The 576,716-nt window shown below is 44.6% G+C and overlaps 1 non-coding gene and 2 pseudogenes across 1 annotated transcript; all 3 read right to left on the bottom strand.

The window, feature by feature from the left end:
- Positions 1 to 27,994: 27,994 nt before the first annotated feature.
- Positions 27,995 to 28,112, bottom strand: LOC124607943 (annotated as a pseudogene).
- A 99,489-nt stretch (positions 28,113 to 127,601) lies between these two features.
- Trnaa-cgc lies at positions 127,602 to 127,676 on the bottom strand. Its single transcript has one exon. It is a non-coding gene; the product is annotated as a tRNA-Ala (tRNA).
- Positions 127,677 to 135,330: 7,654 nt separating this feature from the next.
- LOC124608033 lies at positions 135,331 to 135,448 on the bottom strand (annotated as a pseudogene).
- Between the last annotated feature and the right edge of the window lie 441,268 nt (positions 135,449 to 576,716).

The raw sequence follows: 576,716 nt of genomic DNA, 5'->3' as shown, positions 1-576,716 counted from the left end.
CGTAAGTTAATGTGGATGAGCAGCAAGATGAAACGTATTATGTTCCGTTACGATATTACTAGTGTCCTGCTTGACACTGTTAAGTCGATAAAATATCTGGGCGTGACGTTGCAAAGCGGTATAAGTGGGAAAAGTTTAGGAAAATGTGGTCCATCTCTAAAGGAGACCGCATATAGGACGCTGGTGCGATTTGTTTTTGAGTACTGCTCGAGTGTTTGGGATCCGTACCTGGTCGGATTGAAGGGAAATATCGCAGCAATTCAGAGGCGGGCTGCTGGATTTTTTACTGTTAGGTTCGAACAACACGTAAGAGTTACTGAGACGTCTCGTGCATTAAGATGTGAACCCCTGGAGGGAAAGCGACGTTCTTTTAGACCAACACTATTGAGAAAATATAGAGATTCGGCTTTTGGAGCTGATACTGTCGCGACATACATTGCGCGTAAGGGCCACGAAGATAAGATACGAGAAATTAGGGCTCATACGGAGGCATGCGGACAGTTGTTTTTCCCTCCCTCTGTTTGTGAGCGAAACAAGAAAGGAAATGACAAGTGGTGGTACAAGGTACTCTCCGCTACGCACCGTACGCTCTGTGTAGATGTAAGTGCAGACGCAGGCGCTCTTCTTTCTTTACGAGGTTCCTCCGTAAGAAGCACTATACTTCAATAAGAAAAGTTTTACACAACTAGCCAGGCCACATCACAACAGTATTGTATCAATTCCAACAACAAAAGGTAACCTTATATAACACGTGTTCTATACGCTTGTTCTTTTACAGATGTGCTACACCAGAATTCTCCCAATAAACCGAAGTCGACACTCTGCGTTCCTTAATATCAGTCTTAGGTCCTCGCTCCATTTCGTAGAGCTTTGCAACGTTATGCCTAGATATTTAGCCTAAATGGCTGTGTCATACCGCTCTCCACAAATACTGCGTTGGAACATCACAGATTGATTTTCCCACTATTTATACTAACTTACATCTTTCTAAAAGGGACATTCAACAAGTACTGCAACACATTTATTTCTCTGCCAGTTTCGGTTGAAAAAAAGGAGATTGGGTTGTTTTTGGGGAGGAGACCAGACAGCGAGGTCATCGGCCTCATCGGATTAGGGAATGACGGGGAAGGAAGTCGGTTGTGCCCTTTCAAACAACCATCCCGGAATTTGCCTGGAGCGATTTAGGGAAATCACGGAAAACCTAAATCAGGATGGCCGGACGCGGGATTGAACCGTCGTCCTCTCGAATGCGAAAGAAAAAAAACTACAGAATTTCTTGTGGACATCGTGGAATATTCCGACTTCAGCCCCTATAGTTTCGTGAAGTTGCGATGCAGCCTTCACAGTGGCGTCTCTAACAAAGTGCATTCCAGGCACATTCTTTTGGCCGAAAATTAGAGCATCGCAGATACTCTTAGGCACTTTCTGAATGTCTATAGTGACCTCGTTGTGAAAAAAAAGCACAGCGAATCGTTGGGCGACGTCTGTCATCATCGCAACAAAGTCGTACAAACCTGTCAGATCTCCCGCTTGCCGGTTGGCCGCACACACCTGTGCCTCCTGCGGTGTTGGGACGTGCGGACACTCTCATTCCAGGTGATCGACGGATCACAATCAAACACCTCACTGCCCAACTGAACATCTATCTTGGTAGTGTTGACACACGCGTCAACCAGTTGTGCTACAACAGGTGAGAGCCTGCAGGGATCTCCTAGCTTCTAACTCCCATCTATTTGGCCCAGTGAAGGGTGCACCCCATAGCGGGGCTGTATGTGGTTGACGGAGAGGTTATTGAGACAGAGAGACCTCGACCTGTAGATTTGTACCACGCAGACAAACCGGTCTTCTGGTTAATGTGGCGTAAGTCCTTCCAAATGTTCACATTCCTGAGGGAACAGACTGCTTAAGTCATCGGTCCCTAGATATACACACTACTTAAACCAACTTAAAGTAATCTATACTAAGAACAACACACACACCCACGACTGAGGGAGGACTCGAACCTCCAGTGGGAGGGACCGCGCAGTGAGTCTGTCCCATTGAACGGGTTTTAATATTGAGAAATAGTATTTCGTGGCCAAAACTGGAGAATAATACGGTGTATTGCAATCTTGCATAAAACCAACCTGCTTTCAGAAAAAATGTGTTGCAATACTTATTGAACGCCCCTCATACATTTACAGAAGCTACCATACATTGTTCCAATTAGTAATTTTGTCTAGGGCATCCTACTGAATATCCTCCTACACTCACTCAATGACGACATTTTCCCCGTACAATACAGCGACATCAGCAAACAGTTGTTTACTGCCGATCATCGTCTCCATGAGATCATTTATATACAAGGAGCGTTCCATATTGATCTGTACTTTATAAGCATGTTGAGGTTGAAGCTCTTTTGTCCGTGTTTGCTGTAACAATAAATATGTTTTTGGATGATGTCCGCCTTTAGCAAAACAAAGTTATGTTTTTTATCCCAAACAGTTTCACTGCAGTTGCAGCATCATCAGTGAGCTTTTATTTTATGGCTGTTAAACATAAAGAAAGTTCTTACTGTTTACATACACGTAAATATTAATTTTTAAATCGTAATTACACATGTTTGAAGAACACATAAATTTATACATTTTTACAACATGGTGTGGTTTTCCTGCTGTATTATATTTCATTAGTGTCTGTTTTCCTTAACAGTTTGTCATCTGCAACAATATACAACTTACTGTAGACAAAATATTTAAGCAAAAATGCCTATGCCTGAAATTAATTTATTTTATGTGGAACGTTTTTTGTGTGTGTGTGTGTGTGTGTGTGTGTGTGTGTCAGAGAGAGAGAGAGAGAGAGAGAGAGAGAGAGTGTGTGTGTGTGTGTGTGTGTGTGTGTGTGTGTGTATTCGCATTATGTTTCACTTACGTTTTCTTTTTTCCTCATCTTCACTGTGAAGTTCTGTGTATTGAGCTACCACTGCCACTGCTTCACTGCTTACCACTTGTAAAAACAAGATGGCAGACGTGGGAACGGTTGAATACATAGCTCTCTGCAACAGAACTCTGTTCTCTGCCCTCAAAGAATTATTAGATAACATCAACCTATTGCATAGGAACGCTCAATGAGCGATCTGCCGACGTTAATGCAAAACTGCAATAACAGTCACTCGGCTGATTTTTGTTGTTTCGAATTAGAGCATGCAGTACTCCTACACTCGACTTCTGAGCCTTACCTGTTGAATGAAAATGTCGTAATGATGGTTAAATGGTAATCAATCACTTATATCAGTAGTCGAGACTTCCTTAATGTGGAAAATCATTCACGCCAGAACGTTCTTTGTTGAAACAAGAATATCTTTTTCTGGCTTTTTTCCCAGAAGCACTCACTCCACACACAGTTTAAATCTTTCGAGCTGCCTCCTTGGCATTCAACTCTCTATTATACCAAAAGTAAATACCGTGTTGCCGATGTTACACCTTTCTCCACTTGCGACCCAATTTTATAACGCTTCACCGTAGTTCATGATTTTCAAGTAGGCAAAATCCGATACTTAACTTCAAGATGATAACTAGAACTTCAAGTTCGAAAGTGACAGCTGATACATACACTGACAGCGTCGCGCCGCGTTCACCTGGGCGGCGCCGGATTTCAGGCGGCGGGTGGCGTCTGGCCGGTGGCCGGTAGCCGCTGCAGCGCGAGGAAACGCTCGAGCGTAAGCTGTTCCGATCGCGACGCAGCCACGAGCTGTCCTGCAGATTTGTTTCTGGAAGTATTTGTTATTACTGGTGGGTAGAATGTGAAGCGAATTATCTTCGATGTTCAATCAGACTCATAACTTTAGACGAGGGCCGCAATATGGTTAAAAAAAAAAAAAAAAGAAGGGGAGTTACGGTCGGACACGCGACAATAAGGTTAGAATGCACGACGATTACCACTTTTTGTACTTTTTGTTTTTTTGCCTCCTTGCTCCCCTTCAACCCGTCCTTTACACTAGCCAATTTTTGCCTTCTCGGCCCGACTTCTCCGCCTTTAAAGAGAAAATTTAACTTGATGATGTGGAAACGCGCTTCTTCTGAACGGCAAACTAAGTATGACCCTTTTGTTGCCTTTTGTTTTATTCAATAAAATAAATATAAATAAAATAATAAATAAATAATAAATAAAAAATAAGTAAATAAATAAATAAATAAATAATAAATAAAATAAAATGAATATAAATTCCATTGAGAAGGCATTTACATAATTGTTATGGAAACGTAACTGGATCTACAGAGTGTTACAAAAAGGTACGGCCAAACTTTAAGGAAACATTCCTCACACACAACTAAAGAAAAGATGTTATGTGGACATGTGTCCGGAAACGCTTAATTTCCATGTTAGAGCTCATTTTAGTTTCGTCAGTATGTACTGTACATCCTCGATTCACCGCCAGTTGGCCCAATTGAAGGAAGGTAATGTTGACTTCGGTGCTTGTGTTGACATGCGACTCATTGCTCTACAGTACTAGCATCAAGCACATCAGTACGTAGCATGTTGGTGATGTCTTGATTTGGCCCCATGTTCTTCACCTACGCTCAAAGGAGGACGTTACCATGATTTCATACGGGATACTCTACCTGTGCTGCTACAACATGTGCCTTTACAAGTACGACACAACATGTGGTTCATGCAGATGGAGCTCCTGCACATTTCAGTCGAAGTGTTCGTACGCTTCTCAACAACAGATTCGGTGACCGATGGCTTGGTAGAGGCGGACCAATTCCATGGTCTCCACGCTCTCCTGACCTCAACCCTCTTGACTTTCATGTATGGGGGCATTTGAAAGCTCTTGTCTACGCAACCCCGGTACCAAATGTAGAGACTCTTCGTGCTCGTATTGTGGACGGCTGTGATACAATACGCCATTCTCCAGGGCTGCATCAGCGCATCAGGGATTCCATGCGACAGAGGATGGATGCATGTATCTTCGCTAACGGAGGACATTTTGAACATTTCCTGTCGCAAAGTGTTTGAAGTCACGCTGGTACGTTCTGTTGCTGTGTGTTTCCATTCCACGATTAATGTGATTTGAAGGGAAGTAATGAATTGAGCTCTAACATGGAAAGTAAGCGTTTCCGGACACATGTCCACATAACATATTTTCTCTCTTTGTGTGTGAGGAATGTTTCCTGAAAGTTTGGCCGTACCCTTTTGTAACACCCTGTATAAATTTCTTTCTCAGTGCGTGGAAAAACGGAAAGAATCAAACTCATTATTGATTATATGTAAAATTTTCTTCTTCAGAAAGGTGACAAAGTAAAGTAGGCCTCTGCTGCTTGATTTGACTCACAATTAACATAAAAGGAAAGAAAGAACTAAATAAAAGGTGAAACTTCCTGGCAGATTAAAACGGTGTGCCGGACCAAGACTCGAACTCGGGACCTTTTCCTTTCGAGGGCAAGTGCTCTACCAACTTTTTTTATTTTTTTCTTTATTTTTTTCTTTTTTTGTCGTTTTTATTGTTGTTATTATTAAGAGTCCATCCTTCTACCAAACTTTCTTTACTTTTTTATTTTATGTAATTGCTTTATGTGTTTGAAGCCAAATTCAAATTTTTCTTGCTTTTTTGCGTAGTGCTCGGCTTTTTTTTCTGCCTATTTTTTTCTGTAGGCCGGATGCCTAAATTACCCGCGTGTCGCCACTATCAGTGATTGCAGACCGAGCACCGCCACACGGCCGGTCTAGTCTAGGGAGACTCACTAGCACTCGCCCCAGTTGTACAGCCGACTTTGCTAGCGATGGTTCACTGTCAACTTGCAGAGACGACAGTTTAGCATAGCCTGCAGTTACGTCATTTGCAACGACCTAGCAAGGCGCCATATTCAGTTACTATTCTGAACAGATAATATTGTGAATCATGTACCGTCAAGAGCGACGTTCATCATTGATGGATTAAAGTTAAGTATGAAACTACTTACGTCCGCTTTCTGAATTCTAATTCCTTGTCATGTTCCAGACCTCACGTCAGTATAGTTCTTCCCTCCTCACGCCAGCCTGCGTGAGCTAAAACGCGTGCATTTCGGCCTCCTCTAGTAACACGGTGTTGGCTCTTCAGCCAACACAACAGCCTCTTTGCATCCGAGCTTGGAATCATCACTACCTAGATTTTCGACGATTGAGTTATGAATTCACAACGAGATCCGCTTGGGAAACACGAAAAGATGAGTGGCTAGTTTATCCATTATTTCAAGAAATGACTTTATTAACTGTGCTCTAATGACACCTGCCACATAATATAACTTTGTTGTTGTCCAAAAATGCAATATTTAGCAGCGCGAGCAACACTACAATCATAATTATTTTTGACCTTTGTTGTGGTAGGGTTGTTAGAAGGGCTATTGCGAAGAGTGCCATTGACATTGGGCACCTTTGTCTTATGAAGCTGGTGAGTTCAATCGGGCCGCTAATGTGTCCATTTATGACAAATATGGCTGAGTATTTCGTTAATGTATTGCGTACTACTGCAATGAATCTAGGTGGGAAGGCCATTGCATCCATGGTCTGAAGGAAGAAACGATGATTAACCCTCTCCAAGGCTTCATAAAAGTCTAGTGAGATGAGTGCACATTTTATTTTCCATACGTCGCCCGTTGAGATTAGGTCCGTGTAATCACAGAGGACCTGTAGGATTTTCCTGTCTTTGCCCACACTTGTTTGATAAGAGCCGGTGACGCTGGTCATTGTGGTTTTCAGCCTGCGAGCGAGGATGCGACCAAAGATTTTGTAATCGCTGTTTAAAAGCGTAATTGGCCTCAGAGCACTTACAGTTTTCGTGTTGGCATTTTTTGGCACTAACGCTAAGAATCCCTAACGGGATTCTTTTGGAATGTCATTTTCGGGGTTTAGTAGTTTGTTGCAGATGAGAGTAAACTTGGCTTTTACGAGGCCACTGAATTTGCGATAAAATTCTGCTGGAATTCCGTCTGCTCCTGGAGCCTTATTTTCATGCTTCCATATATAGCTTCTTCGACATCTTCTTCAGTCACTTCCGAGATGAGAGTTTGTGCTTCCGCATGGCATACTTTGCCTTGGAGGTTGATCATTCACTCGTCTTGAAGCTGTTCGTCAACTGGTTGACTAGTATTAAGGATTCAAAATGCTGTACGATTTCCTCTTTAATCTCTCTTTGCTTCGTCAGCTTCCTTCCATCATCAGTTGTTATTTCAGATAATATCTTGCGAGAAGCCCTTTTTCTTTCACGAAAGACATGATAAATGGAAGGGACCTCGTGCTGTGCTGTATTCTGGGCAAGCGACCTTATTTGGTAGCCTTGCAGTTGTTTACGCCTAAGTGCCAAAATGTTTGCTTTATTTTGTAAATTCTTTCGTAGTTGTCCACAGCTGTTGCATCTGACTTGTACAAGTCCCTTAGAAACTGAAAGTAGAATTATATAGTGGATTACTAGCTAAATTTGCTTTCACACTCTCTCCATACTATGTAAAATGCCTCCTGACACGAATGGTCTTCCAGATGTGACACGTTGAGCTTCCGTGTGCTTCTACCTTGGTAGTTCCCTTGCTTTACCAGATAGGTTGTGCATATGTACACAGCATGATCCGAAAAAACGGCAGGCCATACTTCGGACGGCAAAATGAGGTGTTTCAAATTCTGCGTTACGTATATTCTATCTAGACGACTCGCCGAGTGACTTGGGGTGTGGGTGAAGCCAGGCGCTGCACCATGCATGTCCTCCCATGAGTCTATTAGTCTTAAGTCATTCACTATACGTTGAGTTCAGTACACTTCTTGAAATTCGGAGTTTGGTCTTTGGTATGCAAAACACAGTTAAAATCTCCTCCGAAGATAAGGTGTTCATATCGAGTTCCGAACGGACGGACAACTTCTGTTTTAAAGAACTCTGCTCTGCGTTGCCTGTTGCTGGACCACAAGGGGCATATACGTTAATGAGTCGTATTTTGTTTATTGTGGCCGCTATGCCTTTACTGTTTGGTAGTTTTACCACATCTTGGACTACTATGCCCTCCTTTGTGAGCAGAGCTGTGCCCATTTCCGTTCCACGACCTGGATTTGTTATGGCGTCGAAGCCAGGTACGTTATCAAGCTCGATATCTGTCAACTCTTGCAAAATTATTATGTCACTGACAGAAGCATATACACTACTGGCCATTAAAATTGCTACACCACGAAGATGACGTGCTACAGAAGCGAAATTTAACCGACAGGAAGACGATGCTGCGATATGCAAATGATTAGCTTTTCAGAGCATTCACAAAAGGTTGGCGCCGGTGGCGACACCTACAACGTGCTGACATGAGCAAAGTTTCCAACCGTTTTCTCATAAACAAACAGCAGTTGACCGACGTTGATTGGTGAAACGTTGTTGTGATGCCTCGTGTAAGGAGGAGTAATGCGTATCATCCCGTTTCCATCTCTGATAAAGGTCGGATTGTAGCCTATCGCGATTGCGGTTTATCGTATCGCGACATTGCTGCTCGCTTTGGTCGAGATCCAATGACTGTTAGCAGAATAGGGAATCGGTGGGTTCAGGAGGGTAATATGGAACGCCGTGCTGGATCCCAACGGCCTCGTATCACTAGCAGTCGAGATGACAGGCATCATATCAGCATGGTTGTAACGGATCGTGCAGCCACGTCTCGATCCCTGACACAACAGATGGGGACGTTTGCAAGACAACAACCATCTGCACGACCAGTTCGACGACGTTTGCAGCAGCATGGACTATCAACTCGGAGACCATGGCTGTGGTTACCCTTGATGCTGCATCACAGACACAAGCGCCTGCGATGGTGTACTCAACGACGAACCTGGGTGCACGAATGGCAAAACATCATTTTTTCGGACGAATCCAGGTTCTGTTTACAGCATCATGATGGTCATATCCGTGTTTGATGTCATCGCGGTGAACGCACATTGGATGCGTGTATTCGTCATCGCCATACTGGCGTATCACCCGGCGTGATGGTATGGGGTGCCATTGGTTACACGTTTCGGTCATCTCTTGTTCGCAGTGACTGCACTTTGAACAGTGGACATTACATTTCAGATGTGTTACGACCCATGGCTCTACCCTTCATTCGATCCCTGCGAAACCCTCCATTCAGCAGGATAATGCACGACCTTATGTTGCAAGTGCTGTACTGGCCTTTCTGTACGTGAAAATGTAATCACATGTCAGTTCTAATATAATGTATTTGCCCAATGAATACCCGTTAATCATCTGCATTTCTTCTTGGTGTAGCAATTTTAATGGCCAGTGGTGTATAAAATCTTTTAATTTCTGTGATTTAAAGGTACTATGAATCTTATTAAGGTTTACTGTATGGATCTTGTATACTTGTATGTCAGACATTGTTCGTTCTACTTGATCAGTCTTTAAAAAACATTCTTCTGTTTTGTCTCTCAGGGGCCATCTTTAAAACGCATTTTAATAATATTCACCGGTAGCAAACGTTTCAGTGGTGTGTCCTTGTTCTTTAGAAAGCTCGTTCACGGAAACGTGTTCGTTGAAGAACTCAGCGTCCTTTGGGGCTGGCGTACAGCCTGTTTTAGTTCCGGAAACTCCTTTCATTGCTTCATCCGCATTGTTATGGTCGCTTTCGTCTGGCCAGCTGGTTGACGTTGTCGTCGTGGGTTGGACATGTGAATCTTCAGGAGAGTGGCTCGTTTCTTGGGGGTGTGTGGATGATTTTTTTGTTAGTTTTCTTTGTGACGTCTCGTTTTTCCAGTGCAGAAGGGGACCGCTCCTCAGAAACTCGTCGCTTTCGTGTTGCTGTAGATCTGTTGGCTTATGCTACTTCCTATTTCCTTCGCTTTAAGTCCCAGTATGCGAGCTGTCTCCTTAGCACCTTTGCGTGCCAGCCGGCGTTTCTTGTTTTTCTTTGGAGAATTGCCTCGCGACGGACTTTCTTCAGTATCCAAGTTAGTTTCGCTTCCCTGCAAGGTGTTTCGGTCTTCAACTTCCGGAGGATCTGCTTCGTTTACAGTTGCAGGTGCCTCTTTCGGTGGGACTTCGATTGTTTTTGTAGATTGGCGGGACTCTTGTAGGTCGTCAGCCATGATGGAACTGACGTCCATCGGAATTTGAGTGTTTGGAATACTTGTATTTGCACACTATTCGGAGGCTGAGGAAGTAGTCTGTCGTGCGCGTGACACGGCGGCGTAAGTTGCAGGCAGCCGGCCGGCAGCTGTGCAACGCGCCGCTGTATGCATTCAGTGCTAACGTGCCCAGGCTTGTTACAGGCGGCACAGGTTCGCGGTTCGTCGTCATAAATTACAATCCCTCTGCACCCGCAGACATTGATGAACGACGGGATGCGCTTTTGTAACTCTACTCGAAGCTGCCGTACTCCATTTGGTACAGAACATTTGTGCGCGCTTGGCCATTTCTCGGCAAAGTCGCTGAGCACTTTCCCAAAGGGTGAAATGACGGCATTAATTTGTTCTGCTGTACTCTCAAACGGCAACTCGAAGATTCGAACTGTGCGAATGCCGAAACCAGCATGTGCAACGGTGACTTCGCCGACGTTTCCATCAGAATGCTCAAATTTCATGACACCTCCGGAAGACTTAACTATTTTCTCACCCAACTCGGCACTACTCAATTTTACAAACACAACACAAGCTACAATCGACAGGTGGATCTCTGTTATATCTTTAAAGGAGAGCTTCTTCTAACCAATTCTCTACTTCAAACGACTTGGGTCGAGCATATAGAGTGTCGAAAGTAAGTTTCATTCTGTCTTTTCGACTTCGTTGGGCCATCACTGCATACTACTCATTACTTCTCGAGGTGTTCTGTAAACAGAACTGTAAGCTGCGGCAAACGCAAGACTTACCACGCGGAAGCACAGACGGCGCAGCGCACACCACACTACCTCTTACCTCCACGCCGTCCGCCGGCCGGTGTGACCGTGCGGTTCTAGGCGCTTCAGTCTGGAACCGCGTGACCGCTACGGTCGCAGATTCGGATCCTGCCTCGGGCATGGATGTGTGTGATGTCCTTAGGTTAGTTAGGTTTAAGTAGTTCTAAGTTCTACGGGACTGATGACCACAGATGTTAAGTCCCATAGTGTCAGAGCCTCCACGCCGTCCGCCGGCGAACTACCACTAGAGCACAGTCTCACACGACACGACAACATCTCGGAAGTAGACAACACTTCCCCCTGATACTATCGCATCTTACAGTGTTGCCAGATTGTACAGGTGGCCGGACTTAGCGTTGTCAGGGGTGGTCGGTTTTATTGGCCACCTTAAGTAAACGACTTGGACATAGTCTCTGTGGCGGCCAGCCGGCGGTCAGTGTTTATGTCCAAGACTGTACGTGACGTTCTGTACGCTTGTTTGTCGGTTATTAGTCAGCGATGTGGTACACTGTAGCGCACCTTTCAAAAATCTAGGAAGACAGTATCCACTTCTTCACATACATGTCTCGTTTGCAAGATATCGTGTGTGAATAATGGAAGCTGTGTTTCATAGTGTGGTTTTTTGTGGACTGGTGTTAGACCATCGAGGTAACGTTCGTATTTTCTTCGAATATCATCATGTCGGAACTTAGAATATGCTCCAGGATTCTGTGCAAGACTTACGTTAGTGGCAATGGCCTTCAGTTCTATGAATACATTCTGTGATCATTCTTGCACAGAAGAGTCGTCTCCGCTCTTTTCTTTTCAGGCAGTAGTTTTCGCTGCGAGAAGATTCTCGATATATATGAACTAGGAAAACGTATATTTTGCGGAACCGGGATCACTAGTGCATTGTGCACAAACCCTCAAACATATTTTCCACCCGAAATGAAGTCCAAATGACGCACATTGCTGTCTACAAGTGTTCTATTGCAACATGAGAACCCACGCACTCATACAGCCCCTGCAATAGCTGTAACCGCCACAGATCACAAATACGGGTCGCACCAGACCAACCTGACCTTTCTCCGAGCAGTTTGTGTGTTCGTAGACCAGTGAAAGAAGCTTAGGGTGCTAAGAAATTCCGTTTTATTGAAGATTTCCACCATGCAGTGAGCGAAGAGTCCCAAAGCAATCTATTCATGTGTAAATTCAGAGCATTTTGAGCATTGTAGAACTGGCACTGAGCGCGTCTGACGTAAAACCGTGTCCATAGCAGACGATTTTTTAAAAAATAGCAGTTTGATATTGACTCCCTCAAATAATAACACTCTAACTGACAAACAGGACAGATGCATATTACTATACACTGAGGTGACTAAAGTCATATGACTCTTCTGAGTATTGTGTCGGAGTTCCTTTCGCCCGGCATAGTGTAGGAACTCTACGTGGTGTGGACTCAAATCGCTGGAAATCCGCTGCAGAAATACTGAGCCTTGCTATCTCTACAGTTGCCCATAATTGCAAAAGTGTTCAAATGGCTCTGAGCACTATGGGACTTAACGTCTGAGGTCATCAGTCCCCTAGAACTACTTAAACCTAACTAACCTAAGGACATCACACACATCCATGTCCGAGGCAGGATTTGAACCTGCGACCGTAGCAGTCGCGCCACTCTAGACTGAAGGGCCTAGAATCGCTCTTCCACAGCGGCCGGCGAATTATCAGTTCAGTTGGACCAGAGGACCAAGTCAGATCGATGCAAACATGGACGACACCATTATGGAACCACCACCAGCTTGCACACTGGGCAACTGGGGTCCATAGTTTCGCTCGGTCTGCGCCATACTCGAGCCCTACCATCAGTCCTTACCAACCGAAATCGAGACTCATCTGACTAGGCCAAGGTTTTGCAGTCGTCTAGGGTCCAATTGATATGGTCACGCGAAGCGCTGCAGGCGATGCCGTGCTGCTAGCAAAGCCATTCTCATCGATCGTCTGCTGCCATAGCCCATTGACGCCAATTTTCGCCACACTGTCCTAACTGATACGCTCGGCATAGTCTCACATTGGTTTTTGTGGTTCACGCGGTTCTGCTTGCGTGTTAGCACTGGCAACTCTACGCAAACGCCGCTGCTCTCGACCGTTAAGTGAAGGCTGTCGCCCACAGCGTTGTCCGTGGTGAGAGGTAATGCCTGAAATTTGGTATTCTTGGTGCGCTCTTGACACTGTGGATCATATAAAATGGAATTCGTTACCGATTTCCGAAATGGAATGTCCCATGCGTCTAGCTCCAACTACCATTCCGCGTTCAAAGACTATTAATTCCTCTCATCCGGCCATAAAATATAAGATATCTTTTCATATGAATCATCTGGGTGCAAATGACGGCTCAGCCAATGCACTGCCATTTCATTCCTTGTGCAAGCCATACTACCGCCGTCGGTATACACGCATACCGCCATCTCAGTAAATTTCGTGTCAAAATTTCAAAGCAGTCGGTCGAGTATTTTCGGAGATACAAGATTTTGATCAAACCAATATTTACATTTTCATTTATATAGATTAGGAAGTGAATTTCTCATCTAGAAATCACAACTGAATGCCGGTCAATTGTGGGGAGGTCATGTTACGCCTCATGTCAGTAGGGGAAACACCTGCCAGCACGTGTTGGGATTTGACAACGACAGAATCACGGGCCGCCAAGAACGCAGTTTATCGTACCGCCATACTATTAATCAGGTAGGTCGGGATCACACGACTGTCATGTTAATATGCTATTGATGGATTCAGGAAGGTCATACTCGAATGTCATACCGGATCTCAATGGCCCCACACGGCTAGCGCAAGAGAGGGCAGACTTACTGTTCGCCGGCAGTCCAGAGACTTGTTTGATGCAGTTCGCCATACTACTCTATCCTGTGCAAGCTTCTTCAACTCCTAGTACGTACTGATACCTACATCCTTCTGAATCTGTTTAGTGTATTCATCTCTTGGTCTCCCTCTACGATTTTTGCCGTCCACGCTGCCCACCAATATTAAATTGGTGATCCCTTGATGCCTCAGAACATGCCCTGCCAACCGATCCCTTCTTCTAGTCAAGTCGTGCCACAAATTTCTCTTCTCCCCAATTCTATTCGATACCTCCTCATTAGTTATGTGATCTACCCATGTAATCTTCAGCATTCTTCTGTAGCATCACATTTAGAATGCTTCTATTCTCTTCTTGTCCGAACTACTTATCGTCCATGTTTCGCTTCCATACATGGCTACACTCCATACAAATACTTTCAAAGACTTCCTGGGACTTAAATCTATACTCGATGTTAACAAATTTCACTTCTTCAGAAACGCTATCCTTGGCATTGCCAGTCTACATTTTATATCCTCTCTACTTCGACCATTATCAGTTATTTTACTCCCCAAATATCGAAACTCTTTTACTACTGTAAGTGTCTCATTACCTAATCTAATTCCCCCAGCATCGCCGGACTTAATTCGACGACATTCCACTATCCTCGTTTTGCTTTTGTTGATGTTCATCTTATATCCTCCTCTCAAGACACAGTCCATTCCGTTCAACTGCTCTTCCAGGTCCTTTGTTGCCTCTGACAGAATTACAATGTCATCGCGAACCTCAAAGTTTTTATTACTTCTACATGGATTTTAATACCCACTCCGAATTTTTCTTTTGCTTCCTTTACTGCTTCTTCAACATGCAGACTGAATAACATCATCTATAGAACAATTATTCATAAATACACTTTAATACCAAAAACAGAAGACGCGCCGTTAAGGAATTATCCGGATGTCACGGAAATCGGTATACGTGATGTACAGTCGTGTTCAAAAGTATCCGAACTACCTGAATTGTATTTCGCCTGATTCGAATGCAACCCACATAGCGCAGCTGTCTAGCAGGTCCTCTAATCGCCCCTCAGTACAGTCGTTTGACTATTGAAAATGGTTCCAACAAGTCAGCACTAGAAAACACTGCTCTGTATCGCAATAACTCAAGATGTAAAGTAATACCAAGGTACTGCAAATATCAGGGAACATCTTATCACAGATAAGACGGTTCTTCAGGCTTGTAAGTTCACATTTATTACAATAAATGACATACATGAAATGTTACCACTCTCATTATTACGTCAGATAGGTAATTCACGTAGTAAGTTCGTCGTATTCATGATTTCCTCTTCAAAATAACATACCGTTCTTATTATTTAACACAAAATGACATTAAAAATTCAAGTTATTCACGAGCAACTAGTTGAGACTATGTATGAACTTCAAACGACACGACGAAACGTCTCGTTCTGCATATGGATTCAAACCTAGGTCATGCAGACTAAGCAAAGACTTCGTGACTGACGGAAACTAACAGTCATTCCCGACTAGGCATACAGAGAGTGATATACCTCGATTTTAGACAGTATCAGTTATCAAATATCAACTTTAAATTACATAACGTAAACATTGTTAACGGACGCGAATTCCTACCCAGCATCTATTGTGCTTGTTAACGAACTACGAGAGATGTTAAATATTGCTTCTTCACAAGTAACTTACTTGAAATGCCCTGAGGTAAAGCTTTGTGTTGGACAGAGATTCGAACCCAGATTCTAGTTGGATTGTCATCGAAGCACAATCAACTGTGACATATCGGATTTTCCCGGCAGTAGCTAGATGTTTTAACTGAAATGACGGGACGAAACATTAATTTTTTCTTTCCCAGGACTCCAACCTGGCACCTATCGCTGTTATATTCTAGAGAAAACGAACGTTAAAAATGGGTTTGTTACACCAGCAGCGACATGTGAGCATGTTTGAACTAGAAATAATATGACGAAGAGTTCAGTGCTGACTAGGAATCGAGCCCCACACATATCGTTGTTGACTGCACACAAAGAGACGTCAGCTACTGAATTTTTCTCCACCAGCAGCATGGATGTGTGTGATGTCCTTACGTTAGTTAGGTTTAAGTAATTCTTCGTTCTAGGGGACTGATGACCTCAGAAGTTAAGTCCCATAGTGCTCAGAGCCATTTGATGAAACGATAGCCATTTAAAGAAACAGGTTCTTATTTTTCTTCTACTTGATTGAGCTAGAGACGTTGAAAAATTTGGTGCTGGACTGTGATTCGAATTCGTGTCTCATCTTTCGAGGATCTGAATATCTCGGAACAGTATAGTTCAATCATTTCACGCCTTTTCCCAAGACTGCAATCTTCTCTAGGTCTCCTCCAAAGGTAAGTATGTGGGTCCGAATCCTCATCCAGTACAAATATATTCATAGTTTCATTTCATGCCCTGTCACGTGCATACCAGTCTGCTAGTGAAAATTAACGTGCATTTTTAATGACTGTTCATGTGTTGCCAACAATCGCAATAGGTGTCGTTATTTCTGGTCAGACACGCACACATCCTACGTTTGGCGAGTAAGCAAGTGTTACTTAAGCTATGTTCGTGGATGAACCTTATTTTAGATTCAAACATCTAGCAGGTGGTAAGAAAAACCGATAGGTAACATTTGGTTTTACTTAGTTAATAATCCGATTGCGTGCTGGGTTCGTATCTCTGTCACAAAACTTCACATTATGCGCTTCATCTTTAAATGCATGAACACTTTGTTCCTTCTGAATGGAGGTATATCACACATCTTTCGTGGTTAGTTAACAGGGACGAAAGGGTCTTTAAAGGAGTCCCGGTTTATTACAAAAACTGTCGTCTTTTTTATTTTCAAGTTTAGATTTGGTTACTGATATTGGCGAAAATTTCTGTAATTCGTGCATCTTCTTGACTAGTCAGGAATATGATATGATTAGATTAGATTAGATTAATACTTGTTCCATAGATCATGAATACGACATTTCGTAATGATGTAGAACGTGTCATTTGAATGACACATTTCTTTACATACCATGATTCAGTTTCTTTGCAACAATTTTTTACTCTCTCTCTGTATCTCTCTCTCTCTCTCTCTCTCAAAATTTTTTACTCTCTCTCTGTATCTCTCTCTCTCTCTCTCTCTCTCTCTCTCTCTCTCACACACACACACACACACACACACACACACACACGCACACCTTTTTTTTTAATTTGTTTGTTGTGCTCGACTATCAGCGATGCACGAAAACGTTCGTCAATGATTTTCTTAGTTTTGAGTACACCTACGAAAGATATATAAAAACAACTATGAGAGTTACTGATAATACGAAGCTTAGTTTGCAGTCAGTTCTGAGTATTATTAATAACTACGCTCCAGTCCCTAAACCCAGTTACAAAAATGTGAATCAGACGGATTACGTATTCCAGGCCGCAGCAGCCGCGTCTTTGAGACGTCAGCTATGGTCACTTCCCAGCCCACTGTAGGATCACATTGGTTCGTCTTCTTCCTGCTGGTAATGTAACTGAGATTTGGCAACAACGCAAGGTATATTTGGCAACTCTGTGATCGACGAGTTACTTCCTGGTGTGCACGGAATTAAGCCTCAAAGTTCACTTGATTTTTCCTGTCATTTCCACTGAATAATCTGAGTTATTATTAACACTTGAGCTGTAACAAAAGATTGTAAATTTACAGTTTTCAGCCCAGGAAAGTCGTTACACGTGAAAATCGCATCTAACCTCGTCCTTCAAATAGCGGTTTACGGCTTCTAGCCACTACTGCCCTCGTAAGAGGATACCTAGACGCATGCCTCTTCCCTAGCTGTGGTAAAACGTGCTAACCTGAGAAAAAGCCTCTGTTATGGTTTGCGCTTCCAGTCTTGCTGAGTGTAACGTTTTTATCCCGCCTGTGAAAGAGCTACAAGCAGGCAGATCACACATCGATAAGGAAATCGCAAGAAAATACTTTCGGCTCATAGTGCAATGGTGAAAAACTTACAATGCTGCACAACAGGTAACGCATCTTTCCGCTGCTGACAAACAAATTTTGGGTTTCTAGGAATACATAACTTTATTTATGAACTGCCACATTTGCATACCACTTGAGTATGACACAGCATACCAATCAAACACAGACCCAATCGAAATCTAAGTGATTAGTATTTTACTAATTCGTGCCGATAGAGGCAAGCTAGTGTACAAATGGTTCAAATGGCTCTGAGCACTATGGGACTCAACTACTGAGGTCATTAGTCCCCTAGAACTTAGAACTAGTTAAACCTAACTAACCTAAGGACATCACAAACATCCATGCCCGAGGCAGGATTCGAACCTGCGACCGTAGCGGTCTTGCGGTTCCAGACTGAAGCGCCTTTAACCGCACGGCCACTTCGGCCGGCTAAGCTAGTGTACAGATACTCAGTTTTATTGAAACAGACTTTCGTCGTAAGGTTATCGTGGGTAGTTTTATTTTATTTCTTGTAATACAGTGCACAATTTTCGTACGGTTTCTTTTAGTGTTGCTAAAACATTAGTTAACATGAGAGAGAAATTAATCATCTATTAAACCTGAAAAGAACAAAGTGTCACAGAAGTTAGCCCTTTTTCCACATGCGACTATTTTGGGTTGAGAAGTGAAGGGAATTATGTTCAAAGTTCCATCAGATCTATAACTCCAGCAGACAGCAGTATGGCGTTTTAAAAAAGGTAGCAGTGAATGTACCAAAACTCGCGACGGCTTATCAACAGCGCGCGACGTTTACCGCTACGCTAGTAGCTGACACATAGCTACAACACTTCCAGAACTCAACAACAGTTCCTCCAGAACTTGCGCATTGCACAGGGCTGTGAGATAATGCATATGGCCGGATCTAGACTTCTGAGAGGCAGACAGTTACAGCTTTTCTTTTGCACTGCACGACGTTTGTAAAAAACAGATAGCGCAATAGAGTAGCTCAAGTCGAAAGGAACACTTCCTGTTTAAATTTCTGCATCCTACACTGTTGGCAGTTCTGTGTAGGTATGAGTCACGTGATTTTATTTCGGTGATTACAAAATAGAGTCGAATGTATGCACTGGGTAGTCGAGGCTGCTAGTTCATGGCGATTCGATTAACCAAGTAAATGAATGGACTGAACATGCTGCAAATCACTACAGATAGTCTGTGTGTCAGAATTCTCAACCAGTGTGGCGCAACATAGTTATGATAGAGAAATCAACATTAGAGAAGAGTATTTGGTGGTCTCTTGGATGGATGCTAGGTTCATGTACTTATGGTCTGGGTTCGATTCCAACTTCTGCTGATGATTTTTGATAAGGAGAGACATATTCTGTTCTCTTCTGGTTACGCCAAGTGAAGAAGGTATAATGGCATTGTGGTCTGACATTCATGTTAAACATGATATTCCTGCTCTACCAAGTAGACGTTAGGTTGAACCACAATAAAGTCAGGAGTCGCGACACGTAGAAACTCTATCACCAGTAACCTTTCTTATACTAGTTTTTTATTTCTAGTGACGAAACAAACGCAATGTAGGGTCAGAGGACACTTATTCCATCTTTTATTTGAGTTTCTGTATGTAGATATTATTGGTTCTGAACTAGGAATGCAACTCAGACCGCCCTTAATGCGGGATTTGATCCCTTCGTGACAGTACAGCTAGACCGCAATTTGTTGTTTGTTCAAAACTGCAGATTCCTCAACATCTCCACATATTGCGCGTGAAAGGGTTCGAATCCTGGCCGGGCACTAGAGCTGTCACTATGTATTATCAAGCTCTAGCATAAGAACACCTATCTGCTGGTGGGTAATAATTTAGATTTTTAATGTATTTTCATTCGTTGTCAGCACTAACTTTATCTAACGTTTTTGAGTCCGAGTGAGACACAGAACTGTTTGCGAAATCACTGTAAATTCAAGGATGTTGTTCCGAGCTGCTGGTGGAGAAAAATTCAGTAGCTAACGTCTCTTTGTGTGCAGTAACAACGATATGTATGGGGCTCGATTCCCTGTCAGCACTGAACTCTTCGTCATATTATTTCTAGTTCAAACATGCTCACATGTCGCTGCTGGTGTAACAAACCCATTTTTAACGTTCGTTTTCTCTAGAATATAACAGCGATAGGTGCCAGGTTGGAGTCCTGGGAAAGAAAAAATTAATGTTTCGTCTCGTCATTTCAGTTAAAACATCTAGCTACTGCCGAGAAAATCCGATATGTCACAGTTGATTGTGCTTCGATGACAATCCAATTAGGATCTGGGTTCGAATCCCTGTCCAACACAAAGCTTTACCTCAGGGCATTTCAAGTAAGTTACTTGTGAAGAAGCAATATTTAACATCTCTCGTATTTCGTTAACAAGGACAATAGATGCTGGGTAGGAATTCGCGTCCGTTAACAATGTTTACATTATGTAATTTAAAGTTGATATTTGATAACTGATACTGTCTAAAATCGAGGTATATCACTCTCTGTATGCCTAGTCGGGAATGACTGTTAGTTTCCGTCAGTCACGAAGTCTTTGCTTAGTCTGCATGACCTAGGTTTGAATCCATATGCAGAACGAGACGTTTCGTCGTGTCGTTTGAAGTTCATACATAGTCTCAACTAGTTGCTCGTGAATAACTTGAATTTTTAATGTCATTTTGTGTTAAATAATAAGAACGGTATGTTATTTTGAAGAGGAAATCATGAATACGACGAACTTACTACGTGAATTACCTATCTGACGTAATAATGAGAGTGGTAACATTTCATGTATGTCATTTATTGCAATAAATGTGAACTTACAAGCCTGAAGAACCGTCTTATCTGTGATAAGATGTTCCCTGATATTTGTAGTACCTTGGTATTACTTTACATCTTGAGTTATTGCGATACAGAGCAGTGTTTTCTAGTGGTGGCTTGTTGGAACCATTTTCAATAGTCAAACGACTGTACCGAGGGGCGATGAGAGGACCTGCTAGACAACTACGCTATGCGGGTTGCATTCGAATCAGGCGAAATGCAATTCAGGTAGTTCGGATACTTTTGAGCACGACTGTACATCACGTATACCGATTTCCGTGACATTCGGATAATTCCTTAACGGTGCGTCTTCTTTTTTTGGTATTAAAGTGTATTTATGAATAATTGTTCTATAGATGATGTTGTTCAGTCTGAGTGTTGAAGAAGCAGTAAGGGAAACAAAAGAAAAATTCAGAGTGGGTATTAAAATCCATGTAGAAGTAATAAAAACTTTGAGGCTCGCGATGACATTGTAATTCTGTCAGAGACAACAAAGGACCTGGAAGAGCAGTTGAACGGAATGGACTGTGTCTTGAGAGGAGGATATAAGATGAACATCAACAAAAGCAAAACGAGGATAATGGAATGTCGTCGAATTAAGTCCGGCGATGCTGGGGGAATTAGATTAGGTAATGAGACACTTAAAGTAGTAAATGAGTTTAGATATTTGTGGAGTAAAATAACTTATGATGGTCGAAGTAGAGAGGATATAAAATGTAGACTGGCAATGGCAAGGAAAGCGTTTCTGAAGAAGAGAAATTTGTTAACTGGCCACCGTAAATGCAACACCAAGAAACACAAGAGGTAGCACAACAAAATTTATTTTTTAGATAACATGTTGACCAAGTATGAAATGATTACGTTTACAGACGTCTGTGACATGTGGTTCCTGCCAGAATCAGTAGCCAGAGTAGCCGCCATTGTTGGAGATCACCGGTGCCACACGTCTCGGCATTGAGTCAAAGAGACGTTGGATATGTTTCTGGGGTACAGCAGCCCAAGCAGCTACCACACGTTGCCAAAGATCATCTGGTGTGGCAGCTGGGGGTGTAATCTGGGTCACTCGTTGAGCAACCATGGACCACATGTTTTCTATCGGCGAAAGATCCGGAGAGCGAACCGGCCAGGGAAGCAATTCAATCTGGTTATTGACGAAGAACCTTTGGACAATGCGTGCCACGTGTGGTCGCGCATTATCCTGTTGAAATATGGTTGTGGCCGAGCCCTGAAGGTAAGGAAGGACAACTGGCTCCAGCACCTCGGATATGTAGCGCCGGCTATTTAAAGTACCGGGAGTGCGTACTAGAGGCGTGCGAGAGTAATATCCAATACCGCCCCATACCATAATACCCGGTGCAAGACCAGTGTGGCGGTGCATAATGCAGCTGTCCAGCATCCTCTCTCCACGGTGTCTCCACACTCGAATCCTACCATCATGGTGCTGCAGACAGAAGCGTGCCTCGTCAGTAAAGACAACTTCATTCCATTCTGCCGTCCAAATCCGTCTGTCATCACACCATTGGCGACGGAGACGTCTGTGGTTCTGCGTCAATGGTAGACGAAGCAATGGACGTCTTGCGGACAGACCACTCTGCTGTAAACGGCGTCGAATGGTACGCGCAGACACTGGATGATGCGTTACAGACGCAGTGTGCTGTGCTATGGTTCGGGATGTCACTGAGCGATCCGTCACTGCCATGCGCACAATTTGCCTATCAGCACGTGCAGTGGTGCACCGAGGTGAATGCGATCGACCACGTCGGTCCGTCGTACCCACCTGCATCCAACGGTTGTTTGGTTTCGTCCAACACGACTAGCGATTTCTCTGTATGATAATCCACAATCTTGGTAAGCCACTATCCTTCCCCTGTCGAACTCGGATACTTGATCAAACGATGTTCGGTGTTGTCTACGAGGCATAACTGATCGTCTTGTGAAACAACCACAAGGTAAACACACGTTCCGAACTTACACTCGTCGAAATCGCCAAGCCTTAAATGGCGCTATGAGGTGGCGCCACAGGCGCGCGTGATGTGCGTCTGCGCTGAAATTCTAATCAGTTGCATATCTCATCGCTGCAAACCCGTGGTGTAAATTTCACTTTATTCGGATGCTTCCTTCAGGGTGTTGCATTTACGGTGGCCAGCAGTGTAGATTTAAGTGCCAGGAAGTCTTTGAAAGTATTTGTATGGAGTGTAGCCATGTATGGAAGTGAAACATGGACGATACGTATTTCGGACAAGAAGAGAATAGAAGCATTCTAAATGTGATGCTACAGAAGAATGCTGAAGATTACATGGGTAGATCACATAACTAATGAGGAGGTATTGAATAGAATTGGGAAGAAGAGAAATTTGGGGCACAACTTGACTAGAAGAAGGGATCGGTTGGCAGGGCGTGTTCTGAGGCATCAAGGCATCACCAATTTAATATTGGAGGGCAGCGTGGACGGCAAAAGTCGTAGAGGGAGACCAAGAGAATACACTAAACAGATTCAGAAGGATGTAGGTAGCAGTACGTACTGGGAGATGAAGAAGCTTGCACAGGATAGAGTAGCATGGAGAGATGCATCAAACCAGTCTCTGGACTGCCGGCGAACAGTAAGTCTGCTCTCTCTTGCGCTAGCCGTGTGGGGCCATTGAGATCCGGTATGACATTCGCGTATGACCTTCCTGAATCCATTAATAGCATATTAACGTGACAGTCGTGTGATCCCGACCTACCTGATTAATAGTATGGCGGTACGATAAACTGCGTTCTTGGTGGCCCGTGATTCTGTCGTTGTCAAATCCCAACACGTGCTGGCAGGTGTTTCCCCTACTGACATGAGGCGTAACATGACCTCCCCACAATTGACCGGCATTCAGTTGTGATTTCTAGATGAGAAATCCACTTCCTAATCTATATAAATGAAAATGTAAATATCGGTTTGTTCAAAATCTTGTAACTTTGGCTATGTTTAGTAAAATGGAACAGTGTGTTTATACACTCCTGGAAACTGAAATAAGAACACCGTGAATTCATTGTCCCAGGAAGGGGAAACTTTATTGACACATTCCTGGGGTCAGATACATCACATGATCACACTGACAGAACCACACGCACATGGACACAGGCAACAGAGCATGCACAATGTCGGCACTAGTACAGTGTATATCCACCTTTCGCAGCAATGCAGGCTGCTATTCTCCCATGGAGACGATCGTAGAGATGCTGGATGTAGTCCTGTGGAACGGCTTCCCATGCCATTTCCACCTGGCGCCTCAGTTGGACCAGCGTTCGTGCTGGACGTGCAGACCGCGTGAGACGACGCTTCATCCAGTCCCAAACATGCTCAATGGGGGACAGATCCGGAGATCTTGCTGGCCAGGGTAGTTGACTTACACCTTCTAGAGCACGTTGGGTGGCACGGGATACATGCGGACGTGCATTGACCTGTTGGAACAGCAAGTTCCCTTGCCGGTCTAGGAATGGTAGAACGATGGGTTCGATGACGGTTTGGATGTACCGTGCACTATTCAGTGTCCCCTTGACGATCACCAGTGGTGTACGGCCAGTGTAGGAGATCGCTCCCCACACCATGATGCCGGGTGTTGGCCCTGTGTGCCTCAGTCGTATGCAGTCCTGATTGTGGCGCTCACCTGCACGGCGCCAAACACGTATACGACCATCATTGGCACCAAGGCAGAAGCGACTCTCATCGCTGAAGACGACACGCCTCCATTCGTCCCTCCATTCACGCCTGTCGCGACACCACTGGAGGCGGGCTGCACGATGTTGGGGCGTGAGCGGAAGACGGCCTAACGGTGTGCGGGACCGTAGCCCAGCTTCATGGAGACGGTTGCGAATGGTCCTCGCCGATACCCCAGGAGCAACAGTGTCCCTAATTTGCTGGGAAGTGGCGGTGCGGTCCCCTACGGCACTGCGTAGGATCCTACGGTCTTGGCGTGCATCCGTGCGTCGCTGCGGTCCGGTCCCAGGTCGACGGGCACGTGCACCTTCCGCCGACCACTGGCGACAACATCGATGTACTGTGGAGACCTCACGCCCCACGTGTTGAGCAATTCGGCGGTACGTCCACCCGGCCTCCCGCATGCCCACTATACGCCCTCGCTCAAAGTCCGTCAACTGCACATACGGTTCACGTCCACGCTGTCGCGGCATGCTACCAGTGTTAAAGACTGCGATGGAGCTCCGTATGCCACGGCAAACTGGCTGACACTGACGGCGGCGGTGCACAAATGCTGCGCAGCTAGCGCCATTCGACGGCCAACACCGCGGTTCCTGGTGTGTCCGCTGTGCCGTGCGTGTGATCATTGCTTGTACAGCCCTCTCGCAGTGTCCGGAGCAAGTATGGTGGGTCTGACACACCGGTGTCAATGTGTTCTTTTTTCCATTTCCAGGAGTGTATTTTCGTTACGAAATGACACACTAGCGAAGGAGGCAGAAGTAGGAGTGCGCTGGAATTTCAGTTTGCCAGGCTGCGAGCTGTTTACATTGTTGTTACGTTTAATGGCTATCTGCCTCATAGTAATTTAAAAGGTTCAACAGTCTTCTTCCTAGCACCTTCTCGCCTGAACGGAGTCCCCGTTTTGGCTCGATATACTTAAGTGCTTACTGTCTACCGCTTCCTGTGGATATAGGGTTCTTGATCTTTGATTTGCGTTTATCGTGACCAGCCACCGTAATTTAGATCTTCCAGTGCGTCCCTGGCCTTCGACAGCGAGATGACGGGTTGAGTTGATGATTCAACTGGGCGGTGCCAGTATGGTTTGTGCATACCAACAATGTCTGTGCTGTTGCATCTTCTCATTGAATGGAGTCACTGCAGCTAATTGTCATATCGTCGTGTTGTTGGTGTGCTCGAGCAGATGAATGTCAAATGACAACATTCTCTTGTCTCTAAGGTGTAGAGAGTGTTAAGCAGTTCTAGGAGTGGGGCAGCCTCTGTACCATGCAATGTAAAAGGCGTCATCATTGTGCGGTGTATGATTTTGGATGGATAGGTATCTTCTTAGCAGAAAGAACACTAGTCTCGCTTCTGAATCGCATCCATGCCGCTCTGATATTTGCTCCCACATTCTCATTCATATAGCCGTCCCTCTGACAAACTTTGTGGGGCTAGCACCATTAATTTGTACAGTTAAAGGAGACGCAATCGTTTCAAGGTACTCAGGCTTGTCGGTGTTTAAACGGGGGCCAACTCTTTGCAGACTTGTGTTTCAAGATCCTTCCTACAATCCACCGCATGCATCACATCATCCGCATATAGCATTGTCCATGCTGCACGCTTCTCTAATTCGAGTGTTACGGTATACACTACAGTAACAGAGAGCAGCATCAGAGACAGAGATGACCCTGGATTAACCTAGTTGTGACAGGGAAAGTATCAGTGTGTCATGAAGATTATCACACCCTGCTACTGGTGTTGTTGCACAGCAGTTTTACCCACTTTATGTTAGTTTCAGGAACTTGGTGACGGCGGAAACCATATCGAATCAAATGCCTTCACAAGGTCAATAAAAGCAAGAAGAAATGTCTTTCTTTTCTCGCGAAGTTTCCCCACCAGCTGAAGTGCAGCAAAAATTGCGTCCGTCGTTCCATATCCCTTCACAAATCCACATTGAGTTATCGGAAGCTGGACCATGTTCGTAGCTGTTGTTCACGATTCGTTCGGATGTCTTCATAGATGAATATACTGATAAATGTACATGATTCATATATGGCTAAGGGTTTTGGCTAAGGGTTTTTGAATGTCTTACAGTACACTGATGCACTGTTAGGGGTACAAGCGCAGTTTCAATGATGCAAGATAGAGGCATCATCAGCAGAGGCACGCAAGTGGCGAAGCGCTTGAGACATTCGGAACAGCTCGGCTCATTGATCGGAGAACTGTACAACCTGATATAAAGCTTTTTTGACCTACAATGCAGCTTACCTCTCGTGCGGACAGTTAAGGCTTCACGTCCGTGTGGGTAGGTTTCGTTTATACGGAAGATGATACTACAGCAGTCATAATCTGTGGCAGCGTGGTAGGTGTCTCTAATCCAATTGTTCATTAGTATTGAAACAACTCAATTCCGCCACATTTGCACTTCAAATCACTGCAAATCTCGGGGAGAGACCAATGATTAAGTTAACATGTTCTGCTTATGTTCACTCAATAAAGCCGTGCAGAACAATTTTAAATGGAAAGTGCTCTTTAAGAAAAAAAAAGTCAATGCTCAAAAATGCGCTGTGGTTCTCGCCTATGATCATCTTGCAGACATCTGTTTACGGAATTGGCGATTTTGACTACTGCTTCACGGTATATTTATTCTCTCACGAAATTTGTTGTAAATGACCCACTACATTTCAAAACGAACAGTGATGTACGTAATTATAAGGGTCGTTCAAAAAGAAACCAACCGGAGTCTGGAATGCGCAAACCGGTGACAGGAGCGTAATGTCGTGGCGTGTGTAACGAGGTGTGGTTCCGACCAGAGCGTGGAAGTTCACAGCCCGTCGCTAGAGAGCACACGTGCACGCCACGTGACGATAAACGAGCTGGCAGAAGCATGCATCAGTCGTCCACACGAGTGCAGGAAAGGTTATGCTGACGTTCTTCTTTAAGCAAGATGCCCCCTTCTGACACATTTCCTGCAGCGCAGTGAAGGCCCAGCGTTACTCGCAAACCTTGACCACCCTTCGCCAAGCGATCAAATGAAAACGACCAGGCAATCTGACCCGTGGGATCATTCTGCTACACGACAGTGCAATGCCTCATACGGCCAATACAGTCGCGGCACTCCTGCAGAAATTCAAATGGGAGGTTCTCGGCCACCCTCCATACAGTCCGGACCTCTCCCTATGATTACGCCATTTTTGGTCCCTTAAAAAGGCTCTGACCGACAAACGATTCACCTCAGACGACGACGTCCAGTTGTGCGTGAGGAACTGGTTACCATCGCAGCCACGGGAATTTTATGAGACACCACTTCACCGCCTTGTGTCACACTGGGAGAAGTGTCTCATCAGCCAGGATGTAACATACAGGTATTGGTTTCCAAAATTATGCCTCCGGCTCGTTTCTTTTTGAACGCCTCTTGTACAACACCAGAAGAAAAAATGACATCCAATGATATAAGGTGTCTGGCATACAGCAAAGGCACAACTGAAGACACAGAGAAAAAGTTTTTCATCGACAAGTTCTTTTGTTCTGGAGAAGAAATTCTCTTCATGTAATATGGAAAACGTTGTGGGTAGGACTTAAAAAGTCATGTCTGTATAAAAGCACTCCGTCGTCAGGCCAAGAGTGGCCTACCCGGACCACCCGACCGCCGTGTCATCCTGAGTGGAGGATGCGGATAGGAGGGGCGTGGGGTCAGCACACCGCTCTCCCGGTCGTTATGATGGTATTCTTGACCCAAGCCGCTACAATTCGGTCGAGTAGCTCCTCAATTGGCATCACGAGGCTGAGTGCACCCCGAAAAATGGCAACAGCGCATGGCTTCCTGGATGGTCACCCATCCAAGTGCCGACCATGCCCGACAGTGCTTAACCTCGGTGATCTCACGGGAACCGGTGTAGCCACTGCGGCAAGGCCCTTGCCATGTCTGTATAAGAAATTTGAAAAATGAAAAAACCTTCAGCTTGTAGCCACATTTACATGTGAGTGTATAATATGAACGTAAAAGACGCTTTCCACATACTTACGGTTAATCGTACAAGTGAGCGATTGAATATAAATCTATCTAACTAACCTTTCACTGAGGTCTTTACCCAGCAATGATTTTAATGTTAATGAACTCAGCTGTGCCGGCCTTTGTGGCCGAGCGGTTCTAGGCGCTTCAGTCCGGAACCAAGCTGCTGCTACGGTCACAGGTTCGAGTCCTGCCTCAGGCATGGATGTGTGTGATGTCCTTAGGTTAGTTAGTTTTAAGTAGTTCTGAGTGTAGGGGACTGATGATCTCAGATGTTAAGTCCCATAGTGCTTAGAGCCATTTGAACATTTTTGAACTCAGCTGTGAGGTAGAAATTTGCGACAGAAAAAAACTTGATTGAGGAAGAATCGTGTTGTTTTACAAACCAATGACGTTCCAGTCGATAAAATAAACTACAAATCTATTACGAGATGCCCAAATGCGAGCCCGTGCAGTATAACACAACTGCAAAGTATCCGTTCGCTCAGAGTTGATTATGTTTGAAGGAATCTTAGAACTGTTGTTTATTAGGCGACATTCCGTTTATATTCCTCCACGGAGTAGTCCATGCAGAAACCTGTGTCATTAAGGTTCATATTAATTCAGATGTTTCTTCCACATTAATGCTTTTCTTTTTCTCCCAAGTGGCTTATTTTCCTTCTAAACTTTATTCGTCCTATCCATCCGCTTCACCAGTTGTTGCCACCACCGTCTCTATTTCATTGCCTTTACAATTGTTTGCTAAGACTCTGCATTTTCATTTCCAATCTTCATTTCTACTCAGTCCAAGCAACTGGCTTCGAGTCTCGAGTATTTGCATTCCAATGCCACAACTAAACCGAAGCACTCAGATGCACTTCAGTCTGTACGGTGTAGCATGGCAGGTACCTTAACCGCCACACTCCGCTTCGGTACCAGGAAAGAGAGAAGTTGGTGTGCGCGGTTTTCCTCTCCCGCCTTACGTCATCACACTTAAGATGCCGGTGTTTACGCCTCCGCTGAGAGAGACACTTAACTGCTTGGACAAGCACTTGCCTGGTGAGTCAGTCAGCTATTCGTGACGCAGACCACGTGTGTTTCATGTGTATGTAGTATTTCTGCACCAACTTGAGAGTTATCTCGTACACTCAACTCCTGTTCGAGCTTGCACTTTAATCTGCCGCCAGCAGTTAGAGAGTAAGACGCATCTGTAGTGTCAGTATCACATAGGTTTGAATTTAGTGGTTGTGACTCCTGGATTTCGCTAATGATCAATTTCTTCTTATTCATACATCATCGTTCCTTTCCTTGTAGCTTAGTCTGTATCTGCTCTTCATCGTTGACAGATATCTACCATTGTTGTTTCTTGTCATCTTCAGCTCAAACACTGGTTTTATTCACGTTTCCAAGCTAGCTTATCCTGTGGAAGCCTCTTCATCTATTTGAAGTTGCTTACTGCAGTCAACCTATAGTTCCTCTTTACAATTTTACGGTTCAATCCCGCGTCCGGCCATCCTGATTTAGGTTTTCCGTGATTTCCCTAAATCAGTCCAGGCAAATGCCGGGATGGTTCCTCTGAAAGGGCACGGCCGACTTCCTTCCCCATCCTTCCCTAATCCGATGAGACCGATGACCACGCTGTCTGGTCTCCTTCCCCAAACCAACCAACCAACCAAACCCCCACACTTCCCTACAGTGCCAAGCTAATTATCTACCACTGCCTCAGGATATGTGCTATTAGGCAAAGCCTTCTTTTATTTAAATTGTTCCATAAATTTCTTGCCTTTCAAATTCTCAGTTCTTGACTAGTTATCCTCCCTAACCTTCAGTATTCTCTTTTATCACCAGATTCCGAAAGATTCTAGTCCTTGCTTATATGCACTGATTAATAACCAAGTTTGCTTCTATGTAAGGTTACTCTGCAGACAATTAATTCCAAAATCGACTCCCTAACACTTAAAATTACGTTACTTGTTAAAATATTTTTGTATTTTAAAAAACTTTTCTTCCTATTGCCAATCTGCACTTTACATCCTCTCTAAGTCATCTACATCCACATGACTACCCTCCAATTCACAATTAAGTGCCTGGCAGTGGGTTCATCGAACCACACACACATCTACTTCTCTACCGTTACTTTCTAGAACAGCACGCTGGAAAAACAGAGATTTAAATCTTTCCGTGGTATCTTTAATTTCTCTTATTTTACTGTGGTGATCATTTGTCCCTGTGTGGGTGGGCACCAAGAAGTATTTTTCCACTCCGAGGGAAAGTTTGGTGATTGAAATTTCCTGAGAAGGTCCCGCTTCAGCGAAAAACACATTTGTTTTAAGGATTGCCACCCCAATTCGTGTATCACATCCCTGGCACTCTCTCCTTTATTTCACGATAATACAAAACGAGCTGCCTTGTCTGAACTTTTTCGATGTTCTTCGTCAATCCAGTCTCATGCGGGTCCCACAACGCACAGCATAACTCCAGAAGATGACGGACAAGTGTGGTGTAAGCAGTCTCTCTATTAATGCTGTTACATTTTCCTAACGTTCCACCAATAAATCGCAGTCTTTGGTTTGCTTTCCCCACAACATTATCTACGTGATAGATTCTATCTAAGTTATTTGTAAAGTAGTTTGTTTAGTTTACAGCATTTAGATTTGTGTAAGCTATGGTGTAACTGAAACTTAGCGGGTTCTTTTTAGTGTTCATGTAGATGACTTCATATGTTTCATGATTTAGAGCCAATTTTTACTTTTTGCACCATACAGACAGCTTGTCTAAATCATTTTTCGATTCTGGACACGCAAAAAGACTTGTTTTGCAATTCGGTTTCATCATCTGATGACGTTATGTGATGGTAAATGACAGCGTCACCCACAAAACAATCAAAGTGGGCTGCTCAGGTTGTCTCCTAAATCGTTTATGTAGATCAGGAACAGCAAAGGGCCTATAACACTTCCTTGCGGAACGCCATATATTACTTCTGCTTTACTCGATGACTATTCGGTGAACTGCAAGAACTGTGACCTTCGTGACAGGTAATCACGAATCCAGTCACACACAGGAACGATACTACAGTATATTGGCACTGCGGTGGGGCGGGATGGTCTCTCACTGTTCTTTGAACAGTCCACCTACCTGGATAGGTTTCCGGTTGTCTGCCCGTTCATTCTGTGACGGTAGATATTGGTTCAGCCGGCAAAAGTAGCGATGACGAAAATTCGACTAAGTACCTACCACGCAAAGGCCATATAATTCCTGTCCATGGGGAGTGGCTGAAAGTTAGTTTAACTATCGAACATTCGCGATTCTTGCATGACTCGTTTGAAAAAATATCCAAAATTTCTTTTCAAGTTGGTTTATTGTCTTTGAAACACGGAAAATTGCTATCAAGTCCGCATTTAATATACCGACATCAATTATGCGGGATAGCCGCGCGGTCTCAGCGCCTTGCCACGATTCGCGATTCGCGCGGCTCCCCCGTTGGAGGTTCCAGTCCTCCCTCGCGCATGGGTTTGTATGTGTTGCTCTTTACGTAAGTTAAGTAGTGTGTAATCCTAGGGACCGATGACCTCAGCAGTTTGCCTCAGCAGTTTGGTCCCACAAAAAAAAAAAAAAAAAAAAAAAAAAAAAAAAAAAAAAAAAAAAAAAAAAAAAAAAAAAAGTGGTACTGACTGGCCGGCCGTTGTGGCCGAGCGGTTCTAGGCTGCGCTGCTGCTACGGTCGCAGGTTCGAATCCTGCCTCGGGCATGGATGTGTGTATTGTCCTTAGGTTAGTTAGGTTTCAGTAGTTCTAAGACTAGGGCACCGATGACCTCAGATGTTAAGTCCCATAGTGCTCATAGTCATTTGCACCATTTGACCATTTGTTACTGCCTGTCTCTATTGTAAGTTCACACCCGAAAGCAGCCAGAAGATATTTAGTCCGACCCGATATTCTGAACGTTGTAAACGGGCACTGACCCAAGTCTACTTGCGAGTTGAAACTTCCTGGCAGACTAAAACTGTGTGCCGAACCGACACTCGAACTCGGGACCTTTGCCTTCCGCGGGCAAGTGCTCTACCACTTGAGCTACCCAAGAACGACTAACGACCCGTCCTCACATCTTCAATTCTGCCAGTACCTCGTCTCCTACCTTCCAAACGAGGTACTGGCAGAATTGAAGCTGCGAGGACGGGTCGTGAGTCGTGCTGGGGTAGTTCAGATGGTAGAACACTTGCCCGCGAAAAGAAAAGGTCCCGAGTTCGAGTCTCGGTCCGGCACACAGTTTTAGTCTGCCAGGAAGTTTCATATCAGCGCACACTCCGCTACAGAATGAAAATCTCATTGTGGATACTTGCTAGTTGTTCAGTATGCTTGTGAGGTGCAGGGGTGGAGAAGAGTTTGTACCTCTTTAATTCTGACGAATTTTGCATGAGAACGGGACATGCACTCGACCCCCTCCTTACCTACCACCTAATTAATTATGAGCACAACGGTAAAGAAGGGAAATGATGGTGTACCCTGCTAGTTGGTAAAATAAGGAGTGCACACTCACAATAATTTAAAAAAACTCGTAATCTACTCAGAGAAAAAAAGAGAACTTTATGATAATAAACAACAGGACATGGGATCTGCTTATATCTACGAAATAATATGCGGCTTAAATATTACAAAGAGTTTATTATACATCAGAGTATAAAGTCACTTGATTATCGACACAAACAGTAGGTTAAAGGATAGGATATTCTGAACTATTATGCGAATAAGAGTTGGCTCGAGAACAAGGGCTCCTACTCTCTCTGATGCAATAGCTTGACTATAATGACTGGAGGTCCTAATCAATCAAATATTACTCTCCCGACTATATTGTAGTATTGCGGTTAGCAGTGAGAGCCCAAATGGGATCACATGGAGAAACATACAAGGTGGACTTGTGGAAAAGCGAGCGCGCATGCTGCTGAGGACTTCAGCATATAATTGATAGGTTCTACAATGCCGGAGCAGCAAAATACTTTACCAATGCTGAAATTAGTAACAGGTCGTCGGTAGGCAGCTTTCTGATGATGCACGCGGCGACTTCTGGTGTGCAGCAGCTCTGTTTCAACCCCTGGCCTTGAAGGTGGTCCGAGAATTCTAGGTTCTTCCGAAAAAAGGTGCGACTAAGTCGCAAGACTATGCGACTGCGACGAAGATCAGATCCCGAATCCCTGCGCCCGCACAATACAAGAGCGAAGCCAATATTGCTCAACTCCCTACCATCCTCGAAAACCGCGAGTCAGCATTCAGTTCTGATTCCAAAATTCCCTCACACTGTCTCAGAACATCATTCACGCCAATAGCGACCATTCCCTCCAATTTCGAGCAGGGCTTTATGACATCAACTAGCCTCAGTTTAAGTTGACCAATCGTGCCTCTGCTATTCAGCTGAAGGCACTGAACTTGCCGTTTGACCGGCTACGAAAACAACCTGCCTAGACCACTGGCCAGACAGTCGCACCCAGCAGGGCACAGTCCACAAGTATTCTGAGAATCAAGAGTACAAAGCAGTCAGTCAGTGCCAGGAGTCTTTGTTCCGGACGCGCCGGAACGGTAAACACATAAACTGCGGCGACACTCAGACGTCTCGCAGGTCGTTTCGCGCTGCATAAAATGGCAAAATTCGGCGGACGTCAGTCATTCAGGCAGGCCCATTGTACGACCCTCTCAGTATTCGTAGATGTGCAGCCCCCAACCAGAAACGCAGTGTGCCGCGTCCTCCGATGCTCGCCTCCCGCAGGCCACCCAGGGTAGTAACCCAACATGCACAGAAATCAAGTGAAAATCATCTTGAGCTCTCAGTACAAATACTCTCATTACAATAACCTTATTCGGTCTGTTACCACCGTGCAATGACATAGAACATTAATAAAATTGGCGATAATGAGAGGTGACATGCAAAAGAGGGCATGGAACCTCTCATGTTTCTTGTAAAGAAGTGCTTCCCATAATATCTCGTAATCTGAATGAAACACCCCACGTAATGTTTATGTACGACATGAAATGTTCACAGAGCAATATCTCCTAAAATAAACCAAAGCTCAAACTTTCACAAAATACTCAATACTGTAGTCGCGTTTTGTCAGCGACACTAGAACTGATTAAATGCGCGAATTTCTTCATTTTTTTTAACAAATTTGATCAGCGCGGTTTAAGGTAGGTGTCCACCAGAAGACGACTCCCGAGCGACTATATCGCCTCTTAGAGCTGAGGCACAAAAACCTACTCAAACGCGCGGGAAATGCTGAATTCATATTGGCAGCTAATCAGATCATCTCGAGCACACCTATACTTTCGGTATTTCTAATGTCAGCCAACCAGATTATCACAAGTAATTTACACAAAAAATTTCGTAATTCCGAAACTAAATAAAATTTAATGAAAAAAAATACGACTCCTGTACAGCCGGCCGACGTGGCCGAGCGGTTCTAGGCGCTACAGTCTGGAACCGCGAGACCGCTACGGTAGCAGGTTCGAATCCTGCCTGGGGCAGGATGTGTGTGATGTCCTTATGTTAGTTAGGTTTAAGTAGTTCTAAGTTCTCGGGGACTGATGACCTCAGAAGTTAAGTCCCATAGTGCTCAGAGCCATTTGAACCATTTTGTTTTTGAAAACTGTGTTTAGTAACTTTGCTTTAATGGCACTGTCATCAGTGCCATCACCATTGTTACCGCGCGGTGAAGATATTGATTGCATATTGCCGCTACTTTACATACGACTAGAATCTCTTTGGGTTTTCTGTCAGATGTAGAAACTATTAAAAGCACCTCACAATGAAGTTCTGCTAAATTTCGATCTTCCGTAAAACGTCGTCAACCTTGGAGTCCTTGCGTTCTTCTGAATTTGGCATGCCATTTCCTAGGTCTTGCAACAGTGTTCTGACCTGTTTTGTGTACCATGGAGCATCAGTACCATCTTATTAATTTATTCAATATCTATTTCTTAGTTGCCGCCGGTATTATTTCTTCGGATGTGAACCACTTCTGGTCTACGCTTGCATAGTAAGATTGGCCAACGTGAGCTATCTTTCTACCCAAATAGCGAAAGTAATTACCACTTTTAGTGTCTCATTTCCTAATCAAGTTCTCTGAGTATTGCCTGATTTGATTCGACTACGTATCATTTCCACTGTTTTACTTTGTTGATATTCATCGTATCTCTTTTCAAGAAATCCATTCCATTCAAGTGTTCTCCCAAGTTCTTTGCCATCTCTGACGTAATTGCAAAATCTCATTTAGTAAAGTCGAAAATGTCCTTTACTAGTCCACCAATAACTTCAAAGTTGGTGAACAGTATGTACATTGTTATACCTGAATTCTCAATAACGACAAAGACTGAAGTCTATCTCTCAGAGACATTGCATTTTTCTTCCTCGAGCTTCCATGGAGAATGCACCCTTCTTGTAAAAATCGCACATAATCTCGTAAAATCTCCACACTTACCATAAGGACTGTAAATCTATATTATTGAGGTCTGCGCATCCAGATTTATATTGCCCAGTATTTCCGTAAATCGCTGCACACAAATGACGCAATGGTTCCTTTGAAAGGGTACGTCCGCTTTCCTTCCACATCCTTGAAACATTCTGCACTTGTGCTCCATCTCTAATGACCTCGATGTCGACGGGACATTAAAACTTTAATCAGTCTTCACCCTTCCTTTTGTAAATGTGCTTAAGTTAGTTTACAGTTGCGCCTTCCCCCCAAACCACCCATTCTCTCGAAGAAGGTGCCTAACAGTGGTACGATAAGCTGAACTTGTGAAACGTGTCTTCTTGTCTGTCGTGTCGGAGCTCCCGTAGCGTCTGGCGAAGGCCTATTCGCAAACGCGGCCAGGGTTCAGGGGTGGTGCGCGACACATCACACGACTTATTGTTCAGTACATTATCTCTAAAACGTTTGTTCCTGGACTCAGCATCAAATCTCTGCACTGCTAGAAATACACTGTCGGATCAAAAGTATTCAACACGCATACGTTGTACAGAACTGACCGCAAGATGTCATCAGTAGCTGGCGCGGCAGTATAAGAGGACTTATGGGAGTTTTGTGTTGTCAGCAGGGGAGCAGTAACAGCAGGCTGGCTTGATCGGAAGAGCTCAGTCACTTGGAATGCAGACTACTCACTGGAGGTCACCTGAGCAACAGATCCGTCAGGCACATTTCAACGCCTGTCAAAGTCCCCAAGTCGACTACTGGTGATATGGTGATGAAGTGGAAACGCGAAGGAAGAACCGTAATTGAACCAAGACCAGGCACGCCTCATGTACTGGAGGACAGGGATCGACGAGCATTGCAGAGGTTGGCTGTAAAAAAATCGCATGAAATCAGCGTAACGAATCATCTGGGAGTTTCAGAAAGCTACCAGCATCCAGCTAGCACAATGGCTGTGCTCGGTGAGTTGAAAAGCGTGGGGTAGAGCGGTCAAGAAGCTTCTGATGGGCCACACATTTGTTCAGTGAGTGTTAATCGATGTTTGAAGTGATGTAAAGTGTGACGCCACTGGACAGTGGATGACCTGAAACAAGTGATCTGGATCGATGAATCGCTCTATACCACGTGGCAGTCCGCTGGAAGGGTTTGGATTTGGCGAATTTGTAGAGCACGTTACGTGCCAACATGTATAGCACCCACATTGAAATACTACAGTGGAGGTGATATTATGGTATGGGATCTTTGGGGTAGTTAACATGTTCTCCCCTTATTGTGCTTAAGAAAACGCTAACTTGGGAAGGATATGAACACATTTCAGAGCTCTATGTACTGTGTACAACAGTCGAACATTTCGGAAAAGCTGTTTACTTTTCTCAGCATGTCAAAGCAACCTGTCATAAAGGAGCTTATATAAGGCAATGGTTTGTGGACAGCAACATCCCTTAAATGGATTGGCCTGCCGAGAGTCCGATCCCGAACCCAATGGAACACCGATGGGACGAGTTAGAACTTCGACATCCCTCCCGACGCCAGCGTCCTTCATCAGTACATCCTCTGATGTCGGCTCTTCAGGAAGAATGGGCTGTGACACCTCCACAGACCACCAGTCAGCCCGCTGAAAATGTCCCCATGTTAAGTTCAAGCCGTCCTAAAGGGGTACGGTGGACACATCCCATATTTATGTCCACTAATATGTGTTCACATACTTTTGATCAGATACTGTACCCTACCGCGAAATAACGGTTGCTCGCCTCAATTTGATTCGCGAGACAGGGTTAAAACTCTCACTACTCTTATGCTGCTAGCGAGTGCTCTGTAGGAAACAAATTACTTTCAGGTGACTGCCACATCCGACTCCTGGATTGGAAAATGGGCACCACATACAGTCAGGCAGCGTCTGATACCGCTTTCTAGCGTTTTATTCATTAACAAAAGAAGACATCATTGTAAATTTAAAACGAAGTGGGGCAAACGCAAAAGCATGAAGAGGAATTTATTGTCTTCTTTAAGACCTCGCCCAGTCTGCCTCTTTCTCATTAAGCGCCACCTCCACCTAGTCGATGTTTCCACCTAGACTGTGCTCGCTCATTAAGTCACCCCCTTTCACACAAAAACCGGAAAATAACTTTATCGATCACTGAGAATCGTTCATTCCCGACTTTATATAAAACACACCTTTGACACCTCAGCTCTGCGCAGCAGCGCCCACGACTCTCGTCATAACCTCACGAAACCCGCCTCCTGACTTCCGGTTTTGTGAGCTCCAAAACCGCCCCAGGTAATTATTTTGAGACTTAGACCTTTCGACCAATAAACCTCCACAGCAGAATGTAGGAATTTCGACTGGCCTTTTCCTGATAACGCTCATAGCTTTGACAATTTTCTTTCCCAAAGAAACAGCGGTCATCCTGTGGAAATTATTCAACTTTGAGAACATTTAACCCCATTAAGGAGGAGGAAGAAGTACACTGAGAAACGCCTGGGACTTAACATGATGTTTCTTATCTGTAATGCACTTTCAATTACCTTTTCATAACGTGTTGGGTCAGGTAAAGGATGAGACAGGCACATTTGCAACTCATACATAATAACTAAACAATTAGGGTCGATATATTTAATTTTCCACATAGATCAGTAACTTCCTTTTTAATTCTTATTACAGTCGTAGCTTGGCATCACGGAGCACCTAGATTAGCTTATAACCGTTGTAGGTGCGTTATCAGAGCTGAGCAATAAAGAACGATGCACGAATTCTCCTCAATGGTCAGAGCGAGCTTGAGACGCCGGTCTGTCGCCCCCAGATCTATGAGTTTACGACAGGACGCCGCCAGCCGACAAGAGGAATTCCGGGGTGTGACCTGCCGTCTCTCCAGGGCACCAGGCACGGACAGGACATTTTTTTCTCCTTAGCGAACAATCGACTTCAGAGCGCGTGGAAAAGAAAACACGAGTTTAGATTTCGCTCTACTGTCTCACATGTGTTAGCGACTGGCCTCCCCCTCCCCTCGCAGAGAATAAGCTCCATCGGCAGAAGTGATTCTTAAAAATGGGGATACGAGACGCACAAAAAATACAACCCGCCATCCACTTCTAAACTGTTTTCCTTCGTGGCTCCAAGCCATAGTCTGGCAATCCTGAGAGTGCAAGCCCTTCTGGCGTAGACGTTGTGACGTCAGAGGGGCGGCTATCGTGTGGCCCATCTGTACTAGAAATCTGAAACTAGGCGTTCGATTGAACAAGACTCTTTTTTGGTAGCAAGGAGACTCTAGTGGTGTTCAGGCCTGTGGATGGAAAAGACAAGTGGAAAAGGAAGAAAACTGGTGGCGGTACTTAGTTTCGTAATTCCCACTGGGAGACGTTACGTGGAACGCCCGATTCTACACTTGTCACTCTCGATTATCTGACACCAGACGGGTCGAATCGCGCTGTTTTCAGACTCATCGGACTAAAACTGTCGTCCAATTGACCCATTGCGATTGCAGGAAATCTTCTGCTTCGACATGGGGTCGTGAACAACGTCTACTTGGTCTTACACAACTCCTGAATGACCTTCTGCCTTACCAATCGGCCAAGTAGACAAATTTATGTTTAACCTCCTGCTTTGTCAGATCAAATTTTGTCTATAGATATGAGATTTGACGAACGTCTGATTCAGACTTATTAAGGTGAAGTGTTCGACTATGTAGCATCTTCCAATCCAGGTTGGAGAATTTCACTCCAAGTGCGGTTTCGACATGAGCATCACTCACGATCACATGCTTCAGTGAATTTAGTCCTGACTATTCATACCGATAGAATATTTATTAACCTGTGATTTGGTTGTTGAAAGTTTAAACATATGTTAGCACTAGAAAGAACGCGTACCATCGTCCTCATTAACGTAGATCTGAACAGAGATCTTCTGGTGCTTATTTCAGCGTAGGGAAGGATTAGTTGTATTTTCACCACCATGCAGCACATGAGCCGAACATCACACCAACAGATCCAGCGACGACGTCACAGCACAAATGCCTGTTACGGTAAAGTGTAGCTATCTCCGACAGTGTAGGGAATCACGATATCAACTAACTGCTTAGCTGCGGTCATGATTCACTTGCTCGTTAGACTTGCATGCCAATTTTAACGTTATAATGCACTATAATGTTGATTAGGAAGACCACATTCTTTCGTGAATGAGAGTGGGAGAACCGTCAGACCACTCCAGGCATTTTTTCTTGCTTAAAAAAATACGTTTTTCAACCAGTTAACTAAGTTCATTTCGTTTTTGTTGAATAACTCTTGTTAATGTGAAATTTGGATGGTGCTGAAGAAGCTGTACGACGCCTTCCTATGGATGCAGCCGAAGAAATAAGAAGGAAAACTTACCATGCTCTGTTGAAAGCTCCTCTTCAGCGCAGTAATATAATCTCTAAAGAAAAGGATGCACTACGAAATCTCCGAGAGGATCGGATGGTGCTGAAAGCTGGTGAAGGTAACTCAACTGTTTTGCTACCTCGTAGTTTGTATCTGGAGAAGATGTGTGACCTACTCAGTGATACAATGCGCAGGAAGACTGAACGCGATGCTGTAGCACGTGTGTAACAGAAGATGTGTACACTCCTTAGTTCTTCCTCGTTATCTCCTGAGACCATCAAGCGGTTAACACCACATGGCAGCGTACCACCAAGACTTTGCAGTCTTCCCGAAGTGCACAAAGATGGTCTTCCATTACGGCCTATGGTGAGTAATATTGACGCCCCACATATGATATAGCCAAACATCTTGCTTTCTTTCTGAGACCATTGGTTCGCAAATGTCCACATCATATACGGAACTCTGCCGATTTAATCAATAGACTGGGGGCTCTCCACCTAAGTAGTTCGGATCTCTTTCAGAGTTTTGACGTACTATTTTTTTATTTTTTTTACAAAGGTACCTCTTGCTCATTCCCTCGGCAGTAGTTTGGAAACTGTTTCAGGCGGGCATCACAGCATTATTTCGGCACACTCTTTCTTCAACCTATTTTATGTTCAACCAAGAATATTTTAAACAGACTGAAGACGTCGTCATGGGCAGCCACTTGTCTGTCCTGGAGGCTAGTCTTTTTTATGGAGGATTTTGAGGAAAGAGCACTTGAATCAGCATGTCTTAAACCAACTGTTTTTTAAGGATATGGGATTGATACCTTCATCCTGTGGCCCCACAGGAAAGATAAGTTAACGGAGATTTTACATCATCTTAATTCCATTCATGAGAATATTCGATCGTCTATGGAATTAGAGAAAGACGGTTGTCTCCCCTTCCTGTATATTTTGGGTGGACAGAATGGTCACAGCACCCTAGGACATTCTGTTTATCTTATCACTGATCTATACGTGCCCTCTTCAAGTGGCCATCACTCATCCCAAACCATGAGTGCGCTTAAAGACCTTGTGCATAGCGTCAGTGCAGTATTGGATGCAGATATTTTACCTAAAGAGCATTCACACTTACAGACAGTACTCAGAGACAATGAATTCTCTACCCGGCAAACTCACCGGGCATTCTCAGCTAAAACCAACATCCCAAAAGCGGGTAAAGGGGAGATTCCTCTAGCAAAATCGCTGGGTTTTCTTCCCTTCGTTGGCTATATTTCATTCTAAACAGCAAATAATCCTTAGTAATTTTCGGGTGAAAGTGATTTTCCGCTCACTATCTATCATTCAGATCTGATGGGATCAGTGAAGGATAATTTTCTACTGCAGAAATTTACAAATAAACTTCCCATTGTGGTATGCCCTGTAAAGGGAAAACAACACTCACAGTGCAAGAACGCTTCATGGAACATAAACATTGCACACGCCTTTTCCAACCAAAAAAGGCTGCAATTGCAGACCCTCGTATCTATAACGGAAATTCAACGGAGTATGGAAAAACATTAATTTTGGCTACAGCCACATCTTTCGTGACTCCAGTATAAAGAAATCCGTTGAAATACGGACCGCGGAAAATGTATCCGATGAATCACTGCACGTTTACTGTAACACTGCTACACTCACATTCACGATTAAATATAGAAATTGCTTCGCCATTGAAAACTACAGGCTCCATGCATTCTTCTCTCCAAGAGACTAACTGGGCTACGGGCGCCACATGGGACCTCCCCTAGCAGTCAATTAGTATGCATCCGATGCACCACAGCCCGTTTACTGTAACCTTCACACCCTCACATTCACGATTAAATGTAGAAATTGCTTCGACATTGAAAACTGCAGGCTCCATGCGGACATCTCTCTCAGAGGCTGAGACGACTGCAGTCGCCCCATGCGAACTCAACTGGGAGTCAAGTAGTATGTATCCGACGCAAGACAGCCTGTTTACTGTAACCCTCCTAACCTATCGTTCACGATGCAATACAGAATTTGCGTCGCGATTGAAAACTACAGGCTTCATGTGGACATCTCTCTGAGAGACTGACACGGCTGCAGTCTTCCCATGGGACCTCTCCTTGGAGTCAAGTTTACCGTAACCCTCCTACCCCAGCATTCACGATGCAATATAGAAATTGCATCGCGATTCATAACTACAGGCTCCATGCGGACTCTTTCCGTGAGACTGGCACTGTCGCAGTCGCCCCATGGGACCTCTCCTGGGAGTCAAGTAGTATGTGTCCGATGCAGCACCGCCCGTTTACTGTAACCCTCCTATCCTCACATTCACGATGGAATATAGAAATTGCGTCGTCATTGAAACCTACTGGCTCCATGTCGACATCTCTCCAGGAGAATAACACGCCTACGGTCGCCCCGTGGGACCTCTCCTGTGAGTCAAGTAGTACGTATCAGTAGTATGTCTATATTCGTTCTGTAACACTTTGAAGCCGTATACACTGCAACGAGGACGCTTACTGCACCACACCGTGCCCATGTCACTCAATGCGCTCTAGCCGTTGTCCAAGGTAGGGCAGCCGTCCAGGTGAGTCGATTACGTATACTCATACACACACACACACACACACACACACACACACACACACAATGTTTACAATTACAATTTGCTTTGTGATCAAAGATAATTAGATTTGTTTCTTTAATGGACACACACACACACACACACAAACACACAAACACACTCACACATGCACACACACACACACACACACACACACACACACACACACACACACACACACAATGTTGACAATTACATTTTTTTTCGCGATCAGTACACACACACACTCACACACAATGCACACACACACACACATACACACACACACACACACACACACACACACACACACACACACACACACTCAATGTTAACAATTACAGTTTCCTCTGTGTGTTTGTACAAGAGGTTAAAATTTGCTTATTTTAATATGGGAATGTTATGAACTTCCCTTTCTTATGAATAATCAGTTCAAGTATTAAAACGGTCGGTTTCTTCCGGTTGAGGTGGTAAAAAGCACCTTGCGTGTGTCGTTTTTCCAGTGTCTTGTGCAAGTGTAGGTTAGATCGATTTGTGTACCACGGAAATAGGTCGATATGTCAACCACTAACAAAGTTCGGTTTAAGTACCACGGAGATAGTTCATTGCGTGTACCACGTCCTGTATACCACGACTAATCAAGTCTGTCGCTGTTCTTCGACTTTAACAGAAGAGTGGCGGCGGCAAGGAGAACTTTAGCGAAATGTAGCAGCCAAGATTCATCACCCCTTGCAGTAATGGGAAGTAAAGCAAAAAGGTAGCAGGTAAGAGCTCGTCTGCGAGGTCGCAGATTTTGGAAATGGAAGACGTACCACCAGTATCTGCATCTAAGAAACTGCACTTTACGTATTCTGAAAATTTCCGTTGACCAGTTTGCAGTTTATCCTTTGTCAAAGACTGTCTTCTGTTTGCTAATACTGACATATTCGCCAATTTTAAGTTTCGAAGGGCGTGGGTGGATCTTTTTGATTTTATTATAAACCTCCTCTAGCTGCGTTTTAATTGTCCTGTGTTTCATATGATTGTACTGCTTTACGAATCCTTGTATAGTATTAACCAATTTGTAGGAGCCCTGGGCAATAAATTTTCTGAACATAAGGCTCTTGAGAGTTCTGCTGAAACGTTTAACTACGGATACTTTCATATTTGATAAAGTGGACTAATGATTAATTCTGAGATGTTGCATTAACTTATTGAAACTAGTATTGTAGAATTATTTCAAAAAATCAGTTTGTAAGTGTACTCGAACCGGCCTTCTTTCTATGTAAATTGTTTTAAGCGCGTTTACAACTGCAACACCGCCTTTTGTCTTCAGAGCAGCAACCCATGCGTATTTGGAATAAACATCAGCCACTGTTAATAAATATTTATGTTCAGAATTCCATTTCGAATATGCAATCATGTCCATTAGGTATGCTTGATGGAGGTTGCCAAATCCTTTTGTGATAACTGTTCACCTTGGATACGTTCAACGAGCAGGGCGATGAAACTCGTAAGCAATCGCAGCTTGCATCTCTCTCTAACTTGATGATTATTGAAAACACTGCCTAGGCCTAGTTCAACGCCGTTGGCTGCTACTGGACCACTACTGTTAGTAATAACGTCTCTACTCATGTATTAGGGGAAATGGAATTAATGATGGACGACAAAATGAAAGAATCGGTTCGCGAGGAAAACAAAGAAATGTGCGAGTAAAACAAATAAATTCAGGAGAAAATCAAAACTAAATTGAACACGTTAACAGATGCTGTCAATAATTTGCGATCCGAGCTTACTGAGATGTTCGATGAAAAACATAATCAGATCAGAGAGGGATGTAAAGTCAAACGCGAAGAAATCGAAACGGAAACCCAAGAATTTCGGACACACGTTGACAAAAAAATGCAAGCAAATAATTGAACTAGTTAGTAAAGCTCTTGAGAAAACACAGGCGCGAAATGACGAGATCATCAAAATCAATAATACATGCAAGAAGGACAAAAATAGATGAGTATAATCGTTAACGGTGTACGGATCTAGTGCAACTAATTGAACAATTAAGTAGACAAAATCCGTAACATAACTGCTGGCAGTGACGAAAAGTCAGTCGCATTTAGTAAAGAGAATTTGCGTAACGAAATTAATGCTGTGAGTTCAGAACTCATAGAAGTTACGACTTTAAATCACAAATTTAATTGAAATATCTACAACTAGTGATAGAATACTACTAGTGCTCCACAGCAATAAGGACAAACAACATGAAAATTGTCAAGAAAAAATTCGGAATATGAAAACGTGCTTGTTTTTCGTAAGTCAAGTTTAAGTGCCACCTCCAGCATGTGACCAGATGAGAAGAAACGTTGATTCCATAACTATCCCACGGAAGATGCATTAAAGTAAATTGCAAGCCACGTCTAAAGGAAATAAAATACACTGCAGCAAGAAAAGACATTTTTTGTATATAAAACGAGTATCTCTTCGCAACGTTCGCTCGAAAACTCGTTGAAACGGATCTGAGTATACTGACAACAGAAATTCCTGTCAATTTTAGAGCTTTGTAGGCAAAGGGAATTAAACTTCAAAGAGAAGAAATGAAAACTTTGGAGTTAGCAAGGTTAGCATTTCTCAACACAAAATTTGGGTACATCGAATATGAATTAAAGTGCTACGAATTCAATTCACAGTTCAGACAAGGAGAGAATATTTGTACAATAGGGTTGCAGAAAGAAGGTTATTTACGTGAAAAAGACCTGGAGACGCTGGAAGGTTTCAGATTGATTATATAATGGTAAGACAGAGATTTCGGAACCAGGTTTTAAATTGTAACGCATTTCCAGGGACAGATGTGGACTCTGACCATATTTTATTGGTTATGAACTGCAGATTAAAAGCACCACTGCCCGTTTACTGTAACCATTTTACCCTTGGATTCACGTTGGAATATAGTAATTGCGTCACCATTGAAAACTACATGGTCCATACCGACACCCTCCAAAAGACTAACACGGCTGCAGTAGCCACAAGGGATCTCTACTGGGATTCAGGTAGTATGTATCTGGTGCGCCACTGCCCGTTTGCTAACCTCACATTCACGATGCAATGTAGAAATTGCTTCGCCATTGGAAACTGCAAGCTCAAAGCTTACGTCATCTCTAGAAACAAATACAGCAGCAGTCGCCACATGGTAGCTCTGGTGGCAGTAAAGAAGTATGTATCCGATGCTTCACTGTCCGTTTAGTGTAAAGTTCCTACCGTAACATTCACGATGGAATTAAGAAAGTGCATTGCGATGGAAAACTACTGCCTGCATGCCGACATCTCTCCAAGAGAATAGTCACTGCTGTGGTCGCCCCATGGGAAACCTCTTGGGCATCAAGTAGTAAGAAAGCGATGCATCACTGTCTATTCACTGTAACTTTCCTACCCTCACAATCACGATGCAATATAAAAATTGCTTCGCCATTGGAAACGGCAGCCTCGAAGCCTACATCTCTTCAAGAGACTAACACGACAGCGGTCACCACATGGGGCGTCTGGTGGGAGTAAAGTAGTATGTAACCGATGCTTCACTGCCCGTTTACTGTAACCCTCCCACCCTAGCATTCACGGCACAATACAGAAATTGCGTCGCGATTCATAACTATAGTCTCGCTGTGACCATGTATCTGAAAGACTGACACGGCTGTAATCGCCCCATAGGAACTATCCTGGGTGTCAAGTAGTATGTATACGATGCACCACTGGCCATTAACGGTAACCCTCCTAGCCTAGCATTCACGATGCAATAGAGAAATTGAGTCGACATTGAAAACTACAGGCTCCATGCTTAGAACTCCATGCAATATAGAAATTTCATCGCGATTGATTACTACAGGCTCCATGCGGACATCTTTCTGAGAGACTGACACGGCTGCAATCGACTTATGGGACATCTCCTGGGAGTCCAGTATTATGTATCCGATGCACCACAGCCTGTTTACTGTAACCCTCCTAACCTATCGTTCAGGATGAAACACAGAAATTGCATCGCGATTGATAACTACAGGCTCCACGTGGACATCTCTCTGAAAGAATGACATGGCTGCAGTCGACCCATTGGGTCTCTCCTGGGAGGCATGTAGTATGTATTCGACGCACGACAGCACGTTTACTGTAACTCCCCGACCCTAGCATCTGTGATTGAAACATAGAAATTGCGTCGCGAATGATAACTACAGACTCGATGCAGACTTCTCTCCAAGGGACTGACACGGCTGCACTCGCGCCATGGGACCTCTCTTGGGAGTCAACTAATATGTATCCGACGCACGGCAGACCGTTTCCTGCAACCATCCTACCATAGCGCGTATGTTGCAATACAGAAATATCGGCGCGATTGATAACTACATGCCCCACGTGGGCAACTTTCCGAGAGGCTAACATGGCTGCAGTCGCCCCATGGGACCTCACCTGGGTGTCAATTAGTATGTATACGGCGCACCACATGCCATTTACTGTAACCATCAGACCCTAGCATTTATGATGCAATATGGAAGCTGCGTCGCATTTGATAATGACAGCCTACATGCGGGCATCTATCCGAGAAACTGACAAGGCTGCAGACACCCAATGGGACATATCCTGCGAGTGAAGTGGTATGTATCCGACCCACCACAGCTCAATTGCTGTAACCGTCCTAACCTAGCATTCACGATGGACTATAGAAATAGCGTAGGGATTGATAACCACAGGCTCCATTCGGTCATCTTTCCGAGACACGGAAATGGCTGCAGTCGCCCCATTGGACCTCTCCTGGGAGTCTAGTAGTATGTATCTCGAATACCACATTCCATTTACTGTAACTCCCCGACCCGAGCATTCATGATTCAATATAGAAATTCCTTCTTGATTGATAAATGCAGGCTCCATGCGGATATCTCTCTGAGAGACTGACACGGCAGCAATCGCCCCAGGGGACCTCTCGTGGGAGTCAAGTAGTATGTATCCGACGCACCACAGTCCGTTTACTGTAACTCCACGACCCTAGCATTCGTGATGCAAAATATAAATTGTGTCGCGATTGATAACTTCAGGCTCCATGCGGACATCCATCTGAGAGACTGACAAGGCTGCTGTCGACGCATTGGATGTCTCCAAGGAGTCAAGTAGTATGTATCCGATGCGCCACAGCCCGGTTACTGTAACTCCCTGACCCTAGAATTTGTTATGCAATATAGAAATTGCGTCGCTATTGATAACTACAGGCTCTATACGGACATCTCTCCAACAGACTGACACGGTTGAAGTCGACCCATTGGGCCTCTGCCGGAACTCAAGTAGTATTATCCGACGCACCATAGCCCGTTTACTGTAACCCTCAAGCATTTACGATGCAATATAGAAATTGCGTCGCGATTTATAAATACAGGCTCCATGCGGACATTTTTCGGAGAGATTCACATTGCTGGAGTCACCCCATGGGACCTCTCCTGGGAGTCAAGTAGTATGTATGCGATGCACCAGAGCCCGTTTACAGTCTCCCTCCTACCCTAGCATTCCACGATGAAATATAGAAACTGCGTCTCGGTTGTAACTATAGGCTCCATGTGGACATCTCGCCTAGAGACTCACCTGGCTGCAGTCACCCCCTCCGACATCTCCTGCGAATCAAGTAGTATGTATCCAATGTACCACTGCCCCTTTATTGGAACCCTACTACCCTAGCATTCACTATGCAATATACAAATTGTGTCGCAATTGATGACTAGAGGCTCGATGCGGTCATCTCTGAGACAGTTACGCGGCTGCAGTCGTCCAATGGGACATCCCCTGGGAGTCTGGTAGTATCTATCCGATACACCACAGCCCGTTTACTGTAACCCGCCTTCCCTAGCATTCACTATTGAAACTTACAAATTGTGTCGCGATTGATAACTACAGCCTCGATGCGGATATCTCTCCGAGAGACTGACACGGCTGCTGGGGCATCTTGTGGGTGTCAATTAGTATGTATCCGACGCACCACAGGCTGTTTACTGTAATCATCCTATCCTAGCACTCACGATTGAATACAGAAATTGCATTGTGATTCATAACTGCGGGCTCCATGTGGACATCTCTTGGTAAGACTTGCACGGCTGCAGTCGCTCCATGCGAAGTCTCCTGGTAGTCAAGTAGTGCGTATCCGACGCACCACTGCCCGCATCCTGTAACCTTCATGCCCTAGCATTCCGTTGCTATACAGAAATTGCGTCATGATTTATACCTACAGGCTCCATGCGGACATCTTTCTGAGAGACGGACACGGCTGCAGTCGCCCCATGGGACATTTCCTGCGAATCAAGTAGTATGTATCCGGTGTACCATAGCCCATTTACTGTAACCCTCCTACCGTAGCAATCCACGATGCAACATACAAACTGCGACTCGGTTGTAACTACGGGCTCCATGCGGACATCTGTCGGAGAGACTCACATGCAGACATACGCCCATGGGATCTCTCCTGGGAGTCAAGTTGTATGTATGCGACGAACCACAGCCGAATCACTGTAACCACCCTACCCTAGCATTGACGTGCAGTAGCGACATTGCGTCTCGATTGATAGCTATAGGCTCTATGCAGATATCCGGTGAGAGACTGACATGGCTGCAGTCGACCCAGGGATGTCTCCTGGGAGTCAAGTAGTATGTATTAGACGCGCCACAGCCAGTTTACTGAAACTTCCCGACACTAGCATTTGTGATCCCATATAGAAACTGCGTCGCGATTGATAACTACAGACTGCATTCGAATTTCACTCTGAGAGACTAACAAGGCTGTACTCGACCCATGAGACCTCTCCTGGGAGTCAAGTAGATCGTATACGACGCACCACAGGCCGTTTACTATTACCCTCCTACTCTAGCATTCACGATGTAATATACAAATTGCGTAGTGATAGATAACTACGAGCTCCGTACGGACATCTCTCTGAGAGACAGACGCGGAAGCACTCGCCCATGAGACCTCTCCTGGGAGTCACGTGGTATGTATGCGACACATCACAGTTCGTTTACTGTAATCATACAACACCACCATTCACGACCCAATATAGTAATTGCATAGCGATTGATAACTAAAGCCTCCATCCAGACATCTTTCGGACAGACTGACATGGCGGCAGTCGCTCCATGGAACATCTCCTGTTCGTCATGTAGTATGAATCCGATGCAACACAGCTCATTTACTGCAATCATCCTACCATACCATTCACGATGCAATATAGAAATTGCGTCACGCTTGGTAAATACAGGTTCCATGAAGACATCTCTCCGAGAAAGTGACGTGGCTGAGGCCCCCGCATGGGTCCTCTACTGGTAGTCACGTAGTATGTATGCGACGCGTTACAGCTCGTTTACTGTAAGTATACTACCCTAGCATTCACGATGCTATATGGAAATTGCGTCGCGATTTAGAACTACAGGCTCAATGAAGACATCTTTCCGAGAGACTGGCACGGATGTAGTCACCCAATGAACCTCACCTGGGAGGCATGTAGTATGTATACGACGGATCACTAAACATTTACTGTAAGCATGCTACCCTAGCATTCACGATGCAATATAGAAATTGCGCCTCGCTTCATAAATACAGGCTCTATCAGGACTTCTTTCTGAGAGCCTGACATGGCTGCAGTCGACCAACGGGACCTCTCTTGGCACTCACGTACTATGTATGCGACGAACTACAACTCGTTTACTGTGAGCATAGTACCCTAGCATTCACGATGCAATAAACAAATTGAGTCGGGATTTATAAGTACAGGCTGAATGCGGATATCTTTCCGAGAGACTGACACGGCTGCAGTCATGCCATGGTACATCCCCTGGGAAACAAGTAGCATGTCGCCAACGCACCACAGCTCGTTTACTGTAACCCTCCTACCGAAGCATTTACGATGCAATATAGAAATTGTGTAAAGATTGATAACTACAAGCTCCGTCCTGACGTTTTTCCGAGAGATTGACACTGTTGCAGTCACTCCATGGGACATCTCTTGGGAGTAACATAAGATGAATCCGACACACCACAGCCCATTTACTGTAACCATCCTCCCCTAGCATTCACGATGCAATAAACAAATGGAGTCGCGATTGATTACTACAGGCTCCATGCGGACATCTCTCCGAGAGAATGACACACGTGCAGTCGCCAATGGCACCTGCTCTGGGAGTCAGGTAGTGTGTATCCGACGCACCACAGCTCATTTACTGTAACCCTCCCACCCTAGCATTCACGATGCAATATATAAATAGTGTAGCGGGTGATAACTACAGGCTCCATCCCGACTTATTTCCGAGTGACTGATATGGCAGCAGTCGCTCCTTGCGACATCTAATGGGTGTCAAGTAGTATGATTCCGGTCCACCACAGCCCATTTACAGTAGCCCTCCTACCCTACCAATCACGCTGCAATATACAAATAAGGTTGCGATTGGAAATTACAGGCTTCATGTGGATATCTTTCCGAAAAACTGACACGGCTACATTCGCCCCAAGGGGCTTCTCCTGCGAGTCAAGTAGTATGTATCCGACGCACCACAGCTGGTTTACTGTAAAGCTCCTCCCCTAGCATTCACGATGCAATATAGAAATTGAGTCACGATTAATTACTACAGGCTCCATGCAGACATCTCTGCGAGAGACTGACATGAATGCAGTCGCCCATGGGTCCTCTCCTGGGAGTCAGGTTGTATGTATCTCACGCACCACAGCTCGTTATCTGCAACCCTCGCGCCCTAGCATTCACGATGCAATATATAAATTGTGTAGCGAGTGATAAGTACAGCCTCCCTCGCGACATATTTCCGAGTGACTGACATGGCAGCAGTCGCTCCTTGCGACATCTAATGGGAGGCAAGTAGTGTGATTCTGGTCCACCACAGCCCATTTACAGTAGCCCTCCTACCGTTCCAATCACGCTGCAATATACAAATAGGGTTGCGATTGAAAATTACAGGCTCTATGTAGATATCCTTCCGAAAAACTGACACAGCTGCATTCGCCCTAAGGGGCTTCTCCTGCGAGTCTAGTAGTATGTATCCGACGCACCACAGCTCCCTTACTGTAACCCTCCCAACGTAGCATTCACGATGCAATATATAAATTGTGTAGCGAGTGATAACTACAGGCTCCATCTCGACTTATTTCCTAGTGACAGAGATGGCACCAGTCGCTCCTTGCGACATCTAATGGGAATCAAGTAGTATGATTCCGGTCCACCACAGCCCATTTACAGTAGCCCTCCTACCGTTCCAATCACGCTGCAATATACAAATAGGGTTGCGATTGAAAATTACAGGCTCTATGTAGATATCCTTCCGAAAAACTGACACGGCTGCATCAGCCCCAAGGGGCTTATCCTGCGAGTCAAGTAATATGTATCCGACGAAGCACAGCTGCTTTACTGTTGGCTCCTCCCCTAGCATTCACGATGCAATATAAAAATGCCGTCACAATTGATTATTACAGGCTCCATGCGGACATCTGTCCGAGAGACTGACACGGGTGCAGTCGCCCATTGGATCTCTCCTGGGAGTCAGGTAGTATGTATCCGACGCACCACAGCTCCCTTACTGTAACCCTCCCACCCTACTATTCACGATGCAATATATAAATTGTGTAGCGAGTGATAACTACAGGCTCCATCCCGACTTATTTCCGAGTGACTGACATGGCAGCAGTCGCTCTTGCGACGTCTATTGGGAGGCAACTAGCATGATTCCGGTCCACCACAGCCCATTTACAGTAGCCCTCCTACCTTACCAATCACGCTGCAATATACAAATAAGGTTGCGATTGAAAATTACAGGCTCCATGTGGATATCTTACCGATAAACTGACACGGCTGCATTCGCCCCAATGGGCTTCTCCAGCGAGTCAAGTAGTATGTATCCGATGCACCACAGTTGGTTTACTGTAAGGCTCCTCCCCTAGCATTCACGATGCAATATAGAAATTGAGTCACGATTAATTACTACAGGCTCCATGCAGACTGTGGTGTCACCGCCAGACACCACACTTGCTAGGTGGTAGCCTTTAAATCGGCCGTGGTCCGTTAGTATACGTCGGACCCGCGTGTCGCCACTGTCAGTGATAGCAGACCGAGCGCCACCACACGGCAGGTCTAGAGAGACATCCTGGCACTCGCCCCAGTTGTACAGCAGACGCAGCTAGCAACAGTTCACTGACCAATACGCTCTCATTTGCCGAGACAATAGTTAGCATAGCCTTCAGCTAAGTCATTGGCTACGACCTAGCAAGGCGCCATAGCATTTGATATTATTTTATGAAGCATGGACAATCAAAAGCGATGTTCTACAATTATGGATTAAAGTTAAGTATTACAATATTTTCGTACTTCATTGCAATTCTCAAAACATTGTCCTGTTCCAGACCTCACGCCAATCTGCGTGAGCTTAACGCGTGCCTTTCGGCTGCCTCCGAGTGGCTTGGCTGTCTTGCCACGCCACTACAGTTGGCGACGAGCTAAATCGCGTTTGTACTGATTGATAGACTGATTTCATTGTCATGAATCCTCCACAATCTCCAGATGTACTGCCCGAATTTTATCGCTTGCAGATTCAGCAGACGCAGGCCTTATTGGATGCCCTTCGACAGCTCGTCCAGGATCAACATGCAATGCAAAACGATTCGGCAGCCGTCTCTTCACCGCTCACGCCGCCACAACACGCAGTTGCACCACCTTTTCGTCCGTTTGATGCGGCACTGGAAAGCTGGACGGAGTGGTCACGCCAATTTGGATTCCATCTCGCCTACAGAATTCAAGGTAACGAGTGGCAGCCTTTTTTGTTGGCATGTGCAGGTGTGTCCACCTACCGTGTGATAGTGAAATTGTTTCCCCGACGCGACGTAGCAACTCTGTCCTACAAAGAAATTTTGTCGGCATCAGATGCATATTTCAAGGAATCAGTCAATGTAGTTGCCAAACGGTATACGTTCTTTTGTACAAAACGTACGGCAGGTCAGACTAATCGGGAGTGGGTTGCCACTTTGCAAGGCCTTACTAGGGATTGTGCTTTTGAGTGTGAATGTGGACTCCCTTATTCAGATACTATGGTGCGTGATGCAATTGCACAGAATGTTTCTGATGTTCGTATCAGGGAACAGATTTTTAAACTAAACAATCCCTCCCTTCAACAAGTGATGGACATATTGGATAGGCAGGACACACTTGACTTTGCTCAGGCATCATTTGAAACTTTGCCAGCCGTGTGTCATATTAACTGGCCCGCCGGGCGCGCTGCACGGAACAGTAAACAGCCCTTGCACTCGTCCACGCAGCTGCCGCTGAGCTCTCCAAATCGTGTGCCGCGCAAGCACGCAAATGCAGTGCTAAAATCATGCCCGTGGTGTACTACTAGACATTCACGTGAGAATTGCCCGTCACGCCAAGCTATTTGCTTTTTCTGTAATAAAAAAGGACATGTTCAGAGTGTTTGCCAGAAAATGCTCAGATCGGACACTCGCAACCATTCCAGGCCTTTTGCTTTGCGCCGGAATCGGAATCGAACCAAGAATACTCAGGCTCTTGAACCTTCGCCCATGGAAATTCATGTAGTTAATTTCACTCCACCCAGTGCCACTCTCTCTAACAGTGACTGTGTTTGTCCCACGAACAGTGTGCGTCGACATCGACGGAAATCACGTCAAGTCGCGAGTGCTTCTGTACCAGTGTCAGTTCACGTTGCACGAGACAGTCGCTCTTGTCGTCAGCAGGACAATAAACTTTTTGTAGACTTGGATATTCAAGGCAATGTGATACCATTCCAGCTCGATACCGGGGCTGCAGTTTCATTGATCAGTAAAGACACGTACAAACAACTGGGCACACCTCCCTTGCGTGCCACAAATGTTAAGCTAACGACATATTCAGGTCAGAATATCCCTGTGTTAGGACAGTGCAGCCTTCTTGCAACATACAAGGGAAAAACAAAACTTGTGTCATTTTACGTCCTTCGTTCTTCTGCTGCAGTGAACTTGTTTGGTTTAGATTTATTTCAGTTGTTTAACGTGTCTATAGTCAATTAGGTCCTACCAGTGAACCAGACTGTGCCTTCAGCCAGTGTTTCTCGTCTATGTGAAGAATTTGCAGACATTTTTGCACCGGGCCTAGGTTGCGCTAAGAACTATAAAGAACATTTGGACCTGAAAGTAAACGCGCAACCGAAATTTTTCAGAGCGCACAATATTCCCCACGCATTGCGTGATGAGGTCGCGCGAACGTTACACGATTTGGAATCGCAAGGTGTGATTGAACGTGTGCAGGCTTCTCTCTGGGCATCACCCTTAGTCATTTTGCCAAAACCTTCCGGAAAATTGAGACTTTGTGTGGACTTCAAAGCTATGGTGAATTCACAACTAGTGATTGCAACTTTTCCTTTACCCCACCCGGAACATCTTTTTGACAAACTGTGCCCGGGTAAATATTTTTCGAAGTTGGACCTCGCAGATGCGTACTTGCAAATACCAGTGGACGACGAATCCCAGCGTGTCTTGGTGGTTAACACGCATCTTGGTTTGTACCGATTCAAAAGACTGACATTCGTGTGTGCATCCGCCCCTGCATTGTTTCAGCTATATCTACAAACTGTTTGTGCGTCGTTCCCTACTGCAGCAAACTATCTGGACGATATTGTGATCTCCGGAAAGACGGAAGAAGAACATTTAGCCAATCTCAGAACATTATTTCAGGTCTTGCGACAAAATGGTATCCCCTGGGGAAGGACAAATGTGTGTTTTTTGCTCGTGACTTACCATATTTGGGACATGTACTCAATGCCCAAGGCATACATCCCAGTCCAGAGCACCTCCGTGCCATACAGGACTTGCCTTCGCCGCAGAATTTGAAGCAGCTACAGAGTGTGCTGGGAAAAATAAATTACTATAAACAATATGTGCGCAACGCCTCTTCCATTTCAGCTCCGCTTCATCGCTTACGCCGTAAAGGTGTTCCGTTCGTCTGGACGACGGAATGCAAACGCGCCTTTCGCCAGTTGAAATCGTCGTTGCTTTCAAATACTTGCCTTACGCCATTCGATCCCCAGATACCCCTTTTGTTGATGGTAGATGCATCGGATTTCGGGATCGGTGCTGTGCTTGCGCACAAAGATGGATCGCATGATCGCCCTATTGCCTTTGCGTCCAAATTGCTCTCGTCTGCGCAAAGAAATTATTCACAGATCGAGAAAGCAGCTTTGGCTCTCGTCTTTGGTGTTACAAAGTTTCATGATTTCTTGTATGGTCGTCACTTTACCATCATCACAGACCACAAACCTTTGACATCGCTTTTTCATCCGAACAAGCCTGTACCTCCCCGTACAGCGCAGAAATTCATTCGCTGGTCTATTTTCCTCTCGCAGTACCGCTACGATATCTTGTATCGGTCCACTGCGAAGCACGGAAACGCTGATGCGTTGTCCCGTCTGCCTGTTGCTGAGGATAGAGCATTCGATTCCTCCGAACTTGCTTGCATGTTCATTGATGCGGAAGCCGATGACGTGGTCGAATCGTTTCCGATTGATTTTCGTCGTGTAGCTACAGCCACAGCTGCTGACCCTGTCCTTGCTACCGTTTTGCATTTTGTTGCTACGCAATGGCCCTTGTCAAAGTCACGAATCGAGGATCCGTTGGTTCGCCGATTTTTTGCTCACAAGGAGAGACTTTTTGTACGACGTGGTGTTTTCCTGTTGCGTTCTGATAATGATCAGTCCAGAGTCGTGGTCCCACGTTCGTTACAGTCCTCTGTCTTACGGCTTCTCCACCAAGGACATTGGGGTATAGTGCGAACGAAACAACTTGCTCGTCAGCACTGTACTTGGTTCGGAATCGATGCTGCAATTACGAATATGTGCTCTCTTTGCATGGCGTGTGCCGAACAACAATCCGCACCACCGCGGACATTCTTTGCATGGCCGAAAGCCACTTCCCCTTGGCAACGCTTACACATCGATTTTGCTGGTCCATTCTGGAATGCTCGATGGTTGGTTGTGGTCGATTCCTACAGTAATTTTCCTTTTGTTGTCCGGATGTCTTCCACGACGTCATCTGCCACCATCCAAGCGTTATCTGCTATCTTTTGCATAGAAGTTCTTCCACAGACTATTGTTTCCAACAATGGCCCACAATTCATGTCCGCAGAATTTCAGTCATTCTGCAGGGCCAATGGTATTCAACATCTGACATCCGCGCCGTTTTCGCCTCAGTCAAACGGTGAGGCTGAACGATTGGTCCGGACTTTCAAGTCACAGATGTTGAAGTTGAAAGAGTCGCATTCTTGGGAGGACGCGTTATTGCTCTTCTTGTCCTCGTATCGCTCTCAGCCCCGAGAAGGTCGTTCGCCGGCTGAGTTGCTCCACGGTCGTCCTCATCGAACCTTGATGTCTTTGCTGCATCCGCCGCATCAGGTTCCTGTGCAGCGGCAGCCACCTGCTTTTGCTCTAGGCGACGTTGTATACTATCGCAACAATCGAGGTTCACGGCGTTGGCTCGCAGGGCGCATTCTTCGCTGCCTCGGCCGCGGTATGTATCTGGTTTTGGGGGCCTCTGGTGAGGTGCGTCGGCATCTCAATCAGCTGCGCCTCTGTCGTCGCACGGGTTCGGCCGCTCCCCGTCTGCTTTCAGCGACGGTGCCGTCCGGTCAGCGCCCTGGGGACCCATCTACTGACTCGCCTCATCCCCAGGTGTTACCGACGATGCCTTCCATTTTGCCCCATGGCGTCGCGCCGCCGCCGCCGCCGCCGCCGCCTGTTCTCCCGCCGGTAACGCCCGCAGTCGACACTTCGCTGCAGCCGAAAAGCGCCTCCCTGGGTCACGCACCACCGATCGCTTCCCGTGACCAGCTGTCCTCCGACATGGAACTCTTGCCCGCTCCGGACCATAAGTCGTCTTCGCCCGTCAGGTGCCCCGACGCGATGGAGGTCGACCCTACGGCCCCACCTGTCTCTTTCCGGCCGCATACACCGCATGTTGGCGTGCACCCTGGACTAGGTTTTCAGGCGTTTTCTAGCTCCCCTCGGACCGAATGGCAGGGTGCGGGTGGCACAGCCTCGCCTGTTGTTAGGCTCCCCACCTCGTCGCGTACGTCAACATGGGGTCCTCCCCACGGCGGGCGGAAACCTTATAACACATCCGTTCGCCAATTTGCGGGGGAGGAATGTGGTGTCACCGCCAGACACCACACTTGCTAGGTGGTAGCCTTTAAATCGGCCGTGGTCCGTTAGTATACGTCGGACCCGCGTGTCGCCACTGTCAATGATAGCAGACCGAGCGCCACCACACGGCAGGTCCTGGCACTCGCCCCAGTTGTACAGCCGACGTAGCTAGCAACAGTTCACTGACCAATACGCTCTCATTTGCCGAGACGATAGTTAGCATAGCCTTCAGCTAAGTCATTGGCTACGACCTAGCAAGGCGCCATAGCATTTGATATTGTTTTATGAAGCGATGTGCTACAATTATGGATAAAAGTTAAGTATTACAAGATTTTCGTACTTCATTGCAATTCTCAAGACATTGTCCTGTTCCAGACCCCACGCCAATCTGCGTGAGCTTAACGCGTGCCTTTCGGCTACCTCCGACTGGCTTGGCTGTCTTGCCACGGCACTACACAGACATATCTGTGAGAGACTGACACGGGTGCGGTCGCTTATGGGACCTCTCCTGGGAGTCAGGTTGTATGTATCTCACGCACCACAGCTCGTTATCTGCAACCCTCGCTCCCTAGCATTAACGATGCAATATTTAAATTGTGTAGCGAGTGATAACTACAGGCTCCATCCCGACTAATTTCCTACTGACTGAGATAGCAGCAGTCGCTCCTTGCCGCATCTAATGGGAGTCAAATAGTATGATTCCGTTGCACCACAGCCCATTTACAGTAGCCCTCCTACCCTACCAATCACGCTGCAATATACAAATAGGGTTGCGAGTGAAAATTACAGGCTCCATGTGGATATCTTACCGATAAACTGACACGGCTGCATTCGCCCCAAAGGGGCTTCTCCTGCGAGTCAAGTAGTATGTATCCAACGCACCACAGTTGGTTTACTGTAAGGCACCTCCCCTAGCATTCACGATGCAATATAGAAATTGAGTCACGATTAATTACTACAGGCTCCATGCAGACATCTCTGCGAGAGACTGACATGAATGCAGTCGCCCATGGGTCCTCTCCTGGGAGTCAGGTTGTATGTATCTCACGCACCACAGCTCGTTATCTGCAACCCTCGCGCCCTAGCATTCACGATGCAATATATAAATTGTGTAGCGAGTGATAAGTACAGCCTCCCTCGCGACATATTTCCGAGTGACTGACATGGCAGCAGTCGCTCCTTGCGACATCTAATGGGAGGCAAGTAGTGTGATTCTGGTCCACCACAGCCCATTTACAGTAGCCCTCCTACCGTTCCAATCACGCTGCAATATACAAATAGGGTTGCGATTGAAAATTACAGGCTCTATGTAGATATCCTTCCGAAAAACTGACACAGCTGCATTCGCCCTAAGGGGCTTCTCCTGCGAGTCTAGTAGTATGTATCCGACGCACCACAGCTCCCTTACTGTAACCCTCCCAACCTAGCATTCACGATGCAATATATAAATTGTGTAGCGAGTGATAACTACAGGCTCCATCTCGACTTATTTCCTAGTGACAGAGATGGCACCAGTCGCTCCTTGCGACATCTAATGGGAATCAAGTAGTATGATTCCGGTCCACCACAGCCCATTTACAGTAGCCCTCCTACCGTTCCAATCACGCTGCAATATACAAATAGGGTTGCGATTGAAAATTACAGGCTCTATGTAGATATCCTTCCGAAAAACTGACACGGCTGCATCAGCCCCAAGGGGCTTATCCTGCGAGTCAAGTAATATGTATCCGACGAAGCACAGCTGCTTTACTGTTGGCTCCTCCCCTAGCATTCACGATGCAATATAAAAATGCCGTCACAATTGATTATTACAGGCTCCATGCGGACATCTGTCCGAGAGACTGACACGGGTGCAGTCGCCCATTGGATCTCTCCTGGGAGTCAGGTAGTATGTATCCGACGCACCACAGCTCGTTTACTGTAACCCTCCTACCGAAGCATTTACGATGCAATACAGAAACTGTGTAAAGATTGATAACTAAAACCTCCGTCCTGACATGTTTTCCGAGAGACTCACACAGTTGCAGTCACTCCATGGGACATCTCTTGGGAGTAACATAAGATGAATCCGATGCAGCATAGCCCATTTACTGAAAACATCCTACCCTAGCATTCACGATGCAATAAACAAATTGAGTCGTGATTGATTACTACAGGCTCCATGCGGACATCTCTCCGAGAGACTGACATGGGTGCAGTCGCCAATGGGACCTTTTCTGGGAGTCAGGTAGTATGTATCCAATGCACCACAGTTCGTTTACTGTAACCCTCCCACCCTACTATTCACGATGCAATATATAAATTGTGTAGCGAGTGATAACTACAGGCTCCATCCCGACATATTTCCGAGTGACTGACATGGCAGCAGTCGCTCATTGCGACATCTAATGGGAGTCAAGTAGCATGATTCCGTTGCACCACATCCCATTTACAGTAGCCCTACTACCCTACCAATCACGCTGCAATATACAAATAGGGTTGCGATTGAAAATTACAGGCTCCATGTGGATATCTGACCGAAAAACTGACACAGCTGCATTCGCCCAAAGGGCTTCTCCTGTGAGTCAAGTAGTATGTATCCGAAGCATTACAGCTCCTTTACTGTAACCCTCCCAACCTAGCATTCATGATGCAATATTTAAAATGTGCAGCGAGTGATAACTACGGGCTCCATCCTGACTTATTTCCGAGTGACTGACATGGCAGTAGTCGCTTCTTTGCGACATCTAAATGGAGTCAGGTAGTATGATTCTGGTCCACCACAGCCCATTTACAGTAGCCCTCCTACCCTACCAATCACGCTGCAATATACAAATAGGGCTGCAATTGATAATTACAGGCTCAATGTGGATATCTTTCCGAAAAACTGACACGGCTGCATTCGCCCCAAGGGGCTTCTCCTGCGAGTCAAGTAGTATGTATCCGACGCACCACAGCTCCTTTACTGTAACCCTCCCAACCTAGCATTCACGATGATATATATAAGTAGTGTAGCGAGTGAGAACTACAGGCTCCATCGCGACGTATTTCCGAGTGACTGATATGGTAGCAGTCGCTCCTTGCGACATCTAATTGGAGTCAAGTAGTATGATTCCGCTGCACCACAGCCCATTTACAGTAGCCCTCCTACCCTACCAATCACGCTCCAATATACGAATAGAGTTGCGATTGAAAATTACAGGCTCCATGCGGATATCTCTCCGAGAGACTGACAGGATTGCAGTCGCCAATGAGACGTCCTCTTGGAGTCAGGTAGTATGTATCCGATTCACCAGAGCTCGATCACTGTAACCCTACTACCCTAGCATTCATGATGCAATATAGATTTTGTGTTGCGATTGGTAACTACACGCTCCATCCCGACATCTTTCCAAGAGACAGACATGGTTGCAGTCGCTCCATGGGACATCCCATGGGAGTCAAGTAGTATGAATCCGATGCTCCACAGCCCATTTAGCGTAACCCTCCTGCCCTAGCATTCCCGATGCAATATACAAATTGCGTATCGATTCACAAGGACATCTCTCTGAGAGATTGAAATGGCTGCATTCGCTCCATGGCACCTCTCCTGGGAAACAAGTAGAATGTACCCATCGCACCTCAGCTCGTTTACTGCAGCTCTCCTACAGTATCATTCACAATGCAATATACAAATTGGGTCATCATTGATAACTACAGCCTCCATGCGGACATACTTCTGAGAGACTGACACGGCTACAGTCGCCCAATGAGACCTTCCTGGGAGTCAGGTAGTATTTATCCGTTGCTCCACAGCACGTATACTGAACCCTCCTACCGTAGCATTCACGATGCAATATAGAAATTGCGTAGCGATTGATAACTGCTGGCTCCTTTCCGACATATTTGCAAGAGAGTACATGGCTGCAGTCGCTCTATGGGATATTACGTCGGAGTCAAGTAGTATGAATCCGATGCACCACAGCTCATTTACTGTAACCATCCTACCCTAGCATAAACGATGCAATATAGAAATGGCATAACACGCTTGATAACTACAGTCTCCATGCGGACATCTTTCCGAGAGAGAGACATGAATGCATTCGCCCCATGCTACCTCTCGTGGGGGAGAGGTAGTATGTTACTGAAGCACCACAGGGCCATTACTGTATGCATCCTACCCTAGCTTTCACGATGCAATATAGATATTGTGTCACGCTTCGTAAGTACAGACTCCATGCGGACATCACTCCGAGAGACTGAAAAGGCTGCCTGCGCCCCATGGCACCGCTCCTGGGAGTCAAGTAGTATATATCCGACGCACCACAGTTCATTTTCTGTAGCCCTCCTACATTACCAATCACGCTGTAATATACAAATAGGGTAGCGATTGATAACTACAGGCTCCATGCGGACATCTTTCCGAAAGACTGCCACGGTTGCATTCGCCACATGAGACCTCTATTGGGAGTCAAGTCGTATGTATCGACGCACCACAGCTCGTTTACTGTAACTATCCTACCCTAGCATTCACAATGCAATATAGAAATTGCGTAGTCATTGATATCTACAGGCACCATCCTGACATCATTGCGAGAGTCTGACGAGGTTGCATTCGCTCCATGGAACACCTCCTGTTAGTCATGTAGTATGAATGCGATGCACCACATCTCATTTAGTGTAATGATCGTACCCTACCATTCACGATGCAATATAGAAATTGCGTCACGTTTTAATAACTACAGGCTCCATGCAGACACATTTCCGAGAGACTGACATGGTTGCACTCGCTCCATGGATCATCTCCTGTTAGTCAAGTAGTATGAATCCGATGCACCATAGCACATTACCTTAACCAATAGCACATTACCTTAACCATCGTACCTTAGCAATCACAATGCATTATACAAATTGTGTAGCGATTGATAACTACAGGCTCCATGCCGACAACTTTCCAATAGACTGACACGGTTGTAGTCACCGTAGTATGTATGTGAAGCTCGTTTGCTGTAAGCATACTACATTAGAATTCACTTTGCAATATAGAAATTGCATCGCAATTCATAACTACATACTTCATGCGCACATCATTGCAAGAGACTAACACGACTGAAGTCGCCCCATTGGTACATCTCCTGGGACTGAAAGAGCATGAGTCCGATGCAACATAGCTCGGTTACTGTAACCATTCTACCCTAGCAATCACGATGCAATAAAGAAATTGCGTAGCTATTGATCACTACAGACTACATCCCTATATCTTTCCGAGAGACTGCGACGGCTGCTGTCGCCCCATGGGACATCTCCCGGCAGTCATCTAGTATGAATCCGATGCACCACAGTCCATATACTGTAACCCTCCTACCTTAGCATTCACGATGCAATTTACAAATTGCTTCGCGATTCATAACTACAGAATCCTCGTGGACATCTCTCCGAGATATTGAAACGGTTGTATTCGCCCCGTGGGACCGCTCCGGTGAGTCATGTGGTATGTATGCGACACACCACATATCGTTTACTGTAAGCATATTACCATAGCATTCACGATGCAGTATAGAAATTGCATAGCCATTGATAACCACAGGCTCCATGCTGACTTCTTTTTGAGAGACTGACTCGGCTGCAGTGTCATATGGAAACGCTCCTGGGAATCAAGTAGTATGAATCCGATGCACCACAACCCATTTACAGAAACCATCCTGCCCTTGCATTGACGATGCAATATACAAATTGCGTATCGATTCATATGTACACACTCCACGCGGAAATCTATCCGAGAGACTGACACAGGTGCAGTCGCCCATGTGACCTCTCCTGGGAGTCAGTCGGTATGCATCCGACGCACCACAGCTCGTTCACTGTAACCCTCCAACTCTAGAATTCACGATGCAATATAGAATTTGCGTCTCGCTTGATATCTACGGGGTCCAGTCCGACATCTTTCTGGGAGACTGAAATGGCTGCAGTCCTCACACGATACCTCTCCTGGGAGTCACGTAGTACGCATCCGACGCACCACAGTTCGTTTAATGTAAACCTCACACCCTAGTATTCACGATGCAATATACATATTGCATAGCGATTTATAACTACAGGCTGCATGGTGACATCTGTCCAAGAGACTGACATGGCTTCAGTCGCTCCATGGGACATCTCATGGGAGTGAAGTACTATGAGTCCGATGCACCACAGCCCATTTACTGTAACCCTCCTGCCCTAGCATTCACAATGCTATATACAAATTACGTCACGATTCATAGCTACACACTCCAAGCTAAGAACTCCCCGAGAGATTGAAAATGCTGCATTCGTCCCATGGCACCTCTCCTTGGAGTCACCTAGTATGAATCGAGCGATCCACAGGCCGATTACTGTATACAACCCACGCTAGCATTTACGATGAAATACAGATATTGCGTAGCTATGGATAACAAAAGGCTCCTTACCGTCATCGTTCCAAGAGACTGACATGGCTGCAGTCGCTCCATGCTACATCTGCTGGGAGTCAATTAGTCCGAATACAATGCACCCAGTCTATTTACTGTGACTCTAGCATTCACGATGCAATATACAAATTGAGTCGCGATTGAACACTGCAGTCTCCATGCAGACATCTCTCCCAGAGACTGACACGGGTGCAGTCACCCATGAGACATCTACTGGGAGTCAGGTGGTATGTATCCGATGCAAGACAACCCGTTTACCTAAACACACCGACACTAACATTCACGATGTAATATACATATTGCGTCACGCTTCATAACTACAGGCTCATTCCCGACTTCTTTCCGAGAGACTGACAAAACTGCAGTCGGACCCATGTGACCTCTCATGGGAGTCTCGTAGTATGTATGTGACCCACCACAGCTCGTTTACTGTAAGCATACTACACTAGAATTCACTATGCAACATAGAAATTGCATCGCGATTCATAACTACTGATGCCCTGAGGACGTATTTCCCAGACACTGACATGGCTGCAGACGACCCATTCGACCTCTATTGGGAGTCACTTAGTATCAATCCGACGCAACACAGCAAGTTTACTGTTATCCTCCTACCGTAGCATTCAGAGTGCAATATACAAATTGCGTCGCGTTGCGTAGCTGCAGGCTCCACGCGGATATCCCTCCAAGAGATTGAAACGGTTGTATTCGCCCCATGGGACCTCTCTTGGGTGTCACGTAGTATGTATACGATGCACCACATCTCGTTTACTGTGAGCATTCTACCCTATCATTCACGATGCAAAATAGAAATTGCGTAGCGATTGATAACTACAGGCTCCATGTGGACATGATTCCGATACTCTGACAAGGCTGCATTCACCCCATTGCACATCTCCTGTTAATCGTGTAGTATGTATGTGATGCAACACAGCTCTTTTACTGTAACCCTCCCACCCTAGCATACACGATGCAATATATAAATTGTGTAGCAATTGTTAACTACAGGCTCCGTCCCGACATCTTTCAGAGAGACTGCCATATTTGCAGTCGCACCATGGGACATCTCATGGGAGTCAAGTAGTATCAGTCCAATGCAGCACAGCCCATTTACTGTAACCCCCCTACCCTAGCATTCACGATGCAATATACAAACTGGGTCGCGATTCATAACTACAGGCGACGCTAGGAAATCTTTCCGAGAGACTGACTCAGCTGCAGTCGCCCATGGAATATCTCCTGGGAGCTGGGTGGGTCGTATTCAACACACCTCAGCTCGTTTACTGTAAATCTCCTACCGTATCATTCACGGTCCAATATACAAATTGGGTTTTGAATGATAACTACATCCTCCGTGCAGACATCTTTCCAAAAGACTGACATGGCTGCACTCGCCCCATGGAACATCTGCTTATAGTGAAGTAGTACGTATCCGATCCATCACAGGCCATTTACTGTAAGCCTCCTACGCTAGCATTCACGATGCAATATACAAATTGAATTGTGATCGATAACTACAAGTCCAATGTGGACATCTCTCAGAGTCATCGAAACGGTTGCAGTCGCCCATGTGACCTCTCATGGGAGTCAGGTGGTATGCATCCGACGCACCACAACTCGTTTACTGTAACCCTCCCACCCTAATATTCACGATGCAATATAGAAATTGCGTCGCGATTCATAACTACAGACTCCACGCGGACAAGTCTCCGCGAGATTGAAACTGCAGCATTCGCCCCATGGCACCTCTCCTTGGAAACAAGTAGAATGTATCCCACACACCACAGCTCGTTTACTGTTGCCCTTCTATACTAGCATTCACGATGCAATATACAAATTAGGTCGTGATTGATAACTACAGCGTACATGTGGACATCATTCCGAGGGAAAGACACGGCTGTATTCGCCTCATCAGAACTCTCCTGGGAGTCAAGTAGTATGTATCCGTTTTCTGTAAACAGCCTACCAAGAATTCACTATGCAATAAAGTATGTTGGCGATGCACCACACCTGGTTCACTGTAACCCCCCTACAATAGCATTCACGATGCAATATAGAAATTGCGTAGCTATTGATAACTACAGGCTTCATCCCGACATCGTTCCCAGAGACTGACATGGCTGCAGTCGCCCCATGCGACATCTGCTGGGAGTCAATAAGTACAAATCCGATGCACCACAGCCCATTTACTGTAACCCTCGTTCTCTAGCATTCACGAAGCATTATACAAATTAAGTCGCGATTGATTACTACAGGCTCCATGCTGACATCTCTCCGAGAGACTGACACGGGTACAGTCACCCATGGGTCCTCTCCTGGGAGTCAGGTGATGTGTAACCGAAGTACCACAGCTCGTTTACTGTAACCGTCCCACTCTAGCATTCACAATGCAATATACAAATTGTGTAACAAATGATAAGTACATACTCCATGTCGACATCTTTCCGACAGACTGACACGGCTACAGTCGGCCCAAGGGAGCTCACGTAGTATGTATGCGACGTACCACAGCGCGTTTACTGTAAACGTACTACCTTAGCATACACGATGCGATATAGAAATTGCGTCACGATACATAACTACAGGCTCCATAAGGACATCATTCCAAGAGACTGACACAGCTGCAGTCGCCCATGGAAACGCTCCTGGGAATCAAGTAGCATGTATGTGACGCACCATGGCTCGTATACTGTAACGCTGCTACGCAAGCTTTCATGATGAAATATAGAAATTGGGTCGTGATTGATAACTACCGGCTCCATGAGGACATCTATCTGAGAGGCTGACACGGCTGCAGTCGCAACATGGGACCTCTCCTGGGAGTCAAGTAGTATGTATCCGACGCACCACAGGCCATTTTCTGTAACCCTCCTGCAGTAGCATGCACGATGCGTCGCGATTGATAACTACAAGCTACATTCGGATATATATCCGAGAGACTGCCCCATTGACCTCTTCTGGGAGTCAAGTAGTATGTACCCCTTCCACCAGAGTTCATTTACTGTAATCACCCTAACCTAGGAATCACAATGCAATATAGAAATTGCGTCGCGATTGATAATTACAGGCTCCATGTGGACATCTTTCCGAGAGACTATGACGCGTGAAATCGCAACATCGGGCATCTCCAAAGAGTCAAGTAGTATGTATCCGATGCTCCATTTCCCGTCCACTGTACCATCCTTCCCTAGCATTCAGGATGTAAGGCAGAAATTGTGTCGCCATTGATAACTACAGGCTCACGGCGGACATCTCTCGGAGACACTGACACGGCTGCAGTGGCCCTATGGTATCTCTCCTGGGAGTCATGTAGTATGTATCCGTTGCACCACAGCCCGTTTACTGAAACCCACCTGCCCTAAGATGCACGATACGATACAGAAAATGCGTCGTGATTTATAACTACAGTCTATATGTGGACATCTCTCCGAGAGACTGAAACAGCTGAAGTCCCCCATGGGACCTCTCCTGGGAGTCCAGTAGTATGTATCTGACGCACCACAGCCGTTTACTGTAACCCTCCATCCCTAGCATTCTGGATGAAATACATAAATTGTGTTGCGATTGATGACTACAGGCTCCATGTGGACATCTTTCCGAGAGACTGACATGGCTGATGACCCCCAATGGGACGTCTCCTGGGAGTCAATTAGTATGTATCCCATGTACCACTGCCCGTTTACTGTATTATTGCTACCCTAGCATTCACAATTCAATATAGAAATTGTGTCCTGATTAATATCTACAGGCTTTCCGTGAGACAGACACGGTTGCAGTTGCAACATGGGAGGTGTCCTGGGAATCAGGTAGTATGTATTCGATGCACCAAAGCCCGATTACCGTAATCATAATACCCTAGCATCCACAATGCAATATGAACATTGCGTCACTCTTGATAACTTCAGGCTTCATGGGGACATATTTCCTGGAGACTGACACGGCTGCAATCGGCCCACGGGACCGCTCCTGGGAGTTAAGTAGCATGTATCCGACGCACCACAGGCCGTTTACTATAAGCATCCTACCCTAGCGTTCACGATGCAATACAGACCTTGCGTCGTGACTGATAAATACGGGCTCCATTCGGATGTCTTTCCTAGAGACTAAGACTGCTGCAGTCGCCGCATGGAACCTCTCCTTCGAGTCAAGTAATATGTATCAGAAGTACAACTGCCAGATTACTGTAATTCTTATATCCTAGCATTCACAATGCAATAGAAGTTGCGTTGAGATTGATAACTACAGGCTCCATGCTCGCATATCTCTAAGGATTCGACACTGCTGTAGTCGCCCATTAGACCTCTCCTGGGAGCCAACTAGTATGTATCCGACCCACCACAGACCGATAACTTTAACTCTCCTGCACTAGCATTCACGAAGCAATATAAAAATAGCGCCTCGATTCTAAACTACTTACTCCATGCGAACAACGTTGAGAGAGACTGACACGGCTGCATTCGCCCCATGGGAATTCCCCTTGGTGTCATGTGGAATGTATCCGATGCACCACAGGCCGTGTACTGTAACCAACCTACACTAGCAATCACGATGCAATATAAAAATTGCGTCGTCTTTGATAGTTACAGGCTCCTGGAGGACTTCCTTCTGAGAGACTCACTCGTCCGTAATCGCATAATGGGAGCTCTCATAGGAGTCAAGTAATATGCGTCCGACGCCCCACTGCCCAATTACTGTAACTCTGCTACACTAGCATTCACGATGCAATAAAAAAATTGCCTCTCAATTCAAAATTACACGCTCCTCGCAGACATCTTTCCGAGAGTATGACACTGCTCCACTCGCCCCATGGGACCTCTCCTGGGAGTCAAGTAGTATGTATCCGACGCACCACAGGCCATTTACTGTAGTCATCCTACTCTAGCATTCACGCTGCAATATAGAAATTTCTTTGCGACTAATAACTACAGACTCAATGCTTACTTCTTTACGAGAGACTGACACTGCTGCAGTCTCCCCATGGGACCTATCCTCGGATAGAAGTAGTGTATATCCGACGCACCACAGATCATTTTATGCAACTATCCTACCCTACCATTTACGATGCAATACTAAAATTGCACCGCAATTAATAACTACAGGGTCCATGTGATCTTCCTTCCCAGAGACTGGAATTCCAGCAGTCTCCACAATGGAACTCTCCTGGGAGTCAAGTAGTATGTATCCGACGCACCCCAGGCCATTTACTGTAATCATCCTACCGTAGCATTCACGATACAATATAGAAATTTAATCACGATTAATAACTACAGGCTCCATGCGGACTTGTTTACAAGAGACTGACACTGCTGCAGTCGCCCCATGGGACCTCTCCTGTGAGTCAAGTAGTATGTATGTGACGCACCACAGACCATTTACTGTAACCATCCTACCCTAGCATTCACGCTGCAATATAGAAATTGCAACGCAATTAATAACTACAGGGTCCATGCGGACTTCTTTACAAGAGACTGACACGCCTGCAGTCGCCCCATGGGACCCCTCCTGTGAGTCAAGCAGTATGTATCCGACGCACCACAGGCCATTTACTGTAGTCATCCTACCTAGCGTTCACGCTGCAATATAGAAATTTCATTGTGATTAATGACTAGAGGCTTCATGCGGACTTCTTTACGAGAGACTGACACTCCTGCAGATGCCCAATGGGACCTCTCCTGGGAGTCACGTAGTACATATCCGACGCACCACAGGCCATTTACTGTAACCATCCTACCCTAGCATTCACGCTGCAATATAGAAATTTCATCACGATTAATAACTACAGGCTCCATGCGAAATTCTTCCCGAGAGACGGGCACTGATACAGTCGCCCCTTTGGATCTCTCCTGGAGTCAAGTAGTATGTACCCGACGCACCACAGGCCATTTACTGTAATCATCCATCTGTAGCATTCACGCTGCAATATAGCAATTAATCACGATTAATAACTACAGGCTCCATGTGGGCTTCTTTACAAGAGACTCACACTGCTGCAGTCGCCCCATGGGACCTCTCCTGTGAGTTAAGTAGTATGTATCAGACGCACCACAGGCCTTTTACTGTAGTCATCCTACTCTAGCATTCTCGCTGCAATATAGAAATTTCATCGCAATTAATAACTACAGGCTCAATGTGGACTTCTTTAGGAGAGACTGACACTGCTGCAGTCGCCCCATGGGACCTCCCCTCGGATTGAAGTAGTATATATCCGATGCACCACAGATCATTTTATGTAACCATCCTACCCTAACATTTAGGATGCAATATAATAATTGCATCGCAATTAATAACTACAGCGTCCATGTTAACTTCTTTCCAAGAGACTGGAATTGCTGCAGTCGACACAATGGAACTCTCCTGGGACTCAAGTAGTATGTATCCGACGCACCCCAGGCCATTTACTGTAATCATTCTACCGTAGCTTTCACGCTGCAATATAGAAATTTAATCACGATGACTAACTACAGGCACCATGCGGACTTCTTTACTAGAGACTGACACTGCTGCAGTCGCCCCATGGGACCTCTCCTGTGAGTCAAGTAGTATGTATCCGACGCACCACAGGCTATTTACTGTTATCATCCTACCCTGGCATTCACGCTGCAATATAGAAATTGCATCGCAACTAATAACAACAGCGTCCATGCGAAATTCTTCCCAAGAGGCGGGCACTGCTGCAGTCGCCCCATCGGACCTCTCGTGTGAGTCAAGTAGTATGTATCCGACGCACCACAGGCCATTTACTGTAGTCATTCACGCTGCAATATAGATATTTCATCGCGATTAATAACTACAGGCTCAATGCGGACTTCTTTACGAGAGACTGACACAGCTGCTGTCGCCCCATGGGACCTCTTCTCGGATAGTAGTATATATCCGATGCACCACAGATCATTTTATGCAACCATCCTACCCTAACAATTATAGTGCATTACAAAAATTGCATCGCAATTAATAACTTCAGGGTCCATGTGAATTTCTTTCCTTGAGACTGGAAGTGCTGCAGTCGCCACAATGGAACTCTCCTGGGAGTCAAGTAGTATGTATCCGACGCACCATAGGCCATTTACTGTAATCATCCTACCGTCGCATTCACGCTGCAATATAGAAATTTAATCACAATTAATAACTACAGGCTCAATGCGGACATCTTTACAAGAGACTGATACTGCTGCAGTCACCCATGGGACCTATCCTGTGCGTAAAGTAGTACGTATCCGACGCACCACAGGCCATTTACTGTAATCACCCTACCCTAGCATTCACGCTGCAATATAGAAATTGCATCGCAATTAATAACTACAAGATCAATTCGGACTTCATTACGAGAGAATGTCACTGCTGCAGTCGCCCCTTTGGAAGTCTCCTGTGAGTCAAGTAGTATGTATCCGACGCACCAAAGGCCATTTACTGTAGTCATCCTACCCTAGCATTCACGCTGCAATATAAAAATTTGATTGCGATTAAGGACTACAGGCTCCATGCGGACTTCTTTACAAGAGACTGACGCTGCTGCAGTCGCCCCATGGGAACTCTCCTGTGAGTCAAGTATTATGTATCCGACGCATCACAGGCCATTTACTTTAGTCATCGTACCCTAGCATTCACGCTGCAATATAGATATTTCATTGCGATTGATGACTACAGACTCCATGCGGACTTCTTTACGAGAGACTGACACAGCTGCAGTCGCCCCATGGGACCTCTTCTCGGATAGTAGTATATATCCGATGAACCAAAGATAATTTTATGCAACCATCCTGCCCTAACATTTACGATGCAATATAAAAATTGCATCGCAATTAATAACTACAGGGTCCATGTGAAGTTCTTTCCAAGAGACTGGTATTGCTGCAGTCGCCACAATGGAATTCTCGTGGGAGTCAAGTAGTTATTATCCGACACACCCCAGGCCATTTACTGTAATCATCCTACTGTAGCATTCACGCTGCAATATAGAATTTTCATCGCGATTAATAACTACAGGCTCAATGCGGACTTCTTTACGAGGGACTGACACTGCTGCAGTCGCCCCATGGGACCTCTCCTCCCATAGAAGTAATATGTATCCGATGGACCACAGATAGTTTTATGCAACCATCCTACCCTACCATTTACGATGCAATATTTAAATTGCATCGCAATTAATAACTACAGGGACCATGTGATCCTCCTTCCCAGAGACTGGAATTCCAGCAATCTCCACAATGGAACTCTCCTGGGAAACAAGTAGTATGTATCCGACGCACCACAGGCCATTTACTGTAACCATCCTACCCTAACATTCACGCTGCAATATAGAAATTTCATCGTGATTAATAACTAAAGGTTCCATGCGAAATTCTTCCCGAGAAACGGGCACTGCTGCAGTCGCCCCTTTGGAAAATTCCTGGCGTCAAGTAGTATGTAACCGACGCACCCCAGGCCATTTACTGTAATCATCCTACTGTAGCATTCACGCTGCAATATAGAAATTTAATCCCGATTAATAACTACAGGCTACATGCGGGCTTCTTTACAAGAGAAAGACACTGCTACAGTCGCCCCATGGGACCTCTCCTGTGAGTCAAGTAATATGTATCCGACGCACCACAGGCCTTTCACGGTAATCATCCTACCGTAGTAATCACGCTGCAATATAGAAATTTCATCACGATTTATAACTACAGACTCCATGCGGACTTTTTTACGAGGCACTGACTCTGCTGCTGCCGCCCCATGGGACCTCTCCTGTGAGTCAAGTAGTATGTATCCGACGCACCACAGGCCATTTACTGTAATCATCCTACTGTAGTATTCACGCTGCAATTTAGAAATTTCATCACGACTTATAACTACAGGCTCCATGCGGACTTCTTTACGAGACACTGACATTGCTGCTAGGCGCCATGGGACCTCTCCTGTGAGTCAAGTAGTTCGTATCCGACGCACCACAGGCCATTTACTGTAATCATCCTACCGTAGTATTAACGCTGAAATATAGAAATTTCATCACAATTTATAACTACCGGCACCATGCAAACCTTTTTACGAGGCACTGACACTGTTGCTGCCGCCCCATGGGACCTCTCCTGTGAGTCAAGTAGTATGTATCCGACGCACAACAGGCCATTTACTGTAATCATCCTACCGTAGTATTCCCGCTGCAATATAGAGATTTCAACACGATTTATAACTACAGGCTCCATGCGGACTTTTTTACGAGGCACTGACACTGCTGCTGTCGCCCCAAGGGACCACTCCTGTAAGGCAAGTAGTATGTATCCGCCGCACCACAGGCCATTTACTGTAATCATCCTGCCGTAGTACTCACGCTGCAATATAGAAATTTCATCACGATTTATAACTACAGGCTCCATGCAGACTTTTTTACGAGGCACTGACACTGCTGCAGTCGCCCCATGGGACCTCTCATGTGAGTCAAGTAGTATGTTTCAGACGCTCCACAGGCGATTTACTGTAATCATCCTACCGTAGTATTCACGCTGCAATATAGATATTTCATCGCAATTAATAACTACAGGCTCCATGCGGACTTCATTACGATAGACTGACACTGCTGCTGTCACCCCATGGGACCTCTCCTGTGAGTCATGTAGTATGTATCCGACGCACCGCAGGCCATTTACAGTAATCATCCTACCGTAGTATTCACGCTGTAATATAGATATTTCATCATGATTTATAACTACAGGCTCCATGCGGAATTTTTTACGAGGCACTGAAGCTGCTGCTTTCGCCCCAGGGGACCTCTCCTGTGAGTCAAGTTGTATGTTTCCGACGCATCACACGACATTTACTGTTATCATCCTACCGTAGTATTCACGCTGCAATATAAAAATTTCATCACGATTTATAACTACAGACTCCATGCGGTCTCTTTTCCCAGGCACTGACACTGCTGCTGTCGCCCCATGGGACCACTCCTGTGAGGCGAGTAGTATGTATCCGACGCACCACAGACCATTTTCTGCAATCATCCTATCGTAGTATTCACGCTGCAATATAGAAATTTCATCACGAATTATAACTACAGGCTCCATGCGGACTTTTTTACGAGGCATTGTCACTGCTGCTGTCGCCCCATGGGACCTCTCCTGTGAGACAAGTAGTATGTATTCGACGCACCACAGGCCATTTACTGTAATCATCCTACCGTAGTATTTACGCTGCAATATAAAAATTTCATCACGATTAATAACTACATGCTCCATGCGGACTTTTTTACGAGGCACTGACATTGCTGCTGTCGCCCTATGGGACCTCTCCTGTGAGTCAAGTAGTATGTATCCGACGCACCACAGGCCATTTACTGTAATCATCCAGCCGTAGTATTCACGCTGCAAAATAGATATTTCATCACGATTAATACCTACAGGCTCCATGCGGACTTCTTTATGATAGACTGACACTGCTGCTGTCATTCCATTGGACATCTCCTACAAGTCAAGTAGTATGTATCCGACGCACCACAGGCCAGTTACTGTAATCATCCTACCGTAGTATTCACGCTGCAATATAAAAATTTCATCACGATTTATAAGTACAGGCTCCATGCGGACTTTTTTACGAGGCACTGACACTGCTGCTGTCGCCCCATGGGACCTTTCCTGTGAGTCAAGAAGTATGTACCCGATGCACCATAGGCCATTTACTGTAATCATCCTACCGTAGTATTCACGCTGCAATATAGATATTTCATCGCAATTAATAACTACAGGCTCCATGCGGATTTCATTACGATAGACTGACACTGCTGCTGTCACCCCATGGGACCTCTCCTGTGAGTCATGTAGTATGTATCCGACGCACCGCAGGCCATTTACAGTAATCATCCTACCGTAGTATTCACGCTGTAATATCGATATTTCATCATGATTTATAACTACAGGCTCCATGCGGAATTTTTTACGAGGCACTGAAGCTGCTGCTTTCGCCCCAGGGGATCTCTCCTGTGAGTCAAGTTGTATGTTTCCGACACACCACAGGCCATTTACTGTTATCATCCTACCGTAGTATTCACGCTGCAATATAGATATTTCATCGCTATTAATAACTACAGGCTCCATGCGGACTTCTTTACGATAGACTGACACTGCTGCTGTCACCCCATGGGACCTCTCCTGTGAGTCAAGTAGTATGTATCCGACGCACCAAAGGCCATTTACAGTAATCATTTTACGGTAGTATTCACGCTGCAATATAGAAATTTCATCATGGTTTATAACTACAGGCTGCATGCGGAATTTTTTACGAGGCACTGACGCTGCTGCTGTCGCCCCAGGGGACCTCTCCTGTGAGTCATGTTGTATGTTTAAGACGCACCACAGGCTATTTACTGTAATCATCCTACCGTAGTATTCACGCTGCAACATAGAAATTTCATCACGATTTATAACTACAGGCTCCATGCGGACTTTTTTACGAGGCATTGACACTGCTGCTGTCGCCCCATGGGACCTCTCCTATGAGTCAAGTAGTATGTACCCGACGCACCACAGGCCATTTACTGTAATCATCCTACCGTAGTATTCACGCTGCAATATAGACATTTCATCACGATTAATAACTACAGGCTCCATGCGGCCTTTTTTACAAGGCACTCACACTGCTGCTGTCGCCCCATGTGACCTCTCCTGTGAGTCAAGTAGTATGTACCCGACGCATCGCAGGCCACTCACTGAAATAATTGTACCGTAGTATTTACGCTGCAGAATATAGACATTTCATCACGATTAATAACTACATGCTCCATGCGGACTTTTTTACGTGGCACTGACATTGCTGCTGTCGTCCTATGGGATCTCTCCTGTGAGTCAAGTAGTATGTATCAGACGCTCCACAGGCCATTTACTGTAATTATCCTACCGTAGTATTCACGCTGCAAAATAGATATTTCATCGCGATTAATAACTACAGGCTCCATGCGGTGTTCTTTATGATAGTCTGACACTGCTGCTGTCACCCCATTGGACATCTCCTGTGAGTCAAGTAGTATGTATCCGACGCACCACAGGCCAGTTACAGTAATCACCCTACCGTAGTATTCACGCTGCAATTTAGAAATCTCATCATGATTTGTAACTACAGGATCCATGCGGAATTTTTTACGAGGCACTGATGCTGCTGCTGTCACCCCAGGGGACCTCTCCTGTGAGTCAAGATGTATGCTTAAGAAGCACCACAGGCCATTTACTGTAATCATCCTACCGTAGTGTTCACGCTGCAATATAGAAATTTCATCACGATTTATAACTACATTCTCCATGCGGACGTTTTTACGAGGCACTGACATTGCTGCTGTCGCCCCATGGGAAATCTCCTGTGAGTCAAGTAGTATGTATCCAACGCAAGACAGGCCAATCACTGTAATAATTCTAACGGTGCATTCACGCTGCTATATAGCAATTCCATCACGATTTATAACTACAGGCACCATGCGGACTATTTTCGAGGCACTGACACTGCTGCTGTCGCCCCATGGGACTTCTCCTGTGAGTCAAATAGTATGTATCCGACGCACCACAAGCTATTTACTGTAATCATCCTACCGTAGTGGTCACTCTGCTATATAGAAATTTCATCACGATTTATAACTACAGGCTCCATGCGGACTTTTTTACGAGGCACTGACACTGCTGGTGTCGCCCCATGGGTTCTCTCGTGTGAGTCAAGTAGTATGTTTCCGTCGCACCACAGGCCATTTACGGTCATCATCCTACCGTAGTATTTAAACTGCAATACATAGATTTCATCACGATTATTAATTACAGGCTTTTTGCGGACTTTTTTACGAGGCACTGACACTGCTGCTGTCACTTCATGGAACCTCTCCTGTGAGTCAAGTAGTATTTATCCGACGCACCACAGGCAATTTACTGTAATCATCGTACCGTAGTATTCACGCTGCAATATAGAAATTTCATAACGATTTATAACTACAGGCTCCATACGGACTTTTTTACGAGGCACTGACACTGCTGCTGTTACCCCATGGGACCTCTTCTGTGAGTCAAGTAGTATGTATCCGACGCACCACAGGCCATTTACTGTAATCATCCTACCGTAGTATTTACGCTGCAATATAATAATTTCATCAAGATTAATAACTACATGCTCCATGCGGAATTTTTTACGAGGCACTGAAGCTGCTGCTTTCGCCCCAGGGGACCTCTCCTGTGAGTCAAGTTGTATGTTTCCGACACACCACAGGCCATTTACTGTTATCATCCTACCGTAGTATTCACGCTGCAATATAAAAATTTCATCACGATTTATAAGTACAGGCTCCATGCCTACTTTTTTACGAGGCACTGACACTGCTGCTGTCGCCCCATGGGACCTTTCCTGTGAGTCAAGAAGTATGTACCCGATGCACCATAGGCCATTTACTGTAATCATCCTACCGTAGTATTCACGCTGCAATATAGATATTTCATCGCAATTAATAACTACAGGCTCCATGCGGACTTCATTACGATAGACTGACACTGCTGCTGTCACCCCATGGGACCACTCCTGTGAGTCATGTAGTATGTATCCGACGCACCGCAGGCCATTTACAGTAATCATCCTACCGTAGTATTCACGCTGTAATATAGATATTTCATCATGATTTATAACTACAGGCACCATGCGGAATTTTTTACGAGGCACTGAAGCTGCTGCTTTCGCCCCAGGGGACCTCTCCTGTGAGTCAAGTTGTATGTTTCCGACGTACCACAGGTCACTTACTGTAATCATTATACCGTAGTATTCACGCTGCAATATAAAAATTTCATCACGATTTATAACTTCAGGCTCCATGCGGTCTCTTTTCCCAGGCACTGACACTGCTGCTGTCGCCCCATGCGACCACTCCTGTGAGGCGAGTAGTATGTATCCGACGCACCACAGACCATTCTCTGCAATCATTATATCTTGGTATTCACGCTGCAATATAGAAATTTCATCACGATTTAAAACTACAGGCTCCATGCGGACTTTTTTACGAGGCATTGTCACTGCTGCTGTCGCCCATGGGACCTCTCCTGTGAGACAAGTAGTATGTATCAGACGCTCCACAGGCCATTTACTGTAATTATCCTACCGTAGTATTCACGCTGCAAAATAGATATTTCATCGCGATTAATAACTACAGGCTCCATGCGGTGTTCTTTATGATAGTCTGACACTGCTGCTGTCACCCCATTGGACATCTCCTGTGAGTCAAGTAGTATGTATCCGACGCACCACAGGCCAGTTACAGTAATCACCCTACCGTAGTATTCACGCTGCAATTTAGAAATCTCATCATGATTTGTAACTACAGGATCCATGCGGAATTTTTTACGAGGCACTGATGCTGCTGCTGTCACCCCAGGGGACCTCTCCTGTGAGTCAAGATGTATGCTTAAGAAGCACCACAGGCCATTTACTGTAATCATCCTACCGTAGTGTTCACGCTGCAATATAGAAATTTCATCACGATTTATAACTACATTCTCCATGCGGACGTTTTTACGAGGCACTGACATTGCTGCTGTCGCCCCATTGGAAATCTCCTGTGAGTCAAGTAGTATGTATCCAACGCAAGACAGGCCAATCACTGTAATAATTCTAACGGTGCATTCACGCTGCTATATAGCAATTCCATCACGATTTATAACTACAGGCACCATGCGGACTATTTTCGAGGCACTGACACTGCTGCTGTCGCCCCATGGGACTTCTCCTGTGAGTCAAGTAGTATGTATCCGACGCACCACAAGCTATTTACTGTAATCATCCTACCGTAGTGGTCACACTGCTATATAGAAATTTCATCACGATTTATAACTACAGGCTCCATGCGGACTTTTTTACGAGGCACTGACACTGCTGGTGTCGCCCCATGGGTTCTCTCGTGTGAGTCAAGTAGTATGTTTCCGTCGCACCACAGGCCATTTACGGTCATCATCCTACCGTAGTATTTAAACTGCAATACATAGATTTCATCACGATTATTAATTACAGGCTTTTTGCGGACTTTTTTACGAGGCACTGACACTGCTGCTGTCACTTCATGGAACCTCTCCTGTGAGTCAAGTAGTATTTATCCGACGCACCACAGGCAATTTACTGTAATCATCGTACCGTAGTATTCACGCTGCAATATAGAAATTTCATAACGATTTATAACTACAGGCTCCATACGGACTTTTTTACGAGGCACTGACACTGCTGCTGTTACCCCATGGGACCTCTTCTGTGAGTCAAGTAGTATGTATCCGACGCACCACAGGCCATTTACTGTAATCATCCTACCGTAGTATTTACGCTGCAATATAATAATTTCATCAAGATTAATAACTACATGCTCCATGCGGAATTTTTTACGAGGCACTGAAGCTGCTGCTTTCGCCCCAGGGGACCTCTCCTGTGAGTCAAGTTGTATGTTTCCGACACACCACAGGCCATTTACTGTTATCATCCTACCGTAGTATTCACGCTGCAATATAAAAATTTCATCACGATTTATAAGTACAGGCTCCATGCCTACTTTTTTACGAGGCACTGACACTGCTGCTGTCGCCCCATGGGACCTTTCCTGTGAGTCAAGAAGTATGTACCCGATGCACCATAGGCCATTTACTGTAATCATCCTACCGTAGTATTCACGCTGCAATATAGATATTTCATCGCAATTAATAACTACAGGCTCCATGCGGACTTCATTACGATAGACTGACACTGCTGCTGTCACCCCATGGGACCACTCCTGTGAGTCATGTAGTATGTATCCGACGCACCGCAGGCCATTTACAGTAATCATCCTACCGTAGTATTCACGCTGTAATATAGATATTTCATCATGATTTATAACTACAGGCACCATGCGGAATTTTTTACGAGGCACTGAAGCTGCTGCTTTCGCCCCAGGGGACCTCTCCTGTGAGTCAAGTTGTATGTTTCCGACGTACCACAGGTCACTTACTGTAATCATTATACCGTAGTATTCACGCTGCAATATAAAAATTTCATCACGATTTATAACTTCAGGCTCCATGCGGTCTCTTTTCCCAGGCACTGACACTGCTGCTGTCGCCCCATGCGACCACTCCTGTGAGGCGAGTAGTATGTATCCGACGCACCACAGACCATTCTCTGCAATCATTATATCTTGGTATTCACGCTGCAATATAGAAATTTCATCACGATTTAAAACTACAGGCTCCATGCGGACTTTTTTACGAGGCATTGTCACTGCTGCTGTCGCCCATGGGACCTCTCCTGTGAGACATGTAGTATGTATCAGACGCTCCACAGGCCATTTAGTGTAATTATCCTACCGTAGTATTCACGCTGCAAAATAGATATTTCATCGCGATTAATAACTACAGGCTCCATGCGGTGTTCTTTATGATAGTCTGACACTGCTGCTGTCACCCCATTGGACATCTCCTGTGAGTCAAGTAGTATGTATCCGACGCACCACAGGCCAGTTACAGTAATCACCCTACCGTAGTATTCACGCTGCAATTTAGAAATCTCATCATGATTTGTAACTACAGGATCCAAGCGGAATTTTTTACGAGGCACTGATGCTGCTGCTGTCACCCCAGGGGACCTCTCCTGTGAGTCAAGTAGTATGTATCCGACGCACCACAGGCCATTTACTGTAATCATCCAGCCGTAGTATTTACGCTGCAAAATAGATATTTCATCACGATTAATAACTACAGGCTCCATGCGGACTTCTTTGTGATAGACTGACACTGCTGCTGTCATTCCATTGGACATCTCCTACGAGTCAAGTAGTATGTATCCGACGCACCACAGGCCAGTTACAGTAATCATCCTACCGTAGTATTCACGCTGCAATATAAAAATTTCATCACGATTTATAAGTACAGGCTCCATGCGGACTTTTTTACGAGGCACTGACACTGCTGCTGTCGCCCCATGGGACCTTTCCTGTGAGTCAAGAAGTATGTACCCGATGCACCATAGACCATTTACTGTAATCATCCTACCGTAGTATTCACGCTGCAATATAGACATTTCATCACCATTAATAACTACAGGCTCCATGAGGAATTTTTTACGAGGCAAGCACTCTGCTGCTGTCGCCCTATGGGACCTCTCCTGTGAGGCAAGTACTATGTATCTGACGCGCCACAGGCCATTTACTGTAATCATCCTACCGTAGTATTCACGCTGCAATATAGAAATTTCATCACGATTTATAACTACAGGCTCCATGCGGACTTTTTTACGAGGCATTGACACTGCTGCTGTCGCCCCATGGGACCTCTCCTATGAGTCAAGTAGTATGTACCCGACGCACCACAGGCCATTTACTGTAATCATCCTACCGTAGTATTCACGCTGCAATACAGACATTTCATCACGATTAATAACTACAGGCTCCATGCGGACTTTTTTACGAGGCACTCACACTACTGCTGTCGCCCCATGTGACCTCTCCTGTGAGTCAAGTAGTATGTACCCGACGCATCGCAGGCCACTCACTGAAATAATTGTACTGTAGTATTTACGCTGCAGTTTAAAACTTTCATCACGATTAATAACTACATGCTCCATGCGGACTTTTTTACGAGGCACCGACATTGCTGCTGTCGCCCTATGGGATCTCTCCTGTGAGTCAAGTAGTATGTATCCGAGGCACCACACGCCATTTACTGTAATCATCCTACTGTAGTATTTACGCTGCAATTTAAAACTTTCATCACGATTAATAACTACATGCACCATGCGGACTTTTTTACGAGGCACTGGCATTGCTGCTGTCGCCCTATGGGATCTCTCCTGTGAGTCAAGTAGTATGTATCAGACGCTCCACAGGCCATTTACTGTAATTATCCTACCGTAGTATTCACGCTGCAAAATAGATGTTTCATCGCGATTAATAACTACAGGCTCCATGCGGTCTTCTTTATGATAGTCTGACACTGCTGCTGTCACCCCATTGGACATCTCCTGTGAGTCAAGTAGTATGTATCCGACGCACCACAGGCCAGTTACAGTAATCACCCTACCGTAGTATTCACGCTGCAATTTAGAAATCTCATCATGATTTGTAACTACAGGATCCATGCGGAATTTTTTACGAGGCACTGATGCTGCTGCTGTCACCTCAGGGGACCTCTCCTGTGAGTCAAGATGTATGCTTAAGAAGCACCACAGGCCATTTACTGTAATCATCCTACCGTAGTGTTCACTCTGCTATATAGAAATTTCATCACGATTTATAACTACAGGCTCCATGCGGAGTTTTTTACGAGGCACTGACACTGCTGGTGTCGCCCCATGGGTTCTCTCCTGTGAGTCAAGTAGTATGTTCCCGTCGCACCACAGGCCATTTACGGTCATCATCCTACCGTAGTATTTAAACTGCAATACATAGATTTCATCACGATTATTAATTACAGGCTTTTTGCGGACTTTTTTACGAGGCACTGACACTGCTGCTGTCACTTCATGGAACCTCTCCTGTGAGTCAAGTAGTATTTATCCGACGCACCACAGGCAATTTACTGTAATCATCGTACCGTAGTATTCACGCTGCAATATAGAAATTTCATAACGATTTATAACTACAGGCTCCATACGGACTTTTTTACGAGGCACTGACACTGCTGCTGTTACCCCATGGGACCTCTTCTGTGAGTCAAGTAGTATGTATCCGACGCACCACAGGCCATTTACTGTAATCATCCTACCGCAGTATTCACGCTGCAATATAGAAATTTCTTCACGATTTATAACTACAGGCTCCTAGTGGAATTTTTTACGAGGCACTGACACTGCTGCTGTCGCCCCATGGGACCTCTCCTGTGAGTCAAGTACTATGTATCCGACGCACCACAGATCATCTACTGTCCTCACCCTACCGTAGTATTCACGCTGCAATATAAAAGTTTCTTCACGATTTATAACTTCAGGCTCCATGCGGTCTTTTTCACGAGGCACGGACACTGCTGCTGTCGCCCCATGGAACCCCTCCTGTGAGTCAAGTAGTATGTATCCGACGCACCACAGGTCATTTACTGTAATCATCCTACTATAGTATTCACGCTGCAATATGGAAATTTCATCGCGATTAATTACTACACACACCATGCGGACTTTTTTACGAGGCACTGACACTGCTATTGTCACCCCATGGGACCTCTCCCTTGAGTCAAGTACTATGTATCCGACGCACCACAGCCCATTTACTGTAATCATCCTACCGTAGTATTCACGCTGCAATATGGAAATTTCATCGCGATTAATAACTACACACGCCATGCGGACTTTTTTACGAAACACTGACACTGCTGCTGTCGCCCCACGGGACCTCTCCTGTGAGTCGAATAGTATGTATCCGACGCACCACAGATCATTTCCTGTCCTCACCGTACCATAGTATTCAAGCTGCAATATAGAAATCTCATCACGATTTATAACTACAGGCTCCATGCGGATTTTTTACGAGGCACTGAAACTGCTGCCGTCGCCCCATGGGACCTCTCCTGTGAGTCAAGTAGTATGTATCCGACGCACCACAGGCCATTTGGGATAATCATCCTACCGTAGTATTCACGCTGCAATATAGAAATATCATCACGATTTATATCAACAGGCTCCATTCGGACTTTTTTACGAGGCACTGACACTGCTGCTGTTACCCCATGGGACCTCTCCTGTGAGTCATGTAGTATGTATCCGACGCACCACTGGCCATTTACTGTATTCATCCTACCGCAGTATTCACGCTGCAATATAGAAATTTCTTCACGATTTTTAACTACAGGCTCCATGTGGAATTTTTTTCGACGCACTGACACTGCTGCTGTCGCCCCATGGGACCTGTCCTGTGAGTCACGTAGTATGTATCCGACGCACCACAGGCCATTTACTACAATCATCCTACCGTAGTATTCACGCTGCATTATAGAAATTTCATCAAGATGTATAACTACAGGACCCATGCGGACCTTTTCACGAGGCACCGACACTGCTGCTGTCGCCCCATGGGACCTCCCCTGTGCGTCAAGTATTATGTATCCGACGCACCACAGGCCTTTTTGTGTAATCATCCAACCGTAGTATTCACGCTGCAATATATAAATTTCATCACCATTTATTACTGCATTCTCCATGCGGTCTTTATTACGAGGCACTGACACTGCTGCTGTCGCCCCATGTGACCTCTCCTGCGAGTCAGGTAGTATGTGTCCGACCCACCTCAGGCCATTTCCTGTAATCATCCTACCGTAGTTTTCACGCTGCAATATAGAAATTTCATCACGATTTATAACTACAGGCTCCATGCGGACTATTTTACGAGGCACTGACACTGCTGCTGTCACCCCATGGGTCCTCTCCTGTGAGTCAAGTACTATGTATCCGACGCTCCACAGGCCATTTACTGTAATCATCCTACCGTAGTATTCACGCTGCAATATAGAAATTTTATCATGATTTATAATTACAGGCTCCATGCGGACTTCGTTACGAGAGAGTGACACTGCTGCAGTCGCCCCATGGGACCTCTCCTGTGAGTCAAGTAGTATGTATCCGACGCACCACAGGCCATTTACTATAATCATCCTACCGTAGTATTCACGCTGCAATATAGAGATTTCATCTCGATGTATAACTACAGGCTCCATGCGGACTTGTTTACGATGCACTGACACTGCTGCTGTTACTCCATGGGACCTCTCCTGTGAGTCAAGTAGTATGTATCCGACGCACAACAGCCCATTTACTGTAATCACCCTACCGTAGTATTCACGCTGCAATATAGAAATTTCATCACGATGTATAACTACAGGCTCCATGCGGACCTTTTTACGAGGCACCGACACTGCTGCTGTCGCCCCATGGGACCTCCCCTGTGCGTCAAGTAGTATGTATCCGACGCACCACAGGCCATTTAGTGTAATCATCCAACCGTAGTATTCACGTTGCAATACAGAAATTTCATCACGATTTATTACTGCATTCTCCATGCGGTCTTTATTACGAGGCACTGACACTGCTGCTGTCGCCCCATGGAACCTCTTCTGTGAGTCAAGTAGTATGTATCCGACGCACCACAGGACATTTACTATAATCATCCTACCGTAGTATTCACGCTGCAATATAGAAATTTCATCTCGATGTATAACTACGGGCTCCATGCGGACTTGTTTACGAGGCACTGACACTGCTGCTGTCACCCCATGGGACCTCTCCTGTGAGTCAAGTAGTATGTATCCGACGCACAAGAGCTCATTTACTGTAATCATCCTACCGTAGTATTCACGCTGCAATATAGAAATTTCATCACGATTTATAACTACAGGCCCCATGCGGACTTTTTTACGAGGCACTGACACTACTGCTGTCGCCCCATTGGACCTCTCCTGTGAGTCAAGTAGTATGTATCCGACGCGCCACAGGATATTTACTATAATCATCCTACCGTAGTATTCACGCTGCAATATAGAAATTTCATCACGATGTATAACTACAGGCTCCATGCGGACCCATTTACGAGGCACCGACACTCTTGCTGTCGCCCCATGGGACCTCCCCTGTGCGTCAAGTACTATGTATCCGACGCACCACAGGCCATTTAGTGTAATCATCCACCGTAGTATTCACGCTGCAATATAGAAATTTCATCACGATTTATTACTGCAGGCTCCATGCGGTCTTTATTACGAGGCACTGACACTGCTGCTGTCGCCCCATGGGACCTCTCCTGCGAGTCATGTAGTATGTATCCGACGCACCACAGGCCATTTACTGTAACCATCCTACCGTAGTATTCACGCTGCAATATTGATATTTCATCACGATTTTTAACTTCAGGCTCCATGCGGACTTCTTTACGAGGCACTGACGCTGCTGCTGTTATCCCATGGGACCTCTCCTGTGAGTCAAGTAGTATGTATCCGACGCTCCACAGGCCACTTACTGTAATCATCCTACCGTAGTATTCACGCTGGAATATAGAAATTTCATCATGATTTATAACGACCGGCTCCAAGCGGACTTTTTTACGAGGCACTGACACTGCTGCTGTCGCCCCATGGGACCTATCCTGTGAGTCAAGTAGTATGTATCCGACGCATCACAGGCCATTTACTATAATCATCCTACCGTAGTATTCACGCTGCAATATGGAAATTTCATCACGATGTATAACTACAGGCTCCATGCAGACCTTTTTACGAGGCACCGACACTGCTGCTGTCACCCCATGGGACCTCCCCTGTGTGTCAAGTAGTATGTATCCGACGCACCAGAGGCAATTTAGTGAAATCATCCAACCGTAGTATTCATGCTGCAATATAGAAATTTCATCACGATGTATAACTACAGGCTCCATGCGGACCTTTTTACGAGGCACCGACACTGCTTTTGTCACCCTATGGGACCTCTCCTGTGAGTCACGTAGTATGTATCCGACGCACCACAGGCCTTTTACTATAATCATCCTACCGTAGTATTCACGCTGCAATATAGAGATTTCATCACAATGTATAACTACAGGCTCCATGCGGACCTTTTTACGAGGCACCGACACTGCTGCTGTCGCCCCATGAGACCTCCCCTGTGCGTCAAGTAGTATGTATCCGACGCACCACAGGCCATTTAGTCTAATCATCCAACCATAGTATTCACGCTGCAATATAGAAATTTCATCAGGATTTATTACTGCAGGCTCCATGCGGTCTTTATTACGAGGCACTGACACTGCTGCTGTCGCCCCATGGGACCTCTCCTGTGAGTCAAGTAGTATGTATCCGACGCACCACTTTCCATTTACTATAATCATCCTACCGTAGTATTCAGGCTGCAATATAGATATTTCTTCACGATTTATAACTACAGGTTCCATGCCGACCTTATTACGAGGCACTAATGCTGCTGCTGCCGCCCCATGGGACCTCTCCTGCGAGTCAAGTAGTATGTATCCGACGCACCACTGGCCATTTACTATAATCATCCTACCGTAGTATTCAGGCTGCAATATAGATTTTTCATCACAATTTATAACTACAGGCTCCATGCCGACCTTTTTACGAGGCACTAACGCTGCTGCTGCCGCCCCATGGGACCTCTCCTGTGAGTCAAGTAGTATGTATCCGACGCACCACAGATCATTTACTGTCCTCACCCTACCGTAGTATTCACGCTGCAATATAGAAATTTCATCACGATTTATAACTACAGGCTCCATGCGGACTTTTTTACGAGGCACTGACGCTGCTGCTGCCGCCCCATGGGACCCCTCCTGTGAGTCAAGTCCTATGTATCCGTCGCACCACTGGCCATTTACTATAATCATCCTACCGTAGTATTCACGCTGCAATATAGAAATTTCGTCACGATGTATAACTACAGACTCCATGCGGACCTTTTTACGAGGCACTGAAACTGCTGCTGTCGCCCCATTGGACCTCTCCTGTGAGTCAAGTAGTATGTATCCGACTCACAACAGCCCATTTACTGTAATCATCCTACCGTAGTATTCACGCTGCAATATAGATATTTCATCACGATTTATAACTACAGGCTCCATACGGACCATTTGACGAGGCACTGACACTGCTGCTGTCACCCCATGGGACCTCTCCTGTGAGTCAAGTAGTATGTATCCGACGCACAACTGCCCATTTACTGTAATCATCCTACCGCGGTATTCACGCTGCAATTAAGAAATTTCATCACGATTAATAACTACATGCTCCATGCGGACTTCTTTACGAGTCACTAACACTGCTGCTGTCGCCCCATGTGACCTCTCCTGTGAGTCAAGTAGTATGTATCCGACGCACCACAGATTATTTACTGTCTTCACCCTACCGTAGTATTCACGCTGCAATATAGAAATTTCATCACGATTTATAACTACAGGCTCCATGCGGACCTTTTTACGAGGCACTGACACTGCTGCTGCCGCCCCATGGCTTCTCTCCTGTGAGTCAAGTAGTATGTATCCGACGCACCACTGGCCATTTACTATAATCATCCTACCATAGTATTCGAGCTGCAATATAGAAATTTCATCACGATTTATAACTACAGGCTCCATGCGAACTTTTTTACGAGGCACTAACACTGCTGCCGCCGCCCCATGGGACCTCTCCTGTGAGTCAAGTAGTATGTATCCGACGCACCACTGGTCATTTACTATAATTATCCTACCATAGTATTCATGCTGCAATATAGAAATTTCATCACAACGTATAACTACAGGCCACAAGCGGACTTTTTTACGAGGCACTGACACTGCTGCTGTCGCCCCATGGGACCTCCCGTGTGAATCAAGTAGTATGTATCCGACGCACCACAGGCCATTTACTGTAATCATCCTACCGTAGTATTCACACTGCAATATAGAAATTTCATCACGATTTATAACTACAGGCTCCATGCGGACTTTTTTACGAGGCACTGACACGGCTGATGTCGCCCCATGGGACCTCCCCGGTGACTCAAGTAGTATGTATCCGACGCACCACAGGCCATTCACTGTAATCATCCTACCGTAGTATTCACGCTGCAATATAGAAATTTCATCATGATTAATAACTACAGGCTCCATGCGGGCTTTTTTACGAGTCACTAACACTGCTGCTGTCGCCCCATGGGACCTCTCCTGTGAGTCAAGTAGTATGTATCCGACGCACCACAGGCCATTTAGTGTGATCATCCTACCGTTGTATTGACGCTGCAATATAGAAATTTCATCACGATTTATTATTGCATTCCCTATGAGGTTTTTTTTACGAGTCACTGACACTGCTGTTGTCGCCCCATCGGACCTCTCCTGTGAGACAAGTAATATGTATCCGACGCACCAGAGGCCATTTACTGTAATCATCCTACCGTAGTTTTCACTCTGCAATATAGAAATTTCATCACGATTTATAACTACAGGCTCCATACGGACCTTTTGACGAGGCACTGACACTGCTGCTGTCGCCCCATGGGACCTCTCCTGTGAGTCAAGTAGTATGTATCCGACGCACAACAGCCCATTTACTGTAATCATCCAACCGCGGTATTCACGCTGCTATTTAGAAATTTCATCACGATTAATAACTAGATGCTCCATGCGGACTTCTTTACGAGTCACTAACACTGCTGCTGTCGCCCCATGTGACCTCTCCTGTGAGTCAAGTAGTATGTATCCGACGCACCACAGATTATTTACTGTCTTCACCCTACCGTAGTATTCACGCTGCAATATAGAAATTTCATCACGATTTATAACTACAGGCTCCATGCGGACCTTTTTACGAGGCACTGACGCTGCTGCTGGCGCCCCATGGCTTCTCTCCTGTGAGACAAGTAGTATGTATCCGACGCACCACTGGCCATTTACTATAATCATCCTACCATAGTATTCACGCTGCAATATAGAAATTTCATCACGATTTATAACTACAGGCTCCATGCGGACATTTTTACGAGGCACTAACACTGCTGCTGGCGCCCCATGGGACCTCTCCTGTGAGTCAAGTAGTATGTATCCGACGCACCACTGGTCATTTAATATAATTATCCTACCATAGTATTCATGCTGCAATATAGAAATTTCATCACAATGTATAACTACAGGCCACAAGCGGACTTTTTTACGAGGCACTGACACTGCTGCTGTCGCCCCATGGGACCTCCCCTGTGAGTCAAGTAGTATGTATCCGACGCACCACAGGCCATTCACTGTGATCATCCTACCGTAGTATTCACGCTGCAATATAGAAATTTCATCATGATTAATAACTACAGGCTCCATGCGGACTTTTTTACGAGTCACTAACACTGCTGCTGTCGCCCCATGGGACCTCTCCTGTGAGTCAAGTAGTATGTATCCGACGCACCACAGGCCATTTAGTGTGATCATCCTACCGTTGTATTGACGCTGCAATATAGATATTTCATCACGATTTATAACTACAGGCTCCATGCGGTCTCTTTTACGAGGCACTGACACTGCTGCTGTCGCCCCATGGGACCTCCCCTGTGAGTCAAAGTAGTGTGTATCCGACGCACCACAGGCCATTTACTGTAATCATCCCACCGTAGTATTCAAGCTGCAATATAGAAATTACATCACGATTTATAACTACAGGCTCCATGCGGACTTTTTTACGAGGTACTGACACTGCTGCTGTCGCCCCATGGGACCTCCCCTGTGAGTCAAGTAGTATGTATTCGACGCACCACAGGCCATTTACTGTAATCATCCAACCGTAGTATTGAAGCTGCAATATAGAAATTTCATCACGATTTATTATTGCAGGCCCTATGAGGTTTTTTTTACGAGTCACTGACACTGCTGCTGTCGCCCCATCGGACTTCTCCTGTGAGACAAGTAGTATGTATCCGAAACACCAAAGGCCATTTACTGTAATCATCCTACCGTAGTTTTCACTCTGCAATATAGAAATTTCATCACGATTTATAACTACAGGCTCCATCCGGACCATTTGACGAGGCACTGACACTGCTGCTGTCGCCCCATGGGACCTCTCCTGTGAGTCAAGTAGTATGTATCCGACGCACAACAGCCCATTTACTGTAATCATCCAACCGCGGTATTCACGCTGCAATTTAGAAATTTCATTACGATTAATAACTACATGCTTCATGCGGACTTCTTTACGAGTCACTAACACTGCTGCTGTCGCCCCATCGGACCTCTCCTGTGAGACAAGTAGTATGTATCCGACGCACCAAAGGCCATTTACTGTAATCATCCTACCGTAGTTTTCACTCTGCAATATAGAAATTTCATCACGATTTATAACTACAGGCTCCATACGGACCTTTTGACGAGGCACTGACACTGTTGCTGCCGCCCCATGGCACCTCTCCTGTGAGTCAAGTAGTATGTATCCGACGCACCACTGGCCATTTACTATAATCATCCTACCGTAGTATTCACGCTGCAATATAGAAATTTCATCACGATTTATAACTACAGGCTCCATGCGGACTTTTTTTTGAGGCACTAACACTGCTGCTGCCGCCCCATGGGACCTCTCCTGTGAGTCAAGTAGTATGTATCCGACGCACCACTGGTCATTTACTATAATCATCCTACCATAGTATTCATGCTGCAATATAGAAATTTCATCACAATGTATAACTACAGGCCACAAGCGGACTTTTTTACGAGGCACTGACACTGCTGCTGTCGCCCCATGGGACCTCCCCTGTGAGTCAAGTAGTATGTATCCGACGCACCACAGGCCATTTACTGTAATCATCCTACCGTAGTATTCAAGCTGCAATATAGAAAGTTCATCATGATTAATAACTACAGGCTCCATGCGGACTTTTTTACGAGTCACTAACACTTCTGCTGTCGCCCCATGGGACCTCTCCTGTGAGTCAAGTAGTATGTATCCGACGCACCACAGGCCATTTAGTGTGATCATCCTACCGTTGTATTGACGCTGCAATATAGATATTTCATCACGATTTATGACTACAGGCTCCATGCGGACTTTTTTACTAGGCACTGACGCTGCTGCTGTCGCCTCATGGGACCTCCCCTGTGAGTCAAAGTAGTACGTATCCGACGCACCACTGGCCATTTACTGTAATCATCCTACCGTAGAATTCACGCTGCAATATAGAAAGTACAACACGATTTATAACTACAGGCTCCATGCGGACTTTTTTACGAGTTACTGACACTGCTGCTGTCGCCCCATGGGACCTCCCCTGTGAGTCAAGTAGTATGTATCCGACGCACCACAGGCCATTTACTGTAATCATCCAACCGTAGTATTCACGCTGCTATATAGAAATTTCATCATGATTTATAACTACAGGCTTCATGCAGACTTTTTTACGAGGCATAGACACTGCTGCTGTCGCCCAATGGGACCTCTCCTGTGAGTCAAGTAGTATGTATCCGACGCACAACAGCCCATTTACTGTAATCATCCTACCGTAGTATTCACGCTGCAATATAGAAATTTCATCACGATTTATAACTACAGGCTCCATGCGGACCTTTTTACGAGGCACTGACACTGCTGCTGCTGCTCCATGGGACCTCTCCTGTGAGTCAAGTACTATGTATCCGACGCACCACTGGCCATTGACTATAATCATCCTACCGTAGTACTCACGCTGCAATATAGAAATTTCATCACGATGTATAACTACAGGCTCCATGCGGACCTTTTTACGAGGCACTGACACTGCTGCTGTCGCCCCATGGGACCTCTCCTGTTAGTCAAGTACTATGTATCCGACGCACAACAGCCCATTTACTGTAATCATCCTACCGTAGTGTTCACGCTGCAATATAGAAATTTCATCACGATTTATAACTACAGGCTCCATGCGGACCTTTTTACGAGGAACTGACACTGCTGCTGTCGCCCCATGGGACCACTCTTGTGAGTCATGTAGTATGTATCCGACGCACAAGAGCCCATTTACTGTAATCATCCTACCGTAGTATTCACGCTGCAGTATAGAAATTTCATCACGATTTATAATTACAGGCTCCACGCGGACCTTTTTACGAGGCACTTACACTTCTGCTGCCGCCCCATGGGTCCTCTCCTGTGAGTCAAGTACTATGTATCCGACGCACCACTACCCATTTACTATAATCATCCTACCGTAGTATTCACGCTGCAATATAGAAATTTCATCACGTTGTATAACTACAGGCTCCATGCGGACCTTTTTACGAGGCACTGACACTGCTGCTGTCGCCCCATTGGACCTCTCCGGTGAGTCAAGTAGTATGTATCCGACTCACAACAGCCCATTTACTGTAATCATCCTACCGTAGTATTCATGCTGCAATATAGAAATTTCATCACGATTTATAACTACAATCTCCATGCGGACCTTTTTACGAGCCACTGACACTGCTGCTGCCGCCCCATGGCACCTCTCCTGTGAGTCAAGTAGTATGTATCCGACGCACCACTGGTCATTTACTATACTCATCCTACCATAGTATTCATGCTGCAATATAGAAATTTCATCACAATCTATAACTACAGGCTACAAGCGGACTTTTTTACGAGGCACTGACACTGCTGCTGTCGCCCCATGGGACCTCTCCTGTGAGTTAAGTAGTATGTATCCGACGCACCACAGGCCATTTAGTGTGATCATCCTACCGTAGTATTGACGCTGCAATATAGAAATTTCATCACGATTTATAACTACAGGCTCCATGCGGACTTTTTTACCAGGCACTGACACTGCTGCTGTCGCCCCATGGGACCTCCCCTGTGAGTCAAGTACTATGTATCCGACGCAACACAGGCCATTTAATGTAATCATCCTACAGTAGTATTCACGCTGCAATATAGAAATTTCATCATGATTAATAACTACAGGCTCCATGCGGACTTTTTTACGAGTCACTAACACTGCTGCTGTCGGCCCATGGGACCTCTCCTGTGAGTCAAATAGTATGTATCCGACGCACCACAGGCCATTTACTGTAATCATCCTACCGTAGTATTCACGCTGCAATATAGAAATTACATCACGAATTATAACTACAGGCTCCATGCGGACTTTTTTACGAGGCACTGACACTGCTGCTGTCGCCCCATGGGAAATCCCCTGTGAGTTAAGTAGAACGTATTCGACGCACCACAGGCCATTCACTGTAATCATCCAACCGTAGTATTCACGCTGCACTATAGAAATTTCGTCACGACTTATTATTGCAGGCTCCATGCAAACTTTTTTACGAGGCACTGACACTGCTGCTGCCGCTCCATGGGACCTCTCCTGTGAGTCAAGTAGTATGTATCCGACGCACCACAGGCCATTTAGTGTGATCATCCTACCGTAGTATTGACGCTGCAATATTGAAATTTCATCACGATTTATAACTACAGGCTCCATTCGGACTTTTTTACGAGGCACTGACACTGCTGCTGTCGCCCCATGGGACCTCTCCTGTGAGTCAAGTAGTATGTATCCGACGCACCACTGGCCATTTACTATGATCATCCTACCGTAATATTCACGCTGCAATATAGAAATTTCATCACGATGTATAACTACAGGCTCCATGCGGACTTTTTCACGAGGCACTGACCCTGCTGCTGTCGCCCATGGGACCTCTCCTGTGAGTCAAGTAGTTTGTATCCGTAGCACCACAGGCCATTTAGTGTGATCATCCTACCGTAGTATTGACGCTGCAATATAGAAATTTCATCACGATTTATAACTACAGGCTCCATGCGGACTTTTTTACCAGGCACTGACACTGCTGCTGTCGCCCCATGGGACCTCCCCTGTGAGTCAAGTAGTATGTATCCGACGCACCTCAGGCCATTCAGTGTGATCATCCTACCGTAGTATTCACGCTGCAATATAGAAATTTCATCACGATTTATAACTACAGGATCCATGCGGAACTTTGTACGAGGCACTGACACTGCTGCTGCCGCTCCATGGGACCTCTCCTGTGAGTCAAGTACTATGTATCCGACGCACCACTGGCCATTTACTATAATCATCCTACCGTAATATTCACGCTGCAATATAGAAATTTCATCACGATGTATAACTACGGGCTCCATGCGGACTTTTTCACGAGGCACTGACACTGCTGCTGTCGCCCATGGGACCTCTCCTGTGAGTCAAGTAGTATGTATCCGACGCACCACTGGCCATTTACTATAATCATCCTACCGTAATATTCACGCTGCAATATAGAAATTTCATCACGAATTATAACCACAGGCTCCAAGCGGACTTTCTTACGAGGCACTGACACTGCTGCTATCGCCCCATGGGACCTCCCCTGTGAGTCAAGTAGTATGTTTCCGACGCACCACAGCCATTTTCTGTAATCATCCAACTGTAGAATTGAAGCTGCAATATAGAAATTTCATCACGACTTATTATTGCAGGCTCCATGCAAACTTTTTTACGAGGCACTGACACTGCTGCTGCCGCTCCATTGGACCTCTCCTGTGAGTCAAGTAGTATGTATCCGACGCACCACTGGCCATTTACTATAATCATCCTACCGTAATATTCGCGCTGCAATATAGAAATTTCATCACGATGTATAACTACAGGCTGCATGCGGACTTTTTCACGAGGCACTGAAACTGCTGCTATCGCTCCAAGGGACCTCTCCTGTGAGTCAAGTAGTATGTATCCGACGCACCACATTCCATTTACTGTGATCATCCTACCGTAGTATTCACGCTGCAATATAGAAATTTCATCACGATTTATAACTACAGGCTCCATGCGGACCTTTTTACGAGGCACTGACACTGCTGCTGCCGCTCCATGGGACCTCTCCTGTGAGTCAAGTAGTATGTATTTGACGCACCACTGGCCATTTACTATAATCATCCTACCGTGATATTCACGCTGCAATATAGAAGTTTCATCACGATGTATAACTACAGGCTACATGCGGACTTTTTCACAAGGCACTGACACTGCTGCTGTCACCCCTTGGGACCTATCCTGTGAGTCAAGTAGTATGTATCCGATGCACCACAGATCATTTACTGTCCTCACCCTACCGTAGTATTCACGCTGCTATATAGAAATTTCATCACGATTTATAACTACAGGCTTCATGCAGACTTTTTTACGAGGCATAGACACTGGTGCTGTCGCCCCATGGGAACTCTCCTGTTAGTCAAGTAGTATGTATCCGACGCACAACAGCCCATTTACTGTAATCATCCTACCGTAGTATTCACGCTGCAATATAGGAATTTCATCACGATGTACAACTACAGGCTCCATGCGGACTTTTTCACGAGGCACTGACACTGCTGCTGTCGCCCATGGGACCTCCCCTGTGAGTCAAGTAGTACGTATTCGACGCACCACAGGCCATTCACTGTAATCATCCAACCGTAGTATTCACGCTGCAATATAGAAATTTCATCACGATTTATAACTACAGGCTTCATGCAGACTTTTTTACGAGGCATACACACTGGTGCTGTCGCCCCATGGGACCTCTCCTGTGAGTCAAGTACTATGTATCCGACGCACAACAGCCCATTTACTGTAATCATCCTACCGTAGTATTCACGCTGCAATATAGAAATTTCGTCACGATGTATAACTGCAGGCTCCATGCGGACTTTTTCAAGAGGCACTGACACTGCTGCTGTCGCCCATGGGACCTCCCCTGTGAGTCAAGTAGTACGTATTCGACGCATCACAGGCCATTCACTGTAATCATCCAACCGTAGTATTCACACTGCAATATAGAAATTTCATCACGACTTATTATTGCAGGCTCCATGCAAACTTTTTTACGAGGCACTGAGACTGCTGCTGCCGCTCCATGGGACCTCTCCTGTGAGTCAAGAAGTATGTATCCGACGCACCACAGGCCACTTACTGTAGTCATCCAACCGTAGTTATGAAGCTGCAATATAGAAATTTCATCACGATTTATAACTACAGGCTCCATGCGGACTTTTTTACGAGGCACTGACACTGCTGCTGTCGCCCCATGGGACCTCTCCTGTGAGTCAAGTAGTATGTATCCGACGCACCACAGGCCATTTAGTGTGATCATCCTACCGTAGTTATGAAGCTGCAATATAGAAATTTCATCACGATTTATAACTACAGGCTTCATGCGGACTTTTTTACGAGGCATAGAGACTGCTGCTGTCGCCCCGTGGGACCTCTCCTGTGAGTCAAATAGTATGTATCCGACGCACAACAGCCCATTTACTGTAATCATCCTACCGTAGTATTCACGCTGCAGTATAGAAATTTCATCTCGATTTATAACTACAGGCTCCATGCGGACTTTTTTACAAGTCATTAACACTGCTGCTGTCGCCCCATGGGACCTCTCCTGTGAGTCAAATAGTATGTATCCGACGCACCACAGTTCATTTACTGTCCTCACCCTAGCGTAGTATTCACGCTGCATTATAGAAATTTCATCACTATTTATAACTACAGGCTCCATGCGGACTTTTTTACGAGGCACTGACACTGCTGCTGTCGCCCCATGGGACCTCTCCTGTGTGTCAAGTAGTATGTATCCGACGCACAACAGCCCATTAACTATAATCATCCTACCGTAGGATTCATGCTGCAATATAGAAATTTCATCACGATGTATAACTACAGGCTCCATGCGGACTTTTTTACGAGGCACTGACACGTCTGCTGTCGCCCATGCGACCTCCCCTGTGAGTCAAGTAGTACGTATTCGACGCACCACAGGCCATTCACTGTAATCATCCAACCGTAGTATTCACGCTGCAATACAGAAATATCATCACGACTTATTATTGCAGGCTCCAAGCAAACTTTTTTACGAGGCACTGACACTGCTGCTGCCGCTCCATGGGACCTCTCCTGTGAGTCAAGTAGTATGTAACCCACGCACCACAGGCCATTTACTGTAATCATCGAACCGTAGTTATGATGCTGCAATATAGAAATTTCATCACGATTTATTACTACAGGCTCCATGCGGACTTTTTTACGACGCACTGACACTGCTGCTGTCGCCCCATGGGACCTCTCCTGTTAGTATGTATCCGACGCACCACAGGCCATTTAGTGCGATCATCCTACCGTAGTATTGACGCTGCAATATAGAAATTTCATCACGATTTATAACTACAGGCTCCATGCAGACTTTTTTACGAGGCACTAACACTGCTGCAGTCGCCCCATCGGACCTCTCCTGTGAGTCAAGTAGTATGTATCCGACGCACCACAGGCCATTTACTATAATCATCCTACCGTAGTATTCACGCTGCAATATAGATATTTCATCACGATTTATAACTACGGGCTGCATGCGGACTTTTTTACGAGGCACTGACACTGCTGCTGTCGCCCCATGGGACCTCTCCTGTTAGTCAAGTAGTATGTATCCGACGCACCACAGGCCATTTAGTGTGATCATCCTACTGTAGTATTGACGCTGCAATATAGAAATTTCATCACGATTTATAACAACAGGCTACATGTGGACCTTTTTACGAGGCACTGACACTGCTGCTGTCGCCCCATGGGACCTCTCCTGTGAGTCAAGTAGTATGTATCCGACGCACCACAGCCCATTTACTATAATCATCCTACCGTAGTATTCATGCTGCAATATAGAAATTTCATCACGATTTATAACTACAATCTCCATGCGGACCTTTTTACGAGCCACTGACACTGCTGCTGCCGCCCCATGGCACCTCTCCTGTGAGTCAAGTAGTATGTATCCGACGCACCACTGGTCATTTACTATACTCATCCTACCATAGTATTCATGCTGCAATATAGAAATTTCATCACAATCTATAACTACAGGCTACAAGCGGACTTTTTTACGAGGCACTGACACTGCTGCTGTCGCCCCATGGGACCTCTCCTGTGAGTTAAGTAGTATGTATCCGACGCACCACAGGCCATTTAGTGTGATCATCCTACCGTAGTATTGACGCTGCAATATAGAAATTTCATCACGATTTATAACTACAGGCTCCATGCGGACTTTTTTACCAGGCACTGACACTGCTGCTGTCGCCCCATGGGACCTCCCCTGTGAGTCAAGTACTATGTATCCGACGCAACACAGGCCATTTAATGTAATCATCCTACAGTAGTATTCACGCTGCAATATAGAAATTTCATCATGATTAATAACTACAGGCTCCATGCGGACTTTTTTACGAGTCACTAACACTGCTGCTGTCGGCCCATGGGACCTCTCCTGTGAGTCAAATAGTATGTATCCGATGCACCACAGGCCATTTACTGTAATCATCCTACCGTAGTATTCACGCTGCAATATAGAAATTACATCACGAATTATAACTACAGGCTCCATGCGGACTTTTTTACGAGGCACTGACACTGCTGCTGTCGCCCCATGGGAAATCCCCTGTGAGTTAAGTAGAACGTATTCGACGCACCACAGGCCATTCACTGTAATCATCCAACCGTAGTATTCACGCTGCACTATAGAAATTTCGTCACGACTTATTATTGCAGGCTCCATGCAAACTTTTTTACGAGGCACTGACACTGCTGCTGCCGCTCCATGGGACCTCTCCTGTGAGTCAAGTAGTATGTATCCGACGCACCACAGGCCATTTACTGTAATCATCCAACCGTAGTTATGAAGCTGCAATATAGAAATTTCATCACGATTTATAACTACAGGCTCCATGCGGACTTTTTTACGAAACACTGACACTGCTGCTGTCGCCCCATGGGACCTCTCCTGTGAGTCAAGTAGTATGTATCCGACGCACCACAGGCCATTTAGTGTGATCATCCTACCGTAGTATTGACGCTGCAATATTGAAATTTCATCACGATTTATAACTACAGGCTCCATTCGGACTTTTTTACGAGGCACTGACACTGCTGCTGTCGCCCCATGGGACCTCTCCTGTGAGTCAAGTAGTATGTATCCGACGCACCACTGGCCATTTACTATGATCATCCTACCGTAATATTCACGCTGCAATATAGAAATTTCATCACGATGTATAACTACAGGCTCCATGCGGACTTTTTCACGAGGCACTGACCCTGCTGCTGTCGCCCATGGGACCTCTCCTGTGAGTCAAGTAGTTTGTATCCGTAGCACCACAGGCCATTTAGTGTGATCATCCTACCGTAGTATTGACGCTGCAATATAGAAATTTCATCACGATTTATAACTACAGGCTCCATGCGGACTTTTTTACCAGGCACTGACACTGCTGCTGTCGCCCCATGGGACCTCCCCTGTGAGTCAAGTAGTATGTATCCGACGCACCACAGGCCATTCAGTGTGATCATCCTACCGTAGTATTCACGCTGCAATATAGAAATTTCATCACGATTTATAACTACAGGATCCATGCGGAACTTTGTACGAAGCACTGACACTGCTGCTGCCGCTCCATGGGACCTCTCCTGTGAGTCAAGTACTATGTATCCGACGCACCACTGGCCATTTACTATAATCATCCTACCGTAATATTCACGCTGCAATATAGAAATTTCATCACGATGTATAACTACGGGCTCCATGCGGACTTTTTCACGAGGCACTGACACTGCTGCTGTCGCCCATGGGACCTCTCCTGTGAGTCAAGTAGTATGTATCCGACGCACCACTGGCCATTTACTATAATCATCCTACCGTAATATTCACGCTGCAATATAGAAATTTCATCACGAATTATAACCACAGGCTCCAAGCGGACTTTCTTACGAGGCACTGACACTGCTGCTATCGCCCCATGGGACCTCCCCTGTGAGTCAAGTAGTATGTTTCCGACGCACCACAGCCATTTTCTGTAATCATCCAACTGTAGAATTGAAGCTGCAATATAGAAATTTCATCACGACTTATTATTGCAGGCTCCATGCAAACTTTTTTACGAGGCACTGACACTGCTGCTGCCGCTCCATTGGACCTCTCCTGTGAGTCAAGTAGTATGTATCCGACGCACCACTGGCCATTTACTATAATCATCCTACCGTAATATTCGCGCTGCAATATAGAAATTTCATCACGATGTATAACTACAGGCTGCATGCCGACTTTTTCACGAGGCACTGAAACTGCTGCTATCGCTCCAAGGGACCTCTCCTGTGAGTCAAGTAGTATGTATCCGACGCACCACATTCCATTTACTGTGATCATCCTACCGTAGTATTCACGCTGCAATATAGAAATTTCATCACGATTTATAACTACAGGCTCCATGCGGACCTTTTTACGAGGCACTGACACTGCTGCTGCCGCTCCATGGGACCTCTCCTGTGAGTCAAGTAGTATGTATTTGACGCACCACTGGCCATTTACTATAATCATCCTACCGTGATATTCACGCTGCAATATAGAAGTTTCATCACGATGTATAACTACAGGCTACATGCGGACTTTTTCACAAGGCACTGACACTGCTGCTGTCACCCCTTGGGACCTATCCTGTGAGTCAAGTAGTATGTATCCGATGCACCACAGATCATTTACTGTCCTCACCCTACCGTAGTATTCACGCTGCTATATAGAAATTTCATCACGATTTATAACTACAGGCTTCATGCAGACTTTTTTACGAGGCATAGACACTGGTGCTGTCGCCCCATGGGAACTCTCCTGTTAGTCAAGTAGTATGTATCCGACGCACAACAGCCCATTTACTGTAATCATCCTACCGTAGTATTCACGCTGCAATATAGGAATTTCATCACGATGTACAACTACAGGCTCCATGCGGACTTTTTCACGAGGCACTGACACTGCTGCTGTCGCCCATGGGACCTCCCCTGTGAGTCAAGTAGTACGTATTCGACGCACCACAGGCCATTCACTGTAATCATCCAACCGTAGTATTCACGCTGCAATATAGAAATTTCATCACGATTTATAACTACAGGCTTCATGCAGACTTTTTTACGAGGCATACACACTGGTGCTGTCGCCCCATGGGACCTCTCCTGTGAGTCAAGTACTATGTATCCGACGCACAACAGCCCATTTACTGTAATCATCCTACCGTAGTATTCACGCTGCAATATAGAAATTTCGTCACGATGTATAACTGCAGGCTCCATGCGGACTTTTTCAAGAGGCACTGACACTGCTGCTGTCGCCCATGGGACCTCCCCTGTGAGTCAAGTAGTACGTATTCGACGCATCACAGGCCATTCACTGTAATCATCCAACCGTAGTATTCACACTGCAATATAGAAATTTCATCACGACTTATTATTGCAGGCTCCATGCAAACTTTTTTACGAGGCACTGAGACTGCTGCTGCCGCTCCATGGGACCTCTCCTGTGAGTCAAGAAGTATGTATCCGACGCACCACAGGCCACTTACTGTAGTCATCCAACCGTAGTTATGAAGCTGCAATATAGAAATTTCATCACGATTTATAACTACAGGCTCCATGCGGACTTTTTTACGAGGCACTGACACTGCTGCTGTCGCCCCATGGGACCTCTCCTGTGAGTCAAGTAGTATGTATCCGACGCACCACAGGCCATTTAGTGTGATCATCCTACCGTAGTTATGAAGCTGCAATATAGAAATTTCATCACGATTTATAACTACAGGCTTCATGCGGACTTTTTTACGAGGCATAGAGACTGCTGCTGTCGCCCCGTGGGACCTCTCCTGTGAGTCAAATAGTATGTATCCGACGCACAACAGCCCATTTACTGTAATCATCCTACCGTAGTATTCACGCTGCAGTATAGAAATTTCATCTCGATTTATAACTACAGGCTCCATGCGGACTTTTTTACAAGTCATTAACACTGCTGCTGTCGCCCCATGGGACCTCTCCTGTGAGTCAAATAGTATGTATCCGACGCACCACAGTTCATTTACTGTCCTCACCCTAGCGTAGTATTCACGCTGCATTATAGAAATTTCATCACTATTTATAACTACAGGCTCCATGCGGACTTTTTTACGAGGCACTGACACTGCTGCTGTCGCCCCATGGGACCTCTCCTGTGTGTCAAGTAGTATGTATCCGACGCACAACAGCCCATTAACTATAATCATCCTACCGTAGGATTCATGCTGCAATATAGAAATTTCATCACGATGTATAACTACAGGCTCCATGCGGACTTTTTTACGAGGCACTGACACGTCTGCTGTCGCCCATGCGACCTCCCCTGTGAGTCAAGTAGTACGTATTCGACGCACCACAGGCCATTCACTGTAATCATCCAACCGTAGTATTCACGCTGCAATACAGAAATATCATCACGACTTATTATTGCAGGCTCCAAGCAAACTTTTTTACGAGGCACTGACACTGCTGCTGCCGCTCCATGGGACCTCTCCTGTGAGTCAAGTAGTATGTAACCCACGCACCACAGGCCATTTACTGTAATCATCGAACCGTAGTTATGATGCTGCAATATAGAAATTTCATCACGATTTATTACTACAGGCTCCATGCGGACTTTTTTACGACGCACTGACACTGCTGCTGTCGCCCCATGGGACCTCTCCTGTTAGTATGTATCCGACGCACCACAGGCCATTTAGTGCGATCATCCTACCGTAGTATTGACGCTGCAATATAGAAATTTCATCACGATTTATAACTACAGGCTCCATGCAGACTTTTTTACGAGGCACTAACACTGCTGCAGTCGCCCCATCGGACCTCTCCTGTGAGTCAAGTAGTATGTATCCGACGCACCACAGGCCATTTACTATAATCATCCTACCGTAGTATTCACGCTGCAATATAGATATTTCATCACGATTTATAACTACGGGCTGCATGCGGACTTTTTTACGAGGCACTGACACTGCTGCTGTCGCCCCATGGGACCTCTCCTGTTAGTCAAGTAGTATGTATCCGACGCACCACAGGCCATTTAGTGTGATCATCCTACTGTAGTATTGACGCTGCAATATAGAAATTTCATCACGATTTATAACAACAGGCTACATGTGGACCTTTTTACGAGGCACTGACACTGCTGCTGTCGCCCCATGGGACCTCTCCTGTGAGTCAAGTAATATGTTTCCGACGCACCTCAGGCCATTTCCTGTGAACATCCTACCGTAGTTTTCACGCTGCAATACAGAAATTTCATCACGATTTATAACTACCGGCTCCAAGCAGACTTTTTTACGAGGCACTAACACTGCTGCTGTCACCCCATGGGACCTCTCCTGTGAGTCAAGTACTATGTATCCGACGCACCACAGGCTATTTACTGTAATCATCCTACTGTAGTACTCACGCTGCAATATAGAAATTTCATCACAATTAATAACTACAAGCTCCATGCGGACTTTTTTACGAGGCACTGACACTGCTACTGTCGCCCCATCGGACCTCTCCTGTGAGTCAAGTAGTATGTTTCCGACGCACCTCAGGCCATTTCCTGTGATCATCCTACCGTAGTTTTCACGCTGCAATACAGAAATTTCATCACGATTTATAACTACCGGCTCCAAGCAGACTTTTTTACGAGGCACTGACACTGTTGCTGTCGCCCCATGGGACCTCTCCTGTGAGACAAGTAGTATGTATCCGACGCACCACAGATCATTTACTGTCCTCACCCTACCGTAGTATTCACGCTGCAATACAGAAATTTCATCACGATTTATAACTACAGGCTCCATGCGGCCTTTTTTACGAGGGACTGACACTGCTGTTGTCGACCCATGGGACCTCTCCTGTGAGTCAAGTAGTATGTATCCGACGCACCACAGGCCATTTACTGTAATCTTCCTACCGTAGTATTCACGCTGCAATGTAGAAATTTCATCACGATTTGTAACTACAGGCTCCATGCGGACTTTTTTATGAGGCATTGACACTGCTGCTGTTGCCCCTTGGGACCTGCCCTGTGAGTCGAGTAGTATGTATCCGACGCACCACAGGCCATATACTGTAATCATCCAACCGTAGTATTCACGCTGCAATATAGAAATTTCATCACAATTAATAACTATATGCTCCATGCATACATTTTTACGTGGCACTGACACTGCTGCTGTCGCCCCATGGGACCTTTCCTGTGAGTCAAGTAGTTAGTATCCGACGCACCACAGGCCACTCACTGTAATAACTCTACCGTAGCATTCACGCTGCAATATAGAGATTTCATCACGGTTTTTAACTACAGGCTCCATGCGGACTTTCTTACGAGGCACTGACACTGCTGCTGTCGCCCATGGGACCTCTCCTGTGACTCAAGTAGTATGTATTCGACGCACCACAGATCATTTACTGTCCTCACCCTACCGTAGTATTCACGCTGCAATACAGAAATTACATCACGATTTATAAGTACAGCCTCCATGCGGCCTTTTTTACGAGGGACTGAGACTGCTGCTGTCGCCCCATGGGACCTCCCCTGTGAGTCGAGTAGTATGCATCCGACGCACCACAGGCCATATACTGCAATCATCCAACCGTAGTATTCACGCTGCAATATAGAAATTTCATCACAATTTATTATTGCAGGCTCCACGCGGAATTTTTACGAGGCACTGACACTGCTGCTGTCGCCCCATGGGACCTCCCCTGTGAGTCAAGTAGTATTTATCCGACGCACCACTAGCCAGTTAGTGTAATCATCCTACCGTAGTATTCACGCTGCAATATAGAAACTTCATCACGATTTATTACTGTAGGCCACATGCGGACTTTATTACGAGGCACTGACACTGCTGCTGTCGACCCATGGGACCTCTCCTGTGAGTCATGTAGTATGTATCCGACGCACCACATGCCATTTACTGTAATCTTCGTACCGTAGTATTCACGCTGCAATGTAGAAATTTCATCACGATTTGTAACTACAGGCTCCATGCGGACATTTTTATGAGGCACTGACACTGCTGCTGTCGCCCCAAGGGACCTCTCCTGTGAGTCAAGTAGTGTGTATCCGACGCACCACAGGCCATTTACTATAATCATCCTACCGTAGTATTCACGCTGCAATATAGAAATTTCATCACGATTTATAACTACAGGCTCCATGTGGACTTTTTTTACGAGGCACTGACACTGCTGATGTCGCCCCATAGGACCTCTCCTGTGAGTCAAGTAGTATGTATCCGACGCACCACATGCCATTTAGTGTAATCATACTACCGTAATATTCACGCTGCAATATAGAAATTTCATCACGATTTATTACTGCATTCTCCATGCGGACTTTTTTACGAGGCACTGACACTGCTGCTGTCGCCCAATGGGATATCTCCTGTGAGTCAAGTAGTATGTATCCGACGCACCGCAGGCCATTTACTGTAATCATCCTACCGTAGTATTCACGCTGCAATACGGAAATTTCTTCACAATTTATAACTACAGGCTCCATGCGGCCTTCTTTACGAGAGACTGACACTGCTGCAGTCAATCCATGGGACCTCCTCTGTGGGTCAAGTAGTATGTTTTCGACGCACCACAGGCCATTTACTGTAATCATCCTACCGTAGTATTCACGCTGCAATATAGAAATTTCATCACGATTTATAACTACAGGCTCCATGCGACTTTTTTACGAGGCACTGACACTGCTGCTGTCGCCCCATGGGATATCTCCTGTGAGTCAAGTAGTATGTATTCGACGCACCACAGGCCATTTACTGTAATCATCCTACCGTAGTATTCACGCTGCAGTATAGAAATTTCATCACGATTTATAACTACAGCCTTTATGCGGACGATTTTACGAGCCACTGACACTGCTGCTGTCGCCCCATGGGAACTCTCCTGTGAGTCAAGTACTATGTATCCGACGCACCACAGGCCATTTACTGTAACCATTATACCGTAGTATTCACGCTGCAATATAGAAATGTCATCACAGTTAATAACCACAGGCTCCATGCGGACATTTTTACGAGGCACTGACACTGCTGCAGTCGCCCCATGGGACCTCTCCTGCGAGTCAAGTAGTGTGTATCCGACGCACCACAGGCCATTTACTATAATCATCCTACCGTAGTATTCACGCTGCAATATAGAAATTTCATCACGATTTATTATTACAGGCCCCACGCGGAATTTTTACGAGGCACTGACACTGCTTATGTCGCCCCATGGGACCTATCCTGTGAGTCAAGTAGTATGTATCCGACGCACCACTAGCCATTTACTGTAACCATTATACCGTAGTATTCACGCTGCAATATAGAAATGTCATCACAGTTAATAACCACAGGCTCCATGCGGACATTTTTACGAGGCACTGACACTGCTGCAGTCGCCCCATGGGACCTCTCCTGCGAGTCAAGTAGTATGAATCCGACGCACCACAGGTCATTTACTGTAGTCATCCTACCGTAGTATTCACGCTGCAATATAGATATTTCATCGCGATTAATAACTACAGGCTCAATGCGGTTTTCTTTACGAGAAACTGACACTGCTGCAGTGACCCCATAGGACCCCTCCTGTGACTCAAGTAGTATGTTCCGACGCACCACAGGCAATTTACTGTAATCATCCTACCTTAGTATTCACGCTGCAATATAGAAATTTGATCACGATTTATAACTACAGGCTCCATGCGGACCTTTTTATGTGGCACTGACACTGCTGCTGTCATCCCATGGGACCTCTGCTGTGAGTCAAGTAGTATGTATCCGACGCACCACAGGTCATTTACTGTAATCATCCTACCGTAGTATTCACGCTGCAATATAGAAATTTCAACACGATTAATAACTACAGGCTCCATGCGGGCTTATCTACGAGGCACTGGCACTGCTGCTGTCGCCCCATGGGACCCCTCCTGTGAGTCAAGTAGTATGAATCCGACGCACCACAGCCATTTACTGTAATCATCCTACCGTAGTATTAACGCTGCAATATAGAAATTTTAACACGATTAATAACTACAGGCTCCATGCGGACATTTTTACGAGGCACTGACACTGCTGCTGTCGCCCCATGGGACCTCTCCTGTGAGTCAAGTAGTATGTATCCGACGCACCACAGGTCATTTACTGTAATCATCCTACTGTAGTATTCACGCTGCAATATAGAAATTTCATCACGATTTTTAACTACAGGCTCCATGCGGACTTTTTTACGAGGCACTGGCACTGCTGCTGTCGCCCGAGGGGACCTCTCCTGTGAGTCAAGTAATATGTATCCGACGCACCACAGGTCAATTACTGTAGTCTTCCTACTTTAGTATTCATGCTGCAATATAGATATTTCATCGCAATTAATAACTACAGGCTCAATGCGGTTTTCTTTACGAGAAACTGACACTGCTGCAGTCACCCCATGGGACCTCTCCTGTGAGTCAAGTAGTATGTATCCAACACACCACAGGTCATTTACTGTAATCATCCTACCGTAGTATTCACGCTGCAATATAGAAATTTCAACACGATTAATAACTACAGGCTCCATGCGGACGTATTTACGAGGTACTGGCACTGCTGCTGTCGCCCCATGGGACCCCTCCTGTGAGTCAAGTAGTAGGAATCCGACGCACCACAGGCCACTTACTGTAATCATCCTACCGTAGTATTCAAGCTGCAATAATGAAATTTCATCACGATTTATAACTACAGACTCCATGCGGACTTTTTTACGAGGCACTGACACTGCTGCTGTCGCCCCATGGGACCTCTCCTGTGAGTCAAGTAGTATGTATCCGACGCACCACAGGCCATTTACTGTATTCATCGTACCGTAGTATTCACCCTGCAATATTGAAATTTCATCATGATTTTTAACTACAGGCTCCATGCGGACTTTTTTACGAGGCACTGGCACTGCTGCTGTCGCCCTAGGGGACCTCTCCTGTGAGTCAAGTAGTATGTATCCGACGCACCACAGGTCATTTACTGTAGTCATCCTACTTTAGAATTCACGCTGCAATATAGATATTTCTTCACGATTAATAACTACAGGCTCAATGCGGTTTTCTTTACGAGAAACTGACACTGCTGCAGTCACCCCATGGGACCCGTCCTGTGAGTCAAGTAGTATGTTCTGACACACCACAGGCAATTTAATGTAATCATCCTACCTTAGTATTCACGCTGCAATATAGATTTTTGATCACGATTTATAACTACAGGCTCCATGCGGACTTTTTTATGAGGCACTGACACTGCTGCTGTCGCCCCATGGGACCTCTCCTGTGAGTCAAGTAGTATGTATCCGACACACCACAGGTCATTTACTGTAATCATCCTACCATAGTATTCACGCTGCAATATAGAAGTTTCAACACGATTAATACCTACAGGCTCCATGCGGACTTATTTACGAGGCACTGGCACTGCTGCTGTCGCCCCATGGGACCCCTCCTGTGTGTCAAGTAGTATGAATCCGACGCACCACAGGCCATTTACTGTAGTCATCCTACCGTAGTATTCACGCTGCAATATAGATATTTCATCGCGATTTATAACTACAGGCTCAATGCGGTTTCCTTTACGAGAAACTGACACTGCTGCAGTCACCCCATGGGACCCGTCCTGTGAGGCAAGTAGTATGTTCCGACGCACCACAGGTCATTTAGTGTAATCATCCTACCGTAGTATTCACGCTGCAATACAGATATTTCAACACGATTAATAACTACAGGCTCCATGCGGACCTCTTTACGAATCACTGACACAGCTGCAGTTGCCCCATGGGACCTCTCCTGGGAGTCAAGTAGTATGAATCCGACGCACCACCGGCCATTCACTGTAATCATCGAACCATAGCATTCACGCTCCAATATAGAAAATTCATTGCGATTAATAACCACAGGTTCAATGCCGACTTTTTTAGGATTTGACTGACACTGCGGCAGTCGCCCCATGGGACACCTTCTGGGAGTCAATTAGTATGTATCCGACGCTCCACAGGCCACTTAATGAAATCATCCTACCGTAGCATTCACGCTGCAATATAGATATTTCATTGCGATTAATGACCCCAGGCTCCCTGCGGACTTTTTTACGAGAGACTGACACTGCTGCAGTCGTCCCATGGGACCTCCCCTGTGAGTCAAGTAGTATGAATCGGACGCACCACAGGCCACTTACTGTAATCATCCTACCATAGGATTCACGTAGCAATATAGAAATTTCATCGCGATAAATAATTACAGGCTCCATGCGGAGTTCTTTCCGAGAGACTGACACTGCTGCAGTCGCCCCATGGGACCCCTCCTGGGATTCAAGTGGAATGTATCCAACGCACCAAAGGCCATTTACAGTAATCATCCTAGCGTAGCATTTGTGCTGCAACATAGAAATTTCAAGGCGATTATTAACTAGATGTTCCATGCAGATTTCTTTAAGAGGCACTAACACTGCTGCAGTCGTCCCATGGGACCTCTCGTGTGAGTCAAGTAGTATGTATTCGTCGCACCACAGGTCACTTACTGTAATCATCCTACCGTAGCATTCACACTGCAACATAGAAATTTCATTGCGATTAATAACTACAGGCTCCATGCGCACCTCCTTACGAGAGACAGACACTGCTGCAGTCGCCCCATGGGGCCTCTCCTCGGAGAGAAGTAGTTTGTATCGGACGCACCACAGGCCACTTACTGTAATCATCCTACCATAGGATTCACGTAGCAATATAGAAATTGCATCGCAATTAATAACGACAGGGTCGATGTGAACTTCGTTCCGAGAGACTGTCGCCCCATTGGTACTCTCCTGGGAGTCAAGCAGTATGTATCCGACGCACCACAAGTCATTTGCTGTAACCATCCTACCGTAGTATTCACGATGCAATATAGAAATTGCGTCGCGTTCGATAATACAGGCGCTATGCAGCTTTCATTCCGAGAGACTGGCACTGCAGCAGTCGCCCCATGGGATCTCTAATGTGAGTCAAGTAGTATGTATCAGACGCACCGCAGTCCATTTACTGTAATCATCCCACCGTAGCATTCACGCTGCGATATAGAAATTTCGCCGCGATTAATACCTACAGGCTCCATGCGGTATTCTTCCCAAGGGACTGCCATTGCTGCAGTCGCCCCATGGGACCTCTCCTGTGAGTCAAGTGGTGTGTATCCGACGCACCACTGGCCATTTACTGTAATCATCCTAACGTAGCATTCATGCTGCAATTTAGGTATTTCATCGCGCTTAATAAATACAGGGTCCATGTGATCTTCTTAGCCAGAATCTGGCAATACTGCAGTCGCCCCATTGGAACTCTCCTGGGAGTCAAGTAGTACGTATCCGACGCACCACAAGTCATTTACTGTAACGAACCTACCGTAGTATTCACGATGCGATGTAGATATTTCGTCGCGTTTGATAACTACAGGCGCTATGCAGATTTCTTTCCGAGAGATTGGCACTGATGCAGTCGCCGCATGGGTCCTCTCCTGGGAGTCAAGTAGTGTGTATCCGACGCACCACAGGCCTTTTTCTGTAATCATCCTACCAAATCATTCACGTAGCAATATAAAAATTTCATCGCGATTAATAACTACAGGCTCCATGCGGACCTCTTACTCGAGACTGAGACACCTGCAATAGCCCCATGGGACCTCTCCTGGGAGTGAAGTCGTATGTATCCGACGCACTACAGTCCATTTACTGTAATCATCCTACCGTAGCATTCACGCTGCAATATAGAAATTTCATCGCGATTAATAACTACAGGCTCCATGCGGACCTCTTTATGAGAGACTGACTCAACTGCAGTGGCCCCATGGGACCTCTACTGGGAGTCAACTAGTATGTATCCGACGCACCACAGGCCATTTACTGTAATCATCCTACTGTAGCATTCACGCTGCAATATAGAAATTCCATCGCGATTAATAACTACAGACTCCATGCAGACTTCATTACGAGAGACTGACACAGCTGCAGTCGCCCCAAGCGACCCCTCCTGTGAGTCAAGTAGTGTTTATCCGACGGACCACAAGTCATTTGCAGTTACCATCCTATCGTAGTATTCACGATGCAGTTTATAAATTGCGTCATGTTCGATAACTACAGGCGCTATGCAGATTTCATTCCGAGAGTGTCGCTGCAGCAGTCGTCCCATGGGACCTCTCCTGTGAGCCAAGTAGTGTGAATCCGACGCACCACAGGTCATTTACTGTAATAATTCTACCGTAGCATTCACGGTACAATATAGAAATTCCATAGCGATTACCAACTTCAGGCTCCATGCGGACTTCTTTACGAGAGACTGACACTGCTGCAGTCGCCCCATGGGACCTCTCCTCATGGAGAAGTAGTATGTATCCGACGCACCACAGGCCATTTACTGTAATCATCCTACCGCAGCATTCACGCTGCATTATAGAAATTTCGTCGCGATTAATAACTACAGGCTCCATGCGGACTTGTTTACGAGAGACTGACACTCCCGCAGTCACCCCATGGGACCTCGCCTGGGAGTCAAGTAGTATCTATCCGACGCACCATAGATCATTTTATATAACCATCCTAGCCTACCATTCACAATGCAATATAGAAATTGCATCGCAATTAATAACTGCAGTGTCCATGAGATCTTCTTTCCGAGAGATTGGCAATGCTTCAGTCGCCCCATTGAAACTCTCCTGGGGGTCAAGTAGTATGTATCCGACGCACCACTACTACTTACTGTAGTCATCCTACCGTAGCATTCTCGATGCAATATAGAAATTTCATCGCGATTAATAACTACAGGCTCCATGCGGAATTCTTTACGAGAGACCTCTCCTCGGAGAGAAGTAGTATGTATTCGACGCACCACAGATCATATTATATAACCATCCTACCCTACCGTTCACGATGCAATATAGAAATTCCATCGCAATTAATAACTACAGGCTCCATGCGGACTTCTTTACGAGAGACTGACACTGCGGCAGTCGCCCCATGGGACCTCTCCTCGGAGAGAAGTAGTATGTATCCGACGCACCACAGATCATTTTATATAACCATCCTACCCTACCATTCACGATGCAATATAGAAATTGCGTCTCAATTAATAACTTCAGGGTCCATGAGAGCTTCCTTTCGAGAGACTGGCAATGCTGCAGTCGGACCATTGACGCTCTCCTGGGAGTCAAGTAGTATGTATCCGACGCACCACAGGCCACTTACTGTAGTTATCCTACCGTAGCATTCTCGATGCAATATAGAAATTTCATCGCGATTAATATCTACAGGCTCATTTCGGACTTCTTTACGAGAGACTGACACTGCTGCAGTCGCCCCATGGGACATCTCCTGGGAGCCAAGTAGTATACATCCGACGCACCACAAGTCATTTACTGTAACCATCCTACCGTAGTATTCACGATGCAATATAGAAATTGCGCCGCGATTGATAACTACCGGCTCTATGGTTGCATCACTTTAAGAGACTGACACAGGTGCAGTCGCCCGAAGGGAGCTGTCCTGGAAGTCAAGTAGTACATATCCGACTCACAACTGACCTTTTACTGTAACTCTTCTCCCTAGCATTCACGATTCAATATAAAAATTGCGTTGCGGTTCATAACTACAGACTCCATGTGGACATCTTTCAAAAGGCGTGACACTGCTGCATTCGAAACATTGAAAAACAAGTGGGTGCCAAGTAGTATGTATCCGACGCACTGCAAGCCGTATATTGTAACCATCCTACCCTAGCATTCATGATGCAATACAGAAATTGCGTCGGAATTGATGACTACAGGCTTCATGCAGACATCTCTCCGAGAGACTGACACAGACGCAGTCAGCCCATGTGTTCTCTCCTGGGATTCAACTAGTATGTATCCTGCACACCACAGCCTATATACGGTAGTCCTGCTAACCTAGCATTCATGATGGAATAAAAAAATTCCGTCGCGATTCATAACTACAGGCACCATGCCACTTCATTCCGAAGGACTGACACTGCTGCAGTAGCCCCATGGGACCTCTCATGGGAGTCAAGTAGTATGTATCCGACGCACCACAGCCCGATTACTGTAACCCTTATACTTCAGCATTCACGATGGAATATAGAAATTGCGTCGCGAAGGATAACTACAGGCTCAATGCAGACATCTCTCCGAGTGACTGACAAAGCCACATTCGTAGTAAGTATCCGACTAACAACAGCATGATTTCTGTAACCCTCCTACACTAGCATTCGCGTTGCAACATAGAAATTGCGTCATGATTTATAACTACAGGCTCCATGCGGACGTCTCTCCGATAGACTGACACAGCTGCAGTCGGCTCATGGGTTCTCTCCTGGGAGTCAAGTAGTATGTATTCGGTGCACCGCAGCCTGTTTACTGTAACACACATACCCTAGCATTTACGATGCAATATAGAACTTGCGTCGCAGTTAATAACTACAGGCTCCATGCAGGCATCTTTCCGAGAGACTGACACAGCCACAGTCGGCCCATGGGATCTCTCCTGGGAGTCATGTAATATGTATCCGGCGCACCACAGCCTTTTTACCGTAACCCTCCTACCCTAGCATTCGCAATTCGGTATAGAAACTGCGTCGTGATTGATAACTACAGGCTCCATGCGGGTACTCTCCGAGAGACTGACTTTGCTGCAGTCGACCCATGTGACCTATCCTGGGAGTCAACTAGTAAGTATCCGTCGCACCACAGCCAGTTTATTCTAACCTCCCGTCCTTAGCATTTACGATGCAGTATAGAAATTACGTCGCCATTCATAACTACAGGCTACATGAGGACATCTCTCCGAGAGGCTATTACGGCTGCGGTCGCCCCATGGGACCTCTCCTGGGAGTCAAGTAGTATGTTTCCGACGCACCACAGCCTTTTTACTGTAGCGCTCCTACCCTAGCATTCACGATGCAATATAGAAATTTCGTCGTATTTGATAACTAGAGCTTCCATGCGGACATCTCTCCGAGAGACAGACACGGCTGCAGTCGCCCCATGGGATCTCTTCTGGATGTCCAGTAGCTTGTACCCGATATACCAATGAAAGTTTACTGTAGCCTCGCACCGTCATATTGACGATTTGGCTTAGAAATTGCTACGACAATTTCTCTCCAAAAGACTAACACGTCTACGGTCACCACATGGATCCGCTCCTGGGAGCCCAGTAGTTTGTATCCGATGCACCACTGCCTGTTTACTGATACCCTCTCAACCTCACATTCACGAAGAGACAGACATGCCTGCGGTCGCCGCATGGAACCTTTCGTGGGAGTCCAATATCTCGTACCCGATGCACCACTCCTGATTTACTGTAATCCCCGCAATCTCAAATTGGCGATGCTATTTTGAAATTGAATTGCGATTGAAAACTGCAGATTCAATGCCGAATTCTCTCCAAGAGGGTAACACGTCTGCTTTCGTCACATGCAACCTCTCCTCAGAATCCAGTAGCTTGCATTCGTCGCACCACTACACGTTTAGTGTAACACTTACATCCCGACATTCACGATACGACAAAGTGTCGCGGTTAAAAACTACGGGTTCCATGCCGACTTCTCTCCAAGAGAGTAACACGGCGTCGGTCGTCACATGGAACCTCTCCTGGGAGTCTTGTAGCTTTGATCCGATGCACCACTACCCGTTTAGTGTAACCCTCTCATCCTCACATTGACGATGTGTCACTGAATGTGCGTTCCACGATTGAAAACTGCAGGCACCATTCCGACTTCTCTCCAAGTTCCTAACACCGCAGCGGTTTCCGCGTTGAACCTCTCTTCGAAGTCTAGTAGCTTATATACGATGCACCATGGCATCTATACTGTAACTCTCTCATCCTCAAATTCTCAATGCGACACGCAAATGTCTTCACAATTGTAAACCACACTCTCCGCGACCACCTCTCTCCAAGAGACAAACACGAATGTGGTCGCCGCATGCCGCATGTAAACTCTCATGGGAGTCCAGTAGTTTGTATTCGGCGCACCACTGCCTATTTACTGTAACCCTCCCACCCTCACCTTTACGTTGCGACTTAGAAAATATGTAGCAATTGATAACTATAGCCTCCATGACGACTTATCGGCAAGAGACTAACACTGTAGCGGTCACCACATGGTATTATTTCCTGAAGTTCAGTACTTTGTATCCGATGCACAACTGCCCGTTTACTGCATCCCTCGAATCCTCACATTGAAGATGCGACTCTGAAGTTGCGTTGCGATTTGTAACTACAGGCTCGATGCTGACTTCTCTCCAATAGAGTAACACTTCGTCGGTCGCTGCTTGGAACCTCTCCTCGGAGTCCAGTAGCTTTGATCCGATGCACCACTGCCCCTTTACTGTAACCCCCTCATTCTCACATTGACGATGCGACACGCAAATTGCTTCGCGATTGAAAACTACACTCTCCGTGCCGCCTTCTCTCCAAGTGGCTAACTCGGCTGCGGTCGCCGCATGGAACTCCTCCTGGGAGCCTAGTAGCTTGTATTCGATGCACAGCTGTTCTTTTACTGCACCTCTCAAACTATCACATTGATGAAGTGACAGTGAAATTGCTCCATGGTTGCACATCTACTAGCTCCTTGCCGACTTTACTCCAAGAGTCTAATGCCGCTCTCTGGAGTTGTCTCTCCATTAGGCAACGTTTGGCAGTTTCACTTTAAAGACAGGGCTCTAGCCGCATTTCGCTCCAACTCACCATTGGCGTGAAATTACCAATCTTCTGAACTTTTATAGAGACCTCGTACTTCGATTCACCTGTTATAATGAATATACATGAGCAAAGGCTCTGGAAGGAGTACGCTTCCTCAATGCCTATTTCCAACCATCGGACATACGCACCTTTGCATTCTTTGAAATGTCGCTTATGACATGATCGTTGACAATACGGCGTGTGACGGGATAAATATCTGCTCAAGATGGCCTCAGTTCCTGTCTTGCTGACGGCAACGTCGGTGTGGTCACAGTGTCACATGCAGGCTTTGGTGTTCGTACCATACGAGTATTTGACTTGCTCTTCGGGCTGCCAGCGGTTGACATTATAGCATGACGGGCACACTGCAAACTGCTGGGTGCCGTTCAGTACGTACCCTGTTTTATACGAGTTGTGTCAGGTCACAAATGATCTTCGTTGTCATAACCACGAGTGGGTCATTATACAGGGTGAGTCACCTAACGTTACCGCTGGATATATTTCGTAAACCACATCGAATACTGACGAATCGATTCCACAGACCGAACGTGAGGAGAGGGGCTGGTGTAATTGGTTAATACAAACCATAAAAAAATGCACGGAAGTATGTTTTTTAACACAAACCTACGTATTTTTAAATGGAACCCCGTTAGTTTTGTTAGCACATCTGAACATATAAACAAATACGTACTGAGTGCCGTTTGTTGCATTGTAAAATGTTAATTACATCCGGAGATATTGTAACCTAAAGTTGACGCTTGAGTACCACTCCTCCGCTGTTCGATCGTGTGTATCGGAGAGCACCGAATTACGTAGGGATCCAAAGGGAACGGTGATGGAACTTAGGTACAGAAGAGACTGGAACAGCACATTACGTCCACATGCTAACACCTTTTTATTGGTCTTTTTCACTGACGCACATGTCCATTACCATGAGGGGTGAGGTACACGTACATACGAGGTTTCCGTTTTCAATTACGGAGTGGAATAGACTGTGTCCCGACATGTCAGGCCAATAGATATTCAATGTGGTGGCCATCATTTGCTGCACACAATTGCAATCTCTGGCGTAATGAATGTCGTACACGCCGCAGTAACTCTGGTGTAATGTCGCCGCAGGCTGCCACAATACGTTGTTTCATATCCTCTGGAGTTGTAGGCACATCACGGTACACATTCTCCTCTAACGTACCCCACAGAAAGAAGTCCAGAGGTGTAAGATCAGGAAAACGGGCTGGCCAATTTATTCGTCCTCCACGTCCTATGAAACGCCCGTCGAACGTGTACCTCACCCATCATGGTAATGTACATGTGCGTCAGTGAATAAGACCAATAAAAAGGTGTTAGCATGTGGACATAATGTGCTGTTCCAGTCTCTCCTGTACCTAAGGTCCATCACCGTTCCCTTTGGATCCCTACGTAATTCGGTGCTCTCCGATACACACGATCGAACAGCGGAGGAGTGGTACTCAAGCGTCAACTTTCGGTTACAATATCTCCGGATGTAATTAACATTTTACAATGCAACAAACGGCACTGAGTACGTATTTGTTTATATGTTCAGATGTGCTAACAAAACTAACGGGGTTCCATTTCAAAAAACGTAGGTTTGTGTTAAAAAACATACTTCCGTACATTTTTTTATGGTTTGTATTAACCAATTACACCAGCCCCTCTCCTCACGTTCGGTTTGTGGAATCGATTCGTCAGTAGTTGATGCGGTTTACGAAATATATCCAGCGGTAATGTTAGGTGACTCACCCTGTATACGGCGTCCAACCCCTAGACCCTCTGTGTGTGGCAAGCAGGGTCTTCTCCTTTCGGAATACCTGCAACGTCGCATCACTCAGCTGCCGCCTGCTGAGACGCCAAGAGTGGCACCACCAACGGCACTGCTTGTCACCTATGCGATAGCCCACACTTCGTCGCCCACCAGTCTGCGACCAACAGAGCCACTGTCTCAAGTGACACGCCTGCATCCCTTCCTCCTGCTACCACGACGATGTCTGGTGATCCTGTGCCGGACGCATCGATGGAGCTTTCATCGCTCATCGTTCTTATGACTTGTTTTGTGCCAGAACGTCGGGAATGCCTCTTATCATCCGACACTGAAGGTCAGGTGCGCAAGCAGCGATCATCCAAGAAACGCAGCCCTACCTCCGATTGAATGCCTCGCCTCCCATCCGGAATTCCGTCACTGAATGTCCTGTCGACATCTCGCTGACTTCGCATGATGAAGACGACTATGGTATTGCTTTGGTCTATGGACCAGGAGTGTGACAAGTGCGATGCCTGCCCAAACCGACGATCTAGTACAACTCCTTCTCACTGGCGGCTCGGCGATTCTGCCGACAGTATCGGCGATGTTTGCGGTGGACTGCATGGACACTTCTGAGGCGCACATGACGTCAGCATGGAGCGATGACGTCGAGGACACACCGGACCCCTCGCAGGTTCCTGCCCGCTACGGAACAATAAACGCGTGGCGGCAGCATTGGATTCCAGCGACACCCGCGGGGAGTGGTGGGAGGGGGGGGGGGCCTGCTGTCTGCCCCCATTCTGTTGCCCACCCTTGGGATATCCCCGCGTGGTGGGGCACAGCTCACAGCTTCAGCCCTATCTAGTGGCTACGGTTAACATCAACAACATTAGTACACAGGTGAAACTCCAACTTCTACGGGAAATGATTTTGGCTTTCAACATGGACTTCACATGCTACAGATTGGCTGGTTACGCCTCTTTCGCCTCTCCTGGAAGTGGTGCAGCAACGTTTGTTCGTGAAGGCATATCAGCTGAGGACCTGATGCACCTGCCATCGGCAAGGGCTATGGTGCTCACGGTGGTGGGCACCTCCATTGTAAATGTGTACGGCCCATTTGGTTCTGGCGATAGAATGGACAGAGCTCGATTTTACTCTGAGGAAATTGCTCGCCTCCTTCTCCAACAATAAGACGTAGTCTGCTTGGCGGCGACTTCAGTTGTCTTCTACATCGGAAGGAGTAACAACCACATTTAAACCCCGGCCAGGAACTGCGCTTCGTCGTCCGCGACCTTTTCCTCTGTGACACTTGGCGGACCTGGCATGGCGTTGCGCAGGACCATACGTATCAGACGAGCCACTCTGCGGGTCACCTGGATGGGATTTATGTCTCCCAGGGGCTCGCCGGAGCTCTCCAAGATTCAAGATTCTCGGGCAATTGTGCGCGTGGTTGATTTTAGTTCATATATTACAGGGGAAGAAACGTATCCACATCAGAAACATAATATGAGCTACCAAAGTCTTCACTCGTCACCTCAGAACTATGATGATTACAATAAAGAGTCACGTTATTAGAATCAAAACTATCCAACCCAGCACTAGTAGAATAAGTACTACAGGTTCTTACAACACCAACATCAATCGTCTGTTACCATTTCATTATTACTAATACTAAAATTAAAAACACGCTCTACAAATACACAAGGACCGTCAAAGATAGACATAGAGGTAACTCGTTTCAATTTATTTTTAGCGACGCTGACTCCAATGTCAGCCGGCCGCGGTGGGCGAGCGGCTCTAGGCGCTTCAGTCTGGAACCGCGCGACTGCTATGGTCGCAGGTTCGAATCCTGCCTCGGGCATGGATGTGTGTGATGTCCTTAGGTTAGGTAGGTTTAAGTAGTTCTAAGTTCTAGGGGACTGATGATGACCTCAGATGTTTAGTCCCGTAGTGCTCAGACCAATTTGAACAGTTTTTGACTCCAATGCCACTCTTAAAGTCAGTGCTCCCGATACTCCTGAAAACTGGCAATGCCACTCGGCGTCTCTAACGCCTTCTCCTGTAGCACAGCGTATTGAAATTTCATTTAAAATTGAGAGGATAACGATATCTCATTTCATTCTACATTTATTGGATATTATATATGGCACAAAGTCGTGAACGATGCACGCAGTTCTGTCCAAGCAGACTTGCCGGCTGCTGTGACATACTCATCATCCCCATTTTACGAAAACTATTAGGTGAAAAATATTGATTTATTTCACATCTTATGATCTGATATCTCCGCTCGATCACGGACTGAATCTATTTTAGTTATGTGTCTTAGTTATTGTAATGCTTCAAATTAAGTAAATCATTGCGAAAAATTTTAAAGATTTTGCAGAGGTAAAAACCACATCCATGAACTCTGTATATGATTGATTTTAGCTTATACATTGCAGTAAACGAAATGTAGATAAGATATTGAAATTTTGTTTAAAATTGAGAGCATACAGGTATCTCATTTCGTTCTCGAGTTGTTGGCTTTTATATCCGGTGCACGGTCGCGTACGATACGCCCATTCTCGTCCTTCCACATCGCGAATCATGTGGTCATAACAATAGCAATATCTCATTAACGATTCATGACATCGAAACTAGGTTTCCTGCGGCTCGGAACGCAAACAGATGTACATAGCACCGTATCAAAACCAAAGCAGGACTCATACACACGACGACAGCACCTGGTGAGCGGCGTAGCAGAACGTGCAAACACGCCACAGCAGTGAAAGGGCTGACCGTGCCAGATCTGCAAATAAACATGCCCACCCCGCGCTGATGTGGACAAAAAAAAGGGGGGGGGGCGGGGGGAAATATGGAGATTACCCTTGTTTACCATATCCTCGGCCATGCCCTCAGGCCTCAATCCTTTGTCCATCATGGACATTTGTTCTGGCAGCTTTAAACTCACGACACCATTGTACACATTAGGGCGATTCGTCGCATCATCCCCACACAAAGTTATAATCGCGTCATATATCTGGCATGGAAGTTACCCTTTGCAAAATGAATATGGATTATGCATGTCGTGTCGTAGCTAGAGAGATTCGGAATAAAAACAATCATTTCAACAGTGGGGCCGATTGAGGTAAACTGCCGCGCGGGGCAGCCGCGCGGTCTCAGTTGTCTTCCACGGTTCGCGTCGTCGTAAAACAATCCTTTTGAGCGTAGAACGCTCATTTCTCCTACTTTTTGAACATGTACTTGGGTGGTTGAGTTATGTGGAGTTGAGACGAGTGAGAGAGACAGAGAACTGCGACCAATGAGGAGCAAAAGTGCAGCAGTACATCGACTCGGCTAGCCTCTATGGAGGCAGGCTGCGCCATCCCCTTTTTGTAGCTGCAGACACCCTACCGGCGGTTTATCTCCCGCTCATTCTCTTTGACGGGAATTTATGCCTCACGAACGGTCAACGTCACGCCTTAGTTTATATTATACACCATCTGATCAAAAGTATCCGGACATCCCCAGAAGCATACGTTTTTCATATTAGGTGCGTCCTGCTGGCACCTTCTGCCAGGTACTCCATATCAGCGACCTCAGTAGTCACTGGACACCGTGAAAGAGCAGAATAGGGCGCTCCGCCGAACTCACGGACTTCGGATGTGCTCAGGAGATGGGGTGTCACTTTTCTCATACATCTGTACGCGAGATTTCCACACTCCTAAACATCCCAGGGCCCACTGTTTGCGATGTGTTAGTGAAGTGCAAACGTGAAGGGACACAAAAGAGTACAGGCCGACCTCGTCTGTTGACTGACAGAGACCGCCGACAGTTGCAGAGGGTCGTAATGTGTAATAGGCAGACATGTATCCAGACCATCACACGGCAATTCCAAACTGCATCAGGATCCACTACAAGTACTATGACAGTTAGGAGGAAGGTGAGAAAACTTGGGTATCATGGTCGAGCGGCAGCTCATAAGCGACACATCGCGCCAGTAAAGGTCAAACCACGCCTCGTTTGGTGTAAGGAGCGTAAACATTGAGCGATTGAACAGTGGAAAACGTTGTGTGGAGTCACGAATCACGGTGCACAATGTAGCGATCCGATGTCAGGGTGTGGGTATGGCGAATGGCCGGTGAACGTCACCTGCCAGAGTGTGTATTGCAAACAGTAAAATTCGGAGGCGGTGGAGTTATGGTGGGTCGAAGTCGACTATTCGCCTTCGCTACTACAGACCTTACATGCTCATTCCATTTCATATCGCTTTGCAACGTTACGACCAGATACTTAATCGACGTGGCTGTGTCAAACAGCACGCTATTAATGCTGTCTGTTAACATTATGGATTTGTTGTTACTACTCATTTGCATTAACTTACATTTCTGTACATTTAGAGCTAGCTGTCATCAGATCAACTAGAAATTTTGTCTAAGTCATTCCTACATTCACTGAACGGTGACACCGTCCCATACATCACAGCATCATCAGCAAACAGCCCCAGACATCTGCTTACCCTGTCTGCCTTATCATTTACGAGTATGTATACAGAACAAAACAGCAGTCCTATCATCCTTCCCTTGTGAATCCCCACGATGCCCTTGTCTGTGATGAACAATCGCCGTCGAAGACAACATACTGGGTTCTCTTAACTCAAACTGATGATTCGACCGTTCACGAACAGCATTCCAGTGGGTGTTTTTCAACAGGATAACGCTTATATCGCTTGCTCACATTCCACTGTTGTAAGCCGAAATGCTCTACAGAGTGATGATTTGTTGCCTCCGTCTGCTCGATCACCAGGCCTGTCTCCAAACGAGGACATAATTATGGAACATCATCGGACGACGATTGAGGCGTCATCCACAGCCAGCAGTAAGCGTTTCTGTATTCACCGGTCAGGTGCTATAGGGATGGAACTCCGCCCCACAGCCGGCCGCTGTGGTCGAGCGGCTCTAGGCGCTTCAGTCTGCAACCACGCGGCCGCTGCGGTCGCAGGTTCGAATCCTGCCTAACTCCGTCCCACAGCCGGCAGCAGTGGCCGAGCGGTTCTAGGCGCTTCAGTCAGGAACCACACGGCAGCTGCGGTCGCAGGTTCGAATCCTGCCTAACTCAGTCCCACAGCCGGCCGCTGTGACAGAGCGGTTCTAGGCGCTTCAGTCTGGAACCACGCGGACGCTGCGGTAGCAGGTTCGAATCCTGCCTAACTCTGTCCCACAGCCGGCCGCTGTGGCCGAGCGGTTCTAGGCGCTTCAGTCTCGAACCACGCGGCCGCTGCGGTCGCAGGTTCGAATCCTGCCTAACTCCGTCCCACAGCCGGCCGCGGTGGCCGAGCGATTCGAGGCGCTTCAGTCTGGAACCACGCGGCCGCTGCGGTCGCAGGTTCGAATCCTCCCTAACTCCGTCCCACAGCCGGCCGCTGTGGCCGAGCGGTTCTAGGCGCTTCAGTCTGGAACCACGCGGCCGCTGCGGTCGCAGGTTCGAATCCACCCTAACTCCGTCCCACAGCCGGCCGTTGTGGCCGAGCGGTTCTAGGCGCTTCAGTCTGGAACCACGCGGCCGCTGCGGTCGCAGGTTCGAATCCTGCATAACTCCGTCCCACAGCCGGCCGCTGTGGCCGAGCGGTTCTAGGCGCATCAGTCTGGAACCACGCGGCCGCTGCGGTCGGCGGTTCGAATCCTCCCTAACTCCGTCCCACAGCCGGCCGCTGTGGCCGAGCGGTTCTAGGCGCTTCAGTCTGGAACCACGCGGCCGCTGCGGTCGCAGGTTCGAATCCTGCCTAACTCCGTCCCACAGCCGGCCGATTTGGCCGAGCGGTTCTAGGCGCTTCAGTCTGGAACCACGCGGCCGCTGCGGTCGCAGGTTCGAATCCTCCCTAACTCCGTCCCACAGCCGGCCGCTGTGGCGGAGCGGTTCTAGGCGCTTCAGTCTGGAACCACGCGTCCGCTGCGGTCGCAGGTTCGAATCCTGCCTAACTCCGTCCCACAGCCGGCCGCTGTGGCCGAGCGGTTCTAGTCGCTTCAGTCTGGAACCACGCGGCCGCTGCGGTCGCAGGTTCGAATCCTCCCTAACTCCGTCCCACAGCCGGCCACTGTGGCCGAGCGATTCGAGGCGCTTCAGTCTGGAACCACGCGGCCGCTGCGGTCGCAGGTTCGAATCCTGCCTAACTCCGTCCCACAGCCGGCCTCTGTGGCCGAGCGGTTCTAGGCGCTTCAGTCTGGAACCACGTGGCCGCTGCGGTCGCTTGTTCGAATCCTCCCTAACTCCGTCCCACAGCCGGCCGCTGTGGCCGAGCGGTTCTAGGCGCTTCAGTCTGGAACCACGCGGCCGCTGCGGTCGCAGGTTCGAATCCTGCCTAACTCCGTCCCACAGCCGGCCGCTGTGGCCGAGCGGTTCTACTCGCTTCAGTCTGGAACCACGCGGCCGCTGCGGTCGCAGGTTCGAATCCTGCTTAACTCCGTCCAACAGCCGGCCCTTGTGACCGAGCGGTTCTAGGCGCTTCAGTCTAGAACCACGCGGCCGCTGCGGTCGCAGGTTCGAATCCTGCATAACTCCGTCCCACAGCCGACCGCTGTGGCCGAGCGGTTCTAGGCGCTTCAGTCTGGAACCACGCGGCTCCTGCGGTCGCAGGTTCGAATCCTGCCTCGGGCATGGATGTATGTGATTTCCTTGGGTTAGTTAGGTTTAAATAGTTCTAAGTTCTAGGTGACTGATGACCTCAGATGTTAAGTCCCATAGTGCTTAGAGCCATTTGAACCACTTTTTCCATCCTACTGGCTGATATCTAGCACGTATATGACACAATGCATACACATTCGCATGCCTGTATTCAACATTCTGCCGATTACACCAGTTAATAATGTCCGAGCACTTCACATTTCAAATTGCTTTTATGACGCTTACATTAACATACTTAAATATGTGACCTAGACAAATATATTTCCGAAATTTTAGTATTCTGCGTTCATTATTTATTGGGGCGTGTAACCCTAAATGTTTGCGCGGTAGCTTAGTTATGGTCTACGCGTACGCGAAAACGGTGTTTGCGCACCAATCATCGTCACAGTGTAACGGAGGCGGAATAAGGGGAACCAGCCAACATTCGCCGAAGTAGATGGAAAACCGCGTTAAAAACCATCCGCAGGCAGCCCGTTAGACCGTGCGGCTAGCCGGCTAGGCTGACCAACTATACTTGCTCCAACGGCAGGGAAAGCAAGTGTCATTCTGCTGGGTGCCAGGGCGTATGGCGATATGGGGAAGTGAACAGGCCTATCGGGCTGCCAAGGAGGCCTGTAGAGGACAGGATGTGGCACAGTGTCGTATTCCCTTGTAGGCTCTCGTTTCTGCACTACATATGAATTTCGTGCAGTTGTGCGATGAGGAATTGCTGCCAGTATAGGACAATAAGCTGCGGCCGTGGGGTTCCTCCTGCCGGTTGCTCAGGCGGGATGAAGTGACCCTCACACGTCTTCGAACTGCGCACTGTCCTACAATGGCTTTTTGCTATAGCGAGAGGATCCCCCGTTTTGTGACGCGTGCAAAGCTATGTACGGCATACTGTAACAGAGTGCATTTTATACGGTGATGCAAGGGCAGAGGCATTTATCGGAGGGATCTGTCCTCTATTTTAGCTGGCTATGAGACTAGGGTCACTAAAGTATTAAAGCTTTGTGATGTGTCTGGACTCTGGCATTTAGGCTGGATGTTTCAGTTGAAACTGCTGAGTGAACTGAAACTATTGTCTCTTTACTTATTTTTACACTACTGGCCATTAAAATTGCTAAACCAAGAAGAAATGCAGATGATGAACGGGTATTCATTGGACAAATATATTATACTAGAATTGACATGTGATTACATTTTCACGCAATTTGGGTCATAGATCCTGAAAAATCAGTACCCAGAACAACCACCTCTGGCCGTACTAGCGGCCTTGATACGCCTGGGCATTTAGTCAAACAGAGCTTGGACAGCGTGTACAGGTACAGCTGCCCATGAAGTTTCAACACGATACCACAGTTCATCAAGAGTAGTGACTGGCGTATTGTGTCAGGGAAAATTCTGTAGGTCACTGTTTGAATCATACACTACTGGCCACTAAAATTGCTACACCACGAAGATGACGTGCTGCAGACGCGAAATTTAGCCGACAGGAAGAAGATGCTGTGATATGCAAATGATTAGCTATTCAGAGCATTCACACAAGGTTGGCGCCGGTGGCGACACCTACAACGTGCTGACGTGAACAAAGTTTCCAACAGATTTCTCATACACAAACAGCAGTGACCGACGTTGCCTGGTGAAACGTTGTTGTGATGCCTCGTGTAAGGAGCAGAAATGCGTATCATCACGTTTGCGACTTCGATAAAGGTCAGGTTGTAGCCTATTGCGATGGCGGTTTATCGCATCGCGACATTGGTGCTCGCGTTGGTCGAGATACAATGACTGACTGTTAGCAGAGTATGGAATCGGTGGGTTCAGGAGGGTAATTCGGAACGCCGTGCTGGATCCCAACGGCCTCGTATCACTGGCAGTCGAGATGACAGGCATCTTAGCAGCATGCCTGTAACGGATCGTGCAGCCACGTATCGATCCCTGAGTCAACAGATGCGGACGTATGCAAGACAACAACCATCTGCACGAACAGTTCGACGACGTTTCCAGCAGAATGGACTATCAGCTCGGAGACCATGGTTGTCGTTACACTTGACGCTGCATCATAGACAGGAGCGCCTAGGATGGTGTACTCAACGACGAACCTGGATGCACGAATGGCAAAACGTCATTTTTTTCGGATGAGTCCAGGTTCTGTTTACAGCATCATGATGGTCGCATCCGTGTTTGGCGACATAGCGGTGAACGCACATTGGAAGCGTGTATTCGTCATCGCCGTACTGGCGTATCAACCAGCGTGATGGTATGGGGTGCCATTGGTTACACGTCTCGGTCACCTCTTGTTCTCATTGACGGCACTTTGAACAGCAGAAGTTACATTTCAGATGTGTTACGACCCGTGGCTCTACCCTTCATTCGATCCCTGCGAAACCCTACATTTCAGCAGAATAATGCACGACCGCATGTTGCAGGTCCTGTACGGGCCTTTCTGGATACAGAAAATGTTCGACTGCTGCCCTGGCCAGCACTTTCTGCAGAACTCTCACCAACTGAAAACGTCTGGTGAATGGTGGCCGAGCAACTGGCTCGTCACAATACGCCAGTAACTACTCTTCATGAACTGTGGTATCGTGTTGAAGCTGCATGGGCAGCTGTACCTGTACACGCTGTCCAAGCTCTGTTTGACTCAATGCCCAGGCGTAGCAAGGCCGTTATTACGGCCAGAGGTGGTTGTTCTGGGTACTGATTTCTCAGGATCTATGCACCCAAATTGCGTGACAATGTAATCACATGTCAGTTCTAGTATAATATATTTGTCCAGTGAATACCTGTTTATCATCTGCATTTCTTCTTGGTGTACCAATTTTAATGGCCAGTAGTGTATTATAAATGCGGAAATTTTTGTATGAGTATATCTGTTATTCCTTCACACTGAAACTTCTGGAGGGTTTGAAAGAAACGTGGAATGTCATCAGCTTATAACCGGAATTAATAAATGAGCTAGAATGAGATTTTCACTCTGCAGCGGAGTGTGCGCTGATATGAAACTTCCTGGCAGATTAAAGCTGTGTGCCCGACCGAGACTCGAACTCGGGACCTTTGCCTTGCGCGGGCAAGTGCTCTACCAACTGAGCTACCGAAGCACGACTCACGCCCGGTACTCACAGCTTTACTTCTGCCAGTACCTCGTCTCCTACCTTCCAAACTTTACAGAAGCTCTCCTGCGACCTTGCAGAACTAGCACTCCTGAAAGAAAGGATATTGCGGAGACATGGCTTAGCCACAGCCTGGGGGATGTTTCCAGAATGAGATTTTCACTCTGCAGCGGAGTGTGCGCTGATATGAAACTTCCTGGCAGATTAAAACTGTGTGCCCGACCGAGACTTAACTCGGGACCTTTGCCTTGCGCGGGCAAGTGCTCTACCAACTGAGCTACCGAAGCACGACTCACGCCCGGTACTCACAGCTTTACTTCTGCAGAAGTCGTGCTTCGGTAGCTCAGTTGGTAGAGCACTTGCCCGCGAAAGGCAAAGGTCCCGAGTTCGAGTCTCGGTCGGGCACACAGTTTTAATCTGCCAGGAAGTTTCAATAAATGAGCTGTTTTTAAAAGTGTGTAGTAGAAGACATTTATTGTTTCGGAGAATATAACATGAAATGTGTTCTACTTTTAATAACTTTTCTCATGTCTGGACCACACTTTTATTCTTCCAATAAACTTAATCGTTTCCAAAGGCAGTGTTCTGTCAGTCATAATAAATTGTTCATTAGATACATTGTGTCACGTCAAAATTCCACATGTCTCGTGATCGAGAATGTTGACGTGACACGATATATCACACTACCTCTGAAAATGACGGAAAGTCGAAACGCGTAAGGTCGTTGGGAAAATAAAAATGCGGTCAAGACATAAGTAAAGTTATTAAAAGTGCGTCCAACGGCCGCGTCGCCTCACAGCGTTTCCATGCGAATGTGGAACAATGATTACTCTTAGAAAAGGTATTTAGCGTTTCACTTTTCAACTGCATCTACGAGTAGTTTAAGAAAATTCTTTGATTGTTTAAAATTACCTACATAACACGACTCAATGAACACAATGCTTATACAATCTTCAAGGTGTGTAATCCATAGTGTCATACAAGTCCCTTGATTTTAGCCGCCGAGGGCCAGGCGTGTCTCATAGCTTCTGATACTCTTAAAGATTCACAATGACGGTGTCATTTAAATCCTGCACAAGAGAGGGAATCGTCCGTTTACATGTAGAGCGTGCTAAGCTTTTCGTGAGGCTGGGTTTGTTTATGATATGAGTGCGTAACAGCTGGTGACAAGCACACACGTGAGGGCAAATGTAGCTGTTGCACGTACAAATATTATAAAATTTGGGCTGCGCCAACTTAGAAATTGTTTATTTCCATTCTTCATGCAGTTAATATATTTGTTATTTCTTCCTGCTGATGCGTCAGTCGATACAGTGACGACAAGAGAAGACGCTACTGCATGTCCTGTTAAGTTTCTAGACTCATTAGAGCTGTCTGAGGAGCCGAACCACAAGTTAGACCTGAAGGTGGGTGTGCCTGTGATATCGACGCGTCACCTGGGTGCACCAAGCTCGTGCAACGGCACCCGCTTACCCGTCACGTGGAACCACGTCTCATCATCAGTTTCGATTCTGTTGAGGAACACTTCGTTCTCATTTGCGCGATCCAAAAGCTCTTCACGAATTGCGAGGCGAGGGTCTGTCTGGTCTTGACTCATGAGCCGCTACTCCTCGCGGCCTTAAGACGCCTTGTCACGGTTCGCGCGGCTTCCCCCGTCGGAGATTCGAGTCCTCCCTCGGGCTTGGGTGTGTGTGTTTTGTCCTTAGCGTCAGTTGGTTTATGTTAGATTAACTAGTGTGTGGGGTTAAGGACCGATGGCCTCAGCAATTTGGTCCCACAGAACTTACCACAAATTTCCAACATTTCCACGAGCCGTGCGACGAACTTGATGGCAACACAATACATTCCAAGTTGCTGTGTCAGGATTTCGTGACATGATCGAACTGGAACGTTACATTCTTCTGCAATCTTTCAGACAGTTGATGTTCGACTGACACGCACAATTTTGTTGACGTCCCTGTCATGAGCGTCGTCGTTAGACGTCAAAGGGCGTTCTGAACGAGGGTCATCTTTAACTTCGGTCCGGCCATTTTTAAACCGTGTGAACCATTCATAACACCGAGTACGGCTTAAACACTCGTCACTGTAGGCTTCCTGCATCATTTGGTGTGTCGCTGTAAAGGGTTTCTTGAGCTTCATGCAAAATTTAATGCAGAAGCGTTGCTCCTCTGACTCTGCCATTTGGAAATTCGCAAACAGTGCGACACGACGTTCTACTCAATGCAGCACTGAAAAATAACTAACAGACATACAGCAATGAAATTTCTGTCAGTTACACACTAAAAATAGGAGCGTGCTGGGATGTCACCCGCATTTCTCCCCAACTCACCATTGGCGCGAAATTACGAAGTTCTGGAACATTTTGAACAGACCACGTACGCCAACGAAAGGAATACTAGCAATCATATTACCAGCGGTAACACAGAATCCTTGCGACTCAGCGTGAGAGCGTAAATGGGATCACCAAAAGAAGTGTTCTGTGAACACTATATTCCATCGAATTGTATTCCATCCACATTTGGCTCCATCAATAACCTTTCAGGAATAATTTCCGGAATCGGTTTCAGTTCTGCAAATCCTATCTACGGAAACTGGAAAGTGATGCGACGTTTCTATCCAAGATTTTGTTTACAAATCATTTAAAAACCGCGGGAGATACGTCTTAGCAATGGACACAATGGTCAGTTCACAATTTACGGTAGAGAAATGGATGAACAACAACCTTGGTCCTGAACGTGCGGTGCGAGGTTATAAAGAACTGCATCATTTGCCCCCGTTTTGTTGTTGGGACTCTAAGCAGCCTCATGTCTCTTCAGTTCCTAAAAGCTATACTGCCGAAATTATTGGGTCACGTCCAGTGGGATGTAATGCAATCCATGTGGTAGTAAGGTGACTTATGTCCAACCAATAACGCACGCGTAATTACAGGCTCTTTTAACAGAACATTTGCAGATTGTTGGCTCGGTCGTTTCGTAAACACAAACTGGCCTGTATGCTCACCAATCTAAACACTTTTGCATCAACATGTGTGCCGAAGATTAAATCAAGATGTCTACAATTGCCCACGAATGACTCGCAATGGCATGAAATGCTTACAACATGGGCCTGTGCTGCGATATTGTACTTTGTGGGTGTTGTTGGATGTAACTGCAGAAGTACCTACCGACGTTGTTCCCTAGCAGATCACTCAGCGCTGGATTTTCTGTCCAGGGTTCGGACTTCGGTCCTTAAAGCAGGCGTTTCATCGCCTAGTAAGGAACTGATTTGCGAAAGAGGCAGCAGGGAAGCTGCCGACAGCTGAGAAGGCATACCGTGCAGGTCACCACCATCGTCGGCGGAGTGATATCGAAACCACGAATTTCTATCATCCGAACAAACTTGCCTTTCCAGTTCAAACGCTTACAGTTCCTTACAAAAGTGGCTTTCTCGATCACTATAAATAAGAATCACAGAGAAACGTTAAAAGTGGCAGATATTCGTCTGGGCATACCATGTTACTCGTACAGACAACTGTACGATCGATGCTCGTGTGTATCGAGAGCGAGACATCTCCAAATACACGCAGAGAAAAAGTAGTCTCCATGAGTTGTTTACAGAGACATATTAGAGTAGATTTCTGGCTCTCCATACACACAAAGACAACTGTCATCTTTTCCTAGCTACGTACGTCGCCAATAATCGTGAAATTATTTGGTCCCTTTCCTGGTACATTTTGTAATTCCGTGCCCGGTCACGCAAAAATTTTTCCTGACGTAAACGATTGAGCTGCGAGGGACCTGTATTCTGTCAACTTCTCCCATCGTCTCAAAATCTGGTGGCCTTTCTTTCAATGCTGTGCATCAATAGCTCCAAGAGGTAACGTTTGTGATGACACATACATCTGGATAGAGAGCTTCGCCATTGACATTTTTTTAGAAGCGACTGTTTACTCGCGGGTAATACCGTGGGGCGCAGCTAGTAACAAGTATAATGAGATGGTTCAGAGACTTTTAAGAGACAGGCAGTGTCAGAGCTAACGTGTTGCAGGTTGGCTTGGGCTGCATGGTGGTTTGTAATCATTTGCATCACCTTTTATATACATTGAATATTACTTACCGACTGTTCGGTCGCCGTTAAGTATTATTAATCAGGTCCAGCTAGTCGGTGCCCTGAATCCGTGTGCCTTCTTTCTTCAACTTGGTTCAGGCTTCGCTCCTTACCGGCTCCAGACAACGTTGTTGGAAATTAAGTCCTCTTTCTCATTCACTTCACCACATAAATAAGAAGTGAGACTCAATTCACCTTCTTATATTGTCTTCAAGCTTTTAACTCAATACATGATAAATGAGGACAGCTACCAACTCGTATACTGTCTCTCTCTACTACGTACATAACATAATGATATTCAACTAGATAATTAGCATTACAGTACATTTATTACCTTTGACATTTCGCGTTCTTAGGTTTCATGGAGCTCTTAGTTCCGCACGTCCGCTCCATGGATGTACGAGTAAGTAGTCAGTTTGTATATTGGAAATATAGACTGTATTAATATCGCTGACAGCCCTCTACACCCTCGGCAACTGATTCTGTGGTTGGACGGACTAGCAGTTAGCGAGCAGACAGAAAAGGGTTTTGACATGATGTCTTAGTGGAGACTGAGTGTTGGTAGGAGATGCATTGTAAAATGAGGATGGATGTAGTTGGTAATGTTTGGGTAGTGGAATTATTGATAACTATATAATTTTTGGAACTGATGTCACATGAATAAGGTCAAATCTTCTAAATACATTGTTTGCTCTTCAACAAAATCTTTCTTTTGCTAACCATATGCCTCCCAGTAGTTAGAGTCTATAGTAGTTAAAGTCTTATTATTTAGCTGGCTGTAGTTGCTGCTTGCTGTAATTACTGTAGTTCGTGTTAAGAAGATTTTCTGTGAGGTAAATGACTTATGAAACAGTATGCGTTATTGTCAGGATATCTTGCAATTCAGGGCCATTCTTTTGTGTTAATTGCCTGCCACGGTGGCCGAGCGGTTCTAGGCGCGACTGCTACGGTCGCAGGTTCGAATCGTGCCTCGGGCATGGATGTGTGTGATGTCCTTAGGTTAGTTAGGTTTACGTATTTCTAAGTTCTAGGGGACTGATGATCTAAGATGTTAAGTCCCATAGTTCTTAGAGCCATTTGAACCATTTTTTGTGTTAATTATTTGACGCCATGTTGTGATTGTGTAACAGTCAGATTGCGTTGGGCTTGTGTATTGTGGGTAATAAATGAATAGGTTTTCATGGCCAGTAGAGTGGTGTATATATCGTACAGTGGGTGTTGACCTCCGATACCGATGTCGATAACATCGCAGTACCGTTGTCACTGATTCTGATTCCGGATACCATATGACTCATTGCGCCTTCTCCTGGTGTGCCGCCATGTCGATGCACTCCAAGTCAAATCTGCAACAAAGGACAAATGCAAAAACGCTTTGAGAGCTGGGTAAATGTTTTACAACGAACCACGATCTCCCATACGTCCCAAGTTATTAATTTTTTTATAATTCATGGACACCCTGTTTTTGGACGGCCATGCCTTGACTGCGTCTTCCTGTACATACCCTCTATGTATGAGGGGCTGCACAGTTCTGGCTTTATCTGACATTATCGCACAGTTTCTTCATTGCGAAATACGCCCCTCTTCCTCTCGCTGGATGGACACATGTTGATGATAGCCGATGTTGTACCAGTTCCAGATCGATGGACGCTGAACTTAGAGTGTATAAGTGAAGAACTGAACACTCAGTCAACTTAGTTATCCTCTTTGCGAACTCGCTGGAACCAGTTCCTGGGATTGCCTAATGGATTCTACGAATCGTCGCTACAGGGCAACTTGTTCCGTGGCGAAGGTCAATGCATTTCACGCGTATCCTTTGTTTTCTTATTCTCCTCTCGATTACATTTAATCCAACCGCACTTCCCGTGGTTTCACTTTTGTACTGCGGTCTTCGGCTGGGGTCTCACTTTCTCGCAAAGGTCCAACGCTCTTGCAATTACTTGCACAGTTCCTACTGCACCAAGTTTTTCTCCCGCACATGCTGTTCTGTATTTTCATTTCTGCCACATCACTTTCTAAAATGAATTTATCACCGACACTTGAGAGACTCAGCCTCACTGGACTTCGGAAAAGCGATCGACACTGGAACTATAATATGAAAACCGCTCTGAAATGCATGGTAGAGGGCACAGACTATCTACTAATAAGAAAGATCCGATTGTGGAAAGTTTATTTTCAGATACATTAAAAACAAAGAAACACGCACCATGAAGGAATCCGAAAGAGACGGCAGTCGGTTGTATTAACGCACGTATAGAGAGAAACAAATAATCAAAATTTCAGAAAAAAATTATTTGACTTATTCGAAAGAAGGAGCGTCGCAAACTGAGCTAGTAAACGGATTAGTTAACCTCCATCCCTTATGTAAGCAGCCGCTACGCATGTATGTCCAAAGGAACAATGAATCATAATTCGGAATAACACAGGCACAGCAATATTGTACACTGAAGAGCCAAAGAAACTGGTACACCTGCCTAATACCTTGTAGGGCCCCCGCGAGCACGCAGAAGTACCCAACCACGACGTGGCCTGGACTGGACTAATGTCTGAACTAGTGCTGAAGGGAACTTAAACCATGAATCCTGCACGGATGTCCATAAATGCGCAAGAGTACAAGGGGGTGGAGATCTCTTCCGAACAGCACGTTGCAAGGCATCCCAGATATGCTCAATAATGTTCACGTCTGGGGAGTTTGTTACCCAGTGGAAGTGATGAAACACAGAAGAGTGTTCCTGGAGCCACTACTCTGTAGCAATTCTGGACGTGTGAGGTGTCGTATTGTCCTGCTGGAATCGCCCAAGTCCGTCGGAATGCAGCTTTCCAACACGGTATTTCGACACCATAACTTGACGTCTTCATCAGGTGTTACCTGAGTCTCAAGGAGACTCCGACCACCGTTGGAACACCCGATCTCAACAAGGTGGCAACGAATTGCCGGAAAAGTCTAAGAAACTATGTCAAATTCTTAATATAAGATGACCTCTATTTCATCGTGTGTTACATGTTGTTGCCGGCCAGTTTCGGCCTGTGACCATTTTTAAATACAGTTGCATCAGTTATACCCATGTCATTTTGAAAAACTATTTAGTACCGCTCTTCGTCAAAGTCGCTTGTATCGGTGGATTCCCCTGTTTGCGGGGCCCTGCAAGGATTCTCCATACGTGTCTGCTGCTCTTACACGGGTTGAGGCAGCTAATACTAGACACCCAAAATACATCCAGAATCGGTGAGTGTACATTCTGGGTATTCACAAAATTTTAGATTCAGATAAACATGAGAGTGTGACAGCATCTGCTGTATAACAGTGACGCATATCAGCAACTCTCAATAATACTACTAAAACTAAACTAAACTCCTCCCGCACAGGTCATGAAGGCCCAAAGGTACCGACCGACCGCCATGTCGTCCTCAGCCCACAGGCGTCACTGGATGCGCGTATGGAGGGGCATGTGGTCAGCACATCGCTCTCCCGCATGTATGTCAGTTTCCAAGACCGGAGCCGCTACTTCTCTATCAAGTAGCTCCTCAGGTTGCCTCACAAGGGCTGAGTGCACCCCAATTGCCAACAGCGCTCGGCAGACCGGATGGTCACCCATCCAAGTGCTAGCCCAGCCCGAGAGCGCTTAACTTCGGTGATCTGACGGGAACCGGTGTTACCACTGCGGCAAGGCAGTTGGCACAATACTAATACTACTACTACTACTACTAATAGTAATAATATAAATGATAATAATAATAACAGTTCAAATCAAAATGGTTCAAATGGCTCTGGGCACTATGGGACTCAACTGCTGAGGTCATTAGTCCCCTAGAACTTAGAACTAGTTAAACCTAACTAACCTAAGGACATCACAAACATCCATGCCCGAGGCAGGATTCGAACCTGCGACCGTAGCGGTCTTGCGGTTCCAGAATGCAGCGCCTTTAACCGCACGGCCACTTCGGCGGCAATAATAACAGTAACAGTAATAATAATAACAATTAAATTATGCATAACTTATCTGAAAAAGGAAGAATCGTTGTTGTGGAATTTCGTCGTTTTCTACATAAATAAGTACAGTTTATGACAAGAACTAAACAATGTTTAAGCTTTCGTTAGTCTCCGTTTCGCATTTTTGTGTAAGTGGGAGTTTTTGTGATTTTTTATTTTTTGGGACAAATGTGGAGGATCCCTAACACATGTATTTGTTAATGAATTAACATGCAGGCTGAAAATCAGATAGTCTTACGTTGCGCCCACACAACAACTTACGCTTATTATACACTTCTTTGTTCGTTTGTTGTTACGCTTATTTGATTTCGTTACTTTGTCATGCAATGGAAATGGTCTGGGAGGCCCCAATTCCTTTGTGGCTAACTTTTCCTGGTGATTTTATTTTCTGTTAACACTTAACACAGATTCAACAGAGTTGATGTTGACACTGTACACGAAAGCATATTCCGGCACAGTAAACAACCAATTCCAAACACACACAGCCGTTTGTGGAAATGATTCAATTCATGTAGTGCTGTCAACTAATATGATCACTTGACTAGAATAGAAATGAGGCGCAGAGAACCATAAGGCCCAAACGCACAGCCGTCGTTCCCACATTTAACTGAATATCACAGAAACCAGTGAGGCAGCTTCTCGTGAATGTTCATACTTACAATGTGGGCCTACAGCGCAGATAAACCTGACGCAGCATAAGATCACCAGGTGTCACGAGCATGAATAAATGCTACAGTCTCACAATCGACGATGAAGTACTTTATGGTTCTCAGCACTGTATGGTAAAATCCAAAACTTAATATATATCTTTCATAATCACACAAATTAGGTTTTTCTGTCAATATGTAACAGGTCTAGATGTCAGGTCTAATTTTTCTACATAGTGAGTGAATGGGCATATCTGAGGTGTGTGCAACCGTCTAGTGGGATTTATGCGAAGCGAACGGTTGTAAAACTTTGCTGCCGTGTGCTCCCAGCTGGTGGTACTGATGTAAACTTGCAGTTATCTACACACACCGTAAGGCAGTTACGTTACGCCAGTTGCGCCTGCTCAAAAGCTTCTTAAAACGTGCACAACTGAAGGTGTGCTCGCGACCCTGATGCCAAGTTACACAGAGTGTGAGGAAATATAAATGTAGCATAGCATGGTAGATTTAGCGCCGTATATATCAGATTGCCGCATCTACATTACGTTTAACAGCATTCAATGAAAATGAAGGAACAGCTCCGAAAGGCGTCAAAAGTTAGTGTGTTCACGTGCACTTGTGCTCTTACACAACATCGCCGATTTAGACACTGTTTTTTTTCTTCTTTTTCCTAGTGGGACTACGAGGGTTGTCCAGTAAGTAAGGCAACACTTTTATTTTATTTGCAGGAGCATGTACTGTACTCGAACATTATGAATCACCTTGAAGAAAATGACTTATCGATACATAACCAACACAGATTCAGAAAATACCCTTCTTGTGCAACACAGCTAGATCTTTGTTCCCATGAAGTAATGAGCGCTGTCGACAAGGGATCTCAGATCGATTCCATATTCGTAGATAGGCTTTTGATACCGTTCCTCACAAGCGACTATTAGTCAAGTTGCATGCATATTGAGTATCGTCTCCGTTGTGTGACTGGATTCGTGATTTCCTCTCACAGAGCTCACAGTACGCAGTGATAGACGGTAAATCATCGAGTAGAACAGAAGTGATATCAGTCTTTCCGCAAGGTAGTGTCATAGGCCCCCTCCTGTTCCTGATTTACCTAAATTATCTAGGTGATAATCTGAGCAGCCGCCTTAGATTGTTTGCAAATGACGCTGTAATGTACCGTCTAGTAAAATCATCAGACGATCAATTCCAATTACAAAATGATCTAGAGACAATTTCTGTATGGTGTGAAAAGTGGCAATTGGCACTAAACAAAGAAAAGAGCGAGGTAATCCACATGGGTACTAAAAGAAATCCGATAAATTTTGTGTATTCGATAAATCGCACAAATCTAAGGGCTGTCAATTCGACTAAATACCTAGGAATTACAATTACGAGCAACTTAAATTGGAAAGAGCACATAGATAATATTGTGGGGAAGGGTAAACGAAGACTGCACTTTGTTGGCAGAACATTTAGAATATGCGACAAACCCACTAAAGAGACAGCCTACATTACACTTGTCCGTCCTCTGCTTGAATACTGCTGCGCAGTATGGGATCCTTACCAGCGAGGATTGACGGAGGACATAGAAAAAGTGCAAAGAAGGGCAGCTCGTTTCCTGTTATCGCGCAATACGGGTGAGAGTGTCACTGATATGATACGCGAGTTGGGGTGGCAGTCTCCGAAACAAAGACGGTTTTCTTTACCGAGAGATCTATTTACGAAATTTCAGTCACCAACTTTCTCTTCCGAATGCGAAAATATTTTGTTGACACCCACCTATGTAGGGAGAAGTGATCATCATAATAAAATAAGAGGAATCAGAGTTCGAACGGAAAGATTTAGGTGTTCCTTTTTCCCACGTGCCATTCGAAAGTAGAATGGCAAAGAAGTAGTATGAAAATGATTCGATGAACTCTCTGCCACGCACTTAACTGTGAATTGCAGAGTAACGATATAGATGTAGATGTACATGAAAGCACGTAGGTTTTATTCAGAGTTCCAATACACCGCATTATTCCCCACTCTTCTGGCTACAAAACCCAAATTTTTAATACAAATATCCGTTAATGCGACTTGTGCGGCCTGTTAGCAGGCAGGAGATCGAATAGGTTTGCGAGACGTTGTGAGACCAGACCCATCGTCCTAAGTCCCAACTTGCTTTCGTTCACTGCCAGGTCCCTATAGATGCTCTGCAAACGCATGCGATTATCTGCGATGCTGTGGTTTTCAGGCAAAAGACAATCGATCCCTGCTTGGAACGCACTTGCGTTACAGAAGACATTTTGAAGGCTAAGCACAATGCTGCTACTCATCTGAACATCATAAAACTGTAGAGATTGAAGCTTGAAAATACCACTATGTCCCACACAAATTCTGAATGTTTGAAACCGAAATTGACCGAGAAAAATATGTGTTGCGTTACTTATTGAACGCTCCTCGTATATGCTTTTCTGTGGCCTTTGACAGTAGGGTCTAAGAGAACTTTAGCGACGTTACTTGTACGGAACTTAATCAAATTGTTTCAAAATAACAGCGTCGCAAACCACAGTCCCACCATTAGGAGAAGAGGTTCCACAAACGTCAGCCCCGTTATACTAAATTTAACCAATCACGTAACTAATGTGCGGTTCGTGTGCTTATAGTCATAGCTGTCATATCAAGTCTTCAAAATATGAACTGTTCTTGGGTATCACACCGAGTAGCGTGGTAATTTCTCCACAATATTTCGGCAGACGTACACGCTGCCATCTTCAGGTGGTTCCTGTCGAATGGTGTGCTGTTCCTTTCGGCACGCTATACATACTAGCCGTTACCCCCTCCACCGTTCCACTCCTGGTGTCTTTGGTGCGGCCGGTGCGGCGGCTACTGCAGCTGGTAGGGGAAGCGGCGCCTGGGTCTGAACTGGGGTCTGCGATCTTCCTGCTGCCGCCGTGGGGGGCGGTCCTCGATCTCTGGGACCGCATCTTTCTCTGCAGGCTGAGTGCAGGGTTCAAAGCCTGACTAAGTTGAAGGCCGCTGTCTTTATTAATTAGATCGTTTCTTGACGTCCTGGTGAAACGGAAACCTGACGGCAAGCTGGGACACAGTGTGTACAGAAAACCCACACATACCGATTTGTACCTAAATGCCTTCAGCTGCCACCAGAACTCCCAGCGTGAAGGCGTTTTGCGCACACTTGTTCACAGGGCACGATCGATCTGCGATCAGGAGAGCCTTCCAGCAGAACTGCAGCACCTCGAAATAACATTTCGGAAAAATGGGTACAAACAGAAGCAAATAAGGCACGCACTCAGACAGACTGCGCCAAGAGAAGAAGAAGGAGGAACAGAAGAACACAAGTCATTGGCGTGCATTCCGTTTGTCGGAAACACCTCAAGAAAAATCGGTAGAATCGTGGGGAAACACAATGTAACATGTGTATTCCGGCCCTCTGAAAAGACCTTGCCTCTACTGTGTTCAGTGAAAAATGACCTTGGCCTTCGAAAACTAGGCGTTTATCAAATTCCTTGTCAGTGAGGAAAATCATACATTGGGGAGACAGTCCGCACTGTAGAAGACAGGTGCCGCGAACACAAGCGCCATACCGAATTACGCCAGGCCACTAAATCAGCCGTGGGTGACCATTGTATAAAGACTGCCATACTGTGGACTATGAAAATACAAAAATACTCTGTCATTCCCCCTACTTCTGGGACTGCGTTACTAAAGAGGCCATCGAAATCCGACTACAGGACGATCTAGTTAATAAACACAGCGGCCTTCAACTTAGTCAGGCTTGGAACCCTGCACACAGCCTGGAGAGAAAGATGCTGTCCCAGAGATCGAGGACCGCCCCCGACGGCGGCAGCAGGGAGACTGCAGACCCCAGTTCAGACCCAGGTGCCGCTTCCCTCACCACCTCCAGTAGCTGCCGGCACCGAAGACACCAGGAGAGGAACGGTGGAGGGGGTAACGTCTAGTTTATATAGGACGCCGAGAGGAACAGCACAGCATTCGTCAAGAACCGCCTGAAGATGGCAGCGTGTACGTCTGCCGAAATACTGGGGAGAAATTACGACGCTACTCGGTCGGATACCCGAGAACTGTTCAAATTAGAAATACGCCGGGAAAACTTCAGATCGCATATTTAAGTCTTCAAAATGTTGACCTTGAGCACTGCTACATACTATAAGGTCAATCCGGAGAAAAGGTACTGCACTTTTAGTTTTATCTTGAGGTAACACCAGCACAGGTCCGTGTGATAAGGCATTTCATGCCTTCGAGAGTCGTCGGTGGCTTCTAATAGGCCTATTTTTTTTAACTTTCGCGTCAGACAAAAGTACAGAAGTGTTAAGTTTGGTGAGTGGTAGATCATTTTACGTTTCCTGAACAATAGTTCCAGTGATTCCCAAATGTTCTTTAAGGAGTGTCTACCTCTATATGCATGGAATGGGTGGGACATGCGTCATAGTGATTGCCATATCTTCAGTGGGATGTCATCCAACAACAGTGACAGCAGCAAACCTTGGGAAACCGAGGTACTTGAGAGCATATTTAGATTCCCCTCAGTGCAACAGGTACCAATGATACTAGTTTTGAAGCGGTGTTTTTATCGAAGTTTTTGTATCAGCCAGGAGTTTCAACTGACGATTAGTACGTATTGCGAAGAATGACTTGTCCATGACTTCTAAACGATTCTTCTTCTTTCAACAAAGTTTTTCATATATGTGCTGTCTCAATATGCACTTCTCGTAGACGGCATTGGAAAAACCAATTTCGGAACCATTGTCACGATGCTGTACGTGCATGGAAATGTAAAGAGAAAGAAATGCGATGGAATTCTGTGTACGCAGAACACTCATTTGGTTGATCCCTTTCGTTCTTCTGAGATGCGTCTTAGTCACATTTGCATCCTGTTTTACCGCTGCTAAAAGGTTACTTTTGTTTCTTTGGTTATTTGATTCTCCATACTTCATTTTCTAAACTCCTTTTATAATGTTTGAAAAGACAGATCGTGAGTACTTGGCAAGAGCTGGATACTCTTCAGTGTACAACCGTAGCGTTGCTCAAATAGTCTGACAACATTCGCCATAAACCATACACACTTTTTCAACTGTCATATACAACTATTAGCCAGAAGATTATGACCACCGATCTGCGATTATTATCGATATAAACCCGTCCAGCAGCGTCACCTGGCGAGGAATGACCGCTAATGAGACACATTCTCAGTACATGCAGTATCATTGCGCGTGCTATTCGTTTGTGGAATGGGGAAGGCGCGCGATCTATTTGCATTTGATCGAGGACAGATTGTGATGGCGTGGAGGCTCGGCACGAGCATTTCGGAAACTTCACTTGTCGGGTGTTCCAGGAGTGCCGTGGTGAGTGTCTTCAACACGTGGCGAAACCACGGTGAAACCACGTGCAGACGTCGCGGCGTTGGGCAGCCACCCCTCGTAACAGATGTCGGAAGTCGCAGACTGGGCAGACTGGTGAAACTGGACAGGTGGCGAACTGTGGTGGAACTAACATTGGACTCTTATGCTGAGCAGACTACATGTGAGTCTCAACACACAGATCTCCGAACACTCCTACCAATGGGCGTCCGCAGTCGACCCATGCAAGAATGGCTGACATAGTGTTTAGCGTATCTGGGATTGTAAAACGGTTAAGATCCTTAGAAGCCAGGGAGGCATCTGACCCAGACGGTATCCCCGTAAGATTATATGTTGACTAAGCTACAAATATAGGACCATTCTTATCCATCATCTACCAGAGATCATTGGAACAGCGGAAAGTTCCACGGGACCGGAAGAAGGCCCAGGTCGTAGCAATCTATAAAAATGGTAGAAAATCAGATACACATAATTACCGGCCAATTTCACTGACATCGATTTGTTGTAGGATCATCTAACATATTTTGTGTTCAGACATAATGACCTTTCTAGACTCTGAGAAGCTCATCTGCAGAAACCAGCACGGTTTTAGGAAACAGCGATCATGCGAGACACAGCTGGCCCTCTTTGGGCATGATATACAACAGGCTCTAGATACCGGCTCCCAGGTTGATGCCATATTTCTCGACTTTCGAAAGGCGTTCGACTCAGTTCCGCACTGTCGCTTGCTCCAAAAAGTGCGCGCTTACGGTCTGTCCGATGACATATGCGGTTGGATAGAAAGTTTTCTAACAGACAGGGAGCAGTATGTCGTCCTGAACGGGGTGACTTCAGCAGAAACAAGAGTAGCTTCAGGTGTGCCCCAGGGCTGTGCAATAGGTCCGCTGCTTTTTACGATTTACATAAACGATCTGGTTGGTGGTATTGACAGCGGCCTGAGACTGTTTGCCGATGATGCTGTAGTCTACAGGAAGGTACAGGGTGTTTCAAAAATGACCGGTATATTTGAAACGGCAATAAAAACTAAACGAGCAGCGATAGAAATACACCGTTTGTTGCAATATGCTTGGGACAACAATACATTTTCAGGCAGACAAAGTTTCAAAATTACAGTAGTTACAATTTTCAACAACAGATGGCGCTGCGGTCTGGGAAACTCTATAGTACGATATTTTCCACACATCCACCATGCGTAGCAATAATATGGCGTAGTCTCTGAATGAAATTACCCGAAACCTTTGACAACGTGTCTGGCGGAATAGCTTCACATGCAGATGAGATGTACTGCTTCAGCTGTTCAACTGTTTCTGGATTCTGGCGGTACACCTGGTCTTTCAAGTGTCCCCACAGAAAGAAGTCACAGGGGTTCATGTCTGGCGAATGGGGAGGCCAATCCACGCCGCCTCCTGTATGTTTCGGATAGCCCAAAGCAATCACACGATCATCGAAATATTCATTCAGGAAATTAAAGACGTCGGCCGTGCGATGTGGCCGGGCACCATCTTGCATAAACCACGAGGTGTTCGCAGTGTCGTCTAAGGCAGTTTGTACCGCCACAAATTCACGAAGAATGTCCAGATAGCGTGATGCAGTAATCGTTTCGGATCTGAAAAATGGGCCAATGATTCCTTTTGAAGAAATGGCGGCCCAGACCAGTACTTTTTGAGGATGCAGGGACGATGGGACTGCAACATGGGGCTTTTCGGTTCCCCATATGCGCCAGTTCTGTTTATTGACGAAGCCGTCCAGGTAAAAATAAGCTTCGTCAGTAAACCAAATGCTGCCCACATGCATATCGCCGTCATCAATCCTGTGTACTATATCGTTAGCGAATGTCTCTCGTGCAGCAATGGTAGCGGCGCTGAAGGGTTGCCGCGTTTGAATTTTGTAAGGATAGAGGTGTAAACTCTGGCGCATGAGACAATACGTGGACGTTGGCGTCATTTGGACCGCAGCTGCAACACGGCGAACGGAAACCCGAGGCCGCTGTTGGATCACCTGCTGCACTAGCTTCTCGTTGCCCTCTGTGGTTGCCGTACGCGGTCGCCCTACCTTTCCAGCACGTTCATCCGTCACGTTCCCAGTCCGTTGAAATTTTTCAAACACATCCTTTATTGTACCGCTTTTCGGTCCTTTGGTTACATTAAACCTCCGTTGAAAACTTCGTCTTGTTGCAACAACACTGTGTTCTAGGCGGTGGAATTCCAACACCAGAAAAATCCTCTGTTCTAAGGAATAAACCATGTTGTCTACAGCACACCTGCACGTTGTGAACAGCACACGCTTACAGCAGAAAGACGACGTACAGAATGGCGCACCCACAGACTGCGTTGTCTTCTATATCTTTCACATCACTTGCAGCGCCATCTGTTGTTGATAATTGTAACTAATGTAATTTCGAAAGTTTGTCCGCCTGAAAATGTACTGTTGTCCCAAGCATATTGCAACAAACGGTGTATTTCTATCGCTGCTCGTTTAGTTTTTATTGCCGTTTCAAATATACCGGTCATTTTTGAAACACCCTGTACTATAGCACGAAAGTTGTGCAATTATCTCTCAATATTAGTAAGTGTAACCTACTGCGTATAACAAGGCGAAAATCACCATTAATGTCTGAGTACAAAATAAATGATCAGTCTTTGGAAGAGGTAACATCTGTCAAGTATCTGGGTGTGACTGTTCGAAATGATCTCAAATGGAACGATCAGATTACACAAGCAACGGGTAAGGCGAACTCTAGATTGTGGTTTATTGTGAGAATCCTGATGCGATGCAGTCCTTCAACAAAAGAAATAGCTTACAATACGTTAGTTCGTCCAGTATGGGAGTAATGTTCGTCTGTATGAGACCCTTACCAGTTGGGTCTGATTCAAGAGATTGAGAAGGTCCAAAGAAGAGCGGCAAGATTCGTGACTGGTACGTTTAGCCTTCGTGAGAACACTGCAGATCTCATAGAAAGTTTGAAGTGGGACACACTTGCCGATAGACGGCCCGCTAAACAGAAGGGGCTGCTCACTAAATTCCGAAATCCGATCTTCACCGAGGATGTAGAGCAAAAAAAGGTTCAAATGGCTCTGAGCACTATGGGACCTAACTTCTGAGGTCATCAGTCGCCTAGAACTTAGAACTATTTAAACCTAACTAACCTAAGGACATCACACACATCCATGCCCGAGACAGTATTCGAACCTGCGACTGTAGCGGTCGCGCGGCCGCAGACTGTAGCGCCTAGAACCGCTCGGCCACTCCGGCCGGCAAATGTAGAGCATATATTATTACCACCAACTTTCAAATCGCGCAATGATCACCATTCAGAGACAAGGGAAATTAGAGTTCGTACTGAGGCGTTCAGACAGTCGTTTTCGCTCGCGCGATCCGCGAGTGGTAGAGAGAGGGGGGCGGGGGGGGGGGGGGGGGAGATATATGACTTTACTTTTCCAGGGAAACAGGTCCTTGACACCTGTACGGTGGGACGGAGAGAAGCTGGTGGCGGCTCTGGGGAACACTCAGTAGGCATCCAGTGGTCCAGTGGAGCTCATACAAGGCACCATGACGGGCAGGCAGTATCGTACACTGGTAGCAGACCACATACAGCCATTCATGACCATTATGTTTCCTGACGGCAGTGTCAATTTTCAGCAAGATAACGCTCCATGTCACAAGTCCGTGAGTGTGATGGAGTGGTTAGAGAAACACAGTGGCGAGTTCCAATTGATGTGCTGGCCTCACAGTTCTCCAAAGCTTAACTCGATCAAACACTTATGGGATGCGAATGAACGTGGCATCATACATCATCGCCCCCTTCCCCGGAATTTACAGGAATTGGCGGACATGTGTGTGCAGATGTGATGATAATTCCCTCTAGCGACTACCAATGCCTCATTGCTTCTATGCCACGATGTGTCCCCACTGTTATCCGTTCCAAAGGCGCACATACCGGCTATTTGGTAGGTTGTCATAATGTTCTCGCTGATCAGCGTACGGCCGGCCGTAGTGTCCGAGCGGTTCTATGTGGTTCAGTATGGAACCGCGCGACCGCTACGGTCGCGGGTTCGAATCCTGCCTCGGGCATGGATGTGTATGATGTCCTTAGGTTAGTTAGGTTTAAGTAGTTCTCAGTTATAGGGTACTGATGACTCCTTAGGTTAGTCAGGTTTAAGTAGTTCTAGGAGACTGATGACCTCAGATGCTAAGTCCCATAGTGCTCAGAGACATTTGAACCATTTGATCAGCGAACAAAGTGTATATATCGGTAGCTTTACGAGCAAGTTATCTGACTGCTACAACAGCAGAATACGCACTGATGGGCTTCAAGCGCACAGGTAAACACAGTAACCGTACCTGAGTTACCTGTTTGCTTACATCTGGTGTAACAGGACTGATGTGGAACCTCTTCTGTGGACGTCGTGACAGTGGTTTGCAGCGCTGTTATCTTAACACTATTTGATCAATTCCCATACCCATTATGTCGTTGAAGATCTCTTAAAAGCTTATTTCAAATGCCACAAAAAAGTATGTATTTCCATAAGAAAAAAAGTTGGTACCGTAATTCGGTGAGTATAAAAGATACAAATTACTTGCGAACGTCAAAACAGTCGTCATATTACCCGTTATAAGTTGGCGAAAATCGTACCTCGAAATATTTATTCATTCTTAATTGATGGTTGTGTACTTCGTTACCACACCGTACCGTCTCTACGAAATAGCATGAGGCTTCGACGAGGCTCGCAATGGGCAGTTGTGATAAAATTTTGGCTTGTCAGTTATAGTTGCCACTTCTCTCTCTCCAACTGTGGAGCAAATGCTCCTACCCTCTCCAAGCTATGCTTCGTCATCTTTTCATTTCTTAGTCTGTCTACTTCGGATTATTACTCATGTTCTTTAACGCACCTCTTGTGACATTACTGTCACGTAGCGCTAAGCATTATTGTTTCTTTTCTGCCACTGTTCCGTGTTTATTTCATTGTGAATGCTGGACGTATTTGTTACGAATCTCATTAGGCGAGGCGAGCCTCACCAGGGAGATGGGCTGTTTCCGCTGAAGTGGAGCTGCAGCCTGTTCCGTGCTTTTGTGGGCGGAGCCAGTACCTTTCCTCGGTGACTCCAGATGACACTGTGGCGCAACCACTATTCCCTGAAAACAGTTGGATTTGACATTTTCGCCTTTTCCGCATGAACACCAAAGGGCGGGAAACATCGGCTCCGCCCATACAGCATTTGGTGCATCCAGTCAAAAGTGTCGCCCCTGCCAAAATAATTGCGAAGAAGCTGACCAATGGAGAATACACTGCTCCAGACTGGTACCAACCTTGAGCTTGTTAATGTGCATTTTGTACGCCAAGAATGGGAAGTTTGTGCTAAGATCCCCTGTTTTTGTCTTGAAAGAAGCGATATTCTTGTCCGTCACATTGGCGACAGCGTTGTGGCATCCCCTCCATGGGGAGGTTTTTGAAGGTAGAGAGTTGAGTAGGGAGAACTAAGATTCATGACTGTTCTTCTCCTGGCCGCCGTCTGGTGATGAAAGGAGCACATTTTACTGATTTTGGGAAAATGTAAATGATGCAATTCACAGTAGTGCAGTCCTTAAATTCAGGATCTCACTGCTTACGTATGCTGGTAAACCACTTGAGTTGCCAATTTGACTTGCAGTTTGTGATTTTGTAAGGGTTTTGTTTTCTACGGAAAATTGGATATCACGCGAAAAAGTAAAGCTTCAATAGTATCTCACTAGTACCGGGCAACATCTCTGCCAAAGAAGTTGCGCTGCGATAGACTGTTAGTAGAACATTTTTTTCCGAATGGTGTGCAGTCTCGGAGACAGAGAGTGGAGGAGTCGAGTTGTATCTTGTGAAGGAGTAAGGCGTATTTAGGTCGTGCTGTGTGCCGCCAATAATTTTCTTACATTATTTTTCATTTATGGGGAGATATTTTATAAATTTATTCAGAAGACTTTAACAGGTACTGTGATAGCGCATTTTGCCGAGACATCTGAGCACAGTAATTAATTTGGTTAGGCATTTAGTTCCAAAATGGCTCTAAGCAATATGGGACTTAACTTCTAAGGTCATCAGTCCCCTAGAACTTGGAACTACTTAAACCTAACTGACCTATGGAAATCACACACATCCATGCCCGAGGCAGGATTCGAACCTGCGACCGTAGCGGTTGCGTGGTTCCTGACTGTAGCGTTAGGCATTTAGAATTTAGGCTTTAATGATAATGTAGCAACGTATGATTTACTGATTTTTCTTCAAAGATGGATAGCACAAGCTCTTGCAAGTAACTAAAGAGAGTTTATTCTCGTTTTCACACTATTAATGTAAAGCAAATTTTTAATATTACAAATTTAAAATATTTCAACGTAGTGATGTAGAGTGGTTAATACAGTTACTTTATTGTTTTTCATCGATCAGGATTCGCCTCTTTATTTAAACTTTCACGTGTATATTTTTGCTTTCTCGAGTTTCTCAGTAACAGAAGTACTAGTACAGAAGTTTTGTGGACGCCTCTATAGCGTAAAGCAAACATTGCATAGTGCGTTGCTAGTAGTTTGAATTTTTACTTTTTAGCTAGCATTGCAGCAGCAGCCACAGTAGTTTGCAGATAGCAACAGCACAGCATTTATTCGTTGCACTGACAGGTTGTTGTTGTTGTTGTTGTCTTCAATTCTGAGACTGGTTTGATGCAGGTGTCCATGCTACTCTATCCTGTGCAAGCTTCTTCATCTCCCAGTACTTACTGCAACATACATACTTCTGAATCTGCTTAGTGTATTCATCTCTTGGTGTCCCTCTACGATTTTACCCTCCACGCTGCCCTCCAATGCTAAATTTGTGATCCTTTCATGCCTCAGAACATGTCCTACCAACCGGTCCCTTCTTCTTGTCGAGTTGTGCCACAAACTCCTCTTCTCTCCAATTCTATTCAAAACCTCCTCATTAGTTATGTGATCTACCCATCTAATCTTCAGCATTCTTCTGTAGCACCACATTTCGAAAGCTTCTATTCTCTTCTTGTCCAAACTATTTATCGTCCATGTTTCACTTCCATACATGGCTACACTCCATACAAATACTTTCAGAAACGACTTCCTGACACTTAAATCTATACTCGATGTTAACAAATTTCTCTTCTTGAGAAACGCTTACCTTGCCATTGCCAGTCTCCATTTTATACCCTCTCTACTTCGACCATCATCAGTTATTTTGCTCCCCAAATAGCAAAACTCCTTTACCACTTTAAGTGTCCCATTTCCTAATCTAATTCCCTCAGCATTACCCGACTTAATTTGACTACATTCCATTATCCTCGTTTTGCTTTTGTTGATGTTCATCTTATATCCTCCTTTCAAGACACTGTCCATTCCGTTCAACTGCTGTTCCAAGTCCTTTGCTGTCTCTGACAGAATTACAATGTCGTCGGCGAACCTCAACGTTTTTATTTCTTCTCCATGGATTTTAACACCTACTCCGAATATTTCTTTTGTTTCCTTTACTGCTTGCTCAATATACATATTAGCCACTTGACTATACAGTCTTCCATATGATTTGGTACTTCCTCACAGTGTAGTGTCATTTCGTGTAAGTTAAAGCGAGATTTTATATAAATTTGCCCTCTGTCAATTTCTTGGGAACTGTATCCATCATTTAGAGAAAATATCAGCACATGATAAACAGATCTTAATGAAATTTTAGGATCCTTTAACTGTGCAACAACTTTTCCATGTTTAGGGGACCCACAAGCAATAAATGTAAGCTGTTGTACACCTAGTTTGGTTTGGCACATTCGTTCGTCTTGTATGATTATAGATTTGTTTATTGACAGGGGAGAGTTGTGCCGATTTTCCTTGGGGTCATAACGTTGCTGTGTGTTGTTTTATGGTAATTTTGCCAACAGTCTTGTAGTATTCTGACGTAATAAGCAACAACATTTTATAAAAACCTCATATCATCTACATCTACATCCATACTCCTCAAGTCACCTGACGGTGTGTGGCGGAGGGTACCTTGAGTACCTCTATCGGTTCTCCCGTCTATTCCTGTCTCGTATTGTTCGTGGAAAGAAAGATTGTCGGTATGCCTCTGTGTGGGCTCTAATCTCTGTGATTTTATCCTCATGGTCTCTTCGCGAGATATACTTAGGGGGGAGCAATATACTGCTTGACTCTTCGGTGAAGGTATCATAACACGGGTCAAGGGCACACTGCCCTGAAAATCAGAGGATTGAACACGCAACTTCCACTTATTTTCTGCCTCTTACACCTTTCCTCTTACGGGGGTTGCTTCCTGTACCCAAAATTTAAATGTAACTGCTTATGAATTGTCTTTCTTGTTCTGCTTTTCGTAAATGAATATAAACTGTGGTTGTAATTGAATTTCATATTAAATGTACGACCTTTTGTATACGTATGTTGCAAAGAATGTAATGTAAGACATGTAGAGTTTCTGGTATTATGTGAGAGGGGGGTAGCCATCTGACAAAGAGAACGAAGAAAGGTATCGAAATAACATTACAGCGTCGGATCGGTTGTAAACAAAGACTCATGGAAACAATCAATTTGGCTGAGAAATCCCAAAAGATCCGTTGTTGCTCTATAGAAGCCACTGACGAGATGGGCACTCTTACACTGATAAATCGGCTTATGAGGTTTGTGGCTGGGCACAAGAACCTTTTAATGAGCGATGGAGGTCCAGTATCAATCCCATATTACCATGCACTTGGTCACAGTCCCTTACATTTTTGGGGACTCTCGCGAGTCACCGAAATACTCGCTCGTCCTGTCCCAGGATATTACCGACATCAGATACGAGTAACATGGCATACTGAACGTTTACAAAACAAGGCGGCATAAGGGTTGAGGTTTATTTGACTCACAGGAGAGCGTCGTGGAAATGCTGAAACATCTGAGATAGCAGATGCTTGAAGATAAAACGTCAACTACCACGCGGAAGTTTAGTTACATAGATCCGAGAACCAGTACTGAGGAATCTACGAATATACTACAATCCACAACCTATCTCTTTCGTAAGCACCACGTAGACACTTTTACACTGATTACAGCGCTCTAGATGCACTTACATAGTCAGTCTTCCCGCGCTCCATACGTCAATGGAACCGGAAAAAACCATAATATGAGGTACACTGGCAAGACCCCTCTGCCAATAACTTCCTAGAGGCTTACAGAGTAAAAACGAACATTTTAGTGTATTTCATATTCATCGACAACATTTACACCTGATACCAGAAACACACCTGATACCAGAAACAGGGGTCGATAGGGAAGAGATGAGGACCAGAATAAGAATCAGAAGGTGAAAGATATTTAGATTACTTAAGATAAAATAAGGCAGAAGCGATACATAATAGTCCATCAGAATTTCTAAAAATCATTACGGGATGTGGCAAAAAACGATTATTCACGTTGGTTTGTAGAATGTATGAGGACAGCGATATTCCATCACACTTTCGTAAAAACTTTATCCCCGCAATTTAAAAGATAGCGGGAGCTGATAAGTGCTACAATTATCGTATTATCAGCTAAACAGCTCACGCATTCAAGTTGCTGACAAGAATAGTATACAGAAGAATGGAAAAGATAACTCAAAATCTGTTAGATCGCCATCAGTTTGACTTTACGAAAGGTAAAGACACCAGAGAGGCAGTTCTGACGTTGCAGTTGATAACGGAAACAAGACTGAAGCAAAATCAAACACATTTATAGGAGGTATGAGCCTGCAAAAAACGTTGTAAAATAGTGCAAAAAGTTCGAAAATCTGAAAAACGTAGTTGTAAGCTATACAGAAAGACAGGTAATATACAATATGTACAATAATCAAGAGGGAACAATAAGATTGGAAGAGCACAAACCAAGGGCTCGAACTTAAAAGGGTGTACACTAGGATGTAGTACTTCACCACTACTGTTCCAACTATACATGAAGAAGCAATAACTGCAATAAATGAACAGCTCAAGAGTAGGATTAAAATTCAAGGGGGAAGGATGACCGAGAGCAGCAGTGTTTGCATAGAGTTGTCAGTGCTAACAGACAAGCAACACTGCGTGAAATAACCGCAGAAATCAACGTGGGACGTTCGACAAACGTATCCGTTAGGACTGGGCGGCGAAATTTGGTGTTGATGGGCTGTGGCAGCAGACGACGGACGTGAGTGCCTTTGCTAGCAGCACGACATCGCCTGTAGCGCCTCTCGTGGACTCGCGACCATAACGGTGGACTCTACACGAGTTGGTCAGATTTTAAAACGTCGTGGTCTCCTGACCTTCACTGCTTATATATTTCGCCCTCACAATCAGATTCCGCACATCAAGACGCTTCATTCGAACCCAAACTCTGTAAGATAAAGTCAATGTTATATGAATTCATGTAAACGATATGCAAATAACTAGTAAATCGCAAATGCGCATCAAGATTGAAATACTCGAGGCTGGTGTACACACACACATTCCAGACATGACGGTCACAAAAGCATTTAGTTCGGGAGAGGCAAAAACCGCACACCAGGACACCGGTCCCTTCAGAGGTTTTCACAGGGAGCTATCTTTGTCGGCTGGCAGCCACCCGTGTAGCGGACGGCGTTTGCCCGAGTGAAAGGAGGAACAACCCCGTGTTTGGCTGAAAAGCAAATTCCGCTACACTGTGTGGAAGCGCCCAGCCTACGCATTCTTTACAAATATAGCATGGAGTTTCAGAGATTTTCACAGGGAGATAGCAAACCCCAAACGCCAATGCTACAGATTTCCAGATTGGTCGCCTTAAACTAAACGTCATTCTCCCGTTTTAGAAGAGCAATGCTGATTGGCAGACGATATTTCTGACGCCTTGAGCTGAAGGCATAATGGAAGAGACTGAAATATATATCCCTTCACCTCTGGCATGGAGAGGGGCCGTTCTGCTGTCGCTCTTGGAGCGAGAACGCGTAACAAGAGCGTGCGCACTTGTAAGTCTACTCAAAGAGCGATGAACAAGTCTCTCCTCAGTACTTCACTGGGAGAGCGCCTCTGTCGAGAGCAAATCAGAGTGCGACACACTTATTGTGCGGTGTGATTGGACAGAGTTATAGTTAAATGCCTGCGAGCGAATTTTTGAGTGGCATCGTGGTGGACTGGTTATCTGTCCCGTGTTCCACGCCAATAGTTAGACTTGGGGCGAACAGCAGTCCTTGACTTCATCAAGGCATAGGGAGAGTTTGATTGGAGAAGGTCAATCCAGATAGAACAAGAGTTATCTTATTTGTCAGCAGCGAGCGACGCAGACAGCAGTCATCACAGCTTACGGTATAGTGCGCTACAGCTCTTGCAACCCCATATTTCCTCCACAACAGTACACTTCACTGCATTTCTCACACGACAGCCTCGACCATTGCTAGCAACATTCTAACAGATAATTATTCAAGTTGAGTAGGCGCGGCTCTCAGCCATTCTGCCAAGTAAATAACAATCTTAAACTTTGTATAGAAATAATATCCAGTGAAGTTATTAGCGAATGCGAATGTGAAATAATCTGGGTTAAGTTAAGTATCAAAGGTGGGTCAGATATGATAGTCGGATGCTTCTATAGACCACCTGCATCAGCAACCGTAGTAGTTGAGCGCCTCAGAGAGAACCTGCAGAACGTCGTGAAGAAGTTTCGTGATCATACTATTGTAATAGGGGGAGACTTCAATCTACCAGGTATAGAATGGGATAGTCACACAATCAGAACTGGAGCCAGGGACAGAGACTCTTGTGACATTATCCTGACTGCCTTGTCCGAGAATTACTTCGAGCAGATAGTTAGAGAACCAACTCGTCAAGCTAACGTTTTAGACCTCATAGCAACAAATAGACCGGAACTTTTCGACTCCGTGAATGTAGAAGAGGGTATCAGTGATCATAAGTCAGTGGTTGCATCAATGACTACAAGTGTAATAAGAAATGCCAAGAAAGGAAGGAAAATATATTTGCTTAACAAGAGTGATAGGGCACAAATCGCAGAATATCTGAGTGACCACCATCAAACGTTCATTTCTGAGGAAGAGGATGTGGAACAAAAATGGAAAAAATTCAGAAACATCGTCCAGTACGCCTTAGATAAGTTCGTACCGACTAAGGTCCAAAGCGAGGGGAAAGATCCACCGTGGTATAACAATCATGTACGAAAGGTACTACGGAAACAAAGAAAGCTTCATCATAGGTTTAAGAGTAGTCGAATCATAGCTGATAAGGAAAAGCTGAACGAAGCGAAAAAGAGCGTAAAGAGAGCAATGAGAGAAGCATTCAACGAATTCGAACATAAAACATTGGCAAACAATCTAAACAAGAACCCTAAAAAGTTTTGGTCATATGTAAAATCGGTAAGCGGATCTAAATCCCCTATTCAGTCACTCGTTGACCACGATGGAACCGAAACAGAGGACGACCGAAGAAAGGCAGAAATACTGAATTCAGTGTTCCGAAACTGTTTCACTGCGGAAAATCGTAACACGGTCCCTGACTTCAGCCGTCGCACGGACGCCAAAATGGAAAATATTGAAATAAACGATATCGGAATTGAAAAACAACTGCTATCACTTAGTAGCGGAAAAGCATCCGGACCAGACGAGATACCCTTAAGATTCTACAGTGATTATGCTAAAGAACTTGCCCCCTTTCTATCAGCAATTTATCGTAGATCGCTGGAAGAACGTAAAGTACCTAGCGACTGGAAGAAAGCGCAGGTCGTTCCCATTTTCAAGAAGGGTCATAAATCAGATGCGAATAATTATAGGCCTATTTCGCTTACGTCAATCTGTTGTAGAATAATGGAACATGTTTTGTGTTCTCGTATTATGACGTTCTTAGATAATACAAATCTCCTTCATCATAACCAACATGGATTCCGCAAACAGAGATCATGTGAAACTCAGCTCGCCCTATTTGCCCAAGAAATTCACAGTGCCGTAGACACTGGCGAGCAGATTGATGCCGTATTCCTGGACTTCAGGAAGGCATTTGATACGGTTCCGCACTTACGTTTAGTGAAAAAAATACGAGCTTACGGAATATCGGACCAGGTTTGTGATTGGATTCAGGATTTCCTAGAAGAAAGAACACAACATGTCATTCTTAACGGTTCAAAATCTGCAGATGTAGAGGTAATTTCGGGAGTACCGCAGGGAAGCGTGATAGGACCTTTATTGTTTACAATATACATAAATGACTTAGTTGACAACATCGGTAGCTCCGTGAGGCTATTTGCAGATGACACGGTTGTCTACAAGAAAGTAGCAACATCAGAAGACTCGTACGTACTCCAGGAGGACCTGCAGAGGATTAATGCATGGTGCGACAGCTGGCAGCTTTCCCTAAACGTAGATAAATGTAATATAATGCGCATACATAGGGGCAGAAATCCATTCCAGTACGATTATGCCATAGGTGGTAAATCATTGGAAGCGGTAACGACCGTAAAATACTTAGGAGTGACTATCCGGAGCGATCTGAAGTGGAATGATCACATAAAACAAATAGTGGGAAAAGCAGGCGCCAGGTTGAGATTCATAGGAAGAATTCTAAGAAAATGTGACTCATCGACGAAAGAAGTAGCTTACAAAACGCTTGTTCGTCCGATTCTTGAGTATTGCTCATCAGTATGGGACCCTTACCAGGTTGGATTAATAGAAGAGATAGACATGATCCAGCGAAAAGCAGCGCGATTCGTCATGGGGACATTTAGTCAGCGCGAGAGCGTTACGGAGATGCTGAACAAGCTCCAGTGGCGGACACTTCAAGAAAGGCGTTACGCAATACGGAGAGGTTTATTATCGAAATTACGAGAGAGCACATTCCGGGAAGAGATGGGCAACATATTACTACCGCCCACATATATCTCGCGTAATGATCACAACGAAAAGATCCGAGAAATTAGAGCAAATACGGAGACTTACAAGCAGTCGTTCTTTCCACGCACAATTCGTGAATGGAACAGGGAAGGGGGGATCAGATAGTGGTACAATAAGTACCCTCCGCCACACACCGTAAGGTGGCTCGCGGAGTATAGATGTAGATGATGTAGATGTAGAAATTTCATTAGCGAATCCTGTCCTTAAGAGGTAACTTCACATTCCGAAAAGAACCCAGAAAAAACGTGTTTAGTTCATAACTAAAAATGCCAATGTGATCTCTCAGAATTTTTGCAAAATAAATAATAATTTTCGTTAGTTTCATGTTATTCTTACACTAACTAGCTCTACTCCAGTACCCAAGTATCCCACTAGTTACATAAGAAATTTTGTGAGTTTTTGTGTCATTTCCTTACAGTGGACGACTCCATCAGATATTTATTGCTGAAAGTTTTTCAGGCATTTCTCTTTAGAACGTTAGGAGCGTCTGACTGACTTCTGTAGTAGTGTGGGGGTGGAAATTGCATCTTGCAGGAGCCACAGGGTAAAGGGAACATCTCAGATTAATCCGTTGTGCAGAATGACAGAATAGCACCCACATGTTCACAAGATGAGTCCCGAATTCAGTTGGTAGGAGCTGGTGATAGCGCTCATGTGTGGCGCGGACCCCGCGAAGCCATGGACCCATGTTGTCAACGAGGCACTGTGTAAGTTGCTGGTAGCTCCACAATGGTGTGGACTATGTTTGCTTGGAATGGAAGGGGTCCTCTCGTCCAATCGAACCGATCATTGACTGAAAATGGTTATATTCGACTACTTGGAGACCATTTTCAGCCAGTCATAGACTTCATGTTCCCAACTAACGATGGAATTTCTTTATGGTTAACAATATAGTATGTCACCATGGCACAGTTGTTCACAGTTGGTTTGAAGAACTGAACCATTCGAGCGAATAATTTGGCCATCCGGATCGCCTGACCTGAATCCCATCGAACATTTATAGTAAATAATCGAGAGGCCAGTCGGTGCACAAAATCCTGCCCCTGCAACACATTGGCAATTGTGGGTCGCTATACTCTGACACAAATTTTGGAGGTATCCTATGACTTTTGTCACCTCACTGTATATTAAATAGGGCTATATAGTGACCATTGTGTCATTCAGAAGTTTGTTGAATACCCTTCCTTTATCATCTTTGTGCGTTCCAGAACCAAAATTTCATGTACATTAGGGCCATCGATTATTGTTGGTTGGTTGGTTTGGGGAAGGAGACTAGACACCAAGGTCATCGGTCTCATCGGATTAGGAAAGGACGGGGAAGGAATTCGGCCGTGCCCTATGAAAGGAACCATCCTGGCATTGGCCTGGAGTGATTTAGGGAAATCACGGAAAACCTAAATCAGGATGGCCGGATGCGGGATTGAACCATCGTCCTCCCGAATGCGAGTCCAGTGGCTAACCACTGCACCACCTCGCTCGGTCCATCGATTATTAATTAACTCATTTCATTAAGCTATCTGTTGTGTGATATCTTTAATGAAATTCATGAATTCCTTTGTTTAACTGTAAGGTCACCCGGCACAGGTCAGTACGACAGCCTCAGGGATATGTCGATTGTGCAGCCCAGTGTGACGGAATTTAAGACTTAATGAAACAACATTCTGACATTCTGTTGGATAGTCCCTTCTAATCCACTGAAGAATATCTTCACAAATATTCTTAAAATTAATGTACTAGGTTATTTGTGATTAACACACACACACACACACACACACACACACACATATATATATATATATATATATATATATATATATATATATATATATATATATATATACGTATGTATTTGAAAGGGTTTCTGTCAGATATTCTAAAACTAGCACCAAGTATAATTCATAATTCTCATAACCTCTAACATTCTGCATGGTGTCTCTTTGTTCTAAGTCGTGTCTCCCTACCAGTTTCGCGCAACGACGCTCTGAGCATGTTTTTTAGGGAATTGACTAGTTTGAACCTGGGACCTGTTGCTGGTAAGGAGACGCGAGACCACACATGACATGTAGAGTTCAGTGAGACTAGCGATGATATAATCAAACCCTTAATGATTTCAGCATCAGTTCCACTGCACTCCCTGTAAAATAATCTTAATGCCAACTAAATTTAGTGGAAGGCTTTCCTATGTTTAGTTAGCTGGTAAAATAAGGTCGGAAAAGCAGTTAAGTTTACCATTGGAAATTTTATTCTACTCACAAAACATTGTTTTTAAATTGCACTATTGATAAAAGGAAATATTTTAATACAGTATGATAAAAACCAACTGCGTTCAACAAAAATGTGAACGAATATTCCCTGAATTGGTTTCCAAGTTCTACAAAGGAGCGAAGGATGATCTATGCCATATCACATCTATAATCTAGGTTTAATTAAGTTTCACAAAAGAGAAAACTATCAAAATGGTCTACAGTGACCCTCGATTGTCTTTAATTACTTATCTAACTTGTCGTAAATTACAGTGGCTGATGTGGCTTCTCAGTAATTGCATAACAGAAAAAGCATCGCGTTTCAGATTTTTACTTCAAGTAGTAAATGTGAACACCATGAGGTTTAATTGACGATCGGCACTAGTATTACGTAAAAAAGGGGGTGTAACAGATGAGACTTCTGCAGTTCTGAGTGAAGCTTTATGCGCTGCTATGTGGCATCGCATGCGTTCATTACCTTTTTGTTGGTTAGGCAGCGTCAGGGGACGCCGGGCGGTGCAGCTCCATACAGCTCGCCGACTCGGAAGCAACTCTCTCCTAACTTCTCCTTACTACAATTTACCGAAAAAATTATCAGGGTCTCAATGTTAACCTTAATCTCCGCCTACAAAAATTCTGTCTATCCAATGAGAAACGTTATACTTTTCGTGGTGGGGCAATGTTTTTAACGTTTTCAACGTAACAGAGACGCGAAAAAGTCTCACGCTAAAACTTGCACCTGGTGTGGCCCTTTTAGTGTTATCGTAAGATCTATACTGTTCTTCTGGAGGTCTCTATCTTTTAACATGGGCTGGGGGTGGTCCTGGCGGTTGGATGGCAACGTGGGTGTCCGTCCCTCATCGTAGGGCCTTCTAGCTTAACATGGTTCTGCTCTCGGCTTCTGTTCTCGTTTCTCCCCTCGGAACTGCGTCTGTTTCACGGTGGGGGGGGGGGGGGGTATGCCATTCACTTAGGCATTCTTGTGTTAGTCTGTGGTATTCCATTCGCTCACTCGTTGATCATATTACTTTGGTTAATTTAATGTCACGATTTATTCGGAGCTATGTGACATACTGCTGGATTTGCTTATCATGTCAGGTTTTTCATGGAAGGTGTTGGATTTGCCTGACACTTTACAAACCCACTACTGTATTCTAAAAACGCTAACCTTGTTTCACCATTAAAAAATTAGTCCGCAATTCCTTACTGAATAGAAGTATAGAGAATTGAATTGTTATTCACTTTTAAGTGTCCTAAAGCAATGATGCGAGGCGCTTCGTTAATTGTAGGCAGTTTCTTTACCTAAAGCTTCAACAGCTCCGTTTATTGTACTTCATTTCGTCAGTCTACTGCTTTTATAGTTTGTGAAGGTCTGTGAGAAGTGCCGAGTTTGTTTGTGAGAGGCCCTGTCAATATCCAGTGATATTTCTGTTCGTTGAACCATCTGTTGATCTTTGGAAATACTTCACGAGTTGTTTTTACAGTAATAGGAATAACACTAGTGTTTCTTCTCGTGCTTGTATCATCTGTAAGGAGACGACGCAAATAGCTTAATAACGCAGAAACACCAAGTGACACAAAATAAAGCCTGTGGTGCAATGTGTCTGATTGTTTCGAATTCTGAGTGCCTATCGCTAAGTGATCGACACGGAACTGTTACTCTATGGAGATAAGGTAAAAACCATTGAAACTACTGTGGCTACTATTCAATAAAACTTTAAAATTCCCATGAGGATAATACGTTTAGCGTAATCAACAGCTTTAGCGAAGACGACAGAAAAGCCGCCCTTGAAACGTGTTACTCAACAGCCTATCATTAAAAATACGGTAACACGACAGATTATGCAGAGAGGAGAAACCCCATTAACATTTTTAAAGCTGCAAGAAACTATCGAGCCAAATGAATATTCACCAAGCCACAGAACGATTTACACCTAAGTCGTAAATTAGAGTTTTTTTTTTTTTTTTTTTTTTTTGTGTGTGTAGCCATTTACGCAAAGAAATCTCAAGGCAGACGTGTGTTATGGGTGTTTATGAGTGCTACAACAGATTGACATTTAATTATGGCTATCAAGGCTAACTAAGCGATTAAGATGTGAGGAATAATTTTTTGTTTTTTTGTTTTTTGTAATCTGCAAGAAAGAAACCAAATATCTAGGAGATTCGTCAAAATTGCATTCTCTCAGACTATAGAAGACAATATTTCCAGCTTTCGATATGTATCAGTGAATTGCAACGGAAATAGTATTTGGAACAAGTTGATGCAAAAGAAGTAATGGACGTAGTCGCAATAGCTGACGATGGGAAACTAGCAAATCGTTCGTTTCAAAAAGGGCATGACACATAATTGTAGATTAATACTATTTGATCGTTCGCCCGGTTGCAGAAGAGCCAATGAGGGAATTGGAGAAACGTTGAGAAATGGGACGAAAACGTGTAATAAAAGTGTCGATGGCCAAGTTTGAAAATGACACAACTACTTTCTCGTGGCTCAGATGAAGATGACACAGAGGAACTGTTGATCGAAATGAACAGACAACTGCTCCATCCAAAACTAAAAGAATGACGCCTGACCGAAGCTGCGAAGGGTAGAAGAAACGATGCTAGCTAAATATAAGGACATAGGAAGATACCGTAAAATGTGCGAAAAATTTTAATTTTAAGGTTACATAAAATGGATGGCGCAAGGAAGACAATATGAGGTAAAAAAGAGTTCTCATCGAAATTTCTGCTAACAGACATTTCACCACAACCAGAACACAACGCTGTACAGACGTGAAAAGTGAACGGTATCAAAACGGGGGAAAAAAACGTTTGAAATTTGGTATTGCAGATGGATAAAACAATTAAAAACAGTTATTGTAGAGAGGAAGTTGTAATCTACCCTCTCCTTCCTACTTGCAGCTATTGTCAAAAATAGCCTTTTATGAACGAAGATTACAAAAAACTTTCTAGTTTATTTATCTTTTCACGTACAGTTGGCTCCAGTTCTTGTCCAAGCATCTGATTCTTGAAGCTGAAATTCTCACATTTTAGGTCCTCATGCTTGACCTAATCTAAATAAATTTGAAGATTATTCTTGCAGAATTTTTGTTGTTACATTAATATATTTTGTCACATTTTAGTATATCATACAGTCTTTTGATTTTTCACATTAACGAAGCCGAAATTAGAGTCTTAGCACAAAATACGAAAATACGTCCGATCACATCAGACGCATGCTTACAACTGTCTCACTCGGCGGAAATAAAAATATTCCAAATGGTTTACAGTTTTTCTTGACAAATGAATTTCTATCAGTTTCGATTATTATTTCATAAATGAATCCAGAAATAAACATAATAAACCGTACTAGATTGCGTAATTAATAATAGAAATTTTAAGTGGGCCAAACAATTCGAAATTTCAAATGTTTCTAAAAAAAAAAAAATACACTCCTGGAAATTGAAATAAGAACACCGTGAATTCATTGTCCCAGGAAGGGGAAACTTTATTGACACATTCCTGGGGTCAGATACATCACATGATCACACTGACAGAACCACAGGCACATAGGCACTGGCAACAGAGCATGCACAATGTCGGCACTAGTACAGTGTATATCCACCTTTCGCAGCAATGCAGGCTGCTATTCTCCCATGGAGACGATCGTAGAGATGCTGGATGTAGTCCTGTGGAACGGCTTGCCATGCCATTTCCACCTGGCGCCTCAGTTGGACCAGCGTTCGTGCTGGACGTGCAGACCGCGTGAGACGACGCTTCATCCAGTCCCAAACATGCTCAATGGGGGACAGATCCGGAGATCTTACTGGCCAGGGTAGTTGACTTACACCTTCTAGAGCACGTTGGGTGGCACGGGATACATGCGGACGTGCATTGTCCTGTTGGAACAGCAAGTTCCCTTGCCGGTCTAGGAATGGTAGAACGATGGGTTCGATGACGGTCTGGATGTACCGTGCACTATTCAGTGTCCCCTCGACGATCACCAGTGGTGTACGGCCAGTGTAGGAGATCGCTCCCCACACCATGATGCCGGGTGTTGGCCCTGTGTGCCTCGGTCGTATGCAGTCCTGATTGTGGCGCTCACCTGCACGGCGCCAAACACGCATACGACCATCATTGGCACCAAGGCAGAAGCGACTCTCATCGCTGAAGACGACACGTCTCCATTCGTCCCTCCATTCACGCCTGTCGCGACGCCACTGGAGGCGGGCTGCACGATGTTGGGGCGTGAGCGGAAGACGGCCTAACGGTGTGCGGGACCGTAGCCCAGCTTCATGGAGACGGTTGCGAATGGTCCTCGCCGATACCCCAGGAGCAACAGTATCCCTAATTTGCTGGGAAGTGGCGGTGCGGTCCCCTACGGCACTGCGTAGGATCCTACGGTCTTGGCGTGCATCCGTGCGTCACTGCGGTCCGGACCCAGGTCGACGGGCACGTGCACCTTCCGCCGACCACTGGCGACATCATCGATGTACTGTGGAGACCTCACGCCCCACGTGTTGAGCAATTCAGCGGTACGTCCACCCGGCCTCCCGCATGCTCACTATACGCCCTCGCTCAAAGTCCGTCAACTGCACATACGGTTCACGTCCACGCTGTCGCGGCATGCTACCAGTGTTAAAGACTGCGATGGAGCTCCGTATGCCACGGCAAACTGGCTGACACTGACGGCGGCGGTGCACAAATGCTGCGCAGCTAGCGCCATTCGACGGCCAACACCGCGGTTCCTGGTGTGTCCGCTGTGCCGTGCGTGTGATCATTGCTTGTACAGCCCTCTCGCAGTGTCCGGAGCAAGTATGGTGGGTCTGACACACCGGTGTCAATGTGTTCTTTTTTCCATTTCCAGGAGTGTAATTGTATCTGTACATTCAGAACTAGCACTTATCGATCATAGCATCCTCAATAAAGTTATTCCTTTTCACAAATTTTAGGTTGTAATATAGCATACTGTGTATAAACTTACAAGAAAGTGTTCATATAAGCTGCCGAGATAATACTGACCTGTCTAAAATTCGAAGAATAATACTTGTATCGTCAACTACTGTTGGTAAAAAGTGATGGTAGAAGAGGATGTCCCGTTACAAAGTGCAGACGGAAATGATTTTAAATTCTATACAAAACTGAGAGGAACATTGGTCGGATATCACAACTATCCAGAAACAGCAGTATGCTGGCATACATTGTTTAGGATGTTGTGTGTATTCTGTATGTAGAGATTACGGATATACTTCATAGGTTCCCGGGAATTACGCCGGATAATACTGTAAAAACCGCACAATATTTCAGCGAGACAACTGCCCACCATCTTCAGGCGCTACTGTCGCGTCGCTGAGAAGCTGGCCAGTTTATGTGTTGGCTTTCTAGAACAGCACAGGCGCCAGCGGGGCCATAACGTCATCTAAGGTCAGTCGTAGACGGCGTTGAATATCAGAGCCCTCAGCTGGAGAAACGAGTCGCGATCTGCGGAAGCGCGCCGCGGTGCTGGAAAATGCGGCCGGGAGCAACGAACCCCGTTCGCGCGCGAGTTGTTGGCGCGCGATTTAAGGTTTCCCATCTGCGTTGACTCGGTGCAGTTGCTAATAGACGGCTGACGATTCCTTAGTGCCGCCAAGGCTGGCTCCCAGGCTTTGCTCAGGTGAAACAGCGTGTCTCTGTTTATTAGGTCACTGCTTATACGTATTTCGACCACCCCTTTGATGATGGAGTCAAAAAAATCAAATGGCTCTGAGCACTATGGGACTTAACATCTATGGTCATCAGTCCTCTAGAACTTAGAACTACTGAAACCTAACTAACCTAAGGACATCACACAACACCCAGTCATCACGAGGCAGAGAAAATCCCTGACCCCGCCGGGAATCGAACCCGGGAACCCGGGCGTGGGAAGCGAGAAAGCTACCACACGATGATGGAGTCCCAGTATGCGGAAGCATACGAGAGTATCTTGGTTTCTTCATAGTTCATGCCATGTCCCGTGTCAAGGCAGTGTTCAGCAACCACAGATTTCTTTGGCTGACGCAACCTCGTGTGACGTTTATGTTCGTCGCATCTGTCTTTAACCGTACCACACATCTGACCAATATAAGACTTCCCACAGTGGCACGGAATTTTATATATTCCTGGTCTCCTCAGGCCGAGGTTGTCTTTAACAGAGCTCAGCATTGATTGCACTCGTGCTGAAGGCCGGAAAACACATTTAATCCGGTATTTCTTGAAAATTCTGCCCATCTTAAAAGACACGCCACTGACATACGGTAGAAAAACAAACTCTGTGGTGTTCTCTGCTTCTTCAGGCTGTTCTTGAGGTTTGGAGCGTGCTGGTCGAAATGCATTCCGGATCTGCTTCTCGGAGTACCCGTTCTGGGCAAACACAGAGCGGAGATGGCTAAGCTCTGCCCATAAGTTGTCCTGATCTGATATGGCTCTAGCCCTATGCATTAGCGTCCGTAATACACCGCTGCGTTGTGAGGGATGATGACAGCTCGTAGCTTGTAAATACAAGTCTGTGTGCTCAGGCTTCCGGAACACACTGTGACCCAAGGAGCCGTCTCCTTTTCTACGAACCAAAACATCCAGAAACGGGAGCTCACAATCTTTCTCTACCTCCATAGTGAAACAGATGCTTGCATGGAGGGAGTTCAGATGTTCCCGAAAAGAAGGAAGCCTTATTCACCGACCAGTATTTTGAGCAGACTGACGGTGTTGCTACGAGTAGCCCCCTGTCTCCCATAGTAGCTAATCTTTTTATGGAAAATTTCGAGGACAAAGCACCAGACGGCGGTTTTGAAACCCAAATGTTTTTGGAGATATGTAGATGATACGTTTGTGGTATGGCCGCATGGGACATCAATGCCTCCTTCTTTTCTGGAAAATAAGAGAAAACAGGGCTCGCACAGAAAAATTTAAGTGCTCGTTTTTCCCGCGTGCTGTTAGATAGTGGAACCATAGAGAGACAGCTTGAAGGTGGTTCATTGCACTGTCTGCCAGACACTTTATTGTGAATAGAAGAGTAATCACGAGAGACAGCTTGAAGGTGGTTCATTGAACCGTCTGCCAGACACTTTATTGTGAATAGCAGAGTAATCACGTAGATGTAGATGTGCTGCTTGGATCAGTACCAGCTCGGATTGAAGGAAGACATTGAAGCAATTAAGCGGCAGGCTGCTACATTTGTTACCGGCAGGTTGGAAAAACACGTAAGTGTTACGGAGATGCTTTGTAAACTTAAATGGGAATCCCTGAAGGGAGAGCGACGTTCTTTTCAGGAAATAATGTTGAGAAAATGTAGGGAATAGATATTTGAAGCTGACTGCCCATCGATTCTACCACCACTGGGCTCATACTGAGGCATACAGACAGTCGATTTTCCCTCGCTCCATTTGCGAGTGAAACACACACCGTGCAGTGGCTTGCGGAGTATCTATGTAGATGTAGATGTAGATCAGAGAAAAATCTAATTTGTACACCTATACAACCATACCGGAATAGTCAACGAGTGACTGAATGGGAGCCTTACACATACCAGAATTTCCTAGAGTTCCCAGCACTGATCTTTTGCTAAAGTATGTCAGCGGTATTTGCTATATGGTTCGAGCATCGGTCTTTTTACGGAGGCACGAATCTCCACTAACGATTTCCTGTCGTCATTTGAGCGTTCTCTTTTGAACTGGGAGTGGAACAGCCGTTGCTATCTCAGCACTATCCGAATTTCTTTGTTAAACCACGGTGTGTCTTTTACATCTTTAACCCACTTAGTAGCCACATAGCTCTGCAGAACACGTCTTACAATCTCTTCAAACTTTTGTCATATTTCCCCTACGTCCATCATACCGGAACTAAATGATGGGAGCAAACTATTGAGATAATACACAACTGACCATTAAACTTGCTACACCAAGAAGAAATGCAGATGATAAATGGGTATTCATTGGACAAATATGTTATACTAGAACTGACATTTTCACGCAATTTCGGTGCATAGATCCTGAGAAATCAGTACCCATAACAACCATCTCTGGCCGTAATAACGGCCTTGATACGCCTGGGCATGAGTCAAACAGAGCTTGGATGGCGTTCAAAAATGGCTCTGAGCACTATGGGACTCAACTGCTGAGGTCATTAGTCCCCTAGAACTTAGAACTAGTTAAACCTAACTAACCTAAGGACATCACAAATATCCATGCCCGAGGCAAGATTCGAACCTGCGACCGTAGCGGTCTTGCGGTTCCAGACTGCAGCGCCTTTAACCGCACGGCCACTTCGGCCGGCTTGGATGGCGTGTACAGGTACAGCTGTCCATGCAGCTTCAACACGATACCACAGTTCATCAAGTGTAGTGACTGGCGTATTGTGACGAGCCAGCTGCTCGGCCACCATTGACCAGACATTTTCAGTTGGGGAGAGATCTGGAGAATGTGCTGGCCAGGGCAACAGTCGAACATTTTCTGTATCCAGAAAGGCCCGTACAGGAGCTGCAACATGCGGTCGTGCGTTGTCCTGTTAAAATGTAGGGTTTCGCAGGTATCGACTGAAGGGTAGAGCAACGGGTCGTAACACATCTGAAATGTAACGTCCACTGTTCAGAGTGCCGTCAATGAGAACAAGAAGTGAACGAGACGTGTAACCAATGGCACCCCATACCATCACGCCGGGTGATATGCCAGTATGGCGATGACGAATACACGCTTCCAATGTGCGTTCACCGCGATGTCGCCAAACACGGATGCGGCCTTCATGATGCTGTAAACAGAACCTGGATTCGTCCGAAAAAATGACGTTTTGCCATTCGTGCACCTATGTTTGTCGTTGAGTACACCATCGCAGGCGCTCCTGTCTGTGATGCACTGTCGAGGGTAACCGCAGCCATGGTCTCCGAGCCGACAGTCCATGCTGCTTCAAACGTCGTCGAACTGTTCGTGCAGATGGTTGTTGTCTTGCAAACGTCCCCATCTGTTGACTCAGGGATCGACACGTGGCAACACGATCCGTTACAGCCATGCGGATAAGATGCTTGTCATCTCGACTGCTAGTGATACGAGGCCGTTGGGATCCAGCACGGCGTTCGTTATTACCCTCCTGAACCCATCGATTCCATATTCTGCTAACAGTCATTGGATCTTTACCGAAGTCGGAAACGTGATGGTACGCATGTCTCCTCCTTACACGAGGCATCACAACAACGTTTCACCAGGCAACGCCGGTCAACTGTTGTTTGTGTATGAGAAATCTGTTGGAGACTTTCCTCATGTCGGCACGTTGTAGCTGTCACCACCAGCGCCAACCTTGTGTGAATTCTCTGAAAAGCTAATCATTTGCATATCACAGTATCTTCTTCCTGTCGGTTAAATTTCGCGTCTGTAGGACATGTTCGTGGTGTAGCAATTTTAATGGCCAGTAGTGTAGAAGCTCTCTGAAGCCGAAGCGGTTGGGACAGAAGGGTGTGTCGGTAGGTAGAAGAAGGTCGACTTGGAGTAAACAGCGGATTTCTGGCCGCGCTTCTTGAAGGCGGAAATTCTGACTGCAGAGTCCGGGAGCAGGCAGCTGCTATGTGTCGGGAGTCACTCACGCGGAAGTCTAAAAGCAGACGTGAAGCAAAACAGCGCTCATTCTGAAGGTCGAGCCGCGATACAGCAGCTGGCTGGGATAGCCCCATGTCGGCAGTTTGCCGGATCCTGGCCAGAGGTGCAGGAAAAAACGGAGACGCAGGCGAGCTGGACACACAGTATGAGGAATAATGGTGATGGCACCGTATTGCTTCACAACCTCGAGTTGAGGTAGTCGCGGTGAATTTAAAACGTTCAACTGGCCACCCATTCCAACCTGGAGGGCGCGTGTCTAACTTCGAACGGCAAAAACAGTTTGACTAAAACAACAGTCGAGATAGCAATAACATTTGTTTATTATGACCGGTTTCGGCTTATGTTAAAGCCATCGTCAGCGTACACTCTGTACTAAATCCTCGCACAAACGAAAAAATGGTTGACATCGAAATAAGGAATAAATAAGCAACTGAAATCAGTCAACAGAGGAAAGTCCACAGGACCTGACAGGATACCAATTCGATTCTACACAGAGTACGCGAAAGAACAGCCGTGTACCGCAAGCCTCTAGAGGAACGGAAGGTTACAAATAATTGGAAAAGAGCACAGGTAGTTCCAGTTTTCAAGAAGGATCGTCGAGCAGATGCGCAAAACTATAGGCCTATATCTCTTACAGCGATCTGTTGTAGAATTTTAGAACATGACTTTTGCTCGCGTATCGTGTCATTTCTGGAAATCCAGAATTTACTCTGTACGAATCAACATGGATTCCGGAAACAGAGATCGTGTGAGACCCAACTCGCTTTATTTGTTCATGAGACCCAGAAAATATTAGATAAAGGCTCCCAGGTAGATGCCATTTCCTTGACTTCCGGAAGGCGTTCAATACAGTTCCGCACTGTCGCCTGATAAACAAAGTAAGAGCCTACGGAATATCAGACCAGCTGTGTGACTGGATTGAAGAGTTTTTAGCAAAAACAGAACACAGCGTATCATTCCATGTAGGCTTTCACGGCCGGCGTCTTCATCAATAAACACTTCCGGGCTAAGTAGAACTTCTCCTCCCTGACGTTTCGTTCTCAGCTACAGAGAACATCTTCCGAGATGAGTCAACGACTGGCTGCTAGGAGCTGGGGCCGCCGCATACATGGATATCGTAGAGGGCGCCACCGCACGGCCCGTGGCGTCGATGTGCAGCTATCTCTGGCTATCGTCTGTTCTCTCGATTGCAGGCAATCGATTGTCATGTGATTGATGCAACGTCGACCGCCATATCTTATCCAATTTTAATCCTTCTTCTTTACGATTAAAATTGTATTGATGTTTGTGGATTTCAATTGCCTCTCTATACAAACGTGTATAATAATGCGACGTCCTCGCTAGCACGCTTGTTTCACCAAATTTTATTTCGTGATCTCCATCCTTAAAAACATGTTCCGCTACTGACGATTTGTCGATATGTCTCAAGCGACAGTTTCTTTTGTGCTCCGTCAACCGTGTATTGATGCTTCTTTTTGTAGTTCCTATGTAAACCCAGCCACAACTGAACGGAATTTTATATACCCCTGGGGTGGCTAGGGGGTGACGAGCATCTTTTGTTGATCTTAGGCATTCACTAATTTTCTTAGTAAGTCTGAAAATGGTCTCTACCTGGAACTTGGCTAGTACTTTCCCAATGCGATCCGTGATATTATGGATGAACGGAAGAAATACTTTTCCAGCTGATGGTTGTTGCTGTCTCCTATTTTTAGGCATTTTCCTATTTGGGTGAAGTGCTCGGTTAATCTCGTTTTTCGTATAACCATTTTTCGCAAAAGCCATTCGTAAATGATTTAGTTCTTCTTGTAAGTAGCCTGGTTCACAAATATTATTGGCCCTATCCACTAGTGTTTTTATGACCCCCCTCATTTGCCTAGGGTGGTGGTTTGAGTTCTTATGGAGGTAGCGATCAGTATGTGTACCTTTCCTGTAGACCTTATGGCCTAAGGTCCCATCCGCCCGGTTGATAACTGATACATCCAAGACGTTAAGTTGTCCGTTCTTCTCCTTCTCCATAGTAAATTTAATCTTTGGGTTGATGCTATTTAAGTGTACCAGGAAATCATTCAAGTCTTCTTCCTCACGATTCCATATTACAAAGGTATCATCCACATACCGATACCACTTCGAGGGGCTTTTTTTTGGCCGACTGCAGTGCTTGATGTTCAAAATATTCCATGAATAAATTCGCAATTGCGGGACTTAGGGGGCTTCCCATGGCTACCCCATCGATCTGTTTATAAAATTCACCGTTGTACTGAAAATAGGTCGAGGATAGACAGTGTTGGAACAAGGCTACTATATCAGTAGGGAACATATCTGCTATATGGGAGAGAGCTTCATCAACTGGAACCATCGTGAACAAAGACACTATATCAAAACTAACAAGGATGTCATTAGGACCGACAGTAATTTCCCTCAATTTCTCAATGAAATGTAGAGAGTTTTTAATATGACTCTCAGTTTTGCCTATGGAAGGTTGTAACAAAGAGGCAAGGTGTCTGGCTAGTTCTTGGGTAGGAGCTCCAATTGCGCTGACTATTGGTCTCAAAGGAACATCAGGCTTATGTATCTTTGGTAATCCATATAATCTGCTGATGAAATTAGAATGGAAACCTCCAGGATATTACGCAAAGCTAAGCCACCCAGCAGCAATCTGCCTCAAGGGGAAAGGAAGGCATTGCGGGAGATCAATGCAGACAAGAATGTTATTATAGTTGCCGCTGACGTTACTGTTTTAATGAATACTGAGGATTATCACAAGAAGATCAGTGCTCTCCTGGAACCCAGCACATACAAGAAGTTGAAAAAGGATCCCACAACAAACGCGTTGAATGCCACCAACCGTCTGATAAAACAGTCTTCCATTCCTACAGACGTTAAAAAGTATCTTTGTAAAACAGAGGCTTATCCTCCGAGATTATATGGATTACCAAAGATACATAAACCTGATGTTCCTTTGAGACCAGCAGTCAGCGCAATTGGAGCTCCTACCCAAGAACTAGCCAGACACCTTGCCTCTTTGTTACAACCTTCCATAGGCAAAACTGAGAGTCATATTAAAAACTCTCTACATTTCATTGAGAAATTGAGGGAAATTACTGTCGGTCCTAATGACATCCTTGTTAGTTTTGATATAGTGTCTTTGTTCACGATGGTTCCAGTTGATGAAGCTCTCTCCCATATAGCAGATATGTTCCCTACTGATATAGTAGCCTTGTTCCAACACTGTCTATCCTCGACCTATTTTCAGTACAACGGTGAATTTTATAAACAGATCGATGGGGTAGCCATGGGAAGCCCCCTAAGTCCCGCAATTGCGAATTTATTCATGGAATATTTTGAACATCAAGCACTGCAGTCGGCCAAAAAAAAGCCCCTCGAAGTGGTATCGGTATGTGGATGATACCTTTGTAATATGGAATCGTGAGGAAGAAGACTTGAATGATTTCCTGGTACACTTAAATAGCATCAACCCAAAGATTAAATTTACTATGGAGAAGGAGAAGAACGGACAACTTAACGTCTTGGATGTATCAGTTATCAACCGGGCGGATGGGACCTTAGGCCATAAGGTCTACAGGAAAGGTACACATACTGATCGCTACCTCCATAAGAACTCAAACCACCACCCTAGGCAAATGAGGGGGGTCATAAAAACACTAGTGGATAGGGCCAATAATATTTGTGAACCAGGCTACTTACAAGAAGAACTAAATCATTTACGAATGGCTTTTGCGAAAAATGGTTATACGAAAAACGAGATTAACCGAGCACTTCACCCAAATAGGAAAATGCCTAAAAATAGGAGACAGCAACAACCATCAGCTGGAAAAGTATTTCTTCCGTTCATCCATAATATCACGGATCGCATTGGGAAAGTACTAGCCAAGTTCCAGGTAGAGACCATTTTCAGACTTACTAAGAAAATTAGTGAATGCCTAAGATCAACAAAAGATGCTCGTCACCCCCTAGCCACCCCAGGGGTATATAAAATTCCGTTCAGTTGTGGCTGGGTTTACATAGGAACTACAAAAAGAAGCATCAATACACGGTTGACGGAGCACAAAAGAAACTGTCGCTTGAGACATATCGACAAATCGTCAGTAGCGGAACATGTTTTTAAGGATGGAGATCACGAAATAAAATTTGGTGAAACAAGCGTGCTAGCGAGGACGTCGCATTATTATACACGTTTGTATAGAGAGGCAATTGAAATCCACAAACATCAATACAATTTTAATCGTAAAGAAGAAGGATTAAAATTGGATAAGATATGGCGGTCGACGTTGCATCAATCACATGACAATCGATTGCCCGCAATCGAGAGAACAGACGATAGCCAGAGATAATTGCACATCGACGCCACGTGACATGCGGTGGCGCCCCTACGATATCCATGTAAGCGATGGCCCCAGCTCCTAGCAGCCAGTCTTTGACTCACCTCGGAAGATGTTCTCCGTAGTTGAGAACGAAACGTCAGCGAGAAGAAGTTCTACAGATCGACCACGGCAACTTAGCCCGGAAGTGTTTAATGATGGAGAACACAGCGTGTTGTTCTCAATGAAAAGACGTCTACAGACGTTAAAGTAACCTCTGGCGTGCCACAGGGGATTGTTATGGGACCATTGCTTTTCACAATATATATAAATGACCTAGTAGATAGTGTCGGAAGTTCCATGCGGCTTTTCGCGGATGTTGCTGTAGTACACAGAGAAGTTGCAACATTGAAAAATTGCAGCGAAATGCAGGAAGATCTGCAGCGGATCGGCACTTGGTGCAGGGAGTGGCAACTGACCCTTAACATAGACAAATGTAATGTATTGCGAATATATAGAAAGAAGGATTCTTTATTGTATGATTATATGATAGCGGAACAAACAGTGGTATCAGTTACTTCTGTAAAATGTCTGGGAGTATGCTTACGGAACGATTTGAAGTGGAATGATCATATAGAATTAATTGTTGGTTAGGCGAGTGCCAGGTTGACATTCATTGGAAGAATCCTTAGAAAATGTAGTCTATCAACAAAGGAGGTGGCTTACAAAACACTCGTTCGACCTATACTTGAGTATTGCTCATCAGTGTGGGAACCGTGACAGGGCAGGTTGACGGAGGAGATAGAGAGGATCCAAAGAAGAACGGAGCGTTTCGTCACAGGGTTATTTGGTAAGCGTGATAGCGTTACGGAGATGTTTAGCAAACTCAAGCGATAGACTGCAAGAGAGGCGCTTTGCATCACGATGTAGCTTGCTGCCCAGGTTTACAGAGGGTGCGTTTCTGGATGAAGTATCGAATGTATTGCTTCCCCCTACTTATATATCCCGAGGAGATCACGAATGTAAAATTAGAGAGATTCGACCGCGCACGGAGGCTTTCCGACAGTCGTTCTTACCGCGAACCATACGCGACTGGAACAGGAAAGCGAGGTAATGACAGTGGCACGTAAAGTGCCCTCCGCCACACACCGTTGGGTGGCTGGCGGAGTATAAATGTAGATGTAAAACGGAGGAGCCGCCATCACTGGCCATAGGGAGCCAAAAAAATCTGAGGATGGCTTTAACAATAGCCGAAACCATAATAGACAAATGTTATTGCGATCTCGACTGTTGCTTTGATCAGAGTTCGCACCAGACCGCTGCGCTCCACGGGCAATGTTGTACAAATTTATAAAGAAGAGCTTGTTTTTCAGTGTTTCGTATAATCATTGACCGAATTTAAAAATTTTGTATCATTTCGTAATCTACTTAGTATATTAATGGTTTAACACAATAAGTCGGATATTAAAGTTCTGTGTATATGTTCTGAGGCGTCGTAACTGACTGTGTGCTAATTGCACAGACTTACGTTGATCTAGTATTTGAGACTGAGGGCTCCTACTGACTTCCAGGACCCTCACATTATTTTAAGCCTTTTCAAAACTTCTCTGACAACCCCCAACAAAAAGGAAACAAGGTTTTGCTTACGACACTTTTTCGCTGTTCATGCGGTGAAACTTCAGTATTAGGCATTGAAAGTTGGACGTTAATATTTCTTTGGAAAGTTGTCCGCCTCCGGTAGATGAGTGTTCAGCGCGACAGACTGTCAATCTAAAGGCCCGGGTTTGATTCCCGGCTGGGTCGGAGATTTTCTCCGCTCAGGGACTGAGTGTTGTGCTGTCCTAATCAGCATCGCCGCGCAAGTTGCCGAAGTGGCGTCAAATCGAAAGACTTGCACCAGGCGAACGATCTGCCCGACGGGAGGCCCTCGTCACACGACGTTATTATTATTATTATTATTTCGAAAGTTGGCCACTGATTGTGCTGTAATGTGCATACACAAACTCAGAATCTGAGATATTATTATCGCGAATAACAGCGAGCGAACGGTTGTTGAGAGAAGTCAGAAATGGTCGCAAGCAGCCTCTGGTGGAGAGAAGAGGCACGACATGAGAGGTCGCCGCCTGCCGTGATGTTGGTAGTGGCGCCGGAGGAAACTATGGTATTAATTGAGGATTTTTGGTAACTTGCCTTTTTGCTGCACGCAGTTGTTGCTTGGTTGCTCACAGGAAGGATTTTGTCAGATTTATGTACACTACTGCTCATTAAAATTGCTACACCAAGAAGAAATGCAGATGATAAACTGGTATTCATTGGACAAATATATTATACTAGAACTGACATGTGATTACATTTTCACGCAATTTGGGTGCATAGATCCTGAGAAGTCAGTACCCAGAACAACCACCTCTGGCCGTAATAACGGCCCTGATACGCCTGGGCACTGAGTCAAACAGAGCTTGGATGGCGTGTACAGGTACAGCTGCCCATGCAGCTTCAACACGAGATCACATTTCAAGAAGAGTAGTGACTGTCGTATTGTGACGAGCCAGTTGCTCGGCCACCATTCACCAGACGTTTTCAATTGGGGAGAGATCTGGAGAGTGTGCTGGCCAGGGCAGCAGTCGAACATTTTCTGTATCCAGAAAGGCCCGTACAGGACATGCAACATGCGGTCGTGCATTATCCTGCTGAAATGTAGGGTTTCGCAGGGTTCGAATTAAGGGTAGAGGCAGGCGTTGTAACACATCTGAAATTTAACGTCCACTGTCCAAAGTGCCGTCAATGCGAACAAGAGGTGACCGAGACGTGAAACCAATGGCATCCCATGCCATCACGCTGCGTGATACGCCAGTATGGCGATGACGAATACACGCTTCCAATGTGCGTTCACCTCGATGTTGCCAAACACGGATGCAACCATCATGATGCTGTAAACAGAACCTGGATTCATCCGAAAAAATGACGTTTTGCCATTCATGCACCCAGGTTCGTCGTTGAGTACACCATCGCAGGCGCTCCTGTCTGTGATGCAGCGTCAGGGGTAACCGCAGCCATGGTCTCCGAGCTAATAGTCCATGCTGCTGCAAACGTCATCAAACTGTTCGTACATATGGCTGTTGTTTGCAAACGTCCCCGTCTGTTGACTCAGGAATCGAGACGTGGCAGCACGATCCGTTACAGCCATGCGGATAAGATGCCTGTCATCTCAACTGCTAGTGATACGAGGCCGTTGGGATCCAGCACGGCGTTCCGTACTACCCTCGTGAACCCACCGATTCCATATTCTGCTAACAGTCATTGGATCTCGACCAACGCGAGCAGCAATGTCGCGATACGATGAACCCCAATCGCGATAGGCTACAATCCGACCTTTATCAATGTCGGAAACGTGATGGTACGCATTTCTCCTCCTTACACGAGGCATCACAACAACGTTTCACCACGCAACGCCGGTCAACTGCTGTTTGTGTGTGAGAAATCGGTTGGAAACGTTCCTCATGTCAGCACGTTGTAGTTGTCACCACCGGCTCCAACCTTGTGTGAATGCTCTGAAAAGCCAATCATTTGCATATCACAGCATCGTCTTCCTGTCGGCTAAATTTCGCGTCTGTAGCACGTCATGTTCGTGGTGTAGCAATTTTAATGGCCAGTAGTGTATGTGTACATTGAGAGTAATATTCGTTTCTTCGTTGTGGCCTGATGCGTGATTAATGTTTATAGACATTATGTAATAGTTCAAGTTGTTGCTAATCGTACAGTCGAACAAAAGGAAAGTTTTGTCAGTCCTTTAATCATAAATTTTCTGAATATAGGAAATTAAAAGTTTTTGTTGGTATCTTTCATCTTATTTTTGCACCGATTAAGGCTTGTTGAGCGAAACCCTCCTGATCATTCAATTTATATAAAAAAATTATGACAGTAGTTGTATCAGTGGTTGTGAGCACGCATTGCACTCTGCATTGATCGCAGTATTTCTTTTGAATTATTTTAGCGTGTTGCTGGTCAAGCAGTTGCAGCAGCAAGACGAGGTAAGTTGTCTGTTGCGTACAGGTATGGCAGTATGGTTGTTAGGAGACGTTAGAGAATATATCAGAATTCGCAGTCAGGTACTAGTGAATTGACTTTTTTATGATCTGTAGGAAGAGTAATTAAGTTCCGTTTCTTTCTCAAACAGAATACTAAATTTGTCAGAGATGGATCTACACATTTTCAAACGTTTTTAACCTAGAACAAATAACAATTACAAAAATGTAGATTTTTTTTAAATTTACGACTTTCAACGTGACACTATGATTTGTTACTTATTTATCACTACATCTATTTACAAAACACTTCGCAAAGAGTATTCACTTATAGATGTACACGTAAAATTTTGTCATTGTCCGACACATTGTTCAGGACATACGACGTGACAAACATTACGATCCGTGAAACGAATGTTTTATGGATGGGAGGTCACGCGTGCAACATGTGCGGCAGAGGTCCAGCCCATCACTTGGCTTTACTCGCTCCTTCTCGGTACTATACGAAAAAGCGCGGCGTACAAGTCCATCCGCTCGATACAACTTGAAACGAGACTCGTCCGACCAGGGAACATATTTCCAGTGGGTTCAAATGGCTCTGAGCACTATGCGACTTAACCTCTGAGGTCATTAGTCACCTACAACTTAGAACTAATTAAACCTAACTAACCTAAGGACATGACACACATCCATGCCCGAGGCAGGATTCGAACCTGCGACCGTAGCGGTCGCTCGGATCCAGACTGAAGCGCCTAGAACCGCACGGCCACACCGGCCGGCTATGTCCAGTCATCAACAGTCCAATGTCGGTATTGACTCGCCCGGGCGAGGCGTAAGGCTTCGTGTCGCGCAGTCATCAAGGGTACATGAGTCGGCCCTTGGCTCTGAAAGCCCATATCTATGATGGTACGTTGAATGGTTCACACTCTGACTCTTACTGGTGAATGATATACAGGACATAAAATCCCGTTTGAGACCTGCGATCATTTTTATGTTAATAACTGGCAACTCACGCTGTACAATCGTAATAAAGTCATGAGATGTTCAATTGACTCTTTTATTAGAGCATGTTACGCGTTTCAGGATTACACCCATCTCCAGACATCACAAACTTCTACTCCTTCCTAACAAATCAGGCGTACAGTCTTGACAGCTCAAAGAAAGTGTCGACTAACATATGACTGCGACTGCTTCAACACTGCTTGTGTCGCTTATTAACTTACTGATGTCCCAGCGTTGAAATCTGCAGCAATTGACAGAAGGGTTGCACTTCTATTACGCTGAACGATTCTCTTCAGCCGTCGCTGGTTCCGTTCTTGCAGGATCTTTTTCCGGCCGCAGCGATGTCGGAGGTATGATGTTTTACCGGATTCCCGATATTCACAGTACTTTTGTCAAAAGATCATTCGGGAATATCCCCAGTGCATCGCACACTCGGAGCTGCTGTGTCCCATCGCTCGTGCGCAGACTGTAACACCATGTTCAAAGTCACTCAGATCTTGATAACCCGCAATTGTAGCAGTAGTAACCATTCTACGAGTAACAGCTGCGCCAAACACTTGACTTATATAGACGTTGCCGACCGCAACGCTGTATTCTGCCTATTTCATATTTCTGTATTTGAATATGCATGCTTATGCCAGTTTCATTGGCGCTCCAGTGTATCTTTCAGTCTGTATTGCACTGATATGGAAATGCCGAGTGGCTAGGACGTCCCGTCGGGTAGACCGTTCACCTGGTGCAAGTCTTTCGAGTTGACGGCACTTCGTCGACTTGCGTGTCGACGGGGATGAAATGGTGATGACAACCCAACACCCAGTCCCTGAGTGGAGGAAATCTACTACCCATCTGGGAATCGAACACGGGCCGGTAGGTATGACACTCCGTCGCGTTGACCACTCAGCTACCAGGGGTGGACATTGCACTGATAACATCTTATGTCCATGCTGTGCGCTGTGTATTTTGTTCGGAAACAATCTTCTTCCATTCACCCACGGTACTTCCTAATGATATCAATAATGTTTAGTTTTCTCTTCACTTTAAAGTTTGCCTTCTGTACTGCTCAGTTCTGCCACGCGTTTCTTTTTCCGATAACTTTAATTGTGGGTTAACAAATGAAATAGAGCAGTTATGGAGAGATTTACTGATGAAACCTTACCAATAGTTATCCTGTGCATGGGTTCATTCAACGCAATGGAAGATGGGCAACACGATGCTATACTCTTTCTGCATACCCGAGGGCCCCACCACAGTACTTCAAGATCTGCCTAAAGCCTGTTCCACTACACTGTGTTGTGTGTTGTAGGCTTTTGTGATTGCGTTTTAGAAGCTTTCTCGCTGTTGTGAATGTATTTTTACAGACACAAATATAAGTTGAGGTAACAAACCAAATAAATCGCAATTACATAGTTGCTATGGAACAAGCCACCGGGGACAACGGGTCCTTTACGCCAAAATACTCTAGAAACATCCCTGAACTTGCTCCTAAATATTGTATGTTTCATTCAGAAACAAGAAGCAGCTTCGTCAGTCGTCTACTCGTTTAGTACATCTTGTAGTGGGCAATTGTCAGAATCCATACGTTTTCTCTGTCCCATGCTTTGGCTGTGGACTTGAAACCGCCATACCCCCTTTATGTCTCTATGTACAGCTACATCGCTATGATTACTCTTTAGCTCACCCTTAAGTGTTTGACACAAGGTTTAATGGTACGATAATAGGGAAATGCGGATTGCAAAAGAGATTGCTTGCAAATCACTCGTGCGACAAATCCTAAGGTCAAGTATGTGAGCCGCGTGGGGTAGCCGCGCGGTCTGTGGCGTCTTGTCACGGTCCGCGTGGTTGCCCCCGTCGGAGGTTCGAGTCCTCCCTGCCGGCCGGGGTGGCCGAGCTGTTCTAGGCGCTTCAGTCTGGAACCGACCGACCGCTACGGTAGCAGGTTCGAATCCTGCCTCGGGCATGGATGTACACTTCTGGCCATTAAAACTGCTACACCACGAAGATGTGTTACAGACGCCAAATTTAACCGATAGGAAGAAGATGCTGTGATAAGCAAATGATTAGCTTTACAGCGCATTCACACAAGGTTGGCGCCTGTGGCGGCACCTACAACCTGCTGACATGAGGAAAGTTTCCAACCGATTTCTCATACACAAACAGCAGTTGACCGGCGTTGCCTGGTGAAACGTTGTTGTGATGCCTCGTGTAAGAAGGAGAAATGCGTACCATCACGTTTCCGACTTTGATAAAGGTCAGATTGTAGCCTATAGCGATTGTGGTTTATCGTATCGCAACATTGCTGCTTGCGTCGGTCGAGATCCAATGACTGTTAGCAGAATATGGAATCGGTGGGTTCAGAAGGGTAACACGGAACGCCGTGCTGGATCCCAACGGCCTCGTATCACTAGCAGTCGAAATGACGGGCATTTTATCCGCATGGCTGTAACGGATCGTGCTGCCACGTCTCGATCACTTGAGTCAACAGATGGGAACGTTTGCAAGACAACAACCATCTGCACGAACAGTTCGAAGACGTTTGCAGCAGCATGGACTGTCTGCTCGGAGACCATGGCTGCGGTTACCCTTGACGCTGCATCATCGACAGGAGGGCCTGCGATGGTGTCCTCAACGACGAATCTTTGTGTACGACTGGCAAAATGTCATTTTTTCGGATGAATCCAGGTTCTGTTTACAGCATCATGATGGTCGCATCCGTGTTTGGCGACATCGCGGTGAACGCACTTGGAAGCGTGTATTCGTCATCGCCATACTGGCGTATCGTCCGGCGTGATGGTATGGGGTGCCATTGGTTACACGTCTCGGTCACGTCTTGTTTGTATTGACGGCACTTTGAACAGTGGACGTTTCGTTTCAGATGTTTTACGACCCCTGACTCTACCCTTCATTCGATCCCTGCAGAACCCTACACTCCAGCAGGATAATGCACGACCGTTTGTTGCACGTCCAATACGGGCCTTTCTGGATACAGAAAATGTTCGACTGCTGCCGTGGCCAGCACATTCTGCAGACCTCTCACCAATTGAAAAAGTCTGGTCAGTGGTGGCCGAGCAACTGGCTCGTCACAATAGGCCAGTCACTACTCTTGATGAACTGTGGTATCGTGTTGAAGCTGCATGGGCAGCTGTATCCGTACACGCCATCCAAGCTTTGTTTGACTCAATGGCCAGGTGTATCAGGGCCGTTATTACGGCCAGAGGTGGTTGTTCTGGGTACTGATTTCTCAGGATCTATGCATCCAAATTGCGTGAAAATATAATCACATGTCAGTTCTAAATTATATATTTGTCCAATGAATACCCGTTTATCATCTGCATTTCTTCTTGGTGTAGCAATCTTAATGGCCAGTAGTGTATGTGTTGCCCTTAGGTTAGTTAGGTTTAAGTTGTTCTAGAGGTCTGATGGCGTCAGATGTAACGTCTCATAGTGCTCAGAGCCATTTGAACCATTTTTGAATCCTCCCTGGCGCATGGGTGTGTGTTCCGTCCTTAGCGTAAGTTAGTTTAAGTTACATTAAGTAGTGTGTAAGCTTAGGGACCGATGACCTCAGAAGTTTGGTCCCATAAGACCTTACCACAAATTTCCAATTTTTCATGTATGTGAGACTCGTACCAAACAGAACTAAGAGAGGACATTGAACGTACATAGTGAAGGCCAACTCGAATAGTCGCAGATTTATCTGACCGGTAGCAGAGTCTCACACAGATGCAGCAGAAATTGGACCGCCAAACTCTTGGAGATAGACGTAAACAAGCCCGACGGAGCCTGCTTACAAAGTTTCAAGAATCGACTTTAAATGATGACTCTAGGAATAGACATATCGCTTCCGTAGTGATTGTGAGAACAAGCTTACACTAATTAAAGCATGTACAATTATACTTCCCGCTTTCCACATGTGAATGAATTGGAAAGGAAATTTAATAATTGTTACAGTGGGACGTACTCTTTACAATGCACCTCAAAGTGGTTTGCAGACTAATGTTGTAGAGCCACTTTCAGACTATTTCTTTGCCATTCCCCAATCGAATAGCATGTTGGAAGATGTTAATGTGCGAGCTCTGATTTTCCTTGTTCTATCACCATGGCCACTTACCCAATGCAGGCCAGATTTAAAAAAATGTGTTCTTCGCGGAGTAAAGTTGGTGACTGTAACTGCGTGAACGGAACACTCGTTTCTTTTTATGACTGTCACACCAACGCGCTTGCCATATGTCTCCCCTATTTCGCGCTAGTTAAAAAATGTATATTAAAAATGAAGATATTACAGTTGAGTAGGATATTGCGGAGATTGCACCTGGATACGTTGAAAGATGCACAGTTTGTTGAAAGTTACAACGGGGAGCATTAGACAACAATTGACTGGAAAAGGACTAAGAAACATAACAGGAGGTTAATGGGTAACCTCGAGAGATGAACTAGTAAGCGCAACTAAGGAAAAAATAGGCAAAAAGGGAACATCGCGTAGAAGCCCTTGGATAATACACGAGGTACTGTTTTCAACTGACGAAAAGAGATACAGAAATGCAGCAAATGAAACGCAAACGGTAATATACACGAAACTTCCTGGCAGATTAAAACTGTCTGCCGGACAGAGACTCGGAATCGGGACCTTTGCCTTTCGCGGGCAAATGCTCTATCATCTGAGCTACTCAAGCACGACTCACGCCTCGTCATCACAGCTTTACTTCGGCCAGTATCTCTTCTCCTACTTTCCAAACTTTACAGAAGCTCTCCTGCGAACCTTGCAGAACTAGTGCTCCTGTGGCTGAGCCATGTCTCCGCAATATCCTTTCTTTCAGGAGTGTTAGTTCTGCAAGGTTCTCAAGAGAGCTTCTGTTAAGTTTGGAAAGTAGGAGACGAGATGCTGGCAGAAGTAAAGCTGTGAGGACGGGGCGTGAGTCGTGCTTGGGTAGCTCAGATGGTAGAGCACTTGCCCGCGAAAGGCAAAGGTCCTGAGTTCGAGTCTCGGTCCGGCAAACAGTTTTAATCTGCCAGGAAGTTTAATATCAGCGCACACTCCGCTGCAGAGTGAAAATCTCATTCTGGGGAATATACACGTGTGAAAACGGTCTTTGACAGCAAGTGCAGACTGATAAACCAAGAATAGCTAGACGGGAAATGATATTTAATAATTTCGCCTTCATGAATGCCACGAAGTATCCACGATGTTTGTATTTACACCGTTTCATCCAATGGCAGAACAGTCGTATAGATTGATCCAAAGAGGCGTTGTCTTATACATGTCACACATGTCGAGGAACGAATGTTACAGCTAGTTTCGTACGTGCCTCACACCCACGGTAAGACATGCACACACTGCAGCTACGTCTGCAGAAGACACATATGACCCCGCTGCTTGCACACCAAGTGATGGATTTTTTGCAACGCCGATAAGCTCCAGCCGGTCATCATTAGCCAGAACAGTGTCGCTACAAACTTACTACCACCCGTGGTGCGCGGAAGACTAACGCCGTGGACAGCCACAACAAAATATTTTCATGTGACGCTGTCGAAACAGTAGAACGAACAGCGTGCCACAAACTAATCTATATTTACGGTGTGCACTGATGAGCTGAGACGTTATGACCTCTGATTAATAACATTTTGGTCGATTCTTGGCACGTAGTATGGCAGCAGTCGCCGTGGCGTGGATTTGACATGTCATTCGTAGATATCTAGAGCTCTGTCTCACCCGATGTCAACAAGCAGATCACACAATTCAGATAGTTACGGAACGGTGGTTTGCAGGCGGAGAGTGGGCGCCCCATAGCATCCCACATGCGTTTCATTCGGTTCAGGTCAGACGAATCTTATGGCTGAGAGGCTACCATGCTCTCTGGTCTTGTGACAGGTGGCAAGATGTCATTGCCGTCGGGAAAGGTATCGCAAACATGTAGAACTGCTGGTGGTCCGCAATAATGTTCACATTTTTAATAAAAAAATAGTTCAAATGGCTCTAAGCACTATGGGACTTAACATCTGAGGTCATCAGTCCCCTAGACTTAGAACTACTTAAACCTGACTAACCTAAGGACATCACACACATCCATGCCCCAGACAGGATTCGAACCTGCGACCGAAGCAGCAGCACGGTTCCGGACTGAAGCACCTAGAACCGTTCGGCCACAGCGGCCGTCCATATTTAATAGCTGGTGCATTTGATTACCGTCACATGTTTCATGGAAGTCCAAGTGAATCGTCCCCACGGCATAATACACGCTACAGTCACAGTACAGTGAACACAGCCGGCGTCCGACGTCAACGTGTAATAACTACTCAAAAATGGCAGGTGGCATCACAAGCAGTGGAGGTTATATATATATACACTGGTACACCTACCTAATATAGTGTAGGGCCCCCGCGGACACGCAGAAGTGCCGCAACACGACGTGGTATGGACTCGACTAATGTCTGAAATAGTGCTGGAGGGAACTGACACCATGAATCCTACAGGGCTGTTCATAAATCCGTAAGAGTACGAGAGGGTGGATATCTCTTCTGAACAGCACGTTCCAAGACATCCAAGATATGTTCAATACTGTTCATGTCTCGGGCATTTTGTGGCCAGAGGAAATGTTAAAATTCGGAACAGTCTTCCTGGAGCCACTCGGTTCCAACTCTGGGCGTGTGGGGTGTCGCATTGTCCTGCTGGAATTGCCCAAGTCCGTCGGAATGCACGACGGATGTGAAAGGAAGCAGGTGATCAGATAGGATGCTTACGCACGTTTCGCCTGTCAGAGTCGTATCTAGACGTATCAGGGGTCCCATATCACTCAACCTGCACACGCCCCACACCATTACGGAATCTCCACAGCTTGAACAGTCCCCCGCTCACATGCAAGATGCATGGATTCATGAGATTCTTTCCATACCCGCACACGCCCGTCCGCTGGATACAATTTCAAACGAGACTCGTCCGAGCAGGCAACATGTTTCCAGTCAACACAGTCCGATGTTGGTGTTGACGGACCCAGGCGAGACGTAATATTTTGTGTCGTGCAGTCATCAAGGGTGTATGAGTGGGCCTTCGGCTCCCAAAGCCATATTGATGATGTTTCGTTGAATAGTTCGCACGCTGACACTTGTTGATGGCCCAGCATTGAAATCTGCAGCAATTTGCGGAAGGGTTGCACTTCTGTCACGTTCAACGATTCTTTGAGGTCGTCGTTGGTCCTGTTCTTGCAGGATCATTTTCCGGCCGCAGTGATGTCGGAGATTTGATGTTATACCGGATTCCTGATATGCACGGTACACTCGTGAAATGGTCGTAAGGGAAAATCCCCTCTTCATCGCTATCTTGGAGATGCTGTGTCCCATCACTCGTGTACTGACAATAACACCACGTTCAAACTCACTTAAATCTTGATAACCTGCCATTGTAGCTGCAATAACCAATCTAACAACTGTGCCAGACACTTGTTGTCTTTTACAGGCGTTGCCAACCGCAGTGTCGTATTCTGCGTGTTCACATATATCTGTATTTGAACACGCATGCCTATACCAGTACCTATGGCGCTTCAGTGTAGCTGCGGCTTGGAGAGCTAAATCTAAAGCAAGAACCATGTGTTAGCGATTACCATAAGTTGCCTCGGCTGTATGAATGTCTTCGTGGTAAAGAATAAATGTATAAAAGCCCCATGCATGATTCGCCACATTTTCACGCATCTCAGTGTTTATGACATCATAGTTACAGAACTATGTGTCATACTGTGACGTATTTCTGTCGATACATTCAACGGCATATGTGGATACCGCCTGCAAAGTATGTTGCGAATAGTGTTGATTGCCAAGAAATAATAAATTTAAACGTCATACATTATGTGGCAGCTTTTCACACATCTCAGTATTTGTGATGTCAGATTTCTTTATCTATGTGTCACACACGATATACTGTAATTTCGTTGATGCAGTCGGTGGCATACGTGTATACTATCTGCGAAATGAGTTGTGGATGGAGTTAGTAATAAAGAACAAATAAATTCAAACGTCAAGCACAATGTGACAATTTTTCACACTTGGCACTGTCTACGACATAAAACCTCCTAAACCTTGGAGGGTAGGTGGGTCTTACCCCGCAGCGATTGTTGTCTGACAACAAGGGATATTTGTACCTAGCTCGGTTGTTGTCCGTCCTGTTGTTTAGGAGGAGATGTCGAACATATACACTGAGAAACCAAAACATTATTAATATTTTTACATACTAACAGCATGCTCGCATAATTGTAGGTCAGCAACCCCTGTTAATCATTTTTTTTCACTCAGTGGCCAGTTTTGGGCCGCGACCCATTTTCAGCTCATCGTAACATGGACATAAATGGTATTTCCAAAAATGTAAAATTTTTGACAAGATTTTTGCATTTTCGGAAATATCTTACAGATAAATGTTATCTGTACACGCTGGAGCCGTTCGTTTCCACATATTTGACATGGTTTTTGCATGTTCGGCGATATCTCTTTTGAGTATTTTAGGTTGAATTCGGTTCCTGTCAGAAACTAGACATGGAGTGAACAAACAAAAAAGTGAAATTTTCGACATCGGCTGGTTTCTCATTGTACTGATTTTGACCAATGCCATCGCGACGTTAGATGCCTCGTAGCGGCGTTAGATGGACGGGGGATCACCCTAGCGAAGATGTGGGCTACAAATGGGGAAACCTATTGAGATAAGAAAGTTTGACAAAAGGACAAATTATTATTAGGCAGAACCTTTGAACGCGTATCTCGAAAACGGCAAATATGGTCGAATGTACACGTGCTACTGTCGTGAGCATCTGCTAAAGAGGTAGAAGCACAAGAAAACTACCACTGCCGACCGCGGGGAAGATCAGTTTGGATTCCGTAAAAATATTGGAACACGTGAGGCAATACTGACCCTACGACTTATCTTAGAAAATAGATTAAGGAAAGGCAAACCTACGTTTCTAGCATTTGTAGGCATAGAGAAAGCTTTTGATAATGTTGACTGGAATACTCTCTTTAAAATTCTGAAGGTGGCAGGGGTAAAATACAGGGAGCGAAACACTATTTACAATTTGTACAGAAACCAGATGGCAGTTATAACGGTCGAGGGACATGAAAGGGAAGCAGTGGTTGGGGATGGAGTGAGACAGGATTCTAGCCTCTCCCCGATGTTATTCAGTCTGTATATTGAGCAAGCAGTGAAGGAAACAAAAGAAAAATTCGGAGAAGAAATTAAAATCCATGGAGAAGAAATAAAAACTTTGAGGTTCGCCGATGACACTGTAATTCTGTCAGAGACAGCAAAGGACTTGGAAGAGCAGTTGTACGGAATGGATAGGGTCTTGAAGGGAGGATATAAGATGAACTTCAACAAAAGCAAAACGAGGATACTGGACTGTAGTCGAATTAAGTCGGGTGATGCTGAGGGAATTAGATTAGGAAATGAGACAAAGTAGTAAATGAGTTTCGCTATTTGGGGAGCAAAATAACTGATGGTGGTCGAAGTAGAGAGGATATAAAATGTAGACTGGCAATGGCAAGGAATGCCCTTCTGAAGAAGAGAAGTTTGTTAACATCGAGTATAGATTTAAATGTCAGGAAGTCGTTTCTGAAAGTACTTGTATGGAGTGTAGCCATGTATGGAAGTGAAACATGGACTGTAAATAGTTTAGACAAGAAGAGAATAGAAGCTTTCCAAATGTAGTGCTACAGAAGAATGCTGAAGATTAGATGGGTAGATCACATAACTAATGAGGAGGTTTTGAATGGGATTGGGGAGAAGAGAAGTTTGTGGCACAACTTGACTAGAAGAAGGGATCGGTTGGTAGGACATGTTCTGAGGTATCAAGGGATCACCAATTTAGTATTGGAGGGCAGCGTGGAGGGTAAAAATCGTAGTGGGAGACGAAGAGATTAATACACCAAACAGATTCAGAAGGATGTAGGTTGCAGTAGGTACTGGGGATGAAGCTTGCACAGGACAGAGTAGCATGGAGAGCTGCATCAAGCCAGTCTCAGGACTGAAGACCACAACAACAACAACAACAGGCGATAAACAGTTGGCCGTCACGATTATTCACACAATGTGGGCTTCGGAGGCTTGTCTGCTCTGTAGAGTATGATTGATGATGATATGTGGCATCTTTGCCGAAAGAGCACAATTCTGACGCACGCACAAGTGTTTCGGAGCAAACTGTTCATCGTACATTGTCGAACATGGAGCTCTGCAGAAGTGCACCCTTACGTATTCATATGTTGACCAAACGACATCGTCAGTTACGATTCCATTGGGCACAGGACCATCGGTATTCAACTTTCGGTCAATGGTAACGTGTCGGCTCTTTGGGTGAATCATATTTTTGCTACACTAGGTCGCCAGTTGTGTCCACAGACCCCGTCATCGAGGTGAACGGCGGCTCGAAATATGCAGGGCGCCACGGACGCAGGTGGGTGGGAGCAGTATTATGTTATGGAGACATTCTCCTGCGCTTGCTTGCTCCTGTGGTAGTAACTGAAGATACGCTGCCAGCTGCGAACCATCTGCATCCCTTCATCCTTGATGTCTTCTCCGACGATGATGTCATCTTTCAGCAGCATATTTGTCTGTATCTCGGAGCCAGAACCGTCCTACAGTGGTTTGAGGATCATTATAGTGAACCCAAGTTTATGTCTGGGCGACCAAATTTGCCTGACGTAAATCCTGTGGAACCCATCTGGGTCGCTATTTGGCGCCATAACCAAGTACTCCAATCAGTGGTCCGTTGTTTATGCGAATTACATGACATGTGCGTATACATCTAATGCCACATCGCTCGAAAGATCTGCCAAATAATTGTATGGTCCCTGAGACGCATAATCAGTGATATACTTTGTTTCAAAGACAGTTAAAGAAGCTATTTAGCAGGTGGTCATAATGATTTGGCTCATCAGTGAATACACACATCCATTTCTACAATATTTATGGATGCCAGTTTCTCGTTTGTGTAAGAAGACGGATTTTAAATTAAGTGAAAGCACGTGTCACTAGTTCAAGATTTTGAACATATGAAGAAAATCATCACCACTTCCCCACTTCTATTAAAGAACTTGTAAAGCAGCGTGGGGCAAATGAAAGGGGCCTGGAGAACAGAGTTCGTGGGTACAAAGGAACACAGCAGAAAAAATGAAATACAGAACTAATCTAACTGCAGCAGAAGTTGAAAGTGGCTGTAGCAGAAGTTGAAAGTGAGCACCATTCATCTCTTCGCACTTTGGGCCGTGGTCAGGAAGTTGTTAAAAGCGGATCGAATCTGGATTGCTGGAGTTGCTGTATTCTCATCCGATATGTTCTGCTGCAGTTCTTGAAAATTGTGTGGGTTGTTAGGCTTGAGGGCTCCCCGCACAAAGTGATTGCAGACTGACAGATCAGGGCCGCTACCAATCTGACCTCTGCCAACTGCTCTGTCAGGCATGAAGATTGTGTAAATGTGCCCCAAGGCTCGGCCAGCTGTGCAGTCAAGCTGTTCCATCCTGTTGGAAGTAGATATAGGTTTTTACCTCCTCTGTTAATCTACCACAAATGTTTCCAAATGTTGGAACGCGCGAAAGACAGCGCCTGATGAAACAAGATGGGTCCAATAACGCGGCGTGCAGACATTGGTGTTTCGTGGAAGTTATGCGGTTTCTCCACTGCCTAGAACCTGTGATTCAGTAATCACTCAGGGCAAACCAGGCTTCGGCAGACCTACAGAACAGATGCGTGTCCAAGCCGTTCGTTGTTATCTTACTGAACAGCCACTCACAAAACTGGAGGCGATCAGGGGCCTTTGCTGGTTTTAATGCAAGAAAAACAGACACTCGTTAGGGATGCACGTGCAGGTCCAGGTGGAGTATTCATCAGCATGATCGACGTGATATGCCGGTCTCTTGCGACAGGGGTCGAGTTGATTTGGTAGGACTCTGAAGCGTTATCTGGTGAATGGCAGCCACATTTCTAGTGCGCCGGCACGTTTCGGAATGTTTTTTGACTTCTTCAAAACAGAACTTGTCTGACGCCATTTTCGGACTAAGCGTTGTATGGCACTCTTTGCTGGCACTTTAACATCGTTAAACTTCTCAGCAAACAACTTACTACCCCGCTTCCACGACTTCGTTGTCCGTGACTTTCCACAACAAACACCCGCTGCTCCACTGTGAGTACCGTCGTCCCCTGCTCCACTCACACTGGCACAGCGCGCACTACACTCTGAACCGGTATGGACCACATAGAGGGCATACACGTGGTGTGGGCATCACGGGGTGAGATTACATGCATGTACTCACGTCCAATCGTATCCACTCAACCGGACCACTTTTATTTGACCCGCCTTGTAGCTGTATTTACCGCTGAATGTGAACGCGGATTCAGTGCCTTAAATCTGACACTGACTGATGAGAGAAATCTTTTACGGTTTCCGACACTTTGAAATCTACTTTTTATTTCAATAAATGGAACTTAACTGCAATGCCCTGATGCAGCAAGATAGATCTAGTCTCAATACCAAAGCGTCCGTGACAAACCAACTGGCAAACTGTCTAATCCTCAGGAACAGTCTCATTCATCTCATCTTTTCAACTAAACTCTGTAACTTTAAATGACAAGTCTGTACTGCAGTACGATTTTGTAGATAAGTGTTATCCATAATGTGCTTTTAAATAAATGAGGAAGGTGGTGGGAATTATATGTAGGTAATTAACAGGCATTACACAGAAAAAAATATGTCTGAAGTGTACCTCACATATTCGTCCTGTTACTTGCGTCCCAATTAGTCGACTGCTTGGGTCGGGAGTGCTAGTTTCGTTAATTTGAATAAAAGGTTGTCGCCCCGCAATCAGTCAAATGCGCGTCCACCCGGAGTCTCTTTCTTTCTTTTCTTTTCTTCAATATTTTTCTTTACCTCGTTGTAGTTATCTCAAGTTCCCATGAAGGGGCGGGCGAGCAGAGAATAAAACTGCTCTTCAGCTAAAGAACTTACGTTTTTAATAGGAGTTTTAAAATACACAAAAAGCAGATGAAAATAAATGTTTTTGAAATACAATATGGTAGTCTTTATGATTTGCAAAATTTTTAGTTGATGTCGCACTACAAATGAAATGCACGCTGAGGTGACAAATGTCATGCGATACGTCCTAATATCGTGTTGGATTTCCTTTTTTCCGGCATAGCGCAAAAAATCGCCGTGGCATGGACTCAACAAGTCTTTGGAAGACCCCTGCAGAAATACAGAGCCACGCTGCCTGTATAGCCGTCCATTACTGCGAAGGTGTTGCCTGTGCCGGATTTGGGGCTCGAGCTGTTCTCTCTATTATATCCCATAAATGTTCGACTGGATTCACGTCGGGCCATCTGGTTCGCTATATCATTCGCTCTAGCTGTCCATAATATTCTACAGACCAGTCAAGAACAATTGTGGACCGATGACAAGGCACATTGCCATCAATAAAAATTGCATCATTATTTGGCAAAATGAAGTTCACGAATCGCTTCAAATGTTCTCCAAATAATAGCCTCTAGTGAACGATTAGTGTAGTTGGACCGGAGGACCCAGTCCACGTGATGTAAAGACAGGCCACACCATTATGGAGCCACCAGCAGCCGGCACAGTGCCTTGTTGACAACTTGGGTGCACGGCGGCTGGCGCCTGCGCCTCAATTGAACCCTACCATCGGCTCTTACAACCGAAATTGGAACGCATCACACCAGCCCTCTCTTTTCCCGTCGTCTAGGGACCAACCGATATGGTCACGAGCCCAGGAGAAGCGCTGCAGGCGATGTCGTGCTGTTAGCAAAGGCACTTACGTCGCTTGTCTGCTGTCATAGCCCATTAACGCCAGATTTCGCCACACTGTCCTACCGAGTTCGTTTGTCCCACATTAATTTCTGCGGTAATTACACGCAGTGCTGTTTGTCTGTTAGCACTGACAACTGTACGCAAACGCCGCTGCCCTCGGTCGTTAAGTGAAGGCCGTCGGCGGCAGCGTTGTCCGTGGTGAGAGGCAACGCCTGAAATCTGAAATTCTCGGCACACCCTTGACACTGTGCAACTCGGAGTACCGAAATCTCTAACGATGTCCGACATGGAATGTTTCACGCTTCTAGCTCCAACTACCATTACGCGGTCAAAGTCTGCTAGTTCCTGTCGTGCGGCCATAATCACGTCGGACAGCTTTCCACATGAATCAACTGAGTACAAATGATAGTTGCACCAATACATTGCCCCTTTATACCTTGTGTACGGGATTCTTGCCCTACCTGTATATATGCACATCGATATCCCCTGACTTCCGCCATCTGAGTGTAATCACTGGTGCTACTGTTATTGCTCGTGGTGCTTGTAAGAGATCATGTTCATGGTGGAGGTGGAATCAGGAGTATGGCTAACAAAATCTTGTCGACACACAGGTTGCGATTAAACGATTACATAGACTCAGTCGTAGGTGAAACATGTGGTAAACTGCAGTTAAGGTGTGGAATAATGGGAAAATTTTTCAAAAGAGACTGTATACAAAACACTCGTGCGACCAATTCTAGAATATTGCTCAACTGTGTGGGACCTTTACCAAACAGGACTAATACGGGATATTGTATGCATACAAAAATGGGAAGCACAAGTAGTCACAGATTTGTTCGATCCCTGGGAGAGTGTCACGGAGATACTGAAAGAACTGAACCGGCAGAGCTGGAAGATAAAGACGAACTCTTCCGCGAAAACTAGGTACAAAGTTTATAGAACTAACTTTAAGTGATGAGCCTAGGAACATACTAAAACTCCCGACCTGTCGTTCCCACAGGCATCGCGAAGACAAAATTACGCTAGTTTCAGTGCGCACAGTGACGTCCAAGCAGTCGTCCTTCACGCTATCATGGAACGGGAAAAGCCATAATAACACACAATTGGACGTATCATCTACCATACACTCAAATGGTTCAAATGGCTCTGAGCACTATGGGACTTAACTTCTGAGGCCATCAGTCCCCTAGAACTTATAACTACTTAAACCTAACTAAGCTAAGAACACCACACATATCCACGCCGGAGGCAGGATTCGAACCTGCGACCGTAGCGGTCACATACACTCCTGGAAATGGAAAAAAGAACACATTGACACCGGTGTGTCAGACCCACCATACTTGCTCCGGACACTGCGAGAGGGCTGTACAAGCAATGATCACACGCACGGCACAGCGGACACAGCAGGAACCGCGGTGTTGGCCGTCGAATGGCGCTAGCTGCGCAGCATTTGTGCACCGCCGCCGTCAGTGTCAGCCAGTTTGCCGTGGCATACGGAGCTCCATCGCAGTCTTTAACACTGGTAGCATGCCGCGACAGCGTGGACGTGAACCGTATGTGCAGTTGACGGACTTTGAGCGAGGGCGTATAGTGGGCATGTGGGAGGCCGGGTGGACGTACCGCCGAATTGCTCAACACGTGGGGCGTGAGGTCTCCACAGTACATCGATGTTGTCGCCAGTGGTCGGCGGAAGGTGCACGTGCCCGTCGACCTGGGACCGGACCGCAGCGACGCACGGATGCACGCCAAGACCGTAGGATCCTACGCAGTGCCGTAGGGGACCGCACCGCCACTTCCCAGCAAATTAGGGACACTGTTGCTCCTGGGGTATCGGCGAGGACGATTCGCAACCGTCTCCATGAAGCTGGGCTACGGTCCCGCACACCGTTAGGCCGTCTTCCGCTCACGCCCCAACATCGTGCAGCCCGCCTCCAGTGGTGTCGCGACAGGCGTGAATGGAGGGGCGAATGGAGACGTGTCGTCTTCAGCGATGAGAGTCGCTTCTGCCTTGGTGCCAATGATGGTCGTATGCGTGTTTGGCGCCGTGCAGGTGAGCGCCACAATCAGGACTGCATACGACCGAGGCACACAGGGCCAACACCCGGCATCATGGTGTGGGGAGCGATCTCCTACACTGGCCGTACACCACTGGTGATCGTCGAGAGGACACTGAATAGTGCACGGTACATCCAAACCGTCATCGAACCCATCGTTCTACCATTCCTAGACCGGCAAGGCAACGTGCTGTTCCAACAGGACAATGCACGTCCGCATGTATCCCGTGCCACCCAACGTGCTCTAGAAGGTGTAAGTCAACTACCCTGGCCAGCAAGATCTCCGGATCTGTCCCCCATTGAGCATGTTTGGGACTGGATGAAGCGTCGTCTCACGCGGTCTGCACGTCCAGCACGAACGCTGGTCCAACTGAGGCGCCAGGTGGAAATGGCATGGCAATCCGTTCCACAGGACTACATCCAGCATCTCTACGATCGTCTCCATGGGAGAATAGCAGCCTGCATTGCTGCGAAAGGTGGATATACACTGTACTAGTGCCGACATTGTGCATGCTCTGTTGCCTGTGTCTATGTGCCTGTGGTTCTGTCAGTGTGATCATGTGATGTATCGGACCCCAGGAATGTGTCAATAAAGTTTCCCCTTCCTGGGACAATGAATTCACGGTGTTCTTATTTCAATTTCCAGGAGTGTAGTTCCAGACTGAAGCGCCTAGATCCGCTCAGCCAGCCCGACCGGCTACCATATACTCACAATGGTTTGCAGACTACAGATGTTCATGTAGATTAGATATAAATCTTTTATACACAGTCCGATACGGATTTACAAAGTATCACTTGTATGTATGTCAGTTACACTTTTTTAGCAGCATGTCCTGCATACCACGGTTTACGGGTAACTGACATATTCCATGTTACTAGATTTCCGGAAAGCTTTTGACTTCAGACTGATAACAAAGTTCTGAGCGTACGGGAATAGGGTGCCAGATATGCGCCTGGCTCGAAAATTTTTTAAGTAACGGAATGCAGTGTGCTGCGCAGGATCGCAAGTGTTCATTGGAGACGCGGGGTATCGTTAGCAATGCCCCAGAGAAGTTGATAGATTCGTTCTTCCTCTCTAAATATACTGACGGAAAAAATCGTAACTCCAAAAAATTTTTAATGGAGAGTAATGAAATGTTGATAATACATTTATCTTGGTAACATGTATAATTGATTAAGGTTATAAGATCATAGATTAATTCAAGCGCGAGATGAGTCATAGCAAATGTGAAATTCAAGTACATTAATAACCGCCGTAACTGCAAGAATGTTGTATGCAAGTATGCAAACGGGCGCGCATTGTGCTATACAGGTGCCGGATGTCACTTTGTGGGATGGAGTTCCAACCCAGTTTCACTTGGTCGGTCAACACAGGGACGGTTAATGCTGTTTGTGGATGACACTGGAGTTATCCTCCGATGATGTCCCATATGTGATCCATAGGAGACTCGTCTGGTGATCGAGAAGGCCAAGGAAACATGTCCACAATCTATACAGCATGTTGAATTACAACAGCGGTATGTGGACGAGCGTTATCCTGTTGAGAATGTTGTTCAAGAGTGACAGCACAACAGGTCAAATCAGCAGGTAGACGCACAGTTTTGCAGTCAGGATGCGTGGAATAACCACGAGAAAAATGGTTCAAGTGCCTCTGAGCACTATGGGACTTAACATCGGAGGTCATGAGTCCCCTAGAACTTAGCAATACTGAAACCTAACTAACCTAAGGACATCACACACATCCAAGCCCGAGGCAGGATTCGAACCTGCGACCGCAGCAGTCACGCGGTTCCGGACTGAAGCGCCTAGAACCGCTTGGCCACCGTGGCCGGCTAACCACGAGAATACTCCAGGCGTGGGTCCAGTGTGCCAAGCACGCAGACAGGTTTGTTGCACGTCCTCAACTGGCCTCTTCCTAACCAACACACGGCCATCACTGGCACCGAGGCAGAACCAGCTTTCATCAGTAAAACACAACAGACCTCCACTTTGCCCTCGGACGAGCTCTCGCTCGACACCACGGAAGTCCCAAATGGCGGTGGTTTGGGGTCAGTGGAATCCACGATCCAGGATATCTGTCTCGGTGCTGTCCTTGAAGTAACCGATCCGTAACAGTTGGTTGTGTGACTGTGGTGCCAACTGCTGCTCAGATGCAGTACGGTGCGCTACAGCCATACCCCTAACACGATGGTCTTGTCTCTCGGTAGTGCCATGCGACTGCTCGGACCCGGGTCTTACTACGACCGTACATTCTCGTTACAACCGTTCCAGCAATCACGTACAGTGGCTACATTCCTTCAAAGTCTTACTGCAGTATCTCAGAAGCAATATCCAGCTTCTCGTAGCCCTATTATACCTCCTCATTCAAACCGAGTAGGCTCTTGATATCGTCTTTGTCGTCTTGAAGGCATTCTCGACGGCCTACAACAGACTATGTCCAATCTGAAAGGTAACCGTTGTAGCGCATATTTAAAGCAAACTTCACAGCAGCGTCAGTCTTATACGACTTCCGCAAAATCTGAACAGTATCATCTTTCAGATGTAGAAACGAGACAACAAACGTTCGATTATCTCGCACGTCTCCTTCTTGGTAGTGGGATTTTGTTTCCGTCAGTGTACATGAGCGGAAGTGACAGGTAGCAGGAGAAGAGATATACGAGTCTTGGATGGTGACACCGTAGCGGACGCTAAAGTGTCTCCTTCAGTGACTGCAGAACGTTACGAGAGGACTTGGATAGAATTTTGATTTGGTATGATGAATGGTAACTTGTTCCAAATGTTGGAAGCAGATGAATTCGAAAATACGATATTAGTGGTGTCCTGCTTGACACAGTCACTTCCATTAAATACGTAGGCGTAACGCAGCAACGAAAGCTAAGCTTGTAGGGAAGACGGATGGTCGATTTCTGTTTCTTGGGAGAATTCTAAGGAAATGTAGCTCGTGTGTACATGAGACCACGTGCAAAGTACTAGTATTACCTATTCCTGAATGTTGCTCGAACGTTTGGATCCAAGTCTGGTACGATTATAGGAAGACATCAAAGCAGCTCAGAGGCATGTTGCTAGATTTGTTACCGGCAGATTAGATCAACACTCGAGTATTTATGAAATGCTCAGTGAAGTCAAATTCGAATTCCTAGAGGGAAGAGGACATTCTTTTCGCGAGTGACTAGTTTTCAAGAATAGTATTTTCGACTGACTGCAAAACAATCTTACTCCCACCAACATACATGTCGTGTAAGAGACGTGAAAAATTGGAAAAGAAAAGTCATTGTTCATGCAGTAACACATATACTTTGCAAGTGAAACGGGATAATGAATGAATAGCAGCGAGTGCGAAGTACCCTCCGCCATGTACAGTAGAGAATGCAAAATAAGAGTCCATGAATATACGCAATTCCCTAAATATCGCTCGCCTAAAGACAGAAGACCGGATTAATTACAGCGCATAACGATGCATTTAAGTAATTATTCTCCTCGCGCTCCACACGTAATACAATAGGTAGTAATGTCTGTCATGCAGCTCACAGCGGTTTGTACTGATCTGTGTATGGAAGCAGACGTAAATTTAACATTGCATATTTCGCCAACAACAATGAAATTACAAAAACATTACAGATCGTTAAGGGTACATTATATAGCAACTGATTCATCTACATTTACATATATACTCCGCTAGCCACCAAGCGGTGTGTGGCGGATGGTACAATTCGCGCCAAAGTCGTATCCCCCCCCCCCCCCCGCCCCCTTCCTCCCTGTTCCACTAGCAGATCGCACGAGGGAAAAACGATTGTCTGAATGCCTCAGTACGAGCTCTAATTTCCCTTATCTTTGAATCGTGATCATTGCGCGATTTGGAAGTTGTATATATGCTCTACATCCTCGGCGAATATCGGATTTCGGAATTTAGTGAGCAGCCCCTTCCGTTTAGAGCGTCGTCTATCTGCAAGTGTATCTCACTTCAAACTTTCTATGAGATTTGTAACGCTCTCGCGATGGCTATATTTACCAGCCACGAATCTTGCCGCTCTTCTTTGGACCTTCTCAGTCTCTTGAATCAGACCCAACAGGTAAGGGTCCCACACAGACAAAGAATGCTCTAAGACTGGACGAACTAACGTATTGTAAGCAATTTCCTTTGTTGATTCAGGATTCTACCAATAAACCGCATTCTAGAGTTCGCCTTAACCGTTACTTACGTAACCTGATAATTTCATTTGAGATCATTTCGAATAGTCACACCCAGATACTTGACAGATTTTACCGCTTCCAAAGACTGGGCATCCATTTTGTACTCGCTCATTAATGGGGATTTTCGCCTCGTTATACGCAGTAGACTACACCTACTAATGTTGAGAGATAACTGCCAGCCATTACACCACGCATTTAGTTTCTGGTATTACTCATTGATTTGTTCACAACCTTCGTGTGATACTACTTTCCTGTAGACTACAGCATTATCGGCAAACAGTCTAAGGCCGCTGCCAATACCATCAGCCAGATTGTTTATGTAAGTTGTAAAAAGCAGCAGACCTATTACGCTGCCCACAGGCTCACCTGAAGTTACGCTTATTTCTTTTGAAGTCACTCCGTTCAGGACGACATACTGCTGTGTATTAGAAAACTTTCTATACAACCGCATATGTTATCGGATAGACCGTAAGCGCGCACTTTTTGGATCAAGCGACAGTGCGAAATTGAGTCGAACGCCTTTCGAAAGTGAGAAACATGGCATCAACCTGGGACCTGGTATCTAGAGCCTGTTGTATATCATGCGCAAGGAGGGCTAGCTGTGTCTCGCATGACCGCTGTTTCCTAAAACCGTACTGTTTTCTGCAGATGAACTTCTCAGAGTCTAGAAAGGTCATTATGTCTGAACACAAAATATGTTCCATGATTCAACAACTGAAACGTGCCCTTAGAAAAATTATTTAATTACTGTGCTGATAAACCTCTTACATTATTTGATTTTCAAGCAGCTGAGCAAAACTGAACGTACTCAGACATTTCGCTCTTTACCTATTCTAATCAACACTAAACTGACACACAATATTTTTAGCGCAACGCAATCTGACTTTCAATAATCCCTACAAAAGAATGGCCCTGACTAACATTAACCTATACCTTTCACAAATCACTTACCTCACAAAAATCTTCGTTACTTGAACTACTGCAATACGGCGAGCGCCACTACTGGCAGCTAAATAAAAGATTCAAACTACTGAAGGCACTAACTACTGATAGGCATAGTTAGCAAATGAAAGATTTTGATAGAGAACAAATAATGTATTTACCTTAATAGTGTTCAAAAGTCATAACATATATAGCACTTCATGACATCTATTCTTACAAATGCACTGTTTTTGATGGACACGGGTCCAAATCATCCGCTCTCAAAAATCCGCCATGTCACTTCCCCACATCCACCACTGCTGGCGGCTCACCTCCAACTGCGCAACGCTACGCGCTGTTAACAGGCAACTGCCCACTAGAATGGCGAATATTCCAACAACAATGCCAACCAGCCACAGACTGCACACAGCACAGCCAGTGATTTTCATACAGAGCGCTACGTGGCGTTACCAATATAAAAACCTAGACAGCCTACTTTCACAACAAATCAATGTCAGTGAAATTGGCCGGTAATTATGTGCATCCGATTTTCTACTCTTTTTATAGATTGCTATGACCTGGCCCTTCTTCCAGTCCGTGCAATTTTCCGCTGTTCCAATGATCTCTGATGGATGATGGGTAAGAATGGTGCTATATTTGTAGCACAGTCAACATAAAATCTTACGGCGAAACCGTCTGGGCCAGATGCCACCCCGGCGTCTAAGGATCTTAACTGTTTTACAATCCCATATACGCTAAACACTATGTCAGCCATTCTTGCATTTGTTCGATAAGCGAAAGGGGGAACGGTGCTGCAGTCCTCTACCGTAAACGAGTTTTTGAAAGCTAGGTTTAGAATTTCGGCCTTCTGTCTATCATCATCCGTTACATAACCCCTACTGTCAGCAAGAGAAGGTATTGAATTATTTGTAGCATTTATAGATTTTAGGTATGACCAGAATTTTTTGGGGTTATTTTTAGAATCTGCATACAAAATATTGTTCTCAAATTCGTTAAAAGAAACTCTTATTGACATTTTGACAGCTGCTTTCATTTCGCATAATTTCTGTTTGTCATCGGGCAGTGACTATGTTTAAAACGACTGTGCAAAGTTCTCTGCTTTCTCAGCAACTTCCTAATATGTTTGTTGTAACAAGATGGGTCCTTTCCCTCTCCTATATTTTTGTTAGGCACATACTTCTCTATCACGTGGTAGACAATACCTTTAAATTCCAACCAAAAATGCTCAATATCTTTGTGTCCCGCGGTGAATGCTTAGAGCTGACTATTAGGATATTCATTAATGACACTTTTATTTGCTTTCCCAAACAAGAAAACTCTACGCTGTTACGTAGAGAAGGTGGCTAGCTACTAATGAACGTCTCTGAGATCAGTAGAGAAGGAAAAAATAGTTATTTTGTATCTTCGTAAGAGAGTGAATAGAAATAAATCTGACGGAAGCAAAGAGTGGTGTAGTATTGTTTTAAACAAGGTCATCAGTCCCCTAGAACTTATAACTACTTAAACGTAACTACCCTAAGGACATCACACACATCCATGCCCGAGGCAGGATTCGAACCTGTAGTATTGTTGCCTAGGAGATACTGAGAGGTACTTCAGCTGACTATTCGGAAAGGGTCTGCACACAGAGGTGCTGGGAAAGCGGTGTGCTGACCACACGCCCCTCCTATCCACATCCTCAACTGAGGATGATACGGCGATCGGATGGTCCCGATGGGCCACTTGTGACCTGAAGACTGAGTGCTATTCAAGAGAAAGGCCTTTACAAATAGAATAAGTCAGCAACGGGGTGGTCCACCTCAGGCCGTTACGTACGCAGTTGTTCGACCTGGCATCGATTGACAAGAGTTGGTAAATGTCATCCTGAGGGACATCGTACCAAATTCTTTCCAATTGGCTCCAGAGACGGTTGGAGGCCATCCCACCCATAATGCTCCGAACTTTCTCCATTGTCGAGAGATCCGGCGACCTCGCTAACCAAGGAAGGATTTGGCAAGCAGTAAAAACTTTCACTGTGTGCGACCGAGCATTATCTTGCTGAAATGTAAGCTCAGGATGGAATGCCTACAGGGGCAAAAATATCGTTTACGTACCGCTGTGCTGTAAGGCTGCCACAGAAGACAGGAAAAGGAGTCCTGCTACGAAAAGAAACGGCACCCCAGACCATCAGACCTAGGTGTTGGACGTCTTCGACCTGGATCTCACTGACTGCAGTAAAATTGTTTTCAGTGACAGTCCAGCTTCAAATTCAGCCCCGATGCCAGCGACGACGTGTCAGGAGATGCCCCGTCACCGACGAGATACCAACTTGACTGTCGACCGCCATACGCCCCAACAACCAGAAGTGATGTTCTGGGGAACCATTTCATCTGACAGCAGGATGGTTTTGGTGGTTATCCACAGCACCCAAAAGAACAGCGCTATGTCGAAGATATTCTGTACCCCGTTTTGTTGCACTTCATGGCAAGCCATCCTGGGGTTACATTTCAGCGAGATAATGGCGACCTGCACGTGGCAAGAGTTTCTATTGGTCGTGCTTGCCAAATCCTACCTTGGCCAGCATGATCGCCTGATCTCCCTCCAGTTGAGAACGTTTGTAGCATTATGGGCAAGCCCTCCAACCATCTCGGAATTCTGACAATGTAAAGCGGCACTGGACAGAACTTGGTGCCATATCCTTCAGGAGGACATCCAACAACTCTGTCAGTCAGTGCCACGCTCAATAACTGCTTGCATATGGGACAGAGGTGGACCGAAGTGGTACTGAATTGCTCAGTTTGTAAAACTATTTCTTTTGAATAATTCGTCCAATTTTTCTGAAATTCTAGTCATTTGTTTTTCCATACATGCACATGGTATCTACCGATTTCTGTCTAATTTGGATCATTGTTCCTGTTGTGCCTTCCTTTTGCCTTGGAGTGTAAATGAGTGCAGCACCAGAATTTCACATTGTCTGTAAACTTCGATGCATGCATGCAAGCATGCCCTAACGAACATTGGATCAGACTGTACAGACACCATCAAATACACTACTAGCCATTAAAATTGCTACACTAAGAAAAAATGCAGATGATAGACGGGTATTCATTGGACAAATATATTATACTAGAACTGACATGTGATTACATTTTCAACCAATTTGGGTACATAGATTCTGAGAAATCACTACCCAGAACAACCACCTCTGGCCACAATAACGGCCTTGATATGCCTGGGCATGGAGTCAAAAAAATGGTTCAAATGGCTCTGAGCGCTATGGGACTTAACATCTGTGGTCATCAGTCCCCTAGAACTCAGAACTACTTAAACCTAACTAACCTAAGGACATCACACACATCCATGCCCGAGGCAGGATTCGAACCTGCGACCGTAGCGGTCACGCGGTTCCGGACTGAGCGCCTAGAACCGCTAGACCACCGCGGCCGGCAGCATAGAGTCAAACAGAGCTTGGATGGCGTGTACAGGTACAGCTGCCCATGCAGCTTCAACACGATACCACAGTTCATCAAGAGTAGTGACTGGCGTATTGTGACGAGCCAGTTGCTCGGCCACCATTGACCAGGCGTTTTCAATTGGTGAGAGATCTGGAGAATGTGCTGGCCAGAGCAGCAGTCGAACATTTTCTATATGCAGAAAGGCCCGTACAGAACCTGCAACATGCCGTCGTGGAATGTAGGGTTTCGCAGGGATCGAATGAAGGGTAGAGCCACGGGTCGTAACACATCTGAAATGTAACATCCACTGTTCAAAGTGCCGTCAATGCGAACAAGAGGTGACGAATACACGGCCGGCCTGTGTGGCCGTGCGGTTCTAGGTGCTTCAGTCTGGAACCGAGCGACCGCTACGCTCGCTGGTTCGAATCCTGCCTCGGCCATTGATGTGTGTGATGTGCTTAGGTTAATTCGGTTTAAATAGTTCTGAGTTCTATGGGACTGATGACCTCAGATGTTAAGTCCCATGGTGCTCAGAGCCATTTGAACCATTTTGAACGAATACAGGCTTCCAATGTGCGTTCACCGCGATGTCGCCAAACACGGCTGCGACCATCATGATGCTGTAAACAGAATCTGGATTCATCCCAAAAAAATGACATTTTGCCATTCGCGCACCCAGGTTCGTCGTTGAGTACACCATCGAAGGCGCTCCTGTCTGTGATGCAGCGTCAAGGTTAACCGCAACCATGGTCTCCGAGCTGATAGTCCATGCTGCTGCAAACGTCGTCGAACTGTTCGTGCAGACGGTTGTAGTCTAGCAAACGTCCCCATCTGTTGACTCAGGAATCGAGACGTGGCAGCACGATCCATTACAGCCATGGGGATGAGATGCCTGTCATCTCGACTGCTAGTGATACGAGGCCGTTGGGATCCAGCACGGCGTTCCGTATTACCCTCCTGAACCCACCGATTCCATATTCTGCTTACAGTCATTGGATCTCGACCAACTCGAGCAGCAATGTCGCGATACGATAAACCGCAATCGCGATAGGCTACAATCCGACCTTTATCAAAGTCGGAAACGTGATGATATGCATTTCTCCTCATTACACGAGGCATCACAATAACGTTTCACCAGGCAACGCCGGTGAACTGCTGTTTGTGTATCAGAAATCGGTTGGAAACTTTCCTCATGTCAGCATGTTGTAGGTGTCGCACCGGCACCAAACCTTGTGTGAATGCTCTGAAAAGCTGATCAGTTGCATATCACAGCATCCTCTTGCTGTCGGTTACATTTCGCATCTGCAACACGTCATCTTCGTGATGTAGCAATTTTAATGGCCATTAGTGTACAAACGCTACACTGATCCATACTGCGTCTGTTGAGTGCAAATTACTAAATGTACCTTTCAGTATCGTTGTGTCGTGTTTTTATCGAATGGGGATGAGAAAAGGAAAAGCCATAACTTCGGTGCCGCCAAATAGTCTACTACTCACCAAGAGCAGTGAGGAATCAACGGCAGTTAACGACCCCATCAACGGTGTCACGTGCCCTCAATCCGTGAGACACTTTGAGCAGCTTCGGAATGTAATTCGTTACATTAAAGGAATGCCCCATTAACAGGAGTTTTGTCTCACGACTTATTCTCTCTTTGGTGGCCAAAAGGCGGTGGTGAAAATTTCTTCCACTAGCGGGATTCGAACCTCCGTGTCGGTCTCCACTACACAGGCGCGAATAAGCAAACCCTTTCTCTCTGTTTATTGCTATATATTTCTTCTTGGTTTTCCTTCTTTAACTTTGTGGAGATCACTTGATATCTTTCAAATTTATTTAATGAAAGCAACTCACAGTATCGTTTTTTTTTTTTTTTTTTTTTTTTTTTTTTTTTTTTTTTTTTTTTTTTTTTTTTTTTTAAAAGTCCCTCGAACGAACATGCAGAGCTGGCGTGCCGGCTAGTGTGGTCGACTAACAGTTTGCTTACGGCTGTTCTATATTAGTATAGCTGTTTGTAGCCTGGTAAACCCACTGAACAAAACAGCCGCAAAATCAATACATTCGACGCCGAATTTAACTAACGCTTTGTCACGTAAAAAATATGAGAATATAAATCTACGCGTAATCAATAATCTGCGCAATTCGCTTTCATCCATGTAGATCTGTTGCATTCGAATACGCACACAAAAGCGACAAGCGCAATTAAACAGTCCGCGACTGTTTGTAATTGTAGCTAATTACCTCTGCGCGGCGCTACGCTTTGAAATTGCGGTGTAAATAAGTACGCGTATTGGGCTCCCGGAATAATTTCGTTGCCTCTGACATAGATAACGCAATAGACAATTGCAAATACGGACAGAAACTCATTAACTGCGTGCTAGCACTCATTGTATTGATAGAGTTCTGAAAACAAAGAAATAAAGTTAACCGTTACAATGCCGAGCGCTCTTAATTGCGAGGTATCACGCAAACTATTCGAGTTTCTTTCCGCTAACGTAGTCATACGAGCGACATTAAACAGGAACATAAAATCTCATGCTTTGAAATAAACGAATTACGTTACTCTGTCCAGATTGAGAATTGTAATTAATGTCGGTGGCTGTTGTGAAATCGAATTATTAAAGCAAACTGAACTTTTACGGGAAGGGGAAGTAGAATTTCAAACAGTTTCAACTTAAATATACTTACGCCACTGGCCGTTTCAGTTAAGAGAAGTAACTGTTTGTATTCCTCGCACTTCATTATGCTTCATGTTGATCAGATTACTTTCAGTTTCATCGTTCCGAATTAATTACGCTTTAATAATGACTGTCAGTGAATAAGGAAATACCACTTGTCTTGCAGTGCGATATTTAGAAACAATATATTAGCTTTCTGGTTACAGTACTGGCAGACGGATTGCCAACATTTTCAGTAACTATAGTCACAACCCTAAGTGAGGTTCGGAAACACCATTGACCTTCATCATCAGATAAAGCATTATTTGTAAAATACAATTTTTAGATCGTTTTCAGCATGCCAAATGTCATATAGCACATCAACAGTTACATTGGGGGTGTAACTTTTCCTCAGTTCACTCATGTAGGGACATAGAGGCACGTAAAATTTGTAAGTAGGCTGTTTAGGTTTTCATGTTGGTAACACCACGTAGCGCTCTATATGAAAATCACTGACTGTGCTGTGTGCAGTCTGTGGATGGTTTGCATTGTTGGGATATTCGCTATTGTAGTGTTGGGCAGTTGGATGTGAACAGCGCTCAGCGTTGCGCAGTTGGAGGTGAGCCGCCAGCAGTGGTGGATGTGGGGAGGGAGATGGCAGAGTTTTGAGAGCGGACGATCTGGACGTGTGTACGTCAGAATACGAAATTTGTAAGACTGAATGTCATGAACTGATATATATATATATATATATATATATATATATATATATATATATATATATATATATATACACTCCTGGAAATTGAAATAAGAACACCGTGAATTCATTTTCCCAGGAAGGGGAAACTTTATTGACACATTCCTGGGGTCAGATACATCACATGATCACACTGACAGACCCACAGGCACATAGACACAGGCAACAGAGCATACACAATGTCGGCACTAGCACAGTGTATATCCACCTTTCGCAGCAATGCAGGCTGCTATTCTCCCATGGAGACGATCGTAGAGATGCTGGATGTAGTCCTGTGGAACGGCTTGCCATGCCATTTCCACCTGGCGCCTCAGTTGGACCAGCGTTCGTGCTGGACGTGCAGACCGCGTGAGACGACGCTTCATCCAGTCCCAAACATGCTCAATGGGGGACAGATTCGGAGATCTTGCTGGCCAGGGTAGTTGACTTACACCTTCTAGAGCACGTTGGGTGGCACGGGATACATGCGGACGTGCATTGTCCTGTTGGAACAGCAAGTTCCCTTGCCGGTCTAGGAATGGTAGAACGATGGGTTCGATGACGGTTTGGATGTACCGTGCACTATTCAGTGTCCCCTCGACGATCACCAGTGGTGTACGGCCAGTGTAGGAGATCACTCCCCACACCATGATGCCAGGTGTTGGCCCTGTGTGCCTCGGTCGTATGCAGTCCTGATTGTGGCGCTCACCTGCACGGCGCCAAACACGCATACGACCATCATTGGCACAAAGGCAAAAGCTACTCTCATCGCTGAAGACGACACGTCTCCATTCGTCCCTCCATTCACGCCTGTCGCGCCACCACTGGAGGCGGGCTGCACGATGTTGGGGCGTGAGCGGAAGACGGCCTAACGGTGTGCGGGACCGTAGCCCAGCTTCATGATGACGGTTGCGAATGGTCTTCGCCGATACCCCAGGAGCAACAGTGTCCCTAATTTGCTGGGAAGTGGCGGTGCGGTCCCCTACGGCACTGCGTAGGATCCTACGGTCTTGGCGTGCATCCGTGCGTCGCTGCGGTCCGGTCCCAGGTCGACGGGCACGTGCACCTTCCGCCGACCACTGGCGACAACATCGATGTACTGTGGAGACCTCACGCCCCACGTGTTGAGCAATTCGGCGGTACGTCCACCCGGCCTCCCGCATGCCCACTATACGCCCTCGCTCAAAGTCCGTCAACTGCACATACGGTTCACATCCACGCTGTCGCGGCATGCTACCAGTGTTAAAGACTGCGATGGAGCTCCGTATGCCACGGCAAACTGGCTGACACTGACGGCGGCGGTGCACAAATGCTGCGCAGCTAGCGCCATTCGACGGCAAACACCGCGGTTCCTGGTGTGTCCGCTGTGCCGTGCGTGTGATCATTGCTTGTACAGCCCTCTCGCAGTGTCCGGAGCAAGTATGGTGGGTCTGACACACCGGTGTCAATGTGTTCTTTTTTCCATTTCCAGGAGTGTATATATAATGACTTTTGAACACTATTAAGGTAAATACATTGTTTGTTCTCTATCAAAATCTTTCATTTGCTAACTATGCCTATCAGTAGTTAGTACCTTCAGTAGTTTGAATCTTTTATTTAGCTGGCAGTATTGGCTCTCGCTGTATTGCAGTAGTTCGAGTAACGAAGATCTTTGTAAGGTAAGTGATTCACGAAACGTATAGGTTATTGTTAGGACCATTCTTTTGTAGAGATTTTTGAATGTCAGATTGTGTTGCGCTAAAAGTATTGTGTGTCAGTTTAGTGTTGATCAGAATAAGTAAAGAGAGTTATGACTGAGTACGTTCAGTTTTGCTCAGCTGTTTGAAAATCAAGTAACGTAGAGGTTTATGAGCACAGTAATTCATTAATTTTTCTTTGGGGAAGTTAAAAATTCAGAGTGATGATTGTGCTCATTGGCACCTAGCATAAAACAGCTTCAAACGTCTGATTACTTTACAAATGATTTAGTGTACTGAATCAATCAATCAATCAATAGTGTACTAAATATTTGACTTAAAACATGCAAGCGAGAAAAAGTTTAGGAAAAATTTGAAGTTATACTTAAAGATTGTCGGAAGTGGCTGTTGTGATGCACTGGATAAATACGGACTTGGTGATATTCGCTCCTTTTCAAGCAGACGCTAGTTTTTCACTCATCTAAATGTCTATGATGTTATATCTCCTGAAATATGTATCGTAAAACTTTATCATTTTGGTGGTGCATTCAGAGGTACACGGGGTGACTCAAACCGATTGGGTCCAATGGAAACAATTGATAGCTGGTCAACTAGCAATTACATTGAGATATGGGACCAGTGGTCGGAAACTGATACGTATTTATTATATCATGGACGCACAGTTTATACCGCATAGCAATAACGTCGCTCATAGTAATTGTTCAAAGGGACGACCGCCAGTCTCAATGCATGAAACGCAATGGCGAGACGTGGTACCACAAGTCTTGGAGTCTGTTGTCTGCGAAATGACGTGATTTCAATACGACGGTGCACGCACCAGCCCACTTCGCTGTTAATGACGGCGAGAACCTGAGAAATACGTACCCTCATTCCTGGATTGGAAGAAGAGGTGCTGTCCGATGGCCAGCGCGGTTGCCAGATCTCACACCTCTGGACTTTCTTCCCTGCGGTTACGTAAAAACGCTGCTGCACGAAATCCCTGTAGAAATGGAAGAAGACCTGCTTGCTTGGATCCAAGCTGCCCGTCTCCTGGTACAACGGACACCCAGGATCTTTGAGAGTGTACGGCATAACTTCATGGATCGTTGCCATGCGTGTATTGAGACAGACGGTCTTCACTTTGAACAGTTATTATGAGCTACGTTGTTGTTATAAGGCGTGCGCCTTGTATGTCAGTAACACAATAAAATCAATTTACGACCATTGGTTCCCTATCCTAATGTGGCTTATGACTTTTTTACATGAGGAAATTGTGGACAGAATGTTCATATAACTGCATGTGTAGCCTGTACAGATCTTGTACCTCAGGGGCTTTATTGGAGATGACACAGAACAGGCAGAGAGGTGAATTGGGGGCCATAAACGCTGAATGCAGTGATTGCGCTGTGTGAAGCTCTCTCCCCCTTCCACTTAGGCTCAAAGAGAACGGAGCCGGTTCGAAAGACATTTGACCTGGGCCAGATGGCAGTCTGCCACGAAGGCGGCCAGTTGGCGCAAAGTGGGTCGAGACTGCTGTAAACTGAGCGTTTGGTCAAACAGTGGGAAGGTCATACAACTCTGTGCATTCTCATTTTAGAAGATGGGATGATACGGACAGAGTGGCTGCTGCAAGTGTTTAGGGGAGGCAAGACTGTAACCCTCCTGACGACAGAAAGTCTCCAAGTTCTTTTAGCGAGCGGCAAAAACATATATTTCGTGGCAGAGCTGTCTGACAAGCTTAATAACCTTCTTTTAGAAAATGCAAGCGGTCGATCTGGAAATATCTCTCCGTAAATGAGGGCTGCGTTTCTATCTAGGTAGGCGTGAGAAGGACGGCTCTGAGCACTATGGGACTTAACATCTGAGGTCATCAGTCCCCTAGAACTTAGACCTACTTAAACCTAAGGACATCACACACAACCATGCCCCAGACAGGATTCGAACCTGCGACCGTAGCAGTCCCGCGGTTCCGGACTGAACCGCCTAGAACCGCACGACCACCGCGGCCAGCTGAGAAGGACGCCTCGCCAGTCTAAAATCTGCTTTTTTCAGACAAGAAAGATTTTGAGTCTCTCATTAACTCCTCTCAGGATACACAAAGCAGAGGCTTGCTCCCCCAGCAGTGCTGTGTTTGGATTGCCTAACAGGCCAACAGAACAATCAAGAGGGGAGATCGAAGGAGTACAGAGTAATACGATTGGTTTTTACAATGAGGAGGCGGTTTCGTTTCTGCTAATTTGGCTCCCATACTGAGCTTGTTGGAGAGCGATTGTGATTCTTTGCTTCTTCGTCTTCTGGTCCCCCCCCCCCCCCCCCCCCCCCCCCGTGGAGAACTTCAGGTCTTTCCCTAGTGGGTGGTCTGTGTCTCGTGGTGGACTAAGAGCCAGTGGCACTTTCCAACTGTACCGACAGAGGAACAGCTTAACATTTTGGACATATCGTGTGTCACGAGGATGAACTTATTCGTCCTGAGCAGGCCGTCTGGCATTTGACAATTCCTGTATGCACTGTCGCGCATGTGAGTCACATTGGTTTCAGACCAGCGAACGGGTACACTTCGCATTGAAATTTGCCGGGATTTCAGGGGTCTGATAAGGAATTTTTCCACGCGTTCTAATAATGAGAACGCCAGTCCGCGTAATTCGCGAATTTTCGTGGACGCGTCACAACATTACAGCTGCCGCTGCTCGCCCACAGCGCGCCTGAACCAAGGTGAAAGGGTGAAGCACGGCTGCACCGGCGTAGGGTTGTTAAACGAGATTGACAGCTGCGTGTTCTCCGTGAACCATAGTTTATGGTGTACCTGATCGTAGTTGATTCCATTTGAATAGCATTGAGTCTCACAGTGAATTCCTATAAACAAAGTCAAATTGCATTGTAAAAAGGAGTAATCCAGGGGACAATTTGTGTAGCTTCCACCCCAATGAATGCTTTGTCAATCAAACACCATCCCTTTTCTGACATGTGTTTGTCATTTTTTTATAAGATTCATCAGCTACTTGTAGTAATAAAAGGATTAGTAGAATCTTGTCATTATTTTTGTAAACTTAAATACGCCACTGTTCTCATTCCTACTCACTCAACTATTCACTGTTTTTATTTTACTGTGGTGATACATGGGTGCACCAGCAATCTACGGCTCAGTCTTATTAAATTAGTTAATTTGATTATTAATTGGAGTTCTGAGAGTGACTGCAGACATAAGCCACAAAAGTGACTTGAATAAATTCACTAATTTCATATATAAAAATAAAAGGTGTAACTCACGATTTGAAGGTTATTGAGAGGACAATACTTTTCTTTATGCAAGGGTAATAACATCAAAATCACTCATACATATATTTACGATTGAAGGAACGACGGCTTTGCAAACTTTCAATATATACCCCCTGCGTAGCAGATCATGACATTTTAAACTTTTTAAATTCGGTTAATAATGACTCTAAATATTGTTATTAAAATTTCTGTTGGTCCTGGAGGCATATATGTAGACTAGCTTAGCGTCCGCTGCGTCGCTTGCGTAATTCTATTTCTTTTTATTTAATTGAATTTTTATGTTGCTAACAAACTGCAACACCTTCTAAGCTTTTCACGTTAATTAAGGTCATCAAAGCATTTTCCAAATGTACGTCTGACAAAAAGGCAGTTCTGGTAGCTGGAGTCCAAGTTCTTGTTGACCATGCCGTAGCAACTTTCATTCCCTACCATATATTTCTTTATACGTAACCGAGAAGTGAAATACAAATTTTCACAAACTGATCCTTACAACATTTTTAATGTAACGAAATATTTTCGTAAAGATTTTCATCCGCTATACACTACCTTAGGAGTTTAATTTCCAGAGCCACTGAAACTCGTTTTTTTAATAATATTTTTAAATTTCCAGCAGAGAGATCAAATACCAATTGTCATAGATCTAGGCTTAAAAATTTGTTGATGTTCTTTAGTGATTATTCATTTTCAAAAGCACTTTCAACCACTATTTTACTCCGTTACACATTGAATTTCCAAAAATGTTGAAGCAGGAATTTTTATTTTCTGACCGAGAAGCAAAACGCCACTATTTGTAGTTCTAGCTTCAAAATTCCCGTACTTGCAAAAAGTCATTCATCCCATAATTCACCCACTTAGGAGTGTGCACAATCCCTTCTTGAACGTTAAAAGATCCACACTTTCTCCAAATTTCAAGTTTCTGTCCTTAGCTGTTTGGGCTGGGCGATAATGAGTCAGTCAGTCAGACAGGCCATATATATAAAAACTTTCCTCACACACAAATAAAGAAAAGATGCTATGTGGACATGTGTCCGGAAACGCTTAATTTCCATGTTAGAGCTCAATTTAGTTTTTTCTTCCATCTACGCTCAATGGTGCACGTTATCATGATTTCATACGGGATACTCTACCTGCGCTGCTAGAGCATGTTCCTTTACAAGTACGACACAACATGTGGTTCATGCACGATGGAGCTCCTGCACATTTCAGTCGAAGTGTTCGTACGCTTCTCAACAACAGATTCGGTGACCGACGGATTGGTAGAGGTGGACCAATTCTATGGCCTCCACGCTCTCCTGACCTCAACCCTCTTGACTTTCATTTAGGGGGCATTTGAAAGCTCTTGTCTATGCAATCCCGGTACCAAATGTAGATACTCTTCGTGCTCGTATTGTGGACGGCTGTGATACAATACGCCATTCTCCAGGGCTGCATCAGCGCATCAGGGATTCCATGCGACGGAGGGTGGATGCATGTATTCTCGCTAACGGAGAACATTTTGAACATTTCCTGTAACAAAGTGTTTGAAGTCACGCTGGTACGTTGTGTTGCTGTGTGTTTCCATTCCATGATTGATGTGATTTGAAGAGAAGTAATAAAATGAGCTCTAACATGGAAAGTAAGCGTTTCCGGACACATGTCCACATAATATATTTTCTTCCTTTGTGTGTGAGGAATGTTTCCTGAAAGTTTGGCCGTACCTTTTTGTAACACCCTGTATATAGGGTGGTCCATTGATAGTGACCAGGCCAAATATCACACGAAATAAGCACCAAACGAAAAAACTACAAAGAACGAAACTCGTCTATCTTGAAGGAGAAAACCAGATGGCGCTATGGGTGGCCCACTAGATGGCGCTGCCATAGGTCAAACGGATAACAACTGCGTTTTTTTGAAATAGGAACCCCCATTTTTATTACATATTCGTGTAGTACGTAAAGACATATGTATGTTTTAGTTGGACCACTTTTTTCACTTTGTGATAGATGGCGCTGTAATAGTCACGTGGTATCACGTAACACTCCGCCAGTGCGGCCGGTATTTGCTTCGTGATACATTACCCGTGTTAAAATGGACCGTTTACCAATTGCGGAAAAGGCCAATATCGTGTTGATGTGTCGCTATTGTGATCAAAATGCCCAACGGGCGTGTGCTATGTATGCTGCTCGGTATCCTGGACGACATCATCCAAGTGTCCGGAACGTTCGCCGGATAGTTACGTTATTTACGGAAACAGGAAGTGTTCAGCCACATGTGAAACGTCAATCACGACTTGCGACAAATGTTGATGCCCAAGTAGATGCTTCAGCTGCTGTCGCGGCCAATCCGCACATCAGTAGCAGACAAATTGCGCGAGAATCGGGAATCTCAAAAACGTCGGTCTTAGGATTGCTACATCAACATCGATTGCACCCGTACCATATTTCTACGCACCACGAATTGCATGGGGACGACTGCCACTGGACACAAGAGAAATTACGGGACGAGGACAGGTTTTCTGCACGCATTCCATTTAGCGACGAAGCGTCACTCACCAACAGCGCTAACGTAAACCGGCATAATATGCACTATTGGGGAACGGAAAATCCACGATGGCTGCGACAAGTGGAACATCAGCGACCTTGGCGGGTTAATGTATGGTGCGGCATTATGGGAGGAAGGATAATTGGCCCCCATTTTATCGATGGCAATCTAAATGGTGCAATGTATGCTGATTTCCTACGTAATGTTCTACCGATGTTACTACATGATGTTTCACTGCATGACAGAATGGCGATGTACCTCCAACATGATGGAAGTCCGGCACATAGCTCGCGTGCGATTGAAGCGGTATTGAATAGCATAATGCATGACAGGTGGATTGGTCATCGAAGCACCATACCATGGCCCACACGTTCACCTGATCTGACGTCCATGGATATATTTCTGTGGGGAAAGTTGAAAGATATTTCCTATTGTGATCCACCGACAACGCCTGACAACATGCGTCAGCGCATTGTCAATGCATGTGCGAACATTACGGAAGGCGAACTACTTGCTGTCGAGAGGAATGTCGTTAGAAGTATTGCCAAATGCATTGAGGTTGACGGGCATCATTTTGAGCATTTAATGCATTAATGTGGTATTTACAGGTAATCACGCTGTAACAACATGCGTTCTCAGAAATGATATGTTCACAAAGGTTCATATATCACATTGGAACAACCGAAACAAAATGTTCAAACTTACCTACGTTCTGTATTTTAATTTAAAAAACCTACCTGTTATTAACTGTTCGTGTAAAATTGTGAGCCATATGTTTGTGACTATTACAGCGCCATCTATCACAAAGCGAAAAAAGTGGTCCAACTAAAACATTCATATTTATTTACGCACTACACGAATATATTATAAAAAATGGGGGTTCCTATTTAAAAAAAACGCAGTTGATATCCGTTTGACCTATGGCAGCGCCATCTAGCGGGCCAACCATAGCGCAATCTGGTTTGCCCCCTCAAGCTAGACAAGTTTCGTTCTTTGTAGTTTTTTAGTTTGACGCTTATTTCGAGAGATATTCGACCCGGTCTCGATCAATGGACCACCCTCTATATATATATATATATATATATATATATATATATGCACACACCTAAAAGTCACCTGTCTCCTGCCGCACTGCAAACGAAAGCACGAAACAAATATGTGGGCGGTAAAGAGAGGCATTCATTGGCATGGAACGAAATACTAGAAGAAGTTCCGTCAGGCAATATGTGAGAGGGGGTGGAAATTAGGGGCCCTACGCACGGTATTCCGTCGCGCTGACCACTCTCTCTCTATTTTTTTATTGTTCGGGGCGGACCTGCCATGACCCCTGCTCAAGGTCATTGTTGATCCGTTCACTAAGTTTCTTTATAACAGAGGGCAGCTGATCCTCTGACCAAACGCGCTGAGCTGGCCGGAATGGCCGAGCGGTTCTAGACGCTACAGTCTGGAACCGCGTGACCGCTACGGTCGCAGGTTCGAATTCTGCCTCGGGCATGGATGTGTGTGATGTCCTTAAGTTAGTTCGGTTTAAGTAGTTCTAAGTTCTAGGGAACTGATGACCACAGCAGTTAAGTCTCATAGTGCTCAGAGCCATTTGAACCATTTTGAAACAAACGTGCTGAGCTAACGTGCCGGCCCTACTGTGCTATCGGGGCGAACATAAGAACGGTGAAAGCCACACGGGTGAATGCTCTCGAAACATACCTTTCTGGCATGCTGCTGATGCCTCCCTTCAGTTCATCCGGTGATCGCAACCTCTTGGCACACTGTATTCTTAGTCATGACTACCTCCGGAGTAGTAGTCGAAGCATTATCTTTTAGAACAAAACAACAAAGTGTGTATGTAGCCACATAGAGAAACGATCTGTTATTACATTAGATTAAACAAATCAGTGAAGAGATGTTTTATAGAAAACAACCTTACGTAATTCTACTTACTTTTATACCTTCGTTCTAGTCGACGAAAAACTTAAACGAAATACAAGCTGTGTATGGTGCTGCATTAGCATCCCTTTCCAATGCTTTATTTTGAACTTTCCTCTTGCTGTATTCAGTATTGCTGTGACCATAATACATGGGTACTTTTCCGTTAGGATTAGACCAACTGATATAAATACTGAACTCAGGATCATTTGTCATTTTCTTGGGTACAGATGCAAACGCACGACCAAAGCAGAAAAGTTAGTAGGAGACACGTGGCACGCGGCAAAAAGTGGAGTACACCGCATTAATCTGGCAGTGGCGTGGCGTGCCCTACGTCTTAGTTTAAGTCGCATCAGTCCGGTAGGTGCTGACTCATTCGACCTGGCATGAGCAAGTTTTGGTGACCCGCGGACCTGATTCACAGTCTTAAGTTCGTCGGCCGCCTCACATGGCGCGACAGCAGCGCCCCTAGCGCACCACGACAACACTATGGCCTTCGTGACGTTAATGTTTGTGGGGTAACGCAACGATACAAATGGCACCCCTTTTCTGACACGCCAGGCCAGCAAAATTATGTCTCAAAACGCATTTCTTTTTTATTAGAATGCCTTCATTTCATTTCCACACATTAACTTATGCGTCCAGAGCACTGATTCTTTACTTAGGATGCTTTGCAATAGCTGTCTTAAAAAGTTCTCTTGTAAAATTATCCAACGAAATTAGTAAATAAACAGTGGTCATGACCCTCAAATAAAAGTAGCTTCTGTAGATGGGATTCCAGGCAGCCTGAAATATCATCTTGGAGCAATAAATACCATAAAAGCAACTATTCGCAGGTAATTCTTTATAAATTACCTTCTGTTTCAACGATTACACTGGTCTACTATGTCCACAACTGACAAGCACATTCGCCGACCGCGGTGGCCACGCAGTTCTAGGTGCTGCAGTCCGGAACCGCGCTGCTGCTACGGTCGCAGGTTCGAATCCTTCCTCGGGCATGGATGTGTGTGATGTCCTTAGGTCAGTTAGGTTTAAGTAGTTCTAAGTTCTTGGGGACTGATGACCTCAGATGTTAAGTTCCATAGTGCTCAGAGCCACAAGCATATTCACTAACGGTAATACGAGAAAGCATAGGAAAACAAAATACGGCAGTGAGATAGGTAGTTTCAGTCGACAAGCAGTTAGGAAAATCAGAAATAACTATCCGAATTTGCACGTCTATATTTCGAAAACTAATAAATATATACAATTAATTTTGTTTTCTGACGAACGGGAAACTCAAATAGTTCTTTTTTATACCTTTTCGTAGGTGTTCAGTATGCCCCCTTGAGATGCACAGCACTTGTCAACGTGGTATTCAAATTGTCCCACACTGCAGCGAGCATGTCTTGGCCTACAGCTTCCACAGCTGCTGTTATCCGATGTATCAGTTCATTCATTGTTGTTGGTAACGGAGGCACATAAAGAGAGTCTTTTATAAACCCCAACAAGATATAATCAAATTAAATAATAAAATAATTAAAATCGGATGATCCGTTTCATACACCCTGTATTTACGGAATATTCCGTCGGTTCTTGGAGGAACATAGACCTGAACACACAGTATTAATGTTGCACAATAATTACTGTGGAACACTAATACTGTGTATTCAAGCTATTAATAATGAGTACCAGTGTGATTTCTGGCCTCAGGCAGGACCTCCGAGTGTTCGAATTTCGGTGTATTAATATCCACAAACACTATTAGCAGTGATTTTTTAAAACATTTGTCCTAAACTACTTTTGCAGACTGCCCGTGGAAATATCCTAGAATGTTACTGCCTCTTTCTACCTGAACGAATTTCTTCCGTGGGCCAGATCCGGCCCGCAGGCTGTCGGTTGCTCACCTTTGCAACAGTGCACTGCGTGTGTTTAACCTCATGTGCCACTGCACATACCAAGTCACCCCAGAGGTCGCCCTGCCTAATGGGGGAGTAACTGCCTGACTGTCATGACGTCCCTCGTCACTGCCAGACTGAATGCGTTCTACTCCAAAATCAGTCACGTGCCTGGTCCATGCAAGTGGCGGAGTACGAACGTTTATCCTTTGATTGTGCGACTCTGTTTGCACGAAGGAAAAAGAGAGACAATCCTGACTTTAATATTCATTTTGTTGTTGTGCAACAATATCGTTGCTGGTGAATACGGCAACAGGAATGCTCGAGATACAATTAGGTGACAAACATCACGGGGTAGAGATATGGGCATATACAGATGGCGTTAGTACTGGGTGGACGAGATATAAAAGGGCTATACATTGGTCGAGATGTCGAACTCAATGCCCCCATCACAACTCAGGATATCATCACTACTCTCCGCCCAAACGCCACACCGCTCACGATCACGATCGTATTACCTATCGCCATCTCCATGAAGCTCCCACCTCTTTCCACTCCACCCTAGAGCCCGACTCTATAATGTGGTCTTGTCCACCAGCTTCTACCCCGACCTGTGGGAAACCTCCAGGGTCCTGATGTTCCTCAAACCAAATAAACCACCGTCCGCTGTCTCCTACCATCCCATCAGCCTTATCTCGGTCTTCAGCAAGGTCCTGGAATCCATCCTTACCCAGTGCATCCATCAGCATCTCCGCCAGCACTGCCTCCTTCCCGTTGCCCAGTGTGGCTTTCGACAATCCTTCTCTACTGATGACCTTCTCCTTCACCTCACTCATCTCCTCTCTGAACAGCTCAACTCCTGTCACTCTGCCATCTTCCTCTCCCTCGACCTTGAACGCGCTTACGACCGTGTATGGCATTCCAGTCTCCTCTTCAAGCTCCAAACCTTCGCCCTTCCTATCATCTACGTCTGTCCTTTCTTCCCCAACGTCCTTCCTATGTCACCATCCATAACATGGATTCCTACACCTTCTACCCCTCCGCCAGTCTGCCCCAAGGTTCCATCATCTCCCCTCTTCTATACCTTCTGTATTCGGTGGGCATGCCGCTGCCTTCACCCCCCCCCCCCACCCCCATCCATCTCCTCCAATGTGCCAAGGACACCGCCTTCCTTACCCTCGCCCCCACCATGTAACGACCTCAACAGCTTCTCCAATCCCATTTTGACCAGTTCACCACTTGGTGTAACCATTGGTTGCTCAAGGTCAATCCTTCCAAGATGCAGGCGATCATTGTAGGCAAAACCACCCATTCCTTCCGTCTCCTCGACTTCTATATCACTATTTATGGCCGTCCTATCACCCTTACTCCCAGCCTCAAGTATCTTGGCGTCACCCTTGACTGTCACCTCCCCTGGACCCCCCCATCTCCGGACTATCCAAGCCAAGGCACACTCCCACCTCCACCTCCTCAAGCTCTTTTCTGGCTGCACATGGGGTCCAGACCACAATCGTCCACACCTATAAATCCCTCATCCGCCCTATCCTCTGCTACACTCATCCCGTCTACCATTTACAATCCCTTCAAATCCTAGAACGCCATGCACTCTGCCTCGCCTATCGCATCCGCCTCCCATCCCCCATGTGGATCCTATATGACCTCATCTCGTTCTTGTACCTAGTCCTTTTCCTCAAACGGATACAGATCCTCTACACCTCCTGCAAACTTGATCTCCCTCACCTGCTTGTCTCTCCCATCCTCTCCCACCCCCATCCACTGCTGTGCCTGTATTCCCACGTCCCACCTGCTCTCCATCTCTCCATACCCTCACACAAGGTGGCTTCCACCAACTCCCCCTCCCTGATGATGGCCTCGTCCCCTCCATCTACCCCTCCTACCAACCTAGATCCTCCCTATCCATGCCCTGTGTTTTTTCGCAATGGCACTTTCTCCTCTTCTCTCCTTCCTCTCGTCCTCCCTCCCTCCTCTCCCCCGGGCCTCCCCTAACCCCCTTACCTTCTTTCCTCCCCTCCCATCTCCTCTGCCACTGTCATCTACACCCTCCCATCTCCCTCCTCCCCCACCTTTTCCCCTTTGTGGCAGGTCCCTGGACTCATACACGTATAGTGAACTTTCGCGCGCCGGAGATCATCGCCTAGTGTTTGTGTGTGCCGTCGTGTTCGTGTTCCAGTGTTCCAGTGTTTCATCGTTTGTGCCCCAACGTTTGTGTGCGTCATCTCTGTCATCTCTGTGCGTGTCCACATTTCTGAACGTTTTTATTTCAGACACTGCGCCCGTGAACTGCTCCGTGTGTTTTAATTTTATATGTCTACGTTTGTATGTCCACCATGTCTGTGCCGTGATTGTCTCGTTTTGTACCATTGGTCATATGTGTGGCCGAAGAGTGGTGTAGTATGCCGCTGCTGACGTACCTGTATCAGGTGTGAAAATAACAATAAAGGGAAAAAAAGACTTCGAACGCGGAATGGTAGCTGCAGCTAGAAGCATGGGACATTCCATTTCGGAAATCGTTACGGTATTCAATATTCCGAGATCCACTGTGTCAAGTCTGCGCCGGATTTCAGGCACTACCTGTAACCACGGACAATGCAGTGGCCGACGGCCTTCACTTTACGACCGAAAGCAGGAGCGTTTGTGTAGAGTTGTCAGTGCTAAAAGACATCAACACTGCGTGAAATAACCGCAGAAATCAGCGTGAAACGTACGACAAACGTATCCATTAGGACAATGTGTTGAAATTAGGCGTTTATTGGATATGGCAGCGGACGACCGCGAGTACCTTTGCTAACAGCACATCACCCGCAGCGCCTCTCCTGGCCACGTGACTACTTCAGTTGCACCTTAGACGACTGGAAGACCGTGGCCTGCTCGGAGGAGTCCTGATTTCAGTTGGTAAGAGCTGATGCTGATGCTAGGGTTCAGGTGTGGCGCAGACCCCAAGAAGCCGTGGACCCAAGTTGTCAGCAAGGCACTGTGCAAGCTGGTGGTTGCTCCACAATGGTGTGGCCTATGTTTACATTGAATGGAGTACGTCCTCTGGTCCAAGTGAACCGAGCACTCACTGGTAGTGATTATGTTAGGCCACTTGGAGACCATCTGCAGCCATTCATGGGCTTCATGTTCCCAAACAACGATTGAATTTTTATGGACGACAATGCTCCATGTCACTGAGTTGATTGCAGTTGGTTTGAGGAACATTCTGGACGATTCCAGCGAATCATTTACCCACTCACATCGCCCGCGATTATTTCCATCGAAAATTTACCGAACATAATCGAGAGATCACTTCGTGTACAAAATCCTGCACAGGCAACAGTTCTGCAATTATGGACGGCAAGAGAGGCAGAATGGCTCATTACCACTGCAGGGGACTTCCAAGGACTTGAGGCAATGCCACATTCAGTTGCTGCACTAGGCTGGGCAAAAGGTTTCCGACACGATATTATAAAATATCCTGCGAGTTACATCAACTCAATATTGACAGACACAGTAATTGAAATTAATTTCATTTATCTGTGAAGAGAGAGAAGATACAGCTGAATAGAAGTATGTACTGTGGCTTTATGTGAAACATATCAGTAAATGTTTTTACTGGTTTCCTGAATGTACCGTAATAACACACCCCTTCAGTATGTTGTCAAATACAAAATTTGTTCTGCGGCGATAATGGTCCATTTGGGCTATGAACAAAACTGTGGAGTCAAGTTCTAGTCTTTGTTTGTTTCCTGTATACACCATTATGAATGCGTATGAAGCTATTCCACCATTATGAATCTGTGTAAAGGTATGTAGCACACAAATAACTTCAACTATCATATCGGTCTTATGCACGTCACAGTTTCCAACATACGGAACTTTGAAACTAACTTACGATAAGAAAATTCTGCAAGTCTTCTTGCCCTAGATAATATGTCATTAAACAGTGTCTTTCACTAGGTAATTGACTAGGATGATTTGGTCTCGTAATATGATTTGTGAGAGGAAAAGCTTCACCCGCAGAAAAATAATGAGGATATTTGAAGTCTTCCTGTGACACAAGTCTAGGGTTAGGAAGCGAGAGATCGCCCTAAACAATACTTTACCAAACAAACTTTATTTTTATCATCTCCTATAACTGATGTGACACTACCCCCCACCCCCCAAACGACAATTGATGAAAATAATCCATATGAAATGTGAAACAGCTATAAAACTAAGGCAGGAAAACCTTCGTAATTATAAAATACTCTTACAGATTTAGTCGGAGCTTTGACTCTGATATGTTTTCCGTCTGTGCGACCAATACAGTTCAGTAGATCCAACAGTTCTCAGTAACGGTTAGCGATTTTCTTCCATATTTTTTTGAGCTGGCGTTGTTAAATATTCAGACTGGAGATGTTCCTACATTGCCTTTGACGTTGCAGAAACTATTCTCTGAATTGCAGTGTGTCCTTGGAGAAAATAAAAGGAAACCGTCTTGACGGAAGTAACACTCGACCCGTAATCGGTAGACTGCAAAATTCGTGTTTTCTGTTTGGTGCAGTGCACGATTGTCGAGACTGGTGGAGGCATTTCAAGGGCAGCTTCCAGTCAGCATCCAGAGACCAGTGGTTGTGATCCAGAGCACCTGCATCTGCTGTTAAAATAAGAAAATCTTATTATCTTGACTAATATTTTTACAACTTTTTAGAAGTCTCTCGGAATTAAAGGCAGTATCTCAAATGTAAGTGCGGTGAGAATTTCACCTTAACATACACAAGTGGCTGTGCATGAAAACTTAAACCGTTTGGCTTGTCTTTTTTCATTCATATTTGATAAATAATTCAACCGCGCGCCAGCTGAGTTAGACAGGGTCAGATAGTATAGTGCTGGCTATTTCAGTTGCTTTTCTGGGTGGGCTTCAGCACTGAGATGTTCTGAGGATATGGAACAGGAGACTAACAAGGGGGCCAAAGTTGTGCGTCCTTCACAGAACGGCTAGTAGGGGTATCGATAGGTAGACGCTGATCTCGTGTTGTCTGTTGCTGCTGGCGTTACTCATAGTTACTAATATCACACAGAATAACCTGAAAAAAGTAATTCAGTGAGGATAACAAAGCCCTATAAGCAGCCATTAACCGATCTGTACAGGCTTGCCAGCAGCAGTTATCAAAGCAAACTGAGGGACACACAATACAGTTGCAGCAACGTGCGGAGCAAGTCCCACAATTAACTGTGAGCTGTTCTGAGGAAACAAGCTCAGTTGCGAATAAATCGCTAACACATAGTGACGTCTGTGGCTAAACGGGTGGAAGAAAACGTAGCAAGTGTAAGGCGTCATTTTTATACTGCGGTTCGACCATTACAAGTACTGTGCAATGATTTAACGGAGCCAGTACGTGCCGTTAGGGAGGTACAGCAATTCCCGCATGCGTAATAATCAATCTATAACGGCCGTTAACCAACACCCAGTATTTTCAACGGCACTTATACCTTCACAGCACTTATCTACAGTTGTAAATGCGGATTCGGTAGGATCCACATGTTTAAGCGTAATGGGAAGAGCTCTCCTGAATCCTTTCTCTTATAGTTCAATTACCTGTTTCAGGTGCATTGGGGGGAAGCGACGTAAATTGGACTACGTATTAAGTTTTATCGATCCTGAGCTATACAATAATTGTTTAGAGTTAACTGAAGGCTGTAAGGCGTTCACGCAGCTTGAAAAAAAATTTTTCAACAAATACTGGTTGCCCGATAACCAAACGCGCATTAGATCAGAAATATATTACACAAACGGTTTAATGATTCTGATAGTAAGCGCTTAAAAGATTACTTCACTTTGTTGTGACATAAAAACAGAAGTCATTTGTGTTGTGCAAAAAAGAAATGTTTATTTTTTCTTAACATTGTAAATTAAACTCCAGGCACTGGACAATATTATACAGAATAATTAAAATACACAACATAAATGAAGAATGCTTGGTTTAACAGTTTCTCAGCCAATGTCAAGTCCTCACTAACTTTACCATTATAACTATTTAACCAATAATATTGAGTAATTTAATTATTTGTTGTGCTTAAAATTGACCATTGTGTAGCGCGTAATTTCAACATTTAGAAAGATGTTTGATGCGCTACGCACTATGCAAATGGATTGTATCTTAGCTTATAATGTTGTTCACCTAAGAACTAGTGTTCCTTTCAGACACTAATCAGTTGTTTGCTGAAGATCGCTCAACAAGCCGAAAACTAGTTTGAAATAAACAAATATCTGTAGAACGAAAACAGTGTAGTTACTTGTTATTCAACCTTAAATATGGAATTGCTCTACCAAAAGGTAACGGAACAATCCAAAATAAGATAGTTAGAATTATTGTTTGTAAAATAATCGTGCTGATCTGAGAATGATGACATAGGATCATACTCAGATGAAACATGTGGCAAGAAACAAAGGAATCATTGCTGCTTTTAATATACCCTTCAGGAAGATCAACATTCGAGAGCTGATCACAAGAATGTATTTGACTGCTAACTACTTGCATAATCGAGGCGCAATCCAGGCTTATGAACCCACCGATTCTTCAAGACTATGGTACGACCTTTTACTTCATTTCAACTTTTAAACTGTGCGAACCTGCAAGAGTAATGGCACACAGTTTTGCTGTTAACCTGAGTAAGGTGAAGAGCACGAGTCAACTTCACAGTCAACTTTAATGAGTTTCCCCCCCGCTTTTGTCCTTTTCTCATCAATGAGGAGAGAAATGGGACTTTTAATTACAAAACCACTCTAAAACAGCAAGACAGGAAATTGAAGCATAAATACTCATGCGAATACTGTCATGCTGGCCATGGACAAAATATGAGGATTCCATTTCACTTTGGAGTATGTCAACTGAACGATATCTATGTTCGTGTTTCATGAAATTGAAACAGTTCCACGAACTTTATAATATGTACTGCCATGTGAATTACGAGTCAGTCAGTGTCATAGAAATTTGAACAGGGCAGTTCGTTTTCTGTTTCTTCGTTTGGCTTTCAACGTAGTTCTCAAACATACTAGTCTTGCTCATTGATACTGGTAAGAGATAAAGATCATAACTTCTATCTCCAAGAAGAGTCGTAAAATAATTGTAAATACAACCACTGTTAATTAGTATTTGAATATTATATAATTATTTAATCATAACAAAAAATGGGAATTGTGTCTGAAAAGTTTATACGAGACGCAATTCAAAAAACGTTTTTGGGCCGAGATGAATGAGGTGCGATGACGCTTTGTACGCAGCACTTCCGTTTTAGCGTTGCATGTTTCTACTACTGTATATGCCGTATCCGTGATAACTGCGTGGATGCAAAGTGCCAAAGAAAAGCAACATGTAAATGCAGCAGACAAGTGTTTTTTGCTTGGAATAATTATATGTGTTATAGCTCTCAACTATGATCGTTGTTACTGGGTAATACACAAGATGTAATAGGTTTGACGATTATGAAATATTAATTCATCAAGCGAAAATCTTCAAAACTGAAATCACAGGACACATGAGTCTATGAGTCCTACGTGGTATTTTAAGTCTCTGGATAAATTTCGTTGAATGTAGAACTAATTTGAGCAATACATGTATTGTGAGGTGAAGTGAGTCTGTCATGCTATGTTGAGGACGCTAGTAATATTGAAGAATGGCGTTGAAAGTAACTGATGAAATTGAGGGGGATTGTAAAGTCAAAGAGATGAGATTTGTGAGCAGTGAACCATTGCTGTGAACTGACATTAATTAAATTTTCTCTGAGTAGATCATTTGCGATTGTTGCGATTGTTGTACATTTAATTCGTTTTTCATTTTTATTGAGAGATACGGAAATATTAATGTCTTTTTTCAAGTTCCCTATTTTGTAACTGACGCCTGAAACCAATAGTATTTGTTGTCAATAGTTAGAGACTAAAAGAGACTAAATCACTTTTGAGTCACAGCCTTTAAATTTTCTTTTATTATCATTTCTCACGTGTTCGTGCATGGATAAATGCTAGGGAGTGAGCCATACTTAATAAAATAATTCAATAATTTCATATGTAAGTAATTTTGTTAATTTATTTTTCTTGCTTGGCTTGCTTGACAATGACTTTCTGTGTAAGGCCCGTGCTGATTCTTTGAACATGGGTATCTGTCCTAATGAAAACTTCTTTTATCGGACTTCGAAAACATTTACTCAAGAAGAAATGGCTTGTATTGGGCTATTTATGTGCATTTAATGAACACGGGACCTTTCGTCATGTCAAGACCCAGTATAGTTGACTATGACTTTTAAAATAAAGTGATGCAAATATTAAGTAATATCACTGTATTCAGTTATCACGCATAAACAATAAATTTACTATGAGATTTACATTAAATCAGTTACTGTATGCAACAATATGCAAATGCACCTAGTATGATTGCGCCTCTTGGAAAATATAAATGATAATGACGGTGTGACCTATAAATCTGCCGTAATCGCAGAAAAGCGTCCATATTGGTTCGCTTCTAAAACAAAAAGGTACTGTTCGCTTCACAAAGTAACTGAGGGATGTAAGTCTATGTTTGCTTCTGTGGTTGAATCCTACAACCGATACAGCCGTTCACAGCACTTAATTTTTAATTGATACTTTATTTATTTATTATCTTTCAAATGTTTTGTGCGTAAAATCTGCTCTTCCCGCAGATGTGCCTTTAAAGGTTCCTAAATAAGGACAAGGACTCATTCGTGATTTTTTTTATTTCACTTGCTGAATTTTAAAGAAAGAAAATATACCTGTAGGTGTCAAAGCGAGAACAGGAATAATATTTGTGATAGCTGAATGAGTAACAATAATATGTGAGGTGAGATCAGCATCTATATTTGTGGTCGTGTTTGCAAATAGTTCGATATTATTCAGCAACTGCTGAATTTTGCAACGCTACCAACAAATGGGAGCGGTTCTGAAACTGAATAAAGGATCCATGTACACATAGGTAAACCTTTTATTAGCTTTGCCAGTTATCGAACAAGTAAAACAGAGGAACACCAGCGCTTAAAAAGTCCATTTATGCAATCATATGAACACTGTTGTTCTACTATTTTAACGCTCCTGGCCTCTGTGGTCTACCTTTGTGTGACCTGAAATTAAGGCAAACGTAAAGTTAATATGAAACTCACAGCAAGGTTTTAGCAGGAAAAGGGGAGATTACGTTCTCTGCCCCAATTATTTCATTACCGATAACGTTCGGACATGACTGTTCCATGGGAAAGAGCAACTGTTTCTCTCTTGAGTCACCATTAAACCTATCTAGACTTTGCTCCATTACATTTGTTAATTTCTTACTAGCCTACTTTTGTTCTAGCCGCGTTTCACCTTTGGTTCTCGGTGAAATGAAACACTGAAGAACATCGTTTACTCAAAAGAACATCATAACTAATGTCTCAAACAAGTAAACTCACTCAACAATCCTCACATTTCCAAAATTTTAAACGCTGATATCACGACACTGATAACCAAATATATGTGGAACGGAATAAACAAACGCGTAGAAACAAAACTGAAAGTAAAATGCATATATTAGTTGTTTGCGCCAGCATATCGTTTCAATAAATAACGTGGTTGTAAATGTTCACAAATTTTAAAATGAATCATTAAAACGAAAAATGCTTAAGTTTTGACTGCATCACAGGATCTTCCGCCGTTTTATGCGGGATACCACGCGTTTGTTAGTGAAGTTAACTGTATCGAAACTAATCGTGATGCAGACACACACTTCAGTAAATAAATCATGAGACTGAGAACATTACAGACAGAGAGTATTATTATGAGAAGTAGGTAACGGATCAATCAGTTGGAAAAGTTGCTTGGTGGGATCAGAATCAGCATATCATAATATAATAAGTTGGTGATATTTGATTGACTCAATCTGCCGAAATATTAGTTACAGAGATTTTTTGTATGACTGGAGAAACCATGCAACTGACACTGCACTAACGAATGTCGGAAAGAGAATCTGAAGACAGTTATGAATTCCCGTTTCGTGGTGGTTTAACACGCCGAAGCTGCAAGCTATGCTCACCATCATTGTCTCTGTTGATATGAGCTGACTGGAAACACCGTGTCTGCCTGCCATCAAGTATGTCGCTAGAACCATTCCGCTGTTGACTCCAACATTGGATCCCATTCTGTTGATGGAGCCTGCTGTTCCAGCTGAGAGCGAAGCCTGTGAAATGCCGATGCATTAATGCCAGTTCCAGAGATGAGGGCCTTAATTTCTAGTCAGGAAAGAATTGACTCCTCACTGTCGCATCCACATCCACTCCTCTTGACGTGATACTGGTCCGCCAATTGTGTCATTGTTTCCGTGTAATAAGATCTACCACGAGAAGAGATGAAAATTTAAAATCCAAAAATCTCGATTTCCTTCCCACCTCTGATTTTTACGACAGAAGACTGACTAACATGGTTGTCTAGGTACTCTAGTTCAGTAGCGAACAAGGTTGTTCGTCTATCTTGCTGACTTACTGATGTCGCTTCCGTATCTCTTCAACATGTATGCTTCCAATTGGGACATTTCGTCAAACTCCTGCATTTGTTTTCGTGTTAACATCGACATACTTCATTATATGACGTTCTCTACCTCGGACTACTTGAACGCATTTACAGAAACACAACTGATATACCACAAATACTTAGTTGCCACTTCTACGTAGCATTACACAGCACATGTCGTACCCTGGAGTACGATCAACTACCAACATGGTGATGTGATCTTCTGTCTGGCCACACATGGATAAAGATTGCAAACAACATGTGCGATAGTGTGTGGCCTTTCAACGAAATAAAGTTAGCCGGTACGGCAGGTCACATTTTGGCACGTTTCTTCCTCCACGTCATAGACTTGATCATGTCCACCTAGACCTCGTAGGACCTCCTCCACCAGCAGAAGGATACACCCACTGCTTTACAGCCATCGATCGTTTTACACGCTGACCCGAGGTTATGACGATCGCCGATATTACCGCCGAGGCTGTCGCGACAGCGTTTTTCCGGGAGTGGGTCACCCGTTTCGGTGTGCCTCTACGAGTTACAACAGACGAGGGAAGACAATTTGAGTTGTATCTTTTCAAAGTACTCGTCATTCTACTGAGAACGAAATGGATTCGAATAACAGCTTACTACCCGGTAGCGAATAGTTTAATTGAACGCTTGCACCACCAACCGAAAGTGTCGCTTCGATCTCACTGGTCACAGCAGAGAACAGAGGCGTTGCCCATCGCCCTCCTCCGTCTCCACGCATCGCTGAATGAAGCCCTGAAAGCCACGACTGTAGAAATCGTATATGGCCAGCCGACACGACTGCCTGGCGAGTTCTTTGCCAACGTGCCTGAATACTGCATTGCCCCGTCAGATTTCGTTCAAAAATTGCTCAAACACATCCGGCAACTACGTCGAGTTGCTCCAAGGCATCAGCAGACTCATCACCATTTTGCTTTTGACGAGCTATGGGAGTTCCATCATGTCGCCATATGGCGGGACACAGTACACCAGCCACTGCGACTACCTTACGATGAACCTCACCGTGTCAGACAGGACATTCAGAGTTGATGTGATGGGTACGCCCGACCGTCATCACTGTCGACAGGCTTGAACCTGGTTTCCGTGCACCCCACACTGTTACGGACTATTCTTCGCACACCACGGGCTCGACAAACGCTCCAGCCTTTCCTCCGCACGTTACAGGTCAGCCGCGACGGACGCCGCAGGGAATCTCTAACGTGCCATTATCAATCTGTGCGTGACCTGTTGTTACCAGGTCCGGACAACGCGTCCGATTGAACAGAAAATGTCACTGACAGTAAGGGGGGAGTGGTGAAGTACGGTCACAGTCTAATAAATACGGTCGCGACAGTCTCTGGTGTGAAAATTGTTACCGTTTGACAGCTGGAACGACACTAGAACTCCAAGGGGTGAGAAAGCAAATACATTTGCCGTAGGGATAATGTTTGTTTTAGTTGTTTTCTACTTAATTTACGGAATAGTGCTTATATTTTTGCCTTCCATGTGTTATTAAAGTACCAAGAGACACGAATTAGCGTGAAATACATGTAAAAACGGACGAATCACACTGATTCCGTGACATAAGCTACAACTCATTCACGAAGAATTACTTTCGAATATGTCTATGTCTATATTTGGGGCTTATTCCGTCGAAATAAAGAGAATGTAAACACATTTCATGCATGAGAAGCAAATATTTATGTTGTTTTCTGTTGTTATTATCATAGACACTTTTCTCGATACTTAAAAAAAATATTATGGAGTCTAATTACTCACCCTTTCTTGCACTTCACTCGACTTTCTAATGCAGGGGTCTCCAAACTTTTTAGTCCGCGGGCCACATTGACTCCTCCACGAAGTCATAAGGGCCAAGATCTACCTAGTGGGATTAAAGCACCCTAGCACTCCATGATGACCGTAATGTAAGGCTAAAGGAAAGATGAAATCGCAAAAATCTAAGGTTGTGGGAATAACTAGCACTGAAACGAACTACGATTTTTATTTAATTACATAGTTTTGATTGGTGGACGTACCTGACCGAAATTCTGGCGTATTTTATTCTGGCGAATTTCACCGACAAAAAAGTATGTCACTGCACATTCTTCACGAAAGCGTCCTGCAAAGTTAACGAAATCTCAAAATCATTGTTAGCAACGCTATTACTGCAAGACGTAACAGAGGTGGAGTATGTCAACGCATTGTTATTTCAAGCGGCGCAACAATAAGTTTAGCTATGTAGTCTTGTAGCGAGTAGCAGAGCCAATGTCGCGGTGTATTGGTCGCGATAGGCCTCGAAACTCAATTGTTGGCAGTATAGGTACCACCTCAAATATTTGGCGGGCCTGATGCCGCGGATGTCCGGCCAGCTAACGCGGGCCGGATTGCCAGCCCTCGCGGGCCGGCTTCGGCCCGTGGGCCGTAGTTTGGAGACCCCTGTTCTAATGAACGAATATTTTTGCATATGTAAGTATTTTTGCTTCAAATGCGAGTGTGTTGAAGATTATTGCCGTTCGTAGCTCAGATTAAGCAACATTTGTGGAATTGGTTTATCCCTCGTTGGGAAACAGTTTAATTGCTTTTGACTACTTTTTATCACATCTGTGTCGTTTTCCCTTAAGTAACAGCTATGGTGGCTTGTTTGGTACGTTGAATAATGTAGATATTACGTAGCATATAGGTTTCCTACGTTCCACATTCACTGGTTTGGCTGAAAGTGTAGCAAACAAAAGTCTCCTTTGTTGGGTAGATATGCGGCGCCTTTCCGTAGAAGGTCAGGTTTTCTGGTATTTACTAGCGATTTTCTGTTGTTAAAGTAAAACATTATTCCGTAAAAGTCTGTACGTTACAAGAGAATCATAAATAAAATGTCCTGTAATGCACCGTTTCCTATCTTCCAGGGGCCTTAGGAAACTAAATAGTCGCAAATGTGATGTAATTTTTTAGATACTTTCGATCTTTATGACACTACGTGTAAAAAATTATGTTACAAATCAGTATAAACGTTGCTATTCGCACTCATTCGGTGTCGCTTGCTGACCGCTTGGGGCGTTGTTATCTCTGGAGGTAACAAAAACGAGACAGTTTGTAGCGGTTGTTATGTTAGACTGTGGTGCAGTGTTGTGTGTCGTGTGATGCTAAATGGAAGTGATAACTATTTTAATGACTATTAGGCACAATCACTGACTTACATTTCCTCTTTGTTATTATTTATGTCTTATTCTGTTGTTGAATGTGCTATTTAACGAAGTCGTATGATTTATGCTCTATAATAAAGCTAATTACCTAGCCCTGCACAACTTTAACACCAACCACTAAGGTGCCAGAATGATTTGAAAATGGACTGGATGTGAGTCGAATTCGTGCCACTACGTTGCTCGCCAAATGGAACCACTGGAATTACTGTTTTTGTTTCACATGTTTTATACGAGTAACTGGCAAAGCTAGCAATAGGCATGTACCTGCGTCCTTTATTCAACTGCAGAACCGCTCCCATTTGCTAGTGCCATTGCAAAATCCGTCAGCTGCTGAATAATGCGAACTATTTGCAACAAACACGACCACAGATACAGCGTCGGATCTCATCTTATATATTACTGTTACTCATTCACCTATCATAAAGATTGCTCCAAAAAGACAAATGCCTGTTCTCACTTTGAGAGCTCTAGGTACTTCCTTTCTATAAAATTCAGTAAGTGAAATCAACAAAATACGAGGGTCACTCCGAAAGAAATGCACACTATTTTTGTAAAAATACAGTTTTCATTCTGCATGTGTGGAAGTTTTACAGTGTGTAGATACATCCTTCTTCTTGTTTTCAAACTTAGTTCAACCTGTTCCCGTGAGTGGCGGCGTCACAGCATGTCTTCAAGATGGCTGCTACAATTGACGTTCGTCAGAAGCAACGTGCTGTCATAGAATTCCTGTGCTGTGAAAACGAGACAGTGGGAAACATCCACAAGAGGTTGAAAAAGGCGTATGGAGATGCTGCTGTCGATCGCAGTACAGTTAGTCGGTGGGCAAACAGGTTACGTGATGAAAGCGGGAACGGCAATATTGAGGATTGTCCTCGCAGCGGCAGGCCTCGTACTGCACACACTCCAGACAATGTGCAGAGAGTTAACGAATTGGTGACAGCTGACAGACGCATCACAGTGAACGAATTGTCACACTACGTTGGGATAGGGGAAGGAAGTGTTTGCAGAATACTGAAAGTGTTGGCGTTAAAAAAGGTTTGTGCCAGGTGGGTTCCCAGGATGTTGACAGTGGCTCACAAAGAAACAAGAAAGACGGAATTGCAACGAACTTTTGGAACAATATGAGAATGGTGGAGATGAATTTCTTGGAAGAATTGTGACAGGTGATGAAACATGGCTCCATCATTTTTCACCAGAGATGAAGAGGCAATCAATGTAGTGGCATCATGCAAATTCACCCAAGAAAAAAAATTCAAAACCACACCTTCTGCTGGAAAAGTGTTTTTTCGATAACGAAGGACTCTTGCTTGTGGACATCATGCCTAGTGGACCACCATAAATTCCGATGCATATGTGACGACACTCAAGAAACTTCAAGCTCGACTGAGTCGTGTTCGACCACATCGGCAAAAGCAGGATATTTTGCTGTTGCATGACAATGCACGGCCACATGTCAGTCAAAAAACCATGGAAGCGATCACAAAAACTCGGATGGACAACACTGAAACACCCGCCTTGCAGTCCTGACCTGGGTCCATGTGACTATCATCTCTTTGGGAAACTGAAAGACTCTCTTCGTGGAACAAGGTTTGAAGATGATGACTCCCTTGTGCACGCTGCCAGACAGTGGCTCCAACAGGTTGGTCCAGAATTTTACCGTGCGGGTATACAGGCACTGGCTCCATGATGGCGTAAGGCAGTTGAGAGGGATGGAAATTATGTGGAGTAATGAAAATGTTGTTCCTACAGGATGTATCTACACACTGTAAAACTTTCAAGCATGTAGAATAAAAGATGGATTTAAAAAAAATAGTGTGCATTTCTTTTGGAGTGACCCTCGTACGAATGAAATCTTGTACTTATTTAGGAACTTGTATTCAAATGAGATGTACTCTGATTTATCCTCGAACTATTGACAAAGAACAGTATTCGTTTCAAGTGACAATTAACGAAACAGAGAAGTAGCTTGGAAAACGCCATTTACACTTTCGTCTTTCACACTGGGAGCAATAAACGAAATAAACATATAATGTTTATGTAGAATAATTACATACGATCTACTGAAAAAAGATAATTAACGTGAACTCACGGCAGGTATTACGTGGTTATTAATCTCACTTCTACGACTGTATAATCTTCACTCTCATCAGCCACTTTAAAAGTCACTACCTCCAGCGCCGCCAGTGTAGCACGACAGACCCACTTCAACTCACAACATAGGCTTCTATTCCTCCAATCACTTATCCGCCAAGCATAAGTTATATAGACACTTGGGTTATTATAGGGGATTCACCGAATCACATTTTGTGTCATTTCACTTTCAACAGTTTTCGCTTGATGAATTGTTGTTTGATAATCGTTAAATCAATTGCATTTTGCTTGGTAACCATTGATAATAATCTTGTTTGACAGCTTCAGTATATACAACGTGAACGTTGAAATCGACATCCTGCAGGGACGAATTCCCGACTGTAAATGAAGGAAAAAGGTACTATGAGCATGTGCCCGGAAATGCATCATTGCCACGAAAGATGGCGCTGACGATTGAAGTTCCTCTGACCATGTGCTGTATGTTCCTTGTGTGTTGCAGGTTGTGTGAGTGACGCGGAGTACTACAAGCAGCAGAATGTTCCGGTATTCATGTCGGGAACAAGCCGGGATGGCGTTTGTGTGTGGCCAAGCATATGGGAACGTTCGAGAAGCAGGAAGGCTATACTAAGACAAGTACTTTTACAGAAACCATTATACAACATCAAATCCTTTTTGAGCGTTTGCGCGATCATGGGTCCTTTCAGAAAGGAGGAAGTGCAATGAGGCCTTGTGGACTGAAGGTACACCAGATATGGGGGCCTTGTTCTACAGAATATTGAGGCGAACCCTAGTACAAGCTCCAGGCTAATGGCCCGTCAACACGTTCGGCTATCTTAAAGGACCCATGATCACACAAACTCCCGGAAAGGTTTTGAAATGTTGTGTGATGAAGTTGGTATCTGTGAGCATACTTGTTTTGGTACTGCCGTGCTGGCTCTCGACCGTTTCCATCTTCTTGGCCGCACACAGACACCATATCGGATTGTTCTCGGATTGAATATCGGGCCATTCTCCTGCTCCTAGTACGTTGCGTCCGTCACACATCCTACTACACACCAGGATCACAGAGCACGTGGTCAGACGAAATTTCATTCGTCAGCACCAGCAACCGTCGCAACGATGCATTTCCGGACACATGTTCACAGTACCTTTGTTCCTCCATTTCCAGTCGGGAATCCGTCCCTGCAGTTTGTCGCTTTTATTAATGTTCACGTTGTGTAGTTAGGGTAACACTAGTTTCGCACTACTTCCTGCAAACGTGACGTCATTTTGACGTCAGGTCAGTATCGACGACCACATGTCAGCTGCCGAATTTCTGACAAAGAAGAATATGAATATTGTTGAAACTTCCTGGCACATTAAAATTGTGTGCCGGACCGAGACTCGAACTCGGGACCTTTGCCGTTCGAAAGACAAAGGTCCCGAGTTCGAGTCTCGGTCCAGCACACAGTTTTAATCTGCCAGGAAGTTTCATATCAGCGCACACTTCGCTGCAGAGTGAAAATCTCATTCTGGATGAAATTGTTGCTCCTCGATCCACTCGCAGCAATTTAAGTTGTGCTGTTAGGTTCCTGCCTGACCACACAAGTCGCCAAATATTCGTTAATAGAGATCCAAATAATTTTGGGAGGAAAAAATACACCACTGGCCATTAAAATTGCCACACCAAAAAGAAATGCACATGATAAACGGGTATTCATTGGACAAATATATTATACCAGAAGTGACATGTGATTACATTTTCACGCAATTTGGGTGCATAGATCCTGAGAAATCAGTACCCACAACAACCACCTCTGGCCGTAATAACGGCCTTGATACGCCTGGGCATTGAGTCATACAGAGCTTGGATGGCGTGTACAGGTACAGCTGCCCATGCAGCTTCAGCACGATACCACAGTTCATTAAGAGTAGTGACTGGCGTATTAGCCAACTGCTCCGCCACCATTGACCACACGTTTTCAGTTGGTGAGAGATCTGGAGAATGTGCTGGCCAGGGCAGCAGTCGAACATTTTCTGTATTCAGAAAGGCCCGTACAGGATCTGCAACATGCGGTCGTGCATTATCCTGCCGAAATGTAGGGTTTCGCAGCGATCGAATGGAGAGTAGAGCCACGGGCCGTAACACATCTGAAATGTAACGTCCACTGTTCAAAGTGCCGTCAACGCGAACAAGAGGTGACCGAGACCTGTAACCAATGGCACCCCATACCATCACGCCGGGTGATACGCCAGTATGGCGATGACGAATACACCCTTCCAATGGGCGTTCATCGCGATGTCACCAAACACGACAGCTGCGACCATCATGATGCTGCAAGCAGAACATGGATTCATCCAAAAAAATGTTTTGCCATTCGTGATGTTTGCCTCCTGTCTTGGTTTCATATTCTCTCTTGAAGTTTTGTGCGTTATTAAGTGACATTTAATAATATTGGTGACGCGTTTGTGAACAATTTTCAGTGCTCCGTTATCATTAAACAGCATGCTGCATATTATAAAACAAGCGTATTTCACGCATAATTTCTAAATTATTGACTATAGCTACTCACTACCGAGAGTTGACTCTTATATGAAGGCACTAACCGGCGGTAAATCGTTATGTAACGTTTTATTATAGCAATAATTATAATAAAACATTCCAAGAATCACGTGTTTTGATAGATCCCTGGTACCCCAACCTTGAACTCATGGTGATTTCAAGTCGACCGCTAACGAAAGTCGATAGCCTTCAAGCGGTCGTTATTATCGCGTTTGACGTCAAAATGACGTCATACGTGTGAGAAGAGTTGTCGAACGAGTCTTGCCCACATAATTATTCCAAGGGAAAAAAAAACCACTTGTCCACTTCATTTATGTGTTGCTTTCCTTGGGCACTTTGCGTCCACGCAGTCATTACGAATGCGTCACACGCTGAAGCACCAAAGGAACTGATGCAGGTACGCGTATTCAAATACACAGATACGTAAACAGGCAAAATACGGGGCTGTCGTCAGCAACGCCTATGTAAGACAACAAGTGTCTGGCGCAGTTGTTAAATAGGTTACTGCCGCCACAATGGTAAGTTATCAAGATTTATGTGAGTTTGAACGTAGTGTGACAATAGGTGCACGAGAGATGGGACACAGAATTTCCGAGGTGGCGATGAAGCAGGAATTTTTCCCATAACACCATATCACGAGTGTACCGTGAGTATGAGGAATCCGGTAAAAACACCAAATCTCCGACATTGCTGTGGCCGGAAAAAGATCCTGCAAGAACGCGCACAACGATGACTGAAGAGAATCGCTCAACGTGACAGAAGTGCAACCATTCCGCAAACTGCTGCAGATTTCAATGTTAGGCCATCAACAAGTGTCAGCGTGCCAACCATTCAACGAAATATCATCGATATGGCCTTTCGGAGCCGAAGGCCTACTCGTGAACCCTTGACAACACAAAGATTTACGACTACATCGACCCGTCAACACCGCCACTGGACTGTTCACTGGAAAAATATTGCCTGGTCGGACGAGTCTCCATTCAAATTTTATCGAGCGGATGGACGTGTACAGGTGTGGAGACAACCTCATGAATCCGAGGACCCTGCGTGTCTGCAGGGGATTGTTCAAGCTGATAGAGGTTCTGTAATGGTGTAGGGTGTGTGCAGTTTGAGTGATATGGAACCCCTGATGCGTCTAAATACGACTCTGACGGGTGACACGTACGTAAGCATCCTGTCTCATCACCTGCATCCACACTCATGCCCATTCTGTATTCCGAAGGACGTGCGCAATTCCAGCAGGACAATGCGGCACCCACACGTCCATAATAGCTACAGAGTGGCTCGAGGAACACTCTCCTGAGTTTAAACACTTCCGCTGGTCACCAAACTTCCCAGACATGTACATTATTGAGCATTTCTGGGATGCCTTGCAACGTGTTGTTCAGAAGAGACTTCCACTCCCTCATACTCTCACGGATTTATGAACAGCAGTGCATTATTCGTGGTGTCAGTTCCCTCCAGCACTACTTCAGACATTAGTCGAGCCCCTGCCACGTCTTGTTGCGGCAATCCTGGGGTGCTCGCTGGGGCCCTATACGATATTAGGCAGATGTACCAGTTTCTTTGGCTCTTCAGTGCAGCAGAAACGTGGATCGCTGAAAGGGACGTGCTGCATAACAAAGGGAACTAAACTCGACTCGGATCCCTCATGTAGCGATAACTGTGATTATGACGTTCCACGCCCATTTTTAGTATAAACTCAGCGATGTGCTCCAGCAGTTTCCTTGTAAAACACTCATTTAAAGGTGACTGAATGCTTGTCTACCGAAATACCGTGTAAAGGTTTTAACGTTGTCTGGCTGCAATTCCGAAACTATATAGGACTATAGTGCGTCTAACTCATAATTAAGACCAAGGTGTTGTCTTGCTTGGAGGCATTCCGCTATCAGCAACGTGTTGTTCTGAACATCTAGATCAGCTTCTTCTCTTTATTTGCGGCACGTAGAAACTAGCACAACGTTTAATTGGACCGATTAACTCCAGAATTTAACATGCCTTTTCTACAACAACATTTGCTTTGTGGCTTCTCGGAAGAGACGAAATAATCTGTGCCAGTGTCACAGCGCTTTTTTAGAATCTCGCACAGTTCCCGCCGTTAACCTGCTCCACTGTTATGTTCCCGGACGTCGCTTTTATTGCCGCTCGCCCAAAGCAGCCAAACACGCCGGCAGAACTGCCTGCCCGGCGAGTTCCCGCGTTCTGTTGAAAGGGCTTATCTCGCCTGCGGCGACCGCGGCGCGTCCGCTATCCCAATTGAAAACGGGGACGGCCATCACAGTTTTATTCCTGCGGACATTAACCCGCTTCCCAGAGCCACCAGATAACGACATGCATTAACTTTGTTTTCCTGGGTTTGCGACTTCCCTGTGGATCTTTAGAGGATAACAGGCAGTAAAAATATAAATGTCCTCTCCGCTGGGAACGCTTTAAAAAACATTTTAGTGGTGACAGTCTCTATAGCGCACGCACTGATCTTACTACAAAGTGAGGATGGCGGTTGTAGCTGAAACAACCGATTTTCGGTTATATCTGTGTTTTCAACGCTAGTTAAACCTGGCTGTTAAAACCGCTCAAAATAGCAGGTTTCTGAACTAACCCGTTTTCAGTTTTTTATTCGTATTATTTTCTGAAATAGACATCTAACAAAGATAGAGAAAGTTTGACTTACTCAGTTTCTAGATGCTTGGAATCAAAATATTAAATTAAATAGGCAAATAAAAGAAAATTTAAATGAGATTTTCACTCTGCAGGGGAGTGAGCGCTGATATGAAACTTCCTGGCAGATTGAAACTGTGTGCCGGACCGAGATTTGAACTCGGGACCTTTGCCTTTCGCGGGCACGTGCTCTACCAGCTGAGCTACCCATGCACGACTCACGCTCCGTCCTCACACCCCTACTTCTGCCAGTACCATGTCTCCTACCTTCCAAACTTTACAGAAGCTCTCCTGCGAACCCTGCAGAATTAGCACTCCTGAAAGAAAGGATATTGCGGATACATGGCTTAACCACAGCTGAGGGATGTTTCCAGTATGAGATTTTCACTTTGCAGCGGAGTGTGCGCTGATATGAAACTTTCTGGCACATTAAAACTGTGTGCCGGACCGAGACTCGGAATCGGGACCTTTGCCCTTCGCGAGCAAGTGCTCTACCATCTGAGCTATCCAAGCATGACTCACGCCCCGTCCTCAGAGCTTTACTTCTGCCAGTACATCGTCTCCTACCTTCTAAACTTCACAGTTCTGCAAGGTTCGCAGGAGAGCTTCTTGTGAAGTTTGGAAGGTAGGAGACGAGGTACCAACGGCTGTAAACCTGTGAGGAGGCGGCGTGAGTCGTGCTTGGGTAGCTCAGTTCGTAGATCTCTTGCCCGCGAAAGGCAAAGGTCCCGAGTTCGAGTCTCGGTCCGGCACACAGTTTTAGTATGCCAGGAAGTTTCTAAAGAGAACTTATTCCGTTCAATGCTTTTCTCAAAATGTGGTAACTGATTGACTAGTACAAAAAACCTTCAGTATTGTCCTGTTTATTCTAATTTTTTGAAACTTTGCTCGGGGATCATACCAGTATTTGAGCGTTACGAATTGTTTGCTAAACAGTGAAAAATCGTATTTTTGTGTTGATTTGTCCGTTTTCAAGGGTTACAAACAGATTAGGGCATATTATGTGGACACAGGCAGCTGATCAGCTACTTTCAATTTTTATTGTGCAGTATGCATGAATTTTTAATTTTTTTTATTTATTACTGTTGTCATACGTTCCTTCCTATTTCATTATTTTACAGCAATTTCAGACAAATCTTTACTCTTTTAAAGCAAATGAAGCATTGTACTTCATTTGCTACGTCACTTCATGAAAACATTTCCCAAGTGGAGTTGGTGCCACCCTGCAATACGACGGACGTCCAATGACGAAAGCGAGAAACCGCCGCACAGGTCAGGTCGGATACAGTCTTTCACACTTCTCGTACATGCGTACATTAAGCCACGACAATTGGCAACAGGGACATTACTGTCTCAGCAAAGCTGTACCAGTTTTTAAACTGTGTACTTGTTGCTCGTGTGTGTCGTCGTTGTTATCGCTTTTCCCATTTCCTATAATACCACATATTCCAAACAATGCACGTTTTAATATAAAATCACGCCAGTCGTTACAAAAGTTTACTTAAAAAGGAAAACATTTAGCATTGCTATGACAGCAGGGCATATTGAACTTGTGGTTTTCTCCACTACTGGTCATTAAAATTGCTACACCAAGAAGAAATGCAGGTTATAAGCGGATATTCATTGGACAAATATTTTATACTAGAACTGACATGTGATTACATTTTCAAGCAATTTGGGTCCATAGATCCTGAGAAATTACTACCCTGAACAACCACCTCTGGCCGTAATAACGGCCTTGATACGCCTGGGCATTGAGTCAAACAGAGCTTGGATGGTGTGTACAAGTACAGCTGCCCATGCAGCTTCAACACGATACCACAGTTCATCAAGAGTAGTGACTGGCGTATTGTGACGAGCCAGCTGCAAGGCCACCATTGACCAAACGTTTTCAATTGGTGAGAGATCTGCATAATGTGCTGGCCAGGGCAGCAGTTGAACATTTTCAGAATCCAGAAACGCCCGTACAGGACCTGCAACATGCGGTCGTGCATTATCCTGCTGAAATGTAGGGCTTCGCAGAAGGGTAGAGCCACGCAGGTAGGGTTTCGCAGGTATCGAACGAGGGATAGATCCACGGGTCGTATCACATTTGAAATGTAACATCCACTGTTCAAAGTGCCGTCAATGTGAACAATAGGTGACCGAGACGTGTGACCAATGGCACCCCATACCATCACGCCGGGTGATACGGCAGTATGGTGATGACAAATACACGCTTCCAATGTGCGTTCACCGCGATGTCGCCAAACACGCATGCGACCATCATGATGCTGTAAACAGAACCTGGATTCATCCGAAAAACTGAAGTGTTTCCATTCGTGCACCCAGGTTCGTCGTTGAGTACACCATCGCAGGCGTTCCTGTCTGTGATGCAGCGTCAACGCTAACCACAGCCATGGTCTCCTAGCTGATAGTCCATGCTGCTGCAAACGTCGTCGAACTGTTCGTGCAGATGGTTGTTGTCTTGCAAACGTCCCCATCTGTTGGCTCAGGGATCTAGACGTGGCTGCACGATCCGTTACAGCCATTCGGATAAGATGCCTGTCATCTCGACTGCTAGTGATACGAGGCCGTTAGGATCGAGCACAGCGTTCCGTATTACCCTCCTGAACCCTCCGATTCCATATTCTGTTAATACTCATTGGATCTCGACCAACGCGAGCAGCACTGTCGCGATACGATAAACCGCAATCGCGATAGGCTACAATCCGACCTTTATCACAGTCGGAAACATGATGGTACGCATTTCTCCTCCTTACACGGTGCATTAGAACAAAGTTTCACCACGCAACGCCGGTCAACTGCTGTTTGTGTATGAGAAATCGGTTGGAAACTTTCCCTATGTCAGCACGTTGTAGGTGTCGCCATCGGCGTCAGCCTTGTGTGAATGCTCTGAAAAGCTAATCAATTGCATATCACAGCATGTTCTTCCTGTCGGTTAAATTTCGCGTCCGTAGCACGTCATCTTCGTGGTGTAGCAATTTTAATGGCCAGTAGTGTACCTAGTTGTTATTCAAAATAAGAAATATGTGTTATAACAGACGCCAAACACACAGGTAAAAATACCGGTTACTGAGAGATGAAATGGCAGAATCGGTTTCAACCAATCGAATTTTCCTGCGTCTAGTGGAAAGGCCGCCACAATGGATAAAATAAGGCTAATGAATAGTTAGTGTGCGCTCTCATTTTAAAATTTACAGGAGAAACTGAATAAAACCTTTCTGGCACAAATTATTTTTATTAGTGTCATTCGAATTTCACCATCTCAGGCCCAGATGAAACAGACGATTTATGATATCAAACTAATTTCCTTTCTTGGCTTCCCAGTACATCTTCATTGTTGCTGTCTGTTGTTCTCTTCTTTCTGCTGTCTATTTCCCTCCCTCCTCTCTTCTTTTGTGTTTTCTGCTGGAAACCAATTACATTTTGTACCTTTTCGCTAAATTTAAGTCTATTTTCTGTGTCTTTGTTTGTAATTCCCAACACTCATATTTATTTGTTAATTTCTATAAACAATGACATTTGGGTTTGTGGATTTTTATCAAAGAAGTTCTTTTTTTCTCAATGTACTACTAGAAGTTTACATAAGTGGCCATAAAATGTAATCGTTCCCTTTCTCATTATATCTGATATACTCTCAGTTTCTTTAAACATGTACTTGTTGCTTCTCGGTTTTAAAATCTGATTTTTATTCTTTGGATGCAAAACTTTTCGAATCATTTCTCTTCCTTTCTTTCACAAGTTGTTTAGCTGTTTCTTTCTGAGGTATCAAAATCATAGTGAAAAAATATTCGTGTATTAGCTTGAGCACATGAGAATACTCATCGATTTCAAAAGCGAATATTTGGAGAAACAATACAACAGTTTGTTTCCAGATTGCTGATGGATGATGTAAACAAATTGTTTTTTTGTTTCGGAAATACTTTACCGAGGTGGCGCAGTGGTTAGCACACTCGACTCGCATCGGGAGGACGACGGTTCGAACCCGCGTCCGGCCATTCTCATTTAGGCTTCCCATGATTTCCCTAAATCCCTTCAGTCACATGCCGGGCTGGTACCTTTGAAACCGACTTCCTTCCTCATCCTTCCCTAATCCGGTGAGACTGTCCGCGCTGTTTGGTCCCCTCCCCCAAATCAACCAACCAACCAAAAATACTCTTGAAATACAAACATTTTGGGATGCATTCAAACTAGTACTGCTATTTGTTTTCAAGTCTGAGTTTGGTAGCTCAAAAACATAACTTCGGAGGCAGTCAACAGCTTCTTGAAGTGATGAAAATCTATGTCCACGTTTTCTAGTTTGATAGAACGGAACAGGTCATGAATCAGTAATGACAATATAACAGATACAATGAGAAAGCGGACAATTACATTTTATGGCCACTTAACTAAACGGATAACAAGAATCTGACAAAGAAATGAACTTCTTTCATAAAAATCGAAAAACCCAAATCTCATGTTTTCATGAACACATCTTGCGATTTTTTTTCAGTAAAATGAAAAGTGACATCTTCGCCTGAAGATGATGGATACGCAATTCATTGAATTTTGCAACTAGAAGACGACGCCACTCGGCTGATAACCCGTGAAGATTTCAAAGCTGAAATAAGCCGAGAAAGCCTTCAATCGCGTATAACATTTTTATGTCTCCCTTGGATACTCACTGTAACCGCTGGACCAAGTGGGAGCACCCCTTGCAGCCGAAACTCTGGTCATTGGCGTGAACTCCCAAAGACGTCCTATTAGACCGGTAACAAAATAATTTTTTAAGTCTTTTTCAATACATATTCTATCAGCATGCATTCCACCTGAAAAATATTAAGTCCTGACTAAATGGTGACACGTTGAAACAAATGCCATTTTCTTCGCAGAAAGAAAATCGAGACAAAAACGTGCACTGAAAACAGATTTTTGAACATATCGCAACACAGGTGCGTATTTTGATGGAGAAATTAGTTGAGTATTCCAGTACAAAATTCCGTTCGCCGTCCACTATGGCCGAGCGGTTTTAGACGCTTCAGTCCGGAACCGCTCTGCTGCTACGGTCGCAGGTTCGAATCCTGCCTCGGGCATGGATGTGTGTGATGTCCTTTGGTTGGTTAGGTTTAAGTAGTTCTAAGTTCTAGGGGTCTGATGACCTCAGATGTTAAGTCCCATACTGCTTAGAGCCATTTGAACCATTTCAAATTCCGTTCAGAATCGTATTCATAGTTCTCAAGTTACGTTTGACGCCAGTCTGACAAACACTGCTCCGAGAAAAACGGCATCAATAATTTTGGGGTACGTTTATGTAGTTACCTAGTCATCGATCCCCGGGCCTCACAACAGTCCTTCCAGACTCAATATGAGGTTCTCCTCCTCTTCCATCTTCTTCTTGGCAGCTTCTGTCATCCGCTGCTAAACTCGTTCGCTTTTGAGCAGAACCAGCAACCGGCGGATTCGATCTCTAGTTCGAGCATATTCATAATTTACATAACGCCTGACAGGCCGCCGTTGAAATTATATGTCACCTGTTTTTCCCCTCTATGAACGATTACCGGAGACACTTCTTTCACAGATCTCCTTGTAACTCGATAAAGGATAATGCAATGAAGTAGACATTCCAGGGAACGTTTCAAGGAAATAATGATTTCTTGAAATTTTCAAAGAGGACCGCCCCCTTAAGTTCCATACTTTTCTACGTAAACAGGCTGAGTTTGTCTGTTGTGTGATGGCTGGCATTGTCATGATGAAGAATAGTGCGACTTTTACTGTCATTTTTCCTGATTTCCTCGATGACTTCTGATAACGAAAGAGCCGTTCCATACGGGAAGCCTGTATGCAAATGCGGCGAGGTGAAGCGGTTCGCTTTGGAATAAACACTACCCTTGCTGTCAAACCTGAGGCCCAGAAATGGGTCCTCGGCTCACTGCAGATGCCGTATAACTTGTCGAACGATCGCCGCTGATCGCTTTGTCGTCGTCGTCGATGTTGTTGTTGTTTTTGTGTCTGCTTTGATGTAGTTCAAATATGGTTGAAATGGCTCTGAGCACTATGGGACTTAACATCTGAGGTCATCAGTCCCATAGACTTAGTACTACTGAAACCTAACTAACCTAAGGACATTACACACATCCATGCCCGAGGCAGGATTCGAACCTGCGACCGTAGCAGTAGCATGCTTCCGGACTGAAGCGCCTAGAACCGCACGGCCACACCGGCCGACTTTGATGTAGTCTTTCCACGATAAGATGTCCTGTAAAAGTCTCTTCATCTCTGAATAACTATTATAACCATCATCCATTTGTAGCTGTTTCTTATATTAAAAACTTGGTCTCTCTCTACAATCTTTTCCCCGATACTTCCCTCCATTATCAACATTTACTATTACTTCATGGGTAGCTAAGTGTCCTACCCACTAATCCTGTCCTTTAGTAAGTGTGTACCATAGATATCTTTTTTCCTCAATTCGTTTCCGTATGTAATCGTTAGTTATTAGTTTTCCCATCTAATATTCAGCATTCTTTGTAGCACCACATCTTAAAGACTTCTGTCCCCTTGTTGTCTGAACAGTTTATTGTCTAGGTTTCACTTCCATACAAGACTACACGGCAGACAAATGTCTTCAGGAAAGACTTTCGAACACTTAGATATACATTCCACGTTAACATATCTCTCTTTGATGTTCAAAAGAATTCCGATAACAGCTGGTCGTACCACGCGCCAATTTCAGTACCTTCTCTTTTGTTTTTTTCTTCGTCCTCTAGTATTCTCTCATCTTCTCACCATGCATCCTTTTACTCTCCTCAGACCATTTTGTTTCTGTCTTCTTCTCCCTTCTGCCTTGGAATACTTCAATTTTTAACACTTTCTTCTTAAAAATCTGTCTTCCTGTTGCATCTTTTTCATTTATGTTGTTTCTTTTCAGGTATTTCATAGCTTCTAGAACCCAAGTTATTATTGATGAGAGAGGAGAAGTTCCTCTCTCATCTATTTTTCGTATACAGAAAATTATTAAAGATTTTCTTACAACCTTTCGCACCTTGAGCGAGACTCTAGAAAGTTAATGACCTAAGCAGACGTTGATGGAACCTGGTAGGGCGCTAAAAGCATGAGGTACTTTTATGGTTCTTAGTTTGTAGAAACGCCATATTGGAAGTTGAAAGCAACTGGCGGCGGGCCCATCCCTCAGTAAATCTTGCCAGACAGGCCCACAGCTGTACAGGGCAGACACAGCAGCCCCTAGTCGAGACAGGCCTTCAGCAGGACAATGCCACTATACCTGCATTCGTGCGAGCTGAAACCTGGGCTGGGGGTGACAGACTGAAGGGACGCATCTACACAGTGGATTCATAAACCAGGCACTGAGTGCAGAGCTATGCATAATAAGAATTCACAAGTTTTCATGTTCGCCGATACTGCAAATACGCCTGTGACTCTCTTCCATCGACCGCCTTGGTTGTATAAGAAACTCTGGCGCTTGAGAAACGTTTAGAGACAGAATCTTTATTACACCTTATAGCTAGGACTAACAGGCTCCAAGGCAGAGGCGATTTAGATAAAGATCTTTAAGATGGTATCTGTTCTCTTGTTGCCATGGGAAGCAACGCGACTTCGGAGAAAAACATCTTCTCCCTCCACAAAAACTTAGAAAGCCAGAAATTGGAGGTTTCTCCTTTTTTCAGAGACGCAGGTTGCTTAACTCTTGCTCTGGTTCGACATGAGTTTGTGCTGTCATGTTGGAGGGGAGATTTAGCCCCTCTAAAGCCCTGTGATTGGCTCAAGACTTTTTTTTATCTGGAGAGGTGCAAGACTCTCAGGTTCTGGACTTCGGTCTGGAAGCACCTTCTGTTCGAAGCTCCAGCATGTGTGGTTGGTGCTTGGGACCTGTCCTGAGACTGACTTCACCTGCAAGTAGTCAGACTGGAGAGCCTGTGTTGAAGTTCTTACTGTACGGACAGTGTGACTTGAAACGTCTCGGACTACTCGTTTGCCGAGAGCACACTCATTCGTTTTTGGTTTACCAGTCTTGACATTTGGTATCCTTGTGCGCTCTGTCGTATAAGTGATCCAGATTGGTCCTTGGTATGACCAGCGAATGGGTGTGTTACACACTCAACTCTACCATCATTTCAGGGCTCTGGTAGAGAGTAAATTGCGATCCGTCTGCCTGATCGCTAGACCGTGAGATTTTGCGTTTCATTCGTGGCCACGAACGATTCACAGGTGCCGCCTTACGCCTCGCCCCCGCCACATACATCTCGCCAGCTGCAAGTTACATTGCCGCACGAAGCAAACAGGGTAAAGTACTGCTGCTCCGGACTTGTCAGGTCATACAGAACTCAATGACCACTTACTCTCAGCTTCACCTATATAGACTGCTGTAGATTATCAATCAAAGTCTGCTCAGCGTGAGATCAATTCAGATTGCGTTATCCACATTTTTAGGGACACAGTACTTGACTCACTTCTGCCACACAGGATCCTTGTCCATTCTTCTCTTAACCCAACTGTTAGTCGTCTGCTGTATTCAATTAATAACTATAACTTACGTCTGTTTTTCTTTTAAAATATAAATTTTGTTAGTAAATTTTACTACATTCTCGTTAACTTTTTCAGAGTCCCTTCAGCATTACCTTACATTGTGGCGTCCCCTGCCAATATCTCGGATCGATGGCACCTTCTGTGACCGTCAGATAGTAGATAGTGTTGCATAGTGAACTTTCTATTCCCCATGTCTAATGTGGTGCACTAGGTAGCATAGATTCGCCTTTCTGGCGCCTAGACATAGTACTAATACTTAATTATTGTATGTGTGTATTTTCAGTTTTGGTTGTGACTCCTGTGTCACTTGATTGTTTGTTTCTAACTGTGAACGGCGCTGTACTGATATGTTAGGATTGAGATTTTCGTTTGTGAGTATAGACAAGTGTGCTGTTATTTGAATTCGTTGTCAGGAACTAGGAATCAGTAGCTCACGGGAGCGTAATTTAGAGTAGAATCTGTCTGGCACAGGAATGTATAGTTTTTAAATTCGTTTGGGTCAGAATTAGAGATCATGCTTACAAGAAGCAATGCACGTTTGCTACAGAGCAACGGAAGTAATTGTGTTTTGTTAACCATGGTACCACGTTAGATAATTAGCGGTGATCAGGCAGATATTACACGGGATTATAAGGTAAATGCGGTTGCGGACCGGGCAGAAATGTCGAACGTAGAACTGCAGAGCATGACGACGTGTCTCAGTCAGGTGACGAAAGTGAACGGGAGACCGCGGCAGAACGAAATATGGGCACTGCTGGTACGAGACGCACCATCAGTGAGACTGTCAGAACAGAATCACTAACGAAACGTCACAGAATGATGGAATCTCGTTCACCTAGTCCTGGATCTCAGTTTGAGGCTTTCGTGCAATTCTTGCAAGAGGCAGAAAGGAAGAGGGAAGAGGCAGAAAGTAAGAGACAAGAGGCAGAGAATAAGAGACGGGAGGATGAGGAGGAAAGACACAAATTAGTCATAACAACGGTCACAGATGGTATAGAATGGAATAAAGAAAGAGATCCCAGGAATCCAAGAAGAGCTAGAGAATGTCAAGAAAACGACTGTAGAAACGCTTGAGGCGAAGTGCGATGCCAAAAACAGCGCAAGCAGCACGAAAGGACGCATCAGTGCCCAAAGAACAAGTTAAACTGGCAAGAACTGAGGTGTGTAAGACAAAAATGGCACTTGCAACTCTCCAAAAACAAACCAAAAAAGTGTTCAAGAATCGCGGGAAAAAATGAGCGATGCGGTGAAGCGAATTGCAGAAATAGAAATCAAACAGGCCAAAATCTCTGAGGTTAAAGATCAGCAGACCCCAGTCGCAGCACAACAAAACGAGTTGGCAAAGGACGTTCGGCAGGCACATGAGCGGGTCGCCCAATTGCAAACACAACCTCGTCCGGTAGAGCGCCATCAAGAGCATCACAGAAGTGAAGAAAATGTTTTACGATTCTCCGAACTTCTATATGAGGACACACCCCCTGCACACTGGCGAATGCAGCAGGAATATGCTCCTGCCGCCCTGGAACGCGTAATAGAAAGTGCTCCGTCGGTAACATGCGTCATGTCAGAGACCGAGCCGGAAAACAATTGTACACGTCTGCGGAGGACAGAAACGTTATTACGTGAATCTGACAACATGAGGGGGACACCATAACAGTGCACGAGGATCGTTGCTGCACAGATACATGGAATCAAGCGGTGCAGACGAGAAGGAAAATTCTTAGGGCGGGATACATCGAACCTTTCAACCACAAACTTTTGTTGACCATCCAGAATTTTCAAGTCTACAAGTGGCCAAACAGCACATTACATCCTAAGACCTGGATGGCACAGTACGAACACGTGCTACCAGAATCTTGGCCACTGATGTACAAGCTCCAGTTTATCTGTGGTTTCTTAGAAGGGCCGACTGCAGAACATATGCGTGGAATTGCGGAGAGTTGTCGCTCTTACCAAGAATTTAATGAAGCATTCCTTAGCGCATGCTGGTCGCAAGGCACATAGGAGAGGATAAAGTAGGAGACCATGTTAGAAAAGGGTTGGAAGCGTCAGAATTCCGCAGTCCTCTCAAATTCTTCGAATCTCTGGTCAAGAATAACCGATTCTTGGATCAACCGTGCAGCCCCAAGGAAATTATAAGGCACTGATACATTAAATTACTTTTACGTTACCAGCAACTGCTCATCGGTAGATGCAGCGATTCAATCGAAACTTTCAAGAGAGCGCTGTACGAATACGAGTGCGTGAATGAAATTCACAATTCGCGAGAAATAAGTAGAAAGAACGACCGTAACTGGCCAGATTTGCCAGAGAGGAATGACGATGGACGAAATGGGTGAAAACATCGATCGAATCGAAACCAAAATTCGAGCTTCAATGGGAATAACCAGCCATTATGGGAAAATAGGAGAAGACGAGGAAATTATAGTCATAACAACAACAACAATAACTACCGACGAATCGGAAACTGGAGAGATCAACAGAACTCGAACCAGGATCAACAGGATTCTAAGGACCAACAGAAAAGCAACTGCCGGAGATGCAACGGTCAAGGTCAATGGAATGACCAACGCAGCGGAGATGTGGAATTGAGTCCACCTAACCCACTGCAGGAGTCACTCAGAGAAAATGAAACATGAATTGATACACAGCCGCTGCGGACTCAGCTCAAAGAATGCCGCAGAAACTATCTGAAAGAGAGATATTAACTTGTTAGGATATTAAGATACGAGAGAGCTGCTACGGGAAGGACAGGTGCAGTATGTACACTCCTGGAAATTGAAATAAGAACACCGTCAATTCATTGTCCCAGGAAGGGGAAACTTTATTGACACATTCCTGGGGTCAGATACATCACATGATCACACTGACAGAACCACAGGCACATAGACACAGGCAACAGAGCATGCACAATGTCGGCACTAGTACAGTGTATATCCACCTTTCGCAGCAATGCAGGCTGCTATTCTCCCATGGAGACGATCGTAGAGATGCTGGATGTAGTCCTGTGGAACGGCTTGCCATGCCATTTCCACCTGGCGCCTCAGTTGGACCAGCGTTCGTGCTGGACGTGCAGACCGCGTGAGACGACGCTTCATCCAGTCCCTAACATGCTCAATGGGGGGCAGATCCGGAGATCTTGCTGGCCAGGGTAGTTGACTTACACCTTCTAGAGCACGTTGGGTGGCACGGGATACATGCGGACGTGCATTGTCCTGTTGGAACAGCAAGTTCCCTTGCCGGTCTAGGAATGGTAGAACGATGGGTTCGATGACGGTTTGGATGTACCGTGCACTATTCAGTGTCCCCTCGACGATCACCAGTGGTCTACAGCCAGTGTAGGAGATCGCTCCCCACACCATGATGCCGGGTGTTGGCCCTGTGTGCCTCGGTCGTATGCAGTCCTGATTGTGGCGCTCACATGCACGGCGCCAAACACGCATACGACCATCATTGGCACCAAGGCAGAAGCGACTCTCATCGCTGAAGACGACACGTCTCCATTCGTCCCTCCATTCACGCCTGTCGCGACACCACTGGAGGCGGGCTGCACGATGTTGGGGCGTGAGCGGAAGACGGCCTAACGGTGTGCGGGACCGTAGCCCAGCTTCATGGAGACGGTTGCGAATGGTCCTCGCCGATACCCCAGGAGCAACAGTGTCCCTAATTTGCTGGGAAGTGGCGGTGCGGTCCCCTACGGCACTGCGTAGAATCCTACGGTCTTGGCGTGCATCCGTGCGTCGCTGCGGTCCGGTCCCAGGTCGACGGGCACGTGCACCTTCCGCCGACCACTGGCGACAACATCGATGTACTGTGGAGACCTCACGCCCCACGTGTTGAGCAATTCGGCGGTACGTCCACCCGGCCTCCCGCATGCCCACTATACGCCCTCGCTCAAAGTCCGTCAACTGCACATACGGTTCACGTCCACGCTGTCGCGGCATGCTACCAGTGTTAAAGACTGCAATGGAGCTCCGTATGCCGCGGCAAACTGGCTGACACTGACGGGGGCGGTGCACAAATGCTGCGCAGCTAGCGCCATTCGACGGCCAACACCGCGGTTCCTGGTGTGTCCGCTGTGCCGTGCGTGTGATCATTGCTTGTACAGCCCTCTCGCAGTGTCCGGAGCAAGTATGGTGGGTCTGACACACCGGTGTCAATGTGTTCTTTTTTCCATTTCCAGGAGTGTAAATAGTCTCCATGCATGAACAGTTTAACGTAATTTCATGTTGATATTGTGTAGCTTAGCGTAATTTTCCATTTGTTGTATTTCGGTGTTATTTTGTTTGTTTGTCATTTCCATTAGTTTTTAGCATGAGTCCTTGTTGAGCGTGGTCAAATGAGTTGTGTATATGTGACATCTTCAGACCAAGGTGTCAGATTGAATTAAAATTCCGTTGCAAGTTACATGTAATCACCAGTTGGCACTTTTTGCGACATACCAAACCAGGCACGTAGCAATACTGAGTACTCTAAACAACTGAATACTGCTATTATTTCTTTGGGCCTCACAATTGTGTGATTTGTGCAGTCGCGCGTCGTACTCTGTCATTGCATCCTCGTAGAAGCGCCTTCAGAATTATCTCCATGGTCAATGAAATTGCTTCTGTTTAACTTCCGTGGTTTCTTGTACACTGTTCAAGGGATGAATGTACGTCACTTTATGTTTTTTGTGGTATCTAGACGGTAAATCGTGCCATAGCACATGTGCGTCTCAATTTTCGGATGTGTTTCGTATGGTGGTAGCAGTCCACGCTTTAGGGTGTGTCGAAGCTAAGACTCGGTTTGATATAAGCCATCGCTTCTCGTGCGATGTAGCCTGACGTGTGGTGAAATTATGCAAGCGCCATGTGAGCGCCGTTGGCGAAATATTGTGTATGAGGAATTAGCACGGACAAGTGCAAGTCATGGCAGAGTAGCGAACACCAGACCCGGGTACAGGATGCAAAAACGAAATGATGCACCATGGATGAGAGTTAATTTAGAAAAATACTTATATAACTTATATATAGATATAAATAATGCTTACTGCTCGTTTTTTATTTCAGCAGCAGGGATCCTGACAGAGGAGACGGAAGGTATCCTTGTACTACATACAATTACGAGTACGCAATCATGAAATGCCACTTCAAAGTTTTCAGCACCAGTGTGAGTAGACGCACTTCCTGGCCGCTTCAGCGTCGGCAGACAACACCGCCGGATATCGAAAAATAAAAGAGGAGTACACAAGGAATAAAATACATGAAAATTCGCTTCGGTATTATTAGCAAAGGCATAGGGTAGTACAATAAGTTAGTATTTAGTATTGGGAGAAGTCCGCACGTTTGGTGGAGGCATAGAGGTAGAGCCAGCGTAAGAAATTAGTGTGCATGACAGGAGTAGAACTAGCCAAAAAACTAACAAGAACGCATGCACACACAAACAAAGACACCTCACACCACATAATTTACGTCTATACAACGTTAACAGGGCCCGGCAGTTATTAAATTTATTTTTGGATTTGTGTCATTAGAAATAAAATAAATAAATAAATATATTAAGTAAAGATAAAAGTTTTGTATTCATCAGTATTTTTTTCTGTAAATTGGTAATATCGATGTAATGACATTTTGACAGAATATGGCACTTGACCACACTTGAGGACTGTGCAGACTCCAGAAACACCAACATGGCAGACTGGATATCACAGCCCACACCACCCAGCAAGGGTGGAGGGAGTGGGCAGCCGTAATGACTCTAAAATGGCTCTGAGCACTATCGGACTCAACATCTGAGGTCATCAGTCCCCTAGACTTAGAACTACTTAAGACTAACTAACCTAAGGAACTGCGCCCTGTCTAACCGACTCAGCGGGGTGCTGAAAGGGACGTGTCCCTTCGACAAAAGGCGAGCTAATCTGATGTCCCACGCCAGCAGGCACATTCCGATGCAGAGATGAAAGGGAAGAGCAGGGCTGCCCCATATACCACTAATGCTGAATGGATTTCTATGCCAGGGGGTGGGTTGCACATCAAATGCAATACTGTCACACCAGTCACTGACAGCTAACAGCTGCCTGACCAGGATGACGCCAAGGGTCCAGCTGCAGTCCATAAACTGCCCAAAGATGCTGGTTTCTGCCCAGACACCAGATGCTGCAAGACGACAGGGAATGCCAGAGTGTCTGCTGCCACTTCTGACAAGTCATGTGCTGAGTGAGAGGCCGTTCCACTCTGGCGCAAATTGCTGTTCTTCAGTCCTACCAGTCACATTTTGTGTAAGTGCATAAGTGCCATGTTTTCAGTTTGTGTGACATTTTCAATTGTAAAATTTGTCTCCCCAGGGACCCTTCTGGAGGGTAATATCATTACGTAATATCTATGGGTAATGTGTATGGGTGTATTTCTTTGCTGCAAGGTCTTTTAACCTCCTATCAAATGTTTATCTGAAGTCTGTGATGTAGTATGACCCCTGTGTCTAACATAATTCACACTAATCACAGCAAACTTGTCATGTGCACTTGCTAGCTTGCAGCTTCATGTGAGTGAATAACCTGTGGAATGAATGAGGTCAAGCTGGCAAGTGTTTTAGCCATGGGAAATCCTGATTGGCGAAGGTACCTATTTCACACATATATATCGGTTATAAGGATGAGATTCTTGTACTATTTTCAATGATATCCTCTGGTTCATGTCTCACTAACCAATAATGAAATGAGACACTACCCATGCAGAAATCAACAGCAGGTAGAGGACAGTGAGAGAGGACAAGTTACTCTCTCTCCTCTTTTTCGTATATGGAAAATTATTAAATATTTTGTTACAACCTTACACACCTTGAGCGAGACTCTAGAAAGAGAATGGCCTGAGCAGACATTGATGGAGCCTGGTGGGGCGCTAAAAGCATGACGTATTTTTATGGTTCTTAGTTCATAGGAATGGCATATTGGAAGTTGAAAGCAATTTGCGTCGAGCACATCCCTCAGTAAATCTTGCCGGACAGGCCCACAACCGTACAGGGCAGACAGAGCTGCCCCTAGTCGAGACAGGTCTCCAGCAGGACAATGCTTCTATACCTGCATTGGTGCCAGATGAAGTCTGGGCTGGGGGTGACGGACTGAAGGGACACGTCTACACAGTGGAGTTGTAGACCAGGCATTGTGTGCAGACCCAAGCATAATAAAGATTCACAAGTTTTCGTGTTCACCGATACTGCAAATAGGCCTGTGACTCACTTCCATTGGCCGCCTCAGTTGTATAAGAAACTCCAGAATCTGACAAACGTTTGCAGACAGAATCTTTATTACTCCTCATAGCTAGGACTAACATGCTCCAAGGAACAGGGCATGTAGATAAAGATTTTTAAGATTGTATCTGTTCTCTTGTTGCCATGGGAAGCAACGCGACTTCGGAGAAAAACGTCTTCTCCCTCCACAAAAACTTAGAAAGCTTTTTGCCGCGGGAAGTGACGCGATGTCGGAGAAAAACGTCTTCTCCTTCCGTTAAAACTTAAAAAAGCCAGTAATTCGCTATTTCTTTTCTTTTCAGAGACACAGGTTTCTAAACTCTTGCGCTGGTTCGACATGAGTTTTTATATAGTCCTTACAGCATTACCTTTCATTCACTTCTTGTCCAAAAGATATTTCAAAATATATTTGGGTATCCTGTTGTTATTCATCCCTGTAACGTTGAGACTATAGCAGTCGCCTCTTCCGTAGCGTTCCAGTTACGTTTTCTATGTTGAGATAGAGTTCTTCATTAACTGCCATACCTCTGTACTTCTTAGTGGACCGAGTAGTTTTAGAATGATTCTTTTAAGATTTCATGTTTGTCTACTTTGTAATTCAGTTCTAAGGAATCAGTTTCGTAAAGATATTTTGGTTTTACTTCTGTGTTGTAGTCTGTTTTCAAATTTTAGACAGAGACATTGTTGTAAATATTCTTGGTCAAACCATATGATCTCTCCATTTTAGGTACTTTTTCTTTGACAGGGAATTTTCCTTGAATCATTTCTCCCAAACATTTAAGTTTATTAAACGTCTTTATCTGTCCAATATCTCTTAATAGGATTTCTGGAGTATTTTTTATGTTTTCCATATATTTTGATTTTCTACAGAAATTCATAAACCTACTTTGTTGGCTATTTCTTCTAAGAAATTGTGTAGTAACCACAACCAACAGCGGGAACGCCTTGGGCTGCGGTTCGGAGCCGCCAGGCAGGGAAGCCGCCGGCGGTGGAGCACGCACGTAGATCCACTCGGAACCAGAGCCAGGCAAATGTCAACAAAGAGCAATGACCAGAACGCAGTACCGCCGAGATACAAACGAAATCCAGAGCGAGTACCAGACTGACTGGACTAGGGTTTTTTTTCTTTCTTTATTGTGGTTTCATTCCCCTGCCCCATATGGGCAGGGGAGGGCCGTCAGCAGCACAATCCGCCGCTCTTCAGCCGAGTGACACGACAACTAAAACAAGAATAAAATAATACATACATAAGTAGATAAAAAAAGGGGAACATAAAACAGAGTAAGGGGAGAAAATGGAGGTAAAAAGACATGGACATGTAGACGTTCATGGGGGACAGTTAAAAAGTCACCAGAAAGTTAAAAAACACAGTTGGCGATTCTTAAAACACAGAGAAGACACTGGGTGCTCATGCACAGGTTAAAAGTTGGCCACAGTATTAAAAACACTCCGAAACAACACACTGAAAACCCACTTGGAGACCACACGACGAAGAATAAAAGTATCAGGTGTGACCTGCCGAGGGAAAGGTCAGAGAGGATGGAAAAGGAGGGGAGAGCATGGGGCAGCTGGGGAAGCGGCGGGATGAAGAGAGGAGGGGCAACCGTGGGTTCACGAAGAGGCAGGAGACACATGGGGCGGGAGAGGAAAAGGGAAGACAGGACAGGAGGGAGCGCAGAGACACTGAAAGAAGGCACAAGAGATGGAGGGGGAGTAGGAGGGGAAATCCGCTCAGAAGGGGGGAGGGGGAGGAGAGGGAGCCCGGAGGAGGAGGCAGGAAGAGGGGGTTAGAGTTGGTAGCAAGGGTAGATGTCAGGGCGAAGCTCATCATTCGGGAGGGGTAGACGGTGGAAGTTGTGTTGGGAAAGGAGATGGAGGGTGTGGAGATGGAGAGAGGGAGGGACACAACGGTAAAGGCGCGGCAACTGGTTGGGAGTGGAGAGGAAGGGAGACACCAGGGGGTGAGGGGGATCAAGGCAGCGAACAATATATAGTGTGCAGATGTGTTCAAGGAAAAGGAGAAGGTGGGGGAAGGGGATGAGGTCATAGAGGATGCGCGTGGGGGACGGAAGGTGGATGCGGAAGGCGAGGCGGAGTGCATGGCGTTCGAGGATTTGGAGGGCTTTATAGAACCAGGAAGGGGCGGAAGTCCAAGCGTTGCTGGCATATCAAAGGATGGGGCGGATCAAGGATTTGTAGGTGTGAAGGATGGTGGAAGGATGCAAACCCCACGTCCGGCCGGACAGGAGTTTCAGGAGGCGGAGGCGGTTGTGAGCTTTGTTTTGGATGGTAAGGAGATGGGGAGTCATGGTGAGGTGGCAGTCGAGTGTGAGGCCAAGGTATTTGAGGGTAGGAGTGAGGTGGATAGAACGGCCATAAATGGTGAGGTAGAAATCCTGGAGCTGGAAGGAGCGGGTGGTGTGGCCTATGAGGATCGCCTGGGTCTTTGAGGGATTAACACGGAGGGACCACTGGTTCCACCAAGCGGTGAATTGGTCAAGGTGGGTTTGGAGGGTACGTTGGGACCGTTGAAGGGTAGGATAAAGGGCTAGGAAGGCGGTGTCATCAGCGAACTGGAGAAGATGAACAGGAGGGGGAGGTTTGGGCATATCAGCAGTGTACAGGAGATAGAAGAGAGGGGAAAGGACAGAACCTTGGGGCACGCCGGCAGAGGGGTAGAAAGTACGGGAGTTGGAATTGTGGATAGTCACATAGGAGGGACGATGGGAGAGGAAGGAAGCAATGAGACAGACGAAGTTGATGGGGAGAGCATAGGTCTGGAGTTTGAAAAGGAGCCCGGGATGCCAGACACGGTCATAGGCGTTCTGGAGATCAAGGGAAACAAAGATAGCAGAGCGACGGGAGTTAAGTTGGAGGGAAAGAAGATTGGTAAGGTTAAGGAGCTGGTCGGCGGCAGAGAAGGAAGGCCGGAAGCCACATTGGGTAAGAGGAAGGAGACAGTGCTGGTTAAGGTGGCGGTGGATACGGCGAGAGAGGATGGCCTCCAAGACCTTATTGAACACAGAGGTGAGGCAGATGGGACGATAGGAAGAGGTAGCAGAGGGGGGTTTGTTAGGCTTAGGGAACGGCAGGACATGGGAAGTCTTCGACAGGTCAGGATAAAATCCAGTGGAGAGGAGGACATTGTACAGGGTAGCAAGGACAGACAAAAAGGACAGAGGGGATTCCTTGAGGTGGCAGTAGGTGACGCCATCATGACCAGGGACGGTGTTGCATTTGGAGCGGAGGACGAGTGTGATGTCTTGCGTGGTGATGGGAGTGTTGATGTCTGAGGGGGGTAACCGATCCAAGTACTAGAACCTAGGGGCGAGTGGGGGGACAGAGGTGTCAGTGCGGTCAAGGACGGTGGGGAAGAGGGAGTAATCAAAATGGGGATCATCAGGAATGGAGAAGACCTCGGATAGGTGGGAAGCAAAATGGTTAGCCTTACTGAGATTGTCAGGAAAGGGTCGATCGTCATGGAGGATGGGGTAATGCGGGGTGGGATGGCTACCAGTAAGGCGGTGGAAGGCTGACCAGTACTTGGAGGAGTTGACAGGGAGGGTGGAGTTGAGACGTGTGCATTTCTGACGCCAGTCCTGGCGTTTCTTTGCTGTAAGGAGGTTCCGGATATGTTGCTGTAATTGCCGGAGGCGGGTGAGAGTATCCCGGTCATGAGTGTGGAGGAAGGAGCGGTAGAGCCTGCGGGATTCACGCAGAAGAAGGACAGCCTGTGGAGGAAGCGTAGTGCGGTGAGGGTGGATGAGTTTTGTAGGGACATGAGCCTCCACAGCGTCAGTGATGGTCTTCTGAAGGAAGGAAGAGGCATGGGTGATGTCATCAGGGTGGTGGAAAGTGAGGGGGTGGCTTTCGACCTGTAAGGCAATGGATTCCCGGTAGGCATCCCAGTTGGCATGGTGGTAGTCATGGACAGACTTTGGACGGTCAGCTGCGCGGGTGGCTGCAGTGGCGGGACAGGTAGAGGAGATGGTGAGAAGGAGGTTGGGGGAAGCGAGGATAACATCGGGGGTGGAGTTACTTTCAGGACGGGTGTGCTGTGGGAGAGGAACAAGGTCACCATGGAGGGTGGTAAGGAACTGATGCCACCGCCGAAGGGTGGCAGGGTCACGGCTGTGGATGTTGAGGTCAGCGGCGATCACATAGGTGGAGAAGGTACGGTCAACATGGGAAATGAAGTCAAAGGGGAGAGGAGCTGTGGGGCAGGTATAGATAGTGGCACAGGTGATGGTGAGGGAGGGAAAAAATAGGCTGAGGAGAAGGTGTTCGGTCGGGTCATTGAGGAGGGGTTGTGGCCGGACAGGGAGATGCCTGAGGTGGCCTATAGTGACACCACCTCAAGCTTGGGGAAGGGGATTGTCAGTGCGGTGAAGGAGATAAGGGTAGATGCAGACTACATGGTGGGGTTGGAGGAAGGTTTCATTAAAGATGAAGGAGTCAACCTGGTGCTGGAAGAGGGTATGCATGAAGAAGTATTTGTTTGCAAGGAGGGAGCGGATGTTGAGGTAGAGGAGACGATACTGTTGAAGAGCCATGAGGTTGGGTGTCGGAAAGGGAGAGAGGGGCTTAAACGAGGGTGTCTAGGCGTGTGAAGGTAAAGTGGGCCTGGTTGTGGGAGTATGTGGCGTAGGTGTTTAAGTGGAAAACAGAGCAGGCAGCGAGGGAAATCTACTGGAGTGTGTGGGGGCGCTGGAAGGGGTGGATGTTCTGCAGGATGACGGTGAGGAACCAGATGATGTCTTCTACTGTAGCGGGAGGGCGGAGGGAATTGTTAGGGTGGATGGGTGGGTCAATGGGGCGAACGGGGACAGTGAGTTCAGGGTTGGTGGGAGGGGGCTTGGCTTTGCATTTGGAGGAATAGGTGGGGTGAGGTTCATTGCAGGTGTTGCAGGATGGGGGGGAGGCGAGGTTGGGACACTGTTTGAGGAAGTGGGAGGCTTTACAATGGGGGCAGGTGGGTGGGTTCTTGCAGTTTTGGGTGAGGTGGTCATTGTACAGAAGACAATGCTGGCAGCGGTAGGATTGAGGAGGGGAACGGGACGGGTCAACAGGGTGGCGGCGGTTGAAAATCAGGGCTCCCTGCTTGAGGAGGTGGTCGATGGAGGAGGCGGACTCTGTAAATATACGCATGAGGAAAGTAGGGCCAGAGGAGTTGTAAATACGGTGGGCAGAGCGGACTTCCTGGGAGGGGTGGGCATTCAGATCCGCCAACACCTCAGCCTCCGTGACCACAGGGCTGAGTTTTGTGATGACGGCAGTGAGGGTCGGCGGACGACGAGGCGGTTGGGGTTGACGAGGAGAGGAGGATGTAAGAAATGGGGTGAGGGATGCGTGGGGCCCAAAGGTGATGCGGGGAATGCGCCGGAGGAGATCAGTATGGAAGGACAGAGAGGGAGACTTGATGAGAACAGAGTCTCTGCGAGGGATAAGTTGGGTGATGGGTGCACTGGGGATGTACTTCCGGATTTCAAGGGTGAGGGTTCGGGCATCCAGGAATTTCGGATCAGGGTTGGCTAGGACAAAGGTATACAGGGAGGGGGCTGGAGAGGAGGGAGGTGGGGTGGTATCCATAGCGGAGTCAGTGGGAGGTGGGGCGGGCAGTGGCTTTTTGGATGAGGGAGTAGAGGTGAGGGGGCCACTGGGCCATTTGGAAGATTTTTGGCGGGTGCTGCCTGGGAGGAGGGATGAGGGACTGGATGGATGGGGAGGTGGCGGGAAGCAGGGCCCTCCTGTGAGGCAGTAGCACCGGATGAGAGGGTAGGGCGCTCTGTGGCGGTGACTGTGGCGCGGCGGGTGGAGACTCTGGCAGGGGAAGCAGTTGCAGTCGCAGGGGGGAGAGGGGGAAAGTCGTCTCGCCGGGCGACAGGAGCGGGAGGGGGGTTGGGAGCAGGGACAGAGGCAGGAGCGGGAGCAGCAGCAGGGGCAGTAGCAGGGGTAGGAGCAGGAGTGACGTACAGGTGGGGATACAGCGATGGAGAGAGATGGGGAGGAGACTGTGAGTAGGGGAGGTGCATGAGATGGGTGAATCACAGAGGAAGCACTCCATGACGTTACAGTGGGGGCAGGTGAAGGAGAGGTGTAGATGATGGTGGTAGTTGGGACGTCCATGATTGCAGGCGGCAGCGAACACCGAGAGATGGCGGCAGCTGTGGCGGCAGAAGAAGCAGCGAGCACCAAGAGACAGCGACAGCGGCGGCGGCGGCGGCGACAGAAGAAGCGGCGACAAGGCGGGGGCGGCGACAGAAGAAGCGGCGACCAGGCGGCGGCGGCGGCAGAAGAAGCGGCGACCAGGCGGCGGCGACCAGTGCGGGGATGGCAGCAGTGACGGCGTGCAGACGTGCAACAACGCGACAGGCACGATTGGGGCTCTTCCACGTCGAAGATACACCCTGAGACTAGCCCAGGCAGTGCGAGTCCTCGATGAGGAAGTGAGGGAATCCAACCCTCCACTGGACTAGGGCGGAGCAGGTCTCTATATACGAAACTGGGGGAGCGGCTATTGGCCGCTGTCTGCACGTGGCTTAGCGGTGGCGCCCTCGCTGCGCAAGAGCCGCTGCGCGGAATAGCCGCTGCGGAGGCGGAGCCCTCTATGGGCTGACCACGTCCATTTGTTCTGCCACGTGATCGACTTCCGCGGCAGAAGGTACTAGAGATTGATTTGTGTTTCTACGTTTGTTAGGTTTTCAAAAAGAATGGCAAAAACATCCGCAAATGCTATACAGTCAATTTCAATACTTTTGTTCTTAGTCTCCAGTCTTATTGGTGACAGCATATGTTCTGGTAGTTTTTGTTTCCATTCTCTTAATATCTTCTCTAGGACACAGTTGAAATGCAATGGAGACTGGCCATCAATAGTAGGGCAAACTTCGTACATGTGCAATTTGTTAGTGCGGGTTGCCTACATGAGAGACAGGTATGCACTCAGAGGCAAATCTGTTGTTCTCCTTTGATTGACAGGAGCAGGAACTTAAGCTATTGTCCTCCTATGGTTGACAGGTACTTAACGTATTGTTCTGTTAAAAGGATCCTTCCTTTTGATTGACAGGTCCTTAACCTATTGTTCCCATGACCCCTCTGTCTTCCCCTCCCCCACCTCCATCCCACCCATCAGGAAGCCTCCTCCCTCGCTGTTACAGGTACACTTTCAGGTTGGAGTTATTTGAATAGCCCCTCTCACTCTTATCAATTTGATTGACTACTTAATAAAATTATTGAATTAATTACCCTCTCCCCCTCTGATAAACCCCCACCTCTCAAACCCCCCCCCCCTCCCCTCGCACGAAAATTCGCTGCTCTGTGTTGGAGAAGAAGATCTCATGACAGGAAATTCATGGGCATATTGTTTATTTATAAAAATTCAGTTTGCAGGGGTTGGATTCCTCTTGCTCATCATTCTCTGCTGTTTGGAGAGATGTAGGTCTGGTGAGAAGTAATTACATCGATCGCTTTATTTTTTTATTCTGATTGTGCAATCAATACTGTCATGGAACACCTATCACACCTTATTACACTCGTTTATCTTACGATCGCAAAGTACGGACTGCCCACCGCCCCCCACCTCCCCCCATGTCCACTGGACCACACAGAACACCACTGCACATGCTCCCAGCCAGCAGCCCCTGCAAAGTGACAACTTGGCCATCAGCTGCCAAACCATGCCCAGGTATCGGTTCGGACCCCGCAAGGACAAGGCAGTGGCATCCCTTTGATACATGAGAAATACCTGTCAAAGTACTTGTTCAACTAGGCACCATCGCTGACACGATGACGCAGAGCTCTGTGTCCAGCGCTATAGGTATCTGTTACAGTGCTTCTCAGAATAGCTCATGGTGCATTGTCCCTAACGATCCTATCAGGACATGTGAGCTGACACATCGTCACGATATGTAACTCACCATCTAAAAGGTTCTCAATGTGGTACTGACATCATGTGGCTGTTTAAATAAGTGCCAAGTTGTGGTGTGCATACTGTAAGACCTTCGGTACACACACCATCAGATTGTTTGACTTGTCACTCTACTGAAGTAGGCGAATGTCAGCAATATGTCTCGTGGTCTTATTGTGGCATGTTTAACTTCTGCCGTTAGGTCAGACGATAGAAATGCCACTTGCACTCTTAGAGTAGCAGATTGACGGTGACCAACTTTAAACAGAACTTGATTATTTTCACACATATTTATTAAAATAATAAGAATCATAAGCCTTACTTAACTTGATTATGAAGGCTATTTACAATTGACAATCTGAAGTTCCTTTGGTCTTGGTACGTTAATCTTATTCTCACATATTTCTGATACTTGACAAAGTGTCTATACATTTATCTTCATGGCTATGTACAGGACTATGATAATCTTATTTGGTGCAGACTGAAACTTGACTATATACTGGTACTGACAAACGCAGACTAATGCAGACTAACTAATCGAAGGTTTGTACACTCGTTATAATACTCCGTGTGGAGAAAAGGTTCTATGTTAGCAGCAATCTCATTGGCTGTGTTACATAATAATACGCGGATCGGCGGAAGCAGAATTTGGTCCGTCTCTAAGACAGCACCATCTCGTAGTGCGGAGATGAACGAGCGCTGCGCCTGCGCTGTTGTACGTAGCGGGGCGCCCTCTAGTGGGAAAGTTGTGTACGCGCTGACTACGCGGAACTATGTACACAACACAAGTCTACCTCTCGGAAATTGTAAACTGTCATAGAAATAGTTAATGGTCGCTTTTGTAGGAGCTTTCGTGATGCCTCAGCTTGCCTGCATGGAAATTCTTATCCTAGCAGGACTTGTTTACGAAAATAGCCCAGAATAACACCAACTGCGTTCTTCCTTACAATCCTAATGGGACAGCCAGTCCGTCACTGAATTTACCTGTCAAACTGCTGCTGCTGCTGCCAGTGTGGGTGCACTGTCCGCTTTTTTTCTGCAGACGAGACTTTCAGCGGCAAAAAAGTACTTTGTACATATTGCTACATTGCACTGACAGTTAAACCCCGCAAAGTCGTCAAATACAATCCATGTACTCACCATGCTGCAGGTCAGTGCCGACAAAGGAAATTGCCACTGTTAACGCATCCTATAACAGCAGCCACAGAAGTGCGTGTCAGCCAGAGAGAAGCCAGCCAACTGTGGATGAGCGCCAATCCGAGGAGGACCTAAATGGAATTACCCCTATCATGCAGCACAAATTGTGTCATGGGAGCAGGAGGCACATGACTGTGTCTGCTTCCAAAGATGTATACCAGACATGTCTAAAGTTATATCTCCTGTGCTTGAGGAAAACAACAAACATAGCATGTGGTTAAAACAGTACACTGTGAAAGCAGGAACAGGGTTGAAAAAGGAACACAGAGGTTGTGAGGTAAAAATTCATTTATTTCTCATCTAGCTTATAAGTAATTTTAAATTTTCATAATCGGACACAGCAACACTATTTTCACACATCTGCATCTTCTTCTTGAGTCGATGGAGAGAAGAACAAGCGTAGAATTCCAGGTCTTGAATAGCAAAAAACTTAAAGGTTCGATGCATCCGTGAGATCTTCTCATTCCTCTTCGTATAGATGATGGTATCCACATGGTCGAATTATTGAAGTACGTCTCGTATCTTTATAGGGTATGCCAGGATCATTCAAGTGAATTCCATGTTAGAAATGTGTTAACCACTTTGCACTCTTCCATGTCTTAGCACAATTCACATACCTGAAAGGCCTAGGTGATGCAATGTTTGCTGATAATGTCTCTATTATTCCTGCCTCTGCTGTGTACGCTACAAACGCAACATCTTTAAATACGAATTTCTATACTCACCATCATAGAAACCCTGAGCATCCACAATGATGTTCACACCTCGAGACCCAATTGTGAAATGCTCTAGGTATGCTGCAGCGCCTGTTCATTTATACAGATCGTTGCACAACAGCAGTGAGTGGGCAGTAGTTCATCACACGGTCATGTAGAACTAGAGCATACGTGGCTGTGTGTTCTGGGAATTTTTGTCGAACATTTAAATTCAGTTCGCACATCTATAGGTCCAGACTTAATTATCTCATTCTGTTACGAGCAGTCTATTATGATGATCGGTGATAGCTCCTTGAACTTCCGTGGACTGAGTAGACATCATTCTTCTTATTCTTCAGCACTTCAATAATTGCCACTACAGTGGAACCTCGATAAATATGACCTCGGGTCGTCCGACTCTTCTCTTAGTCTGACCACCCGTTTATTTATGTACGCGGACCGCTGCTACAGCTCTGGACTGGTCGATGGTTAATCGTTTGCGATATGAATCGGTAGGCAGTTGACCGTCACTAGAATTGAGAGATCAATCAGTTTTAATATGACACAACTTGTTTATAACTCGATCAGTAGGTGGTATTGTGCAGGCATTTCTTTTATAATTTAGTGAAAGTTTTCTTACTCGCTGAAATGTCTAAAAGTAAATGTGACACCAATTAAACCAAATATGTGATGCTTTCTTTAGAAACAGACGTTGAGCCCAGAGACGTAAGTGAATAGATCAGTATAACTCACGTTGACTGCATAACGGAAGCAGAGTTAACTGATGACCAAATCATTGACGCTGTAACTCGAACAACAGATGAGAACGACAAAGATGATGGCCATAACGAAGGAAACGAACCTACAGATCGAGGAACGCCTAGAGATGCCAAAACTGCATTTGATGTAGCCTTTCGATAAATCTAACAAAGCTCTACGTCTTCTGTAATAGACATTTTGTGTATTAGGAAATGGCGAAACATCGCCGCAAAGTTGAAGTGAATCTTGGTAAGTCAACGAACGTTATAAACCTCTCCTGTTTAAGACGTGTAACTTCTCATGTCCAAACACTTAAGTGCAAATCAGTTGTTTGTCAATGCAGTACTGTAATAAGGTACAGACGTTAAACTTTTAGTCAGAATAACGCTATCTTACTGTATGATACAGATGTATTTACGGCGCAGACACTACTGTACATTATACTTTCCTATAAGATTTTTTTAGTGAGTGTACGTTTTCTTTTCGTTTGGTTACTGTTTTAACATCGAACAGTAGTTCAGACAGATTTTCAAAGTGAAAATTAAAGTTTTCCTTACTGCTTCATGATGTTATGGTTCAGTAAAAGTGTTTTTCTGATAATCCGACGTTTCTAGCGTTCCGACCATGCTCCCAATCCTGTAGTGGATGGATTAGCAAAGTCCTATTGTATCTCTAAATTCATCCTCTTAATATGCATTTTTAAATCCTCAGTCAACCTAACCGATTAACGTATCTAAAATTCCACGGTCCGAATCGTAGAACGCCAGTTTTGCGGCCCTTGATGAGACCACCTTCTTGGATTGTTCCAACACGGAGATCAGAATGGTGGACGATTTTGCCTCCGGTATATTTTACAAAAAGGTCTTTAAGTTGTACAGTAGAGTAGCATGCTTAATGACCGTAGTTTCTCGTTGCTTTCAGCCTTTCGTGGTAGCAACGTAACCAAGGCCATATTGGCTGATGCTACGGGTGACATCAGTCAATCATCCAGAGTGTTGCCCCTGCAACTACTGAAAAGGCCATCGCCCCTATTCAGGAACCACACGTCCGTTTCGCTTCACTAAAGACAGCCCCTCCGTTATGGTTGTACCTACGGTATGGCAACCTGTAGAGTGGAGGTACGCGAGCCACCCCACTCGCCCTACACAGCGCCAGATGTGTGAGTCTTGCCTTAGCAAACGGTGGTCCACCTGCCCTCTGTCCTGTGTGTGTCACTGTTTTGCCCTCCGCCCTCATTTTCGCTAGGGGTGATTTGGGTGTAATCGGGTGGGGGATGAAGAGGGGGTGAAAGTGGAAACCCTCAGATTTCTGTTCGCTGGATAGTTACATTGTTTCCTAGCCGTTAGACCTTGCTACAACTAAAATTGGAACAACCGAAATAAAATGTTCAAACGTACCTGCGTTCTGTATTTTAATTTAAAAGGGGAAACTACAGCTGTAATTTTTCCCGAGGGCATGCAGCTTTACTGTATGCATGGAGAGCTGCATCATACCAGTCTCAGGACTGAAGACCGCAACAACAACAACCTGTTACCAACTGTTCGTCTAAAATTGTGAGCCATATGTTTGTGACTATTACAGCGCCATCTATCACAAAGCGAAGAAAGTGATCCAAGTAAAACATTCATATTTCTTTACGTACTACATGAATATGTAATAAAAAATGGAAGTTCCTATTTAAAAAACGCAGTTGATATCCGTTTGACCTACGGCAGCGCCATCTAGCGGGCCAACCATAGCGCCATCTGGTCCCACCCTTCAAGCTAGACGAGTTTCGTTCTTTGTAGTTTTTTCGTTTGATGCTTGAAATAATATGTCTTTTTATAGTCCTCTTTAACAGATTGGACCGCCTTTAACAAAGAAAAGGTGAATACCAGGCTTCAGAAAAGGAAGGTCTTGTATTGAACACATCTGGAACCTGCGAATTCTCCTGGATGGCAGACATACAAACAACACTGTAGTCCCATTTGTGGACTTTAAGAAGACCTACAACTCCGCACACAGGGTCCCCACTGCTAAGCTTCCCACATCCTAAAGAACTGCCCCAAACTCACCTCACCAACCTCTTGCAACACCAGTAACGAATCACATCCTACCTACTCCTCGAAATGTAAAGCAAAACCCCTCCAGTCACCCCTGAGCTCACTGTCCCTGTCCATCCTGTTTATGACCCCATCCACCCCAAGAACACGCTCCGCCCTCCGCCTACTGCAGAGGACATCATCCATTTCATCACCATTGTGCTCCACCCCTTCCAGCGCTCCCACACCCTTTCCCAAATCGCCCTCGCTGCCCATTCCATCTTCCATCTTACCACTTATCCCACCTACTCCCACAACCAGGCCCACCTCACCTTCACCCCCCTCACCACCCTCGTCTAACTCTCCCCTCCCATGGTGCAACAACACTACAGTATCCTGTACCACAATATTCGCTCCCTGCCCACCCACAAACTCCTCTTCCTCCACACTCTCCATCAGCACCACATGGATGCCTTCATCCTAAATGAAACCTTCCTTCAACCCCATACCTCCATCTCCACAGCTCCTTACAACCTTCACCACACCAGTAACCCATACCCTCTCGTGCGTGGCGGAGTTGCTATAGGCCACCTCAAGCACCTCCCTGTCCAGCCCCAACCTCTCCTTAACCATCCTGCCGAGCATCTCACCCTCAGCCTCTTCGTCCCCATCCTTACCGTCACCTGTGCCACCATTTATGTCTGCCCTCGCACCCCCATCCTGTACGATTTCCTGGCCCACATTGACCGCATCTTCTCCACCTACGTGATTGCCGCTGACCTCAATATCCACAGCTGTGCTCCTGCTGACATCCAGTGGTGGCACCGGTTTATCACCACCCTCCAGGGAGACCTGGTTCCCCTCCCCCAGCACGCCCAACCCAAATCCAACACCACTCCCGATGTGATCCTTGCCTCTCCCAACCTCCTTGGGCACATCACCGCAGATGTCCTTGACCGCATTGGCAGTGACCACGCTTCTGTCCTCCTTCCTATCTCTAATGGTCGCTATCCCCACCCTGCTCCTCACGCTGACATACCTCCTAAACTTGTCCATGATTACTCCTGTACCAACTGGGATGCCTACCAGGACTCCAGTCACACCCAGGTTGAAGGCCACGACCTTACCCTCCAGTCTCTTGATGACATTTTCCCGCACTGCTGCCTTCCTGCACCAGACATTGTCTGACGCCGTCGCCACCCATATCCCCACCAAAGCTATCCACCTCACCGCCCAGCCCTGCCCCCACAGACTGTCCTTCTCCTTCAAGAATCCCGCCGCCTCTATCGCTCTTTCCTCTGCACTTGCGATCGGGACACACTTACTCGCCACCGGCAATTACAACGACACATCCGCAACCTGCTTACTGTGAAGAAACGTCAAGCATGGCGCCAGACATGTACACAACTCAACACCACGCTCCCCATAAAGTCTTCCAAGTATTGGTCTGCTTTCCACCACCTTAATGGGAACCGCCCCACCCCCCAGTACCCTCTCGTCCTTGATGACCGTCCCTTTCCTGACAATCTCAGTAAGGCTAACCCCTTTGCCTCTTACCTATCCGATGTTTTTTCCAAACCAGATGATCCCCAATTTGATTATTCCCTCATCCCTGACGTCATCCCCTTGCTCCTAGCTTCCAGTACTTGGGCCACACAGCTCCATCCGAACTTAAGCCTCCCATCAATACACAGGACATCAGCCTCACACTCCGCACTAAACGCAACACTGCTCCCGGCCACAACCACGTTACCTACCGCCACCTCAAACATTGCTCTCCCTCCTTCCCTGCAGTCCTTGCCACCCTCTACAATGTCATCCTTGCCACTGGCTTCCACCCCGACCTGTGGAAAACCTCCCATATCCTGATGTCCCCCAAACCCAACAAGTCTCCATCTGATGCTTCTTCCTATCATTCTATACGTCTCACCTCAGTGTTCAGCAAATTCTAGGAATCCATTCTTATCCGGCACATCCATCACCACCGCCACTGAAACCACCTCCTCCCCAACACCCAATGTGGCTTTTGACCTTCCTTCTCTGTCGATGACCAAATCCTACGCCTCACTCATCTCCTGTCCCTTCAACTGAACTCCCGTTGCTACGCCAATTTTGTCTCCCTCGACCTCGAAAAGGCCTACGACCGTGTCTGGCATCCCAGTCTCCTGTTTAAACTCGCCCTTCCTGTCAACTACATCTGTCTAATGGCCTCCTTCCTCTCCCTTCGCCCCTCTTACGTTACCATCCACAATGCCGATTCCCACACCTTCTACCCCTCAGCAAGTGTCCCCCGGGGCTCTCTCCTCTCCCGTCTCCTCTACCTCCTGTACACATTACATATGCCCCAACCCCCCCCCCTCCAGTACACCTCCTGCAGTATGCCGATGACACTGCATAACTTGCCCTCGATCCTACCCTCTTACAGTCCCAATACCTTCTCCAGAATCACCTTGATCTTTTTGCTGCAAGGTGTAATCAGTGGCTCCTGAAAATCAATCCTTCCAAGACCCAGGCAATCATCATAGGTTGTACCACTCGCTTCTTCCGTCTCCTGGATTTCTCTCCTACCATCTGCACCTGTCCTGTCCACCGCTCCCCCCACCCTCACCAACCTTGGCCTCACCACTGACCGTCACCTCACCTGGATCCACTCCATCCAATCCATAGCCCACAACTGCCTCCGACTCCTCAAACTCATCTCAAGCCGGATGTGGGGGTTGCACCCCTCTACCATCTTCCACACCTACAAATCCTTAATCTGTCCCATCCTCTGTTATGCCAGTCCCTCCTGGATATCCGCCCCCCCAAATTCTATAAGTCCCTCCAGATCCTTGAGTGCCATGCACTCTGCCTCGCCTTCTATATACACCTCCCGTCCCCCACGCAGATCCTGTACGACCTCATTCCTTTCCCCCATCTGCTCCTATTCCTTGAACATATCTGCATACTCTGCGCCTCCCGCCCCCTTGATCCCCCTGACCCCCTGGTTGCTCCTCTCCTCTCCAATCCCCACCCTCTGCCACGCCTTTACTGTTGTGTCCCCCCTACCCTCCATCTCTACATCCTTCATCTCCTTTCCCAAGGTGGCTTCCTTCAACTCCATCTCCCAGATGATGCCCTCTCTCCCTCCATTTATACCTCCTATCAACCCTCCTCTCATCCCCCCTCCTTTCCTGTCCTTTCCCTGGGCTCCCACTCCCCCCCCCCCCCAACCATCCTGTTTTCTCCCAACCTAACCTCTCTCTGCCTCTCCTCTCCCCCTTCCCAAGTCCTTTTGTATACCCCTCCTCTGCATTTTCCCACTCCCTGTCGCATCTGCCCAGCACCTGCCCACCCCTCTTATGGGTCCTCATCCTCCATCAGCTCCTTTCCCCCCTCCCCTCATCACCCCTTTCCTTTCCCATCATCTGTCCAGGTTCCACCAATCTGCCCTTGGCTGTGGTATATCATATTTGTGCCAATTATTTAGTGCAGTGTTCAAGTGAATGTTCAGTGTTGTTCGTCTTTCCAAAGTGTTGCGACCAGATACCATGTTGTCACTGGGTATAAATTTTATATCTCTTGCAAAGAGAAACCAGACTGTCGCCGTGTCCTTTTAATTGTATGTCTATTCTTTTACCTGTCTGCTTCATATGTATTTTATTAGCGTCATCAAGCTTTTGTTTTATGTTTTAAGTTCAACGATTTTCCGCCATTTTACCATTTAAGTCACCGATTTTATCGCCTGCTTTTATTATTTATTATCTTCATCTTTTTAAAAACCCTCTGTAGTCGGAAGAGCGGCGTACTAAGCTGCTGCCACCCCACTCCCTTCGGGGGGTATCGACACACAATAAAAAAAACGCACAGAAGTAGATTCTCTTTGACACTGAAACACCCCCTTAGAACAGTTATATATGACTGTGCTTAAACTGACACACAATACTTTTAGCGCAACGGAATCTGACTTTCAATAATCCCTACAAAAGAATGGCCCTGACTAACATTAACCTATACCTTTCACAAATCACTTACCACACAAAAAATCTTCGTTACCCGAACTACTGCAATTCAGCGAGCGCCACTACTGCCAGCTAAATAAAAGATTCAAACTAAGGAAGGCACTAACTACTGATAGGCATAGTTAGCAAATGAAAGATTTTAATAGAGAACAAACAATGTACTTACCTTATTAGTCATAATATATATAGCAGTTAATGACATCCAGTCTTACAAATTTCAAAACTCCGCCATTTCTCTCCCCACATCCACCACTGCTGGCGGCACACCTCCAACTGCGCAACGCTACGCGCTGTTAACATCCAGCTGCCGCTGCCCAACACTGCAATGGCAGACAACAATGCAAACTAGCCACAGACTGCACACAGCACAGCCAGTGTTTTTCATACAGAGCGCTACGTAACGTTGCCAATAAGAAAACATAAACAGCCTACTTACATAGCCCCCATCACCCCACAAAAAATTTTACAAATTGTTTTGGGCAGTGGCCAATAATGATTTAATAAAATTTTTCACAATTACAATAACAAAGATATCAAATGCACACCCTTATTGATACAATGCTGGTCAAAAGCTAAAATTTTCTCACAGTCCATCATAAAGACAGTCCTGATCATTCATCACAGTAAAATTGCAGTGTTTTTCTCAAAGTCTGAGCAGTAAAAGAAAATGCACACGAAAGTAGTGGATTTCCATGCAGTCCTTCCAATGGAAAGACAATGCTGACTCTCGACATGCAGACAAGTAATGGGTCCCAACCGAGCAAACCCACAGCAGAGTCATTCGAAGTTTTGAAGATTATTGGTAGGCAGGTCATCACAGAGTAGACCCACTGTAGTCCTGGTAGAGATTACGGTATTGGTGGGTCACCAGAGGTGCAGACCCACTGTAGTCCTGGTAGAGATTGTGGTATTGGTGGGCCACCAGAGGTGCAGACCCACTGTAGTCCTTGTAGAAATAATGGTATTGGTGGGTCATCAAAGATGCAGACCCACTGTAGTCCTTGTAGAGATGGCCAGCAGCCATCTGTTGCGACTGTGCAGGTGCACAAACACCATTGAAGAGTCTTGCGGACAATATAGCAAGTCCATAACCACCACTTGTGCACTCACAAAGTTTTTAGAATTGTCCTTAGAACCAGCAATGCTGTTATCCAGTCCCTTGCTGAATTATTAACACACGTGCAAACACTAACAGTCCCTACTTCTTACATACTGTGCATATACTACGAACAACAGAAACGTGTGCAGTGAAATGGAACTTACAAGTTAATAATATGATGAACTGGTGTCAATTACAATTTTATAAGATAAGAATACAATTACAAAGGTACAAAATACATCATTAAAGAACATAATAATACAGATAACATTTGTAGTACAGGCTTTACAAAAGAATCGAAATAACATATACATCAGTGTTACAGGAATTATGACATGAGTACATACATAAAAGATCAGAATAACCTTTGAAACATCAACTTCACACATGAGCATTAAAACAAAGCAGAACAAATAACGTTTAAACATCTTTACAAAGTAAATAACATAGTATTAGAAAAATTCTACAACATAACAACATCAGCTAAACACATAAACACAGGAAAAACACAAATACACAAGGGAACACAAATACATAGTGGGATAACACAAGGAAAGGACAGGGTTTCTTTTACTGCAGTATTTGCAAACAAAACTTTCTTTACTTCTCAGAGATCTCCCTTCGTTCATCATTATTTCCAAAAAGTCCTACCTATACCTGCTTTCTGTACTTTTTTCGTATGACTTCTCAATGCATTTCTTCCAATTCATCACAACTCATTCTCTTATATAGTCTACCCCCCCTTAAGCTAACTTAAATCTACTGAGCTCAGATGCTAAACTAAGGGACGAGGCAATGCAGCAGCACAGAACAATTAACACAAACAGCAATGACAAAAAAAAATGGAAATTGGCAAAGCAAGCAGCAGCAAATGCAATAACTTATATCTAAACATGACAAAGCTCAAGCAGAAAAAATATTACAGTAAAAATGGCCATGCTTAATATCTATGCCACATCTTAACACTAGAGTGATGCATCATGAGAACTTACACTAGCAGATAAGTTACCAAATCGTAAAAAAATTATTTATGCAATTCCTGTGAAGGGAAATGTCTATTTATGTGCCCTCGTTTTCTTGGAAGTAGATCATAAATTTCTTATTGACTGGATCTGTAGGCATAAAATAACTATAGTAGCACATCTATTAAATTTTATTTTAATCAATGCTGCAGTGCAATTAGAAACTAGATATTAAACGAAATGAGTAAATAAATACATAAAGCAAGCCATATGGCATTTCTCTCAACTAGCAAGACAATCGCCGTGAAATGTTTCTCATTGTTTCATTAGGCATTTTAGTAAATATCACAAGTTAAGAGCCCCACAGTATAATCATATGTTTTCAAGTTTGAGTGTGTTGTATTTGCGGTGCTTTCTACAAAGGAATGTCAATAGCAAGGATAATGGCCTCCCTTTTTTTTCTCCACCTGTGCCTCTGAAAGGCACACACTAATGGCTTTTTCCCAGGCGACTATCGCGCAGCTGGGTGCCCACCACGCATTACGTGAAAGTCACTTAACTTTCCTACCGAAATATTTATGACAGCAGTTTCCGCTACAGTGGCAGTCTCATATAAAAAATTTCACAGGTCGAGAATTTGCGTTACAAATATGTAAAAACAAATTCCTATAAATACAACAGTGTCCAAAAAATTTTCAGTGTCATTGTGATACATTCACACATGTACACACATTTCATAATTCTAAAGTACGATTCTTGGTTTCCAACATCCTTTTCCACAAAGCAGAGTCCCTAACCACTACTCATTATTCCTTACCTTATTATACATATACATATTCGTCGACACTTCTTCAATATTTCATCATAAGAAATACATAGCATAATCAAATTCCTCATATACGGTATCATCACCTTATTGATCATAAATATACCTCAACAGCATAATTCAATTTGTCATCGTAATAATATCATAACATCTCAGTCAATTCTCAAAATCGTCATAGCTTCGTCCCAATAATTTCAAAACCTAAAAAAAATTCTCTGCTCATTTCAATAGTGTCTTCTACCTCAAACGTACTTTAAAATCATGATCCCATACCAAATACATCATTCAAAGCTCTCATAGTATCACAGTGGTTCTGAAAAAATATGAACAATTAACAAAGTACAGACAAAATACAATTTCGTAAGTGTGAAGTTATCCAACCGTGTAATTAGGTAAACATCTGTCACTGATGTAGTAAACTAAATATTTGTCTCTCTCAGTTAAATGATCAGATGGCTGTGTAATTCTTTGCTAGAGAAATATGGTACCGATGTGTAAAGTTGTATAAGCAAATACCATATTAGCTATGGCTCCTTGTGCTTGCCACACACATGGTACACAAAGTAGATGTGTACCCCCCTGAGGATTAATGTAATTATACCCTCAGGTGTTACAGATTACAGCAATGGAATGAAATGTATCACGGAAAACCTTTGCATCTTTGTAATTCAAAAATCTTTAAAAATAAATGTTTTAAGTACAAAATTAATCACTCAAATACATGTAATGTAGCGCTAAACTGTGCGTCTTGTTGTAAGATAATCTCTGTGGAAGTGTCGTAGTTATCGTCCTCTGTAAGCAAAGTTCTGCTGAAGTCAATGTACTTACCTCATCATAAACGAAAGTGAAATGCTTTGCGTATAGATATCGTAGTTATTACGTACCTTACCTTGATCAAGAAAGTACTATAATGTAACGTATTGTTGTGCCATGGAAAAGGCTGTCTCATTGTAGCTATACCACAAAAGTTACCACTAAAACATGTTTTACTTTCCAGAATAATACAGAAAAACTGTGCAGATATAAAACAGAAACACCGCAAAAGCAACATTGTAAATTGTCACTCACTAGTAGCGTCGTGATATAATCGTGTAGCTGTCACATAAACTAACCACTGTGTCATCTGGTATCTCACTGAAAGTACTTTAAATCCAGAATGTATTTTCAAGTAAACCAAAATGTTGCATTAAAATCTCATTAGCAGTACCAGTATATGTTCTAAGTATATAAGCCTTATAGTCGTTACGTAATCGTGCAACTAACAAGCAAGAATGTACACACACAATAACACTGTGACGTCTGTTCACTATAACAATGCATTCGTAATTTCTGTTGAAATAAGTTCTCTTGGTTCTTGACTGGATATTTAACTTCGAACATTGTTGCATGTTAACAGCTTCTAAGTCTGACAAAGCATATTAGTAATGTAAAGTGAAAAGTTTTATGACAAAGACTAAGTTAAAAATACAGATTATCTTTCAATAAACGGTTTTAAACGTGAAATGTGGTGTAAACCTTTACTCTTCCTACTATGCAGAGTTTCAGTTTCAATGCAATTATCATGTGGTACACGTCGGTAAGGAATACTGGAATTTATCTCAAGGTTAGCTTATGTTATTTTTCTGAAGCCCAGCCGGCGCACGTGGCTGCCTGCGGTGCGAGTCATTGTGTGTTTCTTTGTTGAGAGGGCCCTGCTCTGTTTGAATCCCGCCAGTTCTGATGCAATTCAGGTCTGTCGTTACGATCATATCGTCTGACATCATGTCGGTAGATTCCACAGTTTCTTTCTTGTCGATGGAAAATTTCTCCCTGAATCATAACTGCGCGCTGAACTGTTGCGTCTGAAGTTATTCTGTCTCCCGTGATAATAAATAGTAGGTTGCCATATTGTCTGTTTCTATGATTGTCTGTGTCATATTCATTACTACGGAAATGTAATCTTTCACTGTAATTATTACTACTCTGCCAACGGTTATACGGGTGGTGTCTGTTTCGGTCACGATTTGTGTTGTGAGAATAGCCTTGTCGTGTCAAGTTATTATTTCTTTCATCGCGGAATTGCGACGGATGTGACCTGTAATTGTTGTGTTCCTGTTTTTGCGTTCCGCGATTGTCAGTGTCAATTTCTAATTCTTGTAAGAGTCCCTGAAAAGCTTCAATGTCGTCTTTGCAACGTCCTGCTAAAATAATATGTCGTAAATGTTCAGGTAATTTGACTAAGCAAATGCGGATGAGTTCTGAGGGGCTGTATGTGTTTGACAGGTACTGATTCTTGTGCAACATGTCTTCAAAATATTTCACAAGACTGGAGAATTCAGATTGTTCGAAAGGTTTCATCATTATGATACTACGTTTTACTCAGTCTTGTGTTGCTTGAGACCAATATGCTGAGAGGAAGCCATGATAAAATTCTCCTTCACTGTGACAATCGTGAATGACCGATCGCATTCTTACAGCTGGTTCATTCTCTAAATAGCCACACATAAATTCTAATCTGTGCTCCAATGACCAGTTGGGAGGAAAACAATGAGAGAATTGATGGAGCCACGCTTGTGGATGAATGTCGTTGCCAGAATTCTTGAATGTTTCGAATTTACGTGTAGTAATGAACAGCTTATAGTCAAAATCATCGTGTCGGCGAGTCGCACATCGCTCATTGTTACTTCGTTTCGGCCGTTCCATCTCAAAATCCAATGCGCCTTGTCAATTTCTTTCATAATTTCCGAAGTGTCCTGTGTTATTTTTTTTGTGGTTGTTCCATATTTCAATGTCGCTCTTCCCGTACTGAGGCGCGAGTGTCCTCTGAAATATGTAATTCTTGTATTACTTGTGCCAACTGATCTTGTACTTCCTGGATTTCTCTTGTGTACTGTATATTGATTTGATTTTGATTTTGTTTGAATTTTCTAATTTGTTCATACTCTTCAGTGTCCGTGAAGGCTACAGGTCTTGTGTCATTCAGATCATCATCTACCTTTGTAGATAAGTTAGTGAACTGATCTGAAAGTTCGGCTACTTTATCTGATAGTGAAATTATTTCCTCTGTGTGTTTTTCTGAACCAAATTTCAGAGTGTCCATTTGTGTTCAAAACGTATCTACTGTGTCCTTTAAGTTTTCCTGAGTTTTTGCAAGTTGCGTAACCGAATCGGTAGATGCAACTGAGTCAATTTTAGCTTGCAAGGTGTCGTGATTTTCATGAACAATAGTTTGCAGTTCTTTTATGGCTGCTTCGTGATTCTCTAATGCATTTTCATGACGAAAAAAATTGGTTGGAAATGCTCACAAATTTGTGTTTTTACGTCATTACAGACTTTTTGACATTTCTATTCAATGTTATGTAACTCAGTAGTTAAATCTTCACGTGTTTGTTCAAGTGTGGTGTCTAACTTTTGAAGGTTTTGCTGTGTTTGTCTCTGATTTTGTTCCATTGTGTCTAACTGTTGCTGTGTTTGTCTCTGGTGTTGTTCCATTGTGTCTAACTTTTGAAGATTTTGTCTCATTTGTTTCTGATTTTGTTCAAGCGTTGTGTCTAACTTTTGTAGCCTTCTGTCCATTTGTTGCATTAACTGTAATAACAATGCACTGGTGTCTGAAACATGTTCCTCAGTGCTTTTCGGAAGTGAAGTTGCACCAGCAACATTCACATTTTGACAAGCAGAAAATGTGTCTTGACTTATTTGAGAAAACGGTGAGGACCAAAAACCTGAATCTGCAGTATTTGCAAGATTGTGTCTTGTCATTCCCGATTCCTGAGGCGAGCTGTTGCCGACCGATCGATCGATAATGCGTCCCTGTTCACTAATTGTTTCACTGCCTACACCATTATTTGTCGCCCGCTCCATTTCCCTATGCACAATTACCAAATTACTATGTTGAACATTAGTTAATTCATTACATGGTGGCGCTAACACACTACTTTCGTCTTCACTGTCATTTCTCAGTTTACTTTGGAGCCTAGTATTACGTTTTTCACACGCCATTATTGTCACAATAACACAGAAAAGCACAATTGGAAGAGTAAAATAAGAAAACACATTAACATAGCACTGAAAATAATATCTAGTTAATTGCAAGTGCAGCTGCGAAATACGTGGTGTAAATCTACATGCATGCCACAACTGTTTTACTGTACAAGAATGAAAAACTACAACTACAAATGAGATTCCCTCTACAATTACGCTTTAGCAATAAACAAAATCTACACTAATTACACAAACTACAAGAAAAAATCAGAAGATTCCAGTGAAGAAGCCTCGGCTAAGGGTCGACATATGAAACGTCCCCTTTGAACAATTATATATGACTGTGCTTAAACTGACACACAATATTTTTAGCGCAACGGAGTCTGACTGTCAATAATCCCTACAAAAGAATGGCCCTGACTAACATTAACCTATACCTTTCACTAATCACTTACCTCACAAAAATCTTCGTTACCCGAACTACTGCAATTCAGCGAGCGCCACTACTGCCAGCTAAATAAAAGATTCAAACTAAGGAAGGCACTAACTACTGATAGGCATAGTTAGCAAATGAAAGATTTTAATAGAGAACAAACAATGTATTTACCTTAATAGTCATAATATATATATAGCAGTTTATGACATCCAGTCTTACAAATTTCAAAACTCCGCCATTTCTCTCCCCACATTCACCACTGCAGGCGGCTCACCTCCAACTGCGCAACGCTACGCGCTGTTCACATCCAGCTGCCGCTGCCCAACACTGCAATGGCAGACAACAATGCAAACTAGCCACAGACTGCACACAGCACAGCCAGTGTTTTTCATACAGAGCGCTACGTAACGTTGCCAATAAGAAAACATAAACAGCCTACTTACAACACATTAGAAACATCTGGAGTACGCAGAAAAACTAGGACACTCATACACCAGACACTTACAGACACCACATTCAAAACAAAATTTATGAGAGAAATCTCAGACTCATTCGAGATACATACTACAGTCAGACAAGGAGATGGTCTCTCACCACTTTTATTCAACATTGTCCCGGGGCAAAATTATCAAACAGTAGGAAGATAAAGGAAACTGAATTCAGTTAGGAAGAACGTGTGCAAACAAGACGATCATCAAGTGCCTGGAATACTTATATGATCTCTCTGCGAAAACGCATCTGCTGATATCGTATGGGAAGACGCAATGCACGGAAAGAAAGAACAACAACCAATCCACGTGCAAAAATACGGAAAGGTCAATAGAGTGGAAAAATTCAAATATCTTCGGGAATATATACAAATAGGAGGCTCAAACAAGGCACCCAGCAAGCAAAGAGGAGAAAAACTTCAGAAAGCACATCAACTGACTGGGACGCATTAAAATAAAAGAAATATATCAGCCGGCCAGGGTGGCCTAGCGGTTCTAGGCGCCACAGTCTTGAACCGCGCGACTGCTACGGTCGCAGGTTCGAATCCTGCCTCGGGCATGAATGTGTGTGATGTCTGTAGGTTAGTTAGGTTTAAGAAGTTCTAAGTTCTAGTGGACTGATGACCTCAGATGTTAAGTGCTCAGAGCCATTTTTTTTGATATTTCAAGACAGGCAAAACTCAGGCACTACAATATGGTTGTACTAACAGAAGCACTCAGGAATGAGCACAATCGGAGCATCAGGCATCCCAGAGACAGAGAAAAATAGAACATAAAATCCTCAGAAAAATTTTTGGAGTAGTACACAGGGATGCTATATGGATGAGGAAACTATCCACAGAATTGTATGAACACAGAGACACACTCACAAATATGACCAAACAACACCGACTAACAATTTATGGACACTTACATAGAATGAACAACAGACTCTCAAAGAGGATTTTTCATGCAGTAACCAGTTCAATAAAAAAAAAATAAAAAAAAACTTCTTGGTTTCAAGAACTAGAAGAAGACCTAAAATAATCAGTGATCAGTACTGAAATGATAAATGAAAGAGAAATTCAGAAACAAAATTATGAGCACGAAATTTGAAGTAGAGGAAAGAAGAGAACAGCCGAAATACGGATAGAGCAAAGGGAAGAGGAACACAGCCAAAGAATGAAGAACGCAAGAGCAGAGAAGGCTGTGAGATGGCGTCAGCCAATGGTACGCTGACTCGGACGACACCATGACAGGAGCGGCCTCTACCTGATGAGAATATAAGCACTGCTCCTGCCAGCCCCGACCACATCTCCGGCGGTAATTCGGCAGAATACCGCCCTTCGATTGTGCCATTCCAGCACTAATTGAAGCGTTAGGGTTTCAGGTGCCAGCCAGCCAGCCAGCCAGCTAGCCAGCAAGCTGAGCAGCAGCGGTCCAGCAGAGCACCGGCAGCGGTCCTGGCCAGCAGCAGCAACAGTAGTGGCAGCGGTCCCGGCCAGCGGCAGTGGTCCCGGCCAGCAGCAGCGGTCCCGGACAGCAGCAGCATTCCCGGCCAGCCAGCTCTCCAGCAGCAGCAGCAGCAGCAGCCCCAGCCCCTGCCCCATCCGCGGCAGCAGCAGCAGCTGCGGCGTTCCTGCCAGCCGTCGCCAGCGCCAGCAGCATGGGACTGGTCCTCGTCTTCGTCCATCTTTGTTCGTCTCGTCTTCGTCCGTCCCCAGTTTTTTCCTCTCTTTTTCGTCCTGTGCTGTTCTCGTTCATGCCTGTCATCATTTCAGCCCCCACCACCACTGCCACCACTACCACCAATGCCATTGTGTACACTTCGCCCTCCGCCGCCACATCACCATTACATGGTGTGCCCAGTCACCACCCCCCTCTTTCCATCCCTCCTCTTCTAACTCTCCCTTCGCCCTCGCTCTTTGTCGCCCCCTCCCCAGCTTCTTCCTCCCGCTCCTCTCCCTCTGATCCTTTCCCCCCACTCCCCTAGCCCGTCACTGCAGCTCCAGCTAGGGTGGTGGCCCGTCGGGCCACTGCCCATGCCCAGCTCCCCCCATCGCCTTTGCCATCACCGCCACCGCCACGCCACCACCATCGCTGTCGCTGTCGCCATAGCCTTCACCATCACCATCTCTGGCGCCACCTACTGTGCCCACGCCGGGACCTGCCACTTCCTGCCACCTCCCTATAGCTCCCATCCCCCATGTCACCACCCACCCTTCTGCCGCCGTTAAATGCCCTAGTGGCGCCACCCTCTCCTCTGCTCCCAAAAAGGCTCTGCCCTGTCCTCCTTTGACCCCCAGGATGCCATGGACGTCTGTCCGCCTGGCCCTGCTCCATCTGCCTCTTCCTCCTCCACTTCCCCCCCCCCCTATTTATACAAATACCTCCTTTCCCATCCCGATCCTTCCCTTCTCGAGGCCCGGAACCTCTCCCTCCTCCTCTGCCAACACTTCCCTGGCGCCCCCATCTCACTCCTCACTCCCAGACGGGATTCAGTTCTCATCTCCTCACCCAGCCCCACCCTCCATACTGACATCTTCTCCCGCATCCCCATCACCTGTTTTGGTCCTAATGCCTCCCTCACCCCTGCTCCTTCTCCATCTCCTACCCACCAACCCCAACCCCCACATCGCCCGCCGACCCTCACCGCCCTGATCACTCAGCTTAGTCCGACGATCACGGATGAGGAGGTGTTGATGGAGCTCGAGGCGCATCCCTCGCTGAAGGTGCGGGCACTCCACCGCATTTTTAACTCGGCTGGCCCCACCTGCCTTATGCGGGCTTTCTCTGAGGATGCCCCCTCCATTGACTGTCTCCTGAAGGAGGGTGCCCTCCCCTTCAACCAGTGCTATAAGGTCGACCCGTCCCGTTCCCTTCCTCAATCCCTGCGCTGTCAGAGGTGTCTGCACTATAACGCACACCCAACAGCTGAGTGCCGTGAGGCTCCCACCTGCCTGCATTGTAGGCAAGCACACTTCCTCCGGCAGTGCTATAACCTTCAATTCCCTCCCTCCTGTAATACCTGCAGTCTCTCACATCCCACCTACTCCCAAAAATTGAAGCCCGACCTCCTCCAACCACTCCTGAACTCACCATCCCTGTCCGCCCTCTTGACGGCCCCACCCCTCCTGGCAATTCCATTCGTCCCCCCCCCCCACCACTGAGGACATCATCAGGTTCCTCACCATTATCCTGCAAAACGTCCACCCTTTCCAGCGCCCTCACACCCTCCAACAGGTCTCCCTCACCACCTGTTCTGTCTTCCACCTAAAAATGTATGCCACCTACTCCCACAACCAGGCCCATTTCACCTTCTCCCATCTCAACACCCTCGCTTAAACCCCTGTCATGGTGCAACAGCACCGTATCCTGTTCAACAACATCCATTCCCTTCCCGCCAACAAGAACTTATTCATGCACATCCTTGCAACCCACCACGTGGATGCCTTCCTCCTCAATGAAACCTTCCTCCAACCCCACCACACCATCCACACTTCACCCTACCTTCTCCACCGTTCCGATAATCCCCTTGCGTGTGGCGGAGTTGCCATTGGCCACCACTGCCAGATCCTGGTTTGCCTCCAACCTCTCCTTCCCGACCCCACCGAACACCTGATCCTTAGTCTCTTCTTCCCCGGCCTTACCATCACCTGTGCCACCATCTATGGCCGCCCTAACGCCCCTATTCCTTTCGACTTCCTCTTCCACATTGATCGTACCTTCTCCTCCTACTTCAACATCCATAGTCGCTCTGCTGCCCAGTTACGGCGATGGCATCGGTTCCTCTTCACCCGCCAAGGCGACCTCGTCACCATTCCCCAGCACACCCACCCTGAATCCAACTCCACTCCCAATGTTATCCTCTCCTCCCCCAACCTCCTTGGCCGCATAGTCGTGGATGTCCTGGACCCCAATGGTAGCGACCATCTCCCCGTCCTCCTCACCGTTTCAGACGGTCGTCGCCCCCGCCCCAACCCTCCCACGTCCATGATTATTCCTGTGCTAACTGGAGTGCCTACCGGGATACCCTCTCCACCTGGGTCAAAGGCCACCCCTTCACCTACCACCACCCTGACCGATGTTACCCATGCTGCCTCCTTTCTCAAGCAGACCTTGTCTGAGGCCGTAGAGGCCCACATCCCTACCGTCGCCATCCACCCCCACCGTCCTACCTTACCCCCACAGGCTGTCCTCCTCCTCCGTAAATCCCGCCGTCTCTACCGTGCCTTCCTCCACACGCGTGACCTGGACACACTACGACGCCACCGGCAACTCCAGTGACACATCCAAAACTTGCTCACGGCTAAGAAACGCTGGGACTAGCGACAGACATGCACCCGTTATATGCTACCCTACCTATATAATCGTCCAAGTTCTGGTCACCCTTCTGTCACCTTACCGGAACTAAACCCTCCCCCTACTATCCTCTTCTCCATGATGATCACCCCTTCCCTCTCACCCTTAGTAAGGCCAATCACTTTGCCTCCTACCTTTCCGATGTCTTTCCCATTCCCAGCGATCCCCAGTTCGATTACTCCCTCTTCCCGGATGTCTGCGATCGAACTGACACCTCTGTCCCACCCCTCGCACCTGGTTTCCAGTACTTGAACAACATTGTACACAAGGAACTCAATGCCCCCATCACTACACAGGATCTCATTGCTACACTCTGCACAAAACGCAGCACTGCTCCTGGTCACGATCGTGTCACCTACCGCCACCTTCGTGAAGCTCCTGTCTCTTTCCTCTCCACCCTGGCCAGGCTCTACAATGTAGTCCTGTCCACCGGCTACTACCCCGACCTAAGGAAAACCTCCCATATCCTGATGTTCCTTAAACCCGGTAAACCCCCGTCCGCCATCTCCTCCTACCGTCCCATCAGCCTTACCTCGGTCTTCAGCAAGGTCCTGGAATCCATCCGCACCCGATGCATCCACCAGCATCTCTGCATCACCATCCATAACACGGATTCCTACACCTTTGTTTCCTCCACCGCTGTGCCCCAAGGCTCCGTCCTCTCCCCCCTTCTGTACCCTTTGTATAATGCGGACATGCTGCTGCCGTCACCCCCATCCATCTTTTCCAATGTGCCGATGACACCGCCTTCCTTGCCCTCGCCCCCACCCTGCAGCGTTCCCAACACCTTCTCCAATCCCATCTTGACTGGTTCACCGCTTGGTGCAACTGGTGGTTGCTCAAGGTCAATCCCTCCAAAACCCAGGCGATCATTGTAGGCAAAACCACCCCTACCTTCCGCCTCCTTGACTTCTATCTCACCATCTATGGCCGTCCTATCGCCCTCACCCCCACCCTTAAGTACCTTGGCGTCATCCTCGACCGTCGCCTCTCCTGGACCCCCCCATCTCTGGACAATCCAAGCCAAGACACGCCCCCGACTCCGTCTCCTCAAGCTCCTTTCCGGCCGTACGTGGGGTCTGGACCCCTCCACCATACTCCACAGCTATAAATCCCTCATCTGCCCTATCCTCTGTTACGCCCATCCTGCCTGGATCTCCGCCCCCCCCCCCTTCCTTTTACAAATCCCTTCAGATCCTTGAACGCCATGCTCTCCGCCTCGCCTATCGCATCCATCTCCCCTCCCCCACGCGGATCCTCTACGACCTCATTCCGTTCCGCTACCTCCTCCTTTTCCTTGAACGGATACGGATCCTGTACACCTCCCAAAAACTCGATCCTCCTCACCTGCTTGTCTCCCCCAACCTCTCCCACCCCCGCCCGCTGCCGCGCCTGTATTCCGACGTCCCACCCGGTCTCCATCTCTCCACCCTCCTTACTCTCTCCCAAGGTGGCTTCCGCCAGCTCCCCTCCCTGATGATGCCCTCCTCCCATCCATCTACCCGTCCCACCAACTTTGATCCTCCCTCCCTCTTCCCGTGTTTGCTCCTTTCGGCACCCTCCCTCCCTTCTCTCCCTCTTCCCTCCCTCCTCCATTTCTCCCCACTCCTCCCTAGGGCTTCTCCTCCCCTGTCCTCCTACTCCTCCCCCATCTCCTCAGCCATTGGCATCTTTGTTCTCCCCTCTCCTCCCCTTCACCCTTCCTCCCCTCTTGGGAGGTCCCCGGACTCGCACACACTACGTGGACATTCGAGCGCCGGAGATCGTCGTCATCAGTGTCTCGTGTGTGCCGTAGTGTTTAGTGTTCAGTGTTCACTGTCGCACTCCATCGTTCACCTGTGCTATCGCCATCTTCAGTGTTTGTGCGTCGTGTCAACAGTTTGTAGTGTGGATTATCGTCGAGTGTGAACGGCTCCGTATTTGTCTTTATGTGTCTACTGTTTTATTGCCCACCGTTATGTCACTTATGTGTATTCTTTCTGTTGTTTATTTATCTACTCTATGGCTGTACAGCAGCGTAACATGTTGCTGACAGCCTGCCTGTTTGTACGGGTTTGAAAATAACAATAAAGAAAAAAACAGCCCCGGGCGTACAGTAGAAGACGGCGCTATCAGACCCACACGACAGTGCGTTTAAAGTTAGTTGCGACTTTTGACAGTTCAGTTCGGAGCGAGTGGAAGGAAGCGCAGCTGCCGAAGTGTGTTGAGCGCGCCAGCGGGCGGCGGCCTGCTCGGCGCGTAGCCTGTCAGCCGCGCAAGCTGGCCGGTCTGCAGTCTTTCTCTAAAGATTTTAGAGAAACTTTACGGTAATAAATTCTGAGTCTCGCACATCTTATAGCTTCATTCGTCAGCTTCATGATATATTACCTACCATTTCGTTAATGGTCAAAGTTATTGTCATATTTCGGTACTGGCTAAACTGTTGGTGTTGTTGTGGTCTTCAGTCCAGAGACTGGTTTGTTGCAGCTCTCCATGCTGTTCTATCCTTTGCAAGCTTCTTCATCTCCCAGTACCTAGTGAACTTACATCCTTCTGCATCTATTTAATATGTTCATTTCTTTGTATCCCTTGTAAGACATGTATATTTCTATTGTCTATTGTCAAACCACAATTTATGACATATGTTTATATTTTATTAATAGGATTAAGTAGGAATAATTAATATTTGTCATGTTGGAAATAATTGTGGTAGCAGGGAATGTCTGCACCAAAGTATTGTTGGCAAGAGAGACCGCACATTGATATAATTTTAGAAAGGGTGGGAGAGACAGCATATGGGTACATTTTAAGAAAAGAGCGGTAAAGACCTCGCATTGATACATTTTGTAATGGTAGCAGGGATTGTCTGCACCTGAAAGCATTGTTGGCAGGAGAGACCGCACTTTAGCGTTCGTAGGAAGTCAGTAGTAAGCGAGGTGTGAAGCGAGTCGGTAGCAGGTCTTTAGCGAGAGGTTGAGAGGAGTAGTGTGCCTGCCAGCCACTAGCTATGATTTACAAGAGATTATAAACGGATGTACAGAGATATCAGCTAACTATTATCATAAGAGGAACTAATATTATTGAATTAAGTTTTTGAGAAACTCAAGACTACTGAAGGTATGTTTGCGCATTGCTAGATGTAAGATTATTGTAAAAAGTAAGTCCCATTTGAACGTTTGTAAAATCATTTCATTCAGACTATAATTAATTTTTGCCAGCAATATTGCGTTACTGATTACAATCCATCTCAAAATCCATCAACGTAAAACTTCGCAAAATTTTATTGTAGTCAAGAAAAATTTTAACTATGAATTGCGTAACTTCAGTCAAATTAAGAAAAGAATAACGTCAGCTTTGGTAATATATACAGCCACTTATTACGACAGCCCGCCATCAGCTAATAGAGTATAGTAAAACAGAGTAAGTATATTCATGTCGCAGTTCGATGTAGCAGTCAGATGGCGATCCAGTAACAGTAAAAGAGGTAAGGAACAGTTCTGGGTTATTGCAGGTAACGACTGAGGGCCACGAACATTCTATGTTTCGTCGAAATAATCAGAAAATAACTTTTAATAAGCAGCATTTAAATTTGTATGCGAAGATTGAGAAAGAGAATTAATTTCAAAAGGAAGATTTCATTTGTTATTACTAAGCAACAGGTAGAAATCGTAAGGAAAGGTTTCACCATCTACTATTTTTACCCTCCACGATGTCCTAAGCTACTGCGAGAAATTCTTAAAGTTTGCAGTGAAAAATAAGGGACTCTATGAATTTGGGTTTGGTGTGTGTTAGGTCATATGTTACTATGCATGAAATTTACATAACATACCAAATTGTTTTTTAAGGCTCGAAGCATAACACTATCTCTAATGTCGATAAAATGGAATGTATGTAAATGGCTCCCACACGAACACGCTCGCCAGTGAAAAAGCCAGAATGAAATCCATATTCATAAATCCCTCGTATCTCATAAACAGTCTGAGATATCGAAACAAGATTTAGGCAAATGATAGCACGCAAAGCGAAGAGTATTTTGCCTTTTGACTAATATACGATACTTCCATATCTACCGCGGTATTCATTCAACTACATATTTTTTTAAATGAAATAATGTAATTTTTAAGGACCGTCAAAAGACTGTGAAACGAGAACTGCTGTGGCTTTTGCAATAATATATGTGAAGAAACAGTACATTTATGTTTATACTGGCAATGTGCTTTCTCATAACTATTGGTAAGTCTCGCCCTTCAGGTACTAGTTTAATAACGCGCTGTGTTAAGATTTTGCAACAATTTCAACTCCATTAGTCTGTTAGTGAGATGTATAACTGTAACTCTGCTGCGCTTAGTCAAAAGAAGCAGATGTTAACACAACAGCAAGAAAAGTAATGTAACTCAAAACTCAACACAATCCGTCATGAATCCATGTCTCTTAACTACATTCTTGGTATGGCTGACAACTTGAGACCAGTCCAGTGATGTAAAACTTGTAATGGCTTCTTTTTCCAGTATTTCAACCTCGCTGAGCGTAAATTTCTTGTTGTTTTTTGCCACATTGGTTTTCAGCTATGCCGTACGTTGTGAGTCGGATTTAAATATGCATGATGCGGACGAAGCCTGTTTAAACTATGCTCTCTAGGGTAAACCATTTCCACGACTTCATAGCGTGGAGTTTTTAGCTTGTACGGTACTACAAGTTCCTTTAGCATTGCCTTACACAATCTTGGTTTAACTTTATCCAATCGAACACTTCTTTGTACTAAGAGAAAAATAACCGGGTTCCTCCGGTGCATTGTTGGAGCTTTAAACATCACAGTCGAGTGGTATAGCACACATTCTACACCACTGGCCATTAAAATTGTTACACCACGAAGAAATGCAGATGATAAACGGGTATTCATTGGACAAATATATTATACTAAAACTGACATGTGATTACATTTTCACGCAATTTGGATGCATAGATCCTGAGACATCAGTACACAGAACAACCCCCTCTGGCCGTAATAACGGCCTTGATACGTCTGGGCATTGGGTCAAACAGAGCTTGGATGGCGTGTACAGGTACAGATGGCCATGCAGCATAACACGCTACCACAGTCCATCAAGAGTGGCGTATTGTGACGAGCCAGTTGCTCGGCCACCATTGACCAGACGTTTTCAATTGGTGAGAGATCTGGAGAATGTGCTGGCCAACGCAGCAGTCGAACATTTTCTGTATCCAGAAAAGCGCGTACAGGGCTTGCAAAATGCGGTCGTGCATTATCCTGCTGAAATGTAGGGCTTCGTAGAAGGGTAGAGCCACGGGTCAAACACATCTGAAATGTAACGTCCACTGTTCAAAGTGCCGTCATCGCGAACAAGAGGTAACCGAGACTTGTAAGCAATGGCACCTCATACCATCACGCTGGGTGATACGCCATATGGCGATGACGAATACACGCTTCCAACAGAACCTGGATTCATCCGAAAAAATGACGTTTTGCCATTCGTGCAGCCAGGTTCGTTGTTGAGTACACCATAGCAGGTGCTCCTGTCTGTGATGCGGTGTCAAGGGTAACTGCAAACCATGGTCTCCGAGCTGATAGTCCATGCACCTGCAAACGTCGTCGAACTGTTCCTGCAAATGGTTGTTGTCTTTCAAACGTCCCCATCTGTTGACTCAGGGATCGAGACGTGGCTGCACGATCCGTTACAACCATGCGGATAAGATGCCTGTCATCTCGACTGCTAGTGATACGATAAACCGCAATCGCGATAGGCTACAATCTGACCTTTACCAATGTCGGAAACGTGATGGTACGCATTTCTCCTCCTTACACGAGGCATCAAAACAACGTTTCACCAGGCAACTCCAGTCAACTGCTGTTTGTGTATGAGAAATCGATTGGAAACTTTCCTCATGTCAGCACGTTGTAGGTGTTCCCACCGGCGCCAATCTTGTGAGAATGCTCTGAAAATCTAATCATTTGCATATCACAGCATCTTCTTCCTATCGGTCAAATTTCGCGTCTATAGCACGTCATCTTCGTGGTGTAGGAATTTTAATGGCCAGTTGTGTATTAATATTGCCGAATTCGGAGAAATATTTTACAATAGAACATTATCTTTACAGCCGGTGAACGTATTCTTGGACGCCCATTTCTACTGCGAATCTCGTGTTCACATATACTGCACAGTTACTATTAACGCACCGCCGAAGGGAATACTTCACGACTGCATAACACTTCAACGCCAGAAAATGTCACTTTACAACGTGAGCTAATCAATGTTGGTGCTTCTATTGCAAGACGCCATGTGGTACTGTCCATCCACGGTGTGGTAACAGGGGCGCCTTACTAACCAAATTGCTGGCGGCGTGGTAGGTATAGCCAGCTCGCCATTGGTATTACCTGGCCAACGGCGTCATGTCACCGGTGCTGAGCCAAGCGTCAAAAGTCGCAACTAATTTTAAACGCACTATAGCAGACACAGACTAGAAACCACACACCAGAAGGGAGGTACTAGAATGGCCATGATTGGTGATCCATATGAACTTGTGTCCCCCCCATGAACCATGGACCTTGCTGTTGGTGGGGAGGCTTGCGTACCTCAGCAATACAGACAGCCGTACCGTAGGTGCAACAACAACGCGGGGTGGGAGGGAGGGTGGGGGGTTATCTGTTGAGAGGCCAGACAAACGTGTGGTTCCTGAAGAGGGGCAGTAGCCTTTCCAGCAGTTGCAGGGGCAACAGTCTGGATGGATGTTTGACTGATCCGGTCTTGTAAAACTAACCAAAACTGCCCTGCTGTGCTGGTACTGTGAACGGCTGAAAGCAAGGGGAAACTACAGCCGTAATTTTTCCCGAGGGCACGCAGCTTTACTGTATAGAGCTCCATCAAACCAGTCTCAGGACTGAAAACGACAACAACAATGAAATTGTGTGATCTGTTATTCATTGCTTAAATGGACATTGTATACAGCGAAGGACATTCATTATTTGTATGTCGCCGATTGCTTGCTACCCAAAGTTAAGTATTTTCAATCTACTTTATTACAATAAAAACCATTAATGGGATATGCTTACATTGTTCTTTAGCTATCCGAGGAAACAGCTTCCTGTAGACGAGTGTGCAGGACACCACAGGTGTGATGAATGGCAGGGAGCTCTAAATGTGAGAAAATGTAAGATACTGTGGATGAGTAGGAAGAACAAACCTATAATGTTCTTATACAGCATTAATATTGCCCTGCTTGTCACAATAACGTCGTTTAAATACGGGGTGTTCAAAAACTTATTGCAGCTTTCAATTCATGGATGGATTTTAGACGGTTTTTATAGACAGCTGCTTTCGCTGCACCCCAGAATAAAAAGTCAGGTAGTGTTAGGTCAGGCGATCGTGGAGGCCAAAGACCCTGTGAAATTATGCGATTACCAAAAACATTAGCAAGCAGCGACATTGAAACGCAGGCTGTATACGTGGATGCACCATCTTGTTGAAAATAACACAAGTTCTCCTATGAATGGGTACAAAATATCACTGCAGTATCATTGTGCGCTTATTGTTTCGTTGAAAATTATGGAACTCACAATCCGACGTCTAGAAATTGCAATCCAAACTCCTGTTTTCAGAGAATGGAGTGGTTCCTCAGGAATATACACTCCTGGAAATGGAAAAAAGAACACATTGACACCGGTGTGTCAGACCCACCATACTTGCTCCGGACACTGCGAGAGGGCTGTACAAGCAATGATCACACGGACGGCACAGCGGACACACCAGGAACCGCGGTGTTGGCCGTCGAATGGCGCTAGCTGCGCAGCATTTGTGCACCGCCGCCGTCAGTGTCAGCCAGTTTGCCGTGGCATACGGAGCTCCATCGCAGTCTTTAACACTGGTAGCATGCCGCGACAGCGTGGACGTGAACCGTATGTGCAGTTGACGGACTTTGAGCGAGGGCGTATAGTGGGCATGCGGGAGGCCGGGTGGACGTACTGCCGAATTGCTCAGCACGTGGGGCGTGAGGTCTCCACAGTACATCGATGTTGTCGCCAGTGGTCGGCGGAAGGTGCACGTGCCCGTCGACCTGGGACCGGACCGCAGCGACGCACGGATGCACGCCAAGACCGTAGGATCCTACGCAGTGCCGTAGGGGACCGCACCGCCACTTCCCAGCAAATTAGGGACACTGTTGCTCCTGGGGTATCGGCGAAGACCATTCGCAACCGTCTCCATGAAGCTGGGCTACGGTCCCGCGCACCGTTAGGCCGTCTTCCGCTCACGCCCCAACATCGTGCAGCCCGCCTCCAGTGGTGTCGCGACAGGCGTGAATGGAGGGACGAATGGAGACGTGTCGTCTTCAGCGATGAGAGTCGCTTCTGCCTTGGTGCCAATGATGGTCGTATGCGTGTTTGGCGCCGTGCAGGTGAGCGCCACAATCAGGACTGCATACGACCGAGGCACACAGGGCCAACACCCGGCATCATGGTGTGGGGAGCGATCTCCTACACTGGCCGTACACCACTGGTGATCGTCGAGGGGACACTGAATAGTGCACGGTACATCCAAACCGTCATCGAACCCATCGTTCTACCATTCCTAGATCGGCAAGGGAACTTGCTGTTCCAACAGGACAATGCACGTCCGCGTGTATCCCGTGCCACCCAACGTGCTCTAGAAGGTTTAAGTCAACTACCCTGGCCAACAAGATCTCCGGATCTGTCCCCCATTTAGCATGTTTGGGACTGGATGAAGCGTCGTCTCACGCGGTCTGCACGTCCAGCACGAACGCTGGTCCAACTGAGGCGCCAGGTGGAAATGGCATGGCAAGCCGTTCCACAGGACTACATCCAGCATCTCTACGATCGTCTCCATGGGAGAATAGCAGCCTGCATTGCTGCGAAAGGTGGATATACACTGTACTAGTGCCGACATTGTGCATGCTCTGTTGCCTGTGTCTATGTGCCTGTGGTTCTGTCAGTGTGATCATGTGATGTATCTGACCCCAGGAATGTGTCAATAAAGTTTCCCCTTCCTGGGACAATGAATTCACGGTGTTCTTATTTCAATTTCAAGGAGTGTACAATGGATTTGCAGTACTCTACATACGAGAATCTTGCGAGTTCATATTCCCGGATAAATGAAACCATTCCCCATAAGTGAAAAACGTTTAATTAAGAATATCCCTTCCATTTTGTGGAACGAAATTTTTTAACCATTGACCATTGACCATTGACCATTAACCATTGACAAGAATCCACTCTCTTGCGATGATCAGTATTTCTTAGTTCTTGTACGACTGTCACTTTGTATGGTAAAAGTTCTAATTTTTTTCCTTACAGCTGTGTGGGCCGTTCCGACACTAACATCGATTCCCTGGGCGACTATTCTTACTGAATTGTTCGGACTCGCCGGCCGGGGTGACCGAGCAGTACTAGGCGCTATAGTATGGACCGTAGCGGTCGCGGGTTCGAATCCTGCCTCGGGCATGGATGTGTTTGATGTTCTTAGTTAGGTTTAAGTAGTTCTACGTTCTAGGGGACTGATGACCTCAGAAGTTAAGTCCCATTGTGCTTAGAGCCATTTTAACCATTTTTTGTTCGGACTCGTGGACATTTTATCGGAAATATGGAGTATCCTCAGACAAAACGCTGGAACAACCACTTCTCGGTGCATCTGTCACTGAACCCGTACTTCGAAATTAAGTAATCAAATCTCGCACACTATGGCAATGTGGGAGTGTTGTCTCCAGGAAAACTGAATTAAATGTTTGACGAACTGAAACTGTGTATTTACCCCCAGCTTTGAACACTTGTTCGACTAAAAACGCACGTTATTCAATGTTTAGCATTTTAATAGTGACAAAAACGAAATAAAGGAACAAAGGAACTAAACTTACACTACTAGCCATTAAAATTGTTACACCACGAAGATGGAGTTGACCGCCGTTGCCTGGTGAAACGTTTTTGTGATGCCTCGTGTAAGGGGGAGAAATGCTTACCATCACGTTTCCGACTTTGATAAAGGTTGGATGGTAGCCTATCGCGACTACCGTTTATCATATCGCAACATTCTTGCTCGTGTTGGTCGAGATCCCGAGGGTTATACGGAACGCCGTGCTGGATCCCAACGGCATCGTATCACTAGCAGTCGAGATGACAGGCATCTTATCCGCATGGCTGTAACGGATCGTGCAGCCACGTCTCGATCCCTCAGTCAACAGATGGGTACGTTTGCAAGACAAAAACGATCTGCACGAACATTTCGACGACGTTTGCAGCAGCATGGACTATCAGCTCGGAGACCATGGCTGCGGTTACCCTTAACGCTGCATCACAGACAGGAGCACCTGCGATGCTGTACTCAGCGACGAACCTGGGTGCACGAATGGCAAAACGTAATTTTTCGGATGAATCCAGGTTCTGTTTACGCATCCGTATTTGGGAACATCGCGGTGAACGCACGTTGGAAGCATGTATTCGTCGCCGCCATACTGGCGTATCACCCAGCGTACCATTGGATTCACGGCTGGGTCACCTCTTGTTCGCATTGACGGTACTTTGAACAACGGACGTTACATTTCAGATGTGTTACGACTCGTGGCACTACCCTTCATTTGATCCCTGTGAAACTCTACATTTCAGCAGGATAATGCACGATCGCATGTTGCAGGTCCTGTATGGGCCTTTCTGGATACAGAAAATGTTCGACTGCTGCCCTGGCCAGCACATCCTCCAAATCTCTCACCAATTGAAAACGTCTGGTCAATGGTGGCCGAGCAACTGGCTCGTCACAATACGCCAGTCACTACTCTTGATGAACTGTGATAACGTGTTGAAGCTGCATGGACAGCTGCACCTGTACAAGCCATCCAAGCTCTGTTTGACTCAATGCCCAGGAAGGCCGTTATTACGGCCAAGGGTGGTTGTTCTGGGTACTTATTTCTCAGGATCTATGCATCAATATTGCGTGAAAATGTAATCACATGTCAGTTCTAGTATAATATATTAGTCCAGTGAATACACGTTTATCATCTGCATTTCTTCTTTGTGCAGCAATTTTAATGGCCAATAGAGTAAATTTTCACGTCAACACCCAACGACACACACCAACGATACTACTGATGCTGGCTGAGATAAACGAGACAGTGGAATGTTGGGAGAGTCCACATGATGGGAAGTAACCCAGGCTGGCGACTGCGGAGAGACTTTTGAACACCCCGTACCTGGGCATAACGTTGCAAAGCGATATGAAAGGGTAGGAGCATTTGAGGACTGTGGTAGGGTAGGCGAACGGTTGACCGGTTTATTGGGAGAATTTTAGGGATGTATGGTTCATCTGTAAAGGAGATGGCATATAGGACCCTGGTGCGACCTAGCCTTGAATACCATTCGATTGTTTGGGAATCATGCTAGGTCGGACTGAAGTAGGACCACGAAGCAATTCAGAGACAGGCTGCTAGATTTGTTTCTAGTAGGTTCGAACAACACGTACGTGTTATGGAAATGCTACAGGAAATCAAATGGGAATCCCTGATGGGAAGGCAACATCCTTTTCGAGGAACACTGCTAAGAAAATTTTGAGAACCGGCATTTGAAGCTGACTGCCGAATGATTTTACTGCTGCCAACATACATTGCTGTAAGGATCACGAAGATAAGATACGAGAGTCTGTGATTCATACTGTAAGGGGTCTGTAGGCCCTTACTATAAGTTTGCACTTGGCACAGGTCGATAGGGCAAACAATCGATAGTGTCGTGTTGCGAGAGCGAGTGTAGAGTTGAAGTCAGTTTCCAGGTTGCGGGCCGAGCGGTGTGGAGGCCTGTTGCTGTAATGCAAGGCTTACCGACAAAGGGAGTGGCCATCGCCTCGGTTTAACCCCTTTGTGCTAGAATAATACGGGAGAGTGAAGAAGTATAATTACGAGAGTGATCAGTGATATTTCTGTGCCGATATTTGTGGTTTCGCGTCTACCGCGCCGGCATCATTTGGATTGCAGTGTTGGATTGCAGTGTTGAATTGCAGTGATTGAAGTTGCGTGTGACGATAACGAATAGCGAGGAAGCCTGTGCTGAGATTAGCCGCAATTAAATATGTATGACGAAGGCAGTGGCTGTCTCCTTCCTTTTGTGTTTTAGAGACGAATATAGGTTCTTGATTAGTGAAGCTGTGTTGTTGTTCTTCTTGGTACGAGACATTTCATTATTACAGCATTGAGAAGGACAAAATGGAATGTAACAATTCCGTAGCAGTCAAATCCGATTGCCAGCCCCATTAGGTACACGGTCACATTAATTAATTATTATTTGGGCTGCTATCAGATCCGGATCAGGTTGAGATACGTAAATCGGAGGTGTTACTCCCTTGGCTTACCGTGAAAGGACAAGTGCAATTTTCGGACGAATCGTAAAGAGCAATAGGTAATTTTACCTTGCTTAACGCGAGAAAATATTTTTCAATGTTGGATTGGGACAGAGCATAAACTTTAAAATCGCGACAAGAATCAGTGCATTTTTGAACGATACGAAGCAATAACATCATACGATTGTGAATAAACTGTTTTTTCTTGCCATATTAGATAAGAGTAACAGTGTCGATAAACTGTGTTGTAATGTGCAAACGCGCAAATCCGCATGAAAAACTGTGAAAAGTGAATACTAAAGAAACACACGTGTGAACATTACTATAGCAAAACGAACTAAGAATTCGTCATAAAAGCCTTAAAGAAGTGTTTAGTGGTAATATTTTGACTGAAATTGCTTTTTGAATAGTGAAAATCGGACAGCTTCAAGTGGACCCATAAACTGTTATGCGGACGACAATTCATGTGGCGACGCAATTGTTGAGTGACGTCATGCAGACCCGTGTAGCAGTTGCGCCAAAGAGCCTCGATCTGCGAGGTGATTTCACACGTCATCCCAACTACCTGTGCAAGGAGTAGTTCAAGCAAAGACGCACTACACCGAGCGCCGACCCGGCATCAAGCGGCCGAACTACAACTACGCCCGCTTGCAGCGCCATGGAGCGGCCGGCTGAGAACTACGACGTCACGCCACAGCGAGTAGCGCGACTTCGAGACACCGAGCGCCGACCCGGCATCTAGCAGCCGAATTACAAACTACGCCCGCCTACAGCGCCACGGAGCGGCCGATGGAGAACTACGACCACTCGCCACAGATCTTCAGCGCGACTTCACGCGGCTCCGGCGGCAGTACAGCGCCACGCCCGCTTCAAACGTCAAAACATCGCGACTCGTGTGTAACGTCAGTTGGTGAGTGAAGACGACTGGTTGGCATAACATTAAATTGCAGTGTACTGTTTTCGTGGTAAATAAACAATTGTAAACTGAGTTTCACATTAGGAAAAGTGCCCAATTACAGTAATTTCCGAAAAGTTCGCGAAACATACTCTGAAATATAGCATACTTATTTATGCATACTGCGCTGTCTAAATGGTAATTATACAGATATGCTCATTGTTTTTGGGGTTTCTACATTTATAGATTTTATGAATGGTGTGATTTATCTTATTTAGAACATTTTACATAAACTGTGTATGTGAAAATTAATATTTGAAATTATTAGGTTTTGAGGGTCGTTATGTTCAGTACTCATGCATATTGTATCAATTTGGGATTAACTGAAGATACTGCAGTTACTGTTTGATTAGTTTCATGGTAATTAGGAGTGTTTTGGGTTACTAGAGGTTATTTTATATTACTTGCCTGTGTATTAAAAATAAACCAAACATGTCTACTGAAGATAAGCAGGTTTGTGAGGCAGTAGTTGAAAGGAAAGGGATAGGACAGGAAGACAGAGATGATTCAGGAATCAGTGGTTATGGATTGTCATTAGATAGCCCAGTAGCACATTCAACTAGTTATCCCGAGACATCGGGACAAACGATGAGAGATAAGTCAGTTTCAGAGGATGCAGATATGTGGTCGATGTTGGCAGCCTTGCTAAAAGAAACTAGAGAAAGGGGAGAAATACTCCGAAAATCACTAAAGGAAGATTTACGAGAATCATTAGAGAAGGGTTTACAAGAAACAAGTGAATCACTAAAGGGTTTACAAGAAACTAACGCATAATTAGAGAAAGGTTTACAAGAGATCAAAACATCGCAAATGAAGATGGAATGTAATCTGAAGAAGGAAATGCAGGAGTTACAAGAACGACTGAAGATGGACATCGACGAGAGAGAGAGGAAGCTACAGAAGAGCATAGACCAAGTCCAGGGAGACGTGGAGAAGATGGAAGGAAAGTTAACAAAAAAGATGGAAGACGATATTGAAGAAACGAAAGCCGAATTGGGAGAAAGAATCAACGAAGTGGAAACAAATTGCAATCATCGAATCGCCGAGGTGACGCAGATGCAGAAACAATGCAATGATGCGGTTAAGGGGATTGGAGATAGGCAAAACCAACTGGCTGTCAATCTGAGAAATGCTATAGCCGTGCAACGAGAAGAAGATAACAAGAGGGTTGCAATGGAGGTCAGGCAATTACAACAGGGAGTGCAGCAATTAGAGAGCAAGACAGAAGAAATTGATGAACGAATTAGCAATACCACTTTAACCGCTGGGGAAGGTAAGGTCGTTACCTTGATGAGCAGTGATAATCGGTACGTCCAAAATAATACAGGGCAGAAATTTAGACCGAAAGGAGGGTTGCACCCAATGATATTTATGAAATGGTTAAAAGGAGTTTTCCCAGCACATCTTAAAGACTCAGACAAGATTCAATTTGCAATAGATAGAATGGAAGGTGAGGCCTTCACTTGGGGAGTCAGGAAGAAGGAAGGGACTACTAGATATGATCAGTTTGAAGAGGAATTCTTGAAGAAATACTGGTCCAAAAGTCATCAGTGTGCAGCAATTGATGACCTACTCCACCACAAGTCACTTAGTACATGGAGAGGAACGTTGAGAGAGTTTGCCGAACATTTGTGGGAATTGAGCGAGACCTTCGAACAACCCCTGAGTGATGACGTTATGATATCAGCGATAAAAAGAAGAATGAGCTGGAGAATGCAAGAAACTGTATCCGGGAGCCTAATTAAAGATAGGGATCCCTTGATGGAAATACTGGAACAGTTGGAATCTGTTCGATCTCAGGAACACAATCAAGCTAATGATCAAAACCGAGGGGGAAGTAATGACCCAAGGAATCATTTTGGTAATTCGTCTAATTATAAAGGAAGAGGTGGTGGCCATAGGTACAGGAACCATGGTGGTGAACGGCAATGGAGAAATGATTGGAGAAGGAGTGAAGAACCAAGAGATCATGAGAGAGGATGAGATAGGCGAATGAATGACACAGTGCATATAGAAGAGGCGGAGAGACCGGAAAACTGAATGACACTCCAGATGAGGTCCAGTCAGGAGTGAGAACTACAAGGACCAGAGTAAACCTACTAAGACACGACAATGGTGGGGATCTGAGAGAATATCTACTGGAGGAAAGAAGTGGGATTCCCAAAGAACCCATGCTACCCATGATAGGGATCAAACTATGTGGACTGAATATCGAGGCATTAGTCGATACAGGAAGTGAAGCATGTGCAGTATCCAAGAGGTTATATGAACAGGTACTAAAAGCAAATATTAGCTTGTCTAGTTTCCCGGTGAGTGGAGTGAGAATTGTGAATGCGTTGGGTGCAAGGAGTAAACCTATTAAAGAACAAGTGTTGATTACCTTCGAGATGGAGAAGAATACGAAGCAACATTTTTGGTGGTGGCTGGATTGAACACATCAATTATTTTAGGGATAGATTGGTTGAATGAAGTTGATGCAGCAGTGAGTTTTGATGAAGGTACTATCAAGGTCAAAGGAAGAAAGGGAGAAGAGAAGAGATTAAAGTTTGCTGAGGGGAGTGCAATCGAAGAAGAGGAGGAATTCAGAAGGATAAATTTGTGTCATGAGGAGGAACTCACCATGGGATACGGGGAAGAGGAACTAGAAGAAGAAGTGTTTATATACCTTGAGGGATTAGCACGAGAGGATAGACATAAAGAGGATAAGATCAGTAAAAAGTTGGAGGAGATGACACACCTAGATGAGGGGACTAAGAGGAAATTAGCCACAGTATTATACAGGTGTTGTAAGGTATTTTCTCAACGGCCAGGTATCATGAAAGGGGTGGAGTGTAAGCTAAAGATAAAGAACCATAATCCGTTCAATATAAAACAGTATTCCATTCCCCAGGCGAAACGAAGAGCAGTAGATGAAGAGATACAGAGGATGATGCACCTTGGTGTTATAGAAAGGGCCAACAGTCAATATAACAACCCCCTATTTGTTGTCAATAAGAAGGATGGAAAGGTGATGATAGTTTTGGATGCACGAACAGTGAACAAAATCATCGAGCCGGAGCGGGACAAACCTGAGACTATAGAAGAACTGATTCAAAAATTCCGATGAGCAAAGGTGCTTAGTAGTATCGACTTAACTGCTGGTTACTGGCAAATACCATTGGCCACAGAGTCACGCCAGTATACAGCATTTACTTATGGAGGGAGGTGCTATCAATTTAGAGTGTTGCCATTTGGGCTTAATGTGTCAGTGTCTGAATTAATAAGAGCAATGGATAAGATACTAGGCGAGGAGTTACTTAAAAAGGTCACTGTCTACGTGGATGACCTCTTGATAGCAAGCGAATCATGGGAAGAACATTTGAATAGATTGGATGCAATCTTGGCAGCTTTTGAAACCGCAGGGGTAACTGTAAACCTGGACAAGTCGGAATTTGGCAAATCAAAGATAAAATTACTGGGCCATATAATATCCGAGGAGGGTATCTTTCCTGATCCTTGCAAAATGGAGGCTATTAGAAATTTTCCGACCCCCCATAGTAAGAAGCAGTTGCGAGCATTATTTGGGGTTTGTGAGTTTTATAGAAAATTTGTCAAAGGATCTGTACTTAATGACCCGAGTATGAGGGAATTGACCAAGGCGAGGATGCCGTGGCATTGGAGTGCAGAGTGCCAAACCGAGTTTGAGAATATCAAGGAAGCACTGTATAGTGCAGATATATTGTACCACCCGGATTTTTCCAAGGATTTTTATTTAGGAGCAGACAGCTCTGACTATGGACTAGGAATACATTTGTACCAAATGGAGAGGAGTGGAGATGGTGAGAGTGTAAGAACAATAGCGTTAGGTAGCAGAAGTTTAAATGCTTGGGACAGGAAATATTCGATTACTGAAAGGGAGGCATTGGCAATTGTGTGGGGGTTTAAGCGTTTCCGGTATTATTTGGCCGGAAGGCATGTGAAAGTAGTGACTGACCATAAGGCCCTTACATTTCTGACCACAAGCAAGCTGAGGCATAGCAGACTAACGCGATGGGCCCTGGCATTACAGGACTATGACTTCGAGATAATTTATGAACCAGGAGCAACACATATAATACCTGATGCTTTATCAAGATTACCAGCTGACTCGAGAGGAAGGTTGGTGGACAGGCCAGAAGGAGAAGGAGTTAGAATTAACCTGATGAAGGGAGTACAGTATGAAGAATTCATAAGGAAGTTCCTAAAAAATGTGCGCAGGGAACAGAATGAGGACGAGAAACTAAAGACAATTAAGAACAAATACAGGTGTGCAGGAGAGGAAAGAATTCGCACAGGGGAATTACACACAAATCTTAGCAGTGGAAGAACTGGTTTCCAAGTACATAAAATTTTACCCGTTGAAGAAAACCACTAGTAGAGCCATCATTAACCGTTTTGAGAAAGACTATTTTCAAAAGGTGTGTATTCCTAAGCGAATTTTGAGTGATAATGGGTCACAATTTAGGTCAAAGGAGTGGACAGAGATGCTAAATGAGCACAGAATAGAACAAATTGCCATTTCTAGGTATAAGCCAGCTTCTAACCCTGCAGAACGAACAATGAAGGAATTGAACCGTTTATGCCGAACATACTGTCATAGGAAGCATGGTTCATGGAAAGAATATCTGGAAAAATTTGAGCGGGTCAGGAATCACCTCCCACATGATTCTACAGGGTTTGCACCATGTGAAGTATTGCTCAATCAAGAACCCGACAGTATTTTTCGTGAGTTGCTAGTCTACCCACCAGGAATTTCATTGACTTGGGAAAGGAAATTGGAGCTAGTGGAATTAAGTATGAAAGAGAAGGCTAGGAAAAGACAGGAAAGACACGACAAGCTAGTGAAACCGATAACTTACCGAGTGGGAGACTTGGTACTAGTAAAGGTTCATGCAAAATCAAAGAAAATAAACTCTGAAATACACAAATTCAACCACGTTTATAAGGGACCATACAGGATTATAAAAATTGGTCATCCTAACACGGTGGAGTTGGAATATGCACGGACAAAGAGAGTGCATGGTAAGGAACATGTGGAAAACATAAAAAGGTACTACTCACACGAGAACAGGGATAACCCAGATGAGGAAGGGGAACTCGATTAGGGCGAATGTCTGAAGTGAGAGTGTTCAAGCTCCTTGATGTAGTTGGGTAAGACATGTTTAGAACATTAGTTGTTGAACGGACATTTGGAAAAGGAGAATGTTTATTTGCATTATATTTTCTGATGTATTATAACTAGAACTTCATATTTCATATCGACGATTACCTGAGAATGAGTGTAAAACCTGTAGCAACTAATTTGTAATATAATAGTTCATATGTCATGTGTTCACGTAATAATTTTTGATTGTATGTTGTGTGTTTCATTCAATACGAACTATAGAGGACTATTGCTGCTTGATAAAAAATTGTAATTTAGACAATGCCATTTTTATGAGATGTAATAACCTTTTGTAGAATATTATTGTGGAGGCAGCCCACTACCAGAGTCGAGGGATTATTTGGTGAATTGTAATTTCATTAATTATTTACACTCTGTGTTTTGTTCAGATGTAGCAATGTCTAATTCCCTCGCCGATTCTTTTACGCCAGAGGCTCCAAAGAAGTTTTCGAGGGCGGGGATGTAAGGGGTCCGTAGGCCCTTACTAGAAGTTTGCACTCGGCACAGGTCGATAGGGCAAACAATCGATAGTGTCGTGTTGCGAGAGCGAGTGTAGAGTTGAAGTCAGTTCCCAGGTTGCAGGCCGAGCAGTGTGGAGGCCTGTTGCTGTAATGCAAGGCTTACCGACAAAGGGAGTGGCCATCGCCGCGGTTTAACCCCTTTGTGCTAGAATAATACGGGAAAGTGAAGAAGTATAATTACGAGAGTGATCAGTGATATTTCTGTGCCGATATTTGTGGTTTCGCGTCTACCGCGCCGGCATCATTTGGATTGCAGTGTTGGATTGCAGTGTTGAATTGCAGTGATTGAATTTGCGTGTGACGATAACGAATAGCGAGGAGGCCTGTGCTGAGATTAGCCGTAATTAAATATGTATGACGAAGGCAGTGGCTGTCCCCTTCCCTTTGTGTTTTAGAGACGAATATAGGTTCTTGATTAGTGAAGCTGTGTTGTTGTTCTTCTTGGTACCAGACATTTCATTATTACAGCATTGAGAAGGACAAAATTGAATGTAACAACTCCGTAGCAGTCAAATCCGATTGCCAGCCCCATTAGGTACACGGTCACATTAATTAATTATTATTTGGGCTGCTATCAGATCCCGATCGAGCGGGATAAATAAATCGGAGGTGTTACAATACAGAGGCATACACAGGGTGGTCCATTGATAGTGACCGGGCCAAATATCTCACGAAATAAGCATCAAACGAAAAAACTACAGAGAACGAAACTCGTCTAACTTGAAAGAAGAAACCAGATGGCGCTATGGTTGGCCCACTAGATGGCGCTGCCATAGGTCAAACGGATATCAACTGCGTTTTTTTTTTTAATTGGAACCCCCATTTTTATTACATATTCGTGTGGTACGCAACAAAATGTGGATGTTTTAATTGGACCACTTTTTTCGCTTTGTGATAGATGGCGCTGTAATAGTCACAAACGTGTAAGTATGTGGTATCATGTAACATTCCGCCAGTGCTGACGGTATTTGCTTCGTGATACATTACCCGTGTTAAAGTGGACCGTTTATCAATTGCGGTGAAGGTCGATATCTTGTTGATGTATGGCTATTGTGATCAAAATACGCAACGGGCATGTGCTATGTATGCTGCTCGGTATTCTGGATGACATCATCCAAGTGTCCGGACCGTTCGCCGGATGGTTACGTCATTTAAGGAAACAGGAAGTGTTCAGCAACATGTGAAACGTCAACCACGACCTGCAACAAATGATGATGCCCAAGTAGGTGTTTTAGCTGATGTCGCGGGTAATTCGCACATCAGTAGCAGATAAATTGCGCGAGAATCGGGAATCTCAAAAACGTCGGTGTTGAGAATGCTATATCAACATCGACTGCACCCGTACCATATTTCTATGCACCAAGAATTACGTGCCGACGACTTTGAACGTCGTGTACAGTTCTGCCACTGGCCACAAGAGAAATTACGGGACGATGAAAGATTTTTTCCATGCGTTCTATTTAGCGACGAAGCGTCATTCACCAACAGCGGTAACGTAAATCGTCGTAATATGCACTATTGGGCAACGGAAAATCCACGGTGGCTGCGACAAGTGGAACATCAGCGACGTTGGCGGGTTAATGTATGGTGCGGCATTATGGGAGGAAGGATAATTGGCCCACATTTTATGATGGCTATCTAAATGGTGCAATGTATGTTGATTTCCTACGTAATGTTCTACCGATGTTACTACAAGATGTTTCACTGCATTACAGAATGGCGATGTACTTCCAACATAATGGGTGTCCGGCACATAGCTCGCGTGCGGTTGAAGCGGTATTGAAAAGCATAGTTCATGACAGGTGGATTGGTCGTCGAAACACCATACCACTGCCCACACGTTCACCGGATCTGACGTCCCCGGATTTCTTTCTGTGGGGAAAGTTGAAGGATTTTTGCTATCAGGAACCACTAACAACGCCTGACAACATGCGTCAGCGCATTGTCAATGCATGTGCGACCATTACAGAAGGCGAACTACTCGCTGTTGGGAGGAATGTCGTTACACGTATTGCCAAATGCATTGAGGTTGACGGACATCATTTTGAGCATTTAATGCATTGATGTGGTATTTACAGCCACGCGGGATTAGCCGAGCGGACTATGCCGCTGCAGTCATGGACTGTGCGGCTGTTCCCGGCGGAGGTTCGAGTCCTCCCTCGGGCATAGGTGTGTGTGTGTGTGTGTGTGTGTGTGTTTGTCCTTAGGATAATTTAGGTTAAGTAGTGTGTAAGCTTACGGACTGATGACCTTAGCAGTTAATTGTCATAGGGTTTCACATACATTTGAACATTTTTTTTTTGGTATTTACAGGTTATCACGGTGTAACAGCATGCGTTTTCAGAAATGATAAGTTCACAAACGTGCATGTATCATATTGGAACAACCGAAATAAAATGTTCAAACGTACCTACGTTCTGTATTTTAATTTAAAAAACCTACCTGTTACCAACTGTTCGTCTAAAACCGTGAACCATATATTTGTGACTGTAATAGCGCCATCTATCACAAAGCGAAAAAAGTTTCCCAACTAAAACATTCATATTTCTTTACGTACTACACGAATATGTAATAAAAAATGGGGGTTCCTATTTTTAAAAAATGCAGTTGATATCCATTTGACCTATGGAAGCTCCATCTAGCGGGCCAACCGTAGCGCCATATGGTTTCCCTCTTCAAATTAGACGAGTTTCGTGCTTTGTAGTTTTTTCGTTTGATGCTTATTTCGTGAGATATTTGGCCCGGTCACGATCAATGGACCGTTCTGATGTTAATTAATTTTATGAAGAATTCCTTTTAGCTTTACTTGTTTTTTGTAGCGCCTGAATATAGGATTTACATCCTGAAACCTGGGTCTTGTGTTCGAGTCTATCCAAGTAAAGGGTTTGTCAAGTACATCTGGTGCGGATTTATTCATCATGAAAAACTTTCGCAATGTCGTGGATGTCCCACAAAGAGTATATCTAGCTGTGTGTTCTTTGCACTTCATCTTGAAGCTACTGTGGGTATAGCTGCAGTTATTACCTGATTCCGTTTCCACCATGAAAGAGTTTAATTATTGATGGTGACCAGCTCTAATCTGTTATATACGCATCAGGGTAGGGAATAATAATCTGACTATTTCTGCTAACAGCAGCAACTACTTCGTCCCCATAAGTAGTGCCGTGATCAGACGTCGGCAATGAACCGCGACTCCCCATTTCGAGTCTGGAGGCTTTGCGACGGCCTCCCAAGCGTAACGGCTAACGAGCTACCGCGCTAACGAGCGGCGTTAGTTGGGCGGCGTGCTTTTAACGAACCGTCAAGTATAGCAGCCATTAAGGCGTCGGATTCGTTATGAACTACTCCGGGTACCATAATAACCACACAAAACTATCTTCTCTGCCGTTTTACCAGATGATGGTTCCCAGATTACACAACTGTTTACAATGGAGGCGAAGACTTTTTAAAACAACCGCAACACGATAATTAGAAATTTGGAGATTCGAAGCACTGGTTGAAGTACCACAGGCTATATTGATTTCGAGAAAGATAGTCCTCTTCCGTTACATCTTGCATCTTCTGTACATCGTGCAGAAATAAGTTCACATTCAAAGCGGTGGCTCGTTTATTAGTATTATTTTTTTTTTTTACAGGTTAGTATCCCTTGCTGTAGAGGCTGTAATTTTGATATTTTTTCTAAACCAGCAAGGTAAAACAGAGGCCACTACTTCCACTACATCAAGTGGATTTAGTGCTCACGTGCTCACACTGAGCCATGAACACTTCACAGTTTATCAATGGGGATAATTGAAAATTATTACTGTGACACTAATGGTGATTTCACGTACTGAAAAGAAGAATGTGAAGATTAAAGAACTCATTTATTTAACAGTTGAATATTGAACAATTATACAATCAGATGGGGGTGGGGTAAGAAAGCCTGCCCCAACGTACTTTCAAAATAAGCCACGATAGCAGGAGAAAAGGAATTTTAGAAACGATCGCCGTATTATCAAATGGAGTTCAATTTACTAAAGGAAGGGGTTGCAGGCATGCAACGACCACCACCATGAATAAGAAAGATGCTACTGGGGGTGAATCGCTAGGTAGCCTCCTGTACTAAAGGAATAAAACCAGCAAGACGCGAAACTATTCATACAGTCTTTCAACGTCTTGTAGGATGAGCAATAGAATGGTGTGAGAAATCGGTAGTGACAAACAAATTGGATATATTTTACAATGTCTAGTTTCCAGGCGTGATTTAAGAAAATTGTATTTACTTTACTTATTCCCAAACCATTACCAATGGCCTTGAGCTAGTAGTAGATTTGCAAAAACCATATCGGGAACATTTTCCTTAAATTTAACCTTCCGCACATAGTACTGTCGTAAAGTGCGACTTTCTTAGCAACACGAATTCCGACCTGCCTTGCCACGAGGTGTAGCCGCGGGGTCTGGGGCGTCTTGTCACGGTTCGCGCGGCTCCCCCCGTCGGAGGTTCGAGTCCTCCCTCGGGCATAGGTGTGTGTTATGTGTTGTCCTTAACGTATCTTTGTTGAAGTTATATTAAGTAATGTGTAAGCCTAGGGACCGATGACCTCACCAGTTTGGTTCCATAGCAACTTACCACAAATTTCCTAAAAATTTCCCGAACTGCCTTGACCTTTTGTCAACCACAATAAAAGTATTCGCAAAGGGAATGAGGAAAATTTGCGTTTAAAATATGCGGACCTCCAGTGCATTCTGACCCACAGCGCCATGGCCGAAACACACATTGGCGTATTCACCGAAGGAATACCGATGACGCGTTATGTAACCAATACAATCACTACTGTGAGAAGTGTGTGCCAGGTCTAGCCCCACCGCCTGAATTCGCAACTAAACGAACACGATTGCAAACATAAAATTTCCAAAGATGACCGAATGATTAGCATACAAACTTCTGCTAGAAAAAGCTAATACTATTAATGTCAGTCGTTCTCATACTGCAGATGATAACGCAAGAGACTTCTGAACCATTGCCTGGGGTTCGAGCTTCGATAACGACCAATGTCCAATTTCTGTATCATTCTCTTGCTCGGTTAAAACAAATCAAACGAAGAACACGTTTGGAAATGCGGTCTCTGGCAGGCAACTTGAATTTGAACGCTAATGACCTTACTGACTAACTTCACTACTGGTTACATCACTAACGGCACAAGTTACAGAATTTTTTTCCTTCACGATTCAGTGCAAAGTACCCTGCAACATCCTTGCAAGATTTTCAGACTGTTTGTGACCACCCTGTGTATACAGGTACATCTTGCAAGTTGTGTGTGCTACGCACTATACGTGTGTACATGTGTGTGTGTGTGTGTGTGTGTGTGTGTGTGTGTGTGTGTGTGGGTGCGTGTGTGTGCGCGCGGGTGGGTGAGGGTTTGTGTGTGTGCATTGTACAGGTTTCTTTCTTCAAATGTTACTAGTCATACCAGTCAGTATTATTAGCCTTACACATATGTTATGCGATACCAACAGAAAAAAAGCCTCCATTGCTACAACTACATTAACAATGGCAACTCCAGAAATACTTCATTGCATCAGTGGTACCAAAGGAGGTTATTCTTATTCTGACTGTATTAAGGAATGATAGCTGGATCTACAAAAAAAAAAAAAAAAAAAATCTGTGGTATCAAAGGTCAAAATATATAGCCTCTCTTTTTCATGTTGCTATTATTAGTGTAAAAGAGTATTCTAGATATTATTACTAAAGTACCTCTTGTACTGAAATTGAGAAAACCTTGATATCTCGGATAAAATTACATGCAGATTACTAATTACATTGTTCCTGCTGGGAGCTGAAAATGTTATGAATTCTTCAAAATTCTCTTTGGTACCACATAGAATGCAACTTACCAAAGAGATCGTCCCACGCTCGGCGCCTAAACCGTTAAGTGATCCGTATGTCAGTTTACGCAAGAGATCACTGAAGAAATTGCTACCGAAGAAAATTATTGTGTGTTATGAATGTTTTTAACATTGTGGCCAAAAATACTGGTAATAACTGGAGAAAATTTGCTACCACATTCCCTTGTTATTTAAATACCATTCCTTCAATCGTAAACCTAAATCACATAAATGTAAAACGCAGTTCTACATCTACATCTACATGGCTACTCAGCAAATCGCACGAAATTGCCTGGTGGAGGGTTCATCGAATCACTTTATCACTATTTTTCTATCGTTCCACTCCGTAACAGCGCGCGGGAAACACCAATACGGAAATCTTTCCGTGTCAGCTATGATATCTTACTTCATTATAGTGATCATTTCTTCTTAGGTAGGAGGATGTCAACAAAAAATTTTTGCATTTGGAGGAGAAAATTAGAGGTTGAAAAGTCTCGCTACAGTGAAAAACGCCTTTGTTTTAATGACTGCCACCCCAAATCGCGTATCAAATGCGTGACACTCTCTCCTCTATTCCACGAAAATACAAAACGAGCTGACCTTCTTTGAATATTTTCGAAGTGCTCCCTCAATCGTATCTGGTAAGGATTCTATACTTCACAGCACTAGTCTAAAAGAGGACGGACAAGTGTATGGTTCAAATGGCTCTGAGCACTATGGGACTTAACTTCTAAGGTCATCAGTCCCCTAGAACTTAGAACTACTTAAACCTAAATAACCTAAGGACATCACACACATCCATGCCCGAGGCAGGATTCGAACCTGCGACCGTAGCGGCCGCGCGGTTCCAGACTGTAGCGCCGTTAACCGCTTGGCCACCACGGCCGGCGGACAAGTGTAGTGTAGGCGGTTTCTTTAGTACATCTGCTAGCAGTATTTAATTTCAATCATGAAATATTTACTTCAGCTTCTTTGGTGAAGGAATTTGGGGAAACCATATTTAGCAACTACCCTTTAGTGGCACTGTCATCGATAACGTAACCATCGCTGACGTGTAGTGAAGTTATCGATTGTGTCTTGCCGCTGGTGTGCTTCAGATACGCCCAAAAATCTCTTCGGATTTTCTGCCAGGCAGGAGTGGAGTCAGGATTAGAGACAGGGCGCCAGCGAGAGTACGTCTGGTGATCTGGTGATTAGTAAGACGAAGAGAGTGCTGGGGAAAGGTCTTTTCTTGTATCATTGGTAATTATACAAGTCAAACAGTCGCGAAAGTGAGGTCTCAGTCGTTCCCCACCATTTTAAGTCACATTGCTGTCTCATGGTGACGTTTCATGATGCTCTCACTGCAATGGGCAGAACACAAGTGACACACAACTGATACATGTATTGTGATGGTGTGTTAGGGGAGGGAAATGGGAGGGCAGGGGAAAGTGAGGGGGAGATGGGGACGGGAGGGGGAGGTGGGGACGGCTGCATTGACGTTGGAGACAAATCACACAACTGCCTTAGAACGGAGGACATCGACCTTGGAGGACACTGACCTCTTGCCTTGATGATTAGGGAAACAATAGGCTCTTTGAGGCGAAAGGTAAGCGTAGGAAAATTTTGTAGAGAAAGTTACGGAATTTTTTGAATGGTCCTCGTACTGGGGGCTCCAACTTTCCGCGTTACATAGTTGTGCCGGCATAATTTTGATCAGACGATGTCTTTAGCTGATCATGTATCATATTTCCTGAGATGGAGACTGTCGACGAGCCCAACATTTCCTAAACGAATGCGGAAAACTACCTAAAAGCTAAACTGAAGGTGACCAGCATACCAGGTCAACGGTTGTTGTTCCGTCATGTGGGTTTTATCCGAACCCGATTCACTTCCTTACCTCGCAAATCAGAGCGCTGTGCTTTGCAGTGTACCAGCAAGTCCTATTAGTTCAACTCTGTATAGAGTGCATTCCGCCTCATGGTCCGAGGGGATCGATATTTCGGTATATGGCTCACAACAGAATGACCGACAGTGTTGAGAATTACGAGAGTCGTTCCGTAAATAACACTCCATATTTTGTCTCAGACCATATTTATTGTCCAGAGTTAGAATTTGGTGGTAAACCTAGCCAACAATTCTTTTATATGTACTTTTTTTCTATGCAGTCTCCATCACGTTCTATGGGTTTCCGTAGCGTGTGTAAGAGGATGTGTTCCCTGTTGTTGATAGCTTTCGTCGTGTCCTCGTAGACATGTTTTTTCTGTATGAATTAGGCTCTCACGGTCTTAGATGATAGTTAAGCACCCTCAACAGTTCGAGGTGCCAAGCCCAGTCTGGGTTCAAGGAAGGACGAGGTAGTGACATCCAACACTGTTTGGTGATATTTTCCCCGGGTTCTGAGACGTGTGCTTGGGCATGCATTGTCGTGTTGGAGCAAGGTGCCTTTTGGATCCTTGTCAGACCGAACTCGTCGTAAACGGTCGTCGAGTTTGCTCACAGTCTCCCCACAAGCCTCTAACTTATTCGATGACCCTTTTGGTAACACACTCACGAGAATTGCACTATCACTATCCCAAAAGAATATCATCAAGACTTTGCCAGCAGGGAGATCTGCCATGAATTTCTTCTCTTTCGGTGACCGCTGGTAATGGTACTATAGTGACTACCCTTTTGTGTCCGCAGCTCGTGGTCTAGTAGCTAGCGTTGCTGCCTCTGGATCACAGGGTTCCGGGATCGATTCCCGGCCGGGTCGGGGATTTTGTCCGCCCAGGGACTGGGTGTTTGTGCTGACACTATCTTGTCATCAATTCATCATTCATGTAGTGGCGAGACTGGCAATGGAAAGACTGGAATTTGTACGGGCGCTGATAACCACAAAGTTGAGTGCCCAACATATGAACATCACCGATGCCCTTTTGTTTCTGGCTCAAATGGTTGCATCCACGTTTCATCACCTCTAACGATCCGTGACAGAAGTGTATCTCTATTGTCCTCATTCTGCTCCAACGGTTGTGGTAAAATGGCTTTTCTATGGATCCTGTATTTTTTGTGAGCATTGGTGGAGCACATCTTGATCACCGGGTGAGGTGGCGCAGTGTTTAGCACTCTGGCCTTAATTTTCCGTGATTTCCCTAAATCGCTTCAGGCAATTTCCAAGATGGTTCCTTTGAAAGGGCACTACCGATTTCTTTCCCTATTCTTCCTTAATCTGATGGAACCAATGACTGTTTGGCCCCTCTCCCAAATCAACCACCCAACCATCCTGATCACATCTTTGGTTACGCAAGAGTGTCAGTGATTCCACATGCGCTTCCGTTACTCACCGATCGCTGTACAACCAACAATAGAGTTGTGATGCTTCGGTCTGCACGAAAAATGGCATCCGAGCGATCCACTATGTCAACAGAAACGTTGGCGAAAGGACGTCCCGAACGTGGACGATCATGGAGCTCAGTTTATACGCTTCCAGAAGCTTTAACTCCCTTTACGTATAGCCCATAATTTATTCTATGAACTGCATAATTACCACACACTGTACACATAACTTTGCATATGTTCAACGCGGTTTCTTTCTCCGCAACCAAGAATTCAATTGCAGCTCGTTGCTTGCAACGAAGGTCTCACCTAGAGGCCACTTTGATGGTTAACTACAGGTCTGACATCCGTCGGAAACTTCGGATTCATGAGGAAGAAACGTCGGTTTTGAAGCTTCTGAAAAGACGTCTTCCAATGTGAATTAACAGCTGTAGAAAGAGTTAGGGTATATTTGTTATTGAATGAACATCGTAGTACGCAAATGACGACTTGGATAACTCTTATTCCATATTCAAATATGGTTCAAATGGCTCTGAGCACTATGGGACTTAACATCTGTGGTCATCAGTCCCCTAGAACTTAGAACTAATCAAACCTAACTAACCTAAGGACAGCACACAACACCCAGCCATCACATTCCATGTTCAATCCCGTGTTTTAGCAGACTCTCGGCGTTGGCAGCACCGGCACTTTCAACATGCAAATGTTTCCTGCTGTAAATATTTAGTGGCTGTAGACACAGTAACGTCAGTCCGTGCTAAATGTAGAGTTTTCCTCGTCTTATTTCCAGAAGGAACTGAGTATTCACATACAGGAAAACGAGATGAGTCGAAGCTGTAAACATAAACGTCAAGCGTTAGTAGATACCAACCGTGAGCAGTCCGAGAACTATAATTCCCCACACTCAGATGATGCCAAAGGCGAAGAAGCAATGAAGTAAATGATGTGAACGTTCAGAAATTAGATTTAAATTCACGGTGGAAGGATGTTAATGATGAGATTCGCCGTTTACATAAATACCCTGTGTGAAATTAATTAGCAGTTAGGGCACCTGTCGAATCGAATGGTTTACTTAACACAGTTTATGAAAGAGGAGTAAATTAAAGAAAGAATACAGAGTTGAGGAGTAGCAGAACATACGTAACATGAAATTTACAGACAATGAAATAGACGAAGTGAAGGAAATGTCCTAGCTTCGAAACAAATAACCCAAGACGGATGAAGCAGGAAGAACAGCAGAAGTAGTCTAACACAGACCAACGGACAATTCGTCACCATAAGTAGTCTGATGGTAACGGATACAGGTTTTAGTTTGAGAAAAAAAGCTCTGACACATGCATATAGAGTACAGTGTTGTGAGCAAGTGAATCGTGGGCTGTGGAGGAAACCTAAAATGAAGGCTGAGGGGTGGTGTTCCTGAAGGGTGCTAAAAATTTAGGGCACTCATAAGAAATGTAGTTTATTGATCTATGAGTAAAAGACCATGTGGAATAAATCAGTTAAAAGAAGGGAACCTTCAACATCACAGCGCGTCAGCAATCGTTGGTTAATATATTAAAAAACTAAAAACCCGCCTCGATTGCGAAAAAAGCACCTAGTGTTAACCAAGGTTTCGGCGTAGATAACTAGACCTTTTCAGAACAACAATGAAACCCACAAGTGCCTAAGAAGACCTTTGTCAAAGAAGGGACGTGACGATAGGACGTTTGTTAAGCAGTCAGAGAGTAGCTTGTATAGTGCTAGAGGGGGCTGTAGAGGGCAAATGTTGAAATTACTGGCACAGGAGATGAGTTTCTGGTGGTCATTACCAAACCAATGCAGAATGTAACATCACAGTCAGTGAATATTTATAAGTAGTCCATAATGCTAGGAGGCTGCTAAAGTGTATAATAATTTGCATTCTAGCACACTTACCGGGACGCAAACCCGTTTTATTAACGCAATACAAATGTTTTTTGTGCATCATTCCTTGAAACAAACTATTAGCCAACAGGTTAAATCCTTTAACCCTCGAGTGGGCAAGTGCATTTTTCTTATAGTTATAGGAGTGTGACATAGTTTGGACTCCATATAAATCTGTCGCATGTCAATCAGTTCAATGCGGCCATACTTAAGGAACATCTTATTTGTTAGTATTTTATTATTATTTCAAGTTGTTTAATCGACAATCTTTGCCACACATGGCACTCTTCTATTGTAGTAGAAGTATGTGTAAAGGTTTTATTGCAATAAAACATTTTTCTATTATTATTTAAATTTTTATTAAAACTTACTGCCAGATTAAAACTGTGTGCCGGACCGAGACTCGAACTCGGGACCTTTGCCTTTCGCGGGCAAGTGCTCTATCAACTGAGCTACCCAAGCACGACTCACGCCCCGTCCTCACAGCTTTACTTCTGCCAGTACCTCGTCTCCTCCCTTCCAAACTTAACAGAAACTCTCCTGCGAACCTTGCAGGACTAGCACTCCTGAAAGAAAGGACAGTTTCATATCAGCGCACACTCCGCTGCAAAGTGAAAATCTCATTCTGGTAAATTTTTATCATTTATTCTGTTTGTCTCTTCCTACTAAATAAATTTCTTTGGCTACAGTCATCTTCATCTTCACTACAGTGATTTTCTTTCCTGCTTTGTGAATTATGTTCATCCTCAGCATCAGAACCATCATCATTCCCATCTGAATACCCTATTTCAGCATCGGAATTCGCATCGGATGGTTGATAACGTTTATTATTCGTGATGTTTTAACACGATCTGAACAAGAAGAATGTGTTTTGTAGTTTATAACTCAACGAGACGCAAGACTGTACCCATGTCGGTGAATGTAGACAAATTAAACAGGGAATGTTTCCTTACTTAACAAGGCGCGTGGTGTATTTTGTGCGCCAAACGTGACTTACTCACTTTTAAACTTATCACAGACGCATTCCAGGTGTTCGACAACGAGCACAATCTATCAACACAGCAGCCGAAGCTATAATGAAGGAATAGCTGCTTGCCATGACCCAACAAAGGGTGTAAACTACCAAAAATTAAACTTAATTAGTATTTCACATATTTTATACACCCAGCGCGTCCGATGGAGAGTTAATGAAAATAAATTTGATTTTTATCTACGTAACGTTTTCCCTGAGAAAGTGGACACAGGTACCCATATTCTTCGATCTCGGATGATAGTAGCCCGGCTGGTCCCGGCGGAGGTTCCAGTCCTCCCTCGGGCATGGGTGTGTATTTTTCCTTACGATAATTTAGGTTAAGTAGTGTGTAAGCTTAGGGACTGGTGACCTTAGCAGTTACGTCCCATAAGATTTCACTTTTTTTTTTTTTTTTTTTTTTTTTTTTTTTTTATAGCAGCCTGTAGATGCCAGTTTCACTGCACTTTTGACTGTCGCAGCGTATGACTAGTGCGGTTTTTCCCCGCTGGTCGAGTTCACTTTGCAACTACTGACACTACAGATGTTTCTGAGAAGCGGACGCTGTCACCATGTATTCTGCATTTCCTATAGATAGAGCTCCGTAGTTGGGTGGCCAATGTAGATGACTACCAGCCAGAGAAGCCATGTTAGATTTCCTGTACGTCAAAGAATTTTTCTTGGTGAGAGGACTGGTGCGGGATGCATTCGGCCTCTTGGGGCCAACTGAGGAGCTCCACGGTCTGAAAAGTCTGCAAAACCGCCGGGACAGTGGTGTGGTGTACTCGAACGTGCCCGTACCTGCCGCATCCACATGACGCCACAAGGCAGCGGACGACACGGCGACCGGTAGACACCTCTTGCCCTTCAGGGCCTGACGAGGAGTTCATTTAGAGATAGCGCTACAGTCCACTGTTGGCACGAATTCCATGCAGTACTGGCAGAAAAACGTAAGCAGTACAGGAATTCCTGTTTACAAGGGCATTGACCCATTATGCATCCCAATATCCAGTTAGGTCTATGGAGTATTCTTTAATGAAAAATAGTTGCAGATCCTTGCTTCGTGTCGCTCCTAGCCACTTTTGGTGCTATGGATGGTTGTGGTATTCATGTAACTTATTTAGAACATGTGAAATATCTGGTCTTCTCAGTTGTGCAAGATACATCACACATCCTACCACTTTCCTGCAGGGTTTATTGTCTAGTCTCCCTGTAAGACTTTTATCAGGTTTTGCCCTCACTTCACTTCGAACAGGTCACTAGTGGACCCTCTTCTAACTATAGCCTATCGGAAATCCCTGGAACAAAGACCGTGTCCGGTTCTTGGAAAAAGTCACAGCTCAGCCCCTCTGCACGAAGGTTAGTAGAAGTGATCCACAAAACTAGCGTCCAATATCCTTGACGGATATTTGTTGTAGACTCCTAGAACATATTCTCAACTCAAACATAATGAGGTATCTTGAACAGAATTACCTCCTCAGTGCTAACCAGCATGGATTTGGAAAACATCGATTAGCTTTGGATCAAGGTAACCAGGTAGATACAATGTTCCTTGATTTTGGAAAAGCATTTGACCCAGTACTGCACCTGTGCTTACTGTCAAAGGTACTATCATAGGCGGTTTCAAGTGGAATTTGTGACTGGACTGAGTACTTTTTGTTAGAGAGGACACAGCATGTTATATTGGATGGATACTCATCGTCAGATGTAGAAGTAACTTCGGGTGTGCCCCATGGAAGTGTTTGGGACCCTTGTTGTTCGTGTTGTATATTAATGACCTTGGAGACAATATTAGTAGTAAGATAAGGCATTTTGCAGATGATGCAGTTATCTTTAATGAAGTACTATCTGACAGAACCTGCATGAATATTCAATCAGATCTTTATAAGATCCCAACGTGGTGCAAAGATTGGAAACTTGCTATAAATGTTCAAAAATGTAAGAGTTTGCACTTCACAAAATGAAAAATCCTAGTGTCCTGTGACTATAACATCAACGAGTCGCTACTGGAATATGCTAACAAATACAAATACCTGAGTGTGTCACTTCATAGGGATATGAAATGGAATGATCACATAGGTTCAGTCATGGGTAAAGTAGGTGGTAGACTTCGGTTTGTTGATAGAATACTGAGGAAGTGTGATCAGTCTATAGAAGGAATTGGCTACCAATCACTGGGGCGATTGGGGATATTAAACGTATGCAGAAAAAAGGCGGCACGACTGGTCACAGGTATGTTTAACCAGTGGCAGAGTGTCACAGAGACACTGAAGGTGTTGAACTGGCAGTATATTGAAGGCAGACGTAAACTTTCCCGGGAAAGTCTGCTAACAAAGTTTCAAGAACCGGATTTCAATTATTACTCTAGGGATATACAACCCCCTATGTAAAGCTCACGTAGGCATCTTGATGACAAGAGTAGAATAATTACTACACGAGCAGAGGAATTCATAAGTGTGTTGAACAGGAAGTAACACTAATAACTGGTACGATGGGACTTACCCCCTGTCATGCACCTCACGATGATTTGCCGTGGAGGAACGTAGTTCGTTAGAATAATACCATCACAGTCGTCACTTTCACCATACTGGGTCTCTGACGCACTTTCGACTTTCGCGGCGACCCATAATGACGCCATTCGTTGGATTGGCGTTCCAGTTTTGGCTCGTACGATGTGGCCCATGTTCATCCAGTGTTACAATACGGCGTGAGAACGCCTCTCCTTCGCGCTCGTAGCGCTCCAAGTGCGCCTGAGCAGCGTCGTAACGCATCCATTTCTGCTTTTCCGCCAAGTCATGCTAAACTCACCGCTATGCAGCTTTTCGCATTCCCAGGCGTTCCTTCAGGATGCGAAGCACAGTCGTATGCGCTAATTCGATTTCGTGGGCGAGATCACGAACAGTATGGCATCGATCACTGTCCACTAACGCGGCAACAGCATGCACTTCTTCTCCAGAGACGCTAGAACGACCTGCCCGATGCATGTCTGCCACAGTTTGCCGACTTTCGTTGAAGGTTTTTGCCCAACATGCCACTGTTCTGCACGGCAATACCGATTCCCCGCACGCTTCTTGAAGACGTTGATGACACTGTCGTGCTGTACGACCTCTGACACATTCAATCTTTATCCAACTCCGTTGTTCCTGTTTCGAAAACATAGTGACACCGTTACGTTAGACCGCTCGCTCGCAAGTCACTGTTTCCCTCGACTGTGCGCACGCCGGTGACGTGGGACGGGCGAGTCCATTTGCTCTGAGGTAAGGTTGGTATGTCAACATCGTGTGCTATCAGCGACAGTAGTAGATTCCATTGCATAGTGTCTCCACAGTAGCGTTGCCACTATTTAAGTTCCAACGTAGGTACATTTTGGTCTTGTAGAATCTTTCCCGATCAATTGTGAATACTGAACCTTGGTCTCATCATCATAACCAAGGACGCACGTCTCATGACCTGTTATGATTCTCTTAAGGAACATCTCGTTCTCATTTGCGTGATCCAAACGCTCTTCACAGATTGCGAGGCGAATGTCCTTGTGGTCTTCACTCACAAACCGTGGGTCGAACTTGGCAGAAACACGATGCACTCCACAATGTTGTGTCCGGATTTCTTGACATGATCCAACTGAAATACTGCATTCTTTTGTAATCTCTCGGACTGTCAGTCTTCGATTGGCAAGCACAACTTCGTTGATGTTCCTGACATGAACACGGTCGGTAGAGGTCGAGGGCGTCCTGAACGAGGTTCATCTTTGACTTCCTTCCGACGCTTTTGAACGGCGTGAAATATTTGGAAGACAGAGAAAGTCTTAAGCACTCACCAGCGTTTCTGCATCATTTTGTGTGTCTCTGTAAAGGTTTTCTTATGTTCAAGCAAAATGTAATGCAAACACGTTGCTACTCTAACTCTACCATCTCGAAATTCGCAAGCTGTGCCACACAGCGTTGTACTCAGTACCACACTGAACAATGACTAACAGACATACCTTACAACAATGAAACTTCAGACAGTTGCCGGCCGAAGTGGCCGTGCGGTTAAAGGCGCTGCAGTCTGGAACCGCAAGACCGCTACGGTCGCAGGTTCGAATCCTGCCTCGGGCATGGATGTTTGTGATGTCCTTAGGTTAGTTAGGTTTAACTAGTTCTAAGTTCTAGGGGACTAATAACCTCAGCAGTTGAGTCCCATAGTGCTCAGAGCCATTTGAACCATTTTTTTTCAGACAGTTACACATTAAACACATGCGTATGCAGGAATGCCAACTGTACTGTTGGAGCGAAAATAACAAATGTTCCAGAATGTTTTGAACAGACCTCATATAAAAGGATGCGAAGAATACTGTGTTGTCAACAGAGAGGTAGTAACGGCAACATGCCGGCTCGCCTAGCCGCGCGGTCTAACGCGCTGCTTCCCGAGCAGGAAGGCGCGCCGGTCCCCGGTACGAATCCGCCCGGCGGATTAGTGTCGAGGTCAGGTGAGTCGGCCAGCCTGTGGATGGCTTTTAAGGCGGTTTTCCATCTGCCTTGGCGAATGTGGGCTGGTTCCCATTATTCCGCCTCAGCTACACTGTGTCGGCGATTGCTGCGCAAGAACTGTTTCCACTTACGCGTGCACCATAATTATTCTACCACGCAAACACTTGGGGTTACGCTCACATGGTGTGAGACTTTCCTGGAGGGGGGGGGGGGAGGGGAGGGGGAGGGGCGGGGTACACTGGGGGCCGAACCGCACAGTAATCCTGGGTTTGGTGTGTGGCGACAGTGGGGTGGGTGGATTTCTGTGACCTGTTGTGAAACACTGAGAGCAACGGCGGGACGAAGCCTCTCCGTCGTTCCTAGGTCCCCGTTTCCAATACGCAATACAGTACACAACAGCAGCATGGGTCGGTGAGGAGAACTGAGTGGATTGAAGTGGTCAAGTCATTGTATGTCACCTGAGTAACAAATCCATCAGGGACATTTCTACCTTTCTAAAGTTGACGAGGTGGACTGCTGGTGCGCAGTGGATACACGGAGGAACACCCATACCTAAACCAAGTCCAGGCAGACCCCATGTACTGACGGTCGAGCACTAAGGAAGGTGGCTATAAAAAATTGCATGATATCAGCAGAAGGAATCACTCGTGAGTGCCAAAGTGCTACCGACAGTCCTGCTAGCACAGTAACTGTGAATAGTAATTAAAAACGAATTAGGTACAATGATCCAGCAGCTCCTCATAAGCCATACACTTGTCCAGTCAACGCTTTAGGTGGAGTAAAGAGCGACACCACCAGACAGTGGACGGCTGGAAACCACTGTTTTGGAGTGATGAATCGTGCACTCCGATGTAAGTGTTTGGGTGTGTTTATTGCCTGGAGAACGTTATCTGCTACTACGTGTAGTGCTGACATAGAAGTAGCGAGGAGTTGCACTTACGGTATGAGGGTGTTTCTCATGGTTAGGGTACGATCCTAAAGAATCGACTGCACATCGACCAGCTTAGCGCCGCGCAGGAGGATCAGGAAGGCGTTGACACTTGCGCCAATGGAAAGAACAGGCAGCATCTCACTTCCAGGAAGATGGAGTTCGGTGCCCCACTGTCAGCGCTGACTTAACCAGCCACGCATCGCTGGTCAGCCCAGTTCGGTCACAGATTTCGAGAGCATCAATACTGAGTAGTAGTTAGATGATACTTCGTCTGCATTCTACGAGTAGTAACAGTGTGCCCATGTTTCTTTCCTTTTTAGGAATAAAGGATTCTATTAATTTGAAAATGTGTGAACAAATCGTTTTGGAATTCTGTCACTGTCCATTATAATTTCTCTCCTTGATTTTTTGTGTTGGTGCTGACTTCCGTGGTAGCTGGTCCCTTCATTGCACCTAAGAAAACAATAAATGTGGAAGAATATGAACACATTTTATGACACTGTGTCCTCCCCAAAGTAGAGGAATAGTTCGGGGACGATGATTGTTCATATCACATGACAGAGTTTCTGACCAGTAATATCCCTCAAATGGGCAGGCCAGTCCAGATTCCCTACCAGAATATCTTTGGTGTGCTGGCATAAGCTGTCGCCACCACACCAGTCGGCAAAGATTTAGCGTAAAGATCGATAAGTAGGCGCAGGACCAGACATGCCTATCATGGTTCAAATGGTTCAAATGGCTCTGAGCACTATGGGACTTAACATCTGTGGTCATCAGTCCCCTAGAACTTAGAACTACTTAAACCCAACTAACCTAAGGACATCACACACATCCATGCCCGAGGCAGGATTCGAACCTGCGACCGTAGCAGTCGCGCGGTTCTGGACTGCGCGCCTAGAACCGCTAGACCACTGCAGCCGGCCATGCCTATCATGAGAGAGGCCAGAGACACAACTGCAAGCAACACGCTGCCAACGCCCTCTCGACAGCATGCGTTTAGGCCGTCGCCGCTGACTGGAGGGCACTGACTCTCTCATCGAGTTTGGCGTCTGTCAGTTCAGTCACAGAGCAGGCTCAGTTCACATCACAGGCTACGATAGTTCATAGTGACCAGATTAGTGACTATAGCGAGAATAAAGATTGTAATAGCAAGATTATCAATATTATCGGCAAGAGGACTGTTACTGATGAGACTGTACCACAACACATGGACTCTATTCAAGATGAGTAAATGTTCATGTAAATAAAGAACCATATTAATTCACACCTGCATTTGTGTTGTAGAAAGGGGGTACCGGCCACCCATAACAACATCGTCTCCCTTACTTCCTTGCGGTACAAGACTCTACACTGATCACAAGGACACTACATTTGGGATGTGTGAGAACGTCTGCTTCGTTTCCTACCAGTGTCCAAAATCGCTACTTGCTCTGGTTTCGCCTCTTGAGAAAGAATGGGCCGCCATTCCCACACAGATATTCAGATAACTTATTAATAAAAGTGTCCCAAGCAGAAATCGTCATAAGGGCGAAGGGTTGACACATCTCATATTAATGTCCACTAATAGGTTTCCGGATCTTTCTGCTCATATTGTGTACAATAATAAACCCAAACAAAGTTTATAAGATAAATGAAAAAAAACCTCACACGAGTTCCCTCTCTTAGGTTTAGTGACAAGTCTTGCGACAAAGGTGACAGAGGTAAAACAGAAATAGATTTTCCACATTATGAAAACAACAGACTGCTTACCATGTTATAAAAGCTATGTATTGATTCAAAGACGTTAATACAACATTGGGTGTTTGTGACGAATGGTAAATGTATCATTTTGAGATGAGCAAAGCCCGTCTGCAAACGACTGAGTCGGAAGTTTCGAATAAAATTTAGAGAATTTCGGATTTCCTGTACGTGAACTGACGATGAAAAAAGATAGTAGACGCATTTAATACACACATAATTCTAAAAACTTTGTTTTCTGCATAACATACACAACAGTTGTTCAAAGTGACGTCCTCCAATGGAGACAAGACATCATCATGCCAAGCTCTGTCGTTCCGACTCGAACAATCTCAGTGTGTTGGAACAGGCAGCGACGATTCTTGCAAGGAATCTCCTTCAGCCTCTACACGGGTCTCAAACGCAAGACTTGTCACACGACCTCGCAACAAGAGATCTTACTTTGACTCTGATACCTGATTTCATGTTTGCCCTACACTGTAAATAGAATATGATAATGCGTCCGAGAATTAAATAAATGGTATATCTTGTCTGACTACTGATTATTCCTTCATATTTCACCTGAGAGATATAAAATTTAGTTCGGCCACTGTATGCACTTTTCGTACCTTTCATAGTACCAAAGTTGGTTCATGCTGAGGACAGAGCAACAATGACCACATGCTGGACAATTTAGTTTCATTATGTGGTATTCTCCAGAGAGCTGGTTTACAGAAGCTCACCATCCTGTGAAAATCTGTTTATCTCCGGATAACTAATGCAGGCTACATACATGTGAACCCGTCTACTACAGTCAAGCGAACGACATTGCTGCAATGGTAACACTGGTCAGACCACCAAAGTTAATCTCTGTCAGACGGGACTAGCACTTGGATGGGTTACCATCTGGTCTGCCGAGCCCTGTTGGCAAGTGGGGGGCACTCAGCCCTTGTGAGGCCAATTGAGGAGCTGTTTGATTGGGAAGTAGCGGCTCTCGTCACGAAAACTGACAACGGCTGGGAGAGGGGTGTGCGCTGACCGGTCGCACTCTGCAGTTGTTCTTGTCTCGATCACCAAATTTATTGTTCCTTGGTGCATTAGCATGTGCTCTACAAATCTATTCCTTCATTAATTCAGTTCGTGACATTAAGTTTTTGAGCTCCTGTCTCTGCTCTTCGTTAATTATTCAAGCTGACAGTACAATCCTCAACGTTCTTCTGTACCATCATTTCAAAATCTTTTGTTCCCTTCATATCTGTAACTGCTTATCGTCCATATTTCATTGCATCTGAGGTAGATAATACCGCCCACATCTAATCACTGGCTTTTGGTTTTGGTGCTATGGCTAGTTCCACTGTTGTGCTCTATACTGCTTGTGGGATGGTAATTGTTGTGCTTGTGGACAAACGAGTGTTTGTAGTGGTCACCATTTCATTGTTGTGGTCTCCAGAATATCAGCTGTCTCTTTCGCAGCAATTAGTTTTGGAAGGGAGAAAATTCTAGATTGTTCTATAATGTCACTGCGTTTTAAGGTTGCTGAGTATTCTCGAATGTTCTAGAATACAAATTGGAAACAGCGCGTATTACATTGATTCGCACTCCGGCAAAATAATCTTAACCGATAATTAGTACGACATAGTAAAAACAGAGAAACAACTCATCAATAATGAAACTTCTTGGCAGATAAAAACTGTGTCCCGGACCGAGACTCGAACTCGGGGCCTTTGCCTTTCGCGGGCAAGTGCTCTACCAACTGAGCTATTCAAGCTCCCCGTCCTCACAGCTTCACTTCCGCCAATACCTCGTCTCCTACCTTCCAAACTTTCAGAAGCTCTCCTGCGAACCTTGCAGAATTAGCATTCCTGGAAGAAAGGATATTGCGGATACATGGCTTAGCCACAGCCTGGGGGATGTTTCCAGAATGAGATTGTCACTCTGCAGGGGACTGTGCGCTGATATGAAACTTCCTGGCACATTAAAACTGAACTCATCGATAATGTCTAACCTCAGGCAGAGAAAAACTATGTAAACAAATAATGATCGTGTGAGCGAAAAATTTTACCAACAAAAGTGACATAGTTCAAGAAGAAAATCAGCAAATAATGGATATGATACAAGGGGAAGAAGAAAAGCTTAACTTCGTTGACACAATGATGAACCAAGAGGACACCGAAACTTTCTCAGCGGAATTCTGAAGTGAGATGTCACGGCTCCAAGGTCAAGGAAACGGACCACAGGCCAGAGATCGGTGAGCAGACCCCATGCCTCACCATACAATATCCGCATGAAGTCATATGGTACAGGATGACACGGCGGTCAGTCGGTCCCGAATGGCCCGTCTTCGTCAGAATGTGGAGTTTGCTTTTTGCTTTTGCGCTAAAGAGCAAATCACCAAATATATTTTACAAGAATATACCTTTAATAAGCTAAATCCTAAGGGATTATTTTCAAATTTTCTCCGATTCAGAAAACAAATGGCAAAGAACCAAGAGAAACAGTTGCTTCTCAGATAACACTTCCATACATGTTTTCCTATCTCATAAATTTCCATTAAATGTTAACGGACTCCTCCGTTTCAAAAACTTTTTTGCTATTGCAAGTTTTTATTTTACATGCGCTTTACTTCTCACGTGATCAGTTATTTTGCTGCCAAATTCGCAAAACTGTTCTGCGACTGTTAGGGTTACATTTCCTGATCTGATACAGCCAGCACCACCTGGCTTAATTCGACTAAACTCCGTTGTAGTTGTTTTACTGTTATTTGTGATCAGCTCGTAGCTTCTTTCCCAGATGTTATCCATTCCGTTGAACTGATCTTCGAAGCCCTTTGCTTCTCTGAGAGTATTATTATACAATCGGTATCACATAAAGCTTTTATCTCTCCTTCTTGGTTCGAGTTTTAGACTTGTTAGTTTCTTTTACTGCATGCTCGATGTACGGACTGATTAACACGTAGGATAAGCAATAACCTCTTTACACTCTTTTCGCAACTCATTCCTCTGTTTTATGTCCTTCGATTCCTCTAACAGCGGTCTGGCCACTGTAAAGGTTGTGGTTAACGATGTGCTCCATGTATTTTACCCCTGATAACTGAATAGTCATAACCCTGAGCTGTAGCTCCGTCTTAATATCTCAAGGGTCATCATCCATATAAGAATCGCAGTAGTATGATATACAGTGGTGTGCGAAACTTAAGAACGAAAGTAAATTTACAGTGAGTCACTGTAAAAAAACGAAGCTAGATGAAATTTGGACCATTCATAGAAAGAACTGCTGCAGTATAGTGCAGAAGGTAACTGAAAGGAATAATCAATTAGACGAACAGAAATTACAATTTTATTCTACGACAATACTTATACTTACTCTGAAGTCACCACTAGTCTGAAGTCATAGTGGTCCACTGGACATTACAAACGGCGACCCATGGTTCTTAATAGGATGTGTGATCAGCATGCACGGCAACGCCCGCTCTGCATCGTGCTTCCATGATGGCCACAATGTAGGTAAGGAGTTCTTGTGGTACGGCGTTCCATTCATTCACCAACTCGTTGAGGCTTGTGGACATGCACTATGTAATATGTATCTCCACTGCATCCCACACGTGCGCAATGAGAATGAGAAAACTAGTCACATTTGCAAAAATCCTCAGTTTCGAAGAGCTCCTACATCTCAGCAGTTCGATGCGGTCGCGCATTTTCATCCATGAAAACGAAGTCAGGGCTGAATACACCGCTGAAAAGACGCCCAGGGGGAAGGAGTACAGGGTGACAATAACCTTTACCAGTGAGTGTACAGTGTTCCATGATTTGGAGGTCAGTGTGCCCTTGCAGTACTATGCCTCCCCACACCACAAAAAGAAAACCATGCGAACAGGCTTCGAAGGCACAACGGTACCGACCGGCCGCCGTGTCATCCTCAGCCCATAGGTGTCACCCTCCCAGCAGTATGTGAGTTTTCGTAACTGGACCCATTACTTCTCAGCCAAGTAGCTCCTCAATAGGCCTCACAAATGCTGGGTCCACCCCACTTGGCTGCAGCACTCAGCAGACCCGGACAGTATCCCTATCTGAGTCCTTGGCAAGCAAGCCACGCCTGGGAGTGCTTAACTTCGGTGATCTGATGGAAACCGGTGCTACCACTGCGGCAAGGCTGTTGGCCCCCATACCACAAAATCCGAAAGAAAAAAAAACACCATGGCGAGGAACAATGTCGAACATTATCGTTTCTGTAGTCCAGATGTTATGGTGTGGGGAGTTGCATGGGAGTAGTGACCTCCGAACCTATGAATACAGTACACTCACTATGACACTGTACACCTTCCACACATGTGTCTTTACAGTGGCAGCCCTGACTTGGTTTTTATGGATGACAAAGTACGACCTCTTCGAACAGCGCAAGTAGAGGAGCACTTGTAAAATGATCATTTTCGGCAAATGGACTGGCCTGTCCAGAACCCCGACCTAAATCTCATGAGGCGTGAGTGGAATGCGGTGGACAGATGTACTGCAACTCGTCCAAACGCACCTATACGGTGATTCACGAAGGTATGCAAATATTTTAATATGTTATTTTACGAGTAAAACTAAGGAGAAAGGTTCATATAAAGATAGGTACCTGAATGTTTAGTTACAGAGCTAAAGCTAATACCAGATTTTGCCTGAAATTTAGCATCTCCACGAATACGAAGCCATCGCAAAACTGTACAAGGTTAAAATAAAGCACGAATTCCATTTATTTTGTTTTTATTGATCACGCGAATCTAATAAAACATATCCCATACGTGTATCTGCAGCAGTTTTCCAGAACATCCAGAAAAGCAAAGCTTATTGTGCAAACAAATTTGTTTACTTTCCATTAAGAATGTAGCAATCGTTACTGAGTTGTTTCAGTCGTTTCCTAATCTTGAAACGTGTTAGTTTTCTGTGGAAATGGAAATGAGCGTATGGCATCGTTGGCTGGGAGGCCCCTATTCGGCGAATTTCGGCCGCCAGGTACAAGTCTTGTTTCATTTGACGCCATACTGGGCGACGTGCGCGCCGGTGATGAGAATTAAATGATGATGAGGGCAACACAGCACCCAGTCCCCGAGCGGAGAAGATCTCCAGCCCGGCCGGGAATCGAACCTGGGCCCACTTGCATGGGAGGCGAGCACTTTACCACCAAGCTGAGCAGGCGGACTTAGTTTTCTGTATTGTTCAGTGAAAGAACATAATAAAAACAGTGTATTTAAGTGAAACCGCATAGTAACTGTTGTAGTTTGTAGATTATTTATGAAATAGGGATGCCTTTCAAATTTACGACGGTGGAATGCGCCTATATGGTGTTTATTTACGGCAAATGTGGTGGTAATGCTTTGGTTGCAGTTGACGAACATTGTGTACGTTATCCAACTCGGAGGATTCCGAATGCACGAACCATTAGTGGAGTATTTCGAATGTTAGGAAAGACATGTTATCCACCTAGCGTTCATATCAGTACGAGCGCTCGATACGTGAAGATGAGGATATTATGGACGCTGTTCAACACAGCCCGGGCACCAGTACACTACGTGTCTCTCAACGATTAGGCATTTCACAGTCTAAGGTATGGCGTACACTGAAGTACAATAATCTGCATCCTTATAATAAACAAAAAGTGCATCATTTATAAGTAGTAAGTGGGCCCATTCAGTGCAGTCGCTGGTTATTTTGTGATGATTATGTAATGATTTAATGATGTTTTTATTTTCTTATAATTTCTATAATTTTCTTATAATTTACTGATGTTCTTAATTTCTATAATTTTCTATAATTTAATGAAGTGTAGCCAACAATTACAAATTTTTTTTATAAATGGATGCAAGCCAAAAATTTTCAAAAATTTTCAACTGAAGTTCTATGTTGTGAATCATATATCACATTCTTTTTACCATACATTACTTCATACATAAGTGTATCTTTTGGAATTTTATCATTAAAATTTACACACAACTTCATTGTAGTTTTCAGTGTTGCTAGCACATCCATTCTTCTAGACATATTTATAACATAGACAGGATAATTTTCAATAAAGCTGAATGGACTCACATTAATATCACCATTCAATTGTGTAGTTGTCTTAAAATCAAAGAAAGTGTGATAAGATTTAAATAGTTATTTGGCGGATCTTGATTCCACATTTCTTGAGGAAAAATCTCGTTTCTTCCATTTTTAATATAGATATTCTGTAATTTAACATGATCGAATAAAGAATAGACTACTAACTGATTATTTTTCCTTTTTGTCCGGAAAATAACAAAGATGAAATAAGGCATATCAAATTCTGCAGAGTTATAGAAATTTGTAATATCTAACTCCAAATTTCTTTTTTCATCTAATCCAGCAATCCCTACAGTCCGTGGTTCAAAGAATGATATGGGAATTTTTGGATTTTTAATTCTATCTTGTTCTGATCCAGGAAAATATCCTGGTTCAAATTTAACAAGAGGAACACGAATTTCCAGTGATTCTACAACAATTTTTCCCTCTTTTGCAAGTGTAATTACATCTTCAACACCAGTATAATTTGTATCAGACCAATGTAATAGAATCCCCAGCACTTGATGATCATGTAAAAATTACTGTTAAATATGCTTCACACATCGTTTCTTTATAATCTTCAAAACATCCACCAAATAATTCTAATGGATAAAGTACTTCATTTTTCTCACTTTTTATACATTACTAAAAATATGGACTTCTGTGGTTAACTCATTGGCTATAGTTGAAGTCAATCAAGAGGTGGTGAAGAAATAAATGGAAATTCCATTCTAGACAAAATATTGTTACCTTTCTTCATGGTGATAACATCGAATAGTTTTGCTACATAATTATTGATTAATCTTTTATTGGATTTTCCATCATAAATTCGACAATTTATACCATCAGTTCCAATAATACTGAAATTCATGAACAATTGAGCATGATTTGGATGAACCCAACCAATATTTATATTAATCTCTGTATTCTTGTTGGGGAGATTCAAATTATTATTAGTCTTTTCATTCAGAATGAATAAAACTGATAACTTCTGACTTTGTCCATGATTTCTTTAAGAATAAAAAACATCTGCGTCAGCAAAAGCAGACTAAGAAATTTCTAAAATAACTGTTACACAAGCACCATTAAAATCAATCAAATTACCATTTTCATCAGTTATAGCAACTTTTAAGTCCAGAATTGGATCAAAAATTGGAATAGTTACAGGATAATTTGGTTCATGAATTATTGGTCCACCAAATTCTGCATTAGGTTTGAATGAAGCAATAATATTAGTTTCTCTGTGAAAATGATCATTATGCTTTACAAAAATTCCATCAGCAAGATTGAAATCTATATTGAGTAATTCAAATAGAATAATTTTAGGAACATCTTTAGCAACAGTCATTTCTTTTAGCTTCAACAATTTGGCTACTAAATCCAAGCACACTTCCAATGCTATCCTTTATGTCCATATACAATTTTACATCACTTTCAGTAACAATTCTGTTTAAAATTTCATCTGCTTTAATGTGAATATTTGGCTTCTTCGAATGAATAAATGTTTCTAAATTTTTCAAACTATACTGACCTACAGGAATTTCTATTGTTTCTCCATCACAATAGACTTTATTATTCTTCGGTCTGATATTTGAAGTTAGGAAAAATGAACAAAAACCAGCTGATGAAACACTACTAAAACTGTCTCGTATTGACACAGTTAATTGTCTTTACCTAGGTTAGCGTGTAAAGGCTTAGAAAAGGTTCGAAATTATGCTTAAAGATTTTTGTAAGTCGCTAAGTTCTCTCATTATAAAACTCTGTATGAATACAGCCTTAGAATTTATTCTGAGTTTTAAGCAAAAGCTAGTTTGTCAGACATCTCAATGTTTATGACGTCACATGTCCTGAACTACGTCTTGCACAAAGATGTAATTTTGCAGGTACATTCAGTGGTTTGTGTTGATACTGTCTCAAAAACGTGTTGCGAATATATTAAGTAGGAAGGAAGTGATAAATCAAACCGTCACACCTGATGCTGAAATGTAATTGCACGTACAGGTAAAACGTGGTAACTGATAATTTATTCCTGCCATTATTTTGTGGAAGGGTTTCACCGAGAGAAAGTTTCTTAAAAGTTTGAAAATACGTACGGAGTTTGTTGGAAGTCGTTAAGCGTTCTCTTTCTCTAATACTGAATGAATGAACTACTGGTACTTGCGCATCGCCATACGGTTCCTCAGTTTCTAACTGTAATAATTGCAGTATTGTACTGAATTTTAACATAAGGTTACACCACTTAATGAGTAGATTACGGCAACATTTTAACTTTTTAAATTCGGTCAATAATTGAGTAAAATATTGAAAATTGAATTTCTGTGATCTCTTGCACTTCAACTAGTACCTGGTCCCACGCTCCTGGATATCGTTTTAGTAGTATACGAGTACTTCCCCGGCGAAACAAAATAAGAGTGTCTGGGTACAGTCACTTTTTTCTGTCAAAACTGGCTGTTGGAATGATTTTTTTGGTATATCATAAACAGACAGTGAGAAAAGCAGTACGCGTTTTTTGCAGGGGTGGGATTTCCAAACATTTCCTCTGACAGAACATTTTGAGAATCCTGGTGATTTATTTTCAAAGTTAGCAAAATTTTAAAAAATGAGTAAAACTTATTTCACTTGGTGTTCACTTGAATTTCAAATCATAAGTAATAACACAGAAATCGTAATGAAAGTTTAAAAAGTAGCTCGGTGAATATATCGAAAAAATGGCGTTTTATTAACAGATTTTCGTGGAGCATCTATTGACTTCCTGGGGAACGACAGTGTTCTGCGGAACACAGTTTGCGAAACCTTGGTATAGTGTCACATACAAGCGCAAGTCCAAAAATTAGAGAATTTCAGACAGACGTTTATTGAACACCTCATCTGTGCCTGTATTTGACAGCGAAAAGGAAGATTCAGTAGAACAAGCTCAATGAGAATCGGACAGAAAACACACAGGGTCATGTACTTTAATAACATAGGAAAGAAACAGTTTGTTGAATTATGAAAAATGCTATCTCGGTGGTTCGTAGGGGATATAACCATTGGGTTCTGCAAATTTCATGTTTCTGCAGCAAGTGGTGTACGCTGTCCTCCCACAAATAACTGAATATCGATTATACGCGCCTAGGAATTGATTTTGCAAAATAATTTCTTAGCGGGCACCTGCGTTTCATAACGGATGTTCCCCTAAAAATTTCTTGTCTAACTAGGACCAATAATTCAGAATGGGTGTCTATACACCAACAAAATGTTAAACCCATTTAAAATTTCTTAGAAGCTGAGTTTTGAATATCCTTTCCCAGCGGATGCCTAAATAACACAAACGATGTCCCTTCCAAATTACATTTCTCTAAGATCAGTTTTTTAAGCAATAAACTGTGAATATTATTTTTGCACTAACTGCCTAAAGCACACACTGTGCAAATGTTACAAAATCCTAACTTTCGTAATGGGATTTAAGACGCACGAATGTTCAAGAAGAATGACTGCAAGTTAGTGCTACACTCGGCAACTAACGCTACGATAATCTAGATTCAGTTATTCCATTCTTCTTAAGAAATTCGGAAAATAAAATTCAACAGCTTCTCTGTCGAGAAACGCCCCGTCGGCTATATTGGTGGAACCGCTTCACCTCATTGCATGTTTTAGTAATCATAGCAACGAGTACGTCCCACTTGCTCTCGGCTACAATATTAATTTCACGTAATCTGGTAGAAAATTGTAATTTTCTACGGAGCATCATTCTGCATAACCTTCGAGTTGTAGCATATGGCGCAGGATTACAAAAAAAGTGGGAAATACTAAGTTAGATAATAACTGCTCTAAAAAGTGGTTTACTATCTTTAATAGGTGATCTTCTACTCCAACGTTCTTGCCACTTCTCGGTAAGACCGGAAATAGTTGTGACCCGGAGATCGGCCCGAGTTGCCTTGCGTAACACCTGGCGTGCAGCTGGTGGATTATGGAAAGCGCTGATTAGAATAGCGTTATTATGGGACCCTGCCTTTTTACTATTTAAGAAAACAGTTGCAGGTAGCAGAATGTTCCCTATTAACTTAAGAACGGTGCGTTTCGGCCGAATAGGAAATTGTCAGGTTATGTTAAAAGATTAGAAATTTTCTGCGAAAAAGCATCGGACAAGAAGGCATGATACCACATAAAACATACTAAAAGGCAATCTCGTGGAGGAGACGAGAGACATAGCAGCGCAGAACAGCATTTCGTGCGCAAACTGTAAGCAGCCGTACACTACTTTACAGTTTGCGAGCTGTTCTAATTTTCATTGGACTAATAGCTTTCTTTGTGCCGTTGGTCTTGACTGTTACTACCGTATTCAATAAAAAAGCGAAAAAAACAATTTTGGCACTACCTAACTTTCTTACGTCAACACCTCAATTTAACTGTCCTTTTAACAGTTTTTCAGATGCGGTGCGCTACACAATAGGCTTTCCACATCAGTGCCTGTGCTCCTGATCTACCTGTAAGGTATCAATCGAAAATTCATGTACAATACAATGATCGTACAGAGTAATAGCGGATCTTATGCAGTTCGCTCCGATACCTACGTTAAAAGAAGATCAAGAAACGGACAGTAAAAAGCGGAATATCGAGTAAGAAATTACGAACGCAAGTCGGACAGCAAATACATAAAAACTGTGTATCTGTCCTCCTGCTCCGAAAATGCGCTTCCGGACGTAAAGAAAGGTTTCATTAATTTTAGTGTTGATGTTGCATACACTGCTCAACGTAAGAGCTGCTGGCGTAAGAGACTGAAATGCATTCTGCAGCCTTCTTTTTTTTTTATTTCTATTTTTTCCCGTATCGAAATTACGAGGTATAGCAGGGTCAATAAGGTAATCAATAAATAAAAATAACAAGGTAGATAAATAAATTTCTGAGACGACTTCGATTACCAAAGAATAAAAATTTAATTAAACTGAGTGGAATAGCGGGATCAATAAGGTAATCAATAAATAAAAATAACGAGGTAGGTAAATAAATTCCTGAGACGATTTAGATTACCAAAGAATAAAAATTTTTGTGAGAACAGTTCCGAGCGACACTGCTGCGAATCCGTCACGAGGGACCACAGACGGCCGACGACGCGGTAATTGTTTACAGCGAGGCGCGGGACGGAACTTGATTTGAAAGTTTACGAATTGAAGTCTGCTGCTGAAAAACCATCGGAAATTGCACCACCCCCAAAATAGAACAACGATTCATGGCATAATTCATGATCAACTTTCAGCACCGACTTTTCAGGCGATATTATAGTACCCGTGGTATGCATTAAAATTAAATCCCGAAGAAGATATGCACTTCTGGCAGTTACACTGCAGTGGGTTATGGTTCAAATGGCTCTGAAAGATGACCTCTGTTCAGAATTCGCGCCAGTCGCCTAAGAGTGACTCTAGGAGCGCCGCTATGAGGATGCAAATCAGGTTTCCTTTAAATACATGCAGTAAGGGCCATGAGCGTTAGTTGGTTTTGACGCAGATGGCGAGGAACCATGGTGAGTTGATTTTAGTCAAGAGCACCTTTAAGGCGACAAAGACGCCATTACCAACATGTCAGTCAGTTTGTGCAAGGTCGCATAATAGGGCTACGGGAAGCAGGACGTTCCTTCTGCGATACTGCAGAAAGACATGACAGCAGTGTAACCACTGTACATGGTTGCTGGCTGCGGAGGACACAAAGAAACCGGGCTCTGGGCGGCCGCGTGGCACTACCAAGACGGAAGACCATCGTGTTCCGTGTAGAGCTCTGGTGCATCTTATTGCACCTTCATCAGCGATCTGAGCCACAGTTGGCACCACAATGAAACAACGACCTGTTACAAACGTGTTACCTAAGAACAGCTCCGAGCCAGACGCACTGTAGTGTACATTCGACTGATCCCAAACCGCCGACTTCAGTAGTGTGAAGCTGGAGCGCATTGGAGGACAGGGTGGAGGTCTGTTGGGTTTTCCGATGAAAGCTGGTTCTGCCTCGGTGCCAGTGATGGCCGTGTGTTGGTTACAAGGAGTCCAATTGAGGGCCTCCAGCAAGCCTCTCTGCGTGCTACACATACTGGACCTACACCTGCAGTTATGGTCTAGAGTGCGACTCCGTATCACAGCAAGAGCGCTCTCGCGGTTATCCCACGCACCCTGACGGCAAATTTGTACCTCAGACTGGTGATCCAACCTGTTATCCTGCCATCCACATACAGCATTCCAGGGGGTGTTTTACAACAGTATAACGCTTGCCCACGCACCGCTGTTATAACCCAACATACTCTACAGAGCGTCGACATGTTGCCTTTGCCTGCCCAATCACCAGATTTGTCTCCAACGGGGCACATCTGGGACATCATCGGACGACAACTGCAGCGTCATCCACAAAAAAACATTAGCAGTTCCCTTCCGCCGGAGGTTCGAGTCCTCCCTCTGGCATGGGTTTGCGTTGTTCTTAGCATAAGTCAGTTTAAGTAGTTTAAGTAGTGCAGATGGCAGTTATAAGAGTCAAGGGACATGAAAGGGAGGCCGTGGTTGGGAAGGGAGTGAGACAGGGTTGTAGCCTCTCCCCGATGCTATTCAATCTGTATATTGAGCAAGCAGTGAAGGAAACAAAGGAAAAGTTCGGAGTAGGTATTAAAATCCATGGAGATGAAATAAAAACTTTGACGTTCGCCGATGACATTGTAATTCTGTCAGAGATAGCAAAGGACTTGGAAGAGCAGTTGAACGGAATGGACAGTGTCTTGAAAGGAGAGTATAAGATGAACATCAACAAAAGCAAAACGAGGATAATGGAATGTAGTCGAATTAAGTCGGGTGACGCTGAGGGAATTAGATTAGGAAATGAGACACTCAAAGTAGTAAAGGAGTTTTGCTATTTGGGGAGCAAAATAACTGATGATGGTCGACGTAGAGAGGATATCAAACGTAGACTGGCAATGGCAAAGAAAGCGTTTCTGAAGAAGAGAAATATGTTAACATCGAGTATAGATTTAAGTGTCAGGAAGTCTTTTTTGAAAGTGTTTGTATGGAGGGTAGCCATGTATGGAAGTGAAACATGGACGATAAATAGTTTAGACAAGAAGAGAATAGAAGCTTTCGAATTGTGGTGCTACAGAAGAATGCTGAAGATTAGAAGGGTAGATCACATAACTAATAATGAGGTATTGAATAGAATTGGGGAGAAGAGGAGTTTGTGGCACAACTTGACTAGAAGAAGGGATCGGTTGGTAGGACATGTTCTGAGGCATCAAGGGATCACCAATTTAGTACTGGAGGGCAGCGTGGAGGGTACAAATCGTAGAGGGAGACCAAGAGATGAATACACTAAGCATATTCAGAAGGATGTAGGCTGCAGTAGGTACTGGGAGATGGAGAAGCTTGCACAGGATAGAGTAGCATGGAGAGCTGCATCAAACCAGTCTCAGGACTGAAGACCACAACAAGAAGTCTATGGACCGATGACCTCAGCATCTGAACATTTGACAGTTCTGTATTGATCGACCAAGTGCGGCAGGTATGGAACTCCATCCCCAAAACTGACATTCGGCATCTGTACAACACGATGCATCCACATTTTCATGCTTGCATCAAGTACTCGTATTCTGGCAGTTACACTGCAGTGGGTTATGGTTCAAATGGCTCTGAGCACTATGGGACTTAAGTTCTGAGGTCATCAGTCCCCTAGAACTTAGAACTACTTAAACCTAACTAACCTAAGGACATCACACACATCCATGTCCGAGGCAGGATTCGAACCTGCGACCGTAGCGGTCGCGTGGTTCCAGATTGTAGCGCCTAGATCCGCTCGGCCACTTCGGCCGGGCAGTGCGTTATCTGGCGCTTATATTAGCCTGTTATCTTGCAATTTTCATCATTTAAATTTGTTACCTAGACAAATGTATTCCCAAAATTTCATTACTTTACCTTATATATTTTTATTTTTGCAATTTATTGGAGTCAGTGTAAATGTGCGAAGGAAAGTAGAGACAGGCAACAGAGACACTGAAAGGGTCATTGTAAGGTAACCAGGATTAAAGTTTCAATTCTTTACTATTCCAAGACCTTTAAAAATAATTTGCCTGTCTTCTTATTATTCCTTCTTGACTGCCTTATTAACCCTTGCTGTTCCTAATAATGTCGACACGCGGAAAAGTACAAATAAAAAGAAACTGTAGAATGGGTTTGAGCATCCAGTGCAGGTTCTCTGCTCCCCATCCATGTGTCTCAGTCGCTACACCAGCGCTCCTTTCGATGAACAGTATTTACACTATGGGTACAGAAGTAGCAATCGCAACAGATCCATTCTTCGATTTCTGGGATATTCAAATTTGGGAGTCCTACATATAGTGAACGAAAATGCTCAGTTCTCACTCATCTACCGATCTGCGAGTTTTGGGTCGATTACGAGCGATGAACGTTAGGTGTGGTTTTCTCGAAATCGGCGATGTTGAGGCAAACGTTTTAGAGCAAGCAGTAATGTACTTTGTACACAAAGGGCCAGCAATTGTGAGCGGAATCGGTTGGCAGTGTGTCACGCCTTCCCCTTGCTACATTAGTTGTGATGATGGCTTCGATAAACAAGAATCTCTCTTGTGCAAGTTGCAGAGAAATATCGAAAAGAATTGTTTATGAAACTGTAGTAATTTTAAATTGTAACAGTAGATCTAAAAAGAAAATTAGCTTTCAAAATCTAATAAGTACGGTGGTTTTGAAAGACGTTAAGTGAATGGAAAAAGCGTAGGAAAGTCCAGAATATAAGAAGGGCAAAAGACCGAATGCGCAAAATTACAGACCAATATCCCTAACTTCTTTTGTTGCAAAAACGTTGAAAATATTCTCACTTCGTATATAACAAATATTCCTGAGACTGAGAAGCTCATGTCGAGGAATCAGCATGGTTTTACAAAGCATCGTTCGTGCGAAACTCAACTTGCCCTTTTCTCACATGATATGCTGAGAACTATAGATGAAGGGCAACAGGCAGAGTCCATGTTTCTGGACTTCCCAAAGTATTTGACGCGGTGCCCCATCGCAGGCTGTTAACGAAGGTACGACCATATGGAACAAGTATACAGATATGTGAATGGCTCGAAGACTTCTTAAGTAATAGAACCCAGTATATCGCCCTCGACGGTGAGTGATCATCAGAGACTTGGGTATCATCACGAATGCCCCAGGGATGTTTGATAGGACAGTTATTGTTTTCTAAATACACTCCTGGAAATGGAAAAAAGAACACATTGACACCGGTGTGCCAGACCCACCATACTTGCTCCGGACACTGCGAGAGGGCTGTACAAGCAATGATCACACGCACGGCACAGCGGACACACCAGGAACCGCGGTGTTGGCCGTCGAATGGCGCTAGCTGCGCAGCATTTGTGCACCGCCGCCGTCAGTGTCAGCCAGTTCGCCGTGGCATACGGAGCTCCATCGCAGTCTTTAACACTGGTAGCATGCCGCGACAGCGTGGACGTGAACCGTATGTGCAGTTGACGGACTTTGAGCGAGGGCGTATAGTGGGCATGCGGGAGGCCGGGTGGACGTACCGCCGAATTGCTCAACACGTGGGGCGTGAGGTCTCCACAGTACATCGATGTTGTCGCCAGTGGTCGGCGGAAGGTGCACGTGCCCGTCGACCTGGGACCGGACCGCAGCGACGCACGGATGCACGCCAAGACCGTAGGATCCTACGCAGTGCCGTAGGGGACCGCACCGCCACTTCCCAGCAAATTAGGGACACTGTTGCTCCTGGGGTATCGGCGAGGACCATTCGCAACCGTCTCCATGAAGCTGGGCTACGGTCCCGCACACCGTTAGGCCGTCTTCCGCTCACGCCCCAACATCGTGCAGCCCGCCTCCAGTGGTGTCGCGACAGGCGTGAATGGAGGGACGAATGGAGACATGTCGTCTTCAGCGATGAGAGTCGCTTCTGCCTTGGTGCCAATGATGGTCGTATGCGTGTTTGGCGCCGTGCAGGTGAGCGCCACAATCAGGACTGCATACGACCGAGGCACACAGGGCCAACACTCGGCATCATGGTGTGGGGAGCGATCTCCTACATTGGCCGTACACCACTGGTGATCGTCGAGGGAACACTGAATAGTGCACGGTACATCCAAACCGTCATCGAACCCATAGTTCTACCATTCCTAGACCGGCAAGGGAACTTGCTGTTCCAACAGGACAATGCACGTCCGCATGTATCCCGTGCCACCCAACGTGCTCTAGAAGGTGTAAGTCAACTACCCTGGCCAGCAAGATCTCCGGATCTGTCCCCCATTGAGCATGTTTGGGACTGGATAAAGCGTCGTCTCACGCGGTCTGCATGTCCAGCACGAACGCTGGTCCAACTGAGGCGGCAGGTGGAAATGGCATGGCAAGCCGTTCCACAGGACTACACCCAGCATCTCTACGATCGTCTCCATGGGAGAATAGCAGCCTACATTGCTGCGAAAGGTGGATATACACTGTACTAGTGCCGACATTGTGCATGCTCTGTTGCCTGTGTCTATGTGCCTGTGGTTCTGTCAGTGTGATCATGTGATGTATCTGACCCCAGGAATGTGTCAATAAAGTTTCCCCTTCCTGGGACAATGAATTCACGGTGTTCTTATTTCAATTTCCAGGAGTGTACATAAACGATCTAGTGGACGGGATGAGGAGCAATCTGCGGATGTTTGCTGATGATACTGTGGCGTACGGAATGGTGTTGAAGTTGAATGGGATTAGGAAGATAGAAGACGATGAAATTTACAGTTGGTGTGATGAATGCTGCAAACAGCTAGCCCTAAATGTGGAAAAATGTAAGTTAATGCCGATGAGGAGGAAGATCGAGCATGTAATGATCGGATACAGTATTATTAGTGTCATGCTTGACACAGTCAAGTCGTTTAAGTATTTGGGCGTAACGTTTCAAAGGTGGAAAGCGCATGTGAGAACTGTGGTCACTAGGGTTTATTGGGAGAATCTTAGGAAAGAGTGGTTCTTCTGTAAAGAATATCTGATATAGGAAGCTAACGTGACCTTTTCTTGAATAATGCTCCAGTGTTTGGGATCTTTACCAGGTCGGATTGAAGGAAAACACCGAAGCAATTCAGAGTAGGGGTGCTAGATTTGTTACCTGTAGATTCGGACAACACGTAAGTGTTACGCGGTTGCTTTGGGAACTCAAATGTGAATCCCTGGAGGGAAGGCGACATTCTTTTCGAGAAACACTATCGACACAATGTAGAGAACAGCATTTGAAGCTGATTGCCGAACGATCCTACTGCCGCTATCATACAGTGCGTGTAAGGGCCAAGATGAAAAGATACGAGAAATTATGGCTCATACGGAGGCATATAGATAGTCGTCTTTCCCTCGCTCTATTTGCGAGTAGAATAGTAAAGGAAACGAAAACTAGTAGTACAGGGTACCCTCCGCCACTCATCGTTCGGTGGTCTGTGGACTTATCTATGTAGATGCAGATGTAGTAGCAGGCTGCTGCTTAAGATGAACTTCGTAATAACATGCAGTACTGTTAAGTCTGGCTGATGGCTCACTTACGTTTAATGCATTTAAGCGATTCTACTTCCAAATCTAAAATAGATGGACGAAATTTATATGGTGACTTTTTGACTTCTTTGGGAAATGAAATGATGAGTGGATTATAATGAAAGCAACTGAAACCTAAAGTACCGATGCTGCCTAAGATTTAGGCAGGCCTTTGGAGCTACGCAAGTGATACATTGACCACACACTAACATAAATCTGCAGCTAGATGCTGGCAATAGTGCTGGGAAGGCACCCTGCAAGACGGCCTCTGCTGTCAGTGTTTGAGCGTGTCGTTCGGGAGGACGACGGTTCAAACCCGCGTCCAGCAATCCTGATTTAAGTTTTCCATGATTTCCCAAAATCATTTCAGGCAAATACCAGGATGGTTCCTCTGAAAGGGCAAGTTGACTTCCTTCCCAACCCTCACCCAGTCCCATGGCACCGATGACTTGACTAATAGTTCCCATCCCCATCAATCAACCAACCAGTCATGTCATGATACAGTGTATCATCACACAGTGTTGCCACAGCTGAATAGGCCTTCATGATCGGGGGCTACTATACCAATCACTGGTGGAATGTATAGCTCAGCTACCACAGTCTAATTGAGAGTCATCGACAAGGTGATATTGCTGATCTATAAGCTGTCAGTGGCCCCGATCGTTCCAGACTTTGAACTGAATCTGCCAAGACGAAACTGCCCAGTAAGAGTTATCATCAGACAATCCGTCCTGGGTCCTGGGCTCGACATGGGGCGTACGCACTTCCCACCAGCAACACAGAGGGGTTCTACACCATCGGGTTTGGCGATGTACTCCCAAACTGACAACATGATTCGCTTCAGTGAGGTCGTTGGTACTATTCTCAGCATACATCATCACTGCCTACAAGCCACAACTGGCACCTGGGCCACTACTGCTCAACTACTGCGTGGAAGGTGTCTGGTGAGTAATATATGTCCAAGAGTTCTGGATCAAAGAGCATTTTTTTTTAAATTATCAGGTATAAAACAAAAATTTTAGTTTTGCTGTTTCCCCCTTTAAAAAATAACATAACAAAATTTTCGTTTAATTAAAAAACAAATATATCAAATTAAAATTTAATATTCCAATATTAAATTTAAGAAATCAAAAATTTTAAAATATTAGCAAATTAAATAAAATGACTCGAATGGTTTTTACTTTGTCTTTTACCATGATAAATGTTTTAATTGAACAATTTTTTCTAATTTATCATTGTCTTCTAAAAAGATTTTAGTATAACGATGTGGAAAAGTAATTTTATATTTATCTTTTTTCCATATTTAGCTATCAAAATTACAGCTTTTGAAATATTGTGAGGTTTCATTTATTTCAGCTCTGATAAGTTAGTATAAGTTGTATAATGATTTCTATAATCATTAAGTCCATTTAATATATTATTATCAGCAATGTCTTTCATGCCTATTTAGTTTTACTATTATTTAGATACAAAAAGACTAGATTTTCAAATGTTTTGAAATAAAAAATTTAAATTATTGAAATTGGAAATTTTAAAAATTTGAAAAATTTATGTTTCAAAAATTCACATATTTGACTGAACATTTTTATTTTTGAAAAACTAAATCTCCCAATTTTTTATTCATTTACGTAATTAAAATTTTTCTGTTCGAATTTGTTATTACCATACATAATTACATATTCAATTGTATTGTTACATATATTTTCATTAAAAAAGCACATTATATCATTGTTGTTTTCTGAGTAGTTAAATCATTCATTCTTCTAGTCATATTTATGATATAGATGGAATAATTCTGAATAAAATTGAATGGACTTACATTTACATCGTTATTTAATTGTGTTATTCTTTTAAAATCTCTATAAACAAGATAATCCTGTAGAATGTTACTGCGGGATCGAGATTCCATAATTCTTTAGGAAACAGTCCATTTCTTTCACTTTTTAGGAATATATTGTAATTTAACATGATGGAATAAAGAAGAACAATTTAACAGATTATTTTTTCGATTACTTTGGAAAACAACGAAAATAATGTAAGTCATATCAAATTCAGCAGAATTATAATATTAGTGATATCTAGTTCAAAATTTTATTTCCCATTTAATGCAGCAAATTCAATTGTATGTAGTTCAAGGAAAGAAATTGGAATATTCTGTGTTTCTTGTTCTAGATCAAGCGAATATTCATGTTAATAATTACCAACAGCAACACGAATTTCCTTACCTCTTACAACAGTTTTACCTTCTTTGGGAAGTGTACTATTAAGATTATCAGTAATCCAGCAAAGAACACAAACTTCATGATCTCTTCCTGAACTCCAAGTAACAATTACTGTTATACTCCCTTTCGAAATTATTTCTTAAAAGGCCTTAAAAATGAGGCAAATTATTCTAATGGATAAAGTACTTCATTTAGTTTGTTTTTAATTTTTTGTCATTGTTAAGAATATCTCCTTCTATAATTAATTACTTTCATAAAGATAACATGAATCAAAGAAGAGTTGATGAAGAAATAAACTGATCCAGAATGAGATTTTCACTCTGCAGCGAACCTTCGCAGGAGAGCTTCTGTAAAGTTTGAAAAGTAGGAGACGAGGTACTGGCAGAAGTAAACATGAATCAAAGAAGAGTTGATGAAGAAATAAACTGATCCAGAATTAGATTTTCACTCTGCAGCGAACCTTCGCAGGAGAGCTTCTGTAAAGTTTGGAAGGTAGGAGACGAGGTACTGGCAGAAGTAAATCTGTGAGTACCGGACGTGAGTCGTGCTTCGGTAGCCCAGTTGGTAGAGCACTTGCCCGCGAAAGGCAAAGGTCCCGAGTTCGAGTCTCGGTCGGGCACACAGTTTTAATCTGCCAGTAAGTTTCAAATACACTGATGTTCTATTCCAGATAAAATATAGTTTCCTTTTTTCATTGTAATAACACTTAAAAATTTTAACACATAATTATCAATTAACTAATATTGCATTTACCATCATAGGGTGAAAAATCTGTTCCATCTGTGTGAATAAGATTAAATGTCATATAAAGTTTCAATTATTAGGAAGAATACAACCATCATCAATGTTAATATTAATTTCTGTTTCCTCATTAGGAATAGTAACATAAATTTTCTTTTCTCATTAACCAAGAATGAGTAACATTATTGTAGAGTAGAGCACTTGCCCGCGAAAGGCAAAGGTCCCAAGTTCGAGTCTCAGTCGGGCACACAGTTTTAATCTGCCAGGAAGTTTCGTATCAGTGCACACTCCACTGCAGAGTGAAAATCTCATTCTGGAAACATCCCCCCGGCTGTGGCTAACCCATGTCTTTGCAATATCCTTTCTTTCGGGAGTGCTAGTTCTGCAAGGTTCGCAGGAGAGCTTCTGTAAAGTTTGAAAGGTAGGAGACGAGATACTGACAGTTGTAAAGCTGTGAGACCGGGCGTGAGTTGTGCTTTGGTAGCACAGATGGTAGACCACTTACCCGCAAAAGGCAAAGGATCCGAGTTTGAGTTTTGGTCGGGGACACAGTTTTAATCTGCCAGGAAGTTTCGTATCAGCGCACATTCCGTTGCAGAGTGAAAACCTCATTCTCGAATGAGTAACATTGATGATTCTTAATTTTTTTCATGATTTGTTAAGGAAAAATTATTAATTACTTTTTAAAATTACTGTCAGTCAAATTATGATTTTCATCAGTAACAGTAATTATTGAATTTGGAATAGTTTCAAGAATTGGGATATTTATAGAATAATTTGGGTCATAAGTTATTGATCCTACAAATTTGGCATTTCTTTTAAAAAGAGAAATAATATTAATTTCACTATGAAAATTATCAATACATTTAACAAACATTCCATCAGCTAGATTGAATTTAATATTTATTAACTGAAAGGAAACAATTTTAGGAATATTATAAGCAATTGGTTTTTCATTAATTCCAACAATTTGATTATTAAATGCTAAAATTTGACCAATACAAACCTCTTTATTCATAAATAACACAATATGACTATCAACAACAACTGTATTTCAAATGTCATAATCTATAATGTGTATATCTCGTTTTTTCGATTGAATACACATATCTAAATTTTTCAAACTATACTGAATTTCTATTCAGTATACAGGAATTCCTGTTGTTTCTTTATTGGTACATAATTTATTAGTTTCCATTGTAATATTTGGAGTTAAAAAAGTTGGACCCAAGAAGTGAAACATTTTTGTAAGCATTTTATTGGAACAGTTATCTTTTTCAGAAGAGATGAATTATCGCACAACTGGAATAATCTATTTCAAAAATTATGTAAATATATGATAGATTGAAGTCTGAAAATAAGAATTTCAGGAAAGAAATAAAAAAATAAGTATGATAAACTTTTGTTGGATTCAATTCAGTGGTCAATATAAGGACCAGGTGGTTGTGGAAACATGACATTAATGATGGTAAGTATATTATGGCTGAACCCAATGTGTAGTAGGAAAAATATTGATCATTTATTCCTTTATTCTAAATGTTAGGCTCTATATCAACAATTTATAAACAGATGTGGGAAGCTTAAAGTTGAATTTCATGAAAAATTGCTACTTCTATTGAAAATAATGATGAAATTATTCCAGTAGATGAATGTGGAGATAATTCAGTTGTAGTTTTTGATGATTTCATTCTCTAAATCAAGATATAGTTAGAGAATATTTTACTAGAGGCAGACATAAGGGAATAGATTGTTTTTACTTAGCTCAAACTTATTGAAAAATACAAAACCAATTTTTGAAACATTTTCAGGCAAGATGGGATAAATTTGAATCATACCTATCATGACTTTATTGGTGTTGCATTATAATTTTACATTTGTAATAAATGTTAGAATAATGAAGTCTTTGGTTTTATACCAATAGATATGGAAAGAAAAATTAATAATGCCAAATACAGGAAAAGATAAAACATTTTTTAAATATTAAACGTTTTTTAAACATTATATATAAAAACATTGAATGTAAACATCAGACATAAGAAACTTTAAATGTAAACATTAAACATGAGAACATAAAAACATTGAACATAAATCTTAAACATAAAAATATTGAATGTAAAATAAAAATGACGATTGTATATTTATCATTAGTAAATATTTTCGAAAAAACGATCCAGAAGATCTCAAAATAGCTACACGAAAAATGGAAGTAAAAGAATAATTAAAATATGAGTTTAAAAAGTAGAGAAAACAGCCAAGAACAGAATATGAAAAATTTTAAAAAGGAAGATCGACCAGTTATTGATGCAATTGAACAAGATAAACAAGGAAATCAACGATTAGATGATAATGATTCAAAATAAATAGAAGAAAATAGAGAAGCTGAAAAACAATTAATTAATTATACTCATCAATGTTAATTTGAAATTATGTTATTCCACTAATTAAAGAATATGAAACTGAGAAAAGAGATTCCATAATTAGAGAACCAGAAGTGTAAGATTTATTGTATAAACACATAAAGAAATTAAAGATAGAAAAGTATTTAAAATGAACAAGATTTATCGAATGTAAAAAATAAATATAAGTGAAAGAATGTTAGAATATATTAATTATAGTGAAGATAGAGTTTTTGGATTAACACCTGTTGGCACATTTAAATTTCTTGGTAAATTACTAGTAAAATTTTAAGGAGGTATATTATCAGTTGGTAAAGGTCATATGAAGAAACAGATGGATTAATAAATCTTTTAACTAAAAAACAAATAACAGTGGATGATATGAACATATTATCAAATTATGCAGATACAAATTTTTTTTAAATATAATCAAAAAATTTAATAATACTATATCTAACTTTGTCATTGAAGTATTACTTAAAAAATTAAATATTTTAGATATGTTTTAGTGATTGATGTATTACCTAAATAACCAAACATTAATGAATGTGGAATAGTTAATTTAGTTATATGTGGTCTTGTTGGTACTCACTGGATTTGTTTCATATAAGAATAACGATATAAAATTTGTTTTTGATTCATTTGGTGGAATATACCAGTGCAATGAGTAAATTATTGAGGAACAAATGATTTTATCTTATAACATTGAGAGAATACAAAAGATTCACGAATTTATTTGCAGTCATTTCCATTGCTTGTTTTAAAACTATTACATATGAATTGTAAGTTTAATGATATTTTAAATTTAATGAATGGTTGTTTTTTGTAATAAAATAAATAAACAAATTAGTGGAGCATTAAAAAAATTTATTACCATCAGTTGAAGCATTTGTGCATTTTTTGTTCACCTCCAGTGAAAAAAGTAAATTGAACTATCTGCTTATCATATACTTTATCTTTGAGATTACTTAACTCATTTAAATATTGAGTTAATTACGTTTTTGAGAAAAACTTCATAAAAGTGTTTTCTCTATTTTTTTGGTAAAGTAATTAGTTACATTAGGTTTATTCAGTACTGATGAACTTATACACAGTTTCTTGCACATGCAGTACTGCAGCCAGAACTGGTCATTGTGTAACAGTACCAGTCCTGATGTAAACAAGTAGTTGTGAAGCTATCGTCTCTCTTCTGTAGCTTGCAAACGACAGTCAGGTAGAACATAAATCTAAATGGTACATTCAATAAACTTATGTATGGTGCAACTGCATGTCTCTGGAGATGTTACTGTGATTTACGTAAAGTGTCACTTTTGAATGTTTACTATGTGGTATAAGAACTTTTTATTAACGTTCATACCACACTAATATGATAATCTTTTTATTTCTGCAAGGGTTTTATTTTTGTGATAGGAAATCATTGTTGAAATTACTGTTCTGCAAAGTCACATTTTCCATAAATGTGCAGCTTTCCTAGCTTCTCTTTGTAAGTATACGTTTCAGGCACACAAATCTTCAGTTGAAGATAGGTGACTGCAGGTACAGTGCATATTTTCCGTGTCTTTGCATTTTTTGTTTCGTGTTTGTTACTGTCGCCTGCAGGAAGTAAGGAGTCATGTTACCCTGGTCTGCCCTATGTGCTAGTGCAGTAGAATTGAAGAAGTCATTGTGTTATGTTTTTGAAAACGTTGTGACATGTTCGTGGTACTCTGTGATACGTCTTTGAACATGTTGTGAGAACAGGAAGTGGATTAGCGAATAAATAATGTAGGATGCTGTTTCTAAAAGGTGTACTGCTGTTCGTATCTTCATAACAAATGAAGTCGTAAGCCAGTCATGCTGATTAATGTCCTCCTGAGACTTAAACAATATTAGCCCTATACAGCTTTCATTTTGCTCTCGACAGAAAGGTTTTTGGTGTTTTGGGCTGGTCGAGATTAGGTCTGTTGATAAAACTTGGCTATTTCCTCGAAAATATCGATATGTACCATCGATACTTTTACGCTCGACATATGGATGTATCGACTTGAAAATGGCAATATAAAGTGCTAATATTTTTATTTAATATTAAAATTTGTTCACAATGGTCGGTACATATTTGAAGTAGTAACTGTAACTGTAACTGTAGTATATCATAATTTTACTTTCACTGAGTGAACGAGTCTTACTACTTTTTGAGCTTGCGTGATGTCCAATCTTTTTTTAGAGTGTGAACCATGTATATGTGGCACAAAAGGACGCGTCTGATTGCACTGGGGGGTAGCAGTGTGCATGGAATAACAAGATTCCGATGTGAAGAAGTACCATACCAGTTATTTTCGAAAGAAAAAACAATTTTTAACGCAACTAATGTGCTATTTCTTCACATCGGAATTCTTCAAAAACAGTTTCTGAAAATGATGAACAAAAATCTAAATGACAGATTGGTCTTTGCGGTGGGCGGAGACGTGTGAGGGAGAATGCTGACGTAATTGGAGCTTGGTTCTTTCAACAGAAACTGCAATGCTTAGCTTCACCACGCAATTTTGACACTATGACTGCTATTTAAATATACAGCTCTAAAATCGGAAGCATATTTACAATGTGAAACAGATATTTTAATGGGCCAATACGTCGTACAATTTTTGTCGAAATAACTGCGGCATTCTGTATACTGGGAGAGTACTCTAAAATGTCTGCCACAAACAGTTCTAAAAAGGAAGGTCCTACTGATGTGCTGTTTTCACAAAAAATAAGTCTAACCCATAGTCCACTACAATTCCAGTCCCAGAGATTTCATTGACTACTACTAGAATGCGAATTTATTTTAGAAAGCCACATGTTTTAAATGTAACTATGTCCAGTGACTGTAACAAAAGGAAGCCAGAGTACATCAGAATGCCAACGGTGGTTTTTTTTCGGTATTTCGGTACACCCCTTCGTGCTCTGCTATTTCACGAGCATTCGCAGTTCGAAAAAATAAATACCCACATCATTCTGCTTCATATGTCAGCGCTAACCATAGGAAAAAAGTATAATAAAGAAATATTGAAGAAGAAAGACAATTAGTGTTGAAAGGTGGTGTCCAAAATTCCAACCTCCAGTTTCAATACAAGGTTCCAGTTGCAAATGTAACGACTGATGAACACATTCTAGCCTTTCAGCAGACATTTCAGTGCAGGGAAACATCATCTGGTGTAGTTGGCAGGTTCTAGTGTAAAGTGTATCTTATACTTCCTCAGATAAACAAAAGATACCCGAGGGGCTAAATCTGGTGAACTAACCGATAAAGGTACACGTTTCCTTTTCCAATTCAACGATTTCGAAACATCAAACGTCATGCCGTATGTTCCCCCAAGTCTGCATGGGAACGTCCTATAATATCTGTGGAAGAAGGTCTGTTGGGGGACTGAGATATATAATTTTGACAGCCTACTGCTAACATGTTAGTGAACGCAGATCGTAGGTAGAACGCAGTTCATTCTTGTGATCGACATGCGGAACGATATCCATTCAACTATTATTCGTGAGCCTCGTCTACCAGTTTTGTGAAAGACGCAGTGTAGCAGGTACCTAGAAAATGTAACAGAAAGAACCGAGTGCATGGAGAAGAGGATCAAATTAATATTTTACTGCTCATGCTATACATCCAGCAGCTAGTTCACAAGAAATCACACTGGAAACCCGTCTGTTTTTCCATTAGGTTGGTGTTTTCTGCTGAATGAAATAAGACAATGAAACGAATCAGTGGGAGGACTTCCACTTTCTTCAGGGCGACACCGCTGATTGACAACTCTCCATAATTTACACCAGTTGTTTGAATTTTTTCACTTAGTCTCCATGTTTGAGTCATTTCATTTACATACTTTTACAGCTTTTATTGCCTTACTATCTGGTTATAATCTACTCACCGAGAACTAGTGTGGGCTTTAATTATTTGTATGGCAGTGAAACTTGGTTGGTATGCTAATGCATTAATGTGAAACCGATTTACTCTGGAAAAAAGATTAGTTCCAGGCAGATTAAAACTGTGTGCCTGACCGAGACTCCAATTCGGGACGTTCGCTTTTCGCGGGCAAGTGCTCTACCAACTGAGCTACCGAAGCACGACTCACGGCCAGTACTCACAGCTTTACTTCTGCCAATATCTCGTCTCCTACCTTCCAAACTTTACAGAAGCTCTCCTGCGAACCTTGTAGAACTAGCACTCCTGAAAGAAAGCCATGTCTCCGCAATATCCTTTCTTTCAGGAGTGCTAGTTCTGCAAGGTTCGCAGGAGAGCTTCTGTAAAGTTTGGAAGGTAGGAGACGAGATACTGGCAGAAGTAAAGCTGTGAGTACCGGCCGTGAGCCGTCCTTCAGTAGCTCAGTTGGTAGATCACTTGCCCGCGAAAGGCAAAGGTCCCGAGTTCGAGTCTCGGTCGGGCACACAGTTTTAATCTGCCAGGAAGTTTCTTATCAGCGCACACTCCGCTGCAGAGTGAAAATCTGATTCAGATTAGTTCCAGTTTTAGCCACCATGTGTGAATTTGGGCCGTATGCTGTATAATGGTATGACATCTACGCTGACATTTGACAAGCCATTACGTGAGCAAACAGTACGGCTATCGAGAAACAGTTTCCTGTGCAGGGCAGCGGTTACAGTGCTGCATTGAGAAAGTATCACCGAAAGTCTGAGGAGAGCCCAATGTAATTAAATGGGTTGAAGAAGATGGTAATGAAACTGTAAAACGTGGGTGAACTTTGTGTGGCGCCTGGAGGAGGAAGGCTTCCTATCCCAGTAGACGTCACTGACGAGGTTGCTGTCGCTGTAGCTGACCATGCAACATGTGTTCCACGTAGTGCTAGAACTCAGATAGTGTCACGAGAGTCGTCCAGCACAGTGTCAAGTTTTTTGCTCTTTTTTACGTTGGTGCCCGTACAAGATCCAGATGGTGTAGCAACTGAAGCCTCATGATTCGCAGCAATGTACTGGATTTGCACTTCAGTTCCTGGCATGGATCGACGTTGATGACCTGAAGCCTGGCAATATTCTATGAAGTGATGAGGCTTTTTTTACACCACAGCGTGCAGTGAGTATACAGAAATTCCTAATTTGGGATAGTGTTGAAAGTGCGTGTTGTGTACGAAGAGCCTTTGCACTCGCCATATGTGATTGTGTGTGGTGGATTCACAAACATCTTTATTTTGGATCCTTTCTCGTTTGAAGAGAATACATCCAGACGACCTGTGCTGTGATGTCTGCATGTTATCGAGACATCACGTGATTACTGCCTTGGAAGACTGCCGCTGTGTGGAAACCACTGCTTTCAGGCAAGTCAGGGCTTCATTTCATATCGCTCACCCGTTGAAGGATCTGTTTCATGAAACCTTCCGTAAATGCGCTATCTGTAGAGGTCTTCCGGATGCATGGCCTGCAAGAGCATCTTACCTGAATCCATGTGATTGTTGGCTCTTGAGACGTATAAAATAACACGTTTGCCAGCAATACATTCGGTCTTTACCTGATCTGAAAGCCGTTATACGTTCCTCAGATTTCACTGGAACTACTGTGAGCGATGTAGATCACATAGTTTTACTGACGCGGCATTTCGTCGACCTCTCTGGTGCTCATACTGGACAAACTGTGTTAGCGATGGTTTGTATGCCATCAAGATTATGCCGTTCTCACTCGTTTGACCTATTCTGCTCACGTACAGTTCCTAATTCATTAGATATGAAACATTTCTATAGGTTTCCCTTGCATTCAGAGCGCCATATTTTGCATCTGGTGGCCAAAACTGGAACTAATTTTTTTCCAGCGTAAGTCGGTTTTGCATTAAGGGATTAGAATGTTATTTTACATTAAAGGATTAGAATGTTATTTTACATTAAAGGATTAGAATGTTACTAAGTTTCACTGCCCTAAAGTTACAGACACAGTTGACCTCTGTGAATAGCTGTATTTTAATTACAACCATGCAGTAAGTTAGTGTTGGATGCGAAGCGTCTGGCGGCCATCAAGTTACCAAGGCGCTCTTGTTGACGTCGTAGACTGCGTTCTGGAAAGATAGCCAACAGCTGTACACAAGATGGCTACAGTTGCGAAGTGTTACATAACAATCCTCAGATACAGAATGGTCAGAGACGTCTGCTCGTAGACGGAGGTCAGGGGGCGGCAGCTACTGCGCTCCTCTGGCTTGACGGTAGTTCAGGTACTATCAGCTAGGTCTCCAGGGGCGCAGGTTGTGGGAGTCACCCAAACATTTTCATCAACGAAGGCTAAATCGAGGCACAAGCAGCCAACTCTTTCAGGTGGGGCTCGCTTGTGCATCGTAGATTGTAGTCATCTAGGCACACTGCGGATTCAGTGTCACAAGTCCCACCTCAGAGCTGGTTAGCTCCAAATCGAGGACTGGGCTATGGATGTCGGGTTATTTGCACCAATCAGTCTATGCCGATAACTTTGTCGTGTGGAAAGGAAGTTCAAATGCGCCTTATTTTTCTGAACCCGTCAGCACTCTATGCCACGTTCCAGTGTCCAGCCCCATTCTTGATGGTTTTAGTTCAGTGACTTCTGCAGTGTCTACATGCTGAACACCATTCTGATGTCCGCCTTAGGCGTCGTTGCCTCACTATGTATGGTCAAGGGAATTACGTTATCGCTTCCATGAGTTTACTCTTCCACATTAGCTCCTTGGTCATCCACCTCTGGTGGTGTGGCGCAGTTTAACTCGATAGTGCGCTCTTGCTACCTGCAATATCGCCTGTTCTTCCTGGTTGTTACTCCAGTCTAGTTATTTCATTCTAGCCTCCCATGACTTTTGCTTTGGCTCTAGCACTGATAGGAGAAACTTTACAAATTTTCACATCCGCCGGGAATATCATTGTGGGGCATAACACCCCCCTGTCCTTTAGTAAATTCACCTCAAACTTTTTGCTCGTTGTATCCCTGGAACAATTTCATTCATGTTTTACATCAACTGTTATACCATTTTTAGTTATTCTCTCGGTCCCACAGAGCTGAATCGTAAGAATTGTGTTTTACAATTTAAAAAATGTAATGAGCGTTTGGCGTCATTGGCCGGGAGGCCCCTTGCGGGGCAGGTCCGGCCGCCTTGGTGCAGGTCTTATTACATTCGTAGCCACAATGGGCGACCTGCGAGCCAGATGAGGATGAAATGACGATGAAGACGACACTACAACCAGTCCCTGAGCGGAGAAAATCTTCGACCCAGCCGGGAATCAAACCCGGCAATCTGTCACGCTGACCACTCAGCTACCGGGGCGGACTTTTTTACTATTAATCCTGCAGGACTACATTTCATGATCGTTCCATGTACCAGCTTTGTCTCGTAAGTCCTAGTACAGTCTTTCACATACTTACAGTCTCATCCACTAATTTAATACGTAATTCGTTATCTATGTCTTCGCTTTTTAACCCTTATTTTTATTGATAAACCAATCAACGTATATCTGGTGAAGTGGTAACTCAGATTTGTGTACAGTTTTTCTTTTAAAAGAAAAGTAGATTACACAAATCGCAGTTAGAATCATTGAGGTACTGGAGGTCGCAACACTTATGGTCGTAATATTGTGACGCTATTTTTTTACGATATTGTTGCACAATTTGAAGCATTTGCTCCACTGTGATTCGTCCTTTTTGTGTTGCTACGAGCTCATCTAATGAGCATGGGAGGTTCAGGCTAAGTTCAGCTACACACTGCAAAAGTGAAACTGCCAATAAGCGCCGAAACATAAGTCAGAGTGTCCCTGACGACTCATAGGATGGATAGTGACCGGGCCAAATATCTCACGAAATAAGCATCAAACGAAAAAACTAGAAAGAGCGAAACTCGTCTAGCTTAATGCGGGAAACCAGATGGCATTATGGTTGGCCTGCTAGATGGCGCTGCAGTAGGTCATACGGACATCAACTGCGTTTTTTTAAAAATAGGAACCCCCATTTTTTATTAAATATTCGTGTAGTACGTAAAGAAATATCAATGATTTAGTTGGACCACTTTTTTCGCTTTGTGATAGATGGCGCTGTAATAGTCACAAACGTATAAGTACGTGCTATCACGTAACATTCCGCCAGTACGGACGGTATTTGCTTAGTGATACGTTACCCGTGTTAAAATGGACCTTTTACCAATTGCGGAAAAGGTCGATATCGTGTTGATGTATGGCTATTTTGATCAAAATACCCAACGGGGGTGTGCTACGTATGCTGCTCGGTATCCTGGACTACATCATCCAATTGTCCGGACCGTTCGCCGGATAGTTACATTATTGAAGGAAACAGAAAGTGTTCAGCCACACGCGAAACGTCAACCACGACCTGCAACAAGTGATGATGACCAAGAAGGTGTTTTAGCTACTGTCGTGATTAATCCGCACATCAGCAGTAGACAAAGTGCGCGAGAATCGGAAATCTCAAAAACGTCGGTGTTGAGAATGCTACATCAACATCGATTGCACCCGTACCATATTTCTATGCACCAGGATTTGCATGGCGACGACTTTGAACGTCGTGTACAGTTTTGCCACTGGGCACAAGAGAAATTACAGGACGATGACAGATTTTTTGTACGCGTTCTATTTAGCGACGAAGCGGTAACGTAAACCGGCATAATATGCACTTTTGGGCAACGGAAAATCCACGATGGCTGCGACAAGTGGAACATCAGCGTCCTTGTCGGGTTAATGTATGGTCCGGCATTATGGGAGGAAGGATAATTGGCCCCCATTTTATCGATGGCAATTTAAATGGTGCAATGTATGCTGATTTCCTACGTAATGTTCTACCGATGTTACTACAAGATGTTTCACTGCATGACAGAATGGCGATCCAACATGATGGATGATGGATGTTTGGCACATAGCTCGCGTGCGGTCGTAGCGGTACTGAATATCATATTTCATGACAAGTGGATTGGTCGTCGAAGCACCATACGATGGCCCGCACTTTCATCGGATCTGACGTCGCAGGATTTCTTTCTAGGGGGAAAGTTGAAGGATATTTGCCGTCGTGATCCACCGAAAACGCCTGACAACATGCGTCAGCGCATTGTCAATGCATGTGCGAACATTACGGAAGGTTGTTGAGAGAAATGTCGTTACACGTATTGCCAAATGCATTGAGGTTGACGGACATCATTTTGAGCATTTATTGCATTCATGTGGTATTAACAGGTAATCTCTCAGAAATGATAGGTTCACAAAGGTACATGCATCACATTGGAACAACCGAAATAAAATGTTCAAACGTACCTACGTTCTGTATTTTAATTTAAAAAACCTATCTGTTACCAACTGTTCATCTAAAATTGTGAGCCATATGTTTGTGACTATTATAGCGCTATCTATCACAAAGCGACAAAAGTGGTCCAAGTAAAACAGTCATAATTCTTTACGTACTACGCGAATATGTAATAAAAAATGTGGGTTCCTATTTAAAAAACGCAGTTGATTTCCGTTTGACCTATGGCAGCGCCATCTAGCGGGCCAACCATAACGCCATCTGGTTTCCCCCTTCAAGCTATACGAGTTTCGTTCTTTGTAGTTTTTTCGTTTGATGCTTATTTCGTGAGATATTTGGCCCGGTCACTATCAATGGACCACCTTGTATACTACAATAGGAAGACAATTTATCGTTGTTACCAAAAATCTCGAAAAGTACTTCACCAAAGTACTACACGTTTTTACACGATACTCTAATGAACACAGGGACGGACCTCTGCTAAGCTGCTTCGAAGCGACTTGAAAATGTCCACAAGATGGAAATTCATGATGGAAAATGTTATCATTCGTAAACCTGTTGCCGGGTAAAAATTTCGTGTTTCAGTAAGCGTAAGCTTTATTGCGTGCAGTACATTTCGAGCTGTGTATTACGTACGACATGGATGGGAACCAGGAATCTGATGTATCAGAAGTACCAAACCCTGTGTATCACCTAACACCACGACATGCACTTCCACACTCTCGATGCTATAAATGCTTACCTGGAATTGCAGACAGAATCTACTGTAATCGGGAAAAAAACATGTAGCAGAACAAGGACCACAAAGAACTGGTTCTCGTTCAGTTAATATGCGTGTGGATAAAATTGAACTGCGCTTAGTACGTACACTGACAAGCTAAAACGTTATGACGACTGACCACCGACGTTGTGGACTTTGCGGCTGATCCCGGCGGAGGTTCGAGTCCTCCCTTGGGCATGGGTGTGTGTGTTTGTCCTTAGGATAATTTAGGTTAGGTAGTGTGCAAGCTTAGGGACTGATGACCTTAGCAGTTAAGTCCCATAAGATTACACTCACATTTGAACATTTGAACTGACCACCGACAGAGTGAATGAGGCGTGATGGCGTAGCGGACGCGTGGCGCATAAACTAAAGTATGTACAAGCTGAACGCAGACAACGGGCAGTCATTCCAGCGATAGTATGGGCCGCAAATAGGACGCCAAGTGTCAGAGTCCAGCTAACGCAGTTACTAGGATCTGACCATTCCACATGCATGTTAAGCAATCCCGTGTGCAACAGTAAAAATCCAGGACCCTTACAATCATACGTAGGCGTTTCAGCGTGACCTAATGTAACACCACATCTCAAAAGAGTCTGTCGTAATTCATGTAACCCTACGCAACACGTAATTTAGAATCTACTTAAGTGAAACTATAGCTGTGCTCTCGTTGACATCACATACATGACCTACGTTTAATTCATCTTCGTGATGGCAACTGAGGTGTTATTTAACAGGGAAGGAGCAGCCCAGTTCTCACATCTGGTGTTACCGGTCGGGAAAACAGCGTGATGATCACAAGCCTCTAAAATACTTCTGTTTGACGACGCCTAAGTCCGAAGGAGAAGTTTGAGTTGGCCAGTACATCAATGAGTAAAACTCCTTCCAAGATAATATTTAAAACGAAGAACAACAATCCATTCCCTAGGGGCTGTAATACACTGAATAATGTTAAAATGATACAGGTAACAACTTCATTCCGCAAGTTACGAAAATCAGCGTGTAGGGTTTTAATTTACAGTTACAGAGAATACCAGACGTATCATCACACAACTTTCTAAATGCAGGATGTGTAATTGCCCATAACTCACTGCTGGTGAAGCAAATGGACCGTGAAACTGCAGATTACATGTGCAGTGTTTGCAGTTACGAGAGTGGGCTGGTGTAGATCTAGGGGCAAGGGGGGAGGGAGAGACAGGGCATGGTCGTGGGAAGCAAGCGCCAGACGACAAAATAACACTTCGGGGATTTCCCTAGGAGCAGGTGTCAGGCTGAGAACAGCGGCGGCACGGGCTGGGGGGGGGGAGGGGCGGGGGTGGTCCTTTGAAGTGGCAGCAATTAACCCGCTCAGTGAGGAAGCCGCTAACCTCTGTAGCGCTTACGCAACGCGTTTACGTTCTACGTCGCCTGCTCAAAGCTGTGAGGTAGCTCGCACCGCGTATGTTGTGTAATTGGTGAGAGGTTTTCGGGCGGAATCAGAGGAAAAAGTGTTCCGACTGCGCAGCTCGGTCGTCAGAGATATTACGTAAAGGGAAGTTGCGTTCACTGAGGCAGGACGACTTCGATGCACTGAGTGACGTTACGTCGTTCCAGGCGCAGTGTCACCGCACTCAATTTTTATAAAAGGAGACCACGATGCCGTAACGTAGACGGCCTGTTAACAATAAATACAATAGCACATCTATGCAAGCACGGGAGATTGTTCTGAATGCAAAGAAATCAGTTATGGGGCTCCACAGGGCTCAGTCTTAAGTCCACTATTGTTTCTGACATATGAAAACTAATTTCCGTCTAATATAAAACAAACACAGTTACTCCTTTTTGTGCATACACTAGTACTGTAGTCAGTGTAAACGTACATACAGCAGCAGAAAAAATGTAAGTTTTTTCTAGTGCCTTTGTCCCATATCTGCACAGGATTGGTATGGTTATTGACGGATTTGAGATGGTTATTTTAAGGAGTGGCCAGATGCCCCTCCTGTTGCCAGCCCGTTAACCCTCTGCCCCCTCCCCTCTCCATGACTGAATGTGTGTACCCTAACTGTCTCGATACCTACCCAGTGTTCATTCAGTTTCATCTGGGCAGCCACATTCAGTCTGGCTGCACGCTGATCCTCATCGTTAATCCACTGGGCAGATTGGATACACTGTCGGTGCACCTCCGCATAACGGAAGTGATTCTTTAATATGCTTGGCTATCTAGATGGGTTAACAGAAGAAATGGCAAATAAGACCCTTAAAATTATTCTTGTGTCTCTTCTTGCAAATGGTATAGCTCTCAATTTGGAAAAAATCACAAGATGTATGGTTCTTTGTATCAAAAGACAGTAAATTAATAATAAGTGTAACACATAGTGAGAATTTAATAGTTAGGTTGGAAAGTTAACAAACGTTTGGTGTTCATATTGATGAGTATTTAAACTGGCAAAAGTACATTTAGGAGCTCCTAAATCAACTTAGTTCACATACAACTGCACTTCCAGCCATCTGGAGGAGATACAAATCAATAACTTAATATAATTTACATATTTTCATTCAAAAATGCAACATAGAATAACGTTTTGGAGTAAATCATCTTCAAGAAAGTTTTCATTCCTCAAAAACGCGCAGTGAGAATAATAATATGTGGTGCTTACCTACGATCACCTTGTAGACATCTGATGAAGGAGATAGGCATTTTGACTACAGATTCACATTATACTTATTCTCTCAAGAAGTTTGTCGTAAATAGCTCACTACAGTTCAAAACGAACAATTATGCACAAAAATGACGGTGGCTACTCCACACTAAGACTGTCTTTAGCACAAGAAGGGGTGCACAGTGCTGGCAGCGAAATTTTTGATCACTTACCTAGTGATATAACATGTCCTGCAGACAGCAAAATTGATTTTTAAAAGCAAAGTAAAAACGTTTCTTGCAAACAACTCCTATACAGGTGAAGCATTTTTGTTTTTGTAATGTGTAAAAGGTTGTGAATAATATTTGCTAGTTCTCACCTGTATTTTTAAAAAATATAAAACAAAAATATTTGTAAATGGTTAGCATGTAGGCATATTTACAAAGTGTATTCAAGTTATAACACCTCCGATTTACTTTCTCTGGACCAGAAACAGAAACATGTGGTTTATTTCAAACTACGCGTACACGCGTTGTGATTGTGCGCCGAAGACGGCAGCATCGTATGGCTCACAGAACTTGAGCAACAGTGGAGAGGGTGAGGACTGTTTTTGGTACTTAAGCGGTGACGTTTCCATTACAAGAACGGCATGTAATTATTTGTTTTCTCCGTTGTATAGTGTGACACTGATTGATATTCATCATCCGTTGAGTGAGAATGTGACTATGGTGTCACGTAGCCCGCCCGGTTAGCCGAGCGGTCTAACACACGGCTTTCCGGAGTGGGAAGGAGCACCTAGTCCCTGGTACGAATCCTCCCGGCGGACTTGTGTCGAGGTCTGGTGAGCTGGCCAGTCTGTGGATGGTTTTTAGGCGGTTTTCCATCTGCCTCGGCGAATGCAGGCTGATTCCCCTTATTCCGCCTCAGCAAACAAGTTCTCCACGTACGCGTACACCACCATTACTCTACCACGCAAACATAGGGGCTTCACTCGTCTGGTGCGAGACGTTCCCTGGGGGGCCACCGGGGGCCGAACCGCACAATAACCCTGGGTTCGGTTTTGGGCGGCGGAGGGGTGAATTGCACTGCGGTAGTCGTCGTGGGGTTGTGGACCACTGCGGCTGCGGCGGGGACGGATCCTCGCCGTCGTTTCTAGGTCCCCGGTTAACATACAACATACATTGTGTCAGGTATGTGTTCTAAAGGGCGTTGGTGGGTGTGGCAGTTCAGAGAAGACAGAACCCAAACAATCTCGGCCTCGTACCAGCCGGTCTGACGACGTGACCGAGAGAACAGAGAAAGTTGTTTTGCAGGATTGCTAGATGACTGCGGAACACACCACCTCCGAATTTAACATTTATGAGGCACCTGCGCACACAATCATGATGAAGGCCTGAAAATGCGACAAGCGCCCTCCAGGTGCGCGCCACGAAAGCTGACGGACGACCACAGCTCGTGGCATGTTGCCAGACTGTGCCAGTTTCATCTGTTGTGACAATGGACGAGAAATAGATGCCATTTTCCTATCCTGAGACGAAGCTCCCGGCAATTCAATGGAAGAACATGGTCACCAAAAAACTTTATGATAAACGCCAGTGCTAAAAAAATGATGGTCATTTTCTAAACATTGTTTTCGAATGGTGCATCCTTTATTTTTTTCCTTTGCATTTTTTACCACTACAGCTCGCTCTAGTACCACTGAAGTTACTCCGCGATCGCTTAACAGATATCCTAGCATCCTCATCCTTCTTCTTGTCAGTGTTTCCCATATATTCCTTTCCTAATCCGTCCTGTGGCGAGCCTCCTCATTCTTTACCATAACAGTCTACATAATTTTCAACATTCTTCTGTAGTAGCACACCTCAAATGCTTCGATTCTCTTCCGCCCCTGTTTTCCAAGAGTCCATGTTTCACTACCATACACTGGTGTGCTCCAATCGAATATTTTCAGAAATTTCTTGCTCAAATGAAGGACCATATTTGATACTACTAGAGTTCTCTTGGCTACACATGTCCTATATGCCAGTGCTAGTCTGCTTTTGATGTCCCCCTTGCTCTGTCTATCATGGGTGATTTTGCTGCCTAGGTAGCACAGTTCTTTAACTTCATCTCCTTCGTGATCATCAGTCCACATCTTAAGTTTCTCGCTGCTCTCATTTCTGCTACTTCACATTACTTTCGTCTTTCTTCGATTTCCTCTCATTCCATATTCTGTACTCATTAGGTTGTTCATTCCATTCACCAGATCCTGTAACTCTTCTTCACATTCACTCATGATAGCAATGACATCAGCGAATCTTATCATTGATATTCTTTCACCTTGAATTTTAATACTACTGCTGAACATTTCTTTTGATTCTGTCATTGTTTCTTCGACGTATAGATTAACCAGTAGGGGCGAAAGACTACATTCCTCTCTTACATGCGTTTTAATCCGAGCACCTCGTTCTTTATCTTCCACTACCAAGACGTTTTGAAGAATAAGTTCCTTACAGCATTGCGTGGAAAAGGGCCGGAAAAGGACGCATGTTCTGTCACCGGCACATGGGGCGAATGCAACGCTGCAGTTTCTTCGTGACAACACCTCTGAAGTGATTTCTCACGCTCCCTACCCACCTAACCTGGCTCATAGTGACTTTTGGATGTTTCCAGCAAGAGGGAGGTTCTCTGCTGTATTGGGGTGGCATTATGTGGGGCCGACGTACGACGCTGGTGGTCATGGAAGGCGCCGTAACGGCTGTACGATACGTGAATGCCATCCTCCGACCGATAGTGCAAGTATATGGGCAGCATATCGGCGAGGCATTCGTCTTCATGGACGACAATTCGCGCCCCCATCGTGCACATCTTGTGTATGGCTGCCTTCGGGATAACGACACCGCTCGACTAGATTGGCCAGCGTATTCTCCACTCATGAACCCTGTCGAACATTCCTGGGATAGATTGAAAAGGGCTTTTATGGACTACGTGACCCACCAACCACTCTGAAGGACCAACGCCCAATCGCCGTTGAGGAGGGGGACAATCTGGACCAACAGTGTCTTGATGAACTTGTCGATAGTATGCCACGACGAATATAGGCCTGAATAAATGCAAGAGGACGTGGTACTGGTTATTAGAGGTACCGGTGTGTACAGCAATCTGGACCACCACCTCTGAAGATCTCGCTGTATGGTAGTACAACATGCAATGTGTGGTTTTCATGAGCAATAAAAAGAGCGGAAATGATGTTCAGATTTTCTGTACAGCTTCCGGAACTCTCGGTACCGAGGTGATGCCAAACTTGTTTTGACGTGTGTATTTTAAAGAAGCTGTATTTGAACATACGCGCTAGACATACGTGATATTTAGGGCTTATCACAGGAAACAAATGTTTTTGCACCATTAATAATCACTAATACATTTACATTCATACGTTACAAGAAAACTGTGTCGTGTTCATAAAGTGCTTCAAATTAAAACCAAGTACAAACTAGGAATCATAATGTGCGAGGGCAGTTCAGTAAGTAATGCAACACATTTTTTTTCTGAAACAGGGGTTGTTTTATTCAGCATTGAAATACACCAGGTTATTCCCCAATCTTTTAGCTACACAACACTATTTTTCAACGTAATCTCCATTCAATGCTACGGCCTTACGCCACCTTACCTTGAAATGAGGGCCTGTATGCCTGCACGGTACCATTCCACTGGTCGATGTCGGAGCCAACGTCGTACTGCATCAATAACTTCTTCATCATCCGCGTAGTGCCTCCCACGGATTGCGTCCTTCATTGGGCCAAACATATGGAAATCCGACGGTGCGAGATCGGGGCTGTAGGGTGCATGAGGAAGAACAGTCCACTGAAGTTTTGTGAGCTCCTCTCGGGTGCGAAGACTTGTGTGAGGTCTTGCGTTGTCATGAAGACGGAGAAGTTCGTTCAGATTTTTGTGCCTACGAACACGCTGAAGTCGTTTCTTCAATTTCTGAAGAGTAGCACAATACACCTCAGAGTTGATCGTTTGACCATGGGGAAGGACATCGAACAGAATAACCCCTTCAGCGTCCCAGAAGACTGTAACCATGACTTTTCCGGCTGAGGGTATGGGTTTAAACTTTTTCTTGGTAGAGGAGTGGGTGTAGCGCCACTCCATTGATTGCCGTTTTGTTTCAGATTCGAAGTGATGAACCCATGTTTCATCGCCTGTAACAACTTTGACAAGAAATTGTCACCCTCAGCCACATGACGAGCAAGCAATTCCGCACAGATGGTTCTCCTTTGCTCTTTATGGTGTTCGGTTAGACAACGAGGGACCCAGCGGGAACAAACCTTTGAATATCCCAACTGGTGAACAATTGTGACAGCACTACCAACAGAGATGTCAAGTTGAGCACTGAGTTGTTTGATGGTGATCCGTCGATCATCTCGAACGAGTGTGTTCGCACGCTCCGCCATTGCAGGAGTCACAGCTGTGCACGGCCGGCCCGCACGCGGGAGATCAGACAGTCTTGCTTGACCTTGCGGCGATGATGACACACGCTTTGCCCAACGACTCACCGTGCTTTTGTCCACTGCCAGATCACCGTAGACATGCTGCAAGCGCCTATGAATATCTGAGATGCCCTGGTTTTCCGCCAAAAGAAACTCGATCACTGCCCGTTGTTTGCAACGCACATCCGTTACAGACGCCATTTTAACAGCTCCGTACAGCGCTGCCACTTGTCGGAAGTCAATGAAACTATACGAGACGAAGCGGGAATGTTTGAAAATATTCCACAAGAAATTTCCGGTTTTTTCAACCAAAATTGGCCGAGAAAAAAAATGTGTTGCATTACTTATTGAACTGCCCTCGTATAAAAAAATGTAGAAAAACGACACACGGAAATATACTATTCATGTCTAAGGACTAGTATTAAGAAGAGCTAGTTATGGTGAAGTCTGATCGCAATATGAGCACAAATATTTCTTAATATGGGCCTTCAAATTGGCACATTGTTTAAGAAGCCAGAAGAAAATCGTTTAAGAACCATAACTTACTGTCCATGCAATACTGCATGTATTTTGTCTTCTTAAACAAAGCACAGAACCAACTTGAATTGCCAGTCGTATCGTCTGTCTTCTGTTCTTTGGGAAATGAAGCTGCCATAACGCATTTTCGCTTCTTTACTTCACCTTCGACTACCCTAATTGTTGCTTATGACGGCTGATAATTATTGCAGTGGGGACACGAGCTTAACCTCTACCTCGAACAGCAGCTTCTTGTACGAGTTTGGAACAGATGATACCTAGTTCACTGTCTTCTTGGAATTCTCTGTACGCGTTGTACAGTTGTCATCACATGAAATGTCTTCTGAAGAAGATTCCTCCTTGCCACTATTGATAGAAGTGGTCTTCTTTAGGAAATTATCAACTTTCAAACAATCTGCTGGTGAAAAATTATTGTCTCAGAACACATCCTATTCACAGGCCAAATTCATGCTGAGTGGAAGGCGCACTCGCTGTTCCAGTTGTCGCTGCTCGTCCATAGACTTCATTCAGCACTCCAGACATCTGAAACTGCGTTACAGGTCTACTTACGATTTCACGCAACTATTTATCCCGTGCTTTATAGTCTGGGAGACGAGTCTTTGGTATTAACTGCTCGGTAGCGTCTTTCCGTTGCCTAGCGACCGCAGGCAGGAAGCCAATGACGGCGTGACTTTGAGCGGGTAGCAAGGGCCACGTTGCCGCTCTGAAACCCGGTCGCGCGCGCTTATGAAACTTACCAGTGTCTCGCGTGCACGCGGTGCGGTCGTTCGTCGTTTGTCTGAAGTTGAATTCGCAGTTTATTTCGTTTTTGTTGTTTTTAGTGTTTCTTTGTTTATGTTTCGTTGTAAACAATGTCTAGTGCGGCGGGCAGTACCAGCCCAACACAAGAAGTGATACGGAGGAAGAAAAGTATGCTACACACACAGGCCCGTGAATTCGTGTGCTCTGTGAGGGATTACTTTGAGAAAGAAAAGGACAAAGGTGGGCCCTTAATTCCTGTTGTTCAGGTTGTGAAGAGAACTGCAGCAGCATTGAAAATAAGTAAGAACACTGTTGTAAAGATAGGGAAAGAACAGTATAGTGTAGATTGTGACTGGAGTGGCACAACAAAGCTGCACACACCAGGAAAGAAGCGACCGAGAAATAAGCAGGTGACAGCTTTGGACGATTTTCAGAAAGACGCTATTCGTCGTCATATATACAGCTTTTATAAGAGAAGGGAACATCCCACTCTATCTAAATTACAGGTGTCGCTTCAGAAAGACGATCTTTTTAAAGGGAGCAAATTTTCATTGCGTACAGTGTTGAAAGACATAGGCTTCAGCTATTCACTGTTTAACGGACGCAAAATATTAATGGAAAGGACAGATGTAGTTGCATGGCGGTGCAGATTTTTGCGCAGGATCATGGGTGTGGAATTCGAAAGTATAGTGTGGTTAGAAGAAACTTGGGTCATTCTTTACGTAGAGGCTGGAATGATGGAACGCCCGAGTTAATATGTTTCAAGCATCAACTTTAAATAAATTCACGGGTACCAATACGACTTGTATTTTGTCTGGCTTTTATTTCTGCTGCTGGAGAATGCGTGTAGCAGACAGGGCGCCGCGTGCTGTGAGCCACGTTCGGCAACAGCGCCGTCTGCCCGCCGGAACTGTCACTACCAATCACTCGTCTCACGGGCTATAGTGAAAGAGGTCTGGAGAGGTGGAATAAATGTAATATCAAGTAGTTGTCAGGTTAAAGAATTCCTGAGAAGATCCTGAAGTATGGGTTGGGAAAACAGATATTGGAAGACCTAGAAAAAGGTGGGAGTGATTTTGTTTGTGAGTTCGGAACAGGCAACAGCTTGCTCCTTGAAACGAAAATGTTAATGATGATCGTCAAGTAATTGCAATTGCGCGTAGTGTGCGCAGGTTACAGTAATACCATTATTAGGGTCGCACTCAAACGCCAGGTTTCTACTGTGTGTTGTTTGGCCATCAAGTGGCAGGAGCACAAGTAAGTCGCTGCTACAGTTCACCTTATTTCAGAAGTATCTGAGCCACGACACAAACAACTCAGAACTCATGTTGGCAGTGTCTGAGATTTCATCTACACTTCCTGCTGGGGCAGCGGGTCATAGTTCTCGCTGCCTCCTATTTCACTTCAATTCAGTCATTGGTGGAATAAAGTGTCCAGCCGCAATGACAGCACAAACAACTGCCACCACTGTGATGTTATTCCTCCACTCCCTTCTTGTTATGGATCCAACTTGGAGCTGGATTTTTGCACGATGACTTCTTGTTGTCTTTTCTGAACCGTTGCAAATAAAGATTCGTCAGATACATTGTTAGCCGTAATTCTAACGTCAGTGAGAGTTTTCTAAAGGAGATCGAAGAAATGATTCATAATTACTCTATTAAACCCCTTACCTCTGGCCATTTCTGTTCATTATGGCTGTGGATTTTGTCTCATAAATCAATAAAACTTCTTTTCCCTTTCCGTATCATTCTCTCTCTCTGTTGAAATAATGAGACAACTTGTATTTCTCTACTTTGTGAAATGCAAGTGTACGAAAATCTTTGGCGAATGCCGAAAAACACTCTCTTCAGATGAGAGTAGATGGCGTGCGAGAACTTTTTCCGTCTCAGCAGTAAAAGCTGATTGTCTTGCAAATGACTTGACCCTCGTTATTGTAGCTGTGGGAACTCGGTATCTTGTATCCTCGCTATCTTGCATCCACGGAAATGACAGCCAAGGAAGTTACAGGAGCATAACCAGGGAAAAGTTAGCAGAGCACAACAGTAATTTTACTTAAAAATTGCAGATGCTTCAAGTCACGTAGATTGAATCTTAAAGCTGGTGACGCCAGAGGGATGAGGATCGGGTTAAGAAATCACACTTTATGTAGTAAATATCATTTCAGAACGAGAGTAAGGAATGAGGGAGAGAATCTCTCTGTAAGGGACACATATAAGTCATGAAGAGCCTGTAGCAGGTCAGGACATGAATTCACAACAGACGGCTCCCTCCCTCCACTCAGCTTCTGAAAAACTGTGCACAATTGGAGCCAACGAGATGGCGAGGGCCCTTCAACATTTGATGAGGGGGGGAGGTAGGAGGGGGGGGGCAAGAGGAAACATTAAAACTCGCGTGCAAAAGCGACAACGAGAGAGTGAAGAGTCGCGGCAGTTAGAGCAAACGGGAATAGAAATGGAAATGAGCGTTTGGCTTCATTGGCCGGGAGGCCCTTGCGGGACTGGTCCGGCCGCCTTGGTGCGGGTCTTACAACACTCGACACCACATTGGGCGACCTGCGCGCCGGATGGAGATGAAATGATGAAGGCAACACAACACCCAGTCCCTGAGCGGAGAAAATGTCCGACCGAGCCGGGAAACGAACCCGGGTCCGTAGGAAGGCAATCCGTCACGCTAACAATTCAGCTGTCGGGGCGGACACAGGAATAGAGGACTGATAGTACAGATAGGGAACGTGGAGACATGGCAGTTTGCAGAGCACAGCAATAGGTTTACTTAAAGTTTCAGATGCTTCAAGACCTGTAGACGGAGTCTTTCCAACTGGTGGTGCTGGATGGATAAGAGCCGCTGCTAAGAAATAACATTGCAGGTCGTAAATATCACTTCCGAGTAGCGCAGGGCAGCCGCATGGACATGTCCTCATACGGGTATTCATTAAAAATGTTGATTCAGCATTTGAATTAGTGAAGCCAGAGAAATATTAAATCTTTTTACATACGTTAAAGCAAAAAATTACCGCTGAGACAAGATCAAGACTGCAAGTACGTAAGAGAACAGGTGCATGGGAAGAGGTAAATAATAGGTGCAGGAACAGAGGTAAAACTCATTTTAGAAGAGAGCTACGCAAGTATGCGGACGATAGACTATAATGTGTGTAGGATGTTTCAAGTAAGGCAAGGATATGGGGAACCAATTTCTTTATATGTCTATAGGATTGACGAAATGTAGAGAGATTTTGGGAAAGTCGTTATTAGTGTCACAAGTAAACAGAAAAGGTGCCATAGATCTGGTAGACTATTTAGGTAGAGTATGCTTTCTTTCTACAAGTGCTAAATAAAGATCCAGTACACACATTAGTCAGTGGTCTGCTGAGAACGAAAGAAGGGGATATAGCCCTGCGAACAAGAAGTTAGCATGCACACTAAACATTGTGAAAGAAAAGAGGTAAGATGTTTTACATGTAAGGCATACAGGGTGTGGTAGATAAGTAATGAGACTGGCCGCCGCGCGGCGCCCCAGTCGCTCGCAGGGTGGTCTCCACCTGTACGTCACGTGGTGGGGGATCTGAGCTAACAATAGAACCGGTTCGCAGTCGCGTCGGAGCTCTGGTGCAGTGAGGGTCGAGCTTCGCGTATTACGTTGTTTGTGTGCCAGTGACACTTGTGAAAACGCTGAAGATGGATCGCTCGATAGAACAGCCGTATGCAATCAAATTTTGCTTTCACTTGGGCAAAACTGCTTCGGAAACTTTTGCTATGATTACGGAGGCCTACAAAGAAGACTCCCTATCAAGAGCTAAAGTGTTCCGGTGGTTTAATGAATTTAAAAACGGGAGGGAATCCGTTGAAGACATGGAACGATCTGGACACCCTTCAACGAGTCGTGTGGATGAAACGGTGGCCAAAGTGAAAGAACTCCTGGACTCCGACCGTTGTTTAAGTCTCAAAATGATCGCCGATGAGGTCTCCGTGAATAAATTTACGGTTCACTAAATTGTTACGCAAGATTTGATGATGAGGAAAGTTTGCGCAAAATTGGTTCCCCGAGTGCTCACCGCCGAACAAATGCTACAATGAGTGGACGTTTGCCGTGAGATGTTGAATGATTTGGAAAATAATCCACACTTTTTAGACAACGTAGTAACAGGCGACGAATCGTGGACATTCCAGTACGACCCGGAGACGAAAGCCCAGAGCTCGGAGTGGCACACACCGGCATCCCCGCGGTCGAAGAAAGCAAGAATGTCAAAGTCCCGCATCAAGACAATGCTGATTGTGTTTTTCGACAAGCAGGGGTTAATTCACAAAGAGTTGGTCCCTCAGGGGAAGACTGTCAATGCCGAATTCTACAAAGAAGTCCTTCAGTGATTGCACAGAGCCGTCAAACGGAAGCGACAGGACCTTGCTCAACGCTGGCGTCTCCACCACGACAACGCTCCGGCGCACACAGCGTTCCTTGTGACCTCCTACTTGACCCGAATTGGAGTTGAAGTTTTGCCACAGCCACCATACCGCCCTGACTTGAGTCCTCCTGATTTCTTCCTATTTCCGAAGGTCAAAAGATGCCTGAAGGGTCATCGTTTCGACGATATTCCGAACATTCAACGTGCTGTCACAAAGGCACTAACTGGGATAACTCAAACGGACTCAAGTGGGGCCTATGAAGCTTGGAAAACGCGCTGGCACCGTTGTGTCGACGCCCAAGGCAAGTACTTTGAAGAATATTAACGTTTTGTACAAATTGGATCAATAAATTTGTTTTTCTAGACTGAGTCTCATTACTTATCTACCACACCCTGTATAGCAAGCAAGTGTAGGAAAAACAAGACGGAAGGTGCAGTTCGCACTATGCAGACGAAACAGTTCACAGATTTCTGCTATAATTGTGATAAACTGTGTCACACAATTTCGGAATGCATCGCATGGGCAAGGAAAGTGACGGAAATAGTCCAGAACATGTCAAAAGGGAATTGCAGGGAAGTCAATGGATTGAATTCACTGCGTGAATAGAGATTTCCACAGTGTAATCTACCAGTTAACTGCGTTGTCTCATGCATCAGGGTACAAGACGTGACTTATTTTAATTGTAAACGACCAGGGATCTACGCTAAGGGCTGTCATGAAAGGACCTTGGCGTGCTTCGAGAATAAATATAGAGTTCCAGTGCCAAGCAAGACAGCGAAACTAGTTCAGGGAAACTAAAGGTGGCAAATCTGTACAGTCAGGCATTGTCACAGTGAACAAGCCAGACTATTCCACAGGAAATGGTGTGTTAGTGTTATATTGTGTAAAGAAAGAAATTACAACTGTAAACAGATACAGTTGCACAGCAATGTTTATTAAAGAGAAGGAGTATTCCCATAGACTGTACAATCAGAATAGGTGAAACGAAAAGGCTTCAATTATAGGGTGTTAACAGCGAGACAGTAAGTACATTAGAAGCGGTGAAAATACAGTTAAGTGTGACAGGTGTTCGAGACATTGAACACACGTTTCATGTGTATGTGTCAGGGTCAGACATCGCATAAGGCGGGTTGTTTGATAGAGAAAAGTGTTGTTTGCAAAGGAAAGACGCACACTCAGCAGTGGAAACGGAAACGAAAGGATATAGATTGAGAATCCAAAGAAGAATCGGACCACGCGAAGAAAAAATATTGCGTTTCAAAGTGGACGCAAAGGTGCCGCGGGAAAGGTAAAACGAAATGATTATACCGAAACAGGAAATTTCAAAAGGATAATTCGTTCCGGAGTCACTACAGCAAGAGCGAAATGGTATGTACTTAGTAAGTGCAATAAATCTGTTAGAAGACAAATTGTAATCACAGAGCACCAAGTTAGCGACAGGAGAAGTAGCGCAGCTAACAAAGGTATGCGAGATAAAAAGCACTGAAGAAGCCATGGAAAAACATGAAATCGTGGTAGCGTCTTGCGAAAACAACTGAGCGTAGACCATTTGAGCACCGAAGAAAAGAGTGCATTAGTAGAAGCTTGCATAGAGGATGTAGATGTTTTCTGCGTAGCAGGTGACAAAGTGTCGCATACCTCCACAGTGTCACACAGAATCCCGATAGCACCGGAACATGCTGGGAGAGTGATAAACGCTAGACCGTACAGAATACTCGAGGCACAGAAAGAGGTTCTAAAAGAGCAGACAGAACTCATGTTAAGAACGACGACATAATTATCGAAAGCAAGAGTACCTGGAACACACCTTTATTGCTAATTCCATGGAAAAGATTCGCCAGTGGTAAACAGAACTGGACATTCGTACTGGATTACAGGCAGTTGAATGTCTATACTGTAGGCGAAACAGTTCCCGCTACCAAATATCTATGATATCTTCGCTCAATTAGGCAATGTTCTTCTCGACACTTGGCCTTGAAAGAAGATGTTACCAAATACTGACGGACGAGAAGGACAGGGAAAAGGCTGTGTTCAGCTCAGACTATCAACATTACGAGCAGACACGAAAGCCAATGAGACTAAAGGGCGCCCCAAGATGTTTCAACGATTAATGAACACAGTTTTGGCAGGTTTCCAAGGTATTAAATATTTGGTCTATCTATATTACATAGTAGGCAACGGCCTTGCCGCAGTGGATACACCGGTTCCCGTGAGATCACCGAAGGTAAGCGCTGACGGGCGTGGTCGGCACTTGAATGGGTGACCATCCAAGTGCAGTAGCGGCTTCGGTCAAGAATACCATCATAACGACTGGGAGAGCGGTGTACTGACCCCACGTCCCTCCTATCCGCATCCTCCTCTGAGGATGAAATGGTAGTGGGATGGTCCTGGTAGGCCACTCATGGCCTGAAGACGGAGTGCTTTATATTATATAGTGTGTTACTGAAGAAATCTGCAGGTGGGTAATGAGAAGCTTCATTTGATTCTTGATAGATTGCTAGAGTACAGGTTAAAGGTGCAACCATGTAAGTGCAAGTTCTTAATAAAAGAAATGATATTCTTGGGTCATTGTATCACGGCTAAGGGGATCGTACCGGATATGGCAAAGGTGAAAAAAGTGACATTATTTCGGCAGCCAAGGACAACGAAAGATTTGAAAGGGTTCTTACGATTAATAGGATACTACCGCCGCTTTTCTTGAGAAAGTTAGCAAAATCTAGAAGCTTCTATTTGAACAGATAAAGAAAGGTATAAAATACTAATGGAGTGAAAGACAAACAATGCTTTTCAGGACCTAAAAGAGAAACTGGTTAAACCACCGCCATTTTGGTTCCCACAGCTTACAAATCCGTTTATAGTGACAACAGACGACAGCAGTTTAGCTCTGTAGGCGGTCATGTCACAAGGCAAAAAAAAAACTGGTGGAGATTTGCCCATTGCGCAAGCACTTGAAAGAATTGTTGGCTATAGTATTTGCAGTAAAGCAATTCCGACCGTAGATATGTATACGATGGTTTACTGTTGTGACAGACTATAAGCCATTAACATGGACATTTAAACGATCCTAGTTTAGGACTCGTGAAGTGGTGATTTACGCTTGAGGAATCTGATTGTGATGTAATCTGCAAACAGGGTTGGCTGAATTGCAGTGCAGATGCTCTTACTATGAGAATACTCGTAGTACTCGAAGAATACAGAAAATGGCTCTGAGCACTATGGGTCTTAACGTCTGAGGTCATCAGTCCCCTAGAACTTAGAACTACTTAAACTTGACTAACCTAAGGACGTCACACACATCCATGACCGAGGCAGGATTCGAACCTGCGACCGTAGCGGTCGCGAGGTTCCAGACTGTAGCTCCTAGAACCGCTCGGCCACCCCGGCCGGCACGTGATAGAGAAGAAGACGCACGTAAGAGCCCGTCATGCCGAGAGAATAAGTTTACAGAGGCAAAGACAAAAATGCCGTTAGAAATAACGGACAAGGCGCAAAGCGTATTCGAATAGTGTTCATAGGACATTGTAAGCACAGGTAAAAGATACCTGTTGACAACCCAACTTGAGTAAGTTTACATCTACCTACGCTTCCGCGGCTGGTGGTATGACATATTGGTATCGATTATCTGCAGTAAGTAGAGCCACCTTTCCTCCACCAAAACCATCCGCAGCTCATGGTCTAGTGGTTGCCGGCACGGTAGCTCAGCGTGTTCGGTAAAAGGGATGCTCGCCCTCGTAAAATAAATAAAAATAAATAAATAAATAAAGACAACTTGAACGAATGTCTTGTGACGCCCGCCCAGACAAACTGTGGGTAGGCTGTTCAGGTTTTTATGCCGGTAACATCACGTAGCGCTCTGTATGAAAATGACTGACTATGCTGTGTGCAGTCTGTGGCTGGTTGTCATTGTTGAAATATTCGCTATTGTAGTGTTGGGCAGTTGGATGTGAACAGCGCGTAGCGTTGCGCAGTTGGAAGTGAGCCGCCAGTAGTGGTGGATGTAGGGAGTGAGATGGCGGAGTTTTGAGAGCGGATGATCTGACGTGTGTCCATCACAGAGAATAAATTGTAATATTGGATATCATGAACTGATATATATATATATATATATATATATATATATATATATATATATATATATATATATATATATATTGACTTTGGAACATTATTAAGGTAAATACATTGTTTGTTCTCTATCAAAATCTTCCATTTGCTGACTATGCCTATCAGTAGTTAGTGCCTTCAGTAGTTAGAATGTTTTATTTAGCTGGAAGTATTGGTGCTCGCTGTATTGCAGTAGTTCGAGTAACGAAGATTTTTGTGAGGTAAGTGATTCATGAAAGGTAGAGGTTATTGTTAGTCAGGGCCATTCTTTTGTAGGGATTATTGAAAGTCATATTGCGTTACGCTAAAAATATTGTGTGTCAGTTTAGTGTTGATCAGAATAAGTAAAGAGAGAAATGTCTGAGTACGTTCAGTTCTGCTTAGCTGTTTGAAAATCAAATAACGTAAGTGGTTTACCAGCACAATCATTTATAATTTTCCAAAGGGTACGTTTCAAAACGCAACGAACAATATCGAACAAAATGGAAAAAAAGGGAAAAAAGTGGCTAGTGTTGCTGCGCGTAGGGTCCCGCGTTCGATTCCCGGCCGGGTGGGGGATTTTCTCTGCCCGGAGACTGGGTTTTTGTGTTGTCCTCATCAGTTCATCCTCATCATCATCATTCGTGACAGTGGCTAGATTGGACTGCGTAAAGATTGGGACTTTGTATGGGCGCTGTTGACCATGCATTCGAGCGCCCGTAAACCGATCATCATCATCATCATCATCCACCAAAAGCAGTTGCCCTCAGTAAGGCCGTTTATAATTAAATTATTTGACATAATGATGCGGTACAGCACCCAGAAAAACTTTAATCATCATTAAGTATGTTTACATTAGCCGTGCTAACAGAACGCGAACTCGCTGAGACACTAGCAAAAGCGTTTGTAGGACACATAGTTTTAAGATATGGAATTCCGTCTGTACTTCTAACTGAACAAATTTTTAAGTGATCTTTTCTAGAGAGTTTGTAAATTACCGCAAACTAGTAAGATATGTACAACGGCATACCGTCCAGAGTCGAACGGTGCATTAGAGGGAAGTCCAGTACCTTGAGAGAGTATCTGAGACACTTCTTCACAGGAGACCGTACTGCATGGGACAAATGGATGCCATATGCAGCTTACGTATTCAACACGACACCACACAGTGGTGCAGGCTACACCCCATTCGAATTGATGTGTGACAGAGAGGTAAACATCCCAGGAACACTGAAACTAGAATCGACAAAGGTAAGTTTTGTGATGTAGCAAGCAGATCAATAACATAAAACTAAGATCTAACAAGGAACACCATGATAAATTAAAAAATCCAAAAGAATTGAACGTAGGTGAGCTAAATTGTTGCTTTACGATGAAACAGTAAGACGAAGGAGATACAGGTACCTAGATTCATGGTGGGGTGGACAATATGAAGTAGTCAGAACAGACACGACGAATGTAGTCATGAAATTAAGAGGAAACAGAGAATCAAAGGTACAAACAAACAGATTAAAACAGTACTTCTAACTTCAGGTAAGGAAATAACAATACTACTGCTGTCACTACTATGGTACAAGCAATTACAGCAAGAGGTGAACTATTGACAACAGATTACGTAGTTTCAAAAACAAAGATGTCTTCAGGACTGTACTACGATAATTCAGCAAAAGTAGAAATATACAGCACCACATGAAGGATCGTACCATATGTAAATTTAGATGCTATAATTAAACGTTTCACAATGCTGAAAGATATGGCAAAATAGCAGAACAGAGATGTATGAACACTCAAAAGAATTTAATGTGGCTTTCATAGAATGTCGCTCGCTAAACCAACAGACGACATGTCACATAGAAAAGCAAATCTTGAAAAATTTAACTATCTAAGGGATATGGTGTAAGAGCCTTCAAACAAACAGACCGAGTAATACACACCAACACAACTAAAAATACCATAGTACCACTAACAGAGTTGGAATTAGATTCTTGCACAGTTAATAAAGAAAACACAAATATTTATTTGCTGAACTTAGAATTATCATTAGATGATGTCGTCATACATCTAGATGAATCAAACGTTGCTTGAAAGTGTCTCACTTGTTTAAATCATACCATTAATGAACAGCAGGAAAGGATTAGACACTCTTACTACCTGACATACTATTTTATCATAACATATGTAATCGTAACGTTAATTATACTACAAAAGAGAAATCCGGGAAGTACAAGATCAGCTGACACAGGTAATTCAAGAATTACGTATTTCAGAGGATACTCGCGCCCCAATACGGGAAGAGGGACACAGAAATACGGAACAGCCACAAAATAATAACACAGGGCATTTCGGAAGTTATGAAAGAAATTGGCAATGTGCACCGAATTTTGAGATGGAACGGCCGACACGACCTAACAATGACCGATATGCGACTCGCCGACATGATGATTTTGACTATAAGCTGTTCATTATTACACGTAAATTCAAAACATTTAAGAATTCTGGCAACGACATTCATCCACAAGCATGGCTCCATCAATTCTCACATTGTTTTCCTCCCAACTGGTCTTTAGAACACAGATTAGAATTTATGTGTGGCTACTTGGAGAATGAACCAGCTGTAAGAATGCGATCGGTAATTCACGATTGCCACAGTGAAGGAGAATTTTACCATGCCTTCCTCTCAGCATATTGGTCTCAAGCCACACAAGACCGCGTAAAACATAGCATCATAATGATGAAACGTTTCGAACAATCTGAATTTTCCAGTCTTATGAAATATTTTGAAGACATGTTGCATAAGAATCAGTATCTTTCAAACCCATACAGCCCCTCAGAACTCATCCGCATTTGCTTAATCAAATTACCTGAACATTTACGACATATTATTTTGGCAGGACGTTGCAAAGACGACATTGAAGCTTTTCAGGGACTGTTACAAGAACTGGAAAGTGACACTGACAATCGCGGAACGCGAAAACAAGGACACAACAATTACAGGTCACATCCGTCACAATTCCGTGACGACAGAAACAATAACCGGACACGACTGGTCTATTCTTACAACGCAAATCGTGACCAAAATAGACACCACCCGTACGACAACCGTTGGCAGAGTAATAATAGTTACAGAGAAAGATCGCATTTCCGTAGTAATGACTATCACAGAGACAATCAGAGAAACAGACAATATGGGAACCAAAACAAGCATTATCAAGGGAGGCAGAATAACTTCAGACGCAACAGTTCGGCGCAGAGTTACGATTCAGGGAGAAATTCTCCACCACATGACCGACAAACAAGAAACTGTGTAAACTACCGACAAAACGACAGACGTGAATTTCATCAGAACTGGCGGGATTCTAACAGAGCTGGGCCCTCTCGGCAAGGCGAATTTGTAGAAGTTAGGTCTCCTAATCCCAATAACAACGCGCGCCAACAAAGAGACAGACAATGACTCGCGCCGCAGGCACCCACGTGCGCCGGCTGGCTCAGAGAAAAATAACATAGACGCTAACCTTGAGAAAAATTCCAGTATTCTTTGCCGACGTATACCGCATGACAATTGCATTCAAGTTCAAACTCTGAGTACTATGAAGAGTAAAGGTTTACACCAGGTTTCACATGTAAAACCATTTATTGAAAGATAATCTGCTTTTTAACTTTGTCTTTGTCATAAAATTTTTCGCTTCACATTACTAATATGCTCTGTCAGACTTAGAATCTGTTAACATACAACAATGTTTGAAGTTAAATATCCAATCAAGAACCAAGAGAACTTATTTAAACAGAAATGACGAATGCATTGTTATAGTGAACAGACGTCACAGTGTTATTGTGTGTGTACATTCTTGCTTGTTTGTTGCACGATTACGTAACGACTATAAGGCTCACATACTTAGAACATTTACCAGTACTGCTAATGAGATTTTAATGCAACATTTTGGTTTATTTGAAAATACATTCTGAATTTAAAGTGCTTTCTGAGAGATACCAGATGACACAGAGGTTAGTTTATGTGACAGCTACACGATTTTTTATCACGACGCTACTAATGAGTGACAATTTACAATGTTGCTTTTGCAGTGTATCTGTTTTATATCTGCACAGTTTTCTGAATTCTTCTGGAAAGAAAAACATGTTTTATTAGTACCTTTTTTGGTATAGCAACAATGAGACAGCCTTTTTCGTGGCACAACAATACGTTACTGTACAGTACTTTCTTCATCACGCCAATAAGCATAATAACTACGATATCTATACGCAAAGCATTTCACTTTTGTTTATCATGAGGTAAGTACATTGACTTCTGCAGAACTTAGCTTTCGGAGGACGATAACTACGACACTTCCACAGAGATTATGTTACAAGACGCACAGTTTAGCGCTACAGTACACGTATTTGAGTGATCAATTTTATACTTAAAACATTTATTTTTAAAGATTTTTGAATTACAAAGAAAGTTTTCCGTGATATATTTCATTCCATTGGTGTAATCTGTAACACCTGAGGGTATAATTACATTAATCCTCAGGGGGGTACATGCTTACTTTGTGTACCATGTGTGTGGCAACCACAAGGAACCCTAGCTAATATGGTATTTGCTTATACAACTTTACACATCGGTACCATATTTCTCTAACACACAAATTACACAGCTATCTGATCATTTAACTGAGAGATAAACATGTTTTTTATTACGTCAGTGACACATGTTTACGTAATTACACCGTTGGATAACTTCACACTTACGAAATTGTATGTTGTCTGTACTTTGTGAAATGCTCATATTTTTTCGGAACCATTGTGATACTATGAGAGCTTTGAATGATTTATTTGGTATGGATTCATGATTTTTAAAGTACGTTTGAGGCAGATGACACTTTTGACATGAGCAGAGAATTTTTTTAATTATTGGAGGAAGCTACGACGATTTTGAGATTTGACTGAGGTGTTATGATGTTATTTTTACGACGACGATGTGTATTATGCTGCTGAGGTATGTTTATGATTAATAGGCTGAGGCTATATGAGTTATTTGATTATGCTTCATATTTATAATGACGAAATATTGACGAGTGTCGATGGATACGTATATGTGTAATAAGGTAAGGAGTAATGAATAGTGGGTAGGGACTCTTGACTTGTGAAAAAGGATGTTGGAAACCAAGAATCGTACTTTAAGAGTTATGAAATGTGTGTAAATGCGTGAATGTATCACAATGCCGGCGAAAATTTTTTGGACAACGTTATATTCATAGGATTTTCTTTCTACAGATTTGCAACGCTAATTCTTGACCTGTGAAATATTTTTATGTGAGACTGTCACTGTAGCGGAAACTGGTGTCGTAAATATTTCCGTAAGAAAGTTAAGTGACCACCTGCACGTAATGCGTCGTGGGCACGCAGCTGTGTCAAACACCTGGAGAACAAGCCATTAGGGTGTGCCTTTCCGGAAGCACAGGTAGAAAAAAAAAGAAAAAAAGGCAGGCCTTTATCCTCGCCATTGGCATTCCTTTAGAGAAAATATTGCAAATGCGACACCCTCATTACTTCCATTATCCTTGCTATTGACATTCCTTTGTAGAAAGCATCGCAAATATTACACGCTCATTACCTGAAAACATATGATTACTCGTACTTTGTGCTAATTACTGCAATGCTTATGAATTGATGGGAAATATTCGTACATCTGCACACCTGATTATGACAGGTGTCTTTCTATGAGAGTTGAGAGCTACTGACTTACGAAATGTCACATGACTACTGAATGATATTTTTATACTTTGCTTTTCATAGTTGCTTATTTCATTTGATATCTGGTTTCCAGCTGTGTTGCAGCATTGCTTTTATAAAATGAAATGCATTTGCTAATGTGAACACTTTCTGTCAATAGATCTATTAAATAATTATTTTATGATCCACATTCTTTAAAAAAGGAGCACTTGGAAAGGAAAGAACAATAAGAAGGAACTAGTAACAGTAACACATAATTTTCTTTTCAAGTACATGGTAATATTTCTTTTTTACAATCAGTTGTTGTGGTGCACCACTTTAATTACTTAGACATTAAGATGTGATTATACATTTCCCTTATCTGCATTGTTATCTTTAGTGTACTATTTTTTCTGCTTGAGCTATGTCATGTTTAGATATAAGCTGCTGTTTGCCAGGCATAGTGCTACTGAACTTTAATTTGTGTTACTCTGCTAAGCCAGATTTATTTTTTTGTTGCTGCACATTGGCTCATATTAGTTGTAACGTTGCATTGCTTGGTAATTTAGATTTACTGTAGCTTGCTTTGCAATTTTCCAATTTTTTGGTCATTGCTGTTTGTGTTACTTATTTTGTGCTGCTGCATTGCCTCGTCCCTTAGTTTAGCATCTGAGCTCAGTAGATTTAAGTTAGCTTAAGAGGGGGTAGCCTCTAAGAGAATGAGTTGCGATGAATTGGAAGAAATGCATTGAGAAAACAGGTTTAGGTAGGATTTTCTTGGAAACAAATGTTGAGGTATGATAATGGAAAATAAATAATGAGGTAAGAAATATGTGAACATATAAATACAGAAAGCATGCTTTGATAGGATTTTTTTTGGTCGAAACAAATGTTGAAATAAGACGAAAGATCTGTGGAATGAAGTTTTGGGTTGGACTGCAGTACCAAATGTTACACTGAAAACGAACCCTGTCCTTTCTTATTGGTGTTATCCCACTATATGTTTGTGTACCCTTGTGTATTTGTTTTCTTCCTGTCTCTGTGTAGTTTCATAGAATTTATTCTTCTTTTAATATTAAGCTACATTCACTATGATGAGGAATACTGTTATCCTCGAATATAATTGGCATTAATAATATGTTATTTACTTTGTAATGATGTTAGATATTATTAATTCTGTTCTGTTTCATGCTCATGTGTGAAGTTGTTGTTTCGAAAGTGATTCTGATCTTTTATTTTTGTACTCATGTCATAATTCCTGTAACACTGATGTATATGTCTATTTCTATTCTTTTGTAAAGCCTGTTTTACTACAAATGTTATCTGTATTGTTATGTTTTTAATGATGTATTTTGTACCTTTGTTATTGTATTCTTATGTTATAAAATTGTAATTGTCACCAGTTCATGATATTATTAACTTGTTAGTTACATTTCACTGCACACGTTTCTGTTGGTCATAGTATATGGACAATATGTGAGAAGTAGGGACTGTTAGTGTTTGCACGTGTGTTAATAATTCAGCAAGGGACTGGATAACAGCATTGCTGGTTCTAAGGACAATTCCAAAAACTTTGTGAGTGCACAAGTGGTGGTTTATGGACTTGCTATATTCTCCGCAAGACTCTACGATGGTGAATGTGCACCTTCACAATCGCAACAGATGGCTGCTGGTCATCTCTACAAGGACTACAGTGGGTCTGCACCTCTGGTGGCCCACCAATACCATTATCTCTACAAGGACTACAGTGGGTCTGCACCTCTGGTGGCCCACCAATACCATTATTTCTACAAGGACTGCAGTGGGTCTGCGCCTCTGGTGGCCCACCAATATCGTAATCTCTACCAGGACTACAGTGGGTCTGCTCTGTGATGACCTACCAATATTCATCAAAACTTCGACTGACTCTGCAGTGGGTTTGCTCTGTTGTGACCCAATACTTGTCTGCATGTCGAGAGTCAGCACTGTCTTTCCGTTGGATGGACAACACTACTTCTTCAAGACTGCATGGAAATCCACTACTTCCGTGTGCATTTTCTTCTACTGCTCAGACTTTGAGAAAAACACTATATTTTACCGTAATGAATGATCAGGACTGTCTTTATAGACTGTGAGAAAATTTTAGCTTTTGACCAACATTGTATCAATAAGTGTGTGCATTTTATATCTTTGTTACGGTAATTGTGAAAAATTTTTGTCAAATCTGTATTGGCCAGTGCCCAACACCATTTGTAAAAATTTTTTTGTGGGGAGCATGGGGGCTATGTAAGTAGGCTGTTCATGTTTTCTCTATGTAAGTAGGCTGTTTATGTTTTCTCTATGTAAGTAGGCTGTTTATGTTTTCTCTATGTAAGTAGGCTGTTTATGTTTTCTCTATGTAAGTAGGCTGTTTATGATTTCTCTATGTAAGTAGGCTGTTTATGTTTTCTCTATGTAAGTAGGCTGTTTATGTTTTCTCTATGTAAGTAGGCTGTTTATGTTTTCTCTATGTAAGTAGGCTGTTTATGTTTTCTCTATGTAAGTAGGCTGTTTATGTTTTCTTATTGGCAACGTTACGTAGCGCTCAATATGAAAATCACTGGCTGTGCTGTGTGCAGTCTGTGGCTGCTTTGCACTGTTGTAATACTCGCCATTGTAGTGTTAGGCAGCTGGCTGTGAACAGCGCGTAGCGTTGTGCAGTTGGAGGTGAGCCGCCAGCAGTGGTGGATGTGGGGAGAGAGATGGCGGAGTTTTGAAATTTGTCATGAACTGCTATATTTATATATGATGATATCAAGGTAAATACATTGTTTGTTCTCTATTAATATCTTTCATTTGCTAACCATCCCTATCAGTAGTTAGTGCCTTCCATAGCTTGAATCTTTTATTTAGCTGGCAGTAGTGGCGCTCGCTGTATTGCAGTAGCTTGAGCAGCGAAGATTTTTGAGAGGTAAGTGATTTGTGAAAGGTATAGTTTAATGTTAGTCAGGGCCATTCTTTTGTAGGGAATTTTGAAAGTCAGATTGCGTTGCGCTAGAAAATATTGTGTGTCAGGTTAAGCACAGTCATGTATAAATTGTTCAAAGGGGATGTTTCACAATCCATGGAGAAGAAATAAAAACTTTGAGGTTCTCCGATGACATTGTAATTCTGTCAGAGACAGCAAAGGACTTGGAAGAGCAGTTGAATGGAATGGACAGTTTCATGAAAGGAGGGTATAAGATGAACATCAACAAAAGCAAAACGAGGATAATGGAATGTAGTCGAATTAAGTCGGGTGATGCTGAGGGAATTAGATTAGGAAATTAGACACTTAAAGTAGTAAAGGAGTTTTGCTATTTGGGGAGCAAAATAACTGATGGTGGTCCAAGTAGAGAGGATATAAAATGTATGTAGACTGGCAATGACAAGGAAAGCGTTTCTGAAGAAGAGAAATTTGTTAACATTGAGTATAGATTGAAGTGTCAGAAAGTCGTTTCTGAAAGTCTTTGTGTGGAGCATAGCCATATATGGAAGTGAAACATGGACGAATACTAGTTTGGACAAGAAGAGAAGCTTTCTGAAATGTGGTGCTATAGAAGAATGCTGAAGATTAGATGGGTAGATCATATAACTAATGAGGAGGTATTGAATAGGATTGGGGAGAAGAGAAGTTTGTGGCACAACTTGACTAGAAGAAGGGATCGGTTGGTAGGACATGTTCTGAGACATCAAGGGATCACCAATTTAGTATTGGAGGGCAGTGTGAAGGGTAAACATCGTAGAGGGAGACCAAGAGATGAATACACTAAGCAGATTCAGAAGGATGTAGGTTGCAATAGGTACTGGGAGATGAAGAAGCTTGCATAGGATAGAGTAGCATGGAGGGCTGCACCAAAGCAGTCTCAGGACTGAAGACCACAACAACAACAACAGATTGTAAATTACGTTTTTGTAAAGAAAGGTAAATTGAAAATGTATCTATTTATTCTAAAGATGAAATGTTTGTTTTTATTTAAAAAGGAGAGACGAAAAAAGAAAGAAAGAAATGAAGACTTACAATATCTCGAACTACGTAACCAAGATCATATGGTAAAAGAAGTATTATAATGGTGAGTAAAGATTTTAATTGATGCTACTCTGAAGGGAAACGTCGATTACGTCCGTAGGGTAGATGTATTCGCGGAAATGGCAGCCAAGTCTTCACAGTTCATAACAGGAGAAGCTTTACGAGCATAACAAGGGAAAATTTACTGGAGCACAACAGGCTTACATAAAGTTTCAGATGCTTTCAAGTCACGTAGAAGGAATCTTTCCAGCTGTTGGCTCCAGAGGGATGTCAGCTGTGCTTATGAAATAGTAGTGTACTTCGTAAATATCATTTCAGAGCGAGAGTAAGAGATGAGGGAGGGAATCTCTGGAAGGAGCACGCAGACGTCATGAAGAGCCTGTTTCAGTTTCAGAACATGAACTGACCAACAGACGCCTCCCTCCCTCCACTCAGCTTCTGAAAAACAGTGTATAATTGGAGCCACGGATGCTAGAATACACCGGTAGCAATCTCGAGGTGTATGCGCAGTAGCAAACGACACCACTGACGTCACAGTGAACCGAATCATTGCCCGGTAGGCGGCAACGGCATTGTGTTGGAATTGCATTTAAGAGATAGAACAAAATTGTTTACGGCAGTGTTACATTTTATTACGCCATAATTATCAGTGCACTGAGGAATTTTTTAGAGTAAACTAGTAAGTGGAAAATAATTGTTTGCTGCGCGATAGCCAGTTGTACTAACCACTGCAGGCAACCAAGTAAATTAGGGATTAAGTTTCTTATATTTGCTATGAACAACGAGACGAAATGAAAATGGATAAATGCGTCTAAACACTCAGATTTATTGTCAGTTGAAAATGCTCGTGTCTGCTCAATACACTTTACTTGTTCGGATTTTGAAAGGGATTTCAAAAGTGAACTGTTGAATATTCGTCCCAAAAGCAAATTGAAAACTGATGCTATAACAATTCTAAATCTACAATCCTCTGGTGCAGATTTAGGGCGTACTAATGAGACTAATAATGAGCGAAGCTACCACAAAGAAGTGGAGTATATTTTACAGGTAAATATATTACCTAACGAAGAAACTACTACTGGACAAAACGTTAATCGCGAAAACAAACACTGCTGTAAATGCGACAATACGTGCTGACGCCAAGAATGAGAAATTATGATAGCACAAATAAAAGACATTAGGCAAAAGAACGTAGATTTACAGGATCATCTCACTCATAGCGCTGAGTTACATGAAATTAGACATGTTCAAAAGGTGATTCAGGGCTTTTTATCTCACTGTCAACAAGAAGTGGTTATCAAAGGTCGGTGTACTAAGTGATCATCGAAGATATTGTAACGGCTGCGACTTTACGTTGCCTGTCTCATAAAACGTTATCTTTCGTCAGAGATGTATTGAAATATTTTTTTCCTAGTGAAGTCATAATTTAAAAAAAAAGGTTCGTGCAATTTAACTATCCACCAGGTTTTATTGATTTATAAAAGACATAGTTCAGAGGCTTTATACTGGCGTTTCATCAACCATAGAAAAAAATAATCCAACTAATTTAAAGCTTAAAAATACCAATAATAACAATAACAATAATATACTAAAACCCAGAAAATCTCGATTACATTCACAACTGCTTATGTGTGAAGCTTCAATGTAGTGCTGGGTGGCGGAAGGGTTTACGGTGACGTCACAACTCAGAGCTCACCTGCACATGACCCCTACCATGTATTCTAGTTAGTTAGTTAGTTGGTTACGTGTTCCATTGATGAATAGCACGGAAAACCGTTATGATGTGGAACGTGTCAAATGCACAAGAAATGCGCACAGGAAACAAGTTTTTTTTCTTTTTTTTTGTTTACATTATAGTGTTATACCTAAACATATCTATTATCTATCCCAATCCCTTAAATAGCACAAAATTCATATATTATATCTCCAGATTTATTTACTCATATTCAAGAGTTCATCTGTTGTATAGAAGGAGTTGTCAAGGAGGTAGATTTCAATTTGTTTTTGAAACTATTACAGCTGTCTGTCAGACATTTTATTTCATCTGGTAATTTGTCAAAACGTTTTATAGCAGCATAGTTTACCCCTTTCTGTGCCAAAGATAGGTTAAGTAAAGGATAGTGTAGGTCTTTCTTCTTTCTGGTATTGTAGTCATGAATGTCGCTGTTGATTTTAAACTGGTCGATGTTGTTGAGAAAAAATTTCATTACTGAGTAAATGTACTGTGAAGCAGTTGTAAGAATTCCTAACCTTTTAAACAGATGCCTACGAGATGTGCAACTATGAACCCCACACACTTAACCCCACACTTACTTAACCCCAAAGATAGGTTAAGTAAAGGATAGTGTAGGTCTTTCTTCTTTCTGGTATTGTAATCATGAATGTCGCTGTTGATTTTAAACTGGTCGATGTTGTTGAGAAAAAATTTCATTACTGAGTAAATGTACTGTGAAGCAGTTGTAAGAATTCCTAACCACACTGCTTTCTTTTGAGCAGTGAATACCTTTTGCCTAAGTGTTGAGTTGCCCCAGAATATTATTCTGTATGACATCAGAGAGTGGAAGTATGCAAAGTATGTTAGCTTACTAATTTCTACATCCTCAAAATTGACAATTATTCTGATTGCAAAAGTTGCTGAACCTAGTCGCTTTAGGAGATCCAAAATATGAATTTTCCAATTAAGATTCTCATCTATAAGTACACCCAAAAACTTAGTATGCTATACCCTGGCTATGGACTTCTTTTGATGTGTTATGATTATTGAAGGAATTATACTTCTTGCAGCAGAAAATTGGATTTACTGTGTTTTTTCAAACTACAGAGCAAGCCCATTCGCAAAAAACCAGTTAATAACTTCGCCAAAGACCTTATTTGTATCATTTTCTATCGGACTTTCTTTTACTGGATTAATAATTATGCTTGTGTCATCAGCAAACAGTGTCAGTTTAGCATCTTGTTTCACATAAGAAAGGAGGTCATTCACATATATCAAGAACAGGAGGGGACCCATGATCGAACCTTGTGGAACACCTGATGTAACTTAACCCCTGTTACGTTAAGTGGCAAACTCCTTTGAATCACATGAAGCATATAAAGAGACTTTGTGCTTTCTGTCCTGTAGATATGACTTAAGCCACTCATATGCTGTTCCATTTATACCATAGAATTGTAATTTCTCTAAAATAAGGTAGAGTATCCGTGGCTGCATCCAATCAGATGACGAGGGCCTTTCAACATTACGTCAAGTCAGGGACAGGCGGGGACGAAGGGGAAACTGATTAAAACTCGGATGCAGACGCTTCGAAGACAGAATCAGGGCAGTTAGAGCAGACTGGAGTAGGCGATCGACAAGATGGATAAGTCCTAGTGGAAGTAGAGAGCTAGCAGTATTTGACAGAAACAGCCGAAGCTACTAGCCGAGCATGGCTGAACAATTTGCAGCAGTTCGGGACAGCAGATGGAGCTGCAGCTGGGTAGCAGAGGACTCCAGCGAGACATGTCATGAGCGCAGATTCAGATAGTACCAACAGGTTCTTTTTATAGACGGAACGATGCTAGATAGTCACCGTCTCTGTATAAATACTTGCTCTTTCGTGGATACAGCAACATACCAGGTCCGTGGTATTCTCTGAATAAACCCAGCAGTTGTAAAACACTCAAGTGTTCATCGTTCAGTGCTAATTCCAATCATTACATTTTTTACTAGGGAATTTTAATAACTTAATCAGGTGAAGGCTCCATCTCACTTAGGTCAGTCCATTATTTCCCCTGTCCCAAGCAACACTCACCTCTGAACGAATATTTAACCATTCTTCCTCTATAGCAGTGCACAATTACGAAAATGTTGCCGGTGCAGGATTTTGTGCACAAAGTGACCTCTCGATTCGATCCCATAAATGTTCGATGGACGGCCAAGTCAGCAGCTCGAATGGTTCAAATGGCTCTAAGCACTACGGGACTCAACATCTGAGGTCATCAGTCCCCTAGACTTAGAACTGCTTAAACCTAACTAACCTAAGGACATCACACACATCCATGCCCGAGGCAGGATTCGAACCTGCGACCGTAGCAGCAGCGCGGTTCTGGACTAAAGCACCTAGAACCGCTCGGCCACAGCGGCCGGCCATCCGCTCGAGTTGCCCAGAGTGCTCTTCAAACCAATCGCCAATAATTGTGGCGCAGTGTTATGGCACATTGTCATCCATGAAAATGCCATGATTTTTTCGCGACATGAAGTCCATGAATGGTCCCAAATGCTCTCCAAATAGCCGAACATAAGCATTTTCAGACAGTGATCGGTTCAGTTGGACAAGAGGATCCAGTCCATTCCATGTAAACACTGCCCACACCTTCATTGAGCCACCACCAACTTGCACAGTGCCTCGTTCGCTACTTGTGTGCATGGCTACGTGGGGTCTGCACCACACTCGAACCTAACCGTCAGCTCTTATCAACTGAAATCGGGACTTATCTGACCAGGTCACGGTTTTCCAATACTCTGAGGTCCAACTCTCATGGTCACAAGCCAAGGAGAAGTGGTTCCGGTTGATGTTATACTCTTAGCAAAGTCACTCGCACCGGTCGTCTGCTGCTGTAGCCAACTTACACCACATTTCACCAGACTATCCCAGCAGATACAATCGTCGTACGTCCCACATTGATTTTTGTGGTTGTTTGACGCAATGTTGATTGTCTGTTGGCACTGACAACTTTACTCAATCACCGCTGCCGTCGGTAGTTGCGTGAAGGCCGTCGGTTACTGCGTTGTCCGTGGTGTGAGGTAATGCATGAGATCTGGTACTCTCGGCACACTGTTTACACCGTGCTTCTCGGAATGTTGAATTCCCTTATGATTTCCGGAGCAGAATGTTCCATGCGTCTAGCTCCAACTACCATTTCGCGTTCGAAGTCTGTTAATTCCGTCGTGCGGCCATAATTACGTCGGAAACGTTTTTACACAAGTCTCCTGAGTACAAATGACAATTCCGCCAATACATGGCCCTTTTATACCTTGTGGGCGCGATACCACCTGTAATGTTATGTGTGCCTCACTGCTTTTTTTTTAAACTAATTTGTGCCTGATTTTATTCTGGGAAGTTCAGTAATGTATGTAAATACCGTAAATGTAAATGTGATTCAAAAAGTACTTGAAGTAAAGTGAAGCGCAGCTGGACAGCAAGAAACTGTAGTGCGCAATCCCCACAATGATAGTAGTTGTGAATCTTTGAGTATGGACCAAAAAACAGACAATTCCTTTTATTAAAAAAAAGAGGACCGTTAATCTGTATCTTGTGGAAAGAGGACGTGTTGCTAGGCCGTCGCTTGGAACGTATTGTTAATGAAAATTGATATTTTAGTGATAAAACCGAGTGAAGTATGTGTAAGAGTTGCCGAACATTTACGTATACAAATTTTCTGGAGGTGTAGAATAGAAATATCTTGTTTTTGGTAAAGTAGGTGAGCTTCATTCTCGTCGCCGTCTATCAATCGACCGAATTGTAAGTGTACAAAGTTCACTAAAATACAGGAAAAGAAATGCATTCTCTATAGTTTTCATTCAATAAGAAACAACCTATCATAATATATTAATTAGAGAAATTGGATTATGTTCTTGTACAATAGTATGGTGCTGAGCTCCACCGACCAATTTTGATGTAGCAGGACGTGTAGTTTGAAGGAAGTTTGTGTGCCAAGCAATCTCCTTTTCTCACGAAAAGGAGATTGCTGTTTGATCTGATTTACTTACAACAGTGGTCCCTTTGGTATGAAAAGCTACGAAAACTTGGGCTCTAAGCTATCCGCAATACGGCCAAGTAACTAACAGAGTCGTATTTTAAACCTCAAAGAACAATAACTTCCTTCAAATTGTAACACGTCACCAGCTGGTACAGAAGCTGATCATTCCAGGAGGCAGCAACCAAAATTCAGGTACCAGTTACGACTTAAAAGTAAAAATCTCAATCAAATATCAATCTCTCTCTCTCTCTCTCCAAACACATATATAAATATTCATATTATTAAGACAGAAGTCATTTTATACACCGTCATCTGTGTATGTGCATATCGCTACCCCATCACTTTCGTCACCTCGGTATATACTGCAAGTAATTTATCTACTTACTCGTACTGTAAAGATTTGGCTACAGTCTGCTGATGGCAGGACCACGTGACCTTGACGACGTTTCTCAACAGTAGAGCCAACCTTAATGTCTAAGTTAATCAACACAGAGCGAAATACGAAGGAAGTCCAACTACGGCAACGGTCCAGCTTCGGGAAGTCTCCCCTACCTGAGGCGTTCCTCTAATAAGCCATACATACCAATCGTGGTGGAATGTCATCGATGTTGTCGCTAACCAGCTAGCGACTCTGAAAAATGAATTAGAAAAAAAAAATCATTTGTTTGCGATTATGCAGGGTGAGCCTAATGACTTTCCTTGATTACAAAAACTAGTTTCTAAGGGACTCTGCTAGATAAAGCTAAGCCGTTTGTTTCAAATGGTAGCTTAACTCTTCATGTTTTTTATGAATACGCTTCCACGTGTCTATGTGGTTTTTGGAAATGGCACCTTTAGTAAACCCTCGTCGCCAGTTTTGCAAAGGCCTCGTCGCTACTGCTGTGCAGGCCGAGATGCCACTGTCGTTACGGTAGGCCGAGTTTGTGAGTTCGTGAAACGGCTTCTGGCGCAGTGCACCGCTAAGACAATTTCTTTCTGCCACTGTTGCACCGCTATGCCCAGGATCTGGTAACAGGATAGGAGAACGGAGGTTCTACAACAATCCAACAAATTAGTAACGAAGTCACAAAAATGAGTTCAAGATTACTTATATTTGTGACTAGTTGAGTAATGAAGTCAGCAACACGACTGGCCATTAAAATTGCTACACCACGAAGGTGACGTGCCACAGACGCGAAATTTAGCCAACAGGAAGAAGATGCTGTGATATGCAAATGATTAACTTTTCAGCGCATTCACACAAGTTTGGCGCCGGTGGCGACACCTACAACGTGCTGACATGAGGAAAGTTTCCAACTGATTACTGATACACAAACAGCAGTTGACCGGCGTTGCCTGATGAAACGTTGTTGTCATGCGTCGTGTAAGGAGAACAAATGCGTACCATCACGTTTCCGACTTTGATAAAGGTCGGATTCTAGTCTATCGCGATTGCGGTTTATCTATCGCGACATTGCTGCTCGCGTTGGTCGAGATCCAACGACTGTTAGCAGAATATGGAATCGCTGTGTTCAGGAGGGTAATACGGAACGCCGTGCTGGATCCTAACGGCCTCGTACCACTAGCAGTCGACAGGTGTCTTATCCACATGGCTGTAACGGGTCGTGCAGCCACGTCTCGATCCCTTAGCCAACAGATGGGGACGTTTGCAAGACAACAACCATCTGCACGAACAGTTTCGATGACATTTGCAGCAGCATGCACTATCAGCTCGGAGACCGCGGCTGCGGTTACCCTCGACGACTGCATCAGAGACAGGAGCGCCTGCGATTGTCGACTCAGCGACGAAACTGGGTGCACGATTGGCAAAACCTCATTTTTTCGGATGAATCCAGGTTCTGTTTACAGCATCATGATGGTCGGATCCGTATTTGGCGACATCGCGGTGAACGCACATTGGAAGCGTATATTCGTCATCGCCATACTGGCGTATCACCCGGCGTGATGGTATGGGGTGCCATTGGTTACAGGTCTCGGTCACCTGTTGTTCGCATTGACGGCACTTTGAACAGTGGACGTACATTTCAGATGTGTTACGACCCGTGGCTCTACCCTTCATTCGATCCCTGTTAAACCCCACATTTCAGCAGGATAAAGCACGACCGCATGTTGCAAGTCCTGTACAGGCCTTTCTGGATACAGAAAATGTTCGACTGCCGCCCTGGCCAGCACATTCTCCAGATCTCTCACCAATTGAAAATGTCTGGTCAATGGTGGCCGAGCAACTGGCTCGTCCCAATACGCCAGCCACTACTCTTCATGAACTGTGGTATCGTGTTGTAGCTGCATGGGCAACTGTACCTGTGCACGCCATCCAAGCTCTGTTTGACTCAATGGCCAGGCGTATCAAGGCCGTTATTACGGCCAGAGGTGGTTGTTCTGGGTACTGATTTCTCAGGATCTGTGCACCCAAATTGCTTGAAAATGTAATCACATGTCAATTCTAGTATAATATATTTGTCCAATGAATACCCCTTTATCATCTGCATTCCTCTTTGGTGTAGTAATTTTAATGGCCAGTAGTGTACATATACTCCAACAGCATCTGGTCTTTTTGCCCCTCTTGTTGCAGCTAGCGTAATTTAGAAGTGCTGCCATCACATCGGCGTCTACGCAGGAGAAAGCGCAATGTCTTTTGTGGTGTTGTGTTTTGCGGTCTCCTATTACAGTTCAGAGACAGTTCTGAAGTGCCTATGATCTAGATCCGCCAGATGTGAAAGCACAAAAGGATGGTATGAAAATGTTAAAGAGAGTGACAGTGTTGGTGACAAGACAAGGCTTGGGATGAGTTAAGGCGCTGTGGGTACCGTGTGCATAGTATGTGGTGTCGTCTGAAGAGCGAGGTCCCAGGTTACAGCCAGTAGCTCACGATGGCACCATAAGCCAAAAATAAGTCTCTACCAGACATATGCGCGAATGGAAGACGTTGGTGAAGGCACGCCCGCAGTTGATTCGGCACGTCGTCACTATGGTATTTCTACTTACGTCAGACATCAGTGCCGCCCACCAGACTGGGTGATCATGGATTGAGAGAGTTGAACCAACATAGTCAGGTCCGAAACTGTCCACAGAGCAGGTAACGTGTTGAAGAAACAGGGACTTCAAATAGGATACAGGACAGATAACACCACACGGAAAAATCTCAGAACACAGGAGACAACCACAGATAAACTGAACAGATCAGGAATATATCAAGTCACACCAACACTTGCTACTCAGTATACATAGAACAAATGTGCACGAACTTTGAAACAAGATACTCAGAACACCTCTGAGTCTTAAAAAGTGACAGCACCCGTAGCACATCTGCTGACCACCTAATAACCCGTAGCCACCACCCTACTAGAATAGCAACAGATTTGAAAATACTGAAATCCAGCGACAGGCTATACCACAAACTAACAATAGAAGAAAACTTCCACATACAAAAGGCAACAGCAGAATGCTATCAAGTTTTAAATGAATACACTACACTCTGTAAAGGCTTGTTATTTAAAACATTACAGGAATTTTTCAGAAAAGGGAACACGAACAGCTAAAGAAGACTACACACACACAAACTGTGGTGTCCTGCCCACTCGTCATTTATAGGGTGCCTATAGGACGCTGCGTTCTTGGATAGCTATAGTGCAATTCATGCAAATCACATTGATAGTTTTTATTTCTTTAAAGCAGATTGACAGTACTTAACTTTGAGTTTACAACAGTGTCGCAAGTGATGGGCGATATGCAAACAATCACAGTCCACGGAAAAGACTCAGAACACAGGGGACAACCACAGATAAACTGAACAAGATCCATGTAAGCAATTGATACGGATCACACGTCAGTGCTATCGTAGGGCTCTCCTAGTACCGTGCGAATATTGTCCTGGTCTGCGAGTGCCGGTCGGGTACAGCGTTAATACTGTCGGGGCGAGTCTGGCAGGAGCGGCGCTTGTATTCTCTTCGGCTAGAGGGCGCTCCAGTCGTGGTGCGGTCCTTGTCAGCGTACTATTCGCTGACGTCGTCTCTCCGCCTTCTTTGCTATTGTGATCTTCGTCTTCCTGCCGACGCTTGTCTATACGCTGGAACACACACACACACACACACACACACACACACACACACACGCACACAAAGGATGGAGAACAAAGTAAACAAAATTCAAATTTCGAGCCAAATTCACTTGGAAATAAATGAACGCCGACGGAATTACAACACACAACATCGTGCACACGGCGTCGTGCGAAGTGAAAAGGCGATGCAAAACAGAAAATACGCAGAGTACATTTAACATGAGTGTGCAGTGCCCTCGGAACGAGACAGAAGAAGGATCACTCACAACAAAACGTGAGCGATAACAAATAAGTACACAATACATGTTGCTGCATCGATATAGCGCTTTTTTAAAAAATCAAGGGATAGGTTAACTCACAAATAAGTCTACATCGGCATCCATACTCCGAAAGCCACCTGACGGTGTGTGGCGGAGAGTACCTTGAGTCCCTCTATCGGTTCTCCCTTCTTTTCCAGTCTCCTACTGTTCGTGGAAAGAAAGATGGTCGATATGCCTCTGTGTGGGCTCTAATCTCTCTTCACGAGATGTACGTAGGAGGGAGCAATATAGTGCTTGACTCCTCGGTGAAGGTATGTTCTCGAAACTTCAATAAAAACCCGTACCGAGCTACTGAGCGTCTCTCTTGCAGAGTCTTGCACTGGAGTTTATCTGTAATCTCCGTAATACTTTCGCGATTACTAAATGATCCTGTAACGGAGCGCGCTGCTCTCTGTTGGATCTTCTCTATCTCTTCTATCAACCCTATCTGGTACGGATCCCACACCGGTGAGCAGCATTCAAGCAGTGGGCGAACAAGTGTACTGTAACCTACTTCTTTTGTTTTCGGACTGCCTTTCCCTAGAATTCTTCCAATGAATCACTCTGGCATCTGCTTTAGCGACGATTAATTTTATATGGTCATTCCATTTTAAATCACTCCTAATGCGTACTCCCAGATAATTTGTGGAATTAACTGCTTACAGTTGCTGGACTACTATATTGTAGCTAAATGATAAAGGATCTTTCTTTCTATGTATTCACAGCATATTACACTTGTCTACATTGAGATTCAATTGCCATTCCCTGCACCATGCGTCAATTCGTTGCAGATCCTCCTGCATCTTAGTACAATTTTCCATTGTTACAAGCTCTCGATATACTACAGCATCATCCGAAAAAAGCCTCAGTGAACTTCTGATGTCATTCACAAGGCCACTTATACAGTGTGGTCAGAAAATGTCTGAAACGCTTGTAGGGATGTTGCAGGACAGGTTGTACTGAGATATGAATGTTACCAAAAAAATTCGATACGTTGCGCCGTTTCCGGGTTATTTAGCATGGAAGTTAGCCAATCAGATCGTCGGGCGCGTAAATTCAAGTTTCAGCTAACGAGACAAAGCACTCGTTGGGCAACACCCCCCCCCCCCCCCCCCCCCGCTCCGCTCCCTGGCAGGCCGCTTGAACGGAGCAACGTATCGAATTTTTTTCTTAACATTTATGTATTTATGTCTCAGTACAACCTGCCCTCTAACATCGCTACAACCATTTCACACAGTTTCTGACCACCCTGTATATATTGTGAATAGCAACGGTGCTACGACACTCCCCCGCGGCGCACCTGAAATCACTCTTACTTCGGAAGACTTCTCTCCATTGAGAATGACATGCTGCGTTCTGTTACCTAGGAACTCTTCAATCCAGTCACACAATTGGTCTGATAGTCCATAAGCTCTCACTTTGTTATTTAAACGACTGTGGGGAACTGCATCGAACGCATTGCGGAAGTAAGAAACACGGCATCTACCTGGGAACCCGTGTCTATGGCCCTCTGAGTCTCGTGGACGAATAAAATTCACATTTACAACGTTTGGTCTGCAGATGACAAGCTATCGTGCAGGATACCATACAGATAGTCCTGCAAGGTCATGTTTTGTAAGATCAAGGTACGAACAAAAATGAACAAAAATGTCTTTAGACCTCATCTTGTTAGATCAGTTACAACCTAAAATCTGTCCACTTTTACTGTTGTCCAATAAACAAAGCCCACTGACGATTTCGCAGAGGTGCTGAAACATGTGTGTGTATCAAGAAAAAACAGCGCTTTGGATAAAAGGCGTAACCTATATCCCATAATTGTAACTGCAAGCACGGAAGAAATACAAGAGCTGTAAATGTAAAACATGAACAGCCCTAGTGTTATTAGTCAGGGCTGTGCATCAATGTCTTAAGTTCAATGTACATAGATAACTGACTGTCCTCAGTACTGTTCAAGTACAAACAGTTGTTCTTGTACTCTGAGACAGTGATAAATGTATACTGAAATGACAAAAGTCATGGGATACCTCCTAATTTAGTGACAGATCTATGAGTACTTTAGCACGGCGTCGTAAAGCAACTCGGCGTGGTGTGGACTCAACAAGTTGTTGGAAGTCCCCTGTAGAGATACTGAGCCACGATTCATCTATAGCCGTCCACAATTGCAAAAGTGTTGTGCACCAACTGATCTCTCAATTACGTCCCATAAATGCTCGATGGGATTCAAGCTGGGCGAGGTGTGTGGCTAAATCATTCGCTTGAACTGTCTAGAATGCTCTTCAAACCAATTGTGAACATCTGTAACCTGCTGACATTGCCTATTGTCATCCATTAAAATACGCCTTTGGCTTCAAATCGTCTCTAAGCAGCCGAACATAGCCATTTCCAGAATAATAGTTGGACCAGAAGATCCCGTCCATTGCATGTAAACACAGCCCACGCCATTATGGAACCACTACCAGTTTCCACAGCGCTTTGTTGACAACTTGAGTCAATGGCTTCGTGGGATCTGTGCCACCCTCGAACCATACCATCAGCTCTTACCAACTGCAATCGGGACTCACTTGACCAGGTCACAATTTTCCAGTCGTCCATACAACCGAAATTTGTCAGGAACCCAGGAAAGGCACTGCAGGCGATGTCGTGCTGTCAGCACCGAACGAGGTAGTGCAGCACATTGGACTCGCATTCGGAGGGACAACGGTTCAAACCCGCGTCCGACCATCGCCCCGCTCTTGACACTGGAGAAGTGGAATTGAGCCGTGCGTGCCTCGTGTTCCCGCCATCATGTATTTTACACCCTGTTTTTAACGTACTTCCACCTCACTATGTTAATTTAATTTACTACTGTCACTGAGTGGCTGCTTTGCCTAACCGTGAGCGGCGCTAATAGCGTGCATCGATATACCCTCTCTCGTAGTATCTTTGCTTGACTACTATTACTTCCCGGTCTTTTCTGCTGTAGAGCAGTTAGTCAGAAGTTCGGGTTGCGAGTTCGGGTCTGCCAGTCAGTTGGAACGCGTCTGGAGTGCAGTCCAGACCTGACAGTCGGGGAGTTGCAATGCGACACTAGTGCAGTAGGGTTGGAGCAGCAGTGAGGTCTGCGTCGACATGGCTCGCCCAACCACTGCCGCCACGCATTACTTGAGCCGGGCCACGGTCTTCATGGTTCGTCAGTCGGTCGTCCTACCGAACGACACGTTCTGACTCGCCGATCGTTCATGTATCGGCTGTGTGCGTGTGTGTGTGTGTGTGTGTGTGTGTGTGTGTGTGCGCGCTTGCATCGACTCCCGATTTGTCTTCGTGCGTGCTTAGTTACTGTTGGGTATCGTTCAGGTCTTCGTGCAAGTGTTTGGTTGGTTGGTTGGTTTGGGGAAGGAGACCAGACAGCGTGGTCATCGGTCTCATCGGATTAGGGAAGGATGGGGAAGGAAGTCGGCCGTGCCCTTTCAGAGGAACCATCCCGGCATTTGCCTGGAGTGATTCAGGGAAATCACGGAAAACCTAAATCAGGATGGCCGGACGCGGGATTGAACCGTCGTCCTCCCGAATGCGAGTCCAGTGTCTAACCACTGCGCCACCTCGCTCGGTTGCAAGTGTTTGTCAGGTTGTGTGTGTAGTTAGCGTTATTTCCTTTGACAAGTATTTTAAATGTTGTCGGCGTACTGCCTCTGAGAGTTCGGTCGTCTCATCGGGCAACGTGTAACTGGTTCTTCGAGCGCTTCTGGGCCCTTTCAATTACCATCTTGTGGAACTAGGCTTGGTCCCTTCCTGGTGCAGGGATGTTGTTTAGCCAGTGAGCGTGTTCCCTCTGGATGGTTGGGTCCGAGCCAGTCTTTCCGCCGTCGTCTGTCTGGAAGTGAGTGAGAGACGCACCAGTAGTGCAGTCGCGTCGGAGCAGCAGTCGGTCGGTTGCTGCGGAAAGGTAAGATATCTCCGCGCTGTGCAGTAGACTCGGCTCGCTGCCGGTCCCTACGCAGTGTCGCAGCGTGTGTGGAGCTGTCCGATCGCTACGAGCTCCGTGGTTCACCGACCCAGGACGTCGAAGTTGAGTGTGGTTTTAAGTACCCAAGCGTCGTCTATTGATGTCGTGGTTCGCTTCGGTGGTTCGCTGTTTGGGAGGTTTTCCTGTGAGCAACACAGAGTGTTTGTACGTATTTGATTGTGGATAATTACGTCCGTAACATTTTGTGTTTGCGTTCTCATGTACTGATTAGTGGGAAGCAAGTCGTTGTGTCGACCGGTCCATGGCTGTCCCCTGGCTGGGTTCCGAGGGATCAAATGTAGTTGGGCCCACCCCCTGTCTCGCCAAAGTGAACTAGGGCAAACCGACTTCCCTGGAGGCTTCTGAATGCCACCGGTGTTTATTTATCTGTTTTCAGCTGTTAAAATTTAAGGCTTATGGCTATTTTCCTTTTTCTCTTAAACATTTTGCAAAATTAATTCTTAAATTTTTCTTTCAAGCTTAAACATTGCGGCCTTGTGCCTTTAAAATATTATGGTAATATAATTTAAATTTCTGAAACTTAATTGTGGCCTTCAGCCGTTTGCATAGCACTTTGCATATGTTTGCTGGTTTTCTTTTTAAATTATGTTATTGCTATCTTAATTGGGTTTTTATCTTGTTGATTTGTTAAGATTTCTTGTTTGGAGGCCTTCAGCCGTGAAAGGGTTGCACTCGGTAAAGGTCCGGCTATGTGCCGCTTTGGTTGTAAAGGTTATTAAATTACAATAAATGACAATTAGAAGCAGAAACTGACCTCAACCTTTGGCCCTTTCCACAATCCTATTACCTGTTCTGCCCAGCGGGTTTAGCGGGCGTATCAGGAATGTCCGATGCTTCCTAGTAAAATGAATTAACATTTTATGTGTGTTGTAGTACCTGCTAAACCTCCTCATGACGCAACTCTAGTCTTGCTACGACACACACTATAGAATTTCAACGCAGCTCGCGGAAATCGACGAGTTATGTTTCCAGAGAAGCAGGCATACGTCAGAGCTATGCATTTCCTCCTGATAGCATTGTTGCCAAGTGATAGGACCGGATGTGCTGTGTGTAACGTGGTGGAACGTGTGAACGCTGACCATGGCTTCCTCAATAAAGTTTTTTTTTTTTTTTCGATGAAGCGACGTTTCACGTCTCCGGGAATGTAAGCAGATACGATATCTGGATCTAGGGGTCGGGGAACCTATGTATTGTGACGCAGCAGAGAAGGACGGTCCGAAACTGAAAGTGTGGTGTGGCTTAATACTCAACACAATTACTGAACCTTTCTTTTTCGCCGAGCATAGCATGAAGACAACAGTTCAGCAGGACATGGTGTAACTTTACGTTGCACCTCAGTTACATGAATTTCAGTCGTGCGTAATGTTTCAATAAAATGGGGCACAGCCGTAACGGGGTGTTATTTCTTCGCCGTTTTTTGGATGAAATCTTTTCGGATAGATGGACCAGTAGAAATCGCCCAACACGATGGCCGACATCTAATATTTTTATGTCCATCTTTGTAGTAGATCGTTACAGAGACTTCGGCTGTTCGGTATGAAATGAACATTAGACACCTGCAACCGATTCATTTGCATTTAATTTATTTGCTCAACCAGTTTTGATGTTCCATTACATCACCTTCAGGCCCATTGGTCAAAGTAATCTGGGAGCAATACAGTCTCGCATGCAGTCATAACAGGAGCTGTCCTCCTGCTTAACTGAGTGGTAACGTGCTTGCTTAAAATGCAGCGGGCCCGGGTTCGATTCCCGACCGGGTTGCTGGTTTGCTCCGCCCATGGACTGGGTGCTGTGTTGTCCTCATCGTCACCTCATCATCACCGACGCGCAAGTCGCCAAATGTGGTGTCACATGAAATCAGACTTCGCTCTTCGGTCAAACATCCACAGACGGGGCTTCCCAGCCGCCAATACCACGCGATTATTTCATAACAGGAGCTAATCGTAAATAACCGGTATCTGTAGAACCCTGTTTTACACGACACCATCGCTTCGTTCTTCAAATGACGAACTGCTGCTATGATTGTAGACAACACTCGATTCTCCCACTTTACGTTGGTCAGGGGGCCTAAAATGGAGTAATGGAACATCAAAAGTGGTTGCGCAAATAAATTACGAGGGTTATTGGGAATGCAAGGAACGATCGGTCGCAAAATGAAGACCACAATGAAAATCCGGTGAAGCTTTGAACAGATGTGTTGCGCAGTGTCTTTAGTATGTCCGTACATAGCGTCACTTAGTACTTCTCAGTTCTGAGGCCACAGTCAGCGCTTAAGGATGCCTAGAAAATCGTGTCTCCCGCCGAGTATAAGTGCCTGCCGAAAGATTTCGCCTGATTTCATGCAACCCCACTTAACGTAGCTGTCATGCAGTTATTTCTTCATGACAGTTCCACAAAAAATGGTTCAAATGGCTCTAAGCACTATAGGACTTAACATCTCAGGTCATCAGTCCCCTTGACTTAGAATTACTTAAACCGAACTAACCTAAGGACATCACGCACATTCATGCCCGAGGCAGGATTCGAACCTGCGACCGTAGCAGCAGCGCGGTTCCGGACTGAAGCGCCTAGAACCGCTCCACCACAGCCGCCGGCTTCATAACAGTTCTCGGTTGCATACTGCAAGGGCTATGAGGATGGTATTGCAATGTTTTCGGTGAGAAGTCTTTGATCACACACCATACAAACCGCATTTGTCTCTCTGTGATCTCTGCTCAGATGAACCGCTGGCTATGAAGACAACATTTGGTCATAGACAACGAACTACAGTCCAGTGTAGAGGATCTGCAGAAAGCATAACTGGCTGCCTTCGCGAGGGAACAGGAAAGTTGGTACAACGCTACGACAGATGTGTAAGTCGGAGCGGCGACTATGTAGAGAAGTAGGTAGAAGGTGTAGCTAACTGTTGCAAATCGAACATTTTTGATCTCCAGTGTGATTTCCATTAGGCGACCGATCGATCCTTACTTTCCGAACACCTCTCTTAAAGGCAGAAGACACGACTGCAGGTGTTTTAACTTTCATGTCATCGCTAACAAGTTCAGGGGACATAACACATCTTGACTTTTTGTGGGGTTTCCTTAAGGATGAAGTGTTCAGTTCCCAAATTTCTGGTGCAGAAACTGTAATACCACGAACACGAGATGCTGTACGGATGGTGACGGAAGAAATGTTGGCAAGAACATGGAGAGAAACTGAGCGTCCCCTGTACATTCTCTGGGCTATACACTGATCTCCCAAAATATTATAACGGCTGTCCACCGCGACGTTGGATTGGTGGGGTTGCGGGTACGTGAAGCGGTAACAAAAGTATGTAAGCGGAGCAGACACGGACGCGGGATCACCCAAGCGAAGATATGGGCTGCAAATGGGGAAATCCTTTGAGATAAGCGACAATGAGGAAGTAGATTATTATTAGGAACCTGTGAGCGAGTATCTCGAAAACAGCGAAGCTGGTCGAATGTTCACTTCTTACTGTCGTGAGCACCATCGTATACAGATAGAAAGACAGTGAAATTACCAATAGGCGCTAAGAGGTCGGAAGTCCATGACTCTTCACAGAAAGTGGGGTTCGGAGGCTTGTCTGCCCTGCAGACTGGGATAGATGGTGACATGCGACACCTCTGTCGATAGAGCTCGATGCTGGTCCACGCACAAGTGTTTCGGAGTAGGCTGTTCATCGTACATCGTTGAACATGGAGCTCTGCTGTAAACACCCGTACGTGTTCACATGTTGACCCAACGACATCGTCAGTTACAGCTGCAGTGGGCATGGGACCATCAGGATTCGACTGTCGATCACTGGAAACGTGCCGAATCTTTGGGTGAATCACATTTTTGCTACACTAGATCCATTGTCGTCTCTACAAACGCTGTCATCGTGGTGAATAGAGACTAGAAACGTGGAGCCCGTCACGGACGCAGGCTGGTGGGAGCAGCACTATGCTGTGGGAGACATTCTCCTGCGCTTGCGTGGGACCTGTGGCAGTAATCTAAGACACGCTGACAGCTGCGAACCAGCTGCACCCCTCCATGCTTGATGTCTTCCTCGACAGCGATGTCATCTTTCAGCAGTATAATGGTCCGTGTCTCGGAGCCAGAACCGTGCTACGGTGGTTTGAGGAGCATTGCAGTGAACTCAGTTTGATATCTCGGTGACCGATTCGCCTGATGTAAATCCAATGGAACCCGTCTGGGTCGCTATCGCGCGCCATCCTGATCTATATTAACGACATAGGAGACAATCTCAGTAGCCTTCTTAGATTGTTTGCAGATGATGCTGTCATTTAGAGTCTTGTAAAGTCATCATATGATCAAAACGACTTGCAAAATTATTTAGATAAGGTATCTTTATGGTGCGAAAAGTGGCAATTGACCCTGAATAAAGAAAAGTGTGAAGTTATTCACATGAATACTCAAAGAAATCAGCTAAATTGCGGTTACGCGATAAGTCACACAAATCTGAGGGCTGTAAATTCAACTTAGGGATTACAATTACAAATAGCCTAAATTGGAACTATCGCATAGATAATGTTGTGGGTAGAGCAAATCAAAGACAGCGATTCATTGGCAGAACACTTAGAAGGTGCAACAGGTCTAGCAAAGAGACTGCTTACACTACGCTCGTCCGCCCTATTCTGAAGTATTGCTGTGCGGCGTGGGATCCGCATCAGGTGAGACTGACGGATGACATCGAAAAAGTACAAAGAAGGGCAGCTCGTTTTGTATTATCACGAAATAGGGGGGATAGTATCGCAGACATGAATTGGAGTGGCAGTCATTAAAACAAAGGCGTTTTTCGTTACGAATGGATCTTCTCATCAAATTTCAATCACCAGTTTTCTCCTCCGATTCCGAAAACATTCTGTTAGCACCCATCTACATAGGGAGAAATGACCATCACGATAAAGTAAGAGAAATCAGAGCACGCACAGAAAAATTTAAGTGCTCGTTTTTCCCACTTGCCATTCGAGAGTGGAACGGTAGAGAGACAGCATGAAGCTGTTTCATTGAACCCTCTGCCAGGCACTTTATTGTGAATAGCACAGTGCCTTGTTGATAACTTGGGTCCATGGCTCCTTGGGTTCTGTGTGTCACTCGAACCCTTACCAACTGAAGTTGGAACTCATCTCACCAGCTGACGGTTACCTGGAATTTGGTATTCTTGGCATACTCTTGACACTGTGGACCACTTAATACTGACTTCTGAAATGGAATCTCCGTTGCGTCTAGTTCTAATTACCGTTTCGCGATCAAAGTCTCTTAATTCCCGCCGTGCGACCATAATCGCGCCGGAAACCTTATCAAGTGTATCAGCTGAGTACAAATGAGTCTCCGCAAATGCACTGCTCTTTCATATTTTGTGTAGGTGATACTTCCGCCATTTATGTATGTCCATATCGCTATTCCATGACTTTTGTCACCACACTGTAGTGCCTCATAAATAAATTTTTGTGATAATGGGAAGACTTTGTGCTGCTACCCAACCTAAAAGTGCTAAGGATGTCTTAGCTCAAAAGTATTGTTTTGCTGACAGCTAGGCACACTCACAGCAAGTACATTCCACAATGGTCCAGGCCTTCTAGCCTTACGCTTACATGACAACACTTTCACGCCCACGCCAGCACTTACACGGATACTAGCGGTGCCTTACTCCTGCGGTAATAGTCTCCTCAAAGATATCCTCATCGTGGCAAACCTTTGAAATTATTACGACAAATACTGTGAGGTGTTGTACTGGCGCAGACCAAATTTATACACTCCTGGAAATTGAAATAAGAACACCGTGAATTCATTGTCCCAGGAAGGGGAAACTTTATTGACACATTCCTGGGGTCAGATACATCACATGATCACACTGACAGAATCACAGGCACATAGACACAGGCAACAGAGCATGCACAATGTCGGCACTAGTACAGTGTATATCCACCTTTCGCAGCAATGCAGGCTGCTATTCTCCCATGGAGACGATCGTAGAGATGCTGGATGTAGTCCTGTGGAACGGCTTGCCATGCCAATTCCACCTGGCGCCTCAGTTGGACCAGCGTTCGTGCTGGACGTGCAGACCGCGTGAGACGACGCTTCATCCAGTCCCAAACATGCTCAATGGGGGACAGATCCGGAGATCTTGCTGGCCAGGGTAGTTGACTTACACCTTCTAGAGCACGTTGGGTTGCACGGGATACATGCGGACGTGCATTGTCCTGTTGGAACAGCAAGTTCCCTTGCCGGTCTAGGAATGGTAGAACGATGGGTTCGGTGACGGTTTGGATGTACCGTGCACTATTCAGTGTCCCCTCGACGAACACCAGTGGTGTACGGCCAGTGTAGGAGATCGCTCCCCACACCATGATGCCGGGTGTTGGCCCTGTGTGCCTCGGTCGTATGCAGTCCTGATTGTGGCGCTCACCTGCACGGCGCCAAACACGCATACGACCATCATTGGCACCAAGGCAGAAGCGACTCTCATCGCTGAAGACGACACGTCTCCATTCGTCCCTCCATTCACGCCTGTCGCGACACCACTGGAGGCGGGCTGCACGATGTTGGGGCGTGAGCGTAAGACGGCCTAACGGTGTGCGGGACCGTAGCCCAGCTTCATGGAGACGGTTGCGAATGGTCCTCGCCGATACCCCAGGAGCAACAGTGTCCCTAATTTGCTGGGAAGTGGCGGTGCGGTCCCCTACGGCACTGCGTAGGATCCTACGGTCTTGGCGTGCATCCGTGCGTCGCTGCGGTCCGGTCCCAGGTCGACGAGCACGTGCACCTTCCGCCGACCACTGGCGACAACATCGATGTACTGTGGAGACCTCACGCCCCACGTGTTGAGCAATTCGGCGGTACGTCCACCCGGCCTCCCGCATGCCCACTATACGCCCTCGCTCAAAGTCCGTCAACTGCACATACGGTTCACGTCCACGCTGTCGCGGCATGCTACCAGTGTTAAAGACTGCGATGGAGCTCCGTATGCCACGGCAAACTGGCTGACACTGACGGCGGCGGTGCACAAATGCTGCGCAGCTAGCGCCATTCGACGGCCAACACCGCGGTTCCTGGTGTGTCCGCTGTGCCGTGCGTGTGATCATTGCTTGTACAGCCCTCTCGCAGTGTCCGGAACAAGTATGGCGGGTCTGACACACCGGTGTCAATGTGTTCTTTTTTCCATTTCCAGGAGTGTAGAACTCAATGAATGGACAATAACGAAGCAGTGAGCTCGTTTTGCTAGAGGAATGAAGTAAAGTGTACTTTACAGACCAGTGCACACAGTAACGAGGGAGCTCGCCAAGGGGCGGCAAACGAAGCCCAAACCACAATCCAAAGCCGAAGTCCGTAATTACAGAGAGGTAAGCTGTAGTGCTGCGAGGTCAGGCGAGTTACGAGGTAGAGAGGCACGACGTGCCCATCGCAGGCAGGTACAGAGGCGACCGCTACCTGCCGGCAGCTGCTGGCTCGTTACGGGAGAGAGGCGTGGCGCTGCTTGGCGCTCCAACGCCGCTCTACTGAGTGCGCTGTCCACATTCCATCCCCATCGTGTGATCCGCTGGATACAACATGAAAACTCAGCACGCAGAAGGAACAGGGCTGGAACTGATGGGATAAATGCGCGTAATACGCTGTAAGACAAAGAAAGCGACGCATCACGAAGGAATATTCGGAATAGGGTGTAAATCGATAAATGTCATGTACAGGGCTATTACAAATGATTGAAGCGATTTCATAAATTCACTGTAGCTCCGTTCATTGACATATGGTCGCGACACACTACAGATACGCAGAAAAACTCATAAAGTTTTGTTCGGCTGAAGCCGCACTTCAGGTTTCTGCCGCCAGAGCGCTCGAGAGCGCAGTGAGACAAAACGGCGACAGGAGCCGAGAAAGCGTATGTCGTGCTTGAAATGCACTCACATCGGTCAGTCATAACAGTGCAACGACACTTCAGGACGAAGTTCAACAAAGATCCACCAACTGCTAACTCCATTCGGCGATGGTATGCGCAGTTTAAAGCTTCTGGATGCCTCTGTAAGGAGAAATCAACGGGTCGGCCTGCAGTCAGCGAAGAAACGATTGAACGCGTGCGGGCAAGTTTCACGCGTAGCCCGCGGCAGTCGACGAATAAAGCAAGCAGGGAGCTAAACGTATCACAGCCGACGGTTTGGAAAATCTTACGGAAAAGCCTAAAGCAGAAGCCTTACCGTTTACAATTTCTACAAGCCCTGACACCCGATGACAAAGTCAAACACTTTGAATTTTCGGCGCGGTTGCAACAGCTCATGGAAGAGGATGCGTTCAGTGCGAAACTTGTTTTCAGTGATGAAGCAACATTTTTTCTTAATGGTGAAGTGAACAGACACAATGTGCGAATCTGGGCGGTAGAGAATCCTCACGCATTCGTGCAGCAAATTCGCAATTCACCAAAAGTTAACGTGTTTTGTGCAATCTCACGGTTTAAAGTTTACGGCCCCTCTTTGTTCTGCGAAAAAAACGTTACAGGACACGTGTATCTGGACATGCTGGAAAAATGGCTCATGCCACAACTGGAGACCGACAGCGCCGACTTCATCTTTCAACAGGATGATGCTCCACCGCACTTCCATCATGATGTTCGGCATTTCTTAAACAGGAGATTGGAAAACCGATGGATCGGTCGTGGTGGAGATCATGATCAGCGATTCATGTCATGGCCACCACGCTCTCCCGACTTAACCCCATACGATTTCTTTCTGTGGGGTTATGTGAAAGATTCAGTGTTTAAACCTCCTCTACCAAGAAACGTGCCAGAACTACGAACTCGCATCAACGATGCTTTCGAATTCATTGATGGGGACATGCTGCGTCGAGTGTGGGAGGAACTTGATTATCGGCTTGATGTCTGCCGAATCACTAAAGGGGCGCATATCGAACATTTGTGAATGCCTAAAAAAACTTTTTGAGTTTTTGTATGTGTGTGCAAAGCATTGTGAAAATATCTCAAATAATAAAGTTATTGTAGAGCTGTGAAATCACTTCAAACATTTGTAATAACCCTGTACATGTACAGACAAGCAAAAGATTACAATTTCAGAAAAGTTAGGTCATTTCCTCAAGAAAATGACCTTCAAGAACTGTGCTAGTCAATAACCCACTGGTCCGCCTCTGATCCTTACGCAAGAGTTGTTCGGCTTGACATTGATCGACAGTGTTGTTCGATGTCCTCCAGAGGGATATCGTGCCAAATTACGTCCAACTGACGCATTACATCGTCAAAATCCTTAGCTGGTTTGAGGGCCACGCCCAAATCGATACACATCGCTGCTGCGACACGTGGAAGGAAGAATAACCACGTCGTAACCGCAACAAGGGTGGGACACCAAACACAGATAGACAGCCAAGTGCACGAAAACGCGTAGTTGGGAGTGAGCACGGTTCACTGCCCACACATTCCGGCTACACCAACGCTGATGATTCGCTATCAACATACTACGGGACCTCTGCACACTATCCCACAGATGACTGTTATGAAGGTTGAGGAAAAGACAACACAACGGCAATAACCTTTCAACAAATATCCACTTGCCGGAATTCAAACTTACTTACATAAAACACAGTAAAGCCAAGAATTTTTTTAAAATCATTGGCTATGATAGATTCTAAACAGACAAGATTGTCCTATCTGTGAATAAGAAGTATGACACAAATTCCGGAATTATGGTTGCCTGATGAAGAAACCAGTGACAAAACTGCTCGCGGATGGGGAAAGCCTGTCGCTAGAAGGCCCTGCACACGCTGTAAGAGATAAGGGTAGTAACAATTGTCAGGAGAACGTTCCACACGGTCGTCTGGCTTACCCTGTACTGGCGGACCAAGTGCCTGGTACTGACACGGCGGTCACCTCCCACACTGTTAATAACATTTTCCTCCAGGTCTGCTGTCCGAACATTTCGGGTATGTCCTTCACGATTTCCTGCTTCCTGAAACGACCGTGTCACAGACAAGCGACAAACACTGTGGCAGACATTGAATGCCGTGGTTGTTGGCGGGGGAATAGGTCTCCAGACCTTGCTGCCCGTCGCCCGTTGCCAAGTAAACACCGTGTCGGCAAGCTCTCGATTCGAATACGGAACCATTGTGTACAACGCTGTATCACATCCACTACAAGGAGAGTCAGCAAAAGTAGTGAATCGGACACAATGCTACCAATTACTATCGATCCACACGACATTATCAATTACTATCGCAGGAGAGGGCGCTAGGGCATGACGTATGAGGAACAGTACCAAACTCTAGGAGGAAACCATGCACACTGTAGCTGTGGCTGCATGGTACAGCGCTTGTAGGCCGCAGGCTCTGTAACAAAGTACGACTGAATGAACAGTTTCTAGCACGGAAACCATGCATTTTCGGACTTTCTCAATTCCGTATCTTCTCATCGATCAATCCATAGAGTTTGTACACGGTGGAAAGAATCACCCTGTATTATCCAAAAATAACTGCTCTTGCAATTTCTTAGCAGAGTTAACAAGTCAGTTAACTTGGTGGCAGCCTGGCAGCTGCAGGTCCCATGCTGTTAAACGTAAATGGGCCAGATTGCCTCCCATTTAACTCCACATGAGAGATCGTATCTTTTCACTGCTTCTGTCCTACCGTTTCCCAGAATACTTGTTTCCTGGGAAGGGCAGCGCACCGCAATACTGTGCACCGTGTCATTGCATGCTCACAGTGCATCTCCATGTCTCAAGCGGACTGCCCACGTAAAAAAAACAGCTTTCTAACGTGTTTGTGCGTAGGTTTACGTGGTTGTACACGGTTTCACGTATTTTTGCGTATTTTTACTTATTTGTGTATATCATTTCTTATCTGTATTTTTGCGTATCTATGCCTGCGTGTCTTTACGTGTCCTTTATGCATCTTTACGCGTCTTTTCGCGTATCCAGTTCCTCTCACAACCATCCAACTATCAACACCTATTTTGCCGATTTCCGCATCATTCACGTTTCCTTTGCGCCATTGACACAATGGACCCTAGCTCCATCTTTCTGCACCAGTTTTGAAGAGTTCCGCGTTCCCTGGCTAAAACCCAGTCCAACATCCTGTTTCTCAATTGGTGCCTAAACTATGGAATAACCCAAACAGCCACTTCTTCTAGAGTGACATGCACCTTTTCAGATTCCACCAGTCCCTGGCACTTGCAAACCTGGTACCGCAAAAACACATCTCCATGACACAGGCATCCCAGAATCACCTCTTCTCCCTCTGTAATCCCTACTCCATACATCACAACTCCGGAATTGAATCCCTTGCTCTGCAGCACCTGGAGCAGCATTCCAAACACTACCTCCATAAATTATCCAAGATGCCGACATCCTACTGTCGTCTCAGGGCACTGCTATCCTACCCCTACCCTACCCACAGTGTACCTCCTTGTCCACCGCTCATAGCAGGTTAACAGTGCCTAGGTGACCTCTTCAACTTGCCATATCCCCAAAAACTCCCTACCAACCCTCTGCCAAATCCAGAGCCGAAACATTCCCGTAACATTGTTGTTAACCTTTCCACCAAAACCCTCACCTCCACAGAAGTTTCAGTCCCATCCATAGACCTCACTTCTAGCCCTACACCCAAATTTAACCATGCTGGCCTTGTCAAAGACCTACTCTCCTTCTCTAGATCCATACAATGAAACCAATTCTTTGCCAATGATTCTGGACACTTCATTGTGGCTGGTTATTGTTCCCCTACTGAAAGAATTTTGGCACTCATTGACCAACACCTCCAACCAACTGCCTAATCTAGCTTCTCACGAGAAAGACACCAAACTCTTTCTTCTTCTACTCTCCACCATACCTTTACCTCCTGCACCCTACTCATCACTGTTGACACCGCCATCCTATACACCAACATCCCTCATGCCCATAGTCTTACCACTATTGAACATTACCTTCTCCGATGTCCTTCAGACTCCAAACCCACTATCTCATTCCTCATACACCTTACTAAATTTATCCTAACCCACAACTACTTCTCTTCTGAAGGGAAGGTATATAAACAAATCTGTAGCACAGCCACAGACACTACACGGCCCACTCCTATGCCAATCTTTTTACAGGCCATCTAGAGGAAGGACCTTCCTAGTCTCCCGAAACACCAAACCCCTTGTGTGGTTCAGGTTCACTGATGATATCTTCATGGTCTGAACCTAGGACTAAGACACCCTATCTTTGTTCCTTCACAGCTTTAACACCTTCTCTCCCATCCACTACACAGGGTCCTTCTCTTCCCAGTGAGCCACCTTACTACAAGTTGACTTCCTCCTTTCTGATGACTCCAACCACACCTCTGTCCACCTTAAACTGACCAACCACCACAAATACATGCATTTTGACAACTGTCATTCCTTTCACACCAGAAAATCCCTCCCATACAGCCTGAATATCTGAGGATGGCGTATCAGCAGTGACAAAAACTTCCATGCTGAGTATGCTGAGGGTCTCACCAAGGCCTCTACAGACAGGCACTATCCCTCAGACCTAGTCCACAAACATATCCCACATGCCCTTTGCCCTCACAACCCCACTTCTCCCATCACCCGAAAAACCAGTCCCCTTCATCACCCAGTACCACCCCGAACAACTGAAACCACATCCTTTGGCAGAACTTGAATTACCTATCATTGTGCCCTGAAGTGAGGGACATCCTATCTGAGATACTTCCAGCCTCCCACAACACCCTAGTTCATCACTATGCCACTCCCAACCCCAACCCCTTGCTGTAAGAATCATAGCCCAATCCACCCATCCAGCACTTCCTATTCCAGTCCTGTCATAGATTTATCCTACCCCACCAGTGGCTGGGCCACCTGTGAAAGCCGCTATTTCATTTACCAGCTCTGCTGCAATCATTGCACAGCTTTTTATATTGGTATTCTTACCAACCAGCCATGTACCAGGATGAACGGCCACCACAAAACTGTGGCCAAGAGCAAAATAGACCACCCTGTAGCACAACATGCAGCTGAACGTAACACTGTTGATTTCAATGGCTACTTCATTCCCGAGCCACCTGTATCCTTCCATCCATCACCAGCTTTTCTGAACTGCGCAGATGGGAGTTAACCCCTTACAACACATTCTCCAACCTCCAACCTCAACCTCTGAAATATACTATCCCCACAGATTCCAGCCAACAGTTTCTACCCCTCTGTTCTATCATCTCCCCATTCTCGGCTCTCACCCAGTTTATTTGCAGCCCTCTGCCGACGCATCCACCCGTCTTTTCCCGATCCTCTCCTCTTTCGTTCCTTTCTTTCCCCAACTCCCTGACCCACAACCTCTTGATTCTGCGCCTGTTGGAACCTAGTCCCTGCACACTCCATCAGACAGTGGTCGTCTCCCTCCTCACGCGCATACAACCAACCCTTCCTGTTTCTATTCCCCTGTCCCACCCCCTCCAGATTGCTGCTTGCATGCCACGTGATGTTGCATTCCAGCGCGAGATTCTGGAGCTGGCGGTAGTGTGTGCGTGTGTGTGTGTGTGTGTCTGTTTACTGGCGAAGGCTGTGGCCGAAAGCTACATGTGAGTGCCTTTTAATCACGCCTGTCTGCTACCTGACGTGACTTCTTTACGGTAAGTAGCAGTCTATCTTTGCCTAAATTGTTGATATTCCTACCTGGAGTTTCCATTGTATGATGCCCACATCTTCCCATCATTTGCGGCGCAAAACAGACAGTGACTCTTTGGCGGAGTTTGGGCTGCACGGATACCGGTGTGAAGTTTCTACCTGCTCTTCTCCTTCTCCTGGCGATGTTTGTCCTTCGAAAAGGCGTACAGTCTGACACTGGCTCTCTCCAAAATACGCTTAAAAAGAGACCTGCAAACGGTTTTAAAATGGAAACATAATGATTACCTATAAGAGTCACTGATATTAACTTTAATCACACTTATAATCTCATTTGTAGATTGTGATTAACTTAAATTGGCTGGGTTTCATAATTTACTGGAGTTCAGTTATGGTAAGTGATACTTTTGACAAAAACTGTTGTGTGACTGAACCGTGATTTATTTTCAAAGAATATTCTTAAGAATTTATTTTATTTACTAGTGTTTCATCAAGATCATTAACACATTTAATCACACTATGTAAGCATGGAAGTAGTTGCCAGGGAGTAACTGATGAAATCATAACCAAATTCCTTTTAACAAATTGGAATTTTATTCACTTTAATAGTGCCTAAAAGCATTTTTTAAAAAGAAACAGATTTAAAATTATAGTCAGAAAGCACCCTCTAAATATCAAAGTTACAATTTATTCAGAGGCAGAAAGAAACAAGTTTTGACTGTATGAGCTTTCGGGCAGAGAACCTTGCCACTCCCTTTTGACATGGCCATAGTTACGACCGCTCACAACAGTCTCTGAAAGACTACACTGGTGCAAATCTGCAACACACCAGGTAACTTTAAACTAAAAATTTTAACAATTTACACAAGACACAAACTATGCACCCCCCGTAGGAGGGATGGAAATGGTACAAAACACTAACAATTAAAATATTAACCTTGCCACCGGACGTACAACGTGATTTTTATTTCTAAGAAAAGTCTTACGGTGACAGGGTGGCAACTTTATATACTGAAATGATAATTTAAATAAAAGCCCATGAAATGCAATCTTATATAAAATTCTACAAGGTTGGCCAAACAATAGTTAAGATGCTCTACAGTACACAGATACTGCCTCTCAAGATCATAGGCAATAATATCAAAGTTTCCAAAGATCAAAACATATTTCAGGTATTAGGCCGTTACACTCCAAGCAATAAATTCGTTAACACACCAAATCCGACAAACAGGACAGAGGCAGCTACTAACGTACGGTAGATTGATAGGGAGATTACCGAACAACCCGCTCCTACTCCACAAGAGAAAATCGGCCCACCCAATTTATAAACAACCACCTTCCTGCGGGTGGGCAAACGGAGAAGAATGGTGGGACGACCCAAAAGCAAAACGGCTGGTGACCTCACCAAGAAAACAAGTAGAATTTAACAAGAGTAAATCAAACAACTTATCAGCAATCACTTAACTTCTAATAAACTGCGATTTCTCGAGAAGACCTGGCGCAGCACCCCCAAATCGCTCTCCCGAACCGTCAGCTGCCAGCCACTTCAACGGACGCAGGAAGGCGCGCCGATCTCCGGTCACACGGCGTCGCAGCTCGCACCGGCCAGACTGATGTCGTGGGTTGACTCCTGTTGCTCTCGTGTCGACTGCGAAGTCACTAACCCTCACTATACGCTGCGGCCCACTGGACTCATGTGGCGACCTCACATGCGCCGACGCTCAAGACGGACAAGTCATCTTGTGCGCGACCGACTAACCAATCGATCCAACCGCCAATGACCATTGCTTGAGCAAACTCCAGCAAAGTGGCGGCCTAACGCGCAGACTCAGATGCAGGACCGGGCGACCACTCGCTGAGTTCTCTTATGCCTAACAAATGCGGACGAGAGACAGACAAGCAAGCTGGGAACGAGAGACTGACCCAGACTGACTCCCTGGCGAGCTCATAGCGCCCCTTAAATGCACGTGAACAGGCAACCTTTCCACGTTCCCACCTGAGGGAGACACCAAAGCTGCGATTGGCACAGCGGCGTCACCGCCAGAAACGGAGGGTGACTGCTTCACACTACGAGCTGTGTCGCGCTCTTCAAAACACCAATTTTCACCACGGCTCAGTGACACTGAACTTGGCTCCATTTTGCAGGAAGTATGGTATCAGATTCGCTTGAAAACCGTATAAGAGCTGTTATTATCCATTGTGAGACGACTGGAAGCCGTTTCGAACGCGAACAATTTTCCCACAATGTCTTGGGCACGGTGTTTTTGGTGTTACTATTTTTTTGTCATCTGCTGTGAAGTCCTGCAATGAGCGGAATAATATACACAATCGTTTTCAATGTTCATTAAGAACGGTTATTACCTTGTTCAGGAAGCTGTGAGTTGTTCCGTGAGGAAGTATGCCCGTACTGACGAGCTAGACAAGAAAAATCTTCTCCTGGAATTCGCTGTAATGTAGTGTCTCTGTCCTCTGGCTACCACGACGACAACATACATATCAAAGACACGACTCTTGCACTTTTGCTGTATGTCCGACGTACCGTATGATAAATTCGTAACAGAGGCAGACGGCAGTGGTTTGCAATTTTCTCGCAGCATAGCTTTACTGCCATCCTTCAGCCGCACTTCCCGACTTCCCGCGCATGCGCGTACACCAGCTCCCCGGCGTCGCCCGTACCGGCTCGGAAATAACGCGCCAACTTTGGCCGTAAAATGTTAATGGCTGCTCGGCGGTGGCGGCGGCTTTACGGCGGTGCATGATTTACGACTGTCGATATGATTTCGAATCGCAGTATGCTCGGCGGAGGAGGGCAACGCGCGAGATGAGAGCGGCGCGGCCTTCGGGTCGATAGATCGCGGCATCGAGAGGAAATTAGGCGCGAGCGAGAGGCGCGAGGTGCAATATCGATAGGAGACGCCGCGACTTGAATCGCGATCTCTCCTTCGCCAGAGCTGCAATAAAATCAGGTGTGACCTAATGTAATTATTCGCAACGGTTCCATAGTCATGTCAAAAACACGCTATGCTTCCACTAAAGCAGTGGTCGCCAAACTTATGAAACTTATGAGCTATCGCGCCGTGTTTAAATCCTACTGCCAGCTACCAAAAGAAGCTGTTACAGAAGTAAGAACTTTTCAAAAAACTTGCATTTGTTTACTGCCTAAAAACTGACGTTTCTAGTAGATGTGAAAGACATTTCAATTAAGTCTTATTTTTTAAACCATCAAACAATGACTCTGAAGCTTCTAAAAATGCAGCTTTGATTAAATCACCGTCTTCGAAGGGTTCCTTATTCTCTGCAATAATTTTTGAGACTCTGAATGACACTTCCTGCTTTATTCTTGCCTGTCTCGTGGTTTTAAAAAAGTTGATTGTTGAACACTGAGTTTCGATTTTATCTGCCTTAACTCGTCCTTCCTTGGAGCAGAATCCAGTGGAAAATTCATTTCAGTCCCTGTGTGAACGTTCTGATGGTTCAATTGTCTCTGAGCACTATGGGACTTAACATCTGTGGTCATCAGTCCCCTAGAACTTAGAACTACTTAAACCTAACTAACCTAAGGACATCACACACATCCATGCTCGAGGCAGGATTCGAACATGCGACCGTAGCGGTCGCGCGGTTTCAGACTGAAGCGCCTAGAACCGAAACGTTCTGATGTGACGTTGTCTTTCTTCCTCGCTGATATACGTCCATAACACAGTAAACAAACACATTTGTGCTTTACGTGGGCGAAGCAGTAATTGGTTTCCCATTCCCAATAAAAGCGATAAGTTTTCTGATTTTTGCTTGAACACGCAATGATCAGATCAAATCTATCTTGGTATCAATACCTGCCGATAAGAGTAGAGAGTATCATACCTTGTGTGCTGTATGGTTTTCTCAATCATTGCACTTCTTCCTGTTTATTTTCAACCTTTACGCTACTGTCTGAACAACACAGCAGAAGTACTCATTCTCAACAAAGTAAAATCCTCTCCGTACCATTACACAACACTATCCAGTTCTCTAAATCATCTTCTGCATCAGAAACCCGACTCTGGAACAATCTTCCTCAAAGTATTAGAGAAATTCGTTTCAAACTTCAAAAGACAGCTGATGGCCCACCTTTTGTCACAATAGCTATCTCATCTAGCAGATCACTCTCTTTACCTGTACGGTAAAACTCTGCTTCTTTCCAAATTTGTTAGTCTAGGTCAACGGGAAGTACCCTACAGGTCTTGCGAAATGAGTTTGCGAGTATCAAATTATGTGATATAAATGGTCGTATCTTTGATTGCTTTGGCTTCGAAGCTTAAATTTTTTCCATCGTCAAGGGATCATACACCTTAGTACTTGATGTATTTTTCAATTCGATACATTTACCCAATGCGGTGAAAAAAGGATATTAACAGACTGAAAGACAGACAGCTGGATAACAAATGACAAAAAAAATCGTGTGACATAATTACAAACCAACAATGTTCAGATTTTATGCTTTACTTGTAGTGTGAAACTTCCCTTCTTGCTTAATTCATGATTCTAGGTCGACGAGAAATATCCTACTGATTTTGGTGAGTGTGTTTGTGAATATCACAGTAAGTGACATTATTCAAATATGGTTCAAATGTCTCTAAGCACTAAGGGACTTAACATCTGAGGTCATCAGTCCCCTAGACTTAGAACTAATTAAACCTAACTAACCTAAGGACATCACACACATCCATGCCCGAGGCAGGATTCGAACCTTCGACCGTAGCAGCAGCGCGGTTCCGGACTGAAGCGCCTAGAACCGCTCGGCCACAGCGGCAGGCAAGTGACATTATCTTTATGCAAAAGCTTAAATATTTTACGGCACAGAGAGGTCTTACACCATAGTACCTCACACAAATCTGAATTTGATTCGTCGAGTCTGTCCTAAGAAAAATGGCTGTTAACAATCGGATTTCATAATAAAGGAAAATATAATAATTTTGTCTTGAGATGCAATTATAAGTTAACAATTTTCGCACTTTTTCATTCAGTTGTACTGTGTAATCTTACTACTTACCAAATTTCATGATTATCGATCAATGAGAAGTAACGTAAAGGTTTGATGAGTGAGTTTGCGAGTATCAAAATATGTGACATGAACGGCCGTATATTTTGCATGCACTGCCTTAGGAGCTTGAAGTTTTTACTCTACCAAGGGACTATAGACCTCAACATGTGAAATATATTTCGACTTGTTACGTCTATCCTTCCCTGAGATAAAGGATTTTGCACAGATGGTAAGACAGACAGACACACAGACGGTCGTTTTTCCGACTCAGGTACGGGACCCTAAATATGTAATGTAATGTACATAATATGCATTGTGATACTAAGATGATGCGCGTATATAGGTGACACAAGCGGCACATACAGGGTGTTTCAAAAATGACCGGTATATTTGAAACGGCAATAAAAACTAAACGAGCAGCGATAGAAATATACCGTTTGTTGCAATATGATTGGGACAACAGTACATTTTCAGGCAGACAAACTTTCGAAATTACAGTAGTTACAATTTTCAACAACAGATTGCGCTGCGGTCTGGGAAACTCTATAGTACGATATTTTCCGCATATCCACCATGCGTAGCAATAATATGGCGTAGTCTCTGAATGAAATTACCCGAAACCTTTGGCAACGTGTCTGGCGGAATGGCTTCACATGCAGATGAGATGTATTGCTTCAGCTGTTCAATTGTTTCTGGATTCTGGCGGTACACCTGGTCTTTCAAGTGTCCCCACAGAAAGAAGTCACAGGGGTTCATGTCTGGCGAATAGGGAGGCCAATCCACGCCGCCTCCTGTATGTTTCGGATAGCCCAAAGCAATCACACGATCATCGAAATATTCATTCAGGAAATTAAAGACGTCGGCCGTGCGATGTGGCCGGGCACCATCTTGCATAAACCACGAGGTGTTCGCAGTGTCGTCTACGGCAGTTTGTACCGCCACAAATTCACGAAGAATGTCCAGATAGCATGATGCAGTAATCGTTTCGGATCTGAAAAATGGGCCAAAGATTCCTTTGGAAGAAATGGCGGCCCAGACCAGTACTTTTTGAGGATGCAGGGACGATGGGACTGCAACATGGGGCTTTTCGGTTCCCCATATGCGACAGGTTCTGTTTATTGACGAAGCCGTCCAGGTAAAAATAAGCTTCGTCAGTAAACCAAATGCTGCCCACATGCATATCGCCGTCATCAATCCTGTGCACTATATCGTTAGCGAATGTCTCTCGTGCAGCAATGGTAGCGGCGCTGAAGGGTTGCCGAGTTTGAATTTTGTATGGATAGAGGTGTAAACTCTGGCGCATGAGACGATACGTGGACGTTGGCGTCATTTGGACCGCAGCTGCAACACGGCGAACGGAAACCCGAGGCCGCTGTTGGATCACCTGCTGCACTAGCTGCGCGTTGCCTTCTGTGGTTGCCGTACGCGGTCGCCCTACCTTTCCAGCACGTTCATCCGTCACGTTCCCAGTACGTTGAAATTTTTCAAACAGATCCTTTATTGTATCGCTTTTCGGTCCTTTGGTTACATTAAACCTCCGTTGAAAACTTCGTCTTGTTGCAACAACACTGTGTTCTAGGCGGTGGAATTCCAACACCAGAAAAATCCTCTGTTCTAAGGAATAAACCATATTGTCTACAGCACACTTGCGCGTTGTGAACAGCACACGCTTACAGCAGAAAGACGACGTACAGAATGGCGCACCCACAGACTGCGTTGTCTTCTATATCTTTCACATCACTTGCAGCGCCATCTGTTGTTGAAAATTGTAACTACTGTAATTTCGAAAGTTTGTCCGCCTGAAAATGTACTGTTGTCCCAAGCATATTGCAACAAACGGTGTATTTCTATCGCTGCTCGTTTAGTTTTTATTGCCGTTTCAAATACACCGGTCATTTTTGAAACACCCTGTAGCTTTTCCTCCTACTCCTACCGTTACGTGCGCGCGTCCTCTGCGTGAGTCTTCAAAACAGATTGACAATTGGCAAGCGCTCAGAAAAAGTACGACATATGTATTGGAGGAAAGGAGATGAAATTGCGTTTAGAAGAACGCGTGATCTTAAGGTGCAAATGCGTCACTATCTACCACAAAGAAATGAAGGTCCTTCAACAGACGATTTAATCAGATATTTACTATAGTAACGAAAGTACAGTAATTTTACAGTTTGTCAGGGAGAAAATTAGCATAGATAACATTGACGACCAAATGGAAAAAATGCAGAAAACAGAAAAATGTAAGCGACTCCACGATGGAGACCTAGGTTGCAGTGAGAAAGGAGCAAAATTAATTTTCTTTCAGTGCCTATTATAACATTTACGCCGGTCTACTCGGCTTCGTCAGGTGCTCCGTTTCATGTCGGCTGGAGGTGGCTGGTGCCAACAATGAGTTGCTGGCAGCCATGCAAATTGCCAGCCACGTAAACAGCCTGCTGTTGGAGGAAGACGGCTAACGGTGGCCGATGTAACATTCTACGATATACTCTCTTTCATACACGTGTTCCACTAGTTCTAGCTGTTTTAACATTTAAATCCTGCTTTTCCGACTTCTACGATATGCATAATATTATTTCCTAATGTGAAACTTCATGAGACGCATTGCCATCGTAAAAAAAACTTTTTCTTTATATTTACTTATTTTATGCTGCATATTCTGTCCTTTTAATGTATAATTTAATACATGATTTATAATGCTATTATATCCTCCATGTGGCAATACTGCCAAAGATATACACAATTATAATTAGAAATAAAATTGTCTTCCTGTTTTGTAGTCTCCAGCATTTTGCTCTAAGAGTGAGATGAGAAGCTATGGACAACATATTTCACCTAAACACACGCATCCTGCAGGACTTTCAGTTAGTACGACAGCGGATAGTACAGGATGAAAATCGTTGACATATACGAAATAAAATTGTCGTAATTTCTGAACGGTTTGCCATAGGACATACAAATTGCACTATTGGCCGCGGGGCATAATGGGGATTAGTATGAGCATGGTTTGGTTTGCCCACTTTCATTTGAATGGGGTCGTCAGTAACCAAACTTGGCGTATTTGGGTATTTGGGGGACTGAGAATCTGCATTTTGCGATCTAGAAGTCTCTTCACCCTCAGCGGGTGACTGTGTGGTGTGCAGTGTCCAATCGCGACATAATCGGTGCGATATTCCTTCATGGCACGATGACTGCCGAACGGTACGTGAAGGTTTTGGAAGATGATTTCATCCCCATTACCCACAGTGCCGCTGACGTCGGCAAGGTGTTGTTCACGCAAAAAGGAGCTCGACCCCCATCGTAGCAGGAGACTGTGTGATGTCCTGGAGGAGCACTTTCGGGATCGCATTCTGGCCTCGATTGGCTGCATGTTCTCCGAATCTGAGCACATGCGGCTCCTTTTTGTGGGGTCATATTAAAGACAAGGTGTCCAGTAATAACCCGAAAGCCATTGCTGAGCTGAAAACAGCCATAAAGGAGGTCATCGACAGCACGGATGCTTCGTCACCTCAGCGGGTCATGCAGAATTTCGCCATCCGTTTGCGCCACATCATCACCAGTGATGGCAGGCATATTGAACATGTCATAACCTAAATCTGAATATCTTTAGTGAGGTTTACATTTTGGTGGTGGTGGTGGTTTTTGGGGGAAGGAGACCAGACAGCGAGGTCATCGGTCTCATCGGATTAGGGAAGGACGGGGAAGGAAGTCGGCCGTGCCCTTTGAAAGGGACCATCCCGGCATTTGCCTGGAGCGATTTAGGGAAATCACGGAAAACCTAAATCAGGATGGCCGGACGCGGGATTGAACCGTCGTCCTCCCGAATGCGAGTCCAGTGTCTAACCACTGCTCCACCTCGCTCGGTGAATAAAGTGTGTACACGCCATATTTTGTAACTAATTTACGTTGTTTTTTCATATTGCTCAATAACTGTCGCCCTGTATGTACCACTTTCTTACAATTTACGTGCAAAAACTCATAGGGGTCCAGTGTGGGTTGTAATCATCATATGGTAGGGAAACGTGGTAGATATTGTGAACTGTTAATGCGAAACCGATTTACTGTGGAAAAAAAATAGTTCAAATTTTGGCCACCCGTGCAATTCTACAGATGTGAATGCAAGAAAGGTGCACAGAAATTTTTCCATGCGTAATGGATTAAGAATGGAACGTGAACAGGAAAGAACAAACAAGTGAGAAAAGTATAAAAATTTGATTTTATTATTAACCGCCGATTACGCATTCGCTCAATAAGAGCACCGGAGACGTCGACGAGATTTTGTTCAGAGCCGATTTGCACCTGGTGGCCAAAATTGGAGCAACTTTTTTTGGCGTAGATCAGTTCCTCATCAACGCATTGGTTTCGCTGTCATACGATAATTACAGTCCACACATGGCCTCCATGGGTTGCTGCTGTTAAGTTATAACCACCTAGTATATTAAATATAGCATACGTGAATCCATGAGTGTGTAACTTATTTTATTTTATATTTATTTTGAAGTACGCTTTATCAAGTAGAAGCTAAACGATTTTTAAATTCTGCGTTTATAATTTGGTTTTTATGTTTCCACTGTAGTTTCTGAAGATATGGTCGAAACCAAAACTCGTTAAACAGAAAAACTATAATCACTTCCGCTTAAAACCGTTGTTCTTGTTTGACCATTTCCAGCCCACTTCATCAGTTTATCACGTAATGAAGGTAAGTACATTATTGCGGCAAGACATCGCTGTGAAATAAGGCCTGTGTCAACGCGCCTTCAGAGCCCTCGTCTCTTCTACGTTGCGAAGATTGGACAGAGAGATTAGTGTACCTTTCCTCGACGTTTTCTGGGCGCAAATTTCACTGAGTGCAAATTTCAGTGGGTACTGTTGACGGGACACCATGACAGCATCCAACACAAACCAGTGTTGTCTAGCACTCGAAATTTCTCACCAAATAGGCATACACAAAAGCAACGTCATGGCAACATCGAACCTGTATCGAGACGAACGCAGAAAAAACGGTGTGTAGTCTTTTTCGAGGCATCTCAGACGCTGTGTCGATCGTGGCTATATGCAAGCCATCTCTGTACCATCAATTTGGACAACAGGCATCCGTTAAAAACACTAAAACTGTCTAGCAACGTGGTGTACGAAGAAGGTGGACATGAGAACGTCTGGAATTGAATCCGTATCAACGGCACAAAGGTCTCTTCGCCGACCTGTGCAGGATTCTCATGACACCCGAAGATCGTTGTGGATCTTTGCTTTATCAGTTTCGACAAATTAATTTGTCATTTTCAGAAGCCTAATTCAGCAGACAGTCAATATCTTCTTCATAGAAGGATAATGCCATGTTATGTTCAAAATATACTTATTGTATGTGATTATTTTAAATATCGTTTGACACTTTACAATAACTGAATCACATCTATGTACCTGTTGTGCCAGCAGCAAGGAACGTACCGTGGCATTGTCCTTCTATGAAGAAGATATTGACTGTCTGCTAATTGTAGCTTGTGAAGACGAGAAATTAATTTGTCAAAAGTTGTGAAGCGTAATAGAATTTATTTGCAACTGATGACTAAAATTTATTGTGAAAATTTTTTTGTTACAAAACTTTTTATCTATAATTTTTTTTGTTTCAAGACCTTTCTCCTACATCAGAGAGCGAGAGAGAGAATTTCAGTATTCTTCACTTGATGCATTTCAAAATGTTAGTTTACTAAAACAAAAACCAAAAAACATCTATACACTATCGCCCTAAGCCAGTAGATTTAATGTATGATCAAACCTCCATAGCAAATTTGGTGTTAGTAACGTAAACATATGTAGAATCTGAATACCATTTTAAAAAGCTGTCATTCCCAAATGGATTCTGAACTACTGCTTGCAAGATCACATACGTTTGCGCTTCATGCAAGTAAGCATTACAGAGAGACAGAGAGGGAGAAAGAGAGAGAGAGAGAGAGGGAGAGAGAGAGAGAGAGAGAGTAATGGAGTTTGACGTAACATTACCGAAATTGACACAAATTGTCTCTGTTATATGGCTCCCTGGGCATGGTATCAGACACCTCTGCATCCCTTTCTCTCTCTCTCTCTCTCTCTCTCTCTCTCGCTCTCGTTGTCTCTCTCTCGCACTAGCCTCAAAGTCACTCTCTCCAGCAAAGTAGCTGCACATGTGTAAGGAGTACAGTATTTGGTATGCGAAATCAGAGGGAGAGATGAAATACGGAAGTGTGTGTGTGTGTGTGTGTGTGTGTGTGTGTGTGTGTGTGTTTGTATGTGAGTGTCTATTTGTCATTCTGTCTGCTTGAGCGTGATGGCCAAATTACGCGATTCAGAGAAAAGTAACTTGCATATTTTTTCAAGCTGAAAGTACTGAAATGACGCCAATTTACGCAAGTCAGAGGAAAATATCTTTGAATTTGGCTTCATTTACACGTACTTGAAATAAAGCTTACCTAATTTCGCAGCTAAATTGTTATTCAGTGCCTCATTTAGTCCCCAGCAAAATACTGCATAGTGATTGGCTGCTTCATTTTAGCACTATGCCCAGACCCACTGAATGGGGTAGAAGGAGGATAGGGCAGGGAGAGGGGAGAGGCGTGGCGTGCCATGTGATGATTATAACGTCATTGATAAGGAGGGGTGTTGGTCACCGCCATCTTGCAATATGACGCACATAGCCCGTGCAGGTAGGCAACCTTCACTGGCTCTTTCACTTGACGTCAGTGGTATGGCAAGATCTGATACTGCTCTTAAGGTAAAGTCGGTCAGAAGCCTCATAGTTGTACTACTACCACAGTTTTCTAGCACTCCTCACTATTGTGTACCAGTGATGTCGAACGTTGATGGAACGTGCTTTCACTACGCATAGCATTGCCTTATCTAGGAGTCTTGTCGGAACATTCTGAGGCGGGGGTGTAGTAATTAAGTAAAAAGTTACTTTAATAGCATTACTTTTGATATAGAACACAATTACACGTCCCTCTTTGCGGCAGAAGTAGTTGATACATCAGATTTTTCAGAAGATTTCACCTTTTCCAGCAAGTCTTTTTTCCCTTTTACATATTTGTAAAACTTCCTGCAGGTCGGCATGTACCTGGCGCTGTAAGATTGATTCTACAGCCCTGGCAGCAGTCGATTTCTTTTACCAGTCTACTGGGCCGACATCTGCGAAATTACTCTTCGCACAGTGGCATTGTGTGCGGGAATAGATAACAAATGCTTGCATAATTTTAGCAGTTGGCATCTGTGTTCAGGATTTTCGGTTTCCTTAAGAAAGTAAAACTCACCATTCTTCCACGGAGTGTTAAGACTTCCATTCTCCCGAGCCACGCTTTGTTTCTAAAAACTTCTTCAGATATCTATAATCCTGCAAACAATTGTCATATGAATTCTTCACACCATTTTTAGTCAGATAGATTTTAGTGTTTTCAATCATGACCCAATCTTGGTTTCATATAGCGTCATCGAATCAGATACTTGGTTCTTATTAAAAGAAATAGTCCATTTATGTAGTTCAGCAAATTCATAGAAAGCCATAGTCTCTTCTTCAAATTTCGAAATCAAATTATTTCTTTGCTAGCGTTCTAATTTTTAATATGTTCAAATTCATCTTGCAGTCTTCCTTTCATTCCGACATCTTTGAGTGTCGATTAATATACTTCTTATTTCAAATATCGAGATTTTATTGTTCTCCACGCTTTTTATACTTTCCAAACAGAGCCTAGACTGACTGCAGAAACATGAAGCAAATTTCACTTGTGAGTACTGAAAGAATCTGAAATTATTTTAGGTGGTCTGTCTTCGGCGTCAGAAAACTGTTGTAATGGAATTCAGTTCTGTCAACTGCGGCCATTGACGACAGCCATCATGTTTTTCAGTGAGATAGAAGTCTGATGATTGACATCAACATATAAGCAGAAATATTTCAGCTTCTCTGACCTTGCCGAGTATAGTGGAAAATTATTAAATATTTCCATGAAGATTATTTCAATGTCGACAGCTAAGATTCGAGCAGCGCTAGATATAGTATTATGGAGAATCTGGGCCCTCTCTGTGTAATGATATAGAAAAGTGACAGTGTCTCTCCAATTCCTTCTACATTTTTTCCCAGTTCTTTTTTAACTTGGTGAAACACATTCCGTTGATGAAGCCCTCTGAACATGGTAATGGTATTGTCTCCACAAAAGGCGATTAATGTACCTAATGGAATTTGCAGTTGCCTTAAAGAGTCTAGACAAAACTTCGCAATTGTCTCTGATGTTTCGTTATTCAGCGAATCAAACTTCAACAGCTTCTGTTGGATTCAGTCAGTTTCAGTAAAATATTGAACAACTAAAGAAAACGCTTTTTCAGCCTTGTGTTTCGATGCATGGGTGCCTATGACGTAAAATGAAACTTCTTGCAGTTGTTTCATGCATTCGGATACGGAGTGTGATGCGAAAATATTTTTAACAAACGCTGTAGCTCTGATCCTGACTGTAGACTGCTTTGTGGTGGCTTTGGAGTCCGGATATATTGCGACGATCAGTTTTATGGTACATCAAGAGAACTAAAGGAAGGATGTTTTTTTCTTTATTGTTATTTTCACACCTTATACAGGTAGACCGGCAGCGGCAACTTACGCCGCTCTTCAGCAACAGATATGACAATCGGTACATAAAGAGACATCGAAAAATAAACATAGTGGATAAACAACATGGAGCCGTTCACACGGGCAGTCTCCGAATGAAAAACGTGCAGAACGTGGACACGAACAGAGATGACAGAAATGACACAAATGAACGATGGAGCACAAATTACGAAACACTGAAGCACTAACACGAAGGCACACACAGGCACTGACGACGATCTTTGGCACACAAATCTTCACTGTTCATGTACGAATCCAGGGACCTGCCAAAGCGAAAATAGTGGGGGAGGAGGGAGAGGGGGAGTGTACAGATGCCAGTGGCAGAGGAGAAGGGAGGGGGAGGAAGGAAGGAAGGTAGGTGGGGGGTAGGGGAAGCCTGGGGGGAGACGAGGGAGGGAGGGCGAGAAGGGAGAGAGGGTGCCCTTGGGAAAAACACAGGGCATGGAAGGGGAGGATCAAAGTTGGTAGGAGGGATAGGTGGAGGGGATGAGGACATCATCAGGGAGGGGGAGTTGGAGGAAGCCCCCTTGAGCAAGGGTATGGAGGTTGGAGGGATGGAGAGAGGGCGGAATGTGGGAATACAGGCGAGGCAGCGGATGGGGGTGGGAAAGGATGGGAAAGACAAGCGGGTGAGAGGGATCAAGTTTGCGGGAGGTGTAGAGGATCCGTATCCATTCGAGGAAAAGGAGGAGGTGTGGGAACGGAATGAGGTCATACAGGATCTGCCTGGGGGAGGAGAGGCGGATGCGATAGCCGAGCCTATGGTGTTCTAGGATTTAAAGGGATTTGTAAAAGGTAGGAGGGACGGAGATCCAGGTGGGATGGGTGTAGCAGAGGATGGGGCAGATGAGGGATTTATAGGTGTGGAGGATGGTGGAGGGGTCCAGACCCACTGTGCGGCCAGAAAGGAGCTTGAGGACACGGAGTCGGGAGTATGCCTTGGCTTGGATTGTCCGGAGGTGGGGATTCCAGGAGAGGCAACGGTCAACGGTGACACCAAGGTACTTGAACGGGGGGGGGGGGGGGGATGAGTGTGATAGGATGGCCATAGATGGTGATATAGGAGATGGAAGGAAGGGGTGGTTGTGCCTCCAGTGATCGCCTGGATCTTTGACCTTGAGCAACCACTGGTTACACCAATTGGTGAACTGGTCAAGACGGGATTGGTGAAGGTGTTGGGAGGGCTGCAGGGTGGGGGCGAGGGCAAGGAAGGCGGTGTCATCGGCGTACTGGAGAAGTTGTAGGAATCCATGTTATGGATAGTGACATAGGAAGGCCGTTGGGAAATAAATGACCCGATCAGACTGACGTAGTGAAGGGCTAAGGTTTGGAGCTTGAAGAGGAGACTGGAATGCCATACACGGTCGTAAGCACGTTCAAGATCGAGGGACAGGAAGATGGCGGAGCGACGGGAGTTGAGTTGTTCGGAGAGGAGGTGAGTGAGGTGAAGGAGAAGGTCATTGGCAGAGAAGGACGGTCGAAAGCCTCACTGGGTACGGGAAGGAGGCGGTGCTGGCGGAGATGTTGATCGATGCGTCGGGTGCGGATGGAAGGAGGAAGTATGTTGCTTGACAACTTTATAAGCTGTTGTTAGTAATGCAGCAGGAAGGAGTATCTCTTACTGGGTATCTACTTTAATCGTGAATGTAGGAATAGGCTTTGATGTCGATCCTGCCGAAAATATATTTTTGTGATTCCTCGTGGAAATGTGATGTCTGACATCTACCTTATTTCCATGAGTTACTGAGATGAAAGAACTACAAATTTCACACAACGCTTCCTGACCCATACGTCGTTTCATGACATAAAGACCACTCTGTTGTGTAATCATCCGAAAAGTGACAGTGTGTCTTTCCATCCTGAAGAATTTTCATAAGGTATGAAGATATAAGTTTATAAAACGGTAAACAGTCGACAATAACACTTAAGTCGTTGAAGTAAACGTCGGTATACACTTCGCGCGCTATATGCCCGCAGTAAACAATTCAGACGTTACTAACTTGCTCTCGTTGTTCATAACACGTTTAGAAAGAATCATCATATCAGATCTCTATTCAAATGCGAAATGCGCGATTCTTCCGCGTGGCGCTGCGTGAACTGTTTCAGAGCCGTACTACTCAATAAGTCTGGTATTTTCCCGAGTGATGGCGCTAGATCTAGAAGATGTGTACATCGTCGATACAGGATACGCAACATGCAGTGGCATCTGTGACACGACTTTGTCAACATTAACTTGTTGACATAAATAGAACTAACTGAGGCTGCATTTACATGTTGCGCCAACAGAAGGCGTTACTTCAGAACTTGAGCCAAGCTCGTAACAGTATTCTGCAAAATCGGTACTAAATTGGGTCTTGTCGGGATGTCGAGTGTCAACATTCGAGGGTTGGATTCCCTCACTTCCTCATCGAGGACTCGCACTGCCTGGGCTACTCTCAGGGTGAATCTTCGACGTGGAAGAGCCCCAACTGTGCTTGTCGCGTTGTTGCCCATCTGCACGCCGTCACTGCTGCCCGCCGCCGCCGTCGTCGTCTGTTCGCCGCCGCCCGGTGCTTGCCGCCGCCGCCGCCGCCGCCGCCGCCGCCGCCGCTTGGTCGCCGTCAGTCGGTGCTCGCCGCATCCTCTTCTGCCGCCGCCACCTGGTCGCCGCTTCTTCAGCCGCCGCCGCCACCTGGTCGCCGCTTCTTCAGCCGCCGCCGCCGCCGCCGCCGCTGTCGCCGTCTCTTGGTGCTCGCCGCTTCTTCTGCCACCGTCTCTCGGTGTTCGCTGCCGCCTGTGATCATGGACGCCCCAACTACCACCATCATCTACACCTCTCCTTCACCTGCCCCCACTGTAACGTCATGGGGTGCTTCCTCTGGGATTCACCCGTCTCATGCACCTCCCCTACTCACAGTCTCCTCCCCATCTATCTCCTCTCCATCGATGTATCCCCACCTGTACGTCACTCCTGCTCCTACCCCTGCTACTGCCCCTGCTGCTTCTCCCGCTCCTGCCTCTGTCCCTGCTCCCAACCCCCCTCCCCCTCCTGTCGCCCGCCGAGACGACTTTCCCCCTCTCCCCCCTGCGACTACCGCTGCTTCCCCTGCCAGAGTCTCCGCCCGCCGCGCCACAGTCGCCGCCACAGAGCGCCCTACCCTCTCATCCGGTCCTACTGCCTCACAGGAGGGCCCTGCCTCCCGCCACCTCCCCATCAATCCAGTCCCTCATCCCTCCTACCAGGCAACACCCGCCAAAAAATCTTCCAAACGGCCCAGTGGCGACCTCTCCTCTACTCCTTCCTCCAAAAAGCCACTGCCCGCCCCACCTCCCACTGACCCCGCTATGGATACCACCCCACCTCCCTCCTCTCCAGACCCCTCCCTGTATACCTTTGTCCTAGCCAACCCTGATCCGAAATTCCTGGATGCCTGCACCCTCACCCTTGAAATCCGGAAGTACATCCCCAGTGCACCCATCACCCAACTTATCCCTCGCAGAGACTCTGTCCTCCTCAAGTCTCCCTCTCCGTCCTTCCATACTGATCTCCTCCGGCGCCTTCCCCGCATCACCTTTGGGCCCCACGCATCCCTCACCCCATTCCTTACATCCTCCTCTCCTCGTCAACCCCAACCGCCTCGTCGTCCGCCGACCCTCACTGCCGTCATCACAAAACTCAGCCCTGTGGTCACGGAGGCTGAAGTGTTGGCAGAACTGAATGCCCACCCCTCCCTGGAAGTCCACTCTGCCCGCCGTATTTACAACTCCTCTGGCCCTACTTTCCTCATGCATATCTTTACAGAGTCCGCCTCCTCCATCGACCACCTCCTCACGCAGGGAGCCCTGATTTTCAACTGCCGCCACCCTGTTGACCCGTCCCGTTCCCCTCCTCAATCCAACCGCTGCCAGCGTTGTCTTCTGTACAATGACCACCTCACCCAAAACTGCAAGAACCCACCCACCTGCCCCCATTGTAAAGCCTCCCACTTCCTCAAACAGTGTCCCAACCTCGCCTCCCCCCCATCCTGCAATACCTGCAATGAACCTCACCCCACCTATTCCTCCAAATGCAAAGCCAAGCCCCCTCCCACCAACCCTGAACTCACTGTCCCCGTTCGCCCCATTGACCCACCTATCCACCCTAACAATTCCCTCCGCCCTCCCCCTACAGCAGAAGACATCATCCGGTTCCTCACCATTGTCCTGCAGAACATCCACCCCTTCCAGCGCCCCCACACACTCCAGCAGATTTCCCTCGCTGCCCGCTCTGTTTTCCACTTAAACACCTACGCCACATACTCCCACAACCAGGCCCACTTTACCTTCACCCGCCTAGACACCCTCGTTTAAGCTCCTCTCTCCCCTTCCCACACCCTTCCCACACTCACCCCATGGCTTGTCAACAGTATCGTCTCCTCTACCTCAACATTCGCTCCCTCCCTGCAGACAAATACCTCTTCATGCATACCCTCTCCCAGCACCAGGTTGACTCCTTCATCCCTAATGAAACTTTCCTCCAACCCCACCATGTGGTCCGCATCTCCCCTTATCTCCTTCACCGCACTGACATTCCCCTTCCCCTAGCTCGAGGCGGGGTCGCTATCGGCCACCTCATCTCCCTATCCGGCCACAGCCCCTCCTCAATGACCCAACCGAACACCTTCTCCTCAGCCTCTTTTTTCCCTCCCTCACCATCACCTGTGCCACTATCTATATTCGCCCCGCAGCTCCTCTCCCCTTTGACTTCATTTCCCATGTTGACCGTACCTTCTCCACCTATGTGATCGCCGCTGACCTCAACATCCACAGCCGTGATCCTGCCACCCTTCGGCGGTGGCATCAGTTCCTTGCCACCCTCCATGGTGACCTTGTTCCTCTCCCACAGCACACCCATCCTGAAAGTAACTCCACCCCTGATGTTATCCTCGATTCCCCCAACCTCCTTGGTCGCCTTGCCGTTGATGTCCTCGATCCCATCGGTAGTGACCATCTCCCTGTCCTTCTCACCATCTCCTCTACCCGTCCTGCCACTGCAGCCACCCGCCCACCTGCCCCTCCAGAATCTGTCTATGACTACCACCGTGCCAATTGGGATGCCTACCGGGAATCCATTGCCTTACAGGTCGAAAGCCACCCCCTCACTTTCCACCACCCTGATGACATCACCCTTGCTTCTTCCTTCCTTCATAAGACCATCACTGACGCTGTGGAGGCTCATGTCCCTACCAAACTCATCCACCCTCACCGCCCTACGCTTCCTCCACAGACCGTCCTTCTTCTGCGTGAATCCCGCAGGCTCTACCGCTCCTTCCTCCGCACTCGTGACCGGGATACTCTCACCCGCCACCGGCAATTACAGCGACATATCCGGAACCTCCTTACAGCGAAGAAACGCCAGGAGTGGCGTCAGACATGCACGCGCCTCAACTCCACCCTCTCTGTCAACTCCTCCAAGTACTGGTCAGCCTTCCACCTCCTTACTGGTAGCCATCCCACCCCGCATTACCCCATCCTCCATGACGATCGACCCTTTCCTGACAACCTCAGTAAGGCTAACCATTTTGCTTCCCACCTGTCCGAGGTCTTTTCCATTCCTGACAATCCCCATTTTGATTACTCCCTCTTCCCCACTGTCCTTGACCGCACTGACACCCCTGTCCCCCTGCTCGCCCCTAGCTTCCAGTACTTGGATCGGTTACCCCCCTCTGACATCAACACTCCCATCACCGTGCAAGACATCACACTCGTCCTCCGCTCCAAACGAAACACCGCCCCTGGTCATGATGGCGTCACCTACCGTCACCTCAAGGAATCCCCTCCATCCTTCTTGTCTGTCCTTGCTACCCTGTACAATATCCTCCTCTCCACTGGATTTTACCCTGACCTGTGGAAGACTTCCCGTGTCCTGCTGTTCCCTAAGCCTAACAAACCCCCCTCTGCTACCTCTTCCTATCGTCCCATCTGCCTCACCTCCTTGCTACCCTGTACAATATCCTCCTCTCCACTGGATTTTACCCTGACCTGTGGAAGACTTCCCGTGTCCTGCTGTTCCCTAAGCCTAACAAACCCCCCTCTGCTACCTCTTCCTATCGTCCCATCTGCCTCACCTCCGTGTTCAGTAAGGTCTTTGAGGCCATCCTCTCTCGCCGTATCCACCGCCACCTTAACCAGCACCGCCTCCTTCCTCTTACCCAATGTGGCTTCCGGCCTTCCTTCTCTGCTGACGACCAGCTCCTTAACCGTACCCATCTTCTTTCCCTCCAACTTAACTCCCGTCGCTCTGCTATCTTTGTTTCCCTTGATCTCCAGAACGCCTATGACCGTGTCTGGCATCCCAGGCTCCTTTTCAAACTCCAGACCTATGCTCTCCCCATCAACTTCGTCCGTCTCGTTGCTTCCTTCCTCTCCCATCGTCCCTCCTATGTGACTATCCACAACTCCAACTCCCGTACTTTCTACCCCTCTGCCGGCGTGCCTCAAGGTTTTGTCCTTTCCCCTCTCCTCTATCTCCTGTACACTGCTGATATGCCCAAACATCCCCCTCCTGTTCATCTGCTCCAGTTCGCTGATGACACCACCTTCCTAGCCCTTTATCCTACCCTTCAACGGTCCCAACGTACCCTCCAAACCCACCTTGACCAATTCACCGCTTGGTGCAACCAGTGGTTCCTCCGTGTTAATCCCTCCAAGACCCAGGCGATCATCATAGGCCGCACCACCCGCTCCTTCCCCCTCCATGATTTCTACCTCACCATTTACAGCCGTCCTATCTACCTCACACTCGACCGCCACCTCACCTGGACTCCCCATCTCCTTACCATCCAAAACAAAGCTCACAACCACCTCCGCCTCCTGAAACTCCTGTCCAGCCGGACGTGGGGTCTGCATCCTTCCACCATAGTTCACACCTACAAATCCATGATCCGCCCCATCCTTTGTTATGCCAGCATCGCTTGGATTTCCGCCCCTCCCCGGTTCTATAAAGCCCTCCAAATCCTCGAATGCCATGCACTCCGCCTCGCCTTCCGCATCCGCCTTCCGTCCCCCACGCGCATCCTCTATGACCTCATCCCCTTCCCCCACCTCCTCCTTTTCCTTGAACACATCCGCACACTATATATTGTCCGCCGCCTTGATCCCCCTCAGCCCCTGGTGTCTCCCTTCCTCTCCACTCCCAACCAGTTGCCACGCCTTTACCATTGTGTCCCTCCCTCTCTCCATCTCCACACCCTCCATCTCCTTTCCCAACACAACTTCCACCGTCTACCACTCCCGGATGATGAGCTTCGCCCTGACATCTACCCTTCCTACCAACTGTAACCCCCTCTTCCTGCCCCCTCCTCAGGGCTCCCTCTCCTCCCCCTCCCCCCTTCTGAGCGGATTTCCCCTCCTACTCCCCATCCATCTCTTGTGCCTTCTTTCAGTGTCTCTGCGCTCCCTCCTGCCCTGTCTTCCCTATTCCTCTCCCGCCCCATGTGTCTCCTGCCTCTTCGTGAACCCACGGTTGCCCCTCCTCGCTTCATCCCGCCGCTTCCCCAGCTGCCCCATGCTCGCCCCTCCTTTTCCATCCTCTCCGACCTTTCCCCCGGCAGGTCCCGCCTGGTAGTTTTATTCTTCGTCGTGTGTGCTCCAAGTGGGTTTTAAGTGTGTTGTTTCGGAGTGTTTTTAATACTGTGGCCAACTTTTAACCTGTGCATGCGCATGCAGTGTCTTCTCTGTGTTTTAAGAATCACCAATGTGTTTTTTAACATTCTGGTGACTTTTTTAACTGTCCCCAATGAACTTCTACATGTCAGTGTATTTTTACCTCCATTTTCTCCCCTTACACTGTTTTATGTTCCCCTTTTTTACCTCCTTATGTATGTATTATTTTATTCTTGTTTTAGTTGTCATGCCACTCGGCTGAAGAGTGGCGGATTGTGCTGCTGACAGCCCTCCCCTGCCCATATGGGGCAGGGGCATGAAATCACAATAAAGAAAAAAAAAAAAAAAGATGTCGAGTGTCGAGACAAGAAGGTTCATAGTAGTGACGATCCCGATATATCGGGACGGATGGTAACCCTAGTTACGCAAGCATTTGAGTCGATAGCATTCCAATCCGTTTTAGCGGAGATAAATTATCGTTGCACTTACGCTAATGTTAGACTACCATAGTGAAATGGACTTCACTATTGATTTCCTTTATAATATAAAAAAAATAAAAACTTTACTACTCTGTATCATCAATAAGTCAATAAGACATATGTCATGTTATCTGTGGTATAACAGAAGCAATAGAGGCGAGTTGTAATTCTCTGTTTACATACGTTGGTGCCCACCCAATCATTGCCATTAACTGCCATGAGTAAAATAGAATCGATCCTATGATTTCATTCTTAATTTGCACTGTTTTCGTTTGACTTGTTGGTTATAGCTTTTTAACATTTAAATAAAAATTAATATTAACGATATTTTGCAAGTGATGTTTATTATTATTTTGAACCAAATATGTTACATCTGTTTCTGCTAGGCATCATCATTTGTCTCTAAGAACAGGACAGGTAACTGTCTAAACAAACTTTTTTTACTAAGGTACGTAGTACTTCCTGGGAGCATATTTGCGTTATCTTGCTGTTTAAAATTTGTCTTGTGATCTTACACTTATTTTTATCCTTCGTGTATTTTTTTTTCATCTGGAATCTGACTCTTGTGTAAATGCTATGTCTCAAGAATAGTCACGAGAGATATTACTTCCTCTCTGATACACATCTCACTGAAAGAACGTGACCGTAAAATTAGAGAAATTTCGGCGAAAATGAAGCATACAAACAGTCTCCACTCCGACGCATTTTTAGGGAATACAATTTGTAGCATGTAAAGTGCTTCTGGTGTTCTATGTACCCTTATCCACAGACCATAGGTCAGTTTGGGCGTTTACAAGTAGATACAGAACGCGGACGGTACGTACTACATACGACCTAGAAGACAGATAAACAGCCTCCTCCGAAGGTCTCTTTATCTAAAATAACGAGATTTGCCTCTCAGCTGAATTAGGCCTGTTTGGCCTTGCACTGACTGCCCAATGGCGGACGGATAAATATACGAGGGGATCTGTCGGCAATGAGGAAGCCCTTGCGGGCACGTTGCTCCTAAGAATAGCACAGAATTATCCCGACTGACAAGTTTATGTGGTGCTGGGGGCACTCTCGCTACCTTCGAGCTAATTTTGACCTTGGGAGTGTTCCATTTGCGTACACAATGGAGAAAGTTTCAACTTTTTGTCTGAGTTTTAACGTCTCGCCGACATGCGGTACATTAAGAGACAGCACAGCGGTTCAGACTTATCGACGTGGGACAAAAAGTATCGTCCGTAGGTAGAGCCTTTTCCCTTCCTCGGATGGCGTAATATACGTACTTCATTACCGTGCGGGTACTGTTCGTAAAAGAGGTGGTAATTACTTTGTACGTACTTTGTTTCCCTGTGTATGGGTTGAGTTTCTGTGTTAAGTCATAACAATTTATTATTCTGCAAGTAATTGCAAAAATTGAGTTATTGTGACGAGTTCGGTGATAGGACAATTCTTACCACAATCGACAGCAACCCAGCGTTAACAATACTTGCTTCAGGTTTGTTTCCATCAGGAAGAGGGAGCTCCAAGACCAGATCTAAGACTGCAGGAAAGGCATCATCTGTCGTAAATTTTAATCCATTAATTGCAGACTGATTTCAACTACTGTGCACCTTTCTTCAGTGCATATACGTGGTATAAATTTTAAGTTGACAGACAAGAATAACTCGAAAAATAAGCTTCACGTTAAAAAAATGTGTAGAATCTAAAGTTGATTACACTCCTGGAAATTGAAATAAGAACACCGTGAATTCATTGTCCCAGGAAGGGGAAACTTTATTGACACATTCCTGGGGTCGGATACATCACATGATCACACTGACAGAACCACAGGCACATAGACACAGGCAACAGAGCATGCACAATGTCGGCACAAGTACAGTGTATATCCACCTTTCGCAGCAATGCAGGCTGCTATTCTCCCATGGAGACGATCGTAGAGATGCTGGATGTAGTCCTGTGGAACGGCTTGCCATGCCATTTCCACCTGGCCCCTCAGTTGGACCAGCGTTCGTGCTGGACGTGCAGACCGCGTGAGACGACGCTTCACCCAGTCCCAAACATGCTCAATGGGGGACAGATCCGGAGATCTTGCTGGCCAGGGTAGTTGACTTACACCTTCTAGAGCACGCTGGGTGGCACGGGATACATGCGGACGTGCATTGTCCTGTTGGAACAGCAAGTTCCCTTGCCGGTCTAGGAATGGTAGAACGATGGGTTCGATGACGGTTTGGATGTACCGTGCACTATTCAGTGTCCCCTCGACGATCACCAGTGGTGTACAGCCAGTGTAGGAGATCGCTCCCCACACCATGATGCCGGGTGTTGGCCCTGTGTGCCTCGGTCGTATGCAGTCCTGATTGTGGCGCTCACCTGCACGGCGCCAAACACGCATACGACCAATATTGGCACCAAGGCAGAAGCGACTCTCATCGCTGAAGACGACACGTCTCCATTCGTCCCTCCATTCACGCCTGTCGCGACACCACTGGAGGCGGGCTGCACGATGTTGGGGCGTGAGCGGAAGACGGCCTAACGGTGTGCGGGACCGTAGCCCAGCTTCATGGAGACGGTTGCGAATGGTCCTCGCCGATACCCCAGGAGCAACAGTGTCCCTAATTTGCTGGGAAGTGGCGGTGCGGTCCCCTACGGCACTGCGTAGGATCCTACGGTCTTGGCGTGCATCCGTGCGTCGCTGCGGTCCGGTCCCAGGTCGACGGGCACGTGCACCTTCCGCCGACCACTGGCGACAACATCGATGTACTGTGGAGACCTCACGCCCCACGTGTTGAGCAATTCGGCGGTACGTCCACCCGGTCTCCCGCATGCCCACTATACGCCCTCGCTCAAAGTCCGTCAACTGCACATACGGTTCACGTCCACGCTGTCGCGGCATGCTACCAGTGTTAAAGACTGCGATGGAGGTCCGTATGCCACGGCAAACTGGCTGACACTGACGGCGGCGGTGCACAAATGCTGCGCAGCTAGCGCCATTCGACGGCCAACACCGCGGTTCCTGGTGTGTCCGCTGTGCCGTGCGTGTGATCATTGCTTGTACAGCCCTCTCGCAGTGTCAGGAGCAAGTATGGTGGGTCTGACACACCGGTGTCAATGTGTTCTTTTTTCCATTTCCAGGAGTGTATTTTCTAGGGGGACATCTGTTGGTGCTAAAATTAGCCCGCCACCCCAGACCCCTGGGGGTGGGGTGGAAGGCCACTTTAAAATTTCAAATGGGAACCCCCATTTTTTATTGCAGAATGAGATTCTACATAAAAAACTACGTACATTTTGTCTTAAACATTTGTTTTGACTCTTGGTAGTTGGCGCTGTAATTAAAAAAAAAACCATGTTCTCATTTTTGCGTGGAAAATAGTTTCCGATAAATAAAAAATACGTATTTACTTCGTAAATTTTGATTCGCTACAACTGAAACTCTCTCCCATAGGGTGGGGTTTGAGAGAGATGAATTACAGTTTTACAAATTTTGACCCAAATATTAATTTTTTCCTCAGATTCGGATCAACATTCGGGTCAATATTTCTAAAACTCTAATTCCTCTACCTCAAACCCGACGCAATGGGGAGAGACGGAGAGTTTTAGTTTTAGTGAATTTTTTATTTATCCTTAACTATTTTCCACACAAAAATGAGAACATGGATTTTCTTGAACTACAGCGCCAACTAGCAAGAAACAAAACAAATGTTTAAGACAAAATGTACGTAGTTTTTTTGTGTAGAATCAGATTCTGCAATAAAAAATGGGGGTTCCCGTTTGAAATTTTAAAGTTGTCTCCGTTCCAACCACAGAGGGCAGGGGTGGCGGCATAATTTTAGCACCAGGAGATATCCCCCTCGAAAATAATCAACTTTCGATTCTACACATTTATTCGTGTGAAGCTTATTTTTCGAGTTATTCTGGTTTGTCAACTTAAAATTTACACCCTTTATATCCAAGTCATAATGACTCATCGTAAATAAAATCGCACATGGTACGACATTGGTATCACAAATATCTGATACACTGATGTCCGAAATTTAAGCAACAAACCGCTATTTCCCCATGTTGTGTCAAGTTCACGGTATAATCATACAAAATGTAAAAGTTGTCCGTACATTCGTTCCCTGCACGGAAAATGACATTCCGGTGAACGGGCAACCACGCCAACAATGACATCAGGATACTTGTCAAACGGGGTAGTGTTTGCCAGATAGTCCCACATCAGCTATCGCTATGTACACAATCACAGATGGTGCAGTATGGTACAGAGAAGAAGCTTACAGACTCTCTGCCGTGGAGGGCCAAAAGAAGAAAGGAAAGTCGCAAACTGATGTGGCTAGATGGCTTACCGTGAATCTTTCTGTTGTTTCCCGAATGTGGCTACGATTTATAGTGGGCGAAACAGTTCTCCAAAGACCAGAGCAGGGCCGGGCACGAGTGATATCACAGAGGAGCCTTATTTGGTTGTAAGCGCACGACAGTACCGCCTTAGCACTCCACAGCACGTAGCGTCTCACCTCACAGTAGCCACTGGACGCGTTGTATCGAGACAAACGGTGTACAGAAAGCTTCGGCAGAGTGGCATTTATCGTCGGACACCTGCTGTATGTGTACCTCTGATGGGCCTTCACAGAAGGGAACGTCTGGAGTGGAGTCGTCAACTAGGCACCTGGGCGGTCCAGCACTGGACCATTGTTCCTTTCAAGATGTCTCCCGAATTGGTCTGGAGAGTGATTCTCGACGCATTCGCATCTGGAGAGAAAGTGGAACACGATTTCTGGATCCAAACATTACGGAAAGAGACCGATATCGAGGAGCACCCCTAATGTTGTGGGCAGGGATTATGCTGACCACATGAACACCTCTTCATGCAACTGTATGGGTGACTCGGCAATGTTTAACTGCTGTCAGGCATCGTGACGAGATCTTGGGACCTCACGTGCGACAGTTGCGGTGTGGTTTGGGCCCAGACTTCGTACTGATGGGCGGTAATGCTCGACCTCATAGAGCATGGGTGGTTGATGTTTTCTTGGAAACGGAAGATACTGCACGCATGGCATGATCTGCTCTCCCGATTTAAATCCCACCGAGCATGTCTCGGGTGCACTACAGAGACAGGTTGCATCATGTCAACATCCACCAACCACTCTCCAAGACTTGTCAGCAGCTCACCAGGATGAATGGGCTTTATTGCCTCAGAATGACATTGATGACATCATTCAAAGCATGCCCAATCGTTGTCAGGCCTGTATTGCTGCCAGAGGTGGTCACACCCCATACTGAGCACATTAACCAGTTGTCGGGATGTGTGCGAAAATCTGTTAAGCTGGAAAAAAAGAAGAACATTTCTGTCTACCGTCACACATATTGCAGTTGTTAACCTTCGGCATTCTTTAAATTGTTTCTGCTTTACTATTACCTGTTTATACTGTTTTGTGGCAAACTAAACGTAACCTTGCAAAATATCCGTTTGTTGCTTTAATTTTGAGCACCAGTATAGTTTAACTGCAATCAACAGATTAAAATTTACATCTGCTGCCCTTCTCCCTATCGTGAAACAATATTTGCGATGTGTATACTCACAAGCAATAGATCAAGAGATAGAGACTGCATGTGTTGGCATTGAAGAGATAACCCAGTATGTAGGGAAGAAAAGAAGACGCAATTACAAGAGAATATGGGCTCGATAGCAGAAACGAGGGAGGAACAATACTCTTTGAGTCCCGCAGTAAATTTCAGCCAGCAGCGGCAAACGTTGTGTTCGAGAATCACAAGATAAGGAGCTATACTTTGAAAAGACCTGGAGACACGAGAAGCTACCAGGCGGATTTCATCGTGGTGCGACAGAGGTTCCGAAACCAGATACTGCATCAAAAGGCGTATACAGGACCAGACATAGACTCGCATCACAATTTAGTAATGATGAAGGTTAAGTTCCAGTTTAGGATAACCGTCAGGAAAAAACAGTGTGTAACGAAGTGGATAAATGATGATGTTCCTTTGAAGTTCTCCGAGGCATTACGTACTGCTCTAATGTGTACCACTTCAGACAGCTCAGTGAAAGAGAACGGGACATCTCTGAAAAGGGGGATCGCAGAACTAGGACGGGCAAATGTAGGTACAAGGGAGGTAACTACGAGGAAACCATGGGTGTAAGAAGAAATGCTTCAACTGATCGATGAAAGAAGAGAATACCAAGTTGTTTATGGAAAGAAAGGAATAAAACTATGTAAGTCACTTACGAATAACATCAGTACTACATGCAGTGAAACTTAAGCGACTTAACTGCAGGAAACGTGTGAAGAAACATAAAAGAAAATAGTCGTCGGATGGATAAATTCAGCATACAGAAAAGCCGAAATAACTTTTGGTGAAATTAAAAGCAAGGCAGTCAGTATGAAAAGTGAATATTAAGTTCCACTATTAAATACAGAGGAGGGAGCAAGAAACTGGAAAGAGTACAGGAAGGCTTCAACAAGGCAGAGAAACTGCCTGCTAACGTGATACAAGAGGCACTGGTAGTCGATTTTGGGGACACAGGGGATTCAATATTGGAGCCATTGATGGAGCTTTGGAAGACTTCCAGTCAAACAAAGCAGAATGCACAGACAAAATTCCACCATAGTTCGTAAAACCATTGGAGGAAGTGGTATCAAAACGATTATTCAAGCTGCCGTGAAAAATCTATTGTACTGGAGACGTGTCATAGAATTTTCGGGATAATATCATCCGCACAATCAGTAAACAAGCAAGGCAGGTAAATGTGAGAACTATCACACAATCAGCTTAACAGATCAACCATGTAAGATGTTGCGAATGATAATATACTAAAGAAATATACTACCAGTTCGGCTTCAGGAAAGGTAATGTTAACAGAGAGACACTTCCAGCGCTGTCCTTCATAATAAAAATAAGGCTTAAGAAAACTAAGACACCTTCTCCGGTCACGGAAACTGACAACGGCCGGGAGAGCAGTGTGCTGACCATATATGCATCCATTGATGTCTATCGGCTGAGGATGACACGACGGCCGGTAGGTACCGTTGGGCATTTTGAGCCCTGTTCTGACAGTGGGATTGATCTATCTACATAACGTAAAATGGTACAAGTTTCAGGAGTGAGATTCAAATTCAGATTGAAAGAATGTTAGTGATAAGATTCGTTGATGACGCTACTATCGTCGGTGGAAGTGAGGTAGTATTACAGAATCTTCTGAACAGAATGAAAATTCTAATGAGCACAGAGTACGAATTGAGACTAAATCAAAGAAAGTGATGAGGAATAGCAGAAATACTTCTTTTATTTATTTACGAGGGTCACTCCAAAAGAAATGCACACTATTTTTGTAAAAATACAGGTTTCATTCTGCATGTGTGAAAGTTTTACAGTGTGTAGATACATCCTTCCAGCTTGTTTTCTTACTTAGTTCAATCTATTCCCGTGAGTGGCGCCGTCACAGCATGTCTTCAAGATGCCTGCTACACTTGACGTTCGTCAGAAGCAACGTGCTGTCATAAAATTTCTGTGCTGTGAAAACGAGACAGTGGGAAACATCCACAAGAGGTTGAGAAAGGTGTATGGAGATGCTGCCGTCGATCGCAGTACAGTTAGTCAGTGGGCAAGCAGGTTACGTGATGAAAGCGGGCACGGCATTATTGAGTATTGTCCTCGCAGCGGCAGGCCTCGTACTGCACACACTCCAGACAATGTGCAGAGAGTTAACCAAATGGTGACTGTTGACAGACGCAACTCAGTGACCGAATTGTGACGCTACGTTGGGATAGGGGAAGGAAGTATTTGCAGAATACTGAAACAGTTGGCGTTAAAAAAGGTTTGTGCCAGGTCGGTTCCCAGGATGTTGACAGTGGCTCACAAAGAAACGAGAAAAACGGTATGCAGCGAACTTTTGGAACAGTACGAGAATGGTGGAGATGAATTTGTTGGAAGAATTGTGACAGGTGATGAAACATGGCTCCATCATTTTTCACCAGAGACGAATAGGCAATCAGTGGAGTGGCATCATGCAAATTCACCCAATAAAAAGAAATTCAAAACTACACCTTCTGCTGGAAAAGTTATGACTTCGGTGTTTTTCGATTCCGAAGGACTCTTGCTTGTGGACATGATGCCAAGTGGAACCACCATAAATTCTGATGCATATGTGACAACACTGAAGAAACTTCAAGCTCGACCGAGTCGTGTTCGACCACATCAGCAAAAGCAGGATGTTTTGCTGTTGCATGACAATTCACGGCCACATGTCAGCCAAAAAATCATGGAAGCGATCACAAAACTCGGATGGACAACACTGAAACACCCTCCTTGCAGTTCTGATCTGGCTCCAAGTGACTATCATCTCTTTGGGAAACTGAAAGACTCTCTTCATGGAACAAGATTTGAAGATGATGACTCCCTTGTGCACGCTGCCAAACAGTGGCTCCAACAGGTTGGTCCAGAATTTTACAGTGCGGGTATACAGGCGCTGGTTCCAAGATGGCGTAAGGCAGTTGAGAGGGATGGAAATTATGTGAAGAAATGAAAACATTGTTCCTAAAGGATGTAACTACACACTGTACAACTTTCAAACATGTAGAATAAAAGATGGATTTTTAAAAAAATAGTGTGCATTTCTTTTGGAATGACCCTCGTATTCAACCTGATGAGAAACTCATACGGAGCAGTTCAGGGTTTCACCCATACAGTGCCTTTTTCACTTTAGTTAATTAAGAAATACCAATTTTAATACAACAAATGATACTAAAATGATTTAAGTGTCTACAGTAACTGTTGTGGCGTAAAGTCAGCGCCGGCACACCAGTCGGAAGCGACAGAGGTCAGACAAGAGAGGTCAGACAATCGCACGCTGACCGACTGCCTTCCAGGACGACAACGTGCCACCAGTGGCCGCTAGGTGAAGACGACATAAGCGCCGCTCCCCACTAGTGGCGAGCCTGCTTCGGTAGCAGCTTCAACATTAGCCACTTCGTTAGCAGAAGCAGCGTAGCCTCTTCATTAGAATCTCTACTTAGCTCAGTTATAGATTAGTAGTCACTTTGCTTACGACATATCTGTGTAATCAAAGTTAAGTATTTGTATTGCCTTGTTGTAATAAAACTCATTAATACGAGTTGTTTGATTGTTTGTCTAGCGAACCAAGAATGCAGGATTCCTAGACACAACAGTAATAGTGTAAGTAATAATAATGGCTATGAACTAATAAATTTAATACTAGTAGTAGGTGTACTACTGCTACTACCGTCACTACTAGTGATAATAATACTGACAATAATACCAATATAGTAGTGACATGCAAAAATAATTGTCTGGGGAAAAGAAATTTAAGGAGACTGCACCAGTTACGAATACTGGGAAATGAGGAAGATCTCGTTGGTAAGTAGGATGTACAAGAGTAACGAGAGCGAATGGGAACAATTGTAATTATTATTGTCATGAAGTGTCGTCTGAAGCTGGAGATGTAATTCAGTCCTCTAATGTAATGCGGGAGGTTATTCCTGTGTAGTTTTTCTGTTACTGAGAAGGACTTTGCAATAGTAGCTGAACGATAGGTGAGACAGGAAGGATTTTACTTTAATGGGAATGGGTGTTTCTGCTATGTTGTTTAGAGAAGAGCGTTAAGGGCAAGAGGAAGTACACTATGAGATCAAAAGTATTCGGAGACCTAGCTGATAATGACTTACAAACTTTCATGGTTTGAAATCGATATTGGTGTAACTAAAGTTATCAAAGTTATTTCAAATAACTAATTTTATGCCATTGCACAACTGGCATTATTCAAGTCAATATATAATTTCATTAAGTAAACATCACAGCCAAAAGTTAATTTTTCAGTACCATCTGTACAACCTGTAAACTGTGTAGCGCGAATCCTACCTTAAAGCTGTCACCACAGGTCTGCTTCCTCTGGGCACCTAGCTGCGACGACCGAGTTTTTTAACTGCACGCGCCCGGCTCTCTTAACCATCAAAGATCCTCCTACTCAAAGTTAACCATCAAAGATCCTTCTACTCAAAGATTTACTCATTCCACCTTGCAGTTGGCAACTATCGACTTTATTTTCTGGATCTACCCTGATTAGACCTTAGCTCATACCTTTCAGTATTAATACCTCTGTTCGGCGTAGGTACACTTCCCCTAGCGAGGTATTTTCTCTTTGCCTCGGCTAATCTCCCCTGTATAGCCTTACCCTACTTGCTTCGACCGTCATGTGTTATTTTGATTTAAAGGTAGGAGAATTAATTTACTTCATCTACTATGTGGACTCCAGTTTTGTTGTTATTTTCATTGCTAATCTCTCCATGCACTACGAAAAATATGATAAGCTCTTAGCCTTTCACCTCAGAAAGAAACTTGTACAAACACCTATAATTCCAACCATTGATCACTGCCATGATTCTGGAAGGTCTTTCACAGGAAAGCTCACGGCATTTGGACCTGGTTATGAATGTCTGTATTCGTCATTTCCCTGACGGTTGTCTCAGAGAACATATTTCACCGTCTATCATGCACTATGTGATCAAAAGTATCCGGACACCCCCCTAAACATACGTTTTGCCATATTAGGCGCATTGTGCTGCCACCTACTGCCAGGTACTCCATATCAGCGACCTCAGCAGACATTAGACATAATGAGAGAGCAGAATGGGGAGCTCTGCGGAAGTCATGGACTTCGAACATTGTCATGTGACTGGGTGTCACTTGGGTCATACGTCTGTACGCGAGATTTCCACACTCCTAAACATCCCTAGGTCCACTGTTTCCGACGTGATAGGGAAGTGGAAACGTGAAGGGACACGTACAGCACAGAAGCATACACGCTGACCTCGTCTGTTGACTGACTGATACCACCGACAATTGAAGAGGGTCGTAATGTGGAATAGGCAGACACCTATCCAGACCATCACGAATTCCAACTGCATCAGGATCCACTGCAAGTACTATGACAGTTAGACGGAAGGTGAGAAAACTTGGATTTCACGCTCGAGCAGCTATTCGTAAGCCACACATCACGCCGCTAAATGCCAAATGACGCCCTGCTTGAACAGTAGAAAAACGTCGAGTGTAGTGTGGAATCACGGCACGCAATGTGGCGATCCGATGGTAGGGTGTCGGTATGGCGAATGCCCGGTGGACGTCATCTGCCAGCGTGTGTAGTGCCAACAGTAAAATTAGGAGGCGGTGGTGTTGTGGTGTGGTCGTGTTTTTCATGAAAGAGGCTTGCACTCCTTGTTGTTTTGCGTGGTACTATCACAGCAAAGTCCTACATTGATGTTTTAAGCAGCTTCTTTGTTCTCACAGTTGAAGAGCTATTCTGGGATAGTGATTGCATGTTTCAACACGATCGATCATCTGTTCATAATGCACTGCCTGTGGCGGAGTGATTACACATTAACATCCCTGCAATGGACTGGCCTGCGCAGAGTCCTGACCTGAACCCTATAGAACACCTTTGGGTTATTTTTGGAACGCCGACGCCGTGCCAGGCCTCACCGACCGACATCGATACCTCTCCTCAGTGCAGCACTCCATGAAGAATGGGCTGCCATTCCCCAAGAAACCTTCCAGCACGTGATTAAACGTATGCCTGCTAGAGTGGAAGCTGTCATCAAGGGTAAGTGTGGGCCAACACCGTATCGAATTCCAAGATTACCGATGGAGGGCGCCACGAACTTTTAAGTCATTTTCAGCCTGGTGTCCGGATACTTTTGATCACATAGTGTAATTAGTTTGTGTGAGTGTGTGTGTGGTTGTTCGAATGAACAACGAAGGAATACGTGATGCATCGTAAGTGCTGCACACAAATCCTTCTCAGAAAAGAAAGCTAACTATCCACAGTGTGGGTACACTCTTTCTGCAAAACATGCTTCCCCAGCAGTACTCCTCTCGAAACACTGTACCTCTGGCTGTTCTGGTGTACAAAAGACACCCAGGATGTTTGAGAGGGACTGCATGCACCATTGCGATACATGGACTGAGACTGGTGGTCACCACATTGAACAATTACTACGAGGTACACTGATTTTATTTGGTATACACTGTGTATGTCTGCAACACAACAAATAAGCGTTTCTCACCATTCGTTCCCTATCTCATTATAACTGGTTGTCGACTCACTGTCACCTGTTTCAACTTGAGAAGAGGTCTGAGACACCTTGTACAGAAGTTCACTTATAGCAGATGTTAGTGCAAAATTTCAGCGTTTTACCATTCACCCACATATGGTGAAAGGGTGGGTAATATGAAATCGAATATGTATAAAGGTGCAGAAGATATTGTTGATTTCTGAAAATGAAGAAACTCATGTAGGTATAGTGTATTTGGAGAAACACACTCATTTGAGCACTGTGGTCTGTCCAGACACACTGATGAAGACTGTTATGAAGACATGTCAGGCGAGTATGTTTTTGGGGATAACGGATGAGACAAGTCGCGAAAAGGAAATCTTACCCACACAGTATTAATTCAAAAAGGTAGGAATGCACTGTCTGAACACGGTCTCCTCATCAGAAACTGTGTTGAAAAATTGCTGTGTAAGAGGGGAACATGAGAGGTTGAAAAAATTATAGTTGCAGGGGAGAGGTGTTATCATTACCAATATGGTTTGTGAGATTGTCAACTGTGTCCACTGGTACGGCTGTCATGACCATTAACATGGACTGCTCTGCATTGGCAAGAAGGATCACTAAGGGCACTACCCACCCAAAATTTAACTCACCTTAACGCCACCCTCAACACTGAACTTAAGCATTCATCTGACAAATTTATCGAATAACAACAGGGAAAAATATCAGTGGAACAGATGTTACAATACGTTCAAAATTTTTGAGAATATCGTGAACACAACACTACATCGATAAGCATTTAAGTATTTGCATATTTTATTTCTGTAATAAACACAAACATGCGCAGCCCACAGACCCACTGATGCGTCAGTTTCCCGTTGAAAAGTTAGCTGGTGTAGGCTAGGGGAACATTTAATGGAAGTAAACACTGTTATTTAAGTAGTATAAACATTCAGTTAACGACTGCTTTCTCATAAGAGTCTAGAAAACGCACTTTAAAAGTAAGGTCATGCTATTACTAAAATAACGGAGTAACCTACGCATGACAGCACATTGTCTACGCTGGGTGTTACCATCAGCACAGGTTAGAGTTTCGTGGTTGACAGTAATTTTAATAAAATACCTGTTTTGAAATATTCGGGACGAATCTTTCGAAAGAGGGGAGGACTGTTGCGCTCCAGAAAAGTTTAGCATGGTAACTGAAAAGCTTTTTAAAGTTCTATTCTAGCCACTGCCAGGCAATAGACACTAGTTCGGCCCAATGTGCTAATCAGGTAGGCTACTGGGCAGTACTGCTAATATTAAGTCAAACGCTCCAGCTGGATTGGTTTCCGACACAACAGATAATGCGATAAAATGGTGTTCAGCAACAATTCGTTTAGTGAGAACACCTACGTGTTATCAAAAACTCACACGTTGTAGATATGACCACATCCAGCAACTCATGCTCACTGCAGAGTCCAGGAGCGAACCAGGATAAGCTGACTGGACGAGTAATGTGCAACTAATATTGTCCCCCTCGGTAAGACAGTATCAAGAGCATAGCAAGAAATGTATAAACAATCGAGGGTAGAGCCTCAGGGTATTCAGTCGTTCCAACCTTTCTGTCTGCATACTGAACTGCAGAGAATTGTAGAGGGTCGAATGATTGGAGCGATCAAGTTAGCTAAAGGTAGGAGTTTTACAGTAATGAAGTTAATTAGAATGTAACGGAATCGTGTGGCCAGAAGTCGTATGAGTGTTACAGTCTGTTGCGCAGCTCAGTGGTATGGTACCGGGATACAGTGCCAGAGTAGTATGTTGTGTCACCAGCCAGGGGAGGACATGACAAGAAGCAACTCGCTGCACGCCAGGGTGTCAACATCGAGGGCGGTAATTGGTTAAGTTATGCCACCCGAGCAACACCAGAATATTCCACTGCTCGGGAAGAAGAAGCACACACATCAGCGCCAAAAAGCCACATTTAAGGACCGGCAGCACCTCGTCATCATCGTTCGTCGTGAGGCTTTGGAGTCACGCATATACTGTGCTATCTAGCGCCGCCACCAGATCGGGGTGGTCGCTGACACCAGAGACATCGTAGTAGTCATCGTCGTAATGCAGGTCGTCGCCTAGGAGGCGTCAGAGTGACCCCGCCGCTATAGATATCGTCGGACACCGTCAGCAGGTCATGGGAATCTTTCGTTGGGTGCATTGTGATAACGCAGTGTCATCGTCATCCTGCGACGCTGCCTCCCCAAACGTCGTGCCAGGGACCCTGGCCCCCCCGACACCAGACAGCCACAGCTAGGGATGGTCGCTGAGACAAGGCACTGACCTGCCCTGTAAATAACAGTTCTAGGTCTTCATGGGAACCTTCAAACACAAACAGCAAGTCATCTACATATCTCGCACAGAAAATTACATTATTTGCCGATTCTGGATAATTCCGGAAAAACATCTGCTACACACACACAGTACACTACGTGATCAGGCCCAGTGGACCGCACGCATCTACACGTTTCCTCCTCCACTGTATTCTGTCCATTGCTGCTATCCGCCATCCGTTCACATCTATTGACACTTGGCTTAAACCTTCATGGAGGCCATCCCTCCAATGCTTCTTGGGTCTCCCTGGCGGTCTCTTTCCTGTAGGTGTGAAATCCAGGAGCTTCCGAGGCCATCTGTGATCCTCCATCCGGGCCACGTGGCCGGCCCACTGCATTCGTTTTACTTTGACAGTTCCTGCTATGTTGGGCTGCTGGTATAGTGCCTCAAGCTGTTGGGTGTATCTGCTCCTCCATTCCCCTGTATCTGCATCCAGAACCGGACCGAAGACATTCCGAAGCGCTTTTCTCTCAAAAACAAGGAGCTTATGGAAGTCCTGTTTCCGGATACTCCATCTCTCACAGCCATATAGAACAACAGGCTGGATCGTGGTTTTGTACAGTCGAATCTTGAACTGTCTGGAGAGATATCTGGACCGAAGCAGCTGTGCTAGGCTGTGGTAAGATCGGTTTCCTGCTTGTATTCTGGCATTGCTATCTGCTTCACATGACGAGTTCTCAGTGAAAAGTGCCCCTAGGTATTTGAATTCTTGCTCCATTGAGTTTATTTACCACTTACAGTAACCTCCATGAAAAAATCACCTTCACCCATGACAATGAGACAGCTGATAGGACGTTAGACTATCTCGATCTGACTCTAACCATTATAAGCAACAAAATAGATATCAACATTTTTCGAAAAGCAACCTATTCCGACAACATCATAACAGCTGATTCCACCTATCCTTAGGCCCATAAAATGGCCTTCTTTCACTCGAGTATCCATCGAGCCCTTTCCATTCCGCTTTCGCCAGTCAATTTACAGAACGAATTAAAGGTCCTCGAAACCCTCGCTCAGTATAATGTATATAATCCCAGTATAGTGAGACAGAACAAAAACACACGAAAGAAGACTTCCACCCTTTCCAGTTCAGGTACCCACAATCAAGACCAGGCAACGAAATACATATCAGTTCCTTTTATAGATAACGTATCCTATAAGGTAGGTCTTTTTTTTTTTAAAAAAACCTAGGGTGTAAAGTTTCATACTCTACCACCACCAACCTTAAAAAGAATTTAGTCCATTCTCTTGATAAAGGTACTGATAAATCATCTCTGTCAGCTGTGTATAAGATCACTTGTGCTGAATGTCCCTGTTATTGCATTGGCCAGACAGGAAGAGCCCTGTCTGTTGGGTTTAAAGAGCATCTGCCGACTAAAAGCAGTGATGGTACACGAGGATCTACATTTGCTGTACATCTTGTCCAAATGGCCCATGCTCCCAAGCCTCTAAAAGATGGAGAACATTTGCATAATGAGGTCAAAGGATGAGACTTAGACACCCTTGAAAAATTGCAAATTTTTAAACAGCTTATTATTGAAGGAGAAAATTTGCTTAATGATTAGCTACAACTAAAAAATAGAAACTACTTCGAAGGATTTCAACCTTTACTCCAGTGGAGTTGACCCACAGCCTGCTTCGAATGTCCGAATCTATCTGCTTTGTCCCTTTATTATAGTACGATTGTACATTGTGTCTGTATGTATTTCGTATTATACTGGTAATGACACCTAGTTGCTAAGGTGTTTCTTAATTTGCCTGTTTTACGTTCAAGATATTTTATGCTTCGCACGCCTGTGTATCCCGTACTAATTTTAGTTACTGTAGTGGGGCTTGGCCCTCTTATTATAATATTTGAATGCAAATTTTCATGCCCTTAATTTGTAGCTAGTTATCAGGTAAATTGTTTATGTACTGTATCAATAGGTAGGTTTGTCCATTTGTAGGACTGCTTCCCGCCACAACTTGTTTACAATTTACGCTTGCTCTAAGTAATTTTGAGTCAGCTTGTCTCTAGCGGCAACGGCCTTTCCGCAGTGGATACACCGGTTCCCGTGAGATCACCGAAGTTAAGCGCTGTTTGGCGTGGCCGGCACTTAGATGGATAACCATCCAGCCGCCATGCGCTGCTTCTCCAACAGAAAGAGGTTCCTACTCAATGGTCTGAAGATGGCCACAGTAGTGGTCTAAACCGGTCACCTTGTTAAATAAATCGTGATCAAGACTGTTTTTATTAGTAATAATTTAATTTCTGTTTAGTACCACGATTTTCTTTGATATGAAATCATTAGGTTGAAGATGTATTTCAATGTGTAACATATGTCCGTATGGATCAATTTATAGGTTCTGAAGAACATACCGTTATTGGCATCGAAACCTAGGTACACTAATAAAATTTTACCTTGCAACTGAAGGCTGAATTTCTTAATTTCTGTTGATCAATAAATGTTGTTATTCTGTTATCAGGAGCAATTCATAGACGCACACACACCATCCTCTTCCTCAAGCCCAGCAGAGATCCACATTTGAATCCGGCGACGGGCAGTGGAGTTCCATGCCTGTCAGCACGTCCTGTTTACAGAATGATGGTCTGCTGCGTTTCAGAGAAACCGCCACCAACAGTTTCGTGATGTCGATCTGCTGGCTGGCTGCCTGCCAGTCAGCTCCACGAGCTCTGCCCCGAGTCATGCCACACTGTCATATAATAGCTGCAGGAATGCGCGACACTAGTGTGCGACCAGCCTTCACCCTCTGAGGGACTTGGACCGTCGGACTACAATCTGTCTATAATCCAGCTGAGGGACGTGCCTTCACGTCATCTGAGCCACATAGAAGTCATCGGCCACTATCCAGGTCGACCCCTGGTGGATGACAATGGGCATTACTGTGCGGCATAGAACTTCTAGTGACGGCTATTGCACCCAAGTGCATGGCATGGCCACCACAAGTAAGCGTGTGGGTGCACGGCTACCCAAACTACGGAGACCCTGAGTGGTCCATGCCTATTACTGTAGTTTGCCTACTTGTGGGCCACATGGCGCTGCAGTAGCAGCCACCCACGACCCAGGGCAACTGGGATCAAGAGTTTCGTCGGCATCAGCGTATTTCGCAACTGGCTGTGTTTGCACACACGCTGGGCAGCTTAGGGGGCAGCCGCACAGTGCTTTCACGTATTCTGGGCTGCCTAGAGGTCGGCACTTCTACTGTACATTGTTGCTGGAAATAAACACCTGTTAATGCTACCTCTGAAGTTAAAATCTTTTTTGTTGTTAGGCCGCGTCGTGTTTCTTCCAAAATGATCGACGTTTCGACTCCTCTGCTGATCTTCCTTAGGCTCTTCTGGTGTCCACTACTGCTGTTCTAGATCCTGAGGAAGATCCCAGCAGAGGGGCCGAAACGTCGATCATTGTAGAAGAAACATGATGCGGCCTAAGAACCCAGAAGATTTTAACTTTAGTGGCAATTGCCACGAAAGCGTGCAGACTTACATAATGCTGCCTCTGATTCACTGTGCGACCGAGCGTAAATCAGCCCTCTCCCAGAGTTTCCTGATACATAGCGGCCCTGAGCAGATAGCATTGCTACAGATCGTTCATACTACTTCTGATGACCACGTTCTGTGCAGTTCAAACATGCAGATTCTAATAGCAGGACAAGTTTACTTCCACACTTTTTTTAGTTTGTGAGGGACTTGCACAGCGCTTCACCATGAACCATATACTTTGCCAGTATGGTGTAGCTTGCATGCCTCCACGATACAAATGGGGCTTCCTTACGTACAACCATATCGGAATGGTATCTGTGGAGAGGCCAGACAAACATGTGGTTTCTAACGAGGGGCAGCAGCCTTTTCAGTGCTTACAGGGGCAGCGGTCTGGGTGACTGAGTTGACTGGCCTTGTAACACCAACCAACCTTGAATGAAATTTGCTTGTGGCAGATAAACTGGTCACCCGCTGCAAGTCTTCTTAGTTGACACCACTTCGACGACTTTTGTGTCGATGAGGATGAAATGATGAAGACAACACAACACCCAGTCCCTGAGCGGAGAAAATCTCCGCCCTAGCTGGGAATATGACCTGGGCTCCTCACATGGCATTTTACAGTGCTAACCTCTCAGCTATGGAGGTGGACAGTGTCGTTTGGCACCACGACCTTGTACAAGACTTTCAATTGAACGCCATTTTGGCGACTTGTTCTTAAAACCAACGGCACCTGATTTTCTGCGAACCGTCGTCCAACTAAGTCTAGCCAGGCCCAATGCTGCTGTGATCGAACGGGAATCTGTGTTACCAACGTGGCAAGGACGTTGACTAACATGACCTTGCTGTGTTGGTACGAGAACCACTGAAACCAAGGGAAAATTACAGACGTTATATTTCCCATGAACATGCAGGGCTACTGTACGGTTAAGTGATGATCAGACCCTTCTTACTAAAATATTTGGATCTCTGGGTGGGTACTACAGGAGAGTATGTTTTCACCAGCAGAAAAAAAGAGGATTTCTGCAGGTAGGAGAGTGGAATATTATATTCCTTAGTCGGATAACGAAAACAATTTAAAAAGAGAAATGAATAGACTGAAGTTCGATATAGTGGGAATTAGTGAAGTGCGGTGGCAGGAAGAACAGAACTTGTGGTTCACGTCAGTACGGAATTATCAGCAGAAAGTGGAATAGAGGTCACTGAGTAGTAGCCCTAATAGTGAATAGGAAAACAGGGATGCGGGTAAGCTATTATGAACACCATAGTGAACACATTTTGTTAGCCGAGATAGACACAAAGCCAACTCTCACCACAATAGTGCAAGTTTATATGCCTGCTGGCTTTGCAAATAGTGAAGCGATTGACAGAATGCATGATGGGATGAAAGAAATTATTCAAATACTTAAGGGAGACAAGAATTTGATTGTGAGGGGAAATGGGATTTGGTAGTAGGAAAAGGACGAGAAGATGGTTCAAATGGCTAAGCACTATGGGACTTATCATCTGAGGTCATCAGTCCCCTAGAACTTAGAACTACTTAAACCTAACTAACCTAAGGACATCACACACATCCATGCCCGAGGCGGGATTCGAACCTGCGACCGTAGCAGTCGCGCGGTTCCGGACTGAAGCCTCTAGAACCGCTCTGTCACAGGGGCCGGCTAGGACGAAAAGGAACATTAGTAGTGCAACATGAACTGGACGAGCGGAGTGAAGGGGGAAGGCGCATGGAAGAATTTTGCACCAAGCACAAAATCATGTAAGAAGTTTGAATGGATGGCAGAGACCTGGACACATCAGAAAATATCAAATGGACTACGTAATGGTAATACAGATGTTTCAAAACCAAATTTTAAACTGCATAACTGAGATTGCTCTGAACATAATTTATTGATTATGAACGGCATATTAAAACTAAAGAAATAATTAGTAACGTATGAAATTAAAGAGATGGAGCCTAGATAAGTTGAGAAACAAGAGACTGTTGAAAGTTACAATAGGAGCATCAGGGGTAAGCGGCGAAACCTCTGTAGAAAAGAGAAGCTGCTGTATGAATCCTGAAAGCTGAGGTGGCAAGCCCGTGCAAGCAAAGAAGGGAAGGCTGAAAGTTGCAAGAAAGCCGTAAAGTGCCTGTGCAGAGGATAAGTGAAACAGTGAAGGCGACAGAGGATCAAATGAGCAAAAGACAAGACCCAATAGAAATCCTTGGATAATGCATGAATAGGAGACTTGAACTGACGAAACAAGAAAATATTAGATTGCAGCAGATGGAATGGGCAAACGAGTACACATACGTCTAGAAAATGATTTCAAAGGAAGTGCAAACTGGCAAAGCCGCCATAGTTAGACGATAAATACAAGACTGTAGAAATGACGGGTGCAGCTTGTGGAAAATTAAAGAGACTTTCGGAAAAAAAAGAAGCAGTAGTATGAATATTATTAGTTCAGATAAGAAGCCCGTGCTAAGCACAGAAAGGTAGGCTGAAAGGTGCAAGAAAGATCAGAGTGTCTATATACGGGAAACAAACTTGATGACAGTATTATAGAAATAGCAAAGAATTCTACCATGCTCGCAACAAATCCAGAGCCTCATTTCACAAGAAATTCTTGCACTTTGTAAAGGCCAATGCTTAGGGCTACTAGGAACGGTACATCCTTTCACCTGAAATTAAAGTCAGTTTTCCTTAAGAAGCTCCCAAGAAAAGTTTAAACATGGATTTCTACAAACACGATGTTAGGTAAACTGAAATTCGACACTGCAGATATTTCTCGAAAAACTATTGAGGAAATTATGAATATTGCAGTAATTGGAAGGGGAGAATTTGATTCTCACCGCTATGTCTCTAAAATTGAGCTACGTTCAAAGAATGCCAATAAAATTAATAAAATACGACACAAACGGACATAACATTGCACAAGAAACTACATAAAACTTTCAGGACGAAATTGAGGTAAATTGAGTAAATGGGGAGAATCGTCCTGACAGATCAATAGCGCAGTGAGTACAACATTTGTACCGGCTAAAGATAACAAGAAAGTATTATAGAATGAAATATGTGAGGAAGACCAAATGGAAAGAATGGAAAGAAATGGAAATGCTCTGAAAATAATGAATACTACGAGCTATTTAAATTACAAAGGTAAGAAACAACAAGAATAATAAGCAGTGTTATAACAGGATTTTAAAATTCACGGCTAGTAGAAATATAGAATAATGTCATAAAAAATAACTCCGGAAATGAAAGTATGGCATTGCCGGCCTGAAGGCCCCATTCGGGGAAGTTCGGCCGCCGAGTCTTATTTCAGAAGACGTCACATTGGGCAACTCTCGTGCCGGTGATGAGAAAGAAAGGATGCTGAGGACAACACGACACCCAGTCCGCGAGCGGAGAAAATCTCCAACCCGGCCTGGAATCGAACCCGGGCTTTCTGCATGGGAGGCAAGCACGTAACCACCCAGCTAGCAGGCTGACAACTCTAGAAATTCTACCTGACCTTCAAGATTAATGCAAAGAAGTTGCAATCCCTCAGCATCCGCCTCAGAGATGCAAATGTTAAAACTGCCTTTAGCAATACGCAGAACTGTAAAATACTGGCAAAACACTTCCAATTCCGTTTAAGTTGTCCAGAAACAAATCATAATTGACAGTTGCCAAAGATTCGCTTAAAACTAGAAGCTAATTCATTACTATTGCAAAAGTTAAGGAAGTCATAAAAACTTTTTTTAAAAAAATAACAAAGCTAGTGGGAAACACTCCATAACAGCTGAGGTTTTAAAATGGTTTGTATCAAAAATCATTGAAGGTCTACAAAAAACAATTTGTAAAACAGAAAAATCTCAGAATAATGGGAAGTGGCTCTAACACAATAATACACCCATTGGATAATAAACGTAATAAGCAAGACGTTGCAACTACAGAGGTATGTATCTTTTACAGCAATATACTACGCTCGATTGACAGTTAGGTGAATATCTTGTCGGTTTATAAAGGGAAGCTGCCACTAAGAAGATAATTTCAATCTGAAATCTGTTAATTCGTCACAAACTGATATACTCTAAAAGTACGAAGGGTTACTTCTTAAGAAAACGACAAAAAAAATTGCTTTAGAGGCAAGAATGCACAAGTTGGAAAAAGCATAACAAACGAAATTAAATGATCGAATGGCATCGATAGCAAGGAGTCCGGACCTGGGGAAGTTCGGCCGTCCAGTTGCAAGTCTTTTCAGTTAATGTCAGACACACTGACCACTCAGCTAAGGGGCGGTTGATATAAAGAAGTATAACTACGACAAAAAATTAATATCTAAAAACTTAAAGTAAAGCACTACAGCTCAGTAGCGAAACCAGAAGAACTGTATGCTAATGAATGCTGACTTTTAAACTATAAATTAGATAAATTAAAAATGAGAAAAAAAATTATATATAGCTTATCAGACTCTAAGAAAAACTCAGCATTTTGGAAATTAGGAAACACCGACGAAGTTTATCAGAACACACAACATATATAAAAAACAATAAGGAACAGGAGATTATCATCTTACAGTATACGAGGTGTATGAGAAAACTAATGAGACTAATTTTTATCTTCGAGAGAATAATTTTTATCTATGGAAGTTTTTATTTTTTTATCAAACAACAATATTCTCCCCCTTCAAAGCCGTTCCCATCGGCAGCTACACACTGGCGGAGTCGTTGGTCCCAGTCTTGATAGCAGCGCTGATATGTTTCAACTAACAAGGGCTTTAATATGTAGCTCACATTCTTTTGAATGTAATCCACAGGCCCAAAACGACGTCCTCTTAAGTCATTTGTCAATGTCGGGGAAAGAAAACAGTCACAAGAACTCAGATCATGTGAATAGGAGGACAGTGGAACAACAGAAATTCCGTTTTAGGTCAAAACTTACGTGAGGGAATTGGCTGTGTGATGTGTTGTTATGATGCACCATCCAATTTTCAGCAATTTCCGCTCCCACTCGATTTACCATTTTTCCCGAGCCTTTCAAGGACATCTTTGTGAAACACTTGATTAAAATTTGCTCCTGGAGGAACAATCTCACAAGAGCACACACACGCTCTACGTTTTCGTCGGTTTTTGAAGCTGCAGTTCCCCCCGATCAAAGTTCATCTTCAACGTGTTCTCGGGTTTCCAAAAATGACTTTTTCCAGCGAAAAGCTTGTGCTCTTGATAAGGAACGTTTCCCCTAGTCTAGTTTGAACTTCTCAAAGGTGACACTCGCGAGCTCTTTAAGTTTAACACAAAACTTGAGGGCATAACGTTGCTCTATATTCCGCTGTTCCATTCTCGTAACACACAACAAATACACAACTTCACTGACGGCGGTCTCAAAAATCACGTGATGCCTGTACGGAGCTGAAACTCGTACTGAGCGTCGGGAGGATAAACACACCGGTCTACAAGAGCAGAAGAACACAGCGGTGGCAGATCGACCTCACTGTTGTCAGTCTCATTACTTTTCTGGCACACCTCGTATTTACAGGATGGATGACAACAGGAGCACCAGACATATCTTCATATATCTTAGGGAACAGAAGGTGACAACCACTTGGACTCAAGAGGAAAATCTGGAAATCTGTGGTAAGGTCTTACGGGACCAAACTGCTGTCATTGGTCTCTAAGCTTACACACTACTTAATCTAACTTAAACTAACTTACACACCCATGCCCGAGGGAGGACTCGAACCTCCGACGGGGGAAGCCGCGCGGACCGTAACAAGACGCCCCGGACCGCTCGCCTACTCCGCGCGGATGACTCACGATGACGCGGAAAGCTTAGATAGTTATAACATTACAGAAGGAAATGTACTGAAAAGACAGATTTTTAGGGAAAACGCTTTATAATCGAAAGGATTCAAAGGAGGGGAAAGAAAATTGGAAGAAAGTGGTCTCAAGAGAGGAAATGATACGTAGTGAACCAATGAAAGAATATTGGAAGGAAAGTAAAGAGCAACAAAGGAGTTAGGATTGAAATTGAAATGTGTTCTTCACAAGGTCTTGACGCAAGAAGAAGAAGAAAGAGAAGAGGAAGTAGGTGAAGGTGAGCTGGAAGGCATGATATTGCGTGAAGGAAGACGTTATTCTCACAGAATTGTTGAGATCCTTGTGCGAGTCAGTCATGACAAATCGGTACCTCCTTATATGCAGGATACATGCGAAAAGATAAACATCTTCAGATTTCAGGAAGAATGTAAAATTCTTATGCCGAAGAAGGCTGGTGCAGACAGATGTGAACGTTACCTAACAATCGTGGCTGAAAAATACTTACAGGAATTGTTTACAGACGAATGGAAAAACCGCCAGAAGCCGAGTTCGAACCATATCAGTTTGGGTTCCGGAGAAACATGTTATCAAAACGTGCGACGTTACGTCTCTGCGTGGGAGCACACAGAAACGGAATTTTACCTTAAGTAATAGCGAGCCGTAAAAGCTACAACCTCCGTTGACGACATCCTCCGCAGGCGGGGACGAAACGTTAGGATTCAACAGGAAATTTATTCGACCAACCGCAATATTTTAATAAGTATTTCTGGTCATGTAGTCTTACGTTTTACACTCAGAGAGTCTACGTCTACTGAAGACGGAAAGAGAGTGGGAGAGTTTGCAAAGTACCAGGCGAGTGGGTGGTGTGACAAGTTGGTCTGACAGCTACAGCTGTGTCTCACTTCGGATGATACTGTATGTACGTTGTGAGTAATGAAACAGTACTGGTGGCAGCCATATTGGAGAAATTCAGATAGATGTGTTTGGTGACGTAACATGTTGATAATAAATACGAGGGTGAGTCAAATGAAAACCTTAAATATTTTTTTTAAAATATCATTTATTGTGGAGAAGTGGTACAAAGCTGTATCACTTTCCAGCATAATCTCCCCCACGCTCAATGTAAGTCCTCCAGCGCTTACAAAGTGCATAAATTCCTTTAGAAAAAAACTCTTTCGATAGTCCCCGCAACCACTCATGCACCGCGTGGCGTACCTCTTCATCAGAACGACTCTTGCAAGGAAGCCATCACCTTCTCGTTCAAAGTACCGAAGAAGTTCTTCACAAGCATCAACACGTCGTTCTTTCATTTCAGGAGTCAGCTGTCGTGGCACCCATCTTGCAAACACTTTGTGAAACTGGAGCACAAAATGCACAATGTGGTGTGCTTACCAACATGCTGCAATGTCATTCAGTGTCACTCGGCGGTTTTCCTTGCCTGACCTGGACGAGGAGCATCTTCCACTGAGGTCACACCATTTGCGAACTTCCTACTCCATTCGTAGACTTACTGCTGTGACAAACATGCATCACCGTACTGAACCTTCATTCGTCGATGAATTTCAATAGGTTCCACTACACAAAAACCGAACAACAGAACGCTCTTCTTCCCTGGTGCATGTCCCAAGCGGGGCGGCCATCTTTTTACTGATACTGCGATGGTATGTGTGCATCTGCACTATGCTGCCACCTACAGGACATTCTGTACGCTGTTTTTAGCACACTTACCAACTTACAGGATAACGGTGCGAAATTTCGATTTTTATTACGAATTTAAGGTTTTCATTTGACTCACCGTCGTAATATTTCCTAATGTTTCTCTTTGTTATTTAAACAGCAGCATGTTCAAAACAAATCATTAACTTGCGCCATGAACACCGAATAACGCCATAGAGCTACAAACCTGGATGAAACGACATCAAATAAGAAGTGACTCCCTGAGTGCGAGGTCGCAAAGGGCGGATGATATTTACGACAATCGCCGTTCCACATATTGTCTACCATGCAACCACAATGTTGGCTGCTATGGCAACAGAGGGCGGGACGGGAGCTATCGAATGGTGAACACAGCACGAGGGTAAGGAGCATCGCCTAACTGTTTAGTCAACGAGTAACTCACATCAGTGTTGTTGATACAAAGGAGAGCAATGGCAACGTTAAGCGAAGAAAACATTGTATTAACAACAGTTGCCGAAATTGACATTTCGTCAGAAAGGAACCCAAGGAATTTCGTAGAGTGAGGAAGATGTTGCAGATGAAACATAGCGTTTCAGTTGAGTGCATCGTGTCGTACACGCTCGACTGTGCAGACAATGTACTTGAGGAGTACAATGATGTCGATACGTGCTTAACCTGAAAGTGATACTCAAAGAAATGTCGAGCCACGCAGTTCATCATCCTCATTGTCGGACAGGGACCACAAATCCCGTCTCTAGTGAAACGTACTAAAGGACTACCATTGTGCGAGGAGCGGGTACTAAACATAATTAAGTTCACGGAAGATCATCCATAGCATAGCAAAAAAAATTATGAACAGAATTCGAATAAGTTTGCAGCAATATGGCTGTGTAGGGCATAAGAAAATCTACAGATATGCAATAGAAGACAAGGTGCACTTGTTACAGAAACTAGTAGTGTTCGCGTGTTTCAAGGATGCTCAATACAATTTACAGGATGTGATCTGCTACAGGATGTGACTTACTACGTTATGCACATCAAACTGCGCGTGACATAGATTACAATGATTTCAGCGAAAGCAATGGATGGTGGATGACATCAAACAGTACTACAGAATTGGAAGACGTAAGATAACACCATTTCAAACGACACATCAACTTTACGGTGCAAACTGCGGAATCAGCCTCAAAATTTGTAGATGGAATAAACAAACTTACCCCGTCGTTCTGAAAGGAATATTTTTCCAACTCCGACCAACCGGGATTTGAAGAGGAAATATGTGCGAAAGGAACGCTGTAAATTACAGGTACGAAGAGAGCTGTATCAAAATCAAATTACATCAATGCCTTAACGCATTTAGTTACAATTTTGGCGACAAGTTAATCTGGATGTCAATTGACTGTAGAGTTATTTATTGTGATGCGAGAAGTTAGAGGTGCTCTGCTCCCTAATATTCTACCTCGTGGGCGTGACCTCGCAAGGGCAGTACGGAATATTTACGACACAGCAAGTAAGAGCGTGAAAATGGACGTACGAAAGCTACATCTATGGTATGAGCACATCTTTTGGCCAGTACCTGATAAAAATAACTTACTTTTGCTAGATTCCTGGTCTGCGCATAAAAATCACCGTCCTTTACAACAAACTACCGCTCCTGAAAAAATGTGGGACATTGCAGTTCACATCACCTGGAATCACTGGAAAAATTCAGCCTGTGGACGGTTGTTTTTTCCGTGCCTAAAAAACATATTACCGAGCTATTTGCAGCTACGCCTTTAAGGGTAGCCAGTTTCAGGATAAGATCCTTGACAGACTGTTTCGCATTCGGTTGCATGCCACCACATTCCATCAGTTCTCATCACCCCGTTACACCAACATTATTCTATATGAATTCTGTAACAGCTGGATACCTAGCTGAATGTCCTGCACGGTTTGTAACTCCCAAAGAGTTCGCCTTCGATCTTGATGGTCCGAACTTTCGCGATCGCTACGGCGCGCCATTGTGCATTCGGTGTTCATGGTGCAAACTAATGGTTTGTTTTTAACATTTTTGGACAGTGTCTACTTTGTGAAGTGTAATACATAAATCCCGTATAAAGTTGATCTTTGCACCTCGCGGACCCTCATTCTCTCTCGCAAATATTTTTCCTGTCATAATTGTTAACGCAACACTTTCAAATGAGCCCTTACAAAAACTGAACTTGCGACCTCGCACTCCTTGTAAGATGCCTGCATGGGTAAACCTCAACGTAAATCGCGTCAACTTAGCTAGAGTAGATGCCACTCACCTCAAACGTATTAAGTTCTGTGGGAGAACGAACCATGAAAAAACTTTTCCACCTGGTCTGCGCGATATGTGAGATAATCGAAATGCCCTTAGATTTCATGAAAAATGTTATGATCCCAATACACAGTAAGCAGCGGCTGACAAGTGACAGTGTTACCGAACGATCAGTTTAATTTGTTACGACTGTAAATACTAACACAAGTTATATACAGGGTGGTCCATTGATCGTGACCGGGCCAAATATCTCACGAAATAGGCGTCCAACGAAAAACTACTATGAACGACATTTGTCTAGCTTGAAGGGGGAAACCAGATGGCGCTATGGTTGGCCCGCTAGATGCCGCTGCCATAGGTCAAACGGACATCAACTGCGTTTTTTTAAAATAGGAACCCCAATTTTTATTACATATTCGTGCAGTGCGTAAAGAAATATGAATGTCTTATTTGGACCACTTTTTTCGCTTTGTGATAGATGGCGCTATGATAGTCACAAACATATGGCTCACAATTTTAGACGAACAGCTGGTAACAGGTAGGTATTTTAAATTAAAATGCAGAACGTAGGTACGTTTGAACATTTTATTTCGGTTGTTCCAATGTGATACATATCCTTTGTGAACTTATCATTTCTGAGAACGCATGCTGTTCCTGAGTGATTACCTGCAAATACCACATTAATGCAATAAATGCTCAAAACGATGTCCGTCAACCTCAATGCAATTGGCAATAAGTGTCACGACATTCCTCTCAACAGCGAGTAGTCCGTCTTCCGTAATGTTCGCACATGCATTGACAATGCGCTGACGCATGTTGTCAGTCGTTGTCGGTGGATCACGATAGCAAATATACTTCAGCTTTCCCCACAGAAAGAAATCTGGGGACGTCAGATCCGGTAACGTGCGGGCCAATCCACCTGTCATGAAATATGCTACTCAATACCGCTTCAACCGCACGCGAGCGATGTGCCGGACATCCATCATGTTGGAAGTACATTGCCATTCTGTCATGCAGTGAAACATCTTGTAGTAACATCGGTAGAACATTACGTAGGAAATCAGCATACACTGCACCATTTACATTGCCATCGATAAAATGGGGGCCAATTATCCTTCCTCCCATAATGCCGCACCATACATTAACCCGCCAAGGTCGCAGCCATTGTGGATTTTCCGTTGCCCAGCGTGCATATTATGCCGGTTTACGTTACCGCTGTTGGTAAATGACGTTTCCTCGCTAAATAGAACGCGTGCAAAAAATCTGTCATCGTCCCGTAATTTCTCTTGTGCCCAGTGGCAGAACTATACACGACAATCAAAGTCGTCGCCATGCAATTCCTGGTGCATTGAAATATGGTACGGGTACAATCGATGTTGATGTAGCATTCTCAAAGCCGACGTTTTTGAGATTCCCGATTCTCGCGCAACTTGTCTGCTACTGATGTGCGGATTAGCCGCGACAGCAGCTAAGACACCTACATGGACACCATAACTTGTTGCAGGTCGTGGTTGACGTTTCACATGTGGCTGAACACTTCCTGTTTCCTTAAATAACATAACTATCCGGCGAACGGTCCGGGCACTTGGATGATCTCGTCCAGGATACCGAGCAGCATACGTAGCACACGCCCGTTGGGCATTTTGATCACAATAGCCATACATCAAGACGATATCGACCTTTTCCGCAATTGGTAAACGGTCCATTTTAACACAGGTAATGTATCACGAAGCAAATACCGTCCGCACTCGCAGAATGTTACGTGATACCACTTACTCATACGTTTGTGACTATTACAGCGACATCTATCACAAAGCGAAAAAAGTGGTCCACTAAAACATTCATATTTCTTTACGTACTACACGATTATGTAATAAAGAATAGGGGTTCCTATTTAAGAAAAACGCAGTTGATATCCGTTTGAACTATGGCAGCGCTATCTAGCGGGCCAACCATAGCACCATCTGGTTTCCCCCTTCAAGCCAGACGAGTTTCGTTCTTTGTGGTTTTTTCGTTCGATGCTTATTTCGTGAGATATTTGGCCCGGTCACTATTAATGGACCACCCTGTATACATAAGGATGGAATGATATTTCCAGAGAAGTGTAGGAACATACGAAACAGTTTGACCCTACGATGTATCTTATGATTCAAATGAAAACCGGATAATCACAATAACGAGACCGTAGAACGGTTACACTCGAAAGTAATCACCACACGTGGTGGTCGATTCCTGTTGCACAGAACGCGGTCGGCCGCTGGCTAATCCACGACCGCACCCACTCTCGCATTGCCTCTTCTCGCTAAAACAGACGTCCATATATGTCTTTTATCGCGTCGCCAAAGATTTGAAAACTGCACTGTGAAAGATACGGTCTGTGCGGAGAATATCGTAGTATATTCTAAACAAATCGTTGAAGTGTAGCCTTTGCCCGATTGGCAGTGTGAGGGCGGACGTTATCGTGCAACAAGATGATGCCTTTTGACAGCATTACTAGGCATTTTGACTTTATGGCGCGTTGTAGATTCTGGAAACTGTCTTCATAGCCCTGCGCATAGGTTGTGTTCAACACTCAAGGAGGCCGGCCGGTGTGACAGTGCGGTTCTAGGCCCTTCAGTCTGGAACCGCGTGACCGCTACGGTCGCAGGTTCGAATCCTGCCTCGGGCATGGATGTGTGTGAATTCTAGGTTAGTTAGGTTTAAGTAGTTCTAAGTTCTAGGGGACTGATGACCTCCGATGTTAAGTCCCATAGTGCTCAGAGCCATTTGAACCATTTTTTGACACTCAAGGAACTCTGCTCCACGGGGACATGTCAAATGATGCATCCTCTCGTCTCAGTGTCCGAGATTCTGCTCAAAAAAAGAGTCCCAAACTCTAAACAATATACTTGCCAAACCTCTCCCTCAGACCTTCTTTTCTAGTTTGTCACATAATACTCACCTCTTCCTAATCAATGCCCTCTTCATTATATCAGTTACGTGGATAATAATAACTTTATAATCTCAATATTTGCAAGTTCCCCTCCATTGTAAAACACCATACTCTTTGTTTTTGCTGTGTTGATTCTCACCCCATATTCCATACAGGCTTCATTCATATGTTTTAGCGTATTACTTACAGTTCGTTCACTTACTACCACTAATACCACGTGACCAGCACATCTTATATACTGAAGCGTTAAAGAAACTGGGATAGGCATGCGTATTCAAATACAGTGATATGTAAGCAGCCAGAAAACGGCGCTACGGTCGGCAACGCCTATATAAGGCAACAAGTGTCTGGCGCAGTTGTTAGATCGGTTACTGCTGCTACAATGACAGCTTATCAAGATTTAAGTGAGTTTGAACATGGTGTTATAGTGGGTGCACCAGCAATGGGACACAACATCGGGGTAGCGATGAAGTGGGGTTTTCATGACCGTAACGTGAATATCAGGAATCCGGTAAAACATCAAATCTCCGACATTGCTGCGGCCGTAAAAAGATCCTGCAACAACGAGGCCAACGACAACTGAAGCGAATCTCTCACCACGACACAAATGCAACCCTTCAGCAAATTGCTGCAGATATCAATGCAGTGCCATCGACAAGTGTCAGTGCGAACCATTCAACGAACCATTATCGATATGAGTTTTTGGAGCGAAGGCCCACTCGTGTTACGCTGATGACTGCACGACACAAAGCCTTACATCTCGCCTGGGCCCGTCAACACCGACATTGGACTGTTGATGATTGGAAACGTGTTCCCTGGTCGGACGACTCGCGTTTCAATTTGTGTCGAGCGGATGGACGTGTACGGGTATGGAGACAACCTCACGACTACGTGGACCCTGCATGTCAGCATGGGGCTGTTCAAGCTGGTGGACGCTCTGTAATGTTGTGGGGCGCATGCAGTTGGAGTGATATGGGACCCCTGATACGTCCAGATGCGACTCTGACGGGTGACACGCACGTAAGAATCTTGTCTGATCACCTGCATCCATTCGTGTCCACTGTGCATTCCGACGGACTTCCGCAATTTCAGCAGGACAATGCGACACCCCACACGACCAGAATTGTTACAGAGTGGCTCCAGCAACACTTTTCTGAGTTTCAACACTTCCGCTGACCACCAAACTCCCCAGACATGAAACTTAATGAAGCATGTCTGGGATGCCTTGCAACGTGCTGTTCAGAAGAGATCTCCACCCCGTCGTTCTCTTACGGATTTATGGACAGTCCTGCAGGATTCATGGTGTCAGTTCTCTCCAGCACTACTTCAGGCATTAGTCAAGCCGATGCCACGTCGTGTTCCGGCACTTCTGCATACTCGCTTAGGCCCTACATGATATTAGGCAGGTGTACCAGTTTCTTTGGCTCTTCAGTGCACGTTCTATTCTGTTCCCATACTCCTCTTTTTCTAAGCCCTTCGCCGAGCGGCGCTTCAGTCCGGAACCAAGCTACTGCTACGGTCGCAGGTTCGAATTCTGCCTCGGGCACGGCTGTGTATGATGTCCTTAGGTTAGTTAGGTGTAAGTAGTTCTAAGTCTCGGGGACTGATGACATCAGATGTTAAGTCCCGTAGTGCTTAGAGCCATTTTTCTAAGCCCTTCGCGATAATCTCTTCGAGGGATAAGTTGAACAATAAAGAGGAGAGGCCCTCTTCCAGTGTTACTTCCTTCCGACATTTCATTTCCAACCCTTAATCTTACATGGTATTGTCATTACAGATCCTGTACCAGTTACCTCTTCTCTCGATTTACCTCTTTCTTTTTCAAAATACCCATCCAAAGAGGATATTAAATGGAGACTAGCAAGCGCATGAAAGTCTTTCCTGATAAGGGGAAATGTGTTAACATCTGACACAATTTGGAGCGGTTTAGGAAACCTTTCCGGAAAGCGTTTCGAGTGGTTCCTTCTATGGAATCGAATCACGGCCAATAAACAATAAAGACAAGACGAGAGTAGAAGCTTGTGAAATATGACGCTACACCTGGGTAAAGTCGTTCACATTTACACTCTATTTGAAATACGAAATTCCACAGCAGCAAATTGAAGTGCGATGAACGAAATGCGTGAAATTCTTGGGCTGCATTCAAACCAGTATTCTTGCTATAGTTGTAAGATTGAAACCTCAAACACACAGTGCTACGGGTCTCGTGGGAGGTTTAATACCAGTAGACAAGTATCACCAAAACGCCTAAACTGGTAACAAATGGTTTCATGAAAAAGCCTAAATAGGCAACAAATAAGCACAGTCCACTGTCCTCCTAAATTAACAACGCATACTAACTTACCCAGTTCCGTCTGCACGCCAGACCAGTCTGTTTACCTCAGCGGAGTTTTGCATTAAAATATGGATTTTAGTGTCTGCGTGCTAGTGAATTAACGACTACTTAAACAAAAGCATGAAATTTGGAGCATGAATAGGTAACTCTCTTTTCAGACAGCGCCGCTGGAGACTAGTACGAGGAAAAAACCTTTGGTTTTATGGTCAGTAGTTGTACTGCTGTCATAAATGTTAATAGCTCATTCTCCGGGCTCCCCGTCGCACTGCTGCAGTTGGTGGCGTAATTAACTGCTTCGCCTGGAAGTTTCTGCTGACATTTCCGTAGCAGAAATTCCTCCGTAGCGGCAGTTCAAGCCGTTACGTTCCGACCCCACGTAAAGAGCGACGCGAAGAATGTTAACTGGACGCAGGCAGCTTAACATTACCACATTCGGTTCGTTACCACAGTTATCACGTTTCACGAAGGTGTACGTTGCAATTAGCACCGTTTTTAGCAGATTCCCACATTCTTCCAACCTAACGGGTGTTTATCATTCAGACGACCTAGAATGAGCTGACGAACGTCAGAGGATAGCGATAAGCACATTTACAGATGGCGTTAGTATCGCCTACACAAGGTATAAAAAGGCAATGAGTTGGCTGAACTGTGATTTGTACTCAGGTGGTACATGTGGAAAGGTTTCAGACGTGATTATGGCAGCACGACGAGGTGTAATAGACTTTGAATGCAGAAAGGTATTTGGAGCAAGATACATGGAACATTCCATTTCCGAAATCGTTAAGGAATTCAATATTCGGAGATCCACAGTGCCAAGAGTATGCTGAGAATACCAAATCTTCGGGCATTACCTCTCACGAAGGACAACGCAGAGGCTATCGGTCTTCACTTGCCGACCGAGAGCAGCAGCGTTTGTGTAGAGTTGTCAGTGCTTAGAAGAGAAACAAAACTGCGTGAAATAACCACAGAAATCAATGTGGGATGCATGACGAGCGCATGCGTTAGGACCGTGCGGCGAAATTTTAAGTCAACAGGCTATGGCAGCAGACGACCGATGTGAATGCCTTTGCTTGAAACGTCCCCTTAGAAAAATTAATGAATTACTGTGCTGATAAACCTCTTACATTATTTGATTTTCAAACAGCTGAGCAGAACTGAACGTACTCAGACATTTCGCTCTTTACCTATTCTGATCAACACTAAACTGATACACAATATTTTTAGCGCAACGCAATATGACTTTCAATAATCCCTACAAAAGAATGGCCCTGACTAACAATAACCTATACCTTTCACGAATCACTTACCTCACAAAAATCTTCGTTACTCGAACTACTGCACTACAGCGAACGCCACTACTACCAGCTAAATAAAAGTTTCCAACTACTGAAGGCACTAACTACTGATAGGCATAGTCAGCAAATGGAAGATTTTGATAGAGAACAAACAATGTATTTACCTTAATAATGTTCCAAAGTCATCATATATATAGCAGTTCATGGTATCCAATATTACAAGTTTACTCTTTGTGATGGACACACGTTCAGATCGTCCACTCTCAAAATTCTGCCATTTCTCTCCCCACATCCACCACTGCTGGCGGCTCACCTCCAACTGCGCAGCGCTCGCTACACGCTGTTCACATCTAACTGCCCAACACTACAATGGTGAATATTCCAACAATGAGTCCAACCAACCACAGGCTGCACACAGAACAGCCAGTGATTATCATACAGAGCGCTACGTGGCGTTGAGAGGCACCCACATGCCCTGCTCATACTGTGGCATCAAGCAGTCAGGCCTGCAAGATGAGTGGTCTGCCAAGCGAGTGGATTCATTCTTAATTTATCGAGTAACATGAACTCTCGTACTCACAATCTAAGTTACAAGTTATCCTCCTATATGATTAATACGCAACGGAAACACGCATCTGACTATAAGTAATTTACAGAACTCTGACTGTACACTACGCACTGGCAATACCACATTTTCTTTTTTTGTCTTTTATTTAACGGCTTTTGTCAACACGTGGCCGCCGCACACATTATAAATTCGGGACATTATGACAACATACAATTCGAAGTAAAAGTCCACCAATCTTTTTCTTTTCACTATCTTATTTATTCCGATAAATTCTCTAACCTAAACACACAAATTCTACAACCTACAACAATAACACATAAGAAATTCCGCCCAGTGGGCATGACTTTACAATGATGAATCTCTATATTATGGTCTCGTAATTACTTTTAACGCTACAGTGCACTTTCTGGATAGGATGGTGGATCTTTTATTATACCTCACACTTCAACTCTCACAATCATCATCACCAAACTTTCCTCCAGACCGAGCGGTACCGAAGGAACGAGCATAACCCACTAATCTTTTGAAACTACCTCGCTACTCTCCCATGCAAACCACACATACCCAAATTACATGACATACACCACACTACAACATGAAATTCTACACATAGATTGGTTACAACATTTTCACTTTCAGCTTTCCCACTTCAATTAATATTTATCCCAGTTTCACACGACACTGCCCCACTTTGTAATTCTACTTTCCTACTGTGAACTCTGGAGATATATGCACGTCTTCCTGTGCAATGCAAGCCAAGTGGCGTTGCTGGATAGACGGCCAACTCACCTTGATTCTCTCTCAGAGTTTAAATCTGGTGTCACACGGAATCATATCACACAATTTAACATTAAGAACATCACACACGCGAGTCCTCAATTGATACCATGGACGAGTACTTCTCTTTATCCTTTGTCTCATACACAGATTGAGACTCACACAGTACTCACCACGTGGAAGTACTCGTCTCTAATTTCAAGTCCTGCACACGCCATTTCTTAAATATTTCATCTTATTGTACACACGCTAGTAATTCAGCTTAACTTAAGCACACGGAAGTATTTCAACTTATTGCTACACGTGGTTTCATTGTGACCGTTGGTCACTTCTGAAGATTACTACAATCCCTTTAATATTACCTGCCTGACATTTAATTCTCCGCACAAAAGTTCCTGAAATAGAGAAATTAATATTTCAAACTACTCTTATATATTCCACATGCATACCATGTCTCCACTCTTTCGTCATTACGGAGCACAACTAAAACAGGTCTTAACAGCACAAGATCCAGCGGCAGAGTGCTGAAACATGGCCGTTCCTGAGGTTCTCTCCCATCTCTGTCGAGGTGGGGGAAGCACCTTGCTATCGTATTGGTCAGCCACATTTCAGGCGCTCAAAGCTCTGGTAATTTTCATCTCTTTGGTCCCACCAAAGGTGGCCAAAGGATCGGCTCAAAGATGATCATATATTCACATTCACTATCTGCAGTTAGCAGACGACCACACATTCATTCATTTCACAGATCTCACCAAACTGGATGTAGGGATTTACTTTGTGGGAGTGCACATGTGATCAATTAAATAAATAAATTGTCATTCTTTCCCACACTGGTATCCGGCTTCGCTGTATTAATTGAAATTGAGTTATTTTACAAAAAAAATGTGTTCTTCTGACAAAAATAATGAAGTATGTTGTACCTATTTTCAATGTCGGGTGGTACTGTACCCTTTCAGCGTTACCAACATAGAAACCTAAACAGCCTACTTACATGCTAACAGCACGACATCGCCTACAGCGCCTCCCCTGGGATCGTGACCATACCCTGACACCACACGACTGGAGCACCGTAGTCTGATCGCATGTGTCCCGACTGCATTTGGTATGAGCTCATGGTAGGATTCGAGTTGTGGCGAGAACCCACGAAGCCATGGACCCAGGTTGTCAACGAGGCACTGAGCAACCTGGTGGTGGCTCCATAACGGTGTGGCCTGTGCTTACATGGAATGGACTTGGTCTTCCGATCCAACTGATCGGATCATTGACTGAAAATGATTATTTTCAGCTACTTAGAGACCGTCTTCAGCCATTCATGGACTTCGTCTTTCCATGAGCTAGTGCCGTGCCACCGAACCACAATTTCTCACGATTGGTTTGAAGAACACTCTGGACATTTGGCCACCCAGATCGCACGACGTGAGTCCCATCGAAAAGTTATGGGACATAATGGAGATATTAGTTCGTGCACAAAATCCTGTATCGCCAACACTTTTGCAGTAATGGACGGCTACGGAGGCAGCACGCCTCAATATTTCTGCAGGGGACTTCCAACGACTTGTTGAGTCCGTACCAGGCGCGTTTGTAAGGCGTTCACCACCCTGCTGGAGCAAATGTAATTTCGATGTATTGCTCACGCGCTGCCTGCGACAGAAAATATCTTTGCTGCAATAGAGTCGCAGGTCAGACCAGTCAAATTCAAATGTGTGTGAAATCTTATGCGACTTAACTGCTAAGGTAATCAGTCCCTAAGCTTACACACTACTTAACCTAAATTATCGTACGGACAAACACACACACCCATGCCCGAGGGAGGACTCGTACTTCCGCAGGGACCAGCCTCAGAGCAGTCTCAACAGTTGTTACAATCGCTCGCTGCTACAGAGCAGTTGCAGTCGCTTGCTGCTACAGTGCCGTTGTAGTCTTTCGTTGGTACAGCGCAGTTCGTAGCCGTGTACTGTAACGTAAATTTTATTATTTTTATTGGCATGCGCGTAGTTAAGTCAGTTGTCTGAGATGTTAATATGAATTTGTGTCAATCCTTTTGTGATCCGTCAGAGCCAGTTGACCCAGATTTATCAAATACTGGATTGCAGATCTTTATCAATAATGTAAAAGATTTTCAGAATATATATAATATTTACCAGTCAACAAAAAATGACTGAATAATTTTGCCGTAAGTCATTACCACTCTCGATCCAGTTATTTAGTTAAATGTAAATATTTTAGGAATTTTCTCAGATCATAGTCATGTGTGCCTTAGTAATCAGACTACCATCTGTGCAGCTATGTCAATAAGCAAAGACAATTTTTCTAATAATTCAGATCTCAGATAAATGTTCTCCATTATTAGTAGATAGGCCAGCATTGCACTAAGCTGTGCCACTCACGATCAGATATATACACTACTGGCCATTAAAATTGCTACACCACGAAGATGACGTGCTACAGACGCGAAATTTAACCGACACGAAGAACATGCTGTGATATGCAAATCATTAGCTTTTCAGAGCATAAAAACAAGGTTGCCGCCGGTGGCAACACCTACAACGTGCTGAAATGAGGAAAGTTTCCAACCGATTTCTCATACACAAACAGCAGTTGACCGGCGTTGCCTGGTCAAACGTTATTGTGATGCTTCGTGTAACGAGGAGAAATGCGTACCATTACGTTTCCGACTTTGATAAAGGTCAGATTGTAGCCTACCGCCCGCATCTCGCGGTCGTGCGGTAGCGTTCTCGCTTCCCACGCCCGGGTTCCCGGGTTCGTTTCCCGGAGGGGTTAGGGATTTTCTCTGCCTCGTGATGGCTGGGTGTTGTGTGCTGTCCTTAGGTTAGTTAGGGGACTGATGACCATAGATGTTAAGTCCCATAGTGCTCAGAGCCATTTGAACCAATTTTTTTTTTTTTTTTTTTTTTGTTGCCTATCGCAATTGCGCTTTACCGTATCGCGACATTGTTGCGCGCGTTGGTCGAGATTCAATGACTGTTAGCAGAATATGGAATTGGTGGCTTCAGGAGGGTAATACGGAACGCCGTGCTGGATCCCAACGGCCTCGTATCACTAGCAGTCGAGATGACAGGCATTTTATCCGCTTGGCTGTAACGGATCGCGCAGCCTGAGTCAACAGATGGGGACGTTTGCAAGACAACAACCATCTGCACGAACAGTTCGACGACGTCTGCAGCAGTATGGGCTATCAGCTCGGAGACCATGGCTGCGGTTACCCTTGACGCTGCATCACAGTCAGAAGCGCCTGCGATGGTGTACTCAACGACAAATCTGGGTGCACAAATGGCAAAAAATCATTTTTTCGGATGAACCCAGGTTCTGTTAACAGCATAATGATGGTCGCATCCGTGTTTGGCGACTTCGCGGTCAACGCACATTGGAAGCGTGTATTCGTCATCGCCATACTGGCGTATCACTAGGCGTCATGGTATGGGGTGCCATTGGTTACACGTCTCGGTCACGTCTTGTTCGCATTGACGGCATTTTGAACAGTGGACTTTACATTTCAGATGTGTTACGACCCGTGGCTCTACCCTTCATTCCATCCCTGCGAAACCATACATTTCTGCAGAATAATGCTGACCACATGTTGCAGGTCCTGTACGGGCCTTTCTGGATACAGAAAATGATCGGCTGCTGCCCTGTCCAGCACATTCTCCAGATCTGTCACCAATTGAAAACGACTGGTCAATGGTGGCCGAGCAACTGGTTCGTCACAGTACGCCAATCTCTACTCTTAATGAACTGTGGTATGGTGTTTAAGCTGCATGGGCAGCTGTACATGTACATGCCCTCCTAGCTCTGTTTGACTCAGTGCCCAGGCGTATCAAGGCCGTTATTACGGCCAGAGGTGGTTGTTCTGGGTACTGATTTCTCAGCATCTATGCACCAAAATTGCGTGAAAATGTAATCTCATGTCAGTTCTAGTATAATATATTTGTCCAATGAATACCCGTTTATCATCTGCATTTCTTCTTGGTGTAGCAATTTTAATGACCAGTTATGTAGACAGCGTTATCGGCCGACTCCATCATAAGGTAAGAATTTTTCAGTTTATTCAGACTGATTTGTCAGGGGGCCGTTCGGTTCTAGGCGCTGCGGTGTGGAACCGCGAGACCGCTACGGTCGCAGGTTCGAATCCTGCCTCGGGCATAGATGTGTGTGATATCCTTAGGTTAGTTGGGTTTAACTAGTTCTAAGTTCTAGGATGAGGAGGATGACCTCCAACAACAAATCCGCAGGGAGGATCTAAATGGATACACCAATAACACCATGGTGTACCCCTTCTCAGAGGAAGAAGTGGGAGCACAGATTAAATCACTAAAAAAGGGCAAAGCACCGGGGCCAGACGGCATAATAGCGGAGTTGGTGCAATTCCTTGCCCCCCAGCTAGTGGCGTCTCTCACAGGACTGTTCAATGAGTGTCTAAGAATAGGAAGTTTCCCTAAAATTTGGGAAAGGGCCAACGTAATAATCATAAAAAAGGGAAGGATAAGGACCCCACTGAACCCAAATCCTACAGGCCAATCTGCCTCCTAGATAACTTAGGAAATCTGTTAGAGAAGCTACTGGCTGACAGACTGACAGCACACAGGATGCTGTGCGGGATGAGCGACAGGCAGTTCGGCTTTAGGCTGGGGCGATCGGCGTCTGACGCAATTGCCCTGGCAGCTGAGGTCTGCAGCTCAATCCCGCACAAGTATGTGGTAGGCATCATGGTGGACATCAGTGGCGCCTGCGACAACCTGTGGTGGCCCTCGCTCTTCTCCCGCTTGCGTGAGAAGGAGTGCCCAGGGCCCCTCTATGGCTGTCTAAGGAGCTATTGTATGGACAGGGAGGTATGGCTATCGTCGCCTAGCGGAAGAACAAGTAAAACCATCACGAATGGGTGTCCCCAGGGATCATTTCTGGGGCCACTCTTTTGCGATATAAACATAGAACCCCTCCTAGAGAAATGACAACGAAGTGAGGATGTGCTAGACGTGATAGCTTATGCTGACGACCTCCTCCTGCTGGTAGGCGGCCGCAGCCGAGAGGAACTTGAGCCCAAGATAGAACAAGCTACGATAGTGCTTCAGAAATGGTGCCAAGAAGTAAAAATGAAAGTTGCACCACACAAATCTACATATCTATTAATGAAGGGCAGTCTCGTCAGGAATCCAACCGTCAGAATTGAAGGAACTCCAGTTCTTCGGCGTCGAGAGGCTAGATACCTAGGAGTTACAATAGATGAAAAATGGAATTATAACACTCATATAGAAAACATTACACAACGAGCATTAGAAGTTTTAAATAATCTTATCAGTATAGGCCATAAAAGATTTCACCTACCTCCCAAATTGATCAAACTTTATCATAACAGCATCCTAACATCCTTAGTAGGATATGCGAGCGGGGTTTGGGCACACAGGCTCACGAGGGTGGTGCCCGCAGTGACTGTGAGAAGGGTGCAGCGAAATATGCTGTTGCGTTCAGTCGGGGCATATCGAACAACACCTGGGGGGGCCTTACCGACAATAATAGGGTTATGTCCCTTAGACATGAAAATTAGAGAACAGGGAGCGTGGTACTGGGTCTCCAAAGGTAAGATAGATAGGACCAGGGAAATCATGGGGGTACAAGTTGGGGATAGATACGCAATAAAGAGAAGGGGCGAAGAGTTATGGCAACAGCAATGGGAAACTGAGGAAACAGGAAGAAGGGTATTCCAGCTACTACCGAACATCAGAGAAAGGCTTCAAATGAGCCACTTTGAGCCAAGTAGAGGTCTGCTGCACTTTCTTACAGGTCACGGGCCATATCCGATATATTTATGTCGATTTGGAAAACGGGCGACACCAGCGTGCGACTGTGGTGCTCCGGATGGAACACCCGAACATGTCGTCTATGACTGCACGTTATATGACGATGTGGCACTCGAGTTTAGGGATCAGCTACCAACTAGAGATACATACACATTACTGCGACGTGCCGAGACCTTCAGTGTCCTCAACAATTTGGCAAATGCAATATCCCAGAAGATCTTGAGGGAATTCATTAGTAACCAATACGGTTAGAAGATATATACCCCGATGAAGACTCAGGTGCACCTGCAATTCCGCCGAGCGCGGAGCTGGCCAGTTGCCTCACAACTGGAATCCGCCGCGCTGTCGGATCAGGGGAGCAGGGGCACCATTCCCGGACTTGACATATGCACGTAGATTTGATAGGAAGTAGTTATACTAGAATAACGTAAAAATAAGAATACTAACACCACTAACATAGATAGGGACTTCAGCGATTCTAAAAGTAGTAGGCCAGCCCAGTGCCAGGGGCACGCTCACTGGGGTTAGCTCAGTGAGCAGGCCGTTTTTTAGTAGGTTTGTATTCTGTCTGGCACACTTGTAACGCTGCAGAGTAGCTAGTCTTAGAATAATCAAGAGTAGTCAAGTAGTTAGATTAACCCTGCCCATAGCAAGTGCCAGTTAGTAATTAGAATAAGCTGCTTCTTTTTCTCAAGCATAATAATTGGACCCACTAATTACATAAGGTGGTGGGTCAATGTGTATCTCACAATGTTCGTTGATTTTATAAATAATTTGTATCATAATACCTTCTTTCGATTGTTTCATAATGTTAATTTTGTTGTATCAATAAAGTTGTTTTTTTTAAAAAAAAAAAAATGTTCTAGGGGACTAATGACCTCAGAAGTTGAGTCCCATAGTGCTCAGACCATCTGAACCATTTGATTTGACAGGGCCATCGCGAAGCGCTGCTTACGTCAAAATTTATCAGTTTTCATGAGTTAAGATATTAACAAAAAAAAATTATCACTTTTTATATTTAATATGGGAAGGTTATAAGTTGCTGCACTATGAGGGGCAAAAGGAAGACCGACACGATATTAGGAGGTCTCCCATGACATTTGTAGCCTCAGTGTATAGAAAACAGCCTCGTTAGCAGTTTGGCTCGCTGACCGTGACGCAGCCAAATGGAGGCAGGCAGTGCGGCTGCCACACCGTAAACCACAGATTACACTGAACAGGCCGAACTAACACAGTGTATTTTGAATTCTTAATACAGCAAAATACAGGGGGTGGACAAAAATATGGAAACACAAAGATTTATTACCAAACCTAACGCAGTGTACGATACTCTTCGAGTGGTCTCGGAATGAATAAATATATGTCCTGTACGGTTTTCTTTCGGACATGTCCGACAGAACACATACCATCTTCATATTTTAACGTTAAAGTGATGCTCCTTCAGAGTTGTGCCCCAGATTTCACTGTATTTCTGCACGTCTTCAGTATAAAGTTCCACATACAAACAGGCTGCGTCTGTGGCGACGTGAAGGCAGCTGTTGCTAGGGTTGCAAACGCATGTGCACTGCCCACATAGCTGCGAAGCGGCTGTGGTTGGTGAGCACAGTTATTTTGCAGCGCCCTGCCAGCGAGTTCACACCTACACAGCCATAGTATGCGTCTCTCCACTGTTTCATGTGTACTGCTAAAACCCGTGAGGAAATAACGCTGCTACACTATGTGATGAAAAGTATCCGGACACCCACAAAAACTTACAATTTTCATATTAAGTGCATTTTGCTGCCACCTACTGCCAGGTACTGTATATCAGCGACTTCAATAGTTATTAGACATCGTGAGAGAGCAGAACGGGGCGCTCTGCGGTACTCAAGGACTTCGAACACGGTGAGGTGACTGGGTGTCGCTTGTGTCGTACGTCTGTACGCGAGATTTCCACACTCCTAAACATCCGTAGGTCCACTGTTTCCGATGGGATAATTGAAAGGTGAACGGACTCGTACTGCACAAAAGCGTACAGGCCGCGTCTGTTGACTGTCAGAGACCGTCGACAGTTGAAGAGCGTCGTAATGTGTAATAGGCAGACATCTATCCAGACCATCACAACAGGAATCCCAAATTGCATCAGGATTCACTGCAAGTACTATAACAGTTTGGCGGGAGGTGAGAAAACTTGGATTTCATGGTCAAGTGGCTGCTCGTAAGCCACACATCATGCGGCTAAATGCCAAACGATGCCTCGCTTGTTGTAAGGAGAGTAGGCAATAGACGATTGAACAGTGGAAAAACGTTGTGTGGAGTGACAAATCACGGGACACAATGTGGCGATCTGATGGCAGGATGTGGGTATGGCGAACGCCCGGTGAACATCATCTGTCACCGTGTGTAGCGCCAACAGTAAAATTCGGTGGCGTTGTGTTATGGTGTGTTCGTGATTTTCATGGAGTGGGCTTGCACCCTTTGTTGTTTTGCGTAGTACTATCACAGCAAAGTCCTACATTGATATTTTAAGCACCTTCTTTGTTTCCACTGTTGAAGAGCGATTCGGGAATAGCGATTTCATGTTTCAACACGATCGAGCACCTGTTCATAATGCACGCCCTGTGGCTGAGTGGTTACACGACAATAGCATCCCTGTAATGAACTGGCCTGCACAGAGTGTTGACCTAAATCCCATAGAACACCTTTGGGATGGTTTGGGACGCCGATTTTGTGCCTGGCCTCACCGATCGACATGGATACCTCCCCTCAGTGCAGCACTCCGTGAAGAATTGGCTGACATTCCGCAAGAAACCTTCCAGCAGCTGATTGTACGTATACCTGCGAGCGTGGAAGCTGTCACCAGGGCTAAGAGTGGGCCAACACCATACTGTACTACAGCATTACCGATGGAGGGTGGCACGAACTTGTAAATCATTTACAGTCATGTGTCCGGATACATGTGATCACATAGTGCATTTCGCGATAATAAATCGCTTGTGTGCATTCAGGATTTAATACTACAATCTACGCAATAGTCCGATTAATATTACTTGTTCGCTGACATTTCACGTGTCCGACCTGAATCCGGAAGAGTTCTCCGTTGGCAAACTTTCACAACAGCTTTCATCTCGCTTCCAATTCTTCGTCCGGCTTTTTTCTTTATACGTCTGGATGTCTTTCATTTCGTATTTCTTCACGCATGATAACCACACCAAAATCAACACACGCACGTACATACACACAACTGTGCTAACGAAATAGATGCGTTCATTACACAGCGCTATCCAAACACTACTGAATCTTTCCACACAAGATGCGTTCAGCATCACATGTACTGTTTATGTAATCATAAACAGAATCATAAACAGATGTGTAGCATGCAAATGGCCACATGAAAATTAGAAATCTCCTCGGTATATACAGTTCACAAGTCGCTGGTCTTGAGGTGCCTAATCTTGATGCTGCTGTAGAAGTGGCCAGCGCCCAGTGGGAGCGGCGCTTATGTCCTCTTCGCATAGAGGGCGCTGCCATTGCGTTGTCGTCCTGGAGAGGGATCGCTCAGTGTGCTATTGGCTGACGTCTTCTCCACAGCTCTCTCTGCTCTCTCGTTTCGGACTAGCGTGCCAGCGCTTGACTTTACGCCGGAACACTTTCTGTCGCAAAAGCATGACGATTTTAAAACTCGATTTACCCAGTCATTGCTGCCTCTGTTTAATCTGACTTTTAATATTACACAGTTCGTACCTACCGATGGTCTCTTTTGCAAGAAATCAAAAGCAAATTACTTTTTTTTCTTTGCCTTGCCGGCTGTCTACGGTCCGTTGTGCGATGTCGTTCTTTTATGAGGTTCATTCTGGTCATTGCCTCTGTCTTTACGTTACACATAAGGTGGCATCACGTAACAGCAGTTACGGTGGCTCCATCTTTTGGTAGAGAGACTGACGCGTGCGCACCGTTTGATGTTGCATAGCGCAAGCGTGGTTTCACGCCGAAGAAAAGGTGGTCACACAAGTTATCGTCCACTACCGAACATGCAGTTGGCTAAGCAGGAACAATGAGGAGTGATTCGTTGGCGGCGGAGGGAGTTGGAGGCTATGAAATGTATCGACGGATGAAGGCTGTGTACGGTGAGTACAGTCTGAGTCGTCCAAATGTTGTGGAATGGCGAAAACGATTCCTTGGCGGGCTTGAGTCACTGGAAGACGATGCCCGTTCTGGACAGGTTCATCGTGTCATCACTCCGGTAATGGTTGCAGAAATGAATGCTTTAGTCCCGGACAACTGCAGAATCACCGTGGATGAAATCTATCGGTTACTGGGTATTAGCGTGGGCACCGCCCACGCCATAATACATCGACACTTGAACTTTCGAAAAGTCTGTGCGCAGTCGGTTCCCCACCAACTGACAGAGTGATGAAAATTCTTGACTTTAATGAGGGTAGTTTTTCTCCATGTGCTATGTGCGGCGTAAAAGCACGCTGCTGGGGTTTCATCACGTGGTTAAATACCGAAGCCACTGAAGGTATTACAGCCAGTCGTCTGGTAATCTCTGAATTTCTCCCATATCGGACTCCGAGGAAAGTGGTACATTTCAGTAGTGCTACGCTGATGACGAGGCGATCTGGAACAGAGTCCCAAGCCACCAAAAAGTCCACCTCCTCCTCTTTTATGACGTTCGGCAGTTACGTGTCACATAGCTTCCTGCATTAGTGTCAGTAAGTTTGGCAGCTTAAATGTCTTGTTCTTTCTCCAGTCAAACCCCTTAACTTGGATCCAGATCATTTCTATTGGCTTCATATTGCATTGTTAACGTGACAGCTGCACAAATGCAGCATTTGCAACGAGGTGCTCGATACAGTGAAAATTGTTTTCAGTGTTTCCACGACGATTATCACACTGGTTCTTGTGAGACCACGTTTTATCCTATAAAACAGTAGGCATATTCAAACAAAGAGTATCTGATTTTTCATTTTTCTCCAAACCATTTAATTGAGTAATGTTTTCTTGATTTCAAAATCTGTAACAATGTTTTATAATCGTCGTCGGCTGATACTCGTATCCGAGTTTTCATTTCTCTCCTGAGATTTCCTTTGTCACGGTTCAGGCGTGGAAGTGTCGTTGATGGCTTAGTAATCCAATCCTAGCGTGGAACAGGCGGCCACAGACATTACAGCTGATGGAAGGTGGAGGACGTGGCTGAGCCTGGAGGAGTTTACGTCTCTGGCGTTTGTCATTCTCCAGTCTTCGACGTGCCAGCTCAAAGTTTTGAAGAGCATTTGAGGTAACTGAGCGCCAGCGACTTCGGTCTTCTGCTATTGTGGACCAGTTACTCGGATCGATGTTCAAGTTTTTCAGATTTTTCTTGTACTGATCCTTATAACGTTTGAGAGGGGCACCTCGTGGCCTTTTACCTGTGCTCACTTCGCTGTACAGCATTTGGCGTGGAAGTCTGTCATTTTTCATCCGCTGGACATGTCCGACCCATCTGAGTTGATGCCCAATGATAAGAGCTTCCATGCTATGCATTTTTGCTTTCTCTAGAACAGCCGTGTTGGATATGAAATCATCCCATTTCAGGTTCATGATATATCTTAGCTTCTGTTGGTTGAAGCGTTCTAGTTTCTTCAGATCGCAGCGATATAACGTCCAGGTTTCGCAACCATATAGCAGGGTGGAAATGACTACAGCTTTGTACACCATCAGTTTGGTGTACAGTGTTAGGTCTTTATTCAGGAAGACACGCTTTGTACGACGACCAAATGCTACATGTGCAGCACGTAATCCATTCTCCACATCTTTTCCAGATGAGCAGTTGGATGACAGTATGCTTCCCAGGTAGAGGAAATGGTCCACTTGTTCCAAGAGCGTATCATAGATGGATATGCTGAAGTCAGGAACGGAGGAGCCAGGAGTTGGCTGCGCCATCACCTTTGTCTTTGGAATATTGATGGAGAGACCAAATCGTTCGTACGCCCTGCTGAAGGAATCAACTGACAGCTGCAACTCTGCAGGTGAATGAGCTGGAGAGGCATTGTCATCAGCATACTGCAGCTCTGTCACACGAGTGGTACTGGTGAACCTTTTTGAATGGAGTCTGGACTGGTTGAATAATCCTCCATCAAACCTGTACTTTAGTTCTATTCCTGCGTTGTTTACGGTTGTCTCGTAAAGCATAGCTGCCAGATACAGTGCAAATAATGTAGGTGCAAGAACGCATCCTTGTTTAAGCCCACTTGTTATTGGGAATTCACCAGTCATTTCATTCTGGCAGAGGACCTGTCCAGTCATATCAACGTGGAGAGCTTCAATCAGAAAGAATGTGAATTTCCGATGAAAACTAGAATTCTGCGTATGATACGTAATTACAAACGAGATGATGCGCATTTTTCTTCAAAAAATGATGGTTAAGTATGAGTCAATTACCACATATTGATAAACTTCATATTTAAATCATTTAAGTATTCAAACGGAACAAAAAGAAATTGTTGACCACGTCGGGATTCAAACCACCGGCCACCAATTAAAGTCTGATGCTACCGATTATGCCAATCTTGCAACTGTAGCTAGAGGAATTGTATTTATTATATAGTCTTTCTCAACAAACGTCGTAGCTCATTTTTCTCTGTAACGTTGTGAAAAACGTTAAGACCAAGTTGTTCCTAGCCATTAACGGTGTTCCTTGCGCGTGTTTCACTACGAAGCAGGAAGCAGTGTCATCCATTTTCGCGGTACATATGGACAGTGAGACAATCAGTGCAGAAGTAGAGCATACAGAGACTGTGGCGATCTTTGAAATAAAAAATTACGTAGCTAAAGTATGATTAAGAACCACGCTGATGGCTGTTAATACATAGAATGTCTTAAAGTTTCATTCACAGTGACATACTATAATCTATAATCTAATAATCTAATAATATCTAATATACAGGGTGGTCCATTGATAGTGACCGGGCCAAATATCTCACGAAATAAGCGTCAAACGAAAAAACTACAAAGAACGATACTCGTCTAGCTTGATGGGCGAAACCCGATGGCGCTGTGGTTGGCCCGCTAGATGGCGCTGCCATAGGTCCAACGGATATCAACTGCGTTTTTTTTTAAATAGGAAGCATATTCATGTAGTACGTAAAGAAATACGAATGTCTTAGTTGGACCACTTTTTTAGCTTTGTGATAGATGGCGCTGTAATAGTTACAAACGTTTAAGTACGTGGTATCACATAACATGGCCCCAATGCGGACGGTATTTGCTTCGTGATACATTACCCGTGTTACAATGGACCGTTTACCAATTTCGGAAAAGGTCGATATCGTGTTGATGTGTGGCTATTGTGACCAAAATGCCCAACAGGCGTGTGCTATGTATGCTGTTCGGTATCCTGGACGACATCATCTTCTAGTTACGAATCAGGGCAAATACAAGAGGAAGAAAGTTTGTTTCGTTACTCCATCCTCCTAAGTCTACACGTTTGGTATAGATTTGTGCAAACTGCTTGCTGCAGTTCTAAAAAATTCTATCCATAAAAAATGTGAAGAAACTTTTAGACTTTCTTTTCCTTTATTTCGACTATAATTGATATACTCTCCTCTAATCTGTCATCTTGTATATCTTCATGGGAGTAAATTTCGAAACAGTTCTTGGGCTATTGTTGGTTCCCCAGCGCTTGACTCCACTGTCAATGGACGGTCCTCCTCATATTTTTCGAGTGAGCCGTTATCGTAAGAAAATCATAACCTTTATTGCGAATATTTCCCATTTCATCCACGTTCATCCTGGTTAACAATGTAGTCTCTTCTCGAGCCCTCTTCTTCGTTCTCTCTACTTGCTTCTTCACTTCTAGAGCTGCGTCGTCAGATGCTTGCAAGGACCTCCCACTGGTACTAAACCTCGAGAAATACCTCAGTTTAGCCAGAGAGTTCGTAGAGGATGGTATCAGAGGCGTACAGTATGAATAGCCGCGCTTTTACATCCGAGTTTTGAGGAGTTAAGCCAGTCCGCCCTTGATCTGTCTTAGTGAGTAATTGTGTAGAATTCTTTCTTCACGTTTTCCCAAGAAGCTCTCGAAGTTTATGTCGCTATCAGAAGCAATATCAAGCCCCCTCGGCTTCTCTGTTAGGTGCAATTCTACTTACTGTGATTCCAAGTGACGAAGTGTGAAGCTATATTGTTCAGAATAACGTTCGGAAGGGAACCCGTTATGATGTATTTATTTACTAAATTCGGTAAATGGTAATATCGACACAATTAATGACGATTAACTGACAACTAACAATTACCTGAGAGCATGGTCTTACGGAAGAAAGCAACTGGCGACTATGGCGCACAGCCTGTATGTTTCGTTACTCAAATGGCTCTGAGCACTATGGGACTTAACATCTGAGGTCATCAGTCCCCTAGAACTTAGAACTACTTAAACCTAACTAACCTAAGGACATTACACACATCCATGCCCGAGGCAGGATTCGAATCTGCGACCGGAGCAGCCGCGCGGTTCCGGACTGAGCGCCTAGAACCGCTAGACCACCGCGGGCGGCTGTTTCCTTACTGTTCGCACATTTTCGTTACCTTGAACATAATTCGTTTCTTTATTAAGTTATCGATTTCTACCATTGTAATATTGTTGTAATAAAATACTTATGACCTGTAGACTTCTCCTATTACCTGTATTGGGAAAAGCGTCTTTATTAGCAAACATTTACTAAGCAAAATTTTTTGCTTCGCACCAGAATAACTGTGCCTTCCCTTCGTATCCTGCCGCTAGCGTTCTCGTGTCTAGCAACAGCACCCGACACCACCTTCTAATGGCAACGCCATATGGTCCAGTGGCTCCTTCAGCCAGCGTGGGAACTGAGATATTACTAGCGACTGCCGAACGCTACATCATATCTACAGACGCGATACAAAATTGTAAAACTGGAAAATAAGGAAAGAAAATGTGGCTTGAACCTAAGGGGTCCCTTACATCAGGCACAGAGATGTTTGGACACGTAAGACGCTTCTCCAGCCTCCGAACACATCCTCCCCATTGCACTGATCGGACATTTTGCGTAATCGCACCCTCGTAACAACACCTTCCTTAGATCTTCCAAAATTTACGATAAGTGTAACCACTGTAATGAATAGAAGGGCTGCTCTTCCATACCGATAGTCGCACGAGGATCTTCGGAGGCAGAGTAAGCACAGGGACTTGTCACTCATGGGTTGAGGATGAGGCGAAGTCCAGTGACAGAGAGCGAGGGGGGGGGGGGGGCAGGGAACGAATGAAGCGCTTGAGGGGCGGGGGGAGGGTTGGTTGTATTCGCAAATCTCCGCTGTCCTAACTCCGGGCACCTCAAGTGTTAGTTTCAGTGACGAGAAGACGCAGATTTACGACTTGGATGCAGCGGCTCCTATTTTGGTTTTTCGTACGTAAAGACACGGGTAAACGTCTAAATTGATATGTGCACCGTACCGTCGTGAACTACGGAAAGACAGTGATTAAAAGTAACAATGCCAACGCATTTTCAGTAACTTGTATTACCAAGGTGGGCTAGGATATGCTTGTATTCTCCCACGCTACAAATATTGAAAAAAAGAACAGTTTCGTTAATTGTTGTTTGCTTTTGTTAACAACATCCTTTTTAAAGAGAAATTCATGTGGCAGTAGGGCCCTCATCCTGGAAATATTGAATGTGACTTCGACTGAGGAAATTCACACCTAATACCAACTAAGACTTAAATTTTTGGGCAAAGTTTAATAAAAAATTTAGAACATTCATGGAAGACTTGATTAAAAACTATATACAGGGTGTTTCAAAAATGACCGGTATATTTGAAACGGCAATAAAAACTAAACGAACGAGCAGCGATAGAAATACACCGTTTGTTGCAATATGCTTGGGACAACAGTACATTTTCAGGCGGACAAACTTTCGAAATTACAGTAGTTACAATTTTCAACAACAGATGGCGCTGCAAGTGATGTGAAAGATATAGAAGACAACGCAGTCTGTGGGTGCGCCATTCTGTACGTCGTCTTTCTGCTGTAAGCGTGTGCTGTTCACAATGTGCAAGTGTGCTGTGGACAACATGGTTTATTCCTTAGAACAGAGGATTTTTCTGGTGTTGGAATTTCACCGCCTAGAACACAGTGTTGTTGCAACAAGACGAAGTTTTCAACGGAGGTTTAATGTAACCAAAGGATCGAAAAGCGATACAATAAAGGATCTGTTTGAAAAATTTCAACGGACTGGGAACGTGACGGATGAACGTGCTGGAAAGGTAGGGCGACCGCGTACGGCAACCACAGAGGGCAACGCGCAGCTAGTGCAGCAGGTGATCCAACAACGGCCTCGGGTTTCCGTTCGCCGTGTTGCAGCTGCAGTCCAAATGAGGCCAACGTCCACGTATCGTCTCATGCGCCAGAGTTTACACCTCTATCCATACAAAATTCAAACGCGGCAACCCCTCAGCGCTGCTACCATCGCTGCACGAGAGACATTCGCTAACGATATAGTGCACAGGATTGATGACGGCGATATGCATGTGGGCAGCATTTGGTTTACTGACGAAGCTTATTTTTACCTGGACGGCTTCGTCAATAAACAGAACTGGCGCATATGGGGAACCGAAAAGCCCCATGTTGCAGTCCCATCGTCCCTGCATCCTCAAAAAGTACTGGTCTGGGCCGCCATTTCTTCCAAAGGAATCATTGGCCCATTTTTCAGATCCGAAACGATTACTGCATCACGCTATCTGGACATTCTTCGTGAATTTGTGGCGGTACAAACTGCCTTAGACGACACTGCGAACACCTCGTGGTTTATGCAAGATGGTGCCCGGCCACATCGCATGGCCGACGTCTTTAATTTCCTGAATGAATATTTCGATGATCGTGTGATTGCTTTGGGCTATCCGAAACATACAGGAGGCGGCGTGGATTGGCCTCCCTATTCGCCAGACATGAACCCCTGTGACTTCTTTCTGTGGGGACACTTGAAAGACCAGGTGTACCGCCAGAATCCAGAAACAATTGAACAGCTGAAGCAGTACATCTCATCTGCATGTGAAGCCATTCCGCCAGACACGTTGTCAAAGTTTTCGGGTAATTTCATTCAGAGACTACGCCATATTATTGCTACGCATGGTGGATATGTGGAAAATATCGTACTATAGAGTTTCCCAGACCGCAGCGCCATCTGTTGTTGAAAATTGTAACTACTGTATTTTCGAAAGTTTGTCTGCCTGAAAATGTACTGTTGTCCCAAGCATATTGCAACAAACGGTGTATTTCTATCGCTGCTCGTTTAGTTTTCATTGCCGTTTCAAATATACCGGTCATTTTTGAAACACCCTGTACATTAAAAATTGTATAATTAAGTCCTCCATGAATGTTTTACATTTTTCTGATAAACTTTGTCAAGTACCTGGCTATATTAAAATATAAATATCTGGGCGTAATGTTGCAAAACGACATGAAATGGAACGAGTACGTAAGAACTGTGATAGGGAAGACGAATAGTCGACTTCTGTTTATTGGGAGAAGGTGTGGTCCACCTGTAAAGGAGACTGCATATAGGACGCTGGCGCGATCTGTTCTTGAGTACTACTCGAATGTTTGGGATCGGTAGCATGTCGGATTGAAGGAGGACCTCGAAGCCATGCAGAGGTGGGCTACCAGATTTGTTAGCGGTAGGTCCGAACAACACGTAAGTATTACGGAGATGCTTCGGGAAGCCAAACGGGAATCACTGGAGAGAAGGCGACGTTCTTTTCGAGAGACACTACTGAGAAATTTTGGAGACCCGCCATTTGAAGCTGACTTCCAAACGATTCTATTGCCGCCAACATATTGCGCGTAAAACCCACGAAGGTAAGATATCAGAAATTAGGTGTGGTGTCACCGCCAGACACCACACTTGCTAGGTGGTAGCTTTAAATCGGCCGCGGTCCATTAGTACACGTCGGACCCGCGTGTCGCCACGGTGTGATCGCAGACCGAGCGCCACCACAAGGCAGGTCTCGAGATACGGACTAGCACTCGCCCCAGTTGTACGGACGACGTAGCTAGCGACTACACTGACGAAGCCTCGCTCCTTTGCCGAGCAGATAGTTAGAATAGCCTTGAGCTAAGTCAATGGCTACGGCCTAGCAAGGCGCTATTAGTAACATTGCATGTATCTAAAGAGTCTCACTTGTATCGCCACAATCTCCAGATGTACCATAAAGGATGGAATAAAGTTAAGTATTCCAGAAGCTACATACTTTTCTTTATAGCATTCATTACGTATCCTGTTTCAGACCTCACGCCATCCTTTTAACTTAGTGCGTGCCTTTCGGCTTCCTCTCATTGTGTCTAGGCAGTCTTGTCTAGACACAACATTAGGGTTCATACGGAGGCATATGGACAGTCGTTCTCCCCTCGCTTTATTTGCGAGTGTAACAGGAAAGGAAATGACTAGCAGTGGTGCAGGGTACCCTCCACCACGCACCTTACCGTGGCTTATAGAGTACCTTTGTAGATTTAAATGTATACTTATATTACAATATTTTAAAAAAAGTGGGCATAAAGTACCGTGGTCTCCCCCCCCCCCCCCCCCCCCCATTTTTATGGTGTTGCGAGAGTTAGTACGGCGTTAAGTGGGAACTGTGTGTTACGCTGTTACCCGTGGAGGTACTAAGACAGTCAACGCTTGTGCAATGGACGCATATCGGCGGGTCACTGCTGAAACAATACGGGTTCACAGACGGTATAGCGCCTGAACATTTCGGGGACTGTGCTTAGATGCGAGTAAGCCTAGAAGTGAAAGAGTTTCGCTGATGCCAAGGGGTAGGACGTCGTATAAAGCAGTGGTCGAGAAACTGCGGCCCGCGGGCTGCATACGATCCAAATCAAGTATTCGTGATTTCCAGCACTCTTTCGTACTAATGCAGGGTGTCTAAAAATGTACTACTACCTTGAACGAATATAAAAGCTTTATTTATGAGCATAGAGACCAGTTCAAAGGCTTGAATTACAGGAGAAAGATGTACTTAAAGCATCATGTTCACAAATATTCAAACTGATGACCGTCGTTGTCCAGACAAAGCTGATAACGCAAACCAATGGATTCGCAAACGTCACGATTCAGTTCTTCTGGAATTTCGTGACATTGTCATTCAATTTCCAGTTTCAGTGCTCCAACTTTTCTGGACTTCGAGCGATAAACTCTGTCCTTGTTCTTTGTCGTGGCCAAGTGGTTAGCGCGCGGGAATGCTGTGCAAAAGGACACGGGTTCGTGCACGGATGGGTGAAAAAACTTTTCATTACTTAACCTATCTTTGGCACAGAAAGGGGTAAAATATGCTGCTATAAAACTTTTTGATAAATAACCAGATGAAATAAACTGTCTGACAGACAGCAGTAATAGTTTCAAAAACAAATTGAAATCATACATCCTTGACAACTCCTTCTATACCATGTATGAATTCTTGAATATGAGTAAATAAATCTGGAGATATAATATATGCATCATGTGCCATTTAAGGGAATGGGATAGATAATAGAAATATTTAGATATAACACCATAATGTAAACAAAAAAAACTTGTTCCTTGTGCGCATTTCTTGTGCATTTGACGCGTTCCACATCATAACTGTCTTCCGTGCTATTGATCAATGGGACACGTAACTAACTAACTAACTAACTATCCCCATAAAAAGAAGTTCACTGGCGAGAGGTCCCGGGAACGCACAGTGCTATCTCTTCGTACAATCCATGTGTTGGACAAGGAGCATCGAGGTGAGCTCTTACGTTGCAATGGTAGTGGGTAGGTGCTCCATCTTGCCGAAAGTAAATCTCGTCATCAGCAAATACCTCCTGAGAGTGTCCCGACGGACTCCTACAGCGCCGGCCGCGGTGGTCTCGCGGTTCTAGGCGCGCAGTCCGGAACCACGCGACTGCTACGGTCGCAGGATCGAATCCTGCCTCGGCCACGGATGTGTGTGATGTCCTTAGGTTAGTTAGGTTTAAGTAGTTCTAAGTTCTAGGGGACTGATGACCACAGCTGTTAAGTCCCATAGTGCTCAGAGCCATTTGAACCTTTTGAACTCCTACAGCAAGGTGATGTACAGGTCACCAGTGGCAATTACTTTAACAAGGAATGGTCCTATGATGCCCAATGGTGATATCCCAAATCACGCTTTTACCCCTGGTAAGGTTAAACGTTGTTCAACTGTAATATGGAGATTGATGGGACTCCAGTAGGTAGAATTACGGCGATTACTTGTGGTGTTTCATTTAAAGGTGGCCTCTTCGTTCCAGGCAATTTAATGTAGAAACCCTGCATCTTGTGCAGAGTTTGTCAGGTACCGGTCACAGAATTGAACTCTCCGGTCTGAATCGACTTCATCGAGAGCACGGATTGGAGCTGATATGTAGCATTTCCAGCGCAGACGCTTCAAGATGCGATGAACGCCATCTTTTGAGCTGTGTGTCTCCCGAGCCGTTTGTCGTAGAGATTTCTGTGGGGATCGAAGGAGGATTTCCTGCACCTGCTCTTCTTTTCTAGGGCTGGTCGTCCAGAACGTTTCTTGTTCACGGCGTGAACGGCTCCACCTGCTTCAGATTAGCCTCTCATGCGGTGTTTTCCAGTAACATTTAAGGACAAACCTCCCCTATTCGAAGCTAAGTTGTTCTGCTGAAATTCTGTTACATTATTTTCACGTCAAAAAAAAAAAGTCAGCACGTTATGAGCAGTCAAAGTGTTAGTACACTGCCAGGGCCATGATTCAAATGGCTCTGAGCACTATGAGACTTCACATCTGAGGTCATCAGTCCTCTAGACTTAGAACTATTTAAACTTAACTAACCTAAGGACAGCACATACATCCATTCCCGAGGCAAGATTCGAATCTGCGACCATAATAGCAGCGCGTTTCCGGACTGAAGCGACTTGAACCGCTCGGCCACAGCGGCCGGCGCCAGTGCCATGACGAGAACAAAACTGATACTCAGAAAATTTTGTAAGCATTTATGATCGTGTCACATACTGCAAAATGTATTTAAAGACACGTACAATTAGTGGTATTAATAAATTAATCAACTGTTCGTCCCGCAACAATAGTGTCACAACTTTGGTGTCGGTGAGGGCGGCAGCAATTTGAAACAGAGAAGAGTCGACATGAAATCCTTCAAGTGACTGCTGACTTATTCGATCAGTACCTGGAGGCCGATGTCCAACTTATTCTGCCCTTACTATACCTAGTTTATTGGTGGCTCGTAACATACTAATTTATGCAGGTTGCCAATTAATAATGAGATCGGTTATCTATCCCGCCTGAATAGGTTTTGCGTGGGTCTGCTCCTGTGAACTGCTTCTGTAATATAGGCCGAGAGTGAAGGAAGCGAGTAGGAGCAGGAGAGGTGAAACACTTCGGTACTGCTTGAAACTTTACACTTGAGACAAAAACACAAGTAAATATCAAATGAATACATAAGTTTGGCTAGGATGAGCACCTAGGTGTGAAGCCGTAGTCCATGTCTAATCCTCTGAAGTTAGGATGACTGTTCTGTATAATCTCAGAACTAACAGATACTTGTTGCTGTCCAAACTTTAACTGAACGTCACCAATACGAAGTCTCAATAGCAAGCTAGCCCACTCGGTAGTAGAAGCAATATTTCCAGGCCGTCTGCTCTTGATGAAATGGCCGGAATCAAGACTGCACTCCCTGAGCTCCACAGAGTCGGCCAGAGGACACCGTGGTCGGCGTAGTTAGACTTCTCTCGTAGTGCCAACTTTAGCGAGAGCGTGCGCCTACGTTGTGGCATCGCAACTATCGACACCACACTCGGCACTGTATCGAGCTGTGAATTCTTCTCTCTGCTGTCGGACTTGAAATAAACGAAGAGTAGATGACTAATGACATGCCCCATATTAGGAGCCAACAGTTGCTTGACATCAATAATGAAATTACACTACTGGCCATTAAAATTGATACACCAAGAAGAAGTGCAGCTGATAAACGGGTATTCCTTGGACAAATATACTATACTAGAACTGACATGTGATTACATTTTCACGCAATTAGGGTGCATATATCCTGAGTAATCAGTACCCAGAACAACCAACTCTGTCCGTAATAACGGCCTTGATACGCCGGGGCACTGAGTCAGAGCTTGGATGGCGTGTACAGATACAGCTGCCCATGCAGCTTCAACACGATACCACAGTTCATCAAGAGTAGTTACTGGCGTATTGTGACGAGCCAGTTGCTCGGCCACCATTGGCCAGACGTTTTCAATTGGTGAGAGATCTGGAGAATGTGCTGGCCAGGGCAGCACTCGAACATTTTCTGTATCCAGAAAGGCCCGTACAGGACCTGCAACATGCGGTCGTGCATTATCCTGCCGAAATGTGGGGTTTCGCAGCGATCGAATGAAGGGTAGAGCCACGGGTCATAACGCATCTGAAATGTAACGTCCACTGTTCAAAGTGCCGTCAATGCGAACAAGATGTGACGGAGACGCGCAGCCAATGGCACCCCATACCATCACGCCGTGTGATATGCCAGTATGGCGATGACGAATACACGCTTTCAATGTACGTTCACCGGGATGTCGCTAAACACGGATGCGACCTCCATGATGCTGTAAACAGAACCTTTATTCATCCGAAAAAATGACTTGGTCTCCGAGCTGATAGTCCATGCTGCTGCAAAGGTCGTCGAAGTGTTCGTGCAGATGGTTCTTGTGTTGCAAGCATCCCCATCTGTTGACTCAGGGATCGAGACGTGGCTCCACGATACGTTACAACCATGCTGACAAGATGCATGTCATCTCGACTGCTAGTGATACGAGGCCGTTGAGATCCAGCACGGCGTTCCGTATTGCCCTGCTGAACCCACCGATTCCATATTCTGCTAATAGTCACTGGATCTCGACCAACGCGAGCAGCAGTATCATGATGCGATAAACCGCAATCGCGATAGACTACAAAACAAAAACAAAAAAAACAAAAAAAAATGGTTCATATGGCTCTGAGAACTATGGGACTTCACGGCTGTGGTCATCAGTCCCCTAGAACTTAAAACTACTTAAACCTAACTAACCTAACGACATCACACACATCCATACATGAGACAGAATTCGAACCTGCGACCGTAGTGGTAGCGCGGTTCCAGACTGTAGTGCCTAGAACCGCTCGTCCACCCCGGCCGGCGATAGGCTACAATCCGACCTTTATCAATGTCGGAAACGTGATGGTACGCATTTCTCCTCCTTACACGAGGCATCACAACAACGTTTCACCAGGCAACGCCGGTCAACTGCTGTTTGTGTATGAGAAATCGGTTGGAAACTTTCCTCATGTCAGCACGTTGTAGATGTCGCCACCGGCGCCAACCTTGTGTGAACGCTCTGAAAAGCTAATCATTTGCATATCACAGCATCTTCTTCCTGTCGGTTAAATTTGGCGTCTGTAGCACGTCATCTTCGTGGTGTAGCAATTTCAATGGCCAGTAGTGTAAAACAAACAGAAATGATTCGTAAGTAAGGGGTTAATGTACGAACGTAAAAGATTGAAAATTGCTTCCATGATCAAAACATGAAAGAAACGTATTTATTTTCATGCTGTTTACACAAACCAAAACAAAATTATAAATGTCAGGGCCGTTTTGACTGTGCGTTGACACGACTCAGTTATCGAGGGGAAGGAGGAGGGGACGAATCGTTCCAGCATTGTTCGTCGTTGTTCGCCGTGTACTGCTGTCGGCGGCAGGCGCTGCGTTGGTGCGGCGCGTCGTCTTGGAGCTGTGCGTCAGGAGTCGGCTGCCCTCATCAGCAATCGCGGTTTTGCGGTGAGGCCCAGCGTTGTCTGACAGATGTCTGTCGCGTGGCTGAAGCTGTGCCACCGCGGTGTCGGGAGGCGGATGTTGGCGATGGGTAGAAGAGCGCCCATGTCCTCTCGCTTCCCCGGTGTCTCCACGAACCCTCTTCTCTCGCTTCTCCTCCCTCTCTCAGCTCAACTCCTCTTCGAAATATTCTTACTTTCGGTGGTGTTATTGGCGGACAAAATTTTCAGTGCAGCCCAATGACAGATCGCCGTTTCATAGCCACGCCTGTCCGTGCAGGGTGGAAATTTCCTATCTGACGCGGTCTGGCGTGTGTTTTTCTGCATTCTGAGGCTGCTGTGAGAGCAGCTACACTATACTTCTTTATAACCGCTCGTCTGTCTCCAGGGCAAGAAGAGCAAGTGGAGAAATCAGAGGAATGGCCTACCTCAGGGAAGCGTCCTTGCCCAGCTCTCTATAATATATATATACAAATGACCAACCAGTGCCAAACATCACGCGCCAATTTATGTATGCCGATGACACTGCAGTTGCAGCCCAAGGTAACAATTTTATGGACGTAGAAGAGAAATTAACCAGCACTTTGGAAGCTCTCTCCCAGTATTATGAGGCAAACCACCTAAGGCCGAACCCTTCGAAGATGCAGGTCTGTGCATTCCATTTAAAGAACAGGGAAGCAAATCGTGAATTAAATGTAATATGGAGAGGTGAAAGTCTCGAGCATTATAAAACGCCCAAATATATTGGTGTCACGTTGAATCGCACACTGACCTATAAACATCATTGTAATGCCACAAGGGAAAAAGTCTCAACTAGAAACAACATCATCAGGAAACTAACCAGCGGATTCTGGGGTGTAAACCCAAAAGTCCTGAGAACTTCAGCCCTTGCGCTCAGTATGTCTGCCACGGAATACGCCGCTCCAGTATGGTCTGCATCAACACACGTGAGAAAAGTTGATGTCGCGGTGAATAAAATGGCACGGATTGTTACCGGATGATTGAGGCCAAACCCAGTGCACAAGATGTACTTATTCATGGGGATCGCACCGTCCAACATACGACGTGACATCGCTGCCGAAGCCGAAAAAACCAAGCAAGAAAAGGACATGCGTCACCCTTTATATGGACACCAGCCTGCTGACCGACGGCTTTGTTCGAGGTAGAGTTTCCTGTCACGTACCAGAGCTATGGAAGGGTCGGCTGCAGAGAATCCTTTGAAAAGATGGGAAATCGACCTGAGAAGCCCCCATAAAGATGTAAAAGAAGAACTGGCGCCTGGTGGAGACCTACCATACACAATCTGGAGAACCCTAAACCGTATGAGGGTAGAAGTGCCAAAGCGAAAGACAAACCTGCAGCAATGGGCTTTCCTAAAAGAGAATGAGAACACGCTCTGTCTGTGTGGTTCTGTCCAGGATCCTCAACACCTGCTTATCTGGCCGTATTTAGACCAGCCCTGCACAATGAAAGATTTATGGGAGGCAAATAACAAGGCCATATTGGATGCTGATTTTTGGAAGTCTGAAGTCTAGTTCCGGACACGAAAAGTAAGTAAACCGCTCTCTCTGCTTGATGCCTGGACAGACTCATATTTGGACTTCGTCTCAAAATCTGCTGGCATCCGTGATGTACGAGGAATGTCATTACCGTCGAGAAAAGCATCTCCCTGTGCCAATTCCCCGCGCTTTGTGTCGCTCCCCCATGTGTCCGCCGGGTGCTGAAATTGTCCACACATGCCTGCTTTCTAAGGCAGGTAAAATGACTGCCGCCGGGCCAGAACAACTCACATGCTTTCATGCGCACATTCTTTGCGTTCCGTCCTAGTGGCTGCAGGTGTCCATCGGTTCTAGGTGGCCTCTCGTTGTCAGACTGTCCCTTCGCAACGTTTCCCCCCTTGAGCGAGGCGGGGGCGTCTGCCCAGCTTCCCGCTGTATGCTTGCAGAATGACTGCAGTCTGCTCTCCTCAGAGGCTCGCCCCACAGTGCTTACCTCCTCCACCTCGGCCACTCCAGGCAAGTTGGCGAAAGTGCCCAAAGTCGGACGTATTACAGCACATACGCGGCCTGATATGTTGTCCCGCAATGTCAGTATATACTCTTGAGAAAAAAAAGTTTCGTAACCACAGGTATAGACGAACATACTCCGTAAATGCGTCAGTGCCGCCTATTTCAAACTGTGCACACTATGAAGCTGTAACCCCACGACATCAGGCTCACGACGACAGCTGCTACAGTACTGGAGCCTTAACATTGGGCAGAATAGATACGTAACGGATCGAGAGACATTATTTTCAACGCAGTCTTGCCAAATCCACATCATCAGAAAATAAATGTATGGTGTAATGACTGGCAGTTATCTCTCAATATTAGTAAGTGTAACCTACTGCGTATAACAAGGCGAAAATCTCCATTAATGTATGAGTGCAAAATAAATGCTCAGTCTTTGGAAGCGGTAACATCAGTCAAGTATCTGGGTGTGACTATTCGAACTGATCTCAAATGGAATGGTCAGATTACACAAGTAGTGGCTAAGGGGAACTCTAGATTGCGATTTGTTGGTATAATCCTGAAGCGATGCAGTCCTTCAACAAAGGAAATAGCTTGCAGTACTTTAGTTCGTCCAGTCTTGGAGTATTGTTCGTCTGTATGGGACCCTTACCAGTTGGCTCTGATTCAAGAGATTGAGAAGGTCAAAAGAAGAGCGGCAAGATTCGTGATTGGTACATTTAGCCATCGCGAGAGCATTACAAATCTCATAGAAAGTTTGAAGTGGCACACACTTGCAGATAGACGACGCGCTAAACAGAAGGGGCTGCTCACTAAATTCCGAAATCCAATCTTCACCGAGGATGTAGAGCATATACAGGGTTATTACAAATGATTGAAGCGATTTCACAGCTCTACAATAACTTTATTATTTGAGATATTTTCACAATGCTTTGCACACACATACAAAATCTCAAAAAGTTTTTTTAGGCATTCACAAATGTTCGATATGTGCCCCTTTAGTGATTCGGCAGACATCAAGCCGATAATCAAGTCTCTCCCACACTCGGCGCAGCATGTCCCCATCAATGAGTTCGAAAGCATCGTTGATGCGAGCTCGCAGTTCTGGCACGTTTCTTGGTAGAGGAGGTTTAAACATTGAATCTTTCACATAACCCCACAGAAAAAAATCGCATGGGGTTAAGTCGGGAGAGCGTGGAGGCCATGACGTGAATTGCTGATCATGATCTCCACCACGACCGATCCATCGGTTTTCCAATCTCCTGTTTAAGAAATGCCGAACATATGATGGAAGTGCGGTGGAGCACCATCCTGTTGAAATATGAAGTCGGCGCTGTCGGTCCTCAGTTGTGGCATGAGCCAATTTTTCAGCATGTCCAGATACACGTGTCCTGTAACGTTTTTTTCGCAGAAGAAAAAGGGGCCGTAAACTTTAAACCATGAGATTGCACAAAACACGTTAACTTATGGTGAACTGCTAATTTGCTGCACGAATGCGTGAGGATTCTCTACCGCCCAGATTCGCACATTGTGTCTGTTCACTTCACCATTAAGAAAAAATGTTGCATCATCACTGAAAACAAGTTTCGCACTGAACGCATCCTCTTCCATGAGCTGTTGCAACCGCGCCGAAAATTCAAAGCGTTTGACTTTGTCATCGGGTATCAGGGCTTGTAGCAATTGTAAACGGTAAGGCTTCTGATTTAGCCTTTTCCGTAAGATCTTCCAAACCGTCGGCTGTGGTACGTTTAGCTCCCTGCTTGCTTTATTCGTCGACTTCCGCGGGCTACGCGTGAAACTCGCCCGCACGCGTTCAACCGTTTCTTTGCTCACTGCAGGCCGACCCGTTGATTTCCCCTTACAGAGGCATCCCGAAGCTTTAAACTGCACATACCATCGCCGAATGGAGTTAGCATTTGGTGGATCTTTGTTGAACTTCGTCCTGAAGTATCGTTGCACTGTTATGACTGACTGATGTGAGTGCATTTCAAGCACGACATACGCTTTCTCGGCTCCTGTCGCCATTTTGTCTCACTGCGCTCTCGAGCGCTCTAGCGGCAGAAACCTGAAGTGCTGCTTCAGCCGAACAAAACTTTATGAGTTTTTCTACGTATCTGTAGTGTGTCGTGACCATATGTCAATGAATGGAGCTACAGTGAATTTATGAAATCGCTGCAATCATTTGTAATAGCCCTGTATTATTACCACCAACTTTCAAATCGCGCAATTATCACCATTCAAAAATAAGGGAAATAAGAGCTCGTACTGAGGCGTTCAGGCAGTCGTTTTTCCCTCGCGCGATCTGCGAGTGGAACAGAGGGGGGAAATATGACTTTGGCGCGAATTGTGCCGTCCGCCACACACCATTTGTTGGCTAGCCGAGTATATACAGGATGTTTCAAAAATGACCGGTATATTTGAAATGGCAATAAAAACTAAACGAGCAGCGATAGAAATACACCGTTTGTTGCAATATGCTTGGGACAACAGTACATTTTCAGGCGGACAAACTTTCGAAATTACAGTAGTTACAATTTTCAACAACAAATGGCGCTGCAAGTGATGTGAAAGATATAGAAGACAACGCAGTCTGTGGGTGCGCCATTCTGTACGTCGTCTTTCTGCTGTAAGCGTGTGCTGTTCACAACGTGCAAGTGTGCTGTAGACAACATGGTTTATTCCTTAGAAAAGAGGATTTTTCTGGTGTTGGAATTCCACCGCCTAGAACACAGTGTTGTTGCAACAAGACGAAGTTTTCAACGGAGGTTTAATGTAACCAAAGGATCGAAAAGCGATACAATAAAGGATCTGTTTGAAAAATTTCAACTGACTGGGAACGTGACGGATGAATGTGCTGGAAAGGTAGGGCGACCGCGTACGGCAACCACAGAGGGCAACGCGCAGCTAGTGCAGCAGGTGATCCAACAGCGGCCTCGGGTCTCCGTTCGCCGTGTTGCAGCTGCGGTCCAAATGACTCCAACGTCCACGTATCGTCTCATGCGCCAGAGTTTACACCTCTATCCATACAAAATTCAAATGCGGCAACCCCTCAGCGCCGCTACCAATGCTGCACGAGAGACATTCGCTAACGATATAGTGCACAGGATTGATGACGGCGATATGCATGTGGGCAGCATTTGGTTTTCTGACCAAGCTTATTTTTACCTGGACGGCTTCGTCAATAAACAGAACTGGCGCATATGGGGAACCGAAAAGCCCCATGTTGCAGTCCCATCATCCCTGCATCCTCAAAAAGTACTGGTCTGGGCCGCCATTTCTTCCAAAGGAATCATTGGCCCATTTTTCAGATCCGAAACGATTACTGCATCACGCTACCTGGACATTCTTCGTGAATTTGTGGCGGTACAAACTGCCTTAGACGACACTGCGAACACCTCGTGGTTTATGCAAGATGGTGCCCGGCCACATCGCACGGCCGACGTCTTTAATTTCCTGAATGAATATTTCGATGATCGTGTGATTGCTTTGGGCTATCCGAAACATACAGGAGGCGGCGTGGATTGGCCTCCCTATTCGCCAGACATGAACCCCTGTGACTTCTTTCTGTGGGGACACTTGAAGGACCAGGTGTACCGCCAGAATCCAGAAACAATTGAACAGCTGAAGCAGTACATCTCATCTGTATGTGAAGCCATTCCGCCAGACACGTTGTCAAAGGTTTCGGGTAATTTCATTCAGAGACTACTCCATATTACTGCTACGCATGGTGGATATGTGGAAAATATCGTACTAGAGAGTTTCCCAGACCGCAGCGCCATCTGTTGTTGAGAATTGTAACTACTGTAATTTCGAAAGTTTGTCTGCCTGAAAATGTACTGTAGTCCCAAGCATATTGCAACAAACGGTGTATTTCTATCGCTGCTCGTTTAGTTTTTATTGCCGTTTCAAATATACCGGTCATTTTTTAAACACCCTGTATGTAGATGTAGATCATCGGCACACTATCTCGGAATCCTACAACGAAGTGAGGTGCAGTCAAAGCGGAGATTTCTGACCACTAAGTAAAACTATGCTCTCAATTGCAGAAGCAATGTACTACCGATTCACACTTTAAAATAAAATGTTGTTCCAATCATAGTATTGCAATTTGTCGATCTACAAGGTTGACCCTGCTGCAATACCGATGTATAGATGCAGTGTTAGGTGCAAACTCTCCATATATTTTTTTTTATTATTCATGCACTGCATTTGTCATGTTTCGCAGAGTCTGATTTCTCACGTGATTTATAAATATCTTCAAATTTTTCAAACCGCCGCTTTATGGCGTCTGTCAGAACCTTTCAATAAATGTGCTTTATTTGTTTCGCCAAGAACTGCAGCCCGCAAGATTTTGGCACTTGGTTTGCATGTATCTGGATCTGGTTGGATTAGAATATTACACTAGTTGCGTGGATTGGGAGCGTCAGTACATTTCTGAGTCCATGCGTACTCATTATTGAGCAACACTTCTTTATGTTCCAAAAATATGCGCGGCATAAAAACGAGTTTTGAGGCGGTCATATCATGAGTTCAGCTGATCACTAATATAACTGGTCAAGTGTTTTGGAGAGCCCCTCGCCTAGCCAACATTTGTGTAGCTAACACAAGAAAGGTCAAAATTAGCTACCTTACAGTACATTTCATACTTCCTCCAGCCCAGCCAAACTGAGCAAATTGGTTGTCTTTTTCCACTAGGTGTGGCCTATAGTGAGCCTTACGCGGCTTTTAAAAGCACCATTCGTTCATAGGCGATTCCTGAGGAAACCCTGAAAAACCCAGATTTTTGGCACGAAAAGAATCAGTTGTGGGTATGGCCACGTCTGCAAATTCTATTCATGGCAGATCGTCTAAAGTTTTACCATATGTTCTCAAGATGGTGTTCTCTGGGAACTTCGCAAATGTTTTCGGTGGCATTATCCATCCGTTACCGAGTTCCAGCTGTTCGAAGCTACCGCACTTACGCTGAAATCCACAAAAATCGGTATTTATCTGTTTTTGCACAGTCGGCCAACTATCTAAATAATTACCGATAGAAAATGGCTCAAATTTTAACTTTACACTCTTTAGTTATTTATCTAGAAACATCATTTTCCCACCAACTGTCATCAAGATACATCCGTAAAACAATGATTCTTGGAGGTAAAAAGCACCAATTGTGGGGATGGTCATTTCTATAATTTTCATTCATGGCAAATCGTCGAAATTTCTACCATATATTGTTAGGATAATGTTTTCGGGGAACTACGAAACTTTTTCCGATATCATTACCCGTTCAAAGTTACCGTCGTTACTCACGTAAAATATGCACATTATATCCGTCCTGAGGTAAACTTTAGTTTCAACGGACATAGTGAATCATGGCAATGGTTCTGGGGTTATGGTAAAGGTTCTGAGGTCACCAAATTATGTTCTTAGTCGTCACCAAATTATGTTCTTAGTCGCCATTTTTTTACCAATGAAATCTTGTGACGCGCTTCCTACACTCTCGTACAGGCTCTCTTCACCTAGAAATTATTCGATGGTTCCATCTGGCACGTAAGAACATTATAAAAACTTACTTGGTCACACAAAATTCTTTGTACTTGCAAATCAGACATGGCAGTTTCTGGTATAGTGTAGGTGGAGCTTAATTTTTTTTTTGTTTTTTTTTTTGTTTTTGTTTTTGTAGTGTAAAGCTATCTTGGATGGGAGACGATTTTATGTTAACCTTATATTATGCTTACTTATTTGTTATTTATATGTGTCAAAGTATGTAAATGTGTTGAAGTATATAAATCAACTGTGAAAACTATATTGATGTATAGAATTCGTTTTATATAAGCAGCACGCTCTGCTGTAACAGGGAAAAGAAGGGAACCAGTTGACGAGAATATAAAAGAGGAATATGTTCCTCTTTCTAAGATTCTGACAGGTAAGTGGGAAATCAGCTGCCTCAGTTCTCCCATTCCTCACTCCATCTTTCTCACTTTATATTTTGGTATGCGAACACATTCGCCGATTTTGTACTGAAAGAGAGCAGCAGACACATAGTGACAGTAGGAGAGAGACAGAGGCAGAAGAGACGGCGGAAGAGAGAGACAATGGCAGTGAAAGAGGGTGGAATATGCATGAAAACAATACCAATAGTAGCCAAAGAGAGAGGAGATAGTGATGTGCAGTAAAAGAGAGAGAGAGAGAGACGGATGGATATAGTACCGGTGTGAGCAAAAGAGAGAGGAGAGAGTGGAAATGAAAAAGAGAGATGAGTGGAGACCATTCATAGGCTTGGAGGGTCTGCCATTCGCCACACTCCCCTCCACCCTTTTCCCTCAGACTGGCGAACATAACACGAAAAAATTTGCACACTTTCTCCAATCCCCTATACGCGCATTATAAAGTTTCCAAGTGTAGGGTTCAAGACACTGAACAACCCACCTGCGAGGACATGTGTGGAGAGGTGGTTCAAGAGAAAAACAGCAAACTGTAGCGGAAAAAGAATGAGGCGGTGTAAATCGGGGACAAAAGGTGTGAGATAACGAAGAGAACGGCAGTGGGACAGAGAGACAGTGAAAGTGACAGAGAATGAGACAGTGGTAAGAAACAGTGAGAAATGGGCTTCTGACAATGACAGTGGAGAGAGAGAGAGAGAGAGAGAGAGAGAGACAGAAGAAAGTTCCACTAGATGAACAAGGAGACAGTGGGATAGTGACATATATAGACAGTGGCAGTGACAGGGAGATGCTGAGTAGTAAGGCTTCACTACAAAGAGAGGCTGGGTAAAAGGATTTAGAGTGTTCTGTGTTATAAGAATTAGATTGCGAAACGAGACACTTAAAGCAGTTAATATGTTTTGCTATTTGGCCAACAAAATAAACGATGATGGTCGAAGAAGAGAGGATGTTAAATGTAGAATGGCGATCATGGCAAGCGCATCTGAAGAAGAGAAATTTGTTAACATCGAGTACAGACTTGTTAGGATAGTCTTTTCTGAAAGTATTTGTATGGAGTGCATGGACGATAAAGAGCTTAGACGAGAAGAGAATGGAAGCTCTCGAAAAGTGGTGCTACAGAAGAAAGCTGAAGATTAGATAGACCGCGTAACTAATGAGCAGGTAATGAACAGAATTGGGGATAAGAGGAATTTGTGGCACAACTTGACTAGAAGAAGGAACTGGATGATAGGACATATTCTGAGGCATCAAGGGATCACCAGTTTAGTACTAGAGGGAAGCGTGGGGGGCGGGGCGGGGGGGGGGGGGGGTAAAATTCATAGAGGGAGACCAAGAGATGAATACACTAAACAGATTCAGAAGGTTGTAGGGCACAGTAGTTACTCGGAGATGAACAGGCTTGCACAGCATAGAGTAGCAAGGAAAGCTGCATCAAACCAGTCTCTGTACTGAAGACTACAACAAGAACAATGTTAAAAGAGCGCCAATATGTTTGCATGAAACATTTTTGGTGAGGAAAGCGGAATTAAGATTTAGGTTCACCAATTTTCGGTCAACCTCTTTAGAAACGAGCGAATTCGCCTTTTTTGTGGTGCGACAGCAGCATTTTCGCCTAATATTTATTGACAGAGAATAATGTTTATTTAACTTTCTCGACCCTGGTTTTTCCATATTTGAAGTACTGTAAGGTGCAGGGTGAGTATATGAGTATAACGTTATTGCTTTTCTGTTTCACAATGAATTGAGCTTAATTCCTTTCACCTGAGAATCCAACACATGGAATTAATCACTATTAACGAACACACTTCTGTTGATTCAGTGTAATATAACGACATTAGTTCACAACTTGATTACACGAACATCTGTATACATAAAAGAAAGTCGTGTTAGTTACACTATTTGCAACTCAAGAACGGCTGGACCGATTTGGCTGAAAATTGGTGGTAAGGTAGCTTAGAACCAGGAGACGGACATAGGATACTTTTTATCCAGTTCGACCGTTCTGAAACGTAGTATAACAAAAACGCATCTGGCATGAAATAACAAAACGCAAATGTCAGCTAAACGTCACTATAAAACGTGGTATAACAAAAACGCATCTGACATGGAATAACAAAACGCAAATGACAGCTAAACGTCTATGGTTAAGTATCAGTATACATCATTAAGTAAAAATTTAGAGAAATAATTTGTATTTTCTTTGAATCATCATTAACAATGCCGCGACCAAGATGATCGAATACTTCTCGACAAAGCCGTAATGCAAGAAGGATACAAAACATTGCGAACGAAAGGACTGAAGAAGAACAACAAATTGCCCGTGAAGAGCGCCGCGTTAGTATGGCTCGACTTCGTGCTTATCAATCACAAGAGCAAAGTGAGGCAGCCCGTGAAACGGCTCGGTTGGCAATGCGCAATCGTCGAGCGAACAACAGAGATCAACATGTAGATAATTTTCGACGCACAAGAAGAGATTTATCACGTGATGATTTGAATCGAGCAGCGTTTAGATACGATTGCAGCACTGTTTACTGCTTGCATCCTTGCGTTTGCATTGGGCCGATGGACGCTGTTTGCGAGTATTGTGGCGCATTGAAGTTTTTCAAACACTGCCAGTACTTCCAAGATCAACGGCTGCAGACGAAATAAATGCTTACCTCAAATCATCGAATCTATGGCGCTATATGAAGAAACTTCAGCTGACAACAAACATGAGCGTTGCATTGCTTAATGATACATCTGCTGAAGATTTCTCTGAGCAATTGCTGACTATCGGTAATGGTCGAGTACCTGTCGATGAATGGAGAGGATTGATTTCATTTCCTTATAATTTCTGTAACTTTGTCTCATCGAAAGACGAACTTATCAACAAAGTATTCACAAACATAGTTACTAACTATAAAAGTAATGAATGGTTGAGTGATTGAGCAATTTTAGCGGCTAAGAATAAAGATGTAGATGACGTAAACTACATAATTCAGAATGAGATCATTGGTAAAATGCATTCATTGAAATCTATTGACTGTGTAACAAATGAGTATGAAGCCACCAACTATCCAACTGAATTTTTAAACTCCTTGGATGTGCCTGAAAGTTGGCTCCATAGTAATCATGCTTCGAAACATAAACCAACCAAAACTGTGCAACGGTACGCGTTTGGTGGTAAGTAAATTGATGAACAATATCAAATAAACTTCACTTAAAACTTCCGGCCTGATAAGCCGTGGTCGAAGTATAAAACCCTCTCCTGACGTTTCGTCTCCGACTGCGGGAGACATCCTCGGAGGTAAATCGGCGCTTTACCTCCGAGAATGTCTCCCGCAGTCGGAGACGAAACGTCAGGAGAGGGTTTTATACTTCTACCACGGCTTATCAGGCCGGAAGTTTTAAGTGAAGACAATACCGGCCGTGAAAGCTTACATTGTATGAACGTCAAAGGAAAATTCGAAGGTGAGGAAGTTCTCATTCCGAGGATCCCGATGATCCCAACCGATATGCCGTTTCAGTTTAAAAGACTTCAGTTTCCGATCCGTCTTGCATTCGCCATGATCATTAACAAATCACAAGCCCAATTCTCGAAATTCTGTGGTTTAAATCTGGAATATCCATGTTTTTCACATGGTCAATTATATGTGGCATGTTCACGGGTCGGAAGACCATTTGCGTTGTTTGTTCTTGCGCCTGATAATAAAACAAAAAATGTCGTGTATCACAAGGTACTTCATTGAAGAGTGGAAGCTATGCACCAAAAAACATAAAGAATAAAGAATCATTAAAATACTTAATTTTTTATTTGTATTCCCTAATAAAAATTGAACTTAACGTCCAAAATCTGATTATTTATTGGCTTTAAGGCGGAACAGAGTTCGCCGTGTCAGCAAGTTTACACTATATAAATTTGGGTTGACCAACATGTTGTATTATAAACCGTTTCACCAAAAGCAGCACGGACCATTGACCGGCTCCTCAGAGCAGCTCAATAGAACCAGAATCAGCCACCCCCGCTTTTGCTAAATACAGTCTCCTTGTCGTTCGATGTGCTGCGGCTGGTGCTACGGCCGACGTTAGCTGCTCGCTTTGTTACCGACGCCGCAACGGAGCCGCATGACTGCCATAAAATAAGGTCACCAGCTATATAGGTTACGAGCATAATGGCAGCTATTAATTCTGGGTAATAGCATGGGCAAAAAGTGGAGCTGGAAAATCGTGCTACTTTTTCTTGACTTCTGCATACGCGAATACGATTACAGACAAAGTTGCCTGTTATTGCTCAATCTACCACGCAGCAGTCATTATAGCAAATACACACCGCATGAAGGTAGTACACTATGTGATTAAAAGTATCCGGACACCTGTCTGAAAATGACGTACAAGTTCTCGGCCACCTCCATCAGTAATGCTGGAATTCAATGTGGTGTTGGCCCACTCTTAGCTTTGATGAAAGCTTCCACTCTCGCAGGCATGCGTTCAGTCTTGGGGAACGGCAGCCCATTCTTCACGGAGTGCTGCACTGAGGAGAAGTGTCGTTGTCGGTCGGTGAGACCTGGCAGGAAGTCAGCGTTCCAAAACATCCCAAAGGTGTTCTATAGGATTCAGGTCAGAACTATGTCAGGCCAGTCCACTAGAGGGATGTTATTGTCGTGTAACCGCTCCGCCATAGCCCATGCACTATGAACAGATGCTCGATCGTGTTGAAAGATGCAATCGCCATCCCGAATTGCTCTTTAACAGTGGGAAGCAAGAAGGTGCTTAAAACATCAATGTAGGCCTATGCTGCGATAGTGTCACGCAAAACTACAAGGGATGCAAGCTCCCTCCATGAAAGACACGACCACATCATAACACCACAGCCGAATTTTACTGTTGGAACTACACACACTGGAAGATGACGTTCACCGGGCATTCGCCATACCCACACTCTGCCATCGGATCGCCACGTTGTATACCGTGATTCATCATTCCACACAACGTTTTTCCACTGTTCAATCATCCGATGTTTACGCTGCTTACACCAAGCGAGGCGTCGTTTGGCATTTACCGGCGTGATGTGTTGCTTATGAGCAGCCGCTCGATCATGAAATCCAAGTTTTCTCACCTCCTGCCTAACTGTCACAGTACTTCCAGTGTATCATGATGCAATTTGGAATTCCTGTGTGATGGTCTGGATAAATGTCTACCTATTACACATTACGACCCTCTTTAACTGTCGGCGGTCTCTGTCAGTCAACAGACGAGGTCAGACTGTACGCTTTTGTGCTGTGCGTGTCCCTTCACGTTTCCACTTCACTATTGAAAGGTGGCTACACTGAGCCACTGCGCCAGAGATTGCGCCAAAGAGTACTATTAAGCCGCCTCCACAGTGCTTGTTAAGAGCTCGTAGAGTCAGTGCCTGTTAAGAACTCGTAGAAGTCAGTGCGTGGGCAGAGCTCGTAGAAGACAGTTCGTGTTGAGATGTGCGAGTGGGCAAGGCTTGTCGAGATGTTGTAGTAAGGAGTGCTTGTTCCATGTTTTATCCAGTTATTTGATGGGAGAGATAGCAGATGTTATTCTAATGAAGATATTGTAATGATCAGAGTGCGTTTCGTCAATATATATGAAGGTAAAATAATGCGTGTTTTTTCATTATTTCCATGTTTTAAATAATGCGTCATGACAGGTTCAGTCAACAAAGCATCTGGCTTGTGTTCTTGTATTAGAGTGTAATTCTGGTTTTCCTGAGTAATTATGGTATTTTTATTTCCTTTATCCTTTAGTTACTTCTGTATAAATGGTATTTAAAATTTCTTGTCTTGTTGAAGAAGAACCGTGCCAGATGTGTACGTTGAGTCACAGTCCCACACACAGAACAGTTACATTTGTGCTTGGGTTTCCACGAACTGTCTTCTACGAGCTCTGCCCACGCACTGACTTCTACGAGTTCTTAACAGGCACTGACTACTACGAGCTCTCAACAAGCACTGTGGAGGCGGCTTAATAGTACTCTTTGGCGCAATCTCTGGCGCAGTGGCTCAGTGTAGCCACCTTTCATATGCCCCTCCTCCACAGGCCAGAATTTGATGGTATTTTTGCCAGCATTGGTGGTGAAAATACCACCAAATTCGTCCACAAAAATACAGACAAAAATAAAAGATAATATTAATACCTAAATATCACATAATTAGTTCAAATTTTGGCTTTGCACTGACCTTTCAATAACCTAATATATGAAATACAGTAAGCAATACAAATTTTTTCATACATGTGGCTTTACATAATAGTTTACACAATACACAAAAAATCAGTTTATACAAATGTTCATATAAAATGCTTTCAGTGATTAGTTTATACAAAAAAAGACACCAACAGGTGACATCTTTTCAGTAGAAGCAGTCCATCAGAGGCACCCAGTAATGTTGAGAGCAGGTGCAGGCACCAACAAGTGACATCATTTCAGTAGAAGTAGTTCCATTAGTGGCACCCAGCAATACTGAGCAGGTGCAGACACCAACAAGTGACATCATTTCAGCAGAAGCAGTTCCATCTGTGGCACCCAGTAAAGTTGCAGAGGTACACACTAGAGATGGGCAAAACTGTTCTTTTCAGAGATCGGATCAGAACTGTTCACTCCCTGAAATGAATTAGCTCTTTTTCATGACTCACCACTCATTTACAATAGAAAATAAATGGAAGGCACATTGCCCTTTAAACTTGGTTTATTCCAGTACTATACCTGTATTTTGATCTTATTTGATCCTATTTTGAAGTAACACAGATAATGAGTAAGAATTTTGTATTGTTTATTGAAATTTCCACGATATGACAAAGTTTTTGATTATTGATTTATTTTGCACTATCGTGGTTTTTTGGGTGATCGGAAAATGTTGTAACTTGAGATTTACATTAACAATATATTTGGCTACAATGTATTAAAATTTCATTAACCTCATACAAATACATCGCAAGCCATATATTTTTAAAGTGAACGTTTCCTTCCGAAGACGCCTAAAATCGCAAAATCCGTACCAGAATAAGAAAAAAACTATAAATTTGACTGTAAAACGAAAGTGCTGCATATAGCCTTACGCAGAATAAAACAAGGAAAATATTGGTGTATCACATTTTGCGATACGTTTATCGGTTCGCTCGTAATTAAAGCGTAAATTCGAGTGTCCATAATAAAAATCCTATAGTAAGAGGAGTCGTCAGGAACCTAATCTAATCAGTTTAAACAAATAAAAATAAAATAAAAACAAATGATGTATACATAACATAATAATGTAATATACGTAGCGGTATTACTACGAAGAACAATATCCAGTAGAGACGAACTCCGATGCCGAGCCGCTGAGTCGAGCAGGTCGAGCCGCGAGCTGTATTACTGCGTGAGCCGAGACCGCAGAGACCAGAGTGACACCTGAGTCGCTTTGCTCAACGCTCTGGCTAGAGTCGAGACGGTGGGGTGAGTGTTGAGCGGGCGAGTTCCGAGGGTGGGGTGAGCGTTGAGCGGGCGAGTTCCGTGGGTGGGGGGAGCGGTGAACTCACCCGCTCCGAGACAAATCGTCTGTTCTCTTGCGAGCAGGTTGTTGCAAGTAGTTCCTATGTTATCCGCTAGGTGGCTCTCTGTCCTGTTGCTCGCATCAACTGCCCAGAGGGCAGGACGTGCGACTGAAACGATCGCCGACAGAGTGCGATGCGAAGTCAAGCTGCGCCAGACACTGCGCGCGGCAGACGACGCACAGAGACGGCACGGCACGGCATATGTGAAACACTAAATCCAATGGGGCACTGCACAATGGAGGCAGCCAAGGTAGAAGCAGGGCAGAGGCCGGTGCTGGCTGTGTTGTGTGGCGTGCACTGTGCTGTGACCAGCAGAGGTGCCGCTGATATGCTCCGTCTCTCTCTCTCTCTCTCTCTCTGCCGTGGGAAACGTTTGGAGCTACCGTTCTTTTTTTCTGAATCACTGATTGTTCACTCCTTTGAAAGATTCAACTCTATGAATTAGTTCAAGAGTGCATCCCCCATCTCTAGTACACACATCAACAAGTCAGATTAGTTCAGTAGAAACAATCCATCAGAGGCACCCAGCAATGTTGAGTAGGTGCAGACAGCGACAAGTGACTTCATTTCAGTAGAAACAGTTCATCAGTTGCACCTAGCAATGTTGAGCAGGTGCAGACAGCAACAAGTGACTTCATTTCAGTAGAAACAGTTCATCATTTGCACCCAGCAATGTTGAGCAGGTGCAGACACCAACAAGTGACATCATTTCAGTAGAAGTAGTCCATCAGTTGCACCCAGCAATGTTGAGAGCAGGTGCAGACACCAACAAGTGACATCATTTCAGTAGAAGTAGTTCCATCTGTGGCACCCAGTAAAGTTGCAGAGGTACACACAGCAACAAGTCACATTAGTTCAGTAGAAGCAATCCATCAGAGGCACCCAGCAATGTTGAGTAGGTGCAGATAGCAACAAGTGACTTCATTTCCATACAAGTAGTCCACCAGTTGCACCCAGCAATTTTGAGCAGGTCCAGAGAGCAGTCCATGATATTCACTATCACTAATCACACTGTTCATCAGCAGAAACTAAACATGTCTTAGTGACACCAATCATGTAGATAAAGTACAAGTAACAGTCCATAATATTCACTATCACTGATCACTCAGTTCATCAGCAGAAATTAATCATTCCTAAGTGTCACACATTACGTTGAAAAGTGCAGGTAACAGTTCATAATATTTACCATCACTAATCAGACAGTTCAGGCATGAACAATAGTTTGAAAACACATACAAATGCTTTTACAATGCTCTTACACTAAACATACAAATTCTAATAAACACACAAAAGATGTCAGATAATTGTCATATTAACTATTACAAATACACAAATATCAGTAAACCTATAATATTTATGGGTGTCAGTGCAAGCCACAACAAACAAATAAAATAATATTTACGAGATAGGTGGGTAGGATTAGGAAAGGAAAAAAACACAAAACACACTCATTCATCTTTCATCCACATTAAGTACTACTGTGTAATTGAATGGTGTTAACTGTGTAAATGTAATGCTGTCAAAATCTGATGTGCATCATGTGTATCAAGTAGTAATGGCAGCAATGTATCACAGTCAATAATAGTTAAGTCAACGTCATAGTCATCATGTCAAGACCAATGTTTGCGAAGCCAGATCAGATGTACTGTTGTTGAACAACTCTCAGTGAGCCAATATATGCAAATACTTCCTCTCTTCAAAAAAAAGTATATACTGCTTAGTGATTTAACAAAGTGTGTGTATAGACTATCTTCCTTCTACTTTAGTGTTCTAGTCTGCTATCTTCATCCTCCTTGTTCCATAAGACCAACAAAAAAAAATATGCATCTCACTTACTTTGCCTCCTATCTACCGAAACTCCAATAATCATCAGCATCACATAATCTCAATAATACCTCAATAATATCTCTTCAATACGTCGATACATATAAACCTCATCATTAATAGCATTTACCTTACCTCTTGTCCACCAAAACTCCAATAATCATCAACTTCACATAATCTCAATAATACCTCAATAATACCTCTTCAATGCGTCGATACATATAAACCTTATTACCTATATCATTTCACTTCCATAACAACTCTTTCCTCTAGTCAGTCTCCTCGAACAAGTACAGATAAAATCATAGTGCAAACTTCAGTTCATCATCCCATACAATCTGAAGACACATTGTCGACACACAACCTCTGTGTAATCCATCTGACCCAAATCTTCTGCTCATTATGAATTATAAACAAAGAAATGCATACATGATCTCTAACAGACTTAGTTCGAATAACTCTCAGTAATTAAGTACGATTACGGAATGTGAATGATCACAATATTTCACAGTGTGTACACCACTTCAAGAATTATGGCAGAAGCAAACATGTGGAGTATTTCTTGTATCAAGTGTCACTTCCTATTTCAATTGCTCACGAAAAATGCAGTGTAATAACTGTCAATGGTCTAAACCTAGTAATGGTATGTCATGTCGTTAGCTTCCTTCCTATTAGCATAAATTTATACAGCTTCCATAAAACCTCAGCTCATGTGACTTCTATGAAGTTTCTTGTACCAATGTTGTTCGTCGAATTATAGCAGTTCATTTTCTTATCTTAAAAATATAAGGCACTGAGCGTAAGCAAAACAAGCAATAGCGAGTAAATATACCAGTAGAGAACAGAATGTCAACAAGTGGATGCAGCACAATTCTTACAACGAGGCTCTGCCAAGCGAACAATCTATAATTAATACAATAGTGTGACCTAAACTCTCTGTTTGTACACTGTACATCAGCATTGCTATATACCAAATTAAAGAGTAGTTATGACAACAACAGATATATATAAATATCCAATCCATACGCAAAGCAGTAAACATGTCATTAGCATCATATCAGCATAAGCAAATAAATGTTCATATGTAATCTTAATAAGTAAACATGAAAGCGCAAGCAGATAAATCACAAAGTATAACCTACATACATAAACACGGTCAGCACAATTAATCAGGTTACAATTATAATTTAAATAAATAAGCACAGCAGGCACATAATTAAAAAGTATGACATCAGTGAAAAAGCAGCGCAGCTAAGCGATGCATAATATACACAAGTTACAACCCAGTTCATTAATAATCATTGTCAAAATCAGTTAACGTACGCAAGCACGTCGCTTCACAAGTAATTTCATAGAACATGAAATTAGCACAAAGTATGAATCACGTAATCGCGAGCAGCAAATCACGTCTAAAGTACGTACCTAAGTGGAAATATGTTACCTGAAAAATGAACTCAATTAGTAGTTACCCTTTTAGTTTATTAGTTTCTTCTTCGAAATTACATTCTTCCTGAAAATTTCTCGATAGCAAGTCCTCTTAACGTCGGAGACACACAGAATTTACCTGAAGTTCTTAAATATTTTATACAATCGTATCCTGAAAAATACTTAATGTTAATAACATAATTCATCAAGTCACTATAGCTTTATACTGAATTTAATCGGAGAAATTAAACTGTGTATTTGTTTACGGCTGTCAGTGCATTCGCACTGAGCACTCGATCAGCTGTAGGCGCGTGACGTAGGAAGCAATTGTTCGCGGTCAACGACTGCCTTGTGCGGCGCGCAGACTTGACTGTTGCTTTGAGTATGTGCCGCCGCCAAAACACAGCGCGGTACCTTTGTATTCTCCGCATGTTTACATCTAGCTGTTAGTTTCTCAAAAGTATGTCATTCCACAAAAATTTTTCAAAAGTATATCATTCCACAAAAATTTTGGAAACTACGAACCTCACGTTTTGTGGTGGGAACAGCATAGTTACGAATAGCGTCTAATTTTTTTTTTTTTTTTTTTTTTTTTTTTTTTTTTTTTTTTTTTTTTTTTTTTTTTTTTTTTTTTTTTTTTTGGATCAGGAAGAATACCTTTTGTAGAAATAATGTGACCGAGAAATTTCACCTGTGAACGACCAAATTCAGATTTTTCCAAGTTCTCTGTAATACCAACTCTTGCAAAAATACGTAATAATGAATCCAAAATTTTGTTGTGTTCACTCCAAGAATGTTTAGCAATAAGAATATCGTCAACACATGAAGTAATATTGTCACGAAGATAAACAGGTAAAATTTCATTTAAACTACGAATGAATGGTGCTGAAGATACAGTAAGTCCAAACGGTAATTTCCATAATCACTTTTGGGTAAAACAGTCATATCCGGTTATTGTTTACTTACTCACTAGATAGATTGATAGTCGAAGAGTTGGTTTGACAGATGCAAAGAATAGTAAAAGAGTAGGCAGCGGTACAGAAAACTAAAGGAGAAATAGCACCACTACAGCTCGGGGCCCTATGCTCGCTACGGCACATATTCACTTAGAGTAGTGAATCCCCTGAGGACTTTAATAGCTGCACATAATTTCTAGTTTGTGACTTAGTGGCAAATTTGGCGCAAGTGCGTACGTAAATTGATCTAACCATGCACATGGATGTATGTCATTCTTAGAGTTGCGGAAGATCTTAAATTTCCGAACAGTCAAAAAGTGTTTATAGTCAAAATTTTCGCCTCGTGGCGACAAAGACCTACCGCGTCTGTCCCAGTCCGAATGTCGATTATTGTCAAGTTCGCGCGCCTGGCGCTCTCTTGTCGCATCCCGTAAATGAAACAAATTATTTTCTTCACACCCTTCTGCTAAACTAACACTTGTCAATTTATCTGAGATCTCCTCAACTCTTTCTGATGAGTCACTTAATTGTCCTTTCTCTTTATTTACGTCTTCTGTAAATGTCGCGACTCGGGTTTCGGTGTTGTCACATTTAGTAGTTAACTGTTCACACTGTTGCGTTAAGTTATTTATTCTGTCATTTGGTACAGATTCCTCGATTCTTTCAATTATTTCTTCCTTATCGTGTGCACGTTGTAAATTTAATTCTGAAAATTTTTGTACTATAACGCGATCTTTTTCTTCCTGTTCTCTGTCCTGTTCCTCTTGTCTAATTTCTGATGAAATTAAACTATTATTGTGAGAATTCAAAATCGGTTGTACTTCTTCTCTAATTTCTTTCTTTGATTCATCATTCGTATTTTTGAAACATGTCCCTATTCGTGAGCATAACCGTGTTGTCATTGCTTCCATCTCTGTTCTAATTTCAGATCGTAACTGTGATCCCACTGCTTTCATCTCGGTTCCAAATGTTTCTATTTGTGAGCCTAACTGTATTGTCAAAGTTTCCATGTTCGTGTTAAATCTTCTTATTTGTGATCCCAAATTTAATATAGCACCCATTAACTGCTCCATCTCTTCTGTCGTTAATCTCGTATTCTGAAAATTTTTCGATTGTGAAAAATTTTGAACTGTTTCCGGACTATTTTCCCTACTTATCAAATTGTTTTCCACTACATTATTCATGACACTGTTTTCCTCTGTTGGCGAGTTCGCCATGTTAACAATTTCGTTATTCTGACTATTCATCATTTTTGCCTGTTTCATTGACCGCATAATCATTTACAAAACATAAAAAATTCGTCACTGTACGAAAATTACACACAATGACTCTTTATCTCCAACAATACCATTTACATGCAATGACTCCCTCAACCACGATCAATCGAACAATTGAAATAATTGCACTAAATTGTCAAACCCGTAGACAAGACAACAAAAAAAAATTTTTTTTGAAAAATACCATTAGAAGAATGCCAATTACCAAATCTACACATTCAATACAGACTACAATTACTAAACTCAAATTACTACAACAATACTACGGTCTACTATTTTTACAATCAGAATAATTCCAAGGGACGATCCGAAGCAGCGGTCGCCACGTGCATGGGGGCTTAATTAAATATTATTGAAAATATTTTTTGTTTTTAGTAGCTGTATGACCGATTACGCTGTTTCGTAAACGGTTGGCCCTGACTAGTATTATTACGCTATCTGACTGCAAAGAACAACAACAAAGAATGAAATGAAAATTTTCATAAACACAGTTAATTAATTAAGTCCCCAGCAACTATAAAACCTACAAAACCCAAGCACAAATGTAACTTTTCTGTGTGTGGGAGTGTGACTCAACGTACACATCTGGCACGGTTCTTCTTCAACAAGACAAGAAATTTTAAGTACCATTTATACAGAAGTAACTAAAGGAAACAAAAATACCATAATTACTTAGGAAAACCAGAATTACACTCTAATACAAGAACACAAGCCAGATGCTTTGTTGACTGAACCTGTCATGACGCATTATTTAAAACATGGAAATAATGAAAAAACACGCAATATTTTACCTTCATATATATTGACGAAATGCACTCTGATCATTACAATATCTTCATTAGAATAACATCTGCTATCTCTCCCATCAAATAACTGGATAAAACATGGAACAAGCACTCCTTACTACAACATCTCGACAAGCCTTGCCCACTCGCACATCTCAACACGAACTGTCTTCTACGAGCTCTGCCCACGCACTGACTTCTACGAGTTCTTAACAGGCACTGACTCTACGAGCTCTTAACAAGCACTGTGGAGGCGGCTTAATAGTACTCTTTGGCGCAATCTCTGGCGCAGTGGCTCAGTGTAGCCACCTTTCAATGGTCCAATCTCTCGTCCGGCCATCTTGATTTAGGTTTTCCGTGATTTCCCTATATCGCTCCACGAAAATGCCGGGATGGTTCCTTTGAAAGGGCACGGCCGACTTCCTTCCCCATCCTCCCTAATCCGATGAGACCGATGACCTGGCTGTCTGGTCTCCTTCCCCAAACAACTCAACCCAACCCTCTTATGACTACTGAGGTCGCTGATAACGTGCCAGTACAACGCACCTAATATGAAAATCGTATGCTTTTCGGAGTGTCCGCATACTTTTGAACACATAGTGTATGTCCACAATATAATACAACACAAGCGAAAATAAGGGGCCCGTTCACAGTAATTTCCTAACGTGTTCTGGTGAAAACGGTATCTCTAGAATTGCTCCAATATGACAATACGAGAACTTTGTTAACATGAATCATTGTCAGCTAAAACTTGCAGTTGTTACAAGGACGTGGCAAGATCTTTATTCATCTGTCAGCAGTGGAGAGTGACATGTAGACTGATCACCCAGAACGTTATGAGCATAGACCTACCGTCGGTATAAACCCGACCAGACGAAAGCAACGTCAGCTGGAGAGCAGTGATTGCTAGTCAGACACACGCGATGTGGATGTGGTATCAGTGAGCGTGCTGTCCATGTGTAGAGTGGGAAAGGCCCGTGGTGTATCTAACCTACATCAGATTGTGATGTCTGAAGGCTTGATATGAGCATTTCGGAAACTGTACGACGTGGCTGTTCGAGGAGTGCTGTGGTCAGTGCCTTCAAGATGTGTCGAAACCAAGGCGAAACCACGTCCAAACGTCATGAACAGCCACCCCTCCATGCAGATGTCAGACTACGTACGTTGAGCAGACAGTAAAACTGGACAGGTGGCGAACTATGGAACAACCAACTTCAGACATTAATGCTGGCCAGAGTACAGTTGTATCTGAACACACAGTGCAACACTTAATAATTGGAGTTCGCAGCCGACGACCCATGCATATGCCAATGTTAACACTGCGACATTGCGTCCGCAGCTCGTGGTCTAGTGGCTAAGATTCCTACCTCTAGATCGCTGGGTCCCAGGTTCGATTCCCGGCCGGGTTGGAGATTTTCTCTCCCTGGGGACTGGTTGTTTGTATTGTGCTCATCATTTCATCATCATTATCAATCATGACAGTGGCTAGATTGGAATGTGTAAAAAATTGGACTCTGAAAAAATTGGGACTTTGTACAGGCGCTGATGGCCGCGCAGTTGAGCGCCCAACAAACGAAACATCATCATCACCACGCATTGGCGACTACGATTGAAAAGGGCAAGTGACCATCGGCCCTGGTCGTTGGCGCAGTGGGAAAGCGTTGCATGGACTGATAAATCTCGATACCTTCTTCATCATGCCGATGGGAGGGAGCGAATCCGTTGCCTTCCAGGGGAACAGCTCCTTGACACCTGTATGAGGGACGGAGACATCATGCTCTGGGAAACATTCACGTTGGGATCCATGGGTCCAGTGGAGCTCGTACGAGGCACCGTGACGGCCAAGGAGTATCGCACACTGGTTGCAGACTACGTAGAGGCCTTCCTTCATGACTATCGTGTTTCCCGACGGCAGTGGCATTTTTCAACAACATTTCGCCCTGTCGCAAGCCCACGAGTGTGCTGTAGTGATTCGAAGAACACAGTGGCGAGTTCCAATTGATGTGCTGGTCCCTCAACTCGCCAGATCTGGTCCCAATAGAACACATCTGAGATGTGATTGAAGGTGACGTCAGACCTCATCGCCCCCGTCCTAAGAATTTAGGGGAATTAGGTGTCTTGTGTGTGTAGATGTGGTGGCAACTCCCTCCAGCGACCTGCCAAGGCTTCATTGCTTCCATGCCACGAAGCGTCGCCGCGGTAACCCGTGTCAAAGATCGACATTGCGGCTGTTGGGTGGGTGGTGATAATGTGCTGGCTGATCAGTGTATCTTGCTTCTGTGAGGTTTTATTGTTGTAATTAACTCCGTCTAATTCCAATTATTATTACGTCGGTAACAATTCGTGAATAATCCTGTCTTCATTGTCTAGGGCTGTAATCCATCTGTCTTAAGTAGGCGACATGCTGGCACAGTCCAACACATACATGTACTGTTCATTGGACATTCTTGTCTGGAAAGCTGCAACACTTTGTGAATGTTCTATACAAGAAAACGGTAGTACGAGTTAGTCTATCAGTATATACTAACACATTAGAGAATCGAAGCTGAGATCTTCTGAAACTCACGTTGTGATACTGAAGCAGTTGGTGGTACATAAACAAGACTTTCTTTATGAGCTGTGTGCATGCACTAATTGGTTGCAGAATGTATTCTGAAGTACTGAATTTTGCTTTGTTACAGAAAAGAAAATTCAGATGTCAATGATGTCAACAGAATCATTTGAATCATTCACTGCTTACACCACGTAGGAAACACGCACATTGTTTGTAATTTGTGTTTAAAAGGGTTAACGGAGAAAACAAAAAAAATTTAACTACTTTATAAAGTCAGCTATGTGCTTCTTTTTTTCACAGCGTCTTCCCAAAGCTGTTTTAGCCTTGTAGGACACGTCCGCAGTTTAAGAGGAACCACACCACACAGCTTGTTTTTTTTTTCAGGGGATAATTAACCGTTACTAATATTTAACTGCAAATAATAACACTTTTTAGGATTATGTGGCCATGATTACGCTACTTTTAAAGCAATGAAAGTAATATATTATTGACATAAAATTATGTGTATTTCCTAACGTTTGAAAAACAGCGTCTCGAAAATGACGTCTGACTTTTATCGTTCTGTTCTAGTCTGATCTGCTGTACAGAATGACAAAGTTGTTCCACAATATTATCAATGGAGACTGTTTGTTTTACACGGTTAATAAAACTTCTCTAAAAACTATTTGCTGAAACGAATAACGTAGACTGCTGCGGAAGACAGTTTGACAACCAGAATACTCGTAAACACTGACAGCTATTTTTTGAAAGTACTGGTAAACCGGCTCGATTTACTGTTAGTGCTGTTTTTGCAACGTTGCTGTGTTAGGATACCGGTTTCCACATTCAGCATAAGATAGAGAAGACTTTCCCAGGCGGTGTGTCGCTTCAGTTACTGCGGAGTGTGCACCGAAGTTTTCCTCTGTGCAGAGTTCTAAGATTTAAAAGTTTATAATACGACGCAGTTTTACTTTTGAACATGATGCGCAATAATTCATAATCAATTTTGCGGCAGGCTGCAAAAGTCAGCACCTGGAAAAAAAAGCACCCATAAGTGGTGGTCGGACGTCAGTGAAACTTCGTACACAAACACACCAGCGAAAGGTATGTAAACGATTAAATTGCAGCTCTCTGTGGCAGACAGAACGGCCACCGCAGAGCATTACTGTTCTTTGTGTCAGTGTTGTTCCAAGACCTCGAATAGCATCAGATTGTGAGTACTTGTGTGAGAGAGCGTTATCAGCAACTACCTCGCGGGGTTTGAAATTGGCCTCGTTGTGGGTGTCTGTTTGGCCTGCTGGTCGAATTGTGCATTAGACACTGATCAGCTAGAACATTATGACAGCCGACCTAACAGCCGCTGTGTCCAGCTTCAGCAACGATAACAGCAGCGACGTGTCGTGTCATGGAAGCAATGAGGCCTAGGTGGGTCGCTGGAGGGAGTTGGCCCAACATATGCACACACAAGTCACCTGATTCTCGTAAACTGTTTGGAAGGGGGCGATGAGCTCTGATACCACGGTCACTCACAACCGAGATGTGGTCAGTCGGTTTCAGATCCGGCGAGATGGCCGGCCAGCACATCAACTGGAACTCACCACTGTTGATTCATCCCATCACACTCCTGGCCTTGTGACATGGCGCATTATCTCGTTGAAAAACGCCCCTGTCGTCGAGAAACATGATCGTCATGAAGGGCTATACGGGGTCTGAAACCAGTCTGCAATACTTCCTGGCCGTCATGGTGCCGTGCACGAACTTCACTTGACCCATGAATGTTCCCCAGAGCATAATGGAGCCGCCGCCAGCTTGTCCACTCCACAGTACAGGGGTCAAGGAGCTGTTCGCTTGGAAGACGACGAATTCGCGTCCTCCCATCAGCATGATCAAGAGCCATGCAACGCTCTGCCACTGTGACAACGTCCAGAGCTGATGGTCACGTGCCCATTTCAGTCACAGTTGCCGATGTCGTGGTGTTGACACTGGCACATGCAAGGATAGTCGCATGCGGAGGCCCAATGTCAGGAGTGTTCGGTAGTGTTCAGTGGTCTGTGTGTTTAGACACACTTGTACTCTGCCAATCGGTAAAGTCTGATTTCAGTTCCGCCAAAGTTCGTCGCCTACCTTGTTTTATCAGTCTGCCCAACCTACGTCGTCAGACATCTTTAATGAAAGATGGCAGCCCATCCCCCACGGCTGGACATAGTTTCACCCTGTATTGTATTGTATTGTACGTTAACCGGGGACCTAGAAAGACAGAGAGGCTCCATCCCCGCCCCAGCCGCAGTGGTCCACAACCCCACGACGACTACCGCAGTCCACCCCTCCACTGCCCCACACCGAACCCAGGGTTACTGTGCGGTTCGGACCCGGTGGACACCCCCCCCCCCCCCACCTCCCCCAGGTAACGTCTCACACCAGACGAGTGTAAGCCCTATGTCTGCGTGGTAGAGTAATGGTGATGTACGCGTACGTGGAGTACTTCTTTGCGCAGCAATCGCCGACATAGTGTAGCTGAGGCGGAATAAGGGGAATCAGATCGCTTTCGCCTAGGCAGATGGAAAACCGCCTAAAAACCATCCACAGACTGGCTGGCTCACCGGACCTCGACACAAGTCCGCCGGGCGGATTCGTGCCGGGGACGAGGCGTTCCTTCCCACTCCGGAAAGACGTGCGTTAGACCGCTCGGCTAACTGGGCGGGCTTAGTTTCACCCCAGTTTAGATACGTATTGAAGATGCGCCTTCCCCATTCTACACAAGGACAGCACGCTCAGGGATACTACATGCGCCGTGCGTGTGTCTGACTAGCAGTCATTTCTCAACAGGTGACACTGCTATCACCTGGACGGGTTTATATCGACAGTAGGTCGGTGGTCATGATGTTCTGGCTGATCTGTGTAATTGTAGATCCAGTTTTTGATTTAATCACTTACCTTCGATCAACATCAAGAAAATATTGAAGCACTCACATGAAGCTCATGGTCATCTTGAGGTAACAGCGAGCAGATTATGTGTATGTGTAGCAGAATACATCCTGACACCATGAGACACATCCGAATATTGTTTGAGGATATACTAGACCTCGAAGATCCTCAACAGACTGAGAACTGGGATGAGAAAGTGCAACACTAATGTGAAGAAGTGGGGTGTCAGTGATGACGAGCTCTGTAAGTGTGGGGCAAGACAGGACTCTGAAGACTTGTTGGTTTGCAGTATTCTGAGCGCACCCTGGGGCATGGAAGAACTGTTTGCAGTGAATGATTCCTCCGTTCTGGCTGCTGATTACTGACGTCAAAATGTCTGAAATTCTGCTAGTTATTAATGTTAGATGGTAAATTTAATTTAATGCGTTTTAGTGCTTTTGGACTTGGATAAATAAATAAACAGTTTCATTATAAAGACTAGGGACTGCAATGAACAGTCAGATTCTCTGACTAACAATTCATTGCGGTCAGATTACACCAGAACGGAAATATAAATCCATCATATGTATTCCAGTAGCGAATATGGACAACCACAAGTTGTATAATGGAATGATGACAACGAAAATTTGTGTTGAGCTGACTCGAACCTCGAATTCCCGCTTATGGCGAGCAGTCGCCTTATCATTAGGCTATCCGAGCACACTTCACCGCCACAACCAAACTCCGATATGTCGTCAACCATGAGTCTATAAACTGCACTCGTACATCCATTATGAGTATTCCCACACAGGGGAGAGATTTTAATCGAAAGTCACTTGCCCGATATTTGCGAATCAATAAGATATTGCAGTGACTGTGTTGTTGAAAAGTATGATGTAATGTTCCTTTGGACAATCATGCATGTCTGAAGGAACATGCACTGCGCCTTCTACGGCCCTTACGAAGTACGTGATGTGGGGTACTGCCCACTCGTCTCTTATAGGGTGCCTATAGGCTGCTGCATTCTGGGACAGGTGTACAACAATTCAAGCAAATCACATTAATGGTTTTTATTACAATAAAGTAGACTGACAATGAGAATAAAATTTTCACTGTACAGCGGAGTGTGCGCTGATATGAAACTTCCTGGCAGATTAAAACTGTGCGCCAGAAGGAGATTCGAACTCGGGACCTTTGCCTTTAGCGGGCGAGTTTTCTACCACTTTTTTTTTATTTTAGACGCCACCCCCCCCCCCCCCCCCCGTTTTTTTTTTTTTTTTTTTTTTTTATTTGACGCTACTCCTTTTTTTTCGTTAAAGAGTGTTCAGTTATGAGTAGGTGGAGACAAGGCGGGCAGGGGTCGGAACCCGAGGCCCGGCCGCGATGTCTCCCCCCTCCCTCAAAGTAGCTTTTATATTTATTTTTATTTTATTATTAAGATCTTTTTTAGAGCAGGAACAGGGTAAATTAACAAAAGATCTTTATTGGTACAAACTTAAATACAACAGAAATGCCATCCTTCCGGCGAAAATAACACAAGACATTATACTCGTGCCAGGCGAGCAATTTTTTTGTTTTTATGAACAAGGTGTAGGAAAAAAAGAATAATGATCCTGATGTAAGCAAGAGGTGTGAAGCAATATAGAGTGGAGTGAGGGAAAAACCACTGTGTTCTGGTATAGTGCATAAACGAAAGGAGGCGCGCGTCCATGCGCCTACTCCACTGTGGGTTACAATATATAAAGTAGCGCGGGGAGTCTCAGATGTCAGCAGGGGGGGCGGGAGTGTTGTCGGCGGGGGGCACCATCCAACTGAGCGGGGGTGACGTAAAGATCGCATGTAGGTAATTGGCGAAGAAGACGCGGTAGCGCGGTCGGTGTTCGACTTGACTGTGGGCGGTTTGTAAGTACTGCCAGAAATCAAGGCGTGATTTGTCGCTATCAGTATACATGTAGGTGATTGTCCGTCCCATACAATCGCATGATTTTTGGTGGCGGGGGAATAAGTATTCTCGGGATGGATAAAAGTCCATGGGTCAATCGAGTCCGGCGGAACACGGAGGTAACAGGCAACGAACTGTCGGGCCAGTTTCCAGACGTCACTGGTGGCAGCACAAGTCAGTTGATGGACATCGTCATCCACGAGGTGGCAAATGGAACAAAGTGGAGAGTCCTGTAGTCCGATGGCGTGAAGGCGATGGTTTGTGGCGAATTTTTCATTTGCGACTTGGTACCATGTTGCCCGGACGTGGGAGGGAAGAAAAGGCTGGTGGATATGACGCCAAACCGTGGGCCACCGCTTGGATGGATGTCTCACTTCAATATTGTTGCTGGATATGGAACGAAGCAGTGGGGTGTAAAAATCTTTAGGTTGAGGAGAACGTGTGGTCGGTAAGTGTGTGTGAGCGTAACTGAAGTCGACGATGAAATCAGAAATGTGCGCCAGATGGTGCTTGATGTGTCCTACTGGTACTGGTTGTGTTATGGTTGCGGGTACAAGAATTTCCAGCAAGCTGCGCGTAAGGGATGTGCCCCCGTGCCACTGCTTGTGCATGGTGGACGTGTAGAAGGACGCCGCTCGGAGTCGCACGTTGACAAGGCCGAGGCCTCCCGCTCGCGTGGGAAGGGTGAGCGTGTCGTAGCGGACCTTAAAGAGCGTACCGGCCGTAAGGAAGTATCCGAAGGCAGCGTGGAGGCTGCGTCCAGTTGTTGATGGCAGCGGAAGGATCTGTGCGATGTGGACCATCCTGGACGCCACATGTTGATTGAGGTATTGGACACGTTGTAAAGAATCGAGTCGTCGGAGAAGATTTTGTCTCACCGTCGTGCGGATAGTTTGCAGTGCACGCCGAAAATTGATGGCAGCGGAGCGGCGCACGGTGGAGGTGAAAATAATACCAAGGTATCGTAGTTTTTGTACACACGGGAGAGGTGCTAAGTCGGCGTGTGAGAGGCCGCGTCCAATGGACAGCGCCGCGGATATAGCCACATTCATGGTACTGCCCGCTGCAGTGCCGTACGTTGATATCAAATCAAGTACCGTGTGTGTTTCACTCCGTGAGCGGATCAAGAGGAGGAGGTCGTCCGCATACGCACGACATTTAAAACTGTGCTGTCGCAAGGTGAGACCAGAAAGGTGGCTAGTCAGACTCCCGATGAGTGGCTCCAGGCTCATGGCATAGAGTAGGGCCGAAAGTGGGCAGCCTTGCCGTACGGAACGCCGGATCGCCACTGGTCCCGCCACACGGCCATTAACCTGGATCAGCGATTCGGCGGTGCCGTACAGGCGCCGGATCACGTCGATAAAGGCTGGTGGAAAACCGATGCGGTTCATCACTGAGAAGAGAAAAAGATGCCGCACTTTGTCGAATGCGCTGTCAAAATCAATGGCAACCACTGCGGCGCGGAGTTTGCACGCCGCTGCCAGTGCAATTAAATCGCGACATTCTCCTGTGGCCGTTTGTATATTAACTGAGCCGCCCGCAGTTGTCTGTTCCGGGGATATAATGCTAGGCAGGACCTTGCGGCATCGCGTTGCCAGTAGGCGTGTAAAAATTTTATAGTCTGCGTTTAGCAAGGTCAGGGTACGGTAATGTGCTGTCGTCACGCCTGGTGTCGGTTTGTGGATGGGTATAATAAGTCCCGTGACGAAGGACGGCGGTACGGCGTTCCCCATCGTCAGCAGTTCGTGGAACATCATTGTCCACCGTGGCGCCATTAGTGTGAGGAAAGCGCGATAAAATTCTATCGGCAATCCGTCGACACCAGGTGACTTATTCAGAGCGCCTTTTTTGATGGCATCGTGGACTTCGTCACGCGTAAGTGGCTCCGTCATCTCGTCCGCTTCGTCGTTGGTGAGGGTGCGAGTTACGTGTGGTAACACAGACTCCTCAGCGTGGTTGTCGGTGGTCTCCTCCTGGTACATTGTGCGGTAGTGGTCGACAAAGGCACTGACGATTTCGGCCTGGCAAGTGACGTGCTGGCCGTGACAGGTGTTGATCTCGGTGATGAGTTGTTGTCGTCGATGTTTCCTATCGGAGGCGATATGATGCATGGTGGGATGTTCTTGTTCCGCCGAATCTTGACATCGGGTTCGCACCATAGCCCCCTGCAGTCTACGGCGTGTCAACGTTACAATTTGCGCCTTAATCCTGCTGCGTTCCCTCTGGGTGTCGGGGGTGGGCGGTTGGGCGTCCAGGTCGCGGAGAACGGCGTAGAAATAGTCGGTGGTGTGCCGGCGCCACGCAGCTACTTCCTTTCCATACTGAATCAAAGTACGTCGAATGGCAGGTTTGGCACATTCCAGCCACCAGGTCAAGGTCGTGCAGTATGTAGGTAAGCGACGTTCACAGGTGGCCCACGTCTCGGTAACACGTTGAAGACATTCGGGATCATTAAGATGGGTGGTGTTTAGCTTCCACGGTGCACGACTACGCCAGACCACTTGCTTGGGGAAGAGAATGTTGCAGATGTAGGCGCAGTGGTCCGAAAAGGCCAGGGGCCAAAGTTCTGCACCTTGGACTGCAGGTGTGAGTTCCCGAGAGACGTAAATTCTATCAAGGCGGCTCGCGGAGTGACTCGTCTGGTAAGTATGTCCAGGTACATCGCCGTGCTGAACTTCCCAAGTGTCGCGGAGCAACAGATCTCGGACGACAAGACGCAGTTCTTGACAGGTGTTGTAGTGGGGCACTTGATCTTTAGGGTGCAAGACACAATTAAAATCACCCCCAAGCAAGTAATGGTCGCAGCGTCCAAGAAACAAAGGAGCGATTTCTTCTGAATAGAAGAGGGCCCTGTCGCGTCTGCGGGTGGAGCCTGACGGAACGTAAATGTTGACGATACGCGTCCCCATGACGGTGACGGCCATGCCTCTGGCAGATGGAAGGTACGTGAGATCGGTCACTGGAATGCCTTCTCTGGCGTACATAGCTACGCCGCGTCCCACGTGGTCACCAGGAGAAGGATAAGTGTTATATCCCGCGACGTCTGGAAGTGTGGCCAAGTGTACTTCCTGTAGTAGTGCGATATCGACGTCTGACGCCCACATCATCTCTCGCAGCAGTCGAAGTTTCACGGGTGAGCTAATGGTGTTAGTGTTGATCGTTGCTATTCGGTAGGTTTGGAGCCGTACCCCGCCATGGAGGGGAACTCCACCGGCGGAGGATGTAGAGGGGTGAGGCAACGGCGAGTCGTGCCGTACGCCACCTGACGGCGTTATCAGCGGCGTAACGATGCTTCCGTCTGGGGTAACTCTGTCCCCAGCGTGTGGTCCGGGTCCTCATCGACGTCCTCACTCCACACCATTGAAGGCGCTGTCGTTGTGATGGTCGTACGTTCCCCTTCGGTCGTAGGGGCGGAGGACGTCTCGGCGGCAGTCGCAACGGTGGAGTCCATTGGTTCAGGAACACCTGAGCGATCCAGTAGAGTAGGCATCGACACAGCCACAGTCGGCGTTATGTTGTCGTCATTCGTGTCGTCGTGTAGGTTCTCCGAGGCCTCGTCGGGTCGGACGGCCTCTGCAGCATCAGGGGGAGGTGATCCGTCTCGTTCCGAGACCGTATGGCGCCGCCTCTTGCGCCTCTTAGGTGAACGTTGTTTGCGGGTTCGTCCCTCCGTGACGGAAGACGGAAGAGAGTCGCGTCGCTCCGAGAGGAAGGCCGTCGCGGGAACGTCAATTGACGGGGCGTCCATATGGTCGTGCGGGTGGGGGTCGGAAGTCGTCGTTGTTGGTAGTGGCGCCGGAGTAGCGTCAGGCTTCGAGCGCGACGTGCCGGCCCCGGCGGTATCCGTAGCAGCTGGAAGGGTCACCGGTACGTGGGCCGACGGGCGGCGGCCGGTGGGAGGAGAAGAGAACGCCAATGCGTAGGTGACCGGTAAAACCGTCGTCGGAGCCGGAGGGGTCACGGTAGCGGCTGGCAATTGGGTGATTCGTCGCTGAAGACACACAGATCTGAGGTGGCCTTCTTTGCCGCACCCGGAACAGGTCTTGGGTTGGCCGTCGTATATGACAACCGCGCGGCACCCGCTAATTTGCAGGTAAGATGGCACGTGGCGATGGAGATCGATGGTGATCTGCCGTACACCGTTAAGAACGGGGTACGTTTGGAATTGCGCCCAGCGTTCGGCAGTGTGGCCATGTACAGTGCCATAGGGGTGGAAAGCCGCGATAACGTCTTCCGCCGGAAGCTCGAACGGGAGTTCGAAAACTCGTATGGTGCGCATTCCTAAGCCGGCATGGTCGACGGTGACCGCTCCGACATTGCCGTCGGCGTGGCAAAAGCGTAAGCCATGGTTGGTGTCACGAAGTATTCGTTCACATACCGCGTCATTGACGACTTTGACGTACACCGTACTGCTTAATATGGACAAATGGATGCCCAAGATATCGGAAGCTGGGATCTTAGCAACGTCGCGTAGGAAGCGTTCCACTTCCAAGGCCTTTGGTCGTGCGTAGTCGTTGCAGAAGGTGAATCGTAAAGTGGATTTTCTAAAACGGTTGGCCATGGTTCTAGTGCACGTAAGCGACACGTAAGTGACGGCCGCGGAAATGTAAACAACAGCGAGCGCGCGCGCTTCGCAGGCGGAAAGAGCAACACGTCCGCACTGCACGGCGGCGAAAGCCGGACTGCCACTGACCTGCTCAAGCACGACACACGCCCCGTCCTCACAGCTTTATATCAGCGCACACTCCGCTGGAGAGTAAAAATTTCACCCTGGAAACATCACCTATGCTGTCGCTAAGCCATGTTTTCGCAATATCCATTCTTCCAGGAGTGGTAGAAATCAGCACCCTGGCCGTAATAACTGCCCTGATACGCCTGCGCATTGAGTCAAATAGAGCTTGGATGGCGTGTACAGGTACAGCTGCCCATGCAGCTTCAACACTATACCACAGTTCATCAAGAGTAGTGACTGGCGTATTGTGACGAGCCAGTTGCTCAGCCACCATTGACCAGACGTTTTCAATTGGTGAGAGGTCTGGAGAATGTACTGGCCAGAGCAGCAGTCGAACATTTTCTGTATCCAGAAAGGACCGCACAGGACGTGCAACATGCGGTCCTGCATTATCTTGCTGAGATGTAGGGTTTCGCAGGAATCGAATGAAGGGTAGAGCCACGGGTCGTAACACATCTGAAATGTACCGTCCACTGTTCAAAGTGCCGTCAGTGGAGAACAAGAGGTGACCGAGACGTGTAACCATGGCACCCCATACCATCACGCCGGGTGATACGCCAGTATGGCGATCACGAATACACGATTCCAATGTGCGCTCACCGCGATGTCGCCTAACACGGATGCGACCATCACGATGCTGTAAACAGAACCTGGATTCATCCGAAAAAATGACGTTTTGCCATTCGTGCACTCAGGTTCGTCGTCGAGTACACCATCGCAGGCGCTCCTGTCTGTGATGCAGCGTCAAGGGTAACCGCAGCCATGGTCTCCGAGCTGATGGTTGTTCTCTTGCAAACGTCCCCATCTGCTGACTCAGAGATCGAGACGTGGCTGCACGATCCGTTTCAGCCATGCGGATAAGATGCCTGTCATCTCGACTGCTTGTGATAAGAGGCCGTTGGGACCCAGCACGGCGTTCCGTATTAACCTGCTGAACCCACCGATTCCATATTCCGCTAACAGTCATTGGCTCTCGACAAACGCGAGCAGCAATGTCGCTTTACGATAAACCGCAATCACGATAGGCTACAATCCGGAAACGTGATGGTACGCATTTCTCCTTCTTACAAGAGGCATCACAACAACGTTTCAGCAGGGAACGCCGGTCAACTGCTGTTTGTGTATGAGAAATCGGTTGGAAACTTTCCTCATGTCAGCACGTTGTAGGTGTCGCCACCAGCGCCAACCTTGTATGTGAATGGCCAGCCGAAGTGGCCGTGCGGTTAAAGGCGCTGCAATCTGGAACCGCAAGACCGCTCCGGTCGCAGGTTCGAATCCTGCCTCGGGCATGGATGTTTGTGATGTCCTTAGGTTAGTTAGGTTTAACTAGTTCTAAGTTCTAGGGCACTAATGACCTCAGCAGTTGAGTCCCATAGTGCTCAGAGCCATTTGAACCATTTGAACCAGAATTTAAAATACAATGTAATCGACCTGGTGATGGTGTTGTGACTTACGAAAAGCACAGTGGACGGAGTGAAAACGTATTTACAATTTTTTTTTCTTTGTGCTGGTGTTGTTGGTCACATATGAAGGGATGCTTCAACAAAATGGCGCAGGAGCTAGTAACGGCCCATAAGGCATCGTTCCTAAATCTGTGCCAATTGGCTGCGTTCAATCAATGTCTCATCCTGAATAATGACGCTTTATCGAATAACGGGGGACGCAGTTGTAGGGATAATTGCTAATAAACGCCACGTAACACTCTAACCGGGAATTTCACGACCATTAGCGCTTGACGGGTCGGCTGTGGGCACGTCCTGATTAGTCTCGCATTACCGCATCGCAGAGGACCTAACGTTCATTTAGCCGTCATGCGGATCCCATTTTGCACTCAGCTGGCTTTCATCAATTTTCCATGAGGCTGTTATCCATTTCTCAGACACGTCAATCGCAAATCCCCTAGCCATCAAATAATGAATGACTCTGCGATCGATGTTGGCTTGCAACACCATCAGATAGTCTTTTTGTGTACCATTATGAAATAAGCGATCTTTCCTCATAAGGCACGGAAAGTTAAATTTCTTTTGCATAGGGTGGTGCTGGATGTAGGGCACTTAACATTTGCACATTTCAGATAAAAATTATTTATTTTCAAACGAAGAACTGGCGACAAAATAAAATAGTAAAAATCAATAGAAAACGTATAAGGGATGTAAGTGTAATCTAAACTGGAATCGAAAGTAATTATTTAAATAAAAGCTTTTTGATTAAGCCCGATTTTAAAACGGACTAAAAAGTATAAAATATATTCTCCGAGCCCCATAAAAATCTCTTGCGTAATGCAGATAGCCCTGAAAATTGGTGTTTTCGAAATTTTATTAATAACTCCGAAAATACTTCTAGAATTTAAAACGAAAAATATGGGGCGCCTACAGTAGATAAGAGTAAGAAGGTGAGTTATTCATGCATCAGTTAGATATTGCATGCGCCCCGTGTTTTCCCTTTTAATTTGTTCAAGCTTTTTCATAACTACGAAAAATTCACAAGCACAAATTTTCAGGACTGTCTTTATGCGGTTAGAAATCTGTTAGTTGCTATGACAAATTATTTTATACTTTTCAGTCCGTTTTAAGAACGCATTGCATTAAAAATGTTTTTATTATTTAAACAATTTTCCTCCGGACGCAGAGGATTGGTTGGTTGGTTGTTTGGGGGAAGAGACCAAACAGCGAGGTCATCGGTCTCATCGGATTAGGGAAGGATGGGGAAGGAAGTCGGCCGTGCCCTTTCAAAGGAACCATCCCGGCATTTGCCTGGAGAGATTTAGGGAAATCACGGAAAACCTAAATCAGGATGGCCGGACGCGGGATTGAACCGTCGTCCTTCCGAATGCGAGTCCAGTGTGCTAACCACTGCGCCACCTCGCTCGGTGGACGCAGAGGAACCAAAGAATTAGCCCGTAGTGAGCATTGATCTAAATCAATCGGTAAAGTTGAAATTTTTGCCAGACCGGGATTCGAAGCCGGGTCTCCTGCTTGCTAGACACATGTGCTGACTACTGTGCCATCCGCACAGTGGAGGAACAGACACCACATATATAATTATTTTCTGTTTTTTTTATTATTTTGTGTGCCAAATTTTTCAGTAGTTTTCAAACATTTTGATGAGATTGCAACATAGACATATGGTAAATTTAAGGATTATTTCAGTTTCTCCTCACATGGCTTCCTCCTACGACTATCTCAAGGAAAGACCTCGAAGGTAAAAAGAAAATCGAGCTCACACGGCGACTTACCAGAAACCGTTCTTAACACGAAACATTCACAAGTGTAAGAGGAAAAGGGGGAAACAGCAGTCGGACACAAAGTAACCTCTGCCACACACCAGCAACGGAAGCTGGTTAATACTACATTGTCATCGAGTTCTGAGCTAAGTCGTAACTAACAAGTCCCTAACTCATCGGAAAAACAATACTGCTAAACAAAACACCGTCCACCACACTCTAGGCAAGAGAGTTGATATTGCATTTTCATCTAGATTTGAGGTGTGTTCAAACTTTCAGGTCTCTGCCTCATAGGGAATTTAGTTCAAAACCAATTTCAAAATTTATACCGAACAAAGAGACATGAAAGAGACCTAGTAAAAACGCATTAATAGGCAATCACTGAAGATTTGTACCAAATGAAAACTAACATCCAAATTTCTTGACTTTCTTAATGTCGGACATTTAAAAAAAAATGTTAAAGATATCTAAAAATACTCTATCAGTAACTTTCAAGTGAGGAAAACCACTTTGGGGAACAATAAGACCGTCTTTTTAAGCGTTTAATATACATGAGTAACCAACCACCATTGATTTTGAGTAATGGAACTCTCATGTATAAAACATCTTCTTTAAAGTTTGTTGGTAGTCAGTAAGTACTCTCATTATCAAATACTGGAGGAATACGATGTAATTTACTCTCTACTAGATCTAGATTTTGCGTATCTGAATATTTATGACATCATATCTCCTAAACTATCTAGCGCACAACGATATAATTTTAAAAGTGCATCCCGTGGGGCATTTGGATACTGCCTGCAAAATATTTTGTGAATAGCATTGGTGGTAAGAAAGCAATAAATTAAAGTGTCGTGCCTGATGCTGAAGTTTTACAGCATGAACAGAGAAAATTTTGTGAGAAATAAAATGTCTTCAAAAAATGTGTTCAAATGTGTGTGAAATCTTATGGTACTTAACTGCTAACGTCATCAGTCCCGAAGCTTACACACTACTTAACCTAAATTATCCTAAGGACAAACACACACACCCATGCCCGAGGAAGGACACGAACCTCCGCCGGGACCAGCCGCACATAAAATTTGTTCAATGATTATTTCTTGGAGCTATCAGTGCGAAATTGCAGCAACATACCGAGACAAACCATTGATTTATAATGGGAAGCAGTTGAAGTACCTGGGAATCGAGTGCCAAAGTGGCTGAGACTGGCATGAATATTCCTACAGTCTACAACGTTCGACAGTGTTTGAGAATTTTGTAGAATGTTCCATAAAGTTATAGAATCTTCCGGATTGTTCGAGAGTCTTTCAGAAGGTCCTAGAACGTTTCAGAATTTTCCAGAATGTTCTAGAACTTTCCAGTACGTTCCAGGACTTTCGAGAATGTTTTTGAATGTTCCTACTATTCCAATGTGGTGAGGATACATTCCAGGCGAGATGGGTACACAGTATCTGAGAAGAAGTATCCGGACACCTACTACTACTAGGCTGTGAGAGTAGGTGGCTTAGAAGACATTTTCAACTCTACTGGGAACAGATTTAGTGAGGCTTCTGAATATACATGGAAGGATAGTATTCTTCCTCAAGAGGCGGAAACAGAGAAGGTACTGATGTTGGATGGTGGGGTCTAGAGCGAAGTCGGCGATCTAACATCGCAATGGTATTCCAGTGGGTTGATGTTGGGACTTTGGGTAGGCTATTCCATTTCAGGAACTTTATTGCCCACAGACCATTGCGTCATAAATGTCGCTCCATTACAGGGTGCACTGTCATGCCAATACAATCATCATCTCTGAACTTTCTCTATACGTCCACAGTACAAAATGCCGTAAGATGTGTTCTTAACGTTCTGAATTTAGCGTTCTTTAAAGCACATTAAGTGGATGACGTCCTAACCACTGTAGTGTATCGACCGTACTGAGACAAAAAACACGCCAGAGAGGAAGCGAATTGCAACAGAGACACCCGCTGCTGGGCCAGAGTCTTAAATGTTGCAAAGTCAAAACACTACAGGTATAGCAACAGTCAACGCCGCCATATGCTAGCAGAAGGATGGAAGCATTTCCTCACTTTCCACTACGGTAGTGTTTAGAATATATGCCTTCATCCCTAAACAAAAACAGTCTGGAGCATATAAATACTCAGCCATTCGTGAACTAAACCATGCTCATCTCAGTATCACGGCCTACACCAGGAGCCCGCGACACCTGAAGTGACATCCCAGAAGGAAGTGCGAGTTCCACTGTTCGACTGCAAGACAGGGCAGCCTTCCCTGCGTCATGAGGGAGCCTCCCGCGCACTGGAGGAAGTTGACAGCCACCGTTAGCTGCGCCGCTGTGCTGTCATCACGGGCGCAGCTGGAGACGTCGTTGACAGTGGCATGCAAGTGATGCCATGCTCGGCCGCACTCTTTGTGCTGTTAGCAGTGCCGGACGTCTACTATACCACGTAAAAGACAACTAGACGCCTCCACCAATCTGTTCCTGGAGCACTACAGCCAAGGGCAGGAATATAGAAATCAGTTGAACTGTGTCCTGACATCTCATTTCACTCTCCATGGGGCAGTCAACACCAAGAAGAACACCCTCATATCATAACACCACCTCCTTTGTACCTCACTTTTAGCGCTGTACATGATAACAGGCAACAATCCTCTGCAGTTTTCCAAACCCAAAAGCCTGTCGGATTGCCAAAGGCGTAATACGACTTGTCACTCCAAATCACTCTTTCCCGGTCATCAGGTATCCAGTGGCATCGCTGATAATTCCTTCTCAACTGTATCGCTGAGCAGTGACTACATACGTGCTGGTCCATTGATCGCGACCAGGTCAAATATCTCACCAAATAAGCACCAAACGAAAAAACTACAAATAACGAAACTTGTCTAGCATGAAGGGGGAAACCAGATGGCGCTATTGTTGGTCCACTAGATGGTGCTGCCATAGATCAAACGGATATCAACTACTTTTTTTTTTTTTAAATGGGAACTCCCATTTTTATTACGTATTCGTGTAGTACGTAAAGAAATATGAATGTTTCAGTTGGACCACATTTTTCGCTTTGTGACAGATGGCTCTGTCATAGTCATAAACATATGGCTCACAATTTAAGACGAACAGTTGGTAACAGGTAGGTTTTTTAAATTAAAGCACAGAACGTAGGTACGTTTGAACATTTTATTTCGGTTGATCCAATGTGATACATGTATCTTTGTGAACTTATCATTTCTGAGAACGCATGCTGTCACAGCGTGATTACGACGTTTTTGAGATCCCCGATTCTCGAGCAATTTGTCTGCTACTGATGTGCGGATTAGCCCCGACAGCAGCTAAAACACCAACTTGGGCATCATTTGTTGCAGGTCGTGGTTGACGATTCACATCTGGCTGAACACTTCCTGTTTCCTTAAATAACGTAACTATCCGGCGAATGGTCCGGACGCTTGGATGATGTCGTCCAGGATACCGAGCAGCATACATAGCACACGCCCGTTGGCCATTTTGATCACAATAGCCATACACCAACACGATATCGATGTTTTCTGCAATTGCTAAACGGTCCGTCTTAACACGGGTAATGTATCACGAAGCAAATACCGTCCGCACTGGCGGAATGTTACGTGATCCCACGTACTTATACGTTTGTGACTATTACAGCGCCATCTATCACAAAGTGAAAAAAGTGGTCCAGCTAAAACATTCATATTTCTTTACGTACCACACGAATATGTAATAAAAATGGCGGTTACTATTTTTTAAAAACGCAGTTGATATCCGTTTGACCGTTTGTAGTTTTTTCGTTTGACGCTTATTTCGTGAGATATTTGGCCCGGTCACGATCGATGGACCAAACTGTATGTGTGTGAGGAGCTGCTCGGCCATTGTACGACAACGTTTTTAATTCCCCCTGCGCCATCATTATTCTAACTGGACTACTCGTACTACAGTGGAACTCATGAGTGATTCCTTGTGTTTACTTCAGATGATTATTTACAACCACTCTCTGCAATGCTAGACGGTTTCTGCCTGTCAGTACATAACGTTCAAATGGCTCTAAGCACTCTATGGGACTTATTAACATCTGCGCTCATCAGTCCCCTAGAACTTAGAACTACTTAAACCTAACTAACCTAAAGACATCGCACACATCCATGTCCAAGGCAGGATTCGAACCTGCGACCGTAGCAGTCACGTGGTTCCGGACTGAAGCGCCTAGAACCGCTCGGTCACCACGGCCGGCCAGTACATAAGGTCCGCCTGGTGTTAGTTTAGCTATGATCGTACCTTCACGTTTCCACCTCACACTCACATCACGATCAGTCGACTTGGGCAGTTGAAATATCCCTGATGGGTCTGCTACTCAAGTGTCTTCCACTGACTTCTACACACTCGAAGTCACGGGGCTCTCATGACCAATCCATTCCGCTGTTACCGCTTCTCTGCTCACGACGGAATCATACCCGTGTATTTTTATACTGGTGGGTCCGCCTCTCGTGACACCTAGTGGCTAATTCGGCATTACATAGGTGTGTCTGGGCCGGCCGGTGTGGCCGTGCGGTTCTAGGCGCTTCAGTCTGGAACCGCGTGACCGCTACGGTCGCAGGTCCGAATCCTGCCTCGGGAATGAATGTGTGTGATGTCCTTAGGTTAGTTAGGTTTAATTAGTTCTAAGGTCTAGGCGACTGATGACCTCAGAAGTTAGGTCGCATAGTGCTCACAGCCATTTGAACCATTTGAGCCAGGTGTGTCTGGATGCTTTTGATCATATAGTGTATACAGGCGATGACGCGACGCATACGTCAACATACTTTTGGAAATCGATTAGAGTGGATCAAGGAGTTTAACAACCTCCTGACCTCTACACTTCCTCCAGCATCACGTTGACGGCTCGATTCCTTGCTACCTCAGTATATGTCATGACAAGCAGTATCTTCTTTTGGTCAGGTTACATTGAGGAAAGGCAAACCTACGTTTCTAGCATTTGTAGACTTAAAGAAAGCTTTTGACAATGTTTACTGGAATACTCTCTTTCCAATTCTGAAGGTGACAGGGGTAAAATATAGGAATCGAAAGCCTATTTACAATTTGTACAGAAACCAGAAGGCAGTTATAAGGGTCGATGGACATGAAAGGGAAGCAGTGGTTGGGAAGGGAGTGAGACAGGGTTGTAGCCTCTCCCCGATGTTATTCAATCTGTATGTTGAGCAGACAGTAAGGGAAACAAAAGAAAAATTCGGAGTAGGTATTAAAATCCATGGAGAAGAAGTATAAACTTTGAGGTTCGCCGATGACATTGTAATTACGTCGGAGACAGCAAAGGTCTTGGAAGAGTTGTTGAACGGAATGGACAGTGTCTTGAAAGGAGGATATAAGACGAACATCAACAAAAGCAAAACGAGGATAATGGAATGTAGTCGAATTAAGTCGGGTGATGCTGAGGGAATTAGATTAGGAAATGAGACAGTAAAAGTTGTAAAGGAGTATTGACCATCGAAGTAGACACGATATAAAATGTGGACTGGCAATGGCAAGGAAATCGTTTCTGAAGAAGAGAAATTTGTTAACATCGAGTATAGATTTAAGCGTCAGGAAGTCGTTTCTGAAAGTATTTGTACGGAGTGTAGCAATGTGTGGAAGTGAAACATGGACGATAAATAGTTTGGACAAGAAGATAATAGAAGCTTTCGAAATGTGGTGCTACAGAAGAATGCTGAAAATTAGATGGGTAGATCACATAACTAATGAGGAGGTATTGAACAGAATTGGGGAGAAGAGAAGTTTGTGGCACAATTTGACTAGAAGAACGGATCGGTTGGTAGGACATGTTCTAAGGCATCAAGGGACCACCAATTTAGTATTGGAGGGCAGCGTGGAGAGTAAAAATCGTAGAGGGAGACCAAGAGATTAACACACTAAGCAGATTCAGAAGGATGTAGGTTGCAGTAGGTACTGGGAGGTGAAGAAGCTTGCACAGGATAGAGTAGCACGGAGAGCTGCATCAAACCAGTCTCAGAACTGAAGACCACAACGACAACAACAAGTCATAGATTTCTCTTCTCTCCAATTCAGGTCAGTACCTGCTTATAAGTTATTCATCCTACATTTCTAATCTGCAGTGCGAGGTAAAACTGTACAGCCGTCCTAACATGGGACTAATTAGCTAACGTTAGCGTTGACCTGTAAGTATTTTATGACTCACTTCCATCTATTTCACGATGAGGAGATATTTCGTCACATGAAACACACAATTCGTTCTGCGATATTTCGGCAACATTGCACGTAAAGCAGGACCTGTAGGGAAGAAATACGCTCTATGCGTCACAAACAGAAACTGCGAGACGCCATAGTGTATTTTTCATTATTAGATGTATCCCTTAATTGATGGGATTTATAGTATAACATACAGCTTATGAATATCCGCTGCTTCTAAGCACCAGCACATCAACGATCTCTCGAAAACATGTTGTTATTGATATGATGTATTATAATAAACTGACTGGAAACTGGTGGTTACAGAATTTTCGTTTTCAGTTATTTTGGTGTTATAACTCATTTGTTAGAAAAGTACTCCGTATTAAGGCAGCATCGCATTGGAGAGTCATCAAAACGGCGTTGTTCTTGGCAGAATTTCCTACAGTTAAACGTCAGTAAACAAGATACTGGTGATTAAAGCCTTCAGAATATCTCAACATAAAATACAGGATCGTTCACTGCAGAAGTTCAGCGTACCTTAGTTGATACAGGCGTCTAGATGCAAATAACTTGTTGCGCGTTCGTTTCTTGCTGTATCCCAGTTTCTTCCATCGTCTCGCTTTCTAAAAGATTGTAGTTACGCAACTATAAGTGCGCTCTGTCTCGGGAGTGAGTTTGTCCAATTTTGTGAAGTTTCATAAGCTGGTGTCCTTGCTAACTGCGCATGAAACTTTCGTTTTTGCCTAATAATATGTTCATGGATATGGAAGATTTTATTTATTTATACTACACACAAAACAACATCACTAGCATACAGACAAGAGAAGTAGTGTGCGTTTTAGTAAAGTAAGGTATGAATTTTAACCGCGTCTGTTTTCGTAAACAAACTGTGTTAATTGATACATACAGCAGACGACAGACACTGGAGAGAACTACAGTCACAAATCACTTTAACCAGCACGCCCTCCGTTATGTGGGTGCTGTGTCTCGTGAGGCTGAATTTCCCGTGCACGCCAAGGTACCTACTTCACCGCCGCAGTTAAGACTCCTGTGACGTGAGCTGAGCTGCCCGCCATGTTTTCCGCAAAGTATAGAATATTCATACTTGTTTACATATGAGTCACGATGTGAGTAGAGATTTCTAATTAAATGTACTAAACAATTCGTCGTAAATATGGTTTAGAGCTCAGCTGTGAACTGCACAAGTATTCCAAAAATGATTTTCATGTGTTCAGACTTCCAACTGATTCCGATCGAAGAAAAAGATGTGCCATAAATTGCCACAGAGGCAACTGAGAACCAAGACATGGCGCTCAATTGTGTATTGCAAATAAATGTTAATAAAAGTACTGGTAGTCACAAACATGAAACCAGTTGTATACAACGGCAATTCTTCCTCCGGTATAAATCTGTACTGAAGCAGTTCGTCTCAAAATGTTTCGATTCTAGAGATATTTTCGCAAAGGAATATTGACTGTGATATACACTGAAGCCCCAAAGAAACTGGTATATCCACGCGTACTCAAATACAGAGATATGTAAACAGGCCGAATACGGCGCTGCGGTCAGCAACACCTATATAAGACAACAAGCATCTGGCGCAGTTGTAAGATCAGCCACTGCTGCAAGCATGGCACGTTATCAAGATTGAAATGAGTTTGAACTCTGTGTCATGTTCGGCGCACGAGCGATGGGACGCGGCATCTCCGAGGTAGCGATGCTGTGGATTTCCCCGTATGTCCACTTCACGAGTATACCGTAAATAACAGGAATCCGGGAAAACATCAAATCTGCGACATCAATGCGGCCGGAAAAAGATGCTTCAAGAATGGGACCAACGACGACGGAAGAGAATCGCCCGACGTGACAGAAGTGCATCCCTTCCACAAATTGCTGCAGATTTCGATGCTGGGCCGTCAACAAGTGTCAGCGAGCGAACCATTCAACGAAACGTCATCGATATGGGCTTTCGGAGACGAAGACCCACACGTGTACCCTTGATGACTATACGATTCAAATTTTTACGCCCGTCTAAAGCGACATAGGACTGTTGATGACTGGAAACATGTTGCCTGGTCGGACGAGTCTCGTTTCAAATTGTATCGAAAGGTTGGACGTGTACGGCTATGAAGAAAGCCTCATGAATCTATGGACCCTACGTGTCAGCAGGGGACTGTTCAACCTGGTGGAGGCTCTGTAATGGTGTGGGGCGCATGCAGTCGATGTGATGTGGACCACTGATACGTCTAGACACGACTCTGAGAGGTGAAACGTACGTAAGCATCCTGTCTGATCACCTGCATCCTTTCATGTCCATTGTGCATTCTTACGAACTTTGGAAATACCAGAAGGACACTGCGACACCATACACGTCCAGGATTGCTACAGAGTGGCTCCAGGAACATTCTTCTGAATTTAAACACTTCCGCTGCCCACCAAACTCCCAAGACATGAACATTATTGAGCATATCCGGGATGTCTTGCAAACCTCCAGCCCCTCGAACTCTTACGGATTTATGGACAGCCCTGCTAGATTAATGGTGTCAATTCCCTCCAGTTCTACTTCAGACATTAGTAGAGTCCATGCCACGTCGTGTTGCGGCACTTCTGCGTGCTCGCGAGAGACCTACACGATATTAGACAGGTGTAACAGCTTTTTTTCGGTGTTTTTATACGTGGTTATCGTAAAATTATATACGCAATATGAATAATACTTAAGGGCATTACTTATATAGGTTAGTTAGGACGAATGATATTTAAGATATTTTTACGTCACTGTATCCTGCACATCTAACATAACCTTCAAAGAACAAAATTCTTACCACAACTCAACAAGCAACTATTACGAAGTACACAAAATGAGTACTGATTAAATAGTAGACGAACTATTTTTGAAACTGTACTTTTCCCCCATCTGTAAAATAAAAATACCGAATTTCTTAAAGTGCCTACTTGTGATTAAAAAATAAACACCACTCTTAGAAGTGCCTGTATATGGACAAAAACTAATAAATAAGCACAGATCGCTGCTGCATAACATCCATATTTGAAGAAATTGGTACCTAGTTCTTAACTCATTACATTTAATATTCACAAACTACCACACAAGTCCCGAGCCTACGTTTCTATAGCTGTATAATATTACACCTCAATTTTTCTGTTATATTAAAATAGCATTCTACGAGGGCTATTCGGAAAGTAAGTAACGATAGGTCGCGAAATGGAAACCACAGTGAAAATCATTTTATTTGCAACAGTTAGCTACAGGTTCCAGCTACTTACCTCCATAGTTGCCGATCCGACTTCGACGTTTGTCGCAGCGTTGTACCAACTTTCCAATACCCTCGATTTAGAAGGCAGCCGCCGGTAACTTCCGCCAATTCTCTACGCTGGCCTGTAGCTCGTTGTCTGTGCCAAAATGTTATCTTCATGGCCAGGGGTTCATGTGAGCAGAGACGAAACTCAGAGGTAGACAATTACGGGCTGTATTATGGGTAATCAAACTTTTCCAACTGTAAACGATGCAGGAGCATCTTCATTGGCTGTGCAGAATGCGGCTGAGAATTGTGGTGAAGAAGAAAACGCACGGCAGTTATGTAATATTGGCTGCATAGCTTCAGGCAAAATTTCTCACCAGGCCCTCGTACTTGGCGGGAGGTATCTTTATGTGCTCCCTGTGTGCTCAGAACTGAAACTAACGACGTAACGCGATCGACGGGCATACTAGAGACACTGCCCAACACAACTGTGCAAAACTTCATCGTATTTTCACTGTGGTTTCCTTTTCGCGACCGATCGTTCTCTACTTTTATTATTTTTTTGTTTATTTATTGTTCTGTGGGACCAAATTAAGGAGGAGTCTCCATGGTCATGGAACGAGTCAATACATGAAATTATAACACGATAGTAGAAACAGATAAAATGAAATACAAGAAACATATTCAGGCAACAATTCGTAAGTTTAAATAAAGAAAATCAACAATGTAACACTGGAATTTGCTTAATTTGTCAGCTCTTCCAGGAGCTCCTCGACAGAATAGAAGGAGTGACCCATGAGGAAACTCTTCAGTGTAGACTTAAAAGTGTTTGGGCTACTGCTAAGATTTTTGAGTTCTTGTGGTAGCTCACTGAAAATGGATGCTGCAGAATACTGCACTCCTTTCTGCACAAGAGTCAAGGAAGTGCATTCCACATGCAGATTTGATTTCTGCCTGGTATTAACTGAGTGAAAGCTGCTAACTCTTGGGAATAAGCTAATATCGCTAACAACAAACGACATTAAAGAAAATATATACTATGAGGGCAATGTCAGAATTCCCAGACTATCGAATAGGGGTCGACAAGAGGTTTTCGAAATTACACATCACCACATATAGCTCGAACAGCCCGTTTTTGAGCCAAAAATACCCTTTTTGAATCAGAAGAATTACCCAAAAACTAACACCATACGAAACAAGCGTATGAAAATATGCAAAGTAGACTACTTTTCGTGTTGAACTGTCACTTATTTCCATACGACACAAGCGTATGAAAATATGCGAAGTAGACTACTTTTAGTGTTGAACTGTCACTTATTTCAGATGCTGTTCTAGTGATAAATGAAGCAGCATTTAGTTTCTGAACAAGTTCCTGAACATGGGCTTTCCACAACAGCTTACTATCTATCCAAATGCCTAGGAACTTGAACTGTTCCGTCTCGCTTATAATATACCCATTCTGTCAAAATATCGGTTGTTGTTGAAAAACTGTAAAAACTGAGTCTTACTGTGATTTAGCATCAAATTATTTTCCACAAGCCACGAACTTATTTCATGAATTACATTATTTTATACTGTTTCAATATTACACACAAGATCCTTCACTACCAAGCTGGTGTCATCAGCAAACAGAAATAGTTTTGAATCACCTGTAATACCAGAAGGCATATCATTCATATAAATAAGAAACAGCAGTGGCCCCAGCACTGACCCTTGGGGAACGCCCCACTTAACAGTGACCCATTGGGACTGAACATCACTACCACTCTCAATAGTGCGGAGAATTACCTTCTGCTTTCTGTTCTTAAAGTAAGAGGCGAACCAATTGTAAGCTACTCCCCTCACTCCATAATGGTCCAATTTCTGCAGTACTTTCCGAATAACCCTCATAAAATATCCCTATACACAGTAATTATTGTTCAGTACAGCTCATGCATACGATATCAAATATTTTATAATACACTGTAAAAAGTTGCTTGATGAGGTACCCACCCAGAAGGTAAACATTGCCGGATGCTGAGAGTTGGGTAAAACACGTGCGGGCGCTTCAGGCTGGTATACAGGAGCTCCAGTCGCAGTCGCCTCTGCAGAGCGATGGGCCGGCCAGTGTTCCCTGGGGACCGGCGGACGGCCCCTCAGTTTCCCTGGGGACCTCCAGGTACAGCGCCACGTGTTGCGGTGACGTGCGGGGCCAGAGCAGCTGCATCGCGCATCGCGATCAATGGCCGGCGCGCGGCGCGGCGGTAGCCGTAGCGGCCTCCTCCTCCACTAGAGACGCAGCTCTCCTCAAGGTCGGCTCCAGCACTGAAACACTGACAGTCCCTACCAGATGCCGTTCGTAGTTAAAGGCTCTGAGGCGGAACTTCCCGAATAGGTACACACTCGTGAGCCAATACATTGCCATTACTTGATTAGCACTGTGGGGCGGATGGGAAAAATCAGCCGGTTAAAACTGATAACAGTATTTCAGTTCTGAATAATCGGTATTTTTCGGTATCTCGTTGGTCTCGGTTACAACAGATTTTTTGCACTAATGGCAGGGTAAAAATGCCGAAATAACAGTTAACCACAGCAGCAGCGCTAAAATTTTTCATGTTAAAAAAATGAATATTTTTTATTCACAAAATTTATATTGATTTGAAATACTGCATTGTTATAGAAAACGAGGAAAGCGATCAGTGCTGTTTTAAAAACAATGTCGACAGAAACGAACAAGAAAGTCGTGGCAGAAGAGTTGGTACATCAAATTACCTTCCATTAGGAAGGTGATATGACTTTCAGATGATAGAGCACAGCAATCAGCCGTCCTTCTCTTTCTGTCACCTACCAGATAGTGTCGGAAGTTCCATGCCGCTTTTCGTGGATGATGCTGTAGTATACAGAGAAGTTGCAGCATTAAAAAATTGCAGCGAAATGCAGGAAGATCTGCAACGGATAGGCACTTGGTGCAGGGAGTGGCAACTGACCCTTATCATAGACAAATGTAATGTATTGCGAATACATAGAAACAAGGATCCTTTATTGTATTATTATATGATAGCGGAACAATCACTGGTAGCAGTTACTTCTGTAAAATATCTGGGAGTATGCGTGCGGAACGATTTGAAGTGGAATGATCATATAAAATTAATTGTTGGTAAGGCGGGTGCCAGGTTGACATTCATTGGGAGAGTCCTTAGAAAATGTAGTCCATCAACAAAGGAGGTGGCTTACAAAACACTTGTTCGACCTATACTTGAGTATTGCTCATCAGTGTGGGATCCATAACCAGGTCGGGTTGACAAAGGAGATAGAGAAGATCCAAAGAAGAGCGGTGCGTTTCGTCACAGGGTTATTTGGTAAGCGTGATAGCGTTACGGAGATGTTTAGCAAATTCAAGGGGCAGACTCTGCGAGAGAGGCGCTCTGCATCGCGGTGCAGCTTGCTGTCCAGGTTTCGAGAGGGTGCGTTTCTGGATGAGGTATCGAATATATCGCTTCCCCCTACTTATACCTCGCGAGGAAATCACGAATGTAAAACTAGAGAGATTCGGGCGCGCACGGAGGCTTTCCGACAGTCGTTCTTCCCGCGAACCATACGCGACTGGAACAGGAACTGGAGGTAATGACAGTGGCACGTAAAGTGCCCTCCGCCACACACCTTTGGGTGGCTTACGGAGTATAAATGTAGATGTAGATGTAGATGAACGAACGCCGACAGATGCCCGAATAACAGGGGACTGAATTATTGGGACATGCATTGATACCATGAAATGTTGTTGTTGTGGTCTTCAGTCCTGAGACTGGTTTGATGCAGCTCTCCATGCTACTCTATCCTGTGCAAGCTTTTTCATCTCCCAGTACCTACTGCAACCTACATCCTTCTGAATCTGCTTAGTGTATTCACCTCTTGGTCTCCCCCTACGATTTTTACCCTCCACGCTGCCCTCCAATACTAAATTTGTGATCCCTTGATGCCTCAGAACATGTCCTACCAACCGATCCCTTCTTCTGGTCAAGTTGTGCCACAAACTTCTCTTCTCCCCAATCCTATTCAATACTTCCTCATTAGTTATGTGATCTACCCATCTAATCTTCAGCATTCTTCTGTAGCACCACATTTCGAAAGCTTCTATTCTCTTCTTGTCCAAACTATTTATCGTCCATGTTTCACTTCCATACATGGCTACACTCCATACGAATACTTTCAGAAATGACTTCATGACACTTAAATCAATACTGGATGTTAACAAATTTCTCTTCTTCAGAAACACTTTCCTTGCCATTGCCAGCCTACATTTTATATCCTCTCTACTTCTACCATCATCAGTTATTTTGCTCCCCAAATAGCAAAACTCCTTTACTACTTTAAGTGCCTCACTTCCTAATCTAATTCCCTCAGCATCACCTGACTTAATTAGACTACATTCCATTATCCTCGTTTTGCTTTTGTTGATGTTCATCTTATATCCTCCTTTCAAGACACTGTCCATTCCATTCAACTGCTCTTCCAAGTCCTTTGCTGTCTCTGACAGAATTACAATGTCATCGGCGAACCTCAAAGTTTTTATTTCTTCTCCATGAATTTTAATACCTACTCCGAATTTTTCTTTTGTTTCCTTTACTGCTTGCTCAATATACAGATTGAACAACATCGGGGACAGGCTACAACCCTGTCATACTCCCTTCCCTACCACTGCTTCCCTTTCATGTCCCTCGACTCTTATAACTGCCATCTGGTTTCTGTACAAATTGTAAATAGCCTTTCGCTCCCTGTATTTTACCCCTGCCACCTTTAGAATTTGAAAGAGAGTATTCCAGTCAACATTGTCAAAAGCTTTCTCTAAGTCTACAAATGCTAGAAACGTAGGTTTGCCTTTCCTTAATCTTTCTTCTAAGATAAGTCGTAAGGTCAGTATTGCCTCACGTGTTCCAGTGTTTCTACGGGATCCAAACTGATCTTCCCCGAGGTTGGCTTCTACTAGTTTTTCCATTCGTCTGTAAAGAATTCGTGTTAGTATTTTGCAGCTGTGACTTATTAAGCTGATAGTTCGGTAATTTTCACATCTGTCAACACCTGCTTCCTTTGGGACTGGAATTATTATATTCTTCTTGAAGTCTGAGGGTATTTCGCCTGTTTCATACATCTTGCTCACCAGATGGTAGAGTTTTGTCAGGACTGGCTCTCCCACGGCCGTCAGTAGTTCCAATGGAATATTGTCTACTCCGGGGGCCTTGTTTCGACTCAGGTCTTTCAGTGCTCTGTCAAACTCTTCACGCAGTATCGTCTCTCCCATTTCATCTTCATCTACATCCTCTTCCATTTCCATAATATTGTCCTCAAGTACATCGCCCTTGTATAGACCCTCTATATACTCCTTCCACCTTTCTGCTTTCCCTTCTTTGCTTAGAACTGGGTTTCCATCTGAGCTCTGCCCTGTTAATGGCTAGGCACGTGCCGAAATCTAGATTTGCCCAATAAAACCTGGAGGAAAAGGACGAATGATTGCCGTGCTCTATCATCTGAAAGAGAACTGGTACAGCGCTGCTGAGACAATGACGTCCGTGTTGCCGCGCGTCGTGGCTTAAGGTACATGTGTAAGTGCAATGTGTAAGGCCTGCCGTCACCTGTCTGTACGATAGTATCTCGCTCTTGTCGCTGGACATCCCTTGTCTTGAAGAATGGCACAAACCCTAGTCTGGAAATTTTTTTACATAGTTACGGAACAACGAAGTACAACGCAACATTTGCTTTGAAAGAGTAAATATTTCTCTGCCATTTCTGTTCAGATGGTTCTGAGCACTATGGGACTTAATATCTGAGGTCATCAGTCCCCTAGAACTTAGAACTATTTGAACCTAACTAACCTATGGACATCACACACATCCATGCCCGAGGCAGGATTCGAACCTGCGACCGTAGCAGTCGCGCGGATCCATACTGAAGCGCCTAGAACCGCTCGGTCACCGCGGCCGGCGCCATTTCTGTGAAGTAATATAAGAAGAAGGATTTATGGTAACGATAATAAATTCAAAACTTAACAATAGTTCATTTATACACAATCAAATCAGAAAGCGGGTGAGCTACTGCTTGTGCCTACATGTATGCCTTTATCGGCTTGTAGCCCTTGAAAACGGACAAATTAAGACAAAGAGCAGTTCTTCAACCTCAGTTCTAACCCTTTAGCACTGACTATTCGTAATGGTATGTTCCCCACAAACAACATCGTTTCTGAACTAAATTTCGAAATATTAGTCTCACTAGGAAAATACTGGCGATTTTTTGTAGTTATCAACCACTTGCCACTTTTCGAGAAAAGCAGCGGACAATGGACGGACTATGTTTTCTATTACTTACCTATCTAATTTAATATTTCGATTCTATGTATCTTGAAACTAAGTCACAATTGTTCAATCTTTGTTTGATTTCTACGTTTATTATAGAAAATAAGAGGAATAATAAACGGAAAATCGTTTATTTCAAAACCGGTTATTCTGAGCCGTTTTAACTATCATGTTAAACTGGCGTGAAAAAATCCATACTTCCGAAAACTGACTGTTTCAGCGATAATCGCCATCGATACACTGTGGTACTTCATCTTTGGAACACAATACAGTAGCAGTGCAGCACTTCATCTGGTTCAAATGGGACACTTTTGGTGGCCAAGGTATCAAAGTGATTTACATGTCTTTTTTCTGAAACCACTGTAGTGTGATTCTGGTCCTGTGACATGGGCAGCTATCTGGTTGGAAGATGCCACCGCAGTCAGAGAAGATGACGGGACGCGCGTGACCTACAATATTTTTATGTACCACACAGGGCCGTTGATTACTACCGCCTAGGTGAAGATCTCCCATACTGTAACACTGCCCTTGAGAGCACCCGTTCGCCAGTTATCTAAAATTGACCGTGTCACCCCTCATCATTATGGTGACATACAGAGACAGGGATTTGAGATCGAACGTTCTGTCACCCAGTTGTTTCCCCTTCATCGTAAGCAGCGGATAGTGAAAAACGTTTGGTGCCCGGTGTGATTCCCTTCGCCTCAGCTAGTTGAGCCCTATGGAAGTCCATAAGAATTCCATAGCAGCCATGCCCTGAAACCTCTGCTACGTATGGCTAAGTGGCAGTTAAACGCCTTAAGACGAGCTATTAGCTGTTTGCAAAATACCATTCAGTATCAAAAACGATAAAAGTGTTGACTGTTATTTTAATCCGTGTGGAAAATATTTTAGATGCTTCCTCCTAATTGAAGTACTGTAACACATTACTGAAAAGTATATTTTAATACACTGATGAGGCAAAATATTACGATAACTTCCTGACATGATACTGTGTGCCACTTGGTGGCGTTGTGGGCATGTAACGCAGTAATAACAGTAAAATAGGTGTCGCAGGAGGAATATTTTCAAGGATTGGGACGATCATGCGAAGTAAAAAAGTCTAGTAAACACGGCTTTAAAATGCATACCTTAAGAGCTATGAGCACTTCCTTATCTTCCATACTGCGAAAAAAATCTCTTCTGCTGCAGGCTCTGTCCTTTCCATATCTTGAAACGCGGTGATTTGGACCAAAACTGGAAGTGAACGTCCAGTAGACATGGTTTTAAAGTACATACCTCATGAACTACGTGTATAAAGTCGTAGCGTTTTTCTTTTGCGTATTGGTATTCCCGTTGATATGGATTTATCTATCGGTTGTCGTTGTTTACTTTTAGGTCACCACCACTGTTTGAGTTAACATATCGCCATTTTGTCCTTTGAGTTGCGGACGCCAAAATAAGAAGTGCCGAGTGGAGAAATCGGAACATTTCCGACAAATTCTTCTGTTTGAGTCGAGTAGAGGAGTGACAGCGCCGCGTATGGCGATAGTGCCAGTGGACAGACCGTGGCAGGAAATTTTTTTTTTTTTTTTTTTTTTTTAAGCAGGATCATTTTGCCATTAGTGATCCTCTACTTTCAGAAAGACCTTTGGGGTTTGATGAAGATCGTTTAAACGCATTAATCTGCAATGATCCATGTCAGTGCACTCTAAAGCTGGCAAATGTGACGAACTGTGATAATTCCACCAACCTGCAACACGTGCATGCAGTGGGGAAGATTCACAAATTGTGTGTATAGTTACCGTATGCTGTAAGCCAAAATCAGAAAAACAGTGAATGGCCATACGCGCATCTCCGCTTGCTCGCCATGAATTGCCTAGTGAACAACACAGACTGTTCCTATTCTGCATCGTTGCTGGTGACGAGAAATGATGTGTTTATGATGGTTGAGCCCTAACAAAGCAGCAACTGCCCGTACAAAGACCTGCTCGCGTCCACAAAAGATAATATTATGCATCTGGTGGAACAGCGAAGTTGTGGTGTACCACTAATTGATTCCCCGAGGTGTAACCATGACTGCTGACATTTGTTGTCAACAAGTGAGACGTCTTGTAGACGCAATCCAAAGAAAACGACCGGGAAGACTGCATGAAGTGAAGCTTTTCCACGATTACGCCTGCCCGCATTCTTCAACACTGGCAAAAAACACTGCATAGGATTTGATTTGGGAAGTCGTTCTGCACTCACTGTTTTCACCTGATCTTGTGCCCTCAGATTTGCACTTTTTCCGCTCTCTGTCGAACAACCTTCAAGGAACTTCCTTTGTTGATGAGAATGCGCTCTTCACTTCAAAGCAGTTGCAGAATCGAAATGTTACCCCATCTTCGCCATACTGTTTGAAATAGTGAAGGAGAATGTGTTATTGATGACTAAAGTCTGTCTTAATTTGTATCTGTTCTGTTTATTGAGTTTACGCACCAACCCAGTACCATCACCTAGCAAGAGTTTCGCGAATTGTTAGATGAAATAAGGGCGTTGCCTAAGGCAATTTGATGGCTTTCTCAGTGTATGACTTAGATAGAACTCGCAATAGCTCACAGTTAGTGACATAACTGAAGAGGAAAAACAATCGGTGGTATTCTCTGATACTAAAGAGTTTGATAACACTGGTAACAAGATGCGAAAGCCTCGCCTAGAACTGAATTCAGAAGTGCCTGTGCTACCCACATACGTATTCATTTATTTTGAGAGGCACCCACATGCCTTGCTCATACTGTGGCATCAAGCAGTCAGGCCTGCAAGATGAGTGGTCTGCCAAGCGAGTGGATTCATTCTTAATTTATCGAGTAACATGAACTCTCGTACTCACAATTTAAGTTACAAGTTATCCTCCTATATGATTAATACGCAACGGAAACACGCATCTGATTATCAGTAATTTACAGAACTCTGACTGTTCACTACGCACTGGCAATACCATACTTTCTTTTTGTCTCTTATTTAACGGCTTTTGTCAACACGTCGCCACCGCACTGAATATGAATGGCGCACACATTATAAATTCGGGACATTATGACAAGATACAATTCGAAGGAAAGGTACACCAATCTTTTTCTTTTCACTATCTTATTTATTCCGATAAATTCTCTAACCTAAACACACAAATTCTACAACCTAAAACAATAACACATGAGAAATTCCGCCCAGTGGGCATGGCTTTACAATGGTGAATCTCTATATTATGGTCTCGTAATTACTTTTAACGCTACAGTGCACTTTCTGGATAGGATGGTGGATCTTTTATTATACCTCACGCTTCGACTCTCACAATCATCATCACTAAACTTTCCTCCAGACCGAGCGGTACCGAAGGAACAAGCATAACCCACTAATCTTTTGAAACTACCTCGCTACTCTCCCATGCAAACCACACATACCCAAATTACATGACATACACCACACTACAACATGAAATACTACACAGAGAATAGTCACAACATTATCACTTTCAGCTTTCCCACTTCAATCAATATTTATCCCAGTTTCACACGACACTGCCCCACTTCATAATTCCACTTTCCTACTATGAACTCTTCCTGTGCAATGCAAGCCAAGTGGCGTTGCTGGATAGACGGCCGACTCACCTTGCTTCTCTGTCAGAGTTTGAATCAAGCGTCACACGGAATCATATCACGCAAAGTAATATTAAGAACATCACACACGCGAGTCCTCAACTGATACCATGGACGAGTACTTCTCTTTATCTTTTGTCTCATACACAGTTTGAGACTCACACAGTACTCACCATGTGGAAGTACTCGTCTCTAATTTCAAGTCTTGCACACGCCATTTCTTAAATATTTCAACTTATGGTACACACGCTATTTCTTAAATGTTTCAACTTATTGTACACACGCTAGTAATTCAGCTTAATTTAAGCACACGGAAGTATTTCAACTTAATGCTACACGTGGTTTCATTGTGACCGTTGGTCACTTCCGAAGATTCCTACAATCACATTAATATTACCTGCCTGACATTTAATTCTCCCCACAAAAGTTCCTGAAATAGAGAAATTAATATTTCAAACTACTCTTAAATATTCCACATGCATACCATGTCTCCACTCTTTTGTCATTACGGAGCACAACTAAAACAGGTCTTAACAGCACAAGATCCAGCGGCAGAGTGCTGAAACATGGCCGTTCTCTAGGTGCTCTCACATCTCTGTCGAGGTGGGGGAAGCACCTTGCTATCGTATTGGTCAGCCACATTTCAGGCGCTCAAAGCTCTGGTAAATTTCATCTCTTTGGTCCCACCAAAGGTGGCCAAAGGATCGACTCGAAGATGATCATATATTCACATTCACCATCTGCGGTTAGCAGACGACCATACATTCATTCATTTCACAGATCTCACCAAACTGGATGTAGGGATTTACTTTGTGGGAGTGCACATGTGATCAATTAAATAAATAAATTGTCATTCTTTCCCACACTGGTATGTGGCTTCGCTGTATTAATTGAAATTGGGATATTTTACAAAAAAAAAGTGTTCTTCTGACAAAAATAATGAAGTATGTTGTACCTATTTTCAATGTCGGGTGGTACTGTACCCTTTCAGTTTATTTACTTATTATGAGCCGCTTTTACATTCAACTGGCCCTCTAAAAGCTGCCGAAGGTCTTGTTTCACAGCTATTATTGTTACTATTATTATTATTAAAATACACAGTGCATTAGTAAACTGTTTCTCTCTTTCATAAAGTTGTCTATACAGCTCCAAAACCCAACACCTCATTACACGACCTGACGATAAAAAAATACGAAAAAGAATTACTGAAAAAAGTCATCTAGAGAAGGAAGGAAGTTAGATGAGAAGCAGAGAAAGAGATTGAAAAAGACATGTACCTTGTACCCTCAAATAAATGTTAATGTAAAGGAAAAGAGTTTACCAGTAATATTATAAGAAATATTAAGAAATTAGTGAAGTAATGCTGGGTACAAGTAATAATTGTTCACGAATATGTTACTGTATCTGCGCATGATGAAGGGCAATCTACCACGAAGTTTTGGGGAGTTGCAGTGTCCTTCAGAACCTCATTTCATAGTGTCTGCTTATGGCGTCATAGGTCTATACCACCGCCACTGGCGTCTGACAGTTGGCAACGGAAACACACGTTCCCGACAGACGCCGATAGCGCTCGAGTGGGGACTAGAGATGGGCAAAACTGTTCTTTTCAGAGATCGGATCAGAACTGTTCACTCCCTGAAATGAACTAGGTCTATTTCATGACTCACCACTCATTCACAATAGAAAATAAATGGAAGGCACATTGCCCTTTAAACTTGGTTTGTTCCAGTACTATACCTGTATTTTGATCTTATTTGATCCTATTTTGAAGTAACACAGATAATGAGTAGGAATTTTGTATTGTTTATTGAAATTTCCACGATATGACAAAGTTTTTGATTATCGATTTATTTTGCACTATCGTGGTTTGTTGGGTGATCGGAAAGTGTAGTAACTTGAGATTTACATTACAATGTATTTGGCTATAATGTATTAAAATTTCATTAACCTCGTACAAATACATCCCAAGCCATATATTTTTAAAGTGAACGTTTCCTTCCGAAGACGCCCAAAATCGCAAAATCCGTACTACAATTAGAAAAAAAATATAATTTTGACTGTAAGACCAAAGTGCTGCATATAGCCTTACGCAGAATAAAACAAGGAAAATATTGATGTATCACATTTTGTGATACGTTTATTGGTTCGCTCGTAATTAAAGTGTAAATTCGAGTGTCCATAATAAAAAATCCTGTAGTAAGAGGAGTCGTCAGGAACCTCGTCTGATCAGTTTAAACAAATAAAAATAAAATAAAAACAAATGATGTTTTATGTAATATACATATCGGTATTAGTACGAAGAACAATATCCAGTATAGACGAACTCCTATGCAGAGGCGCTGAGTCAAGCTGGTCTAGCCGCGAGCTGTATTGCTGCGTGAGCCAAGACCGCAGAGACCAGAGTGACACCAGAGTCGCTTTGCTCAACGCTCTGGCTAGAGTCGAGAACGGTGGGGTGAGCGTTGAGCGGGCGAGTTCCGAGGGTGGGGGGAACGATGAACGGCCACCAGTCACCCGCTCCGAGACAAATCGTCCATTCTCTCGCGAGCAGGTTGTTGCAAGTAGTTCTTATGTTCTCCGCTAGGAGGCTCTCTGTCCTGTTGCTAGCATCAACTGCCCAGAGGGCAGGACGTGTGACTGAAACGATCGCCGGCAGAGTGCGATGCTAAGTTAAGGTGCGCCAGACACTGCACGCGGCAGAGGAAGCACAGAGACGGCACGGCATATGTGAAACACAAAGTCCAGTGGGGCACTGCAGACCCAATGATGCATGCTGGCTGAGCCATGCCCTGAGCGGCTCCCACTACGAACGCCCTCTGCCTCTGAGATGTAGGATGGCCAGAGGCAGCTTCGTGGCCCACTCTCACTTGCAGTCTTCGACAGTCTTGAGTCCTAGCCAGCCTACAACCGTTCGCTTGTGCATTACGAGTAGGAGCCTCAAACTGTACAACACTATTTAGTTTGCTTCTTGTAATATCTGGAATTTATCGCTGTTTGCTTTTTAGTAAAGTTCCTTTGCAACGCTTGGAGAAAGCTACAAATTAAGTAAAACTTCTGCTTACTGTATTCACATGCTCATTAATCATTTCTGTTCCTGTCCAGGTTCCCCATGACGATAGCTGCTGCAGCCAACCCCTCCTTACCTTTATGTATGAAGCAGTACACAACATTGCTAACTGATCAACACAGGAAGCAGATTTTTCTTTGCTTCTTCGTTCAAAGTCATGCTTGCACTCGTAAGTTACTTTGTCTCCCACATTTTTGAAAGTTGTTCCATGTTCGCTCTGTCCCTATGTTTCATCCCAACAACTCTCGGCCACTGACGGCCAGGCATTGAGATTGCATTGTGGCTTCCTCCACCGTGCGATTTTAAGAGCTTAATCATTGAAAGTCATATTGGAAAACACGCTGACAGAAATTAACTGTGTGTTTTCCAACATGATTTTAATTGGCAAAGAATTTAAAACCGCTGCCCTCTTCGATCTACAAGATCAACATCAAGTTACAAATGTTTAACCGCAGAATATTCGTAAGGTGGATGTTGTTTCAACGTACCATACACAGGTAAACGTTTGAGAGTAACTTTAACTATTGCACTACCAATGTCAACTTTTAACTGGAATATCTTGCACATCAGCAATACCAAGTCGCTATCACTGACCGCATGGCAGAAAATTCAGGGACATGAGACGGCTTTAACAAATGGGGAATGAAATTTCCGTAATGTACTCACAGTGTATTTCAAATGTACTTGTCATTCCTTCCTAATTGCCTAACGGCTTCAATGACAAACTGCTGAACTATTCACTTTGTACTCTTTACTGGCGAGAACACGTCACTTCCGTTGCATTGTCACACTTCACACTGAGAGAAATACTATTTAACAGATACACTTGCATCCGTCTGCAACATCACAATGTGATTTCTGCGATTTATCACCGTACTTGCTGCATGCGACAAATCACTGTGTAGTATATACGGTGATAAGCCGCACATATCTTATTTTCACGTTACAGTGAGATACGAGTTAGGAATTCGTTAACTGCAATTTTAAGCTGTGACAAATAGCAACAAAAACGCAGTTACCGATAAGTAGCATTCACAGAAATCTCTGTCATTGGAAAGTCACGATGTATTGCCTGCTGAACAGTGCGGTCTTTCCAGCGCTAGTCGTACAGGACGTTGCAGCAGATACACTCCTGGAAATGGAAAAAAGAACACATTGACACCGGTGTGTCAGACCCACCATACTTGCTCCGGACACTGCGAGAGGGCTGTACAAGCAATGATCACACGCACGGCACAGCGGACACACCAGGAACCGCGGTGTTGGCCGTCGAATGGCGCTAGCTGCGCAGCATTTGTGCACCGCCGCCGTCAGTGTCAGCCAGTTTGCCGTGGCATACGGAGCTCCATCGCAGTCTTTAACACTGGTAGCATGCCGCGACAGCGTGGACGTGAACCGTATGTGCAGTTGACGGACTTTGAGCGAGGGCGTATAGTGGGCATGCGGGAGGCCGGGTGGACGTACCGCCGAATTGCTCAACACGTGGGGCGTGAGGTCTCCACAGTACATCGATGTTGTCGCCAGTGGTCGGCGGAAGGTGCACGTGCCCGTCGACCTGGGACCGGACCGCAGCGACGCACGGATGCACGCCAAGACCGTAGGATCCTACGCAGTGCTGTAGGGGACCGCACCGCCACTTCCCAGCAAATTAGGGACACTGTTGCTCCTGGGGTATCGGCGAGGACCATTCGCAACCGTCTCCATGAAGCTGGGCTACGGTCCCGCACACCGTTAGGCCGTCTTCCGCTCACGCCCCAACATCGTGCAGCCCGCCTCCAGTGGTGTCGCGACAGGCGTGAATGGAGGGACGAATGGAGACGTGTCGTCTTCAGCGATGAGAGTCGCTTCTGCCTTGGTGCCAATGATGGTCGTATGCGTGTTTGGCGCCTTGCAGGCGAGCGCCACAATCAGGACTGCATACGACCGAGGCACACAGGGCCAACACCCGGCATCATGGTGTGGGGAGCGATCTCCTACACTGGCCGTACACCACTGGTGATCGTCGAGGGGACACTGAATAGTGCACGGTACATCCAAACCGTCATCGAACCCATCGTTCTACCATTCCTAGACCGGCAAGGGAACTTGCTGTTCCAACAGGACAATGCACGTCCGCATGTATCCCGTGCCACCCAACGTGCTCTAGAAGGTGTAAGTCAACTACCCTGGCCAGAAAGATCTCCGGATCTGTCCCCCACTGAGCATGTATGGGACTGGATGAAGCGTCGTCTCACGCGGGCTGCACGTCCAGCACGAACGCTGGTCCAACTGAGGCGCCAGGTGGAAATGGCATGGCAAGCCGTTCCACAGGACTACATCCAGCATCTCTACGATCGTCTCCATGGGAGAATAGCAGCCTGCATTGCTGCGAAAGGTGGATATACACTGTACTAGTGCCGACATTGTGCATGCTCTGTTGCCTGTGTCTATGTGCCTGTGGTTCTGTCAGTGTGATCATGTGATGTATCTGACCCCAGGAATGTGTCAATAAAGTTTCCCCTTCCTGGGACAATGAATTCACGGTGTTCTTATTTCAATTTCCAGGAGTGTATATACGGAGTGACCTACGATCAGAGATCGGTAAACAAAACAACTAACATGAGGCACAAAACGTCGGTCGGATCTAAATGGAACCGCGCTTTTCATCCGTAACGAGTTTCCGTTGTGGGCGGATGCTGGTGTTTCGGCACGTGTTGGAGGTGATTGCTCCACCGGGGTGAGCGGCGTTGTGCATCTTTTGTGTTCCGTGGTGCCCTACATTTAGACGGCCTCTTGTGCACTACGGCTTCCACAGGCTGATGGACACCACAGTGTTTACCCTTTTAAGGCGAAGAGTGATTGTGCTATCGTTTCGCTCCGTAACTGTTTTTGGTCCTTGGTAGGGCGGCTCCACTGTTCTGCACAATAGGCTGCTTCGGAGGAAAGCGTGCTCCATCGTTGCCAGGTCCTTGAAAACAAAAGTATCCTCTTTTCCGTGGCGGTCGCACAGCCTCTATTTGCCTCCGGAGTTCTTGATTACAGCGTGGGAGACCGGTATGTAGTGTGCAATAACCTGCGAGCTAAGGTCGCTATACTTAAAAGCATCGCTTCTCCTTCGTGCACAAGAAGCAAACACCAGATAATTTATGATAACAGCTAATCGCCTAATGAGCGTCTTGTATACTGAAGGCCACAATATTGCCAGGAACAAGCGCTGAGCGCCGAGAAGCTATAAACAGGGACATTAACCAACAGTTTCCCGCACGTGTGCACAGTTCTCTCGCAATACCCTGCATTGATCTCAGCAATGTATTCAATTGGGGCTCTCGGAAACACTGTAAACGTTGCGGTAGAAACTCGTGAATTTATGTGCTGCGATTCAGTTGTAGAGCTTCTACTCTCCAATTGTTCCACTCCATCTTTAAAGTTTTTTTCTTGATTTTAAAAGTGGCTGTACGCAGACCTCTAGTGGCACAGTTCAGTCAGCTAGGGAGAGACTTTGCCCTGTTTTTTGGCAACAGGACTGAATGCTGTCTAATAATGATATTTTTATTCATTTTTGGTGGGAAATGCTTTTCACATTATATGTAAATTGAAGTGGGACCACTGCTGTCAGCTGCAGCGGGACGCTAAGCAGAAAATGTGTACCGGACGCGATTCGAACCCGGAATCTCCTGCTTACAAGGCATGTGCGGTAACCACTGCGCTACCGGAGACACAGCGTTATCGTAAATTCACGGAATATGTCGGTACGCCGCACGGCATAATTCATATAATCAAACAAGCTTTTCACATTTTAGGATGTATCTTGCTGTATGTAGAGATATACCGTATAATATGAAAATGTTTTACACATACCGCTACAAGCATTAAAATTTATTGACGACTAGAATTAATTAATTAACGCCATTTTTCGAAGTTATACATCATCATCAGGCTATAGTGGTAGTATAAACACGTTTAACACAAGCACACATAGTATTAAAGTTTGTTTGTATGGTCTTGGTTAGTGCTGCGGACATCATGGTTCTTATGGTGTGACAGTCTTTTTATGATGTGTTGAGGTACCTCTCGTCCCATGCGCTTTTGAAAATGCTATCTGTTGTTCAATGTCACAGACAAATCAACAGCGAGAAAACAAGATGAAGGTAAAAAATGGTTTTAACTTGTCATACAAAATTATTAGATTTTAAGTGTGCATCTTTCTTCACAAATGTTTGTCCCATGAGAGAAGGCAAGTATTTGCATAACACGCTTCACACGACTATACAGGATGGTCGGAAATTCCCGTTACAAACTTCTAGGACATGTAGAAGGTAGTGAGAACATAACATTTTGAATAGGAACCCATGTCCGGAAACGTATCTTTTCCCTTCTATGACAGTTTCAATCCCGATGATTATCTCATACTCATCCACGTGAGGAATGTACTTAGGCGTGACCCAGTACAATTGTTGCAATCCATTTGAAAAGAATACTGACTCTTTCCGTTATTACTTACGCATTTGCATTACAACTTACACCTTGTGGTTTACATTAGTCGACAACAACAAGAACCCAGCATCTTCGGTACCAGCCGCAACGTACCGATGCATTACAACAGCTGCTCGATGTGGCGACCACCACCGTTGTTACACACATTGTACCTCCGTAGTATGTCCTGGTACACTCTCTCCATCCCACATGGTGTCTCTTCAGTGTCTTGTGCAGCAGCCAGAACTCGTGCCAGCAGAGCTTCCCCTGTCTCTACACCGCTGGCAGGTGTGGCCGAGCGGTTCTAGGCGCTTCAGTCTGGAACCGCGCGACCGCTACGGTCGCAGGTTCGAATCCTGCCTCGGGCATGGATATGTGTGATGCCCTTAGGTTAGTTTGGATTAAGTAGTTCTAAGGGACTGATGACCTCAGATGTTGAGTCCCATAGTGCTCAGAGCCATTTGAACCATTTTCTGTCTCTACAGGTGTCTCATACATTAGGCTTATCATACGGCCCCACAAGAAGTAGTCCATAGGGGTTAATCCGGCGATAGTGGCGGCCACGCGGTTGGACCACCATGGCCTATCCATCTTTCACCATACCGTCTGTTGAGATGTCTACGGACAGCCAGTGAAAAGTGAGGTGGTGCTCCATCATGCTGAAAACACATATCCTGACGGACATTCAATGGCACAGCTTCCAAGAACGGGTCCAGTATGTGTCGTAGGAAGACTAAGTATGCGGGACCCTATAAAGGCACATTTGCATGCCGAGCGTGAGTTTCCTCGGAAACGCGAGATATTAATTAAATAAATAATCAGTGACAAATAAATAAAGCCTATGGCACACAACTGCAGCGCTGTGTCGCTGATAAAACAAAAGCACAATTACGTTACTCGTATGTTTGATTAAAAAAGGAGAGCTCTGGTTGAAGTGGTGCAAGAAGCACGTATTTTAGTTTATTGTCTGGCACACCGCCATATTTCATGTTATAGAAAATTACTGCGAGTTGCAACCATACTAGGCACTCGATTCTGAAAAGAATTTATATTTATAAAAGTAAGTAGGATTATGAACTGTAGGCTTATTCATTGAATATATCTGATTTAACTAACTGTGTAATTTTTTTGTTTAGTAGACAATCACCTCTGTACGACGTTTTGGCATGGCTGGCAAATTATTGTAATATTGAGATTTAGTTTATGAGTCCGCACCTACCGCAGCAGTCTTTGGAAACGATTTAATTACGAAGTCCGATTATTTCAGTTTTATTTCACGGTCAACTACGAGTAACATTGCCTTTACGAAAAAGCCATTGTCAAGCGTCTGATACCGAATAATTAAAACCTGACGACTCATAGGAGAGACAATCATACAGATAAAATAATTAATATTTTATTTATTTTATTTTATTAATTTTGTAACCCCTGAGCTTGGATGGAAGGAGGTATGGTCCAATCACATGACCGTCCAGAATACCTGCCCATACGTTAATTCCGAACCTGTCTTGAAACCCCTGAACATGCGTGGCATGAGGGTTTTCGTCCGCCCAGACATGGCTATTTCGAGCATTCAGAACACAATCCCTTGTGAACCTACATTCATCTGTGAAGAGAACTCGACGTGGAAGCAGGGACGCGTCGATGCAACGGTGCAGGAACCGTGTGCAGAAGGCGACGCGTTGTGGAAAGTCTGCTGTACCCATAGCGTGTACCCTTTGTAAGTGGTATGGATGTAATTGTTGCTCATGCAGGACGTCCAAGACGGTACTGTGAGTAACACCCACTGCACGCGCAATTGTTCGCGAACTCGTTGACGGGCTATCATCAGTGGGACGCAGTACACCTTCTTGAAATTCGGGAGTGCGGCGTCGCCGTAGAGCACCATAGTCCTGCTTCCTCACGGTGAAGGTAACCGTTTCTCGTAGCCGTTGTGTAACTTGGACAAACAGTTTGTGCGATGGAGTGTGACGGTGTGGAAAACGTTCGTCATACAGCCGACTAGCAGCTCTTCCGTTTCCTCCAGCTTCGCCATACACAAGGAGCATGTCTGTGTATTCCGCAAGAGTGTACTGCACCATGTTTCCTCTATCGGTGATGCACAGGCATTGACTCGGTCTCACAGCAAAGCAGACAATAAGTGACATCTGGGGATCGTTTGACGTAGTACACGTCATCGTGTCTACCCTGTTGCATACCAGGACAGGGAACTCTCAGACGTTTCTCTTGCCCTAAGCAGACGTTGACGACGTACACATCTGAATTGAAACTGTCGTGGAACGGAAACGATACGATTCCGGACATAGGTTCCTATTCAGAATGTTCTGTAGTCACTACCGTCTACATGTCCTAGAAGTTTGTAACGGGAATTTCCGACCACCCTGTATATTTTACGTCCTAAAATGGCGTTAAGTCTTGTACTTTGGTAACACGCTGTGTGTCTCTTTTGGTGCTGTATTCTGTACTGCTAAACTGAACAACGAAGACGGTAGATTAGAGACAGCGTTTTCTTCTAGTCTAAGTCGGATTCGAAAATACCATGGCTAAGTTTACGCATTTTCTCACTACGCGATTCGCCATTCTGGTGTAGAGATGTGCAAGCAGTAATAGCTTTCAATTCTCTTTATTACAGATTTACATACAATCTGTGACATAATGTCAGATGAAATGGTAGTGGATTGAAAGAGACACAGCGGTAATTATGAACAGAATACCTTTAAGCTGCCAAACCTGTAATAGATATTTTATAAGAAACGTCAACTGATACTTGGATAATGATTTTGGTGTATGGTAGTAAAAAACGTACTATCTCCGGGTTGCGTTAGTAAACGCTTCTATTAGAATTGCATATAGATTGTAGAAAGCGGTTTTAGATTACAGACCATGTCCAGACCACGTCGGGCGTTGAAGTGAAGTCAAAACATAATTCCAGTCGCCCTCATGGGAAATGTGGCTTTACCGAAAAGTCAGCAGTTTCCCCAGGGGCAGACGTGGCCTGGGGAAATCAGAAAAATATACTGCCACGAAAATTCGCAGCTAGTTGTTACGAACAAGGAACTGTCTTTCTGGCGTAGGGATATACATTGACGGTTAGACAATCAGAGAAGGGAAGGACTATCCATTCTGGAAGTGGGAGATATTTGCAAGCTCTTGTATCTAGGATTCCAGATCCAGCTTCAGAGACTTGACGTATTTTTGTGAAAATGATATAGTTTGGTGATAAGGCTCGTGGAATTAAAATAAAAATTGCGGTTTTTTCAGTGACAAAAAATTTGCGTGACATCTTAAGCAGTCGTATTTTAGAAACTACAGATCAGTTAATAGTGGTGAACTGTAAGTTGTGGTATTCGGCGAGCATTCTAAACTGATCAACATCGTGTTAAGTTTCCTAACTGTTTACTGGCTGGTTGAAGCTGCAGTTCTTTGGACAGCAGATTGCGAGTTCTTTGCATAACGCTAGATACTAATGAGATTATATGCTGTATGAGTGAACGGTATGGTACAAACTTTGACCAAGTATTTGTTTTCACGTCTGGAACTGTGTGCTAGAGCGGCCTTGTAGCTGCTTTCACAGACGGCCGTTTCAGAGCGAGTGCCTCCACACTCGGTGTAAGTCACTTGTTTGATAGCAGACATTCGGTCATAGGTCTCCTATTTTTGCTGGAACGACGTACAGTGGCTGGACAAAAATAAGGAAACACTGCGACAAATGCAGGTACGAGGTGCGACAATAAAGTAATGAGACTGATGTGAAAAAAAAAATGTTGCTTACCGTTTTAGTCAAGTTTAGTGTTGTCTCCTTCAAAGTAGTTCCCGTCTGATTGCACACACTTTTTTCAGCGCTTCTGCCATTGATGGTAACACTTCTGGAACTCATCTTCTGTAATATCCTCCAAGACCCTCGTCACAGCTTTTTGGACTTCTTGTATTGTTTCAAAATGGTGTCGCTTGACCTCGGTTTTGACTCTTGGAAATAGAAAAATGTTGCGCGGAGCGGTATCTGATGAATAAGGTGGCTGTGGTAGTAATGAAATTTGTTTTGAGGTTAAAAATTGCTGTGCTGACACAGCAATACGGGATGGAGTATTATCAAATTGCAGAATCCAATTATCAGCACGGACAGGAAAACCTCTTTTACGACGTCTTTCTATAATTTCTTTGTAGTAATATTGGTTTACTGTTTGTCCAGGAGGCAACCACTCTTTATGAACAATTCCCTTGGAATCAAAGAAGCACACAAGCAAGCATTTCACTTTTGACTTTGGCATGCGTCCTTTCCTGGTCTGGTTAATCCCTTTGAGCACCATTGCGAACTTTGGCGTTTTGTCGCTGGATCGTACTGAAAAAACCAACTTTCATCACCAGTGATAACACGGCTTAACAGTTCTGGATTGATTTCCGTTTGCTCTAACAGATGGGCTACCACATTTTTCCGTGTTCCTCGCTGTTGTGATGTGAGATTTTTGTGGACCATTTTTGCACAAATCTTTCTCATACCAAGATCTTCAGTTATTATTAGACGAACCGTTTCTTGATTGATGTTCAGTTCTTCTGCAATCATTTTCATCGATAATCTTCGATAAGATCGTACGAGTTCACGCACCCTGGCCAAGCTGGCATCCATCCATGAGGTTGATAGTCGTCCACTGCTGTCATCATCTTCAACATTCGTTCTGCCTTCACTAAACATTTTATGCCAACGAAAAACTTGAGCTCTTGACGTAACCACCTCTCCAATAGCCTTCTGAAGCTTACCGTAAATTGTCGTCGCGTTTTCACCCAATTTAACGCAAAAAGAAATGGCATACGGTTGCGCAATATTATTCGGTTCCATTTCCGTGACGAGAGACACAAACACGTGTTAACTTATTACAGCGCAACTCACGACTGAGCATTTGCATCGATGTGCCACTTGGACTGGAAGTAGCTTATAGACGAAAGTCAAAGATATTGTGCCTACGCAAGCCTGCAGCGTTGCCATATTCTGCAAAGAAAATCAGTCTCATTACTTTGTCGTCGCACCTCGTATGAACCCAAATGCAGATGTTAACCAAGACTGTTGTATTTGACACGAGCGGCACCTGTGTGGTATCCACAATACGTTTCAAGTGTCAGTCGTGGTTGGAAACGTATTCTCCACAATTGTGAATGCAATATGTCTGAATTAAGTGAATTCGAACGTGGGTAAAGTATTGGTGCTTCAACATAACCGAGGTGTCTGGTGTTTCAAGAAGCACAGTATAGAAGATTTATACCGCATACAGGGAAAGCGAAAACATCATCTGCTGTCACAATGCGGGTCAGAGTGTATGCTGAGTGTTCGTGACAGATGGTCATGGAAGAGGAGCGTGACGAAAACTACAGGCTGGCAGGTACTCAACTGTGTGAAATAAAATCGTTCTAACTTCTGAACGGTTTGCATTAGGACGTTCAAAGTGCAAGGTTGGCCGCGGCGCATGACGGAAATTAGTATGCACGTAATGGTTTGGTTTAGAGACGAAGCCCACTTTCATTTGGATGGGTTCGTCAATAAGCAAACTTGGGGCATTTGAGGACTGAGAATCCGCATTTCGCGATCGAAAAGTCTCTTCACCCTCAACGGGTGACGTATGGTGTCCAGTGTCCAGTCACGGAATAACCGATTCAATATTCCTTGATGGCACGGTGACTCCCGAACGGTACGTGAACGTTTTGGAAGACGACTTCATTCCCCATTACCCAAAGTGATTCTCACTTCGACAAGACCCGCCTTGATAGCCGAGAGCACTAACGCGGTGCTTCCTGGATTCGGGTAGGCGCGCTGGCCCCAGATCGAATCCGCTTGGCGGATTAACGACGACGGCCAGTGTGCTGGCCAGCCTGGATGTGATTTTTAGGAGGTTTTCCACATCCTACTAGGTGAATACCGGGCTGGTCCCCACGTCCCGCCTCAGTTACACGACTCACAGTCATTTGAAACGCATTCGCACTATTTCACGATTTACATAAGACGCAGACAGCTGGGGGGGGGGGAGGGGGGGGGGGGGGGGAACGGGGTGGTGGCAGGAAGGGCATCCGGCCGCCCCTTACAATTAACATGCCAAATCCGGTTAACCATGGCCGACCCTGCGTCACCGCAAGACATGGCGCAAGTGATTGAATTCTGATTTTGACAAGATTATGTTCAAGCAAGACCGAGGTCGAACCCGTCGAAGCAGGAAAGTGTTTGATGTCCAAGAGGAGCACTTTGGGGACCGCACTCTGACTCTGGGGTACCCAGAGGCCACTGGCATGGGCCTCGAAAAAATGGGTTCAAATGGCTCTGAGCACTATGGGACTTAACTTCTTTGGTCATCAGTCCCCTAGAACTTAGAACTACTTAAACCTAACTAACCTAAGCACATCACACACATCCATGCCCGAGGCAGGATTCGAACCTACGACCGTAGCGGTCGCGCGGTTCCAGACTGTAGCGCCTAGAAACGCTTGGCCACTCCGGCCGGCCATGGGCGAATTTTTTTGTTTTTGTTTTGTTTTGTGGGGTTATATTAGAAACAATGTCAATAACAATATCAACACAACCATTGCTGAGCTGAAAACAGCCATTCATTAGGTCACCGACAGCATCGACGTTCCGACACTTCAGCGGGTCATGCAGGCATATCGAATGTGTCATAACCTAAATCCGAATGGCTGTAGCGACGTTTACATGTTGAGTTAAGTGTGTGCACGCCGTAGTTCGTAACTAATTTACGTTTTCTGTTTTATTTTTTCGTGTCGCTCAATAATTGTCATTCTGCAAAAGTCGCTGCAGAATTTTGCACTAGCGAAAGCTGTCAGCGCCAAAACGACGCGATGGGTTCTCCATAAGCTGGGAATTGAGGGAGAGCTATGACTCCAAACCCAATTATCAGTGATGGAATATCTCTTGTGTCACGTTGTTTCAACTTCTGGCCGAGTATACGTCCCAAGAATGAAACATGGCGGTCTTGAAAGACTCTTCGGGTTTGCTGCCGGATCCTAAAATCAGCTTCACTCGATATTTCGGCGATCCAATTGGTCGCCATCTTCAGAAAAATACTGATTCTGCTGATGAGTCCGGCTGAGAACCGACGCCAGGCTGCAAATCGACGTCCTATATAGGCCACCGTTCAGTACACGGCGCATGCGCCGCCCATCACAGTTGCTGCCCTCCAAGACTGGGAGGTGGCGCCGCCATTAGTGGAACACTGCTGGCAACGATATGTCGCACTGAGGGCCGCACCGAAGAACGTTCAATTTTGATGCGAGATAGTACAGGATTCCACGTCTTGCTAAGAGGAAACCCATTGTCTCTGTTGATAAAATTAACCGCCATCCTAATTTCAATCGCCTCTTTATAGACACTGTTCCAAAAACCGGAAATGTTGGAAACTACCACAGTTTCATTAAATTTCATACTGTGTCCCTCATTTAAGCAGTGTTCTGCTACTGCCGATATTTCCGGCTGTTGTAGCCTCGTATGACGGCGATGTTCCACACACCTGTCATGCACTGTGCGAATCGAACGGCCAATGTAAGCTTTCGCACATTGACACAGAATTTTGTACACACCGGGTTTTCTAAGCCCCAAATCATCTTTCACAGAGCCGAGAAGTGCCCTAGTCTTAGAAGGTGTACGGAACACACTCTTAATGTAAAAATTCCTTAAAATTTGTCCTATCTTAAACGATAAGCCTCCAACGTAAGGAAGAAAGGCCATCGATCTATGTTGCTCTTCATGCAACTCCGGATATGGTCCGAACTCCATAGCCCGACTCCATAGCCGACTCTGTAGCACTCTTCGGCGCGCCCCCACTGCGATATATCGTTGCCAGCAGTGTTCCAGTAAGGGCGGCGCCACCTCCCTGTCTTGGAGGGCAGCAACCGTGGTGGGCGGAGCATGCGCTGTGAACTGAACGGTGGCCTATATAGGAAGTCGATTTGCAGCCTGGCGTCAGTTCTCAACCGGATTCATCAGCAGAATCAGCATTTTCCTGAAGATGGCGACCAGTTTGATCGCCGAAATATGGAGTCAAGTTGATTTTAGGATCCGGCAGCAAACCAGAAGAGACTTTCAAGACTTATAACACCGGGAAAGCCTAGGTGTTTGAAACGTGGCGGTGTTCGGTGATGATTCGAGCGGCCATATCACGGTATTCTGTGGGCCCCATGGTTAATCTGCAAGGTCTCAATACTTCCAAGGACTATGTGACCATTTTGGCTAATTAGGTCCGTCCCATGGCACAGTGTTCGTTCCCCAATGACGACGATGTGTTCCAAGACGAGAGTACCCCTGTTCACACAGCTCTCATTGTCGAGAACTGGCTTTGTGAACACGACAAGGAAATGTCGTACCTCCAATGGCCACCAGCGTCACCACATCTCAGATCTCAATATTATTGAGCCTCTGTGGTCTACATCAGAGATAATGGTGCGTAGGTTCTATCCACCACCATCATCGTCACAAGAGCTTGCCACTATTTTGCATCAAGTATAAGATTCTATCGTATAAGATTCTATTGAAAACCGCACAGGATCCGTATTTACTCATTCTGAGACAAGTGGAAAGTGCTTTAAATGCCAATGGATTTTCTGCGCCGTATTAAGCACGGCAAAAAAATGGTTCAAATGGCTCTGAACACTATGGGACTCAACATCTTAGGTCATAAGTCCCCTAGAACTTAGAACTACTTAAACCTAACTAACCTAAGGACATCACACACACCCATGCCCGAGGCAGGATTCGAACCTGCGACCGTAGCAGTCCTGCGGTTCCGGACTGCAGCGCCAGAACCGCACGGCCACCGCGGCCGGCTAAGCACGGCAGTGTGTTGTGTTTACGGTATTTCTATTTTTTGTCTAACGCCCTTATGTTTGACATAGTATGAGCCTGTCTTGCAGAGAGACGACGTCTTTGCTCGACTTCGGCCATTGTGAACGTTAGGCGGTGGAGTTCGGTTCAGTTGCACCAGACGTTACGGGACAAAGACACCATTGCCTTCTTGTTCGTCGTCCTGAGCACCACACTTTAGCAATCAATTTTGCAGACATTCGTTTGGTGTGAATACGGACGCATTCGACTAGCAGTCATCGATTGTGGTGAGGCCGCAGCCAGCTGCGATTATTGCAATAGCTGTCATGTGATTGAAATCCATGACAGAAGTCAGGTTAGGTAAATTCGTAAAGTTTTCGCTTGTTTTTGTGTGTAGATTTCACATGTAAAATACCGAGTCTTCGCTCGTATTTTACTCGATTCACAATACACGTTGACTTGAATCTGTCACAGTATTAGGGGAAGTAGTGATATGAATCTTTCACAGTATTAGGCAAAGTAGATAACAGACGTAAAAGACAATTTCCATGATGCTACTCCAGGCGGGTGTAAAATGAACGTGCGCAACGGAAAATACTGAACGCGAAAGTGAAGCTTTGGCCCTGTCTGACTACCCCCTGAAGCCGATCTTGGGGTCTCTTAAAGGTGATTTTATCTCCTACTTCTTGCTCTTCAACATGTAAATTACAACATAAAGATAAATGAATGACTAAGGTTCAAAATAATGGTTCAAATGGCTCTGACCACTGTGGAACTTAACATCTGAGGTCATTAGTCCCCTAGAACTTAGAACTACTTAAACCTAACTAACCTGAGGACTAGATTGGCGACTCCATGGAGTGTCCTGTGCACCACGACCAGATAATGGATATACTTGAAAGGAGAGACAGCATCATTGGTCGTATTTTTTTGTTTTATTAACCGCAAAATCGATTTTCGCTCACTAAGTGACCATCCTCAGTGCTGTAATATACAATTTAAATTGGAAGGCACTGGTGTCAACAAGCTTAGAGCGATCACATAAACTCCAAAAGCTTGTTGACACCAGCGCCTACCTATTTAAATTGTATATTACAGCACTGAGGATGGTCACTTAGTGACCTAAAATCGATTTTGCGGTTAATAAAACAAAGAAGAATACGACCAATGCTGTCTCTCCTTCCAAGTATAACCTAAGGGCATCACGCACATCCATGCACGAGGCAGTATTCGAACCTGCGACCGTAGCAGTAGCGCGATTCCGGACTGAAGCGCCTATATCCGCTGGGCCACCAGGGGCCGGCTTTGGTGCATAGATCCTGAGAAATCAGTAGCCAGAACAATCACCTCTGGCCGTAACAACGACCTTGATATGACTGGGCATTGAGTCAAACAGAGCTTGGATGGCGTGTAAAGGTACAGGTGCCCACGCAGCTTCAACACGGTACCACAGTTCATCAAGAGTAGTGACTGGCGTATTGTGACGAGCCAGTTGCTCTGCCACCATTGAACAGAGGTTTTCAATTGGTGAGAGATCTGGAGAATGTGCTGGCCAGGGCAGCAGTCGAACATTTTCTGTATCCAGAAAGGCCCTTACAGGACCTGCAACGTGCGGTCGTGCATTATCCTGCTGAAATGTAGGGTTTCGCATGGATCGAATGAAGGGTAGAGCCATGGGTCGTAACACATCTGAAATGTAACGTCCACTGTTCAAAGTGCCATCAATGCGAACAAGAGGTGACCGAGACGTGTAATCAATGGCACTCCATACCATCAAGCAGGTGCTCCTGTGATGCAGCATCAAGGGTAACCGCAGCCATGGTCTCCGAGCTGAGAATCCATGCTGCTGCAAACGTCGTCGAACTGTTCGTGCAGATGGTTGTTGTCTTGTAAACGTCCCCATTGTCGACTCAGGGATCGAGACCTGGCTGCACGATCCGTCACAGCCATGCGGATAAGATGCTTGTCATCTCGACTGCTAGTGATACGAGGCCGTTGGGATCCAGCACGGCATTCCGTATTACTCTCCTGAACCCACCGATTCCACATTTTGCTAACAGTCATTGGATCTCGACCAACGCGAGCAGCAATGTCGCGATACGATAAACCGCAATCGCGTTAGACTACTATCCGACATATATCAAAGTCAGAAGCGTGATGGTACGCATTTCTCCTCCTTACTCGAGGCATTACAACAACGTTTCACCAGGCAACGCCGGTCAGCTGCTGTTTGCGTATGAAAAATCGGTTGGAAACTTTCCCCATGTTAGTACGTTGTGGGTTTCGCCACCGGCGCCAACATTGTGTGAGTGGTCTGAAAAGATAATCATTTGCATATCACAGCATCTTCTTCCTGTCGGTTAAATTTCGCGTCTGTAACACTTCATCTTAGTGGTGTAGCAATTTTAATGGCCAAAAAACGGTTAAAATGGCTCTGAGCACTATGGGACTTAACTTCTGAGGTCATCAGTCCGCTAGAACTTAGAACTACTTAAACCTAAATAACCTAAGGACATCACACACACCCATGCCCGAGGCCGGCTTTAATGGCCAGTAGTGTATAACCTCAACTACGTAAATCCATAGAAATTAGCTTGCTCCTAAATGAGAGATGCCGCACAATAATATTTCTCTATGCCAGCCCATAGCATTAAAGCAGTATTAATTTCAATGATATTGCAATGCAAAAAGAACCTGAGATGTTTTGTCAACAGACGAACCAGTACGGTGCTTCACACCGCTCTTTACGTGTTTCGTATTCCGGGCATTAAGCCTTCAAATAATCCAGAATGAGATTTTCACTCTGCAGCGGAGTGTGCGCTGGTATGAAACTTCATGGCAGATTAAAACTGTGTGCCTGACCGAGACTCGAACTCGGGACCTTTGCCTTTCTCGGGCAAGTGCTCTACCATCTGAGCTACCGAAGCACGACTCACGCACGGTCCTCACAGCTCTACTTCTGCCAGTATCTCGTCTCCTACCTTCCAAACTTTACAGAAGTTCTCCTTCAAATTACGTTGCCGGAAAAAAAAAAAAAAAAAAAAAAAAAAAAAAAAAAAAAAAAAAAAAAAAAAAAAAAAAAAAAAAAAGGTTAAAATTAAAATAAATAAATAAAAAACTGTGTAATTTGCCAATGATAAATTGTGTTGTCAGTTTAGTGTCTATTGCGTCATTTGATGTGTAGCTGTATGTATACGTGCCTACAAAGATTAATAATAGTTTTCATTAAATTATACAATTTGAGTAACTGCTCATGTACACACAATTGAAGCAAACCACTTGGCGTACAGAACGGGACACTACATACGTATTGAAAAAACAACTCATCAGCGAAGGTGTGCGGGTAGCTAAGAAATGGGGGGTGGGGTGGGGTTCGGGGTTGAAGGGGAAGGGGGTTGCTTTTTTTCGTAATTAGTTTCCTTTGCTGCGAAATAACACATGAAAAAATTATGAAAAACTGGAGACCTATACACCGCGAAACAAGTAAAATATCGATAGGGATTAATATTTTCTGATTGCCGTATAAGAGAACCCAGAGTCGCTGACCAGAACGTATGTTATATCTAAGCTTCGTTAACATTTTCTGCCACACTAAATCCTGCAAGTAGAGCAACTTAGCTGACATTTACTCGTCTCGGAATTAATGTGGGCGACGCCGCCATTAGGGTAACGATATGTAAACGTCCCTCGTTGTAACGGCAGTCGGGTAGAGTTACGTGGACGGCAGAGAAAGCGCGTCGGCTGCTGCTCGGGGGTCCACCGAGCATCAGCGTCGCCGTCCGACAGCCGGGTCACCATCAACAATGTTGCATGCTCTCACTCCATGACACGCAGCATAGAGATTTCAGATGTAAGCGTGGTATGAGTGAGACGTCTGGTCAGCAACAAATTTATCTTTCAACGTGACGGAAGCGCAACCCTTCCGCAAATTCTGTTGATTTCCGCTGGGCCATCAACAAGTGTCAGCACGCGAACCATTCAACGAAACATCATCGATATGGGCTTTCGGAGCCGAAGCCCCACTCGTGTACCCTTGATGACTGCATGACACAAAGCTTTACGCCTCGCCTGGGCCCGTCAACACCGACAATCGACTGTTGATGACTGCAAACATGTTGTCTGGTCGGACGAGTCTCGTTTCAAATTTTATCGAGTGGATGAAGATGTACGAGTATGGAGACAACCTCATGAATCCATGGACCCTGCATGTAATCAGGGGACTGTTCAAGCTGGTGGAGGCTCTGTAATGGTGTGGGGCGTGTGCAGTTCGAGTGATATGGGGCCCCTGGTACGTATGGATACGACTCTGATAGGTGACACATACGTAAGCATCCTGTCTGATCACCTGCATCCATTCATGACCATTGTGCATTCTGACGGACTTGGGCAATTCCAGCAGGACAAAGCGACACCCCACACGTCCAGAACTGCTACAGAGTGGCTCTTCTGACTTTAAACCTGTACCAAATTACGCTTTCGGGGATACTGATCGTACAAAAAGTAGGAATGTAGGAACAGTTGTAACACCATAGCTCTAATGCTCTACTGATTTATTTTGCCTTCTCTTTTATTTAATGTTACATCGCTGAGCTTCTGTAAATGTGTTTGATTGAATCGATAACACAAAATTGTATACTCCTTTCTTTGTAAAAACTTTGATGTCTTTTAGAGTGTAGGAAGTGTAAGATCTGTAAAATTTACAATATGAGCAAATTATATGTTTTCCCTTTGTCATATAATTTCTTTGGTTATCTTTAAAATTAAATAATTTTATTTAAATAATTTTGTGTAGAACTACCATTATATGCAAATGTTCTGTTTTATTTAAAATGTTTGTTTGCTATTATGTAAACTGCTGACCTTCAGTTAGGGTTCTTATTTATTTTGTATGTAAAAGGTGTTTTAGTTCCCCTCGGGAACGGAACTTTGTAGCGCGCGCAAATTGTGGTTGGCCTAGGTAGAAAAGGTGGAACAAAGAGTCAGTTGGGGACGAGCTAACAAACCGTCAACTACTCATGTAAAAGTTGTGTCTTGTTCTGGTGCCGAGAGGAGGTTTCCGTGCTGCTTTCCAATGCCTCGGGTGAATGGATAAAGAGCTGGAACTATTCTGGAATTGTTACCTATCATCGCCACCAAGAAATGGCAGGATCCAGCATCTCCGCCTGCAAATCCTCCCACCGACATGCACTCACCACCACGTTGCGCAATCATTGAAAAAGGGAACCATGGAATTGTAAATATGTAAAGTGAAGGATCAGCTCATTTGATGTCTTAGTGTGCGCAAATATAAGGTAACTTATATTCGAACTCTTATACCTACCTCAATTTTTTATCCCTAGTCACACAACCACTTAGGGTCCTTCCCATGCTAAAGTGATTACCGAGTGTCCTTACTGAAATAACATTAAAGTTCAGTAAATAATGCTTGCTGAAAATAATTTTTTTATTAAAACTGCTTATTAAAATTTTGTTGCCAACTTCTAAAGTGAAAGTTCTCAAAACTGAGGCTTATAAAGTTTTGCTTAGTAAATGATCACAGTGCAGTCTGTTGAAAATCAACCATAGGTGAGCTATTATCTTATAACCACATCAAGTTGTGTTCTACTGCAGTAAAAGTTGAGAACTAATACTGTTGACGGTTACATGTTCATACTTGTTAAGGGCGTGTTTCTTTAGTGCATTTAAATTGTGTTTAGTTTGCTCTGTTACAGTGGTCAAGATTATGGCCCCTCTCCATTGAAAGTCGTTAAAATGCACAAAGTTACCTAATTATAGAAACTTTTCCATTACTCTTGCTGTTCAAGTGAAATTCTGTACAATATTGGGTTCCTCTTGTGTATAAAATGTGCATATTAGTGGTGTAACAGGATCAACAGTTTGTCTATTGTTTTCATGCTAGATAACGATTAATAGAAAGATCACTATCTATGAAAACGATAATTTCTCTATTCAAAAAACAGTGAGAAGTAATATGTTAGTGAACTCCATTTAAATTTCATTCTAATTGGAAATGTGTTTAGTAGTGAGAGACTTAATCGATGCATAATAATTAATTTTGCTGCGAACCATATTCGTATTTCATGTCAGAGAGGAATATGTTAGAAAAAGTAATATTGAACCTATGTCCAATTTATGATTCTAAAGTGCACTGTAATCGTAATATTATTGACACCATTCAGTTTGACAAAGCCCTGAAGATAATAGTGTGTATCGTTATGTGTTATATTTATTCAAATACTTTGTTCTGCTCTAGCTGTCCACTCCAACCTTAACGTTAACATATGCAGGTGTCAGAGTTCACTGCACTCGCGTGTGGCAAAACATAGGTTGTGCTTGTCCGTTAAAGTTACTCTTACCTACTTTCTTGAATAAGAATGTTAATCATTCTCTTGCCTAATTAGGCTGGTGACCGTTTTCTTTATTCTTTGAACAGTGTAGACAGGTAAAAAATTGTTTGCTACTGTTAGAATATTTACGTAATTTTGACTTTCACTTCCGATAAGCCACCTCCGTTAGGTACAACACGGTCAACATAACAAAATTCCTCTCAGAGGGTAACACTGATCTGTTTCTTTATACTATAATTGCTTGAATAAAAATAATTTCATTATACGAACTGCTTCCAGCTTTGAGGTTATAGTGTAACAGTAGTAGCAGACGGAAGTGTTATACAGTCACTTTTTTTTGTCCAACGGGAGAACGTGACAGAAAATTGTATATACGTCCTAATCTGTTTTTCTCCCTCTATCTGCCCATCTCCCCCTCACCCACTCTTCATTCATCTCCTCCTCCTTGTAGCCTATGTCTGTCAGAACTGGAACCGCAAGACCGCTACGGTCGCAGGTTCGAATCCTGCCTCGGGCATGGATGTTTGTGATGTCCTTAGGTTTGTTAGGTTTAACTAGTTCTAAGTTCTAGGGGACTAATGACCTCAGAAGTTGAGTCCCATAGTGCTCAGAGCCATTTTTTTCTGTCAGAACGTTTATTAGTGTAACGCGTAAAAAATTGAAGTAAGTCGCTCAAGAACTTTTCAGATTTTTAGTAAGAACTATTCTCCTTTATATATATATATATATATATATATATATATATATATACATATATATATATATATATATATATACTCCTGGAAATTGAAATAAGAACACCGTGAATTCATTGTCCCAGGAAGGGGAAACTTTATTGACACATTCCTGGGGTCAGATACATCACATGATCACACTGACAGAACCACAGGCACATAGACACAGGCAACAGAGCATGCACAATGTCGGCACTAGTACAGTGTATATCCACCTTTCGCAGCAATGCAGGCTGCTATTCTCCCATGGAGACGATCGTAGAGATGCTGGATGTAGTCCTGTGGAACGGCTTGCCATGCCATTTACACCTGGCGCCTCAGTTGGACCAGCGTTCGTGCTGGACGTGCAGACCGCGTGAGACGACGCTTCATCCAGTCCCAAACATGCTCAATGGGGGACAGATCCGGAGATCTTGCTGGCCAGGGTAGTAGACTTAAGCCTTCTAGAGCACGTTGGGTGGCACGGGATACATGCGGACGTGCATTGTCGTGTTGGAACAGCAAGTTCCCTTGCCGGTCTAGGAATGGTAGAACGATGGGTTCGATGACGGTTTGGATGTACCGTGCACTATTCAGTGTCCCCTCGACGATCACCAGTTGTGTACGACCAGTGTAGGAGATCGCTCCCCACACCATGATGCCGGGCGTTGGCCCTGTGTGCCTCGGTCGCATACAGTCCTGATTGTGGCGCTTACCTACACGGCGCCAAACACGCATACGACCATCATTGGCACCAAGGCAGAAGCGACTCTCATCGCTGAAGACGACACGTCTACATTCGTCCCTCCATTCACGCCTGTCGCGACACCACTGGAGGCGCGCTGCACGATGTTGGGGCGTGAGCGGAAGACGGCCTAACGGTGTGCGGGACCGTAGCCCAGCTTCATGGAGACGGTTGCGAATGGTCCTCGCCGATACCCCAGGAGCAACAGTTTCCCTAATTTGCTGGGAAGTGGCGGTGCGGTCCCCTACGGCACTGCGTAGGATCCTACGGTCTTGGCGTGCATCCGTGCGTCGCTGCGGTCCGGTCCCAGGTCGACGGGCACGTGCACCTTCCGCCGACCACTGGCGACATCATCGATGTACTGTGGAGACCTCACGCCCCACGTGTTGAGCAATTCGGCGGTACATCCACCCGGCCTCCCGCATGCCCACTATACACCCTCGCTCGAAGTCCGTCAACTGCACATACGGTTCACGTCCACGCTGTCGCGGCATGCTACCAGTGTTAAAGACTGCGATGGAGCTCCGTATGCCACGGCAAACTGGCTGACACTGACGGCGGCGGTGCACAAATGCTGCGCAGCTAGCGCCATTCGACGGCCAACACCGCGGTTCCTGGTGTGTCCGCTGTGCCGAGCGTGTGATCATTGCTTGTACAGCCCTCTCGCAGTGTCCGGAGCAAGTATGGTGGGTCTGACACACCGGTGTCAATGTGTTCTTTTTTCCATTTCCAGGAGTGTATATATCCCATGACTGTCCGTTTGTTCATTAGAGTATCGTGTAAAAATGTGAAGTGAATAGACCAAGAATTTTTCTAAATATTTGGTAACAACATTTCCCCTTTGCATATTACATATACATATTTATAGATTAAAAGAAACTAGCCTATGTCGGTCTGACGATAATTAGAATACCATACAAACACTTGAAGTAAATCGGTCAAAAACTTTTCGAATTTTTGCAAATAATTTTGTCCCATCATATTAAATATGTATATTTATGTACTACATATGTAGCTAGTGCCCGTCCGAACGTTTATTAGCGTGCCTTGTAAAACTCTGAAGCAAATCGGTCAAGTCATTTTCGAGATTTTTGGTAATAATATTAAACATCGACTTGTCTTTATAGGCTATAGTAGTATAGATTTTAACGTGGACAAATAACCGAATATATTTTCACGGAGAACTTCCGTACTATGTGAGCAGCCTGGCGTTACATTTTTAACCATTAAATGGTGCTCGCTGTGTGATTTGAGCACCAAACTCCAATAAGGAAATTAACTAAGTGAAGAGATTATTTTTAATTGAAAATATAAATTTGCTACCAAATTCACTTTCTGCGGAGAAATTTCTGTTGTAGAGCCAAGGCGAAACCAATGCAAGGGTATGTCAGGCTACTCTCCGAGAAGTATATGTTAACACATTTGTTTGCTTGCCAGTTTCAGTCCTGTTTCGTTAGCGAACGACAGCCGCACTGCATCTTTTGAAATTGCTACCTCTCCCTTTCAGACGTAGCTACATTAGCAAAACTGTGATGAAATCAGCCGCTGTCCGTTTGACGAAACTGTTATGGATTATGTTGCTTATCCTGCGTCGTTAAAAACACCTTTACAAATAATAGGTCTAGTCTGGCCTAATGACCCCGGAACTGTTGGAAACTACTTGGCAACAGTTCCTCCAAAGGAAGCCATTACGCTACGACGTAAATGACACAGTGGAAGCTTGAAGTTATGAGAGATAGATGACCAATGGAGACGAGGTAGATCTTTTGATTTTCAGTTAGAAGACGGCTGTTCTAGAGAGACGCGCTGATTTTCTTCTCCGCATGCTATCCCGTCATGCCACGGTACAGTTAAAAACGTCTTTGTATTTAATTGTCGAGCAAGGTCGGTAGTACCTACTGACAAGAAAAGTATCTCCATGTGTTGTGTGCAGTTGGTTTTAGGACAATGTGTGATTTAGAATAAACGTAAAGTCGGCTCGGAGACCCAGAAGGCCAGGTTCAGCCGTCTAACTGGATAAGTACAGGTTGCGTCAAAAAAATGTATACACACTTTGAAGCGTGATAGAAATTTTATTTCCCGTTCTACAATGTTAAATTTCTGGAAATGGAAAGCTTAAAGTCCAATTGGAAAAATAAATGTACTTTACAAATGTGGTTAATGTTCAAACTGGTGGCCTTCAGCATCAATACATTTCTGAGTACGAGTCACCACTGATTCCGTACATCGTACCAAAGTGTCCAATGAGATTTCTGCGAGCACCGCCTGAATCTCATTCCAAAGTGTGTCCAAGTCACGTGGTTTACGTTCGTACACCTCATCTTTTACTGTGCCCCATAAGAAGAAATCCAGTGGCGTGAGGTCTGGAGACTGCAGGAAACTCGATTGGTCCCCTGCGTCCTATCCACTGGCCTGGCACATTGTGATCCAGGTATGCTCGTACGTCCCTATGATAGTGCGGCGGGGCGCCATCTTGTTGGAAATAAAACTCATCATTACCGAGTCACCTTGCAGACAAACCACACGACACATTTACACCAGGCAAATTCACAGCCTTTTCAACTGTAATGTGAGGATTATCTTCAGCCCAGTACACACAATTGTGCCTATTGACAGTTCCACTGAGTTTGAATTGGGCCAAATAATGCTACCCAAATTATGCTACCCATAAATCCCGGTTCACGTCTCACCATCTCCTGAACCCATTCAGCAAATTCTAACCTTCGATCTGGATCGTCGTCACTTAGCTGTTGCACCAGCCTTGGACTGTACACACGAAATTTGCCTTTCTTCAGAATGCGTAGCACACTACTAGCACTGACATTACTCTCACATGCCGCTTGCCTTGAAGATTTTTGAGACGAACGCTGAAACAGTTCCAAGACCGCAGTTGTGGAATCATCACTTGTAGCTGTACGAGGTCGCCCTGATCGACCTTTATGCACATCACACACTGTTCCATGAATTTCTAATTTGTCTCGTAGACGTGTAGTTGTTAAGCTTGAAGGTGGTTCTGTACCATACTCGCTTCTCCACTGTCCTCGAACCGCAGCAACATTCTCAAACTTCCAGTACCACTTAATTATCTGCTTCCGCGCTTCAAAGCTCAAACGCACGTCCGCCATGTTGCAGTTACTTCCTTGCCACTGCTGTCACCTGTTGAAGAAAACATAACATTACTTTCTCACAGATATTTAACCTTGTAGAACGGGAAATAAATTGTCTATGACAGTTCAAAGTGTGTATACATTTTTTGACGTACCCTGTATTTACTTCGTGAAATGTGTCAGTTGTGTTGTATGTGTATTTCTAGACCGTAAGTGGGTGTAATGGGTGCTTGTGCAGGGTAGTGTCTTGGAGACGCTGACGGTAGGAAGAGGGTGAAGCTCTGTGGCTGCACACGGCCAACTCCCCTTTAAGGGCTATCAAAGGGTCGCCGAGTTTAACGCCCCCATTCGACGAACGGATAACCATCAACAGTGCCACGTGATCTCAGTTCACGAGAAACTGCAAAGGAGTTTGGAATTTAATCCAGGACGCTGCTGCGAAGTCTTCCGATCAGAAACTTTACAACGTCACCCGTCCCACCCTTTGTCGTAAATGCGAAGGGAAGACGGCCGACAGCACGTGGGGAAACCAGGCGATTACCCATCCAAGTACTGGCTTCGCCCGACGTTGCTTAACTTCGGTGATCTGACGATAACTGGTGCATCAACGAGACAAGCCCGTTGGCATGACTGAGAATAAACGTTCATTGCAAATCATTGAACCTCCAAACTACAGTTAACCTACAAACTATTAAATTTAAGAGGTCATGGGAGCAGTTTCGATTAACTATTGCTGGAGTGTCTTCTTCTTGGCCACGTTAGTGCAACTGAGTTTTGAAAACATAAAACTTTAATTACGCTAACAGGTACAGTTGGAGGTGGAGGTTGAGGCGTCGTCAACTGAGTTTAAGAGTACAATCGTTTGAACTCTGAGGTTAATAACGTCGACAGATGAGTTTTAAGTCAAAAGATTTATATTCTAAAAGTAAGTTTTAATCATATACTCTATACTGACATAAAGTTCCGCAGAAATGGATACGTCAAAGAATACTGTACTTAATTACTAATTTGAGTAAGAGACTCGCCAGACTCGAAAAAGAAAGTAACAGGCTATGATTTACAGTGAATGTAGGGTGGATGTCATTGACAAGAGATTAGTGATGGAAGGAAATGCTACGTAAGTACAAGCCAAAAAGTACAAGGAATGGTTTCGTTTTTATCGTAAGGCAAACAGTTATGAAAAGTGCACGGTAACACATGCAATTACTGGTGAAGTGATTCAAAAGATAATGGACAAGAAAACAGCCAGTGATACATAGGAATCCTTAAAACAGCAATTTGAAGGCAAGGATCAGTGGTTTAAATTTTAAACAGATACCAGGTGATATATGCCAACGAAAAATTTATTTTGAAAAACTTTTTTACTTTGACGGCTGATCTTTATATATCTTTGTGAGGTGAATCCAAATCTAGCCTTAGTTTTTTTGTATCACCCATGGTTTTCGAGCAATATGCTTTTTATTATATAGTATAAAAATCCCATGCTATATGGTAAATGGGGAAATTAATGAAACGCTTTTTTTTTACAACATAAGCAAGGTTTGTATTTACAGTAAGGTACTTAAAACAATGATAAGTGTTTATAGAGGTTTCACTTGTCAGCTGAAATTGGTTTGTATTTTCTTTCTCTTTTTCCTTTGAAGCTTCCTGTGTAGCTTTTTCTACAATGAGTCGCTTGCTGAACTTCTTGGTGAAATGACCAGCAGTAGTCCCCCATCACGTTGGTATTCCAGCGGCCTTGTTAGAGTTTTCCCATCACTTTAATGTCCTGGTGGAAACGCTCTCCCTGCTCCTCACTAACATCTCCCATATTGTATGGGAAGTAATCAAGGTGACCGGGAATGTCTGAGCAGTACACCAAATCTTGTTGAAAAATACTTGGAAAATTGCTGCTCTCTCTTTCTATACATCTATACGCTGGTTCCAACGACCAAAAAGTTCTTTTCTTTTAATCTAGAGCCAAACAATTCAACTTTTTCTTTCGTTAAGCCCAGATCCCTAACCAAATCGTTAAGCTCGGTCTGAGTAAACAGTCTGGGCTCTAAACTTCCTGTATTACAATGGAATTCATCATCATCTGGTTCATCTAAATCAGATTGCACATCAGAAAATACTTGTGTTGGAATAGAATTTAAATCATCTGGTGGTTCAAGAACCAGCAAATCTACACCATTCCCTACTGGTTGGATGGCTGACGGAAGGTTTGCAACACTGCAAAAGTAGCAATCATCGGAATGATTTCTTGGCTCCTTCCGTGCCATAGGAACAGCAAATCTGAAGGCTTTTTTCTCCTTTTGGGACCATTTCCTCAGATTTTCAACACACACATAATATACCTTATACTGCGCCCAAGATTTATCTTGATCACCATGTTTAGATGAAGTGTATGATTAATGAACCTTTTTCACAAAGTCTGTAATGTTTCTTTGGTGTTTTTTAATCACAAATTCACCACAAATATAACAAAAACTGTCAGCAGAGTTTTTACAACCACGATTAGACATTTTACTCAGCACATGTACAGGAAATGGGAAAGTGAGGTTAGGTTCACAGTAAACAAAATATCTGTTAACACAAAAATAGAATCGACCTTTTTTGCCAGCAAATGTTTTCAGCAGCACTACCAACGTCATCTATATTCGTGATATTTCCTTTTTAAATTATTTTAACTATATAAAAGCTGCTAAATTCTTTAAAAATCGCTTAACTTTTTTAAATTTAGCTGTAAAATGTGAAGAAATGGTGGGTGATACAGTTTTTTAAGTATCATATTTGGATTTCCCATCCTAAAAAACATCAGAATAAGATATTTTGAGCAAAAAAGTTTTTCCATCTTTGGCTGTGTAATTTTTCAGGCCATATGGTAATGTGTAATTTTTCAGACCACATGGTAAAACTGAGAAGTTTGTGGAACAACTCAACAATGGACTTGCAGCTAAAAACGTAAATAGTTTGCCTATGTCTTGTTAGTATGCAAAATCTTGCAAATGTTACCAGATGAGTTCGAAACATATCAGGATTAAAATGGCAGCAATAACTTTCAACTAGTTAAATGAAGTAGATTTCTCTGAAACTGTGATTAGTTGAATCGTCATCGGCTTTCTATATCGAAGTGCAAAATCATCTGTTGAAGGAATTAGTTTTAAGTTATGGTTGGACGAGAAAAGGACATTTACGTATAATAGGTTCTAAATGCTTTGTCCACATCCCGTTTCCAAAATGACAGAAAACAGATATGAAAGTTGTCAAGGGATATCTCGCGGGATATGACGGAGATAGGCGTCACAGAATTTTGGAGAAAGAAGAAAAGTCATTCTCAGCAGAAATGGGAGATATAATCGTCAATGAAAGGTCTAGGAACTGTGAAGAACAAGGCAAATTATCGCTTGGGGACGTTGAACAAAATAACCAGGGACATTTTGCAGCTCAAGAACTTAAAAATGAAACAAACTCGAACAAAGAAGAGTTTGATGACTCGTGCATTGAAGACGGCAGCACTGTTAACAGAGAAGAGCAGCTCTTTATCCCGCCTTATCGACAACTGCGAAATCGTTATACAGCAATGAAGCTGCCATGGTTAAATGACTTTTTAATGTTCACTGAAGAATAATCAATGGAACTAAAGATCCAGAGTCATATGAAGAAGCTGTCAATAACACACCAAAAATTCACTAAAACCAGTGAGCCGTGTGCGGCTCGCGTTGGTGCTGTTGGTAGGTTGGCAACGTGTAATAGGGATAGTGGCGTCTCGTTTTCTTCTTCTGTTTACTGGCGCCACCACGTTTGCTAGCGTTGTCTGTCCGCGAGTGGCAGCAGCAGCGTTTATCGATATCTAGTACCCGTACTATCTTTGGAAGGATGTGAAGTGTTCGGATGTGTCGGTAGTTCGGTTGGGACGGTGCAGCCGTGAGGTCCATCAGCGCAAGGACACGCCGGGGCCGCTGGCGGCGCGCAGGCATTGCTGGATCGAGGGGCTGCAGTTGCGAGGGCCATAAACTCGTTGTCCACCAGACCCAGGACGTGCAGTTGAGTGAACATTAATCCAGTAGTGAAACCTCCACTATGTGGTGATCACACCGTTTGTTCGTGCATTGTTGCTCGTCAGGTCTCCGTGAGACGAACAGCAACAAGTGGAGCGTGCCGAGTTGGCGGAATCTATTACTCGTCTTCTACTGTCTGTTATTAGTTTTTGAATTTTGTGTTATTATTGGTGAAGTGCAACCAGCGGTATTTTAGTGCCTAGTGGCCCCTAACGCTCCAGTTAGCTGCCCTGGAGGTTAGCGTATTTTTGCGGCAGTGTTCTTTTCCTCGTCTTGCTGATGCTGTCTGGCATGACGTGTAGTTCAACAGCCTTGACTGCGGTGTGGATTGTGGTTTCTTTTGTCTACCTTGGTTGTAATGGTTCTGAAAACGCAGTGCCGTCTGTCACTTCGTCCTTGCTTGAACTATTCCGTTCTTGTACTAGTTATCACACGTTAGGTAGATTTGGTAAGAGCATTGATCGGTGTTTAAACTGTCCCTAGTCTGAGTTGCCATCCTCTTACATGAGCATAACTCTTGGCTGTCTGTCTCACCGCTTACGCAGCTGTAGGGGCTTTTCTCAGGTCATTCCTAGAAGCACTGTCTGTAGATCACTCCCTTCTTTAATTGGTCGGATTGTGTCAATTGTTTAAAAATAATATTTTCTTTAAATTATTTCTATTGTTTGTTGCCTTCAGCAGACAAATAATTTGAATTCTTCTTAATAAGGCCTTCAGCAGTCAGTGTAGCTTGTGTTACAGTCAATTTTTTAAGTGATTGTTTAAAAAATTATTTTGGTATTTTTTAATGTGTAATTGTCTTCCTCATTTGTAATGCAGGCCTTCAGCCGTTAATTGTTCTGAAGTATTGCTCGTGGCATTCAGCCGACAAATGATTTGAATTCTTTCTTGATAAGGCCTTCAGCCGTCAGTGTAGCTTGTGTTATAGTCATTTTTTTAATGATTGTTTTTAAATAATTATCTCCTTAAACAAAGCGTATGTGTTTACTGTGCAACCAACGGTAACTGATTAGGCCCCATTCACACCTTTTCCTGCTTTCCCTAACTCTGACGTTTCAGCCAGCTATGAAAATTGACTTGAAGCCAATACAAGATAATAAGAGACGAGAATGTTCTACCAACAGAAGCAAGAGCCACACAATGTGTGTGGGTTTTTCGTGTACAGGTCAATCCAGATGGAAGTGTTGAGAAGTACAAAGCAAGGCTTGTTGACAAGGTGTTTAATCAACTCTATGGTGATTTCCAGTTCAGCAACTAAGTGGAGCATGGTACATTCAATGTTAGGTTTAGCTGCAGCTGGGAAGACGTAACTGACGCGGTTTGAAGTGTGAATTGGTTTCTTGTATGAAGAATCACAAGAAGT

This window comes from Schistocerca americana, chromosome 3 (genome assembly GCF_021461395.2).
Source record: "Schistocerca americana isolate TAMUIC-IGC-003095 chromosome 3, iqSchAmer2.1, whole genome shotgun sequence".
Classification (NCBI taxonomy): Eukaryota; Metazoa; Arthropoda; class Insecta; order Orthoptera; family Acrididae; genus Schistocerca; species Schistocerca americana.
This window is presented reverse-complemented; position numbering and strand designations above follow the sequence as displayed.